Here is a 576,716-nt window from a genome sequence, read left to right as displayed (position 1 = left end):
TTATATTTATTTTGAGAAAGAGAGAGAGGGTAAGAGACGGAGAGAGAGGAAGAGAGAGAAAGAATCCCAAGCAGGCTCTGTGCCATCAGTACAGAGCCCGATGTGGGGCTCAAACTCATAGACTGTGAGATCATGACCTGAACCGAAATCAAGAGTTGGATGCTTAACCAACTGAGCCACCCAGGTGCCCCGGCTGCATTTCCAATGCTCTATCAGTGTGCTTGGCTGGAGGCCACCAAACTGGACAGCACAGGGGTAGATGGAGTTAATATGGCTATGCAAACAAGGACAAGCCTAAGTCCAGTTAACAGCAGCCCAAGGAGTTAACTCGAAATAGAGGTTTCATAATTTAGGCTGTAGGCACCCTTGTCTTGCTCTTGGTAGGGTTTCTCTGCCCACTGCCACCCTATACCCAGGCATTTCTTTTTGTGTCCTGGGCAGTGTCAATATCCTTTCAATTAGATGTGACCTGTAGTTAGTGTTTTAGAAACATATCTGGGAGGCACCTGGGTGGCTCAGTCAGTTGAGTGTCTGACTTCAGCTCAGGTCATGATCTCGTGGTTTGTGGGTTCGAGCCCTGCATTGGGCTCTGTGCTGACCGCTCGGAGCCTGGAGCCTGCTTCGGATTCTGTGTCTCCCCCTCTCTCTGCCCCTCCCATGCTTATGCTCTGTCTCTCTCTGTCTCTTAATAATAAATAAACATTAAAAAAATTAAAAAGAAAAACAGGGGCATGTGGGTGGCTCAATCAGTTAAGCGTCTGACTTTGGCTCAGGTCATGATCTCATGGTTCATGAGTTCGAGCCCCGCATGGGGCTCTGTGCTGACTACTCAGAGCCTGGAGCCTGCTTCGAATTCTGTCTCCCCTCTCTCTTTGTTTCTCCCCTGCTGCATTCTGTCTCTCTCTCTCTCTCTCAAAAATAAATAAAGATTAAAAAAATTTTTAATAAAACAAAAAGAAGCATACCTGGAAGCCCAACTGAAGGACTGGCAGACTTAGGACTCAATGTGAAACACTTACGGGGGTGCGCATACCCCACCCACCTCCTAGTTGAGGCTGAATACAATAGTCCTGCGGATGTGGGGAGGGCACGCTGTGCTCACAGCGAGGTCAATACTTTCCAGACTCCCAGTTTCCCTTCCCAGCGCCCACTGCTCCACGCATGGTGTCCACAACTTGTCCTCAGCAGCCAGACATGCCCATCCCATTTTCCTCTGAAGTCAGGGAGCCATCTTTAACTCAGGATCCCAGATATACAAGTTCAAGACCACCAAGGGAGTTTAGTCACACCCTCAGAAAGGAGCTGTGAGCCCCAGGTGGTCAGAGGCATGGATTCCCCAGCAGGGGACCCGGGAATGTGCATTCAGCCTCCACTTTTATCCCTTACACATCTCTGCCAAGTCAAACATAGCTCCTGGCACTGTCCAGACATGAGTGCATGCTCTGTGCTGGTCATCATGGAGCTCCTGGGCCTTCCAGGGCTGGAACAGGATGTGGCCAACAGGCTTGTGTGGCATCCCATAAGTTTGAGCAGTGAACTTCCCTCCCCCTACCACTGTGGCCGGCTTCACAAACCAGAACAGAGGGAGGGACAGAGTCCCCCTCCAGGCATCTGGCACAGTTCCGTAGAGGTCTTTTCATTTCCAACTTTAATTTCTGCTTTTGTCACTCTTTACTGTGTCCCCGTGGCCTCATATTTTCCTTTACCCCTGCAATCCTGGCTGCTTCTCTCAGTTTGGCAGTCACGGCCCTTCTGTTTGTGAATCTTCACCGGCTCTGTCCTTTCCGACACCCGCCCGCTGTGTGCTCTGTGGACATCTGGGCACGGGTCCAGGGCCTGGCGTTGGAGGCCCAAATTCAGCTTTATGCAGCATTGGGGGCTGTATGTCCAAGAGAAGTCCTGCTATTGGAGCCTGGGACGAGGATTTAACGGTAAGTCATTTATTTGGGAGGTGCTCCGTGAGACTCTGACACTGGGGAGGCCCCAGGGGAGTGGACAGGGAAGGGAAGGGGCCAGTACAGGTATGTCACAGAGTAGGTTAGCTCTGGGGGCAATCAGAGCTCAATGGTGTGGGAAACTCTGGCGGGGGGCGGGGGGCAGGGGTGCTCACAGGCAGGGCAGCTTTCTGAGGCTTTAGAAAAAGCTTTTGTGTAAAGAGAGACAGACACTGGCAGATGGAATTGGTAAAGCCCTACAAATAAGGGTGGGGCGTCCAGGTTTGCTACAACAACCTTCCAGATAGGTCCATCCATCCATCCATTCATCACATATCATCGGGCATCTACTTGCATCAGACCAAGTGCGAGGGGCTGGGAATAAATGGTGAACACGCGAATGGAGGAAGGAATGGTTCAGGGGGATCAGGGGGGTCAGAGGTGTGTTAGGGACAAGGGCATGGTGCTGGCTTCCAGCTGCACAGTTGCCAGCTGGGTTGCTAGGCTGAGGCGTGAGTATGCAGACAGACCGGATGCTCTTTGGGGGTGACAGCAGCTGCGGTCCCCCACGGCCCGGTTCCTCTTCAGGCCTGTGTGTTGTCTTGACCAACATGTAGATCTTGGCCGCCTTGGGGACTCATGTGTCTTGGGGACTTTAGCCTCTTTGGGAGGCTCACCCAACTTGAGACTCTCAACTACCTTCTGAGTTGTTTCCACCCCCTTCAACACATTTTTCTTGGAGTCAGGGTATTCCAAGATAGTTGACTTGGATTTGTATTTTCAGAAGAAAATCTAAGAACCCAGACAGGGAGAGGAGAGACAGAAGAAAGGAGAAGGGCAGGAATAAGTTGTCAGAAAGTAAAGGCATCAAGGGGATGGGGCAGCGACTGGAGTGGCCTCCTTCCCACTGCCTTATCTCTCACCTCCTCCCTCCCTGTCTTGTTTGGCCATCAGAGGCCAGGAGGGGAGGGGAGCTAGAGGCCACTGACCAGCATCTCCCACCTTGGCATGTCACGAGGAAGGGGCAGTCTCTGAAACTCATCCAGTAAATAATCTTTTGCAAAATCCACCAGAAGAATCTCAAGAGCACAGCCATCTGTCCCAATGTGATGAGCCCCAAGTAGGGGCACAGCCAGCATTTGGTACGGTGGGGGTGGGTGGGGCACAGGCTGAAGGCCAGCGGCCACCACGTAAAGGGGCTTGTGGGCACTTGAAGCACAGCAGTGAAGAAAGACATAAAGAATCTTCCCAAAGCTTCCCCCAGTGACTCATTCTAGGCCTTTCTTCTTCGCCCTGGGACAGGGAGAGAAGTCTAAGTGGATGAGAACCCAAAGGGAGAGAGGCTTACAGCCCATCCCAAAAGCCTGCCTGGCCCTCACCTCAGCCCCCCAAGCCCTTCCACGATCCCCAGAGCCAATCCCTACACCCTCAGCCTTTCCCTGCACTCCCATCCCCATCCAGGGCAGGGAAATTAACATTTATCAAGTTAAATGTTAATTTCACTGGGTACTCACTAGGCGTTTCCCACGCATTATGGCATGCATGACAGCAGCCCTTCCAGGTGTGTCCCTGCCCTCCTGGGACTTCATCTGGCAGGAGATATAGACCCCCGGACAGGTGGTTGTACACTGGTACCATGAACACTCTAAGGCTGTGGCCCCAGGAGGGTAAGTGGTGCTGACAGAGCTGCAGGACCAGCAGAGGAGCACTGGGGCAGTTGCTGAGGCTGGTGGAGCACTGGGAAAGTGGGAGCAAGCTCCTGTGACCCGGTTAGGGACCTGATGTCCGTTCTGTCAGGGAGAGGGTGGTGGGATAGGAGGAGGGGGGCCTCTGGTCGGACCTGGAAGGACCTGTAAACCATATTAAGGAGTTGAGATTTTATCCTGAGGACAAAGGCAAGTCATTGAGGAGAGTCAACCACAGGAGTGGCCTGTGCAGATTCATGTTTTGGGAAGACACCCCACCATCCCTACACCCCATCTCCCTCTCCCCTACGGAGTCTGTTTCAGGTCCCTAAGTAGGTCACATGTGATCTCTGATGGCCCTGTAAACAATGGGTGGGGTGGGTGCCAGAGGGACGGTGGAGGGACCCACTGGGGGCTGGAGGTGGCCGTGGGCTGGGCTGGGCTGAAGCGGGGGGCTGGGTGGGTGGAGAGAAAAGGGACCCCCTCCCCTGCAAGGCTTTTAGGGAATCCCTAGTAGTTCAAGAAAAGCAGGCAGCTCTGGGCTACCTCTTCCCCCTTTTCTGTCTGTATTTTTATGGTTTTTTTTAAATCTTTATTTTTGAGAGAGAGAGAGAGAGAGAGAGAGAGAGAGACAGAGTGCGAGCAGGGGAGGCACAGAGAGAGAGGGAGACACAGAATCCGAAGAAGGTTCCAGGCTCTGAGCTGTCAGCACAGAGCCGGATGCAGGGCTTGAACCCATGAACTGTGAGATCATGACCTGAGCCAAAGTCAGCCGCTTAACCGACTGAGCCACTCAGGCGCCCCTATTTTTATGTTTTTACTCTTTGTTTTGCTTTTGGCTTTTTCATTGGCCCCTACTGTAGACAGTATGTGCAGGAATTGAAGTGGGCCGCTCACTGGATGTTACATGTGTGCCCAGCTGTATGGCCCAGATCAAAGTATGGGGCGCCCCAGTTCCCAGGGCTTCCCTCACACTCCTTTCAAGTCAGTCACCCCTACCCCCCAGTTAGCCACCACTCTGGACCTCTGTCACCATTGGTCAGTTTTGCCTGCCATTGACCTTCATGTAAATGGAATCATACATCGCTGTATGTCGTTTATTTTTTTCTTGCTGAGTTGTGTTCCGTTGTGTGAACGTACGCATGTTATTTATATATCCTCCTGCTGGAGGGAGTCTGGTTCCCGTCTGGGGCTGTTGTGAACAGTGCCACTACGAATATTCTGGCACATGCCTTCAGGTGCTCATGCCCACACAAGCACTCATTTCTGCTGGGCGTTTCCCCAAGTGTAGAGTTTCTAGACAGCATTCTTAGGAAGTCCCCTTGCATCTGCCCCCCATCTTTCGGCAAAGGGAAAGGTTTTAAGGGGACTGGGAGGAGGGATTTCCTTACACTGAATGTACCCCCACAGATGGGTGCTTACCTTGACACCAACACACTTGTCTGTCCAGGGGGCTCAGATGTTCCCCCCCGCCCCCACCACCCACTGAACAAAGTGAGACAGGTTTTCTTACTTTGGTGAATTTTTTTTTTTTTTTTTTTTTTTTAAAAAAAATTTTTTTTTTTCAACGTTTATTTATTTTTTTGGGACAGAGACAGAGCATGAACGGGGGAGGGGCAGAGAGAGAGGGAGACACAGAATCGGAAACAGGCTCCAGGCTCTGAGCCGTCAGCCCAGAGCGGGACGCGGGGCTCGAACTCACGGACCGCGAGATCGTGACCTGGCTGAAGTCGGACGCTTAACCGACTGCGCCACCCAGGCGCCCCTACTTTGGTGAATCTTAAGAGCCCCCCTACATCCCTTTCCTCCCAGTGGATTATTTTTTCAAATTTGTTATTCTTTAATTCTTTGAGAGAGAGAGAGGATCCCAAGAGGCTTTGCACTGCGAGCACAGAGCCCAATGCAGGGCTCGAACTCATGAACTGTGAGATCATGACCCAAGTTGAAACCAATAGTCAGACGCTTAACAGACTGAGCCACCGTGGCGGGGGGCGGGGGGGGGGCGGCTCACAGTGGATTATTTTGCAGGCTGAATGACCTGAAGACCCCACACTGGGAACGTCTGTGTGGAGGGATATTCAGGACAAAGCATTCTCAGAATATTTATTTTTGTTTTGGTCCCCAGAGCTTGTTTGGTCTAAATCTGGAGGCAGAGGTCAGTGGCAGCAGGACATCCGTCCCCCCTTGGGACTGCCCAGGTGAGCAACACAGCCCTCCATCCTCTCTGGCTTTTGGCTGCATCCAGCTCTGAGTACAGGGGTTGACTTGTCCAATTCCGTTCCAGTACTATGTGGACAAAGCAGGGGAGGAAGCAGGCCTCTGGGGCACTCCCAGGTGCCCAGGCCACACAGACCCTTCCACAAATGAGGGCTTTGTCCCCTCTCAAGCCAGTAGGGTCTCTGCACCTGCTGTCCCCTCTGGCTCCCCCCCCCCCCCCCCCCCCCCCCCGGATATTGCAGACCCCACTGCCTTCCCTTCTCAGGCCTTGACCTTCTCAGTGATGATTTCAACCCCTCACTTCCTATCCACTTTCCCGCCGTTTCCCCTCCTTAGCCACACCGCCTCTATTCAGCTTGGGGATCATCTGTCCTCCTTCCTCCTCTGTTAGAATACAAGCCCTGTGAGGGCAGAGAGTTTTATCTGTCTTGTTCCGCTGTAACCCCAGAGCCCAGGACCCTGCCTGACACAGAGTAGGCGCTTAGCGAATAGGTCCTGGATGAATGAAGGGGTGTCTGCTGTGTCCTGTCTGGAACTCTTTTTTCTGATTGTTGTTGCTTCTGCCTGGAGGAGGCAAAGTTATCAGTCTCATTTAGAGAGACGGGGGGCCACACATAGGACCACACTGGCTTTATTCAAGAGGGACCTATGCGTTACTGCTTGGAGCCAGACACCGGACAGGGAGCTTACACAGGATTCTGAAACCCATCGTGACACTGCACACCAAGGTTAGTAGATTCAGACTAGGGGACAGGGCTCCTCTCTGTTTTTATTGATGTTCCATTAAATTTGTGTGTGTGTGTGTGTGTGCACAGACACACACATATATGTATCATGCAAAGTGAAGTTTCTTTCTCCCCTCTGTCCTCTGTGTTTTATTTCTCCCCAGAGGCAACCCCGGGTGGCCGTTTCTTGTTTATCCTTCCAGAGACATTGCATGCCTTTATAGGTACCCCCCCCCACCCTTTTCCCACAAGTCACAGTGCACACTTTTCTTTCACTTAACACTACGTTTGGAGGTACTTCCAGCTCGGAGCATTAAGCTCCCTCTGAAAAGGCCACTGAGTATCCCATTAGGTAGAGAGAACTTAATGGAATTAACCCTCCCATGCCCAGGGACACAAAGGCCGGTTTCAGTCTTTGCCCATCACAAGCAATGGCACCGCATGGTGCGTATGCCTTGAGAGAGAGGGGAGGAAGGAAGGAAAGAGGGCAAGAAAGAAGAAAGGGGGGGAGAGGAAGGGAGGGAGGAAGAGAGAGAAGGAAAGAAGGAAGGAAAAAGGATCCACCTGTATGGCTTCAGAATGTATTTGACAAATATTTATTGGTGCATATTTTAAAGCTTCAGACATGTTGTTATAAACCCTAGGAGGCTCTTGCCCTTGGAGCCAATCTAACAATGAATCTCAACTCCCTGGAGGGAGGACGGGGAGTAGGGGCTCTGCTCCCTGCACTTTGAACTTCCCACAGTGGCTGGGTTTTACTTGGAAGCACTCAACCACAGGCTTGGGCGACTCACAAATACGCATTTGGGCCAATGAGGGTTGTGAGTTAGTCGTGATATATTTAGAATGAGCCCTTTAGTGGTGCCCAGGGCCAGAGAGTAAATAGCTGCTTGCAGGGGCATTTAAAGTGAGCAGAGAAAGAGGCTGTAATTGCAGAGCTCAGGGAATGCTGTACTTGAGAGCTTTTCTGAAATGACATGATATTTGACCCAATATTTTCCCCAAATGCAGAGGCCGCTTTGATCTCTGAGGCTAGCTGTGCTTTTGCACAATGACTGGCTGGTGGTGGTGCTCTGCCCTCAGAGGAACTGGCCCCAGAGGGCTAGAGGCTGATAAGCTAGGAGGCCTGGGCTGGGAGTTGGTGGAAGGCGTCTTGGGATTGAATTCTCCCACACCAGACAAGGATTGAGTGCGGATTGAGTGCAAGCAGATGATTTGTGAGAAGTTTCCTGGAAGCAGGAGGAGAGGAGTGGGGAAGGGGGAGAGAGGCATGGGAAGGAAGCCCAGTCGGGGTGTACCTGGGTGGGTACAGCTGGGGCTCAGGCCGCCGGAGACCCCGGGGGCTGGCACAGAACATGCTGTAGAGGCTGCTCACCTACGTGTGAGGAAGATGGGGTATTTATTCCACCAATATCCGTCCATCACTGGCTCCCTGGGAGAGGTGGGGGCTCGAGTCCCCAGCCTGCCTTGCATGAGGCTGGGTCGAAAAGCTGTTGGGATGGCCTCTAAGAGTTTTATGGAAAACCTCCCAATTGATAAGTATTGGCAAAAGATCCCCATATCTTTTAAATAAACGCTACAAGAGCCACACAAAACAAGTTGAACTCCGGGATGTGGCTTTGTGGACCTCCAGACTGTCACCACTGCTGGGCAGAGGGCAGTACCCCACTGCCCTCCCTCCAAGGGGCTGCATCCCAGACTGGGAGACCTCCAGACACACCAGAGTCAGAGGAATCAGAGAGCTCTGAGTGGCTGGCCATTTTCCTAACTTTGCAGCTCTTCATCTGCCCCTCTCCACCCCACTTAAAAAAATTCTAATGAATCAGTCTGAACTGGAACAAGATCTGGATACTTGAGACTTACAGGGCTGGAACAGAATGGAAGCATTCTTTGGATTGAACTCAAATATCCTTTTGTGCGAGCCTCTGATTGAGGGTAGTAACAAGAATTACCCTGCAAGCAGCCGGGACAGTAGTTGTTTACAGGTTGTAATTTAGGTCCCATTAACAGCTCCTCACCCCCAAAAGCTTCACCCCCCACTTCCCCACTGGGGAAATAATGCACTATCACGACATCATTCTTCAGCCTATGACCCAGTGAGAAATTCCACCAAGTCAGAGCAGGCTGATAGTTTAGACCCTCCTCAGTTGCTAACACCTCAGTTTCGATGAGTTTTCCAGATTAAAATGGTATTGCTTTCTACTAACATCCTTGCAGATAAATGAGATGATGTTTGGGATTTGTTTCCGAGTAATACAAGAGGTGCAGAATGGGTCAGGTGTAGACAGAACAAGATTGGTCATGAACCGACCATAATTGAAGTCAGGTCACCATGGTCATATACTACTTTGGCATTTATTTACCATTTCCAATAATGAAATTGGGGGGGGGGTACTTTAAAACTTATTGTTTTGTTGGTGAGTGGATTAAATGCAAACACCACAGAATAAGAGCGGAACTGAATGATATGCTGAAGGCATTCAATACCTCAGAGTAGGTTTTATGGAATGAAGTCAGCTGACACCCTTCACTGCACATTTTGCTTTGGAGCCTAAAGTAACATTGACTATGATTTGGGAAGTAGCAAACTTCTAGAAGAGAACTTAGGTTTCTGTATTGGTGTATAAGCAAATATTCTTGGGTGACTCTTGGTGAAATGTAGCCTCAAAGTCAATTCTCACATGGTTCTAGAATCCCTTGGGAAACACAACACCCTCTAAGGCTGTGGGGTGCCGCAGCTAGCTCACGTCAGCACTCAAGAGCTGATTGTCAACATCCCTTCTGAGTTCTATTTTCAGTAGCTTCAGTTTGGAAGGTTGAAATTGGTTACAGTGGGAGAATTTATGCCATAGTAGTTGGCAAATGCTACATCTTGGGACCTTTCTTTTTGGGGAGCTAGTTGTTGGATGCGTATCAGCACACCTCTGCTGTGGGGTCTCTTGTCTTGGGATGGCTTCACATATAGAGCTACCATCTTAAAGGTCTGTGGACACTTTCTGGAAATAGATTGATGTCAACACTCATTGGAGCTTTGGCAAAGGGAGGACTGACAGGAAAGGGGACACAGCAGATTGCCTTCATTTAACAAGGTGATGTGTTCAAATGAGCCCAACCCATGGTAGATACCTACTTCATGTCAACATACTTCTGTTGAGCAATACCAAAGAGCTGGGGCAGGTTCTGAAGGAAGTGATGTACATATTTGAAAAGGATGGTGATTAGTTTCATCTGGAGTGTTGTGTTAAGAAGGATTCTGAGGCCAGTCCGAGCTCAACAGGAAAGAGAAGAGTCATCTCTTGGTGATGCCAGGCATTTGCCACCCTTGACCTACTACTATGTGCCCTGTCCTCAGCTAGGTTTTTGCTCTCAAGTAGCTTAAATTCTTGCAACTAGTAAATATTTGTTCCTGTGTGCGTTTGTTCATTTATTCATCCTTCCACCCATCCATCCACCCACCCATCTATCCACCCATCCATCCACCCACCCATCTATCCACCCATCCATCCACCCATCCACCTATCCACCCATCCATCCACCCACTCATCTACCCACCCACCCATCCATCCATCCATCCATCCATTCACCCACCCATCCATTCTTCTCAGGCTACCTGGAATGAGTTTATCAGCAACTTCTTAAGAGGAAAGTGCAGGTATTTGAAGCAACCAGATACAATTAAGAAAATTCTTTTTGGGGCACCTGGGTGGCTCATTCAGTTAGGCATCCGACTTCGGCTCAGGTCATGATCTCGCTGTCTGTGGGTTCGAGCCCTGCATCAGGGTCTGTGCTGACAGCTCAGAGCCTGGAGTCTGCTTCAGATTCTGTGTCCCCCTGCCACCTCTCTGTCCCTCCCCCGCTTGTGCTCTGTCTTGTTCTGTCCGGAGACACAGAATCCAAAGCAGGCTCCAGGCTCTGAGCTGTCAGCACAGAGCCCAATGTGGGGCTCGAACTCACGAACTGTGAGATCATGACCTGAGCCAAAGTCGGAAGCGTAACCAACTAAGCCACCCATGCGCCCTGCAACCAGATACAATTTTAAAATCTGCTTTTTGATGGTTTTTCATCATCTACTTTCCCTTTTCCTGCAAATAATACATACCCACTTTTCTTTGGAGGGCCCCCTCCTTACCTCTCAGTGCACCTCTGATTCCAGGATGGTCAATCAGCACATTAAGGCTCTTGACCACAGTGATTGGTTCAAGTTGAACACCTGACACAGGTTAGTCTAAGGAAAGCCCACCCTGGAAACCTACATTGGTAAAGAGGCCCACTTTTTTGGCTGAGATTGACTTGTTCTATCGGTGGCCATGTTTTTCTATTACATGAAGAGAACTAGCTTGAAAGTACAGAGATAAAGGCAAAGATGAAAAATGAAGAGAATTGGAGCCTCATAATATTTTTGAGCACCCAGAACCTACTATTCCTGAAACCAATACCTCTAGATTTCTCAGGTGCACAAATCAATGAATTTGTTGTGTTGTTATTAAAGCTACTTAGAATTGGATTTCTGTATTGTTCTCAAAGAGTCCTAGTGATACCCTGCATTGATACCTCCAGAGGACCCAAAGCCATGTAGATGGTCATCACCCCTACCTAGTGAGTAATAAAAGTGGTTTGTCTCCAATTAGCCTGCTGTCTAGATAGTAGAGAAATTTTCACCAGTCCCTACAGGAAGACCGTACATTGTGGGATTTCCTGGCTCTGATTTTTATAGGTGGAGGAGGCCTGCCATGCCCCAGATTCAGTGCTGGCTTTGTATGGGTGCAACACTAACCGCAACCACTGGCTGCCCAAAGGAAGTGTGCCAAGGAAGTGAGCTTCCTAGTCTGTAGCATATGTCCCTGGGGTAGAGTGTGAACAAGGCTTGAGAAAGCTCTCAGTGTTTGCTACTGGGTTTCCAACCCCGGAGAGATTCCAGGGAACAGACAAGGAGATGGGGTGTTTGGGAAGCTGAACAGGGGCCATAAATAAATGAGCAAAACAACATGATTTAAAGTGACTTCTAGGCCGGGTGGGAAAGCTAATTGTTTGCTTATCCCTAGCAGGTCTATTTGCTCTCTGAGATTTCCCATACCAGCTTCATTGTCCTTGGGGCCACACGATGAACAGTTCAAAGAGAGATGGGGTGCTGAGCCGAGAGGGACTCTGTGGGGCTGAGTTAGAATCTCTGGGTTTAAGGACTGATTCTATGTTGTGTGACTTTGGCCAGCAAGCTTGCTGTGTCCTTCTCATTGAGGTGGGAGAGTATTTTCCTCATTCCCATTGCTACCAGTCACACCTTCGCCTCATCCTTGCTTACCTGGATCATTCCATCACCCCCTAACTGGTTTCCTCCCCTCCACTCTGATCCCTTAGGGCTCTTCACACAGCAGCTGACCTGACCTTTCCTATATACATAGCCTGTTGTGCCAGGCTCCCATGGGAAGCCCTTCATCAGACTCTCAAACCACTTTGAAGAACTCCTTGATGGGACCTACAAAGGGCAACACAGACCTACCTTACGACCTAGTGGTTCCACTCCCAGGCATATGCCCAACAGAGATGGGCGCCCAGCACCACTGAAAGACAGCCGAGAGTGTTCACAGCTGCTTCATTCCTAATAGCCCCCAACTGGAGCCACCCAACTGTCCATCCACAGGAGAATAGATAGGCATGTCACAGTAAGATTACACAGTAGAATACTACACGGCCACACATGTATGACCTGCCCTACATGTGGCAAAATGAGTGAATCTTACAGAGACAATGTGGAGTGAATGAAGTCAGACGTAAGTGAGCCCAGAGTCCTACGACCTCATTTATTTGAAGATCAAAATTAGGCAAAGCAATCTTTGGCAATGTAAGCCAGGACAGTAGTTATTTTCAGGGGCTATTGACTGGGAAGGGCACAGGGGAGCTCTCTAGGACACTGGAAATGTTCTGTGCCTTGCTCTGCTGGTGTTTTCATGAATGTATGCATATATAAAATATGTCGACCTGTACACTTTTGATGGTGCATTTTATTACGTGTCAATTATACCTCGATACAAAAGAAATAAAGATCCCTCCCATGAGTCCCGTGGCCCTGAGAATAAAACCCTCATTTCTCTGCATGGTCTGCCCCACTCAGCTCCCCCTGCTCTAGGTGCGTTGGCCTTCTTTCTGTAAACTCCGTCCTGCCTCCTCCCACAATGCTTTCTGGGGCTTTGCACAACTGGCACCCACATGGCACCTCCTCTCCCCCAAGTGGCTCGTACCCCAGTTAATATGACCAGTTCTGCCATTTGAACCAGGTTAACAGGCACCCTCCCCTCTTCATGCTCCTCCTTGCAAGGCAAGGAGTGGATGGTGCCAAAGGAGGGCCCTCGTCCAGAGCCCAGGAGTGTATACAACTCTACGCACAAGGCCCCCCTGCCTGCTGCCAGGGCTGCACAGGGCTCTCTTCCCTGGGTATCTTTTCCTGCACCTATGGAGAGGACAGGGTGGAAGGTAAGTGTACATCTGGGTTGTTCACATGGCTGAAGGCCCCTTCAGAAGCAGGATAGAGCCTAGAGCAGGAAAGGAAAGGAGTGGGCTTAGGCCAGCGGCCCCCACTTGAACTCTTGTCTGGGGCCCATAAATATTAGGGGTGGGTCTCCTCTCTGTTGTCACAATTAGCAATCACCTTGTTTATTTCGTACTTGCTTTTTATCCGTCAGTGTTGTGAGTACGAGAGTGGGTTGCCAGCATCTAGCACAGTGCCTGACACATAGTGAATGTTCAATACGCACTCACTGACTGTGTCACTGAAAGCTGTCCCTCAACCCAGTGGCCTCTCTTGATGCTGTGAGGAGCACGGTGTGGTCATAGGGGGCTGAGCTGAACTAGTCTGAAGGGTGTCGTTGGCCTGGAGCATGGCGGCTCTGGCAGGCACGTGAGAGCCAGCCTTGTCTTAGCGTTGCTTCACGGGGGCTCATGTCCCCCTTTCCTGGAGAGGCACGGCTCACCCACCCAGCACTGACTGGGGTGCACTGAGCTTCAACTGAGCATGAACCTTGGCTTGACTGGAGGCTGGGGAGCTGAGTTCTGGGGTCATGAGTGGAGCTCCATGTGACTACCCTGGGGTAGGACACGTGTGGGAGGCAGCCCAGCTTTCAGGGTGGTTGCCTTACAAGGGGGCATTCAGGAGGCCTGCAGACAGTCTGCCCTCCTCCCCTCTCATACCTCCTCACCACTCATAAAGTCCAAGAGGCTAGCTGGGCCTGCTTTTGGCTTATTTAAAAATAGCAGATATATAGCAACATGCATGTGGCCTAAGTGTGCAGCTTGCCACATTTTCACAAACTGCACACCCCCAGATCAAGAGCCATCATAATATTAGCCCCAGAGCCCCCCATGCCCTCGGAGCCTCTACCTTGTAAGGCAGCCGCCATCATCAGACAACAGGGATTCACCTTGCCCTCTTGTGCTTACATACTTGGGGTCACCCAGCATGTGCTCTGTGTTTAGCTTCTTTTGCTCAACATAGTGTCTGTGTGTATACTTGTAGATTGTTTATTCTTTCCACTGTAGAGTATTCCATTGGATGGCATTTATTTGTTTATCCATCTGTTTACTTAGGATTATGATTATCATTTATTCAATTTATTTATCCATTTTACTGTTGATGGACATTTGGGTAGTTTCCAGTTTGGGGCGATTATGGTGCATGCTACTGTGGACCATCATTTATTTGTTTGTTTATTAATTAATTAATTAATTAATTTAGAGGGAGAGAGAGAGAAAGAAAAAGAGAATCCCAAGTAGGCTCCACGCTGAGTGCCATAAGGCTCAATCCCATGACCCCAGGACCATGATCTGAGCCAAAATCAAGAGCTGGATGCTCAACCAATGGGGCCACCCAGGTGCCCCTGCTGTGAACCTTCTTGAACATGGCTCTTGCTTTTCTCTTCGGCATGTGGGAGACAACTGCAGGGCCATAGGATGAATGTGTGTCATAGGTCAACTTCCATAAACTCATAGAACCTGTTTTCTTGGGGGAGGGGTAACATGGTTTTCCCAGGCTTTGGTCCTTCTCATGCAGGATGCCAGGTGTCTGACTTGGTTGTGAAACAGTCTCATTTTCATTTTAAAGCAAGCTGCCACCTCCCCCCCATACCATGATCACCAAAGAAACTGCCAGAGCCTGGATCACACATGAAGACATTCCTTCTTCCTCCCAACCCAGCCCCAGGCAGCACCTACTCCAAGGCTGGAGGGGATGGAAATCACAGTGATAGGGGAGGAGATCACCAAAGAAGGAGAGGAAAGGAGAGGGGGAGGGAGAATCAGCTGCAAAATAAAAAGGAGCAAAACCTGGGGGCTGTGAAGTGAAATCAAATAGCTCTGGAAAAGGTCTATAGCTTCAAACTGGTGACAGTTGTATCTTTCTACCAAATTGTTATGAGATATGGCTTCAATTTGAAAGCTTTCAGGACTCACCTCAAAATGATGCCAGGGAAATGAGATAAGCAGGGTCCCAGGGCCATCTTCAGAAGAAGCAGGAGCTTTGTAGAGGAGGGAGGACTTCTGGGGACTCACCAGGCCCTTCGCACCACCTACAGTGGCCCTCCAGCAGCAGCGGGAGACTCCAGTGCTTCAGGGCAGGTGGGGTGGAAAGAGTGTGGCATGCTTCTTCAGGACACAGCAGAGGGACCCTCCTCCTTCTCTCTCAATGCCAGTCTCACCTGGGGCTGGGCACAGTCCCAGATGCTAGGCTTTTCAGAGAGGGAAGGACCGTGACAGGCAGGTGAGTGATGCACTTGGCTTGGGTGCAACATTTAAGGAAACACCAAGAAACTCAGTAATCGGGATCAAAAATACTTTAACATGCTATTCTTCTTAAAGTTTATTTATTTATTTTGAGTCAGAGACAAGGAGAAGGAGAAAGAGAGAGAGAGAGAGAGAGAGAGAGAACAAGTGGAGAAGGGCCAGAGAGAAAGGGAGAGACAGAGAGAATCCCAAGCAGACTCTGCACTGACAGCATGGAGCCCGAAGCAGGGCTCGATCTCCCGAACCGTGAGATCACGATCTGAGCTGAAACCAAGAGTCAGACGCTTAACCGATTGAGCCACCCAGACATCCCTAACATGCTACTTTTTATTAAAAAACAAAAGTAACTCCAAAAATCCATGATGAAGAAATTGTCAAAATTTCAAATGAAGACGTGACCTAATCTTCTGTTGCCTGACCCCGTCTCACTTACCTGTCCCTAGTTCTTACCCTGGTTCCAATAAAGCATCATTTACAAAGCATCATTCCTACCAGGCAACTGGCAGGAAGACCACAGTTTGCCAATTTGCTTTTAGAAAACTATTGGGTGAGGCTGACCATCTCCTTTCATGAATCCATCAGCCTGTTGGGTCTCTGGGCGTGACAAGAGACCAGGGCTCCAGGTGTTGTGGACTTCGAGATTAGCAGACAGGAAACAGAGGACAATGAGGCACTCATCTATGGGTGGCTGACTGCCTAGGTTGGGGGTGGTGGCAAGATGACCAACGGTCTGCCAAAACACACACATACCTCATTTTATTGTGCTTCACAGATACTGTGTTTTTTTTTTAAAAAATTGAAAGTCTGTGGCAATCCTGTGTCGAGCAAGTATTTTAGTGCCATTTTTTCCAACAGTGTTTGCTCACGTGGTGTCTCTTTGTCACTTTTTTGGTAATTCTTGCAATATTTTAAACTTTTTCATTGTTGTTGTATTTGTTGTGGTGATTTGCCACCAGTGATTACAACTCACTGAAAGCTCTGTTGATGGTTAGCATTTTTAGTAATAAAATACTTTTTAATTGAGGCATGTACATTGTTTTTTAGATATAATGCTATTGCACACTTAATATTTTGCACACTTGACACAGTAGAGTGTAAACATAACTTTTATATGCGGTAGGAAACCCCAAAATTCATTTGACTCACTTTACTGTGACATTCATTTTTTGAGGTGGTCTGGAACCAAACCAGCACTAATCTCTGAGGTATTCCCTATGTTCTTCCTTACGTAGTATAAAGTCATGGCTGAGAAGCAGTTATCCAGCCAGGAACTTCATTTCCCACAACCCCTTATATTCTGGAAGGGTCATGTGAGCAGTCCCCACCAATGAGAATGTGACTAGAAGTGAGGTGGTTAAGAAGTGGGTGTGTTTTCTCTCTCTCTCTCCCATCTTCCTGGCTGAATGTCAAGGACTCTGAGGCAGGGAGAGGTGGAGCCACAAGATGGAAAGAGGATTTAGATCCCCAAATAAACATGTGGAAAGCAACCTCAACTTCAAACACACACATTCCACTTTCAAGTGAGCCAGAAAAATCTTGTACTGTGTAACCTACTGTGTTGCAGGGGTTTATTTGTTATGGCAGCTAGCATGACCCTAACTCGCAGAAGAAGTCGTCAAAAGGTTGAGTAACCCCAGGAAAGAGGTCACAGAGGAGGCTGGCTGAACGGGCTCCCAGGCTTGGGTGGGATTTGGGTTGGAGTCCAGCAGATGTTACAGGTTGGGAGGTGAGAAGAGCAAAGGAAAGCAGGAGCTTTGTGGGCCTTTCAGTGGTCTCATTTGAACCCTCAAAGTTGGCAGTAAACTTGGAGGGGGCATCTAATGATTGAGTCTACAAATCCTTCCCACTTTGATAAACTTTCCCTTCTCTACTGCCAGTCATGATGGCCCACCTCCTGGTCCCCACTGAGTCCACCATTACCTTCCTCCAGGACTTTATAAACTACAACTAGGGGCACCTGGGTGGCTCAGTCAGTTAAGCATCTGACCCTTGATTTCGGTTCAAGTCATGATCTTAGGGTGCGTGAAATCCACATGATCAGTGTGGAGCCTGCTTGGAATTCCCTATGAATCCCCTTCCCTGCTCGTGCATGTTCTGCCCTGTCTCTCTCTCTCTAAATAAACATAAAAAACAACCCTGCAACTTAAAGATCAGACCCTCTGTTTCTGGATGCCATGGGCGTAAGGGCTAGAGGCAACCATGTTCCCCCCATTGTGAAAGTTGAAGTCTGTGCTCAGAGGGAATAAAGCTGCTAGGCAGAGAGAGAGACAGAGACAGAGACAGAGACAGAGAGACAGAGACAGAGAGAGAGTAGTGATGGATTGGATTATGGATTCCAGCTGCCCGAGACCCAGACTCCTTCCTGCTCTTCCTGCACTAACTTGAGACACCTCAGAAATGACTCCTTCCAACAAATTCCTGCTCTGGGCCAGGCAAGCTCTAACTGGGTTTCCTGTCATGTGCACACCATTGATTCCAATGAGACCAAATCCACCAAGCCCAAATATTTATGCAGCACCTACTAGGTACAACATGGTGTGATCAGCTTTTTGTGGCTTTGAGAGAGGCTGTGAGAGGGGATGCCTCAGGAAGATATAGAAGGGATGGGACTCTGAGAAGTGGGTCAGGGCCCTCTGCTCTGGTTAGAAAAAAAGAGAGGTGAAGAGAGAAAGAATCCCATCCATAGTTCTCTCTTTAAGGACACCACAAATTTGGCTTTCTCCCTCCTTCCTCCCCAATCTCCTCTCTGATCTGATGGGTGATTTACACCCATGATCATCTTCTGAACCCTAGAAGCAACAATGCTCTGCTATGCCAGCCTCAGCTGATGGAATATGGGGCACCTGAAAATGTGGAGCCTTGCAGGGAACATAAATATTAGAATTACATGTGTTGCTTTCCTTTCCAAAAGATTAAGCTCAGAAATGAACAGACATTTAACCAAAGAGGATACACAGATGGCAAATAAACACATGAAAAGATGCTCAATATCTTTAGCCATTAGGGAAATGCAAGTTAAAATCACAATGAGATATCATTATGTACCTATCAGAATGACTAAAATAAGAAATTGTAATGAGGCCAAATGCTGGTGAGGATACAGAGTAACTGGATCCCTCATTCACAGCTAGTGGGATATGTTATGGTGCAGCCATGCTAGATGAGAGTTTGTCAGTTCTCTTTCTTTCTTTCTTTCTTTCTTTTCTTTCTTTTCTTTCTTTTTCCTTCTTTCTTTCTCTCTCTTTTTTTTTTTTTTGAGAGAAAGAGAGAGAGAGAACACAATCACAAGCAGGGGAGAGGCAGAGAGAGAGGGGGGAGAGAGAATCCCAAGCAGACTTCATGCCCAGCAGGGTGCCCAACGCAGGGCTCCATCTCATGACCTGAGCTGAAATCCAGAGTTGGACGTTCAACCAACTGAGCAACGTAGGAACCCTTGGCAGTTTCTTCTAAAGCCAAACGTGAGGGGTGTCTGGGTGCCTCAGTCTGTTAGGCAACTGACTTTGATTAAGGTCATGATATTGTGGTTTGTGAGTTCAAGCCCCACCTCAGGCTCTGTGCTGACAGCTCAGAGCCTGGATCCTGCTTCAGATTCTGTGTCTCTCTCTCTACTCCCTCCCTGCTCACACTCTCTCTCTCTCAAAAATAATAAACATAAACATTTTTAAAAATAAACAAATAAAAGTGAAACATGTAACTACCATACATCCCAGCAATGCACTCCTAGGCATTTATCCCAGGGAAATGAATACTTTTGTCCACACAAAAACCTATATATAAATATTCATAGCAGCTTTATTTATAATAGCCAAAAACTGGAATCAGCCCAGGTATCCTTCAATAGGTGAATGGTCAAAAACAAAACAAAACAAAACAAAAAAAACAACTATGATACATCTCTGCCATGGAATAAAGGGATGAACTATTGATACGTGCAATTTGGATGGATCTCCAGGAAATTATGTTGGGCAAAAACAAAACAAAAACAAACACAAAAATTCTCCAAAAGGTTATATACTGTATGATTCCATTTATATAACATTTTTGAAATGATGAAATTTTAGAAATGAACAACTAATAAGTTGTGACCAGGAGCTAAGGAAGTAGGTGGGAGGGCAGGGAGTATGGCTATACAAGGACAATGACGAAGGACCCTTGTAGTGATGGAAATGTTATGTATCTTGACTATCTCAATGTCAATATTTTGGTTGTGCTATTTCACTGTTTTACAAGATGTTGCCATTGGGGGAAACTGAGTAAAGGGTACAAAGGATATCTCTGTTACTTCTTAAAACTTTATATGATTTTAAAATAATCTCAAAATGTGGTATATACATACACACACACACACACACACACACATATATATATATATATAATATATATATACACACACACAATGGAGTATTACTTGGCAATCAAAAAGAATGAAATCTTGCCATTTGAAACTATGCAGATGGAACTAGAGGGTATTATCCTAAGCAAAGTTAGTCAGTCAGGAAAAGACAAATATCATATGACTTCACTCATATGAGGACTTTAAGATGCAAAACATAAGGAAGGGAAGCAAAAATAATATAAAAATATAAAAAAGTATATAATATACATAAATATATATATAATATAATATAAAATAATTAAAAAACAGGGAGGGGGACAAAACATAAGAGATTCTTAAATATGGAGAACAGAGGGTTACCGGAGGGGGTGTGGGGGAGGATGGGCTAAATGGGTAAGGGGCCCTAAGGAATCTACTCCTGAAATCACTGTTGCACTATATGCCAACTAACTTGGATGTAAATTAAAAAATAAATAAGTTATTAAATGTGAAAAAAATAAAATCATCTCAAAATATAAAGTTTAATTTTTAAAAACCCTACCTGAATGTATTGGAGAGTGAACAAAAGCAGGCAGAAACAGGAAGGGGCTATGCACTTGGAATAAAGGAATGGCATTTTTTATTTCTATTTTTTATTTCTATGGCTTTCACCTGAAGGCAGTTCTCAGCCTGAACTACATAGGGTAGCTAAAACTCCAGTAGAAAATCTGCAGTCTTTCTGGCTGAAAGAACCAGAAGACAGGGTCTGGGCAAGTATAGCTGTTAAGAGGGAGAGGAGAACCCCAGAAAAGAGAGGATTGGCCCTATATTCTGTGTACTAACTCTGTCCACATCTCTGGCTGATCCCTGAACCATGCATGTATGGAAAAGACTTCCAACAGCCCAGCCAAAGCCAGGAGAACTGAACTGAGATTTGAACAACTTCCCAAAAGGCAGAGTCTACAGTTTGAGTCTGGGCAAGTTTACTGCTTTATAAAACAAGTAAGCAAACAGACAAATAAGCATCAATATTCTTCAGAGGAATATAACAGAATCCAGAATCTCCACAAAACAGCATCCACAATACCTAGAACAGAATCCAAGATGGACATAGGGAATCCAGGAATTGTCCTTGATTCTTCCTTGTCTCTTGCTTTCGATAATCATCCCATTACTGAGAGCTGTCTGCTCTACCTCAGAAACACAGCCTCATTTCATCTGCTTCTCACCATCTCCAATATGACCTCCTTGTCCCAGCCAACATCATCTCTGACCTGGATTACTACCATGGCTCCTCGCTGGTGTTCCTGCTTCCTCTCTTGTTCCTCTATAATTCATTCCTTACACAGCAGTCAGAACCAACTTTTTAATGTATAGATCATGTCACTGACTCTTAGGATGTAATCCAGCCTCCTCACCATGGTCCACAAGGTCCTGCTGGACTGACCCAACCTATCTCTTTGGCCTCGTCTCCTCCATTCATACCCTTCCTTAACCACGTTCCACTTTCACTGGCTTCTGTCTGCTCTTTTAGTATCCTTAGCACCTTTTTACTTGCTGTTCTTGTTCTTTCTGTTATCATTCAGCTTTCAGTCCAAATATCAGCTCCTCTGATAGACCTTCCCTGGACCTATCACCCCCAAATGTAGCCTGGCAAACACTGTTATATTCCCTGGTTTTATTTTTCTGAATCATTGAGTTACTATTTGTTTACATTATCTGTCTTTCCCAGGTGGCACGTTAGCCCCACATAGGACTTTGCCTATCTTGTTTATTGCTTATCTGCAGTGCCTGGAATAGCACCTAATACACAATAGGTTCTTATCCCAGATAATTCTTTTTTTTTTTTTTAACGTTTTATTTATTTTTGAGACAGAGAGAGACAGAGCATGAACGGGGGAGGGGCAGAGAGAGAGGGAGACAGAATCGGAAGCAGGCTCCAGGCTCTGAGCCATCAGCCCAGAGCCCGACGCGGGGCTCGAACTCACGGACCGCGAGATCGTGACCTGGCTGAAGTCGGACGCTTAACCGACTGCGCCACCCAGGCGCCCCCCAGATAATTCTTATCCATTATGCAGAATGGCCTTCCCATAAACAATGCCATTTAATTATGCCCACAGAATCAGACAAGACCCCTCAGGGATAGCTTGTCTCTGTGTCACAATGTCTGGGGCCTCAGCAGGGAAGACTAGAGTGGCTGGGAGTATCTCAAAAGGCTGAGATGGGGTTAGACAATCTACTTCCAAGAGGTCATCCTCACTCATGTACCTGATGCCTGGGTTGGAATAGTTGGGAGGTGGGGCTTACCCGAGAAGGTTTGGTGGAGTCCCGCCTGGTAATCTCAGGGTCATCAGATTCTTTATATGGTGGTTTAGCTTTACGTGAACTGGGCAAAAGCTTTGTAACTTCAGAAGTCACAAAGCAGAGCTTCTACCACATTCTGTTGGTCAAAGCTGTTAAATATGGGACTCTACATGCCTATGTTAATGAGAAGAATGTAAAATAAATTGTAGCTGTTAAACAAAACTACAACAGTTCTTAATAAATATTTGTTGGCTGAATGAATGAATGAATGAATGAATCTTTATTAGGATATCCCTAGGTGATTGGTCTCATGTATCAGCCATTGAAGCCAAAGCCAATAGTGAAGTATCTCTCCAAAGGACGACACTTAGATAAATGCATTTTCCCCCATGCCAACTCAATTAGAGGGTCCTTTCTGTTGCCTGCTCTGCTTCTTGCTCCTCTGGCCTGCATTCACAAATCGGTGAGTGAGGACATGTGTCACTGAGTTGAATTTTCTAACACCTTGCCTTCCTTCTCAAGCCACTGACGGCAGAGGCTGGACCCGACAGGAGCAATGCAGTGCACGGTGGCTGTCCCAGGCTGGATGTGGACATGCCATTCTAGATCACTTCATGTGATGTGAAGAGTTGAAAGGTATAGATCCCGCCCACCCCTGCCCACAATCATAAGAGTTTAAAACCAGAAGAACTTTGAGCCTGGAATTGGACCGAGAGATGGTGTGCACGATCATATGCAATGTAAGCAGTTGCGAGCACTCTTCCAGAAGATGGTAAAAGAACAGAGAGAAGGCTTCCTCCCAAAAGCTAGTTAAACGATGGAAGTCGATACACAAACACATGTGTATTAATAAAAACCATCAAACATGGCTTCGAACTGAAAGATGAAGGGCCTCCAGCATCAAAACTTCCCAAGGGGCCCTGGGTGAGGCAAGCTTCTGGTCTGTGTGCTTCTCAATCATTTCCCTCTCCTTCACCTCCTCTTCCCTCCCTAGTGCACCCCAATCTTCCTGTGGGAGTCCCCACTGAAGGGACCCCACTAAGGTTACCAGTGGTGCCCTTGTGGCCATACCTCATGAGCACTTGTTGGTAATTTTCTTGCTTGGCCTCCGAAGAATTGATGCTGCCTTTTGGACCCTCTCTCCTTTCTCGATGGCCTATGGAACTATTCTTGCAATGTCCCCACAATCCCTCTGACTGCTCCTTCTTGGTTGTCTGAGTGTGTCCCTCTACACCCTCTTGCTCCTAAACCCTTGCAGTTCCCCCCAGTTATGTCCCATCTTCTATTCTTTTCTCACCATCCTCTCCTCCACCTGTGCCTTCAACCTGTATCCTGATGACCCCCAAGGCTCATCTGTTGCCCCAATTTTCTTCCTGACTCCAGAACCACAGGGCCATTAGCTTATGAGACTTTGGCCCTCAGACACTGCACAGACACCTCCAGTTCAATGTGTCCAGAATAGAACTCGTCAGCTTCTCCTACAAACCTGTTTCTTGCTCCACTCCACTCCTCCACTTCCAATCAGTCCCCAAATCCTGGGAAGGAGGGCAGTGGCTTACAGAATATCTCCTAAATCTCTCTCCTGGGTTTCATGCCCTAACACTGTCCTAGCTGAGACCTTGCCATTTCTTACCTGGATTCCTGCAATCACCTCTGATCCCACCTTCTCTCTCTCTGCCTTCTCTGTGCCGTGGTCATAGTGACATGGCCTCCCTGCTTAAACCCTCCAGAGTCTCCCATCAAGGTCAGAATAAGTTCAAAGATGCAGAAGTAACACATGAGGTATTACCTGATTTGGCCCCACCTCACCTTAGCAGCAATAAGGCTCCAAGTCCAAGCTCCTCCACTTACTGGCTGTGTGACTTTGGGCAAATAACTTAACCTCTCTGTGTCTTATTCTCTCCATATACAAAGCAAACAATGATTCTAACGTCTGTTATGACAATGCAATGAAAAATGCACATGGGTGCTTAATACTGTGCCTGGCATATAGTGGACTGTCATTGACACTCTCATCTTTGTGGAGAAGTCGCCATCTCCACACTCCAGATACACCATGGCCCCAAACTCCAAGGATCTCTTGTTATTCCCCCCGCATGGGTCAGCCTGTTACCTCTTCCTCTGCCTGAAATTCCCTTCCTCTTCTTTCCCCACCTTCTTCCCAGGCTTCTCCGTCTTGAGACCCTTCTCAGGGATCACACTTTTCTGAAACCTTCCTCCCCTTCCTTCATCCTCCGATCATGGCTGGGCTCTCTAAGCATTGTTTAGCTCACCAGCGGTAGCACTGGAAGGCAGATTACAGTTACCAACATGCTTTGCCCTGCACAGTGTCTTTCAAACTCTTTGAATTTGTTACAACATTAAAAAGTTGGGAGACCTCATGTGAAAATCTAGATTTCTGGCAACTCCTGAAAAGACATGTACAAGAATGTTCTCAGTAGTATTATTTGCAATAGTTAATGAACATATTAGTCTATTCGTACAATGAAGTACTACACAGCAGCCATTGCTGTATAGCTGCAATATTATACATGAACCATACATGAATAGCACACGTGAATCCCACGTAGCATGGAAAGAGCTGGGCACAGAAGTGTACATATGGCAGATACCCATTATATCAAGTTCAAGAATAGTCTAAACAACGTCTGCACTTGATGTCAGCACGACAGATATAGGGGACGTAAACCTGCTTGAAAGGGGCATGAAGGGCCTCTGAGCTGGTGGCAATATTCTGTTGTTGATCTGGGCGGTGGTCACCTGGTGGTATTCTATTTCTGAAAACTCTCCTAGGGGCTAGTTTATGATTTGTGCACCTCTCTGTGTGTCTATTACACTTGACCAAAAAATTCTGTAAAAGATCATGTTGCATAACTTGATCACCCACCATATTCATAAGACTTTGCTCTAAATAACTTCATTCTTCCCAAAATTCAAATGGACTTTCAGAAGACAGAGATTCACCATGTTGAGAATATTTAAGAAAACATTTTGGGCATTGGTAGCCTTTCTGATGGACGAATCCAGAAATGCTCTGAGCCAGTAGTGGGTGCCCCCCTCCCCACCAGTGGCTGTGTCCCCAGGGGCCTGGGGAGGGCGAATTAGGAGGGAAAGCTCTTTGGGCCTTGAGGTGGGCCTGCCTGCTGGTGGAGGTGACTTAGGAAGGGCTCTCGTTCTGAATTTGCTTCCTTGACGCAGACCTAACTCTAAGACTGTTAAATATGGGTCATTTGTCCATTAACTTATGGACCCTTTAAAAACACTGCTGTGTGGGTTTGAGAATTTTGATCTTCTGCCTTACAGTGCAAACTCCAGGAGGCTGGCCGGAAATGTCCCATGATGGGAGGCTCCTGAGGACTCCCTGCTGCTTGGCCAGACAGGGCCAGAGAAGGGATTTCCCAGCTTCTTGGCTTCCCGTGGGTTTTTCCCTCCTGACCCCCACTGTGGCAGTGTGGGCTGTGCAGAAACCGCCCTCTTTGTGGAGGCCCGTGGCCGCCCTCCCTCCTTGGCATGGAAAGCCTGCTCCCTGGGAAATGCTAATGCAGTCCCAGTGCTCTGTGTGTCCCAGAAGCAGCTCAGGGGCCACAGGCTGGCTGGGCCACTGGTGGGCTTTTTGCTGGGTGGGCCCTGGGAAGGTCAGCCCTCCTTCCGGAAACAAATCTTTGTTCTGCCCAGTCACAAGCGGGCTTATCTATCAGGGTCAACCTCTTCCAGGTTTCACTGTAGGGCGGAACAAACCGTCCTGGAGGCAGCCACCTGTCGAGTTTGCTCCAGAGCTGAGTCAAGGAGGAACCGCCAACTAGGACTTGGTTCAATGACCAGAGCCTGCAGCTGCCTCCAGGGAGAAGGGCTGGGTGGGCCACAGGGTTTGTAAGGAGGGCTCTTAGGGCAAGCCATCGGCACAAGCCAACGCAGATTTATTGAGGCCTACCTCACTGTTAGTGAAAGGCCCGGCACCAGGCCAGGTTCTAACAGTTGATTCTGTGGGTTGAAATAATGAATGAGGGGCACCTGGGTGGCTCAGTCGGTTGAGCATATGACTTCAGCTCAGGGCATGATCTCACAGTTCGCAAGTTCGAGCCCCGCATCGGCCTCTGTGCTGACAGCTCAGAGCCTGGAGCCTGCGTCCAATTCTGTGTCTCCTGCTCTCTCTGTCCCTCTCCCCCTCACGCTCTGTCTCTTTCTCTCAAAATTAAATGTTAAAAAAAATTTAAAAAAAAGAAATAACGAATGAAATAACTAAATTATGCAGTATAATAAAAGGCAGTAAGTGCTATTGAGAAAAATTAAAGCTGGTAGAGGAGATAGGGAATGCTGAGGGTGGCATTTTTTTGATGTTTGTTTATTTTGAGAGAGAAGGAGACAGAATCGCAAGCAGGCTCTGTGCTGTCAGTGCAGAGCCCAATGTGGGGCCCAATCTCATGAACCATGAGATGGTGACCGGAACCAAAATCAAGAGTCTGATGCTTAACTGACTGAGCCACTCAGGCACCCAGGGGGTGGCATATGTAACGAGAGAGTCTGGCTGAGAAAGTGTTTTGTAAGCAGAGCCTTGAAGTAGGTGAGTGAGCTATGCAGAGACCAGGGAAGGGTGTTCCAGGCACAGGGAACAGCCATTGCAAGGTCACTGAGCTCCCTGCTAGGAAGTGGGTCTGGGTATTTACGGGCCAACAAGGAGGCCAGCGTGGCTGGAGTAGAGAGAGCCAGTGGGCAGAGAAGAAGCGGTCAGGGAGGGCTGTGTAGGGTCTCCTGGGCCACTGTGAAGAATTTGCTTTTACTCTGAGCGAGATGTGGTCAAACTAACTCAAAGTCACATTTAGCAGATTGATTTAGCCTTCTAGAAACTAGCATTTGCATTAAGAATCAAAAGTCCTAAAAACCTCCCTGTTTTTTCACCCATTTAGACTCGTTTCTAAGCATCTTCCTTAAGGGAAGAATGAGAAACGTTATCCATATTTACAGTTACAGCTCCATTCATTCATTCAGTAAAAAGTGTATAGCTACTCATAAAAGCTTTGTTTATAATGCTGAAAAAATCCAGCAAACACCTGCAAGTCCAAAACTAGGGACACAATTCAACACATTATTGCACATAAATTTGATGAATTGCTATAGAACTGGTAAAAACTATTTTTCAAAGACTGATGGGGGAAAACAAGACATATAAAAGAAACAGGGTAACTGATGTTTGATAGGATCTCAATTCATTTTTTAAAATGTACACAAGTACATGGTAAACACAGACTCATGGACACAGTAACTATGGACACATGGACATGTTGCAACACGGATGAGCCTTGAACACATTATGCTAAGTGAAAGAAGCTAGTCACCAAAGACTGCATATTGTATGATTCCATTTACTTGAAATGTTCAGAATAGGCAAATCCATAGAGACAGAAAGTGAACTAATGATTTCCAGGGGCTGGGCAGGAGGGGCTGGGGGTGGTGGCCAATTACTAACAGGGTTTCTTTTGAGGGGGTGATAAAAATATTCTGAAATTAAATAGTGGTGATGGTTTGCACAATTCTGTGAGTATACTAAAAACCCCTGAATCGTACACTTTAAAAGGGCGAATTTTATGATATGTGAAATATATTTCAACAAAGCTGTTATTAACAAATGTATACCTATGCCATTGGAGAAAGACTGGAAGGAAATAAAATATTGGATGGTAGTTTTTTTGCAGGGAAGTTATCATTTTTCTCCTATATCTCAGTCACGGTAGCAAGTTTGCAGACAAAGAAAAGGGACAAGTATGGCACGGAACAGAGCCTATTTGGGGACTTTCTGCAAGTCTCACCCACCTCCTGACAAGGATTCCTATGGCAGTGATGTGTGATATTTGCCCCACTTTTCCACTGTCCCCTCTTCTAGCAGACAGCGCTGCTGGCCCCTTTGGGATTGGGCGGGACTACATGACTAGTTCTGGCCAACGACTGTTAGTGAAAGTGACATGTCACTTCTGAGCTGCAGCATGTAATTGCCCACGCGAGCCATCCCCAGGGCTCCTTCTGCTGAAGCAAACTTTGAACGTTCAGGATGGGGGCTGCTCTGTCAGCCTGGCTCCTAGTCATGACAACACGGAGCGCTCCCAGCAGACCTGAGATGGGCATGCGAGGTGAGTGGGACCTTCCTTTGGGAAGCTTTGTGGTATTTTTTTTTTTTTTTTTTTGTCACAGCACAACCTAGCTGGTACCGACGAATGTGTGTAAACCATGTGATCTGAAGAGACGCCGCTGCCATTAGCCCTCTGCAGCTGCTGTCCAGACCGAAACAATGCAATGACTACCCATCACACTGCAGTCCAGTGTCCTACCTTCTTTTATGTTCAAAATGCCTTTATGTTTATTTTTGAGCTCTCTTTATAGCCAAGATGGGAGATAGGAGAATCAAATATTCTCACTGCACAGACAAGTCAAGTGATTTGTCTCTGGTTCCCAGACTCATTCAGTGGCACTCTCCAGTGCGCCGGCCGCAGCGGCCCCTCAGTCTGGTCCAAAAAGATCCAGTCACTGGGCCAGGTTAAGCAATACAACAGCATAGCTTGTTCAATAAAGTTTGTCTTTAAAACAAACCAGAGACTTGACTGTAGAGGAAAAACCATAGCACAGCAAAGAAGTGTCTGGGAGAAATAGGCAAGAACGGGTCTATGAAGATAACGACTTATATTTCTCCAAGGTGACCTTGATCTTAGGAAAGAAGGGAGAGAATTAGAAGAATTAGAAAATAGGGGGGTTGAGAAAGAGGATCTCCAAGTCTCCAAGCCAAAGAATTTGAAGAGGAGTATCCCCCCTGCCTAGAGCGACAGCTCGTGATGTGAGGCCAGTGACATGGGAGGCTCCAGGGGTGGTAGTGGCCGCACAGAATGTGTCCCAAGGCCCTCAGCCCACGCTTCTCTCCTCAGTCTCCCTCATCCCTTCTAATGCCCGTCTGTCCCTGGCACCCAGTCCCCAAGGGTGGCTCAGCAGGCAGCCGGCACAGTTTTAACGTCACGCAGACCTGGACTGAAACGACTCGCAGCATCGGTGTGGCCATGGCACTCGAATCCTTTGATCCTCAGTTTTCTCATCTGTAAGACAGAGAAAGTACCTGGCTCACCCCAGGAGGACTTGGGGTGCTACAGCAAAGTAGCTGGTACAGTGTGTTCGGTCAATCATTCGTATTTCTGCATTTCTGTATTTAGAGCAGCAAACATTAAAAATTATATATATATATATATACACACACACATATATACACTAATGTATATACACATATATGCATATACACTCACATATATACATATACATGTATGCAGATACATGTATACACACATGTATACACACAAACACACATATACACATGCGTACATGTATGTATATAGATACATATATACATATGTGTGTATAGATACACCTACACACATATGTGTGTGTATACACATATACACATACATGTATATACACATATACTTATGTATATATATATATACTCACATATATACATACATATGCATGTATAAACACATACACACACACATATATACACACATACATATATACACATACATATATATACCCATATTTCCCAAAACACTTGCTAAAAGGTTTATCTCCACGAGTCAGCATTCTTCCAGAAGTTTCCCAGAGTAAATCAGCCTGGCCTCCCACAACTGGTCACACGATTGACAACTCTTGTCTTGCCCTCTGAGATTGTCATAGTTTCATCCTACATTCTTCCACACTGAGCCATACTCTTTACCAAATACTCTGTTCAAAGTTTAGCTTCCATTATTTCCCCACTCTGCCCCCACCACAGTTGCTTGGCTTTTGGTATGAGCCATGGGATCCCTCTCATCACCATTACCAGGATATCACTCAGGGTGCCCTCTAAAAAATAAGTGGGGCTTCCCACTTTATACCTGGAGGTGCTCCACACTGAAGCTTCACATGGGAGTTCTAGCAGTTAGCTATAGCTGCATACACAAAACATAGTGGCTTAAAACAATAGGATTTATTTATATGAGTTTGTGGGGTAGTTGGGTGCTTTTCCAGCTCTGGGCTAGGCATGGCCAATCTCAGCTGGACTCACTCATGGATCTGAGGTCAGCTGATGGGTTGGCTGGTCCAGGATGGCCTCACTCCTATGGCTGGCTCTTGGCCAGCTGTTGGCCGAGGCAATGGAGACAGCTGGGCCATGTGTGTCTCATCCTCTAGCAAGCTAGCACGGGCTTGTTCGCATGGTCGTCGCAGGCATAAAAGAGAGCAAGCAGAAGCCTAGGCTCACAACTGTCACAATGTCACATCCGCCATATTCTTTTGGCCAAAGCAAGTCATGAGGTTAGTCCAGATCCAATAGGAAGGGAGGGAGACTGCCTCTTGTCAGGAGGAGCTGCAAAGTTGTGTAAAGGGTGTGGATATGAGGAAGCGTAAAGGGTTGTTGGTTGTAGTAACCAGTTACTACAGGATCTTTCTCAGGTGCAGGGAGCAGGGCTGCCCTATTCTGAGTTAAGCACCAATGGGGTTCCAGTCCCCAATGGCTGCTGCTGAGCACTAACTTTCCTAGGACAGAGAGCCTGCAGTGACTCTACAGGTTACCACAACTCACTCTGTCTGGGCCAGTTGGGTTTGTGTTTCCCCTCATAGCTCTTTCTCCCTCACCTTCTTCCCCCTGCACACTCCCCACCGCCTTCCCTGTCCACAGCTTATTCAATCCGGACCTCCCCCTTTAACACTATGCTCAAATGTCACCTCTTCCTGGAAGACTTCCCTGACTACTCTCATCCATCCCTTCCTCTCCTTTGTCTACACACAGTCAGTGCTGAACATTTTAAACCTTAGGTTTTTAGAGCCACCATGCATGAAGCTCTAATCAGGTGCCAGGAATGTTGATCTTCCCGGTGCTTGAGTAGATACTTTTATTATCATCATTTTACAGATGGGTAGCTAGGTTGACAGGGTGACTTTCCAAAGGACTTCCAACGGGTGGTGAGGGATGGATTCTGTTTTCAAAGTCAGGCCTGTCCTACTCCACCACCTAGCAGAAGCTACGGGTGCCCTGCTCCCTGTGTGCCCTCACCGTCACTGCTTCAGTGCACACAGTGGCCCAGCTTCCAGCTGCCAGTGCCTGCATCTCTGCCTGACCTCCTTCTCATGAGGTTCACTTTCCCCACATGGAAGGTTCAAGAGCTGAGGGATTAACTTCCTGCAGGAGCAGTCCTCAACAAATGGCTAATAGGAGCAGGTGTTTAGCTACCCCAGGGTGGGGTGACTTGAATGTATGTCCTATGCTGGCTCCCGGGCAGGACTGAGGTCCCATTGTCCACAGTGCTAGAGATGGAACACCTTTCTTGGCTGCTTTCCCCTTCCTGCCATACTGCTCACTGTCCTACTGACAGTTCCTGGGAACATTCGTGAACACACTACTTTCCCTGAGACCCTTGTATCGGGGGATACTTCCGGGATGGCGCAAGCTAAGATATACCTCCTAACACCTTAGCTGTTTCCCCCCCCCCTTCTCTTTTTTAAATTTTTTTTTTTAACGTTTATTTATTTTTGGGACAGAGAGAGACAGAGCATGAACGGGGGAGGGGCAGAGAGAGAGGGAGACACAGAATCGGAAACAGGCTCCAGGCTCTGAGCCATCAGCCCAGAGCCTGACGCGGGGCTCGAACTCACGGACCGCGAGATCGTGACCTGGCTGAAGTCGGACGCTTAACCGACTGCGCCACCCAGGCGCCCCTCCCCCCCCCCTTCTCTTAATCATCTCTTGTTAAGCTGTAAGCTACTTGAAGCCAGAGAAACTTGTGCTTATTCCCTTGGCCTTTCCTCAGCACCTAACCATGCTCAGAGCTTTAGACGCTCTGCAAATACTAACTGAAATCATTTATTGATTCACAGATACCCTCAGACTACAGATTTGGGGACAAGAGTCAATATCTGACCCCTCTTCCTTGCAGGTGGTTTGGCTTCTGTTTAATGCTGGTCAAATCCATCATAATTGGTAAATGTTCTTAGGTACCAATCTTCTCCCAAATCTTTGGAACAACTGTCCTGCCAAGTAGAAGATGAGCCTTTGACGTGGCTGAGGACATACACGCATGCTCACCTCTCTTGAGTGTCCTTGAACATGCCTTTGGGGATGTTCACATCAGTGGGCTGATGTGACCCTATAAGATTGCAGTCAAAATCTGAAATAATCTGATTTGTCCTTTCTTACCCACTCATTAAAGAGTGCGTGGTCCCTAAAGAGTGTATGGTATACAGTGTCCTGTACTTGTCTACTGGAACAGAATTAGATAAGCTGGTAGCTGGGCTCCCTCCCACCTCATAGCTATGAATTCTGTCCCAAGTATCATAACGGCCAAGCACTCAGAACATCAGGCTCAGAGGAGAACCCTAAGAACAGAGCCAGAGCTTCTATTAGGAACCATGTACCTAACCTACACTATTTCAATTAATCCAGCCTTTGAAGCACGGTACCTTCCTGCCCTTATTTTACAGATGAAGAAACCAAGGCTCAGAGAGGTTAAGTAGCTCACCCAGGATAAGGTGCTGATTGGCAGAGCTGGAATTCGCACCCATGTCTGGCTGCCTTCAGAGGCAATATTCTTTTGCCCACCTTGGACTCCATCTAAAGCACCCTTTGGCAGGGTAAGGACACATTAGACTGGAAGGAATGTATCAGTTAGATACTTCTGCATAGCAAACTTTCTCAAATATTAGTGGCTTTGAACAGCAATCCTTTATTTTCGCTCACACATTTGAGTTGGCTGACGGTTAGCTGATCCAGGGTGGGTTCTGATGGGCAGCTTTGCATCAAGCTGCAGGTCTGGCTGGCCTCAGGTCCTTGCTGCAAGTTGGGCTCAGATCAGCTTCACTGGGGTTCATTCTAGGATGCAGGCAGCAGTTATCCAAGGAGATAGCTCTTCTCTTGGTGTTGACAGAGGCATGCGAGAACACATGGAAATGCACAGTGAATCTCAGAACTGGCATGCTGTCATTCCAGACTCATACCATTGGCCAGAGTAAGTCACATGGCCAAGTCTAAGTCAAGAGTCTGGGAGTTACTTTGCGTCTAGTGGGAGGGACCGTAAAATCATCTGACAAAGGTAGAAAATTGCAGAGAGAAGTGAAGAATTGAAGGCAATAATTTTATCTGTGAGAAAGACTAAAATCAACACAAGGGAATGAGTGGCTGTAGAGAAAATTGTGGGGAGCAGGGTTCATCCTCAGTGTCCCTCCAGTTACATTACACAGAGAACAACTACTCTGAATTTCAATATCTGTGCTAGGGTCCCTTTGTAGAGGCTGCTTAGTCTTAGAAGACCATCTCCTCAGGTTTCTCAGCTCCCTAATCCTCCTACATGATCCCAGACATCAACCTGATTAAAGGGACAAATTTCAGCAATATGGGAAGTGTGTGAAAATAGAATGAAGGACAAGACTACTTCCCATTTTCCTTTCCCTAGAGCCACCCAGCTCTTGTCTTAGAAAATGAGTGACTTCTAAATCCCATGACTATTTTAGTAGAGAATTAATCCAATGGTGGGCTGTGCAGGAGGGAACAAGGGAAGGGCTCTGGATAGTCAGAACCTGAGGTCTTAGAAGAGGAAGATATTTATTTATTTATTTAAATGTTTATTTATTTATTTATTTTTGAGAGAGGGAGGAGGGGCAGAGAGGGAGAGAGACAATCCCAAGCAGACTCTATGATGTCAGCGCAGAGCCTGGTGCAGGACTTGATCTCACAAACCAAGATCATGATCTGAGCTGAAATCAAGACTTGGGTACTTAGCCAAATGAACCACCCATGCACTCCAAGATGGAGTTGTTTAAGTCTTTGGGCCAGCCAGCTGGCTCACCTGGAATTCTTCTTGACCTTTTCTTGGAGATAGCTAGAGAAGCAGAGCTAGAAAGGGCTAAACAGACCTCAGTGGAAATATCCCAATCATATTATGAACTTAGGAAATGTAACACCTGTGAGGCACCCAGGGAAAAAGTATTGAACCCAACTGATGACTGTGGTCTTGATTAGTGCTGTCACCAAATCTGCTCTTGAGTTCAGAAGAATCCATGACCCTTTGGAGTTAGGTATGACCATGTGATTTGTTTTGACCAATGAAATGTGAACATAAGTGGAATAGATCACACTGGGTAGATGATATGAAATACAGTGTGTAATCCACCATGATACCTTCCCAATGCTGTGATACTCATGGAAGCATGTATTGAAAGGGAATCTCCATCTACCTAACTCTCACAGTGATTATAACAGACAGAGCCCTTGTGATGGCATATACTGGATATGAAGCCTAAAAGAATAATCAAGATTTGTTGACTAAATCACTGAGCTTTGGGGGATTGTTTGTTACAGCAGCATAATCTAACCTCTTCTGACTAATATAATCATCCAACTCAACCAACAGAGAGATGTTTCAGAACAAAGAATTCAGGAGTGACAAAGTTATGATTTTTAAAGTTTTTTTTTAAATTTTTATTTTGAAAGAGAGAGAGAGAGAGAAAGCAAGCAGAGGAGGGACAGAGAGAGAGGGAGAGAGAGAATCCCAAGCAGGCTGTCAGCACAGAACATGATGCGGTCATCAATCTTACAAACTGTGATATCATGACCTGAGCCAAGGTCAAGGGTTGGATGCTTAACTGACTGAGCCAACCAGGTGCTCCAAAAGTTATAATTCTTAAAATAATTATACCAACAAGGATTTATAACCTCTTAAATATACAACTAAGACTAAGCAACTGCAGGGATTATGCTTATGGGAAGAATGTACATTCTATAGACCTTGACAAGTTAAAAATAATACTAAAACCTATTTTTAAAAATGAGAGGGAAGAAATAAGAGTGCTAATTTCTTTTTACTTTTATTACTTTTTTAAATGGGAATTCACACCATCTAACATAGAAAATTAAAGTTTAAAATAAACTTAATGATACTAACCTCCCTGTTACTGTTTCCCCCATATTATTCTTTATGCTCAGAAGAAATTGATGTAGAAATGATGATGTCTAGTAATGAAGAAAAAAATTCAGTGTGGTTCAAGAATTTTCAGTTCCATTTTTTTCTTCTGTCCAAATAAAATTAAATTCTAGCACTTTTGTCTTAAGTTGGGTTCTTCCAACAGAAGACTGATACTAAAAGTTAAATATTTCATGAGGGGTGATCCCAAGAAACCCCGGCAGTAGAGTGGGAAAGCAATATAGGGAAGAAAAGAAAGCAAAGCCAGAGGTGTTAAAGGGCAGGGGGCCTCTGTGAGCAACTGGCTGAGTCCCACTGGGGAGCTGGGGGATACCACCTCAGAGCTGTCCCATCCAAAGGGCAAGGAAGCTGAGGCATTTAACTGCCACTTCCACCCATGGGTGGGTGTTAACTCCCTGGCACTCCCTCCCTGCCCTGTGCATGGGTAGACCCTACTCCTGCAGCTAGAGATACCCTCTGGCAAAGGGTACTCAGGTGCTTACTGAAGGAAGTTACTGGACTGTACTAGAACAGAGAATGCCAACAGCATATGGGGCCAGGCTCCAATACCACCTGCCGACATTTTCTTGAATTTAAAAGGCCTGTTTAATGGACTCATCTCAACTGAATTATTCCAAGTGAAAGAAGCCAGTCACACAAAAGGTACATATTATGTGATTACATTTATTTGGCTTTCTGGAAATGTCAAAACTATGAGGACAAAAACCAGATCATTTGTTGGCAGGGGCTGGGGAGGGCCACAGGGATGACTATGGGGAGGTACCAGGGAACTCTTTGGGGTGATGAAAGTGCTCTCCATCTTGATTCTGGTAGTGGTTTGGGGACAACGCATTTGTCAAAGTCACAGAACTACACACCTAAAAAGGGCAAGTTTTCCTGAATATAAATTATACCTCAGAAATCGGACTACAATGCTCTTAAAAACATGTCTGCATATTAGTTGCTGTTTCAAGAAAGTTTAATTCTCTTCCTTGAGGACTTAATGACTTGCTTCTAAAAATAGAATAAGACAGAAGTGACATAGTGTGAATCAGAGACAAGGTCATAAAAGGCATTGCACTTCCTGCTTGCCCTCTTACTCCCTCTTGGGTCAGCTGCTTTGGAGGAAGTTAGATGCCACTCCATGAGTAGCCCCATAGAGAAGCCTATTTAAAGCGCAACTGAGGACTCCAGTTGACAGCCACATGAGTACATCTTAGAAGTGGATTCTCCAGCCCCAGTCAAGCCCTCAGATGCCTGCAGCCCAGCTGACAGTTTTCACCCTCATGGAAGACCCAGAGACAGAAACACCCAGCCAAACAACTGCGTGAGATAAAATGGCTTGTTTTAAGCCCCTATGCTTTGGGTTCCTCTGCTATGTAGCAATAGATAATCAATACACTGGCTTCAAACTTAAAGTAACCTATTCTAAAATAATTCATATGCTGAAATATTTGGCATGATATTCATGTAAGGTGAATGACAATTGTTTTTAGGTGGTCAATTTGAGGATCACTTGTCTTTCGTTTGTTCTCTTTTATATATTCTTGTACTACTTGGTATAATGACTGTGTATCCTTAAAGTTAAAAACAAAAGTAGGGCGCCTGGGTGGCTCAGCTGGTTGAGCATCAACTCTCAATTTTGGCTCAGGTCATGATCCCAGGGTTGTGGGATCGAGCCCCGCATCAGGCTCTGCGTTGAACAGGGAACCTGCTTAGGATTCTCTCTCTCCCTCTGCCCCTGTCCCCTACTTGCGCTCTCTCTCTAAAGTAAAAACTAACAAAAAAGAACAAAAAATAATGACCCCAAGCCTGGGTATCAGTACAGAACCTGTCGTTTACCCAGGCATCAGAGCAAGGGGACGTGTGTTCACAGGAAGCAGGAACACCACTCCTTCAGACAGTTAGAACTCTCCTGGGCCTCATACTCGGTGGCACCGCAACAGCAAATGAGCCACTTCTGAAACTCGGCTTCATTCTTGTGCATCAGAAGGAACTGTCCCAACAGGATGTAGGCCTGTGGGGAGCGGGGGAGGCATGGAGAAAAATGGGAAAGGTTATAATAAGCCGGCCCAGATGTGCTCTTCTCCAACACTAGGAATTGCGTGAAAATCAAAGGAAGGGGCACAGGTCAGATGTGGGGGAGAATGACGGCAGGCCCTGAACCCCTGACCGGGGTGATGGGGATTCTGGGACTGGCCCCTGGTGAGGTGTGAGGCCAAGATAAATGCACATCTCTTGGGATGGGATTGAGGGCTGTCTAGCCTGGGGTGAACCAGAACTTTCCTTTCTCAACTTTAATGAGCCCATAAATCACCTGGGACGTTGTTAAAAGGGAGGTTCTGACTCAATTAAGTCTGGAGTGGGGCCTGAGAGTCTGCATTTCTTTTTTTTAAGTTTATTTATTTTTGACAGAGACAGAGTGCGAGCTTGAGCTGGGGAGGGGCAGAGAGAGAGGGAGACACAGAATCAGAAGCAGGCTCCAGGCTCCAAGCTGTCAGCACAGAGCCCAACGCAGGGCTCGAACCCACAAACTGAGATCGTGACCTGGGCCAAAGTCAGACGCTTAACCGACTGAGCCACCCAGGTCCCCCAAGAGTCTGCATTTCTAACATGCTCCCAGCTGAGCTGGTCCAGGGACAACATTTTGAGTAGCAAGAGCTTAGCATACTTCTAATGCTCCCCTCTGGTCTCTGATCTAGTATTTCTCTCTCTCTCTCTCTCTCTTTAAAGATATTAAGTAATCTCTACATGCAACGTGGGGCTCAAACTTACAACCCCACGATCAAGAGTCACTGGCTCTACCAACTGGTGCCAGCCAGGTACCCCTAGTATTTCTTTTTAACACACCCCCACACACAAACACGCACACATGCACACGCATGTGCACACGCAAAGAGGAGTCAGAGAGGCTCCCCACCCCATCACTTTCTCTATTGACCTTGCAGAGTTTCTAACTCTCTTCACTTGACATTGTGGGTAATTCTGTGCTGTCGTGGTGGAGCGGAGACCGTCTTGAGCATTGCAGGAAGTTTAGCAGCGTCTCTGGCCTCTACCCACCAGATGCCAGTAGCGCTCTCCCATCCCTCCAGACTGTGACAATCATAACCATCTTCACACATTGCCACGTGTTCCCTTGGGGACAAAATCTCCCTGGATCAAGAATCACTGCCCGTGGCGTTGGCAGATGAGGGGCATCTTAGTACCAATTTGTTCTTGCAAACCAGCTCTGGGACCTTGGGCAACTCACTTAACCCGTAGTGAAGACCCCCGAGAACCTGGCCTCAGTTTCTACATCACCTGAAGGCACACAACATGCCCCCCCCCCCACCTTGCAAATGGAATTAAGTGGATCTAGAATGAGAACATTAGGAAAATGCTAATGCCTTGCTTGTCCTGGAATATGTGGCCCTGTGGGGGGAGCACGGAATATAAACTCCATAAACCTTGCCCACCTTTCCCTTCTGAAGAGTCTGTGTGCATGAAAAACACATGCAATTAACATTAAGTACACCAGGACAGATAGCTCTATGGCATTCTCTCATTCTCTAACTACTGCCCCACAGCCTTCATTTCTCTCTTACAATTTTATCACATGATTATTGACAAGGAGCAAGCTCTCCATGGAGAAAGTGGTGCCTGAGACTGCACGGCCAGGATTGACTGAGTCACTAAATGGTAAAGCCTGGAGATTTAAGGTCACGTAAACGCCTGCCTCTCGAGGCTGGTTTGGGGGCCCTCCAGCCTGGAGTGAATGGGAACCAGCGTCCACGCTTGCCGTCCTGGGTCCTCTCCAGGAAAACCAGCTGGTGTCTGTTTGCTTTCAGTTACATAAAACAAAGCAAACTTCACCCTAACCAAAGGGAACATTTTTTTTTTTTTAAGAAATTAAATAGTAGCTGAGTCCCAGCTGTAAAATGTGCCCAAGCCTTGGAGCTTGGGGTCTCTTCTTTTGAGTCATGGTCCAGTTGTTGAAAAGATTGAAAAAACAGCCAGGATGTCATGGTCATGTTAACCTGCTACCTTCATCATCTTTTTAGAAAAGCCGTATAGATGCTTAGAACGATCTCATTTTACTTTATCAGTATCCTTGTACTTTCGCTGATGATTTTATGGAGATGTTTTTTAATTCAACATTTAAAAAAAAAAAGAACATTTATTGAATGTTCATTGAGCCAGTAGCTTCAGTGGATGTGGGAGGCACAGAAGTGAATAACAGAATCAAGGAGAGCCTTGGCTCTGTCCAAGGAGAGGGAGCATTAGTGATGATAAATAATAATGATGGTAATAGCAAGTGGCACTTGGGTACCTTCAATGGGCTCCAGACCCCTGGCACGTTTTAACCCAGTTTCAATCTCCAGATGCAATCACCAAGAATCTGAGAAGTTGACTCCTGTTTTCCCGAGCCCCATTCTTGCACATCTCGACTGACAGAATCTGGCTGGGCACCTGTGGCAGGCTCTGCCGTTTCAGAGGCCTCGCTGCTGGTCATCAGCCGGTGGCGATTGGAGCCTCCACATCCCTACCAGCCTCAGCAGCCAGGAAGCCAGGGAATGTGTGGCACGCAGGACCAGAGGCAAATTGTCCAGGAATGCCGTAGGAAGAAGGGCCTCTTCTTGTGGCCTCCGGAGCCAAGGTGCAACCTGTCTCTTGTCCTCTCACCCTGCCACCTTCCAGTGGTGGGGAGGGAAAGTCAGCCCACGTCACCCTGCTCCCAAGGGAAGCCGGAGTCGTGGGCCCCCGTCACGGCCCTGCCCAAAGCCTGCTCGGTTTCTCCGCTGGTTCCAGAAAGTGAGGCCTTCACCAAGGAAAAGAAAATCTCTCGCCTCTCTCTCGGACCAAAGCTCACGAATTTCTGGCTGCGAGGAGGGAGATACAGACACACAGCAACGCCGAGCAGGCAGCGTGCCCCACCACCCCCGGACAGAGCCCCCCTTGGTTTAGTGTTCTGCTGTTGCATCTTGAAGTCCTCAGTATATGTGAACGAGGGGCCTCGTATCTTCATTTTGCACTAGGTGGCTGGTCCTGGTCAATGCCAATTAAAACTTTTCGTCTTCACGGTAACATCTGGCCTTTTCTTTCTTTCTTTTTTTTTTTTTTTTTAACTTTTTAAAAATTTGAACAAAGTTGGCGCCCATTAGTTTTAGGTGGACAACAGAGGTCCGCCATCTTGCCCTCTCTGATTCTCAGGCTTGTCTGACGCCTCTGCTGGGAGCTGCCACTGCTTGGGGCCTACACCGAATGCTCTTACGTGGCCACAAGACTTCGTTGTGTGATCAACAACTCTCTTTTCCTCTCACCGGCTCTTCAGCCTTCATGGCAACTGGTAGCCATTGACAATCTTGAAAATCCAGTACCTCTCAGTCATATCTGGCTTAAAACTCCTTGCCTCTAGTGCAAATGCTCAATCCAATGCAGGGCTTGCCCCTTCTTCTTTCTTCTCCATGTCTCCCTGGGATATCCTTTTTTCTTTTCTTTTTTAAGTTGATTTACTTATTTTGAGAGAGACAGAGACAGCGTGTGTGGGGGAGGGGTAGAGAGGGAGGGAGAGAGAGAGAGAGAGAGAGAGAGAGAGAGAGAGAATCTCAAGCAGCCTCCATGCTGCCAACAGAGAGCCTGACACGGGGCTCAGACTCAAGAAACCATGAGATCATGGCCTGAGCCAAAATTAAGAGTCAGACCCTTAACCGACTAAGCCACCCAGGTGCCCTTTGGGGATATACTTATACTAAAAAAGTATTTGTTTAACTGACATTCAGATTTAACTGAATGGGTCCCTGCATTTTTTCTGGCAACTCTATGCAGGGTAACCCCAAACTTGTGTGACCGACTTCTTGTAGGGCCCAGATGTCTGGTAGTGGGGTCCTCTGAATTACCAGCCCCCCAACCCTGGGACTGTGCCCAGATTCAAATTTCATCTTTCTCATCCTGAGTGACTTTGGAGCAGTCACATGGCTATTGTGTCCCTCCGTTTCCCAATCGGTAAAATGGAGGTGAAATCGTATACCTTATAGGATTTTTTGATGATTAAATGAGATATATGTCACACACTGAGGCCAGTCAGTGGCTGACATGTAGCAAACATCACACACAAGTTCTGCTATTAGGAGAGCCTTAGGCAGCAGGCACCCAGAACATATACCCCTTCCTGACCTTCCAAGTATCTTTCAGGAGGAAGATTTAGTCTCAAGGATATGACTTTATAGCGTCTTCAAAGAGCATTGAACCAAACTAGAGTCTCTGGGATGGAAACGTCCTTCCTCTCTGTTGGATGACTTCAGGGTTATCCCTACAGTAATGCAACTGCCCCACAGGGCACTGCTCAAAGTCCCTGGATTTACTGAGTGCCTGGAAATTCACTTGCCCCTGGGCAGGGCTTTCATAGGGAGAGGAGGAGTACAAAGATCATAGAACTATGATCATACAACATAGAGGAAACGTGGGAGAGCCCCAAAGGCAAGCTGTGCCTCTCTAGCATAATGAGTGTGGGTTCTCAGGCCATGTGTGCAAAAAATAGTCAACAGTACAAATGTCACAGCAAGGAGTCCTATTGAATACTCAGTGTTCAGACACACAAGCTCGTTAGGCTGGGGTGGGTGGGCAGAAGGAAGCCTTTCTTCCCAGAGAAGGTCAGTTGTGAATGGGGTCCTGAAGCAGGTGAATGTCCATTTCAAGAAAAGCCTGCAAGGCGGGTGGTCCTGTATGTGTTTGTGATTCATGGACAGTCTGGCTTGGGTATGGCGTGGATGAGGGTGGGGAATATAAGACAGAGCTAGAGCTGGGCTATGGAAAGCCTTCAGCGCCTTATGCACAACGTATTTCCCCCTTCCTGGCATTCCTTTGTCCTTTGTAGCACTTTCACTGTTAAATCTAGACCAGCACTATCCAGTAGAAATTTATTTTTTTAACGTGTATTTATTTATTTTGAGAGACAGAAAGTGAGAGAGAGTGGGGGAGGAGAAGAGAGAGCAGGCTCTGCACCATCAGTGGAGAGCCCCATGGGGGGCTCGAACCCATGAACCGTGAGATCATGACCTGAGCCAAAGTCAAGAGTCAGACGCTTAACCAGCTGAGCCACCCAGGTGCCCTTATCCAGTAGAAATTTAATGTGAGCCAGCCACATATATAATTTTTAATTTTCTAGTAGCCACAGGAAAAGGGGGGGACTAAACAGGTTGAAATGAGTTCTGATATATGCTTTATTTTCTATTTCAAAATATTATCATTTCAACATGCAATCAATAAAAAATTATTGATGAGATCCTTACATTTGGGGGGGGACTTTAAAATCTTAAATCTTTAAATCAACCTGGTGTATTTTACATGCAGAGCACATCCTTATTCAGACAGGTGCTCAAAAGGTACAAATGGCCAGCGGCCAGCGGTATCAGACAGCAGAGGTCTAGATTCTCAGAGATCTAGATCTGCCAAAGCTGACTGGTTCGGGAAAGGGCAGGCACAAAATAACCCAGGAAGGGTGCAGCCAAATTTTTGACTGTCGAAGTCCTGAAGAGATTTGGGTGAATCCATAGAGGAATCAATAGTTTTAGTTAAAAGTCATGCCGTAGCTGAGGGAGGGGACAGCCACCCCCCAGCAGAGGCCAGCAAAGACCAACGTTAGCGTGAGGCCCAGAAAGGTGTCTCTCCCTAAGGTCTCCTGCAGGCAGGGTAGAAAAAGCCAGGAGCTCAGAGGACGTCACATCTCTGCACGTTACTATAAAGATGGATATATGTGTCATTACGCATGTGTCCAAACCCAGAGAAACTCTGCAAGTGAACCCTAATGTAACCTGTGGAGCCTGGGTGCTTATGACGTGCCAGTGTCATTTCTGCAATGATTACAAACGCACCGCTCTGGTGGCGGTGTGGCTAATGAGAGAGTCTGTACACGTGTGGGGCAGGGGTACGTGGAAATCTCTGCATCTTCTGCTCAATTTTGCGTGAACCCAGAAGTGCCCTAAAAAGAAAAGCTTTAAAAATCTATAGGAGCCTGCATTTTTATCTGCTAAATCTGAGACCCCTTCCCTGGACCACGCTCTTACTGCTGGCCCTAACCACTGACCGGTCCTTACCCAGAAGCACTTGTTCACCTACAAAGTGTCTCGTGGATCCTTTCGCACACCCAGCCAGGCTCCAGCCCTGGTGTCTCGTCACCAAATCCCAGTGGAAGCCCCTTCAGCTGCAGTAGCCACTTGGACCCTGATCCTCCTGCATGGTTTGTGACGGTACAATCCATGGCCATTCTCCCCCTCATTTGGGCCCCTGATCAAGGCATTAACTCCCTGGAGCCTCTGTCTTCTCCTCTGTAAAGTGGACATAGAGGCCCTCCTCCCATTTGCGGGTGAGTGAGGGGCTCAAAGCAAAGGAGAAAGGCGAAATCCCCTGCGTCAGTGCTTGGAATCAGCGACCCTATGAGTAGGGCCTGGAAGTAGCATGCTGATCTCCGTGCTCACCAGGAGGTTGTGAACACAAGAGGGGCCTGGTCATACACAGCCAAACAGTTCCTTCTTCCCTACAGCCCTTCATCTGTGTAACAGGTTCCAGGATGCCTGAAAATTTCCCATTACACATTCATCCCCTTATCTTTTTTAAAAATACTTTTTTTTAACATGTATTCATTTTTGAGAGAGAGAGAGAGAGAGAGAGAGAGAGCGTGAGTTGGGGAGGGGCAGAGAGAGAGAGAGAGAGAGAGGGAGACACAGAATCTGAAGCAAGCTCCAGGCTCCGAGCTGTCAGCACAGAGCCCGAAGCGGGGCTCAAACTCACAAACCGTGAGATCACGACCTGAGCCGGAGTCAGACGCTTAACTGATTGAGACACCCAGGTGCCCCGATTTGTTCGTTTATCTTAAATATGCCAACTGGTCAGGCTGGAAACACAGGCTGGAAAAGGTAAAACTAGAGGGATAGGAAACAAATCAGTGGTTGCTAGGGGCTGAGGGTGGGGGATATGAAAGCACAGGGGGACATTTGGGGGTGATGGGATTGTCCTAGGTCTCGATTGTGGTAGTGGCTTCATGACTGCATGCATTTGTCAAACCTTGCGGAACTGTGTACTAAAAAAGGTGACATTTGCTATATGTAAATAAAAATATTTTTTTAAATGCCGAGTATGTCCGAACAACAGCAAAAAACATTAAATCGAAGGTGTTAGAAGCCAGAATAATGGTTACCTCTGAGAGTGGGGGGATGACACAGGCCAGGGAGAGACACAAGGGAATCATATGGCATTCCGGAGGTGTCCAATCACTGGATCTGGGGGGGGGGGGGGCATGAGCATATATATATATGTAAAAATTCACTGAGCTGAACCCTTTCTATCAATGCAGGCACACCACAATAGAAAAGAAAAAGCAACAATCATTTCTTTGAAGAGGAATTTTCCATGGAAACTGTCTCCCTAGCAGGCTTGCTTACTTCACTACCTGCTTGGTCCCATCTTTTATCCTGGAGGAAAGAATCAAATCTACCTCAGTCCCGGATCTCCAGCTTCCTAACAATATCACCTGTTGGATGTTAGATTGGTAGATATTCAGAATATTTAGCAGCTGATGCAGGCAAGGTGTTAACCAGAAAACCACAGGCCCAGTAGTTCAGATGCCCCCTGGGAGCAGCCGTGCATTGCCCACTGAAGGCACACCACGCTGATTATCAGTTGTGCACACCACAGTTCCCAGCCTCTTTGGGTGTTTCTGTAACATCTTCCTGCGTAGTGGTGCAGACTGACATTAAAAACTAAGGGAATGGGGGCTCCCGGGTGGCTCAGTTGGTTAAGTGTCTGATTTTGGCTCAGGTCATGATCTTGTGGTCTGTGAGTTTGAGCCCCATGTCAGGCTCTATGCTGACAGCTCAGAGCTTGGAGCCTGCTCGGGATTCTGTGTCTCCCTCTCTCTCTGCCCGTCCACGCTCACACTCTTGTCTCTCTCAGTCTCTCTCAAAAATAAATAAACATTAAAAAAAACTGAAGGAAACGAACAGCAATAACTGTGTGTGAAATCTCTCCACTGAGTGTGCAATGTTCTGCGTGATTCCATTTGCCTCTGCCTGTGCTCACTTTCTTTGGGTTCTCTTGGGATCGTCTCCTATTCTCCCCTAAAGTTCCAAGCAGCTTTACCAGCACCCTAAAACCAAATCATTACATAGAAAAAGAATGTTCAGATTCCACTGGATGCCCTTGAGGCCATTCGTGGGTTGTGAGCGACATCTTGGAAGCTCGTATCTTACTCTGGTGTAGCCCCCAGTCTGCTGTTACTCCACTTGCCGCTGTCAGGGTGGTGCCCTGGTGGGGCAAGTGAGACCCCGCGAGTCTCTTCATGGAGATGGAAGTGTGTCCAAATCATCTGTCCTGACAGCTCAGCCCCAGGCTCGGGCGGCCGGCTCACTTCTGTTGACCTCTGGGTATTGGAACACCCAGTGAATCATGCCTGGCCCAGCTGCTCTGAGCCAAAGCCATTCAATTTGCCCATCATCTGCTGGCCCTCGAGGCTGCCCAAGCATGAGGGGTCAGCAGCACTGAAGACTGTGGCACCCTGCCAAGTGGCAGCTTTCCTCTCTGATGGCGCCTTGCAGGGACACAGAGCGGCAGCTGCCATCTGGCAGGACTAGGGGAAGAGACATTGGGGAGAGAAGTTGGGGAAATAGGAAAAACAATGAATTACCTTGTTGAAACCTTTGGTGACCAAATTGATTGCAAGCTCATGGCTGATCCCGTCCACCCAGGCAACATCCTTTTCTCCCATGGGTTCAGAGAGGAAGGCTCTCAGCCTGGGAGACATGTGATTCATCTTCTGTAAAAGCAGTGGGAGGAACACAGTTAGAAGGTGGCTGGCTGCTCACAGCGAGAGGGGACAATGGGGGACTGCCCTGCCGAGGGATGGGGACAACAGATGATGGCAGGCTTCCTTCCAGCACCCAATAGTTATTGGGGACTTTCAGATAGCAGGGGCAGTGCCCTGCACTGAAGGCCTCAACACATCCATTGCCACCTGGATGGAATGAGAGATGTGTTATGATGGCTGTGGATGAGTTCAGCAAATTCCACCAAAAGATTGTGTTTAATGCTAAGAACTGCAACAGGTTCTCCTCTCCTCCTCTTCCCTCCCTAAGTGCTTAAAGGAACATTGCTTTTTGAGACTAGGGTTGCAGTTGGGGCAATGGGGATATGTGGGTCATAGATGCAAATGTTTAGTTATGTGGGATGAATAAATTGTGGGCAGCTAATATACAGCATGGTAATAATGGTTACCGATAATGTATTATATACTTGCAAATTTCTAAGAGGATAGATCTTGAGTTAAATCTCACCATACACACACACACACACAGAAGGATACCTATATGGAACTGATGGAAAAGTTGTTTAGCTTGATCGTGGTGATCTTTGCACCATGTATATACATTGATCAAATTATACACCTTTTAAAAAAACTTTTTCCTGGAGTGTTTTTTTTTTTAATGTTTATTTATTTTGCAGAGTGGGGGTGGCAAGCAGGGGAGAGGCAGAGAGGGAGGGAGAGAAAGAATCTCAACTAGGCTCCACACTGTTAGCACAGAGCCTGATGTGGGGCTCAATCTCATGAACCATGAGATCATGACCTGAACTGAGATCAAGAGTCAGACTCTTAACAGACTGAGACACCCAGATGCCCCTGTACACCTTAATATAAACAATTTCTATAAGTCCAGGATATCTCAATAAAGTTGTCTTAAAGAAAAAAAAAACATTGCTTCTCTTAGCTAATTAACCTACCTTCTCCACCACCAACACTTTTATCACACTCTGTAATAGTTGGTTGTTTGGTGGCAAGTAACAGAAATCTCTTAAGCTGGATCAAATATTAAAGAAAATATTATAGAACTCAAAAGCCCAAGGATAAGGACAGGGATGGTGCAATTGGGGCCACAGCTCCATTTTCTCTGATTCTTTCAACTTTTTCTTCCTGTTTTGGTTTCAGTCTTGATTGGTTCCCCTCATAGCAGTGAAATGGCTGCTTTAGGATTCACATTCCTCAACACTCCACCCCGGAAGAAAAAGGAAACAGAGAGAACGTATCTCTGAGGAGTTCCAAGCAGAGCCCATCCAGTCTTGAAGGTCTACACAGGGCCACCAGTGTGAGCTTAGTGTTGGCCATATGCCCTAGTCCTAGATTTGGAGTGGAGTTAGCTTTCTCTGAACCATACAAGCTGTGAGATCAAGCAAAGTTTACCTGAACAAAATTAAGATTATTACCCAGAGAAGGTAATAGGATATATTAGGATTATTAGGATAATTTATTTATTTATTATTTATTAGGATAAATTAGGATTATTACCCAGGGTGGGGGGGATGAGTGTTAAATAGTAACCATAATATCCCACTATAGTCCACCCCTTTGGCGCCCCCCCAACATCGGTACATTCTCATTCCCTTACATTGTCATCAGAAATACCCACACTGGGCAAATGTAGACTCACCTCCTCCCTCAAAGGGTGAAGCCCTATGACTCATCTAGTTACTGGATTCAGATTCAAGTTTGTATTTTCTGGAAGATGCATCATAATCTCCATCATGTCTGGAAGTAACAACTCATGGGATGGTAACCTATAAATTAAATTCTGAACTTCACTACCATCAACATAGTCAGTGCTAGGGGGAAAAAAAAACCAGTGTATCTGCAATAAAATTTTCCAGAAGGGCAATTCTCCATTTGAAGAAGGGGACAATGGGAAACACATTCAGATGTCATTGCCCTATAGTATATACAATATTGAGGAAATATAGGGGGAATTCCTTGCCATGATGGTAAAGCAAGTTCCTCAGTTGGCAGAGATAGTTGCCCCCAGTTCTGGGTTCTGGTGTATCTGCCCCATCCACTGCCTTGCTAAAATCTGAGTGGGCATAGGGTTGATGTCTTTGGAGGAGTATCACTGCTTTAACAACACACTTCTTGTGGGTACAGGTTCGGGGATTGCCCCGAGGAATGGGCAATTTCAGGCATTAGTTGGCCACTTGCTTTGGCAAGTCAGTACCCTAAAGAATTTACTGGGTTTCTTCTATTCAAGTCCATGCGCCAGTAGTTCAAGCTGGATTTTGTTTCAGGTCAGAATCCTTGAACTGGCAACTGGGCTCTGTGTCTTGCCCACTGCCCTGCTCCTCAGATTCATGGCATCTTCCTTTACCTCTGATGTGAAGGTACCCCAAGTCTGCTCCCTGCCCCCCAGATATATCCTAGCTGCGTATTCACAGTGAGTTGTCCCTGTCATCAAGCTAGATGTATCTAAGATCAGATGCTCCATAGAGACCTGAGAACTGGGGGCACTGCTTTTCCAGGGCCCCAATTTTTTGTTAAGTCACCCTACTTGCTGCCCGTGTTCTAACTTTAGCTCGATACTTTAGCTTTGCCGACCCAGTGGAGCTTGCTTATCGAAGTCCAGTCACATTGGATTGCAGGCCACTGGCAGAAAGACCCTCTCTCAGCAAAGTTTGGTTTTTATCCCTCCCCATTTTCAAATGGGCACCCCTCCTTCTAAATTGGAGTCTTCTAGGACCTTAACAAAGACTGCCAGAGGTAGCCAACATCCTGAGTATTTCCCTCCAGATCTCCAAATGTCACATCTCCCTACACATAGGGTCTCTATCACAGGGTAAAACAGGAATAAGCAGCCATTTTGCTAAACCGCGATCACCGTCTTTCTAGTTCTGGGTAGAGACACCCTGCTGCTCTCTGTGTGAATATGTCTTCTTGACTGAGCCACTTTTGAGGTTTAGTTATTGTAGTATCCCTTTCTTAGTACCAAACTCTGGGTCAGTTTGGACAGTTCATAATTCAAGTAACAGAAAAATCCAATTCAAACTGGCTTGCACAGTAAGAAGGTTTTATTAACATATGCCACCTAAAAGCCCAGAGGTGGATCACAAGCCTTCAGCTTGAGTTCCCTGCAAATCTCTTGGCTCAGCTTTCCTTTATATGTTGGCTCAGTCCTCAGCTTGACTCCTTTTTGGAAATAATCGGGCTGTAGCCAGACCTGGTGTCCTTTTTGCAAGATGCGACCCCCTCCCCCAAAGGAAAACTGTTTTTCCCTCGAAGCTGCCAATGGATGCCTTCTCCAGTCCAAACTGTCACATACCAAGCCCTGATGTGTGTCCTTCCTCTGGTTCAGAAGGTAAGTCAGTGACCTACAAAGCACATAGGCTGCAGGGGTGGGGGTGGGGCACAAAATTGGGGTAGCTGCCATGTTAGTGGGGGTAGTCGTCCCCTACCACGATACGGGACAAGGTCAGGAGAGCATACCAGTGTCCACCACATGGTCCTCAGTAGATTGTGAGGGCCACGGCTACCTCCTAATGCCCTTTGCTGCCCACCCCAGTCCCAGCCCCAGTGCCTGGTATGCAGTAAGTGCTCAGTGACCTAAGTGACTGATCCATCCACTGTTTGCAAACACTTCCAGCACTGGTCCCCTTGCCTGTTCTTATGCTCCCAATTCCCCACATTTAACGTCCAGCTCCCCTTGTAAGCCTTCCTGCTCCAGGAGACATTTGTGACACTTTAGAGACACAAATTCTCTAAGAAGCGATGAATCCGAAGGCACTGATTGTAACAGCCAGGGGACTCCTCTAAGGACAGAGGCCTTGATGTGTGGTGGGTTCGAGGAAGGATAGCGGGAGCCAAGACTGGTTGTCCAGGGGCCCCTGACGCTGTGGGTCTCAAATACACAGATGTGTAAGCTGGGAATACACTATTATGTGGAGGGCATCGATCTCTTCAGCAGCTCAATATGAAGGTCTCTCTTAATCGGTGCAAATGCATTAAAGGGTGAGCTCTACAGCCCCCATCCTTGGATGATGAGTCGGGATCAGGGTTCCAGCTCAGGTCTGGGCTATAGGAGATCAGAGTTTCTAAGCAGGAGGAAGAGCCCCAGAGAGTTCTGGCGGGGCTCACCAGGTTTGCCCAGGGAAAATTCCATTCACTATCCACGTTGGCCATCTGGTAAGTTAAACAGTTCTGCCCATTAAAAGAATAAATGGAAACTACAACATTGCTATCAATGCAGCAGCAGCATCAAAGACAGGTAATGATTAGCAACACCTTGTGTGTATTTGCTTTTCTCACACACCTCATCTCACTTTGATCCTTGAAACACTCTGGGGCATAGGCAGCAGCGATTTTGATCCTCCTGAGGACCCACTAAATAGAAGGCCCTCACATTCATTACGATGTTTTTATCTGCGACAGTGGTTCTTAACTGGGTGCAAATTGTTTCCCCCTCTAAACCCCAAACATTTGGCAATCCGTCTGGAGACACTCTGGGGTGTCAAAGCTGAGGGAGAGGGTAGTGCTATTGCCATCTAATGTGTAGAAGTCAGGGCACTGCCGAACGTCCTGTAATCCACACAACAGACCTCCCACAACAAAGAATTATCCAGCCCCAAATGTCAATAGTTTCAAGGATGAGAAACCCTTGGCTAAAAGTAATAGAAAACCCTGACTCAAATGGTCTTAAACAAGAAATACTTTTTTTTTTAACGTTTATTTATTTTTGAGACAGAAAGAGAGACAGAGCATGAACGGGGGAGGGGCAGAGAGAGAGGGAGACACAGAATCGGAAGCAGGCTCCAGGCTCCAAGCCGTCAGCCCAGAGCCCGACGTGGGGCTCAAACTCACGGACCGCGAGATCGTGACCTGAGCTGAAGTCAGATGCTTACCCGACTGAGCCACCCAGGCGCCCCAAGAAATACTTTTCTAATCTCACATAATCAGAAATCCATTGGTGAAGTGGACCCCAGGATTTTGTCCGTTAGTGGCCGTGTCAATAACCAGACTAGCAGCGTCCAAGGTCCCAAGGTGCATACAGAATTTGTGTGGATCCTGTCCTGACATGGAAACTTCCAAAGGAAGGACAGACCATTTCTTCTTAAGTGTCTCCAGAACCTCTTCAGTAGAACTTGCCTTAGTTTCATTGGCCAGAACCAGACAACATGTCTGCCTGTAAGCCAGTCACTGGCCAGGGGAGTGATCTGTGTGGAGGTGTGGATGAGGTCAGCCCCCTGAACATAAATAAGGCAGCTCAGAGAATGCCAGGTTTTGGAACAAGTAGGGAGAGGCGGTGGATACTGGGTAGCAAAGGCCCGTGTCCACCACGTCTTTCAAACTGGTCAAAGGATCGGGCCATCACAAGTAGCGCTTCTCAAAGTTTAATGTGCACACAGACCACCTGTGGTGGGGGTGGGGGAGTCTTGTCTAAAAATGGGGGTTCTGATGCAACAGGTCTGGGGTGTGACCCGAGGTGCTGCATTCCTAACCAGCTCTCAAGAAGATGCCCAATCTGGGGGCCCACAGATCACACTTTGAGTGGCAGGGAATTACATGATGCTATTCCCCCGCCACCTTTTTTACATTTTATATTGAATTGTGGAAAAATACACATAGCAGGAAATTTATGTCTTAACTATTCTTAAGTGTCTAGTTAGGTGGTGTTGAGTATATTCACACTGCTGTGCAACCAACCTCCAGAAGTCTTTTCATCTTGCAAAACTGAAAACTAAGTCAAATTTAGAATTGACTACTCCAGATTGCTCATATAAGTAGAATCATCAGTATTTGTCTTTTTGTGGCTGGCTTATTTCACTTAGCATGATGTCTTCAAGGTTCAACCATGTTGTATCATGCACGGGTCAGAATCTTTTTCTTTAAGTTCATTTATTTATTTTGAGAGAGAGAGAGAGAGAGAGAGAGGCAGGGTGTGTGTGTTGGGGGGGAGCATAAAGGGAAAGAGAGAGAGAATCCCAAGTAGGCTCCACACTGTCAGCAGTGTGAGCCTGACATGGGGCTTGAACTCATGAACCCTGAGATCAAGACCTGAGCTGAAACCAAGAGTTGGACGCTTAACCGACGGAGCCACCCAGGCACCCCAGAATCATCTTTTTTAAGAATGAATAATATTCCACTGTATGGATACATCACATCTTGTTTATTCACTCACCCATCAGTGGACATTTGGCTTGCTTCTACCTTTGGCTATTGGGAATAATGCAGCTATCAACATAGGTGGGCAAATATCTCTTCAAGACCCTGCTTTCAATTCTTTTGGATTGAGTGGAATCGGTGGATTATATGCTAATTCTAAGTTTCATCTTTGGAGGACCACTGCACAGTTTTCCACAGTGACTGTACCAATGCCGTGTATTCTTAAACTTTACCACACATTAGGCTCATGCTGGGAGACACAACCCATGCTTGGGTCCCTCCTCTATCACTGGACTTAATCAGTACAGGCCGTGGGCCGGACATTGGAACTTTTAAAAACTCTCAGGTGAGTCCAATATACTGCCAAGTTTGAGAACCACTGTTTCTCTGTCGTTTGCTTTTTTCTCAGAAAGTTATGAGCAGGTTTTCTAGGATGATGGGATTTCAACTAAATGGGACTTTATAGTGGGTTGTCTAATGTCCATGTTTCCAGATGGCTGATGCTTACCAACTAGCAGGCAGTGTCTGTCCCCCTTCCCCAGGCACATCAAATCCTCATTAGCCATCGATAGGAAGATTTAACTATGACCCCTGACGGCTTTGAAGTCAGAGAACTTCAGAGCGGACAGACCTCAATAGCGGCCTACTCCTTTTTTTTTTTTTTTTTAATTAAAAAAAGGGATCTTCACTTCAAAGGAAATTTTACCTGGAATCCCTTTATATAAAATAGATCAAAGCAGAATTACTCTATTGACTTTCGAACGAGGGGAGGGCACTAGAGCCTACCCTGGATATGTGGCACCATCCCTATGCCCCCCCCCCTTAGGTCCCCTTCAAACCTCTGTCTGATCCAGCCTAAAACCCTCATTTCACTCTAAGAAAACCAAGGCCCCAGAATTTCAGTGGCCTGCTCAACATCCTGCACCTAGCACAATATGGTTGGCTCTGTTTCCCAGAGAAGTGCTCTTTCTAAGTCCCCGGGCAGCTCCTGGGTGGGATTCAGGGTGGGCTACATTATGGTCAGATCAATCACTTGACCACCCTATGACAATACTACCACAGATGTCTTAACATGGTCCTGCCCCATGAAAGTCTTATATTACAAGGTGTTCTCTCAATGACACCATTTTGAACCACAAAGTACTGTTTGGGGAGGATACATTGGCAGGAAATGACTTTAACCAAGTCTGGTTTTAAAGGTTCAGAAAGTCACTTACCTGTTTAAATAAGGAGTAAAAGGGTCAATGGAATTTAATCATGATTCCCAAAGGAATGACCTAGTTGCAAATGTTTGTCATCCTTTAAAGATCATTTTAAAAATCTATACAATAAATCTTTGTAAGGAGGCAATCACAAGTGCCCCATCAGATTAATGGAGTGGTGGTGGGGGGGGAGGGTACTGCTCTAATGTCATACAAATTGGAACTGGGAGCTTGGGATACAATTTCTGTGGGGACATCATTGTACACGAATTCAAAAAGTGAACATCTCAACAACCATTAGCTGGAAGGGAAGTTCATTATTCTCTGGAGCCCAAGTAAGATGACTCAGGGAGTGACCCCAGTGATAGAGACACAGGTGTGGACCATACATGAATATAGTTAGAATACGATCGTTTCTTTGAAATCTAAATGGAAAAGTGTAATATTTCTAAATATATTACTTTGCATAATATGTGATTTTAAATGTATATAATTAAATTATGAAATGAAAAGGTGTAAATAAACTATTTTATCTACATCCCTATGAGTTCGTATATTCAAATGGCCAAAAAAACCATTTGGGGATGGGGAGGGGTCTTCTTGTTGAGTTAATGAGAGATTATCTTATTTTTGTGTTTGCTTTTTTTTTTTTTAACGTTTATTTATTTTTGAGACAGAGAGAGACAGAGCATGAATGGGGGAGGGTCAGAGAGAGGGAGACACAGAATCCGAAGCAGGCTCCAGGCTCTGAGCTGTCAACACAGAGCCTGACGCGGGGCTCGAACTCACAGACCTCAAGATCATGACCTGGGCCGAAGTCAGCTGCTTAGCCAACTGAGCCACCCAGGCGCCCCATGTGTTTGCTTTATATTTGGGCATATGTGACACTGCCTACTCTAGGGAACTGAGGGTTTTTTTTTTTTTTAATTTTTTAAGTTTATTTATTTATTTTCAAGAGATAGAGAGAGAGACCCGGCAGGAGAGGGACAGCCCAAGCAGGCTGTGCACTGTCAACATGGAGTCTGAGTGGGGCTCAAACTCACAGACTGTAAGATCATGACCTGAGCCAAAACCACGAGTTGGACACTTAACCGACTGAGCCACCCATGAGCCCTGGGAACTGAGATGTTAATACTACCTAAGCTTTGTGTTTTGCTCTCACGTTTTATTGAAGGGATATGGGACAGAAATCTGCATAGGCAGTAACATTGTTGAAAATGCTGCTACCCGCATTTTATTCTAGAAAATGCCCCCTGTGGTGAATGTTTTTTTAATGTGAAGAAAAAGGTATACCTTTCAAATCTGGTATATTTCTACCTTGATGAAGAAACAGAATTTGTAAACATATTTCTCTTTTTACTCAGCCTGCTGGGAAGCTTTGAGCTAAACCAAATGGCCATATAGAGAAATTAGCATGGATAAGTCTCTCCCCTCCTGGTCACCATATATGCTGCGTCTGCTCAATGCCCTCATTTTCTTTCTAATTTTGCTTTGAAACTTAAATTCATGTGCTCAGAGTACACACACACTATTTAAATTATGCTGCTTTACTTTGTGCTCAAAGCCTCAAAGATACGGAGAATAAAAATCATTCCTAAACTAAGCAGCTTTATGGAAAAATTAAGGTCCATCCCTACGGCCTCAAAACACTGCAGCCTTGTAGCACCAAGAGAAGGCAAGAGAATGAGGGTTAGAATAATCTCAGGATTGTCCCTACAGAGGCCTTTGGCCTGCAGTGTGTGGATGGGGAGACAATGGAGTTGGACCAGAAGGGAATGAGGACAGTAGACACTTCTCAGCATCAGGATCTAAGGGAATGTTGTTTGTCAAATACCACTCCTGGCTCTATATACCTCTGCCCCGCTCTTCCAAGCTACATCTTCTCTTCAAATGAACCAGTCTGCCTCTCCCTCCCAGTCATTTATTAAGAATAAAAAGAAGGGTGGTCATATCCCTTGGACAATGAAGTCTGACCCTGCGGGGCTCTCTCCCTCTTAGCCGTTAAAGTTCTGAGGAGACACTGTAAGGTTGCCTCCCTTTTTGGATGGACGCTCATGGCCTCAAGACCTAGGGCTCCACTTTGTACCGTCAACTCAGGAATTACTTTCCAGGGCCTACCATGCTCACCACAGTGTCATGGGATTGGCCCATGGACACACCTCACCTTCTCAGACTACATGCTGGAGCACCTATGAATGCTTTCTCTCTGAGGATGGCTCAGTTGATGGGCTCTAAGCCTGCTGGCGGCCCTCTTTGCCACCACATATGGAGAGCCTGCCTGAAAAGGAAGCAACATGGACAAAAGCAGATCTGAGAGACAGAAGCCCCAGGCAATGCAGATAGGCAGAAGAAATGCCCAATATAGGGAGTCAGAGATAAGTGGGTGCAAATATCTGCCCCTTCACTTACTAGCTGGGAGACTCGAGAGGATTTCTGAACCAAAGACTCGATTTCCTCATCTGTAAGGTGAGCATAATGAATGTCACCCAACCACAAGGTGGCTGTGCAGATCAGATGAGTTAACTGAATGTCAAACGTGCAGTACTCTGTCTGGAAGAGAGTAAGGACTGCTGCAGGACAGCCAATTCAATGGGGTTGTATTACATCACGACTTCCCAAGCCTATCATTACACAGATCTCTATGGTTATATGATCAAGTGGATTTCTATTGCACTAAGCACTATCTTCTTGTTTGCTTTTAAGTTTTTATTTAAATTCCAGCTAGTTAAAATACACTGTAATATTAGTTGCAGGTGTACAACATAGTGATTCATCACTTCCATACAACACCCAGTGCTCATCACTACAAGGGGTCTCCTTAATCTCCATCATCTATTTCATCCACCCCTTCCACCTCCCCTCCAGCAACCCTCAGTTTGTTCTTTATAGATTGCTTTCTGGTTTGCCTCTTTTTTCCCTTGCTATGTTCATCTGTTTCATTTCTTTTTTTTTTTTTTTAATGTTTGTTTATTTTAGAGACAGAGAGGTGAAGCACAAGCTGGGGAGGGGCAGAGAGAGCTGGAGACAGAATCTGAAGCAGGCTGCAAGACTCCAAGCTGTCAGCACAGAGCCCAACGTGGAGCTTGAACCCACGAACCATGACACCATGACCTGAGCCGAAGTCAGACACTCAACCGACTGAGCCACCCAGGTGCCCCTGTTTCATTTCTTAAATCCCACATATGAGTGAAATCATATCTGTCTTTCTCTGACTGTCTGACTTCGCTTAGCATAATACACCATAGCTATATCCGTGTCATTGCAAATGGCAAGATTTCGTTCTTTTTGATGGCTGAGTAATATTCCATTGTATATAAACACCACATCTTCTTTATCCATTCATCAGTCGATGGATATTTGGGCTCTTTCCATAATTTGGCTATTATTGATAATGAACATTGGGGTGTGCATTTCCTTTCGAATCAGTATTTTTGTATCCTTTGGGTAAATACCCAGTAGCGCAATTGCTGGATCATAAGGTAGTACTACTTTTAACTTTTTGCAGAACCTCCATACTGTTCTCCAGAGTGGCTGCACCAGTTTGTGTTCCCACCAACAGTATAAGAGGGTTCTCCTTTCTTTGTACCCTCACCAACACCTATTGTTTCCTGTGTTGTTGGTTTTAGCCATTCTGACAGGTGTGAGGTGATATCTCATTGCAGTTTTGAGTTGTAGTTCCCTGATGATGAGTGAGCACTAACTCCTAAAACATGAGCTTCTGTGTCCTTCACATCCCATGGAAAGAGCCTCTGGCAACTGCCCCTATAAGGGGTTATCTATTGTCTACCTCTGTTCAGCACAGGCTGTCTCTAATTCTGGGACCAGCACTTCTACTTCCCTGTGGGCATTCACTCTTTTCCAAACCTCAGTCTCTATCTTCCCAATACCCTGGTGTCAGGGGGCAACCATGTTCAGGCCTAGACAGTGAAACTCGTATATCATTTTGGCCACCGCAAATGGTTCTGAGACGGGTGCATTCTCTAGCCCAGGCCAAGCTCAGTTGGTCGGATAGGAGTACAAAACTGCTGGTGACGACCTCTGCCATCACCCGTATCTGAGAACCTGCCTAGGAAGGAAGCAACATGTAGGAAAGCAGATCTGTGAGAAGGAAAGAGACAGAGTCCCAGTACTCATTTGCAAACATGGATCTAGCTGTGCCTGAAGGCACCTACTTCTGGACTTTTCAGTGGTATCAGGCAATATTTCTCACTTTCGTTTAATGCAATTTAAGTTGGGATTGTGCGATTTCTGACTAATATACCCCCAATGTTCATTCACTCATTCACCCACTCGTTCGACAAGTGTTTGTGGTATACCTTCCATGCACTGAGTACAACGCAAGGTACAGAAGCATTCTCATTCCACCCAGAGGCCTGGGGCAGGATTAGCCCCACAGCTAGGCATCAGGGGTGGAAAAAAATCATTTTTCAATGACCATTAATGCTTACCACTCACAAATAAAAGCAATATTTGCCTTCCTTGCCCTTAACTCCATTAACTCCAATTCTACAATGGCAAACAAGATTCCTCTGCTCCTTGGTGGCTGTCTTACACATGACCCTTTAATTGTAAATCTTTCTCCTGATGCATGCGATGAATACCCAAATAAATGCAAGGATTCCTCAGAAGTTTACTGAGCACCATCTGTTACAGGCCTTGAGTCAAGCCTGTGAACATGTAGGACAAAGATTTCTGTGTGCCTGTCAGAGAAAACCTCAGTGATGAGGGGGAACGTTCCCAGAAGCAAGAGGTCACCTCTTCAGGAACTGTAAAGGAGAGGGACGACTGTCTTCACAGGTTCCAGACTTGAAAGGTCAGTGTAGGTCTCCTAGAGCCCGCTGGGGTGTGCTGGATTGAAGGTAGGAGACCTGAGTCTCATCTCAGCTCTGCCCATGAACTTGGGCATGTGACCTTGGTCAAGTCACTTCCATTTCATGTGTATAAAGTCAGAATGTTGATTAGCTGGACCTAATCGTTCTGATCCCTCCCAACATTGTGTGTCTATGTTAACTTATGCCTTTTTGGTGGTACAAAATTCATACAGGTTTGTCATCCCTTTTCTGCCATTTTCAGGTCCAAAAAGCTCTGAAAACCAGAAGATTGTTTTGTTTAAAAAAAAAAAAAAACGTATTTGGCAGCAAAACCTGGCCTGGACCAACATGAAGCTATTTATAGTCTTTATTATCCCTCTTAGTGTGAATATTTATACATTTCACCACAAGAATATTAATGGGTTTGTTTACAGCATACTGAGCCAGACTCTACCAGGAATGTTCTATTACACACAGAACCAGCACCATATTGCCTTTCTAAAATTAAAAAAAAAATCTGAATTCTCCAAAACTTCTAGCCCCAGTGGTTTAGACATAGGTTTTATAGACGTAGGCTAAGATCACTGTGCCTGCAGCCAAAACACCCTGCAACAATCTCTTGCAGAAGGCACTTGTCTCCCCGGCTTGTCCACACTCCTTCTTTCTTGTCCACGTCACTAAGGCTCTCAACCCCCTCTCCCTGAATATCCTGTCTGCGCTGGATAGCCTCTGTCTGGATGGTAGTTCTAACTGGGACCATTGCTGGTTACATCTTTGCTTCATGAAAACATTTCCTATACTTTGGAGCCTTGTTCTCTGCAAAGGACCGGGGTCTGAGCTAAGAAAATAAGTCACCTAAGGAATGGTTGAGTGTATTAGCTACCCTCTGTGGACAAGACATCTGCATTTGTAATGGATTTTGGGAGCTTATTTTTATCTTTTTTATTTTTACTTTTTTTAAATTTTCTTGTATATTTATTTTGAGAGACAGAGAGAGCAAGCAGAGAAAGGGTAGAGAGAGATGGAGAGAGAGACCATCCTAAGCAGGCTCTGCATTGTCAGCACAGAGCCCGATGCAGGGCTCGAACTTGTAAACCGTGAGACCTCGACCTGAGCCAAAACCAAGAGTCGGACACTTAACTGCCTGAGCCACCCAGGCGGCCCTGTATTTTTATTTTTAATTGTGAGAAAATACTCATCACACAAAATTTACCATCTTAATAATTTTTAAGTGTACATTTCATAGTGTAAAGTCTATCCATATAGTTGTGTAAGCAATCTCCAGAACTTCTTCATATGCATTAAATTCTAATTGCACCCCCCTCATTCCCCACACCCCCAGCCCCTGGAAACCACCATTCTTTCTGTTTCTATGAATTTGATACCTCGTGTAAGTGGAATCATACATTTGTCTCTTTGTGACTGGCTTTTCCCATTTAGCATAATGTCCTCAAGGTTCACCCACTTTGTGTCATGTGTCAGGATTTTCTTTTTAAGGTTGAAAAATATTCCATTGTGAGTATATACCAAATTTTATCATCATTCATTCATTGAGGGACATTTGGGTTGCCTCCACCATTTGGCTATAGTGAGTAAATCTGCTATGAATATGCCTCTCTCTGCAATTACAGCCCCAGAGAGATGGGGCAAGCAATGTCATCTCGGGACGGGAGAGGATTTCCCCCTAGAAAGAAGAAAAAAGAAAGGGACAGCCTATCTCTTCTGCCTCTTTCTGGAGAAAGCTTGTTCCATTATCCACAAGAGAGACGACAACATCTGGGAAGTCGGTAATAGGGGCAGGGGACTTGGTCTTCCCTCTCTGGGACACAAATCCCAAAGTGGGCAGACATGCTGGATTCTAGAGGGTAACATCTGGGATACCAGCTCGGCTGTGAAAAGGGTGTCTGAGACCTAGTGGCCTCCTTCCTTGGGCGTACCCAGAGATGACAGGAACAGGCACTTTCAGAACGTTTGGGGCGGTGGTGCAGCACTGTGAACAACGGCTAGATAGATGAGCCTGCGCACAAGGCAGAAGATACTGCGAGGGCTGATGGGCTAGCCGAAGCCTGGAGTCAGAAAGAAGAGGCCCCATGAGTGGAGACCTTACAACCAGGGCAAAGGTTCACGTCACAGACTCCAGAAGTGGGTGCCAAGATACCCCTAAAAGACCAGAAGGGGCTAATCACTTGTGTGGACCAGAGCGGCCACACTGCCACAGGATCAGACTATTGCCCTGCAGATCCCATGAGTATTCAAAGCTCTGGGCCCCATAAGGACCGATCAGCACCTCTCCCCACCCCCACAGCACAAATCCCCTTAGGGAAGGCAGGGAGGGGCAGAGGGGTCCCCAAGGAAACACACTTTCCAACCCAGACTCTTTAAGGTTTGCAACAGAAAAGACAGAGTAGTAGGTCCAGAGCCCGTGGACCTGCTGATATGCCCCTCCCCAGCTGCTTGGGCTGCTGTTTATGCTTCCAGGGGTGGCTCTCTCCAGAGCAGGGTCTCAGCAATGGAAGCCACCACGCCTGGAGACACCTGGGAGGTTAGAAGGCCCAGGCCCTGCCTGAGGGCAGCCAGTGACCTCGGACCTCGAAGTAGAAAAACCCAATCCCCTCTTCTCAAGGTGGGACCAACTCTCCGGCACCACTCTTGTTCCAGAACGCTCATGGCTCCAGGTGGAAGCTGATTCCAGCCGGCACCACAGCTTACGGAGCTCCTGCTCGCCTGTTTCCCTGCCCTGAGGGTTTATCATGAGGGTAGCCAGATTTAGAAAGTAAAAATACAAAATGCTCAGTTAGGTTTGAATTTCAAATAAATAATAATAAAAAAAAACTTATAGGCTAAGTACGATCCCCAAGTATTTCATAAGACAGACGTACCAGGGGCGCCTGGGTGGCTCAGCTGGTTAAGCATCTGACTCTTGGTTTCGGCCAGGTCATGATCTCATGGTTCATGGGCTGAAGCCCTGTGTTGGGCTCCATGCTGACGGCATGGGGCCTGCTTGGGGTTCTCTCTCCCTCCCTCTCTGCCTCTGCCTCTCCCTCTCAAAATAAATAAACTTTAAAGAAAAAAAAGAGACAGACATACCAAAGAGGTTATTCATTGATTATCTGAAATTCAAATTTCACGGGGAATCCTGCATTTTTTTTCAGGCAGCTCTCTCCTACACCTCCGACTCAGCAGAAGCCCCTAAATCTGCCCACACTCCCGACCCTGGGCTGCCAGGTGAACTACAGGAGTCAGAAATTCTTTCTGTTGGGCTTTCCCTCCTGGATCTTATTCCACTTATGCCTCCCCGTCTGGATCTGATGAAAGCCCCAGACTCACAAAGCTTGTAGCTAAGGGGGAAATGGCATGATAATACATGGCTAGGGAGATAATTGCTGTAGGACAACACATCACTCAGAAGTCGCCTTGAGGCAAACACTAGTTTGGACGTCAGGGCGCCCCTGCTCATCTGGAAAGAACGTCTGGTGCCAGCAGGGCTCACCCTGGGTCTGGGAACCGAAACAAGGATTGTGGGCAAGTGGGAGAAATGGAACCAAACAGATGTGGTTCGGGCAGGGACACCTGCTACCATCGCTGCTGTCGGCCTTCTGAGGCCTCTCCTGGAGAGGAAAGAGCGTGGGCTTTGGAGCCCCCCGGATCTGAGTGACATCCCAACATTGCCTCTTACTAGATGTGGGGCCCTCTTTGCCCTGCAGACCTTACTTTCTCCACCCACTACGTGCTTGCCTCTTTCTGGCCGTAGTCCCACAGAATCCTCAAAATTCATTCGGCAGCACTGGAAAATTGTTTCTGTTTTGAGACATGGAGCAACTAAGCCCCAGAGGGGCAAAGAGGGTCCCATTATCTAGTAAGAGGCAACACTGGGATGTCGCTCAGATCTGGGGGGCTCCAAAGCCCACGCTCTTTCCTCTCCAGGAGAGGCCTCAGAAGGCCAACAGCAGCAACAGTAGCAGGTGTCCTTGCCTGCCCACATCCTCTTGGGGGTTCACGGTTCCCTCAGCCGGCACCTGTGGCTCTCCCGGCAGCTGACGCGTGCCAGCAGATGGATAAATGCTCAGTGCTGGCAGGGCTCAGGTGGGACAACTCGGAGGTGTGTTCCAGGTCACCTCCAAGATGTCCCCAGAGGGGTCGAGTCCCGATGGCTTGTGAGCAGAGTTAGTGGCCTCTCCCTTCCTGTTTTAGCTCCTCGCTCTCCTGCTTGTATGACCTGAACCCCTCCCGAATGAACTAACTGCACTTCAACTAGGTTCTCAGGGTTGGTGACTGGGAAAGCCAGCCTAAGAGAGCAGTTAGTGCCTCTGTAGGTTCCCCAAGGCATCGTGGGAAGTTCTTTCCCATGTATTACCTCATTCACCCTGCCCTCCCTGTGAGGACGTGGGTTCTGTGATTGCCCCCATTTTACAGATAAAATGCTTTCACCGACCCAAGGCATTGCCGGGCCTCAAACCCAAGTGAGCCTCAGACTAAAAGCTGCATTCCCAAGTGCTGAGTCATCAGGAGAGGCTTCTGCTGGGTTTCTGGGCCGTCATTTTCTCTCCTTCCAGCTCTGCACTGCATTCTTTCGCTTGGGTGCAAATATGAACTGGGGCGGCTGGCCGATGGCCAGCACGGGGACGTCTCGTGGTATAGGGGGAACGGTGCAGTTGTATACTATCATAAGCGCTGCACTGGTCCCACCCTAAGATACGTGAGGTCACCATGCCATGTGTCTTCCGCCTGTGCTTTGTCAGACAGCACACTTTAGGCATAGATTCAGCTTTCCTTGATTCCTTTTGCTCACATTTTATGTACCTGTCTTTGTTTCCTGGTCCTCAGCCTAGTGGTCCTTCTTCTAAGGACCCCTCCCATTCTTCATGTCTCTGGTTGCGAGGGCGTGTGTCTATGTTCTAGGAGTTTCAGTTCAGAAAATGGCCCTTACCCATTTTCCCAAGTGCAAAAAGGTTGGGTGACTTACCTAACCTTCCCAAGTGCAAAAAGTCTTCCCCAAAAAATCACTAGCCTTCTAGGCTCTGGCTTCAGATAGAGGGCCCCTGCCAGACAGTGGTGTTCTTCTCTTTCTGATTTGTTTCCATTCAAAGCCAGGTTCTCAAGGCCATAAAGAAAGGATTTCCCAAAGATTGCCATTGATTTCATTTATTGCATTATTTATGTGAGCAGATAATGAACTGTTTTGTATTGCAAACAGGACTTTTGCAGAGATTACACAAAGGAGTTTCAGTAATTCCTGGAGACCTTTTGGTGTATTGTAGCCATCAAACGATAAGCCTGCCCGTTTGTAAACACGCTCTTGGACATGCACCATAGCCACATTCCTTAGGGGGAAGTTCCCTGGCCTGGGCAGGGTGGTGCCCCTCTCCTGCTAAGGACCAGTTTCAACCCTGGATTGTCAGGGAAGAGTTTAGGCTGAAAACCTCAATGACTCTTTTGAAATCAGACACTGTTTTGAGCATCTATTAAAAGTTCAGATGAGAGGCGACAAACAGAAATGCAAAGGGTCCAAGTAAATGAAAAAATAAATAAATGAGTGAGGAAAAACAGTGCAAGGGCAAAGATAAACAAGGACAGACATTTGGCATTCATCAGAGAGGCCACAAAATGTGGGGGCTGTGGCTGAGTGCGGTCCCACATCCCACGAAAAGGAGGTAGTCCCCTCTCAGGAACATGGGTCCCGGGTGGCCAGATCTTGCGAGTTATTTCAAAAGAATCTAAAAATGTAGAGTTTTATGTGAAAGCTCCCATTTTCTAAATGTTGGGCAATACTTCAAATACCTATAACACGATGTGGGCCCAACCACACAAAGCCATACCACCAGTTTCTTCCAGAAAAATGTCCAGCTTGCACACATAAATACAACTTGACGTCAAATTTCAGAAGTCTGTGAACCTCTGCCTTCAAGTTTCAAGTGGATGAGTGGTTCTCATCTTTAAACTCGCACATGGTTTGGGGCACCTGGGTGGCTCAGTCGGTTGAACATCAAACTCTGGATTTCAGCTCAGATCACGATCCCAGGGTCATGGGACTGAGTTCCGCATCAGGCTCCGCGCTGAGTGTGGAGCTTGCTTAAGATTCTCTCTCTCTGCCTCTCTCCCCTCCGCGTGCTCTCTCTCAAACAAACAGACTTGGACACGGTTTCTTGGGAACATGTTCAGACTGTCCCCCATGAAGGTTATCTACAAACAGGCAACCAACATCCTTACTTCCACTCCCATCTTTCCGCTTGGTGGCCAGACGCTACTCCCAGCATCTTCCCTTAAGTCCTCCATGGGGATTTTCATCTAAAAAGCATCTGATGATGGTCAATCCTCAGGAAAATGCAAATCAACACCACAATAAGGTATCACCTCACTCCTGTTAGAATGGCTATTATCTAAAAGACTGGACACGTGAGTGCTGTAAAAAGGGAACCCTTGTGCATTGCTGGTGGGAATGTAAACTGGTGCAGCCACTATGGAAAACAGGATGGAAGTTCCTCAAAAAATTAAAAGTAGAACTACCAGATGATTCAGCAATTCCACTTCTGGGTATTTATCTAAAGAAAGCGAAAATGCTAATTCAAAAAGATACATGCACCCTCATGTTCATTGAAACATTATTTACAGCAGCCGAGACATGGAAACAACCTAAGTGTCCATGGATGGATGAATGGACAAAGAAATTGTGGCATACACATAAAATGGAATATTACTCAGCAACAAAAGCAAATCTTGCCACGTGCAACATAAATGGAACTTGAGGACATCATGCTAAGTGAAATACAATGGAGAAAGACAAATATCATATGACCTCACTTATATGTCAAATCTAAAAAAAAAATGAATTAAAAAAAAACTGAGCTCATAGATACAGAGAACAGATTGGTGGTTGCCAGAGGTGAGGGGTGGGAGTGGAGGAAATGGATGAAAGGGGTCAAAAGGCACAAACTTTCGTTTATAAAATAAATAAGTCACTGGGACTTATGTCCAGCATGGTGACTCTAGTCAATAATATCGTATTATAGGGGCACCTGAGTGGCTCAGTCAGTTAAGCACCAGACTCTTGATTTCGGCTCAGGTCATGATCTCGCGGTTTGTGAGTTCAAGGCCTGTGTCGGGCTTTGTGCTGACAGCGCAGAGTCTGCTTGGGATGCTGTCTTCTTCTCTGTCTGCCTCTCCCTCTCTATCTTTCTCTCTCCAAATAAATAAAAATAAACTTAAAAAAAAGATCTTGTATTGTGTATTTGAAAGTTGCTTAGATAGTAGATCTTCAAAGTTCCCATCACAAGAACAAAATTTGTTACTATGTGTGATGTTGGATGCTAACTAGACTTAACCGTGGTGATAGTTTCACAATATAAACAATTATTAAATCATTATGTTGTACACCTGAAACTAACATGATGTATATGTCCATTTATATCTCAATTTAAGCAGGGGGGAAGCATCCACTGGTGGAGACATGATTTCCAGTCCATGTAAACCTGGCTGAAAATGCCAGGGTGTGGTCCCCAGTCTCTTCCCTTCCAGAACTTGATTGCTGATGGCAGATGTGCAACCAAGTCATGCTTGGTGCTGGCCCTGCTCGCGTGAGTCAGATACACACAGCCCACCCTGCTCACGACATCTACTTCTCCACCTGGCCTTTGGATAGAGTCCCCTGGAAGTGACCAAAGAGACACATCTGCTACCCTGCTCTGATACAAAGGAAGACTTGAAAAGCCCTTTGCACATCTTGGGTTCTGAGCCATTGCCATATGCTCAGTGCTGCTGCTCTGAGTGGTGGCACAGGGGCAGGAAAGAGTCAAGCCAGGGCATTGGTTGGACCTGTGTTTGATGTTGGCTTTGCCCCTGACTAGCCAGGAACCTGGACCTGAACCCACCTGTCCATTACCACCACCACATAAGGAGTTCTCACTATGGATAGACAAGGCACATTAAATCCTCAAATGTGTATGTGTATGTGTATGTGTGTGTGTGTGTGTGTGTGTGTGTGTGTGTCTACATACTCTGGAACTCATTTTTGGCCCACTTAATGGATGACAAAACTGAAGCTCTTAATAACACATCCGCGACTGTGTACTTGGCAAGGAGAGGAGCTTGAATCCTTCATGTTGAGGTTACTGCCAAGTAACCAATGGCCCGCCTCTATGCTTTGCAACTGTGGGCCATCGAGTGGCTTAGAAGCATCACACATGAAGGGCTCAGACCAGAGAGCTCCTCGGAGATGTTGTTGTTATAACCAGCACCTGACCCCACAGCTCTGACACACAATCTCTGTCTGGATTTACAGAGCACACTTGGCCCCAGGAACCTCATTTCCCCCAGCCCCTCCTGCCCGGCACTCGCAGTGCCCTGGCTGTTGCTCTCTTCCGCGTTTGGCCAACCTTCAAGCCTCTTCAACCTCAAAATGCTGCCATCTTGCCAGTTGGGTGGCTATGTTTTTCCAAGTGCAGACCCACGGGGCTTTCTGCCCCGTCAGTGGAACCCGTCGGCCTGACAGCCCCAAGGGGAAGGTCCCAGGCAGGGGTCTGTGGCCCCTTACAGAAGCCAAGAGCCATTGCAGGGGGTGTCTGAGGGAGAGGAAAGCAAACACCCTCCAGAGGGAAGGAAAACAACCAGTGCTGGGGGACAGGCCACCCTGAGCTACAAGGCAACGCTTCCATGCAGGATCAGATTTGTCACTGTGACGGCAGCTGGGGAGAAGCTCCATACTAACTAGTTACATTAACTTGCCTAAAGCACTTTCCCCTCCTCTGCCTTAGCTGTTTCATCTATAAAATGGGTGAGGTGGAGTTAGGTTGATAATTTTCTAAAGTGTGCTCAAAAGAACATTAGCCTCTCATCTTCCCCTCACTCTTGAAGATTCGTAGCATAGTCCAGCTTATTCAAGGCCCTGACAAGTCCTGTGCAGCAAGGAACTGCTGTCTTGGCTTAATGCACCATCTTCTAAGCTTCCTGGACCAGAAAGCTTTTTAGGTGACATCAGTTAACATCCCTTTGGCCAGTGTTCTGCGGAACATGCCTTGGCTAATTCTCAAGTCTTTTCTGGTAGTCTCAGCTCCTGAGTCTGTGCTGGGGTCCAGAGGGCCTGGCTGGCTATGGGCCACCTGGAATTGATAAGGCTCCTGCCCTCTGCTTCCCTGGCCATCACAGAACATCTGTTTTGCATGGCCAACTGTGGCGAGTTCTTGACTTCTCAAGACCTCTCTCTTCTTTCTGATTTCTGCACCTTTCCTGACTGCCTTCCACGTGGCTTGGGTGGGGCTGGCCTCACCACCTGGCTCCAGGAACATACCTGTGACCTAGGCCTGGCTGTTGAGGTAAAACATCCTCCTGGCCATCGTGATTGGTTTGTTACAGGCATGGCACTCCAGTGGGACGAACCAGAGAACTCTGGCACTTTTGCTGGGAAGGTTTGGAAAGAACTGGTGCCTTCTTCCTGGCATGGTTGCAAAGCAGGGCGTTGTCTCTTCCTCTACTGTGGAAGGGTCTGCCAGAGAGATCCCTAGGGGAGGCAGAGCTGATGATGGGGGCAAATAATGCCTTGACAAGATCACCAACGGGCTGGATCCAGGCTTTCCTGAAGCCATGGCACATTCACCCATCCTTTTCCACTAAACTATTTTGAGTTTGGTTCTAACCTTGTAACCGAAAGAACCCTACCCCACCAATTTTACAAGCGGTGTGGTGGGAATCCAATATTAGTGGAAAGGGGGAAGGACTGTAGAGCTTGACGAAGCAGTGTGCGGGAAGCATCTGGGAAATGGAGTGGGATGGTTCCCTTGGCATCGTGTGGGACCAGGCAAGAAAGGACTGATCCCAGGGACCCTGGCAACAGTGGGTAATGCTGAACCCAATGGAATGATGCACCAGTGGTAGTGTTCCAGGCCAAACCTAAACATGGGCCGGCCCTGACAGAACACACGCCAACACAGCCTTGGCCGTGGTTCTGATGGTCACAGACCCTCAGACTTGGCATCTCCTGGGAGCTTGTTAGGAATGCAGAGTCTCAGGCCACACCTCAGACTTACTAAATCAGGATCTGCATGTTAACAAGGAGCCCAGAGGTGCGTGTGCACAGCCCCGTTTGAGAAGCACCCCTATGGGGTTATTGGTAGTGACTGTGGTAGCATGCCAAGATGGCCACCATCAGCTCCTTCCTTCCTGTTTGCCCGCCCACTGGGGGGTGGGCAGTGTCTTCGTGCCTTTTATCTGGGCTTGCCCAGGAGTTGCTTGGAGCAACAGAATGCAGTGCCCTGGTGGTGCCAGTACTATGTTTCACACCCCAAAAGCCTAGCAACTCTGCATCATCCCTCAGAAGCCAGCTGTCATAAAGTCTGACTACCCTGAAACCTCCATGCTAACCACATGGAGATGCCATATGGAGGCCCTGTGAGTTCCAGAAAGGTGAGGGAGTGACCTTCGCCAATGCCATGCAGAGCTGGGTCCTGCCCAAATTCCTGACTCATGGGATTGGGAGAAATAATTGATCATTGCTGTATTAAGCCATTAAGTTTTGGGTTACACAGCAAAAGCCTACTGAAGTAGCGACTATCTTTCCTCTTGCAGGGTGTTCACTCGCTCTAGACCCTGCTGAGCACATTCCGCCTGCCAGATGCTGTTCCAGGCACTGTTCCAGGTCCAGGGTGAGTGATTGTGAGATAGACAGCACCCCTGCTCTTGCAGGCCTGAAGTTTTTGTCCAGGAAGATGGCAATAGGCAAGAAAACACCCAAATACAATGCAACGGAGGAATGTTTGTCCCCTCCTCTCCCCCTACCCCAGTATTCATACGTTGAAATCCTAACCCCAAGGAGTGACAGTAAGAAGACAGGGCCTTTGGGAGGTGATTAGGTCATCAAATGATTAGGGTGGAAGAGTCACACATGGGATTAGTGCCCTTATAAAAGGAACCTTAGAGAGGCTCCTGGGTGGCTCAGTTGGCGAAGTGTCCTACTCTTGATTTCAACTCAGGTCATGATCTCACGGTTTGTGAGATCAAGCCCCATATCAGGCTCTGTGCTGGGCATGGAACGTGCTTAAGGTTCTCTCCTCTCCCTCTGTCCCTCCCTCCTCTCTCGCTCTCTCAATAACTAACTAACTAGCCAACTAACTAAATAAATAAAAGGAGCCTCAGAAAGCTCTCTTTCCACCACAGGAGGTGACAAGGAAATGGCTGTCCACAACTTGGAAGCAGATGATCACCAGAACCCTCCACTCCTGGCCCCCCGATCTCAGACTTCTAGCCTCTAGAACTGTGAGATAAGCCCCCAGTCAATGGTGCTTTGTTACGACAGCCTGAACTAAGACACACGATAATGTCTGAATTTAGGAGCAGTTTGGAGTGGGGCTGGAGACAATATTAGACAACACAAGGAAGGCTGCTCTGAGGGGATGCACCTGATCCGGGTGGTGATGTTGAACAGGGGCAAACCATGCAATGACCAGAGGGAAGGGTGATGTTGCCAAAGCCCTGAGGGAGCAATGTGGCTTGTTGGAGGCATAGGCGGTGGTCTGTGGGGGGCGTTTGGGGGGAGGGGGGAGAATGAGGTCAAGAGATGAAGTCCCAAAAGTTGGCGGGGCTATAGCTACATTGACTGGTAGTGGCCACGAGCCACACAAGGCTATTTAGGCCAAACGTAACATAAAATTACAATTTAGAACTCAGTTCCTCCGTCCCACTAGCCACATTTCGAGCCCTTGAGAGCCATACATGGCTCGTGACTAGCATATGGGACACTACAGATGAGAATATTTCCCTCAGTGAGGAAAGTTCTATCAGCCAGCGCTGGCTGTAGAACAAACCAGGAGTCGACCAAGGTTCAAGGTCAGACCACGTGCCCTTGAGCTTGGTACCTCATTAAATCCCTGGAGGTGCTGGTTTTCCCCAGGATGAAATGAGGCTCCCGCAGCCCAACAGTGGGGCTGAATTATCCACAGCAAGATATCAAGTCCACAAACAGTTGAACTGAGGTCTTACTGGGAGAGCATGTTCAAGGCTTCATCCACGGTAAACTGGCAGCAAAAAGGCCTGTTTAACTGACTTCTTTGCAACCTCATTTAGGCTGCCAATTTGGGGCTCCCTGATGTGAAAAAAAGAACAGAGCGTGGCTACTATTTCAGAGCAATGCGCAGAAGGGAAATTGCTACAATTAGCCAAAGCTGATTTTGATTAGCATATTTTCTTCCTCGGCGCATAACATCTGTTGGTGTGGAAACAGTCACTCCATCTTGTCCCGTCAGAGCGAGAGGCACGGGCAGTGAATGAGGCAGGCCCACGGGGAGCCTGACAGCAGCCGGGACAAATGTGAAGAGGGGGGTAAAAGAGCCCCTGAGGAGGGGCACCTGGGCGGCTGTCGTTTGAGCATCTCTTGATTTGGGCTCAGGTCATAATCTCAGTTTGTGGGTTCGAGCCCCGCAATGGGCTCTGCGCTGATGGTGCGGAGCCTGCTTGGGATTCTCTCTCTCTCTCCCTCCCTCCCCCCCGCCTCTCTCTCTCTCTCTCTCTCTCTCTCTCTCTCTCCCTCTCGCTCGCTGCCCTCTTTCCCTCTCTCAGAATAAATAAATAAACTTGAAAAAAAATTTTTTTTAAGGAGGTAAAATAGCCCCTGAGGAACTGGGCAAGTTACCAGAAGTTTGTCCTTAGGAAGGATAAATAGGAAAGTGTTCCCCTCTCCCACCGCCCTCCCCGACCCTGCTCAGGCTGGGGGGTGGCAGCTGGAGGCCGCACGCTCTCTTTAGAGTCGGCCACACCAGCATTGTCATTTGCTGTTGGTGGCGGATCCACAAGTTCTCTACTCCTTGGGGCGGTTACCCAAACATCCTCATCTGAGAAATGCAGACGATGACACCCATGTGATGGGTGAGGGGCGGATTACGGAAAATAATCTCTGTGACCACATTCGGCATACAGTAGGTGCTCCATAAATGCTGGCTGAATCATAATCTTCATAGGAAAGAGTTTTGGGAGAGGAAGAGAGATGGGCTGAGGGCTTTGGGGAGAGGAAGAGAGTGTGATTAGCACTCAGGCTGGTTCCAATCCTGTTGCCCCTCATTCATCCATTCAACAAACATTCATTCTGGGAATTGGTCTGTGCCCTCACACCAACCCCTAGAACCAGCCTGACCACCGCTTTCCTATCTAGGGCCCAGCAGATTGCTGGAGCTGGTCTCTATGGTCCCTTTAGGCTTTCCCCCCTAACAAAGTTTGTAGCCGTCCTGGAAGGCCTGACCCATTTGGGTTCAAACATGGGAGCTTAGCAAGGTTTTGAGACCCAGATCCTTCAATCTGGGATTTGGAACAGCTTTTAAAGATCTTTTGGTTCAGCTCCCGACTGATCACAAGGATCCTGTCCCAGCCCTGCTGACGGAAGGTACTCGGTTTGCCTGGATGCTTCCAAAGGCATTCTTACTGCCTCGCAAAGCAGCCCATTCTATTTTCAGCACGCTCTAATCTACGGATACGCTTGCCTGTATATGGAGCGTATAGAAATTCTAGGTTAATGTCCCTCTTAGAACACGGCACCCAGCACAGAACATAGTTCTCAGTTTCCATATCTGTAAGATGAGCACAAAAATACCTACTTCATCTTCCTGGTGGCAGGAACTCAGAGCAATAACAGAGATAGGGGGTCTGATACTAGTAGGCGCTTGTTTGTTCCTTCCCTTTCCAAACAAGGGCTGTTGCAAGTGGAGGATGCGGACCCCTCTGGCTCCAGCCTCTAGACCGTTCTTTTCCTTCAGTGGGGCCTGGGATGAGACACAATGTTCCCAGCAGGCCCAATGGACCACTACGACTTGGATGCCCGCGTGTGAGGGAGAGGATGGCAGTCAGCTCTCACAAGAAGACAAACCACCCCGGGGTGCGAGGCGTTCTGCGCCCTCTGGTCTCTCTGGCGAATGGTCCCTCTGGATGCGGGGAGCCAACGGACAGACAGACAAGGCAGCGGGGAAACCTGGCTCTGCCTCCTGGTGCCCCTGCTCTGGTCCCCACTGTTGGCTGTTGAAGGCCTGGGTGCTGGTGTCCCAGCTGGGAAGAGCCAGCATCCTCCCAGAGAGAGGGCCCTGCACCCCACCCCCGCCCTCCTCTCGGTTGCCTTCTCTTCCGGTGTGCGAACCCATCTACCAATTTCCCAGGATGGTCTCAAATCTCTCACTGTCCCAAGAGGGAAGGAAGAGACTTGAGACGTCCGGTGCCACTGGCAGTGGGATTTCAAAACAGCCAAGGAGGGAAGGCACAGTGTACAGAGAGGAAAGTCGTCATGCATATGGTCGGGGGGTGGGGGTGGGGTGTCTCGCATCCCTCCCATCGCCAGTGAAGCTACACCTGCTCCCTCTGCTGTAGGGGTGTCGCTGGGCCAATGGCTGCCTTTGTCCCCAGCTGGGACCCAGAGCGATCCTCTAGTGGATGTGCCATCTGGGAGCCTGGCCTCCCTGCTCAGAGCCTCTATCCAGCACCGAGATGACCTTTGCCCAGGCAGCCAGGGCAGGTGGCCGACTGGGGCTGGGTGGCGATTAGAATACCACTTCCTCCATTTGGCAACCCTGCCGAGAGAGGTCTGGAAAGGGGTGTCTGAGTCAGGTGAACTAGCTTCCCCAGACAGGCTCAGGCTTGTCCCGGCACACTCCCGGTCGCCAGATAGGATGAGCCGCTGTGAGTATGAGACCCTGGGGGGCTAGCCCGGCCAGCCATGGGCTGGGTCTCTTTCCATGGTTCTCAGGAAGTGTGAATACTCACCAAGAGCGCCTGGCGGGTCCGTGCCACAGGTCGACTTGTCTCCGTTGCCCTGGCCCTGTTAAGTGCAGGTCAGCCCTGGGAGGGTAAACTCACATATCCTGGGCCCAGGGGCAAGTGAGGCCTGAGATCCTGAATGCGCCACATTGTGATGTCACAGCACTGGGGTCCCCCACAAGGCCTGCTGTCCCTGCTGGTATCAGGGGACAGGGAGCCGTTCCTGAAGAAGTAACACATCTGATTGGCACTGTTGGAAAAAAAAGCAACTGCCCTGCTAGGGCTCATCAGCCCGGGAGGCCCACATCCCCATCCTGCCTGGTTGGGTCAACATAAGTAACCCAAGTGCCTCTTTTCATTTTTCCCACACATTGACTTACACAGGTACCCCCAACCCTTAGCTATTCCTTTGCACATTTTCTATGATTGATTTGAAAGTCCAAGGCAGACCCAGGACTTTTCCCCCACCGCCCACCTGGTGTGTTCAGAGTGCAAGCAGAAGAATTTCAATATTAGCTCAGAAAACAAACAGGAACATGTAAATCTCCCCCACCCTCTCTCTTGAGTCAAACCTGTCACATGCCTTTCAGGGTATCTTCTATAGTTTATACGCCCGCGCTGCTCTCCTCGGCAGGTGATTTGTAATTAGGTACAACTTCCAGTGAATAAGCCCCCAAAGGGAAGAAAAACCCACAAAAGGGGCCAAAGTCTAAGAGGTTTCTAGAAGTTCTGTCCCCTTGCTTCTCTGGTGCTTCAGGTTGGGAACGGGAAGCATTCTAACCAAAGAGAAAATGGCCTTGCCTTGGAGACGATCCTAAATTTTCGAGTCTGAAACAGTGGTTTTCAAGCTTTGGGGGTACATTTGAATCACCTGAAGGGCTTGTTAAAATACAGATTCCCCCCTGTCCCCCAGATTTCCTGATTCAGTAGATCGGGTGTAGAACCCAAGAATCTGTGTTTCTAACAAGTTCCCAAGTGTTGCTGCTACTGGTCCAGGGAGTACCTTTTCTCTTTTTAACGTTTACTTATTTTCGAGAGAGAGAGAGAGAGAGAGAGAGAGAGAGACAGAGCATGAGCAGGGGAGGGGCAGGGAGAGGGAGACACAGAATCCGAAGCAGGCTCCAGGCTCTGAACTGTCAGCACAGAACCTGGTGCCAGGCTTGAACCCACAAACTGTGATATGACCTGAGCCGGAGTCAGACGCTTCACTGACTGAGCCACCCAGGCGCCCCCAGGGAGTACACTTTAAAAAGTATTGCTTGGAAACATAAGGCTGCTGGTCTTCTGAGTTTGATCCTAAAATAACACTGCCAGCTGATGGCAGTATTCAGGGCTGGCTGGGGAACAGAAAGAAGTCCTAGCTTTGGGGCCAAACTCGCTGAGTCCTAGGTTCAACCAGCCTGCTGTATTGAGGGTCTACCTGTTCACGGCCAGTGCTGAGCCATGTTGGGAAGGCACGGCTCATGTCTGTGCCCTGCCCATAGCCTCTTGGCTTTACCATTTCTGTGCACAAAGGTAGCCTGACTTCCAGCCGCCAGTGCCTGTGTCCCTTTGTCCGGGGGCTCTCCTCAGCTTCTGGAGCCCATCCTGTCTACAGGCAGTGCAGCTGTGAGCCCAGGAATCAAAATCTCCCCAGGAACCTCCTCAGCCAGTGACGTTTAGGGATTGGTGGGTAAATGCCCCAGCTCCTTCCTGCTCAGGTGGAGTCACTGGGAAGCACGCTCTATGCCATCTCCCAGGGGTCGCCACAGGACAGAGCCTCCGTTGCCCAGTGGTAACTGGCTTGATAATACCCGATCTTGCTGCCCTCCCTCTCCTGGCCCACCTCCCCGCCTCTCTGCCAGAGTTTCCCGGAATTGCCTCTAAATAAGCAACTTGCCTTTGAATCTTGCTTTCAAGGTCTGCTTCTGGGGGAACCCAGATCAAGACATCATGGATAAGGAATGGTTTTTGTCCTTGATAAGTTCACATTTACAGGAGGGAAGACACATAGTGTGGCTTAGTAAAATCAGGAATTTCTGGGAATTGCTGGTGAGTGTCGGGTCTCCAGGCAGATGAGGCATTCTGCTGGTTGCCCTTAGGAGTGTCATCAAGGGCGTCTTAACGCAGTGTAGGAGCTCAGATGACACTATCAGGGGGAGGCCAGGGGGAAGAAGGGGCCTGGCAACCTGGCCCAAAGGCCTTTTCTTCCACACAGGCAGGCCTGAATGGGGTACCTGCAGGGGACTGATTTGCTATGCAAATTCCTCTTGCTTCTACCTCCCTGGACAATTTCTCTTAAAATATTAAAATAGGAATACGGAGGTGCACCTGCACCATATAAAATATGACTCTTGTTAGGTTTGGGGGGCTGTCAGAATCTGGGGGAGGGGTTGGTAAGGGTCTCTGCTGGCCTGATAGGATTAACACGCTGTCCTAGGTGCCCACCCCCATGCCACGGCTGTGTCTAGCCTCACACCTGCGTTGTAGCAGGATTGATCCAACTCATCCCTTGCCTTTACAGTGGGCGTGGCCCCCCAACTCATCCCACATACCCCTCCTCATCATCAGCGTCTGTCCTCCAGAGAACCCCCACATACAAACATACAATCCAAATGAAATCACTCCACGTGGCATCAAAACACCCTGCTAAGCAAGTCCCTGGCCCCTTCAGTCAGACACTTACATACAGAAGTTATGGAACGACCAGTGAATGGCCCCAGTTGCTCCTTGGCCGGGCACCTTCACAGGTCATTCTCAGGGGACCAGGCACCCCAGAGTTCTTTCCCCACATTTCAACTTGGCTAGAGGGAGAACAAAGCCTATCATCCTGCAACATTGTGTTAATGATATTATCAACCTTTTCGGCATTACCCAAGACTCAAAAAATAATGGCTACCAAACAACCATGAGCCTGGCCTCTAGACAAAAGGATCATGTACATGAAGGGCCCCAATTCCGAGACCTCAGCACAGAGCTAAGAGATGAAAATGGGGGCTCAGCTTGTGCCTTCAAGGACAACAGTCTCAACAAAAATGCCTTCGACCTCATCGTTTTATTTTGTGATTAATTTGTGACATAATTTAAAATATGGGAGAAACATGTGCATTCATGTGTTAATTTCAGCGCCTTTTTTTAGAAATGTGGGAAATTGGAAATCATGTAAATGTCTAAAAGAGGAATGATTGAATAAATTGTAGAGAATCCCCATGTTGGAGTATTAAGACCATTAATAAAATGATCATTAGGACCATGGGGAAACAGAAAAGAACGGTATTATTAAGTATAAATTTAAAAGGCAGAGTCTACAAACAATTACAACTATGAAAACACTTGCCTGTGAAAAAATACACAACATCACTAATGACCAGGGAAATGCAAAAAAACTAGGGCACACTCACAAGCATGGCTACAATCAAAAAGAATAGCAATACTAAGTGTTGGTAAGAACGTGAACTTGAACTTCCATACGTTGTAAAATAGTACAACCACCTTGGAAAAGTGCTTGGTAGTTTGCTCTAAACATACAGATCTACGAAATGACCCCGCAAATCCACTCCCAGGTATTTACTCAAGAGAAATGAAAATCCCTCCAACAGTTGTACAAAAGTGTTCATAACTGCTTTATTCACAATGTCCCCCAACCAAAAACAACGCAAATGTTCAATAACAAGTGAATAACAAATTCTTGTAAATGTTTATAACGGAACATTAGTCAGCAATGAACACAAACAAAGTCCTAGTGCCTACATGATCATGTGATAAACCTCAAAGACACCCTGAACAGCAGAGGCCAGAGACAAAGGGGACATACTTGATTCCACGAAGTTCTGGAACAGGTAGAACTAGTCTAAGGCAGCAGAAATGTTTAGTGATTGCCTGGAGGTGAGAGTGGGGTGGGGTGGGGTGGGGGATGGACTAAAGGGATAAGGGAACTTCGTGGTGTAAAGGAAATGTTCTAGATCTTTAGTATAATGGCATTACTCAGGTGCATATATTTGCCAAAACTTGTCAACCTGCACAGTTAAAATGTGTGAATTTTAAAGCACGTAAATTATACCTCAATAAAGGTAAGAATGTGTGTGTGTGTGTGTGGTATGTATATATATGACATATATATTACATATCCATACATTCACATACGTAGTCATATCAATACACACACACACAGACTTTAGCGTGATTTAGTCTGAGTTCATCTCCCTCTCCCTCTCTCTCTTCCACAGTGATGGAGACACACACACTGCTTGCCCCAGAGTAAAACCCAAAAGGAAATACACTAAAATATGAAAAACAGTTGTGTTTCATTAATGACATTATAGATGATTTCTTTTTCACTTCTTAGAGTTGCCATAATTTTACCTGTGTGGTCCTATGGTAGAATAATAAATGTTCATTTTTTTTTTTCATCGCAAATTTCTGGAAGCAAGCACTTACGGTGATGTATATGACACACTAGGTTTTTATTGAATATGTGTATGATGACTCCTATGGATTTCTTTTCCTGTATGTCCACCAATCTAAATCTTCAAGCCAATATCAAATCTCACATCCCCCACTGAACCATTCATAATATCCTTGTCAGAAACAAAAACTGTCTTATATCATCCACCATCTCTTCATATATTGTTTCTCTTTAACCACAATCATCTGCTCACCAAGGGCTGGAATAATATCTTTATTCTTTGTATTCCCAACAATCCCTAGCACAGAAAAAGCACAGAAATTTGGAGAAAATAGATCTGAGCTAGCACAGGGTCACTATGTACAGTGGCACAGGCTGTGTACTGCACAAATTCTGAGCAATGACACAAATGGCTCCCCCTGCTGCATGAATAATGCCCTCTGGAGTTGTGCAAACAAAGTTCTTGGTCAGAGTCCCTGTCTAGTTTTGTGACCCTGAGGAAGTTACCTCCTGAGCTTTGGTTTCTTTATCTGTGTAATGGGAATGTTGAGATGATTGAATCGAGATAGTGTGTGTTCAAAGCCCTGTGCAAACTATGTGTTATCTCTACGATGTTAGATGTGATGATTCTCATAATAAATCTGGTCACTGCCTTTACAGCTTGCTCATTACCACCACTTCCTCATCAGCTTTTCCTCAATTCCCTGAAATTGTCAGACATGTTCCTGTTTCAGGGCCTTTGCACATGCTGTTCTCTCTCCCTAGAAGACTTTTGTGCCCACATCTTCTGGCAGATGGTTCCTTTGGGTGATTCAGATTTCGGCTGCAATGTCACTTGAGGCTTTACCTAAGCCTCCTAAAATAGCCTCCTCTCCGCTGTCATTTACTATCTTGTCACCCTGTGGTATTAATATCTGAAATTATTTTATTTGTTTAAGGCTGATTGTCCACCTCCCATCCTAAACCTTGTTGTGTAGAGGGTCTATGTCTGTTTTGTTCATGCCCTATCTCAAAAATCATTTACTGAATGAATGAACAAATACTTATTGGTAAGTAGGCGACATGCCGTATTTATTCAGTTCAGTCTGCCAACTGTTTTCCAAAAACCAGAGACTGTGAGGCAAACATGGCTTGTTCCTACCTCTGCTGAGAGTGGAAACCCACCCTAGTGGCTGAGGGAATCTGGCTAAGATGTGCCCGGCAGCCGCAGGTCTGAACATTTGCCGCTGACGCTGGGCCGGGTAAGGCTCCAAGTCAGCCACCGTGTCGTGAGGACACGGGGAATAAGGAGGGCATTGTGCTGCCCACGGAGACGGATGGTTCCGAGAATGGCTTGGGAAAGCACCTTCCTCCGACTGGACACACCTCTCCCAGCCAGGTACTTTGTTCCTTTCTCTCTTCCCTTTTTCTTTCCCCGACTGTGAGCAAGGATTTCAGGCCAATCAGCCTTACCTTTGTTCCTCCTAGCTCTCATTGTGGGGTTTCTTTAAAGTTCTGTGTTGGCATAAGCTCGATCAGCGCCACGGTGGAATTTTCTGATCCATGCCAAAGATGGAGCTCATTAGTTTCCTTGCCTGGAAGAAAGAAAACACTTCTTTAGGAACTGGCGTGTTTAGCGTTCTGCTGAAGGAGGGTGAGGCCCACTTGCAAGGAAGTTTAATGTAGGTTTGTAGGTGGGTCATTTAGGAAAAACCAGTGCACTGCAAGGTGCTCACGGGCCTGCAGAGACCCCTGCGTGTTGCCCGCACCGATGGCTACCCACTGTCCACTGGCTGAGTGCAGGGCAGGGCCCTGGCAGACTTAACCAGAGGCAGGAATGCACCCCCACTCCCCTTAAAGTGCCCACCCAGTACTTTCTAGAAAGTTCTTCTGCCGTCTCCTTCCCTCCTCTTCTGAAATGTGCATGATTCCTGGAGAGGTGACTCCTGAGGTCCTGCTTTCCAAACTGGAAAACAGGTGGGTTATCCCCAGTGCTGGGAACTGATGCCACCAGATAAAGAGCCAGAATCTTTTCATTTTATTTTTAGTTTTTTTAATGTTTATTCATTTCTGAGAAAGAGAGACAGAGCATGAGCAGAGGAGGAGCAGAGAGAGAGATGGAGACACAGAATCCAAAGTGGGTTCCAGGCTCTGAGCCAGCAGCACAGACCCCGACGTGGGGCTCGAACTCACGAGCTGTGAGATCATGATCTGAACCGAAGTCGGACGCTTAACTGACTGAGCCACCCAGGCACCCCATAGAATCTTTTTATATAATGACAGATAATTTAAAAGCTTATATTAAAATGAACTTTGTGTATTTATGAATAGAAAATGGTGTAGAAGGAAAAAAGTAAGAAATATTACCTTATGGGGTTGGAACTTCAGGTGATTTTTATTTTTTTTTTTAAATTTTTTTTTTCAACGTTTATTTATTTTTGGGACAGAGAGAGACAGAGCATGAACGGGGGAGGGGCAGAGAGAGAGGGAGACACAGAATTGGAAACAGGCCCCAGGCTCCGAGCCATCAGCCCAGAGCCTGACGCGGGGCTCGAACTCCCGGACCGCGAGATCGTGACCTGGCTGAAGTCGGACGCTTAACCGACTGCGCCACCCAGGCGCCCCAGGTGATTTTTAAATATTTTTCATGATATTTTTCCTATATTATCTGCACTATGTATAGTATTCATATATACTGCTCTGATAAAACTAACAGTAAAATTATTTCCATTTTTAGAACATCTGCTTTTGTGGATTTATTTTGGAGAAGAATGCAAAAATACATACATGGCTATTTATGTATACCTGAATGACATCCTAATACAGATGATTTAGAGCCCGGAATCCCCACCCCCCGCCCATCCTCAATATCTACCTTCACCCTCCCCTGTCTTTGGAGTCAGTTTGGTGCAAATATTTAATAAGAGACATTGCATGGAGGGGCCTGGGTGGCTCAGTGGGTTAAGCGTTCAACTTTAGCTCCGATCGTGGTCTCGAGGTTCATAAGTTTGAGCCCCACGTCGGGCTCTGTGGTGACAGCTTGGGGCCTGGAGCCTGCTTTGGATTCTGTGTCTCCCTCTCCCTCTCTCTGCCCCTGCCAGGCTCACGCTCTCTTTCTCTCTCTGTCAAAAATAAACCTTAAAAATAAAAAGAGACATTGCATGGTAAGTCAGTAAGACTTTAGCGTGATTTAGTCTGAGTTCATCTCCCTCTCCCTCTCTCTCTTCCACACACACACACACACACACACACACAACACAGATAGTTCCTAGAACTCTGAAAGAATCCATGGACTCCCAGTATAATGACACTGGAAGAAGAAACCAAAGTTGCCTAAATTAAACCAGCTAACTGATTTCTGCCCAGGCCTGGATTTTTTCTGACGACAGTGACCATTAGCAGTCTGAAGAGGAATGTCAACGGCGTTACAGGCAATGTTCTCATCCCACCAAATCTAATTTTTCTGCAGTGCACATTCAGATCGGTGGAGACTGGGCGGTCGTGCTGAGCCAAGACAGGCGGCTTGATGTATGAGCTGGTTGGGGGGCCTGCCAAACCAAAGCAGAGAGCTCAACTCAACCGCCCTAGCAGGCTCTTTCTGAATTTCTCATACCTTTTTTTTTTCCGCTTCTGGTTAAAGACCTTCTTCAAAATTCTCACTAATGATTTAAAAAAAAAAAAAAATCTGATTAACAGAGTTTGAGAAGAGCCATGTGATGATTAAGTGGTTGGGAAAAGACGTGGAAGAAAGGCTCAAGGACCCACGCTTTTAAAGTCTGGAGGGGAGAACCTGGAGGAGGGTATAGAATAATGATTTTTAAGTGCCAGGCACTTACTAATCAACTGACATGCACTCTGTGAACACTTAGCAGATGCCAGGTCTTGAGCGGGGTGCCTTAGCTCTGCCCTAGAGCTGGGAAGAGTAAGGGTTTAAAAAGTAAGTACACAGTGACGTGGGAGTGATTTAAGATCGACAAAAGAGGGATGCCTGGGTGGCTCAGTCAGTTAAGCATCTGACTTTGGCTCAGGTCATGATCTCGCAGTTCTTGGGTTCGAGCCCTGCATCTGGCTCTGTGCTGACAGCTCAGAGTCTGGGGCCTGCTTCAGATTCTGTGTCTCCCTCCCTCTCCACCCCTCCCCTACTTACTCTGTCTCAAAAAATGAATAAACATTAAAAAAATTTTTTTCTTAAGACCGAAGAAAGGACTTCCCCAACCTGAAGCAGCTCGTTGCAGAACTGAAATCCCAGGGAATCCAGAAGGAAAAACGTACGACATAGGCCTTTTCTAAGTTTTTATCATTGTCGAAGAGTCGTGATTCCTGCACACAGACTCTGCCAGTGAACTCTGGTGCCCAGTTGTGTCAGAGCGGCCTAGACATGAGGGTGGGGAGGAGGACTGTAGCCAGACGTTTTGTGGAGGAAACGGTTCTGTGGGTTCTGGAAGGGCAGAGAGAAAGCAGGTTCGCTCCAATGTTGCACCTCCACCAAGAGGGGGCCTGGCAAGCTTAGCACCTGATTCTGGAATGAGGGGCCACAGGCAGCTCTTGAAAGGTGGGAGCGAGAGATACTAATCAGAAGTGGGGAGAGCCTGCTGGGGGCTGAGGCAGAGGGTGGGCGCAGATAGGAATAGCCACAGCTTGGCGAAGGTCGCGGCCAGAGGGCTACGGCATTCCACGCAAGTCTGGCAGAGAAACAACGATTTGATGTGGTGGCTCCTGAGGGGGCGAAGGCAGGATGGAAGCAGTAGTTTGGGAAGGTTACGTTTGCTAAAACCGAGAAGGATGGATGGGAAAGAGAAAGAAAAAAAAAAAGACGTTCAGGTCTTCTCACGGTTCCTCTGTACCATTTCACTCTGTTTACTTTGGAGCATTTACCACAAGCTGAACGTTAGTCTAATGAATTATTGATTGCCTGCCCCCCTCTCTACCAGACTCTAAGCTCAGGGAGCATAGGGTGTTATTGGTCTGGTTCTCTGCAGAATTCTTAGCACCTAGCAGAGACTCTCGTGTGCAGTAATGCTCCGTAAGTATTTATTGAATGAATGAAGTAAATCAGGAATGGGGCGGGGGGCAAAATTCTGGAGTCCTGAGGTCTCACTGCTGGTAATCACAGAGAAGAGGCAAGATGTCTAACCAGCTAGAAGGATGCTTTGTCCACACGGCTGGAAAAATGAAGCCCCGTCGTGCGTCTAACTCAGTGGCTCTCAGGCTTTGTCACAGGATGTCCAGTGAGAGACATCTAGCCCTGCCAAGCTGACCTCAGGGCCACGAAACATTACTCACGACTGGTACTTCCCATCGCAGACCGACGAGGGTGATTCCAGACCCCAGAGGGTTGTGTTATGGAAAGATGCCATTTCTGGCGTCTCCGAGGCTTATTCAACTTTGTCATAAGTGCGAAGTCTTGAAGAGCTACTGCACTTCTCTGAAGTCACCTGCCACGCATGCTACTGAGGGGAACAATAACACCACGTCTCTCTTGTGGTTCGAGTCAGGATCATTTGCAAAGCATTTTAGAAACAGGCAAGTGCCAGATAAACATCATCCATCTATTCCCCCCCGCCTCCTTGCTTTCTTTGGGTGTTCACAACCAGCCAGTGGGTTAGTCCTCATTTTTGCAAAACTCCTAACTCCAAGCTCCCTTCCAATGTCACCCACACAAAACCAAACACTCTTACCAGAGTTAACTGTTACTACCACTAGCAACCGTAAAAATGGGTGATTTAGGTTCACGCTTACCATCTAATTTCTTTGTGTAAGTTTTCTTTTTCTTTTGACAGTTATTCTGGTCCATCTACAGAGATTTTTCTTTAAGCGCATAATAAAATTCCTCTGACTTTAAGTAACACTACTGCAAAACTTAAATCGTCTGGGGTATCATAGGTCTTCCACTCTAGTTTTTGCAAAAGTTGAAATGTGCTGCCTATGGAGTGGAAGGAGCTGCGCTCTCTCTTAAGACTTTTGAATCTTAAATTTGTGTTTAAAAGCACCCAAAGGGCCCTACCTTCATTCATTTGCTCGTTTGTTCATTCGTTCAAGAAATGTTTAGGAGTTCCTGACCGACACGGTTGGTGGCTTCTCACATCCGGTCCGCCATTCCTGTGCATCTCAACAGCCTCTGATCGCAAACACCAGCAACCTTCTTCTCAGGACTTCATCCGTGGTGTGGGCTGGAAATAGGAGTAGCCTTCAACCAGTGGTGGATAGGAGCTGGTAAATAAGTACCCAAGCTTCCTTGCTTCTCAGTTTGGGTGACTCTGAGGTATAGTCCACACTGTCTCCCAGAGTTCCCTGCTGGAATTAAGGCTTCAGCTGCCTACAGAGGAAATGTGCTGACCAGGCACTGCTCTTTGGCCGTCTTCCCTTCCTGTCTCACTTCTCCACTCCCTTCCTGGTGATTCCTAGGATCACCTTCCAAATAAACTGCCTTCACTCAAATCTTTTCCTCAATGTCTTCTGGGGAGACCCAACCTAGGGTGAGTTTGTGCCAGAATCAAGGCATTGGGCTAGGTGTTCAAGGAGCATCGTGATGCATCAGATTGAGCTACTGACCCCAACGAGTTCAAAGTTCACACAAGGAATGAGATGTGTGCAGAAATGTCAACATGAGCATGTACAATATCTCATTGTTCTAATATTTTCAAATCTCGTTGGGTCTCTCTCTCTGTCTCCCTCTCTCTCTTACACACACACACACACACACACACACACACACACACGCACACACACACACACACCCTCTACTCTGGTCCAGATGACTATTATATTCAGTGGTGTGGAGAAGCCAACTGGCTCATGACAGCTGATTGTTACATTTTCAAGAATTTTTCAAGCAGTTCATTAAACACAGCCATTATTAAAAATTTTAATGATAAAGGGCTCCTGGGTGGCTCAGTCGGTTAAGCATTTGACTCTTTGTTTTGGCTCATCATGATCTTGTGGTTCGTGAGATCGAGGCCCGCATCAGTCTCTGTGCTGCCTGCTTGGGATTCTCTCTCTTCCTCTCTCTCTGTCTCTTCCTGGCTCTCTCTCTCTCTCTCTCAATATAAATAAATAAACTTAAGAAAAAGCTTGTTACAAAATTTTAATGATATAAACTTACAATGAAATAGATTATGTGAAAAACAAAAGTAATAAATACTAAACATCATCACTTCGCAATTATTTCACTACATTTTACTATTGCGTATGTCTTTGAGATAATTTATGAGATTATCTCTGTGATATATGAAGGCATATTGTTGCAAATTCCTTCCCACCTTTGTGTTCAGTGACTCAGTAGCTTGAAATCAGCTATGATGGGAGTAGTGACACCATTGAAATTGCCAATTGCTGCAAATTAGAAATGCCCCCTCTACCCCTACCTCCATAGCCAGTTGTTAAATATTTACCAGCGTAACATTCTTATCTTGCCTGGAATTTTGCAAAAGCCTCCCAGCTGGTCTGGGGATCCCTCATTCCCACTAACTTAACTAATGCTAATGTAATCTTTTAAATGTGGATCAGATTGCAAGACTTTCCTGCTTAAAGCTCCCCACCCCCATTGGCTTCCCAATACCTCCTAGGGAATGCAGGACGTAGGTACCTTCCTGCTTCCCTTGCCTTTCTTCTCTTCCTCCTGGAAGAGCCATACAGCCTTCTTCCTGTTCCCTGAACTACCTGCTAAGCTTCCGGCCACCCCTGGCTTTTTTTCACTTATTCTTCTTATCCTCGTTTCCAAGACAAGATCAGCTTCTTCTCATGTTTAGGTGTCAACTCAACCATCACCTCCCCAGGAGGGTTTCCTCTGACCATGTTCTCCATCACTAGATGCTGCTCTCTTTTTCTTATAGCCTTTTGCACCATTTTAATTCGTCTTGTTTATTTATTGGTTGACTTGTCTACTTTCTCTCACTAGAATGTGAGCTTTAGGAAAGGAAACCCATTGCTTTGTTCATGGCTGTATCCCCATCACTTAGAACAGTGACGGAAACATAGCAGATACTGAGTTGGATTCATCCGTTGGATGGATGGGTGCACATGGTTTCGTCTCTCCCCACTGTCATTCATCTCTGAACGTTCCACAAGTTGGTGGCTACCTTATCATCTGCTCCTTCTCTAAAACTGTTTCCCCAAGGTCCCTGGTGACTCCCGAGTTGCCATGTTTAACACATAGTCCAGTCTTTATCTTGCTGGATTACCAGGATGCATTTAACAGTGCTTACCATTCTTTATTTCTCGAAACTCTCTCCCTTTCACGAACCCCCATCCTCTCCTGATTTACCCTTGCCATCTTTCTTGGGCTCAGTGGTAGATTGCCTCGGTAGTGCCTTTCTTCACGCCTGGCCATATTTCCCCTCCTGTTGAATCTAGGCTTGTCCACGTGACATGCTTTGGGCAATAGAACAAGGTGGAAGTGACACAGTTGTAAGCCTTCGAGAGACCTTGTGTATTTCTGCTTGTTTTCCTTTGCTTCAGCTGTTGCTGAGGTGAATGCCCCTTTTACCTCCCTCATCCAGGAGAAGGGAGGGATCCAGGTGGAGCAGTACTTCTAAGATGCCCCAGTCAAGCCCAAACTAGAGGTGAACCCCAGCCCACCCAAAGATCCAGGCATGGGCCAGCCAAGATCATCCAAGACTCGAGTCTTTTTTAAATTTTTTTTTTTCAACGTTTATTTATTTTTGGGACAGAGAGAGACAGAGCATGAACGGGGGAGGGGCAGAGAGAGAGGGAGACACAGAATCGGAAACAGGCTCCAGGCTCTGAGCCATCAGCCCAGAGCCCGACGCAGGGCTCGAACTCACGGACCGCGAGATCGTGACCTGGCTAAAGTCGGACGCTTAACCGACTGCGCCACCCAGGCGCCCCTCGAGTCTTTTTTAAAGCTGTTGAGGTTTGGAGTGGTTTGTTATGCAGCAAAAGCTGATCAATACAGACTCTTTTGTGGGTTTTCCATTCTCTGTCCAGGACTCTAGTCTTGGCTTTCTCCTGTCTCCATCCGCATGCAGCTCCCAGCTCTATATGCCACACACGAGCATCTCCGTCCTTAAGGTTTGAACCCCCACTCATGTACTTGGGTTTCCGGTGTGTGTTACCCACACCGGCCTCAGCGCCTGGGCTTCACGCCCACAGAAACAGTGTCTCCACCCGGACTTCCCTCAGCCTCCTCAAACTCCACATGTCAATAAACATGTAATAGCCTCTCCAGTTCCTGTCCCTTATGTGTCCATTCTCCTGTGGGTCCTGCTCCAGTGGTGTCACTCAGGCCAGGAACAGTTGCTCGCAAGTGGCAAATCTCTGTCCCTCACCCCATGGTCACCAACCCTCACCTATTTCACCTCCTAATCACCCCTCCCAAAGGATCATTGCATCCCCCGCTCCTACCACTGTCCCATTCCTAAACCCTCATCTCTGGAGCTATTACGACGGTTCCTCAACCTAGTGGGTCCCCAACCAAGCTAAGCATCACTATCACGGGAAAGAGAGTGCCAAGGGAGTGATATCTGCTGTCATGGATCACAAACCTTTCCCTGAGTCACCACCACTGAAGGTCAGAGTTACCCCCTCCACACATAGGTACAGCACGCCTTCCGGTATCTGACACCAAATGCAGGAGTTACGTGCATGTGCCCTGAGCCAAACACTCCTCTTCTGATTAGCCCTGTGACACTGGGCAGGTTGTCTAACCTCTCTGTGCCTCAGTTTCCTCATCTCTAAAATGGAGATAAAAAGGGGCACCTGGGTGGCTCAGTCAGTTAAGCGTCTGACTTCGGCTCAGGTCATGAGTTCGAGCCCCACGTTGGGCTCTGTGCTGACAGCTCAGAGCCTGGAGCCTGCTTCAGATTCTGTGTCTCCCTCTCTCTCTGCCCCTTCCTGGCTTGCACTCTGTATCACTCTCAAAAATAAATAAACATTAAAAAAATTAATAAAATGGAGATAATAACTGTACCTCCTTTATTGAATCATTTTGAGGGTTATTAAATATTTTTACCTATATGTAGGGCATCTCAAATAATGTCTGGCACATGACAAGATGTAAAAATGTTACATATTGTCACAATGACTTTTTTCCCACATAACATTTAATTCTGTTTGTCATTTATCATCCTTTCATAGATGTCGATAAAGCAAAAGCTCTTTTTACACTGTAAGATATTCTCATCTTTCTACTCGTTTAAAATAATATTTGCAATTTAGTAATAGAAAGCAAAGCACAGCCATGAGTTCATAGGCCATACCAGGTAATTACTCTTGTATATTTAGGGTTTCCTATTAAGAATGTTCTATTTGTTTTTAACACACAATGAAAACCCAATACACCCTCTTTATGAGTCAGGTTGATTGAAATACAATTTCCTCACAAACCAACTTCACCCTTTCAAGAGAGGGTGATTTGATCATGTGACCATCACTATCACCAAGATATGGACAATTGACATCACCCAAAATGGTTCCCTTGGTACTCGTTATGATCACATTTTGAGACTCGTCTCTTCTTACGGTCTTCTGCAAGTCTTGGGGGTTCTGGCAAAACCAAACAACTCAGAGTTGCTCCTAGTGCATCATGCCAGCTTGGGTCACCAGGTCTTTGTCCTTGCTCCTCTCTCACCAGGTGCACCCTTCACCCACTCTCTGGTCTAGGTAACTGCCACTTCTCTTTCAAGCTTCTGCTGTCACCCCCTCTGCTCTCCTCAGTCTAGGTTAGCGCCCCTGCCTGAGGGCCCTCCATCACCTCGGGCCTCTCTCTCTGGCCCTTTAACCGTGACAGCCCCTCACTGGACTATCATCCAGGGGGATGGCAGAGACCTGTTTCCCAGGCTCTAGCCTCGTGCCTGGCACTGAGCAGACAGGACCTGGAGGCTGCACTGTGCCACGGGGTCTCTCTGCTGCCATGGAAGGCTGTGTGATTTGGCAGATGTGAGCCTGCGATAGAAGACACAGCAGGGCCAGGGGCCCTGAGCCTGAGGGAAGCCCGTCCGGCTCCACACAGGCACCCCCATCCACCTAATCCTGGGGTGGTTCCTGTTTTCCCCAGACACACCATGGGAAAGCGCAAGATCAAGACACGCTGATGACGCTGAGCAGGACCAAGGCTGGGGGGCTCCACGGCTGAGAGTCAGGCTAGGCCAGGCGGCAGGGGCAGTGGGGCGTGGGGGCTGCCCTGGCCCTAACAGAACCTGGTGGAGGGAGGACAAGGAGCAGGGAGGGAGGACAGGCGAAGGCTCAGGCCAGGCCACCTCTCCGTATTGAAACATACACTGGGTTGAAGCCAAACCAAATGTCAGATTATGGGAGGGAACACAGAGCCCCTTTTGGGGAAGTACCCCTTAGCCCTAGGAATCCTGTAATCCTTTGCAGTCCTGTAATTCACTTGACGTATTTATGGAACATGTGTTTACTGAGCCTCTACTCTGTGTAGGTGCTGTGTCAGGCTCGGCATCACAGTTGCAAAGAAGACACTACTGTGACCCCTCCACACCCTCCAGGCACACGCATCCTTCTGCCAAGGGCTTCTTGTTGCAAGCGGCTGCCTTTTTCTGCCAGAAGGCTTTTCTCTGGGGCATGAGACCAGTTAAAGTCCTCCCAGAAGAAGCCCTCAATCAACGAGGAGTGGGAGTGGTGGGTAAATAACACACCTCCTCATCCTGCAGGTAGGACGTCTCTGGGACATGTGCCACACAGTGTCCCGGCATGCCCAGCGATTCTGAGCCCTGGTTGCCCACACCAGTCACTAGCCTGATGTTGTGCTAGTTGCCTGACACAGCTCTCTCCCATTCTACTTCTCTACCAATGTGTCCTGTGGTTACCCCCAAGTGAGTCACTTGAATCCATGTCAGGATCTGCTTCTGGGAAAACCTAAACCCACAGCAAGGCCCTCAGGGGCAGTTGAGTCTTCACCTGGTCTGCATATCACTCTAGGCTATGCCCAGCCTGGTAGTGAATACCAGGCACTCAACAAACACCAATGAATGCATGAATGAATGAATGAATGAATGAACAATGAGTGACTTTCTTCTCTAAAACTCAGATTGCCCTAGAGGGATACATCCATGTTCAGAAAAGTTAACCGGTTTACCCATGATCAATTAGAACTAACTGATGTGGGGCACCTGGGTGGCTCAGTCACTTAAACATCCGACTCTTGATTTCAGCTCAGGTCATGATCTCACAGTTGTGAGAGCGAGCCCTGTGTTGGGCTCTGCGCTGACATCTCAAAGCCTGCTTGGGATCCTCTCTCTGCCTCTCTCTCTCTGCCCCTGCCCCACTCACGCTCTTGTTCTCTCTCTCAAAATAAATAAATAAACTTAAAAAAAAAAAAAAAAAGAACTACTTGATATGCCGGCCAGAGGCTGAGATTCTTGACTTTTATTTCAAGCGGGGGCTCACCGCTGGAAACAGACTGAGTGTTGAAAGTTAATCCAGGTTAATTCCCTTTGATTAATCATTAATGTGTTAAGGAACTGCTGAGATTAAAAATAGGAATGAACGGTTTAATTTCAACTCCGCCCCTCTAGTCCCTTACCATAGCTTGTATTTTTCACATCTTTCTAACAACAGCTAGTACCGCACCAGTGACAGAGCAAGGGGTAATGTGAAATTGCCCAACAGATATTAGGAACAGGACTCTGCAGCCACAGGGGCCAGGGAAGTGGTGTGGAGATTAGGCTGCAGCAGCCCTTTTGGGTTTTTGGAGACCTTAATTTGAAAGAAGCTGGCTTTGGCTCATATTCAAAGAGTTGGCCTTAAAAGACCCTGATATAATGGTTAAAAACCAGGCCTAAAATTATCTTAATTGAAAGACTTATTTGGTTATGAAGAGACAGTGTTGGCTTGTATTGAGGGGAGGAAGCTACATAATGAAGTACTATTTGTTCAGTTTTCAGGGAAATGGGTGAGTTTGCTTGGGTCAGACCCCCTCACCCTCTTCCTTACATGGAGCAAAACGCCATAGGGTGGGTTATATTTATTGCTCTGCCAGTTGTGCTTTGTACCAGTAACTCTATTAGACTGTACTCAATTGCACCACCTCTAAAAATGGGTGCAATCACATCCACCTTGGATTCCTTGTGCACCTTCTGGCCTTTCAATCCCAATTCCTCCATTTGCTCAAGAAAATCCTTTCCGGTACTGAATGCCATCTCTTTGAAGATTAGAACTTGTCCTCTCGGGGTTGACCCCCAGCCGAACTTGTCCTCACACCCTGGGCCCGGTGGAGCCGCTGCTGGGGGACGGGGGGGGGGGGGGGGGGGGGGGGAGTGGGATTCAGTGGGTTTAAATAAGGCATTCCTCTCTGCTGTTGGCGGGTTGCGCAACCGCGTTCAGGGTGACACCCACCGCCACCTTAGCCTGTCGAGATCCAGGGGCTCAGGCCCGGCATCCCCTGTATTCGAACCTTCTGCAGGCTGCCTGGGCAGCGCCCGCCCCAAGGCAGCGACTGCGAGCGGCGCCGCGGGCCTGGGGTGGGCGGGACCTACCGGCGCCCCCTCCCGCTTTGGCGGGGCGTTTCGGCCCCGCCCCGCCCCCGCGCAGGGCCGAGCGCCGCACCGCACGACCCCGCCCCTCCCTGGCCCCGCCCCCCGCGGCTCCCCGCAGCTCCTCCCCTCTCCCATTGGCCGAGGCGGAGACCCTCCTCTTCGCCCAATGGCCGCCGCCGCGGCTCGGCCGCCCGCGCTCTGACTGGCCAGTGACCCGCGGAGTGGCGGGGCGCGGGCCAATGGGGAAAGGCGGCTCGATGAATGGCTGGCCCGGGTGGGGAAGGCAGGAGGCGGCGATCCCGGCGGAGGGGGCCGTTCGCCAGCTCCGAGGCAGAAAGTGCCACGACTCCACACGCGCGCACGCAACCAGCGAGCGGCCGGAGCGGACGGCGGACGGGGCGGACGGCGTCGGGGTCGCGGTGTCTGCAGCTGCTTGGGGGCGGCTTCTCGGCGGAGGCTCAGCGGGCTTCTCTCCCGGTTCCGCGGCGGCGGCGGCTCCTGCCCTTTCGCTCTCCCTCCCGCGTCTCCGGCTGCAGGTAAGAAACTTGGCAGGGCCCTGCAGCAGCGGCGGCGGCGGCGCGCGGGCCGGGCCGTCGGGGCGCCGGGGCCGGCCGCGCCGCGAGTGACACGTCTCCTTGGCGGCCCCTCCCCCGGCGGCGCCGCCCGCCGCCGGCCGTCGCCGCGGCCACCGACCTTCGGGGTCGGGTCGGGCCCCGGGGGGGCGTGTTCCGGGCGAACCCCGTGCAGGGGCGGCGGCGGAGCGCGCCCCGCGGCGTGGACCCCACGCCCCTAAGCGGTCGGAGGGGACCTGCGGCGGCCTGGCGGCACGACGTGGCGACCCCTCCCTCCCTGCGGGCCGTCGGGCCGGCCCGCACGCTCCGAAGTTGGGCGAAGAAAGTTGGCGGCGGGGCGGGGCTGCGCACAGCTGGCGGAGGAAGGGGTTAAGTTTCGGGAAGCGGCCGGATGACGTTGCCGGGCTGGAGTCCGGGCTGGAGGGGTGGGGGGGGGGCGGGCGGAAGGCGGCGGGGGCCGGTCGGGGGGAGGAGGGCGGGATTGAATGGGGGGCCCGCGGGCCCAGCACGCCCGCCTGCGGGCTGCGGCCTGAAGGCGCTTCCGGGGGGCGGGCGGCCCCCGACAGGGCGGGCCCGGGACGCGGGGCTGCAGGGGACGCCGTGAGAGCACCGGGGCCGTCCGGGGTCCGGACTCCCGAGCGGCCGCGATGGCAACTTCCCGGAGTCGGGCGGCGGCTCCCTGCTCCCCCTGGCGGCGGGGCTAGGGGCACCGTTTTCCCGGCCGGGCCGCGCGGAGCCCGGCGCGAGGGCGCCCAGCGGGGTGACGGGGCCACCCGGGCCCTGCCCGGTCCGCCCCGCCCGCGCCACGATGAATGGCCCGGCGGTGCCATGCCCGGGCGGAAGCGGGCACCTCCGGCCCGGCGGGCCGGGGCGCGCTGGCACCCGGCCTGGCGCTCGCCCCAGCCCGCCGGGTTCCCCAGTCCGCGCCCTGGGGCAGGGAAGACGGGCTGGGGTCCGCGCTTCCAGTAGGGCGTCCGGGAAGCGTCAGGGACCCTTCCCCAGCTTACAGACCATAAATGGTAGCTCATTGTGGTATAACGGTTAAGGGAGTGGGCTTTTGAAATCCCTGAAGCTCTGAGGGTGACCAGGGCCAAGCTGCCTCACTTCGGGTGTCCCGCTTTTCCCTCTGAAAAACGGGGTTGCTTATCATTTCTACTTAAGAGAAAAGCTGTGAAGACCCAGCACGCATAAGGAATAGCCAACAAGTGTTGCCTGTTAATGCTTGGATGAGTTTTTAGGGGCTTGTGGGGCACCAGAGGGAGGTGGAGTCTGGGGCTGACTCCAGCCCGCCTGCCACAGACCCAAGGCTCGCAGAAGTCCCAGGGTCCACCCTGATGCCTCTCTTACAGACCCCCTGCGCAAGCCCCTTAACCTCTCCGAACCTGGGTTTCCTTATCTGTAGCCTGGAGAGATACCACCTACTCTCTCACCGCATGGTCAGAGGAGCCTCCCCCACAAGTGCTGGGAAAAACTAGGACCTTGTGCAAACAGACGGCAGTTTGGCAATGCTCCTGGAGGTCGGAGGTCAGCAGAGACTGGGAAGCACCAAGGAAATGAAACTTTAAAGGGTGCTTGGGAGCTTCCCACCACTGTTTGCTTATTGTGCTGGCTGGGGGCATTTGGATGGTATATTTTGGAGGTTGAGGAAGTGGGCCCACTAGGACCTCACATCCTAGGCTAGATACCTCTTTAGAACTCTGGCTGCTGAGTGTTTCTAGAGACCTGGGTCTTCTTTCTCGTAGTCTTAGGAGGGACAGCTGCACATTTTATGCCAGCTCTACACAGTTGGGGAGCCTTCTCCTAATATCTCTGCCTGCCTCCTTACACTTTCCTTCTGTGTGTGCTCTTAACTTCCTCTTAATCTGACACCAGAGAGGTCCTGGTGATCCTGCGGCATGCTGCCTACGGTGGTGATGTCTCAATTACTTCATGAACTTTCTAAAGGTCAGCTCCACCAGGGGCTGCCAACCTGTTTCCCTTCCAGAAAAGAAGCTTCCGATTCTAAGGTCCTGGAGATACCACTTCCTTCTCTATTTAAGCAAAGGAGGAAAAGTGGGGGCATACCTCCTACTAGGCTAAGTTTTCCCTTAACCTGGAGCAATGCAGACGTGGCCTGCAGGGTGGCTGGGATGGGGACAAGTGAGGTGTCTTGGGGTTTGGAAGCAGAGGACGGCCAGTGGGGAGAGCCATAAGCACTCTGCTATAACAGGACTCCTTTCTTTTGTAGTTAGGAATCAGCCTCTCAACATCTATAAAGAGTTTAGAAGTTAGAGTGGTACCTTGGTGTATGAATATTTTTTTTGGTGATGGGAGAGTTTTAGATAAATCCAAGTCATTGAGTCACATTTGAGCAATCAAGTTCTTTGCTGAAGAGTCAACAGGCTGCAATAATTATACAGTACCAAATTCTGTCTCAGTGGTTGAATGGGAATGATTTAACTGGAATATTGGCTTACTGTGTATGTAACAAGGACACCTTTTAAAAGTGTCAGGACCCCAGACTCATTGTTCTTTTATCTCTGGGAACTTTAGCTAATGAATGACACATAGGCAGGGACTCAAAAGTTCTTTCCAGATAGCAGAGTTTTCTGCCCTAAAATCTTGCTTCAGGAGGGAAAAAATAACGGTCAGTCCGAATTACAGAGGCAGAGTCTGTGCTATCCATCTGTACATCCTGGGTCTACTGTAGTTAAGGCCTGGCCTGTAACATGTTGAATGTTGACTGGTAGACGGCCATACCTGTCAATATTCTCTCAGTTATCCAACTACTTTATTGGACAACTCAAGCTGAGCCCAGTTTGGTTTTTAAGGTTTACTGTTTAGAAATAGAGTCCACAACTTCAGTGTGTACCTAGGCCTTGCACAACCTCATTCTATAGAAAAGGTGTTGTTCCCATTCTGCCGCTGGAAATGTGGAGGCCCAGCAGGTCAGGTGGCTGTCAGGCCAGTTCCTGTTGCCCAGTTCCTGGGCAGTGTGGGCATGGCCTTCTGAATGTTCACCCACAGGGTCCTGTAATTCCACATTTACTGGGATAGTAACTACTCAAGACATGGATCTAGAAGATTGGAATTAAGAGCTTCAGAGGAAGAAAGGTAGACAGCCAGTTGAAAATGTGATCAGTGCAAAAAGGTATTTTTCATTTCTTTATGCAGTGTCTCCTGCATGCTGGGCCTTCAAATATTAAATATAAATGAATGAGACCTGTTTCTCGTGCAAAGAAACTGTCATCTAGGGGCATCTGAGTGGCTCGGTCGGTAAAGCGTCCAACTTCAGCTCAGGTTATGATCTTACGGTTTGGGAGTTTGAGCCCCACACCGAGGTCTCTGCTGTCAGCACAGAGCCCTCATTGGATCCCCTGTCCCCCTCTCTGCCCCTCCTTTGGTGGTTCTTCTCTCTCTCTCTCTCTCTCTCCCTCCCTCCCTCCCCCTCTCTCCCTCCCTCTCTCTCTCTCAAAATAAATAAACTTAAAAAAAAAAAACAACTGTCGTCTACAACTGTGTTGTCCAATACAGTAGCTGCATAGAGTTGTTTAAGCTGAAGACAGTTACAATGAGGCCAGTAAAATATGGCTTAGTCACACTAGCTGTATTTCAAATGCTTAGTAGCCACACGTTTGCAGTGCAGATTTAGATCATTTCCATTATCATGGAGAGTTCTCCTGGGCAATGCTGGTCTGGAGATAGCTGGAATTCTTTTTTTTTTTTTTTTTTCTTTTTAAGAGTTCCAGGTAGCTGGAATTCTTTAAACATTCAAGTCTCTGTTCTTGATCATTTAGGAATATTATGTCGAACCACATAAAATGCCCCATTTTATACGTTAAAAACGGTTGACTTAGTGGCAGTTCATGGGCTTCACCCTAATCGCCTTTAGAAAACGTTTATTCCTGCCTCCTTGTGTGCATTGTAAATTGCATACCAAGAAAAAAAAGTGGGTGGGGGAGCAGAACAGATAGTGGCCCTGCCCTGGGGAAGTTCTTACCTATTATCAACAGCATCAAAATGGTCAAACCAAGCCAAATAGGTATTGGGCAGACAGCATATGGCTTGTAGGGAAAGTTAATATTTAATTCTAAGTGAGAGCGTGGGCAAGAGGGCCATCCAGCATTATAGAAAATTAACTCAGGGACTTCCTAGAAGGTTGTTTTCTTGGGCAGACAAATTCTGATGAGTCTCCTGAAACTGGCAACCGGACTCCCACAGGTAAAAACCGGACGCATCTAATATGTTTTACCTTAAGTGCCTTGAGTGATGTATCTCCCACTGTCTAGCAATGGGAGCAACTTTGATTTGTGAGCAAAGTATTGCATCTGAGTTCGATTAATTTGGCAAGATGGGAACAGCTGCTGGTCCCTGAACCTTACACCAGCAGTGTATTGGTGTTTTCATAGTTGGCTGGCATAAATTGTTTCCTGGGTCATTTGCAGGACTCTGTTCTCTGTATAACTTCGAAAGAATCATTGGACGGTATTTGGGAAGACTTTTTGAATTCTTGGCTGTTCTAAGGGGCTTATCTTAGTACTCCACAGAGAATAAGGTAAAGCCAAAGTTAACAAAGAACCCAGAATGATGGGCAGCTGCATATTCTCTTTTCGGTGGGAGAGGAGGTCCACTGAGGTTGGTTTAGAAGTTATCAGCTATTTATAGGAATAATGAATGTCATCTGCTGGCTGAAAAGTTGGACTAAAAGTCCATCTTAAACTGAAACCTTTAATTCCATGCCCTAACCCTGGTCAAGGTGTGAGTGAACCAGGTCTGTTTTAGGCTGTCTTGGGACTGGTTCCAGGATGGTGCCCTGTGTGGACTGAACTTGGCCTGCACATGAGATTTGTTCGGCCAACCTCAGGTTGTTAAACAGCTGAGCCGCCTTCTAAAGGAGAATTTCTTCATTAAAGTCTAGATTTGGGAGTTCTTTTGGGAGAATGGGAGTGTGTGAGCACAGCAGGTCTGTTCTCTTGCATGGCAGGCAGGGGCTGTGGTCATCCTCTCTGGGAGGGCCCGTGGTTCGTTCACCAGCATTCCTACCCTGGTTTACATTCCGTGCTTAGTATCGGTGGTCTCCCAGGGGGCACTGTCTGCTGCGGCGTCTGAGAGCATAGAGGAGTTGGAGGGCATCCGGGTGTGACCTGAGTGGTCACTACTGTCTCCTGCTGAGCTGCAGTTTGGGGCAGAGGGAGAAGTGCTAGTTGGGGTTCTGGTCCTAGAAACAAGCTATGTGAGCTTGGACATGACTTTGTCCTCCCTGGGCTTCCATTGCCTCTTCATGTAAAATGAAGCTAGGCCAGATGGCTCCATCTTTCAGGCCACAAACTTCGGTTTATCCTCAATTATTTGCTTTCTGGTTCTTGTATCTTTTTTTTTTTTTTTTAATTTTTTTTTTTTCAACGTTTATTTATTTTGGGGACAGAGAGAGACAGAGCATGAACGGGGGAGGGGCAGAGAGAGAGGGAGACACAGAATCGGAACAGGCTCCAGGCTCTGAGCCATCAGCCCAGAGCCCGACGCGGGGCTCGAACTCACGGACCGCGAGATCGTGTCTGGTTCTTGTATCTTGTACAGTGGCAAACCTCCACGTTCAAAACAGAGCAGGAATGCAACCATTCTCCCCTCTTCCACTGGCACGACCCTGGTCCAGACCCCTCTCTTCCATGGATTACTTCACTAGCTCTCACCCCCTGCCTTCTTAGCACTTCTCTGCTTGAGACCCTCCTTGGCCAGAGTCTTCACAGTGGCCTCCAAGGACCCCGCTTTCACTGTGGCTTCACTCCTGCCATTGCCCATGTCCTCTGCTCCAGTCACACCGGCCTGTTTATCCGTATGCTTTTGCCTCAGGGCCTTTGTATGTGCTGTTGCTGTCCACGCAGCTGGCCGCTGTTTCTTAGAAGGCCACAGGGCTTGCTCTCCCCCATTTTCTTCCCTATTTAAAGTGACAGCCCCTAGTGATCCCCACCCTCACCCCTGCTCCCTGGCCTGCTTCTCCGTATTTCTTTCCCTTCGTTATCATCAGCCAGACATGCTGCACGTGGGACTGACTTTGTCTGCTCTGCCAATGCTGGGATCTGTCTACTTTCTTTCCCCTTGGTATCCCTAATGCCTGGAACAGTGGTTGGCACACAGTGGATGCCCATCCTTGCCAAGCTAATGGGGAGAGGATTTTCTAGTGCTTGTGTTCTAGGAATGTATTATTGTTTAGCCTGAAGTAGTCAGGATTCCTAGAGCATCAGATATAAAACACAAAAAACATATTATAGAGCCAAGTGATTTTTGGATTCCCTCCAGCCTGGCTGCAGTTGAGAGGTTGACAGTAACATTCATGGAGGAACACTTTGGAATGGGGATGATCCTGCTCTGCTCGTAGAGTCCAGGGGTTTGAAGTGACCTTAAGTGGAAGGCCTGGGCATTGGCTTTCTCCCAGGTGTCATAAGCTTCCAGGCCACTTATATGTATACATTATATATATTACATTATACATATATATATATATTTTAATGTTTATATTTTGAGAGAGAGCAAGTAGGGGAGGGGCAGAGAGAAGGGAAAACACAGAATCTGCAGCAGCCTCCAGACTCTGAGCCATCAAGACAGAGCCCAACACAAGGCTCAAACCCACAAACTGTGAGATCAGGACCTGAGCTGAAGTTGGACGCCACCCAGGTGCTCTCAGGCCAGTTATATTAATCTCAGTCCTCCCTGTCCCTTCATAGCCCCCCATCCATGTCAGGGTGCCTCACCAGCACTGGGTCCTTCCCAGCTGCTCCGCAGTTCCCGGAGGAGAATCCGCAGCAAGCACCCTTGATTTCCTTCTGTGGCTGATGAGCATTGGTGGGGCTTCAGGGAGTAACTGAGTGTATCAGCGACAACACGCTCACCAGGAAAGAAAATGTTATTTTTGCTTTGAACAATGTGCCGGTTCTGCTCTGAGAAGAGGTGGATTTTGTGTTTAGTGAGCAAGAGTGTTCCTTAGTGGTAGGAGGAAAATTCTTTTCTTGTAGTTGGCATTTTATTCTCTCTTTTAGTCAGACTTCGAGGAGTACAGGAACTGATGAGGTTAACCTGCTGCCTCCCGCAGGGAGGTTACTCTCCTTGAGCACTTGCATGTGGAAACCAGGGGAGGTGGGAGAAGATGGTCCAGGCAGGTGGTCTGGTTGGTAAGAGTCCGTCCCAGGTTTCCCCCCATCCTTTTGTTTCCCCCCTGCTCTTCTGCTTTGCTTCTTGGCAGAGACATGAAAAGTAGATCCTGGATTCCTTGCCCTTCCTTCCTTCCTTCCTTCCTTTCTCTCTTCCTCTTTCTTTCTTTCTTTCTTTCTTTCTTTCTTTCTTTCTTTCTTTCTTTCTTTCTTTCTTTCATTTTTGTTTAGTTTTAAAAGAGAGCATGTAAGTGAGGGAGGGGCAGAGAGGGGAGGGTAGAGGACCTGAGGTGGGCTCTGTGCCAACTGACGTGGCGCTGGAGCTCACAAACGTGAGATCATGACCTGAGCCAAAGTCAGACGCTTAACCGACTGAGCCACCCAGGTGCCCCGATTCCTCTCTCTTTTTGATGGGCACATCTGGCCTATTTGTTTGACCCGGGATGGTGGAGACGCTTGTTCTTCCCTAAGCCCAGGTGGGATGTTTTTCTGGAACTTCTCATTCAGTGGTTAGAATGTACCACTCAACTCCATCAAAACTGTTTTCTTTTCGATTAAGGCTCATCCTGAATAGGAATTCGATGTAGTCTTGTTTCTGTGCAATACACTTCAATTTCTTTCTGAGTTCTAGATATTTGTAGTAAGGAAGGGGAAAAAAAAACCGAGTAATTTTTGGAATTTAGTAGCAATCACAGTGATTGAGGAAAAGAAGGGGTCAGTGCTGAAGAATAAATGAATTATTGACACCTTTAATGAAATCTTACAGTGATGTGTCAGCGGACATTGAAAAGGTCAACTTTAGCTACGGCTCCGAAGCCCAGGCACTGTTTTCTGTGTTAAGTTGCTTCCCTGTTAAGTTGGGAGCTTATTAAGTTGGAGCCTTATTCTGAACAGTTTTATTTTATGTATTTATGTATGTGTGTATTTATTTATTTTTGCATTTTTTTCAATGTTTATTTTTGAGAGAGAATGTGCGCATGAGCAGGGGAGAACAGAGAGAGAGGAGGACAGAGGATCTGAAGTGGGCTCTGCGCTGACAGCAGAGAGCCCGATGTGGGGTTCGAACTCACGAACCACGAGATCACAACCTGAGCCGAAACCAGGAGTCGGACACTTAACCGACTGAGCCACCCCGGCACCCCTGAACGGATTGATTTTTCACTCAGTGCTGTCTGGCGGCCAGCACAGTAGGCGTGGCCACAGACTGTAAGGTGACTGCCTTCCTGCTCCCCCCTCCCCCCACCCCAGCTACCCGCCTCTTTGGTGGGAGCAACGCGGCCATGCCCATGAGAGGGCTGGGAGGTGGCAGCAGCAACAGTGTCACAGATACTCCAGGCACTGAGGATGCTCCTTCTTCAAGTTCCGGGTGATACAGTTTTCCTACCTGAGTGGGCATATATATTTTTAACTCTTTAGTAATGCAAAGTACCTACACAGAAAAGTGCTCTGTTGTGAGTCCACTGCCCAGTTTTAAACTGCCACAAACTGATCACCCTGTTTAACCAGCAGATCAGGAAATATTATCCCCCCACATGTTCCTATTCTGCCCTCTCCAGCTGCTGCCTGTCCCCAGGGATAGCTGCGCTGCTGGTTTCTGGCACACAGATTTGCTCCATCGAATTTGAACTCCAGGTAAATGGAATCACAAAGCCCGGCCCGTGCTCTCTTGGGTCTTTCATTTGATGTCGTGTGTGGGAGTCATCTGTGCTGTCGGCCTCATAGCTCATTGTCATTGTTGTGTAGTATTCCGGCTTGTGAGTCCATCGCCAGTGCCCATTTCATTCTGCGTGGGTACTTGGACAGTTTCTGATTGGGGGCTTATAATATAGGAGATGTTATATTACGAAGTATAAAGTCCTGCCCCTCATTGTGGTGACCGCTTATCTCAATGGCCGTCAGGTCTGTACCTAGGAGTGGGATTATGAGCCACAAGGAGGCATATCCTCACCTTTAGAGGAGAGGCCAGACTTCTTCCCAAGGTGCAGGTACTCATTTCTGCTCCCACCAGCAGTACAGGAGGGCTGGGGACATATGATACAATGGCTGATTTTAAAAAGGAACCAGAATGAAGTTTGCTATTCCTAAGAAATAACTCACTCATCCCATACTTCCCCTTGGTCACAGAGATGGGAGCGTCTGGCCAGGAAATTCGTTAATACACGGTGGGCCTTTGCAAAAGGCTTGTGGAAGATGGTCAGGTTTTGTTGCCCATGAGCAAGTGCTCTTAACCACAAATCTGAGTGGAAAGGCAGCTCCTCTTCTCAGCAGTTAAATGAAGGGAGAGCCCTGATCTGGGGATTGATTTCTTTATCAGATCCACGCCCCCAGGTAATGTAATGAGTGTTGGAGTATTGAGTGGATTTCTTAAAAACAAAGGAGCCAGCAGCCGAGTACAAAAGTCATTTGAGCCCTGACCCACGCATTTCTAACCTGAAAACCCTCCCACCTTGGAGAATCCTTGGCCAGGGCCCCGGTTGGTGGTGGAAGGACACCCTGAAGGCTCCTCTCTTCTGGGGTTTGGATGTCTGTCCAGAACTGGATTTGGAAGTCTCCCTGGCACAACCAGCCCTCCTGTCCCGCAGCAGGGATGATCTCATTTTTCTTTTAAGAGCTTGATTGGCTGGGATTTCATTTGGCAAGGAGTGCCAAATGGCAATGTCTTTTGGTCCAACAGTGCCAAGAGTCAGTAGCCCAGAGAAGTGAGGGGCCACTGTGCTCTGGCGATGGGGTGGACTGGGTGGGATGGACCAGTCTAATGAACGGGGTGGGGCAGGGCAGGTGCTACATAGCCAACAATAAGCATCTTCTGAAAAGCAGGGAATGGCTTGAAAGATACTATCTTTTTTATTTAAGATAATCTACAATATCCTGTTGTGTACGGTAGTGATTTGTATACGTTGGGAACTGATCGCCACGATAAGTTTAGTTACCATCTGTCACCATGCAAAGTTGATACCGTATTATTGACTGTATTCCCCATGCTGTGTATTACATCCCCCTGATATTTATTTTATAACTGGAAGTTTGTACCTCTTGGTTCAAACTTCACCCATTTCACCTCCTCCCACTCCCAGCCTCCCTCCTCTCTGGTAACCACCACTCTGTTCTCCATAGCTGAAATCTGGGTTTAGTTCAGTTTGTTTCTGTTTTTTAGATTATGACTTACAAGTGAAATCATGTGGTATTTGGCTTTCTTTGTCTGACTTACTTCATTCAGCATAATATCCTCGAGGTGCATCCATGTGGTCACAAATGGCAAGATTTCATCCTTTCCTTTGCCTGAGGAGTGTGTGTGTGTGTGTGTGTGTGTGTGTGTGTGTGTGTGTGTGTGTAAAATAGACCACATCTTTTTTTTATCCATTCACCTAACGATGGACACTTAGATTGTTTATTCTTAGAAGATAGGAGGCCAAAACCTCGGTGAAAGGAGTAGCCTTGGACAGCAAACACGGCCCCCAGGGCATTTGGCAAAGGGGGCAACCGCTGAATTTTGATGGCCTCTCTGGGCACAGGAGGCAGTATGATGGAGGACCCTACCCCTCAGAACTGCAACCACAGAGGACTGCTACACCGTCAGGGTGAAGGCGAGCCAGAAATAAGCCCATTCCCCTCCTGAGGACTCGTTCTCACGAGTGGTTCCTCATGCAGATCCTGTGACCTAAGTGGGAGGAAATTCTCCAGCCAATTTTAAAGTTCTTTATTTCAGAGTCGACGAAGACTGTCCTTCTGGGCTATCCTGCAAGTGAACAGATGAGCAGATCTTTGAAGGACCGCCCCTTCATTCCGGGCTTAGTGAATCCCCATGTGTAATTTTCACAATGAAGTGAGCAGTTCCCGGTTAAGAATAAGTAAATGCACAAAGAATGCAGAACGCTATGAAAGAGGACCAGCAGAAACAGATTTGTGAAAATATGAGACAGTAGAGGGGTTGACTCAGATTTTGAACAATGCCTCTCACTATACTTAAAGTAATAGACAAGATCAAAAATACCTACAGGGAAAGGAAACTATAAAACGACCTGGCAAATTTGAAAAAGGAATCAGGTTACCACTTCTAGATATGAGCAGCTCAATAATTGTAATTAAAAACCTAGGGGCACCTGGACGGCTCAGTCGGTTAAGGGTCCGACTTCAGCTCAAGTCATGATCTTGCGGTTCATGAGTTCAAGCCCTGCATTGGGCTCTGTGCTGACAGCTCAGAGCCAGGAACCTTCTTTGGAGTCTGTGTGGCCCTCTCTCTCTTTGCCCCTCCCCCATTTGCACTCTCTCTCAAAAATAAATAAAACATTAAAAAAATAATAAAAAAAAACCCAACAGACTGAAGAGAATAAGTGAACTGAAAGATAAAGCAGAAGAAAATATACAGATTTCATCTTAGAGGACCAAATGAATAATTTGTAAGACCAATTAAGAATTGGGGAGGGTAGAAGTGTGTTTAATTGGGGTTCCAGGAGAGGTGAGTGATCATGGGCCAGAGCCAGTATTGGACAAGATGATGTCTGAAGGTTTTAAAGAATAGATGAGACACTCATCCAAAAAAGGAAAAAACACCCATATGTAGAGTGTAATGATACAGGAACCAAAGGAAAAACAAAAATCAAAAACTCAAGATAACTTTTAAGACAAAGAAAACTAAGACAGGTAATTACTGACAGGCCCTCACCGAAGGAAATTCTGGAGGATGTTCTTGGAAGGCAAGTCATGCCAAATGGAAAGAGTAAGCTGTACAAGCAAGGAAGGATAAAGAAGGTGGCAAATATTTGGGCCACTCTAAACAAATGTGGAAGAATAATAGTAACATGTGGCGTGGGGTGGGGGTGACTGAGAAAAAGATAGGATTAAATACTGAAAACAGTAACACTGAAGACAAAAGGAGTAATAGAGCTAGTGGAAGGGGTAAGCTCATTTAACTTTGAACTTGGTGAACCCTGCCATGTTCTTTTTTAAAGGTAATTACTAAAGAATAGAAACAGTATATTCTAAAGTAGTAGAGGGGGAAAATGGGATGACTTAAAAACAAAAAGAAGAGCGGACAGGTGGGAAAATAGCACAAAATAAGATTACGGAATTAAACTCAAATATATCAGCATTCATATCTAATATACATTGATTAAATACTGCAGTTGAAACATAAAGATATACTGGATTTTTTAAAGTCCACTCTTGTGCTGTTTACAGGAGACAGGTTGAAAATAAAAAGATAGAAGAAGGTACATTATAGAAATTCTACTAAAAGAAAACTGGTGTTGAGGCAGTCGGCGGGCTCAGTCCGTAGAGCAAGGGACTCTTGATCTCGGGGTCATGAGTTTGAGCACCATGTTTGGTGTAGAGATTACTTAATACAAAACAAAAAAACAAGAAAACTGGTGTTGTATTACTGGTATATAAAAGAGACGTTAACACTCACTGAAAGTGTTGTACAGAGAAAGGTCACTTCATAACGATCAAAGTTTAATTCAGCTTAAAGATTCGGCAGTTTTCACTTTTGGTGCATCTTATTAACTTCGTCACAAAATACCTAAAACAAAATTGACAGAACTACAAGAAGTGTTCAAATCTATAATCATGGTGAAGAACTTTAGTACATCCCATCAGTAATTGACATTGACAGTTAAGCAGACAAAAATCAGCAAGGATTGGAACTTTGAACAAAATTCTATGACTATATATAAATAAAACATTGCAGCCAGCTAGTACACATGTGACTTCAAAAGTTTCAAAGATTGGTCATATCTGGGGCCTTAAAGTCTCAACAAATACCAAAGGATTGGGATTATATAGAGCAGGTAATCTGAGCACAGTTATACTAGAAATATGAATAAAAAGAAATAGGAAATCTTCATGCATTTGGAAATTTTGTAAACCTATGCTTCTAGCACTTACTTTTAGGCCAAAAAAAAGGGAGGGGGATAGAAAATGTCTTGAAGTGAGTGATAATGAAAATGCTACACATCCAGCCTTGTAGGATGTAGCTAAAGTATTGTTTACAGGGAAATGTGTACCTTTACATACATGCATCCGAAAACAAAAGATGAAAATTAATGAGTTATAAGTAAGCATCTTCCCCAGAAGTAAAAAAAAGACATACTAAAACCAGTCAGAAGAAAATATGGATGAGAAGGAATAAATGAAACCAAAAACAGGTGAATACATAGCAGATGAATCCAACAAAGCCAAGATTTCATTCTCACAAAAGATAGGTAATGTTGACAAATATCAAGCAAAATGGATCAAGGAAAAGGCGCAAATCCTCAAGAATGTAAAGTGGGACTTTACTACAGATGTGGTTGACATTAAAAAGGTAAGTGGTTATAACGAGCGACATGTACTAAGTAAAAATAAGTAAAACCAGTGTCGTAGATGCTTATTAAAAATATCTGAAGGATCCAGAGGAGGGATCATGCCACGCATTATACAGAGAAGACCTCTTTTTTTTTCCACGTCAACATGGCAAGAGTTTTGCAAGTTCTGACAACATATATAAATTTCTAGGAAAATATAACTTATCCACACTGACCCAAGAAGAGAACCGAGAACCTGATAAAAGGCTCTCTACAAAAAGCCTATAGCAAACACTGTACTAACCAGCAGGATACCTAAATCTTGCCTTTGGGATCAGGAAAAACTGGAATGCCTGGATCCTTCCTTCTCTTTAGCACAGTGTTAGGAGGGCCTACCCTGTGAAAAATTCAAGGAAAGTGAAGCCGAAGACAGGAAGACTGGGGAGAAAGGAACAAAACTGTGATTCATAGGCAGTATGCTTATATACCTAGGAAATGTTTTTAAAAATCTAAGGATGTGTCCCTAGAATTAGGCAAAAGTTGCTGGGGGGAGAAGTCACCCTACAGAAATCAACCAGCAGCAAACAAAATGAAACAGAGACCACGTTTGCAATAGTGGGAAAACTCTGAAGAACCAAGAACTAACTGTTTGCGAAGGTGTGCAAAACCACCAGCGCACATTCTTTTCCTTTACCGGGGATACCGAGGCTTTTCTGGTTGGGTGTGATCTTTATAACCATACAAATGGCGACTCCTGTCCTGATGGCCTTTGTTCACGGAGCACTTGGGAGTGTTGATGAGCTGAGGTTTGCTTGGATACAGTACAGAAGAGACCGGTCCCTGCTTTCTGGGAGCCTGATGTCAGTCACAGTACCAATTCTGTCATGGGCCAGCACATCTTAACTGCTGTCATTTTGAGAAGTCAGGATTCTGGATTCCTGCCTCATAGGCATGTTGTCTTCATTGATGAGGTGAGGCCTGTAGGCTTCCTGTGCGTTCTCGGAAGATTTAGGCCTTTTGAAGTTATTACTTTTCCAAAGACCATTATTTTGGAGAAACACAAAAACATGTCAATTCTTTATTTTTTTTCCTTAGGCGTAGAAACTGAATCTGAAATAGCCAATGAATAAGCAAAGGCTTATAATAGAATACATTTCTATTTTTAGTGTTTCATCTTTCTTTAAAATGAGTAGCATTGTTTTTCTAAAGTGGGAATTAAGTCGTTTCCATTCCCTTAACTCATGAAATAAATTATTTCAGAATATATTGTTTAGCAACCAAATTTTCTTTCTCTGGGTAAAAAAAAAAAAAAAATCAGAAATTACACTTAATATTTAGATGAGTTGATCTGAAAACCCTCTTCTCCAGACATTTAGAAATGTTAAAGTTCATAGGCATTCTCTAAAAGCTTAGCTGGGCTTGCAGGGTAATAAAAGAGGTTGCCAAAGCTGTAAACCAAGGGTGAGGGAAATGACTGGGACCCAGAAGTAAACTGACCATGGGGTGTGGGTGGGGTCTTGTCAGCCAGAGTCACCTGGGTCTTTGGCTTTTGTGTCTAGATGGGAACAGGGGTTCGTCAGTGGGGAGTAGGACCTGAGCCCCCCCTCACACCCTCGTGTGAAACGCGCACCCTCAATGAAAGGACGGACTAGCAGCCAGGGGAAATGACATAGAAACTTACCTGTTTTGTCCTGGGGCAGTGGGGGGGGGGGGGGGCATCAGTCTCCTGAGAATCTATTATAGGAAGCCCAGGCCTTGTGTAAAAGTTAGTCCGAGGCCGCTGCTTTCTGAGGGCCCCGTTGTAACAAAGATTAAACAGCTCTGACACAAGCCCACTACTCAGCCCAGACAGGATTGCCTCTGATAAAGTCCCACCAAAGACGTGACACGAAATCGCTATTAAAGATATAAAAGTAGATAATGAAAAACATTAATGGAAAAAATAACACCAGAAAAAAAAAAAAAACAGGCCAACTTGAAAAGAGATAAACTCAAAGGACTGGTTACAGAGCTGTTTAGATTCAGCTGAAGAGACTGTTGGTGAAATGGAACGTATGTCTGAGGAGTTTTCCCAGGTGGCGGCATGGAGAGCTTGAGGTCAGATTAGGAGTTCTGCCCCAGAGAAGGAGCAAAAAAATTTTCTAAGCACAAAGTGGCCCAGGATTTTCTGGAATTTTTGAAAAGCATGAGCCCTCAACCTCAGAATGCACGATGAGCCTGAATAAGACAAATAAAGATACACACCTAAAAATATTTTCTTGACAGGTGCCTGAGTGGCTCAGTCAGTTAAGTGTCCAACTCTTGATTTTGGCTCAGGTCATGATCTCACGGTTTGTGAGTTCGAGTCCTGCGTCGGCTTATAGCACAGAGCCTACTTGGGCTTCTCTCTCTCTGCCTCTCTCTCTCTCTCTCAAAATAAATAATCTTAAAAAATATTTTGTTGAATCCTTAGAACTCCAAAGATGAATCTTAAAAGTTGTGAGAGATTTTTTTTAGGATGTCATAAAGGAACAACAGATCAGTAGCATGTTTCTCAATAGTAACTCCTCCTCCCCCCCAAAAGAGCCAGAAGACAGATAAAATAATATCTTCAAAGTGGTAAGAGACAAGGACAGTCAGCAGGGAATTTTGCACTCCGTTAATCCACTCACGAAGAGCATGAGTAGAATAGTGATATTATTGCGGGTCTATGAGGACTTGAGAAAGTTGATCCAGAATGGATCCTTGTTGAAAGAGCTAGTCAAGGATGTACTTTGGAATGACCCAATAAGAAGGGAGTGAGGCGCAGGAAGCAGTGGTCAACAAAGAAATTGGTAAACATTTGGGGAATGCAAACATGAGCTGTCTGAGACAAAAGTCGCTTTGGGTCGTTTGAGTCATTCTGGGGTGTGTGTGATGGAGAAGCGGGGTGCGCCAAGTCGGAAAAGGGGCTCATGTCAGATGGATGGGCACCAGACTTCAGGCCTTCCACAGTTCTTTGGCTGTTGGGGAAGTGGCCGGAGGCATCGGGGAAATCAGGTCAAGTATATATGCTAGGAAAATGGAAGAGTAAAACACATTTTAATTATAATTTCAGTACACATTAAAAAAAAAAAAAAAAGAGTAGCAGTAGCATGTATAACTTCTAAACACCATAGAGGAAAAGGAGATAAAACCTAAATAGCCTGATAGGATGCAGAAATAAAGGGAGTGGGAGGAGAATAAGCAAGGAAGTATTATAAATAGGAATGACAAAATCAAGGTTTCAGTGAGTCCAATTATATAGGAAATCACAATAGGCGTTGATGAATTAAACCTACCAGTTAAAAAGACAAATTGCTACACTGGTCTTAAAATAAAATCCAGCTTTATGCTATTTTTAAGAGTTCTACTTAAAACATATGAACACAGAAAGGTTGGAAGTGAAGAATAGAAAATGATTCTAGGTCAGTATTAACCTCCCAAATGTTGGTATAACTTTTTAAATAATCAGACAAGCTAGACTTTAATGGTAAAAAAAAAAAAAAAAAAAATTCATTATTAGGGATAAAGAAGGTCACTATGTAATGGGGGGGGCGGGTGTGGGGAATAGCAGATACTTTATCAAGAAGATGTAACAATGCTGATCTGATGTTCACCTAATGAGATGGCCTTCAAATAAAGCCCAAATTGGCAGATTCCCGGGAGAAACTGATAAAATACATGATACGTGGTGGGAAATGTTAAAAGCTCTCAATAGTTACTAGATTGAATTAGCCAAAAATGGTCTATAGAAGGTATTAAGCTGAAGCTAAGGATACACATAGAACCCTTCACTCCATAGAGAACACGTGTATTTATAAAAGTTGACCACAGTCTAGCAAAACTCACCAAATATCATTATCTAAATTAGTATTTTTTTTTTAATGTTTATTTATTCTTTGAGAGAGAGAGAGCGCAAGCACATGAGCCAGGAAGGGGCAGAGAAAGGAAGACACAGAATCTGAAGTGGATTCCACGTTCTGAGCTGCCAGCACAGAGCCTGACATGGGGCTCAAACTCGCGAGATCATGATCTGAGCCGAAATCGGACACTTAACTGAGTCACCCAGGTGCCCCTCAATTAGTATTTTTTAGAGTATAGGCCCAACCTATTGTGAGACTCAAAATCAATTTAATTTATTGTGAAAAACCTTTTCAGATGTTTTAATGGTATAGAAAATACTGATGTATCACATGTACTAGTACTGAGTCATTTCATGAAAGTGTTGTGTATATATATATATACACATACGTATGTATGTTTCTGTGTCCTAGGTCATGTAAAAAATTATTAGTGTCTCCAGATCCTGATTAGAGGTCTAAAAGCTTTATATCACCCAGAACAGATTCTCTGATGACAACACAGTTAAATAAGAACTATCAGTGATATTTTAAAGCCCCCATGTGTTAGGGAAGTTAAGGTCACTACCATCTCATGAGTCTAGGAGATCTTATGGGATTTAGAAAAGACAACTGAACAATCATGAAAAAAGTGAGTATGTGTGCTGCAGCTTGTAGTACGTAGCTACAACAGTACTTAGAGGGAAATTTGTTGCCTTAAATATTTGCTGTAAGAAAAAAGAAAGGCCTGAAAATTAATAAATGTCCATGTTGTAAAGTTAGAGCAGAATAAACCAATAGAGATTAGAGGAAGGAATAATGAAAATTATGTATGCTGGATCACAAACCCAAAAGCTGGTTTGGAATCATCCTTGATATTGAATCAGCAATTTATAACAGCCAAGACATGGAACAACCTAAGTGTCCATTGACAGATAAGGAAGTTTGTGTTACGAACACACACACACACACACACACTAGATTATGATTCAGCCATAAAAGAGGAAACCTTGCCACTTATGGACCTTGAGGGCATTATGCTGAGTGAAACATAATGTGTTGTGTCAGAGGAACACAAATTCTGTGTGATCTCACTTATATGTGGAATCTAAAAAAACCCCAAAACCAGTCTCCTAGAAAAAGGGGTGACCAGCAGTCACCAAGGGCAGGAGTAGGAGGAATCACAGGAAGGTGGTCAGAAGGTGCACACTCCCAGTTAACAACATAAGCGAGTGCTAGGGAGGTCCCAGACGGCTTGGCTGGCAACTACAGCTAACATTGGTGTGTGGGGCGTCTGAAAGATGTTAAGAGAGTAACAGTTCTCCCGAGGGATAAAATTGCTTTTCCCTTTTTTTTTTCTGCCTTGTTTTGGTCTCTGTATGAGATGATGGAGGTTCACTGAATTTAGTGTGGTAGTCATTTCACAATATATGCATAAGTCATTATGCTGTACACCTTCAACTTACACAGTTCTTTTAATTTTTTTTTTAATATTTATTTTGAGACACAGATAGAGTGTAGCAGGGGAGGGGCAGAAAGAGAGGGAGACACAGAATCCGAAGCAGGCTCCAGACTCTGAGCTGTCAGCACAGAGCCCAACATGGGGCTCGAACTCTTGAGCTGCGAGATCACGATCCGAGCCGAAGTCGGACGCTTAACCGACTGAGCCACCCAGGTGCCCCAAACTTACACAGTTCTGTGTGACAGTTATATCTCCATAAAACTGAGTGGAAAAATAAAATAAAATTAGCAGTTAAAATAAAATAAAATTAGCAGTTAAGTAAAATTAGCAGAAAGAGTTAACTCTTTACCCCCTCCCACCACCGCCAAGAACAGATCTGGAAACACCAGATCTTGACAGTTTTGCAGGCAAGTTCTTCTAAACCCACAGAGAAGAGAGGGGAAAGGGACCATCCTTAGCTCATTTTGTAAGACTCGAGTGACCTTGCTACCAAGATCACAGAAAGACGGGGTCATGAGAATGATCCCTAGGTTTTCTCACTCCACAGCACACATGCAAATCTCACATGAAAAAATTGAACAAACCAAACTAGTGATACATTAAAAAAGAAAGGGCCCAACATCAAGAAGCGTTTATACCATACGAACCATCTGTGAGTTAACATTAGAATATATATTATTGTGATTCAACCCATTTCAGATTAGAGAAAATGTCAAGGGATAAAGAAAAAGCATTTGCTAAAATTCAGTACCCAATTGTTAAAAAAAGAAGAAAAGAAGAGGTGACTAGGAATACAAGATAGCTTAACCCCATAAAATGCTTCTGCTACAAACCTACAGTCAACACAGCATCTAACAGAAGTGGAAACTCAGAGAAGAGACCAGTAAGCCCCCCCTCCCACCCTGCTCAACACTGCTTCAGAGTCCCTGTGAGATAAGAGCTTGAGTGGTAGGACATGAGTGGTCACAATATTTTTTACAATATTTAAACAAATTAGGTGATGGTGGTCCTGATGCAGACATATCTGCTAGGGTCTCTGATTTATTGTCGCTCTGTTTTAGTTTTGTACCTGCCTGGCTGGTCACCTTGTGCCCAGGAAGGGTGTCTGGAAACTAGATCTCTTTGACATCCACCGGGCACATCCCTGCCCCACGCTTCTCTGTGCACCTGCATATGGTCCATGACAGAGCAGATGGTTAGTGATGAGATCCAGCCCCAGAGGTGCTGTTGAGGGTATCTTCACAAAACCTACCCAAGTCTCAATTGCCAAATTGGCTTGAACTGGCCAAATTGGACTGCGTTGGTTGGGCCACACGAGCTGGTAAATGTATTCCATGTCTAAAGAATTCAGGGCCTCCACAGACTTTTGTTCCCTGAATCCTTACCCCCTAGGAACAGAAGAAAAGCCATTCTTTCCAGACCCTTACTGATTTTAGAGAGACAACAGGGGAGGAGCAGAGAGAGAGAGGGATGAAGGATCCAAAGTGGGCTCTTAGCTGATGGCGGAGAGCCCGATATAGGGCTTGAATTCACGAACCGTGAGATCATGACCTGAGCCAAAGTTGAGTCAGATGCTCAACCAGCTAAGTCACTCAGACACCCCTCTGCTCTACGCTTTCAAGTGTACTAGCAATAGTAAGTGAAAGCACATATTTCACAGAAGTTTCTGGAATTGACAGAACACAGGTCCTTTGTGGTCAGTCCATACAAGATGTGGGTGGTCACACATCTGGCCTCATTCTTTGACCTCCTGGGCCTGGCCCAGTGGGAAAACCCAGGGGACATTCCTACTGGGAGTCCTTTTAGGACAGTGGGGATTTCAGAAGCGAAGCACCCAGAATGCTGGTCCCGAGAGCACAGTTGGAAGGCATCGCTGGTGTTATCACCCTGGTGAGTGTGGGATCTCCCCACGACGTTTCTGCTGAGCAGCGGGCTGGCTTGGCTTTCGCTGAGATTTCTTTGCCATTTGTGGCAATACGGCCTGAGCCGTAAATGTTTCAGTGTATTACTTCTCGAGACTAGGGCTTTTCATTTTCCTGTGAAAGATTTCTTTTAAAGAAATTCTAACTCAGGAATTAGTGGTGGGGATGTAATTCCTTTTTAGAGCAACCCGTTCTGCACAACTTGGAAGACACACTTGTGCTCCTCTCAAACATGCGTTTGTGTGTGCTGCGAAGGAAAAATATTCTCCCGAGCTAGCTTTTTCTCAAGTCTGCGCTCCTAACAGAGGGTATATTTTTGTATCCTGTATTTGCCTAGCTTGAGTAAGATTCAAGGCACATTTTTCAACCTTGGCTTTTCTGCCTACACCGCAAGGCCGCACCGATCCCACAGTGCTCAGCGGGGAACAGACCCGGCTTTGTGGGAGCCTGGTGACTGTGTCGGCGTGGTGACCCTGCAGCAGCTCCACGGAAGACTGCCCTTTGAGTGCACAGTTGTTGAGAAGCCACTGGGACTTATGGAGTGACCCAGACCAGGGTGACCCAGGCCCCTGGTCTCACACTGCCTCTGAAGAAGCGGGGTACGGGGGAGGGAAGTGTTTCAGAGGATTTTTGTCATCTGAATAGATTAAATACATTTGATTACAATGTGATCTTTGTACCTGAATGTGTCCATGTTGGCGAAGTTTTGAGAGCTCCTTGTGAGGACCTAGAGTTTTGGTTGGTCGATGCCCACCAAGAAATGGAAGTTGATGGTAGAACGTTCCAGGCCTTCGTGTCCCTGCCCTCCCACCCACTGGATTCCTTCCGGGACTGAACAGGGTGCAGTGTCACACCTCGCTTGTGAGTGTGTTCCTGGAAAGGCTAATTTGGGACAGCCTCTCTTGAGGGTGCCTGGCTGTGGCTCACGCCGTCCAGAACCCACGGCCAGAGGTCAGAATCCACTTGCCCAGGATTTGAAAGCTCCATGAGCCCACCTCAGAGTTGGCTTGCGGCGGTCACAGCTGCGATAAAGGTGACAGTCTGGGAGAAGTAAATGTCATAGCCTGCAGCTGGTGTAGTCACCGCGGGGGGAGCACATGCTGTGGAGTTTTTGTCATGAGTACCTTAAATCCTGTTCCTGCAGAGAGCTTATTTAGAAAGCCACAGTGAAATTGTGTGTGTGTTCCGTGATGAGTGATTTTTTTTTTTCCTCAAACCTAATGCTGAGGCATTTAGAACAATCTCTTCTTAGTCTCTTCTTTAAAATGCCCTAATGTTAGAGCACTTGGGTGGCTCAGTCGGTGAAGCGTCCAACTTTGGCTCAGGTCATGATCTCATGGTTCGTGGGTTTGAGCCCTGCGTCGGGCTCTATGCTGACAGCTCAGAGCCTGGAGTCTGCTTCAGATTCTGTGTCTCCCTCCCTCTCTCTCTGCCCTTACACAATTCTCACACTCTCTTTCTTTTTCTCTCTCAAAAATAAACATTAAAAAATAAAAAATAAAATAAAATAAAATGCCCTCATGTCAAAATTTGGATTTCATGATTGTTAAGAAATCCCCACCCTCTTGCCCTCCCCTGCTCCCAGTGGAGGACAAATCTCTACTTCTGAGCCCTTGGCAAGCCTGGACCCAGCCTACCCCAGGGTCTAGAGATTTGGGAGGCAGTGGTCATGCCAGGGAGGGGGGCTTGTTGACCTCTCCCCTTCTGTTCCCTCCTTCCTCTTGTCCCACCTTCCCCGACTCACCTTTTTTTTGTCAAGTTTATTTATTTTTGAGAGGTGGGGGAGGGGCAGAGAGAGAGAGAGAGAGAGAGAGAGAGAGAGAGAGAGAGAGAATCCCAAGCAGGCTCCATGCTGTCAGCTCAGAGCCTGACATGGGGCTCGATCTCACGAAGCATGAGATCATGACCTGAGCCGAGATCAAGAGGAGGACACCTAACTGACTGAGCCACCCAGGGCCCCTTACCTGCCTTCTTATACTTGTGTTCTGTTCACGAATTCCATCGCTGCTCCTCTTAAGGGGGGCTAGGATCTGTGCAGGGGACTGGGAATGTGATAGTCACATCAAAATTAGCTGATAAAAGTTGACCACACCCAAATAAGTAACTCTCTTGGGGTTCCTCACTGAAGTCAGACCCAGCCTGGGCTGGCAGCCCAGAAGTCGTGGACTCTGGTCCAGGGGCAGCGAAAAGAAGTGGCTCATCCTCTTGATTTGTTTGGAGTGTCATCAGGCAAAAGGCTCCCTCCCTGGGGTGAGGATTGGGTCTGGTGACACCATTTACCCCCACTGTTTGCAGCCTGTGGCTGTGAAATTCCAAACATGAGGTCTCTTCTTTGGTGGGCAGGACTTCCTGTTTCCTGTTATGCACATTGCAGCTTCAGCAACTCTTTAGGAGCTTATCCTGAAGGCCATTTTTTCCTCAACAATTTCTTGATCACTTTTCAGGATTGTGAAGGTTTTTTGTCTCTGACGCTCGGTCGTTGTGTCTGTCAGCACTGGGGAAGAGGGAAAGGAAGGCAGCAAAGTAGAGCTAGAGGGCCAGGGGCTGCTGGCTAGAACGCATGCAGCCGAAAGCCTGCAGAAGTACTTGATTTGGTTCACATGGTATTTTTTTAAATCAGTCGATTTCATTTTGAAGAGAAAAAAAAAAAAAAAGATTTCTGGCCTCGTGTGAAAAAGCAGATCTCTCAACACAGCACTCAACATTTCTACAATAATTAGCAATGGCTGGGTGACACTGTCCCCCTAGTTTACTGGGGCATTCATGCCCCAGTCCTCACCACTCCCCATGGTCTCACACCTCGCCCGTGCTCATGCTGATGTGCATCTTTGACCCCCACGGTGGAGAATCTCTTGAGTTGTGATTGTGGCTTCTGAGTCTCCAGGGTATTATGTGTCCACACCTGTACTCTGCCATTTCTCTGCCACTTCCTATCCTAGCACTAATAGGGGCTGCTCATATCTTGCATAAAAACTCACTCCTGAAGAGGGGCAGGAAGGAATGGATGACATCAGAGATTGTCTGGATTTGTTTCTTTGACTTTATCAGTCTGAAGGATTAGCAAAACCTTAAGTTTGGGGGCAGGGGTGAGGATGGAAACTGTCAAATGCCTCTGTTTCTACAAAAAATAACCTACATGTATGTATTTGGCAGGTGAAAGGAAAACAAGCCAGGATGGATATTTACGACACTCAGACCTTGGGGGTTGTGGTCTTTGGTGGATTCATGGTCGTTTCTGCCATCGGCATCTTCCTGGTGTCCACCTTCTCCATGAAGGAAACGTCATATGAAGAAGCCCTAGCCAACCAGCGCAAGGAGATGGCGAAAACGCACCACCAGAAAGTGGAGAAGAAAAAGAAGGAGAAAACAGTGGAGAAGAAAGGAAAGACCAAGAAAAAGGAAGAGAAACCCAATGGGAAGATACCTGACCATGAGCCAGCCCCCAACGTGACCATCCTTCTCAAAGATCCTGTGCGGGCACCTGCAGTGGCCGTGGCTCCAACCCCAGTCCAGCCCCCCGTGGTCATTGCCCCTGTAGCCCCAGTACCAGCTGTGCCCCAAGAGAAGCTGGCCTCCTCCCCTAAGGACAAAAAGAAAAAGGAGAAAAAAGTGGCAAAGGTGGAACCAGCAGTTAGTTCTGTAGTGAATTCTATCCAAGTTCTTACCTCCAAGGCTGCCATCTTGGAAACTGCTCCCAAAGAGGTGCCTATGGTGGTTGTGCCCCCAGTGGGTGCCAAGGCCAGTACCCCAGCCACTGGCACTGCACAAGGCAAAAAGGCAGAGGGAGCCCAGAATCAGAACAAAAAGGCAGAGGGAGTCCAGAACCAAAACAAAAAGGCAGAGGGAACCCCCAACCAGGGCAAAAAAGCAGAGGGGGCTCCCAACCAGGGCAAAAAGGCAGAGGGAGCCCAGAATCAGGGCAAAAAGGTAGAAGTGGTCCCGAACCAGGGCAAAAAAGCAGAGGGGGCTCCAGACCAGGGCAAAAAGGCAGAGGGAGCCCAGAATCAGGGCAAAAAGGCAGAAGGGGCCCAGAATCAGAGCAAAAAGGCAGAAGGGGCCCAGAATCAGAGTAAAAAGGGAGAAGGAACCCCAAACCAAGGCAAAAAGACAGAAGCGGTCCCCAACCAGGGCAAAAAGACAGACGGGGCCCCCAACCAGGGCAAAAAGGCAGAGGGAGCTTCCAACCAGGGCAAAAAAGTAGAAGGGACCCATAATCAGGGCAAAAAGGCAGAGGGAGCACAGAATCAGGGCAAAAAAGCAGAGGGGGCCTCAAACCAGGGTAAAAAAGAGGAGGGGACCCCAAACCAGAGTAAAAAGGCAGACGGGAGTCCCAATCAGGGGAAAAAGTTGGAAGTGGTTCAGAACCAGAGCAAAAAGTTAGAGGGGACCCCCAACCAGGGCAAAAAGGCAGAGGGGGTCCAGAACCAGGGCAAAAAAGTAGAGGGGGCCCAGAACCAGGGCAAAAAGGCAGAGGGGGCCCAGAACCAGGGCAAAAAGGTGGAGGGAGCCCCCAACCAGGGCAAAAAGGAGGGAACCCCAAACCAGGGTAAAAAGGCTGAGGGTGCCCCCAACCAGGGCAAAAAGACAGAGGGGACCCCCAACCAGGGCAAAAAGACAGAGGGGGCTCCCAACCAGGGCAAAAAGGCAGAGGGGGCTCCCAACCAGGGCAAGAAGGCCGAGGGGGCCCAGAATCAGGGCAAAAAGGCTGAGGGGGCCCAGAATCAGGGCAAAAAGGCAGAGGGGGCCCAGAATCAGGGTAAAAAGGCAGATTCAGTTGCTAGTCAGGGCACAAAGGCAGAGGCTGTTGCAAGCCAGGGGAAAAAAGCAGAGGGGGCCCCCAATCAAGGCAAAAAAGCAGAGGGAACCCCGACCCAGGGCAAAAAGTCAGAAGGGTCCCCCAACCAGGGCAAAAAGGCGGATACATCTGCCAATCAGGGTAAAAGGACAGAGTCAGCTCCTATCCAAGGCAAAAATGCAGATATGGTCCAGAGCCAAGAGGCACCAAAGCAAGAGGCTCCTGCAAAGAAGAAGTCTGGTTCAAAGAAAAAAGGTGAGCCTGGTAAGTAGTTCTGATTTCTCTGTGAACTGGAAGGGAAAAGCGATCTTTTAGTAGCTTATGGATTCCCTTTGGGGGAGCCATATGTATCAGTTAGCTGTTGCTACAACAAAGCTGTGTAACAAACATCCCATAATTCAGTGACTTACACCAGCAGTCATTTATTCTTTTTCGTGCTTCTGTTGAATTGGCTGAAAGTAGACTGATCTGGGTTGTCTCAGCTAAGTGGCTCTGCTTCACACTGCAGTTTAACTACGTTCGGCCCCTTGCTGTAGATTGACCATAGGTCTGTTCCATATGTGTTCATTCTGGGGCCCAGGCTGAGGCTTCAGGGATTCTGGAGGGTAGAGGTCCTTCTCCTGGTTACAGTAGAGCTATAAAAGGGCACATGTCAAACCAGCATCCTATTGGCCAGAGCAAGTCATGTGACTGAGCCAGAGTCAAGGGGTAGGAAGTGCACTGTCTCCAGTGGGAGGGACTGCCAAGTGATGTTGTAAGAGGTGTGAGTATGTGAGTACAAGGAGTGGTGAGGAATTAGGAATAGTAATTCCATCCATCACACAATCTGAAACACTTCTGTGTCTTGGCAAATCTTTCTTAGATGTCTGAGTATGTTCTGCCAGGCTGTTTGTTGCTTACCTCACCTGGTACTCGTTTCTGTATGTTTGTTGAATGACTAATGGTAGGATGTTCTTAAGGTTAACAATGGCATCCACCCCCATCCCCAGTTTTTCCTCTTCCCAACTCCCTATCCCAGTTACTTAGTGGACCATTTTATATATATACAATACAGAACGGTAATTTTCTGTTATGTTTTTAGTGTGCATTATAGAAATTGGGCCAGTGAGTTCCTGTTTCCTGTTCATCACTCATTTGATATGGCAGTCTTCGGTTTTCTTTTCTTTCTTGCTTCCTTTTTTTTTTTTTTTAATATCTTTGACTAGCCATTAGTTGATTTGGATAATTAATTGCATTTGTCTTACCGAGGTATCTTAGGGGGTCTGAGATGTTTGGGCCTTGTGCTGGATATGTTCTTAGCTGGGTTTCCCTTTCTTGCCTCTTTGTGGAGATGCATTACCTTTTCTCAGGTTTCCTCCTCCCCCACCTTTTGGGGGGGCATTTGTTCAGGCAGCACCCAGTTCCTTATGAGGGGACCTGTGCTGTGTGAGCAGCTTCAGGCTCCTGCTGAGCGTCAAAGATGAGCCCACCTGGCCCCCACAAGTGAGGCCAGCCTCTCAAAGCCCTCTGAAAATCCAAATGTTCAGCCTCCGTCTGCCTCCGCAGGCCGGAGGAAAGGCTTGCTGCCTTGTCTTTAAGTTGATGTTCCACTTGACCCAGGGACAGGGTATTTGAGACATGAGGACAGGGATGGAACTGAGAAGTGGCCTGTTTTCTGTAAAGCATCAGGTGTGTTCAGAATAGAGCTTCCTCTGTCCCGTGACCTATGTCCTGTGGCCATTGTTACCATGTTTGGCTTTAGGCATCTGAAACAGGGCACTAAATAGAAATGTGGTACTTTAGGAAGGAAGGCAAGTGGTACTAATAAGCCAGAAATAGAGAACCTTGTTAGGAGGAAGACCTAACTTTCTGACCTGTATGAACCCACACAGCACCTTACTGGCCTAAGAGAAAATTTGAACAGAGAAAAGAAATTCCAGAGGTTAAATATTATGGATAAAATGACAGTTATTACTAAAATTATTCTAGCCAAAATTTCAATGGGATTCCCCTGCCGACTCCCGCCTTTAACTTGACAAAACTATTCTGAAAGTCCCATCTGGTGGGGAAAATAGGTTGGAATATTGGATAGATTTTTTTAAGCGGCTTTTGGGAAGCCAGTTGTGTCTGATGTGTGAACATATTCCCATGCCATTGTAATTACAGGTTAGGGTGCTGGCCCAAGGACAGACAGGTCAGAGAATAAAATGGTCCTGAAGCAGACTGTCATGTCTGAGAACTTCAGTGAGGGGAGGCAGCCTCATTTCAGTGGGAAGAAGAAATGTTCTGATCTTGGGCAACATGTTCAAGATTTGGAAGAGTCTGCTTATGGATCCCTCTAAACATGTAAGGTCTGGATAAATTAGATTTAATTGAAAAAAAATCAAACCCCAGAAAATATCAAAGACAGCCAAAATTAATATTAATCAGCCCAGATATCGGGAGGCCTGACGCCACTCCAAGGTTGCAATGAGAAAATCGCAAAGGCCAGTATGGGGCACTGGGCCACAAAAGCAACCACACAGGATCATCAGACCCAGAATGAAAACCCAGCCACACAGGGTATTATGTGCAGCTGAGAGGACACCTGAAAGGCGAATTTCTTTATTCTTCAGGGGGTTTGAGAGCCTAGAGACATGGGGAAAACACTGTCTTGTAATTTGTCATTTTCCTGAATGTAATTTGTCATGTGATCTCCACCTGCTGTGGTTGGGGTGTAAAGCCATCTTGAAGCCCCACCCCCACCCCCAGGGTAGATGCAGGCCACTCCCTGCACCAACACCAGGAAGATCCTGAAATAATCTGTGTGTTCAGAAGTAGTGGGGATATGCCCAAGTGCATTGCTTCTCCAACTTTCTATGCAGTTGGATCCCCTGGGGGACTTGTTAAGGTAAAGAGTCGGACTCACAGTTCTGGGTAGAGCCTGAGACTCTGCATTTCTAACCAGCTCCTAGGAGATGCTGATGCTGTTGTTTCCAGGACCACACTTGGTGGGGGGGTGGGGGGTGGGGAGCAGGTAGTAAGGACCCCTGAGTCACTGCCTGGATGGCACAGGGCAAGGTGGGTGTCTCCATGATGCCTGGCTTCTGGCAGCTTTGCAGTTCTTGTCTGTCTGTAAAGGACTCTGGACCTGAGGGTAGAGTAAGTGAAGTGTGTGCTTTGGGTGTTTGGGTGTTTGGCGCTCCCAAATATAGACATGCGGTTTGGGGCTTGCTCTGAAGACGACTCCCAAGTCAGATGTCAGTGACGAGCCATCAAGGCCCTTCTCCACTCTGAGAGCCTTCAGTCATTTGCAGCCATATTCCCACTGTCCAGAATGCTGATTTCTTTCCATGTTTTCATTTAGCCACCACCTGTGTCTATGGACGGCATGGATTTTCCAAATGGAGTATGATAGAATAGGGCTCACTCACTCTTCCGTTGTGATGATATCTCATACATGTTTAGCATTCTAGAACTGATCTGACTCACATTGAGCATCCATGGCGGTGATCTTGTGGCCATGACCGTGTTGCTGAATGGGAAGCAGGCCACATTCCTCTCATGCAGTCATACTGTATGTCGCGTGTTCCTTCCTTTGCTCGAGATGCTGCAGTCAGCCCCGGCTGCCTGCTTTTGACCTCCTTGCCCGCTAGCTGGGGTGGAGCTTCTGTATTTCTGTCCAGGGCCTGCCCACCGCCAGCTTCTCCATGGCCCTGTGCACTCAACTCAAGAGCACAGCTCGGGCTGGGCTGGATGGCCCCAGGCATCTAGAAACTCGGGGGCGTGGAGATGTGAGCGGCCTCAGCTAGGGGAGATGCCTGGAGAGTAGGTGTGGAGCAGGCCAGGAAAGGAGTTCCTTCTCCAAATAGAGGAGACCTGAACTTGGGTCAGGGAGGGCTCTAGGGCCGTGAAGTTTTAACCGTGGGCACCAGAGAGCTAGAAGTCTAGGGCTGGTCACATGGGGGCTATCTCAGGTAGCATTCAGAATGATCAAAAGTCAGTCAAATGACTGGTTCAGTTGCACTCACCACATTCCAAGTGCTCAACAGTGCCCTGTGGCCAGTGGCTGCCTTTGCTGGACAGTGCAGGGAAGAGCGTCTCCATCAGTGTAGTCAGTTAGGACAGTGCTGTTCTAGACCAGAGCCACCAGGAGGAGGCCAGGCAGCCTGTAAAAATGAGCATGTCTTTGCAGCATCGTGTTGGCACCACGCAGCTCACCCAGTGCCTTGTTCTGTCTGCCTGCGTCCTGAGTGGGGTGGGGGTGAGCTCCCCGTCGTCCTCCGTATCCCAGTGCTATGTGACAAGTGAAATCGTGGAATGACGCACGACAGATCAGCAGCAGAACCTGCCCCGGAGCTGGGGGGCACCACAGACAGGGTTGTGTCCTCAATTGTCACCAGGTGGGCCCAGCAGGGTCCTTGCTGACAGACACCCCAGAGAGAGACCAGGCAGGTGTGGAGGCGGGCACAGGACACGCTTCTGCAGGCCCCAGTTGGAACTCTTCCAGGACTTCTGATCTGTTTCTCCTACAAGAGCAAATCAGGGCCATGTGGCAGGTTTTTACCACTTGTCCGTGGCTGGATCTGACAGTGAACACCTGCCTTCCTAATCCACGCTTTTAAAATTTATTAGCGTATAAATGTGTGCTTCCAGCAAACAAAGTACAAACAGCATAGAAGCATGGAAGGTGAAAACCGAAAGTCTTTCCACTCCCTCCCTTTCATGGGGGAGCCTGGGAGCCATTCCGCTCATTGCTTTGGCACACACAGTTGCGGCCTGCGGTGCGCACAGCCTTGGAGCTTGCTTGCTTTGTGTACCAGGGTACCAGTGACATCTTTCTGTATTGTACCTACAGGGCTGCTGCTGCTGTATCCTGTCCCATAGCATGAATGTATCGTTTACTTATTTAAATGGCATTAACCAGCATGCAGCTTTTTTGCTGCTAAAATTAATGCCACAGTGATGTACGTATATTGTAGTGTACCTCTGCAAAGTAACTACGTCGATACGCAGTTGCTAAGTGAAAAGACGGGTCCATTTTCAATTTAGGAGCACAGTGCTGCATCGCTCCCCAAAGACACTTCACGATTTACAATTCGCTCAGAGTGCTGAGAGGCCCACATGAGCGTTTTCCAGCACCTTCCACCTGACTTGACTCTTCACGTGGTGCTGTCGAGATGGTGACCACTTGAGGGGAGCGTTATAAACCCAAGTGTGGAATAAGGAGAAGACGCTTACTTATGAAACAAAAGGCGCAGATTCTTTTATTGTTGTTTGCAGAAGAGGGAACTCGGGGAGCCACAGAGAAGTGGAAATTTCCCCAGAACGAAAGCTTCTAGGTGCGTGCAGCCTGGTTGCAGACCTCCGCTGGTTCGCTCTCGGAGAGTCCCTCAGGACTCGTGCATGGTGTTTATCAGGAATGCTGCGTCCCTCTTACAGGAAGTGTGTTGTGTACATGGTGGGGGTTTCTTGAAAATCTGTTTTTGCCCTCGGAGTCGGTCTTTGCTGGCATACCTCGGCTGGGAGTGTGAAGTTACACTTTTAGGACAGCTCTTTTTGTCCCAGTGCCTAGAGGTGAGTCCAGATTAGTACGGCGTGGGCTGGCCCCAGAGGAACCAAGGACCGACGGGGAGCGCGAGATGCCCGTTTGCACACGCTCCAGAACGTCGTGCTTCCGCTGGAACTTGGTGGGTGCACTGCTGTCGCTGAGCGTGGCTCTTCCCCTCTTGCGCTGCCTTCACACCGGACACCCTTCCCTGTCTGCGGGCCTGTTTGCCCTGAGGCCAGAAGACCGTCATCGTGTCAGGGCCCGGGGGAACCCCGCCAACCTGCAGGAGATGGAAAACGCTCTCAGACACCCCACGATGACCTTGTCACACACACACGAGTCTGTGTGGGAGAAGGGCCTTCTTGGGGTACCCGACTACGGGTAAATTTTAATACCTTTCCTTCGCCCTTATTTTCCGGTTTTTTGGTAACCCGCATTTTTTTTTTTTTCATTTAAGTTTTAGTTAACAGACAGTGTAATATTGGTTTCAGGAGTAGAATTCAGTGATTCATCACTTGCATACGACACCCAGCGCTCATCCTAACAAGTGCCCTCCTTAGTATCCCCCACCCATCTAGCCCATCTCACACATACCTGCCTCCCTCCATCATCCCATAGTTTGTTCTGTATCATCAAGAGTCTCTTATGGTTTGTTTCCCTCTCTTCTCTCCCCGCCCCCTTCCTATATGTTCATCAGTTTTGTTTCTTAAATTCCACATATGAGTGAAATCATACGGTAATTGTCTTTCTCTGATTGACCTATTTTGCTTAGCACAATACACTCTAGCTCCATCCACATCATTGCAAATGGCAAGCTTTCATTCTTTTTGATGGCTGAGTAATGTTCCATTGTATATATACACCACATCCTCTATATCCATTCATCAGTCAGTGGATATTTGGGGTCTCTCCATAGTTTGGCTGTTGTTGATGATACTGCTATAAACAGTGGGGGGTGCGTGTACCCTTCGAATCAGTATTTTTGTATCTGTTGGGTAAATACGTTTTCTTTTTTAAATGGAAAAGAAAAAAAAAAGCTCTATTATTTGCGAGTCAAATAAGCAGGCACTCATTGTACGGAGTGGGGCTCCTAACCTTTTGGGCTTTGTGAGGCAGCCCAGCCCTGACCATGGGTCCTCTGAGCAGCAGAAGGGGGTCCCTGCTCCTTCAGGGGGGTCAGGTTGAGGAAGGAAAGTGGCGAGTTCTTTTCAACCTTGTCCCAGCCTTTGGGTACCCAGTCTATGATCACAAACTGAGCTAAGATGGAAAGTTAGTGGCTCCCCACATCTGTGAACCTTGAAGTGTCCTGGGGGAGCTGCTCAGCTCCATATTGTGCAAGGCCTCCCTGGCCACTCCCTTCTGTGCCAGAGCAGATGGAAATGCACAAATAGGATCATGCTTTGTACCCTTCTGGGGCAGGAGTCACCAGAGGTCAGGGGATATAGGGAAGGATCTTCAGGAAAACTGCTAAAGGCGTCTGTACCTTAGCATGTGACTTAATCTAATCTTAAGGCATGCGACTTGATAATAGCATCACCCCTTCCTTCCTACTATCCCATCCCCACCCCCACCCCCCACGGTGTCCTTCTTCACTGTGTGCTTGCTGGGTTGCCCCCAGGATTGTGACACTATCGTTCTCAACTAGATGTTTGTGAGATGTGTGGTTTACGAAGCTCCTTTCCATGCATTTCTCCTGAAGGTCTGTAACGTGGATTGGTATGTTTACCTGTTTTTGCAAAAGCAGAAGCCACGGCTCACCTCTTGTTTTGAGACTTCCCAGAAGTCACGTGGCCAGTGGACGGTCAGGGATCTCAGCCTCCTGCCTTGGGCCCTCTGTCTCTGTGGGTCCCTCAGGCCAAGTGCAGCCCACCTCAGTGTCTACTCTACAGCTGTCTTAGGGCTGAGGTACATGCAGATGTGTCTTGAGATTAGGTTTCATACTTTTTTCTTTCAAACTTAGTTTTTCAGGGTCTGAAGCTCTGAAATCTCTGTAGGACTTTTGAGCCTTCATAGCCTTCATTCCCTTTCTCTGTAAGTTCTTCAAGCCCAACTTTTCTTTCTCTCTCTTTTTTTAATGTTTATTTATTTTTGAGAGAGAGAGAGAGAAATGAGACAATGCAAAAGGGGGAGGGGCAGGGAGAAAAGGGGACAGAGGATCTGAAGCAGGCATTGTGCTGACAGCAGTGAACCCGATGCAGGGCTCAAACTCACGAACCATGAGATCATGACCTGAACCAGAGTTGGATGCTTAACCGACTGAGCCACCCAGGTGCTCCAACTTTGCCTTTTTGCAAGAAGAACAAAAACATGCCCTAGGGAAGGAGCCAAATCAGTCTTGGCGCCTCATGTCTCAGAGAAGCTGCTGGATGACATTGCTTCCAGAACTTTCCATTCAGTCATGTTAAAACATGGCAGTGCTGGGGCTCCAATCGCTATCCTCAGGCAGCTGTGGTCAAGAAGCCCATAGTTGCACAGATCTTAACCTTTTGTTAACACCTGGGCCTCTGTCCCCCCAGTTCAGCTCCTCGGTGCCCTTGGGCCTGGCCCCTGGCCCTGGGGCTCTTCCCTCATTTGCCCTCCCCCCGCCAGCCTTGTCTCCCAGGTGTCCTGAAATAACATCTCCTCATTGCAGACCTTCCTCCCTGCTGGCATTGCTTCTAGCCTGTAAGATAGAATCCAGATCCTTGGGGCCTGGGAAGACGTGGACTCACTCCAGTCTCACTTCCCTCTGCTCCGAGTGGCAAGGCCTCTCTGAGCCTCGCTGCCTGTCCTTGCCGCTCCCCTTTCCGAAGCCCCGCACAGCCCTCACCGTTTCCTTACCCAGTAGCGCTTGGCCAAAGCATCCCCTGCCACTGCTGCCACGTCGCTTCCTTGGCAGCATGCCCTCCCTGGGTTCCCTTCCTGTGGCTCTACTGCATGGTTGCCGGGCGTCCTGTGTCTCCTCTGCCTCTCAGCTGGCAGTTCCAGTTTCTGACTTAACCCTGCCAGCCCCAGTGGTGTGCTGACTGCCGGGTGCACGGTACGAGCACACTCTGTGTCTCTAGAGACCGTTGGGACCTGCCTGCCCCAGGCAGGGCTGCGTCAGGGTACCTGCACCAGCCATTGGAGTTGAGCCGTGGTCACCTGATGGGCTGTCCCAGGGCCAAGGTGGCCACCCGCTCCCATTGCTGGGCAGCGGTCAGCACCGACCTGTCGGTCGAGTCCTCTGGAGCCGCGCAGGAGCGGTCCCGAGCTGGACTTTGGAGGGGCTGTGATAGTGCCGGGCGGCGGAACCCCGCGAGTTCCCTAGCACTGAGACCTGGCCGCAGGGGATCCTGGTGGGGATGTAAAGACAAAACTCTCCCGAAAGGACTTTGCGGTCGACAGGGAGAGAGGGACTCCTAAGTGCCTCTTGGCAAGACAAGTTTGATTTTAGGTGACCGCACCCCCCGGCATGGTCACAGAAGGGTGCATGGTTTTGGAATTTGAGGTGTTATACACATTACCCAGTGCCGCATGCTCCCTGGCTGGGGGCTGCGGGAGGCATAGGGCTCCTTGCTTTATCTAACCCTGTTGCCCTTCTTAGCCTCATGAGAGGGTACAGACGGGGGTGCCAGGCAGGAGCCAGAGGGTCCGTGGGCTGTATTGCTCTATCCTCAGGGCTGGCTTCTGGGCACCACCCTTGCACGACTTCTCCGTCCCGCTGGTGGGAGTGGGGGAAAGGGCAGAGCCCCACCTGAGTCCTTCCCGGTGGGCGCTGTCTGTTCAGGGAGGGGTCGGGGCTTGTGACGGTCCTGTGACGGTCCTGTGACTAGGGCTTGCTTGAAGGTGGCCCTGTTGGTTGACTCTGCAGTGCGTTTTGTGCCGGGCATTGTTCCAAACGTGTTGGGATTTAATCTTGGCAGTGAGGCTAGGAAGGAGGAAAGATTGATTATGACCCCTATTTTGCAGATGAGGAAACCGAGGCCAAGGGAGGTGAAGCAACTTGCCCAAGGACGCACAGGCAGGAAGGAGCTGAGCTCGCAGAATTTGAGCCCAGACCGCCTGACTCAGGGGCCTTGTTCTGACCACGGTGCCCAGTGCCCAGGGGCAGAGGTGATCTGCAGGCCACACCTGGCCCACAGATGTGTTTGTTCAGCCCCACAGAGGTTTTATTTATTTCTTTTTTCTTTGAGTTAGCTGTCAGCACTAAAGGTCAGGAGGTGACACATACAAATCTCGTTTCCGGTTCTCCTCGGCAAGTCCACAGCTCTGAGGGTTCTGGAGGTGAAGGAACATGTCCAGAGGCTGCCCCCTGAGCCAGACCTGTGCCATCCTTGCAGGGCCCGGTCCCTGGGGGTGTTTATTGTGTCCCCTGCCAGGCAGGTCTGGATTACTCCAGAGCAGTGAGGCACTGGTTCTATCTCTGTTCTGTCTCTCCGCTCTTTGCTCTCTTGCTGTGACCTTCCTCCAGGCCTCCCTGCTCGTCCATTCCTGGTATTTCAGAACTCACCAAGGTGGGCAAGGCAGAGACTATAGGGGCAGGCTCTCAGGAGCTGGTCTTACTACGATTCACCGCCTCATGGTCTTCGTGACGTCAGTGGTTTAGCAGATTAGATGTTAGTCTTTGACAAATTTAGTGTAGTGCCTTAAGATTTCACAATGCCGGGGATTATTTCCAGTTTTCGAGTCTTTGCTGGAGATGTGTAACATGCCGGCCCAAGTTAGCTCCCGTTAGCATGTGATTTGTGGCCCGGGTGCCCGCCTCCCAGGAACAGGCATCCAAGTGAGCTCAGCGCCACTGGTTTGGTGAGAGGATCTTGAAACCCAGAAGCAAATGCAGTTCACACGGAGGTCCAGAAGTTCTGGTGCCTACTTCCAAGTACTTTTTTCTTTCATTTTTACTTCCCCTGATTTGGGGTAAATAAAGATGGTACCATTCTTTAATTTTTTTTTTTTTTTACATTCTCTTTATTTTTGATAGAGAGAGAGCACAAGTAGAGGAGGGGCAGAAAGAGGCAGAGACACAGAATCCGAAGCAGGCTCCAGGCTCCAAGCTATCAGCACAGAGCCTAACGTGGGACTCGAACTCACAAACTGCGAGATCATGACCTAAGTCAAAGTCGGATGCTCAACCGACTGAGTCATCCAGGCGCCCCAAAGATGGCACCATTCTTACCTAAACGACTTCATGGAAAAGTGTAAAGCTGGGGCTCTCTAAAAATACCTTAAAAGATAGTGTTCATATGAGCATAGAGAAGGCCAGGGAAGTTTGTGTGGGGAGATCGGGCGATAGGCAGGGGAGAGTTAAATTGTGCTGTGTGTAGCTTTGGATTGTTGCACCTGCTCAAGTTTTCATTACTTTGTTCGCTAAAACATCTAATAAAATATGATTAGGTAAGAAAGTTTGAATAAAGGTGTATTAGAATGATACTCTTACAGAACACTCTTGGCAACGTTCTGCAGGCAGAGTGTCCTGGCTATCCAAGAGAGAACACGGTCTGTCAAGACCACTGGGGTGACATCTGTGGGGAAACAGAGCTCCGTAGCAAAGCCTGGCTCCATTATCTAAATGTCTCCCCCTCCCGCCCCCAGCAATGTGGTAGGGACTACGGGGGCCTAGAAGGATGGTCTAGGAGAGGCTTCAAGAGATGCCCGAGCCCCTGCGCAGTCTGAGGCCTCTGCAGGGACAACGACCGTACTTTTGGGGGGTTGGAGGGTCCCCAGGGCTGGAAAGGAATAGACCAGCCTGTCCAGTAGAAATAGTGTGAGCCACCCGTGTGAGCATATGTGTAATTCAGACTTTCCTAGCAGCTACGTGAAAAAAAAGCAAACAAAAAACAAAGAATTAAATTTTAATGATATATTTTATTTAACCCAATTTTCCCCGAATATTATCATTTCCACATGCAGTCGATACCAGAAAATTATTACAGATATTTTACCAAGTCTTCAAACCGGGGTGTACTTGTACCTGCAGCACAGCTTGGTCCACGCTGGCTGCATTTCAAGTACCCAGTGGCCACACGTAACTGGTGGCCAGCCTGTTGGGACAGCACAGTAGACATTTCCTGAGTCAGGAAAGGAAAACATCTGTCCATTTGAGCTCCAACTGTGTCTTTGAAATAGTGGACTTCCGTCTTCTGGAAAACCTGCATCTGCCTGCAGGCTGAGGCGGAAGGGCAGGGACCCCGGAAACCAAAATGCTACTGGTGCGGTCTTCTCCTAGTAGTGAACTTGAGAGCGGTCTTTGCTTTGTTTTTGGCTTAGCGGCGCTCAGAGTGGTTTTTCTAAGTTTGCCATCAAGATGATTTTGTGTTATATACATATATCAATGAAAAGAAAGGCTGAAGGGAACACGCACCCCACCTCCACTTCATTTTCATGGCACTCTTGAGCTCTTAGGCCTTGAACGTCACCGTGGTTATTTTTAATCTCCCGAGCCTCACGAGGTAAGAAGTTCTACAATGAAGGTGCTCATAGCAACCAGCTCGCCCACATCCCACGTTCCCCTCATTAAGGTATCACGCTAAATGCTTTGACTGGCGATGAAAATATTGTGACTAGCAAGTGAAAATATTGTGACAGGCCAGAGAATTTGGGGTTGCTATGGAAACCTTCCCCGTGCGTTGTCCTCAGTGAGGGGGGCTTAGCTGAAGGTGCTGCCATGGGCCGGCCTGTTTCCCTTTATTTCATTCATTTGGGGCCTGTCGTTCGGCCGCGGGGCAGCTCTGGGCCTCGGCATAAGTCATTCCCCGGGGCATTTCAGGCGGGGTTGCTGCCAGATGGGGCGTCTCAGTTCACCCTTTCCTCCATTCGAGGCCACTCGAGAGCCTGCCTTGAGTGAGTGTGTGTGTGTCAGGGGGCCTCAGGAGCACCGCAGAAGTCACAGCACAGGTGGCTGTTGGCACCTGACTGTGCCTCCCGGGAAGTCACTCGTGGACTGACAAGTGGGCAGGCCCACTGTGAAAGAACCTAGCCCAGCTTCCCCTCCCCTAAAACCTGCCTCGGGCTTCGTGAAGCCAGAAACAGTGTTTGAACCTGGATGTGTGGGAAGAGCCTCCTTTTCCCTGGGGCCACAGAGAAGCAGCCTTAGAGATGCAGGCCTTTGCTTGCCATCCTTCTCCAGTGACTGCAGGGTTGTGGCGGTGGGGTCCATGTTTACGAGGAGCCATGGGGCTTGGTCACCACAGGCGGGTGAACCCGCCTATGCAGGGCTGTGCAGGGCTGTGCAGGGCTGGAACTGGACCAAGCAGTTTGCTGGAAAAAGGGAAGGAAAAGCACCTTTGGGGAAGGTATGCCTTGCTTAATTCTGCTCATTTTGATGATAAAAAGGGGGGCAGTGAGGATGTCTCCCCCAGCCTAGGAAAACAGACTTTCTTTTACTTAGGGACCTTCCCCCTCTGCTCTCTTCGGGCAGTTGGGACGACTGTGCAGGGACCTGAAGGCTGGGCCGTTTCTCAGCACTCTGAAAGAGCTCAGGGTACCCAGGTCAGGCTCGCATTCAGCCCGTACAGCCCAAGCAGCTGGACAGAGTCCTCGGTCGGCTGTCTGGCCCCTGCTGCTTTGAGGTGTGACCAGCTTGGTTGCTGGGGGCGGAGGGTAAGTTCCTGTTCCTTCTCTCTCCCTGCACAGCGCCCCCGGACTCCGACAGCCCTCTCTACCTCCCTTACAAGACTCTGGTCTCCACGGTCGGAAGCATGGTATTCAACGAGGGTGAGGCCCAACGGCTCATTGAGATCCTGTCCGAGAAGGCTGGAGTCATCCAGGATACCTGGCATAAGGTAGACCCGCCCTCCCTGCTCTCCCCTTAAGTCCTGGGGCCCTTGCCTCCCTTGAGTGACCCCGTTGGGCTGGCCATGTGCACAGAGTTCAGGAAATAGTCTCCACTGGCCTCTCTCAGCGGCACCCCGCCTCCCCTTCCCAGACACAGATTGCATGAATCACCCCGAGTACACTCTGCCTTCTGCCTCAGCCCAGCCACAGCCCAGCCACGGAAACAGGAAGACCGTTACGGGTCAGGGCCGGGCTCTGTGTCGTGTGAGCCGGGGGGGTGAACACAGGCACTGGGGCCCGGCTGGCCTGTGGCCAGGGCTCGGGTGCAGAAAAGAAGGTGTAGGGACACGCTGCACAGTGGGGAGCTTGGAAGCCCCTTTCTCTGATGTCCCTCCTGCTGTTGGGGGTCAGTCCAGAGGCCGGCACTCGCCCTCTGCTTCTTGTGGCGAATGAGCTGCCCCCAGGAGATGCTGCCTGGCACGTGTTTGTTCCTCATCCAGAGTCAGAACTCTAGGAATTTTGCTGGAGAATTTTGTGGCACCCTAGTGGTTAGTGATGCTGGGGGGTGTCTTGAGAGCCAGGCCAGTGACTCCTGACCTGAGGCCAGCAGGGCTTACTCCCTTCCTGACTCTCGCCAAGGTGTGGCACGCCCCACAGTCACAGGAAGCTTTGTGCTCAGTGAGCTTGGGGGAGGGAAGGCTGTCTCTTGGTGTGCGAGTGACTGGAGGTCGGGAGGACCTCTCCTCCAAGGAGACGGGCCCAGACTCACCTCAGGCCACTGTCCCCAGAGTACACCTCGCCTCCCGAGGCGTCTTGCAGGCCTCACACAGCAGCTAAGGGGTGGGCCCCAAGCCAGAAACAATGACTAATTGCCCTTCAGTGGGGTAGGAAGAGGCCTTGGCCACCATTGGCCCAAGTTCATGGGAAGCACCATGCTCCTAAAACCTACTGCAGAGATGCAAAGCTTTTGGTCCAAACAGCTCCTGTATGCAGTGGGCCTAGAGACCTGGCCGACTGGGTGGCTGAGGCAGGGGTGCCTGTCTGCAGAAGTGCGTGGAGTCGGGCTAGAACCCGCTCACCCAGAAGCCCCATCCCACAGAACCGGGCCCCTGCTCTGGTCGTGGGTCAGGGTCTGACTGCTGGGGTGGGAGGGCACACCAGGTATCTGCGCACCCCCTCTGTTAACGCTGCTCTATGGGCACTTCCAGGCCACTCAGAAGGGCGACCCTGTGGCAATTCTGAAACGCCAGCTGGAAGAGAAGGAAAAGCTGCTGGCCACAGAGCAGGAAGATGCAGCTGCCGCTAAGAGCAAACTGAGGGAGCTCAATAAGGTATGGCTGAGCGCACACCCTGTCCTGAGCACCCCCAGCGGTGGCCAGCGCTGTCCCCAGATCGCGGGCTGGCCTTCCTACCTGGACTCCTTGCACGCGCCTGCTGGCTTGGGACTGCCTCTCACACCAGGGATTCTGTGGCCACAGGAAGGCCTTCTGCTGTCTGAGAGCCTGACAACCTGGGGCTGGCTTACCTGTCATGGCCCTGGGTAGCTGTGCGGGGTGGCAGCTCCCCTCCATGATGAAGAACACGTGCGCATGGACGTTAAGTAGAGGGTTAGGGCCCTCATTCTCTGATGGGGATGGGCCAGAACCTCACCACTGGTCCCACAGTGACAGGCCATCTTTTTAGGGTATTCACCCTGAAAGCGCAAGGGGCCACTCCCGCCAGAACTCGCTGAGCTTTGTCCTTGCCTCTCTCCTGAGGAGTAAGTCCTGGTGCCGCGGTCCCACGAGGCCAGTTGCACTCAGTTTGAAAGCTGTCTCTTTCCAGCAGAATTCTGTGGCTTGCTCTTGCCCTCTTGCTGCTTACTTCCCCCTTCTGTCCGGGCAGCGGGCCCAGGGAGATGGCCTGGGACTGGGGATGTCCCATGTGGTCTGGGCCACAGCCCTTCCTCAGGGCACCTCCACCTGCTCATTGGAGAATAGTCAGAAACAAGGCAGCCTGAGTTTCTGACCTCAGCTGGAGAGACACAGCCCTGAGCCAAACAGTAAAGTTCATTTGGTGGAGATGGCAAGAGCAGATGAGCTTTTTGGGTGGTAACTCTTGGTTAATGGTCCACCCAGGAGAAGGACCTTCCCTAGAGCTCAGTAGCCTTCTGCCCGCTGGGCCTCATCACCTCTGTTAAGACTGTCCACGTGCAGCCTTCACGTGAGCCCGTCTTGAGTTGTTGGTGAAATGCAGGCTGGCTGGAGCCGCTTGCCCTGCCCCCAGGAGCCGGACACGCAGCCTCTTTCTGCCTCGGCCAATGGTGTGCCATGGCCGTGAGCATTTGCACCACAGAAAAGGGCCAGCACCGTGAATCAGTGCCCTCCCACCCCCAGGAGCCAGCAGGCCAGCACTGGTCAAATCTGTGGTTTCGGGGAGCCATCCTTCTGTATCTTTTTTCTGGACAAACTGAGAACTCCCTGTGACATTTGTCTGCCTCCAGAATGAAGGTCAGGGGAGAGGAAATGGAGCAAATGTCCCCACGGTTGGTTGGCCGTGTGGTTGTCTGGCTAGTTCCGTGCCTGCCCCCTTGACTTTAGGGTGGGCTGGAGGTGTGAGGAGTGAGGAGGTACAACCTTTGCCAGTCCCAGTGGCCTGTTTCTTCCCCATGCCCAGGGTCTCTGGCTACCGTGGGCAGGGCAGCAGGTGCAAGCAGGGAGTGCATCCTGCAGGAGGCCCCTTAATGCGGCCCTCATGCTGGACACTTACTGCTCACCCTAGTGGTGGCCGCTTGACACAGCCCTTGGTGTTCGTTACCCATCTTGCTCCGAGGTGTCCAGCCAGGCCCCCGCTCCTCTCACCGCACCCTCCCTGCACCCTCCTCGGCTCCCAGGTGCTAACACGGTCCTGTGAGGTCCCTCTTTAAGCTCTGCCAGTGGGTCTTAATCTTCAGACCCGAGCCCACACCCCTGCGGTCCTGCCCCATGTGCTCCTCTGACATGCCGACCCTTTGTTGCCACCCCTGGGCCTCTCCTCCTGCTCTTCCCTTATCCTCAAATGCCTTTCACTGCATGGCTGGCTGGAGATTTTCTCCTTATCTTTGAGGACTCCTTTGACCTCCCTCCCTCCCTCCTGCGAGAAGCCTTCCAGAATGCCCATTTTCCTCTCCCAATGCCATGGTTGTCATCACCAAAGCAATTACCTATCATTGTATTGTCCCCTGTGATTCTGGCCACCTTGCTTGACTTAACCTAGCAGGCTGCCTGTTAGCGAATGGCCACCAAGGCCCAAGGCCAGCACACAGCTAAGAGGAAGCCTTCCTGGCCTTGGACACCATCATATCTTCCCCAGGACTCAGTGAGCTCAGCTTTAAAATGGGGGTCGTGATCCCCATCTTACTGACAGAATTGAGTGAGGCGCCTGCTTGCCTCAGAGTGGGAGCACAGTGTTGGCCACCTCTCCCGGCTCCAGTGGATGATCAGTGAGGTGTCCTTTAGCGTGGACCTCGGGCTCCTGTGGGCTCTCACCCTGGGCAGAGCCAGGAAGAGGATTGTGTGAACAGTGAGGCCAGGGGTCCCAGGTGGGCTCAGGGAAGGCCGGGCACACAGGCAGCGTTGGCACCCAGCGGCCACCCCGTCAGCCTAGCTCCTCCTCTAGCCTCTGATTTGCTTCTGTCCCAGCCCAGGGACGGAAGTGCGGGGGGCACTCTGGCCCTTCAGGGTGGGTCTCCCTGGCATCCCTGGCCTGGAGAAGGAGAGCATTTCCCACTTCCCTGGTCTCCTGCCCAGGACCAGGATGGCACAGGGCCTGGAATCTTGGGAGACGCTTGCACCGTGGTCCCCCAGGCCAGCTGGGCCCACACCAGGCTCTGCCAGCCCAGCTGGAGGCCCACTGGACAGGGAGCATCCTCACCCCAGGGGCTTGTTTGCATCACCCTTTCTCGAATAGTCACTCTCTGCTCCCCTGTGGCTTCCATCCATTGCCATTCTTCCAAGAATGACACACACCCCAGCCAGCCCCTCTCCCCTGACCGGCCCGTCCCATCCTGTGCTCTGCCCATGCCTGAGGCTTCAGGTCCCCAGGCCCAGCATCCTGTGTTCATCATGGGCATCTGACACTGACCAGAGCAGATGTTCCCTGGGCTGCGGAGGGAGGACTGATCAGGTGCACGTGGAGACCTGGGCCCTCCGTGTGGCTCAGCCATCAAGGCTCACTGCTGCTTCCATCCTGACACGAAGCACTCAAGTAGAAGTAGGCCTTCCAGGACCTGGATGTCAGGGACCCAGCCAAGCCAGGGTGTTGTAGCCCCAGCAGGGCCGAGCCAATAGTCCTGGAGAGCACAAGACAGCGTGTCCTGTTTACATAGCTCCTTCCTGTGTCCGCTGCCTTCACATGGCCAAGGTCTGACATCCACTCCTACTGGTCAGGTCAGGGTTTTCCAGGGATCAGATCCCTCATTGCCTCCTGTGGGTTCTCTGCTGTGGCTGGCTTGGTCTGTCCGGGAACTCAGGGGGAGGGGGTCTCAAGCCCCCAGCCCCAGGCGATGTCTGGGCTGTGATGACCTTGGGCCCGTCTGACAAGCTCCTGCCCTGGCCTGACTGCCTCTGTGCCCTCTGCTGTGTCCTAGGAGCTGGCAGCAGAAAAGGCTAAGGCAGCAGCCGGGGAGGCCAAGGTGAAGAAGCAGCTTGTGGCCCGGGAGCAGGAGATCACAGCCGTGCAGGCGCGCATGCAGGCCAGCTACCGGGAGCACGTCAAGGAAGTGCAGCAGCTACAGGGCAAGGTGGGCAGTGGCTCTGGGGTGTGGTCGGGGGCCCCAGGGGGCACATGGCTCCCCACAGGGTGGGGGAGCTGGCTTCAGAATCGGGTTGGTTTTGGAGGGAGGGGCCGTTTCACGTGGCCAGCCCACCACGCGTGTGTGAACGTCAGCAGCCAGGAAGATATAAAATAGATTTTAAACAACGCTTTTTGAAAACAGCCTGGTCCCAAGTGGCCGGTGCCATGTCCCGTCTCCTCCGTTCCCGTGGGTCAAGTTCGCAGCCTCCATGTGACTCCCCAGTCATGCTGGCTCTGCCCTCTCCACTTGTGCTTGGGAGGACCCCATGAAACAAGAGGCATGAGCTACCCGAGGCCAGCGGGGGCCTCCTGCCCAGCCTGGCCTGCGGGGCCAGAGTCCCGTGCCTTCTCCCCAGCCCTGTGCTCTGTTCATGGTGAGCCATGGCCATCTCCCTGCTGCTTGGCTCGGGATGTGCCACGGGAGGTCAGAGATCAGGAAACAGGCTTCCTCGGGGTAATTGTAGGCTGTGGCTATGTGCTTGGTGTCACGGCGGTTAACACAGTGCCTGGAGTCTACAGACCGTAAGGCAGAGGGAAGGGAGGGGGCATATGCAGGGGGTCACCCTGCCTCTGGTGCATTAGTTTGTGGGCTGGGGCCTCGCTGACCTCGCTCCCCACCAAAGCTGGCTCTCTGTGAGGCCAAGAGGCACTCTGATGCCCCTTCGCTGACTTTGCAGATCCGGACTCTTCAGGAGCAACTGGAGAATGGCCCCAACACGCAGCTGGCCCGTCTGCAGCAAGAGAACTCCATCCTGAGGGATGCCTTGAACCAGGCCACGAGCCAGGTGGAGAGCAAGTAAGCTCAGCGCCCCCGTTCAGACACCATGAGGGCGCTCTCCTGGAGGCTCTGGAGCTGGGGAGGGTGTCCGAGCCTCAAGGCTTTGCAGGTAGATTCTAGTTTCTTGCTGGATGTGGGGCTGGCACGGCAGCGTGGCATGGGCCCCACACGTGAGTGAGCACGGGAGGCCGGCTGTGCACTTGCGACCCTCCCCGTTCAGGGCTCTGGCCTGAGACTCCATCCCCCTGTCTGGTTGTGAGTGGCCAAGCCTTCCAGTGCGTGGCCGGCATGCTCACACGTGGTCAAGGCGCCAGGGAGAGCCAGCAAACCCCGGTCTGGTCTGTCCGTGCCCAGTGTCCACGTGGTTGGGTGCCTCTCAGGTCCTGGCTGGTGCTGGCATCTTGCCTTCCTGGGGGAACACGTACTTTTCCACGTCTGTCTTCACAGGATCTCGATGTAGGGTCTTTAAACACTTCTCATGGTGACCCAGAATTTTGGGGGTTAGCGGATTGTCCATGATCAGAGTTTGGTGGTGTGGGGACCTGCCGTGGGCCTGAGCCCCTGGATTCTCCACCGGGAGACGAGATCTCCTGTGCTGGAAGGGACATTTGCGGTAGTAAGTCCTGCCTCCCGGCACTCGGCCCGGCCTGCTCAGGGGGGCTCTTGCTCTCAGCATCACCCATCAGGAGTTCCAAGGGCTAGTGAGTCCAGTAGGGGGCCGACCTTGGAGGGCAGCAGTGACCTCACCCTGTGAAGGGCAGCGTGGCTTTCTTCTGACTTCCTGATTTGAGTATTACAGTCTCAACAGGCTGGCCCAGAGGAAGCCCCACTACATTTTCTTTTGATTCACATTTCCTTGCCCTCTCTTGGCCTGAAGCATCCAGAAGGGACTTTCCAAGGTTCTGCGTTATCCCCAGAGCATCCCCTCTTGCCTGGAGAACCGACAAAGGTAGAGGGCGCTAGTACCCTCTGTCCCTTAGCTGCAAGTCAAGTGGGGAGAAGGTTGGCCCAGGAGCCGGACCGGGGAGGGGGGTCTGTGCCCATGCGTCTGGTCTTGCCGGTGGCCCCCCGGGGCAGTGTGAGCTAACGGCCACCTTCCCCAGGCTGGTGCCTTCTGTGCGGAGGCCTCCTCTGGGTGTGCGTGTGCAAACATCTTCATGTCTGCCCTGGCCTGTCAGCAGGCTGGAGGTTGGTGGCTGTGGTTTCCTCAGCAGCTACAAGCAGAAGGTAACAATGGAGCTCTGGTTTCTCCGCTCATGTAGAATCCACTGCGGCCTCTGTCCTGGGGAAAGCCATAAAGCTACAGACCTGTCACCCTGAGGCGGTGGCCACCGACTCCCTTTGTGGAAGTTCTGCTCTGCGTGGGGTGGGTGTCCCGGGGCCCTGCCCAGAGCTCCAGAGCAGTCCCAGGGGGCCACCCACTCAGCTTCCCGTCTCTATCCCAGGGCACTGGAATCTAGCCTTTGCTGTAAGCCCCTCCGGTCTTGAATCTTGGCCTTAGCGTGAGCTGAGAGAGAGCCTTTGGGACAGCCACGTTGGTGCAGGTGGGAAAAGCCAAGTGCAGAGAGGTGGGACCCACCTGGCCCTCAGCCAGCAGAGTGCAGCTGGTCCTAGCCAGGTTTCTGGCCTCCACGTGGTGTGACACCACTGTGCAGGGTTGTGGGCGGTCTTGTCTGTCCCCTTTGTCTTGCCTAGTATTGTCTCCTGGCTGGACGGTCAGTCTTGCCTCAGAGAGATGTCTTCTGAGCTGATGAGGCTGGTGGGCCGATCACCTGCTCGCACTGGGGAAAGCGGGTCTTGAGCTGCCTTTCTTTTCCTTTCAGTCGAGTCTCCTTCCTTCACTTCTGTGCTTGTCGCCGGTCCTGAGATCCAGCTTTTGTGCAGTGTTCAACAGTCTGTTTTGTAAAGTGCCTCAACCTCCCACCTCTGGTGGCCCCCAGGCGTGGCCATGGTCCAGTCTGCCAGGGAAGTGGGGTGCATGGACTCCAGCCCTGCAGGGGTGTCGAGGCCAGTCAGCCTGCATCTGGGGCCTGTCTGGTCCTAGATCAGCAATGAGGAGAAGAGTGTCTTGCCTTTTCTCTGACTTTCTGGGCGGGGTTCCTGTGGGATACTGTAGGGCACATTTTGCTCTTCGCTCTGTATGGTCCATACGCGGCGCTGGCAAAAGAACATCTTCGCCAACACACATCAAAGCCCATAGGACCGACAATATGAGAGGCTTTGGTAGTGGCTCTGGGATGTGGGTGACCACTTGTAAAAGAGCACGTGCCCCGGAGGAAAGGCTCGTCTGCCAGGCCCTGTCACCCAGGGGGAGCCCGCTGGGCTGGCGAGAGCTCACCCAGTCAGTCCCTCTTCTGTCCATCAGTTGGGGCTGGTGACTGTCTTGCAGGCAGAACGCGGAGCTGGCCAAGCTCCGGCAGGAGCTCAGCAAGGTCAGCAAGGAGTTGGCGGAGAAGTCAGAGGCCGCACGGCAGGAGGAACAGCAGCGGAAGGCTCTGGAGACCAAGGCGGCCGCCTTTGAGAAACAGGTCCTACAGCTGCAGGTGAGCCAGGGTGGCAGCCGCTTCAGCGCCCGAGTCTGCTCTGCCCCCCCCCCCCACCCCAAGCCTATTTGCGTAGCAGGGACAGGCCAGAGCTTGCCTGGCCATATCGGGTCATCCCTTCCCCGTGATCGTGATGGCCGGAACCCTCGGCCCGGGCCTCGTTAGTAACAGTGATCGCTAGTGGTGTGGAGCGGGTGCACTCAGTGTGGTCAGCATTGTCCTGAGCGCTCTGCAAGCATTGACCCCGCCAACTCTCGTCGGGACCCTAGGAGGTAGGTGCCGTTGTTATCTGTCGTCACCCATTACAAGATCTGAGGCACCGAGAAGTAACTGGTCCCAAGTTCACACAGAAGTGGGATTTGAACCCCTAGGTCTGGCCCCAGAGCTGTTTGTCCTTCCATGTTTGCCACCACCAGTGGTCCCGCAGCCTCGGGCTTCAAGGCTGGGCTGGTATGCTTCCTTCTCAGCCTCCGGCTGTGGCCCGAGAGCTGTCATTTTCCTCGGAGAGTGGCTGTTCTCCTTCAGATGAGGAAGATTGTCCCCATCCCAAAGTGCACTGGGCAACATCCAGTGTGGCCTCAGCCTAGGGGCTTTGCTCCCTGTTGCCCTGAAGGCTTCTGGATGCCCCAGTCAGCCCGTTTGGGGACCGCATGTGGGGAGCCTTGCTATCATGTCTGCTGTGTATTTAACTTACCTGCGGGAGGAAGTCCTGGTGGTCTGAGGGCCCTGGGCCCTTCTGCGGCTCAGCCATTGAAGTTAGGCTGTAGCATGAGTCTTGTGGAAGGTACTAAAACAACAGACGTGAAATTGTAAGACCAGTTTTGGGTGTATACGAGGGACCAAAAAGGAACACGGACAGGTAAACACAGTGTGGATTATTAGGGCAGCATCAAGATGGATGATTTGGTGTTTGCTATTTTTACCTAAAGCAGGCCCACCCACACCAGTGAGATCAGATGCTCACTGGGGTGGGCCTAGCGGTGATCACGTGTTAAAGGTTTCGGGATAGTTCCTGTGCTTCAGGGGCTGGAACCTCCCCTCTGGCGCCCAGCTCATCACCGTTATGTGTGCCACTTCTAAGGGTCAAGCCTGGGGCTGGCCCTCACCAGTAAGCCCCAGACTCTGAGCGTCTCTTGCCCTCTCAGGCTTCGGGCTGTCGTCCGCCACCTGGGGCCGCAGAGAGTCCCCTCTTTCCTCTCTGATGCCAGAGATTCTTTGAGTGGATGACCGCAGGTGGTGAAGGAGACAGGGGTGTGTGGCTGCCTCCTCTGTTGTCCCGTTGCTGACAGTGAAGCCCCCGGTGTCCGCTGGGAATTTTGGAGCCTTTTTCCCCATCTGAAAAAGGGCGTGACAGTAGTACCTGTCCCATGGGCTGGCTGGGGGTTCACCACACTGATGCACACACAGAATGCCTACAGTAGTCCTTTGCTCAGAACAAGAGCTCAACAGATGCGAATCTTACAGGGGCCAACTCAGGAGGTCTCCAGGTTTTTCTGGAGGGTTAGGTTGCGGGAAGCAACTCTCTGTGTCACACTGAAATCAAAACGGGGCTTTTCCCTTTCTGCGACTGCGCTTCATCACCTGGGGCCCCTTACCAAGAACTCACCGTTGAGGGGCCAGGGTGGCCGTGGCCTCCTGGCTTTTTCCGGTGGGTAAACTGACTCTAGAAATCCAGGAGCATTTTTTTTTTTCAAAATTTTTTTAATGTTTATTTATTTTTGACACAGAGGGAGACAGAGCATGAGCGGGGGAGGGGCAGAGAGAGAGGGGAGACACAGAATCTGAAGCAGGCTCCGGGCTCGGAGCTGACAGCACAGAGCTGGACATGGGGCTCAAACTCACAAACCATGAGATCATGACCTGAGCCGAAGTTGGATGCTCAACTGACTGAGCCACTCAGATGCCCCGAAATCCAGGAGCATTTTTTTTTAAGTTTATTTATTTATTTTGAGAGAGGAGAGAGGGGCAGAGAGAGAGAGAGAATGATTCCCAAAAAGGCTCCGCACTGTCGACACAGAGCGTAGCTCTGGGCTAAGCTCACGAACCGTGAGGTGGTGACCGGAGCTGAAATCGAGTCAGATGCTTAACCGACAGAGCCTCCCAGGCGCCCCTGCAGGAGCATTTGATAAAGGCTGTTGGGGTAGGTTGGCAGGTTGGAGAGAGCTCTCTGTCATCTGCGACGTCAGAGCCAGCTGAGGGGCTGGCCTCCCTCTGGCATCTTCACGGCCCCCTTCCCTGTGCCCGGTCCCCAGGTGTCTCACAAGGAGAGTGAGGAGGCTTTGCAGAAGCGCCTGGACGAGGTCAGCCGGGAACTGTGCCGCTCACAGACCAGCCACGCCAGCCTGCGGGCGGACGCCGAGAAGGCCCAGGAGCAGCAGCAGCAGATGGCCGGTAAGGGTGGCCTGTTGGCTCCCAGCGGGCCTGAGGGTCTGTGCCAGATGTGGAGCCACACACCGCCCTGGCCCCACTGCCGGGCCGGAGCCCATAAGATGACCAGCCCTGCCGGCGAGTGAGGGCAGCATGGGATCCCTGACTCTGCCCCTCAGGTGGTCATGAGGTGACGGTCTCGGCAGGAGGCGGGCAGAGCCAGCAAGAACTAGGTGTCGGGGCGGAGCTTGAGAGCGGGGCTGGGGAGTCGGGGGCGTGGAAGGTGCCACCGCCTGGAGCCTGCCTTGCCATGGGGCCCCCTCTGGAGCATCGGCTGTGGGTGAGAGCCGCAGCAGCCCTGAGGCCTTTGCCGACCTTCTCAGCGGACTCCTTCTGGACCTGTCCTGGCTCACTCAGCCCAAAAGCTAGGTTTGGAAGGTGGGGCCTATGGTCCCCCTAGGCCTACATACAGGTAACCTTCATAATCAGGAGAACGTGGCCAGGTGAGGATGCTGAGGGCTCCTGGAGAAATAGGGCAGACGAGGCCAGTGACCGCTCCATAGTCACTTGCTCACAAGTATTTCCTTAGCGACTGCCATAGGCACCCAGAGCTCGGCCAGGAGTAAAGCAGTGGCAGCAGGGCCACATTCTAGCAGGAGAGACGGTAGTGAGGTGGGGGGCCATGCGTCAACCAGCCCTGTGCTCTACAGGCTTCAAACAGCCAGCGTGACCTAACGCAGGGTTAGTATTCTGTTTCTCTGAAGAGGCAGCTAGTAAATAGTTTTGTCTTTGTGGGCCAGACACAGGTGCTGTCACAGCTGCTCAGCTCTGCTGTCATAATGCAAAAGCAGCCCTAGACAGCATATAAACAGACAGACCTGGCTGTGTTCCAATGAAGCTTTACTTACAAAAACAGGCAGTGGGCCAGAGGTGGCCCTTGGGCCTCGTTTGCTGACCTCACTCTAATGGGCCAGGTGTGGCTTTAGATTGGGTGGTCGGGGAGGCCTCTCTGAGGCGGAGGGAAGGTTCAAGCCAAGTCTGGATGACAAGAAGGGGCTGGTCTCACAAAGACCGGGAAGAGGCAGAAACGGCCAGCACGGGGCCCCTGAGAATGGGGATGAACTTGAACTTGGCCCGTACAAGAAACAGAGGCATAAGATCAACAAGTGTGACTGGAACAAGAAGGCGGTCGGCCAATGTGGGGCCCCAGGTAGCCCTCCCTGTGAGGTGTAGCGTGCTGGGAGCAACTCAGGAAGTCTGGGACGGTGGTGGCATGAGCGCCTTGTACTTGTGGATGCTCCGGTGCTGGGTGGAGACTGGACCAGAGGAGCAGGAGTCGCCCAGGGGAGCAGGCGTGAAGCTCTTGCAGTCATTCCGGCCAAAGGCAACAGGCTGGGCCCAGGTGGCTCCAGGGTGCTGGTGGGCCGGGGAGGGATTTGGCAGACAGCGGATGTGGAACCCACAGGCCTTGCTGGCTGGTGAGAAGTGGGGACACGGAGGAGCAGAGCAGCCAGACGAGGAGACCAGGCTGGTCAGCGGGAGTGCTGGGTTCGAGTTGCCTAAGCAGAGCTCAGCTGATATGAGCCAGTGTCCCAGAGAATAAAAGTTTAGCAGCTACAGCTGGAATCCATTTCAGAGTGGCATCATTTTCCCATGAGCGATCTCAGGGCATTTCGTTCCACCCCAGTGTGCGCTGGGGAGCAAAAGCCAGAGTGACTTTGTCCCTCAACCGCTAAGATGCCCGGTGGTCGCAAGTGTATCTTACGGGCCTGGGCGCACGCAGAAGGCAGTGGGGGGTGGCCGTGCCGGCGTTTCCCGCCCCCACCCACCCTTGCACGCTTCTCCTCAGAGCTGCACAGCAAACTTCAGTCCTCCGAGGCGGAGATGAAGAGCAAGTGTGAGGAGCTGAGTGGTCTCCACGGGCAGCTCAAGGAGGCCAGGGCTGAGAACTCGCAGCTCACCGAGAGAATCCGGTCCATCGAGGCCCTGCTGGAGGCGGGCCAGGCCCGAGACACCCAGGACGCCCAGGTCAGCCTTCGGGAGGGGAGGGAGAAGGCTGCCGAGTCCCACCCTGCCAAGCAGACAGGGCCGACCGTGGATGGGCCCCGTCCTGACTAGTTGCCGCACGAGGCCAGTCTCATGGTGACCGCGGCGCTTTCTGTCTCTCGTTCCAGGCCAGCCACGTGGAGCAGCAGGCCCAGTAAGTGGAAGCGGAGGCCCGCAGCCTTAGCGTGGGGTGGCCAGGACCCCAGGAGCCAGGGCTTCCAGCAGGGTGCACAGATTCCCTGGGGAACAGCCCCTTCAGAGGCCCTTGCCTTTCCCTGCTCCCTCCGGTGGCTCTGAGGACAGGGAACAGGCCTGGCCAGAAAATAAGGCCTCCTTGCAAAGAACTCCTTGCCTCCTCTCGAGGAGCGAGGCTCAACTGTGTGGAGACTGGCAGGTGCTCGGTGGGGGCTTCTGGACCATCTGCCCCCTCCTGTCCGTCCATCCATCTGTGACTCAGCTGGTTGGAGGGTCTCCATGTCTACAAGGCGAGGGTTTTTTAGGGACTGAGATCGCAAATCAGGTAGCAGCCATGATTACACACCCATCTAGAGAACCCAGGAGGTCTCCAGCTTTTTGCACAGATCTGCGATGTCCGTGCAGTTGAGAGCTGACCCAAGTCACAGGATTGCCCGCGAGGCAACTTCACTGCTGGCAGACCTTGTTCGCTCTCGGTATTGGTGACCCAGCACGAGGCTGTGCTAGGGGACTGTTTATTTGCTGTTGCAAAGGCTGGAGCCAATACTTGGGTGGAGTGGCTTGAGTTAGGGGACTTAGAGTCCTTGGGACCATCACCTCTGGAGCATGCGTCCCTGAACAGATGTCCACAGGCTTGGGAGAGGGTCCTGGCTGCTGTGGCCAGGGCTCCACAGGATAGTCACGGGGGGTGAGGCATGAAGGGTGTCCTCTGTCCCTATGCAGACAATAAGACATGTCCCAGACCATCAGCTGACATGGTTCCCTTGTTCTGGCTGCTGCCACCAGTGACTCACCTCCCCTGCGCCTCCTCGGGCCGTGGTCCATGTTTCTTTCTTAGCCTCAGGCTTAGCGGTTTGGGAGCTGAGGAAGGAAGCCAGAGGGCCCAAAATGCCTTGCAGGAGACGCAGGACCAAACTCTCCATGTTCCTTTCCCACTGTGCTACTTTGCAGAAAGTTCACGTGAATTTTGTTTCTCTTGGTATTTATTGGAGTAGAGAGGTTGTGTTTGATGAGGGTTTTTTTTGCTTTTGTGTTTTAAGATCACATTCTCGGATCACAGAGCAAATTATTGGGGCATCAAAGTTACACTGCAAATAATGGTTCATTCTAATTTTTTGCGTTGTGCAGATGTGTTTGGCAGAAATCGGTTTTTTAAATTTCCTTCTGAATTTATCTGGAAATTATGTCTAAGTCTGGCCATCCTGTTCTGGGTGGAGATGAGTGATCTGACCCAGATGTTCTGGAACCCAGGCAGCGGCCGCCAGGGGGCTGATTGTCAGTGTGTCCTTGCCATCTGCCTGTCTGGGTTTGCTCATGTGGTGGTTTGCTGGAGGCAGGCTCTTGCATGGGGGGGGGGGGGGGGGGGGGGGGGGGGGGGGGGGGGGGGGGGGGGGGGGGGGGGGGGAGGTGCTTGAGGGAATTGCTGCGAGGGGTCCCGGTACAGCTTTAAGGGTGAGGTCAAGGTTCCTTGGGCCTGAAACCACCCCCCAAGAAGTCGACAACTGACTTCAAGGCCTTGACCAAAACTGTTTTGAGAGTAACAAGGTGAGGCGTTGCCACGGTGGGAACCCATTCCCTGGTAGGGTGGTTGGGGCACCTAGCGGCCCACGCTCACAATTGTTTTGTTCAGTCCTAAGGTGTGTGAGAATGGTGTTTTGCAAAAACGTTGTTGACCGCGGCCCATGAAAAGAAATGCAGATGTGTATGTCCTCATCTGGCTGGCAGTGGCCAGGGCCCCACCCGCCTCCCCCAGACTGCTGGCAGCCCCCTCTGGTGGGCACACCCATGGGTGGGGGACCTCTTTCCAAGTTCATCACTTCTGGACTTCAGATTTCACCTGTTCCTGCTGTTCCTGGGGTCTTCGCTGCCCTAAAGTTTAATGCAGAACCCAACATGTTAAAGCCCCTGTTTGAAGCCTGTGACTCAGAACAGCTAGTCCATCTGTAGCAGCGTCAACCTCTCACTGTCTGGAAGATGAGGGTGGTCAAAGCCCATTAGGCTCTTGAATGTGGAGACAGGACTGACACCTCGCCAACCCCATGGCATCTGGGGCATCACCCGGAGCTGATTCCCCAGAGCCCGGGCGCAGGCCTGAGGGAGGAGCCTTTGGGTCTCAGCAGAGTTAGGTTCTGGACAAAGGATGGTCCTGCTGTACCCTGCAGAGACTGCTGGCTTGTCATGAGCTGCTGAGAGCAGTGGCGTCCGGAGTCTCGATGGGTGTGCAGGTGACAACACCACCTGAGTCTAGCTCAGTCGACCTCTGAGAAGGCCCAGCCCATGTCTTCAGAGGGCCAGGTGTGGCTGTGGCCATAGGGAAGGGCCAGCTGACATGTTTTGTGCGGACCGAGCAGGACCAGGTTGAATAGAAGCCACATACCGTTCAGTAGAAGAAAAAGCATCCCCCAAACCCTACTGTCTGGGATACATCCCTGTTTCGGCCACTGTGGCTGCTCTGACCTCTTCAATCCCAGCAGCCAGTGTCACCAGGTGTAATTCTGGTGGCCTTTTGGGTCTGCACCCAGCCCCCTGGGCACTCGGGATGAGTGGAGAGGAGGGGGCCGAGGCGGTTCCTTGGGCTCCCCTTGAAAGCTTGTGCTCTGTTGACGTGATTGGGGGCAGTGGGAGGGGACTGACCCGTAGCCAAGTGGCTCCGGGTAGGTGTCCAGGCAGCAGAAGGGGCACTCCCGAGACAGGACCTGGGGTGGCGCGGCCCTTGGAGTGCAGCAGTGACGTCACTGTCTCCCTTCAGCCTCAAGGAGCTGGAGTCCCAGGTGCGGTGTCTGGAGAAGGAGACCACCGAGCTCAAGGAGGCAGTTGAGCAGCAGAAAGTGAAGAACAATGTGAGTGCTGAGAAGCGTGGGTGTGAGGCTGGCCTTGTGGGAATCCCACCCCTAACCACTCAGGAAAGGGTTTGGCTACCCCTTTATGTCCCGTCGTGCTGTTCGTGGCTGGAAGCCTGCCTGCCTGCCTTTGGCGGCTTGGGTGAGGCCTCCTTTCCCCTTTGGGTCCGTCATAAGGCCCAGAGCTGACTCCCTTCCCATCGGCTTGGGTCACGTGCCCAAGCATGGAGCCCCCTGCCCCCCCTTACCCCCACCCCATGGTGGGGTCAGAATGTACCAGTTGGTCTGGTCTGGGTCATATGGTCACCTTGGAGTAGGGAGGCAAATGTCAGGAGAAGGGGATATGGAAGCCCCTTTCCTCTGCAGGGGGTGCGGAGCCCCCGCTACATCCTCCTTGCCGGGCTGCCCCTCACTGCTCCTCAGGTGGCCCGGGCTCCCTGGCTCCCCCGTCTCCTCTTCCCCCGGGAGCCCCGCCTGGCCCTCCCTGTGCCTGGCGCGGCCAGAGCCAGCTGAGGGATCGGTGGTGACAGGAGCTGCTTCTCTCTGAGGAGCCAGCCGACCCTGTCTTCTCTCTCCTTCACGCTGGATCCTCCTCATGGCCTGGTGCCACGGCCGCTCCCTAGCGGGCTGCCCCAGAGGAACCAGGCGACGTGCGCCAAGATAAAGCACGTTTTGTCCCTTGGCAGTCTCCCCGTTGGGGTCCCAAGTGGGGTTGGGGAGGGTTCTCCCTTGCTACTGAGCCCGGCTCAGGCATCCCGGGTGGGATGTGTGGGCAGCCGACCCTCCCTGGCCGCTGACCTCTCCTGCCTCTGCCCCCAGGACCTCCGAGAGAAGAACTGGAAGGCCATGGAGGCTCTGGCCTCGGCCGAGAGAGCCTGTGAGGAGAAGCTGCGCTCCCTGACCCAGGCCAAGGTCAGAGTCCCACACGCGCAGACCCCTACTGGTCAAGATTCGGTCGGCAGCAACTGTGTGGTTTAGCAAACCACACAAAACACACAAACCGCGTGCAGAGCAGCCTTGGCCTCGGAGCCTCAGAGATCCATGCCAGGGGGTCCCTCAGAGATCCATGCCAAGGGGCCCCTCAGAGATCCATGCCAGGGGGCCCCTCGGAGATCCGTGCCAGGGGCCCCTCGGAGATCCGTGCCAGGGGGCCCCTCGGAGATCCGTGCCAGGGGGCCCCTCGGAGATCCGTGCCAGGGGCCCCTCGGAGATCCGTGCCAGGGGGCCCCTCGGAGATCTGTGCCGGGGGCCCCTCGGAGATCCGGGGGCCCCTCGGAGATCCGTGCCAGGGGGCCCCTCGGAGATCCGTGCCAGCGGGCCCCTCGGTGATCGTGCCAGGGGGCCCCTCGGAGATGCGTGCCAGGGGGCCCCTCGGAGATGCGTGCCAGGGGGCCCCGAGGCCAGCGGACAGTGTGCCCTGTGCGCCTGCATCGTCCCCCTTACCCTCCTCCTCCCTCTCCTTCATTTCTCCTTAAGGTGAAGAGGGGAACGTACCCCACCCCCCCCCGGTGCTTTTTCTCATCTGGGCCTTTTGCCATTAGGGTGCAGAGACTGAGCGGCCATGGGGCTATGAGCCCTTCTGGCCTCACTGCCTTTGAGCCCAAGGTTGGCTGTCCTCAAGTTGTTTTTCTCTCTGGCCACTTTCTTGGGGCCCATGAGATCCTGGCCCAGTAAGTCCTGTGGTTGATCTTTACCGTAAGTAGCAGAAGGAAAGCAGAAGGACAGCAAGCTGTCTATAGGTCCCGGGATCTGTGCCACCCAGCTCGGCGGAATGTGGGTGTCTCCATGTTTGGGGCCCCACGTTGCCTCTGGAGCCCTGGGCCGGGAGCCAGCACTGAGCTCTGGCCTGGGGACGTGGCCTGCAGTGGCAGCCATGGGAGGCCTCACCCACCCCCTCTTGCCACCCGTTTCCGTCCTTGATGAAAGGCCCCGGGGCAGCTAGCCCTCCCCTCCCAGCCTCGCTCATGCAGAAGGAATGTCTGTCCTGTTATCATGAGCTCTGCAGTGACTTTCATGAGCCTCCCAGGAATCCTGAGGGTTGTAGCAGATGAGGCCCCAAGACAAGGCAGGAGGTGGAGGGCTGGCCTCGGGTCAGCAGCTGTAGTTAGACTCCTCGGAGGTGACCTGGAAGCCTGTGGCCTTTCTGTGGCAAATGCAGGAGCTGTAATGAGAGATGTCATCTGCAGTCATGCAGCCAGATTGATAGGAGCTGGTCTCTGGGTCCTCTGGCCCTTGCCTGGGATTCACGTGGCCAGGGGGCCTGAATGGGGTCATGAGGTCAAGGATTCAGAGCAGGCCACCGGCATCGACCAGCAGCGTTGTTTGCATCGGTGGTGAGCCAAGAAGGGTCCACTTCTGAGACTTGAGTACAGATCACATGGGTGCTGTGGGCGGACGGGGCGTCCGTTTGTCATGCACATTCCAGAACAGCATTGGAAGGTCCTGATCCGGTCAGAGTTCTAGTGTCACCTTCAGGTCTCCAGCCATGCCGTCGGCAGCAGGTTCAACCTACTGGGCACAGGATACTAGATAAGACTTTCTTTTAGCCAGAAACCTCCCCGGGGTCCTCCTTGCGCTTTGCGTGGGAGCCTCAAGGAGGGCGGATGGGGTCTGGCCTGGCAGCCTGGCCAGTGTGAGTCAGGCTTCAGAAGAGCCAGGACCCCAACCAAGCCCTTAGCCCTTCTGGGTGGGTCCCTTCCTTTGCAGAGTGGGGGTCCTGATCCCCGCTGCTCCTGGCTGGCAATAGCCCTTAAGTGGTGGCTGCTGGGAGATTCACCTGTCCTCTGCCTCCCCCTCAGCACCCCCCCCCCCCGCCCCCAGCAGCTTGGTCGTCCACATGCACACAGGAGCACGCACATGCTCATGTGGAGAGCTCCAAAATTCAGAACCGATGGTGGGTAGGTTCCTGCTGGGGGGTGTCAGGAGCCTGCACCTGCCACGTGGGCACCTTGCTGTCTCCCCGCCAGCACTGAGATCTGTCGGGACTGACCCAGCGCAGGCCGAGGTGGCCAGAGCCTGGCTGCTGAGGTTGAGCCCCCACTCCACCGCCCCTTTTGGTCCCACAGAAGCTCCCTGTCTTCTCCTTTGATTCTGTTCCTCCCCCGAAGAGCTGAGGTGGGGACCGGGCATCTCCAGGAACACTCCCTGGGGTTGCCCTAAGTGTCACAACTGAATGCTGCCCTCCCCCACCCACCCACCACTGCTCTAGGAGGAATCGGAGAGGCAGCTCAGCTTGACCGAGGCACAGACCAAGGAAGCCCTGCTCACCCTGCTGCCAGCGCTCTCTGGCTCGGCACACCAGGTAGGAGGCGAGGTGGCTCCCGCGGGACCCCACTGCCCACAGGAAATGTCTCCGGGCCCTACCTCGTGTGTTTTGTGGCAGAGTTACACCGAGTGGCTGCAGGAACTCCGAGAGAAGGGCCCCGAGCTGCTGAAGCCGCCACCAGCTAGCACAGAGCCCTCCTCGGTAAGCACGGGTGCCGACACACACCCTTGCCGGGGCCGCCGCGGTCACTTCTGCTGTCCCCTGTCGCTGGGAAGGGAGGGTGCCCGGAGCTGCCTCATCAGGCAGCTGGGCGAAACCTTTGTGCTTGGCTAGCCAGACCCCTGTTCTGCCCTCAGGACCTGGCCTCCAAGCTGAGGGAGGCCGAGGAGACCCAGAACAGTCTGCAGGCTGAGTGTGACCAGTACCGCACCATCCTGGCGGAGACGGTAGGGTGCGAGAGGCAGGACCTCTGGCAAGGCTCTTGGCTGGGTGACCCTCATGGGGCTGCCAGGAAAGAGCTCTCAGAGCCTCCAGGCAGTGGGCAGGCCAGTGGCCCTGGGGGAAAGAGCCCTGGGTTCAGACTCTGGCTCTGTGCGCCCTTGGGCGAGCCATTGCCCCTGCCTGGGCCCCAAAGGGGATGAAGGAGGTGCTCAGGCCTTCGTTGCTTCTGAGCGGAGGAGAGGGCTGGGCTGCGGGTTTGGAGCTGGGGGTGCAGAGACAGTCGGGACACGGAACAGTCTGGGAAAGGAAGAGGTGGGCATCTGGCTGACGGCGGGCTTGCAGCCACTGTCCGTGTGACTGCCGGAGCCACACTAGGTCTAGACCTCCTGCCCGACCCCGTCCCGGGCCCGAGATCAGCGCTGGTGGCAAACCCAACGGAGATGAGAACCCTGGTGGTGTCCTTCGGGTCACAGACCCCATTCCCCTGCATGGCCCACGCACAACCTTCGTTCGCACACTGGCCAGAGACCCCACTCCGGGACTGTGGCCCGCCTTCCTCCCCATGTGACAACTATGACGAAGTCAGAGCTGGGCCACACTGACAGCCAGGCAGCCATCCCAGAGGAGCCAGGGGCACTAGGCTGCGGTTGTGTTCATGGGGGTGTGGTCTACAGGCAGAGGGGCCCCGCCTCAGTGTCCCTTTCCCCCAGGAGGGCATGCTCAAGGACCTACAGAGGAGCGTGGAGGAGGAGGAGCAGGTGTGGAAGGCCAAAGTGAGCGCCACGGAGGAGGAGCTCCAGAAGGTACTGGAAGGGCCCTGAGACCCTGGCCTGGGACCGGTGACCTGGGCGTCGCTCCGGGGGGGTCCGCCTTCCCTAGGAATTCAGACACAACTTCCCAAAGGCCCACAGCTAGATCAGAATTCATCAAAACCAGGGGGAGCGCTGATGGGGTCGCGTGGGTCTCCTGGGAGACAGGAGGCAAGTGTGCTGGGTTTTGGCGATGCCACATAAAGTGTTGATTACGGAGTGACCGCCGACTTCTCTGTCTCCAGGGCACCCCCACCCCTACCCTAGGGAGAGGCTGCTGGTCATGCATGAGGTGGGCGGGCACCACTGGGCTTCCTGGGAGAGGGGGTCCTGCTCGGGTCTGGGGACACGTGGCACCGCATCCCGGGACCGTCCCCTCCCAGGGGCTCGCATTTGATGGGACCTTGCCCTTGCTTTGCAGTCACGGGTCACAGTGACACATCTTGAAGAGATCGTAGAGAAGCTGAGAGGAGAACTTGAAAGTTCAGATCAGGTAGGCGCGGGGGCTCTGCCCAGAGGGCTGCTTTCCTCATTACAGAGGCCACCATAGTTCTTTCTCCCTCGTGGACCGCACGTGTTGAGAAGGGCGGAGGGATCTCGTCTGTCCTGCTTTTCTTTCTTGAGAGCCACTTGGCACCTCAGAGCGGCCCGAGATAGCGGGGGGCCTGTGCGGGATGCCCGGCCCCGGCACACGGCTGCGTCTGCGGCGTGGGAGGGGCGCCGGGTGGCCCCAGGGCTCTGCAGACACGGTCAGCCCTGGCCTTGCGGAGGGGGCCTCTGGTGCCCACCTAACAAGGAGATCTAAAAGCTCTTCCCCACCGTGGAGTCTGGAACACATCTGGGCCCAGGAGTGCCAGAGTTCAGGACGGCGTTCTGCTGCCAGGGACTCATTTCTGCCTGTCCTTGGTTGGCCCGTCGCCAACAGGCCACGGAAAGTCTCCCAGCTCCTACCCCAGGGCAGCCAGCCTTGTTGCGCCCTGTCACCCTGTCCCCCGTGGTCAGTGCCTCCTGCTGGCCCGCTCGAGGCCTGTGGTGTGTGTGTGTGTGTGTATCCAGGTGCGGGAACACACCTCACATCTGGAAGCAGAGCTGGAGAAGCACATGGCGGCCTCCAGCGCCGAGTGCCAGAACTACGCCAAGGAGGTGGCAGGGGTGAGTCTGCCCGGCGAGGTCTCCAGCCCGTCCTGGGTTTCTCCTTCCATGGTGCTCATTAATAGGAACTCAGAGTCTGGGCTCTCAGGCTTCTGCTGTGGGCCAGCTGACCTGAGAGGGGTATCATGGGCGAATGGCAGAAAGACCGTGCCACCAGCGGGGAAGCATACAGCAGGACAGCCTCGTGAGGCCACTTCCTTCCCTGGCCCGGGGACACCATTTCAGAGGCAAATGGGCTTAAATCTGATACCGTTTACTGACTGTTCAGAGGCGGCACCCCCCCCCCCCCCCCAGTCCTGGTTTGATTTCAAACTTTTGGCCGTATTTTATAAGATGGTCTGTAAACGAAGATCCAAGACAGGCCTGTAGTGGATTCTGTCTTCCCCACGTCTTCAGAGAGAAACCGTAGTTTGGGGAGGCCGAGGAGCCCCTGCCAGGCCCACGCTGCTCCGAAATGCTCTCAGGGCTTGGAGCAGCTTGTGTGCGTAGGTGTTAACTCATAGGAACTGGTTTTCTTTTCTCCTTTTCCCCCCATCACCTGGATTCGTTTTCTCTCCAAGTTGAGGCAACTTTTATTAGAATCTCAGTCTCAGCTGGATGCAGCCAAGAGTGAAGCCCAGAAACAAAGCAATGAGCTCGCCCTGGTGAGTGAGCGTGGACGGGAGGGGAATGGTGCCAGGGCGTGTGTGCGTGTGTGTGGTTCATCGCCCAGTCGTGGTTCTCCACCCCGTGCAAGGTCACACGGCACGGTGGAGTGGGGTGTGCCCCGGTGTAACCTCTGGGGCCGGCTTTGATCAGCCGTGCTGAAGGGGCTCCTTGCGCGTTGGCCCAGAACTCGGAGCTGGGCGTGTGGCTGCCAGGGCCAGTGCTCGGGCTCTAGTCACACGTCCCCTGGTGCGGCCTGGCCCCGTAAAGGCACTGGGAGCTCAGGGCAGGGGTTCTGGGGAGTTCAAATCTCCATGAGCCCTGTGGCTCAGCACTACCTCGCCCTCCGTGGCCCTCGGGTGTTTTCTCACTTCAGCAGTGGCTCAGACCCATTCAGTCAAATGTATGGGTGGGCACCGAGGCAGGGGGATGACTGGGGGTGCCATTTCCTGCTGTGTGGGGCTCCTTGCCGTGCAGGTGACCTCGGGTCCTCTTAGTTGTCTGCTTTGGCAGCTGCCCCGCTCCCTCCTGCCCGGCAAGGTCAGTGAGGCCCCACGGAGTCGGGCCTCCCCCGTCCTGGTCCCAGCTGTGGGACTACAGCCACAAGCCGTGGCCCCGGAGGCCACAGCCTATTCCGTTGGATCTGTGGTCTTTCTTCACACCTTGAATTCACTGTTAACACTTAGAAATTGGTAGATCTTGGATACAAACACACGTGCCTGGTTTTTTGAGAGGAGACGGAAGGTCTGGTCCGTGGTGCTGGCGTTCTCACAGCAGCATCCATGTTGGGACACGAGCTCCTGACTCCACAGGGGCCCCTCGGGTTATTAGGGCCTCACCTGGGACTGTCACACTAGAGGGCAGGTGCCATCCATGCCGAATCACCTGAGCCCGAAAGCTGCTAACCTAAGCCGGGTCTAGGCGACCAGCCTTAGGGGTGCTGTCCCAGTTGAGGTCGTGTGCAGAGAAGATCCCCAAATTCCTCATCATCAAAGGCCTGCGCATTTTGGGGTCACCTTTGGGGGGCTGGTGTTGGGAAGGAGGGAAGCAGGAAAGGGTACCCGCACACTAGGGGTACCCTTTGGAGCAGGGCCTTTTGGAATGGGGCCCGAGACCATCCATGCCCGCTGGAGAGCTCGCACCGAGTGCCCACCCAGATCCCCCGACTAGAACCTTTACCAGCGCTTCGTGGGCAATGCTGCTTCCGCTTCAGGTTGGAGGCCCAGTGCCTGGGGGGCCACCACGTGTGTCACCTGCTCCCAGCGATGGAGCTCTGGTGTGATGGGACCTTGATAGGCACGTGTCCTCTCGTGATCTTTTTTAGGCCCTAAATCGTGGGCTGCATCTGGAAGGAATCCGGGACAGGGACATAGGCAGTGTTTGTGCAGAGCCTGTCCACCGCCTCTCCCTCCCGTTTGGATTCCTTAGCTGTGTGTGTGCTGTGTCCATCAGGGGTCACCTTGCTCCCGGGGAGGGCTCCACCGCTGGCTTTGGAGCAAAGCACGTGGATGGAACCAGCGTGGGCCCCTCAGAGTTTGGCTCCGGTGAGGGATCATGGCACTGGCCCCCTGCCCAGTGAACCTGCATGGGGACTCTGACAGAGGTCATAGTTCCCAAACCAGGTCCCCCATAGGGGCTCCAGCCGTGGAGAGCCTGTGCCGTCCTCCTGAGGGGCCTGTGCGTGTGTGCGTGGCACGGTGGGCGTGTGTCTGGCTGTGTATTTGCACAAACCCACCCTCCCTGTTTCAGGTCAGGCAGCAGCTGAGTGAGATGCAGAGCCACGTAGAGGATGGTGACGTAGCTGGGTCCCCGGCTGTCCCCCCTGAGGCCCCCCCAGCAGAGCAGGACCCTGTCGAGGTTAGGGCGGTGAGCCGGTCCCCAGATGTCTGTCACTAACAGCCCGCGTGGGCCCCCTCGAGCCCAGTTGGAGAGCAAAGGCGGCAGGCCTCTGTTCCGGCTAAACACTGGCAACTTGCGGCCTCCAGCGCCTGCTCTCCCCACCCTGCTCTGCCCCGAGAGGGACCACCAGGTTCTGAGGAAGTCCCAGAGCAGAGGAAGGGGCAGGGAAGCGGCCAGACGGAGAGGGGTCGGGCGCTGGATCTTAACAGTTGTGCGCAGGAGTGGGGGGAAGAGGGAGTTGGGGCGGCTGGGCCTGCAGTCAGGGAGTCTGGTCTCCCGCCCGGGCCCTCGCCGGCACGTCACAGCAGGGTGCTTGCCCTCCAGACTCTGGACCCAAGTGGCTGTGGTTGCGAGCCCTCAGCGGGAGGTGGGGGCCTGTCACCAGAGTGGCAGTGGTGGGCACGACACTGTGGGGCTGGGACTTGCACGGTGGCTCTGAGGCCTCCTTGTGCCGTGAGTCTCAGGAAGGGTGTCTGAGGTCGGCAGAGGTGGTGGCTCTGGACCCAGGGGCCGAGGCACCGTCTCCCCGCAGCGGGAGTGTGGGAGCGACTGTCAGCCGGCTGGTGGGCAGCCAGGGGCAGGGAAAGGCCGAGGGAGCGCAAGGAGCTAGGAGACGGCGCCTGCCCAGGAGCCCTGGTTCCCAAGGGGGTCCTTCACCGGGTTCCCACAGTCTGTGCGGTGTTTCCACGCAGCTGAAGACGCAGCTGGAGCGGACGGAAGCCCTCCTGGAGGACGAGCAGACACAACGGCAGAAGCTCACGGCCGAGTTTGAGGAGGTCAGGCCCTGCCTCTGTAGCCCTCGGGGTGTCGGGGACAGTGGGGGTGCGGGCCGGGGTCTGCCAGGCGGTCTGGCCTTGTCCCTCCCGGTGCGGGGGGGGGGGGTGCCACACAGTCCCCTGCCCCGTGCGTGTGGGTCCCGCCTGCTCTCCCTGGCCACAGCCTTAATCCCCTCCTGGTGGGCGTCCCCAGGCGGACTTGTAGGACCTGTGGGACCTGTGGGGTGTGTATGGCGTCCCGCCCATGCCCCGATGCCCTCTCTCTACACCAAGGCTCAGAGCTCGGCGTGTCGGCTGCAGACAGAGCTGGAGAAGCTCCGCAGCATGGGGCCCCTCGAGTCTTCAGAAGCAGAGGAGGCCACGCGGCTGAAGGCAAGGGGGCCCGGGGGGTCTGTTCCAGGGCTCAGGGTGGGGTCAGGAAAGGAGCACCACCTCTCCCGCCCCGGCTCTTGCCACCATCTCCCACTCCGGCTCTCGCCACCATCTCCCACTGTCGCTCCGTGCGGTGGGAGCCATCTTGAGGCCCCTCGGGCAGGGTCCAGCCTCATTTGGTGGTGATGGGGGTGGCGGGATGTCTAAACTTTCGATGTCGCACACAGCAGCCACCAGTCAGCGGGGCTGTTTACATTAAACAAAACTGGAAGTTCAGTTCCTCGGTCACGCCACAGTACGCCGTAGGACATGCCCCGTGTCATAGGAAGCTCTCCTGGTAGTGCTGGTAGCTGGGACACAGACCTGTCTCTGGGTGACCAGGAGACCACATCCTCCCGCCGCCTTTGGCAGACTCCGGCTTCCCGGGCATATAGCCACGTGGTCTTTCTGCTGTGTGCCATGTGACAGCTGATCTCCTTTGATCCTGTGACCACCCACAGGAGAGACTAGAAAAAGAGAAGAAGTTAACCAGTGACCTGGGACGCGCTGCCACCAAATTACAGGAGCTTTTAAAGACGACCCAGGAGCAGCTGGCAAAGGAGAAAGACACGGTGAAGAAATTGCAGGAGCAGCTGGACAGAACAGTGAGTTTCCTGGCCCTAACTGTGGCCTCGGCTGCCCCATCCCCGGAGCTGGGCCCTGGTCCAGAGCAGAGCAGACCCCGTGGGAGTCCCAGGACTCCGGACAGATAGGAGACCCAGGCCTGGGGGGGCCGGAAGTGGTGGGGACAGACTCCTGAAAGCAGGTGGCAGGACATTCAGCCTGCTGGGCCCAGCACCTGCCCTCCTGTGGCTCCCCTTGGTGGGAAGTACGCCTCTGGCCCCCACTGCCAGCTAGGTCCTCGCTCTGCAGCCTGGGGGACCAGGGTCCTCACCCAACTCAGGGCCCTCCCTCTCCTGTGTCCCCGGCTCCTGTCAGCCCCCGGAGTCCACTCTGGTTTTCCAGACTTGCTGGGCTGGGTGTTCTCTGAAAGTATTGGAGTGGTGGGGGGTGTTAATCCCAAGGGGTGACTGGAGGTCCTTAGGAGTTTGGGGTGAGTGCTCGCCTTGGCTCTTTGACCCCAGCCTCTCCTTCCGTCTGCCCACCTTTGTTCGCAGGAGGACAGTAGCAATTCAAAGGAGGGCACTTCTGTCTGAGTCTCCTCTGCGGGAAGAGAAGTTACTGTTCAACTTACCAAAATGCCTTACACATTCCTTACAGATAAATAAACCAACCAACAGCGTTATCCAGGCCCAACTTCCAGTAGCTCTGAGAGAAGCCATTAGAGAGGAGAGTCTCTTAGAATCACAGAAATAGATCTTCCAGACCCCTGTTTATAAAAGAACCTTTGTCACGTTTGATAAACACTATTCCCCAGGACCAGGCCTGGACCACCACCGAGCAGACGCCAAAGTCCTTATCAGCTCCGTGACAGACCCCAGGGTGTGAGCTGGGGAGGCTGGGGCCTCTGGGGACCCGTGTGTCAATCAGTGCAATTGTTTTCTCTCACTGGGCTGGGGGCTGGGAGGCGGGCGGGGCCGGGTGGGGAGCCTCAAAGGCTGTGGGACAGACTGGAGGGTCACAGCCCGGCCCAGCGAGGCAGCAGCCCCTCAGCCCTGGGAGAAGTTGCCAGCAAGAACTGATGTATGACCTCCGGATGTTAATGCCATTAAAACCAACGTTGTCGCCCGGCACTTCGGTCTCGTCTGGTCTGCTGGGGCTCCCTGGCCTGGCCGCTGGGCCCAGGATGAGGAACGAAGAGGGGCTGTCTCCCTCAGGGGAAGAACAAGCGTGCTGTTTGGTTCCCCTGAAATCAGGAGATATGCAGCTGTCTTGGGGCTCCCCCAGCACTTCTCCCGGTCATCGCACCCAGTGGCCAGATGTGCTGACCGCTGCCCCCACCCTTCAGAATCGGAGGCTACCTAAGCAGGCCATGGGTGGCCTAGGCTGTTGCCTGGGGTGAGCTCTGTGAACGAGCAAGGGAATCTGTGTCCTGACTGAGGCTTGGACGCTCCTCTGTGCCTCAGGGGTGTGGTCCGGAGCTGGAGCAGCCAGCCCAGACTTGCCAAGATCCTAAGACCCACTGTGTCTGGTGGCTGGAGGCAGCGTGGTCTTGGAGGAAGCAGTGGGAATCGAGCTTGAGCAACACCTGGATTGGAGGGGTCGGGTCCCAGGATGGGTGGGACCAAGCCAGGAGCAAGCAGGTGAATCTGAGCAGCCTGGGGCTTGGTGGCCAGCATCAACCAGTCCTGTTAAGGGGTTGCCTCGAGCAAGCACTGTCCCCTTTCATCACCCTCCTGAGCCTCAGGCCTGTGACAGGAGTTGGAGTGGCTAGGGAGAGGGCACACACCCTCACAGCGGGTCCAGCACGATGGGGAGGGTGCCAAAGAAGGGCAATCCAAGAACTAGCCTCCACTGCCTGCTTTGGGACCTCCGTATGTCAGGAGTCAAACCCGCCAGAGGGCACTTCTGTGGGTGGCCGTCACGGGAACCCTGAGACCCAGGCAGCATGTTCTCAAGCCGGCAGCCTCCGCACTGAGCAATCCTCTCGAGGCCAGGCAGTACTGCCTTCAATCTGCAGGACCCTGACCTGGTCCCGGCTCCTGTGGGCCACCTAATCATGCTACGTGGCACCTATGTATTGCAATGGTATTGGCATAAAGGATGCTGGGAGTTTGAGGAAGGCTCCCCAGAAAAGTGAGCTTAAGCTGGAGTTCACCAGAGCAGGAGGTGTTTGTCAGGGGAGGGGAAAAAGGCCCAAGGCCAAGGGGACGGCAGGTGCAGGGACAGGAAGTGAGGTCGAGGGGGCCTTGTAGAGCCAGGTTACAAAGGACAAGGTGTCCGGACAGGTAAGGCAGTAGGGGCTGTGAGATTTTTAAGCAAGAGGAGACCATCCTACCTGTCCTAGAACTCTGGAGGGGGCTTACGTGGAAAGAGGAAGCCCATGCTTTCTGGCAGGAGACTGAACAGAAGTGACTGGTAATACCTGATGCTGACCACATGCCCAGCCCTGCCCTTGGTTCTCACGTGAAACTTTTCAGAACCCATGGGCGGTATACCGCCCGCCCCCCCTCCCCGCCATTTTACAAAGAATCCCCACAGAAGGGAAAGCTCACCTGGTAAAAGGCAAGGCAGGTTTTAAACCCACCTTATTGTCAGTGCAGCACGCAGCCTGGAGGGCCAGCTGGAGAAGAGTTGTGGAGTCCATGGACCCCATGAACAGTGGCCACTGAACACCCCCCAAACCTGTGGTCCCTCACTGTACCTTCCATGTCCCCTGTGCACGAGGAGCAGGGATTCTGTGCTGGAGGACTGGCCCTATGGGGGGAGTCACAACTCTCCTCCCGCTGACACGGTGGCCTTAAGGCAAGTGGTTTGGGGCCCTGGTCAGTCTCCTGTTGGAAAACTGAGGCCAGACTTGGCCCTGCGCCAGGACGCCCGCCTCAGAATTGTCACCAGGCCCTGTGAGCCTACATTTCTAGTAAGTTCCATCCCCTTGCCATGCTGCAGAATTGAGAACCCCTATGTGGGGTAGATGCCCTCTGAAGGCACAGGAACGGGGGGGCTCTGGGGCAGGAAAGGCACAGAGAGAGACCTGGGGGTACCAAACTGCCACCTTCGGGTATTACAGGGCGGCAGCTGCTCCCTGGGTTCTGGCTCCAGCCCTACCCCCTGCTCAAACCACGTGGTAAGAGGCCCAGTGTCCACTGGTTAAGAGGAGGTAAAACAAAGGCAGGGTGTGGGGCCCCGGGGGCTCTGAAAATGCCACGTCGGAGACTACCTGCCACTCAGGCTTTAAGGGCCCATCATCAGTCTTCCGCTCCACACGCCCCAGCAAATGTGCCATGCAGCGCTGAGGCCAGGCAGAAGGGAACCCAAGTTCGCCAAGCAGCCTGATAGGGTTTGCCTCTGCCTGGCCTCCTCGCCAGGGCTGTTCCTGGGCAAGCTTCCATCACCAGGCTGGGGAAGGAAGAAAGAGCCATTCAGGAAGATAACAGAGACAGCCACCCTTGGTAGATGCTAGAACAGGAGGCTGATAGGCACCTGGTGTTTGTCAACATGGCACAGGTGCCCTGAAAGCCTGGCTCATCGGCCCGGCCATTCCTAGCTCTGCGTCCTGCAAATGGAGTACCGGTGCGGCACAGGACAACCGGCTCTTGCAGTCGCTTGCTCAGTTCAATGTGGAGGCAGGAGTCACCCGGGCTCGGTTAGAGCACTGGCTGGCCCGCCAGCCTGCTGACAAAAAGCCATGCTCTCCCCTAGGTCAGGCTTCGCAGAGGCCACAGCTGGGGCTCAGCACTGCCACTGCCATCAGAGACCCCCGACAGTGCAAGTGGGAGAGTTCTGAGAACATCTAGTCTACACCCCGCCCTTCAGAGGCTCCAGGAATTGACCTGAAGCTCCGGGGTCACACAGCCCATAAACAGCCATCTCCAGACCTGGGAGCCCCATCATGCCAGCAGCGACTCTTGTGACTAAGTTCCTCTGGTCATCTCAGCATGATATTTAGTAAAATGTATACACACCAGGATGCCTGGCCTGTAGGCAGCAAAAACACAAGGTTTCAGAAACCACCAGACACCCTCCATAAATGTCTTCTAAGCTTCCTTCAGGTTTGGGTCTAACAGGATTCAAAGCCCAAAAGAACTCTCGCCCTTTCCTGCCCCAGTTCCAGTCTCATCCCTGGCACTGAACAAGATTAACCTCAGAATTCCAGATGTCAGAAACAAGGAATTCCCGTGGGATACAATGGGAATAGCTTAGGGACAGAAAACAAGAAATCCAAATTGTAGTCCCAGGGCTGCCCAGTAGAAGTTGTGTGACTTTCCTTCCTGGGCTGCCTACCAAGGGCACTGGCTAGGGGCTGGGGAAGTCTCAAGGGCAGACCTGGCCGGCCAGATGCAGCTCAAGTTACACAAGCCTTCCTTCCACCAAAACTCTGGCTCCTAGAACTGCACCCTCTTGCAGCCACAATGCAATTATGGGTGACCCTTGAACAACTCGGGGGTTAGGGGCAAGATACCCCTACCTGCATAGTGAAGAATCTGTGTATTACTTTTTTGTTGTCTTTTTTAAGTAGGCTCCACACCCAGCAAAGAGCCTAACATGGGGCTTGAACTCACGACTCTGAGATCAAGACCTGAGCTGAGATCAAGAGTCAGGATTTAACCGACTGAGCTACCCAGGCACCCGTGTATTACATTTTTTGACTCCTCCAAAAACGCTACTAATAGCCTCCTAGTGACGTGAAGCCTTACCAATAACAGATTAATACATTTTGCAAGGTATGTGTATTATACACTGTATTCTTACAATAAAGCTGATGTTAAAATCATAAGGAAAATCCACAAATAAATGGACCCACACAGTGCAAACTTGTATTGTTCAAGGGTCAACCATAATGACCCTTCTTCTAGCTGCAGCTCAGCTGGAACTTGGTCTGGAGAGTGCTGCCGTGTTTCAGAAATGCCCAGATCACGGGAAAGTGATGTGTCCCTGGGCATATCCAATCTGTTAGTCCCAAGAGCAACAAACCAGTCAAGAAACAGAAGCTGCCCTTCCTGTGTGTGTGGACAAGCCAGCCCTCTGGGCAGTTCTGCAAAAAGGAAACCACTCGACTGAGCCTAATTCTATTATCTGAGTCGCTGTGCTGTTTTCTCAGGGATTAATATTCCCTGAAAGAACGAACTTCACAGTCAAGCTCTGAATTTGTTAGCAATGGCTTTATTTGCTTCTTTCCCGGGGCAAGAGAGTATCACTTTAGTCAGCTTTCCACAAAGCTGTAATGTGTTTACACTTGTAAAAATGTAAATGTGTTTGCTGAGAGCAGAGTATACCTGCCAGTTTTACTCCTCACCAGTGTTGGCTGAGGTCTCAAACTCTAATTCTGCATCAGAATTACCTGGAGTCCTTGTTAGCAGGATTCTTGGGCCCCAACCTCAGGAATCCAGTAAGAATCTCTCAAAAGTTCCCCTAGGTAGAGATAACAAGTAACTATTAGCATCTTCCCAATTTCTGGTGTTAAGAGTGGAGTGTTGGAAGACGTTTACGTTCTCTTACATCCCTGCACCAATTTGAAATCCTTCCATTCCCACAGCCATGCATCCCTCTCCCATACCCCCAACACACACGCAAATGCACACACACCAGCAGGAAAAGGTGGTTACACAGGTAGCGCCACATGTCACAAGCTAAAACCACAGAAAAAAGCTTCCTTCTTTTAAAACGCTTTGACCAAATACCTGGCTGTATCTACATGGCTGATTCTGGAGTAGGGCAGCCGTGGCCTGTGATGCTTCTTGGCCAGGCTGTTAATATACACGGTCTCTGAAAGCACTGCTTTGCAGTAGAGAAAATAAGAAACTCCGGAAGAAAGAATGACAAGCAGTCCATCAGTAACAGTAAGCCAGTAGCCGGCACTGTCTTCTAGACCTTTTTTTTTTTTTTTTTTTTTTTTTTTTTTGAGAGCGAGTGTGGAGGAGGGGGCAGAGGGTGAGAGACAGACAGACACACGGACAGACAGAGGGAGGGAGGGAGGGAGGGAGAGCAGGCTCTACACCCAGCCTGGAACCAAACATGTAGCTTGATCTCATGACCCTGGGATCATGACCTGAGCTGAAATCAAGAGTCAGATGTTCTTCAACTGACTGAACCACCCAGGTGCCCCTAGACAACTCTGAAAGAAGTATTTTGATTTAAGTGTAACTTTTTTGTCTCCCAAACAAATCAGGAGATACAAGCCTGCTGTTTGAATACACATTTAGAGTAGGAAAGGATTCCCAACTTTTACACCAACTTCCTCGTTCAATAAGAGGAGGAAAGAACTGTGATCTTAACTCTAATGGTCTGAAATACCCAAACCTCCACGCCTTACCCCACTTATGGAAGGCAAAGTCCTCCATCCCCAATTCACCGTGAATAATTACACGAGAGGGAGTTAAAAATGCTTCCTTTATTACATAAAGCCAATACTGCTACTTCTAAGTCCAACCGTGTGCATCTCTACACCGTTCAAAGTGTCGTTATGCCTGTGATGTTAAGGACAATCACTTGCAAGTGTCATCAGGTAGTGGCTTCCGTGGGTGTCATCCATTACACCTGCTCCCCATTTCCCATACAATCCACAAACTGCTCTAGGAAATTTGGAAGTTCTCCCAGGCCCCAGCATAAACATGTACCTAATGTTCTTCCACACTTTACTGTACCAGAAGCAACAAAATTTTGAAGGAGACACAATTAAAGAGGTCACAAGTGTCCCAGCTTGTCAATACACCATTTTATCATTTTCATTAACAAAGTATATTACAATGGAGCCCTAATTTGTGTTATAATGAAGTCGTTGCAAGGTATTGCACATTCTCCTGAGGACACACCATGATTTGATTTCCAAGATGCAAGGTCACTCTCAGAGCAGTCTCCCGAACTAGCGAATGGAGAGCTTACTGCAGGTGCAGAGAGCTGCTTCCTGTATTCCAACCGCGTGCTCAAAATAGTGCTTTGCAAAATCAGCGCCGGTTAGAAGTGTGCACAATTCTGAGGCAGTCTCCATCACACAGTTGCTAGAATTAGAAGGCTGCCTTAGTCTTACTGTAGTTAGTATATTAGTGCTGTTACATATGGTGAGGAGATTTATTTTCTAGTATGCAGTTTAGCTCCAGAGAGAATAAATTTGGGCCAAAATTATAACCAGATTATGACCAATTCTCTAAGCAAAGAAACAAAGTAACTGCTGAGGTTACAAAGATGCAGTGATTCTCTTCATACGGCCTTGTACTGTTTTGTGAACTGCATTATTAAAAATCATGAGTTTAACAAAAATCTTTACAAGCCAACCCATCAAAAACAGGCATCTGGCCAATAAGAATTTAATTTCACACCAATAAAACTTCAGATTTTAGATTTATTTAGGGCCATCTGCACATGTTTATAGAATATTTAATTTACTCTAACAGATGACAAGACAGCTCCCCCTCAGTGAGACCCTGGCCTAAACATTTATATAGCAAGAGGATAACATTAAACATGGAAGCTTTCAATTTGTGGCACTGAATGATGGTCTACACAGGGCATCCTTCAAAAGCTACAATTAAGGATCCACCTAGCTTTTCAGCAATACAAGCCCGATTGAGGTCTTCTGGCCCATTTGCTTGACATTCGTGTTTTATGCCTAGGAAGGAAAAACAACAATTCTATTTAAGAATTATAGCAGTAATTTAACCTATTTCTCTAAGACAGCAACTGTTTTAAAAGACCAGCGCTAACATGGATAGACAAACTGTGGTATATCCAAACAACAGAATACTACACAGTGAGGAGAATCAATAATCCGTAGCTACATGCGACAAAATGAAAGACTAACAGAACGCTGACTAAAAGAAGCCAAACTTTATAAAAACATACATTCTAGATGATTCTATTTGTATAACAGAAAATCAGCCAAAGCTATTTTATGCTGCTAGAAGTCAGGGTGCTGGCTCCACGTGGAGGAAGGAGTAAAAGAAAGTGGTGTGACTGGAAGGGATATGAGGGAGACTTTTGGGGTGCTGGTTGTTAAATCAAGAAACCACCATTTTGTTCAGTTTGTGAAAACTGAGTTCTACAATCATTTATGATGCATACTTTTCTATAGCTACGTTGAACTTCCATAAAAAGTTAAAAAGCAGGGGCGCCTGGGTGGCGCAGTCGGTTAAGCGTCCGACTTCAGCCAGGTCACAATCTCGCGGTCCGTGAGTTCGAGCCCCGCGTCGGGCTCTGGGCTGATGGCTCAGAGCCTGGAGCCTGTTTCCGATTCTGTGTCTCCCTCTCTCTCTGCCCCTCCCCCGTTCATGCTCTCTCTCTCTCTCTGTCCCAAAAATAAAATAAACGTTGAAAAAAAAAAATTTTTTTTTAAAAAGTTAAAAAGCAGGTCTAGTAATTTTCTTGGTTTTTAAAATGTAAGTAAAAATATGAATTCAGTGTTTTGATTGCACAGTTGATTTTAGGTTAACTACACTGAAGAATAAGAGTATTTACACAACCAGCATCTCCTTTGCTCTAGAAGTTAGCTCTCCAGTGGTATTATACTATACATTTAAGAACTCAATCACAATGAAAACTATGTAAAATGTGTTACTGATTGCTTTCTCAGAAAAATTACATCACCACGCTGTAGAATCAGCTCACTTAGGGAATCACATACAGTAGCTTCTCTGTAAACAGCTACTGTTTTTCAAACAGCTGCATTGTTTCTGATTGTTCATAATTTTAAGACCATTTCTTAAGCTGCAGAAAGTACAGCAGGTCAGCCTTTGGACCACTTAGACTGACTAGAGAAAGCCAGTAATGGTTTCTCTAGGGAAAAAAAAAGCAACAAGGTGACCATCTTTAACATCACCAGGCCAAGTCTATATAGCAATTCCATTTCCTTTACTGAAAGGCAACACAGAATAAGGACGGTAAGGAACCCATTGTCAATCTTTTTCAGTTGCATTGTGGAACGTTAAGGAGTCCCGCTAAAACATCAGTTAACCAACCAGTGAACACACTTCGGGCGGTGGGGGGGCGGGGAGAGCAACATCAACCCAAATGCCTGTGGAATCTGACATCTGACAGGCCTGAACTATGCAGCAGCAGGCTTCAAGAAAAGAAGTGAGTTTTCCTAAGCAAAACAAGCTAGAGCAAACCTGTTCCACTACAAGAATATAGAAGCCAGCCATGGTAAAACCAAACAAAAACCACACTGGGCCAAGCCCTATGACCTTGGCTCACACAGCTGTTCGGAGCTAGCCACGGCAAGGAAGGTGGTGGGACACCTCTTAAACTGAGCCTACACAATCCAGACCAAGCCTCCCATTCTGCTATGGAGAGAATCAAGGTCGAAGGAGGTTAAGCGGTTTGGGCCAGGGTCACACAGCAGTTAGATTACAAGCTTAGCCCTCATTGCAGGCCTTTGGGCATTTGCCCCATGCTCCTCCCATCATACCAACATTTCCTCCTGGCTGGAGGCAGTAAGTACGGTCAGGACATCTCATCAGGAACCCACTCACCCAGTGGCAAGTCAGAGATAACTGGCCAGTTCAAGAAGGGCACTTTCCTTTGGACACAGATGAGACAATTAGCTAAAATCATACCATTCCAAAGTAAAGCTAGAGACAGAGTATCCTTTCCCATTTATGAATGTCTCTTTTATGCAACTTTATTATGTCAACATATTCAAAGGCTATAAATTCACTACTTAGTATGACCAACACAAACCAATTAATCTCCACATGCCGTGTGAGAGACTCAGCAGCATCCCAAACTAGTTTAAAACCAGCCTAAACAAGTCCTATTCGGGCAATGTCCAGAGAATAAGGTGTTTGGGGTTTTTTTGTGTGTGCCCCCTACCCCTACTCCTACCCCTCCCTGAGAATAAGGTTTTCAAGACAAGCTGTTCAGACCAGGAGTGACCAGCATAAGGCAGAAGACACGCTGAAAGCCGGGTTCAGTCTTCCAGGTTTTTCCTCAAACCAGGCAGCACGTGCCTTCTTTGTCACCACGACTCTCCAAAGGAAATAAGGTGCTTCTTAGAAAAGATGCAGCCCCCAATTCCAGGCTCACCACACCTCTAAATATTTGCAAGTAAATCTAATCCATACCTTGAAACTTCTTTTTGATTGCATCCTTGGAGCTTGCATAGATCATTTTACTTTTCAGAGGAGCTAGTTCTGGTGCCCTGGATAAAAAGATGCCAAAAATGGAAAAAACGTTTAGAGAAAGTACAATTTACACTGTGTTAAGCATTTGCATCAGTGATAGGGGACAGTCCTCAGAATCTCCCAGGAGAGTTTTACTAACTCCCCAATTTTCCTATTTCCCACCTCCTTAGAGATGTCATGATGGACACGCATACACACAATGGCTCAGGTTGACTAAGGTGGAAACAAACTAGAACCACTGATTTAAAATCAGATTAGCGGTCCGTAATAAAAAATCCCCACACTGGTCAATTGACTATATCACCCCATTTGTTTTCTTTAAATTTTTTTCCCCATTTTTATCAATAAGTTCAGGCAAATTACAACCATCTTTATACAAGGTTTTTAACTCCTTCTGGTTAGAAAAAAAGTTTCAAAACACAGAAAAGTACAGAGAATAATCTGTAAATCAAGTATTTGCCACCCTGAATTAAGAAATGCTAGCAACTTAAGCATTTTTGCTTCAGATTATTTGTAATATATTCTTTTTTAGAAAACAAAGTAAAAGTCCCCTTCTTACCCCTCACCAATCCCTTCATTTACGTCTATTCCAACGGCAAATTCTGACCACACAAGTATGTGCTTTCCATCTTAGTCTCAAATAGTAAAAGAAATCACAAGGATTTTTTTTTAAGCATAAGCAATTCAGCATTAATATGCCTTAATTGTCAATATTACTATTATCTTGTATTTACAAAAATGTTAGTGTCTCCCTCCTCTTGAATGAATACTGGAAAGCATGCTTCACCACTTTCTTCACCAGCAATATTGAAAAATAATAGAAATATTATCAGAAATATTAATAGAAAAATAATAGAAATATTACCAATGGACAGAAAACTCTCATCCTATCCAAACCCCTTGTCCATGAACGGATCATTTCGCACAATACCATCAAGCCCCACTGCCTCCACTCCCCACTATCTACATACACTCCTAGATGGAGTACAGTTAAATACTTTTAAACACCCAATGCTTGCATTCAGCTGCCATGTTTCTAGACAGTCTTCCACAGCCATTAGCGACAAAGGCTGGTGTGGACCTCACCTAATCCACTCCTCCCACAGCGGGCAGTCTCCATCCTTGGGAACCAGAAAACGCAGTCTGTGTGTCTCTCAGGTGCTTATTCCTCCCAACCTGAAGTTCCAAGGAGGGAGGCAGGGCCATAACCACCACCTCAGGTCTGGAAATTGCTTGAGCTGCAAAGTTACCTGGGTTCTTTCTTCACACAAAATAGGTCAGGGACAGGAAAAGGCATTAGCTGTTCTGATTCTACTCTAACCAAACACATATGTAGTTAGTTAATTTTGAGAGCGTGCATGCACACATGGGGTAAGGGCAGAGAGAGAGAGGGAGAGAGAGAAAATCCCAAGAAGGTGGGATCCTGGAAATCAAGAGTCTCATACTTAACCGAGCCCCACAGGTGCCCTCTGACCAGATTTTTAAAACACCTTAAGAGCCATTTCCTGGGCCCTAAACAGAGCCTGCTGTGGGAAACTCCTATACAATTTTACAATTTCTTAAAGGAGCAATGCAAAACAAAACACTGCATTAACACTGAATTTCCCTTTCTTCTTTCCAAATATTCTCCAAATGTCCTTTAATAAGGACGTATTGTATTCACAGTGGGGGAAAAAAGTATAAACACCAGGGGAAAAAACAGCGCAAAGGAAGGAAACAGGCACCAACTTAAAAGCCTAATCCTTTAGCTGCCATCTCTACCACTCAGCTATAAATCTTAGAAGGGCAGAGGCTTTACCTGTTTTCCTCACAGCTGTTTTCGCAGGCCCTAACACAAACGCTGGAATGTAGCAGAAATAAAAGTTCAAATCAGGAATGCGTTCACCTGAGGTCCCATTAGCTACGATCCTTACGTATGTATGTCCGTGGCTGTCAGGCTTGTGGAACAAAAAGCTGCCCCCAAACAAGCACCCTGACCCCATATTTGTATCCACACAGCATCTTGGTTTAACCAAGTTCGATAAAGGCTTGCTGCAATGTAACTGAGGAGTGATCTAGAGTTACATTCCTTTTAAACCAGAATTCTTTTGACTACCTAGCTCCATATCCCAAGCCATTGGTGGCACACAGTTAAAAGCTAAGCCCCTCCTCGCTTTGCCCTGCCTCAAGCAAAAGTATCAAGGACCCTCGCTCCCCCAGAATCAAAGGCTGTCACCATTCCCCCTTCCATCGGAAGCTAGAGAATATTCTGTGTAAGAGTTCCTTATCAAGGACAGTAGCATAATACAACTAAGTAAGACATACATGTGTGACTGTCAACTCAAGCTTAATCTCAAACTTACTTGAAAAGACGAGAATAACTAATTTAAATAGCCTTTCAAGAAAAAGGCCACATCACCTTTATAACATTTTTTCACCATTTAGAACAATGTCCAGTAGAGCTTTCTGCAATGATGGAACTGTCCTGTCTGTGCTACCCAGTAAAGTGTCCACTAGTCATATGTGGCTACTGAGCATTTGAAATGTGGCAATTGGACTAAAAAACTGAATTTTAAAATGTATTTAATTTTAATTATTTTAAATTTAAATAGCCACAGTGGCTAGTGGCTACCCTGAGCTAATTACAGTTGTAATACCAGTACCGACTTCAAAAGTAACAAAGCACAGGGGGACAAGGATGGGTGATTTAAAAAGTGAGGAGTTGGTTCCTGCAAGACATGTTGCAGAAGGATTTTGGTGCGCTAAACTTTCTCCTCAGGATTCCAGGAAGAATTTTTTGAGAAACTGTAACTTATAAGAAGTGAGTCCAGGGGCGCCTGGGTGGCTCAGTGGGTTGTGTTCAATTTCAGCTTGGGTCATGATCTCACAGTTCATGAGTTTGAGCCCTACATCAGGCTCTCTGGTGTCAGTGCAGAGCCTGCTTTGGATCCTCTGTGTCCTCTCTCAAAATAAACAAATATTTAAAAATTTAAAAAAAAAAGTGAGTTCAGAGAATGCATAACATCTAGCTCCTGTCCCATCTCCTACCAAAAAATTCAATTAATAAAAGTCATAGTCTTTCAAATACACAGAGAGTAAAATTTAGTTTTCATCCCACAAACATCAATCCAGCTAAGACATTATGAAGCCCTAAAAATAAAAACTAAATGACAACGACTGCAAATAGCTTGACTGAAAATCATTTTGGCCCTAGGAACTGGTTCTCCAAGTGCCAACAATAAGAGATCAACACTGAGTTTTACAGAGCCTCGATATTTCTGATGCTTACCACAAAAAAAACATCAACTCCTCTTTTCTGGATTCCTTGGTTTCAAAGCTTGCATCATACAAAGCATAGCGACAATCTTTTTCAGGAAGCATTCCCACAAAATGCTTGAAAGGATCGGTTATGGTTACACCAACATCTCCAACCAAGATCTCTTTCCCTTCTTCTACAATGATGCACTTTTTGTCTGCACTGAGACAAAAAATGACAGCCTTCTTTCTTTTCTTGATTTCCTTCTGGTGTGGAGCACTTCCGAACTTCATGTCATAAAAATGCGACATACTTCATCTGCAACTTGCACTCCTGAGGCCTATAAGGGGGGGAAAAATCAGAAAGGAAGCTTACAACTTTTATTGTGCCAAACATAAAACACTATGTAACTTTTTGTTTAGAATGTCCATGCACTTCAAATTTTTAAGAACTCATCATCCAACAGAAAAAACAAATCTAAGCTGTAATCACTAATTTCAGGCATTGAACTTTTAAAAAGATTACATACATAAATATTCATCACTATTATATGGGAGTAAGAGAAGACTGAGCGACAGCAACCCCTCCTACCCATAAAACCTAGAAAAAGATGCTTCCTTGAGGTGGATTCTTTTCTTTTTGAAAGTGGTTGTTCGAGCCCTGCCGGGGACTAGTCATCTCCCAGTTTGGGTTAATGATACCCAAAATTATTTTCATAATGCACAACAGAGGGACAGAATGGCTGGGTTGGGAAAATCCCATCCCCCCAGCATATCTTTCTCTAATAAAAGAGGAGTTAAAAGGTCTTTGTTCTACTCACATTTCAAAATCATGTGATTAATATTCAGTAACATATTAGTCATATGCCTTTAAGATTTCACTCACAAAATCCCCAAGTTTAAGTTTTATTTATTTATTTACTTGAGAAAGAGAGAGGCCAAATGAGCACACACGCAGGGGAGGGGCAGAGGGAGAGGGAGAGAGAATCCCAAGAAGGCTCTGCACTGTCAGCACAGAGCCCAACTCAGGGCTCAATCCCACCAACCGTGATATCATGACCTGAGCTGAAATCAAGACCCTAACTGAATGAGCCACCCAGGCACCCCTAAAATCTTCAAATTTTAAATTAAGATCAGGGTAACTAAAACTGAGACTAGACCTTAATTGTTTTGACCATGGAAATGATAATTATGTGACAAGATAGTGGTATTAATGTAATCATCACACTGTAATACATAACTCTATCAAATCAATACCTTGTATATCTTAAGCTTACACAATGATATAGGTCTTTTATATTGCACATTTAAAAAAAGGGTAAGAAAATGTTTACTGCTATAGAAAGAAGACAGTTTAAGATCATACCTGACCAGAAAACATAAGCCTTTTACCAATGTTATACTTGCTATCCTGAAATGAGGAAGCAGTTACACATAATCTTCAGAGCAAAAAATCTAAAGCCAGTTTTTAATCTTTTCATCTTTAAGAAGTGTTCTATTTACACTAACTTCACTAGAGCCATAATTTTTAATGCTTCATTAACTACTGTGGTTTGCAGTAGTTACCTTTTCTAAAGCAAGATTTATGACCTTAACAGAATTTAAATACTAAACAATGCAAAATTAATGTCAAGTAATGTGATTAATAAAACTGCATATAAGATGAAAGGACAGCCCACATACGGGGAGAAAATATTTGCAAATCATATATATATCCAGTAAGGAATTTGTATCCAGAATATTATAAAAGTCCCTTATAACTCAAAAATTAAAAACACAACCCAAATTAAATAGAGTTAAGGGATCTGAATAGACCTTTGCCAGAAAGATATAAAAAGGGTCAGCAAGCACTTGGAAGGAGCGCTCACCACCATTAGCCATTAGGGAAAATATATCAAAACTACAAGGAACTACTGCTTCACACCCACTAGGACTAACAAAAAGATGGCAGTAACAAAGCTGGTGAGGCTGTCGAAACACTAGAACCCTTCTACATTGCTGACAGAACCGCAAAAACAGTGCAGCTGCTTCAGGAAACCGTTTGGCAGTTTCTCAAAAAGTTAAACACAGAGTTAATACCTATCAAGCCACTCCTAGGTATATGCACAAGAGAAATGAAAACGTATGTCCATATAAAAACTTGACAACGGGCACTTGGGTGGCTCAGTCAGTTAAGCGTCTGACTCTCGGTTTCAGCTCAGGTCATAATTTCATGGTCCCTGAGATATAGCTGGGGCGTGGAACCTGCTTAAGATTCTCTCTCCCATCTCTCCTCTGCCCCTACCCCACTTGGGCGCACACACTCTCTCTCATACAACAATTTAAAAAAATAAAATAAAACTTAAAAACTTTTACATGAAGTTCAGATCAGCATGATTCATAACAGCTAAAAGGTAGAAGACCCAATGTTACCAACTGATGAATGGACAAACAAAACGTGTGGTAGTATCCATACAGTGGAGTATTATCCAGCCATAAAAAAAATAAGGCGGCGTTACATGCTATACCATGGATAAACCTCACAAACGTTATGCTAGTGAAAGAAGCCAGATATAGAAGGCCATATATTGCATGATTCTATTTCTATGAAATGTCCAAAATAGACAAATCCACAGACAGGAAGCAGATCAGTGGTTTCCAGGGGCTTAAGGGGGAAAAGGAATGGGGACTGACCACTAACAGGCATGGGGTTTCGTTGTGACGTGATGTGATGAAATGCTCCAGGATTTGACAGTGGTGATGGATGCACAACTCTGAATATACTGAAAATAACTGAATTATACTTTATGATATGTGAATTATATCTTAGTAATAAAGCTATTACTTTAAAAATGCACATAGGAATTCTGGGGATTAAAATATACTAAGATTCTAGCATGTACTTAATATTGAGGTAACTGGGCCATATAGTCATCTCATTTATTAAAAGAGCTCTAACACACTTCAATCCTATCCAATCCATATCTGATCATAATCTACTTCAATCCTATCTAATCTAATCCATTTTGTTTATAAACTTTTCACTCTAAATTAATGAAGTAGTAGAGAAAATTAAGACTACAAAACTACCTCAAAAGCGATACAATTTTATCACTTTCCTGCTTTTAAAAAGCAATTTTCTTACACTTTCTTTTACTGCTTTAAGAGTAGTATTGTTCTGATCTTCAACAGTTCATCTCTGTTAAACAAGAATCTTTATTTTGCTTTTTTGAACAGAGGTGAATGAAATGTCCCAAGTAACAAAGATTAATGAACACTAGAAAGAGCCCCCACTTCCTCTAACTCCCTAGTCCATATGCTGATCCATAAATCACAATTGACCAACCCATATTTAAAAGCATGAAGGAAACATTGGAAGTCTTATATACAACGAATCATTTGAATGTACCTGTCAATATGTAAGTGAATTACCTCAAACAACACTTTAAATTCTGACTTAGAAATAAATCCTATTAATCACATACCAGTAATTGAAAACAAAGTCAATATGTATTCTGCAATTATAATGCAACTAATCTCAGCCAAATCTAGCTGTAATTTAGAGGAACCTTAAAAGCTTCAGTAAGGAGAAGTTTTGAGCTTTTCTCTATCAGAAAGGAGGTTTATGAAGTTTCTGATGAAAGGAATACTACAGACACTTGTGCTTGAGGAAATTAACATTGAAGACTGTGAAAGAAAAACTGGCAAACACAATGAAAACAGGAAGACCACTTCTGAAGCAATTACAAATATCCAGAGTATGTTAATTTTAAAGACATCTAGGTGGAGATGACCAGTTAGCAGCTGGCAACGTGAGCATGTATCTGATAGGTATTTTGGACTATAATCAATATCTTAGAGGCACTACCATTAAGTTGCAAAAGAGTAGCAAGTCAAGGGGACTAAGAAGAAATGATCAGGAAACCAGAAAGAAAAAGTTAGAAGGGAGAAAACAGCATCCTAGAAGCCACGAGAGAGTGGGCAGGAGGGGTCAACAATACCAAAAACTCTGAAGCTTGGGAATGACTGAAACAGACCACCAAGTTTGGCAATTGAGTTTCTATGCATTTCAGGAGATTGGAGGAATGGGCAGAAGTCCAGGGTAATGGGCTGAAGATTTACTGGGGTAAACTGAGGAGTTAAAGACAGAAAGCACAAGATGGTTAATGGCAAAGGGAAAATAGTGTGCTAACTTTACAGAAATTGTCTTAGGACTGGGGAAATCTGACCATACTAAAAGTTTAAGAGTTTGAAGGAACAAGAGGAGGAAAACCAAAACACCAAAGGCGGGGGCGGGGTGTGTGTGTGTGTGTGTGTGTGTGTGTATATATATACATGTATATATATACATACACAGGGTGTGTATACACACACACACACACACACACACATATATATATATGGAGGGGGGAGAGAGAGAGAGAAAGAGTACTTAAAATCATCAGACACTTATAAATCACAAAAATTCTATGAGATGACAGATCATCAGTCTTAGAAAAGAATATACAAATATCCCTTGATTTTCCAAAGTTCAAGTTATAACACTTTACTTTTATGAAAGACCTGCCATTAGTATGTTTTTGCAGACCAAAAGAAATCTAAAGATTTTCACTTTTACAAAAAAAAAAAAAAAAAAAAAAAGGCAAATAGCAAAACTAGTGTTCAGCATTTGTAGGAAGCAGTGCATACCCCCGAGCAGTGAGTGGCCCTGTCCAGCTCCTTTGCCCAGATCTACACTCAGCATTTCCTCATCAAGACACCATAGCTTTAAACAGTGTCTGTGGGCATGTGTGCTTTATCTTGATTTATTTCGTTCATTTGTTATCAAGGTGTGTCCTAAGGTATCAGAAGAGCCTAAGAAAAAAGGTCATGTTTTTGGGTCTGCAAATGCTCAAAAAGTTTCTCCATATAAATTATTTTTTTGTTGTTATTTTTTAATATTTGACAGGAGAAGAGAGAGAGACCAGAGCACACACAGGGGAGAGGCAGAGAGAAGAGCGAGACACAGAACCCGAAGCAGGCTCTGAGCTGTCAGCACAGAGGCCCTACGCCGGGCTCGAACCCCACCACTGTGGAGATTCACGACCTTGAGTCAAAGTCGGATGCTTAACCAACTGAGCCACCCAGGCACCCCAAGTTTTTCCATATAAATTAATGGTAATTGCTACACCATTCTGGCTTATGAAAGGTTTCAAAGGATCACTCTACTTTGGATAGTGGGGGAACCTACACATTGTTCCCTCTAAAATGGTAAAAGGGGAGGGTAACTGTTTCGAGAAGGAAGATACACTGCTAAAAACTGTACTTGAAAGGCTCTATTTTCTCTGTGAAGTATAAGCTAGAAGAAGTAGAGCAGGGGTTTGAGGGCATATTAGGTAAAGATTTAGAACAGCTGTTACAAGGAGTTCCCAAGGGGATCACCTGAGGACAAGCAAAGAGGCTCTGAGGACATCTAAAGGTCAGCTGAGGTCAGAGAGAGTGACAGTAGAGCAATCTGGCAGTACTGAGATGCTGATGGCAGTTAGGTGGGAAGGAAGGACTCTGCATTCTCCCTAGGAGATTTTATCATGCGTAAGGTTTCAATCATCTAATCCAAATGACTTACACATTGTTCAGATTTCTGCCTGACCTGGAAGCCTTTACACCCAATTTCCTATCTAAAATCTCCAGCTGCGTGACTCAAAAGAGATCGGATGCTCAGCATACCCAAAGTCCTCTTCTACCCAGTTTTCCTTTCTCAGTACATACCACCATCCGGGTTACATAGGCTCCAAACCTAAGAGATATCCTCAACACTTCTTTCTCCCTCACCACATTCAGCCCTTTGGTTTTTTGTATCTTTTCCAAGACCTTCGGCTCTCTCCATCTCTGTTGCCACTCTCCCAGCCCAAGCCACCACTGCCTGTTATCTGACTGCTACAATAACCTCCCAAGTGGTTACAGGGGAGAGATCAAGATTATGTATACACCACACTGCTGCCTCCTCATGAGCACACAGGAAGACTACATTCCCCAGCCTCCCTTGCAAGTTCAGCGGGCAGCCATGGAGTTCTGCTTAGCAAAAGCTGTACACAGTACTACAAATGACTTCTAGCCGTGGCTCTTTAACAGTGATCTTCAAGCTCTGTCTTCCCCTGACAAGAGGACCTTGGTGGACACACTTCAAGACAGAAGAAGGCTGCCCGACTCCCCTGAACTCCACAAGATAGAGAGTAGTATTTTCTGTATCAAGTCACTGAGACTTTGGGTTTAATACGTTATTGCAGTTGTTCAAATACAACAGACTGCCCATGCCCACTGCTGATCCCCTCCACCTCCAATTCATCTTCTACACTGCAGCCAGAGATCTGAAACACAAATCTTATCTCCATGCTTAAACATTTCAATGGCTTTGCATTGATCTGAGGGTAAAAGCTGTAATAATTCTTTAACATCCACTGGTCCTACCCAGCTCTCCAGCCTTATCTTATACCCCATGAACTCTGTAATCTCACCATCCTGGCCTTCTTTCGGTGGTTTATATTGGCCATGCTCCCTCCCACCTTTGCTCTTACCTTACACTCTAACAGCACTTCCCTACCCTTCTTTGTCTAATTCCCTCAGCTCAATTCTCACTTTGCAAAAAAGTTGTCTGGGTCAAAACCACTATAACATCTATGACACCATGAATACCATGTACTCTATCCCATAGAACTTACCACAGTTTCAATGTTTTATTTATTATTTATTTATTTATTTATTTTTATTTATTTATTTTGAGAGAACGAGCACATGCATGTGAGGGACAAAGAAAGAGAGGGAGTGGGGCGCCTGGGTGGCTCAGTCGGTTAAGTGGCCGACTTCGGCTCAGGTCATGATCTCGCGGTCTGTGAGTTCGAGCCCCGCGTCGGGCTCTGTGCTGACAGCTCAGAGCCTGGAGCCTGTTTCAGATTCTGTGTCTCCCTCTCTCTGACCCTCCCCTGTTCATGCTCTGTCACATCTCCCTGTCTCAAAAGTAAATAAAACGTTAAAAAAAAATTTTTTTTTTTAAAAAAAGAGAGGGAGAGAGAATACCAAGCAGGCTCTGCGCTATCAGCATGGAGCCCAACTCAGGGCTCAAACCTACAAACCGTGAGGTCATGCCCTGAGCCGCAATCAAGAGTCAGACGCTTAACTGACTGAGCCACCCAGGCACCCCTTTTTATTAAGTTTTTAATTTTAATTCCAGTACAGCTAACATGCAATATTATATTAGTTTCAGGTGTACAATTAGTTATTCAACAATTCTATACATTACTCAGTACTCATCATAAGTGTACTTTTTAATCCCAATCGCCTACTGCACCCATTCCCCCACCCTACACCCCTCTGCAACTGACTTATTTCACTTAGCATTATACTCTCTACTCCATCCATATTGTTGCAAATGGCAAGATTTCATTCCTTTTTATGGCTGAATATTCCTGTGTGTGTTGTGTGTGTGTGTGTGTGTGTGTGTGTGTGTGTACACACCACACCTTTATCCATTCATTTATCAGTGTACACTTAGGCTGCTTCCATATCTGGGCTATTGTAAATAATGCTGCTATGAACACAAGAGTGCATATATTCCTCTGAATTAGTATTTTTGTATTTTTTGGGTAAGTACCTTCAATGTTCTCTAAGATTATTAAATAATGACTGTCTCTCCAAATAGGCTGTAAGTTCCCTTAGACTGTGTCTGCTTTCGTTCACTGCTGCATTCCTCTGAGGAAATCAAAGATTTCCCAAGACCCCCAAGAAAGCTTATTTGACCACTGAGAAAGATAAAGACAGCATATATAAAGCTTCAATACTTGGTAAAACTTACATTATTCCTTGATAAAGAAAGCAGAGATTAAATGAGGGGTCAGAGGGATGCAGGGAGTCAGGGAGGATTCCACATGTAAGCTGACTTAAAGCACTCCAAAATAAGGTTGAAAGAAGGAAGACAGTTCCTGACAAAGCAAACCTGGCACAAACAATAAGAGAGGAGGATACAGGAGGAGAAAATGCAGATGTGGACTGGCTTCAAGTGGAAGAGGCCACGAATAGTAGGCTGAGTTTGGAGACACTGGATATTTTTAAAGAGAAAAGAGGACCAGCCAAAAGGCTCATTCGGTAAGCAAGGCAAGAGGTGCCCAAGGCCTTAAGCAGTGTAGTGGGAGCAGTACAAGGAGGCGACTGGGTGCCGGTACTGTGAAGGTGCAAACAATTGCACTTGACAACAACTGGCTGAGAGAGGAAAAGTAGAAAGTAAGGAGTCAGAATAAAGTATAGTTCGGTGATTAGCGTTTCATCAAATGCTTACTTTCTCACATCTTTCCAGATGGCAGCTTCAGAGGCTTTCATGTTAAAAAAAGTATGGTCTTCTACAGCTAGTAGTGTTGTAGTACTAAATTCTGCCCATGAAAGTAATAAAAAGTCCACCAGGTAAAGTGTATACTTTTAATACTACGGAACTATATACTATCCAACTGTAATAAATAAATATGCTTGGATCTGTTATACCCAGTATACCCCTGAAATTGCACCGATATGGAAGATTAAACAAATGGCCCCTTGATTCTTGATAATGATTTTATAAAGTATAACTAAAACCATGAGGTCAGACAGGGCAACAGGGAGTGCTGGTCTTAGCGCCCAGGACTCCTCTCAACAAGCTAGGAGCTCTTTTACCCTTGATTCGGGGAGTGAAGAGTGCACTGAAAAGCTGAGATAAACATTAGCAGGAGGGGAAAATATGAAATAATCTTAAGTAACTATAGTTTATTAACATCTTGAGGCCAAAAGAAGATAACCTGAGGGGCGCCTAGGTGGCTCAGCAGGTTGAGCATCCAACTCTTAATTTCAGCTCAGGTCATTATCTCACAATTCACAAGATCGAGCCCCATATTGGGTGCTGCACTGACAGCAAGGAGCCTGCTTGGGATTCATTCATTCATTCATTCTTCTCTCTTCTCTCTCTCTTCTCTCTTCTCTGTCCTGCACCCCACTCACGCTCTCTCAAAATAAAAAAAAGTTGAAATTAAAAAAAAGTTGAAATTAAAAAAAAAAAGTTGAAATTAAAGCACCAGAATTTTGAAATAATGAATCCAGATTACAAAGTGTTTTAATGTTTTTTATTTTTGAGAGAGAGAGAGAGAGAGAGAGAGAGAGAAAATATGAGCAGGGGAAGGGCAGAGATAAGAGAGGGAGATGAAGAATCCCAAGCAGGTTCCATGCCATCAGCATGGAGCCTGATGTGGGGCTCGATCCCAAGCACCACAGGATCATGACCTGAGCTGAAATCAAGAGCTGAACGCTTAACTGAATGAGCCACCCAGGGGCCCCTACAAAGTCTTCTAGTACCAATAAGGATAGGGGCAATTCTCCCTCTCCCTCTGCCCCTTCCCCAGCTCACATGCACTCTTTCTCTAAAATAAAAAAAGGGTAACTTCATTTTATGTAATATTACACATTACCATTCCATATTAATTTTATAATTAATTGGGAATACATGTTTTAAATAAAGTCAGATATGTAATTTTTTACTTTACTATGTTTTCTTTCTCATAAACAGAATTTGGAAGATTTAATCTTAGAAGACTTTTTAAACAGAGGAGAAAGCATACTGAATCTCTTACTCAAATCTTGTAACATGAGCAAGTTAGTTAGCTTCTCTAAACCTCACTTTCATCATCTGCAAAATATGAGTCATGATCATCCTACCTCAAGAGGACTGAACACACAATACAAGTAAATCACCTAAATAACAGTGCCTGTCAATGGTACCATTCAGTAACTGAGGAGTCATGTTATTCTTAACCAGAAAACCTGGTCAGAGCTTCTTCAACTCCTTTTAGCTACCAATGTGGCTAATTTTTAATGAAGCCTTTGGGGAGTGGAAGGCTATGGATAGAAGAAATCCAGACAGGGGCGCCTGGGTGGCTCAGTCGGTTGAGCATCCGACTTTGGCTCAGGTCATGATCTCGCGATCTGTGGGTTCGAGCCTCGTGTCGGGCTCTGTGCTGACAGATAGGAACCTGGAGCCTGCTTCGGGTTCTGTGTTTCCCTCTCTCTCTGCCCCTCCCCCGCTCATATTCTGTCTCTCTGTCAAAAATAAGTAAAACATTTAAAAAAAAAAAAGAAAGAAAAGAAATCCAGACAGCTTAAAACTTGTATTTGAAACAGTCATTTCCATCTGTTCCCTGATAACCAGAACTACAAACTAAACCATACTGACATTTGACGTATGTTTCCTCTTCCATCCCATAACTACTGAATGGTTGCAGAGCAAAGACACGCAAGGGCAAAGCTTAACAGCCCTCTCAAACAGTCACGATTCAGTTACACTACCTCTTACTATGCTGCTAGGCAGAGCTACCACTTACATGCCTAAGTCAAAAAAATCTACAGTGATGAAAACTGGGGCCTGTGGGGCAAGGTAAAAGGCTGTTCTAAAATTTGTCCCTACCCTAGTATACATCAGCCAAGCAAGCACATAGCAAATCCTCAATCACTTAAGTTCAAAATATCTGGAGCTGTTAAGTACAGTTTTAAATAAAGATTGTGCCTTGCTTAAGGGTGCAAGACAAGAGCTAAATTCAAGTTCATGGTCCACTAGCCAAGGGATGTGCCTGCAGGGCTTCAATTGTTTGAAGGAGTGCCTTCTACCAGTCTCCTGAGGCCACATCACCAGTGGGAACACCATTCCGTAATATGCACAAAGTAACTACGTAAACTATCAGCAATCCAGAAAGAAATCCAAGTTAACTCTCTGCCTCAATACACTCATTCATTCCTGAAAACAATTTCCACTTACGGAAGTCCTTCATTCACCTCATAGTAAGGCACAGTGTCCTTGAGACAGCCTACACAGACTGAACAGCAATTCTACTAGCTATATGTTACTTTTATTTTAAAGAGTTCCGCTAAAACAAATTTTATGTTTATACCTTACTCAGTAGGGAAAAAATTCAATCAATATCCTAAACTCTATGAAACACTACCCACACCCTATCAAAAGAAAACAGAAAACAAAACCTTACAGAAGTCATCTCAACAGTGAAAGTGGATTAGATACAATGCCTAGCTGCATAAAGTAATCCATGTCATTCGTACTGTGCGCAATTGTATAGACAATGCTAACCAGATTTGTCAACTGATTTCCCGCCACAACTGGGAAGCAGAAAGTCAGAAGGGGAGGGTAGGAAGAGTGGGAACAATAAGTTTTATAAGCATGGTAGAGAAAATAAAACTCCCCACTTCTCACTAAAGGACTAGACAGAAAAATGGGAGCTAGGAGGGCAAGCCAGGGACAGTAAACACACTGGCAGACAGTCTTATGCTTTTACTGTTTTCTTTTTAGAGTTTCCAACTTTCTTCAGGATAAAATCCATGCCATATCAAGCTCTTTATGGCCTACTACTGCAGCCTCTTTTCCCACTTGTTCCTGACACATTCCCCTTAATTCCAGCCATGTACAATTCTTTGCGATTCTCTTGAATACACCATGTTCTCTTGAAATGCTTCATCATCCTTCTCTTCATCTGGTTAAATCCTTCAGGGCTCAGCTCAGGCATCACATCCTCTGGAAAGGCAACTCTTACTTGGTCCTTCAATCACCACCTCTAATCTAAATCACATGATCCTTCTATGTACTGACACGAAATACAATTATTTCTATCACAGTACTACCTACTACTGTGATTAACTGTCTATTGTTTGTGTGATTCTCACTTAGTGCTCCTTAACTCAGGATCTTTTTTTTCAACCCTACTTCAAATCAGAACTATCATCTACTTTCACAAGTTTTGAAAAATGATTATCCCATAAAATTTTTACAAAATGTACCATTGCCTTCAGGGTATTTTTTTCCATCCTTTATAGTACAATTCTTCAATTTATACCAAGGAAAATCATCCATCTCAAAACTTTAGTATTTTCAGGAAAAAATAAAGCAAAAAAAAAAAAAAAAACCTCTAAGTAATTTTTATTGATCTCTATTGGAATATTTTGGTCTTGATGAGATCTGCTATTATGGTCTTTTTCCTAAAGATACAGAACTTTAGTCCTGTGAAATACTGTTTGCATAAATCCTCATAACTGATAAAGAAACTTGTAAAGAGAAAAAAATTTTGCACGATTTGACTTATAAGTGACAACTTATTACCTACCACATCATGAAAACATGAAGGTCTTCATGATAATATTGAAAGAGTTCTTTTGAGCTATAAATTGGCATATAACATTAATTTCAAGTGCACAGCATGATTCAATACTTGTGTACACTGTGAAATGATCACCACGATAAGTCTAGTTAACATCCATCACCACACAGTTACAATTCTTGTCTTATAAGAACTTTCAAGATTTACTCTTCTGGCAACTCTCAAATATGTAATACAGCATTATTAACTAAAGACACCATGCTGTACATTACATCCCCATGACTTATTTATTTGATAACTGGGAAGTGTGTACCTTTTGACCACCTTCAACCATTTGACCATCTTTAACAACCACCAATCTGTTTTCTGTATCTAGGAGTTAAGGGTGGGGGGTGTTTTGTTTTGTTTAGATTCCACATATAAGTGAGATCATCCAGTATCTGTCTTTTTCCCTGTGACTTATTTCACTGCACATAAGTTCCACCCATGTTGTCACAAATGACAATATTTTTTTCTATGGTTAAATAATATTGAAGAATTCCTGTGTGTGTGTGTGCGCGCACACGCGTGCCACATTTTCTTATCCACTCATCAATCCGTGGACATTTAGGTTGCTTCCATGCCTTGGCTACGGTAAATAATGCTGCAATGAACATGGGGGTGCATTTATCTCTTCAAATGTTTTTGTTCCCTTTGGACAAATACCCAGAAGTGGAGTTGCTGGTAGTTCTATTTTTAATTTTTTGAGGAATCTCCATATTGTTTCCCATAATAGCTGTATCAATTTACATTCCCACTAACAGTGCACCAGGGTTCCCTTTCCTCCACATCCTCATCAACACTTGTTATTTCTTGTCTCTTTGATAATAGCCATTCAACACACATATGGTCAATTCATTTACAACAATGAAGCCAAGAACGTACACTGGAAAAAGGACAGTGTCTTCAATAAATGGTGTTGTTAAACTGGACAGCCACATACAAAAGAATGAAACTGGACCACTGTCTTATACCATACACAGAAAATAACTCAAAATGGATTAAAGACCTGAATGTTAAGACCTGAAGCAGTAACACTAGAATTAAAAACAGGAGATAGGCTCCTTCACATAGGTCTTTGTGATTTTTTCGTTTAACACCAAAAGGCAAGGCAACAAAAGCAAAAATAAACAAGTGGGACTACGTCAAACTAAAATGCTTCTGCACAGCAAAGGAAACCATCAACAAAATTAAAAGGCAACCTACCAAATGGGAGAAAATTTTGGCAAATCATATATCTGATAAGGGGTTAATAGTCAAAACATATAAATAACTTATACAACTCAATGGCAAAAAAGGCCAACAATACAATTTAAAAATGGGCAGAGGATCTGAATAGACATTTTTCCAAAGACCTGGATGACCACCAGATGAGCAAGTGCTCAACATTAGTAATTATCACAGAAATGCAAATTAAGACCACAATGAGATATCACCTTAACTCTTAGTATCTTTATCAATTCCCTGTCCAACATATACACACAATCTCCCATCTACCCAGAATTGTGAAGCTGCCTAATAAATGTTTACTTAACCAATACAAGTTCTCTCCTTAGTATTGTTTTAAAAGTCACAAATTATCATTTTTTAAAACTGATATATAAGTACCGTTTAATTTCTGAATAAACGCTGAAGAGACATTAATGTGTAAAATGACCAATATGCAAAGAACATAACCTTTAAGAAATCAAGATCCCATAAAGCACATTGACACATTTCAAAAGTTGTGCAATCTACACCCTTGTTAAATAGGTGTTTGATTCCACAACTGAAAAACTAAGGGAACTGTTTAATAATAAGGTGTGTATCTATCAGTAGTAGCTTTACCAAGGTGGAGAGAATGACTGTTTCAAGCCATTTATCAATATTAGGAAAAAAAAAAAAGATCTCATCTGCCTTACTCTTCACTAAGACAGGAAACAATTAAAAAAGGACTCTATTCCTCAACTGGGGAACAGAATACTACCCACAGTAAAAAGGAGAAACTGCTGATGCACAAATGCTTTATGCTAAGTGAAATGAGGCCTAACTCAAAGTATCTGCTTGGGTAATTCCATTCATAGGACATTCTTGCAAAAGTGAAATTATAGGGACAAAAAACAAATCAGTGGTGGTTGGTGGGAAGAAAGATTAATGGAAGAAAATTTTTTGGAGTGAAGGAACTATGCTGACTGTCATGGTAGTTACACAAGTGTATACATTTGCAAAAACTGAAAAACTTACACTAAACACGGTGACTTTTCCTTAACATAAATTATCCTGAATGGAAGAAATTATACATTACTTCTAGTTTTTACTTCAAGTAACAATATAAAAAATATTCCACTCCCATTTGAGAACGATCATTTTGAACACATAATAAGCTAAAGGCAAAAGATTTCTCTTTGGTTTAACAATTTGGCTTCTCTCTGGATAATTAGCTAGTATGTCAATGAACCTGAGAGAGGAAACAGATTTGATATTGTTGGTTAACCTTTTTTCCCATGGTCGCACTCCATTTCTAAGCCCTACCAGCCCCTCCTTAAATGTGTATTTCAAATCTATTCCTTCTTCTCTACTCTTAACATCTCATATCACTCTCAAGATTAAAAATATTCACCGGGGCGCCTGGGTGGCTTGGTCGGTTAAGCGTCCGACTTCGGCTCAGGTCATGATCTCACCGCCCGTAAGTTCGAGCCCCGCGTCGGGCTCTGTGCTGACCGCTCAGAGCCTGCAGCCTGTTTCAGATTCTGTGTCTCCCTCTCTCTCTGCCCCTCCCCTGTTCATGCTCTGTCTCTCTCTGTCTCAAAAATAAATAAACGTTGAAAATAAAAAATATTCACCAATTCCAAAGCACCTACAAGGTAAAGTCCATATTCATTAACAGAGCATAGAAGGCCCTTTATTATCAGAACCAACCTACTTTTCCAGAGTCATCTTCCACCATTAAGTAACTGTTTAACTCACTCCTAGCTTTCAGAAAGCAATTAAGCCATTTAATTTAAGAGCCTTAAAATAATCCAAACCCTTTGACACTTTAACCTGGTAATTTCACTCCAAGAAGTTTATTCTGGGGGAATAATCTGCATACTAAAAACCAGATAGTTCAAACAGAAACAGGAGAATTGCAAAGTATAATATATCCACAGGACAGTTTCTAATGCAACCATCAAAATCACGTTTATTTAAAAACATGGGGGAAACATTATTTGCTTTAAGTGAAAAAAGAAAATGAATATAGTTTTATGTATAGTGTTTCTCAACTGTGTAAGACAGTATAGAGAAAAGGAAGGGAATTTTATCTCCAAGAGTGGGAATGTAAGTGATTTTTATCTTCTAGCTTTCTGTATCTTCCAAGTTTCCTAAGAGCTTATTTTTTAAATTGGACATATATATACACATACACAAACTTTTTGATTCAGTGATTGCATAACTAGAACTCTATTTTAAAGAATAATGCAGGGGCTCCTGGGTGGCTCAGTCGGTTAAGCGTCCGACTTCAGCTCAGGTCATGATCTCAAGCATTGGGTTCTCTGTTATCAGCACAGAGCCCCCTTCAGATCTTCTGTTCCTCTCTCTCTCTCTCCCTCCCCCATTCGCTCTCTTTCAAAAAGCAAACATTAAAAAGAAAAAAAGATTCCCTCTCAAAAAAATAAAGTAAAATAGTCATTTTTTTAAAATTCAAAGTTTTTAAAGATATATTTAATATGCCATAAAATTTCACCCATTTAAAAGCATAAGTTCAGTGGGTTTTAGTATATTCAAAGTTGTACATCCATCACAATCTAATTTTAGAACATTTTGAACACACAAAAAATTGCTCTGTAGTGAGCAATCACTCCTCTTTCCCAGTCTCACACACCTCAGACCTGTCCTACCACTAATTTGCTTCCTGTCTCTTAAGATCTATCTATCCTGGATATTGTATATAAATGGAACTCTATAACGTAGTCTTTTTTGACTGGTTTCTTTTACTCAGCATGTTTTCAAGGTTCATCCATGTTGCAGCATGAATTGGTACTTCATGTCTTTATCTTGCCAAATAATATTTGATTGTATGGATATACTACATTTTATCTTTCCAATCATCAGCTGATGGAACTTCGGGTTGTTTCCACTTTGAGGCTACTATGAATACTACTACTATGTACATTCACGTACAAATTTTTATGTAGACATGTCTTTTCAGTTCACGAGGTATATAACTAGGGGTGAAAGTGCTGGGGTCAATGGCAACTTCCAAGCTTAACCTTTTAAAGAACTGGCAAAACATTTTCCAAAGTGGCTGCACTACTTTACATTCATTCCCACCAGCAATGTATGAGGGTTCCTACTTTTCCACAGCCTTGCCAACATTTATTACTCTTGTCTTTTCTATTATAGCCATCTTAGTGGGTACGTAGTAGTGCCTCGTTGTGGTTTTGATTTGCATTTCCCTAATGGCTAATGATTTTGAGCATTTTTTCGTGTGCTTATTGACTATTTGTATATCTTCCTTAAGGAAATGTCTATTCAAAGCCTTTGTCTATATGACTGGATTGCCTTTTTACTACTGAGTTGAGATACTCCTTGATATATTCTATTTTTTTTAGTTTATCTATTTATTTTGAGAGTGTGCACAGTAGGGGCAGAAAGATAGAGACAGAGACAGAGAGAGACAGAGAGAGACAGAGAGAGACAGAGAGAGAGAGAGAATCCCAAACAGGCTCCACACTGTCAGTACAAGGAGCCTAATGCGGGGCTGAAACTCACGAACCTGGGAGATCATGACCTGAGCCAAAATCAGGAGCCACCCAGGAGCTCTGTACTCTTTGATATATTCTAGATACAAGCTCCTTGTCAGACATGATTTGCAAATATTTTCTCCCATTCCATGGGTTGCCTTTTTGCTTTCTTGATGGTGTACTCTGATGCAAGAGTCTTTAATTCTAGTGGCTCAGTCGGTTAGGCGTCCAACTCTTGGTTTCCACTCAGGTCATGATCTCACAGTTCAGGAATTCAAGCCCGACATTGGGATCTGCACTGACAGTGCAGAGCCTGCTTAGGATTCTCCTTCTCACCCCTCTCTCTCTGCCCCTCTCGCACTGTCTCTCAAAAAAAAAAAAGCATTGCATTCTAATAAAGTCCAGTTGTTCTATTTTTCTCTGGTCACTTGTGCTCTTGCTTATAAATGCCAAGAACATTGCCCAAACCCCTCTTCCAAAAAAACAAACAAAAAAATCCTGTCTAACCCAAACTCATAAAGATCTATGCCTACATTTTCTTTTGGGAGTTACACAGCTTTAGCTCTTACATTTACGTCTAGAAGCCACTTTGAGTTAAATTCTGTATATAGTGTGAAGCAGGGATCCAAATTCATTCTTTTACATGTGGATATCCAGTTGTGCCAGCACCACTTGTTGAAGACACTATTTCCCCCCACACTGAATTACTGCACCCTTGTCACACTGGGATATGAGAAATAAAGGATATAACTGTTACAGATGAACTCCACTGTGTGAGAAAAATCTATATTGACGATCTCTGGATATTCACTTTCTCCCTTACTTCCATTATAGTACTTATTACAATCTGCAATTATCTTATTCATGTGTTTACTTATTCCTTACCTATCTCCCCCATTAGAATGTATACTTCATAGGGACAGGGACTTAGTCTTGTATACTGTTGAATCTCCAAAACCCACTACAGTACCTGGTTCCTAAAAGGTACCAAACAATTATTTACTGAAATAATGAGGATACATTTAAAAATGATCTGGAAGAAAATGCACCAAATGTTAATACTTTGGTTGGAATTGCCATTACAAGTAAATTTTTAATGTTTTACAATGTACATACATTATTATAATAACCACATATGAAATTAGGTACTCTAAAAATGGAAAATACCCCTGGATCAATTTATTATTCCTCAAAGTTCTAAGAACCTCACTCTTTGCCAAACGATCTTATTTTAGCTTCTTTTCTAGTCCCCAGCACAATGACACCACCAACTACCTAACAGCTCTGGTCTTAAGAGTAAGTTATCCTTGGGGCGCCTGGGTGGCGCAGTCGGTTAAGCGTCCGACTTCAGCCAGGTCACGATCTCGCGGTCTGTGAGTTCGAGCCCCGCGTCAGGCTCTGGGCTGATGGCTCAGAGCCTGGAGCCTGTTTCCGATTCTGTGTCTCCCTCTCTCTCTGCCCCTCCCCCGTTCATGCTCTGTCTCTCTCTGTCCCAAAAATAAATAAACGTTGAAAAAAAAAAAATTAAAAAAAAAAAAAAAAAGAGTAAGTTATCCTTGATGTCTTTCTCTTAAGCCACACACCCAAATTATCAGTCGGTCCTGTCAGCTCTACCTCCAAAATATGTATCTAATCTAAGCACTGCTCATTTGCCCACTCCTAACAATTCCAATCCAAGCCACCACCATCAACTGGATGAACAGCAATAGTCTGTTAATTAGTCTTTGTCCCACTTGCACATCTCCACAGGAGTAAACTCTATCTTATGCCACTACTTAACACTTAACACCTCCCCACCACCACACACGCAATAGCTTCCTCGCGCAATGAGAATTAAATTCAAATTTCTGACGTTCGTCTGTAAGCTCTTCCTGTTCCAGCTCTCGCCAACAATCCATTTCCTACTTTTCTGTCCCCCTTTTACTGAATTCCAGCTACACAAACCTTTTTTTGTCCTTGGCATGTCAAGTTCGTTCTCTTCTCAAGGCCTTTCTACTTATAGAGTTCCTTTGGCCTGAACTGCTCTTCACATGGTTATTTTTTGCCAGGCAAGTCTTAACTGAAATGTCACCTCCTAAGAGGCCTTCCCTAACAATCTGGCTAAAAGAAGCCAACTCTTCTAGCACTGCCTATTGATGACACTATTTCCTTCGTACCACTTAACAATTCTCTGACATGATCTTGCCATTTTGTTTTTCTCTCCCCGTCCCCTGCCCCACTAGAAGGTAACTTCTACAAATAGAGGACTTTTTTAGTACTATATCCCTAGTACCTGGATGAGTTTTTAGTCCATAACAAGTTCTCAATTATTTATTGAATAAATGGTTGCTATTCTAAATCTTGAGGGTGAAGAACTGTTTGATTATACATTAATTTCTTTGGGAAAAATACTAAGAGTGGAAGACAAGATATTTTTACATTAAGAATTAAATCACCTGAGACACTACCTCACATCAGTAAGAATGACTAGTATCAAAAAGACCAGGAATAACAAGTGTTGGCAAGGATGTGGAGAAAAGAGAACTCTCAGGCACTTTTGGTGGGAATGCAAATTGGTGCAGCCACTATGGAAAATACTATGGAGGTTCCTCAAAAAGTTAAACATATAGCCCAGTAATTCCACTTCTGGGTATTGACCAAAAGAAAACAAAAACACTAACTTCATTAAAAGATACATGCACCTCTACATTTACTGCAACATTATTTACAACAGCCAACATATGGCAACAACTTAAGTATCCATTGATAAATGGATAAAATGATGTATATATACACACACAGAATATTACTCCACTGTACAAAAAAAGAAATCTTGCCATTGACAACAACACAGATGGTCCTACAGGGTATTATGCTAAGTGAAACAAGTCAGGGAAAGACAAATACCATATGATTTCACTCATAGGTGGAATCTAAAAAACAAAGCAAACAAAAACAGACAGACTCATATACAGAAAACAAACTGGTGGCTGCCAGAGGGGAGGAGGATGAAGATGGGTGAAATAAGGGAAGGTGATTAAGAGGCACAAACTTCCAGTTATAAAATTAAAAAAAAAAATTAGTCACAGAGATGTAAAGTACAGCATAGGGAATACAGTCAATAGCTTTGTAGGACAGACAATAACCACTTACAGTGAATATTTCCAAATGCAGATAACTGTCACATCATTATGTTATTATACATGTGAAACTAACATAAATTGTATGTTAACTATACTTCAATTTCTAAAGTCAAGTTACCTAAAAAATAAAATTTAAAAGTAGACCATAAAAAAAAGTTGATCATATATAATCTAGACAAAATTAGTTTTAAAACTTATAAAACAATTGGAAACATGTTCTAATGCATTCCCTTCCACCCTTTTCATTGTATCTACAATTGCTGAAGCATGTGATGGTATAATCAGAATATAAAGAAAAAAAGACTGTTAATCTAATTAGGATCTAGGGGTGCCTGGGTGGCTCAGTCAGTTGAGCGTCCGACTTCAGCTCATGTCATGATCTCATGGTTCACAGGTTCGAGCCCTGTGTCAGACTCTATGCTGACAGCTCAGAGCCTGGAGCCTGCTTCGTGGATTCTGTCTCCCTCTCTCTGCCCCTCCCTGCTCATGCGCTCGCGCTCTCTCTCCTCTCAAAAATAAACAAAACATTTAAAAAAATATTTTTAAGTAATAATGAGGATCTAACGTTGTTTAATGTCATTTCATCCAACACTGATAAGCACTTTACTATATACCAGGCACTGCTTTTAAATTACTTATATGCATCACCCAAATGCTGTGATGGTAGGTACTCCCATTTGGAGAAATAATGAAATTGAGGCATAGCATAATCAGTAACTTACCTAAGGTCACAGATAGTAGGTGGCAGAGCCAAGATTCAAAAACCCTAGGTAGCCCCACTCCAAGCCCATGCTCTTAACCACTTCTCAGCATAGTTTAACAGAAATGATAACAATACCTACCTCACTGGGTTACTATAAAAACTGAGAGAAAGTATAACACAATGCCTGTCACATATTAAATACTTATAAATTTTCTAAGACATTATTTCTTGTTCTTTCATTTGTTAGGCTTTCAAGTGCTTTTCTATGGTTCAGGATGCCTCAATGAGCATCAAATACTATTATTGTTTCATTTTCAAGGGAAGAAAGGGAGCTGGCATTTATTGAGGAATTTCTGTATGCAAGAATTATTTTAAAGGTACTACTCTAATAATACTTGCCTTATCTCAAAGGATTTTCACTGTAAGACTCAAATTGTAATGCAGTATACAAAGGGGAGGTACTATTCAATTAGTTTAGTACTTAAAACTTAATTTCCAGGGGTACCTGGGTGGCTCAGTTAAGCCTCTGACTTCGGCTCAGGTCATGATTTCACGGTTTGGCAGTTCGAGCCCCATGTCGGGGTCTGTGCTGACGGCTCAGAGCCTGGAGCCTGCTTCAGATTCTGTGTCTCCTTTTCTCTCTGTCCTTACCCCGCTCATGCTGTGTGTGTGTGTGTGTGTGTGTGTGTGTGTGTGTCTCTCTCTCAAAAATAAACTTAAAAAAAAATTTTAAATAAAGAAAACCTTAATTTCCATTGAATTAAAAAAAAAAGTATGTGGGAATAGAAAGTATAAAAAAGAATCCATATCCATGGGAACCTGTCCCTGTCATAATTACAAATGCCCTCTCACTAACTCATGTTCATTCAGGACCATCTGTTGTGGGCCTACTATGAGAAAGGCATCTTGATACTGAAAAAACCTTTTCTTAAGGAGATCAACAGTCTAGTTCTACAAAACATCTTAAGTGCCATAAAAGAAATTCACATGCTATCTTAGCCCTGCTTCTTAGACATGTACAGAAATGCAAAGAAGTAACATAGTATTGATACCCATATTAACTTCCCTTTACAAATTAAATAGGCTAATCCACAAAGTCTGAGGTTTGTCCATTAAGTTAGCCACTACCCACATGTGCTTTAGTGAGTCTGTTAAACGTGACTGGTATGACTGAGGAGATGCATGTTTAAATGATATTTTATTTTAATTAACTAAAATTTTAAACTGATTACCAATACCATTATACTAGAAAACTTATAAGCATGCATTGAACAACTTAGGTATGTGAATCTACTTTTTCAACTGTAAAATGTATACCTAAATACAGATCAAATGCTTCCAGTGAAAACTGAGTATTTGAATTAAAATGTGCTATACGTGTAAAATATATACTGGATTTCAAATAATTTGTATGAAAAAATAATGTGAAATGTCTCATTTCTTATATTGATTAAATGTTGATATGACATACTGGGTTAAATAAATTTCATTCTTTTTTGTATGTTTTTAATAGGGCTAGTAGAATATTTAAAAGTACACATTAACTTGCATTTTATTTCTATTCAAAAACCCTGGTCTAAAGATTACTTACAACATTCTTAAAACAAGTTTTCAATGATTTGAGGAATCCTCAGAGTTCCAGAGCTTCAAAAACTGACTTAACAGATTGCTTCCTAACAAACTGAAGGAATCTTACCTGTATTTGCCTGCACTTTAGTTTTAGCTCTAGCACTATATGAAAATTCCACCACCGTCAAAAATGCACATGAAACCATTTAAAAATAAACGCTAATTACATTTACAGGTTGGCAGTTTTCTGAAAGCATGCCAATATGCATTTTTCAACAAAAATGTTGAAAAGAGTAAATAAATAGTCTTCCTTTGATGTAATCCAAAAACACACACAAATTAGTTTCAAATATGGGGTTCCTGCTATAGTATGCACTGAAGTTTGTCTTTGAAGTGCTCATCCTATGCCCTGTTGCAACAGAACAAGAGTTCTTTGACACACTTCCCTCATGTTAACAAAAAGCCAAAATCTCAGCTTTTCCTCTGCTTTTTCATATTCCAACTACATATTAAAACCTGAATTTTAGGGGCGCCTGGGTGGCTCAGTCAGTTGAGTGACTGACTGGTTCAGGTCATGATCTCATGGTGAGTTCAAGCCCCCCATCAGGCTCTGTGCTGACAGCTCAGAGCCTGGCGCCTGCTTCACATTCTGTCTCCCTCCTTCTCTCTCTGCCCCTCCCCTGCTTGCGCTCACCTACTCTCTCTCAAAAATAAACATTTAAAAAAATTTTTTAACCTGAACTTTAAACGTGTTAAAAAAAATTTTTTTTTTTAATATTTCTTCATTTTTGAGAGAGAGAGCATAAGTGGGGGAGGGACAGAGAGAGAGGGAGACACAGAAGCTGAAGCAGGCTCCAAGATCTGAGCAGTGAGCACAGAGCCCAACACGGGACTCGAACCCATGAACTGTGAGATCATGACCTGAGCCGAAGTCGGATGCTTAAGTGACCGAGCCACCCAGGTGCTCTGAATCACATTTTTACTTGAATCAATCACCTTTTAAAGATCTACACAAAAACTGATTCAATTTTAACATTCCAAAGCAAATCACAGAATAGGGTTAACAATACGTAAGCATTATAGTATCAGCTACTAGAAGACTTTTAGAGTTACAAATCACTCTAGACTAAAAACTACCCAACTCTATGGGGGATCCTTGTACAGAAGACTCCAAGATGAAATAAGTAACAAGTCTGTCAAAGTATTAGTGAGATGAACCAATCTGATGTTTATTTTGCTATACTTCTCCCAATGTAAACTTTCAAGAAAAATTAACACCAGCACAATTCCAAGTGAAAACTCACTTCCAACATCAAGGAGGCGGGGAAGAAAAACTGTGATTAAAATATTTCTGAAGCGTTAGATGTAAATCTTTGAGTACATCTTTCACGGACAATGTAGAGAGAATATTATGCTACAAGAGAAGGAAGCTCAAAATACTTAAATGACAATCTTCTATTTATTAGTCTCTCTGGTTTAGATATGCAAATCCCAAGCAGTACAACAAAAAACAGACTAGGCCTAACTACTCAGAGGCCAGAGCCTTGCTGTGTAGAAAAAAGCGACACATACGTGTTAAATCCAGTTTTTTCAATTTCTAGAGCTTTTTCTAATTTCACCTGTGTTCATCTCAAAGATCTTAGTTATTACTAAAAGAAACTAAAGTTACATTAACATAAAAATAATAATGTTTGGAGTCTTCCTGGATAGGAAGTTAAACACCTCTTGATTTAAACCAATTCTATTGGTGAAATACAGTCAATTATTTGTTTGTTTTGCCTTTCTTAATAGACTATTTTTAGGGACATTTGAGTGCAGAGCAACATTGAGTGGCAAGCACAGAGTTTTCCATATATCCCGAGTGCTTGTTGGTTTTAACATTTTGGCTGGATGAATTACCCAAGAAAAAGAAAGAGAGAAGTATAAAGCAGAGGATGTTAATTACCAGGGCCACTGGCAAAGATGGAACTCTACCCTGAATCACTTTGCATTCTAACCACTACCAGGGCCTGACAATGGCAGGTGGACTAGAATTAAGGGTCCTTTATTCTGTTACTTAGCAGCTACAGAGGCATGCAAAGAAACGTAGGTGCCATAGAAGGATATTAGTCTTCAATATGCAGTTCTGACATTGACAATCATGTTCTTGTAGATTTTTTTTCCTTAAACGTTTATTTTTGAGAGAGCATGCAAGCGGGGGAGGGGCAGAGAGCAAGGGACAGAGAGAATCCCAAGCAGGCTCTGTGCTGTCAGCGCAGAGCCCAACACAGGGCTCAAACCCACAAACGATGAGATCATGACCTGAGCCGAAATCAAGAGTCAGATGCCTAACTGACTGAGCCACCTAGGGGACCCTTGTGTATTTCTTTTAATGCTAGATTTAATGCTAGGCTCCACAAATAAGCCTAGACGAAGATGTGATGAGTATTTACATAACGTCAGGTTCACCAGAAGGGCATGCATGTAAAAACACTGGCTGCAACAAACATAAAGATATTTTACTACTAATCAGAGAAATGCAGGCTAAAAGAATAAAGAAGTCATTTCACACCCATCAGACTGGCAAAGGGTCTCGTAACACCAAGTGGTGAAAAGAAATGGAGAAAACAGACAAATGTAGCTAATGGGATGCAAACTAGAACCACCTGTAGTAGAACAAAAAAGGCATACGCATACCCTCTAATCCAGGACTTCCACTTCTAGATCTATACTGAGAACACACTCACTGGGGCTACAGAAGTAACATAAAACATGGAAACCGTCTACTGCAAAACTGTTTAAGTAGACAAAAAGAGATAAAGAATGGAAACTTGAGGAAATGTTCATCAATAGGGAAATGAATAAACGTATACAGTCATAAAAACGGAAACTATTCAACAGTTAATATAAAGAACCACAGCTACAGCTAAAACCAAAAATCAACCCCCTCCCCGAAAACTCACCAAGTTTAATTTCTTTTTAAGTTGCGAAAGGATACCTAAACCATAGCACTTACATGAAATTTAAAAATACATCAAAATGATATATATTACTACAGATGCACATATGTATAGCTAAAAGTATGGAAATACCAAGGAGAAAGAAATATATTAATTTCAGCTGACTATGTTAAACTTTACCTGAGCCCTGTGCTCCTGGAAAGCAGAGCAGGTTAAGAAATCCACCCCCATCATTTTGTGTTTGGGGAAGCTGGTAACATAAAGATCCTGCCATTGCTTGCTGAGATTAAGACCTGGCCTCATGGTTCCTCAAGACTCTGTTTTACCTGTCCCAGGTCCTTGTCCTTTTTTTTTTTGAGACATTCCTCATTAATTAATGGTCTCCTAATTGCAATAGCCTGAAAAAATCATCTCCTAATTGGCCAGCACATTATGTCTTTGACACAGGAGTGGTTATCTCTGGGGAAGGAAGAGAATGGGTTGGGGAGAGAAGATATTTAACTTGAATGGTAACAGAAACCTGCAATGTGGCAAAAAGTTAATCTTTTCTTTTTTGTACAAAGAGACCGGTTATTATGTGTACGTTCTGCTTAAAATGTTCAAAATTATTGTAAATTATGTTAAACCTTGATGTGGAGGTCAAAGAAGGTCACAAGTAAACCCTTTACAGTCTGTTTTTTCATGTCAAATAGGCACACGAACACATGCCCAACCTATTTCATTACACTGCTGTAAGTAAAAGTGTTTTTCCTAATCATCAAGTGGCAGGATACATTTGTAACGTATTCTGAGCCAATTAGCTCAGCTTGTTATAGCAGAGCTCTGACTAGGGCATGGTTAGATTATCATGTAGACTTTTATTGTTTCAGGGGCAAGACTACACTCCTACTTCCCAGAAAGCTATACAGCTATGCTATAAATGTCATACACCATTGGTTACAAGAGGCACTAGGCAAGTCAACATGTAAGATCTCGATCCACACCCAACAGATAGAACTACTAAGCAGATAACCCTAGGAACTTGACGGTAGACTAGTAAATAAGCTTTCCAAGAGGAAGGTGGCACACCAAGTACACACATCAAAGTTTTGTGTGGTTCCTGTGGAGGATAGGCTTTTTTTTTTTTTTTGGCACTGTAAAGTGAGATTCTGAAAACATGAAATCTCATCTTAAAGTGCCCAAGGTGATCTTTTGAGTTGGTTTCAAATTGCTTTTATTCCCAAGTGCTTCCAGAAGGCTTGTGAGTACCAGGAAGTGATTTTGTTAATGCAGAACAAACCCTCACAGCTAAAATTTAATCTTAACAAACCAAAAAACCTTAGAAACTTGGAACCTCAGTTTCAAATATAGAGGCAAAGTGCTAAAATCTGGGATAATACAAGAACTTCCAATCTTCACAATATGCTCTGTGCTTATAAGGCTAAATACAAGAGTAATCTTTACAAAAGGTCAGTCTATATTTTCTGAACCCTATTTGCAAGCATCCAAACAACAAGAGCTTGTAAGGTCGTCTTGATCTCCCTAAGGCCAACAAGTTTGAAATGTATCTGGAATCCACTCATGTTAATTTTTATTCCTCCTCCTCCCCCAAGAACCAGTAAACAAAATATTTTAATGCATAGAAATATGGAAGGCTTGACTAAACTTAAAGCTAAAACACTTGGTCCTGTTTTCAAATAGAAAATAAAATTTGTATTAAAGAAACTCAAAAAGAATGTCAAATCATAACTTAAAGCAGGCTCCAACCCACTTCAAAGCACTTTTATCAGAGTGGATGGTCTTAAATTTATAATTCAAAGCCCTTAAAGTCTTTTAGTATAAAGTAGTATATACATTTATAATCTTATAGAGGTTTAAAAAAGTCTTAAGGTGCTTCTCCTCTCTAAGCTTACAGATTTAAACCAAAGAAGAACTGAAAACTGAACAATATCAAATTCCTACATCTCCTTACTCATCAAGAAACTACTAATCTTTTTCTTCCTTGCACTACCTTAAGTAAAAATTAAGTTATTCAGCAAAATTGTTATTCAGCAAAAAACATTCTGTATGCAGTAAACTGGTACCAACTGCTCCCAGGCAGACAGATGCAATAACAGTGTAATATTTCTAGCAAAGTCTGGTAAGCCTTTGCCTGCAAATCATTGACCAAAAATGGTAACAGCCAGTGCAGACTAAAGAAAATGACAAAATGTTCTACTCGATCATCCAATTAAGAATACTGTTGTACTGCAAACTAGAGACAGTTTATAGAGGAAATATGTAATTAAGCCAAGTGTTTGTCCATCACCTAGAATATAAGGGGCATGTTCACTTTTAGTGACAGGATAATCTGATGGGCTTTTAAAAACCTTTTTCATTCGCTTTTATTAGCATCCCAGCACTATCACTCCTCACACGCTAGGTTCTGGCAGAGACAAACTGTTCACAGGTAAAAGAAAATTTCTAACCATGCATGGAGAGACTAGGTAGGGAAGGGTTAAAAGAGCCACTGCCAAGCTTGACAAGCACTACAAGAGTGCTGCTGGAAGCTGATTGCCAGATACGACAAACAAAGCGGCTGCGAGGCCACCCTGTTCTTAATCATACCAGGGTCATACTCGTGATAATCATTCCGCCCTCTAGGGTTGTTCAATAAAGGCCTTATTTTCTTTAATGAGATGGACAGACCTCAGGGGCCGAAACTCGCACGAGTCACTGACCACCTCGGTGCCCGGCTTTGGGGAAACCTGCGCCAACAAGGCCCAGGCCGGATTCCGACGCCCCGCACCCCGGGAAGGCGGACTCCCGGTCGATTTCAGCGAGGGGGTGGCGCTGCTCGACCCCGGCAGGTCGTCCCCAGGCCGGGGCCGGAGGAACCGCGGGGACGAAGCTGCCGGCGGCGGCCTCGCAGCAGCAGCGACCGACGCAGCGGCCAGGAGCCGCCCCGAGGCGCCCCCAGGCGCGCGAGTCCCGGCGGGTCCGCGGGCAGCGAAGCCCGGAGACCCTCCCCCGCCTGGGGACTGCAGCAAGGCCCCGCGTCCCTCCCCGGGCGTGGGCGCGCCTGTCGCCCCTCCGCCCCGACCCCCGCGGTGCCCCAGCGCCCCGGCCCCGTCAGCCCACGCCTCGGGCTCCCTCCCACTCACCATCTTCGCCGCGGCGGTCGCAGAGACGCTAGAAGGGTAGCCGGTCGGCGCCGAGTCTGCGTACTGTCCTCCTCGCCGCAGAAGGAAGGAGCAACCCAGCAAGCAGCCTACGCTAGGCGCGAGCCTACCAGGGGGTGGGTGCGCGAGCGCGCGCCTCGGGCCCAAACGCGGCTGCGCACGCCAAGCGCGGCCCGTCGTTGCTGCGCAACCGGCTAGCCAGGCAGCGCCCCGCCCAGAGGGCGGGCTGAGGATTCCGCTTCACCTTCCGGAGGCTGGGGGACGCGGTCCTGCTCTCACCAGCTCGGCTGCGTGGGGTGGGGCCTTCCTCATCTACCAGCGACGAGGAGGCCCGGCTTGGGCTGGTACCTGCGGGCGAGGGGAGGGCAAAGGATCAAACGGGGTAGGGGGCCCTATCCCCAGCTCTGCCGGCGAGGGGGTGGGAGGGGGACGGGTCACGTGGCGCCCCGCCCACTGCGCTGCTGTTGCCCTAACATGGAAGTATCCACCTGGCCAGGTGTGCGCCGCCGCTGGAGGCGGGGCCCGGGAGGACGCGGAAGGAGGAGGAGGAGGAGGGAGGAGAGACGAGGCAGGAGGGAGGGCGAGGTAGAGCGAGGTTGACTGGGGACTGGGGAGAACGACGGTGGGCGGCTTTCCCCGAGCAGCAGTCCAGAGGGAGGACCCGGGGGAGCCGAGGAGCGGGCTGCAGCGCCGAAAACGCGTCCCGCATTTTTTTACCTACTTTGGTGCGATTCCCGCCGTCCTCCCCTGATTGGCCCAGCCCGGCACCGTCGGGCCCTCGCGTGAGGGAAAAATCTGCACATTCTTCCCTCTTCCCGAGGCGACTGTGGCCATTCAGAGTGCTCTGTGAGTCACCGCTAATTTCAGGTCTGGAAAAAAACAAGGAGTGATTTGTTTATCTTTGGGAACTGCCCCGGGAAGGAGGCCCGGCGGTCCGCAGGGGTGTGGCTGGGAAACGGCAGAGTTTACTGGGACTATGGCGCCAGCCCCGCCGCTCTGTTTTGGGGGCTTTTAATTTGGGGTTGGGTTTTTTTTTTTAATGGGTGGTTACATCACAAACACAGTTTTGAGAGAGCCTGAAGGAATCCCAGTGTTTTTCCTGAGGGTGTTTTTGTGGAGAGTAAAGGGAGCAGAAAGAATTTACAACTGGGATGATTACTTTAAGTTTTACTTAATTTAGCCTACGGAGAACATCACGGCCTCTACCAAAATTATTTTAATTCTCCAAATGTGAGGCTTTGGGACAAGACTTTTTTGTTGTTGTTTTTTGTTTTTTCTGGTCACTGTATGAAATCTAGACTGTTGTGTGACTTTTGTTCTGCCCACTCAACGTAGAAACTTATTTCTCATTACCTCGTCCTGTTTTTTGTTGTTGTTGTTCTTTTCCAGAAAAGTTGGGACAATTCTAAGCCTTTACCACCTGATATAAGACTTTTGCAGGCCAGAGCAGTGGCCTCAACTTGAAACAGAACTTGTTAAGGTCAGATTTGTGTTTCCCGTCCCCAGAGTTTCTGAGACTGTATCCGAGTGAAGACGCAATAATTTGCATTTCTCACAATTTCCAGGTGATGCTAATGCGGCTGGTTGGGCACCACGCTTTGAGAAGAACGAACCCACCTATATCACACTGCAGCTGGAACCCTTTGTTTCTCTGCCTGGGACTCAGCGGCCCCTCCACCTGTAAAGTCTTCAAAGAGGAACTCCTGCTGGATGGCTGAGTCAGCTAAGCTCTGGGTTTCAGGGCAGATCATGATCTCACAGTTTGTGAGTCCGAACTCTTGCAGAGTCTGCTTGGGATTCTCTCTCTCTCTCTCTCTCTCTCTCTCGTCTCTCTCCTCCTCTCGTCTCTCTCTCTCTCTCTCTCTCTCTCTGCCCCTCCCCTGCTTGTGTTCTCTCTCTCTCAAAATAAATAAATGAACTCTAAAAAAAAAAAAAAAAAAAAAACTTCAAAGACTTCCAGTCTAGTCCCAAATAGAATCCTGCTCATTTAAAGATACAAGCCCGCCTCCTCTAGCTTCTCTTCTGCATTTCATCCTCCCCCCTGCCACTGGTGTTCTATCCAAACATAAGAATCTGATCTTGTCGCTTTCCTGCTTAAAATTTTCCAAGACTTCCTCAGCAGGTCATTCTGGCCCTTCCTTCTGCCTCTGGCCTCTCAGCCTACCTTTTCTGCCCTGCCTCCCATATCTTCCATAGTGCCCAATTTCCTTCCAGACTGAACTTCTCATTCTAGAACCTTCCTTAACTCTAACTGCCATAATTATTGACCTGTTAGTTTCTCAGACTGGAATGTTTCTATTACCCTTCCATCCTGAAAACCTCTGACCACTTCCCCAGGGATCATTAGTGGTTTCTTCTTTAATCCCACATTTCATCACTTCTCAAATCATTAATAAGCATCCAGATCACCTGAGGATCTTGTTAAAATGCAAATTCAGGGGTTTAGGGGGTGAGGACTCAGATGCCCCCAGGTGATTCAGATGCTTCTGGTCCTCAACCCATACTTTGAGTAGTGAGGTCTTATGGTTTTTCCCTAATGTTTGTTAATGTCGATCTGTCATTGTTTATATAAATTTGCCACCACCACCAGTTTAGACTGAGTTCTTTGAGGACAGGGACTGTTTAGGATGTACCTTATATGGATTGGCATCATCCCTGATCTCTAATAGGTGTTGAATACACGTTTGTTCAGTATGTGAACCAATATCTAAAAATGTTTTACAATTCATCAGGCAAACTTCTATGTTGGTTCATTATAACCTAAGATGAGCCCCCATTTTTAAGAGTCCCTTAAACTTTAACCTCTGCCTTTACACATAGATTTTCTGGGTCTTTCCATTCTTCCTCATACCACAGAGGAAAACATTTTGACATAAAGCCCCTCCTGAAATACGGATGTATTCCATTGCAAAATTAGAAAACATTTTTCATACTTAATCTGAGCATATACATATAAGCATTTTCATTTAAAAGCAATAATATGGCAGGAAGAATAAAGTATACATTAACGAAGAGCTTAGAGATGTATGTTAATAGACTGGAAAAGGTTTTGTTTATTTTCAGGTGGACACAACCCTGTCCATAAACAGTATAGGAAAACTAGTTTCTACCCTGCGTCCCTACAAATTCACCTGTTCTCTCTCCCCTTGGGCACCCCCAACTGTCCATTCTATAGTCTCTCCTGTAGTTCCCTCCTCTGAAGAAAAGTCACTAATTCTTATCTTTGTTCTTCTCTAGGTAAGATGTTTTTTCCCTCTTCTTTTAGAATTTTTTTTTTTAATCCTCAATTTTCTATAATTTGAAAATGATAGACCTAGGTGTAGTGTTTTGTTCTGTTCTGCGTTTATCCCTCTTGGTGTTCTTTGAGTTTTCTAGGTCTGTGGTTTGGTATCTGACAATAATTTGGTTAAATTCTCAGTAATAGTTTCAAATATTTCTTCTGTTCCTTTCTTCTAGTATTACCATTTCGTGTATGTTACACCTTTTGTAGTTGTCCTACATTGGTTGGGTAGTCTGGGTTTTTTTCAGTCTTCATTGTCTTTGCTTTTTGCTTTTGAGGTTTCTGTTGACATATCCTCTAGTTCAGAGATTCCTTTCTCCTCTGTGCCCGATCTAATAAGCACATCAAAGGCATTCTTCATTTCTGTGAGTCTTGTTTTGTCTTTTAGTATGCTTTCCAATTTTTTCTTGATAACTGGACATGATGCATTGGGTGAAAGGAACAGCAGTAATTAGGCCTTTAGTGATGTGGTGAGGTTGGGGTGAGGGGAAGACCATTCTATAGTCCTGTGATTTGGTCTCATTTTTACTGAATCTGCCTCTCGACTGGGAACTTCACAAGTGTTACTCTGAAACAGGCTGCACCCTGCCCCCCCCCCCCCCCGCCGCCACCGTCCTTCCCTCCCCAACCTCTGCCCTTCAGTGGTTGGAGTAGGCTGGAGGTGAGGGTCTTCTTTCCCCAGATCAGGTAGGTTCTGGTAACTAGTTTCCCCTCAGAGCAGGCCTTGTTAGGACTGAGGCATCTAGTGTATTTCAAAATGGTTCCTTTTCCCCTCCTGCCTTCAGTAGGGGATTTTTCTTTGTCATTTACTGTGGGAACCTGGTAGAGCTTCAGGAGGTGAAACAGATGTTGGAGGGTGGGGGGTCCCCTGTGACTGAGTCTCCCCAGAGTTTCTGTCAGACTTGTCCACATTGAGCCTCCAGCAGTTTGTCAGTTACGGCTCAGGTTTTCTTACCCTGCACTGATTCCCAGGGTGGTTTCTACTTGAGTCTCTGCTTTAGGAAGCCATAACTCCCTGTATTTGCCTGTCTTATCTACAGTTTTGGGCACAGCAGTCTGCCCTGTGTATTCCTCTCTCCTATGGATCCAAGAAGAGTTGTCTGTTCAGCTTTTTATTTATTGTTAGGACAGAGTAGCAACTTCCAAACACTTTACAGGCAGACCAGGGAAACCTGAAGTCTGCCCCTTTCTTTTTAAAGAAGCATCCCAGAAGTACCAGGGTTTCTACTTTTATCTCATTGACCAGAATGTAGTGTATGGCTGCCAGGGGCACTGGGAAATGTGGTCTGTTCTCTGAGCAGCAATGTGTTCAGCTAAGAAATTGGGATTCCTATACCTAGACAGGAGGAGAAAGAGGGTACTAGGAGATAACCAGCAGTAACTACCATGGCTAGATACTATTACTCCATTCTATAGGTGAGGTAAGGTGAAGAAATGTTCCTTACGAATCCAGAGGAATTAGTGATCTGCTCCCAAGCCCATGACCTTTACTGTCAGGCCACGTGACACATCAGTGGTGCTGAACAAAAGACCTGAGCTACCTCTTATTGCTTCCTTAACACTACAGAGGGGGGTTATACAAAATGAAGCAAATGGAAGCTGTAGAAAATACATTCTGGACATTCTTTTATTGTAGCCGGGTCCTCTTGGATCGACTGCCCCAAGGGCCTAGACATCTATTTTAGGAAAGAACTAAATATATTTAAGTATATTCATGGGAACAGCACAGTACTACATGGTAACACTTGATTTCTGTGTTAGTCTTCATGGTAAAGTAAAAGTTATATGCTTTTTTTATAACAACATTTTATAACATTATAAACAATACCGATACGTGTTTTTCAGTTACTGGCATACTACTTGAATGAAACCATGAGAAATTGGAGTGGAAAGTGGCACAACACTCCTGACCAATGGTTATTCCCCCTCTTGGGTCTTCTGTTCCCTTTCAAGTTCTGGTGAAAAGTATAGACCCTTTCTCTAGAAAAATAGATACTTGCTCCTACTCACAAAGGTTGGCTTACATTTTCAGGGAGCTCGTGGACTGTCCTGAAGCCCATCCCTTAAACTACATATTTCAGGAAAGGTTTGGGGGGAAATTCTAAAAAGGAAACCCGAGGTAGGGGTGACTGAACAGTCCTACAGTTCCTCCTCCACTGGGTTGCTATCACCCTGGTTATGAGTGCAGCATGACTCTTTCCAGACCCTTACAATACAGAGCATTTAGAAAAACACAGATGGCCTCCGAAATGCATGTAGGACTGCAGCTTGTTTTGTTTGCTCACTCATTCAGCAGTGTATCTTTGGGATCTATCCTTACTGTCTTCCCATTTTCCAGAAGTAATGGTGCACTCTACAGTTCTGATTGGGTTGCTATACTTCTGAAGAAAGAAAAGCCACAAAGGATTCAGAAAGGGACAAATAAAGGCATCTGGAATCCGGTATTTGATTTAAGGATAGACAAAATGACTTCAAACTCTCCAGAATATAAAGAAGCTCAAGGGTTGAATGTGACCACAAGTTAAAATAAATCATGAAGGGTAGGAATGAAGTAAATAGAAAATCTCAGCAAATGATAAAAATAAGAAGGCATCTCTTAAAAGCTCAAAGTGTGTACTTTCAGAAAAAATAGGCAGTTTTACATGGGTAAGGACAGGAGGCAGGTTGGGAGATGGAGGGAAAGGAAGACCTGACAGGCAGTAACAGACTGGTAGTGGTGAGCTTTCCAGTTGGGACCCATTTTTCCCCCACCCCGTTATTTTCTGCAGACCTCTGCCTCATGACTACCAGAGAGCTAGAAAACCTCATTACCAGTGAAGTGCCCACTGCCAAGGCTGCTGGGTAATGTCAAGGCAGCACTAGAGCACCACAGCGCCCTGTGGGGGTATGGAGATGACACCAACACATGCAAACGGGTTGTCCAAGCTTGGAAATTTCCCTCATCCCCCTTTTACCTCCCCTGCCTCTGGGGACTAAATAGTTCTATCCTGCTAAGGAGAGAGTATACTCAGAAGTCATCTGGAAGGGCGGGGCCTCCTGGTTGAGGTTGGGGGGGCGCCCAGTTTGCAACCTCAGAGGTTCCCCAGCTTGGTGCATCTCTACCCATCTTCCCCCAGACTCTCCAGGAGTGGTACCCGTCCTCAACCCCTGCCCCAGGTATTCTATACAAACCCAGCCAGATGAAAACCCTAAGGACATATGTATGAGTCCACAGGTAAAGTTAATGAGATGGAGGAGGAATCCTAGCATTATGAAAAGGGCAACAAACTGAACAATTTCAAGCAAAAGAAGAAATAGGACAAGAAATTAAAATGAGCATAGTAAGTATTCTCAGATAAGGAAAGATACCGGGAGACCAAAAGCAAGAACAAGCAGTTATGGTAAAAAATGCAGACGTTAGGAATATTCTTGAACTGGAAGATTCAATAGAGGGGCTGGACGATGGACTGGATATATGTAAATAACAAAGATGTGAATCAGAAGATGAGGTCAAGTAATTCACTGTCTCAGAATGCATCAAGAAAGGATAAAGAAGATGCAAAGAACAAGAGAAGAATTTCAGAGACCTGGAAGATAGAGGAAAAGGACGAGTATCTATCTGTATACAGGAATCCCAGAATGGTGAAATCAGCAGACTAGGGAAGAAAATACTTGGAAATACTTTAGTTCTGCTACATTTTAAAAGTTAATTGTTGAATCCATCATTTCCACATGTATGTTTTGAGCCTATGATGTGCCAGCTCTTCAGAGCCATGAATAAGACAGACAAGGCTCCTGTGCAGTCCTGCAGCTTAAATCCTAGTCAGCTCCAGGCAAACAATGAACAACCAATCAAAGAAGTACTTCAGTGACCGTAAAACTGGGTGATGTGACAGAGGGTAACTGGGGGCGGGAAGGGCACGCTTAAATCAATGCTCAGAGAAGTCTCATCCAAAGAAACAGAATTTAAGCTGAGGCTTAAATGCCAAGAAGGACTCAATTGTGTGAAGATAGTGGGGAACATCCCAGGCAGATGGGCTGAGGTCAGCGTGTTCTAAAAACAGAAGGAAGACAGTGTGGCTGGAGCCTGGAGGGCCAGGGTGGGTGGACCCAAATGAGACTGAAAGTGTAACTATAATTACCAGATGATGTAGGACCGTGCAGACGATGGTAAAGAGATCAGGGTGGATTAATGAAAGGACTGAATTATTGCCCCTGTATAAAGCAATGTATTTATATTATTTTCAATTACATTAGGCTGTACCTAAGAAACAGACAAAATTCAACTATCTTTGACCTACAAAAGCAGGAGTTTGTTTTTTTTTTCTTTTTAGTAGGATGCACACCCAATGTGGGGCTTGAACTCATGACCCTGAGATCAAGAGTCACATGCTCTACTAACTGAGCCAGCCAGGTGCCCCCAAAAAGTAGGACATTCTTGTGGTTCAATCTAATATACATCAATTAGTAGGAGTCCAAGCAGCCTGGCATTTTTAAAAGATATTTGCATCATCCTATCTATTATTACCACCTGAATTTCTTGTAGGAAAAAGAGGAGGTAAGTGTTAAAAAAAAAAAAAAGTTTGTGTTTAGGGTCAAAGCAATTGTCTTATTTACATTCGCAACAGGATGCTACTTTGAAATCTTTTCAGTTAGATTTGACATGTTTACTGGGTCCTACTGGGTGCCAGCTGTGGCCATGTTAGCTACCAGGAATACATGGGCCCTGCCACAAGGAGATCATGAGTGAAAACAGATTGATGCCAAGATAAACTTGGCCCAGGTTCCAGTGGGAATTCTCAGGATCCTACTGATGGGGCAGATCAAACCAGGGAGGTGTGACCAAATCTTAAGGAGTGGGGCATCCGGAGAGGAAGGAAGTGAGCATTTGTTACCAACATGACTTCTCACTTAGGTTGGTGAATACAAATATGGAAGAGATGGCTAGGGGGCTGACTCAGAGGCTGATGATTGGGGGAAGAAAACACCTAATGTTCTTACCCAAAAATTAGACTCCATGGACCAAGGTACCTAGAAAGATACAGATGTAGGGATTTTTGTTTGCTGCTTTTGTTTCTTGCTTTGGAAGAGGGGATGGTTATAATTTATACCCAGTTTTCCCTTCTGGGGGTGTGAGGCAGAATGTGAAATGGTGCTTCAGCCAAAGAACCCCAGCTCTGCCCAGTGAGGGAATTTGGAGCATATTCAAGGACAGCTCTGCTAGAAACAGCTGAGGGACAATGGCCATGATGCGAAATTGGAGTGCCTTTTCGTATAACTTTTGCCTTTATCACTACAACTCTGGTATTTCTATCACCAGGCTCCCGAGAAGGTGTTTTATACCATTGGCACAAGTTCTGGTCTTGACTGGCTGTGTGACCTCTTAGGAGGTACACTTCTCTGGACCTCCTTATCCTCGCTTGCAAACTGAAGGTGTTAGGTTAACCCCTTTGGTTCTAAAGTGTAATGCCTGCACAATACAGAAAATTTCTTGAGTATCTAGGGCCATATTAGCAATTTGTGGAGTATCCTAGTAATACTAAAGCAGACCTCTGAATTTTGATTTATAAACTCTAGGCCTTGTGCTCTTGATACAAGGCCTGTTTTTACAGCAAAATCACTAAGTTGCTATAACTGTCCAGGTTGTGGACTCCTAGCGGGTCCCCATCTGGGGAAAAGAAGCTGATTGGCACAAAAGGGGCAAGCAGCACTAATGAAACACACTCTTATACATAACTAAGAGCCACACATCACATCTTACAGTATTTTTCCCCCCTTCGGTCGGTGTAAATTCAGGCCCCCTTGCAAGATGTTCCACATTAGAGGTGGAAGGAATCACTTGCTCATTTGTATTTTCGCTCTGATGGAAAACCTTTCCTCCCACCCCTTGAGCCAGTGAGTCACTTCCGCCCTTGAAACCTCTACAGCTTCCTTTCCTTTCTGGCCCTGGCCTGGCCATTTGGAGAGGGGCCGGGCTGTCGGGCCAGAAGGTGTTCAGGCAGGAGGCAGCACACCTTGAATGGCTTTGAAATCTCAGGAGGATCCTCCCCATAGGAGAAAATATCTGTGTGGTCTGACAAATGCTGGTGTTGGATTCCAGATTCTGTGTTTTCCCTTTTATCTTAAAAACTCTAGGAAAGAAACTCCCATAGAAGGTAGTGCCTACCACAGGTTTATTTTATGACTCATGGAAATTTCTTAAATGATAAATATTGGCTCAGCTATAGCCTGACATAAGAAACACTCAACTAGACCAGAGTCTATGGTTACAAGAAACAAGAAGAACGTGTTCAACAAATAAACTGTGACTCTGTGTCCAAGCTTTCAGAGGAAAAAAAAGCAGAAAGTATTGCCTGGATTCCATGAGGTGGCTTGGCAAGCCACAATTTCATTTGTTTTTCTGGAGGACAAACTTTCCCAAGATGGTTGCAGTATCATCCTGGCCAGGAAACCATTTCATATGCCTTTGGTTTTCTACTTTTTTTAGTCCAGCCTCCTTTTGGCTAATATAATGAAAATGCTTCACCAACCATAAAAATTAATGAGGGTGAAGGAGGAAATATTTTCCCCTCAGGAAAAAAAAAAAAAAAGGAAAATAAATATTTTCTTTCCTGAGTAAAACTCCCTCTATCTCTGTGCATACACAAAGCTAGTCATTCTGCATAGATGTTAACAACCCAGACTATCAACTTGTTTCAAAGAAAATTCAGAAATTATGAGCCTTGGGGTGCCTGGGTGGCTCAGTCAGTTGAGCGTCCGACTTGGGCTCAGGTCATGATCTCACGGTTCTTGGGTTCGAGCCCTGCGTCGGGCTCTGTGCTGACAGCTCAGAGCCTGGAGCCTGCTTCGAATTCTGTGTCTCCCTCTCTGTTTGTTCCTCCCCTACTCACATGTGTCTCTCTTTCTCTCGAAAATAAATAAAAGATTTAAAAAATTAATTAAATAAATAAATAATGAGCCTTAAATATGGCTCCTCCTGAGTAGGTTTTATTTCTCACAAAACGAAGTCAGCATTACCTTCCCATCAGCTGGTTTTATCTTCTAAAGAAAATGTGAATAGTAATATCCATACCCAGTGAAAAGGCTAGCATCACAACTTATCAAACCTAGTACTGAGTAGCTTGAATCTACCTTTTGCGAGCAGGTTTATCCTGTATAACTGTTGTAGGTTTGTTAACAGAGCAGCATTACTTGTAATGTTCTTTTTTTTTTAATTTTTCAAATTTTTTTAACATTTATTTATTATTGAGAGACAGACAGAGCATGAGCATGGGAGGGGCAGAGACAGGAGGAGACACAGAATCTGAAGCAGGCTCCAAGCTCTGAGCTGTCAGCACAGAGTCCAACACGGGGCTCAAACTCACAAACTGCAAGATCATGACCTGAGCCGAAGTCGGACACTTAACCAACTGAGCCACCCAGGTGCCCCATTTTTCTTTTTAAGTTTATTTATTTATTTGAGAGAACAGGGAAAAGAAGCAGAGGAAGGAGGAGAGAGAAAATCTTAAGCAGGCTCCGTGCCCAGCTCAGAGCCCCACTTGGGGCCCCATCTCACAACCATGAGAACATGACCTGAACTGAAACCAAAGTCAGATGCTTAACCAAAAAACCAAGCCACCCAGGCACCCCTACTTGTAATGTTCTTTAGAATCGGCTATCCCAACACACACACACACACACACACACACACACACACAAACACACACACTTTATAGAAGACGAGTCACGATAAATACACGGTGAGGAGGATTAATAAATAAAGTGAGAAAAGACTTAGGCCATAATTCCATGCTTCAAATAGAGCAGCCAAAGAGATTGGGTCCCAAGCCAGGGCCCTGGGAGGAGGAAGAACCAAATATGAAAAGGTGTTTTTAGTAAATCTGCCAGGCCATGCTGATAACTCTCCTAAAACCAGTCACAGGCATTCATACCTCCCTTGGGGAAGAGGAGACCATATTGGGATAGCCGTGGACACCCAGAGCCAAGACTCTAGAGCACATTGCAGAGGACATTGGACGGCAGAGAAACCGCTGAAGGCCATTCCATAGGCTCTTGTAGAAACCACCATGGGGTAGGAGAGTAACAAGGTGGCCGGCGTGATCTGGAAACCGAGTGCAATGGGAAGGGGTATGCAACAAGACACTGCATCCGACTGCCCTTTGCCCCAGCCGCTGAGAAACTTATCTCAAGTTTCTCCAGAGAGAGAAACTGCGAGAGCCAGATTAATCAGGGAGATGCACCATGGGGCCTGGTGTCGATACTGAGGAAACAGGACTTCCCCTCTGGAAAGCCATGGCCCTATGTATTTTTCCTCCCTTTGCTTCTCTGCTCATCTTATATTAATAAGCCTTGCAACCTGATGGGAAGGGAGCTTTCCCCACTGGAGAGGCCGTGGCAGGAGTGTCTCTGCAGGTAGTCAAGGTGATGCTGGCAACCACAGAGGCAGCAGTTGTGGGGAGGGCTCGGCAAGATCACCTTGCTTGCTGCGCCGAGAGAGAGGGAGCCCCCTGGGCCCTGAGCCAGGACAGAGATGGGCCCTGGGTCATTCTGGTGGTTGAGCCAAAGAGCAGTAGAAATAATTACAGAATGGAAATTGCTTTGTTGCATTTTTTTCCTAGTTATTAAAAAAAATGCAAGTTTGTTAGGAAAAGAAAAAACAACCCTGAAAAGAGAAAGAAAATAAGGGTTCCAAGGTCATCGTTCCAACACCTTTTTGTCCAATAATTAAAAAGAATTAAAAAGGCGCCTGGGTGGCTCAGTTGGTTAAGTGTCCTACTTCGACTCAGGTCATGATCTCACGGTTTGTGGGTTTGAGCTTCACGTCGGGCTCTGTGCCGACAGCTCAGAGCCTGGAGTCTGCTTCAGATTCTGTGTCTCTCTCTCTCTCTCTCTCTCTCTCTCTCTCTCTCTGCCGCTCCCCTGCTCACACTCTGTCTCTCAAAAATAAACATTAAAAAAACTTCTAGGGGCGCCTGGGTGGCGCAGTCGGTTAAGCGTCCGACTTCAGCCAGGTCACGATCTCGCGGTCCGTGAGTTCGAGCCCCGCGTCGGGCTCTGTGCTGACGGCTCAGAGCCTGGAGCCTGTTTCCGATTCTGTGTCTCCCTCTCTCTCTGCCCCTCCCCCGTTCATGCTCTGTCTCTCTCTGTCCCAAAAATAAATAAACGTTGAAAAACTTCTAAAAAAAGAATTAAAAATTTTAATTATACAAATTGTCTAAGAATACCTTCTCCTTATTTTTTTTTAAAAAAAGAAAAAGGCCACATAGAAAACTTCACCTTCACTGCCCTGCATTTCTTGGCCCCTCACCAAAATTAAGCCCTGCCGTTGGTGTGGAATGTGTCCTCCAGAGTTTGTGTTGTACATCCATACTCCATACCACACATTTGCACATATGCACATACACCATTGATGGACAAACACAGACATAGTTTTCGTATTCCTGTGATTTAAAAAAAAAAAATGTTAATAGTACTCTTCATCATCAGCTTGCTTCCCTATGCTTGGAAGGCAACCAAATGGCTTGCTTTATCACTTCTCTCAGGTCTGTGCTCAGATGTCACCTCCTCAGTGAGGCTTTCCCTGATTACCCTGCCTAAAATTACCACACACATCTAACCTTCCAGTTCCTTTCTCTGCTTTATGTTTCTCCATAACATTCATCATCAAACCTCCCACATTTTTCACTTGTTTTTCTTATCTACTTTCTATTCCTCCTCCCCCCATTTAAATATAAGGTCCACGAGAACAGGATTTTAAACCATTTTTTTTCACTTCTGTATCCCTAGTGCCTAGAAGAGTGTTAACACATAGTGAGTTGTGAATAAATATTTGTTGAATAAGTAAATGAGTTAAGTTCCAAAGAGTTGGTGGGAAGACATGGCAGGTGTAGACACCATGCCTACAGGGCAGCGGCCATCTTGTGAGCACAGACACCAAGCCACACACTGAGGACAGCAGAGTGAAGAGTGGTCCAACATACCAGCCCTGAACTGCCTACCTCTAGACTCTGTGCCTGAAGACAAAAAGCAGATCTTATTTGGTTAAACTATTGTTGGCTACCTGCTGTGTGCACCTGCATGCAATCCTAGCTGATACCTACTCAGAAAAATTGAGATGTTTTCTGACGGTAGAAAGAGAAGAGGGCTGGAGACAGAACCCGCAGGAACTCCAGTAGTTCAAAGATGTGAAGCTCAAGAGGATCCCTTCAAGAGGCTAAGAAACTGAAAACCCAGAAGCAAGTGCAATAACGGGCGTAAGAAAGGGAGCTTCAAGGGGCGCCTGGGTGGCTCAGTCGGTTGAGCGTCTGACTTCAGCTCAGGTCATGGTCTCATGGCTCATGAGTTTGAGCCCCGCGTCGGGCTCTGTGCTGACAGCTCAGAGCCTGGAGCCTGCTTCCGATTCTGTGTCTTCCTCTCTCTCTAACCCACTCGCGTTCTGTCTCTCTCAAAAATAAATAAACATTAAAAAAAAAAAAAGAAAGAAAGAAAGGGTGCTTCAAGAAGGGGAATGTAGTCAGCAGACTCAAATATTGATGAGCAGTCCTGGAGGGGAAATGGCATGTTGGACTGTGAACTTGGGGGCGGACGTTGAGAGAGTGTCTTTCTGAGGACTCCTATTTTCCCCATGAAGTAGCAGACATAACCATGTGTGGTGGCTAATTTTATGTGTCAAGTTGATTAGGCTTTGGTGCTTGATGGCTTGGTCAAATTCTAGTGAAGACATTGATGTGAAGATATTTTGTAGATGTGATCAACATAATCAGTAGACATGGACTGATCCGCATCCACTCGACTGAAGTCCTGAACAGCAAAATCTGAGATTTTCTGGAGAAGGAATTAGCTCAAGGATATAACGATAGAAATCTTCCCTGGGGGTGCTTAGGTTTCTCAGTCGGTCCAGACATCTACATCTCAGCTCAGATCTTGATCTCAGGGTCATGAATTCAAGCCCCACATTGGAGCTTGGAGCCCAGCATGGAGCCTACTTAGATAGATAGATAGATAGATAGATAGATAGATAAAACAAAATAAGCTTTCCTGAATTTCCAGCCTGCTGACCTGCCCTACAGATTTCAAACTCAAGACTGCAATCTCACCTCTTCCTGGAATTGCCAGCCTGCCCTACAGATTTCAGACTTTCCAGCCCCAACAATTGCATAAGCCAACTCCTTGAAATAACCACCTCCCATATATATATGTGTATGTATGTGTATATATATATATATATATATATATATATATATATATGTATTCTGATGTGTATTTTGATGAATAGTGAAATTGAACATCTTTTCATGTATTTGGCCATGTGCCTTCTGTAAACTTGAACATTTCATATCAAACTCTAAAGTAATTCTTTGCTTCAGAACCATGAGCTACTTATATATGGTTCTTTTTCCTTTCATTTGAAAATGTCACAAATGGCTGATTTCTGAAACAGGTAAACTTCTCAGCTGATCTTGTCCTTCACTTTTCTGCTGGCTTTTTGTCTTTTTGTTCTTGATTTGTAATTTTCATTACCTAGTACTTTGTCTTTTGTGTAATACGCAAACCATCCCCCTGTGTTTATTTTAGCTTTTAACATTGTTTAGGGTTTGTTGTTCTTTATTGTGTTTTTTTTTTTTTGTAACACAAAACAGTTTACGTTTTTTTTTTTACATTTTTTTATGTTTATTTATTTATTTATTTTTAATATATGAAATTTATTGTCAAATTGGTTTCCATACAACACCCAGTGCTCATCCCAAAAGGTGCCCTCCTCAATACCCATCACCCACCCTCTCCTCCCTCCCACCCCCCATCAACCCTCAGTTTGTTCTCAGTTTTTAACAGTCTCTTATGCTTTGGCTCTCTCCCACTCTAACCTCTTTTTTTTTTTTCTTCCCCTCCCCCATGGGTTCCTGTTAAGTTTCTCAGGATCCACATAAGAGTGAAACCATATGGTATCTGTCTTTCTCTGTATGGCTTATTTCACTTAGCATCACACTCTCCAGTTCCATCCACGTTGCTACAAAAGGCCATATTTCATTTTTTCTCATTGCCACGTAGTATTCCATTGTGTATATAAACCACAATTTCTTTATCCATTCATCAGTTGATGGACATTTAGGCTCTTTCCATAATTTGGCTACTGTTGAGAGTGCTGCTATGAACATTGGGGTACAAGTGCCCCTATGCATCAGTACTCCTGTATCCCTTGGATAAATTCCTAGCAGTGCTATTGCTGGGTCATAGGGTAGGTCTATTTTTAATTTTCTGAGGAACCTCCACACTGCTTTCCAGAGCGGCTGCACCAATTTGCATTCCCACCAACAGTGCAAGAGGGTTCCCGTTTCTCCACATCCTCTCCAGCATCTATAGTCTCCTGATTTGTTCATTTTGGCCACTCTGACTGGCGTGAGGTGATACCTGAGTGTGCTTTTGATTTGTATTTCCCTGATAAGGAGCGACGCTGAACATCTTTTCATGTGCCTGTCGGCCATCCGGATGTCTTCTTTAGAGAAGTGTCTATTCATGTTTTCTGCCCATTTCTTCACTGGGTTATTTGTTTTTCGGGTGTGGAGTTTGGTGAGCTCTTTATAGATTTTGGATACTAGCCCTTTGTCCGATATGTCATTTGCAAATATCTTTTCCCATTCCGTTGGTTGCCTTTTAGTTTTGTTGGTTGTTTCCTTTGCTGTGCAGAAGCTTTTTATCTTCATAAGGTCCCAGTAATTCACTTTTGCTTTTAATTCCCTTGCCTTTGGGGATGTGTTGAGTAAGAGATTGCTACGGCTGAGGTCAGAGAGGTCTTTTCCTGCTTTCTCCTCTAAGGTTTTGATGGTTTCCTGTCTCACATTCAGGTACTTTATCCATTTTGAGTTTATTTTTGTGAATGGTGTGAGAAAGTGGTCTAGTTTCAACCTTCTGCATGTTGCTGTCCAGTTCTCCCAGCACCATTTGTTAAAGAGGCTGTCTTTTTTCCATTGGATGTTCTTTCCTGCTTTGTCAAAGATGAGTTGGCCATACGTTTTAGATAGGCAAATCTTCCAATCTTTTCCTCTGAGGCAGTCATTTGTCTTTAGAAACGTTGGCCTCGGGGCGCCTGGATGGCTCAGTCGGTTAAGCGTCCGACTTCGGCTCAGGTCATGATCTCACGGTCTGTGAGTTCGAGCCCCATGTCGGGCTCTGTCCTCATAACTCAGAGCCCAGAGCCTGTTTCAGATTCTGTGTCTCCCTCTCCCTGACCCTCCCCCCTTCAAACTCTGTCTTTCTCTGTCTCACAAACAAATAAACATTAAAAAAATCTTAAAAAAAAAAAAAAGAAACATTGGCCTCATATACAGGCTTTCTGCTTTCACATGAAGAAGACACAATCAGATTATCCAACAGATACATTGTGCAGTTTAGGAATGGAGTTTATGGTGTTCATTACCGTTTTAGTGTTTTGAACCTCTGGATGCATGGGAAAGTCTTAATATATTATTTTTCCTAAAAACGCAAATGGTTTCGTTTACTGAAAAAGCCAGTTATTGGAACTGCTAAGAGTTTGGTGACTTTTGAAAAAAGAGGGATGTTTTCCTTTTCCATGAAGGCTTGGGTCTTCCACAGAACTGTGAAAAACACTGGATACCTTCCTAGCTTCGGGTGATGGATATTGAGGAAGAGTAAGCCTTTCAGAGCAGAATTAGGGTTGAAACTCCATCTATTATTCTCAACATTGTGTTGATTTAATGGGCACTTACATACAAATGTTTTTAAGTTACATGATTTATTTCTTAATACCTCCATTAAAACCAGCATAGAATGAACACAGTTTTTTGTTTTGCTCTGTTGTATTATTGTCACTTAAGGGTTGACCCATTAAAACAAATATATAAACTTCAGAGGTGTCTCGGTGGCTCAGTCAGTTGAGCGTCAGATTTTAACTCAGGTCATGATCTCGCCGTTCGTGAGTTCGAGCCCCATGTCAGGCTCTGTGCTTAACAGCTCAGAGCCTGGAGCCTGCTTTGGATTCTGTGTCTCCCTCTCTCTCTGCCCCTCCCCTGATCATGCTCTGTCTCACTCTCTCCCCCCCCCCCAAAATAAATAAAGATTAAAAAAAAAACAAAACATCCCAACTCTTGATTTCAGCTCAGGTCATGATCCTAAGCTCATGAGATCAAGCCCTGCGTTGGGCTCTGTGCTGACAGCATAGAGCTTGCTTGGGATTCTCTCTCTCTTTGCCCCTTCTCTTGCTCATTCTTTCTCTCTCTCAAAAGAAATAAACATTAAAAAATAAATAAAGGAACTCCAGCTCATTTAATGATCTGAAAACAGTGATGCAGGGCTCTAGTAGCTGCTGCCAGTTCCCCTCCCGTGTCCCCTTCCACTCTCTCATGCTGAAGGCTGCAAACTCTGAACTTCCTGCCATTTTCTGTCCCATGTCCTAGACGGTGAATGCCCTTGGGAGCAGTTCCCAACCAAAGATGGACAGGGAGCTGTGGATAAGTACCCAGCTTCCTCCCTGCTTGGGTGGGATAGTTCTGTGGGGTGTCCTGTTCTGTCTCCTAGAGGTCCCAGATACAGGGAGCTCCTGCTGCCCACAGAGGTAGTGGTGATGACACCCCCGTGACTGGCCACCTTCCCTTCCTGCCTTACGTCCCCCATTCATCCACTGCTGTGACATGATCATCTCCCAAATACACCACTTGTGCTCAGAGGCTGTTTCTGGGGGATTCCAAACTAAGACAAATGCTTAAAGTCCATCAGCCTATATGCAAAAAAAAAAAAAATAATAATCGCTAATGTCTATTAAGCACTTACTATGTGCCACACATCATTCTGAACACATTATGTAGCCCTCACAACATCTTTTGGGAATTACTATCACCCCCAGTTTCTAGATGGGGCGTGTGAGGCTTAGAGAGGTTAAGTCTCTTTTCTGAGGCCATGTAGCTAATGGGTCACAAAGAATTATTAAAGCTTATTATTTATTTTTGAAAGAGAGAGAGAGCGCAAGTAAGGGAGAGGCAGAGAGAGAGAATCCCAAGCAGGCTCTGCACTCTTAGTGCAGAGCGCGACATGGGGCTCAAACTTAAGAAACCCTGAGATCACGACCTGAGCCAAAATCAGGAGTCAGACGCTTAACCAACTAAACCACTCAGGCACGCCATGGGTTGCAGAGAATTTAAACCTAGACCATTGAACTCAAGTGCCCATGATTTTAGTCCATACATCCTATGGCACAGTGTATCAGTTTACTTCAAATAACTTCACTGGTACATTATTTAATAGGCCTTGGGAGGGCATTTTGCTGATAGTTGAGCTGACTGATTTTTTTTGCAGTCCCCAGCAATCATAATGTTGCCTAACTTGGATCATCTGCACTCATCCAACTGAAGTCCGAGTCACTGCAAGAAGCTTCTGTTTTCTTCCAACCACGTCAAGAAGTTTTCTCCGGGCTCTTCTAACATGTGAGTCTGTTTTTGCTGCTAACTGCAGTTCCTGCTGTTTTTGTCAAACCTAGCTGCCCGGCTTACAATTTGTTGTATGATAAAGGTCACCATTTAATGCCCTAATAATCAGCTGAGCGGATCCAGGATTTTAGCTGGATGTGATGTTGTGCAAGGCACGTTCATTATTGGTTTGAAAGGCAGCATTTCACGGGCTCTGGATGACCGTTATTTGAACTGAAATATTCTTCCAGCCGCTGACCTTATCAAGTTTTTTTCTTTGTTACACGGCAAAATATTATGCTCTCCTTCTGGTCTCACTGTCGGTCTTCAGAAAGAGTAAAACAAAGGTTTTGTGGTTCCTAGAAAATGTTATAAAATTGTTTCCCAAGTTAGGTCATTGCAGTTGCAAAATTCTTGTTTTGGTCAAACACTTGGCCAAAAACAACAGAGGCAGTGGTCAGTCATTATTTCAGGAAAAAGAAATCTTGGGCTTTGCTAAGGATTGCTACCTTCCTTTCCACTGGAACAGAGACCAAGTCCTCCAGCTGGGCCTAAACTAGTCTTGAGATCAATCTCTTTCTCTCCTTGCAGAGATACACTTTAATTTACTGGCTGATTTCCCTAGGTTTTGAAATGGCCCCATAAAATTTTGGAAGGCATTTTAACTTTATAAGGCAATTATAGGAAATTAATTGTCAGAAACTTCTTGAGCCAACTCGAAATCAAAACAAACCATTTTCTCAGGCTGTAGACTCTAATTCCGCTCTATTTTAACTGAGTATTTGAATTTAGGGGACTATTTTCAATAATGTACTTGGGAAGGCTGGTTCTCTTCTTTGAGTTTGCAGGGATTGAAGAAAGAACAAGTTTCTACCCATCAATTTCAGCCCCTGTGTTATAGCAAATACTCGGCGCCCAGGAAGAGACAAGCGACAAGCGCTAAGGAATCAGAAAAGACTTTTTATTTGTCACCGGTGCCGGCCCAGCGGAGTCAACTCCAAAGGCTGAGCATCTGGCTTGGGTTATACTGATCTTTTATACATATGTGCTTCCAGGTTGGGCGGGACTAGTATACTCAAGCTTCAGATTCCTGGCTTCTGGCTGATGCAAGAGGAAAGCAAGATTGCAGAAGCCAAAAGCATGCAGGGGGACTATCCGGCCTTGGATATCTGGCTGGCCCTTTTTATTTGCGTTTACCAGCTTTCCTTCTCAATTGGAGAGATGGATCAGTATTATTTCATAGTTAACATGATTCCAGTGAATGTTGAACAGCTGAGTTTCAAGGGAAGAAATGTCTTTATAGTGTTTGTCAACTCCTGTGGTGTGAAAACTCTCACTATTGCTGATTTCAAGCTATCAGTGAGGTGTTAACCAGCAACCCAAATTCCTGGAAATACAATAGTTGGGTCTTATGAGCTCCTGAGAGGCAGCTCCAGAATAATACTGCAAGTGACTCAGCCAAATAGTGCCCCAAATGCAGGCTTGGGGACACTGGTGTGTTGTCCCTGCGATGTCCTGGAATTGGCCTTAGAGGTCACTAGGATATCACATAGCAGATCGTGACAAAGTGGCATTTTCAGATCCAGTGTGTGTGTTACCCAAAAACCCAGGTTAGTTTGAAAAAATAATGTACCCTGGGGGCGCCTGGGTGGCGCAGTCGGTTAAGCGTCCGACTTCAGCCAGGTCACGATCTCGCGGTCCGTGAGTTCGAGCCCCGCGTCAGGCTCTGGGCTGATGGCTCGGAGCCTGGAGCCTGTTTCCGATTCTGTGTCTCCCTCTCTCTCTGCCCCTCCCCCGTTCATGCTCTGTCTTTCTCTGTCCCAAAAATAAATAAACGTTGAAAAAAAAAAAAATAATGTACCCTGGAGAGCTGGACCCTAAACGTCCCGTTTAATTCTCATCCTTTCAGATTCTAAGTCCTACGATTAGGGTCATTGAGGATAATCCAGAAGGCATTTTAGACACAGGGGCCACTCACAGCTCTGTGGCTTGTTTAAACTGCTATGTTCAGCACAGGCTGACCACAGAACAGAACAAGCAGCCGGAATCCAGCTTGGATGCCACCCTTTGTAATGGACTACGTTTCAGGTTTACATCTGAAAAGCCACAGAGGCTGAGGATGCCTGGGGAATGTCTTCATTATCTATCACTTGAGGGCATCTCTTCTTTTTATTCATCTTCTTAAAATAGAAAGCTCTTTTTCAAGGAAGTTTTTTTTTTCTTTTATTGTGTCTAGTCATTCTGCTGATTGGTGCACTGTTTTCTTTCTTAACGAATGGATTTTTGTCCTGTCCCTCTATATTCCTTCTAACGGTGGGAGACAACAGAAATCTAGTCATCACAGTGGAGAGCAAAGCAAATTTCAATTGAGGGCTGCTTACAAAATTTGACCACGTCTTTTGAAACAGCCCAGTCAGCAAACGTGGAGTAAGAGGGCCAGGCCTCTGGTACAGCTATCGATAAGAGCCTCGAGCTTCGTCTTTGGCCAAGCGATACTCAGCTTCCCCATCTGAAAGTTTCAAGATGAAACTTCCCAACACTCAAAAACTTTGTCTTGATTTCAAGTTTCTTTCTAAGTTTCATTTGTTGTTTAATTCATTTTAGCGGATACAGTGTTTCAGAAGCTTTACTGGTTGATGAATGAGATTTTGCATCCGCCAGGGTTCTTCTGTATCTGGCGGGAAATAAACGGTATAAACAAAGAGCTTAACTGAAGAGAATTTAATGAAGAGACAACCTCCAGAGCTGTGAGCAGGGTTAAGGGAATCATCAAAGCGTGATAAAGGGCCCAGAACTAGCAACAGCAGGAAGCATGAGATGCCATGAAGGGGTGATTTTGCTTAGAGGGGAGAGGGAAACAGGAAGGAAGTCTCTGTGATCTCCTGCCAGCGACCCCCATTTGCGAAACCCTACAGGAAGACCGAGGGCACGGAGTCAGGTGAAGCAATCTAGGAGGGCTAACCTTCTAGGGTTTCCAGCAGCCTGGGGAAGGATGGAAGATGGATCCCTGGACCGATCCTCTGGTGGAGAGTGGGCACTGTAGAATGAACAGCATTGACATCTGCCTTGCCTTTAAAGAGCTCTAGGCTAGTTAGAACAATCGCGTGAGCAGGTCTGCCTGGGTAGTGGAGAGGTGGAGCCTTAGCCAGGAGCCTTAGAGAGGCATCTTGGCTAAGCCTGTGGTGGGCTCAGGTGTGTGGAACTGAAGACCTCTCAACAGTCTTCTTCATAAATTAATTTGCATGAGCTGATGGGTGGGTGTGGGGGGTTGTTCAAGGGAGTAAGGAAGATATTGGTTTCCAAAACCAAGGGGCAAAGACAAATGAAGAAAAGGATGGTATCTGCTGGGTGAGAAGAAAAGTCAGAAGACAAAAATATTAGATAAATGAAGGGGTAGGAGTTAGTAAGTGTCAACCATGAGCTGGTGGTAGAGAGTGGAGTAGTAGGGTAATTCACATCATTACAGTCCTTTTGCAAATGAGCTAACAAGGAAGATGGTTGGAATAGGTAGTTCTTTGAATTTTGGTCAGGCTCATATGCCCGCCGAACAATGGCGCTCTCACTCAAACAGGCTATCGTTACAAATTTCACTGGAAAACTTCATGTGGAGTTTAAGTCCAAGAATTGAAGGTTAGAGCTTAAAATATACAGTCTTAGCATCCCTTACTATACTTTCAAACTGTGTGCAGAGTCTGAAAATAGTGGATAAAGTAGCTTGGAATATCATCCCTCCCAATTTCAGGTTAAAGCTATAAAGTTGGGTGAACTTGAGAAGATAAGAACATCTTCTCTTATGAAATAGTTAAATCAGTTCCTCTTGATATCCATGGGAAAGTAGGTATGGCCCTATAAAAATGATATACCAGATGTATGCTTCAATCTGTGAATGTATATTTCTATCAGAAATGCCTTCGTGGATATGTGTGCCTAATTCCTTGGTATCCATTTCCTAAGTAGTACAAACCAGGGGCTCGCACATCCTCCTTTTAGGGCAAAATGGGCATGCCGGTTGGCCAACTGTGACTCCATGATACATCAAACCGCTTGACAATCTATTCCCAGAAGAAAAGGAGCTGTGGTTCAGATGTAGGCTGACCCAGCTTAAGAGTGGTGGTGGGTCTTTTTAATGATATCTTAAAGAGAAGTACAGAGCAGAAATATGAATAGCGTGGCTAGCTTTAAATCCACAAGAAATTATAACTGTGAAAAAGCCTTCTCCAAACTTGGTCCTGATGATGGCGCCTGCTGGGACAATGACTCATTTCTGCATCCCTGAGGTCATGGGTATGGTCACTTTTCATGCATGACCAGAATGATGATGAATGAGCAGGTGTAGCAATGTCTAAGAGACATTCTGAGGTAGTGCCCCATTGTCTGGTGTTCAGGGAAGGTAAGTCCACATATATTTCAAAAGCCCTTCGTTATTAGTGGTGTTAAACTCCCACCATAATCATCAGTGAAACCCTGGTTGCTGAGACCATGATACCATCTCATAAATCAAAGGAGCAAGGAGTATTTTTGTATTTTCTTGCTGTTACTAAGAAATATCTATTCTCAGCACAATTTTCCCAGAGGTGTTTGGGGTTTGGGGAGGGGAGTGATTTTTCTTTTGTTATAATTTCAAATTTATAGAAATGTTGCATATGCCCTTTACCCAAACCTACCAATTATTTACATTTTTCTCCATTTGCTTTTTTATTCTCTGTATTTATTTTTATACGTGTGTATTGTATATGCATGTATATTACTTATTTTCTGACCAAATGAGGGTAAATTGGACACTATGACTCATTATTCTTTAAACTAGCATGTATTTCCTAAGAACAAGATCATTTTCTTGCATGCCATAGTACAATTACCAAAAGCAGCCATTTTTGTTTTAATTTTTTTTTTAACGTTTATTTATTTTTGAGACAGGGAGAGACAGAGCATGAACAGGGGAGGGTCAGAGAGAGGGAGACACAGAATCTGAAACAGGCTCCATGCTCTGAGCTGCCAGCACAGAGCCCGACGCGGGGCTCGAACTCACGGACCGCGAGATCATGACCCGAGCCAAAGTCGGCTGCTTAACCGACTGAGCCACCCAGGCGCCCCAAAAGCAGCCATTTTAACACTTGTAATAATATTATTATTATTATTTGAATGTTTATTTATTTTTGAGAGAGAAAGAGAGCACGAGCAGGGGAGGGGCAGAGAGAGAGACAGAGAGACACAGAATCTGAAGCAGGCTCTGACTCTGTGCTGACCAGAGCCCAGTGTGGGGCTCGAAACCACCAACGATGGTGAGATCATGACCTGAGCCGAAATTGGACGCTTAACGGACTGAGCCACCCAGGTGCCCCAACACTTGTTATCTAATTTGTATTCCTTATCCAAATTTCACCGATCATCACAATAATAATCCTTTATAGCTTTTTTTTCTTAGTCTAAAATCCTATTCAGTATAGGATTGTGCGTTGCATTTAGTTGTCATGCCTTGTCCTGGTGCCAATCAGTCGAAAAGCCCAAGGAACATACCTGTCATCCAACAAATTTGGGTTTGTTGATTCTTACTTCAGTTTCTGTACCAGACCCTGAGAAAGGCTGGTTGGTGCTCAGTGCCCTCCTGCCTTTGATAGTGTTTGAATCTGTGGCTTTACTTTCCCGGAAGTCTTCATAGTTATCCATGTGTGTGCAGCTGGAGATTGAGCCTTGCTTCTGATGTTTCCCCATCTGTTATTACTCTTCATGCGGACTCATCACTTACAGGGTAGCTAAGCATACTATAAAGGCTGGGGCCTGATGGGGAGGCCACCCTAAGAGAGCAGGGGCTGGGGAGCCAGGGGTCTGCCCTTTCCCTCGGGTTTGCTGGTCACCCTACTGGAAATGAAGCTTTCCAGGATGGCTTGTCTTTGGGGTCGATCCAGTTTTGTGGAAAGGCTTCAGGCTGTTCATCTGCACATCCTTCTGTCCCCTTTGCAATCAGCAATCGCTCTCTGGGCGACCAGGAGGCAGGGTGTTCACTCTGAGGGCGGAGTGGCCCTCTTGTGGCAGACATTTATATATCCTGGGAAATGGATGGCCTATAAAAGAAGAGTAAGCAGAAGAATCAGAATGTTAGAGCAGTATATCGGTTTGCTTGGGCTGCCATAACAAAGAAACACAGACTGGGTGGCCTCAACAGCAGAGATTCACTTTTTTTTTTTATAGCTGTGGAGTCTTGAAGTCTGAGACTGAGGTATCGGCAGAGTTGGTTTCTCCTTGGCTGCAGATGGCCACCTTCTCCCTGTATCCTCACATGGTCTTCTCTCTGTATGTATGTCTGTGTCCTCATCTACTCTTCTTATAAGGACACCAGTCACACTGGATTAGGGCCCACTCATATGACCTCATTTTACCTTAATTACCTCTTTAAAGGCCCTATCTCCAAATACGGTTTCATTCTAAGGCCCTGGGGGTTAGGACTAAAATGTGGTTTATTTATTTTTATTCTTATTAATTTTTGTAATGTTTATTATTTATTTTGGGGGGGGCAGGGATAGAGAGCGAGGGAGACACAGGATCAAAAGCAGTCTCCAGGCTCTGAGCTGTCAGCAGAGTCCAACGTGGGGCTCAAAGCCATGAACCGTGAGATAGTGACCTGAGCCAAAGTCAGATGCTCAATTGACTGAGCCACCCAGGTGCCCCTAAAACGTGAATTTTAGAGGACACAATTTGGCCCCTAACAAGCAGAAAGGAGATCTTAGAGATTGTTTTGCTCAAATCCATCATTTTAGAAAACAGATTAACTGAATTGTTCAAGACCACACAACTAGAAAACAGCAGAGACCTGGCATTTACAAGAATGTTCTATACTACTCTTTGTGTCTGGAAAAAGCCCACAGCAAACTCAGAATGTATGTAAACTGAAAGAGAAAGCTCAAAGTTGTAGAATATGAAGTTGACTAAAAGGCAAACATCTATGCCTATTTTACTCAGGCTTTTAAAATAGTTGTTCAGTTCTTTAATCAAGAATGCTAATTAAAAATTTTAAGAAGCACCATATATGCAATTAGCTTTAAATGACAATAAGATGTGATGAATATAAAACCTGGTATATGACACGAGTATCCGATTATGTACATATATGTGTTCTTAGATGACTGTCATCACCATGCATCTGGTATTTTGTTTTTCTGCTCCCCTTCATGTTTGTTATCAACATTCTCACTTATATCATCATGTCTTCCACATGCTTATAATGGTTATAGACCATTTTCTCCTGTTGTTACTACACAGTTGGCTAAACCATCTTCCTCTCTGTCCTTCTCTCTCTCTCTTTGCTGTTACGCACATATGTATGGCTATAAGGTAAAGGAAGTGATGTTTGTTAAATGCCTACACTGCAAAATGCTTAACATAGAAGAGGATCGGGATTTCCACAAACGGTTTTGAAAGTAACTTCCAACTTTCTTTGAGAAATTGCGATTATACAACACCCATATATCCTTTACCAAGACTGACGTATTGTCACTATTTTGCCTCATCTCCTTTCTCTCTCTTTCTCCATACATTTTTATGTTTATGTCTATGTTTATATTTACACATATCATGCTTTTCAGAACTTATTTTATTTTATTTTGCTTTTCAGCATTTTTTCAGAGTAAGTTGCATACATCATGTGTTTCACCCCTAGATGGCTAAGAATATATTTTCTAAGAATAAAGATATCATTTTACTTAACTGTGCTATAGTCAGAAACTTCAGTGAATTTAACATTGACACAATTCTTTTACCTAATTGAGTGTCCATAGTCTAATTTTGTCAAGGGATCTAGCGATGACCTTTATAGCACTTTCTTCTCTTCCAAATGTAGGATGGGGTCTAGGAACAGTATTGCATGTAGATGCTGTGATTCCTTAGTTTCCTTTCATCTGGAATATTTCTCTAGTCTCTCTTTTTCTTTTCTGGTATTTACATTTTGGAAGAATATCATCCCCTTCTATTTTTATTAATAGAATGTTTCTTATTTTGGGTTTGCGTGGATGTTTCCTTATGATTAGATTCAGGCTAGACATTCAGGTCACGTGGGCCAGAATAAGAGAGGCAGCATTCCCAGACAAACCAAGAAACTCTTGAGAATAAAAGAGGGTGCTATCTATATTTGTGCTGAGATAGACGCGTAAACGTGGATCATCTCAGGTAAACTGAGATGTATGACGAGCCTCTTCATGTAAGTGATTATTCCCATTGCCCGGTGTCCATACCGGAACCTGATTGGCTAGGTCACTTGCTAAGGTGGTGGGGTCAAAAGCTAACCTCAGCTACTTTGGCTGCCTGTGGCAGGCCAGAAATGCCCTGTGATCAGCCCTCGGGCCCTGGGAGTGGTGGGTAAATCTCCAGCTCTTTCACCCTTGGGTGGGGTGGCTCTGAGGTGCCTGTACCGAGCTATCTCCCAGAGTTTCCAGTGCGACTGACCCCCATTGCTTGCCGCAGCAGGCAGGTTTGTTATCACAAACCGTGTTTGGCCTTCCTTGTCTCCTTCCTGCCTCCCTGCAGGCCCTTCCTGGGATTACCTTCCAGATAAACTACTTGCACTTTAACTCTTGTTTCAGGGTCTGCTTCGGGGGAGCCCAAACTAAAATGACCAGGAGAGGGGGAATCCAGCTGTCGATTAGTGCTCATTGTCATACTTTATGGCCAGTTAAAAAACAGGATTCAAGAACAAGTCACAAAGTCACAAACCAGCCAGAGGTCCCACAGAAGAAGCTAACTACACCAGCTTAGTTTCTTTCCTCCAGTGAGAGGAAAACCCAACTAATTATAGTAACATTCCGATAGGAAATATTTACACTTTTACACTCCGCATCAACAGAGCGGAGCAGGATATCATGATAATACCATTGCCCTGGTACAGGACAGGGCAAAGTATACAAATCTAGGGAGTCTATCGTTTTAGGGAAAAATACTAACTTTCAAAAACAAAAATCTAGGTGAGAAAGAGAGATTTAAAAATCCTATGCTGTCACAAGTAAAACTTCATTATAAAATGGGTCTTAGTCTAATGATCAACGGCTTGGGTTACGTTGGACTGTACAAACGTGTTCCGTGTTCAAACCAAAAGCCAGTCAGTCCATATTCCAAATTCAGTATCTGGTGATTTTTTTTTCTCCGAAGTCACTCAGTTTCCCTAGAGAATTTTCTCCTGCCCCAGGGAAATACATGCCAGGTGACCAGCATCCTAGAAGAGAAGCGAAGCGGTAATGGAGAGATGGAGATTGTACAGCTCATCTTTCATGATGCATCCACTGTCTTAATTCCTGTGTTCCAGTATGGTCTTATCCTTCCTTAGCTGTGTTTGGTGACTTTCAACTCAAGACCTCTCCCGTTCAGTTTCACTCAGCTTTGCGAGGCTGCGCAGGAATGGGGTAGGCAATCTGAAATTCTAACTGCTTCTTGGGCCCTGGGCTAACCCTATGGCTTTTCAGTTCTACCCTTCACCCCCACCTTCTGTCATATCTGGTACAAACAGTTACTTTTTTTTAAAATTTTTTTAATGTTTATTTTTGAGAGAGAGATAGAGTGCGAGTTGGGGGAGGGACAGAGAGAGAGGGAGACACAGGATCTGAAGCAGAATCCAAGCTCTGAGCTGTCTGCACAAGAGCCTGATGTGGGGCTAGAACTCACCAGCTGTGAGATCATGACCTGAGCTGAAGTTGAATGCTTAACCAGCTGAGTCACCCAAGCGCCCCTGGTACATCCAATTCGTAAGCTTTTCTGAGACTCCTCTAGGTGAACCATCTTGTTTTCCTTTCCCAGTGCCCTTTGCCCCATGTAGGTGTCAGCTTGCTTCACTCCATTAAGTCAGTTGCCACTAATCTCTCTGTTCAGCCCTCTGAAAATTTGTTGGTATATCTTGTCCACTGTGATCTTTTCTTCCTTATTTTTGTGGAGTTTTCGTCTAAAAATAAATTCTTTGCTGCCAGTTTTGGTAGGGCTTGGGAGAAGTTGTGGAGATGATGCCCGCAATCAAGCCACCGCAGCTGATGGGAAGCTCAGCCCTTCCTTCGAACTTTCCTTTTTTGGGACCCTTCTTGCCAAGCTCTCCTCAGTTCAGGCTCACCACGCCCAGGAAGCACACGGCTCCCTTTACTGCACCTTACTCCAGTTGTTCTTACACCTTGTTTATGCTGTTCTGCCTGAAATTCTAACTTCTCTTTAACTTTCTGCTTTAGGTACAACCACATTTTGGGAAGATCTCTATTTTAGAACTTATTCCAGATTTCCTTGTGTCTTGAATTAGTTGAGTAGGAATTTGTCTCCCTGCACCTTGAGGGTAGGGAGGGACTTGACCTTGTTCAATATTTCTCTCCCTGAGACACGCTTTATGAGTAAATATTTTCTAAGTGTTTATTCCACTGGATTAAATTGAAATAATATTTTTTCCCTTTGTTTTGTTTCTGGGATATCTATTTTTTCTTTCAAATGGGATTACTGTGTGTGGTTGATGGAGTTTCTGGTCCCAGTTCTTCACTGCAGTGTGACAGTTACACACCCGCACCCTTGCCAGGGCCCTGGGGGTGGGCGGTGCCTCTTCCCCGCCTCTCGACTTTGGCTGTGGCCACCTGGTTTGCTTTGATGAAAGGGGTGTTAATGGACAGGATGCAAACAAAGGCTTGGAAAGACATTGTGTGGCTGGGCTTCTTTTCCTCCTCTTGTCATCACTAGTTCTAGGAGGAAGAGAGACATTTGGAGCACAGCTCCCCTAGCAGATTGAAAGATCCGCAGCTCGAAGGAGAGCTATCCAGCTGACCTGCCGATCTGGGAGTGCAGCGCTAAATATTTCTTCTTGTGTGCCACTTAGTTTTGGGGTCAGTTTGTTCTGTAGCAATATTTAACTAATACCTGATGTCAGAAGGAACAAGTGCTTTTATATCCTTTCTTTGTTCTGTGCTGGTTTTGCTCTCTAGGAAGCCGGAAACCAATTTACCATGCCATCAGCATGATACATGTGTATCTACCAAAAATACTCATGTGGCTCTCCTTGATTTGATCATAACATCTATTTTTAAATGCCTTAAGAAAAGAAAATAGAACAATAACCGCACCACCACCACAACTCTGGACCTTATCTTAGAGTCACTCTCAACTGAATTCATTCCATTATCTTACAGTCTTTTTGGGGAAATAATAAAACCCATCAAAGATCTGTGTCCTTTTCTCGAACTTTGGTAACTATAACTTCAATTTGTAATATAATTATGTAATTATGTGCAATCCATATAGTTGTTAATTATATGGCACTGCTAAGCTGAATCCTTTTTTTAGGAAAACAACCTTTTTGATAATGATTTTTAAATCGGAGACTTGGGGAACCTGGGAGGCTGGCTGTTTCAGTTAAATGCTCAGCTCTTGATTGTGGCTCAGGTCATGATCTCACTTTTTTTGAGTTCAAGCCCTGCATCTGGCTTTGTGCTGTTAGGGTAGAGCCTGAATGGGATTGTCTCCCTCGCCCTCTTCCCTCCCCTGCTTGCTCTTTATCTCGCTCTCTCTCAAAGTAAATAAAAATAAACTTAAAAAAAAAAAAATTGGAGGGCACCTGGGTGGCTCAGTGGGTTAGGCAACTGACTTCTGCTAAAGTCATGATCTCACCATTCCTAAGTTTGAGTCCTTAATCAGGTGAGTTCCAGCCCTACTTCCGGTGAACACGAGCCCCCATTTGGTTAAAAAAACACACAAGCCCCACTTCAGGGGAGCCCTGCTTCTCTCTCTCTCCCTCTCTCTTTCTGCCCCTCACTCACTGTGCCCCCCCCTCAAAAAATAAAAAAATAAATTGGAGACATGACAAAATAGTCATATGTTGGATCATTCTCATCAAATGCTGTTAGTTTCCTTCAACACCCACAATTTACTTTTAAATTTGCTAAAGCCCAGCTTTGTTATTTCCACAATACAAATTAAAATTAAACATAGTGGCAAAAAATTCTTTTATATTCTCGAATTGAGAGTTGGCCAATTTACTAAATCTTTTAGGCTGTGAGGGTTTTTTCTTTAGTGTAAAGAATCAGTTATGCCAATATCCTGATGGAACTCTACTTGCTTCTTGCTTCTACTCCGGAAAGGATGGCGGAATCCACGGGAGCAAGGGTAACATTATAATGATAACCGTGCATTTGCTTCTTAAGCTGTGGTACAAAGAATGTTTTCCTAACGCAGATGCATAGGTATTAGTAAAACTTACTTGCCGCACACATCACAATTTTATGAGATGGCCATTTATTTTGCATCCGTGGTTAAGAACCCCTAACGTAAGGAGGGTTCCTAAATGTCATGTTGTAATTATGCAAAAGAATTGCTGAAGTGATCGGAAAAAAAAAATGGCATTGTTGAAAAGGCCTGTAATTGAGAGCTTGACCGAAAAAGAGGAGACAAAGCGAGGGTCCCTGGGCTTTTGAGCTAGTCCAAGTTTAACAAGCTCCCTTGGGCTTCCTTCACAATTCCCAGAGGAAGCAGTCCTGCCTCTCTTGTCCTCCTGACCCCCCATTCAATCATAAAGCGACAGGCTTTACCAATCCCAGAACAAAAACCTCATTGCCCAATTTAACCTTCCAACCCCCAGAGCTGCATGGTCCGCTAATCCGGCGCACAAAAGCAGGCCTGCTGCTCTTTTATTCTTCCGGGGGCTGGGCGCCGTGTTGAGCTCGACAGCTGATCGGCTCTGGAACGTCCCAGCAGCGTGCCTGGGCCCCCCCGATGTTTATTTAGCGGCCCGCCGCCCCGGCGCAGGGCCTCCCCGAGCCGGTTCGCGCGCGCTCGCCCGCACCGGAGCCATGTACCGGCGCAGCTACGTCTTCCAGACCCGCAAGGAGCAGTACGAGCGCGCCGAGGAGGCGCCGCGCGCCGCCGAGCCCGATAGCCTGGCGGAGGGCCGGACGGCGGCGCCCAGCCTGGCCGCGCTGCAGGGGCTCGGCGAGCGCGTGGCCGCTCACGTCCAGCGGGCCCGCGCGCTCGAGCAGCGCCACGCCGTCCTCCGGCGGCAGCTGGACGCCTTCCAGCGCCTGGGCGAGCTGGCCGGCCCCGAGGACGCCCTCGCCCGCCACGTCGAGGGCAACCTCCAGCGCGCCAGAGACCTGGCGGCCGAGCGCACGCGGCTGGAGCGCCAGGGTGCGGAGGCGCAGCGCGTGCTCGACGAGTTCCGCTGCAAGTAAGCGGCGGGCCCGGAAGGGGGTGGGGGTGGGGTGAGCGGAGGCAGGGTAGGGGCGGTCGCCAGGACTTCCACCCCGCAGAGGGCGCGCGCACTACCGCGCCTCTCACCCACCTAGAACCCGCTTCCATTCCGATGGCACTTCACGGTTTGCACGAAACGGCATCATTTGCTTGTAATGTGCTTTAAAATGTAGCTAAAATTTACATGCAGTAAAACGCACAGGTTTCGGGGCGCTTGGCAGGCTCAGTCGGTAGAGCCAGCGACTCTTGATCTGGGGGTTGTAAATTTGAGCCCCACGTTGGGCGTAGAGATTACTTAAAAATAAAATCTTTAAAAAATGCACAGGTTTTAAGTGCATAGTTCAATGAGTTTTGATGATGTATGTACCCATGTAACTTCGGAAACAAGCAGGGAACTTTGACCACCCCAGAAAGTTCCCTCCTGTCCTTTCCCGGTCAGTCTGTACCCCTCCCCCACAAAAAAGCGGGAGGCGCCCAGTGTTCTGATTTCTGTCACCGTAGTTTAATTTTGCGTGTTCTGGAATTTCACAAAAATGGAATCTTACAGATTCGTGCTTGTATGTCTGGCTCCTTTTGTTTTTGAGATATATTCATGTTATTTGATCCTCACAGCCGTATCCTGTAATACATGGTACTGCACCTGTTTTGCAGATGAGGCGACTGAGGCTTAGACAATGTCAAGATTTAGGGCAAGGTCACTCACCTAGTGAGTCCCAGCAGCGGCACGGAATTCAGGGCCTCGGCGTGCTGAGTCTAATCATCTTTACCGCATCATAGTTGATACCCAGAAATTATTTCAATGTGTGTCCTCTAGAATCTTGCTGCTCAAATTGTGGTCTGTGGATGAGCAGCATTGCCATCATCTGGGAGCTGGTTAGAAGTGGAGTTAAGCTTGAAGCTTCAGGAGCTCTGGTCCAGGGCATGTCCCCCTTTCCCACAGAATGAATAAGATGATAAGATCGCCTGAAGAATTGGGGCATGCCGACCTGGGTGGCTTAGTGGGTTTAGCCTGACTCTTGATTTCGGCTCAGGTCACGATGTGAGTTCCAGCCCCACATGGGGCCCTGTGCTGACTGCACAGAGTCTGCTTGGGATTCTCTGTCTCCCTCTCTCTCTGCACCTCCCCCACTTGCTCTCTATGCCCCTCCCCCACTTGTGTTCTCTCTCTCTCTCTCTCTCTCTCTCAAAATAAATAAAACTTAAAAAAAAAAAAAAAGAATTGGGGCACCTGGGTGGCTCAGTCAGTTGAGTGACCCACTTTGGTTCAGATCATGATCTCACAGTTCATGAATTCAAGCCCCACATTGGGCTCGCTACTGTCAGCGGGGATCCTGCTTCAGATCCTCTGTCCCTCTTTCTCTGCCCCTCCCGCGCTTGCATGCTGTCAAAAATAAATAAATAAATAAATAAATAAATAAATAAATAAATAAATAAATGGCATTTAAAAAAAGATCACCTAAAGAACTATTAAAAAGAAAAAAGGATACTCAGCAATTTGTCCCCATTCTCCAAGGCTATAAATACAGGAACCTGTATTTACTCTGCAGGGACCACTTCAAGGAATTTATTTATTTATTTATTTATTTATTTATTTTTTAATTTTTTAAAATTTACATCCAAGTTAGTTAGCATATAGTGCAACAATGATTTCAGGAGTAGATTCCTTAGTGCCACTTACCCATTTAGCCCATTCCCCACTCCCACAACCCCTCCAGTAACCCTCAGTTTGTTCTCCATATTTATGAGTCTCTTCTGTTCTGTCCCCTTCCCTGCTTTTATATTATTTTTGTTTCCCTTCCCTTGTGTTCATCTGTTTTATCTCTTAAAGTCCTCATATGAGTGAAGGCATATGATTTTTGTCTTTCTCTGACTAATTTCATGTAGCATAATACCCTCCAGTTCCATCCACATAGTTGCAAATGGCAAGATTTCGTTCTTTTTCATTGCCGAGTAATACTCCATTGTATATATATACCACATCTTCTTTATCCATTCATCGATTGATGGCCATTTGGGCTCTTTCCATACTTTGGCTATTGTTGATAGTGCTGCTATAAACATGGGGGTGCATGTGTCCCTTCAAAACAGCATAGCTGTATCCCGTGGATAAATGCCTAGTAGTGCAGTCGCTGGGTCGTAGGGTAGTTCTATTTTTAGTTTTTTGAGGAACCTCCATACTGTTTTCCAGAGTGGCTGCACCAGCTTGCATTCCCAAGGAATTTATTTTTTGATGATCCGGCCGGTGTAAAATACATGCCAACGTGGCGGTGTGATCTGCATTAGCAAAAGCCTGGAATGAACCTGAATGCCTATTCATAGGAGATCAAATTGTGCTTCATATATGCAATGAGATGCTACCCAATTGTAAAACAAGAGAATAGCATGTTACTATCCTTTACTTTAAAATAAAAAGGGGAGAAGAGTAGAATTTTTTGCTTGCATTAGGAAAAAGGGGACACAGACACATGCAAAACTCCAATGGCACTGATTACCTGTGGAGGATAGGGGAGTAGGAGCTGGGCAATGGGAGAGATAGGAAGGGAGACTTTTAATGGAACAGCTTTTTAGGTAATTAAAAAAATTTGTCTAATCATGTAAGAGATTAATCTATTTTAAAATTACATAAACTAATTTAAATACACAGATGTCCAGGCCCCACCCTGGACCTCAGATGGGGCCCAGGAATTTTAAGTTTTATGAGCTCCACTGATAATTCCCCCTGGCTGGGGGCCCCTGGTCTAGGGTAGTCAGAGCGTCTTCTCCAAACGTGCTCTATGTTTGAGTTCCACGTTCTTTAAAAGAATTTTTTTTTAATATTTATTTTTGAGAGAGAGAGAGAGAGAGAGAGAGAGAGAGAACACAAGTGGGGGAGGGGCAGAGAGCTTGGGAGACACAGAATCCAAAGCAGGCTCCAGGCTCTGAGCTGTCAGCACAGAGCCCAATGCCAGGCTGGAACTCACCAACTGTGAGATCATGACCTGAGCCGAAGTCAGACGCTTAACTGACTGAGCCACCCAGGTGCCCCTGAGTTCCACATGCTTAATCTGAATCTTGGGCAGGTTATTCAACAGTGTGTACTGAACATATTAATCAGTCAGACTCATTGATTTCATTCCTATCAGCCCTGTTTCTGGGTATGATCCCTAAAAACAGATTTGGAGCCGGAAGAAAGGATCCACCTGTTACAGCCCTTCATGGGAAAACTGTGGGTGGCAGGACTTGAACTCGGGTTTTCTCACCTTATGCTTTCTAGAACACAGGGTCTTGAAGAGAAGTCATTCTTGGATTCCTGGGGAGTGAGGTCCAGAGATAGGACTCATTCAAATGAAGCTCATATTTTCTAAAGCAAAGGGAAATGTACACTGGTTCAGACACCCAGGGCAGCTCCACAGGCCAACGGGAAACCCTGGATCCCCAAATGGTCTTTGCTTAGTTATTAGGCCCCAGTCTACTGAGATTTGGCTGGGTGCACAGGACTCCTTTGAGCCCTCATTGAAGGAATGGCCATGTTGAATTTTCCTGATCTTTTGGTGATTTTACTTGGTTCTGAGTTGTATGTTTATCGTGGAGCTTCAGACTCTGTGATTTATTTAATCATTTCCAGTAATTTATTCCCTCCCATTGCCCCTTTGCAGATACTTTAATATTCCAACTAAAGTCTTGGGATTTGAAAATTATAATAAAAATCACACCCATACCCCTGCATGCAGGGGTATATACACACCAAATTTGGTTTTACATCCCAGAGGTGACTTATTGGTTAGCCAAAGCCAGGTGAAAATAATGCAGCCTTGGTAGGCATATTCTCTTCTAGGATAGTTGAATAATTTCAAAATCAGGTTTTCAGCACATCAAATGAAGACTAAATAAAACAGAATAAAATAAAAACAAATAAAACTACCAAAATACGTTAATGAATACCGTCAATTATCTAAATTGCTAAAAACCAAAAGTAATTATGTAAAACAATCAGGTAATTGAAGCCAATGTGTTTTTTCACTTTATGAATTCATTTGTATATTCACTTATGTGGATATATATATGAATATATCATGATTTCTTTTTTAAACTTTTAAAAAATTTTTATTTATTTATTTTGAGAAAGAGAGAGAGAGCAAGCAGGAGGGGGAGAGAGAGAATCCCAAATAGGCTCTGCACCGTGAGTGCAGAGCCTCAAACTCACGAACTGTGAAATTATGACCTGAGCTGAAACCAAGAGTCAGACGCTTAACCGACTGCACCACCCAGGTGCCCCATATCATTTCTTATTATGAAGTCTTTATAATGAAATCACTTGCCTTTAATATCTAGACTTGTCTTTACAGCATGAAAATTACCCACGATAACACATTATTGCATTATTTATCAAACATGTTTTTAAGCTACAGAAATTCTTGGATGTTTCTAGCAGGAAAGAGCAATGAGAAAATTTGGATTTTTGTTAACAGTTTTATTCGCGAAGCTAACTAGCCATTAAAACAGAATTTCTGGCTCCATTAGAGCCACACACAAAAGACACTGCTAACTGTGACATCCTGGTGGGAAATGTAAGACTTGTACAAATAGGTTTTGCTTGCTGGTTATAGCTGAGCTTCTTAGGTGGCTTTAGGACTGGGAGTGTGCGCAGTGCACATATTCCTGATTGTTCTTTCCCTAGGTTGGAACTCGCCCTACAGCAGCATGGTTTTCTAGAGGCCTCTTTCGGTACTTGACTTGAGCCCATGGCATGCGTGTGCAGGGGCCCTGAAACCTATGCTTTGTGGGTTGGGCTGAGTGCTAATTAGGATTCGTTTCAACCACAAATGGTGTAAACTCCAAAGTGACATTGGCTTATCCAGGATGGAAATTTGTTTCTGTCTTGTGGAAGGTCTGGCCTAGCAATTCAGCATGCCACTCTGCAGTATTTGAGGCTCAGAAGGCTCTGCCTGGCCTTCTGCAGGGTGGAGGAAAGGATACAGAAGGGCACACCCACAGCGTCTCTTATGGAAGATATTTGGAAGCTGCCACAGACTTATGCTTATATCCCATTGGTCAGGACTTAGTCACATGGCCACACCTAGCTGCAAGGAAGGCTGGGAAATGTAGTCTTCCCTCTAGGCAGCCTTGTGCCCCTACCCACATCAAGGGCTTTGACTCTTGGAAGAAGGCCATGATGGATACTAGGGGCAGCTTATAAGGAATGAGGGCGGAGTCATTTGGGAAGGAGCCTTCTCTTTTTCATAAGGGGATGAAAGTCCCCCTAGAGGGAAACTCTCAAAACAGTATGATTTCTGTGGTCTCTCTGCCTCTTGATCTCTATCTAATTTTCTTCAAGTCCAGGGAAGAAGATGACTAGGAGGGAAAAATACACCTGTTCCTAGTATCTGTTGCTTTATCAGTTTTGTGTATGTTTAAATTTGGGGGGTTTCCCTGCTCTACCCAGGCAGCATGGTGTGACTATCAGGGCATAGTTTTTGGTGTCAGATTCAAGTGTGAGTACTGACCCCACCCCTCTTTTAGTTTGGGGTCTTCCAGAAGCCGAGCCTGATAAAGGGGTTTGAGGGCAAGTAGCTTATTTGGGAGGTGACCTCCAGGAGCACAGGTTGGGGAGTGAGGAAGTGAGGCAGGAAGGAAAGGCAGAAAACACTGAGTGCCCTCAGCAAGTTAACCTGGAGCGAACTTACCGGATGGAGAGACACTTCAGTTGTCCTAGCTGAGGGCAATGGGGCTGGGGTACTTATGTACCCACTCACCTTCTGTCAGAGGTCGAGGGCTGCCCCAGGGGCACTGACTCTGTGGCCTGTCCAGCCTGCCCTGCCCACTGGCCCAGAGCAGGCCTTGAGGGCACAGAGATGAGGGTGAAGTGCCCTGAGCATCTGCCCAAGGTTATAGGCCAGTTTCTCAGCCTCAGTTTTCTCATTTTCCCCCGGTGGTGGGAGGGTGGGGGAGGGCAATGATAACTGCCCTCTTCCAGGGTTTTGTAAGGATTAAATGGCATAATCCAGAAAAACGGACACATGTATAGACACAATAGTACAGGCAACCCAAACAAGGTCAAGGTCAGGTTAGTGGTGTTTGTTGTAGGTCATGTAGGGTGGTCTCCCATTCTCTGTGTCACTGCTGTATTTGGGTTAGGAGTGTGTGGAGATACGATTCCCTTATCCTTGATGTGGATGGGCAGGGGTAGGGGGGTGGTGGAGGGGTTGGGGGGGGCGGAGGTTGGGCCTCCAGGCTGGGGGACTCCTGTTCACTTACTGCTCCCAGTTACCCCCGTGCATGGTGGCCACAGCACCACTCTGTGCGTGCGCCATGCTGTGGAAAAGGTGAGGAAGCGACAGGCTCAGCGGTGCAGCATTAGCTACTATTTTAAACTTAAGGACCTCTCCTTTTTTTATTTTTATTTTTTAATGTTTATTTATTTTTGACACAGAGAGAGACAGAGCATGAATGGGGGAGGGTCAGAGAGAGAGGGAGACACAGAATCTGAAACAGGCTCCAGGCTCTGAGCTGTCAGCACAGAGCCTGACGCGAGGCTCGAACTCACGTACTGTGAGATCATGACCTGATCCGAAGTCGGACACCCAACCGACTGAGCCACCCAGGCGCCCCAGTTAAGGACCTCTCCTTAAAGAGACAGCATATACTCTGTAACGCTGATTGTGTGGTCGTTACATATGGAATCACGGAAGCTGCCCAACTTTTGCTTATGTGTCCAATTTGCAGGTATGAAAACGAGTGTGAATGTCAGCTGCTCCTAAAAGAAATGCTGGAACGGCTTAACAAGGTGAGCTGAGCACATCCGTGAGTCTGAGTAGGGACAGAATGGAACTAAATGGCTGAAATGACCATTGCGCATTCCTCTCTGTGTCTTTTTAGGATTTGCCTATTTCTTTTGCTGTCACTCTTTCTTGAGTTCATAATTGCTTTTTTTTTTTAATATTTATTTTTGAGAGATAGAGCACGAGCCGGGGTGGGGCGGGGGGCAGGGAGAGAGAAGGAGACACAGAATCCGAAGCAGGCTCCAGGCTCTGAGCTGTCAGCATAGAGCCCGACGCGGGGCTCGAACCCACAAACCGTGAAATCATGACCCGAGCTGAAGTCGGACGCCTAACCACCTGAGCCACCCAGGCGCCCCTTGAGTTCATAATTTCAACTAAATCTTTTTGTGAACTCACATACCCAAGACACATACTCCTTTCCCACCACACACAGGGTCTTGCCAGAGAATCCGAGACCTTTAAGCTTATGACAGCTAGGCTGTGAACACAAGGCAGCATCACAGCGACCAGCTGGGATTTTGCCATTCCGATGTACCGGTCCCAAACACCAAACTCAGGAAACTTGCTTTGGTTATTGGGATGCAAGGATAACTCTGTTCTGTTGGCTGAGAGTCTCTTCTACAGGGGAACTCTCAGGGAACAGAGGAAGAAATTTCCAAAGAAATTTCCATTTCCCTTCAAGCTCTTCCCTCTTGGAGCCTGGAGAGCAGCTATGTGGAGGGCACCAGGGATTCTCAGCTTCTTGCTGGGACCCTCCTGCAGAGTTGTATGGGGTTGTTCTTTGCAGGGAGTTTCCTTCTTCAGATCCTCTGTCATCAACGTAACTGATTGGATTTTCTGCTCTAGCCAGGGGAACTTGACTACCAAATGGAATAATCCTGGATCTCAGAGGTTGGGCAAAACCAGGGATGGCAAATAACTGTAATTTCAGAGCTCACATGTCTTGAGCTCATGGAGCTCTGTTCCGTTGAAGGGTGGCTTATTTCGGGCACATGGCCGCTTTCCCCCTTTCCCTTCCTTTCACACCCGTAATTCCTCATCAGAATTGCTGATAAAACACAGCACCTTTCCCTGCTGGGCCCAGATGTGTGGCCCTAGGATTCTTCTCCACCTGGAGCCCCAGGCAACCACTTCAGATAGTTGAGGTTAGCTCAGGATGTTTGCCAGTCCCTGGCTTTGCCCAGCCTCTGTTGTCCAGGATTAGTCTGCTAATCAGTGGGAGTTAGAACCACAATGTAGGGAAACTGAATTTTTCTTTGTCTGTATTATCCACCACGTGATGCTTCTGTGTCCTTCCCTTTGTGAGCATATAATACATTGTCCAAACAAGGACACTGTGTTTTGAAAGGAGCTGCTGTCAATAGTTGCCAAGGCCAAGTGATAGAAACTGGAATAGTCTCAGGCCAGCCAACATGTGAACACTCCGGATATAAACACAAAGGCGGGGGTGGGCGTGTGCTTCAGGAGAGCCCTAAGTGCACAGGCTCAATGATTGGTCTTGTATTGGGTTGGGTTGCTATGGCCCCAAGTCTGTTGAAGGTGGGATTTGGGTGTTGTTAGCATCAGGCATCGCCCAGCTGTTCTGCTCATATTTGTAGCTCATCCCCATTCTTGTTTTTGGTGGTGATCCCAGGCTGCCAGATGGGGCTGCCATCTTGTCCACAGACCACTACCTTCAGGGACTTAGGTGCCCGACACCCTTCACTTAGCTACCAGTTCAGCCCCTCCCCAACCCACCACATTTTGCTTTGTGCATATTTGTCCTCACTGCAAGCAGATCTCTCTCCAGACCTATTTCTGAGGTTGTCACTCATGCAGTGCCATCGTGTGCACTCTTCATAGAAGAGTGAGACAGAATGTAGTCCCTCTTTTTAGCTTTGGTGGAAAGTAACATCAAAGATTTATTTATTTATTTAAAAAAATTTTTTAAGCTTATCTTGATCAAGAGAAAGAGAGCAAGTAGGGGAGGGGTAGAGAGAGAGAGAGAGAGAGAGAGAATCCCACGCAGGCTCTGCATCATCAGCGTGGAGCCCTACGTGAGGCTCGAACTCACTGTGAGACCATGACCTGAGCCAAAACCAAGAGTTGGGTGTTTAAGTGACTGAGCCCCCCAGGCGCCCCAGTAACACTGAATTTAAAAAGAAGCTCCAGCCTTCTGTTGTTTTTCTCTTGTTACAAAAGCAATAACGTATTCTCAGAAGAAAAACACGGCAGTGGAGATCATGAAAACTAAGGGAAAAGGCCTCCCTGCCATTTTGTCCCCCTGAAACCACAGCTGCAACACCTTTGTGTATATTGTGACAGGGAGTCTGGACAATTGAAGTATGGGTCCCATTGAAGTAAGGATTACGAAAGTCCTGGGGAAAGACGCTACCAGCAGCTCGGGCCAGAGCCATCACAGGGCATCGGTGTGGCTCTTCCCTGGGTCCAGGGAAAGACACTTCTGCCCAAAGTGAGCTGTGCAGCCCAAAACGGGAGAACAGCTTGATCATAGGACCCTTCTCGCCACTGTTGCGTATCTGTGAGACTTTGAGGGAACTGCTTCATCTCCCTGAGCCTCAGCTCCTTCATTTCCCAAGCGGGAGCAGTAAGAGTTGCCACCACCATGGAGTGGATGTCTGTCGACCCACACAGTAAGAATGAAGTGGCAGGATAGTGCATGTGACTTGCCTGTCACGGTTATTATCGCAGAGCCCTTGATGTGATGGATGCCAGCTTAGTTTCCCCAGAGGGTGGGATTCATAGCCCTGGTGGTGTGCGGGGTGATTTTAGATGGTGCGTGGAGGAACCATTTTTTAGGAGCTCTGAATTTATTTTTATGGTTGCCTCTTCTCTACAGCAGGTGACATCAAAAAGTTCCTTTTTAAATGCATGCAAGTGAAAATGAGTCAGTTTGAAGAAAAATGTGGAGTGACTAATAGTACAGGTGGTGCTCGGATGTAGCAGGAATCACGACGCAGGGATTGGCCAAGCCCGGGCGCTAGCTTGGAGCCTCAGCATAGTTGTGTGGTTATTTATTTCACCCTCAGAAAAGACCCAGTCCAGCCCATTTGTTGCCAGCGTGGAGGCCCACCCTTGGTGAGATTCAGTGACTTAGGAGCCCCACAGCCCATCCTTGGCAGGCGTAGTCAGGAGCCAGGTGTAGTCAGGAGTCTTTTGTGTACGTGGCTCGTTCCCGGCCTCCAGTCCCTGACTCTCAGGAGACAGACACAAAGCCAGGGTCTCTGGGTAAAGATGGCCCCTTCACACTTGATGTTGGTGCTCCGTCCATATCCCCTGGGCCACCCCTGAGGTCACACAGACCTGCTGAGCATACTGGCAGCTTCCTGCGTGTCTCTGGCTGTGGGGATGTGCATGATCCGCTGGAGGCATAGGCTGGAAGTGAGGCAGTTAGCTCCCCAGGAGCAGCCCTCGGCCACTGAGGGGTGAGAGTGGGTGGATGTGTTCCCCAGCTGCCCCATCCCTTGTAGCAAGAGTTCACAGGTGAGTTCTGTTGAGTCTCTCCATGTGCCCCCAGCAGGACTGAGGTCTGGTTGTCCACGGCAGTAACCTACTCATTACACAGCGTTATTGCCTTTTGTTCCTTTCCCCGGATCACTTCCTCCCTTCCAGTGCTTCTTGGAATAAACAACATGTATCCAATCCTTGCCTCAGGGAAACTGAAGGGGCCGGCCAGGGGAAGGCTGGACCTTCTTGTTCTCTGTCCATTGAGATGGTCACATGAGCAGATGAAAATGCAAGAGTATATTCATGTCTTGTTGGCTGGTCCTATAAAGGATTTTGGTCGACAAATCTTGGAATGTCTGCACGCATCAGATCAACATGGTTTTGACTGTCATCTTAGTCTCAGCACCCCTTTCCTTTGCTCTGGTGGAAGAGATTCATTCATCCCTAGGTGTGGCCATGGAAAATGGGGTACAGGAGAAACCGTTGACCCGGTCTTTGAACCATGTTTGGAAAATATCACCGTGTATGTTGACAAGACTGATTGCTGCTGCTTTCATCAGACTGTTATCTGTGAATATTGCCCACGTAATCACATCTCCAGAACAGAGTTACTGTATTTGTAACAGCCACATAACCTAAAACGAGCCACTCTCTGCTAGGCATTTGGAAATAAAATAAATTCTGTAACATACCACTTACATACTATGGCCAAAGGTATTTTGTTTGATGCAGTAAGACTTCTTGATGACTTTTAAATATTTGGGTTTGGCTGAACTCCAGGACCCGTTTTCTCTCTGTGTATATATGGCTGTTGGTCCCAATAATGCCCAATGTTGTATTTTAAGAAAACTATAAGGAGGCTTTCAGGTTTCTCTCCTATTTTCCTTTAAAATCTCCAGAATTTTAAAATGATGTAGGTTCTAGTCAAATGCTTTCACTTAACAATTTTTAAAGAAACGCCTAAAGCTGTCATAGGTGCGCTTTCTTCATGCAATTTGTAGATCTTTAATTTGTCCAGGAAAGGGTAAGAAGCAAGGGCATTTGGGGAACACCAGGGTGGGGCTTGATGCCTTCACCTTCAGGGCTACAGGCCTTCATTTGCCTGAGAACAACTCTGGGGCTGGAGATGAACTTCCGGGGCAGAAAAGGAGAGGGAACTGGGTAGGCTGAGTTCAGGAGGAGGCTGGGGGCGGGGAGGCTGGGAGAACAGAAGGGGAGAGGAGGAGCCAGGAAGAGTGCCCAGGGAGAGAAGACAGTGGGAAGAGAGGGAGCAGAGTCTAGAACATACTCAGCACCGTCCTCCAGGCCAGCCTGAGCCCTGGGAAGGAAGGCAAACCTACAATTTCTGGAAAGGTTTTTGGTGTCCAGGGTTGAAGTGTTTTTAATTAAATCCTAATTGACTAGAAATCTCAATGAACTTGAATACCCATTCTTGAGCAGCTTTTCTTTTGGGGCGGGGGGGTGGCTGATTGGATGCTGGATTTGAGGCTGGGTAAAGATACAGACAGTGGGTTTTTAAAGGGATTTCTGGCATCCCTGTGAATGGGTTGGCAAGGCTGATTCTTCAGAGGCACGCTGGACTCTAGTTATTTCCCTAGTTTCTTTCTCAAAAAGTGGTTTAGATCAGCGATTCTGAAATGCCCATGTCCACCAGCAGCACCTGGAGGGCTTGTTAAAATACACATTTCTGGGTCCTGACTGCAGAAATTCTGACCCAGTACATCTGGGATCTGCCAGATATTTTACACCCCGAATCATTGTACACTTCTCATTTTCCCTCATCATCGGTAACCACACTTTGAGAACCACCAGATCTCAAACACGTACAGCATCAGGGTTGGAATGTTTTCGAAAATTAGACTATTGACCCAGCGTCTCGATTCGGAAAGAATCTAGATGCTTCTGCTGGTGGAGCTTTTGAAAATGCAGCTGACAGCATCCAAAGCATAATAAAAACACCAGCGTCCACACATTTCTGAGTTCTGGTGCAAACAAAAGAAAACACTTCCAAACGAATTTTCCTCAACATACCAGCAACTGCACATTCCAGAGGTACCTACTCACCTTTGGGAATTTGGGGGACGGTTTATCAGATGACTGTCCTCAAAGCAGGAGAATGTGCGTGCAGAGGCATCTGTATAATCCCTATTTTAAGGGCAAATATCGGCTAGCCTCTGTTATCACCACGAGCAGCTTTAAAGGCTTGGCTGATGGGAGCCGAGAGTGGTTGTTTGGGCACCATCCTAAGAGGGAGATGTGGAAAGAAAGGCAGGCACCTTGCAGGATGGGGTCAAGACTCAGCACTTAACTCTTGACTAGTAGAGACAGATTCCAGTCCTGTTGTTTCCCGGTAACTTCCGTTAACTAGCTGCATGACCCACTGGTTGATCTGGCCTCAGGCTGGCCATCTATAAGGAGAGACTCTAGTTTCTGAGCTGCGATTGGCAGAGCCCACAGGCCCATGGAGCTGCTGAGGGGCCTCTGAGGGAAGAGGGCTGCTGGATGGACCCCACTGTGGTCATGCTGTTCCAGAAACACGTCTCTGCATTGCCGCTATGCAATGACATCCTGGGATATTTTGTGGGAAGGATGACACATGTGACTTAACAAACGCTTGAGGACCAATGATCTCGGGGTCCTCTCTATTTCTAAAAGTGTGAGTGTTCGATCCCTTTGTAAGTAATGACACAAAGTGTCCTTGAAACTGTATTCCCAGTTCTTCAGCTCTGGTGACTGTGGGTCAATCATGGATGAGTTTTGGTAAAATGAAGATGTGTGAGAATTCTCTGTCCTGCTTCCTCCTCAGCAGTCTTAAGAGGAGGGTATGGTGAGAGGCTGGGGATGAGATTAGTGGGTAGGGAGGGTAGAAAGATATCCAGAAGGACCAGTTCAAGGTCTTCCACCAACTCTGTCCTGGATTGAGCCCTGCCCAATCACTTCCACAGCAAACCCCTGCTCCTGAAGGGGGTACAGCTGCATCCCCAAACACTTTGATCGTCCTTCCCATCATTGTGGTCCTATTAGGACGATCAGTCAAGATGGTGGTCTTGTGACCCATGATGGTCATCACAGCCCTCTCCCAGAACTGGAGAGACACGGAGATGAATTCATTGGCAGCTGGGTCATCCTGAGGGCGGAGCCATTACCTCCTGCTGTTTAGATTCCTGGGACTGTCCTGCTTTGTCTTTCTTGAGCCCCGGCTGCCTTCCCTTTGGTGTCTGTAAGTTATCCTGGCTCTGTCTGGTTCCTCAGCCCTTTCCCATTGCTGGACAGTCACCTAGGCTTTCTTTGCCCCACGCTTTCTCTCTCAGAGGGGCTTCGCTAGGCTCAGGTGATAATTCTGGGGAGTTCAGAGAGCCAGTCACCAGGGCCTCCAAGGGACCTGCCCACTTGCCCTGGGGAATTAACACCTCGATTGTATAAGGGCATATTCGTTACTGTCCCTGGGACACAGGATTTGAGGGCCCATTGTTAAGTCCTGAGGACAGAGCTCATCAAAAGTCAGTGAACGATCAGATCAATTCATTAATCAAAAGAATGAGCCCAGAAAGTGAACACCCATAGTTAGATTGCACATGAATTTAGTTCAGACCGTTCAGAGTTCAGAGCCCTGTACCTGGGAACATGCATTCTTGTCTTGTAATTTGGTTCATTCTTTTACTTCTGATTAGGCAAAAAAAGACTTCAGACCCTGTGTGGGTCTCCTAAAGGGTGCGATTTTCCCCTATGCTGTTGTGTCTGCCAGTGGGCAGCGGAGGCCAGCTCCAGGGCCAAAGAGTGAGAAGAGCCTTGGGGAAAGCAGAGGAGTCTAGGGGCAGTGGGCAGGGAGCCAGCTCTAGGCTGGGGTCCTTCCCTCCTTCTGTCTGAGGGTTCCCTGCCTGCTTGCTCAGTGTTGGCCTCCCTGGTACCCATAGAGGGACTGGAAATTCTTCCAAGGGAAGGATTTAGTAACTGGAAATTAGAGGAAAGACACTGGGGACATTCTCCCCCCAGGCAGAAACCTGGAGGAGATACCGAGGAAGAATGAGATTCTCCTTTGTGCCTAAAATTAATCCTGTAGAGCTGCGTTGTCCAGCTGAGGAACCACCAGCCACGTATGCTGGGGAGTGATTGAAACACAGGGAGTTCAAATCACAGTGTGTTGTAAGTGTAAAATATAAGCCAGGTTTCAAAGACCTTGCCTGAAAAAAAAAAGGATGTAAAATATCTCATTAATACCTTTTAAATATTGATTACAGTGGTGCCTGGGTGGCTTAGTTGGTTAAGTGTCCGACTCGTGATTTTGGCTCAGGTCATGATCTCACAGTTCATGGGATCGAGCCCCACATTGGAGTCTGTGCTCACAGCGTGGAGTCTGGTTGGGATTCCCTCTCTCCCTCTCTGCCCCTCCTCTGCTCATGCATACATGCTTTCTCTCTCTCTCAAAATAAATAAACTTAAAAAAAAAAGCGTTTACGTGATGAAAAGACAATATGTGGGGTATATTGGGTGTAATAAAATATATTACTAAAATTACTTTCACCCATTTCTTTTTATTTTATTCTGTGTAGCTGCCAGAAATTTTTAAAATTATGCCCAAGACTTGGACAGTGCTGTATTAGGATAGCTTATTTCATTTTTACTTGCATAAACCCTATGCAAACAGGAATGCTTTAATATGCATTTCTGATGTTTGCCAACTGACCCAGTTGATTTTGTAGAACTCTGAAGAAGTTCTTTTAAGAGAAACTCAAGGTTATTTTTGGTAGATAAAATACCCTCAGAAGTTCGAGTTGGGTGGGGATTAACTGCTCCCCTACAATTTTGCTCAAGTTTCGGACCAAATTCACACAGGCACATATTTCTTTTTTTTCCTTCTTCTTTTTTTATGTTTATTTCATTTTTGAGAGAGAGAGAGTGAGCGTGAGCAGGGGAGGGGCAGAGAGAGGGAGACACAGAATCTGAAACACGCTCCAGGCTTCGAACTGTCAGCACAGACCCAACATGGGGCTTGAACTCACGAAGTCAGAGGCTTAACCGACTGAGCCACCCAGGCGCCCCGGGCACGTATTTCTTAATTAAACATTTTCATACAGCCTGTTTTCTAGTCTAACGAAGTCCCAGCTCTCCCACGTGGCAGTTGCTGACACAGCACTTTGCGTGAAAAGCTCATTCAAAGCAGGTGATCCTTTGGAGTCAGAAACCTGATATCTTTATTGTTAGCCTCCAACAATCAAAATCTTCCTACGCCAGGCATCTTTTATAGGAGTGATGAAGGAATCAAGTGCCTTTCTGAGGAGTGCAGGCCAAAGGCCTCCCTGGAATCTAAACCCTATTTGTGCAAAAGTGGGATTTGTCTCAAAATACCTGGGCCCTTGCACATGCTGACTGTTGTAACTCTTTTCACACGAGGGTGGACAGTGTCTTAAATATGTTAGCCAACCACCTATCTGCCTTTGTTAATGAAAGCCGATTGCTACCATTCATGCTTTTTAACAAGTCATTAATAAGTCAGTAAAAATTCCCTTGGCAAGGCCTCAGGTATTGGCAGTTGACATTGCAGGGGGGTCTCAGGAGAGTGACAGTCTTGAGGAACCCAAGCAATGCTCACCTATAATAGCGTGCTGGACCCAAGGGACACTCACCTGTAATATTACACTGGACTGCGGTAGCATTAAGGCAGTTCCAGCCATCACAGCACTGTCCTATTAAGAGCACAGTAATCCGGGGCGCCTGGGTGGCTCAGTCGGTTGAGCATCTGATTTCGGCTCAGGTCATGATATCACAGCTCGTGAGTTTGAGCCCTGCGTTGGGCTCTGTGCTGATAGCTCAGAGCCTGGAGCCTGCTTTGGATTCTGTGTCTCCTTCTCTCTCTGCCCCTAACCCACTCGCATTCTGTCTGTCTCTCTCAAAAATAAATAAACATTAAAAAAAAAAAAAAAGAGTATAGTAATCCAACCTATTTGGTTCATCCAAACAAGATCAATGAGATAAAAGTTGGTGAACTATCACAATGTTTGATGAGGACACTCAGCCTTGTGTCATACATGTCACTTCCCACTTTAAAGGAATAAACAGCATTCACCACAGCAATCATTCTAAAAAATATGCATATTGTATTAAAGAAACATCGTGTCAGAGTAAGTGTCAGCAGTACTTGGGAGAAAACTATTAAAACGAAGGTTTCATCGTTAACGGAAAATTCTTTCTCAGTCTTAGAAACTCAACTTACTGATGCTGAGATATAGAACAGATATAGCTGTAACTTAAATTTTAAGGCTGTTGGTATGTAAATATATGCTAATTTTCTCCCTGATCTTTTAGGGAAAATCTTCGCAACCCTGACACTATTGACATTTTGGGCTGGAGAATTCTTTGTCGTGTGGGGCGTGTATTGTAAGATATCGCGCAGCACTCCTGGCCTCTACCTACTAGATGCCCGTAATCACACCCCACCGCCCAAGTGGTTACAATTGAAAATGTTTCCAGATATTACTAAATGTCCCTTTGGGGGTAAGAAACTCAATCTCAGTTGAGAACTGCCGTTCTTGACCAGAATCAATGGGCTCACCCAATGCCTTGTTGGAAATGTGGAATCTTAGACACTCTTCCAGACCTACAGAACAGGAATCTGTGTTTTTTTTTTAAATTTTTTTTTTTCAACGTTTATTTATTTTTGAGACAGAGAGAGACAGAGCATGAACGGGGGAGGGGCAGAGAGAGAGGGAGACACAGAGTCGGAAACAGGCTCCAGGCTCTGAGCCATCAGCCCAGAGCCCGACACGGGGCTCGAACTCCCGGACCGCGAGATCGTGACCTGGCTGAAGTCGGACGCTTAACCGACTGCGCCACCCAGGCGCCCCAGGAATCTGTGTTTTAATAAGACCCCAGGAGGTACATGTGCTCATATGCCCGGCCGATTTCACACCCATGTATCCCTGCCTCCACGTGTGGCTCCCTTTCTCATTGCAGGAAGCTGATGAAGCCTTACTGCATAACCTGCGCCTTCAGATCGAAGCCCAGTTTCTGCAGGACGATATCAGTGCAGCAAAGGACAGGTACAAAAAGGTAACTGTGACCCTTCCGAAGCCCGTCCCTCAGATAACCTGGTTTGGGTTTGGCCAGACAAGTCCAGGGCACTCGTGGCTGAAACATGAGCCTGCTATCGTGGGTTACTTTTGTGTGGATTGCTCCTGAACCAAGGTGGCGATGGGTTGGTTGCTGGATGGCACTCAGGGAGCCAGACATATGTAGAGGAGGAGGCAGTAATGTGTGTGTTGAGGGGAGGGAACTGATGTCCGTTTCGTACGTTACAAAGTGATCGTACATAGATCCGTCTCGAGTAAGCTAGGACCTGTCCGTTGTTTCGGCTCAAAAAACGCAGAAATACAGAAAATGCGATGTAGCTATTTATTAGCCCTGCCTCTAAACCAGTTAGTTGAGGGAACACATGGCATTCAGGAGCTTCCTCTCAGGAAGCATTCCTCTCTGCCTCCCGCCTCTGCTAGCTGCTCACAGGCCTGACTTTGGGGGGCTTTAGCGTACTGGAAAGATCAAATCCTGAGCTGCGTAACCATGGGCGAGTGCCGTCCCCACTCTGTGCTGCTTCATCTTCAAAATGCGGATGCCAGACTCTCCTTCTGCACAGCTGTGTGGTTAACTGAGTGTAGCAGACCTGTGAGCCTGGCCGTGGTCCTGGGGGCTGACCTCTCCAGTGGGCTGTGGCCTCCCTCCACCTGCCAGTATCTGCCGCTGGGCCTCCGGACGCTCGCCAGGCAGTGGAGGGTGGCTGTGCCTCATGGTAGGTGTTGGGGAACTAATGCCCCGGGAACAGCTTCAGCCAGTGACGGATGCACATTGTTGGATTCTTACCCCAGCTCCCTCTTACCTGCTGTTCTGCGCGACTCCCAGGATCCCCGGCTGGCCTGAGCGCCAGGCGCCCATAGGGGTAACTTTCCTGGTAACATTCTTATTGGCTGCCTTGCCTTTCCTGTCTCACTTCTCCCTCCAATAATGTTTCCTGGCATCTTCACCCAAATGAACTGTTTGCACTCAGACCCTTCTTTCGGGGCCTGTATCTGAGCCGACTCAGGGTGCTATAACAAAGTACCACCAACTGGTTGGCTTTATACACAACAGAGATTCATTTCTTACCATTCTAGAAGCCAGCACACTGAAAGCAGGGTGCCAGCCAGCATTCCCAGGTCCTGGTGAGGGCCCTCTTTTTCGCTTGCAAATGTCCCCCTATCACTGTGTGCTCACCTGGGCTTTTCCTGATGTCAGCTCTTTGAATTTTTTTTAAATCTTTTTTTAATGTTTATTTATTTTTGAGAGAGAGAGAGAGAGAGAGAGAGAGAGAGAGCAGGGGAGGAGCAGAGAGAGAGGGAAACACAGAATCCAAAACAGGCTCCAGGCTCTGAACTGTCAGCACAGAGCCCCACACAGGGCTTGAACTCACAGACCGTGAGATCATGACCTGAGCCGAAGTCGGATGCTCAACTGACCGAGCCACCCAGGTGCCCCGGCTCTTTGGTGTCACTTCTTATAAGGGCACTAATCCTGTCCTGGGGCCCCATCCTCATGACCACATCTAAATCTAGTTATTTCCCAAAGGCCCCACCTCCAAACCCCATCCCACTGGGGGTTGGGGCTTCAATATGTGACGTTTGGAGGGACACAACATTCCATGTCTTTCTGCTTCTGGGGAAACTGATGTACTGTGGTAGTATAGGTGAGACACCTGGTACCGCCTGGAGCCTGGTGAGTGCTGAGTAGTGTTAGACTCTCTTCCTGCCTCAGTGTGGACCTGCCTCAGCACAATGGGAGGCCCCGTTACTCATACTGAAGGGGTCCCCCTCCCTATGGTGTTCCTCTGCTTTTCTACCAGGCCTGGCCTGTTTCCTCCCCCCACCACTTCGAGGCTGTTTAGAACAATGATAATAATAAGAGCTCACACTGTGAAACTTTTGTGCATTATCTCGTTGGTCCCAACAGCAGCCTCCTGAGATAGTGTCTTAGGGTGGGCTGCCTACGAGGAGAGCCCAAGTGGTGATTTTCGTGCAATTGCTGTATTAGTGGTGAGCTCTCAGGAGGAGAGGAGGGGGAACAGGGGCATGGGGGTAGGAGCTGAGCAAAGGTGTGGGATTAGCTGGAGTCTGGTCCAGCTTGATCCCACGGGGGGCTCTGCAACATGAATCGATCACTCCACAAGGTTGGTCCCACTTTGAGGCAAGAGGGTTGGCCTTTTGTCCTCCTGTGCCAGAGAGTCATTGGTCTGGGGTGGGGGTGAGGTGGGATTGGGGGGCATTGCTTCCTGGACAAGATGGCTATTGTCTGGAGGAGGGCAGTTCTCTGCACTGTGCCATCGGTCCTCGTGCACGGAGCTGGGCACAGGTGTTCTTTCTGCTGGGAAGGGGGATCAGGACCCCCCTCCAGATCATTAGTCCTCCTATATGGAAGAACCTGAATTTTGGGAGGTTTAAATTGCTTACCTGAGGCCACACACAGCTAGTAAGTGATTTAGTCTGGGACCATCCTTGGAAGCACTGCCCTGTTCTGGGGTCAGAAAGGTCCTTTGTACCCTGCAGGGTCTCTCTGCCCCCACCTCTGCTTTCTGTTGTAGTTTTGCCATCCTGGGCTCTAGGAAGACCAGCAGCAAAAGCATCCATGTAATGGAGGGGAAATGGCGAGATCAACAAGCCTCTTTATTTGTCTTCTTGTTCTTGTGAAGATTAAAGGGAGTGTGAAGTGTCCACTGCACGGGTCGTGGTCTGTCCTGTCTGTGACGGTGAACATGTGAAAGCATTCATCCCTGGGGTCACCTGGTCCTGGAGGCAAGATCTCAAGGAGCCCAAGTTTTAATGAGAATGCTTTCCTTCCCCCAACAGAATCTTCTGGAAATTCAGACCTATGTCACCATCCTGCAGCAGATTGTCCAGACCACCCCTCAAGCATCTGCCATTACAAGTGGGATGAGGGAGGTAAGAATCAGAGCCCAGGCTGCAGGGAGAGCATACCTGGCGAGGGCGCCTACGCCCCCAACGGCCTAGTTTAGCAGAGACTCAGGTAAGGCTTCAGGTCAGGTCTGACTGGGCGCCGAGCCGCGTTCGCTGGTCACGCTCTCGCTCTGCGTTCGCCTTTGAGGTTTACCCTTCCCTGCTTTCACTCAGACTGGGAACAATTTAGGCATCTGAGGACACAGACTGTGTCCCTGACCATTGTCTTAGGCATTTCCTCTTGAGAATTTCAGGCTGTTCTTCCTTGCGTAGTTCGTAAGAAACTGCCAGACTGTTTCCCAAGGCGGTTTGCATGGTTGCAGCCCATCAACGATGAGTGTGTGAGCGTTTCTGTTGTTTTGCATCCTTGCCAGCACTGGGGATGTCAGGTTTTTATTCTGTTTGTGCTTTTTGCTCATCTAACAGGTGTGTTGTGTATCTCACTGTGGTTTTAACTGCGTCCCCCAGTGACTAATGATGTTGAGCCTCTTTTCGTGGGCTTATTTGCCATCCATGTATCTTTTTTGTGGTATCTGATCCAGTCTTTTGCCCATTTAAAAAAAGTGTTTTCTTTTCTTATTCTCCTTATCAATTTGACCGTAAATTTTGAATACAGAGAGACCCAGACAGTACGTGGCTGTATTTTCAAGGTTGGCCTCTGTTAATGATTATGTAAGTTTGTGGAATGAAAACTACTGTGGAAAAAAAATAGAGATTACAGAGGCTGATTTTTTTTAATGTGAATTTGGATGTAAAAACCTTTAAAGATTTTTTTAAAATTTATTTTATTTAAAAAAAATTTAATATTTTCTTATTTTTGAGAGAGAGAGACAGAGCGTGACTGGGGGAGGGGCAGAGAGAGAGGGAGACACAGAATCCCAAGTAGGCTCCAGGCTCTGAGCTGTCAGCACAGAGCCCGATGTGGGGCTTGAACCCACGAACCGTGAGATCATGACCTGAACTGAAGTTGCATGCTTAACTGACTGAGCCACCCAGCGCCCCACTTTTTAAAAAAAGTTTTTAAATATTTAGTTTTGAAAGAGCGAGAAAGAGGGAGAGAGAGAGAGAGTGGGGGAGGGAGACACAGAAAACGAAGCAGGCTCCAGGCCCTGACCTGCCAGCACAGAGCCTAACATGGGGCTCAAACTCATAAGCTGTGAGATCACGACCTGAGCCAAAGTCCGATGCTTAAAACCGACTGAGCCACCCAGGTGCCCCCTCATTTCTGATAGAATGTTCCACATTCCTTCACTGAGCTCTCTAGCTGCTGATGTCGTGTTTTCCTAATGTGGTTTAGTGGATTTTTTGATGCATAACACGAGACATGTAAAAATAAACTGACAATAATGCAGATTAAAACAAAAATGTCATGGTGCCCCTTCTCCAGAGGTTGTGGTAGGTTGTTACAAGGTTTGGGGGACTGGTCAACTGGTGAGATTCTGTTATTCTGCAAGGACGACTTAGGACAGTGGTGCTCATACCCACTGACATTTGGAATCACCTGGAAGTCTGTCCAGACCACACCCCAAGTCAATTAATCAGCTGCCTGGCAGGTGGAGCCCTGCCTCAGTCATTTAGAAACTCCCAGGGCAGCATGTAGACAAGCTCCAAGCTTGTGGGCCAGGGGAGCTGGCTGTTTGGGTCTTTTTGTTTTAACTTAATATTTCTTTATAACAAAGCCAAAGAAATCCCAAAGCTTCCTTTGGAAGACACTTTATTTTTTTAAAATGTTTATTTATTTTTGAGAGAGAGGGAGGGCACAGGAGGGTGGGAGTGGTGGGAGGGTGGGTAACAGGGAAGGGGGAAGGGGAGGAGGAGGGACAGAGAGAGAGAGAAAGAGAGAGAGAGAGAGAATTCCAAGCAGGCCCTGAGCTATCAGTGTGAAGCCCGACACAGGGCTCGATCTCATCGACCAACATGAGGTCATGACCTGAGCTGAAATCAAGAGTTGGATGCTTAATTGACTGAGCCACCCAGGTGCCCCAGAAGACACTTTAAAACTCTGCTGAATAACATCTGTGAGGTAGGAAAGTTGCTTGTTTTGGCCTCCATGGGGATATTCTTGTCCACATCACCCATCAGTGACCATTTCAGGTGACTGCTCTCCATAGTTGATATAACTGAGGCTTCTAGAAGGACCTAAAATAGCTTCTCTTGAAGCCTTAATTTTTTTTTTGTCAGAGGTTTCTTTCCAGATACCTTATTTATATTGTGCAAAGTCATGCCCCCCCCTCCCCGCCCCCCCCCCCCCCCCAGTTCAAAGCTCTTTTACACCAAACACACTTTTTAAATCATGCATCTGTATTCTTGTAACAAAATTCTTCTGAGTTGTAAGAATATAGAGACTGGACAGTCTGAGAGCATCAGTGATCGTCAGTGATCTTTGCCTCATCTGGAAGCTGGTCAGAAAGGCAGAATCTCCAGCCCGAGTGCAGACCCCCCTGAGTAAGAATCTTCCTTTAGCGAGACCCCCCAAAGATTTACATTACAGATGGAGAAGCACAGATTTAGAAAGCACCACATTCTTTATTACTCTTAGCCTAAAAATTCTATACGTGAGATAGATGGTCCTTTTCAGGTTTGTCTGATTGACTCTTGTTACCTAAAAAATGTGTTAAGTCACCTTTGCAAAATGAGGCTATAATTAGTGTCGTTCCCTAGGACAGCAGGTCAATGGTTAATGTGTCAGTAAAGCATAATGTCAGTGCCCTCTAGCTAGAGGCCACTGAGGACGCACCTATGGTCAAATAAAGCCGGGTGTATTATTCACTGCAGCAAAGGAGTGTGTCCCCTGGGGACTTGCAGGGTGTCTCAGAGGAGGAGGGATGTGTGAGAGGATGGAGGCCTGTGGTGGGTAATTCGAGGGGAGGGATCAGCTAAGCAGGGCTCTGCTCTGGGTTGGATGCCCTCAGGAGAGGGCTGGTCCTATGACTAAGTATCCTGATAATTTGTACCTAGGAGGGTATACTTGGTAATCAAGCAGCATCGCTTGTTACTTGGGCGGGGGTGGGGGCGGGAAACGTTTGGTCATTTTTGTGGGTGCCTAGACACAGGACAGTCTTGTTTCTTTCTCATTCCGCCATGGTCCCAGTGTGACATCTTCAGATGTGGGGAGGGGGCATCCTCTATAAGTTTGTAAGTAGGGAGCACCACGGCCTGGCAGTTAGCGCCAGCTGCCAGCAGCCAGGCTGTCTTTCTTCCTCTTCAATGAATATCCAAGGGTCTATTGTGTGTGAGACACTCCTGCTGTGGGTTGGAGGGAGCAGGGGTGTATGATGAGTGGGAGCTGGGCAGTGAGGAGAGACAGGGCCAGACAAGCAGGCAGGCCCCTGGCAGGGAGGTGGTGCAATGTATTTGCACCTTGTCTGCCTCTATCCCCAGGCCGCAGGCCTAGAATTTGCAAAGTGTGGCATAGATGCATATCTTCCACACACTGGTGCTCAGAGTCTGAGTCCCCCTCTGCTCCCACTACCCCTTCGTCTGCGTCTTTGAGGCAGGGAAGTGGGGACTGAAACACAGAGAAACAAAGAGGACAGAGATAGAGAAGCCGACTGAGAGACACAGGTACAGAGACACAGAGATAGACTGAGAGAAAGCATGCCTCCGTGCACCGAGAAACACAGGAGCACACCAGCTCTGGAGTAAGCACACAGCTGAGGAGGGCCGTCTGCAGTTAGGTCTCTGGTTTCCCCTTCTCCCTGGGCTCAGGGACAGACAACAGAGCCCTACGAGAGTCTGCATCCCCAGCTTCCCTTTTGCGGAGGAGGAAGTGCCTTGTCCGGAATCTTTTAGCCAGTGTATGGCACATGCAGTCTGAAATGTGGGTCTCGTAGCATTTATGGTTCAGACGCTGAAGACAAAGTGGAAAGGCATTAACTAAGGGCGGCCACTGGGGGCCTGTCTTAGTCAGCTCAGGCTGCTGTAACAAGCAGCACAGATGGGGCAGCTCACACAACAGACATTTGTTTCTCATGCTTCTGGAGGCTGAAAGTCCAAGATCAGGCTGCTGGCAGATTCAGTTCTTTTTTTCTTTTTTTAACTTTATTTGTATTTTGGGAGAGAGACAGAGAGAGCAGGGGAGGGGCAGGGAGAGAGAAACAGATCCCAAGCAGGCTCCACACAGTTAGCTCAGAGCCTGCCTCGGGGCTCGAACTCACGAACCATGAGATCACGACCTGAGCTAAAATCAAGAATCAGACATTTAACCAACTGAGCCACCCAGGTGCTCCCAGATTCAGTTCTTGATGAGGGCCTGCTTCCTGGTTTGTAGACAGCTGCCTTCTTGCTGTGTCCTCACATGGTCTTTCCTTGGTGCATCTTGGAAAGAGAGAGCACTCTGGTGTCTCTTCCTTTTCCTATAAGGACACTAATCCCACCATGAGGACCCCATTCTCATGACCTCATCTAGATCTAATCACCTCCTCAAAGCTCTAATTCCTAACACCATTGCATTGGGGGTCAGGGACTGAGCAGATGAATTTGGGTGGGGTGGGAGGGATACCCTTTTCCCTCTGGATTTCCTCACACATCAAGTGCATGGGAGTGCTGAGTCTGGCTTTCTTTGTGCAGGAGAAGCTCCTGACGGAACGAGAAGCCGCTGTCCTGCAGAGCCAGCTGGAGGAGGGCCGAGAGGTAGTGTCCCTCCTGCAGGCACAGAGAGCCGAGCTGCAGGCCCAGGTAGGGTGTCACACTCAGATGTCCACTGCTCGCCATTGGGAATTCACACCACACACGTCAATAGGGTTCTACAACACATTTTATTCAGGTGTCACGTGCATGCAGAAAAGTGTACAAGTATCCATCTGAGGGAATTCTCACGAGTGTCACATGCCTGTGTATCCAGTGCTCAGAGCCAGAAACAGGCCATCCTGAGTAGCGTGACCAGCTATCCTGCTTTAAGTGAGGATTTCCCAGGATGCAGGACTTTCAATGCCCAGACTGGCCAAGTCCTGGGCAAACGGGAACCATGGTTCATGCTATTCCCAGGCCCCTCAGGGGTTCCCCTTGTGCCCACTTTGAGTCACCACCACTCCCCACCAAGGGTAAGGCTGTCCTGACTCCTGCACAATTGATCTGTTTTGCCTGCTTTAACCTTATCCTTAAAAATAAGAAGAGATGGACACATATTGGGATTTCTATCCTCCCAATCTATGCTTCCTATTTCTCTTTTCATGACCTAAAATCTCCCCTTTGGAATTTGATTACAGGCGTGGGAAAGGGTGGTCATGTCAGTGTTTGCCTCCCCTCAGGATTCATTTGTATAAAGCTCCCATTTCTACCCCTCCCCCCCCTTTTTTTTGGCAAAGCTTAATCTGAAAACTAAAGTCACCGGAAGAATGCTCTCCTGTTTCTGTGGCCTTCCTTCTTGGTTAGTGAGCTTCGTGGTTCACACCCCTGATTCCTTCCAGTTTGCTTTCTCTCATTACTATCCCGTTGTAATGGGAGACATTGGGTTAGAATACTAAACCTTCATATACTGTGCAACTACATTCCAAAATCAAAAAATAAATGGACATTTGGTTTGACAAGTACACATGAAGGGACAAGAGAAGAAAAAGTTTTGGACTATTTAGGAAACCTGGAACATTTATATGTTATATGTTACTCTGTCTCTATCCAATGTCTGCAAAATCAAAAAAAGTTAACGCCACACAGATCTGGTGCTTTTGTAGGTATTCAGTGCCCTCCAGATCTGCCCGGAGTTTTATGAGGGGACCATTGAGTTCCAGAATCTTCATTTCTGCCCCACCACACACTGTCACTATGCAGCAACTCTCAGGGGCCACTGAAAGCAAACCAGGGTCTGGTGATTATCTCCCGAGGTAAAAATCACAGCTCGAGAAATCAAGTACTGCCCTGAAAACTCATCCTTTCATGACAAACCATGGGTTGGGGACCAGATGCACCATTTTGGTGACTTGGTAATTTGTGGCTTCCTCTGAGGCCCTGGAAGAATGGAGTGAGAGTGAGTGAATGTGTGTGTGTGTGTGTGTGTGCACATACGTGTATGTATATGTGTTTATGTGTGTAGATATACATGTGTGTATGTGTATATGTGTGTGCATGTTGTGTACTATATATATGTCTATATTCATATATGTGTATATATGTACGACTTTGTATGAACATACGTGTGCACGTGTTTATGTATATACGTGTGTATGTAGGCGTGCACGTGTGTGAATGAGATTGGAGAAGTGGATGCAAGCCCACTGGTCCTAGAGACTGGTGTTTTCCAAACCACTGTTTACAATGTATTATTGGGTTGTAAAATGACTTCAGCAGAATTGAGTGGCATTAATAAAGAAGAAATTGACAACACTAGACTAAGATAGAATAAGAAATAACAGAGTACATGGCATGTAACAGTGGGATTTGCTTTGTGAAACCTGTGTTTTAAATATATATGTTTGCATATTTAAATATATATATTTGCTCAAATGCACACACACACATGCACACACACGTTTGTATGATGTGTATGGTTTGTGGTGTTAAATGTGGCTCTTCAAGTGGGCGTGGTGACAAAGTTGAAAACCCTGCCCTAGATACTGAGAAAATGAAAGAGCCCAGCTGATGTGGTAAATTCCTGTTCCGGGGCAAAAAGGTTTCTGTCTCTATGTACATATATGTATTTATTGAATGTAAAAGTAAGACATTTCATGAAGGATCAACCTAGTTTCTGAGGACGTGAAATAAATCTGCTTGGCCACATGTCCCCTCCCATAGTTGCTGCAGGAAGGCTTATAGGTTTTGCTCTGACATTGTTGTCTCTCTAAATTGGGGATCTTCACTTTTTCTGTGCCCTGCCCCACCCCCCAGCAGTCTGGCAAAGTCCGTGGTCCACTTCTCAGAAAAATGTTAAAGGCATATAATAAAAATAAAGAACGTACAATTAAAAGAAAACCAATTATATTGAACCAGTTATCAAAATATTACCAAATCATTTTCTATATAATAATACATGTGCTTATATTAAATACAACTAGCAGTGGGTCTAATGCAACACAAGTTGTGTTTTCTCTCGCTGCTGTAAGGAATTACTAAACATGCAAGGGCTTGAAACAGTAGTCCCTTGTCTCGCACTTCCATAAGTTAGAAGGCTGGGTGGGCTTGGTTGGTTTTTCTGCTCTGGGTCTCACAAGGCTGATACAAAGTTGTCGGCCGGCCTCCTTATCTGAAGGCTCTTGGTGGAGAATCTTCCAGTCTCAATCAAGTTGTTGGCAGAACTCAATTCTGTGTGCAGGTGGGATTGAGGACCCTATTTCTTGCTGGCTGTTGGCCAGGAATTATTCTAGAAGCCGCACACATGCCTTGGCTTATGGCCATCCTCAAATCCAGCAACAGTGCATGGAATCTTTCTCAGGCATCTAATCTCTCTGACTTGTGCTTTTAAGGGCTCATGTGATCAGGAATAGTCTATAATAATCTCCCTATTTTTTTTAAGTCCACTGATTGAGAGCCTTAATCACATCTGCAAAGTCCCTTTGCCATGTAACCTAACATATTCATGGGCGGAAAGCTAAGGGGCAAAGGTCATGGGGACCAAAGTCTGCCTAATTAGCACTAATTAAAACACAGATGTGGCTGGGCCCACCCAAGAGTTTCTGACTCGTTCTGGGATGTGGCCCAAGAATTTGCATTTCTAGACTTCCAGCTGATGATGCTTCTGGTCTAGGAATCACACTTTGAGAACACTGGTGTAGGGGTGGGCCCTAGGTTGGGTCAGAATGTTCTACATCTGGCCTACCTTAGTCCCTGGCTTGGGGCTTTCACATCCTATTCAGGAGTTGTTCATGGCTGGCTTTTTGTTGATTTTGAAAGGTTTTAGTGACTGCCCAATAGAGTAGCTAAGCTGAGTGCTCTAAGGGAGATTTGGTGGCTTAGCCCCTCAGTAGTGCCAATGCTGACTAGGGACAGGGGAGGGGGGTGGGGCAAGGAGAACTCCTTGTAGCCTGAGGGCTCCAACCTGGCACAACCAAGGCATATGGTTCTGCCTGTGGTTGGAGCTACTGATCCTTCCAGAGCCCTCCATAGCATGGTCCTCAGCGTGAGGTCCCTAAACCAGCAACATCAGCATCACCTGGGAACTTGTCAGAAATGCACATTCACAGGCCCGGCCCGGCCCAGACCTACTGAGTCAGGAACTTTGGGGTGGGGCCCAGCAATCTCTGTTTTAACAAGCCCTCCAGGTGGTTTTGCAGGCTCAAGTTTAAGAACCCGCGTCCAGGGGTACTTGGGTGGCTTAGTCAGTTAAGTGTCCAACTTCAGCTCAGGACATGATCTCACAGTTCGTGGCTTCAAGCCCACGAACTCTGTGCTGACAGCTCAGAGCCTAGAGCCTGCTTCGGATTCTGTCTGTCTCTTTCCCTCTTTCTCTGCCCCTCCCCTCTCATGCTCTGTCTCCTCAAAAATAAATAAACATTAAAAAACAAACAAAACACTAGTCCAAAGGATGGAAGAAACAGCACCCTCAGAGCTGGCAGCCCCTTCTTTGAAGCCAAACATAGTCCATGCATGAGATCACTGGGATGGCGCTTCCTAGAGGTGGAAGAAAAGGGACAGGCACTTCTGGCTCCCTAAATTACATTTCAGTGAGAGTTTCTGAGGCAGGGACATGGAAAGAGTCGTGTATTACTTGGAAAGAGTGAACCTCTCGAGTATCATTTCTCATTAAAGTTGCCTAGCACCATCTAGTGGTAGATTTTGGGAAGACAGCATGTAATCCGTGAAGGACACTTGATTTCTTCCATTTCCTTCTTAAATTGTTTTTCTTTTTTTTTAATTGAAGTAAATTAGTATACAGTGTTATGTTAATTTCACGAGTACAATGTAGTGATTCAACAATTCTATGTGTCAGTGCTCATTAAGATAAGTGTACTTTTAATCCCCTTTATCTGTTTCACCCTTCCCCTCTGCCCCCTCTGCTCTGGTGACCACCAGGTTGTTCTCTGTATTTAAGACTCTGTTTTCTTTGTCTGTTTTTTTCTTTGTTTGTCCACTTACTTTGTTCCTTAAATTCCACATGTGAGTGAAATCATATGCTATTTGTTTTTCTCTGATTTATTTCACTTAACATTATACCCTTTAGTGCATCCATGTTGTTGCAAATGGCATGACCTCTTTTTTTTTTTTTTATGGCCTGAACGGTATTCCATTGTATATGTATATACCACATACATCTTCTCCATCCATTCATCTACTGAATGGGAGGAGATATTTGCAAATGACATATCCAATAATGGGTCAATATCCAAAATATATAAAGAACTTACACAACTCAACACCAAAAAAACAACTAACCCAATTAAACATGGGCAGAGGACCTGAAGGGACACTTCTCCAAAGAAGACATACAGATGACCAACAGACCCATGAAGAGATGCTCCATATCACTCATCAGCAGGGAAATGCAAGTCAAAACCACGACGAGGTATCACCTTACACGTATCAGAATGGCTAAAATCAAAAACACAGGAAACAACAAGTGTTTGTGAGGATGTGGAGAAAAAGGAACCTGTTTCCTTTTTTAAAAAGACCTTGGACCCAAAGGAATCTGGGGGCCTAAGAGGACCAAAGCAGGAAGTCACCCGTCCAGATGGGGCTCACTGTGAGGCACTGCCAGGGTCCCATTGACCCATGCTGTGCAAAAGCAAGCCCCACAGCTGTGCTTGAACGCTGACTCCTTCGTTCATCCGTGACTGCCAAGTTCCATGTGAGGTTCAGCAAATACCGATCAGAGCATGATGTAGCTCCTGCCTGCAGCGGCTTACAGACGACCTAAACGGTCCAAGGAGAAACACAGCAGTCACTCTTGCTTAGGATGAAGGTCGGGTTGCAGCACGGCCCACACCTTCCACCTGCCTCGCTCTCCAGTCTCCATGCAGCTACTCCCCTCCAAGAAGCCCTGGGCTGGGAGTGAGATGCTCTCTCTTCTTCTCCTGACCCTCCTGTGGTTTCTGGCACCTGCCCCTTGGCTCATCACGTCTCCTCTTTCTGGAAGCACCTTCTCTTCTTCAGTACCCAGGACTGGCCTTCTCTGACATCTTCCAGCACCTGAGGGCCTCCCTGTACTTTGTGATGCCCTGGGCATGTCTCTGTGACCGAGCCACCTCCCCACACTGGGCTGTGGGCTCTAAGGAGGAGCGTCCGCATCTCATTCTCAGGCAGCCAAGCTGGTGCCAAGGTTGTACACATCAGAGATGTCTCTTTAGCCCCCTTTAAGGCGGTGAAAGTGGGGCTCTTATTATTTTTCTTGCACACCCCTCTTCTGATACCTCCCAGGGCAGGTATCCATCCCGCAAATTCCATCAGAGGACAGCCATCACCCACCCACCCACCCACCCCCAACAGCAAACCACCAGCTCGTGAGACACAAAAAATCATGCTTGCCCTGTAAGGTTCAAAGGTTACAGGTGACATTTTTCTAGTTTCTGATTTCCCGGTTTGTGACAATGCTTTGCTATTCCGTTTACCATTTAAAAGTTGGCTAAGTGAAGGTGCTCAGGGACGGAGGGGTCTGTGCGTGGATCACCCTCAGTCTCCCCCCAGGTCTTCAGTGAGAACACGCTGGTGTTGCTTGCCTGTTGATGTGTGGGAATAGGGGGTTTTCCAAGGGCCTGGAGTGAGTGCACGTGTGTGTGTGTGTGTGTGTGTGTGTGTGTGTGTGTGCGCACGCACGTGTACTGCTCACCTGCAGCTGGGAGGAGGCTGACACAGGGAGGCCCATGGTTTCAGGAAGTGTCTCAGACCCTGCACAGGTGGCTCTGAATCCTGTACTTATTGGTAAGTCATTTTGTGCCTGTGTGCCTCAGTTTCCTCATCTGTAAAGTGGGTGCAGTAGCAGCCCCTGCCCATATGGTTGCTATGAGGCTCATGACTTGTTCCCAGTGAGAAGTTGCCAGCACAGACCATTGTCCCCACCCCGGGCCAGGGAACCCATACCCAAAGGGGGCAGTCAATTCGCTTCACTCATAATCTTTGCTTATGTTTACTCTGTTCTGGAACACTTCAAACATATACAAAAGTGAGAGGACAGTCTCATGAGTGCCCGTACCCCCATCCTCCAACACATGGTCCCTCCTTCATCACCTGCACTCCACATACCCCCATGTGATTGTGAAGCAATCCCTGACACCAGACCATCTCATCTGGCAGTATTTCAACTGTACCTCTAAAAGATGAGGGCTGCTTTTATAGAATGTGAGGCTGTTAACCCACCTTAAATATTTTTTTTAATGTTTATTTTTGAGAGAGAGAGAGTGCACTTGCAGGGGAGGGGCAGAGAGAGAGGGAGACAGACACAGAATCTGAAGCAGGCTCCAGGCTCCGAGCTGTGCTGCCGGGGCCCCAGCGTGGCCAAGGTCCCCCAGGCTTGTTCTTGGGACTGCTCCGTAGAAAAGAACGTCTGACTTCAGGGTTCTTCCACTCCTGGATGGCTTCTTGTCTCTGAGATTCGAGCTTCAAAGGGGGTCTTTTAAATTCCTTATTTCCTGGAAGCATTTCCTAGAGTGTATGAACCCTGGCGTAGGTAAGAAAATGTGGCCGCACCAGGAATTAGTGGTATGCCTTGGTATTTGACATGACAGGTAACTGAATTTAAAATCTTTTTTTTTTTTTTTTTTTTTTTTTTAACGAGGAACAGAAACTCGATCACAATAGCTTAAGCAGGAAAGGGTGCGCTGTAATTTTCTTTTGAAATAATTTTAGACTTCTCAAATGCTACAAAAATAGCACACAGGTTTCTCACAGACTCTTCACCCAGCTTCCCCAAATGTTAGCACCTTCACTACCACAGAACCATGTCAGGAAATTAACGACAATACCATCCTGGTAATAGACTTGACAAACACTTCACAAATACCCCACCAACATTTTTTTCCGGTCCTGGATCCTACTTGCAATTTAGGTGTTGTGTCTCCTTAGTCTCCCCAATCTGGGATAGTCCCTGCCTTTCTCTGTCTTTGATGACCTTGATGGAATTATTTTGTGGAATGTCCCTCCTTTTGGGCTCCTCGATGTTTTTTCAGGATTAGGCTGAGGCTATGCATTTGTGGCTGGAATCCACAGGAGTGATGTGTCCTCAGTGCGTCTCATCAGGGGAGTGTCATGTGGGCATGTCTTCCTGCCGGTGATGTAACTTGGATCACTTGGTTAAAGTGGCGTCTGCCGGGTTTCTCTACTGAGAAGATACTCTTTTTTCCCCCAGAGGAGCAAGATATAAAAGGTCGTTTATGAGATTTGAGAGCAGGGTGTGGGGCAGGAACCAGGAACTTGGATCTGAGGCAGCTGCTTACTCCCTCTCTTTCTTCTCTCTCATCTCTGTTCGCCTTTGCCCTTAGGCTTCATTTCTCTGCCCCTCGGGAGAATTGCCTTTGTCAGTTTCTCCATGCACGTTATGAAAGATGGCCACTCCAAAATGGCGGCCCCAAGGTTATATGAATCTGCCACCCACTCTCTGTTGTTTTTGAGATCCCTTTCCAAATTCCACAGGGAGGAAGCATGTGATAGGCCTGCCGGAATCAGGCCCAGCCCTGGTTCTGTAGGTCTGGTCAGGAGAGTGGAGTCACACTGCTGCTGGGACTCCTCTATGAGTGAGATGGTACAGGTATCAGACAAGGGGGATGACATAGGCTGACAGATGACTTCCCAAGTGTTGAGTATATGTACCCCTTCTTTTCCTCCTTCCCTCTCTGCTTCCCTCCTTCCCTCCTTCTCTCTTTCCTTTCCTTTCCTTTCCTTTCCTTTCCTTTCCTTTCCTTTCCTTTCCTTTCCTTTCCTCTCCTCTCCTCTCCTCTCCTCTCCTCTCCTCTCCTCTCCTTCCTTCCTTTTTTCTTTCCTTCCTTCCTGATGCAGTAGATACATTGCTGAAAACCTTTGTAAGCTGTTTTCAAATGTCATCACTTAGGGAACTTCACTATTCTAAAGCGACATCTGTATGTAAAGTGAGGAATCAAGGGCACCTGGGTGGCTCAGTGGGTTAAGTGTCTAACTCTTGATTTTTCTCACGGTTTGTGGGTTCAAGCCCTGCATTGGGCTTCGTGCTGATAGTGCGGAGCCTGCTTGGGATTCTATCTCCTTCTCTCTCTGCCTCCTCCCCCCCCCCCCCCAAATAAATAAACTTTAAAAAAAAAGTGAGGAATCAGGTGTCCTCCTAGGAATAATCATTCTCTAGATTTGTCCAATATGCACATTCAGCTGCATGTGAGATACCTGGTGGCAAACATACATGAAGTTGAATTCAGATACTTGTCCAGCCCCCCCACGACTCACTGTGTGGACCAGAGACAGGGCCAGTAACGTCACGTGGGCACTGGTTAGAATTGTAGAGCCTCTGGCCTCCCCCAGACCTGCTGAGTCGGGATCTGCAGCTTAACAGCGTCCTCCAGTGGTTCAAATATGCAGTGAATTTTGGGATGTTCTAGGTACAAGTGGCTTTTTGGTTTGGTTTGTTTCATTTTGTTTTGAGGACTGATAAGGCACGGTGAATTCTTTTCTACTTGGGAAAATGCGATCGTAAAAGTCACGACTGCACACATACTAAGCTTGTAAATAAATACACATGTTGCTCTTTGCACATTGTTGGGAGCTCTTAAAGTGACTGTAAGGCCACCTTATATTCTGTCATATTTCTATTTTCCTACCTCAATTTGGACTTGTGCTGTGTCAGTATGCACCCGCCCCAACTTAATCATTTCAGTGAAAATAGCATCTTGTCTATTTAGTATGTGTGCTTTTTTTCTATTTATCTTAAATTTTTTTTTAATCTTTATTTTTGAGAGAGATACGTACAGAGTGCGAGTGGGGGAGGGGCAGAGACAGAGGGAGACACAGAATCTGAAGCAGGCTCCAGGATCAGAGCCGTCAGCACAGAGCCCGAGGTGGGACTTGAACTCACAAAACTGAGCTTGGGACCTGAGCTGAAGTTGGACGCTCAATCGACTGAGCCACCCAGGCGCCCCAGGGCAGTTCTATTTATCTTTTAGCCAGGTTTATGCTAACTCAGAATGTGAGTGATACAGTTTATTTGACTTGTACATTTTATTCCACAGACAGGGGTTTTCTTTTTATTTTCGGGGTTTGTCATCCGGAGACGTCTGTGTCTTGGGGAGAGGTGGGGTGGGTTTCCTTACGGCTGTGTCTTTGCCCACAGACGGCGGCCCTGGAACAGGCTATTAAAGATGCCCACGAGTGTTACGATGACGAGATTCAGCTCTATAATGAGCAGATTGAAAGCCTGCGGAAGGAGATTGAGGAGACTGAGAGGAGCCTGGAGAGGTCTTCCTATGACTGCCGGCAGCTGGTGGTCGCCCAGCAGACCCTGAAGAATGAGCTGGAGCGGTACCACCGGATCATTGAGAACGAAGGCAACAGGTATGGTCACAGACGGGCACGGCCCAGAGGCTGCGCGTCTCTCTCCGTCCCGGCCGCTGGCTTAGTTCACAGGTCCTCGTTGGGTGCTTCCTGTGTGCCAGGCACGGTTCCAGGTGGTAGGGGCGTGGCAGGGAAGGAATCGCAACCCCGTGGCCTGGTGGAGCTGGAATGCTAGTTGGGGAGGCAGCTGATGGATGGCTTTGTAACAGATGACAAGTACCAGGGAGTGAATTGTGATGGGGGAGAGGGGAGCGGCAATGGGGCGATGGTGGGAATGTTTGAAATTTTAAGTAGGGTGGTCGCAAAAGACCCCATGGAGAAGGTTGCTTTGGGCCCCACAGGCCTCTGGGGACATAGATGTCTTAGCAGGTGGGATGACCGGGAGTATTTAATGAGATGCTGCAGGTGAGGTGCCTAATGCAGTGCCTGGCACTCGACAAGCGCTCGGAGGTGTTGGTGTTATTACTGCTGCTACTGTCATTGCTTTTGTCACCTGGTCGCGTCAGTAATGTGGCTGTCAATGCACTGGCTCGTCTTGTTCATAGTGGAGCCGTGAGTTAAGCTCCATTAACTTCAGGATAGCTGAGAAATTACCTCTATCCCTATCCCCTACCCCTGTCCCTACCCCTATCCTCTATCCCTGTCCCTATCTCCTGTCCCTATCCCCTATCCTTATGCCCTCTCCTTATCTCCTGTCCTAGTCACCTATCCCTATCCTTATCCATGACATTATCCCTATCCCTGTTTGTCTCCCTATCCCCTATCCCTATCTGCATCCCCATCCCTATCTCTCTCTCTCTCTTCCTCTTCCTCTTCCCCTGTCTCTATCTCTGCATCGTCTACACCGACACCTACAGTCTCCATCATGACTCTGTCATCTGGGTGTACTGACACCTACATTTACATCTGCATCCACAGCCACACCATCCACCTGTACATGTATGCCACATTACCTGTGTCGTCTGCTTCTGTGTCATATAATCTGTACCTGCACCGACAGCATTACGTTTACACTGACACCTGTAACATCTACCCCTACACCTATCCCTACATCTACATCATCTCCGCCTACCCATACACTTACGTCTACACCATCTACGTGTATACCGTCCACACCTCCATCTACATCACCTCCATCCACATCTACACCTACGTCATCTAGGTCTATGTCATCTTCATGTGTGTGCACACTTACACCTGTACCTACATCAAGCGTGTCTGCACCTACGTCATGTCCGTGCACACCTATATCATGTACATGTGCATCTCTCCATGTGTGCATCTGCATTATTTATATCTACACCTACATCATCTATATCTGTGTCCATGTCCCTGGCCATATCCATAGATGTCATTCAGAGAGCAGATTGGAGACTCATAGAAGTTACCTCATAGAAGGACTGTCACTTTATTAAGTTGTGGTTCTTTGATTAAGTTTTGCTGATTTGGGGGTTTAGACTGCATTAAAAGAGAAGCACCCAGAATTGCCCCACCAGGAGCAGTTCTTTCCTTGTCTCATGAAATTTTAAGTAGGATGGTCGCAAAAGACCTCATGGAGAAGGTTGCTTTTGGCCCCACAGGCCTCTGGGGATGTAAATGTCCCCATGGGTGCTCTGTCTTGGCCGTGAGTGCTCCAATGTTTTAGCAGAGAAAGCAAGATTTTCTTTTTCTTTCTCTAGTTATGGTCAGTGGATTGTTGCGTAATCCTACATTATATTTGCGTCACAGTGAACGCTTTATGCACGCATGAAAATATGTCTTGAACTGGCATTTAAGTGACTGTGTGGAGATTTTTGTTTTGGAGGCAAGACTTCATAAAAAGGTCATTGGGTTGCCTTTTTGCTGGTTTGCTTAGAACTTTGAATTTTGTTGTAATTTCAAGTTGGTAGAAATGTTGTAAGCATAGAACAAGGAACTCCTGAACACTCTTTTCTCAGACTCACCACTTGTCTACGTTTTGTCTCAATTGCGTAGTCAGTTTTTTCTCTACTTATATATAATGCATATTATGTTTTAAAAAAGAATTGGGGATACCATATCCTGGTTGCTGTAAATACTTCCACCTGAGCTCACTACTTTTTTATTAAAAAAAGCAAAAACAAAAACTCTGTTCAACAGAGAAGTGCCATTTTTTAGATTACAAGCAACCCCCATTTTATAATTCTCCTGTGTGTTTCACAGGGTATGACTCGAGCTCAAAGAAACCCTTCACATCCTCATCTAGTGTATAAGTGTGTATATGTTTCATGAATAGTGTGATTTAGAGAAAGCTTTCCTCATTTTTGGTCACATTAAAGAGTCACTCTTAATCCCCCACCATCTGTTTGGTTTGATGAATTCAAGATGGCGATCATCCTCTTTCTGGTTCTTTCTCCAGGCTGAGCTCTGCCTTCATTGAAACTCCTGTCACCCTGTTCACCCCAAGCCATGGAACCTTTCTCAGCTCTCGGCTTGGTGGGAAAGGTAATGCTTCCTAACCCTGGCTTCTGCTGTTTTCTATCATGGAAAAGTGGGGGGAAAAATCAAACGGCTTTCTTCTTGAACTTAACATTTATGCTTCCTTCTGATCCATTTGGAAATTAAATGCTTTTATATGAGGTCTTCTCTCTCTGATTCACTCCCACAGGTGCTGAGTGACTGAGCCAGAATGTTTACAAGGAGAAAAATTAGACTGGGGGATAGGCCACCTTGGGAATGTCATCCTTGAACTTGAAGCATTAAATTGGGGGGAAATATAATTCAATATTCACCTTAGCAAAGGAAATGAGCAATGCCGTGCAAAAAGTGCTTAATGCGGTGTCTGGGGCAGAGTCAACGCTCAATTATCGCTCACTTCTCTTCCATGCAAAACCAAGCACAACCAGCTTGGTTGGCAACCATGGCTTCCATCTTTCACATTTGGTCCTTTGGGGATGGTTTCATGCAGCTGAGAGATGTTACCTCACAGCTAAATCTCCCTAGTGCTGAACAAACACAGTGTTGTAGGAGAAAAGAAGAGGGTGTTGCCTATAGTGCTTTCAAATCCACGTCCCTCAGAGAGCCCAGAGGGATTTGTGGAAATGGGGTTTCGGAGTCTGAACGTGTTGGAAGGGGGCAGCAGTCCCAGGGACTGGGACTGGCTCTGGGAGCATGCGGCCACACACAGGGCCCTGTGCACACAAGGGTCCCCACACTTGGTGTAGTGCTCTGCTGTCACTGTCTTGAAATTCTTTTTGTTTTTTCTGTATTAAAAAATTTTTTTTTAATTTTGAGGGTGGGGGGAGAGATAGAGAGAGAGAGGGGATGCACACACGTGGGAGAATGGCAATGAGAGAGGGAGAGAGAGAACCCCAGGCAGGCTCCACACTGTTAGTGCAGAGCCCAACGTGGGGCTTGAACTCGCAAACCACAAGATCATGACCTGAGCTAAAATCAAGAGTCGGGGGCTCAATTGACTGAGCCACCCAGGCACCCCACTGTCTTGAAATACTTCATGATTTTGAACAGGGCCTTTCCCTCTTGTACCGGGCCCTGAAATTCTGCACCAGTTCCTGTAAGCCCCCCCTTCCCCCAGCAGGCTACCTTAGACAAGTCCCTTTGCACATCCCTTCCTCCCTTATGGCTTCATGGCTCATTTCTGCCATTCCCTGGTCACTCAGCTGTCTGAGTCAACCCGTGCTAGGTGCCTTCGTTTTGTCTGTCAGTCCTCTGGTTCATGGCGGGAGGGCATGGATAAGACCTCTGAGATGAAATCTGCTTGCGAGTGGAGTTGAAAAGCCTCATAGACGAGGCAAGGCGAGATTGTGTGTGTTTTCTTAACCGTTCAGTTTTTCCTTTTAGAAGACAGCCTTGGGATCAGGGGATTCCCATCATTTCTGAATTTAGTACCTTGCTTCCTCTTTGGCCCAGGAGGAAAGGGATGCTACTGAAGGGGCATTTGTATCTATTTAGCTTGGGATGCGTGTGGAGCACGGGAGATTGAGTCCCCTGCCTGAGGCCATTCAGAACACACTGGAGGCCCAGTCCACTCTGCGAGGATAACTCTGTAGAATGAGTTCCATTGACTAGCCGGTAGAGCCAAGTATTCACCATGAGCTCAGCAGGGGCTGGGGTGGGGACTCCGAGTGTTACTGCAGTAGAATGTCTCAGTAAGTCGCAGCCAGTGGGGTGGGAACTGTGAGAACTGTCAGAACAGGCAGCACCTTCCCTCCTTTCTGCAAGCCCAGAGGGGTCAAGCGACTTGCCCAGATTCACACAGCTGGTGGCAGAGCTGGGACCTTAATGTGGGCCATGAATGCTGCTGGTCAGATCCAGGCATCTTTCTCTGTTCTTTTTGCCCCATGTATGGTAAACTCTACTCCTACGCTAGGCCTTGGTCTCCAAAATAGCATATTTTCCCACAAACACATTTTCTTCCTCTTCCATTGACAAACTTGACTTATGCCCCTGCCCCCTCCCCCCCTTTTTTTTAGATCTCACTAGGGCTGTGCAGGATATAACAGCAGCAAAACCAAGACAGAAAGGTCTCCCCAAGAACATTCCAAGGAAAAAGGAGATTATAGCTAAAGACAAAGCTGATGAGAGTCTGGAAGACATACCACTGAAAGGTCCAGAAGACACAAAGCTGGTGCAGGTGGTACCCAAAGAAGAAGGTGAGTCTAAGCTTGAATTAGGAGCCGAAGAAGCAAGTCTCCCAACCCCAGAAGGGGCTCCAGAAGACGTGCCAGATGGAGGGCAGATAAGCAAAGCCTTTGGGAAACTGTTCAAGAAGGTCAAAGACAAAGTGAAAAGCCCCAAAGAACCCGAGCCTCCGGCTGACCTCTACACCAAAGGGCGGTACGTGCTGGTTTCTGGGGATGCCAGTTATGTGGACCCTGGGTTCTGTTCCTTCTCCATCCCAGCCAAAGGCGGAGTGGTTATTTCCATTGAGGATGACTCTGTACATCGCGACAGCACTGTGGAGCCCTCTCCTGAGCCGCCCGGGCCCCCTGTGGAGAATGGACAGGGGGACCTTCAGGAGAAGGAAGGCGGAAAGGCACCTAACCAGCATACTGCCGACAAGAAGAATGAGATTAGTGCCGAAGAACCGAAAGGGCCTGGGGAGAAACATGATGACCAGAAGGAAGAGAAGGAAAAGGAGGAGGAGGAGGAGGAGGAGGAGGAGTCGGAGGAGTCCAAGGGGCCCTGTCCCGTGATCACACCTGGTCCAGAGGGACCATCTACACCCCAGTCGCAAAGGCCTGGGGTCGGTCAGGGTGGATCTGGGGGGCATACAGCTAGGAGCAGTGATGCACCGGAGAGAAGTCCGCCCAGGACTTTGGCATATGAGAAGGTGGAAGTGATGGAATCCATTGAGAAGTTTTCCACGGAGAGCATCCAGACGTATGAAGAAACGGCTGTCATCGTGGAGACCATGATTGGGAAGACAAAGGCAAACAAGAAGAAATCGGGAGAGAAGAGCTCTTAAAATGCCCGGGGTCAGTGGGAAACAACGTCTTTGGGGCCACTGTAGGGGAAGTGCCTTGATATTTTAGAACAGATGACAAAAGAGTGAAGGTTCCTTGTTTGGATTAGACCATAGTTGGCCCTTCTGACGTTGCCAATGAAGCCTTAATTAAAAAGTTTTCTTTGCTTGCACACCCTTTGTCTAATTAACAGGGGCCTTGGGCGTGTAGGTGGGTCAGCCATGCTCAGGACAGGGATGCTCTGTTCAGGGGCCATCAAACCCTGCTCCTTTAAGGAAAGAGACATGCCCTTCATCACCAGTCATGGAGAGACTCATTAGAGAGTCAGGGAGTGTCTGGGCCTCACACAGAAACATGCTAGTGGATGCATTGGTGCCTTTTTATTGCATCTCAAGCACAAACACCTGTTCACATGGAGGAGTGTTTTGTTAGAGGTGCATGATGAAAGGTGTCTGTCTTAGTTTGGGTTCGCTGAGAAGTTGATCCTGAAGCAGAGATTTGAGTGTAGTTTCTTTGGGGGTGTGATCCCAGGAAGCGCCAGAAGTGGGGTGCAAGAGGGAGCCCGGGACGGCAAGGCAGCCAATAAGAGGTCTGCTACCAGATCAGTTAGCACTGCGGGCACTTGGAGCTCAGTCACCCCAAGGGATTCTGGGCGATGGAGTAGAACCCATGCCCCAGAGTTATCCTGCCCGAGTGAGGAGGGAGCTGAAGTATCTCCTCCTGTCCGCCAGTGGGGAGGGCTGCTCCCAGGGCACTGACTTCAGGGGCAAGAAACCCTCAGGTGCAGAAATATAGCTGCAGGCATTTGGACATCGGGCATGGAAATACATGGGTCATGAGGATCTAACTGGGGCACCCAGGCCTTCTGCCACAGCTTATGTCCCGTGTCCTTTTGTCTGAGTACTGAAAATGTTCTCACTGAGAAATTGCAATCCTAGGTCAGGTTCAAAAAGAAAAATCAAATGTCACTGCGTAGTCCCTTGTGGGGATTTAGTTAACTGATTGGTCCAACAAGCACTCATGAGCATATACCATGTGCCAGACAGCGTGCTGTGCTGCTGGGGGGAGATTTTTCACGTTTATCAGTGATCTCAATTATCGTCATATACGTGTATCTGCATGCCCCTCTTGCACACATACACACGCACGTGTACATATAGATACTGTGTCACGTCCTAGGAAACAAATTCCTTCAAACTAGAATTTTTAAAAAATGTTTTAATGTTTACTTATTTTTGAGAGAGAGAGAGAGAGAGAGAGTGAATGGGGAAGGGGCAGAGAGGGAGGGAGACCCAGAATCTGAAGTAGGCTCCAGGCTCTGAGCTGTCAGCACAGAGCCCCACCCAGGGCTCGAATTCATGAAGTGTGAGATCATGACTTGAGCTGAAGTCGGACGCTTAACTGACTGAGCCACCCAGGCGCCCCACTTCAAACTAGAGTCTTTACAAAATTTCTGTGTTGCCTCTAGGCATCTGTTTTTCTACTACTGGTCCAAAAGAATTTTTTTTTTTACTTCTAGCAATTGAGAAACTGCTCCTACCCTATGTAGATGCTCATTTGGGCACTGAAGAAATATGCTTAAAAGGATTATTACATCTGCCTAAACAAAAGTATTCCGTAAGACAGTGACACGTTATTAGGCAAAATTGACGGGGTGGTAAATTACATTCTATTATTTCTTTGTTATGAATAATAGAAAGAGTACTTAATAGTCACCTTTCCTATTCAGAGTGGTAAAAAAAAATCTTGTTCTGAATTCATTTGAGGTTTTAACTTCAAGAAAGAAATATGCTTTTGTTGTTCTTTCTAAAAGATGAATGGAAGGGCCCACTCCATTGCACACTTTTGAAATATTTATAATTTAAAAGCTTAAGAGAGAATGTTGGAAACCATTAGCTAGAGCCCGGAATGTACTAGGAATTTGGATCAGTGTATGTTATATTCAACATCACAGCCACTGAAGACTTTATCTCTTCCCCGTGAAGTCTTTTTACTGTGTGGACTATATGTTCAGTTCATATTCTTATTTTCAAAGGCAGGGTATCACTTTGGAAAGAAATGTTATTTTTATATTACATTCAGTCCACCATCAAAAATGGACTGGGGGTCTGTTCTGTGCCATGCATGGTTCTGGGCACTGGGGAGACAGCAGAGAAAAATCAGACGTGGTTCTGCTCTCACAGACATGACATTTTGGCATGGGGAGGAAGGACACGCACAAGCAAGCAGATAACTAAGAGAAAATTAGTCTGACAATACTAGGAAAGGAACCAACAGGACGACATGTAAGAGTGGCCATGGGTCTACTTCGGATTGAATGGTCAAGCAAAGACCCCATGAATGCGGTGACATGTGATCTGAATGACAAGGTGGGCCAGTCATGTACAGAGCTGAGGAAAGAGCATTTAAGTGCAAAGGCCCTGGGGCAGGAATGGACTTAGCCTGTTCAAGGAGGCGAACTAAAGGGGACTACAGAGGGCCAATGGAGGAGGGGAGGTCAAGGAGGGAGGCAGGAACCAAGAAAACACTATTTCCTGGCAGCCTCGCCTCAACCTCAAGCTGGGCTCGCCATGTGGAATGTGGGATTGCTTACAATGGACACTTTGGGGTGTAGTTGGGCTAGTTGCCCCCAGCCCCCAGAACCCTACTTGCTCTTTTCTTGCCTCCTTATCTCCACTTGCCCTGCTTAGTTTGTTTTCCCCAAGGAGCTGAAGAATGGGTTCATCTCCTAGCTTTCCCTCTCCCTGAGGTCTCTGAAAACAAGCACTTTATAATTTTCTAAAAACCATTTCTTGTCAGTAAACACGGGGGCTCAGAGCAGGCCTTCCTGTAGCTCGGTGACAAGAGCACCCCGGAGCTTGGACAAGTCCTGGAGTACCTAAAGTGCCAGTGCTGCAGGTGGCTGGTCCTAACTGTTTCACCAGAGTCCCAGCCTCAGGTCCGGGACTGAGAGTCTCCTGAAGCTGCCTCCTCCACAAAGAAGCTGAATCCCAGCTGCCCACCCCTCCCATCCGCCAAGCGCTGAGTCGGTGACCCGTAACTGCTGTTGTGGAAGCCACCATGGGTGTTGATCCCCCAGTTTCCCTGACCCTCACTGTTCTGGTTCATGCCTACATCCCCACGCTTCTCATGCCGAGCACATATGACTCTGCCTTGGGGGATCCTGTGGTATAGGATTGTGCTCGGTCCACACACCCGGCAGGTTGGGAGCACTGGGGTGTTGATGCTCCTGGGGGCCACGCTTGATCAGGATGGATAGGACCTGGTGCATAAATACCCCAGCTCCTTCTCCCCTCCATTGGGATAACTCTGAGGTGTTCTACACTCCTCCTGGGGGGTCTGAGCCCCAGCTGCCCGCAAAGAAGCCCATTCACCCACATGTCCTGAATCAGTTTCCCTCCACCCCTGCCTTACTTTCTTGTCCCCTGTATATAGATGCTCCTCTCCAGTAAACGACTTGACCTCAACTCCTTGTTTCAGACTCCGCTTGTGGCAGGACCCAACCTAAGATGGCTGGTTGGCACATGCCCAGCAACAACCCCCACTCCTCAGGTGGCAGCCCCAACTTTGTGGGTTTTTTTTTAAAAGATGTATTATTATTATTATTTTTTGGAATGTTTATTTATTTTTGAGAGAAAGAGAGAGAGAGAGAGAGATAGAGCATGAGCGGGGGAGGGGCAGAGAGAGAGGGAGACACAGAATATGAAGCAGTCTCCAGGCTCCGAGCTGTCAGCACAGAGCCCGACGTGGGGCTCGAACTCACGAGCCGTGAGATCATGACCTGAGCCGAAGTCGGACGCTCAACCGACTGAGCCACCCAGGTGCCCCACTTTGTGGGTTTTTTTTTTTTAAAGGTTTATTTATTTTTGAGGGGAGGGGCAGAGAGAGAGGGAGGCACAGAATCCAAAGCAGGCTTCAGGCTCTGAGCTGTCAGCACAGAGCCCAACATGGGGCTTGAACTCACGAACCCCAAGACCATGACCTGAGCTGAATTCAGATGCTTAAGCAACTGAGCCACCCAGGCGCCCCTCAACCCTGTTGCTTTAGCATGAAAGCATGCTAACATGCAATATAAAAGTGAACAGGCATGACTGTTTTCTTTCTTTCTTTCTTTTTTTTTTAACTTAAAAAAAATTCTTTCAGAGAGGGATAGAGTGTGTGAGCAGGGGAGAGAGGCAGAGGGAGAGGGAGAATCTTAAGTAGGCTCCAGGGTCAGCTCCCACAACTGTGAGATCATGACCTGAGCTGAAATCAAGCCAAATGCTCAACCAACTGAGCCACCCAGGTACCCCATGACCGTTTACAGTAAAAGCTTACTTATAAAAACAGTCAGAAGTCTGTATTGGGTCCCTGGGCTGTAGTTTGCTGATCCGTGATCTAGGGAGTGCTCCAACAGGGTCTAATACAAAATTAATTTACATATCAGAAGACATTTATTTTTCTTTCTTTCTTTCTTTCTTTCTTTCTTTCTTTCTTTCTTTCTTTCAGAGAGAGAGAGACAGAGAGCATGAGGAAGGGGCAGAGAGAGAGGGAGGGAGAGAGAGAATCTCACACAGGCTCCACACTGTTAGTGCAGAGCTTGAAGCAGGGCTCAAGTTCTCCTGAAGTGGGGCTTGAACTCACGAACTGTGAGATCATGACCTGAGCTGAAGTCAGGTGCCTAACCAACTGAGCCACCCAGACGCCCCAGAAGGCATTTCTAACCTGGCATCTCTACTTGTTTCTTCCTTCCCCTTTCATGTTGGAAAGTTCCATTTAGGTCTTCCCTTGACTTAAAGCTTCTATTATAAGAAAATATCTTCAAGCAGCCATTACAGTCTAGCTTTCCTACAATTTTTTGTATCATAGGTTTGTCCTTGGGATGTTGCTGGTGAACAAAGTCACCTCAAACCTCATAGGACATTTGGCACATTCATGATAGAGGACATCCTTCAGATACCTTGATTGGTACAAATGCTTGCCTTCAATTTCTCATGCTTGGATAAAAGCGAATAAATGCCACAAAAAACCCACACTGACTTATGTTTCATTCAGACAAATAGGGTTCTTAGTTGAGATGTATATTCTATCATGAGATACCTCCCTGGTCAATAACTCTGCTGTGTTGGTATCCTTACTAGTCATACCTGCCCCTTCACTTGCATTCTTGTATCCTTCCTATCAGGAGTCTATTGGGCAGCTTATCTGTCACCTGTGGTCAGTCAGTGGCTCCAGAGAAAAAGATAAGTTGCAGCCTCTGCCTTCTGTCCAGCCTAGAGTAGCCCATGGGGTGTCCTCTTGGGTGCAGATGGACATCTTTGAAGGCACTGTGAGGTGGGTCACCCACACTGGGATGGGGGGGGGGTAGGTTGGCCTGAAGCCTCCGTCCATGGTGGAAATCAGTGTCAGTTAACATCAAACCAAAGGAATTCCCAGACTCAGTTGGCCGTCGTGCATTGAAAACTCTGTGGGCTGAGATTTCCAATCGCCCCTGCCCCAACCCAAACCATGCAGGAATTTTGCAATATGAAGTCTTCGTCTCTTTGGGCCGAGTGCATTTCTCACCATCAGTTCATTCCATCCCCAGGTTCAAAGCAGTGAGACACTTCTAACAGAAAAATGAAGCCGGGAGGCTGACTTGGAGAATTTGCCTTAGGTTAAATTTCCATTCCTGGTCCCTTATAAATCCAAAAGCAAATTCAGCGGGAGTGTTTTGAACCCAAGGAAAGGGTCTCTTGGCAACTAAATACATAAGAGACTATCGGAAGAATTCAAGAACTACTTGATTAATTTGCAATGCAAAGAAGTGACCTTTCTCCCTAGAGCTCCAGGTGCTGGTATCCCCTATACTGGTTATCCCCTCTCCTGTGTCAGTGTCCTTGGGAAGCCAAATAAGGCACAGGAGGCTGTGGGTGGCCATGGAATCTGACCATTGGCAGGTGGATGGTGTTGACTGGGGATGGCTTTTTGTGCAGTGGGCTCTGTCCTCAACAGACTTGAGCTCTTCAGAGACTAGAATTCTCCTTTATACCAGCCTGTGTGTTTCCCTATGCTTAACACCTCTAGATCCTGTCTGCCAACTTTTGCTCTCCTGACTGTCCATTTCCCTAAGCACCCACGTGCTGAGTGCTGGCCCTTCCCCCAACTTTGCATTCACCCCTTCTTTGGAGACAGAGAACCACCCAGCTGGCTACAACCAAATCATTTTCCTTGGTGCTGATGTTACTTCAAACTCTCAAGAGTTTTTGGAACCCCTTATTCTCTCTTACAACCATGGTCTTTAATCTTGGCATTTTGATTTTTAGAAATTTCTATCAAATTAAACTCTTTGCATCCAAGAACTTACTCTGGCTATGAGAGCACCAGTTCCCCTAATTAAGCATTTCTCTCTCTAAATCTAAAATGCTTCAGGGCGTCTGGGTGGTTCAGTCAGTTAAGCATCTGACTTTGGCTCAGGTCATGATATCATAGTTTGTGGGTTCGAGCTCCAGGTCGGGCTATGTGTTGACAGACAGCTCAGAGCTGGAAGCCTGCTTTAGATTCTGTGTCTCCCTTTCTCGTCCCCTTCCCCACTCACACTCTGTCTCTCTTTCTCTCTCAAAAATAAACATTAAAAAAATTAAAATGCTTGGCTATGATTCCCAAAGGTTTTATAGTGTGTGGTTTTCACTGCGATGAAAGGCATTGATCACCTGAAAGCTACTCTTACTAATTTATAAGTGATACTAACAATGACAGTACAGTAATAACACAATAAGAATGATCAGTTTTAACTTAATCTTTTGGAAATCAATTTTTGGACTTAAGTATTGAAAAGCAGTGTCTCGGTTTGTCACAACCTCAGACTTTGGACCTTACTCCTTTCAATGGCTGTTTTTGGCCTCTCTAAAGATTTTACTCATTGGGTTTGAGAAGCATTCTATCATAGGAGAAAATTAAATGTTGTTTTTACAATGAACCATGATAAATAAAATACATTAATGTTTTATTAATAACTATTAAGATTGCTAGAATAGCGTGTGGTTACATGGGTTACAGCTACTTTGTAATGCTGTTCATGGCTATCCATGAAGAGAGGTTTGCCATGTAAATCAGTATTTACTATATTTTAAGAGAATGTCAAGCTTTATCTGTGGTAGAGGTCATTGACCAGTACTGGCCAATGCATAGTAGCTCAAATGGTATACAGTAAAACCTTGGATTGTGAGTAACTTGTTCTGTGAGTGTTCTGCAAGACGGGCAAACATTTCTAATAAATTTTAACTTGAGACACGAGCGATGTCTTGCAATATGAGTAGTACGTGATGCCGAATGTCACATGGTCACCACTGAGCCAATGGTTCTTGAAATTCACTTTGATATACAAGTGCTTTGGATTACAAGCATATTTCTGGAACAAATGATGCTCACAAACCAAGGTTTTACTGTATATGTAAATCTCCTTCAGGCTGAACATAAAAGAGTGGATGAGTGTCCTCCATGGGTTTTCTTCTGTATAGTGATTTAGCAGTCTTGTGTTCTGATCACAACCCATAAGATTGAAGATCAAAGCAGGCTGAATCCCTGAGTCTCTGGCCTTGGGGAGTCACCTGAACCCTCAGAAGAATTAGTGTGAATGATATACTTTTGCTGTGTTAAGCCACTGACATTTTGGGGCTGTTTGTTATTACAGCATAACTCAGTCTAGCTTGATGAATACATTCTAGAGTAGTCTTTCTAAAAGATTTTTGGCCACAACCCACAATTAGAAATATTTTACCTTGTGAGCCAACACACACACACACACACACACTCAAGGCAGATATTTTAAGAAATACTTACTGATATGCATGATGTATTCCGTTCTATTCCAGTTCCTATTCTATTCTATTTTATTCTATTCCAAAATGTTGGTTTTGACTCCCTAAAATTTTTTTACAACCTAATGGGATGTAACCTGGGTTTGAAAATGCTGCTGTAGATTGTAGTTTGTATATGATTTATTTTCTAATTATGAATCTCTCAGGCAAATTTATGAAGGCAGGCTTTTTATTTAGCTCTCTCTTTGGCAACTTTTTATCATCTGCTCCTAGAACAGATGAAAGTGTTTTTATAGAATATATATCACATCCCACATAATTTCTGGAAGGTAATGCTTTATTGTTAAGTCTCCTAATTTACAACATGTCTTTTTAAATTTACTTAAAAAATCCTGTCATGGGGAGTAACAGTGTTAACTTGAGTAATCATTATTCACTTATTTTCATTTTTTAAAATAAATGATTATAAATAACTGTCTCTTGCATTAGGATCAGGGATATCATAAAAACCTCACTAGCTGGACATATTTGTGTGTTAATACTGGTGCAAAAAATGAAATAGAGACCAAATATTTGTATATAGCACTATATATATTTTTATATACTGTATACTCATATCAAAACTTGCCATTTCTATTAAGAAGCTGATAAGTTACTCTCTAATTTCATAAATTATACCACAGCTGTGAAAATATGGACAACTATTTTATATTTTTGCTGCTATATAAGACATTTAATGTTTATACAGAGAGCTGCAAAAATCACAGAGGTGATGTAATGGGAATCAATGAACATTTTCACCTGAATTTCCACCGGCCTTTTTCTTCAGCCAGAATCATCTTGATAGTCTCTGAATATTCTTTTAGAGATGAATATGGTGTCTGTTTCTTCAATAAATACACATACACACATTTTAGGTATATGTGTGTATATACATTTATACAAGTGTATATATATATATATACACATACATACACACATGTATATAGTCTACATATGTATATATATTTCTGTGTGCACTTGTACACATATGCACACATAATGTCCTTTGGTTTATTTTCAGACTGTTAATATGAAATGGATTTTTGATGGTTTCCATTAATTTTTTCTTTAAATCTAAAGTGGTTTAAAAAGACCTTCGTGACAGGTAATAAATTTCTTTTAAAAATCATAAATATTATTACATTTTAAAGCATCGTATAGAGAAGGTCAGACGGTGTTAGAGAAGACAGAAATTCATGCCAATATGGGGGGGGGGAGGAAGAAAATGGGTTTTCCAGAGTTTTCTCTTAAAGTTGCCACCTTCAGGGAACGGAACCTAGTGCCCTGTGTTGCTGGCTTTAAAGGAAAGGCGCTCCGAGCTTCGCTACATGCTCCCATGGGAAGGAGTGGTTGACCTGTTCTTGGGAATCAAATCAAACAAATAACTCATTTCTTGGGAATGGGTGGGCCTTGGGACTGGGGATGAGGGGCAATCCTTGGGTAGAAAAACAAAGGGATGACGGGTCAGAGAGTATTCCTATTTGGTAATGAAATGGTGCTGTGTCTTTGGGGGGCAGGGAGAGACACCTGTCTCCTTTGGGTTGCGTGTTGAATATCTTCATGGATCGCGTAGCTGTCAACATGGTGACTGTGTGCTTTCCCTATGGAGGCCTTCTCTGGCTTCCTTTGGGGCCTCACGTGGCTGAGAGATGAGTCAGCATTCCTCCTCCCACCCCCCCCCCCACTTTGGCAGAAGAGGCTTCACACAAATGGAGGTCCACATCTTCAAACATGCCCCTTTTCACCCTTCACACGCCTCTTCTAGAACACAGGCCATTTCCCCAACACAGCAAAGAAATCACAACCATATGTTCTGGAAATCAATGCCCGAGTATATGTGTGCCAAAAATACTCATCCCATGTCTCACTTACATCAGAGTAAGAAGCCCCAAAGTGTTTTGGGAAAAGGAACGTTCCTGTGTTCTAAGCTACTAAGCTATTCTTTACTAGACATGTTGCCAGACCCGCCTTGCCTTTTTTTTTTTCTTTTGGATAGCTATGTGAGGAACCCCAGAAAATTGGGGCTGGGATGAATTCTATACAAACTGAGTAATTTGGGCTTCTCTAGCAGATTTTACCATAACTCAGAGCAGCAGCTGGTGAAAAGGACAGCCAAGCTACGCAGGTTTTACATGTATCACGCTGGCTGAGTAGGACAACACCTGTTGGTGTTGGTGGTTAAGATTTCCAATGCTCATGCTTTTTGACTCTTTCTTTCCCCAGCCAGTAATCAGGGCTGTCACGGATGGCGCCTTTCGCATCATAACCACCATCTACGTCACTGAAAAATCTTGCTAAGCTCGAAACGTTTTCCCCCAAAGGATCGACGGCATCTGTTGTGCTTTAGCGATTCAGAGCTCACCTTCTGTTATAATCTTTTTCTTTTTATGTAACAAGTCCTCAGTTGAGACCATGAATAAGCGTTCTTGGAGTCACTGTGCGTGGCGTTTTCAAAGCAGTCTCTTCTCAGATATGAAAAAAATGGAGGAGAAAGCTGTCCCAGTTTTGTTTGCTGGCTACCACCTATTTGAATGACACAAACAAAGAGCTTAGAGTCACAAATAGGACATAGGTGTTGGTGGGAACACTGTATTTGGGGCCGGGAATGAAAAAGATTGCTGCCATTGTAACGAAAAGAATCACTGACAGTGAGCGAAGCTTCAGATCGGGAGGCTGGGATCGCTTGTGTGAGGGTGACAGTAACTTCGAGGCTCCTGACAGAGTGTGGAAGGAGGACAGAGAAGGCAGAGATGGGGGAGGGGGGGAGGCGGTGGCGGCCCGGGCGCGGTGCTAGTTCTCGCGCAGGATGCTCTTCAGACTTCTCTCCACGGCTTCATCCAGCTCCTCCTCCAGCTCCTCCTTCTTGGACATGGCCAGCTTGGACTGGTAATCCCTCACAACCTGGTCAATGTAAGGGGCGCTCTGCGTGCCATGCAGCATCAGTGTCCACTCCTTCAGCACCCCCTTCTGGGGGGTGCTCCCGACAAACCCCAGCTCCAGGGTCCAGGTTCCTCGGGCGTCTTCCCCCCACGTGTGGGTGGTCATGAAAGGCCACTTGTCAAAGCCCACCTTGGAGTCGTCATCCCGCGGACGCCGGCTCAGCAAGATGGACTTGGTGCCCATTGGGGAGGTCATGTTGATGTTCAGGTCTCCTCTCCTGCTTGCATTGACCGTGATGACAGCTTGGACGTGCTCAAGGTAGCGGACGAAGTTCTCTTTCCCCTCACATGCGTCGGTCGTGAGGGTCAGCACCAACTTGCCAGTGGAGGGTATTTTCCTGAGGGCAAAGTGAGGAGATATGGTAAGGGCGGGCACACTAGACTTGGGGTTTTGAAGGCAGGTGCAGGTACCAGGCAGGTTCAGCCTTGGGGCTGATCAGACAGACCAGCGGTGTGACCCCGAACACCTTACCTATGACCTCTGAACCTTCTGTGCGGAAGGGGTGTAGTGGATGCTGTTCACTTCCTTCTCACTTCTAAGTCACCTCTGAGTTCACCTGTGGCTGCCCTGACTGCTTCCCACCTCAGGTATCAGCATCTCCCGCCTTCTTTCCTGGAGCTTCCCCCCACATCATGGGAGCTTCCTCAGCCAAGGTGCAGGGCAGTCCCAAAGTGTCAGGGATTTAACCCCTCAGGGACAACTCTCTACCAGTGGTTGGGATTAGAAAGCCATAGATAAATAGATCCTGGCTTCCCTGTTCCTCAGCAGGACAACTCAATGTCCCCAGTGGGACTGAGCCTGTTGCCCACAGTGACAACTCGCTCATCAGTGCACTTCTGACTGGCTCATCCATCTCCGTTCCTCGCTTGTGCTTCCTGGGGTCATCTCTCAAAACATTGTCAGCACCCAGGTCTCACTTCCGGGTCTGTTTTGGGACAGCCCAGGCTGAGACAGGAGCTCACAATGCCTTTCTTTTAAATATCGGGGCGCCTGGGTGGCGCAGTCGGTTAAGCGTCCGACTTCAGCCAGGTCACGATCTCGCGGTCCGTGAGTTCGAGCCCCGCGTCAGGCTCTGGGCTGATGGCTCGGAGCCTGGAGCCTGTTTCCGACTCTGTGTCTCCCTTTCTCTCTGCCCCTCCCCCGTTCATGCTCTGTCTCTCTCTGTCCCAAAAATAAATAAAAAACGTTGAAAAAAAAAATAAAGTGCTAAATATTTTGGTAAATAGAAGTTATTGCTCATATGATTATTACTATCATCGAGAAAGCTGAAATGGGGTTAATTAAACCTAGTGAAAGATTCCTCAGTTGACTTCCCATGCAACCAATCTTCTTCCCGGATATGGCCTCCTTTGAAGGCAAGATGCTCAAAGGTTCTTGAGTCAGAAACATAATAAACTACATTTGAGGACGGCATGGTGTGATGGAAAGATTCCAGACTTCAGGAACAAACCTCTCTGGGTTAGAATTCTCTTCTATGCTTACTGGTCAGGAGAGCTTGGGCAAATTATTTAAATACTTTGAAGTCTCACTGTCCTTATAGTTGAGTTTTATGAAATTAAATAAGACCATGTATGAAAACACAGAGCACAGTGCCTGGATCATAGGGTTTTCCCTATGTGAATATTCTCCCTTGACAAGATTTTTATTTTGAAGCATAAAATGGCGGGCATTTTAAAGCATTCATCTTGTAGAGCCCATCTACAAAAAGATGATCACACACCCAGCTCAGAGGCAAGCCTTGATTCTGCATGACCCTTGGAACCAAAGCCACAAACCTGGGAGGGCTTGCCGAAGCTTACCCTGTAGCTCATTGATAAAGTCAGTACTCTCCTGAGGAACTTTCAAAATATATGCTTTAATAGCTTCATGGAATGCTGCTGTATGCACTCTGCATAGATGTTGATGCTGAATGATGCATGAAATATCCATTGGCCATGGAGATCCAGTGATGGTGGTGGAGGTGGTGTACCAAACTCTGGGAAAATCATCCAGTTTGGTGGAGAGCAAGCCTTAGGTCAGCTTTGGAGGTCAAAGTATGGAAGGCCACTACCTAGATCTCTTAAAAAAGATGTATTTACTCACAATAGGGTCAGAAACGTAGCGGGTAAGCTAATACACGACCAACAATCATTTGGGCTCCTGCCTATAGGTAGAGAGCTATGTGGGTAGAATGAAGGTCCAGTCATAGGCGAAGCATCTGTACTATCTGAGCTCATCGTCCTTACCTGTACAATGGAGATATTACTTCTTATACCGAAGAATTGCTGTGCAGATAAAATACATACATACACTCATGTATCGTACAATTACAAATGCCTAGACCAGAACTGGCCATTAGAACTTTCTACAATGATGAAAATGTTCTGTATCTGTAGTGTCCAATATAGTAGCCACCGGCCACATGTGGCTATCGAGCACCTGACGAGTGTGAGTGAGGAACTGAGTTTTTGATGAAATTTAATTTTAATGGTTAATTTAAATTTATTTGATTTCATTAAATAGCCACCTGTGGCTAGTTGCTCCCATACTGGGGAGCACAGATCTAAATTATTTGCATATGTTCATTTGGAACCTGATGCCACCACCACCATCACCACAAAAATCTCTCGGGCTTCTGTTGTAAGCACATTCTATTTTTGTCAAACTGTGGATCCTGTTTGGCAGGTCTCCCAGCCGCCTTGCCGGAGGCTCCTGGAATGTCCAGACCTCAGATATGAGTGCAATGCCACATTCCACTTCTGAGTTTCTATACAGACAAAGAGGCAGGTCCCAAATGGAGGCTTTCTTTCTAGACTTGAGCCTCAGGGGCTCTGGGACTCCCCAAGAGTTCACTAAGTGACAGTCCCTTTACAAGCCAATTCGTGGAAACCCTGGCAGAAAAGTGACATTGCTGCTCCCGGGGGGACACTGGAAATATTTCTTTGACTGGCTAAGGGTCAGAGATGGCATGGCCACCGAAGCTGGGCATCAGATCCCCCCCGCCCACATGCAACGGGGTTTCTGTAAAAGAACAACAAGCTCCTTCATACAGGAAGGAAGGTATTCCAGGGCCGAGATGAGCTCTTAGGATAGAAAGGGAGAAATCCATTTTGGACCAAACCTGAAACAACCTTCAAGCACACCATGGCTAAGGGGGCTTCAGTAGACGCCATGACTTAGCCAGATTCCTTCCACAGCTGCTTTGAGCTTGGACAAATGACTCTTGGCTACCCCCTTCCCTGCAGGAGGGGAAACTAGAAGACAGGCTCCCTGTTGCTCTGCCTAAGGGATGAGAGAGTGTATCCGTGAGAAGGGCTGGAGGAGGCTAAAAAATGATGGGCATTTTGCTCTCACCTTGGAAAGCAGAAGACAGATTGGAGTGGGCACAACCACACCGCTTGTATTAGGATTCACAAATTGTCCCAGCAGCCTTGGGGCTGGGGTGTGCGTGGGGGATGGAGTCCACTCCAAGTACCCCTGGGGAGTCTGCTTGCGAAACTCTGCCATTCCTGCCCTGCCATGTGAACTGCCCACTGAATGCATGGCGATCAGGCCCCTGAGAGAGGGAACATTCCAGTGGATTCTTCTTGGAATGCTACGTCACTTTGAAATGAAATGAAAAGCCCTGTGTGAATTAAAAGTAGCAAGCTTGGAAGAGAAAGAACGCCATTTCCCCCCTCAGAGGTAAGCTTCTCGGCGGGTATCATGGCGTCCGCAGAGCAGAGGACCAGGATTTCCAGGGGTTTCTTACCACCGTTTTTTTTTTTTTTTTGCCCACTTGTATTTTCTGCAATGTATTTCTCCATGTATTGCTTTTATGAGAGGAAAAGGAATACAATCCATCCTTATTTTGAAGGAAAAGCAAATCCTTATTTGCTCAGGAAAAGTTAATTTATAGGTCGAAATAGGAGATGGTTGTTTGTGGAACAAGAGGAGACTCTGCTGAGATCCTTAAACAGTCCTACAGGCCACATTCTGGAACTCATTCGCTGCAGAAAATGAGGCACCCATCGAGAGGTTTGAGCTACTCTCTGAACTTTGAGGGAGTATGTACAGAAGCCTCGTGTTTGAGTCCTATAGAAGGTCAACTCAGGGGCCTGAGGATGGCTTGTAACTTCCTTGCGTGTTGTTGCAAATAGTGAGTGGCCCACTGCCTCGCCTCTCGAAATAAGCACTGCTTCCCAGAAGGAACCTGTGGCCTGCTACCTGTGTTCTGAATCCTCAACCGTGTAAAAATAATTAGTTGTGCTACAGTTGTTTTATTAGGGTAATGATACTATTAATAACAGCCGTCCTTTCTTGGGTGTCTAAGATGTCCGCTCCGTGGCAGGCACAGAAAAACACTCAACAGGTGGGCATTCCTCACACAGGAAGACACTGCAGCTCGGCAGTGACAGGTCCCACCACTGGTTCATGGCCAGGTACATGCTTCTCTCTCCCTCCCCCGTGCTGCTTCTGGCATTCACGTCAGGTTTTAACATCTACTTCCAAATTCACTTAAAATTCCAAGTTTGCCACAGCCTTGAAGGAGCCGAGCAGACAGATCTCTTGGGTGGGTGCAGGGAAGGGCGGGGACAGCCTGTGCTTCAGCCCTCAGAGGACTCGCGGCTACCGCTGGCCGGCGAGCGGGCCTGGGTTTGCTCTGCTCACTGCACGCGGCTCGCCTGGTGCAGACACTCAGGCCAGTTGTATTTTTCCTTCTAATTTTAGTTGCACACCCTCCCCACTGACTTTGCTGATAAAGTCTCTTTAGAAAATTGCTTTTCAAATTGACTGCTTCCCTGGGAAGATTAATGCTGAGGAAACCCACAGACCTGATAGTTGGCCCTCGGCCCACTCAGGGGCTGTTTCTGTGAGCCCCACACGTCAGAGCAAGTAGCTATAGATGCCTCTGTCCCAGCCCCTCAGGAGAGTGATTCATGGTGACCAAGGCCTTTTCTGTCAGTAGCACAGAGGCCTGGGTGCTGCCCTAAGGACCAACCTGTACCACCCTCTGAGTTTCGCAAAAAGTACATCTGGGGCACCGGGGTGGCTCAGTTGGTTGAGCGTCCGTCTTCAGCTCGTGTCATGATCTCACGGTTCATGGGTTCGAGCCCCGCATCGGGTTTCGGGCTGACAGCTCGGCGCCTGGAGCCTGCCTCGGATTCTGTGCCTCCCTGTCTCTCTCCCGCTCACACTCTGTTTCTCTCCGTCTCTCGAAAAATGAACAAATGTTAAAAAATAAAAACAACAACAACAACAACAAAAAAGCACATCTGCCCTAGATCTCACCCACGGGCACCTGAGAACAAAGTCAGGTGTGGGGTGGATGGCAGTGCAAAAGGTGCCAGGGGACGCAGAGTCCTTCCAACAAGGCTGGGGCCTCCTTCCCCAATTCCTCTGGCTGGAGAGCGGGTCCTCCCGCCAGCATTTAGCCAGTACTGCTGGCCGAACATTCATTCATTCAAACAATATTTGCCACATGACTGCTGGGCACCGGGCACCCTTCCAGGCACTGAGGCCACACCAGCAAACAAGACAGACTAGGTTCCTGTCCCGAGGAGGGCCCCGCTGAGTCAGTGCTGAAATGGCTTTCCAGTGTCCTTTCATTTAACACCAGGCTGCCGATATGGGGTAAAGTTCCGAGCTGGTTGGGAGCTGCTGGGCCCGTCACATCTCTGGGCCCCAGATCCTCTAACTGGAACATGATAGACTTACCGCCTCTGGCTCCAAATTCAACATTTATGTGGATCACGACAGAATGCTATGCATACTGAGAAACTGAGATAAACTGTCCTTCATCACAGCCTGCGTTCTCTGCCTCGCTCTCCTCCCTCCCCCCACCGGCCTCACAAACGCACAGAGCTGGGGGATCACGAGGGATCCATCCTTGTCCGGAGAGCGCTCAGAAAACAAGGCCTGCTATCAACGTATACCCGGACTAAGGTGACCATTCCTCTGCAACCCGGCCACCTTTCTGTTAATTGTGGGCGGAGCTAACTGTGGATAATGCCTTCACGGCATGGCCGTGGGGACGTCTCGACCCCTACCTGCTGCTGCCTGAGGCTGTAAAGGAGCAAACACCATAAGCCTCCTCCCTCTGGGAAGTCCCTTTCTGCAAACCTTTCCCTCTGTGCAACAAGGGAAGGAGGTTCCAGGCCCAGGGCTTTGACCGACGTTGGAGTTGCTGGTTCTGTGAACCAGAACGATTTACTTTCTCTTCCTGAGCCTCCTGCCCTCTCACCTGTAGATGAGACTACCCCTGCAGCCTCCTGTGATGAAATGAGGTGGTGGGAGAAAAGCCGCAGCCTCTGCGAGCAGCTCTTCTGGGCCGGCCTCTCCCAGGACCGCCTCAGGCAGCCGTCTGGGCTGCTGGAGTGTCCGCAAGCCATGTGTGGGGGGAGCAAGCGGTGGACCCGAGCTCAGGGAACCTGGGAGAGGCACAGGCTGTGAGACTGGGTCGGCTTTCCTTCAGGCTGGACTTCTGGACACCCCTTCGTGGGGTTGTTATCCGACGTACACTTCGGGTTCTGTGTGCGTTCTTTAGCAGCCTTACTGTGATGGCATGACGACCAGATGGGGGTCGGGGCTGAGCTGTCCAAGATGGAGGCCGCCTGCCACATGAGGCCACTGAGACTGAAATGAACTGAAATTGGGCCCGATGGAAACTTTGGTTCCCAGGCACACGAGCCACGTTTCCAGCGCTCCCTAGCCACGAGCTATTGTACTGGACGCTCAGATACAGAACAGCTTCACCACGGTACCAGCCTTCTGGGCCTTCCGAGTCTCACAAAGACTGTTCCGAACTCGAACAAGGGCAGCACAGCGGTCAATGCCCGTTGAATGTTTCCTTTGGATTTACCCTTCCCTTCCCCATTTGGACAGTGGTTCCCAGTCTGGTCTCCATTCTGTCACCGTTTGTAGTCTCTGGCAGAGACAAGGACTCCAGGAGGGCAGTTACGGAGTTTGGGGAGGGGGCCCACCCTCTAGGTGGGTGTTTCAGAGTCCCCGCCCCAAGGAAGGTTTTTACTAGAGGAAGCCCCCCAGGCCCTTCTGCTATCTGCTGGGCCTCACCTCCTCCAGCAGGGGGTCGCTGAGATACACGGAGAGGCTCCTCAAGCGATGGAGTTCTGGCATCGGAGTGCCTGGGTTCAAATCCCAGTTTGGGGCTCAAGAGCTAGGTGTTCTTTGGTGTGCCCTTAACCTTTCTGAGCCTCTTCTCACATGTAATGGCACTCCCCAACTGCCAGCAGGGCGGTCTGATGTATTACCTAATGTAGGGCCTGAGCGCACAGTAGGAGCTCCCTAAGGCCAATGTCATATAATGAGACAAGCCGAGGGGTTACATTCAGATGGGCTTTGTTTCAAGTCTCGGTTAGACCTCTGTGACCTTGAGCACACTTCTTGTGCTTTCTGCATCCGCCTCCCCGCCTCTTCCTCCCTCCCCGCCTCGTGAAGAGGTAACAGTGATGGCACATACCTCCTGGACTTAACCAGGATTAAGTACAAATAGTGTAGGTCAAAGGTCTCTCCCCAGCCACCTAGGAGGTGCTTCTCTCTGAGGCACAACATGGGACCACTTTGCTGTCCATCCTGCAAAATACTCATACCCTGGGTGTGTGAGGTAGGGCACACCCTCAACAGGGTGGCTAGATAGCTTAGGTGGGTGTGAAAGCACACGGCACACAGTAAGTGCCCAATGAAAGTTAATTCCTTACTTACAGCCTCCATGACCTTGACCGACTCGACCAATTTGTCTGGGCCACGGTGAAGCTTGTCTTATCGGGCAGAGGGGCACAAGGATGACAGAAATGATTCAGGTGCATGGCAGTCTTGGGAAAACTGATAGGAAGGCTGCAGGAGCAGCTGTTTTTACTAGCATGTCAAGTGGGGCTTATGCAGCTCTGTTTAAAAAAGTTATTAGTGGGGCACCTGGGTGGCTCAGTCCGTTAAGCATCCGACTTCGGCTCAGGTCATGATCTCACGGTTCGTGGGTTCGAGCCACATGTCAGGCTCCATGCTGACAGCTCAGAGCCCTGAACCCGCTTTGGATTCCCTCTCTCTCTGCCCCTCCCCTGTTTGCACCCTGTCTCTCTCTCTCAAAAATAAATAAACATTAAAAAAAAAGCTATTAGAGAAAGGACTTGGGCTGATGCTTTACTTTTCCACCTAGTGCTGGCGGGAGCTCTGCTTAGGAGATCATGGACTGGTCATGGACAATACAATGTCCACTTAGTGCCATTTTCTGGGGGTCCAGGGAATGAACAGTGAGGACGGTGGCTCAACCAACAGTGGTTGGGATGTTGGGAGGACAGTGTAGGTCACAACTTTGAATTCATATAGGAATCAGACAATATGGCATCTAAAATTCTACATTATGATCTTTCCTTTTCCCACAGTGTGAACTAGGAGTGTCCAAAGTCCACAGATGAGAGGGAATGGGAAAGCTACATTACTGAGTGCTACTATGTGCCAGCATTATGTCTGTTGTCTTATTAAGGTCTCCTAGCAGCCTGGTGAGGAAAGAGAGAAGGAAGTTTTGCTTTGGGAAATAAGGAGGGAATTCAGGGGGTATAAGACTTTAGATGGCAGAACCCCCTACATATTAATTTGCACTAACTTGTAAGGACAATGTAGCTTCTCCACATGCTGGAGTGGTATCAGCACTTCCTCAGAGTCTGCCATCAAAGAGCCCAGAGATCTTCATATCCCATTACAATTACTGACAGTATCTTCGAGTAGCATTTTGTTTATCATTGCTGCTCTAAAATGATTGTGGCCATTAGACTTGCATTAGACTCCTGCCGCTAGGAGCTTTTTACGTAATGTGTTGATGAGAGAAAGGACATACATTACTTCATCACGAATTTGTTTTTCAACAAATTTTTATACCTAGTTTTCAATATCATTGGCTTCCTTTCTTGTAGTCCTATGTATTTATCTAGTGCATCTAAAAACATCGTGCTGAGATGGGGTCCGTAGACTTCACGTCCTGGCAAAGGGGCCAAGGTACAAAGGTTGAGGATGCTAAAAGAGATGTTCAGGGAGGTCCAAAAGTATTGTCCCAGTTTGGTGAAATCAAGATTGGAGTCTAGGTCTGCGTAACTGACTACAAATCTGCAGAGGATCTAGGGACGAGGGTGGAAAAGAGAGGGAGGATGTGCTCTGAGCGTCTCACTCTGACCAAACTCAGATGATCGACAGAAATGAGGCCAGGGTGGGTGGTTAGAGGGATGGGTTCTAGCACTATTTAAATGACATAATCGCAGGTGTGTTTTCAGAATGGAACACTGCACAACAATGAGAGTGAAGGAGTCACTACTGCATATGAGCACTGGGGTGGATCTCATCAACATAATATTGAGTCAAAGAAACTGGACACATCCCTATCATGTGATTCTAGTTAGATAAAGTCCAAGAAGTGGTAAAGCTAATCTATAGGGACAGGAATGAAAATGGTTGTGTATAGGACGTGGGGATGAACCGGAAAGGGGCACAAGGAATCCTTCTAGGGCGATGGAATGTTCCATCACGTGATCGGGTGGTGGCTACCTAGATGTATACATCAAAACCCAAATAATACATTTAAGTTCTGTGCGTTTCACTGTATGTAAACAATGCCTGCATTAAAGAAAATAATGATAAGAATTGCTACTTTCATCTTACTGACAAATCAATGAGGAGAGAAATTAAATACAAGGGGTCCTTATTATCCAATCCTCTTGCTGTGATTGGAAGTTAAAAGGGACGTAGGTGCAGGTGACCAGACTGGTGGTTTCTGTGTGGGGAACTCCTCACTCAAATCCCTCCAAATGGCTATCTACCTCACTCAGAATCAAATCAAGTCCTTACGCCGCCTCACCAATAGAACGAATAAGAAAATTGTGTTATAGTCACATAACAGAACATTGTTTAGCCACGAGAATAAACCAACTACAAGTACGCTAAACATGGATGAATCATTCTGAGTTAAAGAATCCAGATATAAAGGAGAAGACAGTGTCTCATTTCATGTATATTAAGTATAAAACAGGCCAAATAATCTATGGAGTTAGAAGAATAGTGGTTACTCTTGGGGAGGCCATGATGGAAGGGGACACAAGGGACTTCTGAGATATTGGTCACGGTCATGGTCTATTTAGTGATCTGGGACCCAGTTACACTGGTTGACTTGTGCACTTAAAAATAATAGTATAAGCCAGTGAAACAATAAAGGATCACACCTAAAAGCACGGGTTCAGAGTCACCTAACTGTGTTCTACGTACATGGGGCTCCTGGGCTTGTGCAGCTCTATAGCTCTGCCTGGAAGCTGGTTGTCCCTGAATCAAATCCAGTGTATCTCAAGCAGACAGAGAGGGAATCTGAGATTGTTGCCAATGCCACAGCACCACCTCTGGGGTGTTTTCAACATGCAACTGCCACCCCCCACTTACTCAGGGTCCTGCACGGAGCCTCCTACACAGTGGAATCTCTCGGGCACAGTTTTCCAGTCTTTAGCCATTTTCACCATGGCGCCTGCATCAAGGACCCCGTAGCCAAAGAGGTGATTAAACTCCAGGCCAACCCCATTCCTCCGCCATTGATGGACCTCGTCGTGAAGCTGGTTCCGTTTGGAGGTAAGCACAGTCAGATGCTGTATGTCTCTCCAGGTCAGACCCAGGGCTGGATACCAGAGGCAGAGATATTTGAGACACGGGTAAGGGGAGGGCACAAGGCGAGGAGAGAGAGAGAGGAGAGAGAGAGAGAGGAGAATGACTACAGCACATATATCCTTTGTAGGATTTGGAACATCTATGAACCGCGAAGGGAGGATTTCCATGCACCATCTAGAGCCATTATATATCTACATTGAAACATCTTGTCTTTCTTATTAAATAAACTTACTTCAAATGCACAATTCTAACACACACTGGAATGGCTGAAATGAAAAAGGCTGACAATACTAAGTACTGGCAAAGATGTGAAGCCACTGGAGCCCACATACTTTGCACATGGGATTGTAACTTGCTGCTGATACTTTGGAAAACCATTTGGCTGTATCTTCTCATGTTGTCCCAGTGTCCAAGCTATGGCCCAGAAGTTCCATTCCTAGGTATGCATCCCCCCCAAAATGTGTGTATATATCCACCTGACGTGTACCGGAACGTTCACAGGCCCAAACGACAAAGCCCCAAATACCCAGCCACAATAAAATGAATAAGCCAACTGAGGTGTATTTATTGGATGTGAAATACTGTCCTACAATGAGAAACGAATGAACTATAGCTACGCTGAATAATACAGATGAATCTGTCAATAGAATGTCACCCTAATGAAGCCAGACACAGAAGAGAACATACTGTATACTATTTCTTTTGTTTAAAGTATCAAAACAGACCCAAGTAATCTGTGCTGTTAGAAGTCAGGTTAGTGGTTAGTCTTGGAGGGGGGGCTGGAAGGTGACACAAGGGAGCTTCTGGGTGAAGGCAGTGCTCTGCTCTTGATCTGGGCATTGGCTCCATGGATATGTTCCATTTGTGCAATGAGGCTGTCATTTCTTCAAGGGCAGAGATGGTATCTTCAGCATACTCGTGTCCCCCGGGCCCAGGTCAGCAGTCCCTTTGTACGCTGTTTGTCTGGTGATAAGCACATCTGCTTGCAGACGCTACTGTCCTTGGAAATCAGCGTCTAATATAACTCACTGCCTGTTTTTTCAAAGGACAAGTCAGACCCATCTGTGGGCCAAGAAAGCAACTTAACTGCACAGATTATCTATGTGGGCTGCACATTAAATCTTCTGGTGAGGACATTTCAAATCCCATTGCTTAGGCCACATCTCAGACCAATTAGATCAGAATTCTGGGAGTTAGACTCAGGCTTTGGAAATTGTTACCACTTCCCAGGCCAATTCTAGTAGACAGCTAGGCTGAAAACCCGTGATTTAATGAATGGGACTATCATTAAAAAATGAACAGAACAGAACAGAAAAGAGTAAGAGCGTGCATTAGCAAGTACTACGGGAAACTATTTTTCTTGGAACTGTGTATGTGTGTGTGGTGTTGCGTTGCTATGCAAAATTTATTCCTGAGAGTCATAATCAAAAAGTTGGAAAAACCCTGCACTGTGGTTCTCTTTAGAAGTCAAATAATTCAAAAGACCAGGAACAACATAACTCATTTGATTTCAATACATGCAGCGTTCATTGGTTCAAAGCCTTGAGTCAGAGCCAAAACATGCCAATGATTCATGTACTCTTGCAATGCAGACCTTCAGCTATTAAGGAGAAAGTTTCAAGGAAGGTCACTGCTTATTTGGGAAATTTATGAACATATCTTGATATGGTTCCCAGGACCCAGGTGAATGGGGTGAAACTTCCAGAAGTTGATTATGGCTAAAAGCTCAGTGTTTTGGTGGAATGAGATTCTGAATTAATTAAAAACAGAAGTGTTGATAAATGAGGAGCTGGTGGTCTCGAGATGATCTGAGGGCAGGCTGGCAGGTGGATTATCACCCATCTTTGCTGGGGGTTCTGCCACAAAAACATGCAATGCTTCCTGGAGCTTGGAGAGCTCATTAGATATTTCTCCACAGATTTATTCTCATGGACTCCATGAGAATAGAGAGAATGCATCAGAACAAAGATCTTCACACTTCTAGAATAAACCAGATAGACCATACTCTTATGTAACGGAGTTTGTGACATTGTTTGGCCAGCCATTTATGCATACCTGAGAGGTAAAACTCAGTCCCTCATGATTCCCCCTTCTGAACACTTTCAGAATTGACAGAATACACTGTTGTGCAAAACAGTATTTCTTCCACCTGCTTTAATCTTTATTCCTACCATGGTAGCTCAAGAATTGTAGGCTATGCTTATCAAATAATAAAAAAATAGTAAATTTACAGATGATCTACAAAATAAAGGTCACTGTGAACAGTGTAATAGGACAAATAACATGAAAAATATTTTATATAATGGTTGGGAAAATAAGGCACAGGTATATGGAAAGGTCCTGCACAATGAAGCGATTCTATGAAGGTTCACTGAGTGTATACCAGCTCTAGGCACTGTGATAGTTGTGGGCATGTCGTAGGAAGCTCCCTGTTCTCTCAGAGGCTACAGCCCAACAGGAAAGACCGATAACTCAGTGTTTAAAAAGGGAGGGCTGCCATGATGGGGGAGCTCTGAATACCAAGAAAACCAACAGTGGAGCCGATGTGTTATCCCATCTAGGGGGCTTCAGACTCTGGTCCTCAAGTCTCCTGCATCAGAATCACGTGGGGACTAGTGACAGATGTAGATTCCTGCCTCAGTGCCCTTTCTATATTTTTAAGGTAAGACAACAGAGATCCAGGGTGGTAAATGATTGCCCATGTAGATACCAGGAGACTGGAGGACATAGCTATTATCTCCCTCATATCTACCCTCCCTGTTCCTTTTTAAGAAAACCTCAATTTTATTCAGAACAGCAATGTTACCAGCTACAAAGCTATAGTTCCCAGCCTCCTCTGCAGTCTGGGGTGGTCATGTGACAGTTCCGGTCAATGAGAAATAAGCAAAAGCCACTGGGTGAGGCTTTTCAGAAAAAACTTTAGACGAGGCTGACTCCGATGGTGGGTATCTTTTGTCCCTTTGCTCTTCCAGTTTTTTCTATCTGAAATATCAGCGTGATGGCTGGAGCTCCAGCAGCATCTGGAGAACATGAAAGTGGAAGAGTAGAAATCTAGGAAGAGCTGGATTCCCCACATCCCAGGGGCACCCTCAAAGTAGCCCTGGGCTCCTTACCTCTGTTTCATCTTTCACATGGCAGAAAAATAAAACCCTGTCCTCAGTTTAACTACTGTCATTGGGATTTTCTGTTTCCAATCTTGACCCAGTCAGAGGCAGAGTCCAGATGGTCACCTGCAAACAACAGTATATCCTGATTCATAGGTTCATGGAGCTCTTGCTTTACTGCATGCCCAGGCCACGGAGCTTCCACAGGCTGGCTACTTACAGAGTCCCTGGAACAGCGCTTGAAAAGACAAATCCCTGGGCCATCCATAACCCCAGAGATTGTATTTGGTGATTCTTGGTTGAGATGTGGGAATCTATTGTTTTCAAAATTCCATCCAGTGCTCAACGTTACCATTTATCTGGGAAATGCAAAATTAGAAGTAGAGTACAATTCTACTGAACAGTCATAAGAATGGCTAAAGTGTGGAAGGCTGGCAATACCAAGTGTGGGCAAGGATGTGGGGCCACCGTTAACTCATACTGCCTGAGCGAGCGTCAATGGCTATTTGGAAAAACTTTGAAAACTGTTTGGGGGTATCTACTAGCACAGCACATATGTATATCCCGTGACTCAGCATTTGAGTGCCTGGTATGCACCCAACAGAAATGCATTCATACGTTCACCGAAAGAATGAATATGTAAGAATATTCACAGCAATATGACTCATAATAGCCCCCACCTGGAAACAACCCAAGTATTCATTTATGCAGTGGGGTAATTTAACAATGAGGATGAATGACCCATGGCCACACACGACAGTATGGAGGAATCTCTCGGACATACTATGAAGCAAAAGAAGCATATACTGGGACTTAGGTAATCGTCTGTTTCTTGATCTGGATGCTGGTTAACAGGGGTCTGTTAGCTTTGTAAGAAGTCACTGAGCTGTATCTAATATTTGTGCACTTTTCTCTGTGTCTCTTACGCTTCGATTAAGAGTTTACATGAAAAAAAAAATCCATCTTCTGGAAGGTCAGTTTTGGAAACTTTAGTCAATATATGGGCCATGTTACCACAGATGGTTCCATCAAGCCAAAAAAAATTACCTCTCTATGACCTACCCCTCAAACCCAGCTCAGCCTTCTCGAGCCACACAGAAAGCCCTGGGTCATGGAGAGAATGCAAAATATTTCTAGCTGCAGTCACCCCCCGCCCAAAGAAATCATTTGGAGTTTTTTCTACTGTTGGTCACACTGGGAAATGTGAACAATATTCCTGTGACTCAAGAAGCCGTTTTCAAGCATATTGGCAGAAAAGTACATTATTCAAGTAATGACTGGGCAGGACAGAGGAATAATGGCTTCTCTTTTTTCCCCTGGAGTCCTGGGGGGTAGTTGTTCCCCTTTCATGGGTCCTGATGGGCATACATTCACGTAGGATAATTTGTTTATTGCATGCAAACTGCTTTGGAAAAGCTTTCTTATTGGACCTCTGGGTGGCAAACAGCCCTCGACTGCTGTCGACACAACTGGGGGTCACCAAGTTCCCCCAGTTGTCTCATCTCACAATAAAGAGAGATGAGTTGCAGGAACTGTTCATGGAGGGGCTTTCCCAGCTCCTCCGCCTGGATGATCTCCTGGGGCTATTTTGTTCTGACCAGTGGTTTTAACTGCTGGCTACTGGAGCTGCTTTGCCGACAGGTGCAGAAAGCCAGAGGAGCCTTGGAGAGTCCCTCCCAGGCATGGCTCTCAGCCAGTGACTGGCCACCACCAGGACATGGCAGGCCAGCATCCTTGCCCTGAGGGAGAACATACTCTGAGGCATAATTTACACGCCAGAGCTCCCCATGGGATCAGGCTGAGGCCGAAACTTCTGAAATTGCATCCTTACTTGGATTCTTCCTCATCCTCAACCTGCTTTATCCTGGTTTCTCCCGAGAGCCCTTCTTAATAAATTGCTTGCACCAACTTCTGTCTCAGGGTGTGGACCCAACCTCAGGCAGTTGGTGTTCTCGGGAATATTAGGACTAGCTCCTAGGATGGGCTTGAACCACCACTGGCAAGGATCACTTTTTTCCTCTTTATGGCAACAGAGATTTAAAACCATTGCTCCAAAACAAAGTGTGCCCAGGTGGTGATGCCTTTTCTGTAAGGCTATCTGCAAGGGTGTTAAAGAATGGTGAATGATTGGTGCACAGGCCATGAACCTGTTTAGAGATCCAGCAGCCTTGTTCCATTATGTTGATGTATTTAGGTTGTCCTTTTGTGTGCACAGAGGACTGGGCAACTGACTCTTTGCTTGCCAAAATGCAAGGCGACTTTGAGTCAAGTTCTGTCCTCTTAGATGGAAAGGGTGACCAGAAACCCCTTCTCAGTTTTGGAGCACCCCCGCTCCCTGTTCTCTTCAAGGCTCAGTGGCAGCCAGCAGGCTCCCACTGTTTGTCTGCTCCCGCCTGGAGTGAGCAAAGCCAGCTCAGACACCGGGGCCTGACAGGCCTTGAGATAAACAGTTTCATCTTCAGGAAATGCACATACGAAGCAAGTTTTGGTTTCTGCGCTTCATAGGAACACTTCAATCAGTGTCTCCTGGAATCCTAAAATTTCCACCTGATTTTTGCTAGAAGAATCAGAGTTTGGCCTGATCCAATGAAAGGAGTCACTCCCAGTTGGGGGCCTTATCTGTAAAAGGAGGGCAATTACGCCTTTTCTGCTTAAAGACAGAGTGTTGGACTAGATAATCTTTCAAAGTCCTTTCCTATCCAGGAATCAACGCTTACCTTCTTTGCAAGTCAGAAAGCACGCTGTATATATGGAGAGAGATGAGGAGGGCTGCCTGGGGATTGATGCTAGAAGCTCCGGTTGCCTAGCAACGACTGACAAGATGGGTACTCAACGCCCCTTCCCCAGGACCTGAATCCAACCTCTCACAAGTTGCTGGTGCTGCATTCTTGAACAACTCCCCACAGCGTGGCATCTGCAATCACACCACACGGGTGATGCCTGAGAACCACATGTTCAGCTCTCAGAGTAGTGGGGTGGGTAGGAAACTCTGTTGGGGATCAAATCCAAGTGTGTCCAGCAACAGCAATATGCGGCCTCTCCGTGGGATGGTGAGAAAAGAGAAGATAATCTCCTCCTACCTGTAGCTCGGGAGGTTTCTTAGTAAAGCCCATTTCCTGGTCTACATTGTGTGATTCTGCCCACCTCGTCTCAGTGTTAAAAGTGAATTCGCCTATAAGCTAATGAATCTTCACTGCGGGCATCCTGATTACCACACGTTCTGAAATGCTTTGCTAGATACTAGTTTGGCAATAGTTTTCTTTCATTTAGCTGATGGTATTATGGAAGTAAAAACAGTCAAAGGATCCAGATGGTTTTCACAAAGAAATATCTACCTGCCCCTACTTGGTATCTGAGTAAGCAGCTGATATGCACTATGGAGTGTCGGGGTATTGTGCTTTCCTAAGGATGTTATTTGTGGAATGTGTGTGTATGTGTGTATCACTTAGGGCCCGTGGTTCATTCAGAAATGTCCATCACAGTCCATTGACCCTGACTCTTCAACACTCTCACACCCACTTTTGCCTCCATAGACACTTGGTATTGGGTAGAAAGACAAATGTTAGTCCACCCTTGGCCCCGAGACGGAAACATACTTAGCCTCTAAAGCCAGTGCAAACACTCCAGCTGCCTCGGGGGCAGCCGCGGATGTCCCAGAATGCCTCAGAGTGCAGTTGCCATACAAATCTGTGGTTGCCTGGAAGGGAAGATATTCAATCATGAGTGAATAAGTCACGCTAGTTTGAACCCCAAAACAATATGAGGCAGAGGGTTGTCTATTTCTTTTATTTAAGTTCTACCTTGTTCCGAAGATTAAGCTGAAGGTAAGGATAAGCTAGCATCCATCTATCTATCTATCTTGCCATACCTTTTATTCAAGCTTCCTAGTAGCCCATGCAAAAAGGGGCAACCCGTGCCAGTCTGAGTGTTCACAAGATAAAAAGAAGTCAGTTGTTCAGAGAGGCATATTTGCAGTTATTCCAGAGACTAGAGAGACATCTGTTTCCTGGGTCCTGACAGGAAAATCTATAGGTGAAAAGTTGACAAGTCAATACTACCTCCAAGTCAGTGCAACCATGAGTATCGTTGCCCTGGGATCAGTTGGGAAAACCCAAGCTCACAGTGTCATTTGTCCCCCTTCAGAAAGGAAAGGGTGGCATTTCCAAAGAGGGAGGAATAAACACGCTGGGCTAAAGTTTGCCTAGAAGGACAGGCCAGTAAAAAGAAGATGTTTCTCTAGATCCCATGAGGAGATTCTGGGACACATGGAGCCACGATAACGGATGTGTGAGAAATCACTTCCAGAATTCTTAAGTGGGGAGACTGATCCATCAGGTTTTAAAGGACTTACATGAAGAAGAAAAAAACTGATCATTTTCAATGAGCCAGGGTGAAAGCCAGGGGGTTCATTAAGATCATGTATACACCACAGGACTTCTCCTTCCTCTGTTTGTCTGGTAGGATCCTCAGAAAGGCCTATTAGCTTGAGGTACAAAGTGTCAGGGGAGTTTAAAAGGCATCTATTGGGGGAAAGTTACAATATTCAGAGTGAACTCAAGGCCCTTCCCGGGCCCAAGAAGAAAGAGAGTCATAGACAAGGTTGAGGACAAAGTGACACCATTGGGGTAGGAAGGGACACCTTCTGGCGGGGGAGGGGGGGGGGGGGAGGAGTGAAGCATCACAAGCAGAACAGGATTGGGGCCTCCCTCACTTCCTTTCTGCTCTGCTCTTCTCCCTTTCTGTCCATATAGCTCTCCTAGGATAGGAGAGGCTGAAGCCTTCTTCTGCTTGGGAGGAGTGGGCATACTTGCTGGTTCCCCAGGACCAAGGGGGAGCTCAGGAGGGCTCAAGGAAGGAGGCAGGTAAGGTCTGGTGTCCCTTCCATAAAGGGATCTCTTGGCTCCCAGGAGAGGTGAGGTGGGTGGCCAGTCAAAATGGAGCTCAGCAGAACTACTGAATCACCAACCAAATTCCGGGCTTGGGGGTCTGAGGAAAGGCTGATATGTGAGTGAAATACCCAGAGAGAGGAAGAGATCCAAAAAGGCTCATTATGCTCTACCGATTAGATTTTAAAGGGATTTGGAAAATTCACCATGTTACCTAGCTGCCCAGGAAGGAAGAACTGCTCAGAAAAGTGCAATAAGTAATCTAACTCTGGGATGCTTAATCTTTTTTTTTCCCTCAATTATGGACATATTTTAAAATAGAATGAAAACCATTGCTCTTGCCTTGAGAAAACAAGTGTGTGCCCAATTTTGGAGGGCTTATGGACTTACTATTTTTTAATGACTGTAATAAACGGATGGGCTCTTGGCTCAATGGTGTGATTGCCTCAGTTCTTTCTTTTCTTTTCCTTTTTTAAGAGAGGGGGACAGAGAGCGCGAGAGCGCTCGCGAGTGGGGAAGAAGGGCAGAGGCAGACAGAGAATCCTAAGCAGGTGCCACGCTCAAGGCAGAGTCCGCCCCTGGACTCTCTCCCACAACCCTGGGATCATGACCTGAGCCGAAATCAAGAGTCAAGGCTCCAGTGACTGAGCCCCCCAGGTGCCCCGATGCTCTAGTTCTTATATTAGTTCTCCGTATAAGTGGTGTGCTGCGGCAACTTTTGATCATCAGAGTTTGTCATTATTGTAAGGCAAAACAATAAACAAGAAAGACAACCTATGGAAAATATGCTGGAAAGGAAGCACAGTTCTTGCTTCCGACTTGCACACCGTATGGCTCTACCTTGATAACAAGCATTATCTGCCCTGAAAGACAACGATCTCTAGAGCCTCGACAGGTGCGCTGACTCTTTGAGGGTAGGAGGGGAGATCCCCTTCTTCCCATGAAGTCACACAGTGGTGACGCATGACGTCACTCTGTACCTGACGTCCATAGCGGCTGTGCACTTCACCGCCTCACCGAGGGCCCGGGGCTGCACTCACCACGCCGGCCTCAGGGTTCCTCTTCCTCCCGTTGCTGAAGGTGGAGGCCAAGGTGGAGGAGCAGCTCTCGTCGTACAGGGCGGTTCTGCCGTCGTTGATGGCCGAGTTGATGGAGATGGTCCACATGCTGGAGGCGTAGCCATCACAGTTACAGTCGTCGTAGCTGCCGCCGTCCCCGGAGGCCCACACGTAGATGCTGCCTTTGCCGCCTCGACCCTGGGGTGGGGGCACAGGGAGGGAGGCCACCAGATCCCACGCGCCCCGCGGGGGAGGAGGTGGTGCGGGCTGCCGGGGAGGAGAGGGCGGGGCCCCGGCCCGGGGAGGAGGGGCGGGGCCCCGGCCCGGGGAGGAGCTGGTCAGCCTGGGCGAGCCAGGTTTCCTCGGCAACTGTGAGCGGCTCTGTGTGCCTGGAAACCACTCTCCTGCCCACAGGGCGCTGTGAGAATGCTCCTTCTTGTGTCCGAAGGATCCAATACAAAAAGTTACCTGACTTTAGTGTTTGAGCTTGCGGGTAACACGGTAGAAAAGCTGGAAGAATCGCCTTAAAATTTACAAGAAAATTGCTTTTAAAAAGCTAGAAAGGTAGTACGTCCTCATGGTAAGAATCAAAGTATATGAAAAGAAAAAGGAAAGAAAAACCCTCCTACAGGTCATCATTATCACCCAATTCTTGTTCCTCCTTTCAGACTTTTTTTTTCAGCAAAAATGTAATGTACATTTATATTTATCCTTAGCTCTATAAGATGTAAAAGATATTTATATATCTCTGATTTTCTAGTTATATATTTTATATATACATTTACATATATACATAGATATTTTAAGTTTAAAATACACATTTTACTCCAACATATATAAATCTTGCATATCAAATATGTTGTGTGTGTGCGTGCATGTGTGCAAGCTTGTGTGTGTGTGTGTGTGTGTGTGTGTGTGTATTTACCTGGTTGGATCATACTAGAATTCTTTTAAACACAATATTATATGATATTTTACCTGTGTAAGGGAACACCAAATATAGGAAGAAAGTTTTATATGAACAAAAATAACTTTAAACACATAATAATATGCACAATGGTTATTACTATGTGCTAATTAGTTATAAACAGCAAGCTTAGCTATAAATCCCTACAGTTCATGTTGCTCTTCTGTTCAACCACATTCTTATTTGCCTGTCCTTTTCTTTTCCTGTTCTTTGTCTTCTAGGAGTATTCTCTCTCCCTCCACAACCCAGGAGTGCCCATCCCCTCTGGCTTCCTATGTTCTGACTCTGGGGGCAGTAGGGCTGGGGGTACTCTGTTTCCCTGCAAGCTAGGTGGGCTGGGCAGATCAGCCATGCAGTGTGGGAGGTAAGGGCAGGTGTACAGCCTCCGCCCCTACCCCCCACCCCCTTCCTTCATGGCTTGGCCCAGGGCAGCTCAGTAACCCTCCAGGACCAGAAGATATGGATGTTATGACAGAGAAAGTCTGTCCCTGCGTGGCCATCAGGGGTCTATGGTCCTGACTCAGGGGCTTAAGGGCAGAGATGCCAGAAGGCAGAGAGACAACCGGATTACCTCCAAGGTCTCTCTGCCTCCTGGCAACGAGAAAAGACATTTTGATTGCTTCTAACAGGACTTGGAGTTAATTAGCCTGTGATTGACTGAGTCGATACATCAACAAAGATTTATTCAGCCACCAGCTGAGAACGGTCACAGTGTCTTGGAAAATCTATACTGGAAAACTCCACCGAAGTCAGTAACTGCTCTCAGAAACCAGGACAGACGGGCAAGTGTATCATCCCTACAGCTGGTGCAGGGGATCACACGCTCAGACAGACTCAGATTTGGGTTCAATGTCAAGAAATGGCACCCAATGAAATTGAGACAGCTGTGGATCAGGGTAAACGGGTGAAGCCCACCAAACGTGGAACTTTCCTCTGATCCAGTCCACAGATGGGCTGCTGGTGAGACAAAGCAACCTTTGCTAAAAGGTAATCGGTGCTAGAAGCATTGTCACTGTGTTGTAGGGTTTTGGGAGACGATTGTGACTCTAATTTTTCAGGCTTCTCTGTATTCATGCCTCCTCTGCAATATGACTTTGCAGTCTTGCCCACCAAAAGGAGAGGTGTACTTCCCACCCCTTGAATTTGGCTGGCTTCCTGTCTTTGCTTTGTCCAACAGAAAGTGGTGGAAAGTCAGGCTGTGTCAGTTCCCAGCATAGGTCTCAAGAATCCCTCAATTCTCTTGCACCATGGAACAAACCTGAGTTGGTCTGCTGGTTGATGACAGATTTAGCCCAGATTACCATCCCAGCTGACAGCCCACAAGTGGCAGACATAGGAGGGAGGCTACTCCAGACCAGCCAGTCTGTAGTTCACCTTCTAGCTGACCACAGATGCATGAGTGAGTCCAGCTGGCATGAGCCGAGGCTGGCCCAGATCAGCAGAACAACCCAGCTGACCTGCAGACCCATGAGCAGGACTTAAATGGTGGTTGTTTTATTTTTAAAAAAAATTTTTTTTTCAACGTTTATTTATTTTGGGACAGAGAGAGACAGAGCATGAACGGGGGAGGGGCAGAGAGAGAGGGAGACACAGAATCGGAAACAGGCTCCAGGCTCCGAGCCGTCAGCCCAGAGCCCGACGCGGGGCTCGAACTCATGGACCGTGAGATCGTGACCTGGCTGAAGTCGGACGCTTAACCGACTGCGCCACCCAGGCGCCCCAAATGGTGGTTGTTTTAAACTACTGAGTTTGGGGGCAGTGTGTTATGTGGCCTGGCCCACTGATGCACAGAGCACAACTGTCAGCCTGTTTCTGAGGAGTAAGCAGCAAACATTAGTTTTGTATTGGACTGTAAGACTTGCCCACAAGACTTGCCACTGTGATTCCTAGCAATAGTAAGCCTTGTTTTTTTCTAAAATGTGGTGTGTGTGTGTGTGTGTGTGTGTGTGTGTGTGTTTATATGACATAATAATAGTTACATCTAATGATTGGGTATCAGGACCAAATAGTCCCCAAGTAGTCTGGGGACAGATACATGGGAAAAGGGCACCTATAAGAGAGCTGAGACCTGGTTATGGAATGGGTCTGTTGCTGGCACACCTTACTTTCCTGTTAATTGATGCCCCAAGATCTAGTTCTGCCCCCAGCTGCTCCTGAACGGGAGCTGGGCAGAAACAGACCGAACAACTGTGACCCATATTCCAACAATAAGCTGTTGGGGAATACAATGAAAGAAACTAAGATGATAATGAGAAGAAGCACTACTATGGCACTTACTGTATGCCAGGGACTGCCCTAAGGACTTTACATATTAACCTATTGAATTTGATGTGAAGCACCATTTATACTAACCACAGGAAGGGTAAAATACTTAGAAAGAAACCCAAGAAACTAAGAAAAAAAAAAAAAGAGCTAAGTACTAAATAAGACTTTGAAGGCTTTGAACACTATGGAGGGACACATGAAGATTTGACCCAATAGAAAGACACATCAACACATGATGATCTTGGACAGAAAGAAAGCATTGCAGAGATGTCGATTTTCCCCAAGTTAACTTATAAATTTAACATCCCAATCAATACACTGTATCAGTCAAGGTTCAGTCAGGCAAATAATGCTGTACGTAGTTCAACAGAAGGAATTTTATCCAGAGACTCCATGGTAAAGGAGAACCAAAGACCAGATGGGGTTGGGAGGCTCACCTAGAGACTTGGATGAGATGGGTCAGCAGTCTGCACTGCAGGAGGGAGCTGGACCTGGAGGGTGGGCTCTCTGCTGGGGCTCTCCTACCCTTCGTCAGTAGCACATGCTCATATAGTAGACCTGCCGTCAGACTCGCCCCAACCCTTTACATTGGAATTCCCTTCTCCACCTCCACTTCCCCTCCTATAGGACTTTTTCTTTTCTTTTAAGAAGGCAAGTGCATTTATAAATTTTTTTTAATGTTTTTTGTTTATTCTTGAGAGAGACAGAGCATGAGTAAGGGAGGGGCAGAGTGAGAGTGGGACACAGAATCCGAAGCAAGCTCCAGGCTCTGAGCTGTCAGCACAGAGCCCGACGCAGGGCTCGAACTCACGAGCTGTGAGATCATGACCTGAGCCGAAGTCGGACGCTCAACCGACTGAGCCACCCAGGCGCCCCATAGTGTTTATTTATTTTTGACAGAGAGAGAGAGAGAGACAGAGCATGAGTGGGGGAGGGGCTGAGAGAGAGGGAGACATAGAATCCAAAGCAGGCTCCAGCCCGACGCGGGGCTTGAACTCACAGACTGCGAGATCATGACCTGAGCCGAAGTCAGACACTCAACCGACTAGCCACCCAGGCGCCCCTGTACACATCATCATCAAATAATGAAAATTTTACTTCCTCCTTTCCAATTTGCATGCTTTTTGTTTTTTTTTGTCTTACCTAACTGCTGTAGCTAGGACTTTCAGTACTATATTGGGTAGGAGTGAGCAGAGTAGGCAACCTGGTCTTGTTCCTGATCTCAGAGGAAATCCTTTCAAATTTTCTCCATTGAGTATAATGTTAGCTGTGGGTTTATTGTATCTGGCCTTTATTATGTTGAGCTATGGTTTTTCCACATCTAATCTATCAAGGATTTATATCATGAAAGGATGCTGTATTTCGTTAAATGCTTTTTCAGTATCTATTGAGATGATCATGTGGCTTTTATCTTTCATTTTATTGATATGATTGAGTTACATTTATTGATTTGCATATGTCAAACCATCCTTGTATCCCAAGGATAAATCCCATTTGGTCGTGGTGTATAATCCTTTCAACATAGTCTTGAATTCAATTTGCTAGTATTTTGTTGTGAATTTTTGCATCTATATCCATCAGGGATATTGGTCTATAGTTTTCTTTCCTTGTGGTATCCTTATCTGGTTTTGCTACCAAAGTAGTGCTGGCTTCATAGAATGAATTTGGAGGTGTTCCCTCTTCTCAATATTCTGGAAGACTTTAAGGAGGGCTGATGCTAATTCTTCCTTAGATGTTTGGTAGAATTCACCAGCAAAGCCATCTGGACCTAGAGATTTCTGATTTCTGTGTTATTTTTTAATTGACTCAATCCCTTGATTTGTTATTGATCTGTTCAGATTTTCTATTCCTTCCTGATTCAGTCTGGGTATATTGTTGCTAAAATGTATCCATTGTTCCAGGTCATGTAATTTGTTAGTATATAATTATTCATAGTGGTTTCTTAAAATTCTCTATTTCTGTAGTATCGGTTGCCATGTCTTGTTTTCCTTCTAATTTTGAGTCTTTTTTTTTTTTTTTTTAGTCTAGCCAAAGAATTAGTCTTGCTGTCAAACGTGTTTATCTTTTCAAGGAACAGGTTTTTAGTTTTGCTGATCCTTTCTACTGTTCTTCTGGTCTTTATTTCGTTTATTTTTGCTCTGATTTTTATTATTTCTTTCTTCGGCAATCTTTGGACTTGACTAGTTCCTCTTTTTCTAGTTCCTTGAGGTGTAAAATTAGGTTGTTTGGGATTTTTCTTATTTCTTAATATGTGTGTTTATTGCTATAAACCTTCCTCTTAGAACTGCTTTTGCTGCATCCTACAAAATTGGGTATATTGTATTTTCATTTTAATATGTTTCAAGATAATTTGTTTCTATTTTTAATTTTTTGAAAATGTTTATTTATTATTTTATTGTTTTTGACAGAGACAGAATGCGAGTGGGTTAGGGGCAGAGAGAGAGGGAGACACAGAATCGGAAGCAGGCTCCAGGCTCCGAGCTGTCGGCACAGAGCCCGACAGGGGGCTCGAACTCACGAGCTGTGAGATCACGACCTGAGCCAAAGTCGGACGCTCAACCAACTGAGCCACCCAGGCGCCCCAATTTGTTTCCATTTTGATTTCTTCTTTGACCCATTGGTTGTTTAGAAGTGTGCTGTTTAGTTTCCGCATATTTGAAGATCTACTCACTTTCCTCTTGTTGAAACTTCTAATTTCCTGTCATTTGTGGTCAGAGAAGATAGCTGAAATTGATTTTAATCTTTTTCAATTTGCTAAGATTGGTTTTGTGGCCTGTCATATGATCTATCTTGGAGAATGTTCACAGGCACTTGAGAAGAATGTATGCTGTTGGTGGATGGAACATTCTGTATGTGTCTGATAGGTCCATTTATTTTAATGTGTTTCAATTCCATTGTTTCCTTGTTGATTTTCTGTCTGCACAATCTCTCCTTTGCCGACGGTGGGATAGTGAAGTCCCCTCCTGTTATTGTATTGTATATTTCTCCCTTAAGATTTGTTAGTATTTGCTTAATATATTTCAGTGCTCAGATGTTGGGAGTGTGTATGTTTATAGTTGTTATGTCTTCTTGACGTACAGAGGCTCCCCAATTTATGATGGTTTGACTTAGAATTTTTTTACTTTATGATGGTACAAAAATCATACTCATTCAGTAGACACGATGCGCTGAATTTTGAGTTTTTAATCTCTTCCTGATCTAGTGATATGCTGTACTCTGTCATGATGGTGGGAGGCAGCAGGAAGCTTCAGTCTACTCACCCACGTGATCATGAGGGCAAGCAATTGGTATATATGCAACCATTCTGTACCCACATAATCATTTTGTTCTTCACTTTCAGTACAGCGTTCAATAAATTACCTGAGGTATTCAACTCTGTATTATAAAATAGCTTTGTATTAGATGGTCTTGCCCAGCTGTAGGCTAAACTAAGTGTTGCTAGCACATTTAAGGTAGGCTAAGCTATCATGTTTGGTAGGTTAGGTGCATGAAATGCATTTTCAACTTATATTTTCAACTTTTGATCAGTTTATCAGGATGTAACTCTAGTGGAAGAAGATTGATGTTGACCCTTTTATCATTATATAATGACCTGCTTGGTCTCTTGTTGCCGATTTTGGGCTTGAAGTCCATTTTGTCTGACGTGAGTATGGCTACACCCGCTTTCTTTTGGCTACCATTTCTTGGAGTATCATCCTCTGTCCCTTCACTTGAGTCTATGTGTTTGGAGCTGGGAAGAGTCTCCTGAAGGCAGCATGCAGTCGGGTCTTTGTTTCAATTCATTCAGACACTCTGTTCCTTTTGATTGGTAAGTTCAATCCATTTACATTTAAGGTGATTATTGATATATGAGGACTTACTATTGCCATTTTATCTTTTGTGTTCTGATTGTTTTGTATCTCCATTGTCTTGTCTTTTTCTCTTTCTTTCTTTCTTTTGTTTGATTTTTAGGTTGGTGGTTTTTTATGACATTTTGCTCAGTCCTTCCCTGCTTTTTATTGTATTTTATTTTTTTAAACTTTTTTTCAAAAGTTTATTTATTTTTGAGAGAGAGAGAGAGGGAGGGAGGGAGGGAGGGGGAGAGAGAGAGGAAAACACAGAATCTGAAGCTGGCACCAGGCTCTGAGCTGTCAGCACAGAGCCTGACGTGGGGCTCGAACTCACAAACTGGGAGATCATGACCTGAGCCGAAGTCGGAAGCTTACCTGACTGAGCCACCCATGTGCGCCCTCCCCCCCTTTTTAGATGTTTTGGTTTTGCTCTAGATTTTTGTTTTGTGGTTCCCGTGAGATTTGTATAAAATGTCTTATAAATAAAATAATCCTTTTTCTGTTGATAGCAACTTATCTTCATTTGCCTCTACAAGTTCCAGCATTTTCCTCCTCCCTTTTTATACTTTTGTTATCACAAATTTCTCTTTTTATGCTGGGAGTTCGTTTCCAAATTGTAGTAGCTATATTTATTTTTAATGCCTTTTTCTTTAAAGCTTTGTGTTACATTTAACATCCTATTGTAAGAGAGGGTTATAATTTTATGATTTTTATCTATCACCTTTGAAAAATCTGGGGTATTTTTGTCTTTTCATTTTAGGCAGAAGAGCTCCCTTCAACATTTTTTGTAAGGCAGGTCTGGTGGTGGTGAACTGCATCAGCTTTTGTTTGTTTTTCTCCTTCATATCTGAAGGGTCACTTTGCTGAATAAAGTATTCTTGGCTGGAAATCTGAATTAGGACATTCACTCTCTCCTGGCCTGTAGTTTCTGTTGAAGAAATCTACTGATAATCGAATGGGATTTTCTTTGTAGGTTATGTTCTCTTCTCCCCCCCAGCTGCCTTTAAGAATCCTTCTTTATGGTCAATTTTTGACAGCTTCATTATAATATGTCTTAAAGAGGATCTTTGAGCATTGAAATACTAAGGTGACTAATTAGCTTTGTGGACTTGTATGTCTAGTTCTCTCCTTAGGTTTGGGAAGTTCTCAGCTATTACTTCTTTAAATAACCCTTCTGTCCCCTTCTCCTTCTGGTATATCCATAATTCTTTTGTTGGTCCCCCTGAGGGAGTCTGATAGCTCTCGTACGGTTTCTTCACTTCTTAAAAATCTTAGTTCTCTCTCTGCTATTACCTGAATTATTTCTAGATTCCTATCTTCTGGCTCGCCTGTTCTTTCTTCCCTCCCATTTGCTCTGTTTCCAATACTTTGTAATGTGTTCTTCATTTCCTCTGTTGAGTTCTTTAGTTTCAGAATTTGAGTCTGTTTGGCAAAGCACTCCTTCTGTTCATTTATTTCATTACTCAGTTCATTAAATTGACTTTCTGAGTGTTCTTCTAGCTTGCTGACTTTCTTCATAACCAGCTATTTTGAATTCTCTATCAGTTAGATCCTAATTTTCTGTGACTTGGAGATTGGTTGCTGGAGAACTGTCTGCCATTTGCTTTTGGTGATACCATGTTACTGTGATTTTTCATGGTGTTTGATGAGATGAGCCTCTGCTGACACATTTGAAGTAATGGATGCCTTTCTATTTTGGTAGAGTTCTATTGACTTTGATTTTAACAGTTCAACCGGTTGGGAATTAAAGACCTTTCTTTTATTTTCCAGCAGGTGGCGATATAGTGTAATTTTTTCCCCTCTTACCTAAACTGCTTTACGGCTGTATTTGGGAGCACACACTTTCCACCCACCACCTGCTCTTCTGGCGGGGTCACTGAGGCTGTCATAGTTACCCGTGCACTAGCGTCTCACCAGTGCTGAGGTTTCCAGGGTTGCTGGCGCGCGGCTGGGTCTGCTAGGGTCATGGGTACTGCTGCTGCCCAGGGTTGTTGGGGATACCACGGTCTCGGAGGCCTCTGCCACTGCCAGGGTCACTGGGTTTACAGGCACCACTGCTGCTGTTCCCCTGGTTTTCCTGCCTCCATGAGGTCCAGTCTACCCACCTTCAGTGTACAGATGTATGGTTCTCTGTGGAGTCCTGATGTGCTGTTGAGGAACCCCTGATGGGTGATGGGTGCCCTACTCATTGCAAATTAAAGGGAGAAACAAAAGATTTCTCATGCTGCCATGTGCTGATGTCACTCCCCCCAAATTTCTTAGCAGTTCATGCAGATTTTGTTATTTTGCTCATAATATAAAAATGTCACAAATCGCTTACCATCTGCTAAGGTCAAGTTCTAGCCAGAGACTGGTGCTATGGCTCTGTGTGCCCCCACCCAGGACATCACCTGTCCCAGGAGGTGGAAATCCACTTTGTCGGTCCCTCCTGCTCACCAGTCAGTAGCGACCTGGACGAATGACCAGACCAGGCCCTGGCCCACTGGTATTACCTGCTTGCAGATACTAGGGAGGCAAGCCTGTTACAGGTTGCCTCTTCCTAAACACTCAGTTAGACTAGTTTTTATTTTCCAGTCACTTTGACATCTTAATACAACATTGACGTACTTAAAAAAAAGTTATCACATTTTTTATTGCAAAATCATACTCATTGTAGAATAACTGAAATTTAGACTCTGAACAGGAAAATAAAAATCCTTTCTAATTTTCCACCAATAGAAAAAATCCCTGGTGATATTTTGTGGATTCCTGCCAAGTTGATATATAAATGCTAAGTATAAGAACAGGTTTAGGGATAAAATTAGGATCATAAAAGAGATCCACTTTTGTGGCCAGAATGCTTCAAATGTATATTCACTATTATATCAGTAACATTTCCTAATGTAATTAAATATTCCTCTACACTGTAATTTTTATTAGTCTTATTAAATAGCCATTCCATAATTTATTTAGTCCTTTATCTAGATATACCTGGAAGGCTGTTTCTAAGTTTTAAAGTTCTGCGATGGACATCATTTTATATGTCTTTGTATTTCTGTTTATTTCCTCAGGCAGAATTTCTAAAAGGGGGAATTTAGGGTAAAAAGGAATGAATGTTGGAAGATTCTTGATCCATATTGCCATATGATTGCTATTTATAATGCGTATGAACAATTTATTTGTTTCACCAGCAGTGTGTAAGAATTCCACAATCAGCCCCCATGGTTCAAGATTGAGAATCCTACATTTAAAAAATCTAGTTTTGCCAATTCGGTGGGCAAAAATGGTACCTTGTTGTTTTGAGTTATAAATTTTTCCATGACCATTGAGTTTATCTTCTTGCATTCTCACTGCTCATTTGTATTGCTGCTTTATGAATAAGGTTAGCAAAGCACCAAGCCATAAAGATAATATCCTTTGCCTATTTTTTCTTTCATATTCTTTTTGATTTGTTAGAGCTTTTCCTATATTAAAGACCTTAGCCAAATTTCTGTCATTTATGTTACATATATATTTGCCCAATCTTTTCTTTTATATGTTGCATTTTGACTTACAGAAAATTTCCCCCTATATTGCATAAACCTATTAATTTTTGCAAATACTTGTTTTAACTACCGCCTAGAACAATGTATCGATTTGCAAACACTGCCTTTCTGTACTCACAGTTCACTGAACAATTTTACTCAAACTATTCACAAACATCTTTGACATTGTGTTTGTCCTCACTGGATCACTGTTGAGTTGCCTTTCGAGTCACCTAGAAGTTGTTCTGGGCGCATTGTGGTAGTCATTGGTGCTATCTGATAAATGTTTCTAGCTGTCCACAGTTTGGGTCCGTGACGACATCCCTTTGTGGTTGGGTGGGGTCCTGTAAGCCATTTTAATTAATGAGTTTTGAGTGGCAGTGACTGATACATAGTGTCATTTCTAGGCTGAACCATTGACTGGTCAGGGCCAAATGCCGTGGGACACCCTCTTTCCCTTGGCACAGTGACTAGCAATGTTTCAGATGCAAGCTCTGTTCTCTGAGAGACTGTAATAAGCAGTGCTCACTATTGACCATGGTGATGTGTAGCTGAATGAGAAATAAACCTTTGTGGTCTGAAGCTTCTGAGCTTTTGGAGCTATTTGTTACCACAGCATAATGTAGCCTCTCCTTACTGACAGTTCATCATGTCCCCTTAATTTGGGTTATATCAGATGCACCATTAAAAAAAAAAATCTCTGTGTAATGCAGTCCCTGGAATTTTTATCCCAAGCCACAAGTGGCCATCTGTATAATATTAGAGCAGCTGCTGTTTTCATTTTTCCTAAATTGTGTATTCTTACTTTTGACAACTTATCCACCTACTGAATTGCTTTTTATTTGGGGGGATGAATAAAAACCTTTTAATCTGAAAAATATTAAGCACAACAAAAGTAGAGTGAATAGTATAATGAATCCCCACGGATCCATTGCTGAGCTTTAACAATGACCAGGCTTGCAGAAATTTTGAATGGTTTTATGTAGTAATATTTCTTACTTAGTTTTGGTAAATATTTTCCTTTTGCTTTTATGCTTAGAAAGTCTCTCTGTGCCACAATATCAGTGATTGGATTATATTTCCATGCAGCTGTTTTGTGTGTTCATTATTTGTCACTTCTAGTCTTTTCTGTACTCCGTGTTGAAGGTGGTGGTGAATTCACAAAGGGCTTTAAATGGGGACGGTGGATCCTCCTGTAAGGAGCTACGCTTACGCTTACTTTCAGAAGGCTGCTGGCTTCACCTGTAGGAGAAAGGGACTGGTCTCAGTTTGTGTTCCTTCATAAAAAGACCCTGAGACCAGGGCCAGGGAGCAGGTAGTTAATCTGGGGGGAGGTGGTTTCAAGAAGCCTAAGTTAGTGGCAGGGGGACAGGAAACAGGGAAGGGAGAAACATCCAACGGAGTGTGAGCTGATGAGCAGGTTCTCCCTGTGGGAGCTGGGGTCAACCTCTCTGGAGAGCCCCTGTGACCCTGCCACCAGGACAGTGCAGCTGGGTGGTGGCCCCTGGGGTGTTAAGTCCTCCCAGTCTGGGCTGTGTGCACACTGGGGAGCACACTCCACTGGAGCCTGGCAGGTCCTCACCCAGAGGAGCAGAGAGGCCGGCTGGCTGGTGAGCAGGAAGCCACGGCTGGCTGGAGCTGTGTGCCACAGCCAAGTCACTAGGATCACGGCGTCTGCCCCATGTCCCCATTGGGTTCCACGGGAGTTCGAGAGTGTGCTGGTGGTGTCATGATCCCTGGAAAGGCCAACAATGGATGGTATGGTTGCCCTTGGCTTCTGATTAAATCCTTCCCTCAAGGCCATGTTTAATGGCGCCTATTGTTGCCTCTAATTATGACCTATTTTGCCATGTGTCCATGGCAAAGGAAGGAAGGAAGGAAGGAAGACCCTTATGCAATCCTGTCTCATTTCTAGCAGGATCCAAACACACCATGATTAACCTTTCTGATGTCAAGGGGGTTGGTGAAGGGTTTACATTCATGTCAATCCCTTAAGCTGGTTGGTGTTTTCACTGGGTTCAAATAAGTCACCGCCGCCAATAAGGCCACAGGGTGAGTGACCAAGGGTCTTGGTTCTCCTGGGACTGGGAGCTCCTTGGAAGTGGGACTTTCAGTGTTAAAAATGGGAAACCAAGATGGTTGACCATCCCGCCTATGGCTGGCCAGCACTTAATAAGTTTCACCTAAAACCTGCCAGCCTTTTCTTCCATTTCTCTTGATCACAAATAACGGGGACTGTAAGTGCAACAATCATTTCAGAGAATGGATTGCAGACTCCACATTTTGGCAGCTCCTGCTCAACTGTGAAGCTTTGCTTGGTTTCAAAGCATAAATCAGGGCTCATGGAGTGTTCCTGAGAGCTCCTTGGCAGGAGGCATCCATTGCCTGCCAGAGGCCCCAACATTTGCTGCCACTGTGTCAGCCCCACTGCTCTGATTAAGTTTCAGAAGACTGCACCAGGGCTCTGCCTCGCCAACACCCAATTCATCAGCATCTCCCTAGGCAGCCTTCTGCCCCCCTTGCCTGGATGGTTCCTTTCGAGCCACACTCTTGCAAGTGATCTCTCTTTACTGCATTCCAGCCCGAAGATCTGGGATCTGTGCTTGGGTCCTTCGAAATCCCACAGGGATTGATTCCTAAACAATCAGTGCTCTGTCTCATCTGTCAGATGGCTTTCTGTAGCCTCGTCTTTAAATATTCCTGTAGCCTTGTCTATTTCTGTAGCCTTGTCTCTAAATATTCCCTCTGGTAGCAATCCTGAACTGTGATTACTAAGAGGTTGGGGTGTAGCCGTCAGAGCCAGCCACAGACTTACCAGGGTTACCCTGGGTGGCTGTGCTTCCTCAAGATGCGGAAAGAAGTTCATGAATCAACTGTCACTTTTCAGGCCCTCTGTGTTGTCGGAATTGCCTTCTGGTTGTCAGGACAGCGTCAGACTCCGTGGTCCCCAACGTCTGGGCTCTGTTACTCCACCAGTCTCTGCAAAGGCTGCGTCTTTCTGACCAGCAAACACATCACCTTACTGGTCCTTTATTACCCAGACAGCGATGACTCCAAGCCTAAGATTAGGTTTTGTCAACCTGCACCCTCGAGATGGCAGCAGATGGCAGTGGGTGTCGGCCCACGTCCCTTAGACCTTCCGTGCACTGCGATTTCCGAATGCCAGCACCACATCGGCATCTCTTTGTGGAAGGGCTTTCTCCCAAGAGGCTGACAGCTGGTGGGCACACCTGCCCCAGGGGGGCCGCAAGTACTGTGGCATTTATGTGGATCAGGATTTTCACCTCTGATAGATTCAGGGTCCACGTGGTTTTCCAGCTTCCTGGTGGGACTGAACTCAGGGTGTTCACAGTGGTGGCTGGCTGGTGGTAACACACACTTTCCCGGTCCCTTTCTTCCCTGTCACACCTCCCCATTCACTGCTGGTGTTCCCTTTGCCTCCCAAAGCAACTACTTGAACAATCCTTGTTTCAGCGTCTGCTTTTGGGGGGGCTCCCAAACTAAGAAAAAAGTTGATTATTGGATTATTTCATAATTCAGGGGTCTAGGACTGTCACCTACTTCCCACAGAAGATGTGAAAAATGCTTTTACTATATGGTCAACACGTAGACTAGAAAGGGGAATAAAAAGTTGCCTCCTCTTTTTTCTTGTCTGCTCCTTGCTGCCTCAAGTATTCATTGAGCAAATTTAGGAGACACAAACTCAAATCCCTAAGGAGTCAGGTCGGTGATGTTTATGTGGAGAACAAATGTCAGACAATTGGGAGTGGGGAGGTCTGTGGTGAAGAACACATCCCCAGAAAGGTCTCTCGACTCTTTTTCCTCTTCCTCTATCATTACTATGTTGGTCAAACAAAACCTACCTGCAGGATGCTAACATTCAAAGACAAGCATAAGACCTACCTTTGTCCACTAGGTAATTGTCTGACTCCTTTGTTTAGGTGGAGACCATCTTTCAGAGGTGGACTTTCCTTTAGAGTAGACCAGACAACTGAAATAACTGAGAGGAGATCTTTGCTCATGTATCATATACCACCATGCACGAGATTCTACAGTTCTTTCCCCCCAAGTTGTCACCCTGAAACAAGGAAAGAACCACTCCCACAGCTTGGGGTTTCGAAAGTCGAATGAGAAATCATGTATTTTTCATTATACTTCACTTTCTAAAATATTTACATGCTGTCATCTGAAGATAAGTCATAACAATTTTTCTCTTAAGTTTTGGAGCAGTTGGCATGCTTTCCAGAACAATCACACTTGAAAGGGCCTTTTTAGTTGTGACAGGGGAGGCTACAGATGGAGGAGAGAGAAATACTCAGACTTAAGATGCGGGGAACAGTTCAGAAGTTGTGGAAAATGACAGGAGCCACTGGGGGATGTGCTGCATTGAATGCGTTGTGCATTTGTAAATTGCGACTGAGGGCGGATGTCACCTACATGTCTCTCTGTCGGCCTTGTGTGTCAAAAAAATGCTTCTCAGTGGAAATCCATGTCTGCTGGACATCTGCCAAGTGTCCCCCAGGGGACTTGTTGTCACCCGGTCCTGGGCTCGGATGTGTGACCATTTATCTCCAGCCACACAGTGAACAGTGCGATATGCAAACAAGCTGCTTGTGCGTCTAAGTTTCATCCTAACAACTCCCAAGGGTTGAGGCACTGAAATGGCACTGAAATGGGGCAGCACCATCGCCTCCTACCCCCTCACCCCTCGATCCTGTCGCTAAGCCCCCTCTATAAACTGAACTGTGCTTTTCAAGCATCAGGGGCCCTTGTGGCTGTCTCAGATGGGCTGAATGTCAATGGCATCATGAGAATTTTTGCAAGCTTCTCTTCTGAGGAACGATATTAGAGAATGAAGGAAAGATGACTGTCAAGGTGCCAGATGAGAATGAGTTGTAATGGGATCAACGGTCAGCCATCTTGGCTTTCAAAAAGGGAGTCAGGTGACATCAAGAGTAACTAAAAAAGGTGACCATACTGTTTCTGCACTGCTCGAGTCTGGCGAAATCTCTTTTTTTGACTATCCCTTCTAAGACTGAAAGGTGTATGGTTTTCTAGGGCTGCTGTAGGAAAATACCACAAACTGGGTGGTGTAAACCACAGAAATATATTGTCTAGACATTCTGGAGGGTCAAAGTCAAGGTGTTGAGAAGGCTGGTTCCTTCTGAAGGCTGGGAGTGAGAATCTGTCCCATGCCTCTCCCCTAGCTACTGACAAGTTTGGGTGTTCCTTGACTTGTAGAGGCATCACCCTGATCTCTGTCTTCATGTTCTCTTGGCACTCTTCCTGTGCATCTGTGTCCAAAAATATAAAAAAAAATCATGTTTTTTATAACATGATTTTTTAAAAATGCTTATTTATTTTTGAGAGACAGAACGTGAGCAGGGAAGGAGCGGAGAGAAAGGAAGGCACAAGACACACAATCTGAGGCAGGCTCCAGGCTCTGAGCTGTCAGCACACAGTCCGACGCGGGGCTCGAACCCACGAACTGTGAGATCATGACCTGAGCCGAAGTCGGACGCTTAACCGACTGAGCCACCCAGGCGCCCCTAAAGTACCTTTTTAACACAGACATCAGTCGTATCAGATTAGGGGCCCACCCTGCTCCAGAATGAACTCATCTTAACTAATTACATCTTTCATGGCCCTATTTCCAAATAAGGTCCCTTCTGAGATATGGGGGGGGGTTAGGATTTCAATATATGAGTTTTGACTGGGGGGGCGGGGAAAATCCAGCCCATGACAGAGAAGAAACATGGTGTTATATTTCTATTGAGACTTCTGGAGGATTTCAACGGTTTAGAAGAAACTTCTCCATCAGAGGTCTGAAAAGCCAGTGTGGGGGTAGACAACTGCCACTTGACATTACTGGAATGGAAAAGAAGGGGCTCTGTTAGCAACCTTCTGACTGATCTCTGACCCTTCAAGTTCTAAACCTTTCCAACAGAACCATATTTGCTAGTTTTGGAGCCCACCAGAGAGAGAAGTGTCTCCCCTAATTTGGGGTCAAGATTCCCCCTCAGGCATTGGAGGGGAGCAAACGGCAGTTGGAATAGAGCCTGACAGGTTGTGACAAACAAGAATGCTAACGGCGTCATGTCCACGTAGAAGGAGCACATGAACATAAGCCCCAAGCAAGAGGAAAAGTGGATTCAGAGAAGGACACACAGAGCCAGTGAGAGACAGGAACTATAAGCATGGCCAAGACCCACGACCGTGGAGCCCCAGTGGGAATCTCCACACACTCTCGTGGCTGGAGCCCTGCAGCCACGCTGGGTCCAGAACGTCTGTCTGGTCCCAGCTTGTACGAGGTTCTGCCTGAATCCCCCCTCAGTGCCCTTGTCTCTCCTCGTGCATCCCTATAAGAAACCCCTGAAGTTGAGCCACTGGGCCCCTGCTCCTGCAGCTCAGAGACAAACCAGAGCATCTGGCTTGGTAATCAATCCCTTCAACATACCACCTGGATAGGGTTGTGCAGTGTTCCAGAAAACGAGTCACCTCTGCCGCCTTTTCCTAGTCACTGGGGATGTTTTTTTAAGTTTTATTTATTTTGAGAGAGACAGAGACAGCATGAGTGGGGGTGGGGTGGAGAGAGAGACAGAGGGGTGGGGGAGAGGGAGAGAGAGAATCCCAAGCAGGCTCCATGCTGCCAGCTGCGGAGCCTGATGTGGGGCTCAAACCCATGAACCGTGAGATCATGACCTGAGCTGAAAGCCAGAGTCGGAAGCTTAACTGATTGAGCCACCCAGGCACTCCAGCACTGGGGATTTTTTAAAACCATATTATCTTGTGGTCTTAGTATCTTAGGGTTACCGGATACATTTTCTAGAAGTCAGTTAGAGTAGCACCTCTCAAACTTGAGTGTGACCTTGTTAAAATGCAAATACTCTTTAAAAAAAATTAAAAAAAAATTTTTTTTAACATTTATTCATTTTTGAAAGGCAGAGAGAGACAGAGCACGAATGGGGGAGGGGCAGAGAGGGAGACACAGAAACAGAAGCAGGCTCCAGGCTCCGAGCTATCAGCACAGAGCCCGACGCGGGGCTCGAACTCACGGACCGTGAGATCATGACCTGAGCCGAAGTCGGCTGCTTAACCGACTGAGCCACCCAGGCACCCCTAAAAAATTTTTTTTTAATGTTTATTTTTTTTTTGAGGAAGAGACAGAGACAGAGCATGAGCGGGGGGAGGGGCAGAGAGAGAAGGAGACACAGAATCTGAAGCAGGCTCCGGGCTCTGAGCTGTCAGCCCAGAGCCTGATGCAGGGCTTGACCTCATGAATAGTGAGATGACGACCTGAGCTGAAGTCGGACGCTTAACGGATGGAGCCACCCAGGTGCCTCTAAAATGCAAATTCTGATGTATCAGGTGGGTGGGTGGGGCGGAGCCTCTGCATTTCTCACGAACTTGCAGGTGGGCCAGTGGTCACACTTTGAGCACCACTGATGTGGATTATTTTACCAAAGAAGAAAACGAGGCACAAAGAAGCTAAGGACTAATCTGAAGTCCTATGGCCAGAAAGGGTTAGGATTGAGATGAGAATTCTGGCCTCCCAGCTCTCAAGCTCAGCTCTCTAACTTGCTCATCCCAGTCCTTAAAAAAGTCCCTGCAGCAGAAGCACACCTCTTGTCATGCAAGCTGGCTGTCTAGTGAAAATGAAGATGGGGACAGGCCAGCAGAAGAGCCCAGGGTTCTGATGATCCAGTGCCCCAGGTGCTTCCCTGGGTGTGGAGCCTGTGACAGCCGTGATCGGGAGAGAAATCATGGATGGAAAGACACAGGGGCCTGGCTGTGTTCCAATAAAACTTTATTTGCAAAGACAGCTAGTGCGTTGGGTCTGGCCTGTGGGCCAAAGTCAGCTGAGCCCCTCTCTAAGGGGCTGCACTTTGTTTGACCTACTGTTTACTATTTAGGGCCCAGACACTGTTGATTTTTGTCCATTGAGATGGTTTAGTCCATTAAGACTAGGAATTGCGGAAGCAAGAAACAATTTGAGGATCCCAAAGTTAAAATTTACACCTTAATTTAATCAAATCAAATTGAACTCATTTAAGCAATTCTTTTACAAATTTTATACTTCATAGTATTCATAGGTTTGGATTCCATAGAAATATGAAAAAGGACATGAGAACAAAAGTTAAGGAATGATTTTTGAGGCCATGGTTGGTGAACAGAGGGGAGAAAATGGGATAGGAGAAGACTTAGCCTAAAAAAAACCCACACTGTTAGGCCCAAACTTAGTTCTGAGCTTCCTGGCAGCCAAGGGAAAGAATGAACCTCATTTCTAATGTCTTAGAATGGGTTCACTAGAAGCAGAGCCCAAGGCAGGGACTTGAGCTCACCAGGTGTATTAAGAACATGCACTAAGGGGAAATGTGTCAATGAGGGAGTGAAACAAGATAGACGAGGTAGGAACCTCAAAACGGTGTGCTCTCAAGCAAAGTCAACCCTTGCTTGGCCTGTGTCACTGGGGTCTCTGGAGCATACATTACACCACGGAGTGGTACCTACTGGGGCCAAGTGGTCTGGCCTCTTCTCCCTGAATCAATCATTGGCTGTGGGCTGCCTCCTGGGTGTGTGTGTGGGCATAACCATCTGGATGAAAGCCTCCCATCAGCTAGGGCAATTCTACAGGGAAGGGGCAGCTGTGTGAGTCATTGTAGCTGGGGGGTTCCCCCTCCCCACCTCACCCCCACCCGATAAAGGGGACGTAGTGGGCACCACTGACGTTCACCACAGGTACAGTTTTCTATAGGACTTTTAATCTTTCAACCATCCAATTTCATTCATGTATTAATTCCACATCTACTTATTGAACAGCTGATCCACTTTGCAAGCACTAGGCCAGTTTCTGAGACTAGCTGGAGAGGAAAAGACCTGTTCTCTGACCTTAGGAAACGTATAGAAAAAGTTGCCTTCACGATTATCAAAAAGGTAAGTGTTGGTGAGGATGCAGAGAAAAGTGAACCCCTGTGCCCTGTTGGTGGGAACGTAAGTTGGTGCAGCCACTATGAAAAACAGTATGGAGGCTCCTCAAAACATTAAAAACAGAACTACCATATGATTCAGCAGCCCCACTTCTGGGATAATCTGAAGGAAATGATAGTACTATTTTTTAAAAAATTTATTTAAGTAGACTCCATGCCCAGTGTGGAGCCTAAAGTGGGGCTGGAACTCATGACCCTAAGCTCAAGCCCTGAGCTGAGCTCAAGAGTCAGATGCTTAAACGACTGAGCCACCCGGGTGGCCCTGAAATTACTATCTTTAGATACCTGCACCACTATTTCACGTCAGCGTTATTTACACTAGCCAAGAAATGGACACAACCTAAGTGTCCATCAATGCACGAATGCATTAAGAGAATACTGTATATACACATACATATATACCACCCCCCCACACACACACCAGAATATTATTCAGCAATAAAAAGAAGGAAATCCTGCCATTTGTGCCAACTTGGATAGACCTTGAGGGCATTATGCTACTTAGTTGTCCACTCTAATTTTCTTCAATATTTTTACCTGTCTAAGCTACTGTTATATTTCGGGTGTTTCATACCCATACCTATTTTAGTGATATAAATGTGTAAATAATAGGTTCATGTATATTTCACATAGACCATAAATAACAAAGATAAACATAAAACAGATGCATTTTGCACTTAATTTGTAGCAGTGCTAGTTTATATATCCAAATATGGCCATATCCATTTCATCCATTTGAAATTGGCCAAAATCCAAGAAGCAGACTTTCTAAAAATTCCTAAAAGGCATTTGCAAAAGTGCATATACTAAACCTCACACACTTGTCTTTCCCTCAGTGAGGACCTGGTTACTCTCACTCTACACACCATTGTTGTAATCTTTAAAAAAAAAATGTTTTTTAATGTTTATTTTATTTTTGAGAGATAGAGACAGAGTTTGAGCAGGAGAGGAGCAGAGAGAGAGAGGGAAATATGGAATCCAAAGCAGGTCCCAGGCTCTGAGCTGTCAGCACAGAGCCTGATGCGGGGCCCGAACCCACGAACTGTGAGATCATGACCTGTGCTGAAGTCGGATGCTTAACTGATTGAGCCACCCAGGCGCCCCACCATTGTTGTAATCTTGGGAAAATGCAACTCCTGCCCATGGCTGGTTAGATAGGCAAACTAAAAGCATCAAGAGGGTATCACTATCACCTGATGGTAAGTCCAGTCCTGAAGAAAACACTAAATAAAACAAAATGATTAAGTACTCTCGAGTGGTTGGTGTTGTGGCACAAATGGCGATAATTTGGCACATCTCAAGGGCACTAGAAGACTCAACAGTTTGGCAATTCAAATCTGGAGACTTCTATCCGAGGCCCAGGACTCTTAGAGCTGGGACAGGCCATCCCCAATGTGCCCTGAGTTCTTGACACATAAAATTCACAAGCTTAGTGAAAAAAACAAAACAAAACAAAACAAAAACAAAACCCTGTGATTTACTCCACAAAGTTTTGGGGGGACAGGTTAAGCGTCCACAATGGCCTGGATCAACACCAACCCTTCCCGGGGCACTTCTCACTACCAAACACTGGTATATTTATCTCATTTACATCTTACAATGATCCCAGGAGAAATGTAGGATTATCACAATTTTACAGGCAAGAAAACAGAGGCGCAGCGAGCGAGGTCAAGTCATTTGCAGATACACCCAGATGCTGACTGATGGAAATGGGACCTGAACCCAGAAGACTGATCCCAAGGCCTGGCTCAGGTCTTGTCCGATGTGACCCCTACTCTGAGAAGCATGGAGGGTACCAACTTCCCCTCCATTGGTCGCTGACCTGGCTGTCCTCCCTTTGGGGGCTCTGCCTTGGTCTCTTTTCCTTGAGTTTGTCCATTCCTGGGCTAATCCCAGGGATGGGCAACCTGGAAATCCTGTGGCTCACAGCCCTGCCATTGGAATATCGTGGATCCACCACCCCGTTTGCACCCAGACTCCACTGCCTGGGGGCTGCTCCCAACTGTTGTGTGGCAAGGTGGGGGTGCCAACACAGACCCCAGGGTGGCCGTCCTTCCTCCCCGGTCTTCACAGGGGTCAGACTAACATCACCATCTGAAGGCACCCCCGCCACCTTACTCCCCCTCCCCTTTGCCCTTTAAAGGAGTCCCCTCTGATAAATCTGCATGGCTAACCCTGTTTGGGGGTCCATTTCTTGGATGCCCTGAGCTAATGCACAGGGTAACAGCCCCACCTCTGCCCCATTCCCTGCTCCTTGTTTCATTCTCATCACCTCCACTGGACACCCCACCCTCCACCCCTCCCTCCAGAGGACCTGGGCCTGGTGGGCGCAGGAATGATCTTACCTTGTTGACGCCATCGGCCATGGCCTGAAGCGTGAGCTCCCGGGGTCCATCCACTGTCTTCCCGTTGTCTGTCGGGCCCCAGCTGGCACTGTAGATGTCGATCAGCTGAGGCATGTGGCTGATGGAAGAGGCCTCAATGATGTCTGTCATGAATGGCTGGTCTAGCATCCGGATACCTGTGGACCCAGTTGGACAGGGAAACACCATGTTTTGGTCCCCCAGTGCACTGGAGATGGGGGAGGGGTGATGAGGGCTCAGGTCCTGGGTGTGATTGGAGGGCCTGCCACCTGGGTGTCCTGGGGGACGCTGCAGAATCTGGAGTCCAACCTCAGGCTGTGTGGGCTACACCTTTAGAGGCTAAAAGAACGACACATACACTGTCCCACTCAATCCTTTTAGGACTCCACCCACACCTTTCCTTATATAACTGAAGAAATTTTTTCCCACTGGAAACTTTACTAGAATTTCTAATGGGGAGAGGCCACCTTTGCTGAAGAGATTCCTTGATAAGTCTATTTCCTTTTCTCTCTCTCTCTTTTTTTTTTTTTTTTTTTTTTTTAGCGCGCGCGAGAGAGCACGTGCATGTGAGCAGGGGGTGGGAAGAGGGAGAAAGAGAGAGAGAGAAAGAGAATCTCAGCGTGGAGCCCCATGTGGGGCTCTATCCCATGGCCCTGGGATCATGACCTGAGCTGAAATGAAGAGTTGGACATTCAATTGAGTGAGTCACTTAGGCACCTCTTGATAAGTCTATTTCTTTTATTTCTTTTTTTATTTTTTAATTTAATGTTTTATTTATTTTTGAGAGAGAAAGAGAGGGAGAGAGAGAGAGAGTAAACGAGCAGGGGAGGGACAGAGAGAGAGAGGGAGACACAGACTCCGCAAAGCATGCTCCAGGCTCTGAGCTGTCAGCATAGAGCCAGACACAGGGCTTGAACTTGGGAACCACAAGATCATGACCTGAGCTGAAGTCGATGTTCAACCGACTGAGCCCCCCAGGTGCCCCGACAAGTCTATTTCTAGGTGGAAGCTCAGCCTCCAGTGACTAGGTATTGACCAGGGGCCAGAGGAGGGGGGCGGGGAAATAAACCCACTGTGCGTGACAGTGGGCTGGGAGGAATTCAATTGATATTGAAATTTTAAGAGAAAATCCTAGAGGTTAAGGGGCAGAGAGAGGAATAGGGACAGTGCAAAGATCGACGGAGTCAGAAAAAGATGATTCCCAAGTTGCATGGTAGCTAGAAGGGGCTGTGGGGAGGACAGAAATATTGTATGGGTAATTCTGAAATATCCTGGAAATGGGGTGCATGATACAACCCCCTCCTCTTTCTCCCCTATGTTACCTTGGTAAAGTTTGTGCTACTCCAATAACCTGTAGGAGCGACTTCTTGCTGGGACATTAAAAAATTTGAGTCCTGCAGTCCACGAGTGTGTGTGGGTAAGCTTGAGCTGCACAAACGGATGCAGAAGGGACATGCCTGTGGGCGTCCACAGTTCACACCACCTTCCGGCTGTCCAGAACAAGCCTCTCCAGGGTGAATGCAGCAGCCGCCACTGGGATGGGCATTTTGCCCTACTACTACCCTCCAGACATTGCTGCTTGGTGCCATGTCATACTGTTCTCTGCCTGACACGCTATTTCTCTTCTGTGCTAAGCAGCCTAGAATGTTAGAGTTGCTGACCTAAGTTGTTCTGTCCACAGGAGTCAGGAAGTAAAGGGGCCGGGCTCTACACCGTCAAAACCTGGATCCTGACACCTCTTACCTATATTTACCATGGCCAAAAGACATGATTGCACAAACATCTCTCTCTAACATAGCATAACATTTAAATAAGGACAACCCAGGTCCTTGCAGGGCTTGTGATGCTGACATGAAATTGTCTTCTCTCTAAGGGTCTCTCCTCCCTCCTTAGTGTCCCATAGCTACCCTTTGTCCTTGCATACAACTTCCCCCAGTGCTCCTCCTTCTCCTGACTAACGTATGTGTTTAGTAGGCATTTCCCCAGCAGTCTTTCCGGATCTGGCATCCCCTGTGAGCACCACACTTTCAGCCTTCCAGTATAATTATTTGCTTGTGAGTCTCATTTGTGGAAGATTACAACCTAAAGCAAGCACTGCTAAGAGAGTCATCCAAAATAGGGGGTGGGGAGGACATGGAGGAGGCAAAGTCTCTGCACGGCTCTTGTTTCCATTTTTGGAAGCCACTGCCGACTTTTGACTTCGGTCAATGACAATTTGTTGATTGCACCTTCACCACCTCCTGGAAAACATCCTTTTACTTTAGACTGAAATAGACATAATATAGCATTTGTTAGCTGAATAGCCAACCTTAGATAGTCAGTTTAACACTGTTAGTGCCAAAGATAATGCTTCCAAAACAAGTTGGACCTTGTGGTTTTTGCCTGTTGAAGCCTGCACTCCCCACTCTCGGTTCTGAGCACGCTTGCATTTCAGTCGACTCTGTGTCTCCTGGACTGCGATCTCTGAGACCCAAATAAATGCTTTTAGTTGCTTCATAGCTCTTCTGCGTCAACACAGTCATCACTACACAGCAAAATCTTTTGAGTACAGGGCATGTGTCCATTTTGTTCTTTTCTTGTGTTCTAGGTGATCAGCATTATTTTAAGCTTAATAAATATTTGGTGAATAGATGTATAGTGTCGTTACTTGAATTGATTTTTTTTCCCTAACAGAAAGGACAGGTCCAGAAGAACAAATAATAACATGTCGAGATTTCCCGTCCTCTACCCATAAATCAGGTCACTATTCTTGCCAACAAATATCCAATTATCAGTTAGCATCCTTTCTCTTGGGAGAAGCTCATACTGAATGAGGAAAATCTTTGGTTTGAACTTTCCAGAAGCTAAGTTTTACGGTTCATTTTATAAGGGATAGGACATCTAAAGCGTCACATTTTGCTTTGGCCCTACCTGTAATTTTATTTATTTAAAAAAATTTGTTCGACAACAGTAAAGCAAATAGTGCAGCTGCTTTTGGCGAGACGCCATGCCCACCTTGTGGGCAGGGAAACCTCGCAGAGAGGCTGGTATTCACCTGCCTGCAAGGAGAAAACTCAAATGGTCTTGAACTTGTGTACAGGGTCGATGGCCGGAACTGAACAGCCTGCTTCAGCTGGAAGGTGAAAGAGATTCAGCCCTGCCAAAGTGGATCTGGACTGTCCCAGATGCCAACCGATGGCAACACTGGATTTCATCCACTGGATTTCATCCACTGCACCACAGCCAGTGTGGCGCATCCAGATCTGCCCTTTACCCTCTCTCTAAGCAGCTCCGGTGTCTCTGCCTCTTCCTCTTCCTGCCCTCCCTGGCTCTCTTTGTGCTGCACAGAACATCAGAGCTGCTGTGCATTAATCTTCTGACTGTTTCAGAGTCCAGGGAGTCAAGGGCCGCCACAGACTGGGAGCAAGGCTCTCATTCATATTCTGGGGCCAGGCTCCCGACATTCCTTTAATCTAGTTAAGCTCAGGAGGAATGAGGCGTGCATTAATTGAATGAGATACAGCGTTCATTTTTGCAAGCGACTGCACCATTAGTAGCCAAGACAGAGGCTCAGGGTGACCTGAGGGTTCTCTCTCTCCTCTGTCCCTGGATGCTGTAGGAGTTAGAGGGGCACAGAGAGACAGAGACAGAGAAAGAAAGAATAAGGGAAGGCAAGAGAGTAAGGGCGAGAGCCAGAGGGAGAGAGGGGAGCCGAGGGGGCTAGGACTTGGTGTCTTCACATTTGTAAAATGCTCTCTACCAGCTGGTGTGATTCAATGGCATGGAGAAACCCAGTGCACGTCAAGATTCCTACCCCCCCACCCTGCAGTCCTGATCACTGCACTAATGACCGATGGGGACACTGTGACTTCCTTCTCTAAGAGCTGCAAGGCCCGGGGATTTGAGCTAAATCCTTTCTATCTCTGCTCATGTTACAAAAGGGGAACTTGTACCCGACACTGGCAAAGCCGCACCTGCCAGCAAACCTCAGTGTTGCTAATCACCACCTTTTGTGCTCATGAATATTAATCTGCAGGCCCAGGAGGGAATTCATGCTGATCTAGGTCTAAAGGATCTGAAAACATGTTCATCATGTGCTAATATGTGATTTTCATCGGTTTCTTTTAAAACTCGGATAAAGTACCTGTGAACTCAGTGAAATGTTAAGAATTCTACTGGCCAAATATGGGAAAGCAATTCATTGCTGCAGAGGAATTTCAGGGTATTTTGTTAACGGTCAACCGTGCGTTTTTCAAACTCTTTTTCAGAACCTTTGAACAAAGGAGATCCCATTTCCAAAACTCAATGCATAAATCTGAATGCTCTGGCTTAGCAAGAATGGCAGGTGAGGCCAATCCCACCTGGACTGGCCCTACCCTGGGGTGGCTCTGAGGACCTCCGTGGAAGCCCAGGTGTGGTGCTGTAAGGCCCGCCCACTAATCAGCTACTGTGCCCTCATCTTATTCGCTGCCACCTTACTTTGTTTTATTCATAGCGGCCACCATTGTCTGATATTATCTTGTTCACGTGCTCATTCTTCTTCAGTCACGGCTTGTAAACTACGTGGAGACAGGTGTCTTGTTGGCTGGCTCGCAGCTCTGTCCCACCACCCACAGCGGAACTGGGGACATGGTAGGCACCCAACAGTCACTGTGGAGCCCTGGAACGGATTGTCAGCAAGAGACAGCATCTCCTAAGGCGCGGTGCAGTTTTTGAGCTTTAATAATCTCAGAAGTATAAATCTGACAAATTCGCAAGGAACGTCATTTGAAGGGTTCATTATTTATATTTGTGCATTTTATTTTGCTTTTGCAAAGTTTGAATACTATATTTTTAATTTTAATTCTTTGTCTTAATCCCTTTGATCGAAGATGTTAAACACTTAAAAATCAAAAGTAAGAAAAGAATTAGGTTATTTTCTTAAAGAGTTACTTAAATAATGGCATTTTCAAAGTCAAAAAATGGAAATTAATTTTTTTCTTCAAAATTCATAAAAGTAAGCAAGTGGATAAGGAAATGTAAATAATTAAATCTTCAAATACACATAGTTTTGAAGTTATTAAAGCTTCAAGGTGAGCACTTCTGGAACATGTCATATGTATGGGTTTACATGTTACAGAGTGTTAACTCTTTAGGAACCAGACTAATTGGAATTTTTCCTCCCTCCCTGCAATGTGTCATCTCGAAGAGGTGGTAACAACTGTGTCCGTGAAAAAAGGCAACAGAAATCAAAGAGAGAGCTAGTTTTAAGGAGGAAGTTTCTCAAAGTCACACCTCTCCAAAGGCAGAGTGGACTGTGTTGGAAGGGAGTGAGTTTCCTGTTGCTGGAGGTGTGTCGTTCCAGGCTGGATCCAGACTATCGGAAAAGTAGGAAAAGAGAAGTTGTTCAAGCATTTTAGTGTAGGGGGTCAATGGTAGAATTTCTGGCTTAGGGCATTCTAGGTGCAAAATTATCCTATAGCTTACAAGCTGTGTGGCCCCAGTTTGGTTCTCTGTAAAAGAGGGATACGAATATATATATATATATATATATATATATAAATATATATAATTATAATATGTTAATATATAATAAATAGTATAATAATTATTATTATATATTTATATATTTATATTTATATATATTTATATAATTATTATATATTATATATAATATAGTTATATATATTATATATGCAAAACTCTTAACTCTTTACACAATCTTATGCATCATTATATATGTATATATACATATACATATGTACATATACATATACATATACGTACACATACGTATGTATATATACATATATGTACATATGTATATGTACATGTATGTGTACGTATATGTATATATGTATGTATATATACATATATAATTATGCATGATAAGATTGTGTAAAGAGTTGAGTAAAGAGTTGTGCATCGCACTGACACATTGGAAGAGTAAATAATGTGTTATTTACTACTACTGCTGCTATTATTATTGCTATTATTATTATATTGTTGCTACCCTTATGCAAGTATCTGTGGGTTTGTGGACTAAAGGATCTTTGGGGCCCAAGATTTTGAGATTCTAATGAATAGGTGGAAATGATGAGCCCCTGGAAATTTACACACTCTATTTGTAACACCTGAATGGTGTTATATTATGGTCGATGGACGGTCGTGATACTCGTCAGCCTGGAGCGGCTTAGGGCATAGGTATAAAGGGGTCCCCTGTCCCTTTTTCAATGGTGGGCCCTGGGGCAGCTCCTACTGGTGATGCCAGCACTTAGAACATTATCATGGTGCCCTTGGAAGGGAGGGAAGAGGGGAGAGGATATAAGAAGGCTCAAGTCTCCTTGGAACTAATTTGATTGGGATAAAATAGCAAAGGTGAGATGGTACTGGTGGAAGACAAGATACTTTTGCTTCCTGGTAGAAATTCTATCGGCTTTGGGTCCTTAGATCCTAATGCCCTTAATCTTACAACTCCATTCATCCATCCATTCTTCTGTCCAGTGATTAATCTCTACTGCTTATCATGGGTTTATTCACTGACCCTTCCTTCTCTGTATTCCTTTTTTGCTTCCCATCACTCAGCAAATAGGCTCTGAGCATCTGCTGGGTGCCAGACCTTGTTCTAGGTGCTGAGGTGAGAGAAAACAGACAAGGCCCCTGTCCTCAAGCAGGCTGTTTTCTGCCTGGGGAGAAAGATATTGATCACATAACCATGTACAAGAATGTGGGCAATAACTGGACAGTGGTTAGTGCCAGGAAGAAAAAACTGCATGCTTTATCAAGTGTAGATGAGAAGGCTGGTCTGGAGGTGATGCTGAAGGTAACAATGGGGAACCTGAGAAGTGCAGGATAAAGAGGTGGCCGGGTAAAGCCTATAGGGGAGGTATTCTGGGATGAGGGAAGAGCAGATACAAAGGCCCAGCAGTACAAGGAGTGTGGCTACACTTCCTAATTTACACTTGCTAGGAGGTTTTATCTAAATTATATTTACCCAGGGACTAACCATATATGCACGGGAACTTGAAACATGATGAAGATGGCACCACAAATCAAAGGGACAGGATGGATTACTGAATGGATGATATTGGCGTCATGTTGGGAGAAAAATATAACTGGATCCCAAGCCAGCATGACATGCAAATGTGGAATCCAGACGGACTAATGATCTCACGTGAAAGTTTGGGAGAAGATATTTGCACTGACTGTAACCGACCAGGAGCTAAGATCTAGGACATACCAAAAACACATGCAAATCAACAAGAAAAAGACAGGAACCCCAGTGGAAAAGTGAACAAAGTTTATGAAGAAAAGAGAAACCCAACAGGCTAATAGGCAGATAAAGAGATGCTATATGATTTTTTCCTTTTTTCCCTTCAGAGGACCCATTTTATCATCTTATCTCCACTTTCCTATTTCTGGACTAAGATTCTACATCCCCTTAAGTGAAACCTTTTTTTTTTTTTTTTTTTTTAGGACAGGATGAAGAGAGACACAGGACTGAGGAAGGGCATGGAACAAGACCTCGGGCGCCGGTGATGGGACACCTCCAGACTGCCAGGGACTAGCAATGATCCCAGATCACCACCAGGTGGCGCTCTAGACATCCCTAGCTCAGAAACCCGCAAGAAAGCTTCTCTGGAAAGGTATGGTTCATTTAGAGTAATAAAAACTAGCCAACTTCTAAAAAAAAAAAAAAAAGAGGTTAGAGTGGGAGAGAGCCAAAGCATACGAGACTGTTAAAAACTGAGAACAAACTGAGGGTTGATGGGGGGTGGGAGGGAGGGGAGGGTGGGTGATGGGTATTGAAGAGGGCACCTTTTGGGATGAGCACTGGGTGTTGTATGGAAACCAATTTGACAATAAATTTCATATATAAAATAAAAAAAAATAAAAAAAATAAAAAAATAAAATAAAAACAACAACAACAACAACAACAAAAAAAACAGCCAACTTCTGGAATTGCCATCCAGAAATGTTTCCCATAAATTTGTAAGGTCTAGGAGGATGAAATTCCACTTTTATTGTGATTCTTGAGTAACAGTCCAGGGCTTCCTCATGAAGAATTCCTCGTGCTGCTCCAGTAAAGCCCAGAGGACACTGGGTGTCCTAATGGGCACAGGATGATGGGGACCAGACTTCTGAGCCCCTTAAGCAGTTAGCACCAGCAGAAGTTGTTACAGAGGAGCACCACTGGGATTAAGGGAGAGGAAAAGGAGGCTCCTCTGCTTAAAATCTTTGTGTGGCTAGGCATGCCTCCCACTAGTTCTGGCCTATTTCTGGAACATTGGAGCATTGCTGTGAGACCTGAGCTGTCTGGGGTTTCACAAAGCACAGGTCAGGTCGTGTCTTTGAGGGATCAGGCTGCATTCACTCACCTTTGGGATTGGGACTCAGTTAGCAGGTGAGGCAGAGTTTATGGGTTGCACCTGCCTGAATCCACTACCCTGTCCAGGTGTCTTTGCCTGGGGTGAGGCATTCTTTGCCTCAGGACTATGCTCCACCTGTGTGAACTGGCAGGCTGGACAGGGTGCTTGCTGAGGGCGCCAGTGAGGGGTGGGAGTTGGTAAACAGCCTCTTCACCTCGGGGGTGCAATTCTATAGTCCCTCAGAGCCCTGCTTGTCCTCAGCTCATCTACATACCCTTTGTTGGCTTCCCTCCCTTAGTCGTCTCTCTTCCTCTTTCTCTCACTCTGGCTTCCTGGCATCACCCTCCCAAAGAAACTCCTTGCTCCTGTAAGCAATTCATAAAGGGAGCCCTCACTAAAATGGAATCAGGAGTCCAGAAGGGGGAGCCATATCACTCAATATCAATTACAGGAAGAATCGTCAATTACAGGTCCCAGCAGAATTGTCAGCAGGAAAAAATCAATACTTTCCAGCCCCAACTGGAAAAGATGTACATTGCATCTCCTATGAGAAACTGACTATCCGCGCAACTCAGCCAAAGAGAAACCACCCTCACCCCAAACTCCTGCTTTTCTCCAATGGACTTCCATTCAAAACAACCCCTCCCAACTTTCTTCTTCTCCCTAAAATGACATTCTTCTGCTTTGTGGGAATTGCCTGTGGTTTTGCTATAGCTTGCACGTCCTGAATTGCCATTCTCTGTTGTCCTAAATGTAAACCTGTTTTGCTGGTAAGATAACTGGCTCTTTTATTTCTTAGGTTAACACACTCAAATCTTTGTCTCACGCTTCCCTTTTAGGGAATTCCAATGAAAAGAACAGGAAAATGAGGTACATTTGGTGAGCCCCTCAGATGTTTTCAGAGTGCAAATACTAGGAGAGAAAAGGATAGAAGGCAGACGGAGAAAGGGACCCCAGTGAACCCTCCTAACGCTTGAGCTGCCCTTAACTCAATTTTGCAGGGAGTAGTTCTAAGAATCCCTGTTCAAAAAAGCCCAGTTACTTCAGGCTCCAAAAGTATTTTGAAACTGTACTTTGGGATCCAAATTATTTTGAAAACCATAATTGTGAATGGGAAATCCAGGTTTGAAGTTTTAGTTGCCTCCAGTTCTGTCCTGTGGATGGGGAACCCACCTCGCCTCAGATACCACCCAAGGTATGAGCCTGGCTTATAAAATATTAACTGAGTGTTATTCTTTCCCCTGAGCTCATAACGGCTCCTGACATTTTAATGCCAGCATTTTGAATGCATACAAACTAAAGACAGCAGAAACCCAAGGGGCAAAGCTTCCCCTATTTTGCATTTCAGAACCCTCCAGATGGATTCTTTTGTGAAATTCAGCATCCAGCAAGCCTCTTAGCAAACAGTGTTGAAAGAGGTTGGTGGTGGGTTTGTATAGGTTGTTCTTGCTTTATTTAGGTCCCTGGAAGTGCAAGCGTCAGCACAAAGTATGTTTATGGTTCTCTTAAATTGCTAGGAAAAAAAAATACCAAGACAGTTGTAAAAAAAAGAAAAACAAGGTTGAGTGACTCAGCCTGAACAAATTAAGAACCCATTTGATGCAAAACTTGGAATGTGCCAGGAGTCACTCCATTCTCCGGCATCTTGTTGACAGCTTATGAACCCCTCCTTCTCACTCCCTCTCTTTTTTGAGAGGAAGATGTTGGTTTCTAAGTTTCTAGTGATCTGCCACATCATTTCTAAAGCTGCCTTTAGGATGAAATTGTCAAATGTCCTTCCTGTGGAACATGATACAAAGGTTTAGGTAGAATATATTTCCTTAAAGATGAGATGCACTGTGTAAAAAACCGTTTTTTAAAGAGCTTTGAGTATGTTTACAATAATTTGTATGCATCTCTTTATATTCTACAGTCTTTGAGTCTTGTTGATAATGACACAAAAGAGTACAGCAGTGCAATTCCATTTATATTAAAGTTTAAAAACTGGCAATAACCAGTTTTTGTTGTTAGTAATCGGGATCATGGTTACTCATTTTCTTTCTTTCTTTCTTTCTTTCTTTCTTTCTTTCTTTCTTCTTTTTTTTTTTTTTTTTTTACGTTTATTTATTTTTGGGACAGAGAGAGACAGAGCATGAACGGGGGGAGGGGCAGAGAGAGAGGGAGACACAGAATCGGAAACAGGCTCCAGGCTCTGAGCCATCAGCCCAGAGCCTGACGCGGGGCTCGAACTCACGGACCGCGAGATCGTGACCTGGCTGAAGTCGGACGCTTAACCGACTGCGCCACCCAGGCGCCCCTCTTTCTTCTTATTTTGACAGAGAGAAAGAGTGTGAGTAGGGGAGGAGCAGAGAGAGAGGGAGGGAGCGAGAATCCCAAGCAGGTTCTGCACTTTCGGCACAGAGCCTGATGCAGGACTCGAACCCACGAACTGTGAGATCATGACCTGAGCCGAAACCAAGAGTCAGATGCTTAACTGACTGAGCCACCCAGGCGCCCCACGATCAGGGTTATTCTTGTGTATATGGGTAATAACTGGGAGGGGACATGACAAGGCCTTTGGGGTGCCTGTGATGTTTTGTTTCTTGATGGTTTCCTTGGATGTGGTGGGTTGTGAAAACTCACTGAGCTCATGAGCCGTGCCCTTTTCTGTAATTATGTTACACTCGAAAAAAAATCTGAGTTTATTGATACTGCCAGATCGATTAAAAAGATTGTCTTTTTCACTCTTGCTAAAGCTATTGGACCCGGCTCTGCTGCTCCAGTGGGAATTTTTGCCAGGCCCCAGCCAGGCTGGAGACTGCAGTGTGATGCCTTCTGGCTCAAGGCACCTGCTGTTTGGCAGGGACAGCTTACCTGCAACCTTGGAGTTGTATGCCACTCCGACCCCACAGATATTGTTGTTGGCCGCGGCAGAAACCTCCCCTGCGCATCGGGTCCCATGGCTGTGGAGAAAAATAGAGGGAAGTTAGACACGGCATCAAAAGACTGTGGGGGAGGTTTCTTAAATTCTATCAACTGGAAGCAATTTGCTGTCGATGGTCTGGTTAGCCGGAGCTGGCAGATTTTCCTTCTGTGTATGGCCTTTCTTCCCCCTCTCCCCTCCCACCTATTTTCCTGACCTTGACCTGCTTCTACAAGAAGGAGGCTTCTCAGAGCATTTTCCACCTTGAAATCTGATCTCTACTTTCAAATCTGAAGTGTCTTCCTGCAGAAAATACACTTAGAGGCTTCCAGGAAACACCAAGCATGAGAGGACACGTGTGTGCTGGTCGGACAACACTTCAGCACTTCCTAGTGGTTGGAGCACTAGGATTGTGGACTAGTGGTTATTTTCAAGGCTGGTTCTCTACACAGGCATGCAAGGCTGCCTGTCAGGTATAGGATAATGGTTACTTACCTCTTCTGGAAGATAGCCTCCTTGGAGGGCGTATGGAATGCTATAGATTCCCACCTTCCTCCAGGAATAAGAAAGCATGTGTTGGCAACATTTTGCATGCGATTTCAAGGGACTCACAGAACCTCTGAGGCTGACCAGATTAAGGAGCCCCGCCAGGCATTAGATAACCTTTCCAAGGTTTTCCCAGCCTTACGAGTCTGAGCAAGGCCTTCCCATGGCTTATGTTCTAGAACGTTATCGGGAGCAGACACCACTAATTTTTGTCCTTCTTGTTTTGCTCTCTCCTGCCTTCTACTAAAGGGTTCTAAACAGTTCTATCTGTTCCGTGTGCATTTCCCCTCCCGTTGGATTGAGCTTGCCTGGGGACTTGCTTTGACCCACAGAGCACAGTGGAGATGTGATGTATCACTTTGTAAGAGGGCTGACAGCTTGGTGCCAGGTGTCAACGAGGGGAGCCTGGGCTAGCCTACAAGTGGACGAGACCACGTGGGGAGAGAGAGAGAGAGAGAGAAAGACCCAGCAATTTCTGCCATTCCAACACCTCAGATGAGGCTCCTGGCACGTGAGGGATGATGCCCTCCTCCTCCAGACCTTGCTAGACCACCCCGGTGGGCGGCACGTGGAGGGAGACTGGCTGTTCCTGCCCAGCTTACGGGTCTGTGAGCAAATAAGTGTTCGTTCTTTTTTAGGCCACCAAGTTTTGGGGTAGTTTGTTAAGCCACAACGGACAACTGAAACCAGCACAAACTCTGAGCCTATCAGAGTGTTGTGTTCTAGCCCTAAACAGCATTCAAGATGTGGGAGGTTCCGAAGGTACAAGTCCTCTGAAACTACTGGTCCCCAGTCCCCAAAAGTCCATTCTAATGGCCCATGAAGCAGCTAAAGGAATAACTGGGCCACATTATCCGCTCTGCTGGAAGAGTGTCAGCACCGCCTGCTGAAGGGACAGGGCGGTGAGCGTTGGCTTTTCCAAATACGATAAGGAAACATGGGTGAAGGGGTTTATTGGCTGCATGGCCCTAGGAGTTTAGATTTCTAAATTGTTGACTAGTGTGCTGTTTGCATCATCTTCTTGGGGCAAGCAAAGCTATTGTTTCAGCCCTTAAAGAACCACACCCGAGGACTGGGTGTGGGGAGGGGGATATATATATAATTATATACTCATCATATATTGTATGAGCAAAAGTAGGGGCCCCTGGGTGGCTCAGTCGGCTGAGCATCCGACTTCAGCTCAGGTCATGATCTCACGGTTCATGAGTTCAAGTCCCACATCTGGCTCACTGCGGTCAGTGTAGATAGAGTCTGTTTTGGATCCTCTGTTTCCCTCTCTCTGCTCCTCCCCTGCTCATTCTCTCTCTCTCTCTCTCTCTCTCTCTCTCTCTCTTTCTCTCAAAAATGAATAAACAGTAAAAAAATAAAATAAAATAAAAAAGAAAGTAAATCCTACTTCCATAAAGGCTACATCTTTCATGGGCTCCAAATGTCCTTTGGAACAAGAATGAAATCTGTATATTGTGTTCAGGTAAACTGTGTAGTTACAAGGGCAGAGGATGGCCCTCATGGTAAAAAAAAATCTATGAAACAAAGTGCTGAACACATCGCTGTCTACTTGTCTTTAAGTTTTCTGTGGATCACATTTGAAATTTTTGAGAAGGTGCTCAGTCTACCACGGATGAGATTTTCATAGCCACCTATTCCAAATGCTGAAGGACCTTATTCCAAATGCTGAAGGAATTGCTAAATAAAGTTCTGAAAAGCAGCACGGAAGCACACACATATGTGTGTATATGTGTATATATATATGTATGTTTGTATATGTATATATAATGAAATATGTACATTCTTTAAAAAATGTTTTTAATGTTTATTTATTTTTGAGAGAGAGAGCGTGATGGGGGTGGTACAGAGAGAGGGAGACACAAAATTCGAAGCAGGCTCCAGGCTCTGAGCTGTCAGAACAGAGCCTGATGCGGGGCTTGAACTCACAAACTGTGAGATCATGACCTGAGCCGACGTTGGATGCCCAACCGATGGAGCCACCCAGGTGCCCCTGACATATGTACATTCTTTATGTTGATTCATAGATCTACTTTAAAAGTACATAATTGGAAGAGAGCCAAAGCATAAGAGACTCTTAAAAACTGAGAACAAACTGAGGGTTGATGGGGGGTGGGAGGGAGGGGAGGGTGGGTGATGGGTATTGAGGAGGGCACCTTTTGGGATGAGCACTGGGTGTTGTATGGAAACCAATTTGACAATAAACTTCATATATTGAAAAAAAAAGAAAAAAAGAAAAGTACATAATTAAGTATATAATGATATATTTATATATAATATATACTCATACATTCTATATAATCCATATATTTAAATACATGCTTATATAAAGTACCTACCAGATATAAAGTACATATATATATCCTTTACATATATGCACATGTATTTTTTAAAATGGAATTTAGTGGATACTGATTAAATTAAATTATTTTTTATTTTTTTTCACGTTTATTTTCGAGAGAGATTGGGAGACAGAGCACAAGCGAGGGAGGGACAGAGAGAGAGGGAGACACAGAATCTGAAGCAGGCTCCAGGCTCCGAGCTGTCAGTGCAGAGCCCAACACAGGGCTCAAACCCACGAACTGTGAGATCATGACCTGAGCCGCAATCGGCCGCTTAACCGACTGAGCCACCCAGGCTCCCCTGAACATATAAATATTGAAATAAAAGCTTAAAAATCAATGCCATGTCTAATTTGGCTAAGCACTAATTTCCTTATTATTTAATAATTAGCCCTGTCAAGATCTCCTCTCCGAGAGCTGACGTGTGCAATTAGGCCTTGCCTGGGATAGTCAGTTGTGCCAGCATCCTCGGAGAACACGGATGGCCTCATCGTGAGGGCAGCCCTGTTGCAGGTGACGAAGGAGGCAGGGAAACGAATACCCATCGGCCACTCACTAGGCCGTTATCTACTACCAGATGCCGTGCTCAGTGCCTTGCTCGCCTCGCCCCCTTCAGGCCTCCCGGGAGGGCTATGAGAAACCACGGCCCTGTTTCACAGACATCAGAGCTGAGTCTCAGAGGTGTTGGCCCCCGAAGGCGCACAGCTAGAAGATGGCTGGGGCGGGGCTGAGACCAACACTCGGTTACTGAACTGCCCCGCTGCGCTCCTATCTTTGCCCTAGACTGCTCCCCAAAGGCTAGTGGATGAATGTGTGTGAACTGGCTGGAGCGAACTAAAGGCACTCAGTGCTTCCATAGCCTTAACTTTGGCCTTTAAGCGGGGAGACAAGTGTTGTGGGCTCTCCAAAGGAACATATGGGAAGAAACGTTTCATTGCTAAATTAGGCAACACTAACTATAAACAACTAGTGGCGGTTCCCTATAATTGTTCATGGCACCATGTCTTTCCACACCCCTGGGGCTTCCCAGGCTCTGTTCCCACTGCCTCCAATGCCTTCCCCTGTCTCCTGCCTTCCTGATTGTCTCAGACAAGCGTGCCTGCTCCCCCGAAAGTCAGGAAAATCTTTTTCCAAATCCATTTTCATTTGGCCTCTTTGCTTTCTTAAGAAAGTTCAGTAGCTCCCTCTCGCTTCTAGAATAAAACATATGTCTGTCAGATGTGGAGCTATAGGGGGTGAGGAACACATATCAGCCGCTCAGTCGGCCTCCTTCTAACTGAGGCCAATGGGAGGGAGGCAGGTGGTAGGAGTCACAGAAGTATTGCCAAAATGGCCCCAACCCACCACTCTTCCGAGTCCGTGCCCTTGACAATGTGCCTTTCTTGCTCCTTGCATGAAGAGGTGAAGCCTGTTTCCCGACTCCCTTGAATCTGGCTGGACTTGTGACCTGCTGTGGCCAAGACAAGGTGGTAGAAATGGGGAGCTTACCCCTCAGCTTGAGACCCTGCCTAGGCGCGTGTGGACAAGCCTGGGTAAGCCTATTACCCTGCATGATGAAACCCATGCAGCCACGATCCCAGGTCCCCCAGCTGACAGCCACCCGTCCTCCAGACATGTGAGAGAGGGCATCCTATCAACTGGCTCCCAGCCACCCTGCAGGCTGACCATGGATGCATGGGTGAGCCCAGCCACAAGCCCGAGCCTGGTCCAGGTCAACAGAACTGCCTAGCCGACTCTACTAACTTTTGGGACGATTTGTTATGTGACATTATTTGGCGATCGATAACTCATACATAAACAGACAGACAAGGATACAGGGACAACCCATGCTTAACTTATGGGGGATTGGGGTTCAAAGCTGGACTCTCATGATGACTGGGGCTTCCCTAAAGAACTGCAGCGGCTGTAGAGGTATCCAAGTGAACACCTGAGGTGCGGCCCCGACCCTGGGGATCTCCAAAGAGACAGCCCAGGCACACCCCTCCTTTTCACATCGCTGGCCTTTCACTAAAGGGATTTGGTCATCCCTCTCGCCCTCCCTAGCCAAAAGCATGTCCTTCTGTATGCACTCCGTTCAAGGCACAGTGTAGGTATACTGAGTAAAATGAATACAACAACTCTTATTTATTGATACCTACTGAGGGTTGAGCACTGTGCTGAGAGGGGTGCCTCAGCACCTCTGTTATTGTCCCCATTTACAAAAAGAGAATCCGAGGCATAGGGATAAGAAGTCACTTTTCACGTAGGAGGCAGTAGCAGAATTCACACCCAGGTGAATGTTCCCAAACCCCTGCTCTTACCCAGAACCCTTGACTATCATCTATTCCTGACTAACAGAAAAGTGCGGACAGAAAGTGTGATGGTTAATTTTATGTGTCAACGTGGCTGGACCAAGGGGTGCTCAGATATGCGGTCAAACATTATTCTGGGTGTTCCTGTGTGGGTTATAAAGATTTATAAAGCCACTAAGATTTGGGGATGTATTTCTTATAGCTGCTGGAATAACCTGAACTTGTAAACTTAAAAAAAAATTATTTTTGAATGTTTATTTATTTTTGAGATGGAGAGACAGAGCGTGATAAGAGATAATAGATAACAGATAATAGATAATAGATAATAGATAACATTAACAGTTTTTTAAAGTTTATTTATTTTGAGGGGGGAGAGAGAGAGAGAGAGAAAGTGTGTGTGGGAGGGGCAGAGCGAGAGAGAGAAAAGGAGAAAGAGAGAATCCCAAGCAGGTTCTGCACTGTCAGCACAGAGCCCAACATGGGGTGCAAACTCACAAACCGTGAGATTATGATCTGAGCTGAAATCAAGAGTCAGACACTTAACCGACTGAGCCACCCAGGTGCCTCTGGATAAGATTAACATTTAAATTGGTGGACTTTGAGTAAAGCAGATTGTGCCCCACCTTAATGCGGGTGGGCCTCATCCAATCAGTTGAAGGCCTACATAGAACAAGAAGAGTGACCTTCCTGAGCAAGAGAGAATTCTCCGGCAGACAGCCTTTGGACTTCATCTGCAACATTGCCTCTTTCTGGGTTTGCAGGAGGCTGCCTTTGGACTTGAACTGGAACATCAGCTCTCCTGGGTTTCCAGGTTGCCAGCCCGTGCTGCAGATTTGGGGTTTGCCAGTCTCCATCGTTGCATGTGCCAATTTTCTATAATAAATCTCTCTCTCTCTCTACATATCCTTTTGGTTCTGTTTCTCTGGAGGACCCCGACCAATACAAAAAGTAACTGAGTTTTCACTGGTTCTTTAGCTCACTCATCTGTTGGTACCACTGGCCAGGTTTTCTGGTACAACATTATCTGTTACTTTGCAATGTGATTTTTGTTGCTGGCAGAAAATGCTAACTGATCACCAAGCTCATTTTCTTTTCTTTCTGGGATCCAGCTAAGCTCCATTTCCAGGTCTCCCTTGCACTGGCAGGCAGCCATATGACTGAATTATGCTAACGTGATGGAGGCATGCTGCGTCGGGGCATAAATACCACCCACGAGTGTCTATCTGTGCTCTTTCCCCTCCTTTAGTTTGACGTGGACAAGCATGGTAACTTTGGAAATGTGTGTCACAGATGAAAGAAGCCCACATCCCTGAATCGCTGCTTGGAGGGGAGCTGTTCCTCCAGAATACGTGCAGGAACTGGTAGGTGAATTATAAATAACTTTTATTGTGTTAAGCCACTAAGATTTGGGGATGTATTTCTTATAGCTGCTGGAATAACCTGAACTTGTAAACTTAAAAAAAAATTATTTTTGAATGTTTATTTATTTTTGAGATGGAGAGACAGCGTGAGTGGGAGAGGGGCAGAGAGAGAGGGAGACACAGAACCCGAAGCAGGCTCTGGGCTCTGAGCTGTCACCGTAGAGCCCGATGCGGGGCTCGAACCCATGAACCGTGAGATCATGACCTGAGCCGAAGTTGGACACTTAACTGACTGAGCCACGTGGGCGCCCCTGAACTAGTAAACTTTGATTTTAATCTTATTGAATAGTTCTACCATATTTATATTAGTAGTTGCTGCTTGATCTCTTATCTGGAAGGAGACATTCAAATAGTAAGTAAATGAAAGAAATAAATTTGAAAGATACCATAAGGACCAAACAGATGACAACAAGGGGGACAGCAAGGATGTTGGATGACAAGCATCAGAATAAGGCCATCCTCGAAGAGCAGAAAAAAGTCTATCTTGTCTGATCTCTTATTCTCTACCCTCCTCTGAGGTTTGTGTGGTGTGTGGGAGGGCCTTTGGGTATTGGCCGATTTAATGGACCCTCTGAGGCTGGTGAGCAGAAGTGATTCTGTTAATGGCATGAGACCTGGATGACATTTTGGTGTTTCTATTTTGGCTCAGTTTATGTTTACTATTATTATTATTATTAAAAAAATTTTAATGTTTTATTTATTCTTGAGAGAGAGAGAGAGAGAGAGAGAGAGAGACCAAGCACTAGTGGGGGAGGGGCAGAGTGAGAGAGGGGCACAGAATCCGAAGCAGGCTCCAGGTTCTGAGCTGTCAGCACAGAGCCCAACGTGGGGCTCAAACTCACGAGCCATGAGATCATGACCTGAGCCGAAGTCGGATGCTTTACCAACTGAGCCATCCAGGTGCCCCTATTATTATTATTTTTATTTTAATGTTTATTTATTTGTGAGAGAGAGCATGGGTGGGGGAGTAGCAGAGAGAGAAGGGGATGGAGAATCCAAAGCAGGCTAGGTGCTGATAGCAAAGAGCCTGATGCTGGGCTTGAACTCACAAACTGTGAGATCGTGACCTAAGCCAAAGTCAGATGCTTAACTGACTGAGCCACCCAGGTACCCTGTTATTATTATTATTATTATTATTATTATTTAAAAAATACAAACAGGGGACATGGGTGGCTCAGTCAGTAAGCATCTGACTCTTGATGTCTGCTCAGGTCATGATCTCACAGTTTGTGGGATCGAGCCCCACATTGGGCTCTGTGCTGACAGTATGGAACCTGCTTGGGATTCTCTCTCTCCCTCTCTTTCTGCCTCTTCCCCTCTCTCTCTCTTTCTGTCAAAATAAATAAACTTTAAAAAATACAAATTCAATGAATAACATAATTGCATATGAATCTCATATGGCTACCACCCAACTCTATCAAAGCCAAATGTTTCCCATACTTCAGATTTTTTTGTGTGAGTATGCTATAGCTTATTAGATCAGCCATCTACTGATAGACATTTGGTTATTTTTATTCTTTAGTCTTGTGCATGCGTGTACAATTAATATTATGCCATATTTGATTACGCTTTTTTTGCAAATCAGCCTAAAGAAAAATACAGATTCACCCCCCTCAAATTGCTTAATATATCTGTAAAAAAATGATAGTATCCTAGATAACCACAATGCCATGATCACACATAATCAAACAAAATGGTAGTGGTTTTTCAGAGAGAGCAGGAAGACAAAGCCCTTGCCGTGATGGTAGAATGAAAACTAAGGCAGTGGCAGTGTGCAGAGAAAATAGGAAATTGATTCAAGAGACATTTTGGGAACAGGGGTGTCATTCAGCAAGATTTGGTGATATAATGAGCACTTCTAATGTTGTTCTCTTAAGATACCTTCAGTTTTCCCATCAGGGTAAATTAAATCTTGTTCACCCATGTACCTACTTTCATTCTATTATAGACCATATAGTTTTTAATTTTAAAGCATATGCCTTGAGGAAAACGAACCCTTGAAGGAACACAAGGGCAGGTAGAATAAAGAACACATACCCCATTTGTCACGGAGACTCTGGTCACAGCACAAAATTAAACGGCAGAGCGAATATGTAGTATGGTTACAGTCTCTGGTCTAATCCCCGTCTTCCTGAGCAAAGCAAAGTGTGGAGTTCTGTGCATGGTTAATTAAGGCACCCTGGATATTCTCATGACCAAAGGAGTGTATAATTACAAGGGTGCATTCTATGTATTTTTATATAGGGATAACTATTTAAAAAAAATTTTTTTTTAATATTTATTTATTTTTGAGACAGAGAGAGAGAGCATGAACAGGGGAGGGTCAGAGAAAGAGGGAGACACAGAATCTGAAACAGGCTCCGGGCTCTGAGCTGTCAGCACAGAGCCCGACGCGGGGCTTGAATCCACGGACCACGAGATCATGACCTGAGCCGAAGTCGGACGCTTAACCGACTGAGCCACCCAGGCGCTCCGGGATAACTATTTTTTCAAGAAATAAACATTTACAGGTTCACTCGAAGACCTCCCTGGGCCCATACCTCTCTTTGCTTCCTCGTAAGTGGCCACTGTACTCAGGCGATCCTTGGAATCCCTGTGCATGTTTCTATACAATTACTTTATAATCAGATGTACATAAGCATATATGCCACTATTTGCTTGTTTTCCAACTCAGTACACGTGTTTCCTTGTATACAGTCTTCTTAAAATTTGCTTTTTGCACTTGAATTTCTGAGGTGCATTCATAGACTCTGGTGCGTTCATTTTTAGTGCTGTGTGTAGTCCATTTATAGATAGGCTGCAATTTACTTGTTCATCCTCCTAGGGATAGGCATTTGAATTGTTTGCAATTTGCTTGCTCTTACAAATAATTTGAAAGGAAACATTCTTGTGCGTTATTACCCGGTGCACGTTTGTGACTGTTCCTCTAGGATGTGTATGTAAAGGTGAAAACAGGTTCTTTGAATATATATGACCTCCTGCAGAGTGGGAGAGTGCCAGCATTTAGCATCATCAAACTTGACCTTTTTTGCTTATCCAAAGGTTGTGAAATGGTATTTCATTGTTTCACTTTGCAATTTCCTCATTACTAGGAATGTTGAGTGTCTTTTCATACACAAGTTAGCTCAGGTGTTCTGTTAATCATCTGCATATAACCTTGGTCCATTTTTTCTATGGAGTTATTTTATTTCATTGACTTGTAGCTGTTCTTGTTTAAAAAATATATATACATTTATTTATTTACTTTGAGAGAAAGAGAGAGCAGAGGAGGGGCAGAGAGAGGGAGAAAGAGAATCTCAAGCAGGCTCCATGCTGTCAGCACAGAGCCCGACATGGGGCTCGATCCCACAAACTGGGAGATCATGGCCTGAGCCAAAACCAAAAGTCAGACACTTAACCAGCTGAGCTGCCCAGGTGCCCCTGATTCGTAGCTGTTCTTTATTGGATACTAACCCTTTCGTTTCGTAGAACTTGTTGCACATAAGCTCCTGGTCTGTGGCTTGTCTTTTAACTTAGTTTATTGTGATTTTGAACCAAAATGTTTAATTTTAACTTAGCTTTCTCAATATTTTCCTTTTCCTTGTGGCCTAGTGTCTTGTTTAAGGAAGCCACTCCTATTCCAGGGTCATAAGGACATTTTCTTACAGTTTACTTCTAAAAGATTTATATACATTTAGGTCTTCATTTCCCTAGAATTTGTTTATGCTCTGTGCGTGATACCTATTTTCCCATATGAATAACTAGCACCATTTATCGAATATCACTACATCATCCTTTTTCCATTGTGTTTATTGCCATCTTGGCCATATTAAGATTCTTTTATGTGGTGGTCTGCCTCTGGGTTTTCTATCCTGTTTCTTTGATCTTTTTTTCACTCCGTGTGCTAACGCTGTTCTCTCACGATTATTATGGTTTTGTAATGTTTGATATGTGGCAGATAGAATTTCCCCAACTTGCTGTCGTGGTTCATCTTCCCCTTTTACTTCTTCTTCATTTTCATTCTCCTCCTCCTCCTCCTCTTTCTTTGTCTTCTTATTGTATTCATGGCCCTTTGCTGTACCATATCAATTTTAGGATCAAATTTTCTAGTTTCACAGAAAAATACTATTGAGACTTTAGTTGAAATTGCATTGAATTAACTTCATATCTTTATATGGTTCCATCCTCCCATCTGTGAACTTAGTAGGCAACGCCATTCATTCAGGACTTCTTCTATGTCTTTTCTAAATTTTATAATTTTCTCCTTAATGTTCTCCTGTATCTTTCCTTAGATTTACAATGATTTCATTGGCTATGAGATGTGGCATGGTGTCAGATAAAAGAGAGGATAGGCAGAATTCTTATTTCATCCAGCATTAAAGAGAATGCCATCAAAGTTTCAGCATTAAGAATAATGTTTGTAGGGGTGCCTGGGTGGCTCAGGAGGTTATGCCTCTGACTTCGGCTAAAGTCATGATCTCACGGTTCGTGAGTTCAAGCCCCACATTGGGCTGTCTGCTGTCAGCACAGAGCCTGCTTTGGATCCTCTGTCTCCCTCTCTCTCTGCCCCTCCCCACCTCACACACACGTTCTCTCTCTCTCAAAAATAAATAGCATTGTATGTGAACTCTACTCCCTCAGCCGTCCAGAAGAAGCACGTTTGCTGTAGACTTTTTAATAAACAGTGTTTATCTTCAATTCAATAATTATCTCTTCAACTGCACCCAGGCTAGATGTTATCACATTCGTTGAGACTTCATTCCAAGTGCAATTGGTTCCTTTTTTATATTCATGTTTATTTTTGCTTGTGTTTCCCATCATTTATTTTTCTTTTTAAATGGATGTTATCCATGCATTTATCCCTCAAAGCAAACAAAACATAACTTGCTTTATTGTCTTTTTCAAGTCTTTCCATAAAACTAATTTCACCTGGTATAAATTCATGTCCTGATTTTTAAATTGTGTTTGATGTGTTTTTTTCCAGATATTTTGGAATGTTAGTTTGTAGGCTTAGTTTGAGTTGCAGGGTATTTTTTCCTTTTCTTCCTCTCTCTTCCTTTGGGCTCTTTCCTCGTTATTGTTCCCTTGGTTGCTTTAATGGGCTCCTTAGCTCTATATCCCACAGCCAAGTCTTATAATGATGTTTTAGGGCTCTGGATTCACAGAGATACTGGAGATATGGGGAATTCATTCAGCAAGCCAGTGAGAAACTTGGCCAGGTTCATGGACATGAGGCTGTCTTTGCCTTCCAGACTCCAGTCTCCCTAGGTCTATACAGATTCTTACATAAGCAGAGCTCTATATGGCTAGCTACGGTCTGTTCAGCCATGTCTTTGGAAAAAGAAGCTTTCATGTCACATGAAATGCAGAGATCAGCCATGTTTGCTGGCTCATATCCAAAGGTCTCTACAGGTAAGACTTTGGAGTAAGCCCAAAGGTTTGGATAGGTAAGCATGTAGAGCTGCTTCTGGGGAAAACCTTGGGTCTGCTTGCAATCATCTAGTACTTTCTGGAGAAGTGAAGAGGCATTCCATCTTCCTGATGCTAGATGCTAGGCTCTTCAATTTTCCCCACAGATCAATCTTGTTTCATGCATTTAAGCTATCTCTGGATATAACTCTTCTTTTAATCAGCACTGCAGAAACAGAGACATCAGACTCTCTCCAGAAAGTTTAACCTTCAGCTACTGTTGTCTCGTGTCAAAGGCTCAGATGAGAGAATGAAGGGCTAAGAAAGATGGGTGAAGTGTTGGGTCATCCATTAACTCCTTTGGAAGAAACTCCCCTCATTTTCTATCTAGTTGGGGAATCTTTGACTTAGCTCCTATAGACATCCCTTCACTGAATTTCACAATTAATATTTGCTGCCATTTAGGAAATGCCTACCACGTGTCATGCTCTGAACCAAGTATGTGTCTCTAGTCCCTTATACAAACTTCCATGGTGGAGTTTCAGGCCCAGTTTACAGATAGGGGGAACTGATTCAGGGATCACTTAATCTATGCCAAGCAATTAACATGACACTACATTTGTCCATCATAATCTGCTGTGTTTTTCTCCCATAAGGAAAGAATTATTGCCACCTGAGTACCATAAAATCTACCTATATGGCATGCATAACATTTGTTTCCAAAGTAGAAATAACAATACAATATACAGATTTCTTCTATGATCTATATAATTCTCTCCATAACCCCCAAATCTGTGTTATGTCTATTTCTTTTAGCTGAGGGGAAAAATTTAAATAATGAAGACTTGCCTAATCCAGGTAAGGGACCAGAAATGTTTTAAAAAAACTTTGTGGGGGTGCCTGGGTGGCTCAGTCGATTAAGCGCTGGACTCTTGATTTTGGCTCAGGTCACGATCTCATAGTTTGTGAGATTGAGCCCCATTTGGGGCTGTGAGCTGTCAAACATGGAGCCTGCTTGGGATTCTCTCCCTCTCTCTCTGCCCCTTCCCAGCTTGTGCGCAGGTGCGCCCACGCTCTCTCTCAAAAATAAATAAACTTTAAAAAACAACTCTATGGTATTTCTCCAATGGCTCAGTAGAGCTCACAAAGTTAAACCGTGTTGGATTTCACTGTGCTCTGATTTGGATAGAGAGACAGTTGATTACAAGCAGCCACGTTTGAACTAATATGGGCTTATGAGGTTTTCTCAAAGCTCACATGAGAGAAAAAGTTAGATTAGGTCTTTGAAAGCAGTTTAAATTTTATTATCCAGGAGGTGATTTCAGAATCAGTTCATAAAGACAGACGGGAAAGATGTTCATGCATTTCTAAACCGTTAAATGTCACCAGGGTAAAATATTGGTTTCCATCAACGGGCAAATAACCAACCAGAGATGGCCGTTTTTCCCACATGTTCATTTTTGGCCTGTCACATAGAGTTCTTCAAAATGAAATATGACTTTTAATAAGAAAAAAAGTTAATCACTAAAGATCTTTCTTATTTTTTTTTAATGTTTCTTTATTTTTGAGACAGAGAGAGACAGAGTGTAATCGGTGGAGAGGCAGAGAGAGAGGGAGACACAGCATCCGAAGCAAGCTCCAGGCTCTGAGCTGTCAGCACAGAGCCCGACGTGGGGCTCGAACTCACAGACTGTGAGATCATGACCTGAGCCGAAGTCGGACGCTCAACCGACTGAGCCACCCAGGCACCCCCCTTTTTTTTTGTTATTATTTTTTATTTTTTATTTTTTATTTTAGATCTTTCTTATTGGAAGGTTTAACTAACGCTATCAATCACACGAGCCCACGTGGAGATAAATGTTCCTCAGTATCCATTTATCGTTCTTCCTTCCCTCACCCCCATTTGGGTTGCTTGAGCAATAAATGTCTTCTCTCTCCCTGAATTTATAGTAAACTTTTTGTGGCCACGAATTGCATCGAATCCCAAATCTCTTACTCTTTAGGGCTTAATAGATAGAGCGTGCTGCACCCTTGTGATGCTCCATAAATATTGCCGATGGCAGGGATGACATTTCAGTGGTGAATGCCTGTCAAAGAAATGCTATGCAAGAGGGATTTTTATGGACAGCAGCACGGTAATGGAATACAGATCTGCAATGCATCACCAAACATTGACCTAAAACCGAGCAAGGCTGGAAAATTATTGACAAAGCGTGGGCTGCAAACCTCGGAGGAAGCGGGAAGCTCTGAAGTGGACGGATGTCAAGGCCACTCAACATCTCGGCATGGCTGACAAGGTGTGCCGCCCATCTATCAACCAGCCAATCAACATTTACTGAATGCCAGCGAAGAAAAACATGTCATGCTAGATCCTGATACCACACAGGAAGTCGGTTATATCTGTTCTGCATATTAGTGAGGTTCATTAAATGTGCATGATTTTCTACCTTTTTGCAATTTGGATTACTACTACTATATTATTGCTTTGCTCGGCCATCTGTATTTTCCTGCTTGCAAGCTAGGAGGAAATTTACTCCTTTTGCAAATTTCTCAACTGTGTTTCAAATATATCTCTAGAGCTCAGATACTGCATGTAATTATTAAATGGTTCACAGTAGAATAAATACACTTGCTCTGCTTGAAAAGGAATAATCCTACAAAGTCAAATTTAGCACCGGGCAAGAAATTCTAATATCCCCATCCTCTAAAAGGAGTTCTGCATATGCATGAAGTTTGCTTTCATAAACGGTCCTTGGCTGGGAGTTTTAAATAGGTTCTTGAAGAAATGCACACTTGAAGGTGCTCACGCCCAGAGGAGAGCACCTGAAGAAACCGGCATGCCTTCGTGGCTGCAGAACTGGCCAGAGACTCATGCTGGCACTGCAGTGAGCACAGCTCCAGCCAAAGGCAGGTGCTGGCTCAAGACTCCCGGAGCCTCGGGCAGCAACATTCCCTGAGTGTGGTGAGAGAAGGGTCCTCATCTATGCCTCGGGCCCAGTTTCTGACCCAGTCACAAAATCTCTCCTCCTTTCTCCTAAAGCCTGCGTGATGCACACCTCTTCCATGAAGCCTTCTTAGAATGCTGCCCCCTGTCCCGGGCTCTAACTCCCAGGCCAGGTGTCCAGGTTACCTCCTGAACGTGTCTGCACCTCCCGCTTCCCCTCTTTCACCTAAATTGTACCCTCAGCCTGCAATATACCCCTTAACTCTATCAGTTACCTTCCTTCAAATCCTAGAGCAAATGCTACCCGTTCAGGGAAGCCTATCTCTGCTTCTCTGGCTAGAGATAATTTTGCATTGCTCCATACTCTCCAAGGCATCTTTGTTATGAGGCAGTGCGTATAATGACCCCCTCACTGGTGTCAAATCCTGTCTCCACCACGTATTAGCTGTATGATCTTGTCCACGTTACTTAGCCTTTCTATGCCTCCATTTTCAAAATGGGGATAGTCCTGATAAGAGTTCTTTCTTTCTTTTTTTTTAAATTTCTTTTAATGTTTATTTTTGAGATAGAGAGAGACAGAGTGTGAGTGGGGGAGGGGCAGAGAGTGAGGGAGACATCAGAAGCGGGCTCCAGGCTCTGAGCTGTCAGCACAGACATGCAGCTCGAACCCCATGAACCGTGGGATCATGACCTGAGCCGAAGTCGGGCACTCAACCCACTGTGCCCTGATAATAGCTATTTCAAAGGTGTATTATGAGAATTAACTGAATTAATACATGCAAAGCACTTAAAACAGTGCCTTAAACACAGTAACTGCTTAATAAGCTGCTATTTTAGCCCTAGCTACACTTAGCACTGTGGTGATTTGGGCATCCGTCTCCACTCATAGGACATTTTGCAAGCTCCTCAGAAGCTCACATATCAAAGCTAATAGTTTCATAAATACCAAACTAAATTATGCCCCATGCTTTTTAAATTTACTTCTTATTATGGAAAAAAAACCCCAGAGATCTACAAAAGTAGGCGGAAATCTCATGTACCCATGATAAGCGTTAGCACTTACTAACCCATGACCATTTTATTTTCTGTATTCCTCCACTCATCTCCTTCCTCCTGCCCCAAGCCCTAAGTTATATGGAAGAAAATCCCAGGCAAATATTTCACCCGGAGGGAATTCTGAATAAACTTATCCTACACACATGGATAGGATGTTATATTCAACTTCTCCCTGGGCCAAGAAGGAATCATCTCCAGGACAGACCCAACTTTTCAGACCACAGGTCCTGCTAGTGGTGTGGGCTTGGACTTTGACCCACTTTCCTTCCATAAGCATTTACAATAATAATTATGTTTTGAGAGGCCATGATTTGAACTGGTACCATCCAGTCTTTATAATAACAAGATGGTGGATAAGGATCTTTGAATATGACTTGATCATTGGGAAAAGCCCTATTTATAGGTCAAAGTGGCTCCTGTGTCTTGAGTCAGTGGCTTCCTAATAAGCAAAGATCCTACATACTTGATTCATTATACTGTGTCTCAGGCAATCGGACACTGGGGAATTTTTACCACCGACAATGAAGAATTGTGTTGCAAGAAGCCCTAATTCGCCCTAGTTAGACGATTTTAGCCAGTTTAAAGTTGAACTTTCAAGAACAAGTTTGCAAATGAAAGTATTTAAAATAGAAGCCAATTCTGTTTCTTTGTTTGTTTGTTTGTTTGTTTAACGAATATTCTTACAGCATATCACACAGGGAGACTTGCTTGGGGTGGTTGTGCTGGGTTCAGAAAATGGGCTGTGGTGGGGTGGGGGGGGGAGGGGACCATTGTGTTGGTTATATTTTTGTGCCTGCATCAATCCACCAAAGATTAATTTAGTACCTACTAGCTGTAGAGAGAACAAGTGACACATGTATTGCTCCTGCCCTGCTGTCATGTGGACAACTGGTAAGCAGTCATGTTGAAGCCGGGCACCCCCTCTTGGTCCTCCTCAGTGCAATGTTCCAAACCACCATTACCCGTTAGGTCTTGCCCCTGGCTTAGTGACATCTGTCTGGGGACTTCACATCTCTGTGTCTGAAAAGGGTTTATTTGCTAAGGGTAAGTTAGGAGGTTGGGTTGCAAGTTGTGGAGGGTATGAGATGCTTCATGTCAGAAGTTCTCAGACCTTTGGGATACACCCTCATCTCCTAAGCACACCCTTTCGAACACGACGTGATAATTTTAAAGCTGTCGTAGAAGAAGCTGATGAAGAGTAAATTGTGCTGTTGAACATAGGTAATGATCTTTTTTAAAATGTTGCAAATGTGACTGGTTTTTCTCCTTTCTTCTTTTCTGCATGTTTTGTAATTGCCAAACCCCCAACTCATGTGCCCTTTTGTGTCCCCCAGTCACACTCTGGTCAACTTGCTGACTGTAGGGACAGAGTATAAGTCACCTGGTCTGCTGGGGACCCATATCTGGCCAGTCTGGCCATCATGCCTTGTGTCTTTTATCATAAAAATGTTGCTTATAAAAGAATGGTACAGTTTGGATTTAAAAACCTGTCTGAAGCTTGGGTTCAAGTGATGGCTTTGACACATCCTAGTCTGACCAGGGAAGAGACACACAACCTCTCTGAGCCTGTTTCCTTCTCACCGAACAGAGAACGGCAACATTTATTTTGCCTACACGCGTTTGCCATGGAAGTGAAAGAAACGAGTAGAGTGATGTACACATATTGTTATACCATTAATTGAAGTTCATATGTTCTTATGAACTTTACCCAAGAACATCAATAATAGGGAAGCGCTAGGTTTAAAACCTAGCCGATTTTGAGTAAGCAAGCCACACGACTTTATTTCTCAATATTTCTTGTATGCAATCAACCGTAAAGGCAAGAACTTTACTTGGAGAAAAAAGAGACTGCATGTTTACATGTTTAGTAGCAAAACAGGCGGAAGAAAAGTCACACCTTTGGATGGACCATTGGGTACGTTAACATGGTAGGACGCCAAGCAATGCTTCGAACCTATGGGTTGATGACACTGCATTGCGTATTTGGAAATGGCTAAGACAATAGATCTTAAATGACCTCATCAACAAGAAAAAATATTTCTTTGGTACTATGCATGGTGTCAGATGCTAACCAGACTTAATGCAGTGATCATCTTGTGACATATGCAAATATCAAATCGCTATGTTGTATACCTGAAATTGATATAATGTCATATGTCGATTGTGCCTCAGTTAAAAAAATACTTCAAACCTTTGCCAATTATGCTTACTGCTCCATTGCAAGGAACTACGTGAGCCCTTATAAGGTTACAGCAGAAGCATTTTTCCAAAACACACAGAAAGAGAGCAGAGGGCCAAAACAGTTGTCTTCAACAGATCGAGTGGAACGAGCATGTTTTTTATCATCTTATGGTGGGTTGAAAAGGATTTCTTATTATTTCTATTTTCTTTTGTCTTTTTAAAAATGTTTATTTATTTTTGAGAGAGAGACAAAGAGAGACTGAGGGGCAGAGAGAGAGGGAGACATAGAATCCAAAGCAGGCTCCAGGCTCTGAGCTGTCAGCACAGAGCCCAGTGCGGGGCTTGAACTCACAAACCATGAGACCATGACCTGAGCTGAAGTCAGATGCTTAATTGATTGAGCCACCCAGGCGCCCCATCTTCTATCTTTAATAAAGTGGCAAATAACTCCCAACTCATCCAAACAAAATAGTCCAAGACCATTCTAGAGGAACATTGCCATATTAACAAAATCCAAGAATTTAGAGAATGTAGCTATGACGGAGAAAAATCACAGTATAATTTAGGGAAGCACTAAGATTATTTTCCTGGGAATAGCCAAGTTTTCAAAACAGAGTCAAACAAAACCCCCAGATCTAAAGTCAAAGGCGGCCCCCGAGGCCCAGTATACCTGTTGAACCAGTCGTCTGTGTATCGAGGGTAGGGGTAGGGGTCATTGCCGCTGAAGTCATAGCTCGCTTCCGCGTTCTGAAAAACACAAGGCGTCTCATTAGGTCAGTCAAGCCAGATGGACAGGCCAGAGAGGATGCTTCAAGACATGACTGTCTGATGCTTACAGGTCCTCTGTGGAGTGCTGTGTTAATGTTCCTCCCTGGGCCAGCCCTTGCAAAGGGGTGACAGAGCTGGTGTGTCCTTGGATCTCTCTGTCCCTCCCTTTATCCTCTTCCCAGACTTCCTCATTCCATTCTGCTTCAGGCCCTCAATGAACTAGCAAATTTGAGTCCTGTGCTCTCCAGGACTGTCTCCATTTTAAGTTGAGTTACCATCTGTGGGTGAACGGGCTTCACCTAGAATCCAGGACTTATGTTATGCTTCCTTGGCTTGATGGTCAGAATGCTCTCGGTCTTATGTCACAAGTGAGGCAACCTCTGGAGTTTTCTTGCTTTGTGCAGAAGGCTCCCTGCTTCAGACTGACCTAGGCTTGTGTCCTTTATATTTATGGGTGTTAAACCTCTGCCCAAGCCCCTAACATCAGCACAGTATCAACCTCAGAGTCACTCAACAAAGGTCAGAGTCTAATATATGCCAGTGATTATGCCAGATATGGGAACGCCCTTGTGTAACTTACAGCCTAGCTGGGGGCACAGACATCAATCAAATGACCAAACAGATAAATATACAATTATGAACGGGGAGTACTCTAATCCCTACAGTATTTGGTTAGAAGTTTAAATTCTATGCATCTAACACCTCCGTTTTTCCCCTTGAGAGTTCCCCCCCCCCCCCCCCCCCCCCAGAAATCAGTTACATATCCACTTAAATAGTTTTCCATTTAGGTCTTTAGTTGGCCCACCTTTTATTTTGGCCCAAGATGGGAAATGATCTACCATCTTTTGGAGACTAATTCATCCTTCCCACTGCTTTCTCTGCTTGCCTGGAATGCTCAGAACGAGAATCCCATTTTTCTCTGTTCTGTTTTTGAGTTCTGCAGTAGAGACCCAGGTGGCTTCCTGGCCCACAGTATACATTTGGCTAGAAAGCACTGGATTAGGTATATATTCCGGTGTGGGCATTTCTTGATTTCATGGGTCCTGAGACATTTTCAGGAATCATGCCCTTTTATGAGGTAAAACACTTTAGTCTGTAAACTTTATGTATCAGTCCATAATGTTTTTAAAAGCAAACTGATGAATTCCATTAGTTTGCGTTTCCATTTGCTGGACGAACAAAGGGCTATTAGTCACCAGTAGTTGTAGTAATCAGAATTATAATACTAATTTATTTAAATAAATGTTGTGTTTGGGATAGACATCGCCCTGAAATTTGTGGGTTTTTTTTTAAATTTTATTTTTTATTTTTTAAAGTTTACATCTAAATTAGTTAGCATATAGTGAAACGATGATTGAAATTTGTGTTATTTTTTTTCCAGTTTTTATTATTTAGATTCCAGTTGGTTAACATGAAGTGTAATATTAGTTTCAGGTGTGGGATGTAATGATTCATCACTTATATGCAACACCTGGTGCTCATCACAAGTACCCTCAAGACCCATCACCCAATTAACCCAACCCCCCCCCCCCCCCCCCCCCCCCCCGCCCACCTCGCCACCAGTAACCATCAGTTTGTTCTCTCCAGTTAAGAGTCTGTTTCTTGGTTTGCCTCTATTTTTCCCCCCACTATGTTCACTTATTTTGTTTCTTAAATTCCACACATGTGTGAAATCATATGGTATTTATCTTTCTCTGACTAATTTTGCTTAGCATAGTATTCTCTAGCTCAATCCACCCCATTGCAAATGGCAAGAGTTCATTCTTTTTGATGGTTGAGTAATATTCCATATATCTCACATCTTCTTTATCCACTATATACATGTATCTATATCTATATCTATATCTATCTATCTATATCACATCTTCTTTACCCATTCATCAGTTGATGGACACTTGGGCTCTCACCATAGTGTAGCTATTGTTGATAATACTGCTATAAACATTAAGGTGGATGTATCCTTTTGAATCAGTATTTTTGTAACCTTTGGGTAAATACCAAGTAGTGCAATTGCTGGATCATAGGTAGTTCTATGTTTAACTTTTTGAGGCGCCTCCATACTGTTTTCTAGAGAGGCTGTACCAGTTTGCATTCCCACCAACAGTGTAAAAAGATTCCCCTTTCTCTACATCCTCGCCAACACCTGTTGTTTTCTGTGTTGTTAATTTTAGCCATTCTGACAAAAGGTGTAAGGGGATATCTCATTTTTTTAAATGTTTACTTATTTATTTTGAGGGAGAGAGAGAGTGCAAGCAGGGCAGAGGGGTGGGGGGGGGGAGAGAGAGAGAGAGAGAGAGAGAGAGAGAGAGAGAATATCCTGAGCAGGCTCTGTGCTGTCAGGGCAGATGGGGGCTCAATCCCATGAACTGTGAGATCATGACCTGAGCTGAAATCAGGAGTCAGAGGCTTAACCGACTGAACCACCCAGGTGTCCCATCTCATTGTGGATTTGATTTGTATTTCCCTGATGATGAATGATGTTAAGCATCTTTTCATGTGTCCGTTGGCCAGCTGGATGTCTTCTTTGGAAAAACATCTATTCATGTCTTCTGCCCTTTTCTTAAGTGGATTATTTGTTTTTTGGGTGTTGAGTTTTATAAGTTCTGTATATATTTTGGATACTAACCCTTTATCAGATATGTCGTTTGCAAATATCTTCTCCCATTCCAAAGGTTGTCTTTTAGTTTTGTTGATTGTTCCCTTCACTGTGCAGAGCTTTTTATCTTGATGAGGTCCCTGTAGTTTATTTTTGCTTTTCTTTCCCTTGACTCAGGAGACATGTCCAGTAAGAAGTTGCTGCAGCAGATGGCAAAGAGGTTACTTCCTGTCTTCTCCTCTAGGACTTTGATGGCTTCTGGTCTCACATTTAGTTCTTTCATCCATATTGGATTTATTTTTGTTTATGGTATTAATTTTTTTTTAATTTAAGAATTTTTGGCATTATTGAGGCATTGATATACTTCATGCGTGATGAGTTTGGGCATGTCCCTACCCCCATGATAACATCACCCCAGACAAGGTGCTAAAAGCATGTTCATCACCTCCCCAAATTTCCTTTTGTTCTTTTGTGTCTGTGTGTTATTTTTGTTTTTGTCTTGGTGAGAACATTTAACATGAGATCTACCCTCTTAACATAGTGTGAAGCACACAATACCATATTGTTGACTGTGTTGCACAGCACAGTTCTAGAACTTACTCATGTGCATAACTGAAACTTCATACCTATCAAAAATCAATCCCTCATTTTCCACCTTCTCTTACCCCATTGGAAGTTTGGGTCAATGCATCTTCTGTGTCGAATAAGCCTATCTTTTATTCTAGAATATAGGTCTTCCTTTAACACCCAGTCATCAGAGAGGACAACTTCCTGTCTCCTCCGGCCATAATGATTGGCTCCAAATTATCTGTTCCTCCTTCTCCCCTTTGGTCCCAAACTACACTCATTTACCTTTTTTTTTCAACGTTTATTTTTATTTTTGGGACAGAGAGAGACAGAGCATGAACGGGGGAGGGGCAGAGAGAGAGGGAGACACAGAATCGGAAACAGGCCCCAGGCTCTGAGCCATCAGCCCAGAGCCCGACGCGGGGCTCGAACTCACGGACCGCGAGATCGTGACCTGGCTGAAGTCGGACGCTTAACCGACTGTGCCACCCAGGCGCCCCAACACTCATTTACCTTTTAAAAAAAATTTTAATTCTCTCTCTGGTCTCTATTTCCCGTCTCTGGGAGATACTCTCAGGTCAGGCATGGTTTTTTTGTGTGTCGTTTTATTTTTTTTACTTTTCTTGAACTGTTTGGATTTCAGTCCTTTTGAGGGATACTATTTTGAAATAGTTACTATGTTTGGTTACCCTAACCTTCTCTGAGTTTTTGAGACAAGAGCATTCTTAGGTAGAGTTGGTAGATGGAGTGTCGAGAGAAACCCAAATTCATACTTCCTCTTTGGGGCTTCAAAGCTGGAGTCGAAGCCGAAGCAACAGACTGGGAGGACTGTAGGCTAAGCCTGGTTTGTTTCTCCACAGAAGAGAGAAAAATTGCCTGGCGTAAGGCAAGTTGGACAGAACATGCAATACGTAGCTATTGTGGGGCTCTCAGAGGGGGTCCTCTTTTTTTTTGTTCTGGAGTGGGATGGGGGTTGGAATGTCCAAAGTCGGAGGGGTCTGGGACTCATCTGGGGACAGGGGACTCATCTTGTGTTGCTGCAGATCAGCAGCGGCTCCCCGGGACGTCTGCGTTCAGGGACTTGGGGTGGCCCCACTCTGCATTTCTTTGGCCATCAGTGTGGAGCAGTGGGCAACAGAATACTCTGTGGGAGGCTGACAGGGGTGAGAGTGTGGCAGTAAGAATCAGCTGGCCTAGAAAGCTCGGGAGTCAGGACACTGGGGATCCAGGGTTCAGGCAGGATCCGCACGAAGTGACAACCAATCCGTGAGAATGGGGACGCAAGAGTGGAATCCAGGGGCACAGACGGTGAGCCGCAAGTGCACGCACCCCGCATCCTCAGCGCTGTGCCGGTCCTTTGAAGCTCAGGGACAATTCTGGAGACAGGAGCGGGGGGCACCCCCTGAACTGACCAAGGTCAAATTTCTGCCTTGAGTGAGTGCCATCAGGCTGGCAGATAAGAAGTTAAATTCCACTAGAGAAAAGAAAAATCGAACTGGTCTGCACCTCTGTGTTTGCTGCCTGATTGCCCACGTCACACGCTTTCACCCGGGTTCACTTTTCTGGTTTATAATTATTACCTGTGATCTGGGCTGAGGCTTTTTGCCTACAATTCCTGGTCCTGGAGAAAATGGCTTGCCCTGAGGTGGGTGGGGCCGGGGGGAACATTGAAGAGATCTGATGGCAGAACTGGCACCCGAGAATCCGTGGAAATCTGAGCCCACTTTTGTAAGACGAGAAAGACCGTGTGTTGTCAGGGGTCACATTCACTTGTGAAGGTTGAAATGGTTGATGACTTACAAACTTTTTTTGCTGTTGTCTTTTAGTTAATTTGGTGACTAATGCTTAATTCCTTGTGGAAGAGTCTGTGCTGAGTATCGAGGAAGGCAAGTGGCTGCTCTAGCATGTCTTTTGGCCAAAAATCAAACGGTTTATGGCCAGAAAGAACAGTGAGCAATTTTTTGTAAGTGTTCTGTTTATACTTTTATAGCCCAAACCGAATCATTTATTGATTTGAGTTACAATGTTGCCTTCCATAAAATTATTTGTGTACAGGAATAAATTAAATGGGGCTTGAGTTATGCTGGAATTTTCTAAAATAGCCAATAACGTGGACGTTTAGGGGGAAGTGGTATCTCTGGAAGTTGAATGCTCTGGTCATCCCAGGCTAAGCCAGCCGCTTGTTTTGGTTTGGATTCTTCCATAACTTCTTTTGGAAACCCATTAGTCTTATTTTCTTGCTTTAGAAAATACTAACTGTTTAGCAAACATAATTTAATCACGGATGATTCAGGATCAGGATGATTCAGAGTCATCATGAAGAACTTGAATTATCATTGTCCCGTCGTGCAGAAAGTGAGAAGGCTGGACTGAATCCAAACCGACCTCAGGGCTGCCCTGGAAGTTATTTCTGGAAGAAACTTCTGATAATGGCTCGTTTCTCTTATAAGAGTTGAGAGTGGGAGGAAAAAATAAACCCTCTGGTATTTAATAATTCTGGGGCTTAATTTCTGAATATTTGACTGCGGGGTCAGAAAGCAAGTCTAGATTAGTCCTTAGAAAAGAAGTTTCAGGGGCACCTGGGTGGCTTAGTCGGTTAAGCGTCGGACCTCAGCTCAGGTCATGATCTCACAGTCTGTGAGTTCGAGCCCCACGTCGGGCTCTGTGCTGACAGCTCAGAGCCTGGAGCCTGCTTCGGATGCTGTGTCTCCCTCTGTCTCTGCCCCTCCACCGCTTATGCTCTGTCTCTGTGTGTCTCAAAAATAAATAAACACCAAAAAAATTTAGAAAGGAAGCTTAATAGTTATGACTTTGGTTGTTGTTTGTACTGTGAGCTTTCCACCAGGTGGCCTGCCTGCACATTAAGCTAAGAAAGGACAGGAACTTGCTTATTTTCAAGTAATCTTCTGATTTCTCATGTCCGAGGTGCTGCCTTTGTGCAGCCATCAAAGTCACAGGCCGACAAATGGCACATGTCGGATGCCAGAGCTGGTCTCACCGAGAGAGCTGGCGGTGAACCCAGTGGCAATCATGCCCCTTGGCTTTCACATACACAGAGAAGCTTCTAAGACTCCCCGAGACTGAACCTGGCTCCGGCACTGCCACTCTTGCCCCCAGATCTGGAATTTAATGCCTCTGGGACCCGCAGACTGTCCCTGTTGGGGTTGTATACAACAAATGTGTCTGTAGGCATCAGCTTGGACTAGAGAAAGGGAGAGAGGCATTCAAGTCAGACAGATGTGGTGTCAAACCTAAGCAGTTTGGTCTTGGCAATGATCTTGTTTTCTGGAAACCCTAGTTTCCTCATCTTTACAATGCAGGTGATAAGATGTAAGTACCTGGTTGCTGTGAGGGTAGAATGAAAGAATCGATGTAAGCCGGCAAGTGCATTGCCCAAAAATGGGGGCATTCTCTCACTCCTACTTCTTCTGTGTCCTTCACTCTCTTTGATCACCGATAGCAAGAGTCACAAAATATGGTATGTACCAAATCTGACCCTCTACCTGTTTTTGTAAATAAAGTTTTATTGGAACATAACCATGTCTATTTGTTTAGTGGCCACTGGCTGCTTTTACACTCCAACAGCAGACTTAAGCGGTTGTGACAGAAACCTACAAATCTTGAAATATTTACTTTTATAGAAAGAGTTTGCCAAATCAGGCTGCCCTCTGAGAGCCCGAGGCCTACACTATAGCATCTTGCGCAGTCCTCGTCTTCCTGAGGGCCCCCTTTTGCTCTGAGACATGCCCGACCCCTTTCCTCTTCTCTCTAGGTGGGCTGAAAAGGAATCTGATACAAACTAGCCTTACTACATTGCTAAGAGTTTGACATTTACATCTCCCGGGTCTCATGCCAATCAAAGGTGGGTCATCGGGTGTTACTATGGTCAGAAACTGGTAGGGGCACTCTTGGAGGCAGAAGGCTGGGACGGTAGGGAGGCCTCACCATTATTGCCACCATCTCCCTGTCCATCACTGGTTGAAGGCTGTTTCTAGAGGCAACAACCCTCTAGGTCTTTGTCTCTCCATCTACAAGTGTCCTGTCTGCCACACAAGGCCATACTCATCTTTCATTTTGAAATATGATGCTGCGCTCACATTCTGACAATACCTAGCTTTCCTAATAGGCCAAGGTAGGTAACATGGGGATCCATGGCTATGAGTGACCAGACCTCTTTAGAGCACGAGGAGCAACCTCTGTAGTCTGACTACAACATTGGGAATGTGGTCTTTTTTTCATCAGGGCTGCCCATGCACAGTTGTGCATAAGGGTGCATGTCCAAGGGGAGGAATTAAAGGCTGCCCTGGACTCCACAAGCTGTGTGCCCTGGGGTGGGGCTTTAAAAATGAATTGGCCTGTCTTGGGGTGGGGGCACTCTTTTCTCATTTGTTTGCCCAGAAGGGAAGACATTTTCTAATTTGCTGGCCGGGAAGGAGGGTGTGGTTTTGCAACTCACCCACCAGTAGGGAGCGCTTTCATCAATGCCACACCAATGCATGTAAGTGCTACCATGTCCAAGAACCATGGCAAGTAGATCTCCCCAGTTAGAGTCATCTGTAAGCTCAGACATCAAAGAAATTGGACCAGGAGACAAGGTGTGCCCTGTGAAATGTCAAGTAATACCACACTTAAATAATATCTCAAACGATAGGAGTTTATGAGTACAGCGTGGCATATGATTAATCGCCAATGAGATTTCCCACAGCTATAGGCACTCAGAACAAGAAAGTACATCTGTCTCGTTGGTCCCTTTATTCTGCCTTGCTACTTTCCCTGAAGGCATTTAACCAAATAACCCAGCTAGGAGCTGTGTAACCGTATTAGCTGAAATTGCACTGCGCTCCTGGACTAATGAAAGAGAAATGAGTTTCCCCAGATAGACTTGCAAACTGCAACCATATTGCCCCGGAACAAAGCTCGTCTGTATGGAAACTGAGCAGCAAAATAGCCCAGTCCTTTAGAGCCTACAGAATTTTGCTGCTTACATCTAATATGGTCATGGCTGAACGTTCCCAACTGTGCCTATTTTGATTTTCCTCAAATAATTCTCCCACATGCGCTGCTTTAACGATAATGTTCAGCTCACTTTTGACTGAAACCAACATTAAAGGGATTTATGTCTATATTAAGTCTGGCCGTAAAACTTAATGAAATTTAACATTTCTCCAGCACTCAAAAATTAAAAAAAAAAAAAAAAAGATGCATAGTCAGAAAATTGTTTGAAATCTTTCTGTTATACTCCTAAGATTGCCAGAGTTGTGCATTTTTCCAGTGACGGGGTGTTCTCTGATTTGACGCCTCCTACCATCACTTACTTCTTGCTCTGGTAAATTCCAGTAATTTCTCTAGCCACTGGAGTATTCTCGGGGTAAGAGAACAAGGTAGCATCCTAGCCAGGCCGGGCAAGGATCACCGTGCCCCCAGACCGTGTCCTGGACCACTAGACTTTTTATATTTTCCAAAGCTAAACAGCTCCTTCCTTGGCCCACAGGGTTGCTTTTATCAGCAGAGCTGAGAGAGGTTCTAAGCACTACACATAAGAAGAGAAAATAATATTGATTCCCAATGGTTAACACAGAGTCTTAAGAATGAGTGCCCTTTAGGGGCTCCTGGGTGGCTCAGTTGGTTAAGCCTCTGACTCTTGATTTCATCTCAGGTCACGATCTCGCGGTGTGTGGGATCAAGCCCCGCGTTGGGCTCTGAGCTAACAGCGCAGAGCCTGCTTGGGATTCTCTCTCTCCCTTTCTCTTTGCCCCTCTGCAACTCGCACACATGCGCTCTCTCTCTTAAAATAAATAAACATGAAAACAAAGAACGAGTGCTTTTTTGTTTTCCAAGGAGTTAAAATTCTCTTATTTTATTTAATATTCTCCCAAACCCTGGGGATAGGAGAGCAGGTGTACTGAAGGAAGAGGTAGGGCTATCTCTGAGAAACAGTCAAAGCAACATCCTTGGTGGCTTCTGTAGACTTATCCCTGCCTGTCCACATCTTGTCTTGTCACTTCAGAAGGCCAATGAAATGGGTTTTGGCTAGATGAGGCTGATTCCCACCCACGAAATTTAAGAGCTGCCCTGAAAGTGTGAATTCCTGGGGTTGACCTGCTGCATTGACGAGAAGCTGCCACTCACCACAGTTAATCTCTGAGGGCTGGCTCGGTTCCACTGATAGGGTCCCTCACTTGTTCCGAAAGAATTTACATCTTTATTATCACTAGCTGCCAAGTCAGATTTAGCATTTCCTTCAATTACGGATGGAGGCTACAAGCCACGATATTATTAGCAGGACCTGGGAGCTTGTCACCAGCATGTAGTTTCATATCACGTTACAGTTGTTGCAGATACGCTGAAATATTTTTCCTATTCACTCCTACCTGCCACGAGATTTTGTTGTTCAACGCGTTGAGAAAGAATGATACGTATTACCATTTCACACTTGTATTCTTACACGTGGATAACTGTGTCTCAATACAGTTGCTTTCTTTGATTATTTCATGTATTTTGTTTTATGAATTTAAAATAGTTTTCCGAGAAGGAGGGGAGAGAGCTGTGTGTGCAAATTGGTGCCATTTCTTGGAAGAGGAATTTGGCAATATCTACCAAAATAAAAGATCCACAGACTCTTTGACCCAGCCATCCCACTTCTAAGAATTTACCCTAAAGATATACTTGCACATGTATGAAACATTTGCTTTTGGGGGCGCCTGGGTGGCGCAGTCGGTTAAGCGTCCGACTTCAGCCAGGTCACGATCTCGCGGTCCGTGAGTTCGAGCCCCGCGGCAGGCTCTGGGCTGATGGGTCGGAGCCTGGAGCCTGTTTCCGATTCTGTGTCTCCCTCTCTCTCTGCCCCTCCCCCGTTCATGCTCTGTCTCTCTCTGTCCCAAAAATAAATAAACGTTGAAAAAAAAAAAAAAAGAAACATTTGCTTTTGAGTGTATTCCTGGCAGCATGATTGTAAATGTTCAATAGTGGGGCCGACTTAAATAAACAATGGGGCCTCCATAAGATGCCAAACTCTGCAGGCTCAGCAAAGAATGAGGGACCAAGCCTATCATGAACTCATTCCTAACAAGTATTGTCAAGTAAGAAAGGCAATGTGTAGGGGCTCCTTGGTGGCTCAGCTGGTTAAGCGTCTGACTTTGGATCTCGTGGTCCATGGGTTCGAGCCCCACGTTGGGCTCTGTGCTGACAGCTCAGAGCCTGGAGCCTGATTCAGATTCTGTGTCTCCCTCTCTCTGCCCCTCCCCAGCCTGCACTCTGTCTTCTCAAAAATAAGTAAACATTCGAAAAAAATTAAAAGAAAGGCAGGGTGTAGGAGCCTTGTGAGCTCCTAATTGCACAGAAGAGAAGGATATTTTTAAAGTATTTTTTAAAAAGTTTATTTATTTATGTTGAGAGAAAGAGGGGCACAGAGAGAGAGAATCCCAATCAGGCTCCACCCTGTCAGCACAGAGCCCTACACGGGGCTCAGACTCACGAACCATGAGATCGTGACCTGAGCCGAAATGAAGAGTCAGACGCTTAACCCGCTGAGCCACCCAGGTGCTTAGAGAGCATATTCTTTATAGTAAATGCACATACAGTATTTCCGGAAAGTTACCTAAGAACCTTTATATACTACTCTGCCTCTAGGGAGGGTCATGGGGTCTGGGGTGGAAGACAAAATTTTCATGGCATAACACTTGATTTTATGTAAAAAAAATTTTTTTTTGCCATAATAACAACAGGTAACACACAATGAGTGGTTGCTTTGTGCAAGGGGCTCTTTCGGATGCTTTGCATGCGTCAGCTTCTCACGACATCCTTAGGGGGTAGACAATATTCTTATCACTCTTGTTCCATGAGCAAGGAAACTGAGGCACAGAGACACTGAGTATTTTGCCTGAGGTCACAAAGATGAAAGGAGACAGAGTCTCTGACAGTACAGAGCCTGCTTAGCATTCTCTCTCCCAGCCTCTCTCTCTCTTTCTCTCTCTCTCTTCCTCAAAATAAATAAATAGTCTGACTCAGAAAGGCCTCTCCTCTAACCATGCAGTCTTGCCGCTCTGCATAAGAACATACCATTACAGGGACACCTGGGTGATTCAGTCGGTTAAGCATCCCACTTCAGCTCAGGTCATGATCTCACGGTTCATGAGTTCGAGCCCTGCATCGGGCTCTCTGCTGTCAGCACAGAGCCGACTTTGGATCCTCTGTCTCCCTCTCTCTGCCCCTCCCCTGCTAGCACGAGCACTCTCTCTCTCTCTCAAAAAGAAATAAACATTAAAAAAAAAAAAAAAGAAACACAACCATCACATTCTATTGCATGCGTTGCTTAAAAGAGAAAAATACCTAGCAAGTTGAAGTAAATACACAATTTAGTGTACTTACACCCTACAATGTCCATGGGTCATTTTGTCTAAATCCAAGCGTGTAAATTGAGCCAATAATTGAACCCCCACCCAGGACACACCTCACTAAAGGGCCAGGAAGCACATCTCTTACTTTGCGTGATCCATTCATTTTTCAAACAGCATAGTTTTGGTTAGTAAACTCTCTCATCCAAGGTGGGTATGAAGCCTTTGAGGCCCAGAGCAGCAAATATGCTTTCAAAAGAGAAATCTCCTTCTCCTCCTTTCAACAGCAAGCTTCAAGCTAGTCCCTTTTCCTCTCGATTATGTTGTTCCTCTTAGAAGCAGAACTCTTTTTGAAAAACAAACATCACAGTGTATGTAAGCATGGGTGGCTGGATTCCTCAGAAACTGAAATCTTGGAAATGCTTCTTCTTCTTTTTCCCCCCCCCCCCAGAGCCTCTTTAGCACTACTTGGTGGCCCTAGGCGTTCTTAAAAAAAAATTTTTTTTAATGTTTATTTTTGAGAGAGAAACAGAGCATGAGTGGGGGGGAGGGGCAGAGGGAGAGGGAGACACAGAATTCCAAGCAGGCTCCAGGCTCCGAGCTGTCAGCACAGAGCCTGATGTGGGGCTCAGACCCACGAACTGTGAGATGATGACCTGAGCCAAAGTCGGACGCTTAACCGACTGAGCCACCCCAGTGCCCGTTGGTGGCCCTTGGATTTCTGAATACAGTTTGAGAACTGCTGGCCAAGAGAGATGTTTCATGGGATGCGTACACGCCGTGCCTTCATTAATACGGCCTTGCAGGCCAGACCGTGACCTCTTTCAAAGCAGTCCCCCGATCCTTCTTATTATGCAGCGACAGACAAGTCTCCGTTAAGTGCACTGTGTCTTTAATACCTCCCTCAGCCTTGCCATACGTCTTCTTATCTGACAGAGGCAAGCATTGGCAGGCAGGGTATCCATCTTGAGTTGTTTTCACTGTATGTATTTTGATAGTTACCTTCCATTTATGTCAAGGGATATTGGTTGTTTATCTGTTTGAAATAGTGATTTATAGTTTCCCTTCAAAACACATTCATTTATAATAAAAGAGGTGAGTCAGTTTAAGGAAATCTCCTAGGTAAATAATAACACCCGCGGCAAGAATCATGCAGGTGTGTTTGTGACCAGTCAATGTTTGGGAACCACTGGAATAAAGCACTGGCAATATCACGGCTTCGGGTTCTCCTGTTATCAGCAGACTCGGCCTCGAGAGGGGGGGCCAAGAACTGATTATCTGCACAGGGGATCTGAAGGAGTAATGGAAAAGATTTTCCATCCTCAAATCTCAATCTTGTCACTTGTCATTTCGACGTTCTAGCTTCCATTCTTTACATTCTGTAGGCTCTTGGCCTTTATTCATTGTGTTCGGCCTGTCACCTATTTATTTTTTTCATTGAACAACTATTTCTCGAGTACCAACTACTTGCCAGGCATTGTAGAGTAGCAAGCAACTTTTGGAGAGGAACATACAAGAGCTGGGATGCCTTGCCTTTGGCCGTCATGATTGAATACATTAATTATGGACTGACACCCAAGTGTTCAACACAATCTTTAGCAGCCAACTGTGCCTTTCAACTCAGGCTGCTCAGGGGACCTTCTAGAAGGATGGATACTTGAGTGACCCCTGGATTCTGATCTAATTCATCTGGGGCGGAGCTTGGACATCAGTAGTTAACAAAACCCAACTCTGCAGGCGATTCTGATGTATAGTCAATACAGTGTGGCCTAGGGATCAGTAGCACTGACATCACCTGAGCACTTGTTAGAAACGCAGAATCTTAGACAGTACCCCAGGCTGGCTGAATGTGAATCCGCATTTTAACTGGCTCTCCAGGGGATTCGTGTATGCACACTGATTCTTTTATTTGTAAAGTGCTGCAAGGGGTCAGGCTTGCCTGTGGCCCTTCCCTTCCCCTTACACATCCATAATCTCCCTGTTACAATCTTCTCCACCCACTTCCCCTCCTCCCCCTTCCACCTAAACTCTACGACAGGAAGAAACTGAATTTGATAAGCCATTCTTATCTTAGCATGAATAAGTTCAGTACAGTGCCTTTTCCAGTATTATTTGCTTTAGCAGAAGAGAATGGACATGGAAAGGAGCCAAAGAACTCAATCTCTAATAGTAGAGATTGAAGGGTGGTATTTTGGAAGCATCAGGAGCTTCTTGGCATCTCTCAGAGTGAAGTGCTTTCTATGGAGAAAGTCAGTTCTGAGAATAGAGTTGTCGCAATGGATTACTTGGCTTTGAAGGTGTGGCCTGATAGACCAGGGAAAACAAGAAAGCAAGATAAGGTGTGTGGTTACTACGCATAATATTATCGGATTGTCTGTGCTCCTGGCAGGTGAGAGCTGTCACGGGAATTGATTCTGCAAGAACGAAGAGTGGAAGTTCAAAGTGAAGGTTTTCCTGCTGTTAAATAATTTTTGATGAATATTAAGGTGTGAATTATTTTTTGCTTCCTGCTGCTTAAAATAAAGTTCTGTCAAAACTTTAAAAATATACCCAATTATAGACAAAACTTAATGCCAAGCTGTTTTAATAGCAATAGGAATTAAAGCATTTCTTTAAAAGTGTGTGTATATTTCAAAGCTGCTCAGTTGTACACCCCTGCCTCTTTCCTGAAAAGAAACAATATGGGTTTCCTGGGTTCTAACAAGTGATATAGACAAATTAAGTTAACAACGCAGTAGGATACAATTTGGATTTAATAAAAATGAGGGTGCACAGAGACAATCACCTCTTTGAGCATAGATCCCGCTTGAAGCCAATGCTGGTGTACAACCTGTTCCGTCAGCCGGGTGGTCAGTCCTCCCGGCCCTGTGCTAACCCTGCTGAATGCTCCCCCCCGCCCCCCTTTCCCAGGGCCCTTCACTGCCGAGGTATCTCTGTGTTCCCACAAGGACAAGGCTGACCTTGAGCGAGTTGCACAAAGGCAACTGGTGGATGTGCTGAGCGCCTTTATCACTTCATTACCTGTCACATCAGGAGAGGGTGACAGAGGCAGCAGCTAACTTCAGGTTGAAGGAAAAGAAGAGATGTGGGTTTAAGGAAGGCAGTCCAAGTTAGTCTCGGCAACTTAATGAGAAGATGGGAAGAGCGATCCCACAGGAGACTGCAGGGATGTCCTCCTGGACCCAGGACGGAAGCGGGGGCAGCCCTCGGAAGGGCTGACAGTAGCTGCTGTTGGACCTCACCCCTTGTCTGGGAGGGAAGATTGAAGCGGCTGGGAGTCGCCTGTTCCAAAGGCTGTTCAAGCCCGCTTCTCCCAGTCTCGCAAAGACAGAGTGTGCTCTCAGGCCCTGCAATGGCAATCGTGTAAATCAGCAGGACGAGAGCGAGACATTGTTTTGGAAAAGGAATCAGAAGAGCATCTAGCAGCCAGGGTCTAAATTTGTGTTGTCAAGGTGACGAGGTACAAGTTGATTTGTGCTTCCCTCTTTTGGCTGGGTATTCTGCGATGTTGTAGAGATAGGAAATCACTGCTTCCCCTCTCTCAGGTCCTCTGTGTGTTCTGCTCGCCTCTGAATGGCTGCTGGGGTCCCAGGCCACTGCCTATGAGTCCAGATGTCCTGGGAGAAAGGGAGACACTGCTTTACAGCCCTCCCTGTGTGACTGACTCAACAACTTCAGTATTGCCTGCCTCTCCCTTTTTAGCCCTAAAAATAGCAAAGAGTTCACTGATAACTGAGTCACCTCAGCGAAGGGGCTGTTCAGTCCAAATGTTATTTATTGGAGACTATCTCCAAAAACGCTGTTTTTTCCACCTGTCAGAAGCATAGCAACACGAAGGAGAAGTAGATCACACAGGGGTCTATTGTTATTATACATACAGGTACAAGTTTTAGGTATAAATCACATATGTGTATAATTCAACACAAATTAATGTTGGTTGAGCCTCACGGTAGTTTTGAGAATTGAGTATTGTAACCCCCATTTTACAGACAGGAAAACTGAGGCTCTGGGGGAATGTGACTTGCTCAAGTCTTTTTAATTAGAATGGGTTGACTTTGTCCTGGGAATGTGATTTGATGGAGACTCATTCTCTTCTCTCTGCAGGTCTTTCCTACCATGAAAAGTGGGGAAAAAATTATGAGACTTATCCTAGTACCCTTGGAAATGGGTGGGCACGTTAATATACCTGAGATAAATGATGTAGCAGCAAGATGTGTGTGTGGTGGTGGTGGTGGGTCTCAAGGTTTTCCGTTGCCACTTACTTTCTCATCCATACTAAATCAAACACAAAATCTTCCCGCAATCTTTTCACTTGTCTTTTTTTTTTTTTTTTTTTTTTTTCCAAAGTTAATTCCTGCTTTGGTGATTCCTTTTAGGATAACCTTGCTAACAGGAGAGGATGGATACCGGGTGTTATGATCTTGGGAGAGAAGCCAGAAGGAAGAAAGGCACATTGTAAATATCTTAGTGTTTATAGTTGGGGAAAAAAAAAAGCTAAGTGGATCAGTTCTGTTCCATGAAGAAGTTGTTTGAGTCTTACCTTTGAACAAGCCCAATTTCATGTTCCCGGCTAATGTGAAACGTGACACGGAAAAGGACTGATCCCTAACCGTTCTGGAGGAAGATGAAATGCACGTCTGGTTCCTTTCACAGCTGTTCATCATTTTAATTGGTTTCGAAGCCAAAAAAACTTGACAGCGCTTGTGATGGGAATCCAACTTCATAATTCAGAAACTATGGAAAAGTGATTACAGCCTTCATTTGGAGGCTGTGCACATACTTTATTAAGTTGCTACGAGGATGGAGCGCCAGAATCCACATTAATCACACCATCACTTTGTGCACGGGGGCTGCGCCAGTTGAATTATGGGTGCCAGTGTTTTGGGAAGGAATTACAGTGCTCTAGACCTTTTGGGGATCGCATGCCCTGGCTCATGGGGCTCCTCACCACCCCACTACCATCCTCAGTCGTGGCATTTCTAAGACCCATGGAGAATGCTCATCTTCCCCCTTGCCTTCCCGTTCCATGGTCTTCTCCCCCCTGCCCCACTGACTCTCCCTCAGTTCCATCTCTGCACCTCCCTTTTGATCTTCTCATAGTGCATAATCGTCCCAATCACAGACACCACATCTTATTCTTCGCTCTCCACTGCATGGTCTCCCGCCCGTTCCTTCACTAATCACCACAATATCTCACCGGGGCCTGCAAATCCCCTGCCCACTCTGCCTTCTCTTTGTGACTTCTCCAGCCCATTGGTGCCTGCACACTTTCTATCAACATCAGACCACATTCCCTAGAGTGGTCGGCACCACGGTCTCACTCCTTGGCTTAACCCCCAAGGCCATTCATGATTACCCGATTTCTCTCTAGCTCAGGGGTCCCTAAACTTTTTCTAGAAGGGCCAGATGGTAAATATTTTAGGCTTTGTGGACCCCATGGTCTTTGTCACAATGACTCTTTTCTGCCTTCGGTGAACAAGTGGGTGTGGCTGCGTTCCCATAAAACCCTATTTACAAACAATAACTGCAAAAGGGCAATGGGTGGGCTGTAGTCTGAGGGACCCTGTTTTGTTGTGAGTTGAACTGTGTCTGCCAAAAAGATATGTTGGAGTCATAACCTTGGTATGGAAGACCAAATCCCCCGTGAATGTGACCTTATTTGGAAATAGCACCTTTGCAGAGGTAAACAGGTTAAATGAGGCCATACTAGGTTAGAGTGGGCCCTAAATCCAATGACTGGTGTCTTTTTAAGAATGCCATGTGGGAGGAGCTGGGTGGCTCAGTTGGTTGAGCGTCTGACTCTTGATCTCAGCTCAGGTCATGATCTCACAGTTCACGAGTTCAAGCCCTGTGTGGGGCTCTGTGCTGGTGGCATGGAGCCTGCTTGGGATTCTCTCTCTCCCTCTCTCTCTCTCTCTGCCCCTCCCCCACCCACTCTCTCTCTCATAATAAATAAATAAACTTTTTTTTAAAAAAAGAACGCCATGTGAAGGGATAGAGACAGAGACACAGAGGGAGGAGAATGCCAGCTGGAGGTGGGGGCAGAGATTGGAGTGATGGCTCTATAAGCCAAGGAATGCCAAGTGTTGCCCACAATCACCTGAGACCAGGAGAGAGGCATGGAACCAACTCTCCCTCAGAGTCTCCAGAAGAACCAGCCAGGTTGTTACCTTGATTTCAGACTTCTGGCCTCCAGGACTGTGAAAGAATAAACTTCTGTGGTTATAAGCCACCCAGTTTGTGGTAATTTGTTACAGCAGTCTAGGAAACACATATATGGCTTCAGACTCTAGTGTTACCTTCCTGTACTCCCTGGCAATCGCTCCATCCATGCCCATGCTCTATGCTGTTTCATCTGCAGAGAGTTCCCTCCTCCCTAAACCAGGCTAACTTGAGTCAGCTCAAATATCACCCTGTTTAAGAAGATCCTTCCCCATGTGACCCTCTGTCTTGGCTAGATATCCACCGACAATACTTGCCTCACTTTTCCATCCTATCCATTTCACTGTAAGTGGTTCAAAGATGGGGACAGTGTTTAACTTGATGCCTCTATGGACATAGGGGATGTCAATGCATGTCCAATGAATGAATGAATGAACTAATTGCAAGACAAATGATTGTCAAAGCTCATTTTGTTAACTCTAGCTTCACTGGACTGTGGAAGTTTATCAGGTGGAACGTGCTCATTTTCTACCTACTAACAAGATGATTAAAATAAGATCATTTGTTTTTGGAACCGGGCAGAACAACACAAGCATGCTTCCACAGTTTTTCAAACCTCTAAAATTCACCTTTTCACTAGTTGTGGTTTTATGAATTAAATGTTGATTTCCCCAAACTTCCTTTTCTATGTGCCAGTGTCCTATTACTTTATTTATACCATGATTAGCTGCGGTGGTGCTGTCTGCAGCATTATTTACATATTTTAATTGCATTTTTTCCTTATTATTTCAGAAAAACAAGTGAAAATTGGAAAAATGAAATAAGTTGACGCTAGACATAAAAATAGAGGTCTCATACACTTCATTCAATTGAAACAAGATAGAAATCATTGTGTGTCGCAAACGGCACACAATTGAATTTAACTCACCTGTGTTCATTTGCGATAGAAAAGAAGAAAAAGTTTTAAATATTTCATCTTTTTGAAGACAAATCATCAAAAATTGTATCTAATAATTCAGATATAATAGGGATCGTATAATTATGATAATATTTTTAGCTTTCTGGGAATATAATCACATTATAAATTCACATTTAATGAGCAAATTTGGGAACTGCATATATTTTCAAAAAATTTCAAATGGAAAAGTAATAAGAACTCCATTTACATATATTTCCTTCACTTGAAAATCCCAATATCTATTTGTCTACAAATCTTGATGAAACTTTTAAGATACAGACATTGATGGGAAGAGGAAAGGAAAGGAAATGGAGTGTCCTAGGGTAGCTTGACTTACGGCTCTCCCCAAAACGGGCAAGTGATTTTCTGGAGTCACTGGACTTGAAGACATCAAGTCCACATCCTGAGCCCCTTATTCCATGCTGGGGACACAGCTGGAATGGATGACTGGACAAGACCAGATCATAGCTTGTTCACTCCCAGACTCCTGCTACATAAGTGAGAACAGTGTTCATGGAGAAGAGTATTCAACCCCCAGAGCAACTGAACTGTTTCTAGGCTCCTTGTACTCTAGGGAAATTAAGTAGCCGTTGGATTTCCATAGGGCCTAGCAATCCCAAGATAAAGGAAATCTTAATTTCACACAAAAACTTGCATGTGAATGTATATGGTGACTTTATTTATAACTGCCCAAACTGGAGGTCATCCAAATGTCCCACAACTGGACAATGGATAAATCATGGTATACAGACACACACACACACACACACACACACACACACTGGAATACTACATAGCAATGAAAAAGCAACAAATATTAATATATACAACCACATGGATGAGTCACAAATACATGACCACAGCCAGATTCAAAAGGCTAAGATTCCACGTATATGACATTCTCTAGGGAAGGTATAACTATAGAGACGGAAGATAGATCTGTGGCTATAAGGGAGTGAGGGTGGGGGTTTCAGAGGGGTTGCCCACAAAGGACAGCATGACTGAAGTGTTTTGGGGTGATGGGGATGTCCTGTCTCTTGATCGTGCTGGGAGTTATGTGATTTTATGCATTTGTCAAACTCGACCAAAAAGAATACACTTTTACTTTCCATCAAAAAAAAAAAAAAAAAAAAAAGGAAATTAAAAAACAGCCATTGACTTAATGGCCAGAGTGATTGTATGTGGTAATAAGTAAAGTGCTCTTATCTTGGTGAAGTATTATAGATGATTTCTGGTCATAGCTTTGGAATGTACTGCCTTTTCCCTCGAATGTTTTTATTTATTTATTTTTCCATTCTAGAGACCTATGTTCAAAAAACTTGACTACTAGTTGGGTCATGAATTCTCTCTGCCTCGCTCAGCAAGATGCAAAAGTGCTGCATTTGGTGTTTTCCCTGCTGGTGCATGCCATCACAGGACAAGCTAAGTTTCCTTCAGGGTCATATTCTTTCAGGTTCAGAAAAAGTTTAACTCCATTTAAGGAGAAAAAAAATACCTTGGGGGATATAGCCAAAATGTGTTTGTTAAAAAGGGTCCTATTTCTTGAAAAGCAAGCTGTTCCAGATGGGGTTCTCTGGGATGTGGGGGCAGAATGGAACTCTGTTTCTGAGAACCTGGCACACATCTTGGAGAATGAGAGCTTCATCCTTTTCTCATCCCTAACCCTTTTCTCGCCTTCCCATCCCCACCAGCAGCTCATCACTCAGTTTTTAAATTGAGGCTTGGCTGGCAAGAGAGCTTCTCTTCAATTCGTCTTCATCTCTGGTTAATTACTGTAATTGACGTAACACTGTTTCTATCCCTAAATCTATTAACCAGCAAATGTTCAAGTCATAAACTCTCAACTCTCATTAATCTCATTGCTTAACAGTTTTTTTTTTCTTAAATCATGTGTTTTATTTCCTCATTATGGAAATTTCAAGTCCACAGTGAAAATAGGGACACGTTGACCTCAGCATCACCTTTGTTTTTCAAAGGCATTGGAGAGTCTTTGAACGTGGCAACCTTCCCTTTATTTTCCCTCTCTGTGAGATCAAAAGGAAAAGTGATGCTCTTGGGAGGGCTGTAAATTGATTCAGTCTTTTCAGAGAATAATTTGATAAGCTTTATCAAAATTAAAATTGCATGTACTACTTGACCCAGAAATTTCACCTCTAGGAATTTATTCTAAAGGGATAGTCACACAAGAATTCAAAGACTATGGTTAAAGAAATATATTCATTCCATAGTTTACAGTAGCAAAACATTGGGGGAAACCAAAAAGGCAAATTTTAGGGGCCGAGTTAAATAAATTATGGTGTATCCATACTATGGGAGAGAATATGTTGTTACATAACAAGGCAGATTGCGCAATATGATCTACTGTATGATACCGATTTAGGGAAAAAAATCTGGAAGATTCACACAAAACAGGTACTTCATTAAAATTGGGAAGCGAGCGGGGGTTATAGATGAGGGATAGGAGAGGGGAGAGAGGGAAATGGCAGTTTTTCTTTTATCTAATCTGTAATATCTAAATCTTTTTTATGATGAACAAGCTTCCTTTTCTATTAAAAATGCAAATATGGAAAAAAGCAAGAGTGACGCGGCTCTCAGGATTTAGTAATCATGATTAAACAACATCCCTCTCAGCCTATACAGTGACTGGAGAGTTTCCAAATGTCTTGGCATCTATTTCCTTCTTTTATTATGAGACAACCTGGGGAGATGGGCGGGCATGTATCTCCTCCTAGCGGGCAGTGAAAACGCTGACCTTTGAATCCCTGCTTTTCCCACGTTCACGGGGCGTTCTCAGTAGTAACTGATTTCTAAAATAGCTCTTTTGCTAATAGGTTATTTTTTAAAATTGTACTTTTAAAACCGAAGTATAATGTATCTGTAGCACAGTATGTGATGCTCAGGGTGCAGCCAGGAGAATTTTGACAACGTGTATACCCATGTAAGCATCCAGGCAGTCAAGATACAGAACGTGTCCATCTCTTAGGAAACTCTCTCATGCCCTTCTCAGTTAATCCCCACGCACCTCAGCCAACCACTATTCTGAATGGAACCTGCGAGTGTGTACTTCTCTGTGTTTATTCTCAGCCCTCTTCAGCTAACGGTGTTTTTGAGGTCTGCCTATGTTGTTGTATGCATCAGCAGTCTGTTCCTTTGGCTGGAGGATGGTATTCCGTTGTATGAACACACGTCGATTTCATTTATCCATTCACTTGTTGATGGGCATTTGAATTATTTCCAGTTTTTGCCAACATGAATAGAGCTGTTGTGACCATCCTTATACGTGTCTTTTTATGAACCTATGCTTTCATTTCTCTTGGGGAAATGCTTAGGGGTGGGATAGCTGGTTGTATGGTAAGTGTGTGTTTAATTGTGTAAGCGACTGTCAAAACTCTTTTCAAAGTACCCCGTTCGGCATTCCCTTTAGCAATGTATGAGGTTGCAGGTAAATTTTTGCCCTGTGCAAATACCTACCTCTGGGTGCCTCTGTGGCTATTTTCGCGTGGGGCCAAGGTTGAAGGAAGCTTTCAGCAAACACAGTACTGAGCCTTTACCGAGTTCAGTCCCTGTCCTTCCCCAGATTATAGACCCACCAGATAAATGAGACCTGGACCCTGTCTCAGGAGGGGCGTCCCCTCTCTCTGGTTTTTTAGCTGGCCGTCCTTGGAGCTGCAAAGTCTAAGAAGTCTCTAGGCCTTAGCATATTTTCAAATCCTTTTTGTGTATTTTACTTCCTTAGGTACTTGTGATAGATTTTCTTGCTGTTCACTTGAGAAATCTCCCTCTTACTCTCCTGCATCTTTCCCTATATCAGTTGCTGAGTGTGGCCGGCACACACAGCCGTGGGGACTAATGACCTGGCTATTCATTCCGAGCTCCTTTGCTACAGGCACATCCCAGTCTGGTATTTTTCAGGGCACTCTGCGCCCACTATGGGCTGTGCACAGGGAGTTTGAGGCGTGGATTGTGTCCGCTTTAATGATTGTCCTTATTTGTATCGCAAGTGAGGTTTTCCATTATGGTGGTAACGTACAGTTACCTTCGGAAACAATCTATTAAGTCAAAACAGTGAGTCGAGTAAAAATGATTAAATAAATAATTGCACAGTGGGTCATATTTAGAACACCCCAGCTCTGGTCCAATTCCTCACTAGCTATTAAAGACACTGAGCAATGTGGTTAATCATCATAATCAAAAGAGATTTGCTAAGCACCCATTGTCACTCAGGATATAATGAGCCCCAAAGTAGATACGGGTCTCTGCTTGGGACTGAACATCAGTGATACTGTTACTAAATATATTTCTATCAAATTCTTTGTGATGTCTAACTCTCCATGATGTGTGAAAAACCCGAGCATCCAATTAATTTCCAGATCAACGCTGCGTGCTTTCTGATTAAACATCATAAATGCTATCCAGAGCTCTCTGTGGGCTGGTCTGGTTTCCTGCTGATGGTGGAGCAAGGCTTTAAGATTGTTGCTAAATCCTCCTCTGTTTCCCAAGACAAGGCTCTTTCTGGACCCTAGTGTGCCTGAGCTTACAAGGTGCCTAATGAGGCTTGCGGTATTTGACAATATTTTTGTCTTCTCTTTTTAGAGAGATCTGTTCTGCGCATATCACCTTATTTTAAATGTTCCTGACTTGTTTGTTTTAAGAGGAAGAGGGGAGTAATATTTAGTGAGTATCTCCTAAATTTGGGGTACTTTACATTTTCTCTTGCTCTCTGTTTAAAAAAAAAAAAAACAACCTGACAGCTCTTTTGCAAGTAATCTTTCTCTTGGAAAACTCTCCTTTGTGTTCTCCTGGCCTTCCATTCTTGCCCACCCACAATTCATCTCCGGAACAGACAGATGTTTGAAAAATACCAAATCCCAGGCATCTCATTCCACACCCCACCACTGCCTGGAAGAAGAAAATTCCTTATGCTTCTAGGATGAATTTGCAAATCCTTAAGGCTCACAAAGTCCACACTTTCAGGTATCTTTCCTCTCGCCCAGTGTCATCTGGGGCCATTTACTCCCTGAATTGATATGCTCCTCCCTTTCCTTCAACACACATGCACAAGGTCTTTGAAAGGGCTGAGCATATTCTTGCCTCAGGGCCTTTGCACAAGCTGTTTCCATTGCTGTCAGTTACCTGTCTAACTCCTCCTCATCCTTAAGGCACCTTCTCCAGGGAAGACTCAGACCAGATCAAGTTCCTGACATTACACACATTTAGGGGACTCAGTATCTTCCATCATAGCAAGGCACCACAGTAACAAATAAACAGTCCTTTCTGTAATTATTTATTTGGAGTCAGTTTTTCCCTCTACACGATACGGTGTTGAGGGTAAGGACTGTGTCCCCCTTATTCATCAACGTAGCCACGCTGACCCCCAGTAATTCTTGCCCCTTAGTATTCTTGACCTTGCATAGAGTGTCCCACAATGAAGAAGGCTGATCCATAGAACAAACAGGATATTGTGAAAGGGTGGTGGGTGGCTTCTGAGGCTCAATCGTGACAGGCGTGGTCGCTTCCATTTTGCTCCCTCTCAGATCACTGGCTCTGGGCGTGGTCGGCGGCCACCACGCGGTTCACGAAGACCCGCACAGGGGGAGTGACTGTGGCCTCTTGCCAACAGCCATTCCCATGTGATCCATGTTGGAAGTGGATAATCTAGCCTGGGTCAAGGCTCCAGATGATGTGGCCCCAGCTGATACTCAACTACAACCTCAAAAGAGATCCTGAACCAGAGCCATCCAGCCAAACTTCTCCTGACTTCCCGACCCGTGGATGCAGTAGGAGATAAAAACTGTTGCTTTAGGTGTCCAAGTTTTGGGAGTCATTTGTTATCCACAAATATTATATCGATAACTAATATACCAGATATTTTATTAGGTAACTAATATGCCACACGTCCTTGTGTAGTAAAAGCACTCAATAAATAGTTGTTGAACGAGTAAATGAAAACATGTTTCTTTTCTTTTCTTTCTTTGTTTTTAGAGAGAGAGAGAGAGAGCGAGAGATCGAGAGTGGGCGAGAGGGGCAGAGGGAGAGAGAGTGTCTTAAGCAGGCTCCATGCTCCGCACAGAGCCCGATGCAGGGCTGGAACTCATGACCCTGGGATCATGACCTGAGCCGAAACGAAGAGTTGGACGCTCATTTGACTGAGCCACCCGAGTTCCCCGAAAATATGTTTCCATTACCTTTGAGGAACGTATAATTGAGAGAGGTTGACGTACCTGCCTCAAATCACAGTAAATAAATAGTAGAGGCATGCCAGAACTCAGATCCACACGTTTGTGTGGCACTCACTAGCACCATTTCTATTATCCTGTTTTATCCTCCTTGAGGAGAGAGATCCTAACATCTAATTGGCCAAAGGAGTTTTTGTTCAGAACCTTTTAGCAAGCACACCATGGATAGGGTGACCCACTGGTTAGTTAGTACTAAAGTCTCCAAAGCGGGCATACCCATCGCCGGGGCTGGGTAAAATGATCCACTGGGGTGTGATGATAAAATAAATATTAGAACTTGCTTTTTTTTACTTGATTAAAAAATTATGTATTTATTTCTAATTGGAGTGAGAAAAGCATGGCATAAAATTGATCATCTTAACCATTTAAAAATTTTTTAATGTTTATTTTTGAGAGAGAGTGTGTGTGTGTGTGTGTGTGTGTGAGTGGGAGATGGACAGAGGGGGGAGGGAGACACAGAATCCGAAGCAGGCTCCTGGCCCTGAGCTGTCAGCACAGAGCCCGACATGGGGCTTGAACCCACAAACCATGACATCATGACCTGAGCTGAATTCGGACATTTAACATACTGAGCCACCCAGGCTTCCCCGACCTAACCATTTTAAAATGTATTGTTTGGTAGTGTCAAATATATTTGCATTGTTGTGCAACCAATCTCCAGAACTTTTTCATCTTGCAAACCCGAAATGCTATACCTGTTGGGCAGTAACTCCCATTCCCTCCCCAGCTCCTGGCAACCCCCATTCTGCTTTCTGTCTCTAGGAACTATGACTCTAGGGACCTGATGCAAATGGAATCAAACAGTGTTCTTTTTGTCACTGGCTATCTCACTTAGCACAATGTGCTCAAGTTGCATCAATGTTGTAACTAGGCAATAGAATTCCCTTCCTTTTTAAGGCTGAGGGATATTCCATTGTGCGGGTATTTTGTTTATCCCTTCACTTGTCGAGGGACACTTAGGTGCTCCTACCTTTTGACTATTGTGATGAATGCTGCTATGGACATGGGTGTGTATTATCACATTTTAAATATTTATTTTCCTCGTAGCCTTTAAAGGTTTCTTTCTTGAATTTTTATAACGTACATAGTCCATTGTTATAACCGTACATACATACACTGTGTGAATAAATAAATAATTATGAATATATTCAGAGAGGCTGTTAAAAAATCTCTACAGATAGGGATATGTGATTAAAACTACAGATCTGTGAATCAGCACCTCAGAGTTTGCTTCCGGGGGAATTCAAGACATTAACAAATGCTAAACTCTTGGAAATCGCTCAGTCACAGTGATTAACATCTAGAGCATCATGCATGGAAAAGGAACATAACTTTGACTTTATGTCTGTCATTCTCCAAAGCAAGTGCTCAACAATTTCATTTGCTTATAAAACCAATTTAGCTTTTGTTTCTTAATCAGTGATTTTATTGGAAGCGGGGAGAGTTTCATAGGATTTTAGAGTTATAACAGGCAAGAGTCCAATTTTGTCAGCTTACAAATAAGGATGCTAGCCCCTTGGACATTTAGCAGCTTGCGAGAGGCCACGCTGCTGGAAAGCGGTGTTGCCCTGACCAGACCCACATTGCAACTCTCTGGTCTCCTGTTTCTACCAAAGCCATTTACTTACATCTTGAAGGAACAGTTGGTTAGATCGAGGTATTTCAGCGGACTTTTTTTTTTTAACATTTATTTATTATTGAGAGATAGAGGGAGACAGAACATGAGCATGGGAGGGGCTGAGAGAAGAAGACACAGAATCTGGAGCAGGCTCCAGGCTCCGAGCTGTCAGCACAGAGCCTGACACAGGGCTTGAACTCACGGACCGCAAGATCATGACCTGAGCTGAAGTCCAACACTTAACCGACTGAGCCACTCAGGCGTCCCTCAGCAGACTTTTTTTTAAAGGGTCAATGTAAACATTTTAGGCTTTTGCAGGACTGACGGTGTCTGTCACAACCACTCTACTGGGTCACTCTACTGTGAAAGGAGCCATAGCCAGCAAAAAAGTGTGGCTGGGTTCTGATAAAACTTTACAAAAAGAGGTGGCTGGCCCATGCATCAAGGTTTGCCAACATTTAAGGGAGATTATAGAGGAGACACAGGTTCTCTTTGTTTTCATGTTTAAAAAATATTAATTTTTCAGGCTCTCCTTAGAGCTGTTTAGTATTTGTGAAATAATTTATTCTTTTTTTTTTTTTTTTTTTTTTTTTTTTTTTTTTACTAAGTAGGTTCCATGCCCAGGGTGGGGCTTGAACTCATGACTCTGAGATCAAGACCTGAGCTGAGATCAAGAGCCCTTCGCTTAACCGACTGAGCCACCCAGGTGCCCCTGAAATAATTTATTCCTCAGTAGCATGCAGTCCCTTGGATACCAGCTTAGTGTGCTTTCTTTACAGCCAAAGAATAGCTTACTTGGTCCTAAGATGTATCATTGTCATTTGTCACGCCCCCATGTTTCTGTCGTGTTATCCCGATCGTCAGCCATGCTGGGCATTGGGGCTACTGTGTTCTGCTTCCTCCTTCTTGTACTCGCTGCACACAGACAAGTCTTCTCCTCCCCCAAATGTTGAAACAAGAGTGTATTTTTTTCATTGTGTCAATATTAATTACTCATAATTTAGGGCTCGATATTATTTTCTCTATTAATTTCCACACACTGGAATGAGTCTAATTTGAATGATAAGGTTCATTTGCATTTAAATTGATATCTTAAGCATTCCCTGTGAGGAACAAGTAGCATCCATGGTTCTAATTATAAGCATTGTTTCCGGGGCAGGTTTGTTTTCCTTTGGAAGGATTTGTAAATATGGTGCATGGAGGTTAAAATTGGTAATGAGAATACAGCTCATTTGCTAGCTGTAGGAGCTCCGAGGGGGCTCAGTTGAATGAAGTCAGCGTGACAAATGGTGAACTTCACACTTCACTCTACACTAGCTGTGTGAGCTAAGGGAGTTCACTAACCTCTCTGATCTTTAGTTTTCTATCTTTGAGAGGCACATAGTACATACACAACAAATGCTGGGTTATCAGTACTGCTGTGATTCGGAAGAAGCTGATGGAGACAAAAAGGACTAAACAGAGGGGATCAAAATATTCGAACCATGGCAGGGAGATGAGCTGGGAGAGAAAAGATGGGTCTTGTACTCTGTTGACAACAACCAGTCCTCCCTGAGGGCAGGCAGATATGGGAGTGAAGACCAGCCAAACAACAAATGAAAAGTCACAAACCAAACTATCGTGGAAGATAGCAGAACTGTGGTTGCTTGCGAGTGATTAGTAGAGTGGTTAATGATCCTGGGCTCTTTTTCACAGATAATGTATTTTTCATTTGTAAAGTGCCTGGTAAGACTCCCAACAAGGTACTGACAGTATCAAATGACTCAGTGTCTGTCTGGTCACCATGCTGGCACCCACACAGAGACTGGCTCCTTACCACTGAGTTTTCCGGAACATTCTCTGCGAGTTGAGCAGGGGACATGTTTGTGTCTGTCTGTGGGGCCTGGCGGAGAAGAGAAGGGAGGGTGGTCCAAGATCAGTACCAGAAGGGCATCAATGCTTTTAGCGTTCTGGGGAGGTGTGTGTGTGTGTTTAAATCATCATTTTTAATTTATTTTCTTTTATTAGAGAGAGAGAGAGAAAGAGAGAATCTTAAGCAGCCTTCATTCTCAGCGCGGAGTGCGACAAGGGAGCTCAATCTCACAACCCTGGGATCATGACCTGAGCTGAAATCAAGAGTTGGATGTTCAGCTGCCTGAGCTACCCAGGCACCCCTGTTTTTTTGACAGATCAGCAAAGACTTATTGTTCAAGTCAGTAATATGGGCAGTCCTACTCCTTCGATTCTCAAGCAGGGCAGAAAATCATCTGTTTTATAGATGGAGAAACTGAGCACCTTCAAGATCAAACAATGCATTTTTACTCATAGTCACTCAATGGGAGTCCTTGGACTCAGCACTCCCTGAATAGCTTAGATTTACACTAAACCTCTTATTTTAAAAATTGGCAACGTTTGAGCTATAAAACACAAGCTTCTATTTCCATAGCTTAATGAAAACATCTCCCACACACTGTAATACATCTTATTCTTCTTCTGCCTAGCAGAGCACGCGTCGTGGCGAGGTTGTGTGTGCGCGACATTAAAAGTACAGACCTCGCCATCGTCCTGGGGATGATGAGGAGGAACATTGCTCAGAGCCAAGCCCTGGCTTCCTGCACTTGGCTTCAGGTTTTAATTATCCGCTGATAATTAAGGGTTCTTTCTTTGTGACAAATAATTTCCCGTAGGTTGGGAGCCTGCAGGGTTACCATGGTTGGGAAGCTAATGTTATTTCTATGTCAGAGATTCTCTCTGCCTTGGCCACGTAGGATGGAAAATTCAGCTTTGCCCAGGTTCCAGAGTGCTGTCCCAGAGCAGACTCAGAGATGAAGGCTTGTGGGATTTATTGAGATGATTGATTGAAGATGTGGTCTCCCAGGGGAAAACCAGTGAAAGAGGGGAGAGAAGAGGGGAGAACGAGGGAGGAAGCCAAGTCAAGGAGGCATTTTGGGCAAGTCCTGCGGGGAGCCCTGGAGGGTGAATTGCACCTCAATGTAGGGCAAGCCTCTACAATTGGAGGCAGAAATCGAGCAAAGTCAGGGTGGGGGCACACAAAAACAGTACAAAGGGGTCAGAGCGGGCCAGACACAACCTGATCCAGAGGGTTCTCTTTGGTGGCAGAAGGTGGGTTGGGAGGACTTAGCAGGTGGAGATTGTGCTTAGAGGGGCCAAGAGGCTTGAAGTTCCCTCAGAGGGACCCACAGCTGGTTGTCTGCCTGGGCTAGGTTTTGCCTGAGCACGTGGAAACATCCAGATATGTGGTTCCGCACTGTGATGTGAACTGGCATATGGAAGGGAGCAGGTGCAGCTATGCCTCAGGGTTGGGGGGTGCTGGAGGCTAGTGGGAGGACGAGCTCTGCTGTCCTCTGGCCAGTCACAATCCTCTTTGGCCTCAGTTTCCTCCTATGTAGTGAGTTAGGGACTAGACCAGAACACCTGTCAAATCCCTAGAGTTTTTACTCCCAAAGCCCATCTTCCCACATACCCAGGACAGACCATCTTTCCTCCATTTGCTTCAACCATGTTAACTTAGAGGCACTGAAAAGAGATTAAAAACTGGTAAATGCCCTGGGCATTTGGGTGGCTCAGTCGGTTGTGTCCAACTTCAGCTCACATCATGATCTCATGGTTCATGAGTTTGAGCCCTGCATTGGGTTCACTGCTCTCAGTGCAGAGGTGCTTGGGATCTTCTGTCCCCACTACCCCCCCCCACCCCTATCCCGCTCATGCTCTCTTAAAAATAAATAAGCATTAAAAAAAAAACAAAAACAAAAGTTGTGCTTTAGGGGTGCTTGGGTGGCTCAGTCAGTTAAGCATCCGACTCTTGCTTTCGGCTCAGGTCATGATCACATGATCTCACTGCTGGTGAGGTCAAGCCCCGTGTCAGGCTCTGTGCTGACAGCTCAGAGTCTGGAGCCTGCTTCGGATTCTGTGTCTCCCTCTCTTTCTGCCCCTCCCCCGCTCACACTTCTTCTTCTCTCTCTCTCTCTCTCTCTCTCTCAAAAATAACTAAACCATTCAAATAATAATAAGAAGAAGAAAACTTAAGAAAAACCACTGGTAACTGCCCTCAAATCAACCTACAGCGCAGGCAGCTTTAAGGAAACATGTGCTGGAGAAATGGGATGTCTATTTCAGTAAGGACTGAGAAGTCTCAGGGGATGAATTGTTGCCACATGGATCCACCTCAGAGTCCGCACATGTGCTGCAGGAAGGGGTCTGATTTGCTGGACTTCCAGGTAGAGCCATTTTGGGCTCATCCAGGTTGTTGCTGGCCTCAGAACTGGTTTACCTGGGTCCCCACTGAGCCTGCAGAGCTGGGGTGGCGGCGGGGGGTGATGCCCTACCCTCAACCACCTGCGAGGTTTGTGCGTTCCGTTCTCCTCCAGGTGGAGGGAAAACACTATTTTCAACGGAGATGACCTGTTTAGTTTTCTATCGCTGCTGTAACCAGTTACTACAAACGTAAACAACAAAAATACATTATAGTTTGCAATGGTTCTGTGGTCCGAAGTCTGGCCCCGTATCGGTAAGCTAAAATCCAGGTGTTAGCGGAGTGGTTTCTTTTGAGAGGCTTTAGGGAGGAATTCGTGCCTAGCTATTCAGGTGGTTGGCAGAATTCAGTTCCCAATGGGACCAGGGTCCCTGTTTCCTTGCTGACTGAGCCGAAGGCCACTCCTGGCTTCCATGCCACCCAAATGCCTTGGTTTGGGTCTCCCTTCCTCCATTTTCTGGTCCAGCAGTAATGGGTAAGTCCTTACCCTTGTAAGTCTCCTCTGTCCTCTCGCCTCTCCAGCTTTCCTCTCTTACTTGTGAGAACACGTGATTACACTTGGTCCACCTGGAGACTCTCCCTATTTTAAGTTAACCTTAAACCCATCTGCAAAGTCCCTTTTGCCATGTAAACTATTCACAGGTTGCAGGGATTAAGGCATGGATATTTTGGAGGGCCATTATTCTGGTGACCCCATGGCCATTCTGTCATCACATCTCCCCCCTACCCTTGGTTCGGATTGAGACCTTTTCTTCAATCTTTGAGGTCAAATCTTTCTTTTGATGTCATTCATTCATTCATTCATTCATCAGTCATTGATCAGTCACCTGTTTGGTTGCACCTCATGGTCCAAGTAAGCGTTGAGGCTGTGGACAGCAGTAAGGTATGGACCTTGTCCTTGCTGAGGAGAACCACAGCAATGCAATGCCTGGCTAGTGACACTGTCAGTGCGCAAGATTCTCTTCACTAGGCCAGGGCACCCACGCCCCAGCTCTGGGAGTGTTGGCTGCTAAACAATCACCGCCGTCCCCGTTCTCTGGATAATTTGCCTTTGGACAAATGGGACTCGCCAAGCCCAGGGAGTTACACAGGCCCCAGGGACCACTGGAAGTTAGTGACTGACTAACACAGGAGTTCAAAATGCTGAGACTCAGGGAGGGATGTACTTTGTGATGTGATTCATGCTGTAGAGTTTCCCAGGAGTCAGGCTGAGGCTAGACTTCTGCCCTGCCCTGCTTCCCATCATTCCCTTGTCCTGAGAACGGGCACCCCAGAAAATCACTTTCTCAGTTGCTTTCAGGGGATGCGGCCTAAGGTAGTAGTAATGATAATAACCAGTGTGCACACACACATTCTACTTTTGTAACAACGAAGAAACACAAATGTTATGCTTTCCATAGGTCCATGCAGCTACGTCTCACTGGAATACACTTCTAAGGTGGCCTTCAAGGCCAAAACGTAATTCAAGCAGGCAGTAGGGTAAGTGCTTTGCATCCTGCAGTCTCTGGGACTTGGTTTAGCGTTGGCTTAAAAAGCAGAACAGAGGAAGGCTATTCATGAACTTTTGGCACACTTTGTAACAATGGGATAGGGAAAACTTAGAACAACACACTAATTGACTCTTCGAATTTCATTTTCAAAAGGGCCTTCGTAACTTCATTATGTGTCCTTAAGGCAGGAAGGGAGGAGGAGTTAAGAGCATGGCCTTTGAGGTCTCACCATCTCAGGTTTGTGGCCTTCTTCTGCTAAGGTCTAACTGTGTGACCTCAGGCAAGTTGCTTAAATTGCAATTTGCACCCCTTAACAGCGGGGTGTCTAATATGTCGGAAGCAGTTCTAAGGGCCTTGTGTACACACTCACTTGACTAATCACAACCATCTTTAAGGTGTGGCAAATACAATACTTATTAATAAGTATTACTAACCCATTTTACAGATGAGACACAGAGAGATTAACTTGCCTAGGGTCACATAGTTAGCAACTACTTGGGGTGGTATCAGAACTCAGGGGGTTTCTTGTCCTAAAGCTCTTAACTCCCATACTAAATTTCCCTGCCCCTCAGTTGTAGCAGGATTATTATTTCTGACGGAGTTATTTTTGCGCTAAAAGCAACCATATTAACAAATGTAAAACCTGAACAACAGTCTATTTTTATTAACTCAGAGGAAAGGCAAGCCATTCAGTTCCTGCTGAAATCTAATCAAGAAGTCTGTATTCCTTTTCTATTGCTGTATAGCAAATTCCTACAAACTTAAAAGAACACAAGTTTATTATCTCAGAGTTTCTGGTCATGGGTTAACGGGGTCCTTTGCTCGTGATCTCGCCTTGCTTAAAGCAAGGTGTTAGCGGGGGCTGCAATCTCATGTAAGGCTTGGGATCCCCTTCCAGGTTCACTGGTTGTTGATGGAATTCAGTTGCCTGTGGTTGTAAGACTGAGACCCTTAGCTTCTTAATAGTTTTTTTTTTTTAATGTTGATTTATTTTTGAGTGAGAGAGAGTGCATGCACGAGTGGGGGAGTGACAGAGAGAGAGGGGACAGATGATGAGAAGCAGGCTCTGTGCTGACAGCAGAGAGGGTGACACGGGGCTCCAACTCATGAACAGTGAGATCATGACCTGAGCTGAAGTCGGCCTCCTCACCAACTGAGCCACCCAGGCACCCCTGACATCTTTAGCTTCTTTTTAAATTTTTTTTTATGTTTTTATTTTATTTTTGAGAGAGAGAGAGAGAGAGAGAGAGAACGTGGGGGAGGGGCAGAGAGAGGGAGACACAGAATCCAAAGCAGGCTCTAGGCTTTGAGCTATCAGCACCAGAGCCTGATGCAGGGCTTGAGCTCATGGACTTTGAGATCGTGACCTGAGCCAAGGTTGGCCTCCTAACCGACTGAGCCACCCAAGCGCCACCCCCCCCTTTAAAATTATTTTTATGTTTTTATTTTGTTTCTGAGAGAGATGCCTTTAGCTTCTAGCTCCATTCCCTGACATGTGCATCTGCACAACATGCCAGTTTGCTTCTTCAAAGCCAACAACTCAAAGCCTCTGTTGCTTAAGATCGCTCTTGCTTCTTCTTTTTCTGATCTATATATCCTCTTTTTATGGGGCTCCCCTGATGATGTAAGACACCTAGGATAACTTCCACTGTGATTAACTCAAAGCCAGGTGATTTGAAACCTTAATTACACACAAACAATCCCTTTAACCCTGCCCTATAATGCAACCTAGTCACGGGAGTGATATTGCACCATATTCCTAGTCCTGTTCACACTCAAGGGGAGGAGATTATACAGGGCGTTTAAACGAGGGGGTGGGTATCTTGGGGGCATTTTAGAATTCTGCCTACTGCAACGGCTTTGGCTTCAGGGAAAAATGATTGAGAGATTTTAAAGAGAAGAATGGGGTCTAGTTGAAATCAAAGTGTGGTCCTCACAGTTCTTGAATACAACTACACAAGCGTTCTTTACCTGAGGTCTGGGCATTGTTTCCTGGTCTTTGTTGCCATGTCAGAAAACTGAGACTGGATGATGGGTCAGACCTTTAGTCTCCATCAGATGCACAGTGGCCCTGGCAATGACCACAGTTAGGCCAGGCTCTAGTAGACACACCTACTTGGGCTCTGTGGCTTGACAGCCAGGTTTGGACAGGCACTAGAATGGTCACCCATTCCTTCCTTCTGGATGGGGCATGTGGATTCAGGAAGCTGGGCAGACTCCCAGATATCCAGGACTGTGGCTTTAAGGAAATACAGTTGGGAAACAGGCACACGAAGAAAGGGAGAGGGTAATGATGACGTCACCTTAGTAGGGGCAGCATTTTTCATCATGGCTGCAGTAAGGAGATATTGGCACATTAATTATTTGTAAGGTCTACTTTAAGCAAGGCTTGGTCACCTAAGCATTTTTGATTCCCTGAGGTAAAAAGCCAAAGTAGAAAACTTTAGTGAAATGTTTCACATCTTGGGAATTCAGTGAGCATATCTGATAATGAGAAGGAGAGTAAGAAAGAAACAAAAGCCGTAGAGAAAATATTTTTTACATTTACATAAATGACTTTCTTGTGGCTTGTCATGTAATGTAAATATTGCTATCCTTTTTCTGAATAGATATGGTTGGTGATGAGCAGAATAGAATCCTAATAGTCTCATTGGCACCCATCCATCCATCCATCCGTCCGTCCATCCATCATCCATCCATCCATTTATCCATCCATTCACAATTCAGTTATTTATTTATAGAAGAATCTCTATTAATGATCTCCTTGGGGAACAAGGCCTCCAGGTGATTCTCTCATGAACAAAAAATTGAAAGATATCTTGGTTTTTAAGCCGTTTAAATTTAGTCAAAGAGATGAGACTGCGTCAAAGGCCGTTAGAGAATTTAAGGTAAGAAAATGACTTTTGTGGGTTGCTTTTAGTCTGGGCTTGGTGGAAGCAAATCTCTAGATGAAAAACTAATTATAATCCAATCATCCTTTGTATAGAACAAGCTTCTAGACAAATTCATATGCTGTCTCAACCTAAGAGAACATTCTTTAAATGCATTTAAGTATCTTCCCTTCTCTAACTTTTGGGGCTACTTCCTTGTTCTTGCTGTTGTGTTCCCATAGTGGTCAGTATTTTTGTTTCCAGGACCACACTGTACACATTACGATGTAATTATATACTTACAAGTGTGCCTCCCCCATTGAACTCTGAAATCCCTTGGGGGCGGGGACCAGATTTTTCACATTTTATAGTCCAGGCCCCTAGTACAGCATCTTGCACATGGTAGCAACCCTACAGGTCTCTTAAATGTTGACCTGGTCCAATGGAACAATAACTAGTCAACTGAGCAACAAGGAAAAATCGATTATCCAGATTTTTCTCTTTGTTTTCCCTGTAGTTATACATCTAGGTCCAAACAAGTAGATTCATTTCAGTTAAACCAGATTTTATTTTCTTCCATTTTTATATCAAAGTACATTCCTGCAAAAATGAACAGATTCCTCTACCACATGGGTTGAGTCAGACGATACTCATTTGATGGATGATCTGTCCAAATGATTAAGAAAAAGTTCTTATTCCCGGTAACCAGTCTGGTGTCCTGGTGATAAAGCACTTACTATGACCTGGCCAGCATTAGCAAGTACACAGAAAGAAGCCAACTCCTCCTTCCAATAAGACATAAAGGTTGTTTAAACTTCAATTTCAAATGCAATATTAATGTGGTTATTTAAATATTAATCGGTCTAAAAGCCTGGAGCCATGCATGCGCTTAATACTTCATAGCGTCTGAGTCATTCAGGGCTGAGGACTGAGCCCATCTCCAGCAGGTGCCCTTTCATCATGGCGGCCACCTGCCACCTGGAGCCCTGGTGTGCACGCGGCTGCCAAGCTCAAAGGCAGTTCCTTTGGGCTCAGAGATGGCAGCCCTTCTCAGTGCTCCAGAGGCCCCTCTTCAGAGACAGTCACCTGTCAGGAACCCATCAAAAGAATGGAAAAGTGCAGGTCCTGAGGTGTGGGCTTTTTTCTTTTACAAGAACTTCTTTTGGCAAAATAACCCTAGAGCATAAATATATCACGTTCCCACTTTTGAACCAAACCAAAGGACATAATTTGTCCTCTCCCATATGGGAACTTAATTACATTTTTACCACCTGACGAGCTGTAGACATTACAGAAAAGAAATAGCTCTTGGCTACCTGCATGTGAATCATCCATACTGGGAGTCATATTCTCTCCAGGCCTTCAGCCACAGAGACTTCAGTTAATTCCGTGGCCTTCTACTTTCTTCACCAGGGACAAGCATTATGGGGAATGGAATGAGACATCCACCTATGAGGTGGTTGACAGCTGGGAGTTCTGCATGCTAGAGTTTCCCTTCATCGCTGATAGAGGGCCATCATATGATTGAGCTCCTGATTTCATTTGCAAAAGTAGGAATGATGAATCAATATTCAGTGCAACTGAACAAATATCTATTAAATGTCTGCTAACCATCATGCTAAATGTTAAGGGGGACACGAAATTAAAAAGTACACACTTTCCTACAAAGAACTTGTGATCTAGTTCTAAGGTAGTCATACGTTACAGGGGAACAGCTTTGCTGAATGAGTGAATGAATGAGGTGCCAAAATGAATGATGACATTAATCATCGGAATCTGGAAAGCTTTGAAAGAAATACACATTACAAGGCCTATCCCTAAAGATTTTGATTCAGTAGGTCTGGGGTAGGGGCAGAAACCTATATTTTCCTTATATTGGGATGGGCACCAGTCATGAGGGGCGGACCAAGGAAGGGGTCTAGAATGGGTAACTGTAACAGCCGCTGCACGAAAACAACCATAATATGTCAGTAGTGGATGACAACAAATATTTATATCTCTTATGGGTCTGCAGGTTGGCTGGGAGTTTGATGATCTAGGCTGAGCTCAGCCGGGTGGCTCTGCTTTCTTGCTTCTGGGGTCAGCTGGTTTTCACCTGCTATTGGTGGGGCTCCAAATGGTGGCTCTGTTTCTTATTGCCGTTCTACAGATTGATGAGGGTGGCTTAGCTTCAGGCTCTGCCAGCTCCTCACCACCCCCCCCCACCCCACGCCAGGTCCAGTGGGCTAGCCTGGGCATGCTCTTCTACTGGTGATGGTAGAGGCATAGGAGGGCGCATGGGAACCCGCAAGGCCTCTTAAGGCCTCGTCTCTGAACTGGCACAACACCTCTGCATTATTAAATTGCTTTAAACAAGTCATAAGGCCCAGCCTGAATGAAGTCAAGGGGTGGGAAATTTACTTCACCCCTCTAGAGGAAGTTTCTGCAAAGCCCCACAGCAGAAGCCACAGGCCTAGGGAAGGATTGGTAGTTGGTGAATGTGTTCTTCCACAGTCCATGGAGAAACTCCAGCAAGAGCACGTGAATCTGCATCGATTTTCAGCACAGGGTCCAGGAGCTGCTCGGAGGGTGACCCACAGTTTCCCAGCGGAAAGATGAAGGCTCTCGGGAAAGACGCAGCCCATCACCCCTGCCAGCAGGGTAGATGCCTGCGGTCTGCCCCGTGGTCACGTAAACATCTGGAGATGTCATTCCCTGGCCTGGAGAAATCCCCATTTGGAAAAATTGCTGTCTTACCATCCCTACACTCGCCTTGGAAATTAGCCCTCCCCTCTGAATATCCATGAATATCCTTTTAGTTCAAAGATCTGTGACAGAGAAGCGGCATGTGGATCCGAAATTCTCCTTCCCAGGGCCATCCTTCATTATATCCCTGGCCGTGAGCCAAGGGTTTTCTTTCTCCCTGTGTCATCTGTTTGCCTGGATGTTCTTTTTCAAATAATTCTCTTATTTTTTCAAATAAAACACACTTTACCTTTCAGAGAAATCTCATAGAGTCTCTTTGGTAACTTCCACTCTTTTGGCTTCTGCTTTACAAGCTCATGACCTTACCCTTAAGTCTGGACGAGGTGCCCTTTTTCTCTTTTGAGAACTCTGAGCTGACTGTGGAGTGCACTGAACGATGGCACTGGTTTTTTAAGGCATTCCCCTGCTTCTGCTCCAGCAGGACAAGCTGCCGTCGTGTGAAGTTGTAATCTCAACTCTTTTGCGAAGGAGATAAACATTTGTGTATATGTCCCCACCCCCCCCCCATTATCTCAATGATACCATGCAACAGACCTGATGTTCGTTTTTCCCATTTCACAAATGAAGAAATTAAAGCTCAAGGGGGTTTACAGGGTTAGTCTAAGGCTGCAGAGCTATGAATTAGGGAGCCAGTTGTCACACTCAGGTTTGACTCAGTTTCCCACTGTTGTCACACTATAATCCCACCCTTGCTGGCTGATTTTCAGCTTCCGGCACCTGTCACTCTGTGTCTGAAGACTCCCTATCCAGTGACTCTATTCTGCGTGTATGGTGGGGAGGCCAGAAGAGCCAGGGAGTTAGCCCCCGATCTCCCCACCCTATACCTGCTTCTGGGGCACAGCCCTCAACCACTGATTGACAAGAGTTGGGTGATAACTCTGAGAAGGCTCTGTCTACACTGCTTCCCAGAGTGCTACGGTCAGATTAAGCTCCCATTAGCCCTCAGTGGTAATTGGCTGCCTAACAAACCCTTTCTTGGCCGCTGTCCTTTCTGATATCACTTCCCTTCTCCCCGGCTAGTGCTTCCTGGGATCTTTTCCCAAATAAACGACTTGCCTCTAAATCTCTGTCTCAGGTATGCCTCTGAGAAAACACCAAGCCACAGCGAGAAGACTCTTCTTGGATTATACAGAACCACTAGCCATTTCTTCATCCCTGTACCTCAGCAGAGCAGGCCTTGGAGCAAAGCAGGAGATGCTCAGTTCTGTACCCCCCGCCCCTCCTCTGAAAGCTGCCACCTCCGTCACCCTTCACATGTTCTTCAAGGAGTCTCCCTCTTTTCTGTACATCTGGAAGGACCCCTAGGCTTGGACCAGTACTGTGAGCACAGACCTATGGTGGTCACCACCCGGGGGCTGCAGCGTAAAGTGATGAACAGCCCTGCCTGCCTGCCCCTCACCTGTTAGATGCATCCCACACCTGTGTCCTCACTGACTCGGACTCCTCTGGAGAACAACCCTGCCTGGTTTCCCTCTTCCTCTGGGGCTTGCATATAGCAGGCCCAACACACAGAGATTCAACTGAGTTCGAGCACACATCCAGACCGTTTGCACAGAGAGAACAGGAACTCTGCTTTTGACTCGGTCTAAAATTGTTTCTTGGCCAATACCCACTCCATGTTATTACCGTCGGGACGGAGAAAGGAGGATTTTAATCATTTGGAATAGTGAGCATTGACCAGGGGGACTGGATCCCTCGGATTAAATTCAATCACAGAACCATAGAGTAATAATAAAAGAAGTGTCTCTTATTATCCTTTGCCCCTAACAATCAACAGATTCACTGTAGATTTGTTGAATTAAATTAGCACTAATGACTCACATTTATATACTGATTTTTAGTTTTCAAACGATTTCAATTCTCAGTTTGAATAGAGAGAACACTGGAGTACCAGCATCCTCAAATTTGTCTCTTTAATATACAGAATAAAGAAGCTTTGAAAATAATTCTGCTTTGGGAAACATTTTGCCTGATTTGGTTATCAAGCAATTTTTGTCATAGCCGTCTAAGAACCTCTGATAGAGCTTTCCCTTCTCATTGCAAATAATCAGTAGCAAGAGGGAATTTTGTCCACACAATACATTTCTGTTTATTGTAAACCCTTAATACATTTAAGGGTCATTAACCCATGTGAATGTTGCCAGAACCAGGCCTATATGACCTTTGGCCTGTCACCCATGTCCCTGCTGAGCTCTGTCCAGCTGCCTGCACCACGTCTCTTTGTCAAGGGCTTTCTCTGAGACCCTGGAAGGTAGGAGGTGCTAGAATGTTCACATCCACATCCCTAGGACCAGCCTTCAACCAATGACTGATGGGAGTTGATGTACAAAAACCCAGCCCTGGCCCACATATTCTACTCCATCTCCTGGATTCCCCAGTGAGCTTGAGTTGGAGCCTCTCCCCATGGTGACTTTGATAACACACCATCTATGGCCTGCCTTCCCTTCCATATCTCATCCCCCCCTCTCTTGTTGCTTCCTAGAATCAACTCCCAAATAAACTACTTGCACTCTGACTCTTGTCTCAGGGTCTGCTTCTGGAGAAACCCAAACACAGACCTTCCCAAAGCACATTTCACTAGAAGCGCTGGGCAAACTCATCACATCCGAGCCATTAAGTCACCTAACAAAGTGTGACGCTGCCTGTTAATCCTTTACTCAAACAATTTTTGAGTTTATCACCGTCCACTGATTTCATTGCTCTCCCGGGCAGATCTCCTCCACTTGCCATTCTCATTCTCTTAATTATAGTGTAAAATTTTTAATTAAAAATAAAGAAGATAAATTTGGTTGGTTAGTAGCTTCAAAGTTGTCACTCCCAACTCTACATGGGGCGAGAGAGACGCTGACTGGAGCAAGCCAGTTCAAGTTCAAGTTCTCCACTGAGAAATTTAGAAGGAGATCTCTGGATGCTGTTTTTTCACCTGTACCAATGACGTGGAAACACTTCACAGCCAGGCATAATTATATATGATTTTTTGGTAAGATTCCAAGTGTTTGATAAATGTTGAAGACTCGGACCTTCCTCTGGATGGAAGCTGTCAAAACGTGCAGTTTTGGACAGAACTCACATGTTCTGTTCTATTCTTAGGTGATGTCTAGTTTAAGTTTACAGGAGATAGTGTCATCTCCTCGACAACATCCCCACCAAATGGCCATCAACCCTACCCTTGACCATTTTCAGATATGGAGAACTCATTATTTCCCAGGAGACCTAACTCCTTTGATTAATAACCTCAGCGACTGGACAGTCCTTCCTCTGACTGAACTATACTCTTTGTCCTGCACTTGTGGGCAGGGATTTTCTTGGGAGAAAGTACTGAATAAGTTGAATGTCTCATTCCTCATGGAGAATTTGAAATATTTAAAAATGTATCTAATGTGCTTCTTACTTACCGTTTTCCCCCCACTTTTTTCAGCTGTCCTGAGTATGTCATGGTTGGGAGTCCCTCAAGCATCCTTGTCACTATCTGTCATTCTCCCTCTCTGAGACGGCCATTGGAAGAAAACTCGTCCAATAATTGAGGATTGGGATGTTTAAACTATTTTTTTTTTTAGTTTATTTATTTTGAGAGAGAGAAAGAGAGAGAGGAGAGAGAGAGAGAGAGAGAGGAGACAGAAAGAGAGAGAGAGTAGGGAAGGGGCAGAAAGAGGAGGGGAGAAAGAATCCCAAGCAGGCTCCATGTTGTTCTCACAAAGCCCAATGCAGGGCTCAATCTCACGAGCCATGAGATCACGACCTGAGCTGAAATCAAGCGTTGGATGCTTAATGGACTGAGCCACCCAGGGACCCCAAGGACTAGGATGTTTAAATAAATCACAGCATAAGACAATACTATGTAGCCCTCATAATCATGTTTTGAAGACTATTTACTACTATAAAACTATTTACAACTTGTCAAGTGGAAGAGGGGTGCTGTACATGCAACAGAGCCCGATTTAATTAAAAAATACACACAGAGAAGTGAAAACCCAAGACATGCTAAAATATTAAGAATGGTGCCATGGCTGCTTTTGAGTCTGTATCATGATTTGTCCAAGTTTTCTACAGAGAACATGTATGTATTTTTTAATCGGAATTTTTTTTTGAAAGAAAGAAAAAATAAAAAAGAACACAATGCTCATAGAAGCCATGGAGTTGTTCAGGTATATATTCTGATATTGCAGAATAGAGGGGAGCTTGGCACCTCCCTCCATGGATGTTTCATTTTCCAATTTCAGATCTGGGTTTTTGGCAGATGAAACCCGCTGTTGATTAGCGTTGTACCTGCCATTCATCAGAGCCCCCGGGGGTTATTTTCCCATGTGAGTTACTATCTCTTTGGACTCTGGCAACTGGCATTGGGGGCAGCCTGTCCCAGAAGCACAAGGGCGGGGTGGGGGGTGGGGGAGAAGGGAGGGGTGCCTAGGTCACTCTCCATGTGAGTAACCTCAGGATGTTTCCATAGTGTAGTGATTCCATAGTGTAGTGTTTCCCTTGCGCAGTGTCCATTCATCGGACACAGAAGTGACCTGCAGAGGGCCTGGATTGGCTGGAGGGAGGCCAGGCACTGACAGCCGCCAGCCCGTCTGACAGCCACTCCACCCCGAGGTCCTACGAGCTGTAAGATGCAGTAACATTGGTTTGTGGAAACGAATAGAACCCTATTTGGCAGCTCTGCAGGGTGCTGGGTCCTGGAGATGGGGGGAAGCTTAGCAGCCTGTGAAAAGAATATAAATGCCTCTGTGTGCAGAGAGTGGCCCTCTGACGAGGAACCGGCCGCCCCTGCAGACTATCATCCCTGCCATCTCTTCCTAAGGAAAGGCCTCTGGGTGTCAGAGCCTTGGAGAACACGCAACACACGCCTTTCCCACTCTCTCCTTCTGAGAACTCTTTAGGGCCCTGCAGTTATTGGGGAGGCAGAGGAAGGGAGGTCATTGGAGGAGGCAGATGAGGCCGTGCATGGAGGCAGAGGAGGGGCACCTGGGTGGCTTAGTTGGTTGAGTGTCTGACTTCGGCTCAGGTCATGATCTTATGGTTCATGAGTTCGAGCCCCGTGTCGGGCTCTGTGCTAAGAGCTTGGAGCCTGGAGCCTGCTTTGGATTCTGTGTGTGTGTGTGTGTGTGTCTCTCTCTCTCTCTCTCTCTGCCCCTCCCCTGCTTGTGTGCACATGTTCTCTCTGTCTCTCAAAAATAAATGAACATTAAAAGAAATTTTTTTTTAATTTACAAAATTTAAGGAGGCAGAGGAACAGCCAGGGAGTCAGCTCCATGGTACTTGCAGTGGGGGAAGGTCACAGAGAGGAGGCGAGAACTGTTTCCTCAGACACAGCAGATGGGTGCTGAGACAGAATCTGCAGCTCCCAGGCCGTTTCTTACTGTCTTCTCTGCAGAGGTGGATTCTCCCCTTTGGGAATAAAACTTTGATTTAATTTCTGTCCTTTCTTTCTGGGGGCATATTGGCTGGACTGTACCAATGGTTCATTTAACTTTTCTTTAAATTCTTTTCTTTTAAAAAATTTTGTAAAAACATTATTTATTTTGAGAGAGAGAGAGAGAGCAAGCGAGGGAGGGGCAGGGAGAGAGGGACAGAGAATCCCAAGCAGGCTCTGTGCTGTTAGCACACAGCCCGATGTGGGGCTCAAACTCACAAACTGTGAGATCATGACCTAAGCCAAAATCAAGAGTTGGACGTTTAACTGACTGAGCCACCCAGGCGCCCCCAACCCTTTAAAAAAATTATTATTCCAAAAGATAGTCCAAAGTATACTCCTCTAGATTTGTAAGACCCATGAAGTAAATAGAAGCTCAGCACATCGGTGCTTCCTTTCCTGATGCCTAATGCACTAAACAGATGATAAACTTTGTTCTCTCTTTGCAGTGTGGACACACATACCTTCTAGGATGAATAACCCAGAACGTTGATCTCCCAACGCTTCTGCTTGTTAACAATCTTTACCTAAGTCTACATTCTTCCAACTGTGAGTCTCTTAAGCTAACTAAAGTAACATTGAAAAAAACCCCTTAGATCTGGAGGTTATAGGAAAAGTACAGCTTAGTAATAGTTTGGATAATTTCAAGCAGACACGGCAGTGCTTGACTAGGATGCTCCCTGGGGTTAACATAAAGCAATCTCTTTATGTTGAAAGGGTTTGCAGGTTTCATCAGGAAAGCAGTGTTTGATTTGCTATGTAAGAAGTTAGAGCACGTGGGTCTAGCTCAACAGTGTTTATTACGATTTTCTGTTAATATGTCCTACTCGTCAAGAGATACCAAATGGTGCGCTCAGCGTTGCAGGGGAAAGTCGGGGTGGGGTGCTCCTAAGCACAAAAACAATAAAAAAAGTTGACGTCCTTGCTTTCATAAAGCTACGGTTGCGATGTGAGGTGCCCCTCTTTTTGGCTTTTTGCGATTGGTTTTATCCAGCGAGAACCCAAACGGCTCATTTCCACCCTTCAATTCAATATCCTCATCGAGAGCTGATGGGAAACCTTGCCGAGGCTCTCTCTTCTTCGCCTCTCCCTTGTCTCTTGGCTCTGTTCTTTCAGACCCCAAGTTTCCTTATCGTCTTCTCACAAAGCCACTACCGTTACCTGCTGCCAGGCTCCACGCTTTGCCCCTTTGCTACGGGCCTGAGCTGAGGCTCCAAGAGGGGCCGGGCTAGCGTGCAGGTGTGCGCATGCGTGCATGTGTTTCTGTGTGTGTGCCCCCCGCCCGTGCAGATCGGCTGGTACTTACATAGTTCGAGGCCAGGTCCGGGTGCAGGTAGTCAATCCCTGTGAAAAGAGCACCACAAGATGAAAGGTTAATACCTGCCACTGTGTCCTCCGGAAAGTTGCTCAAGAAAGTGCCCTCGTGGTGGGGCTGGCGCCAGGACAGTTGGACGGGGTGAGCCCCTGTGCCTTAGTCCCAGGCTTCCGTTTCCGTTCCCGAGTGAGGGTGGGGCGTACCCACCAGATGCGTCAGAGGGGCGAAGCCAGTTAAAGCTGGGGCCTTGGGATAAGACTTCTGACATAAATGTCAGTACTAAGGGGCTTAGTGGCTGCAAGATGGATGGTTCATCAGAGCAGCGATCTAAGATTTGTGAAAATCCTGACATTTCCAAAGCACCGGCAGACATTTCTTTTGAAATGAAAGTGGCCCTGGGGAGGAAAAACGATTATTATTTAACAGGGTGCAGACAGCCATGGACTAGGGGAGCGTCCTCTGGCACGGAGATAATAAGAGGAACACAGGCTGCGTGGGAAACGGCGATTAGGCAGAGAGCAAATGTCTTCAGATGAAGTGTCCTGGGTGGGAGCTGATGCTTGTCTCTGCGGAACGTGGCTTTCCAGGAAGCCCGAGACTTCAGCCTCCCTGCACCAGCCCCGTGCTTTCTCCTGGACGTGGCCTGTCTTGTTGCCTAAGATTGGTTATAAGGGTAGAATTAGAGCACCAGCGCATTCCATCACAGGTGAACCTCAGCAAGCACGTGGAAATTCAAGGCCACACTGGAACTCTCGTCCAGGTCTGCAGAGCCGTAGAACCTTTGCAGCAGTTACACCTGAACATCCAGCCCTTTGCAAAACCGGCCAGGTTCCTGCACCACCTGACATAATGGTCACGCGTGTAGGTTTTGGAGTCAAAGACCCGAGTTTGGATCTCAGCAGTGCCGCCAGCTGGCCTGGTGACTTCAGGCCAAGTGCTTGTTTTCTTCTCCACCAAGTGGGGGTGTAATCAGTGGCATTAGCTCCATTGACATTCAGTAGCTCTGTTGGGTTTGCCATATTTAAAAGCTAGAGGTATCACTCAGTGGCTCCGATAGGTAGCATCTTCCCTGCGAGCACACTGAGGCCTGGCTGCTGTTACAGCTTTGCCCCATGTAAAAAAGAACCAGTATCAGGATGTTTATCTCAAAAAAAGAAATCTTCCTTTGTTTTCTTCTGGTTATGCAAGAAATTTCTGGACTGGGAGTCACCATTCTACAGAACATATGTTACATTTTGCTGCTGATATTTTGACATGTGAAGGGTTCAAATGGCTGCCTCCTATAGTCTAAGAGAGTATAGCCTATCACTTCCCACCCACCATTCTCCTCCTCCCCCCATCCTCCTCCTCCCCCCCCCCCCCCAACGATTGTGCAAGGACAGGGGTTAGAAGATTCAAAGACTAGGGGCGCCTGGGTGTCCCAGTTGGGTAAGCGTCCTACTTCAGCTCAGGTCATCACCTCACGGTTGGGGAGTTTGAGTCCCACATCGGGTTCTGCACTGTCCGTGCAGAGCCTCCCTGGGATTCTGTCTCTCCCTTTCTCTCTGCCCCTCCCTGACTTGCGTGCAATCTCTCTCTCTCTCAAAATAAATAAATAAACTTTTTTTTTTTTTTTTTAAAGAAGATCCAGAGACTCATATTTTAAAGGTTGCAAGCCCTGTCCTGGACCCTAATTCAGAAATAGTCCCTTTCAGCTGTGGGATGGGTTGGGGATGAGCACAAGCTATGGAGACCAGCAGGTCCAGTTATCTTCTAGGCTCAGACACTATAATAATTGTGAGGCTTCAGCCAGACGGCATCATCTCCCGGAGCTTCCGTTTCCTCATCTTTGAAACAGGAATATTATGTACCTTGCAAAGCAGCGTTCAAGATGAGGGCCGATTCGTCGAAAGTGTTTAAGCATGTAGTAAACACCCGATAAGTTATATTTACGGTCATCACCCTTAGTAGCATCACCTACCACATCATTAGAGTCCTGTGGATAATTCAGAAGAGCAGAAATAGTTTTAAAAATCTCCTTGGTCTTAGAATATTGTGTTGAAGTCAGATTGTTGTACATATTTGTTGCAGTTGGTTATGGTTTGTGAACTCAATGTCAGGCAAAATGTTTTGTAACATATAGATAAGTTAAACATAGACATGCACACAGAGAATATGTTTCTTTTCTAGCAGGGGGTCAATTTTTTTTTTGGCATAATTATACTTCTTAAGCTTATTTCTTTAGTGATCTCTACACCTCACATGGGGCTGGAACTCCAGACCCTGAGATCAAGAGTTGCATGCTCTGCTGATTATGCCAGTCCGGGAGCCTGGCATAATTGTCCTTCTATTCATGCTCATACTGTGTAAGAAGATCCTGGTGTATGTATAGCCACACCTACACCTCGGGAAAGCCAGCTACAAGCCTCCTGCCCAGACACTCTGAGGCAGAAGCATCCAGTACGCACAATCCCAGATGATACACCTCCCCAACAAATCAAGCTGACTTAGACACCTGGGTATTTCCCCTGAGGGGGTGCACTGTTCTTGGAAGAACTCCAATACGAGGTCGAGGTGCAGAACGGATGGAGTGAGCTCCTATTCCATGCAGGGAGTCAGTTTTTATTTTTATTAAAAAAAAATTTTTTTTCCAAAGTTTATTTATTTTTGGGACAGAGAGAGACAGAGCATGAACGGGGGAGGGGCAGAGAGAGAGGGAGACACAGAATCGGAAACAGGCTCCAGGCTCTGAGCCATCAGCCCAGAGCCTGGCGCGGGGCTCGAACTCATGGACCGCGAGATCGTGACCTGGCTGAAGTCGGACGCTTAACCGACTTCGCCACCCAGGCGCCCCCAAAAAAATTTTTTTTAAGGGGCCCCTGGGTGGCTCAGTCGGTTAGGCATCCGACTTCGGCTCAGGTCATGATCTCATGGTTTGTGAGTTTGAGGCCCGCGTCTGGCTCTGTGCTGACAGCTCAGAGTCTGGACCCTGCTTCTGTGTCTCCCTCACTCTCTGCCCCTCGAGAGAGAGACAGACAGACAGAGCGAGCCAGCAGGGTAGGGGTAGAGAGGGAGGGAGAGAGAGAATCCCAATCAGGCTCCAAACAGTGCGAAGCCCGATGCGGGGCTAGAATCCACGAACCGTGAGATCGTGACCTGAGCTGAAGCCAAGAGTCGGACGCTTAACTGACTGAGCCACCCAGGGAGTCAGTTTTTAAAACACGATTCCGTGTTCTGATAGTGCAAGTCGTCTGGATCAGAAATTTTCTGAGAAATAGTAGTCTATTCTCTGTGAAAGGAAAATATGAAGGCAGAGAGATAAGAGACCTGAAGGAAATTAAAATTAAAATAAGATAAAATTTACCTAATTAAAATGAAGGATCTTGAATTAGGTTGAGGGGAAGACTAAGTGTTAAGTCAGAATAGATACAGTCTTTGGTCTAAGAAAGAAGAGATTATTGATAGAACCGTGAGGGATGACAGACATGATTCAAAAAAGAAACAATGAACTAAATGAAGCATGAAAATAACGGTCTGGTAATTAAAGAGTATTTTAATATTTTTGTATATTTGATTGTCTTTTCAGGTGGAATGTACTGAATACATGTTCTCAGTCAGCTCTTATTTATGTTTTATTTTTTGTATTATTAATGTATTTATTTTTATTCTTCACTCATTGGTTTATTTCCAGCAGTGAATGCCGGGCACTATGTAGGTCCTGGAAAATCATAGACTGTGTAGACACAGAATCTGAACTGTTCAACTATGTATGGCTCCCAGTCTACAGGGGGGACCAGCTCATTGCCAGCCAATCACAACGCGCTGTGGTATGCAAATGACAATTACTTGGTTATATTTTACATTAGTATCCTGTCATCAGTGTCAGCGTTTTGAGAAAGTCTAATCCACAATAGTCCAAATTCTCAGGAAGCTCTGATGGTTCTGGAGACCTTGGGGAATTACCAAGGAGCTCCATGTACATATTCCTAGTTACAGTTCCTAGTTAGTAGTTTGGTTGAGACGTATAACAATACCACACACCTCCTTTGGAGGTAGGTGTGTTTTCTCCTCTTTCATCTGAGTGGGCTACAACTGCTTCTACCAATAAGATGTTGCATGACTTTCAAGGCGAGGTCAGAAAAGGCCAGACATCTTCCACCAGTTCCCTTTAGACACTGGTCCACTTGGGGGAAGCCAGCTGCCACGGAAGAAGCCCATATGTCGGCCCGTGGTATGAAAGGCTCAGCTGAGCTACAGGAGCCAACGTCAATGGCCAGCTATGGGAATGAGCCATGGCCGTCCACCCTAGCTGAGCCTTTGGATGACTGCAGCCCAGCCAACATCTGCCCACAACTGTCTGATAAACCTCGAATGAGAAGTGTCCAGACTGGCTCTCCCTGAGTTCCTGTGCCACAAAATCATGAGCAAAATAAAGAGTTAATCTAAGCTGCTAAAGGTTGGTGTCATTCGTTACACAGGAATAATGACTGGAACAGATACCCCAATGGCCCTTCTGAGAACCATGAAACCCAAGTTAGGGGAGAAAGCACTGCTTTCCTATGTGATGCAGACTTCTAACTCTCTTGGGAAAGTGTGGCTGACTGCCTGGTCCTTAGGCTTGGACCTCCACTTAAAAGGAGGAGATCCCACTCACAAAGACCCACCAGGAGGCAGAGCCAAGGGGTGGGCTTCAAGCACTGAAGATGGTGGTTCAGATCAGTTTGGGTAATTTTTTGTCTCCCTAAACCTTAGTTTCTTCATCTGCAAAATGTGGGTAATAGTACGAATCTTAGAGGATAATTGTGACTGTGTTTCTAAATTGTCAGGCAGTGCCTAGTACACAGTGAGCACTCAAGAAATGTTAGTTTCCATTGTTATTTCAGCTTGAAGTTCTCTCTGACCCTGCCTCCCTGGCCCTCAGTCTTACTTCCTTGGCTCCATCTGATGTTGACTAATGGCCTTGACTCCTGCCTTCGCTGACCATCTTTGAACCCGAAAGCCTGCACCTGTCCTGAACTGTGCCGGTGATGGCTGGTGGCTCCTATCCATCTCTGTGTCTTGTTATGGCCACATCCTGTTTTCCAGCTCAAGTTTCCAACGTGAAACAACTCTATTTGCAACAAAGGGGCTGAGTTGTTATCATTAAGTGGGGTCCTTGCTGACATCTACATACATGCCCGGAACATCAGAGCAAACCCTTAAGAAATGCTTTCTGCCCCTTTGAGCCACAGCTAACTGTGGAGGTATCTCCTATTGATGTGTAGCGTATGGAAATGACATTAAGTTGCATCGAAATGAAAGTAGGAGATACATGTTTTAAATGTTTATTTTGAGAGAGAGTGAGAGAACACAAGCAGGGGAGGGGCAGAGACAGAGGGAGAGGAAGAATCCCAAGCAGGCTCTGTGCTATCAGTGCAGAGCCTGACGTGGGGCTCGATCCCACGCCCGTGAGATCACGACCTGAGCTGAAATCAAGAGTCGATGCTTAACTGACTGAGCCACCCAGGCGCCCGAAAGCAGATATTTATTGAGCATGTATTGAGTCACTGGATTTGGCAGAGAGGATGTTGGCCCAGTTCTGAGTTGTGCAACCAGAGAGCATAAATGGCTTTTAAAACTGAGCTGTCTATAGATTGACTCTTCCACATGCAGATAATCAAATTATTTCCCATGGAGGCCAAAATAATGAGCCAATGATTATAAAATATGATGTTTATTTTGCTCTTATGTATGAAGGTCAGTATCTGTGTCTGTCTTTACCTTGGTTGGGAATGATATCTTGCTAAGCAAATATCTGGGAAATGATACCATACCATCCACTGATGCTCCCAGCCTCACCATAGTGCTTCCCATTCTAGGTGTTAGGGCAGAGGTGCCCAATGACACGGTGACGGCTGCTAAGCATCGTCCTCGTTGCTTAGGAGGCCACTCGTGTCTCAAATGTGTTCGTCTTGCTATTCCACAGCGGATTTGGAGAACGGCTTGGTAGTCTTTCTCTTCTTCAGTTACCATACTGAATAAGCATGCGCTGAATTAAAGACGGTCACAAATCCTTCGTTTCTTTCCACAGCCAGGGTGTGGAACCTATTCCCCCTCCTCTGGGATCTAGCCCTGAGACCATTCATCCAACAGAAGTGGCAGAGTGATGCTCGCTCATTCTACGTCCAGCCTACAGGTGGCCTGGAAGCTTCCACTTCTCATTTCTTAGACTGAACATTGGGTCCCTAAGCCATCTGTAAGAAATCCAACTACCTTGCTGGAGAGACCGTGTCGAGAGGAGAGGTCCTGGCACTACGTGGAGCGGAAGGGAGGCCAAGCCATTTGAGCATCCCAGTCAAGACTACAGTCGACACTGGCCCCAGTTGCATTCTGACCCCAGCTGCGTAAAAGACCCCAGGGAGACCAATAACAGAACTTTCCAGCTGAGCCAGGTCAACCCACAGAACTGTGAGAGAGAACAGTGGGGTGGTTGTGTTAAGCCACTCAATTTTGGGGTGATTTGTTCTGTAGCAGTAGATGACCAAAAGAGCGGAGAAGTTAGGAGTTTAAATGGGGGGTGGGTGGGCAGAGAGTTCAGTTCTGGGGGGATTCCCAAAGGCTACTAAAGCAGAAGAAATCATATCAAACAGTAAACTCTGCTGAGACTTTCTTTCTAAATTTTTTTTTAATGTTTGTTTTTGAGAGACACAGAGAGAGAGACAGAGCATGAGCGAGAGAGGGGCAGACAGAGAGGGAGACACAGAATCTGAAGCAGGCTCTGGGCTGTCAGCATGGAGCCCGATGCGGGGCTTGAACTCATGAACTGCAAGATCGTGACCTGAGCTGAAGTTGGATGCTCAACCAACTGAGCCACCCAGGCGGCCCAAGACTTTCTTTCCTAAAGGGTTTGGCTTCTCAAGCCAGGAAAGATGGATCAGAGTCAGGGCTCATCCTCCCCCTTTTTTCCAGTAAAGAAAGAATTCTGACATGGGCAGCACGGGCTGTTGGAACTTTTGTAGGAGCAATGTGCCTGTCTGTGGCTACCGCAGTGCCACTTTTAGGGTGCCCCTCGAGTCCCCCAGATGCTGTGTGATTACAATATATCCTAGGCAGACTTTCCCCAAACGTAGGTGCCTCTTTCTCCCGGGTGAGCTGGCTTAGCCACTTTTGGTTTCCAAAGCATTAGGAAGGAAGAAACAGTCATAAGCTCCCAACATCCAAGTTCACACGTGTACTTTCTCCTGCAGAGCTCCTTTCTTCTTGTGAAAGCCCTCGGCCACCGGAGAAAGCTTTTACATCCACTTCAAAACCTCTCACACATCAGAAAACACAAGGCATTGTTTTTCTGTGGATATTTATGAGACTGTGCGAAGACAGCACCAATTCTAAGCATGCCGGCTCCCTGTGTCACCATTAATTTGGCTTCAAAGGCTTGCTTTGGAGAGCATAGTGTTCTTTGAGGTGCTTCAGAAGGGAAAGGCTCCATTGTTTCATCTCTGTATAGGCTTTCTGTGTAATTGCGTCAATAGAGCACAGCCGCACAGGGGAGCTTTTCCTGGAGGATCCAGGCGGCTGATGAAGGACAAGAGTATCTCCCCAGTGATATGACCGCAGGGCAGAGATTCTCCAGGACCTTGGCAGAGCCAAGGACGCGTATAGTCACAAAAACACCAATTCATCAAACGCATTGGTTTTTGTATCACAAACTATAGGAAATAGTTTGTCTGGCAGGCATAGGGGGTAAAATAACATCTTATAGGGGGCATATGTCATAAAATGTTTTCAAAGTCTGCTTTACCAGGGTTCATTCTGAAAGTAGCAATAAAGTCGAAATTTCTCCAGACTCCAATCCTGTTACCAAAAAGCTATTTTGTGGATGTAAAACCACACTGTGTAATAGAACTTTCTGTGATGATAGTAAAGTTGAATTGAATTTCAGCAGCCGCTAGCTAGCCCCTTGTGGTCATTGAGGACTTGAAATGAGGCTAAGGTGATTGAGGAATTGAATTTTTAATTTGATTTGGCCTTAATTAATTTAAACTTCAGTGTAAATTGCCACATATGGTCAGTGGCTATTGCACTAGACTATGGATCTGGAGAAATAGATGATAAACACAAGTGGGTTTAGAAGATACTGGAGGTAAGGTATAAACAGTGGCTCAATAAGAAATTACAGGTCAGTGACGGTCAGTTTTCCTTCATTCATTTTTTTTCTTTATTAATCCAATAAATATTTGTTAAAGGCATCCTGAAGTTTGAGGACCACTGATCTGGAGAAAGGGAAGGATTTTGCCACAATATAGATGGTGGTTGAGTTTAGCAGCATCTCCAAAACAGTGAATCTTTCTTAAAAAAATTTGTTTTAACATTTATTTATTTTTGAGCGAGACAGAGAAAGCAAGCAGGGGAGGGGCAGAGAAAGGGAGACAGAGAATCTGAAACAGGCTCCGCCCTGGGAGTGCAGAGCCCAGTGAGGAGCTCGAACTCACAAACTGTGAGATCATGACCTGAGCCGAAATCAAGAGTTGGACGCTTAACTGACTGAGCCCCCAAACAGTGAATCTTTTATATTGCAAAGGCATGCAAAGACACACTTGCTTCCAAATGATGCAAAGGCTTTGAAATACTCACCATCATCCATAATTCCAATGGTGACACCTTTCCCTGTGTATCCCAGCTCCCAAGCTTCTGCCACATTCAAATCAAGGCCAGGAGTGCCATCGGCTTGCCCTGTGTTGATCTGGTTCAGGAATTCCAAAGCAGAGAATCTTGTTAGTCTGGTGCAGTAAAGCACCTGTCTAAATGTTTGCAGCTGTCTGGTATTCCAGGGCCAACTCAAAGGCCAAGTCTTCCAGGAAACCATACTTCCGGATGTTTCCCCATCCACCTTTTCCAGCCTTCTCCCTCCATTTTTTTAAATGTACATAATTGACGTTTCTATGTTATGTAATTATGCAAACACAGTTTCAATCCCTCTATCTCTTGCATTTTAATGTTTATTTATTTTTTGAGAGAGAGAGAGAGAGAGAGAGAGAGAGAACATGGGGGAGGGGCAGAGAGTGGGAGACACAGAATCCAAAGCAGGCCCCAGGCTCCAGGCTGTCAGCACAGAGCCTCATGCGGGGCTTGAACTCGTAATCATGCCCTAAGCCTAATCAGACACTTAACTGACTGAGCCACCCAGGCGCCCCTCAATCCTTCCATCTCTTATGATTGGATTGCTATCCTTAAACTCCTTAAAGCTGCTATTGCAAGAAACTCTCCAATTTGGAATTAAATGCTCACTCTTGTAGTCCTTATTTATGCCTCATATTTTGAATTTAGCACATACTTTCTTGGATTATTCTTATTTGAATGTGATTTCCTTGCTCAACAACGATATGCTTTGCGAGAGAGAGCACATCCTATTTACCTTTAATTTCAGTACCACCACACCAAATCTTGCTTAAAAATGTCTGAGGAACTGATTAAAGATAGTTGGTTCACTTTTAGTGCTTGTTCTAATGGAGGAAAACAGTCCTTTCCCTAAAAAAAATTCAAAAAAGGAAACAAAGGAATTCCAGATAAATAGGTTCACTGCCTTCTTTTCATGCATCTTTGTCCTGTGCAGATTTTCTCAAAGATGAGTTGTGGAAACAGCGCAGTCAGAATTTGTATCGGCAGAAGCCCACAGTGACCCGTTGCTAAAACGCTGTGTGGATGTCATTAGCGCTTTTTGCAAAAACGACTGGTCTTCTAGGCACATGTTAAGATTACACTCTCTATTACTTTGGAAGTTAGTAGAATGCCCACGTGACTGGTTTTGGCCAATGGAATGTGAGCTCGGGCGTCATTTGTCACATCCAGGCAGAAGCCTTAGGGCGCCAGTGTGTGCCCTGCTCCTTCCCCTTGTTGAGGTGCTCTTGAGAGCAGGGGTCGAGATGGAGCTGAGATGGAGACTGGGTCCATGAGGAAATAGGAAGTGTTGGACGTATAGTGAGTGGGCAACAGCTTCAATTTGTTAAGCCAGTGTGATTTGGGGGTTGGTTGTGATTGCAAGACCCATGGTAGCCTAACCTGATTAACACACAGAAGCCTTTTTCACTTGCCCAGATCAGATTTGTGGGATTACATGCCAAAAAGCCAAGGGCACAGTCGAGCTGTGAAGATCCAAGAGGTAAGTTGTGATGCATTCCCATAAATGTATCAGTCCACAGGGCTATAATTTAGTCTTCTTTCCCTTTTGATCTTAAATAAGGTGAAGCATCACTCATATTTTAAAATTACTCACTCCTTTCCCCTCAAGATGGCCTGCAGATAGATTGGTTTAGAGACTCTGAGTCTCTTTTAAATATAACCCAACCTGTCCAAATGGGCCACGGAGGACGCTGGTGGGCCAGAAAATATTCATTTCACCTGACAGATTGGACCCCTCAGGCCTTGAATCCTGCATCAGTGAAGCACCATGGATGTGACTTCCTGCCATTATTTTAGGAAGAACTAACGGATGCTACTTTCATTGCTTTGGTCTTTGAGCTCTCTTGCTTGTCCCTTGTGAAGTCGCCTGATTCTTTCTCTTATGCCTGTGGTTTCATTATGTCCTCCCATCACTCTGCCTGTTGAAACCCTTGGATTACACCCCCTAGACCCTTGACTCAACTTCTGCATGATTTTGCAAGTCTCCCCTCATGCGCTGGTGTGCTTTTTCAGAGTCTGGGGCAATCTGATCAGCAGAGATCATGGCTATTTAGCAGTTCCAGAAGAAACAGATGAGGGAACATGATGTATGGGTGGTGATAGAAAATCAATACGTATCAGAGGGGGCAGAGAGGTTCATGGAGTCAGATGCTGGCTGACATTCCATAGAATAATGAGGAAATAGAAATGAGTCTTTTATCCAAAGTCTCAAGGTGGGAAATGTTAGGAATAATACGGAGATGCTTACCAGATACCACTGCTTTGTAAAAAGAGGATCATTCATGTTGATGTCAATCTCATTGATGTCTCTATACCCCCGCTTCTTTCTGTCAAATCCTTCCTGCTGCAAGGCCATCTTTACCTGAAATGACATATTGGCAGAACACCTGAATATCAACCTGAACACCTTCTTCTGGAATTCATTTCCATGAACTCAAATTCCATTTGTACATAAGGTGTTTTCTTTTTTTTCTGCAGAAACCAAGTTCATCTCCTGTACACTCTGCTCTCTATGATTATTTTCTGAAAGCATTTGCTCCTCTCTGTGCCAAATAAATTGGCCTTGGTGATGCCTCAAAGTGAGTTTCTTTAAAATGAGAATTCGACAGAGAAAAGTACTCTCAAGGAAGAAAAGGTGGTAGGGGTTGTTGAGGGAAATAAACAAAGCAACCCAATAGTTCTATTAAGTAAGGAAGCTTGATGTGGATTCAGGGAGGGAGAGAGTGAAAACTGCATGGATTATTTTTCTGGAAGGCTTTCGAGCCTTTATGTTTGTTGACAGGATTGTGCTGTCACATTTGGGAATCAGCCAAAACCAAAACCAAGACTGAACCAGACCAAACCAAAACCGGACCAAAACAAAACCTGCGTGAAGAGCCAGCTAGTTCACGGCAGAGCTTTCGAAGGTAAGTGAGGGATCTTTGAAAAGAAATGGACGATGTTGGCATCCTGGCAATGACAATACTTCAATTTTTGGAAAGTCAGGCAGGACCCCAAGCCCTTGGATGGAAATGAAACTTAGGTGCTGAATTGTTCAAGCAGGCTCCTGGACACAGCTAGACTTTGTCCCATTCACGAAACTTTCCTTCACTTGGGCAATAATGCATTTATCACCCAGTGGCTGTGGCCAGTCTCTGAACAGCTACAAACTCAAGGACTACGCAAATGTAGAAAAGGGTGTGGGCTGAATACATAGCTTTAAAATTATATTTTGCTGCCCAACATCCATTTCTTCCTTTCGCAAACATCCTCAGTGTATTTGGGGGACTACCTGGAGTCCACTAGGTTCTGCATTGGTGGAAATGAAATGTGAGACACCTTATCTGCTGCAAAGAAATTGCAGGCTCTCTGCCTCAGGGGAGCCCCGGTGGGTATGGATTTGCATCTTGGGAAAGCAATGTGAGGGGAAAAGGAGCCCTTGAAGGCTATTTATTTCCTAGGTTCACTCCCCAGACCTTCCCTGTAAAAGGTTCTTGCTACAGTTCCACAACCCAACCCTGGAGCTCCCCCAAGACTAATCTTTTGGCCTCTCACTGATTGGGAGCTCCCCATACCATTCCAGGAAATTCTCTTTTGCTTAAGTAATCCAGAATTAATTTCTGTTGCTTGCACTTGAGAACTCTGATTGGGACCAGGGAAGACAAGAGGACCCATGTCTACAGTGACGGTAGGGAGGGAAAAATGGAGGGATCATAAAGGTGGCTGGAAACCTCCCCTCCCTTGCTGTCCTGGAATGTGCAGGAATGCTGTAAGAGAGTGGTACTTCATTTCCTTCTACACACTGACATAGGAAACCTGGGGGCTCGTTTGCCAGAAAATCTTTAATTCTATCAGAAACTCTGTATGTGTAGAAAAGAAGTGGTAGGTGTGGCATTTGCTCGATTCCTTGGAAGTATTCCAACAACAGATACTCACTTTGGCACATAACAAATATTTGGAAGCATGGGATGGATGTGTTTTCTTTTTTTTTAATTTTAATTTTTTTCTATTAGAAAGAGAGAGAGAGAGAGAGAGCACTCATGAGTAGGGGAGAGGCACTAGAGGGAAAGAGAGAGAGAGAGAGAGAGAGAGAGAGAGAATTCCAAGCAGACTCCATGCTCAGCACAGAGCTCAATGTGGAACTTGATCCCATGACCCTGGGATCATGACCTGAGCTGAGATCAAGAGTCAGAAGCTCAACAGACTGAGCTACCCAGATGCCCCACGGATAGATATTTTTATAATGCCAAAAATCTAGACATAACTAGTGTCCATCAAATGGAGAGAAATTATGATTCAAATATACATGCGCATATATGTATATGATGTGTATTTTCTATGTATTCTATATATGTATCTTCTGAGAAGCAGATGCCAAGATGAGATTAAATACGCAAGGTTTTTATTAGGAGAGAAAATGCAAGGCACTGCCATGCAAGCTTGACCCCGTAAAGGAGAGCATGAACAAGGTTGGGCAAAAGTGTCCTCAACTGCCCCATAGTGTAAGGAAAGTGTGACAAGTCTGTTGGGGTTCCAAAGTTGACTTTCAGAGGAACCCTGTGTCTCCCAGGGATGATCCTGCCTCAGTGCTCCTGTTGTGCTCAGTGACTGGCTGGAGCCGCCTGGGAAGCATGGCCTGTTGCCAACACAGTGACAGATTTCAGAGCGCAGCAGCTGGGGTGCTTGGTCAATTACTCTCCTGGAAATCAGAGGTGTGCTCTGTGTATCCTCACAGCTGTCGCAGAACAGATAGAAGATAGATCTACCTACACACACACACACACACACACACACACACACACACATGTTTATGTAAAGAGCCATAGTGCACCCCTCTTAAAACGTTTCTTTTACTATGGACGCAGGTATTCAAGGAAGAGGGGTAAGAGTGTCGCTTTCACTTGGGAAGGAGCCTGAATTCGGCCATCGCATCTTCCCATAGTGGTCCTGAGTAAGACGTTTATCTGCTCCGCTCATTAATGGTAAGCCTGGGTTGGCTTCCGTTGCAGGATTCCCATCATATTGGATTCGTTGTCATGACTGATTTTGTTGAGGTAGCGTTGTTCCATTGCTAGGGTCTTTGCTAAGCAAGAGTAGCTGCCCTGTGGATGCTTGAAAACTCCCCTTTGGAGTTGCTGATTCTCAGCAGCATAAGAATAAGCAGACCCACATCGGATTTCATCTTTTTTTAGATAACAGAGCAGGAATGGCTACGACAATAGCACTCCAAACTTAATTAGACTGAGTGCAGTCTAATGAAAAGACTTAAAACTCATTTCCATAAAATTAATTTTTAATTCCATAAATTAGGTTTTAATGGAGACCAGCGATGCTTTGGAACGCTGTGCTCTCTGGACACCACCCCTCCTTGCTGCTCAGAAGTGCTGAAGCATGATGTCGGTGTCTGCAATCTTGTCATTTAGTGTTACTGAAAATTAAAAATCCTAAGACTGCAGACCTTTCTGAGCCTTTTAGTTGATGTTCACGTCTTCAGTGAAGATCACAGTTACAATACCAAGACAGAGAACACCTTTAAAACATATATTTTTCTTGTTATATGAAAATAACTGGAGAGTACGTATTTTTCCCCACAGTGATACCACAGACTACCATAAATTGCTTTCTTTTTCTGCGTTCTTGTCCAATGTTAATTTTCATTTAAACCTAATTTTTACATAAGAGTAATTGAACGACAGATAGAATTCTGCATTCTTTCTTCACTAAGTAGTGTACACAAGGATTTTACTATGCTTCTCTAGAGCTCTCATAAATTAATTTTTAATAGCTACCTAAATATCCCATAGAATAATGTGCAATAATTTACCCAATGATATCCCTCTTACTGGTCATTTGGATTGTTTTCTACTATAATTGAAATTTCCAGTAGCAGAAAGATGAGATTATTAACTATTTTTAAAGACCCCTGGAGGAGATTTCAGTGTTATAACCCCTCGTGTGATAAAACAGTTAATATCAGAGAAGTATTTCCTGGTGTTCAAATTCCTTCCGCACATTATAACTACAAGGTTACTTTTATTCTTTCTCCTCCTCTGAATGTAACCTTTCACACACGGTACCTTTCATTACCACTTCGATGTGGCACCAGTGGCCTGCAACTTAACCATAGCTCCTTGCCTTCTTGAAAAATAATGTACAGTTAGCTTAGGTATTTCATTTTAGACTGCTCATCCAAGTTGTCCGTTGACCTAATCATTTACATAGATAAACAAGATAAGAAAGCATTATTTTATTAGAATTATTTTATTAGAAACGAAGAGATGGATATTCTGCAATTCTGGTTCAACTTTTAAATCTTAATTTGACACCCATGCTTGAACAAGTTTTACTCCAGAAACTCCCCCCACTTACTTCTTTCTTATAGTCTTTCTCTTTAACGAAGAATTTTCAATCAACAAATGTGTTTGTACATCTACAATGTGCCGGTTACAGATCATTCTAGGAGGCAGATACTATCCCTGCACATTTGCCTTCTATTTTAGAAGTTTCATTAACAAGGTACTTTCACTACATATAATCTTCTCAACAAGACTGTGGGGAGGGTATGGTTACAACTGAGGAAAGGAGGGTTAGCGGCCATTGTTCAGCTGTTGAAGACATGGCGGAGTCATGCAGGCTGACCAATTCTAAATCCTCCATACTTTTCACCAAGCCACATTGCCTCTTGCTAAGGCACGGAACACAGTCAACCTTCCAGTATCTGGGACAACTTAACTGTGGATCTGACTCTCTGAGGATCAGGGTCTGGATCACTCCCCCGCTGGGCTGATAATTAAACAGCTGCTAATTAGCATCTACTGTGGGGGCAGGAGAGGGGCCAGGAGAAAGACGAGCAATATGGGAAACCTGCTTCTAAAGGGTGAGACGACTTCGCTGGGAGTGAGTGTGGGAAAAGAAACAAAACACAAAACTGACATGTTTGTGAAAACGCTAAAGTTTTAAAATCTATGATGCTGTAGATGTGTTACACCATTATTTTGTGTACTACCAAGAATTATTTTTATGTACCACCTTCATGGGTTAAATTGTGTCCCTCTGAAAGATATGTTGAAATCTTAACCTTCAGTACCTCAGAATGTGACCCTATATGGGAACAGGGTTGTTGCTGATGTAATTAGTTAGGAGGAGGTCATACTGGAGGAAGATGGGCCCCTAATCCAACATGGCTGGTGTTCTCATAAGAAGAGGACAGACAGACACACGAGAAGAATGCCACAGGAAGACATAAGGACACACAGGACAAAGCCATGTGAAGAGGGAGGAGGCAGAGAATGGAGTTATCCTTCTACAAGCCAGAGAACTCCTGGGTCTACTAGAAGGTGGAAGAGGCAAAAGGAGATGGGCTGCTAGAGATTTCAGAGGGAGTGTGGTGTCCCAACACCACGACCTCAGACTTTTGGCCTCCAGAACTGTGAGCGAGTTAATCTCTGTTGTATGGGGCCTCCCAGTTTGTGGTGTCCTGTTATAGAAACCAATACAACCACTAAGAATTGAATTCAGCCCTAGGAGATTACTACGACTCCTGAGAATGAAACCATGTCACGATGCTTCCTTCTCATTTGTAAACTTCATTTTGTACAGGAAGTGCTCTTGTAGCCCCATTTGGACAAAGACTTCTTCAACCATGTATAACTTTTGTAAAAAAAAAAAAAAAAAAAAAAGAAAAGAAAAAGGGAAAATGTTAGGAAATACATTGGTTAGGATGTCCCTAAACTGTTGCACATTTGGAGCCTCAGAATCCTCCACGTCTGTGTTTTCCTATGGGATGTCATCCTCCGTGCCGTCGAGCATGTTGGTGATCAGCATTTCTTGAAAGAGTGCTCCGCTGTTGTCTCCAGGATTTTCTGCTAAATTGCCAACACCTATTCTGCATGTTTTGACGCCCCAGCCTAAGGCAGTACGATGTCCTCACTCTTGTCATTTGCCAAGAGCGGTTGTAAGACACGTGCATAAACCCATGCATTTGAGAACAGGTAGCGTGTGATCGTTTTTGCTTTTCTCGATTTTCTGATGGCAAACTTTTGAGCAGTTAACAAAGTGGAACTTCTCGAAGTTTGCCCCACCCCAGGACCGGAGTGAACTGGGTAAGGGTCATCCGTGGAAGCCAAGAGGTTTTGTAGAAAGAGCTCTGGATTGTGGTGCTGCAGAGGTGGGTTTGAGACCTGCATCTGCCCCTACTAACTCTGTATCTTTGAGCATAATAGTGATATTTCTGAGACTCCTTATCACTGGACTGAGAGGAACTACTTCTGAGGGTTCATTTGAGGAATGAGTGGCCTCAACCTCTGTGGAGCACCCGTGAAACACAGCTCCGGGCACACAGTAAATGCCCACATATGTCAATTCCCCTCCCAGCCTTCAGCCAGCTCACCTCTACCTGGGGTGCACACCAGGTCACCCGGGGAGCTTTAGGAATCCCCACACGTGGCCCACGCTTGGACCCAATCAGACTCTCCAGGGGATCCCAATCTGCCCCAAGGTGGACCGTGTCCTGGAGGCCAATTTTCTTCCCCTGTAGAATGCCTATTTCCACTCCTCAGAATTGTGGGGAGGCCCCGGTGGGATCCAAGCTGTGAAATCCTCACTCGGTAGAGAGATCTGCAGATGGGAAGCCTTGGGGCCATCTCCTCCCAAGGCGAGGAGGCAGGGAGATGCCCACTCCCCCTTAGCAGCCAGCTCTCCCAGTGCCTGTCCTGCCCTCCTTCTTGGTTCTTTCTCTGTGAGAGGACACAGTCAGATTGGGTCACTTACTCTCTGATTGGGCGGGACATCCAAATCACCCACGTGAGCTGCTTCTTTGATTAAATAAAAATTGTTGTTTTACTTTATTTATGTATTTATGTATTCACTTATTTTTAAGTTTATTTGTCTATTTTGAGAGAGAGAGAGAGAGCAAGCATGAGTGGGGGAGAGAGAGAGGGAGAGAGAGAATCCCAAGCAGGTCCCATGCTGTCAGCGCAGGGCCAGATGTGGGGCTTGATCCCATGAGCCATGAGATCATGACCTGAGCCAAAACCAAGAGTCAGATGCTTAACCGACTGAGCCATCCAGGCGCCCCCAAAATTGTTGTTTTAAAATGGAGAAGTAGGAAAGAAGAAAAGAAAAAACATAATTTCACACCCCCAACCTCCTGAGAATCCTTGTTGACATTAAGAAAAAAAAAAAGAAGGTAACACATGTGCATGGCTAGAAAATTAAAGCAGTACAGGAAGTTGTATAATAGGAAGGGAACGTTTCATCCCCCCCTTTCCTTCCTTGCTCTCAAATAGATCTCTGCTCAAAAGTGATCACTGTTCATGACTTCGCATGAGTCCTTCCAGAAAATGTTTACATGTTTGCACTAATACACATACATAGAAAGAGGAGGTTTTTAAAAATTGTTTATTATTTATTTATTTAAAATAAAAAATGTTTATTTATTTTTGAGAGAGAGAGAGACAGTGCATAGGCTGGGGAGGGACAGAGACAGAGAGAGGGAAACACAGAATCTGAAGCAGGCCCCAGGCTCTGAGCTGTCAGTTCAGAGCCTGATGTGGTGCTCGAACCCATGAACTGTGAGATCATGACCTGATCCAAAGTTGGATGCTTGACTGACTGAACCACCCAGGCGCCCCAAGAGGGAGTTTCTTTCTTTTTTTTTTGGGGGGGGGGAGTTTCTTTTTTTAAAGGAGTATATTTAGCATGATTCTTTTGTACTGTAGTGGATTGAATGTTCCCCCCAAAATATATGTTCCCCCAACTATATATCCCCCCAAATTGTATGCTCACATCCTAATCCCTGGAACCTGTGAATGAGACTTTGTTTGGAAAAAGAGTCTTTGTAGTTGTAACTCAAGATCTTGAGTTAAGATCATTCTGGATTATCGGGATGGGCCCTAAACCCAATGACACGTATCCAGGGACCAGTGTCCTTATTAGACTCACACTGAGGAGATGCATACACAGAGAAAAGCAGAAGGCCAGGTGAAGGGGGAAACAGGGCCTGGAGTAAAGAGCCAAGCCCATGAGTGCTGGTGGCCAATAGAACCTCCAAGAGGCAGGGAAGGACTTTCTTCCTCTGGAGCCCCGGAGTGACACAGCCCTGCAAGCTGATGGCCTTGACTTTGGCCTTCTATCCCCTAGAACTGTGAGAGAGTAAGTAGAAGTTGTTTTAAGCCACCGAGTTTGTGGTAATTAATACAGTAGCCATAGGAAACTGATACAATGTTGTAAATTTGAAACGTGTGTGTGTGTGTGTGTGTACACACATATACACACGTGTGTGTGTGTATACACACACGCACATATATACAATATTGATGGATAATATCCATATGTTTGGTACATATACATAGATATATTTTATAAAATGTAACCAGTGGATTTATATGTATAATACCTACATGTTATCTGTACATGATACCTATAATACCTATGTTATAATATCTACATCTGTTCTAATACAGATATGACATCTGGTAGTATCTCTTTTAAATTTACTCCAAAAAGATCAAGAAACATCTGCTGTTCTTAATGAAACATATGGATGGCTGTCAGACAACCTAAGGTGGCTACTCTGACCACCCAGGAATGTGTCCCTTAAGAACGCCAGGGAGTTGTGCTGTGGGTCCTGGCTGAGAACTGGTGGAGAGTGGAACTCTAAGACCTGCTCTGGTCCTGTGGAGCATCCGACAATGCCTCTGTGGGGGAAGCAGAGGGTCCCAAGCTTGGCCAGCGGCATCATCGCCTGGAGGGGGGTGGTGGTGGGGAGTTTGTCAAGAGTCCCTAGAGGTGGGCCTGGCCTCAGGGTCTCTTCAAGCTTTCCAAGTGCCTGATTCCTAAGCTGAGGCTGAGGAACGGCATGCTGGGGGCTCCTCCCCCTCCTCGCTCTTGTCCCAGTTCTCACACTGCTCAAACCACAGATGAGAGCAAGGGACAAAGCATCTATGCTTCCAGAGACCACACCAAGTGGTCTCTGAAAGAGAACAAACTCACATCTGTAAGATAACACAGCCCATCTACTCCTTGAAAAATCATCTCTCTGGATTCACCTAGTGCTAGCTGGGAGGGGCAGGGACGGCAGGCTGGGGAGGTGCGTGGGCGGGTATCAAGGCTACAGCAAAGTTTCCAAAGAATGTGGATCTTCTGTTTATTAAAAACCTCTTAATTTGCACACGAAATGACCTAGCCTTTATTATGGGCTGAGGACTTTTTTTTCCCTTGATAGGTTAAAACAAAACAAAAATAGCTGTTCCAGAAACATCACGCCCAACATGTTAGCTAGGACAACCGTGGGCGGGCTTGAAGATGCGTCCACATGGGGCGCAGGATTAAGGCTGAAGTCAGAAGGCTCCTCTGGCTCCTGGCCTGATCATCCTCCCTGGTGTCAATCTCCTGGGTAGGAGAGAAGAATTCAAGTCCTTTCTGATGTGTGCTTACAGAGTCAGTGGCCAACATGGACAGGCTCTGTTCTTCCTCTCATGAGATGCCAGAGGCACACTGGGGGCTTTCCCTTCAAGCTTTGAGTTGCTGGGGGGATTTGAAATGGATTGGGCTGGGCTTCATCTCCTGGAAAGGACGATATAGCTTTACTTCTATTTAGATAGAATATTGACTTTTATTCAGAATAAAAGGTTGCAGAAAAGGAGGCAGTGTAGCGTTGTAGATGAGAGATTGGTCTTTGGCATAGGCAGATGTAGGTTACGGGCCGCGATGTATCTGCCGCTCACCAGCCGTGTGATCTCATGCAAGTTGCGGAACCTATTTAAGGCTCAGTTTGTTCACCTGGAAAATGGGGATGAGCCCTGATACCAACTAACATTTATTGAGGTCTGGCTGTGTGTCAGGAGGGCTTTAAGTATTTCATGTACATAATTTTCACAACAACCTCAAGGCTGCTTAGGAATGAAGGCAGGACAGAGTGAGTGGCTGGGTAAAAGTCACACAGGTAGCCAAGGGCAGAGCCATGGTTCAGATCTGTTCTGGGTTGAACTGTGTCCCCCTAAAAAGTCACATGTTGACGTTCTAACTACTAGTCCCTCAGAATATGATTGTATTTGCAGATAGTGTCTTTTTTTAATGTTTATTTGTTTTGAGAGAGAGAAAGAGAGCACATGCACGTGAGCAATCACATGAGTGGGGGTGGGGCAGAGAGACTGGGAGAGAGGGAATCCCAAGCAGGCCCCTACTGTTAGCGCAGAGCCCGATGGGGGGTCCTATGTCATAAACCGTGAGATCATGACCTGAGCCGAAATCAAGAGTCAGATGCTTAACCAACTGAGCTACCCAGGTGCCCTGGAGATAGTGTCTTTAAAGAGGCTATTAAGTTAAAATGAGCTCTTTAAGGTGAGCCTTAATCCAGTATGACCGGTGTCCTATTCTAACACGAGGAAATTTGGACAGAGACACACAGAGGGAATGCTGTGAAGATATAAGGTCAAGACAGCCATCTCCAAGCCAAGGAGAAAGGCCTGGAACGCATCCTTCCCTCCTGCCCAACATGCTGACACCTTGATCTTGGACTTCAAGCTCCAGAACTGTGAGACATGCATTTTTGTTGTTTAAAACACCCGGTCTATGATACGTGGTTATGGCAGCCCTCAGAAACCCATAGGATACCAGAGCAATCTGTTTGCACAGTCTGTATGCTTCCCTACTGCGCCAGTTGCTTCTCTGTTCCCACTTCATAATTTGGATTATGGAGAGAATCAGATGAGATTATGCATATGGACCCCTGGCTCATAGTATATACTCAATAAATGCCTGCATTTTCTGCTATAATTGTTGCCAGTGTTCTAATATTTCAGGCCCTGTGGAAAGGCAGTGGCACGGTGCTTTCCAAAGCAGCCCAGGCACCTTTGATTCATTCTTACTGCTCTTAGCTAGTTGGAGACAAATTAATCATGGCAAGAGAAACCAGCTAGAGCCTGTTCCCCTGTGGGTCCTGGAGGCAGAAGACCCACCTACAGGAAGAACACAGCTCCACCCTTTTCTGACTTCACCTTTCCAAGGCAGTGCGTTATCTCAAATAAGAGACCCAGAAAGATCATTGCTGGGGGTGATGTGGGAGATTACAGAGGAAAGAGGCCACTCCTAAGCTTAGACACTCTAGCTTACCTGCTGTGCCACCGCTGCTGGCCTTGGTTGTCAAGATCCAAAAAGGGATCTAGAGATGAGAAGGGTTTGGGGAGGGAAGACGTGACCCAGGAAGGTCAGTCGCTGGGAGGGAGGGGGCAGGCAGGAGGCTGGCTGCTTGATTTCCCTCTTGAGCATGCAGGGATGCCTTTTTGGAAAGGCCAGTTTTAGGCAAATCACATTGCTTAACTTTTCAAAGAACAGGGAGTTAAGCCACAATTATGGCTAAATGCGCTGTATTGATTGCCCTCATTTAGAGAGGTTTGCCTATCTTGCAAGAATGAAGACAGTCAATTGAGGAAAGAGGATATGGCTGCATGCCACTGATCACAGTTCCAGTCACTGCGTCTCTGTGACAAGATATTAACAAATTGGTATCTATCATCGAAAGCACTGTATACAAGATATACCATGAGATAAGTCAGTGTAATTAAAGAGGGATCAAAAGATGTTTCTAGCGGAGCACAGTGCAAAGACAACCTATGGGAATGCCTTGAGGAGGTAAAATGCCATCTCCTGTGTTTGCTGGAATGTGTGTAGGGATTTGAGGTTGTGCTTTAGCATGATCTCAGTCTTCCTCTTGCTCCTATTTCCAAGATGGTGGAAGAATGTCACGGGTTGGATTAAGGGGGCTGTATTAAGGAAAAGGATATTAAAAGATGGTAGGCACTATGCCAGATGTTGAGGAAGGGATGGTTAGGCTGGGGTGTACTTGAGAGGACAATTTCCCAGGGCTGCCAGGAACCTGTAAATGCTGTCCTTGGCGAAAATGATGTGGTCCTGTCAATGAGGTTCTTTTGAGAGATGAGTGTGGAAAAGAAGCAAAGGGAGGCTGTCACTTTAATATATGAATAGCTTTGGCCACACACCTAGCGTAGACAAAGAGAGCCTGCCTGCGACATGCAGGCACGTCGTTTGTTTCCTAACAACAAACGGTGGGCCTCAGTGTAACCGAGAAGGTTTCTGGGAGGACACATGAGAGGAAGGCTCTGCCCCTGTCCACTCCAGCTGTGGCCCAACCAGTGTCCTCACACCTGACTAACTCACCCAGTGCTCTACCTTCCTGGGAAGGCACCTGGAGGTGAAGGTGAAGAGAAGGACCCACAGAGTAGGTGTCATGGTGCCCAGCTGGGAATGAATGGCTCCAGCACAGCAGGAACATAGCTTCCTAAAGCTCTGTCCCCTGCGAAACTTCCACCATGATGCTGATGCATGGCTGCTTCTGCTGGTGAACCAGAAGGAGGATGCTGAGTGAGGGCGGGTCTGGGATGCCTAGTCCCCATTCTGTGCTGCAGGGAGGGCTCCATGATGTGCTTCTGGAAGGAGTGGATGAATGTGACTGAATATGCAATGAAGCTTCACTAATTATCCTGTCTAATGGCCTGGTTTGGTCCTGTGGGTCAGTTACCTTCACTCTGTTTCCTTGACCGCATGGTAATGATGGTGGCCTAGTCCCAGATGTTGCCTCACTAAATGTGCACGGGGAGATGTGGGGATGGGTGGAGATTGTGTATGACTTGATCCAAAGTCATGACTCTACCGAGGGCTAAAGACCATGCTCCAAATGCAATGCTTTGTGGCGAACAAGCAGTAGATTTGGAGTCAGAAAGCACTGGGTTCAGGTCCTGGGTTGATCTGCTTCTTATTTGTGTGTGCTCTGGGGCCCTCGAATTTCTGGATCCTGTTTCCTTCTTCTAGAGCAGGGATTGGCAAATGCAGCCTGCTGCTTGTTTTTGTAAATACAGTTTGTTGAACACAGCTGTGCTCATTCGTTCACATGCTGCTCCTGGCTGCTTTCTCACTCCAAGGGCAGATTTGAGTAGTTGCAGCAGAGACCATATGGCTAACGACATATTTGCTTTCTGGCTCTTATAGAAAAAGTTTGCTGACCCCTAAAGTATAACATGGAGATGATAGAATTCTTGCCTGTACAAGGCTTAATGGTGGGGAACACATGAAATAACCTTTTGTTGGGAACTATGAGACATACTATAAATATTACTGCCTATAATTATGTTGAATAGCATGTCTATGGAATTCATCTCATCTATGAAGGAAGAAGTAGGGGCAGAATTTTGAGTTGTAGTACAAATGGTGCGATTTGAGGGGCCCAGAGAAAGCTTCCAGTGACTCAGATCACCTCCCCTGCGCACCTCTACACTGACTGAATTCCAGCCACGAAGAGTTAAGCTTGAATTCTAAGCCCTCATTATTCATGTTGATTATGTCTCTATTTAAAAAGATTTGGAAAACAAGTCCTCTGGGACAGGCAACACATCCAGGTGTTACCATTTACAAACACTTGGGCATGAGGTCCTTCGTTAGATGGCTTCCCTCCAGTGAAGCTGGTTGAGATTGGTGCAAGAAAGGAAGGAGAGTTTATGGAAAAGGTGATTTTGAAACTCTTGGGCCGTTTCCAGGGCTTAGAATCGGGCACCACCAGAAGGGGTAGAATTAAGACAAAGGAGGCGAGAGGACATGGTGAGAAACCCCTCCGAAGTTGTTTGTTTCTAGATGCTCTTAATGCCTGACATGTTGCTGCATGGAGGGCCACACCATTTATTTGCTTTGATAAATGTTGCAATACGGCTTCATTGTACATTTTCAGTGGTGGGGGGGGGGGTACAAACCAACAAGCTGCTTGCTTCCAAACACAAATGGATCCTTGAAAGCGCGTGGTCTCCTTTTCTTTCGCAAACTCTGAAGAAGGTTCGATTTTTGGGTTAGGACAATAGACCAAAGAGTTAAAGACGAGAGAAGATTCACTTCCTCGGTTCTTTCTTCCTAAAGGGCATCTATTTTTAATCTTCCTCAAAGGTTAGGCCCTTTGTCAACAGTGATGCCTTGCCAATTCCTTCCTCCTATTGGTCTTTCATTAGTTGCCAATGGAACAATTCCAGGTTGACGGGGTGGAAAAGAGAATGTGTGTTGAAATCGCAATTGGCATATGTCTGAAATATTTGGGGGCTGGTAGCTGCATCCTCTGCATCAGGCAGCCAGAGTATAATTCACATGTCAGGTCGAGCAGCCCACGAATGACAAAACACCAACAAGGAATAAAGGTCAGAGCGATTGATTCTTAATACGTTTCTGCTTATGCACAGAGCACCCAGGGATGGGGTGTTAATGAGCCTCAGCACAGTGATGCAGAACAAACGAAGAAAATAATAAATCGGCTTTTCAATAGTGCCCCTGGAAGGTACTGAACCAACGGGTGCTTAGATCTGCCCTCTGACAAATGCAAGGAGAAAACAGTTTTTCATTCTGCAGTATCTTAGTTTTCTGTGGCTGCTGTAACAAATTGCCGAAATGTAGTGGCTGAAAACAACACAAAGGCAGCCTCTTACAGTGCTGGAGGTCAGAAGTCTCAAATCAAGGTACCTGCAGGGCTGCGCTCTTACCGGGGCTCTAGGAGAGGATCCATTTCCTTGCTTTCTCTGCATTGCACAGATTGCTGCATTTCTTGGTTCACGGCCTTCCTCCAGCTTCAAAGGCAGCAACAGCGGGTCAAAGTCTTCATCTACGGTATTACTCTGCCCCTCTCTTCTGCTGCCTTCCTAGGAGACCTTCGCGATGACATTGGGCCCACCTGATCATCCAGGGTAATCTCCCTACCTTAAAGCTATTTGCCACATTATGCTTTGCCATGTGCCATGACATATTCACCGGTTCTAAGGACTGGGATGGTGACATCTTGGGGGGCCACTATGCTCCCTGCCACCTGCGACACGGCAGCTGATATTCATGCTGGAATATGAGGCAGATGGTTGATATTTGTTCAATGAAGATATCCGTGCAGGGATGGAATTTGATGGAGACACAGAGCACCCACTATCATGAAAAGGAGAGCTGCCAGTCCAACCAGCTTTAGAATTAGAAGGACCTACTCATGAAGCTGTAGAAATAACATGTTCTGTGGCCCATCTATGTGATGTCCTGAAAACAAGATAACCTTGCAGCACAAAATCTGATACGATCATCCTCAGGCCCTGGCCCACTGTGGTGCATTTGAGCTCAGAAACACAAGGTCTCTATTAACCACTGAGGAAGCTATTGTATGTCCCTCTCCCACACGCCACCTCAGCCGTCCCTGGCCAATACTTCTCTTCCGCTTCCCCCAAGAAACTTCCATTTGCAAAATGCACAACTGACAGAAGGGAGGGAGAGACTGGTGGTGGCTCGTTTCATGTGGGGAGCCATAAATCACAAAGGCTGAGTGCCATTTGTGTGAGTAGAAGCAGGAAGAACCCTGGTGGCACTATATATAGCAGATTGCAATTTTCAACCCCTTCATTTGTTCAGAGCGTCAGAGAAATATGCAGTGGGGGTGGGAAGAGATTCCATCTTAACACTGCAAGTCCTTGACACATCGGGAACTTGGTAAAGAACTGTGTGCTTCCAACACCGCATCGGAGAAGGTGATTAAACTAATGAACAGAACCAAGGACAACCCATCAGTGAGTCAAGAGGTCAATGTTGGTGTTCTAGCTACTGTTGCTGCCATCACAAATTATCCCAAGACATGGTAGCTTAAAACGACCACTTCATGATGCTTACAGAGTCTGTGGGTCAGGAATTGGAAGGTGACACAGAGGGGTGGCTTGTCTCTGCAGTGTTATTTTTGGGGACTCAATGGGAAAAGCTCAAAGGCTGAATGTGATTCAAGAGCTGGGGGCTACGTAAGATGTAAAAATGATCATTACTGAGGTAGGAGCTTGGGATACATCTGGCCAGAAGAACAATGCTGTTTCCTTTGGCCCTACACATGGCTGCCTTGCTCATTTCCTCTCCTCCACCATAGATTGGGAAGTGAGACAGAGGGTTAACTAGGGAAATGGCTTTCCCTCTCCCAAATGGCTAAGGTCTAGTTTTCTCTGCAGTCACCAGCATGATTTCTCCCTACAGAATACAACAGTGCTTCAGTCCAGACTTCGAGGTTGCCAAAGTATCCTCACCCCATCTGCCCAGCCTACATCTGCACACCACAGACTTTCCACCATGACTCAGACAGGCTAGTCTCTTTATAAACCCTCACATGTGCCCATGTGCCTCCTGCCCGTACTCTCCGATCTCAGTGTTTTTGTGTCAAAATGTTGATGCACAACTGTTGGTTGCAGCCACTATAGAAAACAGTAGTTGGGGGGGGGATCCTCAAAAAATTAAAAATAGAACCAACATATGACCCAACAATTCTACTTCTAAGAATACATCCAAAGGAAATGAAGACAGTACCCTGAAAAGTTCTGCACACCCGTGTCTACAGCAGCATTATTCACAACAGCGAAGACATGGAAATAAGCTAAGAGTCCATCGATGGATGAATGGATAAAGAAATCATGGTATATATATATATACCACGTGGTATATACACACACACACACACACACACACACATACAACATACAGTATTCTGTCATAAAAAAGAAGAAATCCTGCCATTTGTGACAACATAGATGGACCTTGAGGGCATTATGCTAAGTGTGCTAAGTGAAATAACTCAGAGAAAGACAAACACTGTATGATCTCACGTATATGTGGAATCTTAAAAAAAAAAAAAAGACTCAGAAAAAAGAGATCAGATTTGTAGTTACCAGAGATGGAGGGGGTTGGGGAGAGGGAGAATCAGAGGAAGGCACAAACTTTCAGTTGTAAGAGAAATAAATACTGGGGATGTAACATATCTCATGATGACTACAGTTAACACTGTTGTAAGGTATAAAGGAAAGTTTTTAAGAGTAAAATCTAAATGCTCTCGTGACAAGGAAAAATATTTTCTCTTTTTTTCGTTTTTCCTTTTTATTGTATCTTTGTGAGAAGATGGATGTTAACTAAACCTATTGTGGTCATCATTTCACCATATATGTAAGCCAGGCCATTGCATTGCACACCTTAAATTCATACAGTGCTGTAGGTCTGTTACATCTCGATAAAACTGGGAAAGAATATCGACACACAAACCATTGCCCACACCCTCCCCATTCTTGAATATCTGCTCCATTTTCTGAAAATGGCCAACATTATTTTTGCTGACTTCTTTGCAAAAGGGTTGTTTAAGTCACACAGCTGGGACTCGAATAGTCATTTAGAACACTGGATGTTTCCTATCATTGGGTGTATCCGCCATTAAACTGTAATTTTCTTGGGGGAAACAAAACCAAGTATAAAAATATATTTTGTTCCAGTTTCAGAGAAAACCTGGCCATTTCCATGGTACAGCTTTGCATTTCTAGAACTCTGGGCATGTGAGGGAACTATTGCCATTTCCACCCCCCCACCCCCCCACATGTGGCTGGCGTACTATTATTCCCTGATGAGATCTTATTTCTATTCACCCCTTTCCCCCACTTCCAGACATGAATTGGACCACTCCAGTTACACAAGCAAAGGAGGGGCACCAGGTTGTCCATGCCTAGTCAGCATTTTAAAAAACTATGTCATGCTTTGTTTCATGCTATACAATGTGGTCACTTTTACACAGCCAGTTAATGAAATCTGAAAGGTGCTGTGTAGCCCCAAGGAGACTTCTAGGGGAAAGTCTTACTATTTTAATTGTTGAATAGGTGTCCCTAAAAATATGCGATATTTGTGACAAAAAATACATGGTATGTCTTTTTTCTTCCTCTTTTTTTTTTTCCTTTTAATGTTTACTTTTGAAAGAGAGCATGAATTGGGGGGGGGGACAGAATAGGCAAATGGTCACTTTAAAATAAAAACAGCAAAGGAGTGCCTGTGCGGCTCAGTCAGCTAAGCGTTCGACTCTTGATTTCAGCTCAGGGTGTGATTTCATGGTTTGTGAGATCAAGCCCCCAGTCGAGGCGGGCTCTGGAACGACAGGGAGGAGGCTGCTTGGGATTTTTCTCCCTCCCTCTTTGCCCCTCCCCCACTTGCAAGCATGCATGTTCTCTCTCTCTGTTTCTCAAAATAAAACGCATTTAAAAAATCTAAAAACAAAACCAAAAACAGCTGCAGCGAAATCAAATTTCTTCTCAGGAGAGAGAACCTGAGTCCAGAGAGATCTCAGGTGTGGAAGCACCTGACTTCAGGGACAGTTCGAAACAACTGCCTGTCCCACCTACAGTTTTCTGTCCCTGAACCCAGGCTCTAATGTGCAGAATGGAGACATTTAGACCTTATTTTCCTTTCTCTTTTCTCAATGCTTTAAAACACCTTTACTATTCATTTCAGGGAAAACGAAGGAATCCCATTTTCCTAAAGGGAGATGAGGCGGTTTCCTCTTTTGGCTCCGTCTAGAAATTGGATAGAAAAGCAAATTTGTTTCTTAGTTTGAAATGAAATCACAGCATCCTGTTCGCATCCATAGTTGAGGATAAAATGGACGTTCTTCAAACGGAATGCGGAGAATGTGCTCCAAAGACAGGGCTCGGCAAACGTGCCCTGTGATGGTCTTTTCCTTTATGAACATCACAAAAACCTAAAACCCAGCTCAAGAATGCCCACGGTTTTCACCTTATTCTGCTGAAAGCAATAATCCATTTAAATTCAGAAAATCTGGCAAGATCATTAGAAAGTCTCATTCTTTGGGGGGCCTGGGTGGCTCAGTCCGTTAGGCGTCTGACTCCAGCTCAGGTCATGATCTCATGACTTGTGAGTTAGAGCCCCACATCCGGCTCTGTGCTGACAGCTCAGAGCCTGGGGCCTGCTTTGGATTCTGTGTCTTCTTCTCTCTCTGCCCCACCCACCCCCACTTGTGCTCTGTCTCTCTCTCCCTCTCAAAACTAAATACAAACATAAAAAAAAAAAAAAAGAGAAAGTATCATTCTTTGGAGATTGTCCTTTGTTGTTCCTTGAGGTAAATTCTTTGGGAATGCATGTTGGGAATGGCGCCAACCAAAATCTCAAGAGGCCCTCTCCACCCCTCATCGGTGGTTTCCTTCCACATGGTGTGAGTTTGCGGGTGATTTCCAACCTGCCTTCCTTTGACCACCTGAGGAACCCCTGGATTTTTTTTTTCCTAGCAGAGGTAAACATACCTCAGTTTCCCTGGGTGTCAAAAGCAATATAGTGTTGGGTGGTTTCTAGAATGTCCTCTATACTAAAGAAATCCTGTGTTTGTCGCTACTGAGACAGACTACACAGGTCTCTCTTATCATTTCCAAGAATATAAGCAATTTCGCACTTGGGCCTCTAGGATGCACACCCCATCCTCTGAAATGCACAGCCCCGTCTGTCGTTAGCACTGCATATCTGAGTCTTTAGTCAGCTCTCCTCAGAGAGAGCTACAGCCTCATCTCCATGGATTGGTTGGAAATTTTTTCCATGATGCTACTTAGTACCATCTGGGTGAACTATATTATGAATCGGCAAATAATAAAGTGTGAATAGCGGGCAATTTCCAATCTAAAACCAGAGGTGGGGGGGGAGGTGCACCTGAAGCTTAACCAGCTTCACGTTTGGAAAACCATAACTGCCTTTGTTGCTCCTCACTTGATCTATTTCTACGTGGTCGGCCATTTGCCTGATGTTTGCTCAGCACCTGGTAAGCAAAGAGCTTTCAAAAATGGTAGAAAAGAAAATCAATATCCCTGCCCATTTAGTCGGCCTCTCACCATTCAGTGACATTCACACAGCGCTGGGGAGGGAAGCAGGAGATCAATGCATCTTAGGGACATGGAGAAGGCATTCACTCAACTCGTCTGAGCAATCGATGGCATTCAACTAGTTGCTAGCCTGGATTCAAGTGACTAGATTTTTATAAACCTGTGGCTTGTTTCTCTGTTACGACATGCAAGCTCTCTGACTGACGGGAAGCAGCAGCAAATTATCCTCCAAGGAACCAATAATTATAAAAATCTCAACGATAACACTATATGCAAAATGCCTTATAGTCTTATAACATGGTATTACTATTGTGGCAGCTTTGAGACACGTCTATAAATTCTGTGATGGTCTGTCCAATCAAGAGGTAGGGTGTATATGTCCTTTCCCCTGCTCTGAGTGGGTTTGTGACTGATTCAACTAGTACCACATGGTAAAAGTGATGCTATCTGATGGCTTCCAACAGTAGGTCAGAAAAGGCCAACTGGTTCTGTTGGTTTAAGTAAGCCAATAACCCATGTACAGAAAGAAGTTCAACTACACTGAGGCCACTAGGCCAGAGAATCCACGTGAGAGTGCTCTGGTCAACGTTTTCTGCTGGGCTCCCAGCCTGCAGCCATGTGAGTGGCCCATCTGACAGCAACCATATGAGACCCCAAGTGGGAACTGCTGAACCTTTTATGAGTGAAGAAACCAAATCTCACCAGGCTCGAGTAACATGCCTAAAGTCATACAATTTCAATGTTGCCAGTTTCTTCTAAGTTTATTTCTTATTATTTATTTTGAGAGAGAGAGAAAAAGAACCAGCGAGGCAGAGGGGAAGAGGGGGACAAAAGAGGGGTTTATTATTATTATTTATTTTTTTGGGAGAGAGAGAAAGAGAGAAAGAGAACCAGCAGAGCAGAGGGGAAGAGGGGGCAGAGGAGGGGCAGAGAGAAAGAGGGGGACAGAGGATCTGAAGTGGGCTCTGCGCTGATGTGGGGCTCCAACTCACAAGCTGGGAGATGAAGACCTGAGCTGAAGTTGGATGCTTAACCGACCGAAACACCCAGGCACCGCTCAAAGTTGCCAGTTTAATGCCAGATTTGTCCCAGTCTGAAACTAATGTCTTTGACTCTGTACCATACTGCCTTTCCAATTAGCCAGTTAATTGCAGGGGAAGCCCACCGCCACCGAAAATGTGTGAACAAAGATAGAAATCTCACTATTTTAGAGGCTTCCTTGAAGATTCTATTGGCGGTGAAGATCTAAAAGCTCCTCTCTCCTTCTCACAGGGTGGAACCCTTGGAAGCTTTCCTACTAGGTAGTGCCCCACTAGCACTAGTGATGCCCCTCCACCCCTTTCTATTTGTCCTCAGTAGCTTAATCTTTACCATCAGCTCCACTGCCAAAAAGGCGGCCATCTTTTTTTTTTTTTTTTTTTTTTTGAGCAGAGAACCAATAGTCATTGACCACCCAGGGCCCTAGACTACCTTCCCCCCAGTGGGCATCTCATCTGAGTTTTGCTCCCCACATTGGGAGAGGTGTGCTGCTACCCTCACCTCGTGGAGGCAGAAATTGGAGCTTATGGAAGTTAAGTGACTTGCCCAAGTTAGTGGGTAAATTTAAACTTACAGTGTTCTGACTCTCATCGTACTGTGTTCTTTTCCATTGTTCACAAAATACCTAACCCTTAAAAAATGAATTACAGTTCAGGGCTCCTGTGGCACCTGGCACTTTGTCCCGCTGATGACTCAGGCGAGAATATTTATTCTCACTTTTGGAGGTGCAGGGTACCCAAAGGTAAAGCTGTTGTATTTTATTTTATTTTATTTTATTTTATTTTATTTTATTTTATTTTATTTATTTTTGAGAGAGAGAGAGAGCTTGAGTGAGCGAGGGGCAGATAGAGAGGGAGAGAGAATGTGGAGCCCAGAGCACGGCTCGGGCTCATCAGATGCAGGGCTCCAACTCATGAACCGCGAGATCATGACCTGAGCCGAAGTCAGATGCTTAACCAACTGAGCCACCCAGTCTCTACAAGGTGAAGCTGTTTTTCGCTTAAACCTCTGGAAAACCAAAGAGTGCCTGTGTGGCTGCTCTTCCAAAGCCCTAACCTTGAGAGTGTGCTGGCAGAAATGATTTCAGGCACAAATGTCTTGCTTGAATTGGTAAGTAATTGTGACAAGTTAGGGTGCCTCTGGCAAGTTATTGAACTTCTCCGGGTTTCTGTTTTATAAGGTGTAAAGTGAGAGGGACCCAGATGAAGGTCCACACCCTGGGAGCTTACCATGGACACACAACTATCTGCACTTGCAGCCATAAACATGAAGTGACTTATAATGAAGATAGGCATGGATATAATAACAACAGTAAACATTTACTGAATAACTGACCATGTGCTCTGCACGGTTCTCAGCATGCTCCAATTATTTTATCCCTATGGTTATCATCAACCCCATCTTACAGATACCTCGACGTGGGGGCTTGTCTGAAAGTATATGAGGCAGGATTTGAACCCTGGCTGTTTGGCCACTTCTAAATATGTCAAATAAGCATTACAGATAATAAACCCCCTAGAAATTCAGAGGGGACCATGGCATTTCCAGCTGTGACAACCACAGTATTCCTGCTCTCCTCACCCCTGGTACCCACCCTCTCTCCATAGGCATCGCCAACATCCGGACACCCCGGAGGGATGAGAGTGATATGACAAAACATGAATGAATGTGAAACATGAGTTTCTGTGAAATCAGTTGCATAAACATGGAGCATACATTATGGTGGCTCTATTTCCCCTTTTCAACTTCTAATTTTGAAATAATATCAAAAAGTTGGAAAAACAGTGCATAGAATCCCTACATATTCTTCACTCACATTTTCCAAATACTAACATTTTACCCCATTTGCCTTATCATTCCCTCTCTTGCTCTCTCTCTCCACACACACACACACACACACACACACACACACACACACTTTTTTCTGAATTGCCCGAGAGTGAGCTTCCAATAGTATGCTCCCATAAGTTCAAATATGACCATATGTGTTTCGTAAAACAATCACATTTTCTTACATAACCACATTTCAATAGTGAAAATAAGGAAATTAACACTGATACAATACTATTATCCAATCTCCACACCTTGGTCAAATTTCATCACTTGTCCCACTAATGTTCTCTGCGGCAAAAAAATAAGAAAGGTTCAGGATTCAATCCAGGATGATTTATATACCTTTCAAAGGGGAAAATATTGCAAAGCTTCCATCTCCAGAGAAACCAGAGCTAAAGATAATATAAGATGGGGTCTTCTTTGTAGGACAGTGAGGACAGTGGCTAAACAGACCACAAGCAAACCCAACCATTGTATTGACAGTAAGATAAAGGCACAGTTCACAGAACCAAGCACGGGGAGGCTATGGCAAAAAACAATCAACCTTTCAGCAGGTCAGTGATCATGAACGCTGTACACAGCTGTGTTTCTTTGTGTTCGCAGAGATCCTTAGGTTCTTAAATTTTAGAAGCAGCATCAGAAACCTCTAGAAAGCTTGTTGAAACATGGACTACCAGGTTCCCCCCTCCCCCCCAACAAATTCTGATTCAGTAGGTCTGGGGTGGGGACTGAAAATGTTTATGTCTGGCAAGTTCCCAAGTAATGCTGGTGTTTCTGGTCCAGGGGGCCAGTGAGAGAACTACTACTCTAAGGTAATGTATGCCAGCCAGATGAAGTTTCATCTGGGGAATTTCATATGATGACTTAATCAATGACCTCCTAGTTATCAAATCCGATGCCCTATTCTCAATTCCATTGGACCCTGTGAAGAAGATGGATAGGGGGATATTTCTCTACTCGTTGGAGGCCTCTCATTTCTACCAAGACACTGGAATGACTCCAGTTCACACTCAGGAGTACCGAGAAAGTTCTGTCTGTGTGTGAGGCCCCTGGAGTGTGCAATTTTCAATTCAGATGTCATTTGTGTTCCTCAGAAGTGCTTGCACACGTGGCGATGATCTGAAAGGTGAAGCAAAGTTGGAAATTGCTATAGTATCTAAAAAATGTTTTTTGGCTATGTCATGTGAATTCAAGTATTAAGTCAGGGAACCATGTCCCAGACAGAACTGAATTTTATTCATCTTTGAATCTCTATATCTCAACTCTAGTATTTTATAGCTGTGTAACTTCAGAAGAGCTTCTTAACCTCTGTGTCTCAGTTTCCTCATTTATAAAAGAGGCATACAGAATTCACTGATGGTAGATCAAGTTATTGTTCAACAGGTAGTTACCGTTGACCACCATTGCCGGGGAGCATGCTTGCCTCCCAAGTGACTTTGGGCTTGGTCATACGACTTGCTTTGGCTAACAGAATGTGCGTGTAAGTATGGGGGCTCTAGAAAGCGTAGGCCTCAACGGCATCCTTTGTTTCTGTTTTTCCTTTGGGAACTTCTGACTTCTGTCGGAAAATCCACTGGCCAAAAATAATTTAATAAGATAATTATTATTCAAGAACAAACTTGAACCCGGTCTTTGGCTTAGAGCCAGGACTGGCTGAACCTACCCTAGTTCAACTGAACTATAGACAAACCATATATATGTTAATGAGAGCTAAGTGTCTATTGTAGACCCCTGCAAGTTTGTTATGCAGAAATAGCCGACATGCACAACCTTACGGGACTATTGTGAAGATTAAATAAATTAACAAGTGCAAAAGGTTCAGAACAGTGCTTAGCATGTAATAAATGCTCTTAAAGGTGTGAACTGTAACTATTATTACACCCAGTGCCTAGACCGTTGGGAAATTTTTGATACAGGAGACATTGAATGCTTCCCTGATGTCTAGTATTCCTTTCTTCTATGTCCTAACACCTAAGACCTGGGTCCTGGATTACACATTTGGTCTTGACCTGATCACTTTATTTCTCTGAGTCTCTGTGACCATATATCTGATAGATTTGGACACTTCTACCAACCTCGTAGGTTTTTTTTCCTTTTCTTTTTTTCCTGCATCACATCACGGGCATAAAAGCACTTTGAGATTTTTATCTTCTCTTCAAGAATAAAAGCTATTCTGAGTAGATCACAGTAGACAGATCACTCAGTGTCCCCAAGATCTGTTTGCCTGATGCTCAGACAAGGACGGCATATACAGGGGTTTTCACAAATACCAGAGACTCTGCTGGGAGGAGATGGACTCTTACATTGGGTTTTCAAACTGGTCACAAAAGTCAGATTGACATTCTTTAATTGTACGTTCAGTTTTCACAAACCGTTCTTTATGTATCAGGCAGATCACAGCTGAGAATAGAAGCAGCAGTGGGTTTCTCAACAGAAGACCTGGATTTAAGGGGTGGTTCATGGCTCAGCCTCTTGGTGATGGCCTGGGAAAGCCATTGAACTTCTGGGTAAAATGAAGGTGATGCTCATAAAAGCATAAAACCATACAGGGTTATTTGAGAATCTGGTCATGCCAGTGCTGCTGCTGATGGTGTAAGATGTATTTTTTTTTTTTTTATAGTTTTGGAGGAAGTGTAAATTGGCAAAGCCCACGTGGAGTGTGGGTTTGAAGAGTCCATCTTACCCTAAAGTGAGCATCCTGTTTGAGCCAGGAATTCCATTCTAGATCTTTACATGGTCTTTGGGTTCTTATGACCCATTCTTGACCCTATTTTCCATTTCCTGCTTCTTCTCACTGTGGAGATAAAAATACAGTAGATGTTTACCCATCTTCCCTGTTACTAGGGAAGGACTTGTGACCTGTTCTGGCCAATGAGGGGCATCTGAGAAACATCTTTTCCCCTCCACAAATACCGGAAGAGCCCCTTCTCACTTTTGAAGCTATCTCTCTGCTTCCTGTCGTTGTAGGCTGATGTACAACGATGTGCTCTCTGGACCGGTAGCAGCCATCTTGCAGCATGGAAGGGCTGAGAGCATTACAGAGACACCAACCTGGAACCTGGATTGTTAGCTGTTGGTCCAGCCCTGGAATCAGCAGCCTTGGCAATCCAGATTTTCTGTTACATGGCTCATTTAGGGCCTTTGTTATTTAGGCTATTGTTAGTTCTGTTACTAGCAGCAAAAGAGCCCTTAACTGATATACCCTTTTATAGTCTCTCTGTCACCCATCTCCACACACACCATACGCTCAATGTCTATAGAAGGAAATATCTAGAGTGGCCTTGTCAAATAGGTAGCCATTGCCCCATGTGTCTACTGAGCACTTGAAATGTGCTCAGTCCGAATTAAGGCGTCCTGTAAGTATAAAGTACACAGTGGATTTTGAAGACAGTACAGAAGAGAATGTAAACTATCTCACTGCAATTTTATATTGATTGCATATTGAAATGATAATATTTGGGATATGTTGGGTTATATAAAATATATTATTATTAAAATTATTTTCACTTTTTAGCTTTTTTAAATGTTTATTTTTGTTCTTGAGAAAAAGAGAAAGAGAGAGACAGAGCATGGCTGAGGGAGGGGCGGGTGGGGGAGAGAATCTGAAGCAGGCTCCAGGCTCTGAGCTGTCAGACCAGAGCCCTTTGCAGGGCTTTAACCACACACCATGAGGTCGTGACCTGAGCTGAAGTTGGACGCTCAACCGACTGAACCACCCAGGTGCCCCAGTTGGCATGTAATTTTAGATATGTTTCAGAATATTTCAGATATTCTCTAATAATCCTCCGTAACTCTGTGGTATTGGGTATTATTTCTCCTCTTTCATTTCTGGTATTGTTTGAGTACACCCCCCCGCCTTTTTTTTTTCTTTTTTTTTCTTTTTCTCTTTTTGATGAGCCTGGCTAAAGGTTTATCAGTTTTCTTGATCTTTGCTTAACTGACTGAGCCACGCAGGTGCCCCTCTTTTCCTTTTTAACAATGTAGGTATTTTATATTTTATAGCCATTTATGGCTCACATTCTATTGGACAGCACTGTTCTAGAAGAATAGATACCAAACTAATGATAATGGTCACCTCTGGGATATGGAAGAGAATAAGGGGCTTGACAGAGTAGGGGATATATATATATATTTCTTGAATTTTCTACAATAAGCATATATTTGTGCATTATTTCTGTGCGCTTTAGGAATCTGGGATAAGATTTAAAAAATGAATTAATATTTGCAATCATGCCTTGTCAATTGTAAAGTTGTGTACATGCTAGTTGTTTAAATTTGATAATCATCTATTTTGGAACATCACTGCACTTGACTGTAAGTACCTGGTGTTTTAAATCTCTATAATATTAAATATTAGATAAAGCATACAGAGAAACACTCAGGTAGCCTTTGTGTAATGTAACAGAGTGTATCTTATTTTACCAGCAGAACCCTGTATATAAAATGAACTTGCTTTTGAATAACTGGGGGCATATTTATGAGGCCAACATCAAGAAATGAAAAAGGTGACTTATAAAGAAGTTAAGGTATTTTGGGGTTAACTCATATATTTTATTTTAAGGTATTTTGGGGTTAACTCATATATTATGAACAATACTTATGATAATTCTCTTTCCACTGGTAGAACATAGCAACTTAACAAAACATCCCAAATGTCGTCTTGGCCCTTGCCTTTTTGTGATGCCTTGGGAGGTTTATTTTTCTCCAAAAACCTCTGAGTCATTGAATTTCAGATTTAGCATTGATTTATTCCTTTTGAGGGTTTGCCAACTACAAAGATAAATTGCTTGGCCTAAGTGATTAAGGAAGAATAATGGTTTGCTTCTAGTCAACACTGTGTTTAGTCCTTCTTTATTATCTTTAATTAAAAAGCCAGCCCACGATTCTCCACCTGCTAATGGATCTGGATGGAGGACAAAGTAGCAACCGGGGTCCTGGAGACTAGCCTGGCCGTGGGTGGGGAGGGCAGCCCAAAGGGTGTCTCAGCAGCTCTGCTTGCTGGCTTCCTGCAAAGCTCTGATGAGTGACATTAGGTGTGTACCCTAGAGTCTTTGAGTGTTACTACATGACTTTGCACCATGGGAGCAGAAAGCCACGTGGTTTTGCTTCAGTGTCATCATTTTACTCACAGCTCAGCCATAGATTGGATGTGTGACGTTGGGCAAATCAATGTCCCTTTTGGATGCCATCTTCTGGGCCAGTAAAACAGAGTGTCGGTCTCAAAAATAATCTCCAAAATCTTTTCCAGCTTTGAACTCACCTTCCCCTTCCCTCCTCTTCCCTTTCCCTTCTGCATCATCTCCTTTCTCCAAATAAAACACGTGCGTTGTCTGACATTTAAAGCCAGGGTTAATTATCTTGTTAACAGATGTCCCTGCTACTACAATATATGTATTATATATCAAATTATGTATACTGTGTATATTTAAATTATGTGTAATATATACATTGTGTAATTTAATATATTACATACATTACACATATGAATATATCGCACATATTAAATTATATAGCTGTATGTTTAAATTACTATATAATTACATACAACACAAAATATTATATACAGTGATATATTATTTTATATATAATACAATCATGCATAAAATCATATACAATTATAAATATTATCACATAATTTATGTAAATATATATGTATGTGTACACATATATGTAGATTTATGTGTGTATGTATATATATATAAATACACATACATAGGGAAGAAGCTTTATTGTAGAAAACATACTCATAAACTCCCAAACTCTAACAACTCCTCTGGGATAGGTCAGAGAGAAAAAAGCAATCTAATTATATTTCCAATTTGTAACAAAACCTAAATTTAGCAATGCTTTATAAGCGCCGTTTGGAAATTTAATTTTAGAGAATGGCTGGTGAGCTTCCGTTCCATTTTGTCACCTTTGTTTTTCCATTTTCCTGCCACCCCAGGTAGAACCAGAACTCCTGAAAGGCTGAAGTAAGAAATCTTTGCTTGAGTTCGGTGTGTGATCCATCAGTAGAATGGCTTCAGGAGTAGAGTCAGACTTACGACTCAACAAAGGCAGCCTGTTAACAAATCTCTTTTCAACACGGGTATAGTGTGCCTGTATCAAAGCATGATTTACTTGGATCTGTTGAGGCGGCAATAAATAAATTTGGAAGCACTGAATTGTATTAGAAAAACATGACTGAGCATTTAAAGTGAAATAAATGGTATGTTTGCCGACAATCTCTTCCTCATGCATTAATACGGAAAAACCGATTTACTCAAGAAATGGTAATAGAAACCAGCAAACACCTTAATTTGTGTTATTATCCCAGCCAATATAAAATTCAGGGAAGTGGAAATGGCACTGGTGGAGACCAGAAGCAGCAGCTGTTCCAAAACTCCATGGAGCATGGTCTACTTGAGGGATGCCACGTTGCCATGGCAGCCAGCGACTCCAGTGAGCAGTGCGCAACCTCAGACAGCTGGCTCTGCCCCTTGGGGTGCACAGCATTGGTCCTTCCTTGGGTATTTGGCAGGATGGAGGTGGGGGCACGTGACCTAACATTTTGTTAAATCTTTGGAGGATACAGGATATATTCCCTGTATCAGGGAATATCCCTGTACAGGATATATGGTCCCTGCCTTCGGAGGACTTACAATTCATTAGGCCGAGACGCTCTAAGAAAAGCTATGTGGTTAGATGGTATAAGGGCTTCTGGTGTCCCGAGAAAGTGTCTTTGCTGAAGGCGGTAGCAGTCGAGGAGGCCTTCTTGGAAGGCAGTGGGATTTAAATGAGATCTTGAAGAATACATGAAATTGAAATGGACTTCCTCGATCCCACTGTCGCCGTGGAGTTTTCAGTTAGCTTGTTTCCAATCGTATTACTCCCAAACCACGGAGGTTGGGTGTTGGGTTTGGTGTTGACCCAGTCTGACTGATGTGCAGGTGAAGAAACGGAAGAAAGAGAAGGCGAGTGGAGGGCAGAGGTGCTGTGAGGAATAAGACTGCAGTGGCCTGAGGCTGGGAGGAGCCCAAAGGGAGGTGCTTGGGGACTGGGGTGGGCAGCTCCACATCCCTCGGGGGGTGCCGGTGGGCGGCTGTTTTCTCCTGACTGACAGGTGACTGGGACAAGAGCCCTGTCCACAAACACCCCACCCCTCCCTGAGTATATGTCTCAGGTGAGTATATCGCCGGTCCCAGAGTCTCAGACAAGGGGCTTCCCCCAGGCAGTAGCTCTGACATTTGGAAGACAGTAAGCCGTTTCAGTACTTGATGAATCTTGACAAGGAGTCATTCTTGCTATCATAAACCGTACTCCATCTTTGACTGCTTTTTTGTTTAAGGAAACTTTTAATTTTAGAATAGTTTTAGATACACAGAAAAGTTGGAAGTACAGAGAGTTCCCATATACCTCACACTCAGTTTCCCTATCATTAACATCTAATATTAGCATGGTACATTTCTCACAACCAAACATTATTATTAACTGAAGCCCATATTTTAGTCAGGTTTTCTTAGATTTTACTTAATGTGCTTTTTTTTCTCTGTCCCATTATCCCATCTAGAATTCCAAATTACATTTTACTTTTTTGTCATGTTTCCTTATTCATCTTGACTGTGACAATTTTCAGGCTTTTCTTGCTTTTCATACCTTGACAGTGTTGAGGGGTACTGCTTTTGGAAGGAATTTAAACCCACACACTGATTGAGGATATGATTGCCATTTGGCCATTTGCTTTTCTAAATGCATTTCGTCATTTACTTGACCTCGAATCTCGTGGTTGACTCATTGGTGGTCTTGAGTTTTTAGCCGTGCCTGTCTCCATACCCTTGCTGTGGCCTCATCGTGTACTTCTGTACCTCTTGGCTTTGTGTTTGCTCATCTGGCTTGTGCTGGCCAATGGCTTGTGAGAGAACTGACAGTGAGCCATGACTGAGCCTCGGGCTTACGAGGACCCCTGTGATTTCAATGACCTTCTCTGCTTTTGTCATGGCCACGAAAAGGACATGGCTGGACTAGCCCACTGGTGTCGGGAGAAGGATGAGAGTTACAAGGGTCGGAGCTACCTTCAGCTGAGCCGGGCTTAGGTCAGCTCACTTCCAGCCAACTCAAAGATGGCTGTTATTTTTTGGCCTCTGAGCTGTGGAGACATTTGTTACGCAACAATAGTTAACTGATACATACCCTAGGGCTGAATACACTTAAGACTTAGAAACTTTTTTAAACAATTAGTTTAAAAATTTTTTTTTCTTTGGGAACATGTAATTAAGAGGCCCACGTGCCTCATTGGGTTATTCTAGTGTCTGTCATGAGAGGACAGGTGTCTCATTGAAAATCCGAGTTGTCTCCTCTCTGAGCCAAATGGACAATGTCTTCAGCTGATTGGCAACCTGTGATCTGGGTAAAATCTAAATGGAGCCGCTTAAGAATGAGCTCATTCATTCCTTCAACAGCTAATTATTAGGTGCCTAATATGTGTGGAGACCTCTGCCCACTGCTGATTGTATAGGAGAGAGCAATAGTGGGCAAAACCCCGGCCCCCGGGGAGCTGGCCTCATGGACAGGATGTGAGTAAAAATGCAATTACAAGGGGAATGCATTTCTGAAAGGAAAGCTGTTGTGAGGGATCTGACCTGTTTGTGTTCTCAGGAAAAGCTTCCCCAAGGAAGGCTGACCTGAATTCCGAAGAGGGGAGCATTCTGTGCAGAGAACAGCTCACTTCACAGCAGCAGGAAGTGCGGAGGCTTCCTGGAGCCGCATCAAGCCCAATAGGGCTGGATATCAGGATAAGGAGGGGCCTGTGAGGCAGGAGGGGGCTGGCCCGTTTAAACACCCTGGTTATTTGGCAATGTGCCCCCTTTCCATGGTAGATACTGAAGTAGGGAAGAGAATCCTCTCCTCACATCCTGTAGCATTCTTTTAAGCACGTCAGGCCTAGGGCACCTGGGTGGTTCCGTCAGTTAAGCGTCCAACTGCAGCTCAGGTCATGATCTCGCAGTTTGTGGGTTCGAGCCCCGTGTTGGGCTCTGTGCTGACAGCCTGGAGCCTGCTTTGGACTCTGTGTCTCCTTCTCTCTGCCCCTCCCCCACTTGCACACTGTCTCTCTCTCTCTCTCTCTCTCTCTCAAAAATAAATAAACATAAAACAATAATTTAAAAAAAGCATGCCAGGCCTAATACTCTCTCTCAGGCTGTAACTTGAGATTGGGCCAAGAAGACACACGCTGGTTGGGGACTTTCCCATGGAAGTTGCTGGTAGCTGAGCATTAGCTGGTGGGGTCCAGGCACTGGAATCTGGCAGCAGAGAGTGACCAGGACCAAGGTACGATGGCGTCTGTTGGGGTGTCCTACAGAGATTACCTTAACTCTGAATCAGTCTGGTTCTGTAAAAGAGGGCTTTCTAAATGAATTGCTTTTCTGATTTGGGTACTCAGATGATTTCTATTGGTAAAGCCAAGAACCCTGACAAGAACAGATGGGTTGGTGCCAGATCATGCCATATCTTCCAGGCCAGATTAAAAAACATGACCTTTAGCCTAAGAGAACTAGAGGCCCATAAAGAAGTCTGAGGCAAGAGAGGAGACTGTCAGATGAGAGCCAGTACTTATAGCCCGGTGTCTCCGACTGAATTCTTCTAGCCAAAGATCCTAAGACAAGGAGCTGAGTGCAGACATCTTATTTTGGGAGGAGATCTCCGTAAGCACCAGTGGGGGAGGGGAGGCAGCGATAAAAGGTGAGTTATCAGCTGGTTACTACTGTGGGAAACTGGGGTCAGTTCATCTGGGGAGCTGTGGAAATAGTATAGAACATGTCTCAGAGCTATTTATCCATCTTTCCCATCAGTCATTGACTGATGGCTGCTCTGGGGAAGGGGGTATTCACTGTCCAGAACTTCCCATCAGCCCCGAGCAAGGGCTCCAGTGATCACGGAACCAGCCCAGGTGAAGAGTTGCAGATATTGGCAGTTGGAAGTCTCAGAATCTCTGCACTTAGAAAAGGTTAAAGCTGAGGGGATGTTGAGGTAGGTGGGGGAGGGACACAGGCGTATACACTCACCCAGAAAAAACACCATCTGGTCCTTACAGCTTGCAAAGTGCAAAATGCTATCCTAGGTTGAAGGCTATAGAAACAAACAACAATGGGTGCCCTGTGGAAAACCGACCAGTTGACTCAAGGAATAACAAACCCCAGTTACTTTCTTTTTGGTCCCTAGTATAACTCATTTCTGCTTTATAGGAAAGTCCAAGCTCTGCAGGACAGAGAATCTTGGCTCATCTTCATAGCTCTGTAACCTTGAACGTGTTACTTAACCTCCCATTCCTGGAGGTTCGAACAGGATTCTAGAACCTGATTCCAGAACAGAAGACTGTGCACCAACAGCATTTGTTTGCTTGGGCTGCCATAACGAAGTGCCACAGACTGGATGGCCTAAATAGCAGAAATTTATTTTCTCAAAGCTCTCGAGGCTAGAAGTCCAAGGCCAAGATGTTGGCGGGTGTGATTTCTTCTGAAGCCCCTCTTCTTGGCTTGTAGTTCACCATCTTCTCCTGTCTTCGTGTGGTCTTCCCTCTGTGCATATCTGTGTCCTAATCTCTTCCTTTCAGAACACCAGGCATATTGGATTAAGGTCCACTCTAACCTTTAACCTTTAGCCTTTAACCTTTAACCTTTAACCTCTACTACCTCTTTAAAGACCCTATCTTTACATACAGTCTCTTTCAAGATACTGGGGTTCAGAGCTTCAACATATGAATTTTGAGGGGACACGGTTTATCTCATAACACCCACTAAACAGCTTACTCATCAAGACTCCCTTCAAAGTCCTTACCTCTATGTGTTCACCAACCCAAAATAAGTAATAATAAAGTGACAAATTTTGCCCAACCCCAACAAATTCTAGGTCTTGTAAGATCCACCTAAAAATCACCTAAGTCACCCCTAAAATCATTCACTATCAAGGTGGTGTTCTTCCTTACTGCAGTAAGTCTAGCAAACGTAGGCCTGCCTGATCAACAGTTTTCTCTGTTGTTCTTTGTGGAATCCACAGGATCAAATAACATGATAAATGAAGACTCTATCATAATACCTAGCATTTAGAGGTGTTCCATACCTGTTAGTTTTTTCTTATAACCCAATCTCATCGCAAGAGAAAGGATTTTCAGAGCTTAAGCAATAATTTTTATTATCTTTCTTTTATTATGCCCCATTGACAAATTAATCTCACTTCAAAAACCTTCTGTCTCGCTGTTTTATCTGAATAAATCTGTGCCTAATACAAGTCAGCAGTTTCTAAATGGTTTTCGACTCTTCCTCATCGTCTTTGGAATGTTGGAATCAATCACAGGTTAGTCAAAGGTTTTTTAGTGTGTAATACAATTCCGTTGAACGTGGCGATTGCTAGGAATTTCGCAGACTCTAGCAATTGAGTGTGAATTATGGAACCAACTACTGTTATGTAAATTACGGGAACATAGAGAATAATTCCTCTCTCCTTTTAGATCAAAGCGTAGCAGTCTTTATATCGAACAGAATACTTATCACTACCTGATTTTATTAGAGCTACTTCCTGATATGTCTGCCTTTCTCCAAAGCAGAAAGCGACTGGAAGGAAAGAACTGTGTTTTATTAGCTCTATTCTTCCTTTGTAATCTAAGATAGATTTTTTTTGCATATGCACGGACTTAAATACAAACTGATGGAATAGAATAGAATTTAGCCTTCAGCAGGGAGGGTATTGGACAGTGAGGGAGGAGGAGGACATCTGAGTGCCTCTCATATATCAGCTGCTTCACATTCTGCCTTCTATTCAATCCTTAACCACAGTCCTGTGCAGTCAGAATTGCTATTCCTTTTTCACAGACAAGGAAGCTGAAGCTTGGAGAGAATACCTTGGCCAAGGTCACAGTTTAGTTAGATGTCAGACACAAGGAAGTCCAGATCTACTATTGCTTCCTAATGGAAAGCACTAGTTTGCTTTCCCGTTGAGTGACTTGGGTAGATTACATTGAAAGCCAACCATGTATGTAAGGCAGCTAAGACATTATTAGTTTGCATAAAGGCAATAACAATGACAACAGAATAAACCAAGCAAACAGTCTCAAGAGGGAAAAAATAAATAAAAACAATCAAAAGGATTGTTGGATGCTGTAACAGTTTGCTTGTTTTAACAATGTTTTGCTTTCATGTGCTTCCCTTGGTTTTGGTCAGAGCTTTCATCCATGTAAGTTATTCCTGACTTTCTGTTTTGTTCTTCAAGGACGGTTAGGGCAGAAGGACTGTAGGCTCGCCCACATTCCTTCTGCATTCTCCTCCATGAGCTTAAAGCTGCCTCCTATAAACTCCAGTGACTCTACCTAAAGGTCCTTCTCGAATGTTAGTGCCATGTCTAGAGAAGCCAAATGTGCTGGAGAATTAATTCTAGTGGGGGCACCCTTGACCACTACCTGTCAGGGAGTTGGTTGTATAAACACTCTGACTCCCTCCTCATTGGGTGGGGGTAACCGTCGGGCATGTTCTATAGTCTCCCATAGATGCTCAGCAGGCCTGAGCCCCAGTTGCCCCCCGTGGTAACTGGCTGAAGAACACACACTTTACTGGCTTCAGTCCCTTTCCTGTCTCACTTCCCTACTTCCTCCTGGTGCTTCCTGAGGAACTTTCTCAGGGTACAAAGCCCTCTTAAACAAAGTGGGCTGCATAGGGAGTGGGGACATAAGAGTTCAGCCCTCCTCTGCCTCAGTGAGTGGTAACTACCGTTACGCAAAGAAAATGGTGGTTCCAGGAGGAAGAGGTGTGGGGACAGAGGGAATATCCCTGAGGTGTGTGACTGGGAGATGAATCTAGGTTTCAGAGTATGTTCTAAATAGTAATTCCTTTTTTTTTAAGTTAATTTATTGATTTTGAAAGAGAGAGACAGAGAGAGAGGCAGAGAGAGAGGGAGAGAGAGAATCCCAAGCAAACTCCTCACTGTCGGTGCAGAGCTGGACGCGGGGCTCAATCCTGCAAACTGTGAGATCGTGACCTGAGCTGAAATCAAGAGTCGGAGGCTAAACTGACTAAGTCACCCACGCACCCCCAAAATATGTTCTATGCATTCTATGTTATTTTGGGGAACAACAAGGACGAGAAGCCTCTGTCTCCTGGGCACACACCCCTTTCACTAGGAGTGTTCTTCCTGGAAGGGCATTGCAGTTGGATTTCTGTCATATTAATATGGTGAGTGGTGATATCAGTGAGCAAAGATACACATAGAGGCTGAATAAAGAGGACAGATGAGGCACTGAATGGACAAGGCTAAGTCCTAGAGCTTTGCCACTATGGTCCCAGCAGTATCAGCCTCACCTGGGAGCTTGTTAGAAATGCAGTCTCAAAACCCACCTCCTGAATGAGAATTGGCATTTTAACAAGATCCCAGGTGATTCATACGCACATTGGATTTTGAGAAGCACTACCTTAGGAATCTAAAAAATATGAGGAAAATATGACCCTCGGGCTTTTAATTAGTTTCCCCCTCATTATATCTACATATTCACCTGCCTACCTAAGCTCTGTCTTTTCTCTCCCGAAGTATTTTCCAGACTCTCTAGTCCTGGGGGAGTTCTTATTTTTGTCCAGTATAAATAATTTTGCCTATCCTAAACACGAAATCAAATTACTATACAAACGATTCCAGGGGCTTTCCCATGTCTTCACAGTTAATGCATTACCGGCAGTCATGTGATCTTTGGCGGAAACGTGGCCTCAACTATCAAAGGAAGACTCTGGACTTGAAGGCATCTAATATCCATTCTGTCACATGAATGTATGATTCTAAGTTCTCATATTTCAGTCTGGTAGATACAGAGAAGAGTGTTTCTAAGAAGACTTCTGTGATCGAGTAATGGCCCCAGTTTATTCATACCTCTCCGTGTGCTCACCTTTGAGTATTTCCGGCCCACAATGAGCCTGGCTGTGTGACTCGTGTTGGCCGATGGGCTACACGCGCCAAAAGCAGAGATTTAAAAAAAATGATTCTGCTTGCCCTCCTTTTCTACATGTAGGAACCACCACCATGTGAATAAACCCAGGCCATCCTGTTGGAGATGCAGGGCCCAGTCACCCTCACTTTCCTAGCCAACAGCCAGTACTGAACACCAGACATGTGAGTGAGGCCATTTGAGACCAGTGGGCTCCCAGCCACGCCCCCAGCTGACTGTACCCACACGAGGGACCCCAGACCAGGCAAGCAGATCATCTGCCCAACGGAAGCCATCTCAAACTGCTGACCCAGAAAGTCAGGAGCCTATAAATGCTTATTGTAAACTACTACACCCCGATGACTTATTACATAGCGAAAGCTAATTTGATATAACTTCTTTTTCTTTAAATTTCGATTGCAACTTTTTACAGGTGCGTAGTTTGGTAGTGACTTACAATGGTGTGATATAGGCGCCCGTGCAAAAAAAAAAAAATGTCATTTTCATGATTAGATATTAGTTTCCCCCATTACGGTTGACTCTTTCGGGTTTCACTAATGACTGATTCTTGGTTGGCTATACTCTAATTGAAGAAAACAGAATGTATGTTTTTCTCACAAAGGTAGCAGCATGCTCCCTCCTCAAACACTGGCTCAGAAATGAACACTGTCCACAATGAAATAGGGCTCCCCCCACCCCCCCACTGCCCCGTTTTCTCTCCTTTTTTCTGATTGCAGCTGAATCTAATGATCTTGCACTGGGCCGTTCTGATTGTATGCGTGCTCTTCCAATAGGCTTCTTGTCTAAAGTAGCAGATGTCTTTCCCTCTATCTCTCTGAAGAAATGACAATAGAAGTAAATTGTGGCCCAGTAGCTTATTCAAAGCCTCTGAAAGCAGAGGCAGGCTTCAGAGAAACCCAGTAGAACTTTGACATTCGTAGGCGTCCCTGGCAGATGGTGGCTGTTGGGTGGAACGCTCCATGTAGATGAAAGACCACCAGCCACAAGTGGTCTGGGGCCATGATGTTTATAGAAAATGACAAACGTATCCATTGTTTCCTGACTTAAGTCAAAACAAAACAAACCAAAACAACTCCCACGCTGCAATCATAGCCACTTGACATTACTCAGTTCATATACAATGCAGAATGCATTGTGCCTTTGAAACAGGGGCTGGTAATGTTTTCCATCTATATGGGACCTGGGCGAATGACAAACGTGATGACAAACAAGTCAACTTCAATATCTTTTGTACCTCAAATGCCTGTTCATTAGGAGCCAGTCACATCCCTCATCTTTCACGGAAGGGCTGGCACGAAGCAAGGTACCCGCGGAACCTCTGAATGGCAGCTAACAGACGAGACCGCAAGTTTGAAGACGGTGGGTTTTTTTTTTTTTTTTTTTTCTTGTACCGCATTACGGATGGAAATGGGACCGAAGGGTTCTGTCCTCGGTGTTCTTTGGCGTTTGCAACTGTGCTCCTGCAGGGCGCTCATTGTGTGCAAGTAAATCAGCATGTAACCTGGATGGTGGGTCTTAAAATGCATCCAGTCTTTTAACTAAGTTTCATTCAAAGCCCAGAATGGGCACTGGAGAGGTCTAGCACATCAAAACACATCCGAATGACACATCACGTTTTAAAGGACGGTCTGTAAAATAGAATCAGGCAAACACTTTTTTTTCTCTTCTGATTTATACCCTTCATCTCTGCTGCAGACTGTCCTCTGGCTGTTTGGTTATTATTCATCTTTCCAGCCATCTCCTAATTGCCCTTCTTACATCCAGGTCTTTCTTTTTTAAATTCATTTTCTTTGTTATTTTCCAACCTTTCAGGCGTTGTTTATGGTTTGATTTTAAAAAGCTCTTCCCGTGTCTCTTTTATTTTGGGGTAGTATTTTATTATTCCTTCTATTTTGAGTTACTTCTTCTTTCTCATATTTCAAGAAATGTCTGACAACTGAACGCAAAAAGGAATAAAGAGCAATGAGGATGCTGGAGGAAGAAATGGGGATTATACTGAGGCGGAGAGGAACAGATGGCTGCTGCTAGGGAAAGAAAAACACCTCTAATAAATGAATATTTAGTTACTCATGTTCCGAATCCAAGTTTGCCAAGAGAGCTCTAATGGACATGGTCAGAATCAGCCGGGCAGCACAACAGGAGATTATGAGAAACTGCGTCCACTCCGGTGAGAAACGTAAGAGAGACGGGTCATTTAGAAGGGAAGGAGCTTCCAAGAGCACCTGGGTGGTTCAGTCAGTTAAGCGTCTGACTTTGGCTCGGGTCATGATCTCATGGTTTGTGGGTTCGAGCCCCGTGTCGGGTTCTATGCTGACAGAGCCTGGAGCCTGCTTTGGATTCTGTGTCTCCCTCTCTCTCTGCCTGTCCCTGCTCATGCTCTGTCTCTCTCTCTCTCAAGAATAAACATTTAAAAAATTCAAAAAAATAAAAAAAAATAAAAGAAGGGAAGGAGCTTCTGGATAACCCAGAGGAATACTGGATCTCTATCTGTAGAGTCCACACGGATGTTCCAGGGAGGAAAGTTTTCTGGGGGTGAAAACTATCAATGTATAAACACAGAAGTCTGGAAATACTAGAATTAATTTTTTTTAAGTTTTTAAATTTATTTTGAGAGAGAGAGACAGCACGAGCAGAGAGGGGGCAGAGGGAGATAGAGAAAGAGAAAATCCCAAGCAGGCTCTGCACTGTCAACACAGAGTCCAATGCGGGGCTCAAACTCACAAACTATGAGACCATGACCTGAGGCGAAACCAAGAGTCAGATGCTTAATGGACTGAGCCACCCAGGTGCCCTAATACTAGAATTAATTTTAATTACTTTTGCCTGTTGGACCGGGAATATAATGTTGGCCAAGAGTGGCCCTGCTTGGAGCCTGAGAATTACTTATGGAACAGAAACTGTCCTCCTGTGTTCAGTTCTTAGAACCTTGCTCTCACATCACAATATCACACACCACAATCACTACATCGCACATCACAATATGGGAAATATGGAGGCAGAGGAGACAGGGAGCCATTGTTTCTGGTAGTGATCGCTCAAGTTGAGGCCACTTTGGAATCGTAACTGTCTTGTACTGAGGCAGGGTTTCCGTATCTATCTTGAATCCTGGGAAAGGATGATAAGTTGCCAGCTCTCCAGATTCTCTTAGCATCAGATCCTGTCGTGGGATTCGAGAATAAGTAGTTTCCCTTGGAGGTGATCTCAGAAAGCTCTAATGGGGCAATAAGGAAAGGAGACAGGAGGGAAGGAAACCAGTAGAGGATATGTTTTCAAGCCTGTTACCTGGAGAAAAGTGTACAGGCGCTTGCTGAAGTACTATTTTACCTAGACATTCACTTGTAAAGAGATTGAAACAGAGGCGGATACACATAGACATAGCTACAAACACAGATGTGTATGCATGTGTATACGTGTACACACACACATACACACACACACACACACGCACACACGCCATATAATTTTAAAACACTTGAATTGCTCCGCATGCCTGGTGCTTTTTCTCTTACATTGGTCTACCTTCAGGTCAGTGACAACACAAATGGAAGCAAGAATGGAAACGTGTGACAGCAGCAAAAAGAGGGGCAGTACTATGGAAATGGCAGCTCATATTTATTGTGCAAGGATGGCTTGTCCACACACGGTGCTGGGTGTTTTGGGTGCATTAGCAATCCCGTGGGGTCAGAGCTGCTGTGATTCCCATCTGACTACTGAGGGATGAGCCATAAAGAGGGTGAGGTTTAGGAGTGGAACGTAGGCAGCCTGACTTCAGAGGCTGCGTTCTTAACCTCCCAAGCTCCCAGGACGGAGCCTAAGAGGCAGTAGCTGTACCGTCAGCAGTAATGATGGAGTTGATAACCGAACACAGATGCCCATGGTGGCTAATCTTTAAAGCTGGGAAATGGACATGGCTTTTAGGTTCAGGGAATCCCACGATGCCTTGCCCCCAGGCATGCTTGGCCATGGATTCACCACCATGGGGTGGAGACTGGATGTGAGATGGACCCAGGGGAGAGGGAGGCTGTCAGGGAGAGCTCAAGGGCAGATATCACAAGCCTGATGTGTGAGTACCTCCCACTGAAGGATGGGAACTTGCTTCCCCGAGAGGGATCTGCCTGGGCGGGAGTTGCCTAGCTCAGACAAAGATCAGCGATCAACAAAGGTCCCAGTTCACTTCAATACATAACTTTGCTAAGACCACCGCCGGTTGTGCTTTTCTGGATTCTGAAAAAGCCCATTTTCACATTTCTTTTTTTTTCCTTCTTGTCTATTCAACTCTATTCTCCAGCCTCTCCCACTCCATCCCAACCAACACATTCACAGACACACACCACTGCCATCACCACCGCCACCATGCACATATCGAGACCCCAGTAGTTCTGTCAAATTTATGTCAGGAATTACTCCTTTGAGGGCCTCCAGAACTCACAGGGCATCTGCCCCTTGGGTATCAGACGGGCATTCCTGACCGGAGGATAATACAGACTTTTCAAGGTGACTCCAAGAAGAAAGTGGTTTCATTTCTTATTTCTCTGGCTTATTTTAGAAAGGAATTAAGAAGATCTGACAGCATTTAATACCACTTGTTGTAAGGAAGTCCTTCCAAATGCCTACCCTAAATCGCTATTGTTGCAATTTAACAATGAGCACATCACCAGAGGACAAAATGCCAACACAAAAGAACGTTAGGCATAAAAACCATGAAGGAGTCACAAATTAGCATATGTTTAGAAGCATCTGATAATGTTAGTAGCAAAGGTAACATGTGAAAATTTAGTTTTGGAGATCGGTGACTAGCAGAGGCTGGAGAATTGGAAAGGACACACACACACACACACACACACACACATATATACACACATATATTTGTAATTTTATATCTTTGCTTAATATTTATTTATTTATTTTGAGAGAGGGAGAATACACACTCATGAGTGGAGGAGTGGCAGAGAGAGAAGGGGAGAGAGAATCCCAAGCAGGCTCTGTGCTACCAGAGCAGAGCCCAACACAGGGCTCAAACTCACAAACCCTGAGATCATGACCTGAGCTGAAACCAAGAGAAGGACTGTTAACCAACTGAGCCCCCCAGGAGCCCCGACATATTTTTTAATCTGTAGGATAAATCAGTATCCTCCTCTAGAGATATTATTTTTAAAATCATTCAAAAGCAACAACCAGCATCTCTGGATTCATCTGGTTTAAAGCATGATAAACGTCGAAAGACTAAACCCATCTTTACAGACAAGTCAGAAACCATCCTGTGCCCACCGCACAGAGACCTTCTCCACCTTGGTCACACCTGAGGCAGTAGTAACTGTAAGTTATTCAGAGGGCAATTCGGGCAGCACCCTTTTAGTCCAGAACCACCAAACGGACACAGTTTTTACATGAATAGTAAACACTGCCTGGAACTGAAATATTTTAGTTCCTGTGTGTTTGGAAAACTCTCCCCAGGTTGGTTCATTTTTATTTCTGCTCTGTGCTTGAATCTAGATGTCCCAGCAATGTTTTTGAGCCCAGCTCTGGTTTTCCTTTGATATTGCAAAATCAGTGCTGGATAAAATACAAAATAAAAAGCTCCATAGGAAGGAAATCAAAACTGATTTGAAATTCTGGAAGTTGCTAAACCGTAGGTCCACGTATCCAGAGAGGTGCTATTTCAAGACACAGTTTAAACAAAGGGCTCAGTTTTAGGTGGCAGTCACATTTGTTTGGCAACATCTGTTACTACTTGGAGTAATTTAGCCTCTTTGGGGTGGGGGTGGAGGTTCAGGTCTATTTACTGCTGGAGAGAAGCACTTAGTCTTTGATAGAAACAAAAGTGAGTCATTAGTCACTGCTATGTTGGCTGAAAAATGGAGTTTTCAGAGTTTACCTTGTGCATGTGAACTATTCATTTACAATCAGGTACACATGATTTGTGTCTCATTTATCTATTAGGAAATGGTCTGCAAATGGGTTTGGGCTTGGATTTCTCAAAAGGCTGATGGAACAAACAGTCACCCTTTTATCTCCCAGTCTGTCAGCATCAATGTTAATGCTGGCCTGCCATTAGCAATGGTTGACTTGCAGACAGAAACCTTCTAAATTATGGTCCTTTGTTGGGTGAATCCCTTAGCAATGACCCAGAAAGCAAGTATGGAGGGCCCTCCCCTCCCCAGGATGCAAACATGTTGGAAATGAGGTTGGTGAGCGGCAGGGACAGCGGCTCCTGTTGGCTTGGCTTGACAGTCCCTCTCTCTTTCCCCACGAAGAAGCCACACTGTAAGATCTAATGCCAGTTATTCCTTGCTGGGCTTTAGTGCTGCCAGTGTTCTCCTTGGAAACAGCAATACGAGGTGCTTTGGGGATCCCCTCTGATGATGGAGGTCAGGAGACTGTTTTGTAAAATCTGAGGAATAGCGTGAGAACTCTTGGAGCTGTTCTGTCAGTCACTGGCCACATCGCATGTGGCTTTGGGGCCCTTGAAGTGTGGCCGGTGCAAACTGAAATGTGCTCCGAGTGTGACATGCACGCTGGATTTTGAAGACTGAAGATGAAAATAAGAACGTGAACATCTCACGAACACATGGTGGGATATGGATTACATTTTGAAATGATAACATTGTGTTATACTGGGTTAAGCGGAATGTATTATTCAAATCACATTTTACCTGTTTGTCTTACTTTTTAAAAATTTTTAAGTTTTATTTATTTATTTTGAGATAGAGAGAGAGAGAGCAAGCACGAGTGGGATGGGGCAGAGAGAGAGGGAAGGGGATTTCCAAACAGGCTCCACACGGACACAGTGCAGAGCCTGATGCGGGGTTTGAACTCATGAACCATGACATCGTGACCTGAGCCAAATCAAGTCGGGTGCTTAACTGGCTGAGCCACCCAGGCATCCTTTGTCTTACTTTTTTAAATGTGCCTACTAGAAAATTGAAAATCGTCTACATGGCACCCTTTATTTTGGGGGGCTCATTTTATTTTATTTTAAAATGCTTTTAATGTTTATTTATTTTTAAGAGAGAGAGAGAAAGCAGGAGACGGGCAGAGAGGGAGACACAGAATCCGAAGCAGACTCCAGGCTCTGCGCTGTCAGTACAGAGCCTGACGCAGGGTTTGAACCCATGAACCATGAGATCATGACCTGAGCGGAAGTTGGACACTTAACTGACTGAGCCACCCAGGTGCTCCTTGGGGGGCTCGTTTCATATTTCTAGTGGACACTGTGGGTCTTGATGTCCTTCACAGAGGAAGACACTGACTAGGGTAAGTGACCCAAATTCTCCTTTGGGGAAATAAACTCTGGAAGAAGGAAGAAAAAGACGAGTTTGGGACATGGAAATCTAACAGCTTTAACGTTCTGAGTTTATGTGCTGCATTCCCTGGTTTAAAGACAATTCTCTGTGGCAGATTTGGTGGCTGCAGCTAGACATTATGGGTGACACTCTACTTTAGCCCATTGCTCCCTAATGGCCACACCTGTCCTCTTAGAGTTTTGAAAAAACAAAAAAACAAAAAACTGTGCAAAGAAGGGTGGACATTTTCCCAACCAGAGGTCAGGTCAGGCAATGTTTTCCTGTCCTGTTAGTGCCCAAGTTTTCTCTTTGTCTTTGTGACAATTGCTTGAGCACTCACTCTGTACTTCATTTTCTCATGTGCTAAAAATGTAACTATTTGGCCTGTTGACTTCATAGGACTGATACCTGAATCAAGCAAGTTCATGGGTTTGGAAGTATTTTGAAAAGTAGTAAATGGTTCTTAAGGAGCGGGTCACCACTGAGTCTTGAAAGAAAAGAGTGACAGTCAAGAAAGGAACGGATTTACTTCTGGAGAAACCACAAGACATCAGAAGTCCCTCGTTTTCCTGCCTCTGAGGTTGTTGTTGTTTTATGATTGCTCCCACACTGATGTCAGAATCTGCTCCTGGCAGGAGAACTGTGCCAGATGGGAGAGTTTTGAAGTCCATAAAATCTAGTCTCCAAACCTGAAAAAGGAGACCCTGCCTTTCAACGTCATCTGCTTTGTGAAGAACTTTGAAGAAGTGATGTATTTGCAGCCAGGATAGATAATTCTCAAAACCAAAGGTTGCAGAGTAAAGCAGTCAGGCTCCATAACTTGAGTGAAATATCATTTATTTATCTATCTGAGTCCTTCTGTTTAGTGAGGGCTGCTGTGAGCACATACTGAACAAGGAACAGAGAGAAATGCTTTCCTACAGATCTTTTGAGCAAGCTGGTTCTAATGGCATTTGGAGTATATGTCAATTACAGCAGCAGGGAAAGAGAAAGAGAATTATTCTCTAGAGATATTGCTAAGTCTATAAAATCAGGTTTGGAGTCATGGTTTTACGTCTTGTAAAACTCTCAGTCTCCTATATCATTCCAGTCTAGATTCCTTGCGGGGTCATCTAAGGGGGTCATGTTTCCGGAAAAGAGACTCTCCTGGGGTCAGAAGATGTGTGTTCTTGTCCCAGCCCTGATCTATCCTTTATAAACCACACAATGAAGGCACATCCATCACTGTCAACGTGTACTTTAATGGCCCAAGACACCTCCTAACAGCCGAGAACTTCTTCATATTTCCCCACAATGAAATGATAAATCACCCACTTTTGGATTCAGTCATCTACTTTCTGGGTCACCTTGGAAGACCAGCAGCTTACAACATCAGTTAAATGATGATGACACCACCTGGCCCTTCATTGCTCCTGTTAGGATAACAGTCAGGTTAAATATGTTTGAGCTCTTTAAGAAATATATACAAAGGAAATATTCGCGTAACATCGATCAGGAATTACCAGGAAATAAATTATTCTACTTAAAAGAATTTTCTAGGAACTGAAACTTACCTATTTAGCACCAAATGGACTTAAAAAGTAGGTGTTTTCCATGGAAATCTTTCCAAAATCCACTAAAAATGTGGAGTAGAAATGAGCCTTTTTTTCTTAAAAGCGGAATGTGTTCATTAAGGGGCTCAATTAATACTCATTGATATAATTGGAGTTTCTCAGAGTAGATTTGCCCTGAAATTAATGGTCTTACACTACTCTCGTTGTTGAATCTTTCTGATGGCTTTTCATTGTTAGCACTTCTATTGCTGATGAAGACTTCATTGATTTGTTCATTTTCTTCACAAATGTTTTCTGATGGCCTACTTGGTCCAGGGTCCCATGTGACCAACTGGGTATGTGTAGATGAATGACGCCCAGTCCATGATCTCAAAGACATTTCTGTGCACTGAGGGGACAGACTGACTTCGAGAATTACATCTGCACAGAAAATGTAGTTTGCGTGGACTGGCGACATTTATTTTGGCATTTTAGAGGCTAGGTAAGATGAACAAGATAAGTTCTCAACCAGTGTAGCTATTATCATATTATTATTTTTGGTAGCCCTTCAATTAAAACAATTTTTTTTAAGATTTCATTTTTAATTAATCTCTACACCCAACGTGGAGCTCAAACTCACAACCCTGAGATCAAGAGTTGAATGCTCCACCGACTGAGCCTTCCAGGCACCCCATTCTCGGGAACTCTTTTAAATGGTTGGCAATATGAGATGATAAAATTTCTGCATTAAAGAAATATTACCACACTTGTTGATTATCATCAACATTTTCTACCTTGTGATAGCAAATGAGCTTCCAGACCCTGTGTCTCCGGGGACATGGTCAAACTTTAGTACATCTGCTTTCTCATTTCTCGGCCTGTTAGGTCAAGTCTTTAAATCAAGAGTGTCTTTAATCAAGCAGACAGCATGGTGGATGGAAGGAGTCCTGGATGGAAATTAGGAGACCTACTTTTGGCCTTCAGCTCTTCTGTTAACTCTTTGGAACTCAGTAAGAATGAGAAGATAACATTTGAATCTGCTAAATCTCTTCTAGCTCAGCAATTATGTAATAACTACCAGTAAGGCTTTTATTTCCTCCTTGCTACCCTAGTACTAACCTATTTTAAGGTAAGAAAAGAAACTCTCCCTGCATTGACTCACTTCTCTTCTGGTCATGGATGAAGCAGCAGAAGACAGGTTGCAAGTCCTTCCTGACCTGTCTCTTGCCAGTCTCTTCAGTTTTATGACAGACTATGCAAAAATGGCCACGATACTTTACTTCTCCCACATGCTTCACTCACTCCCTTTGTGATGCAGTTTTTGGGGGTCTTTTCATCAAGAAGAAACAAAGTCTCTTTCTCCTCCTGTTGAATCTGGACTGGCCTTATGACTTGCTTTGATATTTGTTCTGTGATAGAACTTGGCAAGAATGATGGTGTGTCAGTTCTTAGGTTAGACCTCAAGAGATGTGGTTGCCTCTGCTCTCCCTGGGGCCCTACTCGGTCACCAAGCTGGACGAACCTACTGGAAGATGAGAGACCACAAAGAGCAGAGACGAGTAACTCAAACGTCTCAACCAAGGCTCCAGACATGTTAGGGGGCCTGGGTAAGATCAGCAAAATTGCCTACATGACCCAAGTTGTCCATGGATATATGAGGGAGTCACCTAGCTGAGTTCAGCCTAAATTATTGACATGTAGAATAGTTAGCTAAATAGATCATTATTGTTTTAAGCCATTAAGTTTTGGCATGGTTTGTTATGCAGCAATAGCTACCTGATACACACACAAAACTCCTTACATTGTAGCCACCCCGGCCATCATTCTGTCCCTCAAACACACCGAATTTGTTTTCTCCTCAGGACTTTGTACTTCTGCCTGGAATGTTCTTCTTCAGATCTTCGCATGTTTGGCCCTTTTGTGTGTGTGAGAGTCTGGTGTCATGTTAAAGGTCACCTCTTTGGAGATGCCTTCCCTGACCATCATAACCTAGTTACAATGTACCATAATTCCGTCCTAATTGTACCACCTGTGTATCTTCTATCTCATTGCTCTGCTTTAGTATTCTGCACCGTATTGACTATTTCTTGGTATTTTCTTTGTTATTTATTGCGTTCTTGGTTATTCTCGATCTTACCTAATTAGAACGCAAACGCCACAAAATGAGGGAGTCTGCTCTATCCCCAAAGCCTAGAAAACTCTTGGTCGCTGGTAGGGCACACAATAAGGCATGGGGAAGGAGAAGAAGACGTTCTTCAGTTTGCTGCAATTTGACAGAAGCAGTATATAAAAGGTATGTAGTTGTATCCACCTGCATTCACAGAGTTCTTTTCCGGTCTAGCTATGTCTGGCTGTTCCTGACATTGCCAGCATCACCTTTTAGCCACACCAGGCTGGGTGTCATATCCATATTCCATTCCAGGTAATGGCTTATTACCTGTGGTCATGCTGTTCACTTCAGAATGGCCTTTGGCACACTCCCATGGCACACTCCCATTCATCTCCCAAGGCTTTCAGTGAAATTTTCAACTCCTCCCTCTATTCACCTCTGGTCACCAAGGAGAATTAATTATGCCTTTATCTATGTTTTCAGAGCTCATAACAAATGTTTCTATGATAATTTCCTCCATTAGCCAGAAAATGCATTGATGTTGGAAACTATTACTTATCCAACTTTGTACTCTCAAACACAACGAAGACTCTCCAAAAGTATTTGCCAAATTAAATAAGGCACAACTTGTGAAATAACTCGGCATGGTAGAGGGAATCATAATCTTACAAGGTCACGCAGCTGACGCTCTTGTTTCTGGCGCTGACCTCGCTGGGTAAAAACACTTTTTAAAAAATTAACATCTCCTACCACCCTTACTGGAATGAATGAACCAGCCAGCCACCCTCTGGAGGACTTTTCCTCCCAAATTACCCACCTAGACGACCTAGACGAGTCATGCCATTTGGATTTACAAAGCTCTTTCTAAGTATCAACAGAGTTTTGAGAGAGACTCTTCTCTAAGGGGTCCGAAGGGTTGTGATTAGGGGGGACAGCAGTTTCTTCAGGAAAGATATGAAGGCTGAAAGAGTCTGAAGGCCGCTCATCTCATATCACTCTGAACTCTTTACATAGGACATAAGAAAGATTTCTGGATGCGCCGAAAGTGTTTCTGTTCGTGAACCCAGCGGTCGCACCAGGCCTTGCACGGGTGGAGTGCTAATGAGAAACAGTGGGGCTGGGGGTGGGGATACTGTTCCCAGGCAATATGCATTTAAACTTAGAGAAAAGCAGTTTCATTTTCAAAATCCAGTGTCCTAGAGATGTCCTAAGTCATCACCTGCCCGGGGCCATCTGTTTGAGGATTCAATGGTTCTCTTCGGGAAGCTTCAGCCTTTTACGTCAGTCAGTGTGCCACCTCCCTCGCCAAAGGGCTTATTTTAATTCATTAATTAATTTTGGCATACTTCACTCATTCGGGGTCAATGCCAGCTTGAAAACAAATCATCCACTTGACCTAAATGATTTATCTGCAAACCAAGAACCAGCTGTGGAACTAAGGAAATTCACATAAACTGCACAAATTACACTGTCGATGCATTTTAGCAAAAGGGAGATAAGACTGTACCCTTCACCTTTATGTCCATATAATTGTGTTTTAGGAAGCTGTATAAAAACAGTTCATTCTAATAAATCCCATGTTCAGTACCAAGACATTCTTCATGCAAATTCTGTCTCATTTTGGGAGCAACCCTTTTGCAGAAAAATGTCCAGCTAAGAAAATACTGTGGCACTCGCAAGCAAATGCCTACCGGTAATGAAATGCGTCATGTTCAACTTTATTACGATAATAATTTTTAATGTTTGTGTGTATGGCACACTGACATGGCTGAACTTGTAACGGTTTGATTCATTACCCACGGAGTAACTTGATACACCGTTTTTTTCTATTTATTTATTTCACAAAGATTTAATGAGTGCCTGCTATTATAGATGCCCAGTCAAATGTTGTGAGTGTCAAGAATAAATAAGGTAAATGAGATAGCTTTCTATATTTGCTGTATGGTTAAGCTTTCTTGTCCGAAGACACATTTAATAGGCTACACGCTTTATGTTTTTATTAGGTCCTCATAATGACCCTTTGAGGGATATAGCACTCTACCCATTTTAAAGATGAGAATACAGAGTCTGAAAGGAGGCAGGTGACTAGTTTAAATCACAAGGCAAACCAGTGGCAGAGCTGGGATTTGAAGCAAGAAGAAAAATGAGGCCTGGCAGGGAAGTAAAGGATAGAAAGAGCAAGACTGACCGACAGCAACTAAGCAATCTGGAAAAGCTGTTGGTAAATTGAAACATGATCAGGGGGACTGATAAAAAACAATAGTCAGACATTGACATGGGCTGGCGAGGGGGTTGTGGGGTGCATCCTGGGTCATGACATTCCAGGATTAAAGACAATTTAGTATCAGCTCTTTTGAAGTGAGCAGGGAGACGTACTGCAGGCCAACAAGAAAATTCTTATTTTGCCCAAGGCCTGGGGTTGCCTGAGGTTCTGGGTTAGTTGGGATAGCTTACAGAGAAAAGTCTGACAAATGTGGGATTTTTTTGCTTTGTGTACATCCCACACCCGGAAATTTCTGGGTTCACACACGTTGACTTAATGTGAAGGTCAAGGCTGAAGTACTGAGAGGAAAACATCTATATGTGTTCTTAGTTTTGATCTCTTGGATCCTGGTTGTTGGCAAATGTAGAGATCTTTCAGTTTGGGTATCTTACAGCTTCACCATAAGCATGTGTGTGTGTGTGTGTGTGTGTGTGCGCATTTTTTTCCAGCACCAAAAAGCATATAGAACACCAAATAACCACCGTCTTTCAAATTCCTTAACTGAAATTAAAATAATCAAGACACTCCTTTGGAAGCAATTTGCAACTTCCTGGTAAGCAATAGGAAGGTGATAAATAACCAAGTATATATTGTTTATAACCTTGGTATTTTATAAGGTCATAAAGAGAATTGGGCTATAACGTGAAATGAAAGGGCCACTTTTGCTTTGCAATATTTTAGGTTTTATGACAGTGTTTATACTTACTGTCCAAATAAAAGGTGACCTCAAAGATAAGGCGATGCCCCATTTTCCCAAGAAGAATATGCAAAAAATGTCTCACGGGCAATGTAAATATGAAAGCTTCTTGGGAAATGGATGGACCAGGCCAGTGCCTCCTTGTGGTAATTATTTGTTGACTCACATTGAAAATGACATCTGTGGAGTGTTGATTTAAAACCATTGCTTTTTCAGACCCTATTTTATCCAAAGTCTTTCCAGGTGCCTTGGACATCAGGGCCCTCCTCCTGCTGGAAGCTGCTTTATGAGTCATCACACAGTTGTCAAAACAGGGCTTCTAACATTTTACCTCGTGTTGTGATTTATCTGCGGCAGGACACTTATTTTTAATCCATATCCGATGCCAGTGCTACAATTTCCCTCCTAAGTTCCAAGTTCCTATTCATGTAACATCAAATAGCTCTCGTCTTCATTGATCCTGCAGGTCACACTCTCCACTGATCCTGTCTTGCTTTTTAAAAGTGATTTGAAAAGGCTTGTTTACAATGACACCCCACCCTGAAGCCCAGGGCCATATCCCAGGCGATGGTGACTACAGTCTGGTGACTCTGATCACCTTTGTGAAGTTTCTCTGCGTCTTGCATTGTTTCGCTTCATCAGGTCGCTTCTATGAGCATCCAAAATTAGCATCATTTAAGGTTGTTTAAGGCAAGTTATGTCTCTCCCCCCCAAAAATGTATTTTTCAAATAAAATAAATGTGAGAGCACCTAATATTCTAAGAGACTTTGTGAGGACTTCACCTTAAGGCAACACACTCACTTTTGAGGGTCATTTTGGTAAAGCCTCAACTCATATCAGAACAGAATCAATATTTTATGAGTTCAACTGAACAGTATTATTGAAAATCCTTCTCAGTATTAATCAAAAAAGCATGAAAATGAGGAAATGAGAAAAACGAAAAGTATTTTCATTGTAATAATTGAAACATAAATAAAGCTCACATTTCCCTTGACCATGCCTGTACCTCTTAGACGTCCAGACATCAAAATCTCACCCTCTTCAACTCATTGGAAATGACCAAAAAAGATGTAAAAAGAGAAAGCTGTAAACCAGGGGGTGTGCCAGGAACTGCCTGGCATTTCTTGGAGATTCAGTGGGGAGGGGCTGGGCGGTGATGTGCGGAGAGGACTCAGCCAACCATCCTCTGGGAGATGTGTTTTCATCCCGTCAAATGGCCCTGGGTAGAAGGTGCCCAGAGCAGTGCAGACTCCAGGCTCCAGTGGGCACAGATGGCTCTACCAGGGACACAGGGCTGTGGACTTGTAAAGAGGGCAGCTGTCACCGGCCAGCCCTGGAGATCCTGCTGGGGCTAATTCGTGCCTGCTCAGTGAAGGGGCAGGAGGCAGGCTGAAAGACCATCCTTCAGGCTAGGGCGCCTTCCCCTGGGTCTCTGAACAGATGGGACCAAACCAGAGTTGAATCTCAGCTTTTCACTCCTTCTTTCCCCGGGGCCTGAAGTATGTGGCCAGCCGGCTGTCAGGGAGCCAGCTCATGTGACAAATGAGAGTAAACACACACCTGCTTCCTTGAGGAGGGAAAGAGACACCCTAAACCTGATGAAGCCTGGGTCATCCATCGTGGAGAGTTAGAACTGGTGCCTTCCCCCCAAATAGATCTACAGGGTGGGATAGGAGAAAGAATGAATGTCTTTCTAATTCCCAGCCAGATTCATGAAAGTACAGCTGAGAGTCCGTGAGAAGAAGGCGCTTTGATAGCACTAAAGATTGCCTAAGAGCAGAAACAGGATTATTAAATCCAAAACTGTCAAGCCAGAATAATGACAGATAAGGTAGAAAATCGGATTAGTGAGGGAAAAGCCAAATTTGGGAAATTCTTCCAGAACTCGGAGGGAACAATGAAGGTATAACAATGATGGAAGACGGGAGAAATGGAATCAAGGATCAGAGATATCCAGTGTTAATTTGGACATGTGATAAAATTCCAATAAAAAGTCCCAAGGGATATTTTTGGGGACTGGGTAAAAATTACCCCAGCATCCTTCTGAGAAGACTAACTAGACAAGGAAAGTTAAAAGGATGATCGTTACAGGCAGTTGTGATGAAGGAAGTTGGGCAGGCATGAAAACATACCATACGGCCACATGATGCAAACAGAGAGGAAAACAGAGTGGATGAAGCAGAACGGAACCCCAGAAACTGACCCTTGTGTTTAGCACACAATAAGGTGGTTTTGCAAATTAAAGGGGGAAAGGATGGATTGTGTATGAAGCCATACTGTGAGAATCATGCAACTATTTGATGGTATTTTATAACAAACACCAAAATAGATCCTGTTGTGTTAAAAATTATTGCGTGGAGAGATATAATCCAAGACAACCAGGAAAATGTCTGGTGAAAAGGCTGGAGAAAGGCTTTCTGGCAAAAAAAAAAAGAAAAGAAAAAGAAAAGAAAAACCATGAAGGAACAAACCGTGAAGTAAATTTTTTAAAAAATGAGAATTTAGGGGCACCTGACTCAGTTGCTTAAGATCCAACAGTTGGTTTTGGTTCAGGTCATGATCTCACCGTTGGTGGGTTCGGCCCCGTGTTGGGCTCCATGCTGACAGAGTGGATCCTGCTTGGGATTCTCTATCACTCCCTTTCCCTCTGCCTTGCCTCTGTTCACCCATACCCTCTCTCTCAAAATAAATAAAACATAAGAAATCTGAAATATGATTAGGGTGTCAACGATATCTTAAACATCATTAACTTAAAACAACTGTAACAGCAATAGAAGCAAAAGTGCACACACAGCGTCCCGATCTCAACACTACTGGGATTTAGGAGTTGGATAGTTCTTTGTTGTGGGCTCTGTCCTGCGCACTGAGAATGTTGAGCAGCATCCCTGGCCTCTACCCACCACCTCCCCACCTCCCCTCCAGGCATTGCCAAGTGTCTTCTGGGGCCGCAAATCTTCCCTCCCCGCACCCCCCTCCCCTTCGCCCGTGAAAACCATTGTTCTAAAGCTAAACTATAACATGTAAGCTATGGGGGGCGGGGGAGGCTAAGTCTGGAATCCCCACTTAAGTCAATTGAAATAGGAAAGCAGCCAAGTGGAGAGCAAGTAAGAGCGTGTTGAAATCTAGTGTCTCCCTCAGAGATCATTTCATAAATACTATTGGCTAGTTCACATTTTATAATTAGAGAAAAATGGATTCATATATGTTTCACTTCTTATTGTAATCATGAGGAGAATAAAGATGGGTTTTAGCTCTCAGAGCAGAAAAGGAAGGAAAAGAACAGTAAAAAGATAATCCGTAAAGGACAGAAAAAAGGAACTAGCCTAGAGTTCCCACGAACAAATATATTAATTTTCGGGCGCCTGGGTGGCTAAGTCGGTTAAGCATCCGACTCTTGATTTCCGCTTAGGTCATTATCTCACTGTCTGTGGGTTCAAGCCCTGCATCGGGACCTGCGCTGCTAGTGTGCAGCCTGCCTGGGATTCTCTTTCTCCCTCTCTCTGCCCCCACCCCCCAAATAAATAAACTTAAAAAGTTTTAAAAAAATAACAAATATGTTACTTTTGACAATAAATAAAAATACCTTAGAGCACCACACTAAAAGAAAATTACTTTTAGTTGAGATCAAAAGTCCAAATTCAACTGTATGCTATTTTTAAAAATTACCTAAAGGGGTACCTGGGTGGCTCAGTTGGTTAAGCATCTGACATCTGCTCAGGCAGGTCATGCTCTCACAGTTTGTGAGTTCGGGCCCTGCATCGGGCTCTGTGCCGACAGCTCAGAGCCTAGAGCCTGTTTCCGATTCTGTGTCTTCCTTTCTCTCTGTCCTTCCCCTGTTCACTCTCTGTCTCTCTTTCTCGCTCAAAAAGGAACATTAAAAAAATTTTTTTTAAATTACCTAAAAAAGTAATTGTTCCAAGAAGGCAAAAAATAAAGGGATTTTTATTTATAAATAAAGCTAAATCAGGTTCATGTACTAACAGGAGAGTAAGAGTGGCAATATTAATTGGACAAAGTAGACCTGAAGACAAAGAACATTGAATGATATGACTTTTTATTGATAAGAAACTATGTTTACAGTAAGGACATAACAATGATGACTCTGAACCAAATACTATCACATCAAAACACATAACCCACACTTGCCATTTGCCATGTGCTATAGACTGAATATTTATATCTCCTCAGCCCTCAAACTCATATGCTGAAATCCTAACCCTCAATGTGGTAGTTATTTGGGGGTGGAGCCTTTGAGAAGTGCTTGGTTCAGGAGCATGGAGAGCTCAGGAATGGGATTAGCACCCTTATGAAAGGGATCCCATAGCTTCCTCGTCCCTTCTGCAAATAAGGACACAGGGAGAAGATGGCCATCTGCGAATGAGGAAGCAGGTCTTCGACAGAATCTGAATCTGCCAGCACCTTGATCTTGGATTTCCCAGCCTTCTGGGCTGAGAGTAATAAACTCCTGTGGTTTAAGCCACACACTCTGTGGCATTTTTGTGACAGCAGCCTGGGCAGACTCCAGGGAGCCACCAGCCTGAAAAAGGAGACACATGGGAAAGACCCTAACTCAACCTGCAGCCTGGAGCCAGTGCTGCTTCAGACCATGGCGCCAATGAACCTGGCCCCACTATGCTAAATCCATTTCCAAATAGCCAGATGATGCTCCGATGTTGAATAGTCTCTTTCTGTCCTCCCTGCCCGAGAAACTCAACCGCCGCACCGGGACACTCACCATTCCTAATTCTCTAATGTAAACAGTCCTTTTTTGACTTTGAACCTGGCTGTCCTCATCGTGTACAACACCCAGCATGTACTTTGCAACACCTGTTCACTAAATTTTCTGCTCAAACACCAACACTTGTAATTAATGTAGTGTATGCAATTGTAATTCAATTCAAATGTCATGAAAACATTAATCCTGTAAAACACCCTTAAAAACAAATATAAAACACAAAGGGTCCACTTTGAATATCATTTAAGTGTAGCTCACTCTCTAGATAATATTGCTTCCTTATCTACAGTGAAACATGACATTTTATGTTCATGTAGCATCTTTGGGCCAACAGAGGAAAACTTTTTGAGTGTTATCACTAAGAGATGTCACCAATTGGCCTGCTGTTCCCCTTTTATAGTACAAGTAAATTCATCAAAACTTTTAGGGTTGAGGTGACTTTACCATAAGAAGACTCTTCCCACATTTTCACCTTTTGATGAAAAAGGTTATGGTAATTAATTTAAGAAAATAAGGCAACACAAAATAATAAACATTTTCAATATAAGGGATGAAAGGTAATCCCGCAAAGGTGAACAACCCCACCCCCAAAAGGACTTTTAATTTCTAAATTAAAAAAAAAATTATGTTTATTTTTGTGAGCGGGAGAGAGAGACAGAGCACGAGCAGGGGAGGGGCAGAGAGAAAGGGAGACACAGAATCTGAAGCAGGCTCCAGGCTCTGAGCTGTCAGCACAGATCCCACTGCGGGGCTCGAACCCACAAACCATGATATCATGATCTGAGCCCGAAGTCAGATGCTTAACCGACTGAACTACCCAGGTGCCCCAGAGGGTAATTTCTTTCTTCTTTTTTTTTAATTCGTTATTCTTTTATTTTCTATGATATTTTAGGGGAAAATGTAATGATTGATACTTATAGGATCAAGCTAATGTTATCTAAAAAGAATTATGGATAAATCTTCACTTAAATTTAGCATTTATTTATTTTTTTATTTATTCATTAATTTTTAAAAAATTGACATTCAAGTTAGTTATCATACAGTGCAACAATGATTTCAGTAGTAGATTCCTTAACGGAGGATAATTTCTGATGCTCTCCTTGTACTCTGTTCCTGCCCAGGACTCTGCTTCATGCATGGTGATTACTCAGCAAAGACTATTGAATTGGAGGGTATCGTACATTCCAAAATGAATATTTTTTCTCACGAACCATTGTTGTAAAGTATCCCTTGCTCCTGGCTTTTCACTAAATGTATTTTCCCAGAAAAACAAAACAAAACAAAATAAAATAATGCAACACAAAACTTGCTGGAAATACAGGAAGGCCCATTTCAAAGCAGTGATTTGAGCTCAGAGGTTCTCCTTCCCTTCCTACAAATATTCTATTGGAATAACCAAAGGGATGTAAATTTAAAAGAAAATATGCAACAGAGCTAAAAAAACTCAGAAGGACAGACTTGACAGGCCAGGCTGGAAGAATTTCTGGAAGACAGGAAACAGATGGCGTCAAGGTGAGGACAGGTGAAGGGTGATGGGGGTACATATGGTTTGGCTGCATCAGAGGTAAGGATGTCAACAAAATGTCATGTGGAGGTTCTTGGAATTTATTCTCTATCTTAAAAAAATTGGTAAATTTTTAAACCAGTTTTACATTTACAAAAACACTTTCTTTCTTTCTTTCTTTCTTTCTTTCTTTCTTTCTTTCTTTTTTTATTCTGAGAGAGAGAGAGAGAGAGAGAGAGCATGAGCAGGGGAGGAGCAGAGATCTCACGAACCATGAGATCATGACCTGAGCTGAAATCAAGAGTCAGCCACTTAAGCGACTGAGCCACCCAGGCACCCCAAGAATGTGGGATTCTACGATAGATCCCATGATTTAGGTTTCAGAGTTTATGTAGGTGATTAGCTAGCTATGTCTCGTTCTGTGACGTTGGGAGTTTTTGATGTGACGTATGTGGCGGACCCTGCGGATGTCCTGCTCACATGCCACACCGCTTCCCTGGCCCGAGGGAGTCGCCTGCTTTGTTCAGACAGCCCCGTGGCTTTGCACAGGCAGTTACATCCCTGCTGGCCTGCGATCAGGTACTGGAGCAGTGAATTGGACAGACACCAGGTCTTAGGACTCTGGAATTCCTGAAGCCCTGCCCCCTCAAAAGCTGGCATAATTCTTGCCCCGGGGCTTTGCCACCCCTGGACGGAGCAGTGCCGGAGGTCCCTTGCTTGGGGAGAGGCAAGCAGGAGACACTGGTTATCAGTATGGAGAAATTTATATTTTCATTTGTAAAGATGAGGCAGATAAGAGAAGAACCACACACCCATATCCATAAAAGCAGCAGCTGAAAGAGGAGACTACCTGAGCACGAAGAGAAAATTCCACGTTGCAATCGCGATGGCACTTCAGGACTCTGGGGCCAGATGGCCTGGGTTAGCGTCGGCCTCTGCCCTGCTCTCCTCGCGGTGAAATGTTGGTAATAATAACCGTCCATGTCCTAACTATCAAACCCACACCGGTTGGTTGGATGAAATGAGTTAACATATGTAAAGCATTTAAAACAATGCTGGGAACACATTAAATTCTCAATAAATGTTTGCTGAATGTAACTGTGGATCTCACTGAAAGCATAAAACAAAACAAAACAAAACAAAAAAACAAAAACAAAACAGAGATTATCCCAATTTTAAATTTATAGCCTCAGTGAAATTTAAGGGATATTTCTATCAATATGACATGCACAGTTTGCTATGAGAAAAGAATAAACAGGAAAAAGAGAACCTTTTAAGAAATTCAAAGCAATTACTGTTCTCAAATTTAATTTAGGAATAGAATGGACATTGTTAAAAATCAAGTTAATGAATTCAAGGAATTGTCTCAGAGAACAGGACAGAGAGAAAGAAAAAGAAAGCAAGGGGAAGAGGCATGGAGGAGAGATCCAGAATATCTTATATTTACATAATGTCAATTTAAAAAAAGGAGAAAACAGAGGAAATGAGGGGGAATGAGGAAAAAAATATTTTTGATCTGCACAGGTTTTCTTTCAAATTAGTAACTCTCACTGGATGACAAACAAGAGTATTTAAAATAAATCAGATTGTGGAATATTTCTAAATTTCCAGAATAAAGGAAAAGTCCTACGATCCTTTAGACAAGGCAAAAAAAAAAAAAAAAAAAAAAAATCCCTCAAACAAAAAACCCCACAAAACCTCTAACGGAGGGAGAATCAAACTGGACTTCTTAGGTACTGGGCTTTTTACTTGAAACACCAAATGCCAGGAGAAAATAGAATAGGGTTTACGGAGTTTAGAGAAAAATGGATTGTGGCTCCTGAATTCATGTGTGAGGGCAGAAGAAACAAAGTAAGGTTGCTTATTCTAGCAAAAGGCTGGAAAGGGAAAAAGGGAAATATCAAAAAAGTATAGTAGAAGTATAAAAGTATAGTATAGTTTTAAGAAGACTTAAAACGAAGGGCATAAGTTCCACACAGTGGTCACAATGAATATGAATGACTTAGATGCTTAATAAAAGACAAGGTTGTCCATCTGAATGAACCAAAGCCATCACCAGTTATGTGGTACCACCAAGAGACACATCATAAAAAGAAAGGTTGCAAATAAAGAGACAGTGAAAGATGGGCTGAAAGAATGCAGAACAAGGCCTAACTAGAAAGGCAGGGCGGGCAGTATTAACATCAGAAGGAAGAAACCATGGGGAAAGTATCGTAGGGACAAAGGAAATATTTCCTATTGTTAAAAGGAATATCTTCCAGGGGAACACAACAATCACAAAACTTTACGCATTCATTATAACTTTGGAACTGGAATCAGCAACTCTTAGAAATAAAAGGAAACGTCACCTCGACCACAATTATAGTAGAGAGTTTACATGTTGCCTTCAAAAATTGGCAGACCAGGAAGAACAAAAAATTGCAAGGATACAGAGTATTTATGTAGCGTAATGAACACATCAGATTTAATGGTTATGTAGCAAACTGCAATTGTCAAGGAGATACTGCACGTCATCTTCAAATACTCATTTAAAAAATAATTATAGGCTACTTAGAAAGGAATAATAATGGAAGATCACATTTCAAAGCCTGTGAGATGAATCCAAATCTTGATTCAAAGGAAATCATTTTAATACTGTATATTTAGTAATAAAAACTGTATAGCTTTTATTGCAAATAAAATAACAGCATTGGGGTGCTTGGCTGGCTCAGTCGGTGCAGCATGCAATGCTTAATCTCGGGGGTTGTGAGTTCAAGCCTTGCGTTGGGTATAGAGATTACTTAAAAAATTTTTTAAATAAAATAACATAGTGTTTACTTAAGAAACACAAACAATAATTTCAAAGGAAATAGGAAAAAGGTATTATTAAGATAAAAACAAACAAATATCCTCCCCCCCAAGAGTAGTATTGAGAAACAAATCTAAATTTTGGTTCTTTCAAAAAGCCGACATAATAGCCAAACCTAAGTGTAATAAAAAAACAGAGAAAGAGAAGAGAGCAGTATACTACATTAGGAATAAAAGCATATAATTATATATGAAAGGATTTTTAAATGGTAAGGAAATACCATACACAAGTTTACAGTAACAAATTTGATAATTGAGATTAATAAATAGTCTTCAAGAAATGTATAAATTACTAAAATGGGCTCAGGAAGTGGCAGAAAACCTGAAGAGACAATATGCAATTTAAAGGAAGTTGAAAAGTTGTCAAAGATACACTTCTAAAAAAGGACCAGAACAACCCAGTTTTTAAATGAGTTACATTGACCTTCAAGGAGCATATTGTTCCTTTGCTATTTAAACTGTTAGGAAACAAAAAGTTTCCAGTTCATTTTATGGGCTTCATGATTCCCGAGAAAAAGATTGCCCCAAAAAGAAACTGAAGACAAATATCTCTTAGGAATCCAGACTTTTAGAATTCTAAATAAAATATCAACAAATTGAATCTGTATTATAATAAAGATAAAGTCTCATGACCAGGTGAAATTTACACTAGTAATTTGGAGGTGTTTTTATATTAGGAAATCAGTCACTGTAATATACTTTATTGCATTAACTGTTTAAAAGAAAAACAATATGATGATGTAGACATATGTTTCAAGTATATTTGCTATATTTGATAGTTTCCATTTTTGATAAGTACTCTTTATGAATTAGAAGCATAAAAAGTGTTTGAAATGTGATACAGTGTTTGTTAGGAAGCAAAAGATACAAAAACGAAACAGGCACTCTTGTTACCATGGACAACACAATGATGCCCACACTGACAGCTCTTACTCGTTTCTTTGGAGGTTGTAAACAAAACAAGGTCAAGAAAAATGTATGAGATATAAATATGATAGAAGAGATAAGAGGGGTGCCTGGGTGACTCAGCCTGTTAAGAGTCTGACTCTAGATCTCGGCTCAGGTCATGATCTCAGGGTTTGTGAGATCGAGCCCTGCGTGTTGCTCTGTGCTGACAGTGCAGAGCCTGCTTGAGATTTTCTCTGTCCCTCCTCCCATCTCAAAATATGTAAATAAACTCTTAAAAAGAAGAAGAGGAAGAGAAGAAGAAGGAAGAAGAGGAAGAAGAAGAAGAAGAAGAAGAAGAAGAAGAAGAAGAAGGAGAAAAGACATACGAAATGGTCATTATTTATACTTTCTTTGAGTTTCTCCTTAGAAAATTCAAGATAATCGTGTTTCAGGCTATCATAATTAATAAGGCTCAGCAAGATGGAGAAAATCAACATTTAAGAGTTTCATAGCTTTCCTATGTACTAGCAGTAGTTTTTCAGAGAAAGTCATAAGAAAAAATGTATTCATAATAATACTTCAGACTATGAAAGTCTTGGGAAAATATCTATACGTAAGACACAAGACCTAATTAAAAAAAAAAACAACTATGAAATTTGACTGAATTTTGAATGAATACATTGGGAGACATACCATGACCTTGAAAGAGAAGACATAATATTGTGAAGGTGTCAATTTCACTGCTTCTCAGCAATCTATACTCAATGGAAACTCAGTCCAAATATTTGATATTAAGATTTTTGTATATAACAAAGTCATATGGTTAGGGCTGTATAAATTAAACAAGTGGCATTGAATCAATTAGCTAACTGAAAAAGAAACCCCTACATCACATGAAATTAATTTCCATAAAGAGTCACCATATGAAAGTATAGTTTTAATTAATTTGTCAAATACTTTTATGATTTAATCTTGTATAAATTTAGGAAAATACAAAAATATCTTTTCTTATTCTCTTTTTACTTTTTTAACGTTTATTTTTGAGAGACAAAGAGAGAGAGCATGAGTGGGGGAGGAACAGAGAGAAAGGGAGACCAAGAATCCGAAGCAAGCTCCAAGCTGTGAGCTGTCAGCACAGAGTCTGACGTGGGGCTCGAACCTACGAACTGTGATATCATGACCTGAGCTGAAGTCAGAGGCTTAACTGACTGAGCCACTCAGGCACCCGTCTTATTCTCTTTTTGAAGGGCTGGATGGGGAAGATGTTTTGAAAATATTCTTTTTTTTTTTTCTAAAAAAAAAAAGAAAATTCTTAAAGAAAAAAGTACTATGTATTAAAATAAATTTGTGGTAAATTAACGTTAAAATTGAGGATATAAAAGAAGTAAATAGAAATGCACATAAATACTTATTTGGTTTTGGAGTGGGGACTCAGTGAAGAAAAGACCTAGCTGTGACACGGTAGTAAGGATTGCTGCTTGTCTACTCAATATCCACACTCTCTGGTCTACCTTCTTTAAAAAAACTTTTTTTATTGTTTATTTATTTATTTTTTCAACGTTTATTTATTTTTGGGACAGAGAGAGACAGAGCATGAACGGGGGAGGGGCAGAGAGAGGGAGACACAGAATCGGAAACAGGCTCCAGGCTCTGAGCCATCAGCCCAGAGCCTGACGCGGGGCTCGAACTCCCGGACCGCGAGATCGTGACCTGGCTGAAGTCGGACGCTTAACCGACTGCGCCACCCAGGCGCCCCTTTATTGTTTATTTTTGAGAGAGAGAGAGAGAGAGAAAGAGAGAGAGAGAGAGAGAGAACATGAGTGGGGGAGGGGCAGAGAGAGAGGGAGACACAGAATCTGAAGCAGGTTCCAGGCTCTGAGCTTCCAGCACACAGCCCGACGTGAGGCTCGAACTCACATACCTCACAGATCATGACCTGAGCCAAAGTTGGATGCTCAACCGACTGAGCCACCCAGGAGTCCCTCTAAAAAAAAATTTTTTAATGCTTATTTTTTTGGTCTACCTTCTTAATAGAAGTCTGCAGCAGTGAGGGCAGCCACATGCTCGGCCAAAAAAGTATACTTCCCAGCATTTCTTGCCAATAAGTTTAAGCAATGATATTTTTGGACTCTTATAGAAGTCACTGTTTACTCTTGGTCTTTTCTTGATCTTGTTTGGGATGCTCACGTGACAGTGGAGTTTCAGCAGTTATTTTGTGAGTCTGAGATTAGAAGCCATATGTTCAGAAGGACAGAACCAAAACAAAGTACAGGAGCCTGGTTCCTTACGCTTTGTGGAGCTGCCATTGCAGCCCTACCCTATTTGCCTTCAGTTTCCATTTATGTGAGGAAATAAACCCTTATGGGTTTATCCTGCTGTGATTGGGTCTCTATTACTAGCAACCAAATACAATTTCTAACTACACAAAACAAAACAAAACAAAAAAAAAACACCAAAAACCCTCTTATACCTGAAAAAGCGCCATAAATATAAGTGTAACAGCTGCTATGGAGGGCAATATGGTAACATCTGTCAAAATTACAAATGTATATACTTTGACCTAACCATTCAATTTCTGGGAATTTACTCTACAGATATACTTACACAGTCAGGAAGCAATACACATAAAATGTGTATGGTAACAAAAGATGAGTAGCAACACAAATATCCATCAATAGAGAACTGGCTAGGTCAAATATGATTCATTCATACAATAGAATATCATTTATCTGTACAAAAGACCAAGAAAGCTGCTCTTGTACTAATACGGAAGGTATCAAAAGGAAGATGCACGAGGGCGTTTATAGTTTACTACTGTTTGTGTTAAAAGGGGAAGAAACAGGATATACATTTATACTTTGTATGTACAAAGGACTCAGGGGAGTTACACAGGAAATTAATAACGGTGGTTATTTAGAATAGGTAGGGGTGAAATAAGCTAATGAGGGAAGGAGAAGGAGACTTCTGAAGAACTTTATACATATACATGTATTATATATACATAATTTTGATCCATGTAAAGATATTACTTACTCCAAAAACCTAAGTATAATTAAAAAGGAGGCAATATAGCATCAATGGTTTAGGCTTATGGAACTGGGTATTATCTTTTAACAGTGTGATCAAGGCACCATTTAACCTCTGGGAGTCTCGACTTCCTCATTAGTGAGGAGGGTAGTAAGAGCCACCTCCATGGGTGGAGGCCAGAATTAAATGGGATAAAGTATGCAGAATGTATATTCCAGGCTGGGCACATGGTGATAAATAGTGGTGGTGAATATGGTTCTTAGAAAGTGTAAATGACAAAGAAGATAGGTTATTTACCATATGGATAAAAGAAAATGGGTTAATGTTCTTACCATAAAATGGGATCATACAGATTGTTTAGGGAAACATTAACACTCCACCCAGAGATGATAAGAACATAAAAAAGCAAATCATTCATTCCTGATTGAATGACCCACTGTATACTAGGCAACGCTTACACGTCATACTGAAGATCACTGCCTTCTTACAGAAGACCTATAAATGTGTCTGTTAGCCATCTGGATGTCTTCTTTGGAAAAGTATCTATTCATATCTTCTGCCCATTTCTTCACTGGATTATTTGTCTTTTGGGTGCTGAGTTTCATAAGTTCTTTATAGATTTTGGATACCAACCCTTTATCTGATATGTCATTTGCAAGCAGACACATGAAAAGATGCTCTACATCACTCATCATCAGGGAAATACAAATCAAAACCATGATGAGATACCAACTCACACCTGTCAGAATGGCTAAAATGAACACTCAGGAAACAATAGATGTTGGTGAGGATGTGGAGAAAGTGGAACCCTTTTAGCATTGTTGGTGGGAATGCAAACTGGTACAGCCACCCTGGAAAACAGTATGGAGGTTTCTCAAAAAAATTAAAAATAGAACTCTCCTACGACCCAGCAGTGGCACTACTAGGTATTTATCCAAAGGATACAAAAATGCTGATTCGAAGGAGCAAACACACCCCAACGTTTATAGCAGCACTATTGACAAGAGCCAAATGTCCATAGACTATTGAATGGATAAAGAAGATGTGGTATACACACACACACACACACACACACACACACATATATATAAAAATAAATAATATTATATATTATAATATTATAAATAAATAATATATAAATAAAAATATATAATGGAATACTACTCGGCAATGAAAAAGAATGAAATATTGCCATTTGCAACAACGTGGATAGAACTGGAAGGTATTATGCTAAATGAACTAAGTCAGTCAGAGAAGGATAGATATCATATGATTTCACTCATATATGGAATTTGAGAAACACAACAGATGAACATGAGAGAAGGGAAGAAAAAATAAGAAAAAAAAAAGAGGGAGGCAAACCTTAAGAGACTCTTAATTACAGAGAACAAACTGAGGGTTGCTGGAGGGGAGGTGGATGGGAGGATGGGTTAAATGGGTGATAGGCATTAAAAGAGGGCACTTTTTGGGATGAACACTGGGTGTCATGTGTCAGAGATGAGTCACTGGGTTCTACTTCTGAAGCCACGAAAACACTGTATGTTAACTAACTTGAATTTGAATAAAAAAATTTAAAAAAAGAACATATAAATGAGAAATACAGGGAGAAATTCACTTTCATTAAAAATCAAATATGTGCAAATTGAAGTAACATAAGATACCTTGTTTGGCTTGCCAAACTGAAGAAGATGAAAAGTTATAATAATACTCTACTGTTAGAAATGTGTTTAAACACCTCAAAAATGGGCAAACTGATTAATGCAGCAATTTTATCTCTAGGAATTTCTCTTCTGCAAACAATCAGAAATACGTTAAGAAGCACATATAAGAATTTACTTATGACAATGTTCTCTGACAGTTATTAAAAAAAAAGAAGTTAGAAATGGCCATTGCTACAAAATACGGTAAATGTTAAATAAATAATGCTAAAATCATATAATGGAAAACAAAACATCTTTTAAAAACAATATTATAGAAGGAAGTAAAAGAAACATTTTACCATAGGATGACAGATTTGTAGAGTAATAAAAAAGATAGATAAAACACTGAAAGGATATACATACAAAATGTTAAGGGATACTTCGCTTTGCCTCTGGGAAGTTTTTATTTTTCAAGTTATGGACTCAATGTTTGTGTCCATTCAACATTCTATGTTGAAGCCCTAACCTCCAAAGGCATGGTATCAGGAAATGGGGCCTTTGGGAGGAAATTATGTTTAGATGAGGTCATGAGGTAGAGCCCTCAGGATGGGATTAGTGCCAGGAAGGGGACCCTCACCAAGAGCCAATCTCTTGGCACCTTGATCTTAGACTTCCCAGCCTCCAGAACTGTGAGAAATAAAAGTCTGTTGTTCAAGCCACTCAGTCTATGGCATTTTGTTACAGCAGCCTGAGCTAATTAATACGAAAGTTATACTCTTTGAAGACATACATTGATTTACAGATTTAGACAAATTGATGTGATATGTATTTTTTAATAGTAAAAGTATTTTTTAATTCTTACCATTTTCAGATCTTTTTTAACTTTTAAATTAATAAACTTTATTTTTTAGAACAGCTTATTTATTTATTTATTTATTAAAAAAACTTTTTTTTAGCATTTATTTATTATTGAGAGACAGAGCATGAGCATGGGAAGGGCAGAGAGAGGGGGAAACACAGAATCCGAAGCAGGCTCCAGGCTCTGAGCTGTCAGCTCAGAGCCTGACATGGGACTCAAACTCACAAATCATGAGATCATGAATTGAACCGAAGTCAGATGCTTAACCAACTGAGCCACCCAGGCGACACTCAGAACAGCTTTAAGTTCACAGCAAAACTGAATGGAAAGTACACAGTGTTCCCTTATACTCCCCGCCCCACACATGCACAACCTCTCCCAGGACAAACATGACACCAGGCACCACAGGGGAACATTTTTCTACGACTGATGGATTAATTTCTAAGAGAAGAGCTTTATACTGACTCTCCAATATGCATCTGTTACCTCAGTAATAGATGGAGTTACTTTTGTATCCAAAACTAATTGGGCTCCTTTTTGGTATATACATCTAGACTTCCAAAAAGGTCAACCTCATCACCCATTTTGCTCTTCAACCTAGATACTGATTAAGCTAACAAATTGACAAGATTAAGCAAAGTTGAGAGATAACAGCGTGGCAGCCTCTGGGGTTCTGCCACTATTCCTCTGTTGAGTGAAATGAAATATCTCCTTTCAGGCACAAGGCGGTTTGGAGCAAAGGCTGTCATCCTTATTTCCTTTCGTAAATAGATCCAATAGCATAGCCCATCTTTCTTTTACGCAGGCTTTTAGGATAGCCTCGTGCAGTTTTCTAGAATTGCGAACTCTAATTCGATGCAGACTGAAGCCGAGTGTATTAGTTTGCAAAGGCTGCTACAACAAAGCACCACAGACTGGGTGGCTTCATGAGAGAAATTTATTTTCTCACATTGAGGTCAAGGTGCTGGCTGGGTTGGTTTCTTCTGAAGCCTCTCTTTTTGGCTTTGGTAAATGGACATCTTTCTCCCCATGTCCTCACATAAGTCTTCCCTCTGTATCTGCGTCCTAATCTCTGTTTCTAAGGACACCAGTTGTGTTTGATTAAGACTCACCCTAATGACCTCATTTTAACCTAATTAGCTCTTTAAAGAGTCTATCTCTAAATATAGTTATAGTCTGAAGTACTGGGGCTTGGAACTTCAACTATGAACTTCAGTGGGACACGATCTAGCCCATAGCACCAGGTATTGTGTTGCTGGAGCCCCACCTATGGTGCCTCTCTTGGGCACCTCGCATTTCTCTTCTATGTCCTTGGAACTGCACCTGCCCTCATCTTACCGCCCTTAGGGTTGCTCCCTGTCAAAGCCACCCTCCACCAGACCAGACCATCACACAAAGCTCTTGTCGTTCCTCTTCTTGAAATGCTTTTCTGGATTTCCACTGCCTTTGGGAGCGTTCTCATATATCTTAGGGTAATAGAGTGCCTGCTAGGGCAGAAGTTAGATGAGACTCCACTCAAGGACATTCTTGCAATGTCTTCTTCCACAAGAAGGGCTCTCCTGAGAGCAGAGCTGTCTGTTCCTGAAAGGGCCATGTGGGGTTTCTGCTTTGTCAGGTAGATTTAGGGGAGGGGGGGAAGGGGACATACACATGATCCAGACTGCAGAGCTGGCCCCAGAGGGTGGAACAAGACCATTTTGCACAAGGAAGGCAAAGGCATTTGGGGACAGAAGGAAGAACCATACAAGCTCTGGATTCTGGGTCGAGTTGCTTTCTTAAGGTGGGCTAGGAGTGGGCACATCAAGGGCAGGTGTAAGGTTAGAGCAATGAGGCCCCCAGAGTAAGGGCACCTTAAGGATAAAAGCATACAAGTTTTATGGTCAGATCCTACACAGGCCCAGGGCATCAGGGAGGTACCCCAAGCCCCCCCAAGTCTCCCGGAGCTTCTCTAGACCTCCCCTAGGGAGGCTTGTGAGAACATCCAGTGGCCAAGGTGGGAATTTTAAGTAAAAGGAGCCATGGGCTTGGTGCTTGGCTAAAATGGAACAGTACCACCTATGGCTGCTAATGGCGTTGCCGTCTCTGAAGCTCCAGGCTGCTTGGAGAATAAGGATCTCCTTCCAATAAGGTATGTGGACTCTCAAGTCACTAGTTAAAAAACTATATAGCCACATTTTCTCCTATGCTTGAGAAGCAAATCACACTGGACACAAACGAATAAGCCTTCCCCTCCTTGGCCTACCTCCCTCTTCGGGTTCCTTAGTGTCACCCTCCTGTCTCCTCCGGACTTCAGCACACACATCATATGCACACACACACAAAAAAATTATTTCAGATAATTTTCAAGTAGTCATATGTGTCAGGTAGTAAGGTCTTCTTTTATGGCTGATTTTTGGCAGTGGGCCTCCAGAAAGAGTGGTTCCCCTGTTATGCACTCTATTTTAAAAACACTCAGAATGCGAAGCTCCTTGAAATGCCTTATGTCCTTTTTTCACTGTGGTTTATTCTCCCTTAGCCTTGGAAACTCATCATCTGTGGCTCTTCTCAGTACCGCTGCATATCAATCACTGATTTGTTGGCCTTGCCCATTGGATGGACCATGGGATGATTAATTTTTTGTGTCAACTTGACGAGGGCTTGGTACCTAGATGTTTGGTAAACACCAGTCTAGATGTTGCTGTGAAGGTGTCTTTTAGATAAGATTAAAATTTAAACCAGTAGACTGAGTAAAGCATATTACTCTCCATTATGTGGGTCAGACTTGTCCAATCAGTTGAAGGCTTTAAGAGCAAAGAGTGAGGTGCCTTAGGAAGAGAGAATTCTGCTTCCAGAAGGCCTTTAGATGCAAGACTACACCATCAACTCTTGTTGGAATTTCCAGCCTGTCAGCCTCCCCTGCAGACGTAAGACTTTTGCACCTGTACAATCATGTGAACCAATTCCTTCGAATAAACCTCTCTCTTTATTTACACAGCGTGTTGATTCTGTTTCTGTGGAGAACTTTGACTGATACAGACTGTGACTATGACCCTCTCCATCAGGTTAGGGACAAAGGCTGAGGGTGTTGGGGAGTGATGCCTGGACAGTTTTACGAACTAAGCAAAGCAGGTAGGCTTACAAACATTGCAAACTCATCTTGAATTCTTGACAAAACCAGGATTTATATGTAAACATCTACCAAAATATGGCTGAAGGGTCATATTCAGAACATTACAGCCAATTGCTACCTTCTTCTCCCTCCAGAAGCTTAAGCTCCTGGAAAGGTAGTTAGTACATTTCTTACAAAACATCTGACACATTCTACGTGTTAAAGAAAAGGTTAGTTTCCTTTAAAAAAGAAACCTTTCTGTGCAGAGAGCTTACTCTTCCAGTCCTATGGAAGCTGCACCTAATTTCACATTTATCTTTCATGTTCTTCCTCTTGCCTTTGAAACTCTCATCTAACATTAGCATTTGATTAACCTTTTATTCAAGAGACATCTGGGTTTTGTTATACACTATTATGCTGATTCTGGCTTGTTTTTATTTCAGATAATTTTCAAGTAGCCACATGTGTCAGGTAGTAAGGTCTTTTATGGCTAATTTTTGGCGGTGGGGCTCCAGAAAGGCTGGTTCCCCTGTTATGCTAAACTTGTTCACTGTGGAGAAAACAGGAACCATCAAGTAGTGACAGTGAGATCTTGTTTCACTGTCTGGAATTATTTGGAGGAATGTCTTGGCCATCTTTCCCTTATATATATGCATTTTCAGCTGTCTTTGAAAATTACATTGTCTATCAATGAAAATTCATATAAAATACAATTTAACTGAGAAAACTAAAGATAAATCTGCAGTTACCGTCACATGGGAATATTCTCAGCAGTCCCTGTGGATTCTGTAAGATTTTTTTCAAGTGTTCTGTGAGGCCATAGTGCTGATAGACAGCCAGGTCTGTGGTGTTAGGGCCTGGATGATGTAGACTATGGCCTAACTTCTAGATCTGGAGGAAGGAAAATTCCGCTCCTAATTCTTTAACAGTAATGATGGGTCATGGTTGCCAGGGACAGAACTGATCCAGAATTGGCACCATGCTTTGGCACTTCCTCAAAGCTTTGGTCTGAAGATTACTACTCTCACGGGGCCACTCTGTCTGCCTTTGTCTGAAGGAGGAGCTCAAAATACAGTCTCCTCAGGAATTCGGGGCTATTGAGAGATTCACAGCTTGCACATGCCTGCTCTCACACAAAGAAATGACAGGGGAAATGTAGCAGACGTAATTCCTGGAAGGTAGAGCCAAATGTCCAAGATATGGGTCAGGGAAAATCAAGGAATGCTTTCATGGATAGGCTGAAAGGCATTTTCAATAATAGCATGCTGTACCTTACACTTAGCCAAACACAAGGGGCAATTCCAGGAGATTAGCTGAGCCCTGTTAGTTAATAAGTAGTCAGAGGCAAGATTGGTACCACTGAAGACCAGCATGATAGCCTCACTTTTTAACTTATTATATCCATAAACCTCAGTGTCTCCAGCTAGTGGGAACAATGTTCCCCAAGTGGGAATGATGAAACACTCCTGGCTTACCTCACGTGGTGCTCAGAAGGCTGAGAGGTTTGTAAACTCCCAGACCATTTGAGATGATGATGATTAGGGTGGAGTTAATAATGTAATTTTCCCAGGAGAGCCAAGGCTACACGGATGCCTGTCAAAGATCTAAGTATCAATAGAGCATGAGAGATGTGGATTCCAGCCGTGGCTCCAGCAGACCCAGATGATAAACTGGGTCATCTCTGGAAAGTCTGAAAACTTCAGGGAGGCTCATTTTGTTCATCTGTACCCATAGAGAGGCCTGCTAGGAGTGAAGAAAGTAAGTAATTTCTACTCCAGCTGATCCTGGTCTAGGTGTGGCTGCTAATTGCACCTGAAATCAAATTGTCCTCTGTCTCTATCCTTAACATGGCAAGATAGCTCTTGTCTTAGTTCTTTAGCACAAGAAACTGAAGCCTTAAGTACCTGTCAAAAATGTTTACCCTTTTTAAAAATTAAAAAAAATTTTTTTTAAATGTTTTTATTTATTTTTGAGACAGAGAGAGCACAAGCAGGGGAAGGGCAGAAAGGGAGACACAGAATCTGAAGCAGTCTCCAGGCTCTGAGCTAACAGCTCAGGTGCGGGATTTGAACCCACAAACCGTGATGTCATGACCTGAGCCAAAGTCAGACACTTAACCAACTGAGCCACCCAGGTGTCCCCAAAATGCTTACCCTTGATTGAAATCATATGGCGGTCATACTCAGCTTGACAGAGAAATGGTTAGAAATTAGGCCTGGTCTGTAATACATAGATACTTAATGTGAAGAAGCCCAGCCTCAGCAACCCTTCCCCTTGGTCCAGCTGTATTTGTGCTCTTTGAATGGGATAGTTTCTTCTGGAGATTCCAAGACTGTTTTTGTGTGTAACTATCATGGTGGAGGTGGGTAGCAAAACGAGCTCCAAATAAGATTTCAATTTATCATACAGATCTTAGATCACTCCATACCTCCATGAAACCTCCTTAAGAATTCAAACTCATCCTGAGCTCCTCCATCTGTGAATATATTTTTTCATTATATGTCTCTCTACAGAGTTTACCCCTAAATTATTCTTTAGTCTCTTTATTTACATATATACTTAGCATCTCAATCTATCTATCTTCTATCTATCTATCTATCTATCTATCATCTATCATCTACCCATCCCTTTTCCTATTGTAGCACCTTTTCCTTTTCTGTTTGAATGCAGCATCTTGAGGGATGGGATCAGGTTCCTATCCAGTTGCTCAATGGGGCACAACCCATAGAAGGTGCTCTTGGCAAATGGTTGATCAGTTAACTGGGCTAATGGGGTCTTAGCCATCACACTCAGATCTAACTCCCTAAAGAGGTCCCCAGTTCTAACCATCCTTCAGGCAAGGCAATGAACAATGAGAAAAAATCTTTCCCAAGAACAGGGAGAAATAAGTAATCTGAGATCTAAATAATTTTCAAATCACGATAGGTTATCTACAAGACTCACTCAGACTCATTCTCCCCAGCCTGTATGATAAGTAGGAAGAAGACAAAAGGTCTTACTGCATTAAAAAAAAAAAAAAGCCTGGCATAACACTTTTTTTCACAGCATGTATGCCCTTTCAAAGGAAATATTTCCACTAATGAGTCTCCTTTGCTTGTCCATTAGTTATTAGACACTTCTTAGAAAAAAGCCAACTTTCCTTTAATTAATGTGGCCGTTCTTTAGGCTCTCTTTGGAGATTTTCTTTTTATGCTGAGCTACAGAAATGAGATGAGGAGGTATTATATTGCCATGAGCTTATCTGTATTTGATACAATGGGGCGCTTCCCTCTTTCTTTCCTTCAGTAAGCTTGCCTTAGAAAAGAACACCCCATGGGTTAAAGATAATATTTGACTCAACAGCAAGTACATCCAGTGAAAGAAATGGATGTTCCATACTTAAAGTTACATAGGAATTGGTGCATAAGCACACTGAGAGCCACTTCCCACCTCCTCTCTCTCCTTAAAACTCTTAAATATTAGAGGAGGATAGATAGATTTTTTTTTAAAATTTTAACTGCACTAGAAAACAACAAAGGGTTTCCTTGCTGGAACATATACCATGAGAAATTCTTGAAAGATGGCATCAAAGCAATACAGAATATTACAGGCAGACGAGAACTCTTATGGATTGCGTGCATGGCACTGGGAAGCTCAAAGTTTGAAAATGGATATAAGGGTCCAAGGGCAATAGTCAAGTGGTTTTCTGGGGCACCATAGTAGGAATAGTCAAGTGAGGTAACAGAATTCCCTGGCAATTCCCAGAGAAAGCTTCTACCCACTGGCAGGAGCAATGAGCGTAGGAGTCAGGTTGGCAGGGCAATGTCCAGAGGGTTCAGAGACATCCTCATTCCTTTAAGAAAAAGTGCTTGAATATCCTCTTTGCTGCACAAGCTGGTCATGGTTTGCAATGGCTTAGTTAACAAATAGAGCATGCATAGAGATGCACAGCTACCAATAGAGGACGGCCAATGTAAAGATGAGTATATGATAAAAGTCTGTCCTGGGATGAGAAGCTATCCCAGCCATGTTAAGTGGGAAGATTAATGAGAATAAAGAGAAACATTACATTTGGTCACTTACATGCCCAGACCAACCATCTCGAACTGGTGGTGAACTGGATGATAGGTCTTTGAGACTTTCTCAGCATTACCATGGGAAAGCAGTATCAGACCAAGGATTTGAACTAGTATAAAGCACCCAAGTTTGGGATCCTCTCCCCTATAACTTTCATAACTCATTATTTGGTTCCATCATATGCTCTTCCAGGGTGTACTGAATACAGCATCCAGTCTGCTGGTCTACAGTATCTAGGTGACCACTGATCTGGGAACACCGGGGATCAAATGTCTCAACAGCTGGTGAATGAGTCCATCCCAAAGCGGGATAAAACTAAATGGGAAAGGGAGCCTGGGTGGCTCAGTTGGTTAAGTGTCCAACGTTGGCTCAGGTCATGATCTCACTGCTCGTGGGTTCGAGCCCCACGTCGGGCTCTGTGCTGACAGCTCAGAGCCTGGAGCCTGCTTCGGATTCTGTATCTCCCTCTCTCTAACTCTCCCTCCACTCATGCTCTGTCTCTTGTCTCTCTCTCTCTCTCTCTCTCTCTCAAAAATAAATAAACATCAAAAAAAAAATAAATGGGGACAAGGTATAATTAGTAAAGACACCAGTGAACTTCCTCTGGGTGACTCTGAGAATGAGGGGAAGGCTCTAACACACTTTCTGAAACACAAGGACCCCATGTTCAATTTCTAAGTGACATCATTTTGGTATGAAGCCTAACCACCATTCCAGGACCAAAACACAACTTTGACCCATGAATTACATTTCTGGTGACTATCATAAAGAAACAACTGCACCTGTACACCAAGAGACATGAAACATGGTTTATGTAGTGAAAATTTGAAATAACTGAAGTTTCTATCAATAGGTTAATAAACAGTGTACATACATTTTGGAATGCCATGAAGTATTTAATAAGAAAAAAGTCAATACATATATACTTATAAGTCAAGTTAAGATACACTACTATATGGAAAAAAGAATTTGCAAAATTGTTTATGTAATATGACCCATTTTGGTAAAAATTACTCTTGACACACACAGAAAAAACCTATTTCCACATGCACACATGTATCTATATAGACATAGTAAAATATCTAAAAGTTGACTCAGAGGCAATATAAATTCCATTTAATGAGAGTTTATTATGTATTTTTGCCATGATGGGTATTCGAGAGATGAACAGTACTGAGATACAGCTTTCTTTTTCATGAAGTTTGCAATCAAGCCAAGAACCAATTATTCTTTTATCCATTCACTCAGGAACATAATGGTGATCTGAGTACTCACAATTCCCTATGATTCCCTTAAAAATATTTACTGAGTACTTTTTGCATGTCAGGCACTGTGTTAGGCATTGAGGATAATGAATAGTTATAGCATCTGCCTTTATGAGGTTCACAGTCCAGTGCAGGAGATGTGTAACTGATAATTTTATGCATCGTATTTTTGACTTCTGGTTAAATATGTTAGATTGCACACACATGTTTATTTCTGTTTCTTCCATAAACTGCACTAAAGTGAATCAAGGAATAAAAAAAGATGCAAACCCATGATGACAAATAAAAGGGGATTAGAGATACAGCAATTGAATGATGTGAACAGAAAATAGAAGATAGAAAGTGAATGGACAAAATGTCATTGACTTTTTAGAGCTAATCAATGAATTTAGCAAACTTGTGGGATACAAAATCAGGACATAAAAATCAGTTGTATATCTATGCACAACCAACAACAAACAATCTGAAAAAGTATTTAAGAAATGAATCCCATTTCCATTGGCATCTAAAAAAATAAAATACTTAGTAATATATTTAACCAAGAAAATGAGAGACACATACATTGGAAACTATAAAACACTGCTAGAAGAAATTAACACACAAATGAATGGAAAGACATCCCGTGTCCATGGATTATAAGATTTAATATTCTTAGAATGTTCACATTACCCAAAGTGATCTACAAATGCAATGCAGTCTTTATCAAAACCCTAATGGCATTTTTTTCTTTTTTACGGAAATAGAAAAAAACAATTCTAAACTTCATATGGTACCACAAAGGACCCTGAACAGTCAAAACAATTTGAGGAAGAAGAGCAAAGCTGCAGACCTCACACTTCCTGATTTCAAAACAGATTATTAAAAAGTTACAGCAATCAAAACAATGTGGTACAGGAATAATGACAGATACATAAATCAATGGAGCAGAATAGAAATCTCAGAAATAAACTTATGGGGAAAAGATGGCTCACAGGTATATGAAAAGATGTTCAACATCAATAATTATCAGGGAAATGCAAATCAAAACTACTATATCACCTCATACATGTTAGAATGGTTATTACATTAACAAACAAAGAAAAACCCAGAAATAGCCAATGTTATTAAAGATATACAGGAAAAGGACCCTGGTACATTGGTGGTGGAAATGTAAATTGGTACAGCTATTACGGAAAACAGTATGAAGTATCCTCAAAAAATTGAAAATAGAACTACCTTATGATATACCAATCCCACTTCTGGGTATTTATCCAAAAGAATTGAAATTAGATTCTTGAAAAGGTATGTGCACCATGTTCACTGAAGCATTATTTACAATAGCCAAGAGAAAGACAACCTAAATGATCATCAAGGGATGAAAGGAAAATACACTGATGGATGTATTAAGGAAAATGTGATACATACATACAATGGGATATTATTCAGCCACACACAAAAAGAAAATCCTATCATATGCTACAACATGGGTGAACCTTGAGGACATTACGCAGAGTGAAATAAGCCACTTACAGAAGGACAAATGCTGCATGACTCCACTTATCTGAGGTCTCCAAAGTAGCTAAAGTTATACAAGCAGGAAGTAGAGTGGTGGTTGTCAGGGGCTCAAGGGAGAGGAAAATGGAGAGTTGCTATTCAACAAATATAGAGTTTAAATCATTCAGGATGAAAAAGTTACAGATATCTGCTCTGCAACATTGTACTTACAGTTAACAGTACTGGACTGCACACTTAAGATTTTGTTAATAGGGTAGATTTCATGTTATGTATTATTTACCACACACAAAAAAGTCATTGATTAGCTAGACTGGGAAGCTGGAAATTAAGTGTATGTGAAGGGAGAAGCCAATAAGATGTAAGCTGATTTAGACTGTGGCATCCCAGAAAGACTCAGCAATCAGAGGCACCAACTACATCAAAAGGTCAGGAGAAAAGTTGAAACCTGTATGAAAGCAATTAGGGTTACTATTTAGGAAATTGGACCAAAAAGTTTTCATATTAGAGATAACAAGCATGCAAATGATTGGAAATAGATGTCATGTTAAAGTGGGGATCAATCGAAATGATCTCACAGTACAGGGGTGAGTAATATTCTTTTTATGGCTGAGTAATATTCCGTCGTGTATATACACACCACATCTTCTTTATTCATTCACTCATTGATGGACACTTGGGTTGCTTCCATAACTTGGCTTTTGTAAATAATGCTGCAGTAAACATCAGGGTGCATGTCCCCTTCTGAATTAGTGTTTTTGTATTCTTTGGGTAAATCCTGAGTAATGGAATTCCTGGATCACATGGCAATTCTATTTTTAGATTTTTAAAATGTTTATTTATTTATTTTGAGAGAGAGAGATAAGGGGGAGGGGCAGAGATAGAGCAAGAGAGAGAATCCCAAGCAGGCTCCACCCTGTCAGCACAGAGCCTGATGGAGGGCTCAGAGTCACAAAGTATAAAATCATGACCTGAGCTGAAATCAAGAGTCAGATGCTTAACTGACTGAGACATCTAGGGGTCCATATTTTTTAATTTTGGGGGTAATTTCCATACATGACATGATTAAATCCCAGAGTGTAAGAGCAAGACTCTTCACTCCAGGCTGGATATATGGTGTATTCTTCTTTGGAAAACCAACATGGTCAAGACATAAGACCCCAGTTATTTGTGGATAGACAAACAAATCACTATGTCTCTACTAATGCACGTAGTTTCCAATCAATTTTTAAATATGAATTAACAGCTAAAGATCACCAGGCATTTGAGAAAATATTCTAAAAGTTTAAGTAAACAAATCATAACAAAACACACAAAATACAAAACACTCAAGGGAAACAGAGACAATGCAGGGAGTAGGACAAAACTTTAAAAGAACTAGAAGAAACATCCTGGAGAGAATAAAAACTGCAGCAATGAAACAAGAGCATGATGCTATAGCAAAAGAACAGGAAAGAGATATTGCATTTAAAAATTATATGTACACACATATGACATACATGTATATACACATATATATCTACATATGTATACATGTGTGAATGTGTATGTATTAGAAAATCTCCCAAAAATGTAGATCAAAAAGACAAATAATATGGGAGGCAAAAAAGGAAAAATAAGAAAACTATAAGATCAATCCTATAATTTGCCAAACAGCTAACTGATACATCTCCAGAAAAGAGAACAGAGAAATAAGTTATCATGTCTCCAGATTAAAGGGGCTCACTAAGTGTTAACTACAATGAGTGAAAAAAGTCTCATCCAAGGAATATAACTGTGAAAGTTTAGAACATAGGAATAAGGAGAAAATAACGAAAGTTGTGTGAGAGGGAGGGAAAAAGAGAGAGAGCAAGAGAAAGGGACAGGGGGAAGAAAAAAACAAGGAAAGGAATCAGAATGATTATCAGACTTCTCTCATTATCTTTGCTTCTGTAAGCAAAGATAATATAGTAATACCTCCAAAATTCAGAGATGTTTATTTCCAACATAATGATCTATAACCAGACAAATTATTAATTAGATTGAATGTAGAATACAAGTTCTAAAATATCATGTGTTGTGAGAAACATCCTTCATCAGATTAAACGGATACAGTGAATAAAAGAAAAGTATGAGATCCAGGAAAGAGGGATTTAATACTGGACAGCAAAAAGAGAATTCCTGGAATTATGGTGAAGGAAGTTCTAGAGTAAGAGCTGTGAGCTAGTCCAGCAAGCAACCACTGCAAGTGAAGTGAAGAAATGATAGCTCCAGAATGGGTGACTCAACTAAATAAAGGAATTGATAGTTTATCAGGCCTGTTTGACTATACTGAAGGGAGATAGAAAAATATTAGACAGTTTAAAGAGAAAATTTGACATAGAGACATATGAAAGTTAAGCAAATGAAAAATACGGCAATCATTAACTCCAGGAGAACAAAAAAAGCTGTTTGTGAAAGGATATGTTATTGGTATAATAAGTGGCTCAACTGTGAATAATACTTAAATACTCATAATAATATAAACACTAAATGTTAATTTAGCCCCATATTTATTGTGATATAACTATATTCAAAAGCTGTAACACTGGGTGTTGTATGGAAACCAATTTGACAATAAATTTCATATATTGAAAAAAAAATAAAAAAAATAAAAAAAGGAAAAAAGCTGTAAGAAAACATTTGTGTGTGTGTGTGTGTGTGTGTTGTGTTGTGTTTGAGAAAGTTAAATTCCCATCTTCTATTGAAAAAAAGTCAATATACTACATTTGAAATAAAAAAAATACAATACATTTCACTCTACACATGTTATTTTAAAATGTGGAGTTAACAAAATGAACAGTAGAAAAATTAAAGGACAATGCCTCTCTGATGGACAGAGACTGGGGAAATGTGGGGCAAAAGAGGTGTCTTTAGTTAAGCCTTGCATTTATTGCTTAAAGCTGTATTACTTTGGCAGTGAAAATAAAATTACCTACTATAATTAAATGTGATCATGACATATGTATAAAATTGTGAAAAGGCAACAGTGAATAAAAGTGCTCACAGGTAAATTTCAGAAATCAATATTAATCACTATGTATCTATATGCTAGAGAATTAAATGTTACTAATCATGGCTATCATCTTTTGATCATTTAGCATCATTTCATTTAATGCATACATCAACCCTTGAACTAGGTTCTATTATAATCAACCACATTTTATAGATGAGGTCATGAGAGGCTAAATAACGTTTTTTAATATTTTTTTAATTATTCATTTTTGAGAGACAGATAGAGACAGTGTGAGTGGGAGAGGGGCAGAGAGAGAGGAAGACACAGAATCAGAAGCAGGCTCCAGGCCCTGAGCTGTCAGCACAGATCCCAATGTGGGGCTTGAACCCGCAAATTATGAGATCATGAACTGAGATGAAGTTGGATGTTTAACCAACTGAGCCCCCAAACACCTAAAACTTCTACAGACATACACAGTTGGAAAGTGCAGTGGTGGGCCTAAGATTAAAATCTGACTCTATCCAAAGCTCATAAACTTGGCCACAAGTCTACACTCCAGACATACTAGGAGATTATAGGAATTCAGAGAGGGCAAGAGGTCTGGATTCACCCTCTTTCCATACCAAATAGAGCAAGTTTCCATGTATTAAAAAAAAAAAATTACCTCCAGTTTAATTTGCTATTTGATAAGACACTGGATTGAATTTTAAGAAATACTTTTACATAAAGTTCTTTTAAAATTGGCTTCCTACACATTTTTAGTCAGGTTATATTTAGAATTTTCAGCACAGAATTTAAAATGCTGCCCTGAATCTCTATGAACAATAATAACACTTCACTGTATTCAGAGAACCTTCCTTTGTATCATCTTATGTGATTGCCACAGTAACTCTTCAAAATGAGCAGGGTTGATGTCATTCATCATTTCACAGGTGGGGGCATTAAGGACCATAAAAGTGATGTGGTTTTCTGGGACCCACAAAGACGATAAAGGATGGAGTTGTGATTAGAACTCATAACTCCTGACTCTTTAACTCTCTACCAGACAAGTAGCTCCTTACATGGGTCCTCAAGTGGTAACCATTGGTGTCACTGCCCTGAAAAGGGTATTTATGTTTGTCTTATGCCAAAGTTTACACTTTGGAGAAGCTCATATCTTGTATGTATGTATATATGTATATATATATGTATGTATTTCAGCTTATTTTATTTATTTTTAATTTTGAATGCTTAAATTTTAAGTCCAGTAGAGTTAACATGCAGTGTTATACTAGTCTCAGGTGCACAGGATAGTGACCCAATGGTTTTATACATTACTCAATGCTCATCATAATATGTAAAATCTTAATAAGTAAATGAGTAATAATAAGTAATAAGTAAAATCCTCACCCATTTCACTCATCCCCCCCCCCCCAACTTCCTCTCTGGTAACCCATTAGTTTGTTCTCTATAGTTAAGAGTCCGTTTCCTGCTTTGTCTCTTTTTTCCTTTGTTCATTTGTTTTGTTTTTTAAATTCCACACGTGAGTGAAAATTTTCTTTCTCTGACTGGCTTATTTCACTTATCATTATACTCTCTTTGATCCATCCATGTTTTTGCAAATGGCAAGATTTCATTCTTTTTATGGTTGAGTAATATTCCATTGTGTGTTGTGTGTGTATATATATATATGTATGTATTTATTGATTCATTTATCTCTTTATTCATTCATGTATCTATTCATTCATTTATCAATGGACACTTGAGTTGCTTCCATAATTTGGTTATTGTAAATAATGCTGCAATAAACATTGGGGTACATATATCCTTTTGAATTAGTGTTCTGTATTCTTTGGGTAAATACCAAGTAGTGGAATTCCTGGATCATTTGGTAATTCTATTTTTTAAAAATTTTTATTTAATTTATTTTTTAAATTTACATCCAAGTTAGTTAGCATGTGATGCAGCAATGATTTAAGGAGTCAATTCCTTAATGCCTTTTACCCATTTAGCCCATCCCCCTTCCTACAACCCCTCCAGTAACCCTCTGTTTGTTCTCCATATTTAGGAGTCTCTTATGTTTTGTCCCCCTCCCTGTTTTTATATTATTTTTGCTTCCCTTCCCTTGTGTTCATCTGTTCTGTGTCTTAAAGTCCTCTTATGAGTGAAGTCATATGATATTTGTCTTTCTCTGACTAATTTCACTTAGCATAATACCCTGTAGTTCCATCCACATAGTTGCAAATGGCAAGATTTCATTCTTTTTGATTGCCGAGCAATACTCCATTGTGTATATGTACCACATCTTCTTTTTTTTTTCAACGTTTTTTTTTTTTTTATTTATTTTTGGGACAGAGAGAGACAGAGCATGAATGGGGGAGGGGCAGAGAGAGAGAGGGAGACACAGAATCAGAAACAGGCTCCAGGCTCCGAGCCATCAGCCCAGAGCCTGACGCGGGGCTCGAACTCACGGACCACGAGATCGTGACCTGGCTGAAGTCGGAGGCTTAACCGACTGCGCCACCCAGGCGCCCTGTACCACATCTTCTTTATCCATTCATCCATTGATGGACCTTTGGGCCATTTCCACACTTTGGCTATTGTTGATAGTGCTGCTATAAACATTGGGGTGAATGTGCCCCTTGGAAACAGCATACTTGTAACCCTTGGATAAATACCTAGTAGTGCTATTGCTGGGTCATAGGGTAGTTTTATTTTTAATTTTTCTGAGGAATCTCCATACTGTTTTCCAGAGTGGCTGCACCAGTTTGCATTCCCACCAGTAGTGCAAAAGAGATCCTCTCTCTCCATCTTCACCAACATCTGTTGTTGCCCGAGTTGTTCATTTTAGCCATTCTGACAGGTGTGAGGTGGTATCTCATCGTGGTTTTGATTTGTATTTCCATGATGATGAGTGATGTTGAGCATTTTTTCATATGTCAGTTGGCCATCTGGATGTCTTCTTTGGAAAAGTGTCTATTCATGTCTTTTGCCCATTTCTTCACTGGATTATTTGTTTTTTTGGGAAAAATGAACCTGGACTACTTTCTTGCACCATACACAACTCAAAATGGACGAAAGCCTAAATGTAAGGCAGGAAGTCATCAAAATCCTTGAGGAGAAAGCAGGCAAGAACCTCTTTGATCTTGGCCGCAGCACCTTCTTACTCAACATGTCTCCAGAGGCAAGGGAAACAAAAGCAAAAATGAACCACTGGGACCTCATCAAAATAAAAAGCTTCTGCACAGCAAAGGAAACAATCAGCAAAACTAAGAGGCAACAGACAGAATGGGAGAAGATACTTGCAAGTGAGATATCAGATAAAGGGTTAATATCCAAAATCTATAAAGAACGTATCAAACTCAACATCCAAAAAACGAATAATCCGGTGAAGAAATGGTAATTCTATTTTTAAATTTTGTAATATTTATTTATTTTGAGAGAGAGAGAGAGAGAGAAGGGGGGAGGGGCAGATGTAGAGGGAGAGAGAGAATCCCAAGCAGGCTCTGCAATGTCAGCACAGAGACCAACATGGGGCTCAAACCCACAAACTGCAAGATCATGACCTGAGCTGAAATCAAGAGTTGGATGCTTAATTGACTGAGCCACCCAGGCACTCATATTTTTAATTTTTTGAGAAACCCATGCCATTTTTCTACAGTGGCTATACCAGTTTGCATTCCCACCAATAGTGCATAAATGTTCCTTTTTCTCCATATCCTTGCCAACATTTGTTGTTTCTTATGTTTTTATTTTAGCCACTCTGACAGGTGTGAGGTGATTTCCTATTGTGGTTTTGATTTGAATTTCCCTGAAATGATTGATGTTAAGTATCTTTTCATGTGTCTGTTGACCATCTTTATGTCTGCTTTGGAGCAATGTCTGTTCATGTCTTCTGCCCATTTTCAAATTGGATTATTTGGTTTTTGGGTGTTGAGCTTTACAAGTACTTTATATATTTTGGATACTAACCCTTAATTGGATGTCATTTGCAAATATCTGCTCCCATTTGGTAGATTGTCTTTTAGTTTTGTTGATTATTTCTTTTGTTGTGTAGAATTTTCCATTTTGATGTAGTCCCAATAGTTTATTTTTCTTTTGTTTCCCTTGCTTCAGGAGAAATATCTAGAAAAATGTTTCTGTGGTTGATGTCAGAGACATTACCGCCTGTGATCTCTTCTGGGACTTTTATGGCTTCAGGCCTTACATTTAAGTCTTTAATCCATTTTGAGTTTATTTTTGTGTATGGTGTAAGAAAGTGGTCCAGTTTCATTCTTTTGCATGTAGCTGTCCAGTTTTCCCAGAACCATTTGTTGAAGAGATTTTCTTTTCCTATCACATATTCTTGCCTCCTTTGTCAAAGATGAATCAACTGTATAATCATGGGTTTATTTCTGGGCTTTCTATTCTGTTCCATTGATCTATGTGTCTATTTTTAATTTTTTTTAATGTTTATTTATTTTGAGAGAGAGAAAGAGAGTATAAGCAGGGGAGGGGCAGAGAGAGAGGGAGACACAGAATTAGAAGCAGGTTCCAGGCTCTGAGCTGTCAGCCCAGAGTCCCACGTGGGGCTTGACCCCACCAACCATGAGATCACGTCCTGAGCTGAAGTCAGGCACTCAACTGACTAAGTCACCTAGGCGCCCTTCTATATGTCTATTTTTGTGCCAGTACCACATTGTTTTGATTACTGTATCTTTGTAGTATATCTTGAAATTTGGGATTGTGATGCCTCCAGTTTTGTCCTTCTTTTTCAAGATTGCTTTGGCTATTTGGGGTCTTTTGTGGTTCCATACAAATTTTAGAATTATTTGTTCTAGTTCTGTGAAAAATGCTGTTGTTATTTTGATAGAGATTGCATTAAATGTGTAGATTGCTTTGGGTAGTATGGCTATTTTAACAGTATTTGTTCTTCCAGTCCATGAGCATGGAACATCTTTCAATTTGTTTGTGTTGACTTTAATTTCTTTCATCAATATTTTATACTTTTCAGATTATGGATCTTTCACCTCCTTGATTAAGTTTATTCCTAGGTATTTTATTATTTTCAGTGCAATTGTAAATGGGATTGTTTTCTTAATTTCTTTCTGCTACCTTATTATTATAAATGGAACAGATTTATGTATATTAATTTTGTATACTGCAACTTTACTGAATTCATTTATCAGTTCTAGGAGTTTCTTGGTGGAGTCTTTAGGGTAGTATCATGTCATCTGCAAACAGTGGAAGTTTTACTCCTTCCTTACCAATGTGGATACCTTTTATTTCTTTTTCTCGTCTGATTGCTATGGCTAAGACTTCTAGTACTATGTTGAATAAAAGTGGTGAGTGAACATCCTTGTCTTTTTTCTGATCTTACAGGAAAATCTGTCAGTTTTTCACCATTGAGTATGCTGTTTTCTCTGGGTTTTTCACATATGGCCTTTATTATGTTGAAGTATATCCCTTCTAAACCTATTTTGTTGAGAGTTTTTATCATGAATGGATGTTGTGCTTTGTGAAATGTTTTTTTCTGCATCTATTGAAATGATCATATGGTTTTTATCCTTTCTTGTTTTGATGTGATGTATCACATTGATTGATTTGTGAATACTGAACCACACTTGCATCCCAGGAATAAATCACAGTTGATTGTGGTGAATAATTTTTTTAAAAGCATTGTTGGATTCAGTTTGTTAATGTTTTGTTGTTTTTGCATCTGTATTCATCAGATATATCAACCTATATCTCTCTTTTTTTGTAGTGTCTGCATCTGGTTTTGGTATCAGGGTAATGTTGGCCTCAAACAGTGAGTTTGGAAGCTTTCCTTTCACTTCCATTTTTTTGGAATAGTTTGAAAAGAATAGGTATTAATTCTCCTTTAAATTTTTGGTAGAATTCATCTGTGAAGCCATCTGGTACTGACTTTTGTCTGTTGAGAGTTTTTTGATTACTGATTCAATTTTGTTGCTGATAATCAGTTTGTTTAAATTTTCTATCTCTTCCTGATTCAGTTTTGGAAGGTCAGATGTTTCTAGGAATCTATCCAGTTCTTCTAGGTTGTCCAATTTATTGGCATATATTTTTTTTTCATAATATTCTCTTATAATCCTTTATATTTCTGTGGTGTCAGTTGTTACTTATTTCATATCTGATTTACTCTGAATCCTCTTTCTCTCTTTGATGAGTATGGCTAAAGGTTTATCAATTTTGTTGATCTTTTCAAGAAATCAGTTCCTGGTTTCATTGATTTGTTCTATTGTTTTTCTGGTTCCTATTTCATTTGTTTCTGCTCTAACATTTATTATTTTCTTCCTTCCTTTTGGGCTTGTTTGTTCTTTTTTTTAAACTCTGTTACATGTAAGGTTAGGTTGTTTATTTGAGATTTTCCTTGCTTTTTAAAGTAAACCCATATTGCCATAAACTTACCTCTTAGAACAGCTTTTGCTGCCTTCCAAAGATTTTGGACTGTTGTGTTTTTATTTTCATTTGTCTCTATGTGTATTTTTATTTCCTCTTTGATTTCTTGGCTAACCATTCCCTGTTTAGTAGCATGTTATTTAACCTCCACATTTTTATGCTGCTCCAAGACTTTTTTTTGTGGTTGATTTTTCTAGTTTCATAGTGTTGTGTTTGGAAAAGATGTTTGGTATGACTTCAATCTTTTTGAATTGTTGAGAAGCCTCATTTTGTGGCCTAATATGTGATCCATTCAGGACTTTGTTACATGTGCACTTGAAAAGATTGTGTATTCCAATGGAATGATCTGGATGGAATGTTCTGAATATATTTATTAAATTCATCTGGCCCAATGTATCATTCAAAGTCATTGTTTCCCTGTTGATTTCCTGTTTGGATGCTCTATCCATTGATCTAAGTGAGGTGTTAAAGTATTACTATTGATTACTTTCTTAATGTTTGTTATTAATGGCTTTTTATGTATTTGGGTGCTCCAAATTGGGTACATAAATATTTACAATTATTGTATCTTCTTGTTGGATTGTTCCCTTTATGATTATATAGTGTCCTTCTCTGTCTCTGTTGCAGTTTTTGTTTTGAAGTCTATTTTGTGTGATATAAGTATTGCTTCCCCAGCTTTATTTTCACTTCCATTCACATGATAATACTTCCCCATCCCTTCATTTTCAAATCTGCATGTGTCTTTAGGTCTGAGATGGGTCTTTACAGGCAGCATCTTGCTTTTTTAGCCATTCCATGACCCTATATCTTTTGATTGGAGTGTTTAGCCCATTTACATTCAAAGTAATTATTGATAGGTATATACTTATTGCCATTTTGTCATTTGTTTTATGGTTAAGCCTACCTTTTAAAGATATATTTCAAAAGTATTAATTTCTTAAACTTGAATGGACCTGGAAAAGAAATGGACTCTTTTATAATGAAAATCATTTTTCACTGGTCTCCCAGTATTAGTATGTTGTATAAAATATCCACAAAATGGAATTTGGTAGCAACTGCTAATGCTTATAGCTCCTGTACAACTATAATACTAAAACAGGTTTACAAGTTAAATATAAACAACACAAAAGCAATAATATCTGAAGAAATAACATGAACTAAAGGACTCTGTGAATTCGCCATAGACTACTACCCAGTTTTCCACTGCTCAATCCCATCTGAACTGGTGGGCAAATTTCTTTGCCTTCTGTTTATCTATCGCTGCACAATACACTACTCGAAAAGTTAGTGGCTTGAAGTAACTATTTTATTTGGCTGAAGAGTTCATGGGTCAGAAATCCAGAAGAGACACAGCCTGAATGGTTTGCGTTCAAGTAGCAGCAGTTGGAGAGACTGAATCTGAAAGATCCACTTCCAAGACACCTTCTCCACTTACATATCTGCTGTCTTGGTGCTCCTTGACTTCTCTTTCTTCTCATGGCATATCGGCTTCTCCACCTGGCTTCTCCTAATAGGAAGATGTTTGCCTCAGGGTAACATCTATAGTGGCCAGGCTACAGGAGGCAGGCGTGGAAGCTCCTAGAAAGCTACAGCTAAGGGCTGTACCGACTTGGCACAGCATCACTCCTACCACATTCCAGTGGACAAAAAGTAACAAAATCTGCTCATATTCATGGGGATGGAGAAATAGACTCTGCCTATTGACAGAGGAGGGGCCAGGTCACACTGCAGAAGAGCACCCATGATGAGAGATGCTGGCCCAACCATCTTAGCAAAAATACAAGTGCCTCATTTTGGCACAAACGCCCAGTACATCCTTTCTCATTAACCAGAGGCTGCATGATAGTAATCGCTGCCAATATGATTAAAAACACAAATGCCGAGTTCATGGCAAAGTCTGAGTCCCAAGGAATCACCCACAAGAATAAAACATGCTTTTATTCATATTTTTATTATTGTTCTGAATAAAAATGCACTGTGCAAGGGACTTCTGCTATTCCCCATATCCAGTTTGTCTCTCCTACCTGAGCACATGAGAGCACCACACTTCTCAGCTTCTTCACATTGAGACAGGCATTGTGTCTCTTTCTAGCCAATGCATGGTAAGGAGAAGTGATATGTGCCATTTCCAAGATAAGGCATTAAAAGTGGATTGAGCCTATCATGCTTCCTCTTCCCCTTTCTCTTCCAGTGCCTGGGAAGCCATATGTTAGGATGATGGCATCTCAAGATGATGGAAATGTCAACAGCATTGTTATAGAAAGATCATGTTAATTAAAACTTCCACTGACCCAGTCTAGACATGTAGAAGGAGTAAACAGTAAACATTTGTATATTAAATCACTGAGATGTCAGGAGAAATCTGTTTTGTTACTGCAACATAATCTAGTATATCTTAAGATTGTTATTATTTATTTATTTAATTATTTATTATTTCATTATTATTCATTATTTATTCATTTTAAATATTTTATTACTTTTATATTTCTGATAGGAAATGCAAGGACCTTATTATAATATAGTTTGAGGAGCACTGTTTTAAAATTTTAATCCACTAGAATTTTTCCTGGGTAAAGGCAAGCGAAGAGAATAGAGAATTCAGTGGAAGAAAATGCACAAGGAATAGGAGTTACTGTCACATTTTCTGCCCAGCAAAAGCTATAGTGAATCTGTGGAACTAGTATGTACTTTCAAAGATAAAGTCACTCTTTTAGCTTTGAAGTTTTAAACACTTATTTGTCGACATTTGTGCTTTCACTGTGATTCCCTGATAGAGATTAAAATAAGGCAATTTATTTCCAGACATTTAGACTTTCATTGCTATTTAATCATAGAGATGGTAAAACAGAGGTACTTAATGAAGGTTAAGTGACTTGCCCAAGTCGCATGATTAAGCGGTAGAGAAATTCTTTTGAAGACAGATAACATATGTTTTCACTCTTATGTGGATCCTGAGAAACTTAACAGAAGACCATGGGGAAGGGGAAGGAAAAAAAAGAGAGAGGGAAGGAGGAAAAACATAAGACTCTTAAAAACTGAGAAAAAACTGAGGGTTGATGGGGGGTGGGAGGGAGGGAAAGTGGGTGATGGGCACTGAGGAGGGCACCTGTTGGGATGAGCACTGGTGTTGTATGGAAACCAATTTGACAATAAATTTCATATTTAAAAAAAAGGCACTTAATTTTATTATAAAAAAAAGAAATTCTTTTGAGTGCTCCTATATATAAGTCAAATGACAGGTTATATTTTAGCCACGGAGAATATGATGTTTAGTTGAATTAGTCTATTTCTGAGATGCCTTGACTTACTCGCTTAAAAGGAATCACTTTATTAAGTTTTAGAAGAATTTTATTTGGTCCGCACTTCAATGCCACCTGGTACTCTCATGATTAGCATTGATGATTACTCATTGATTTTGGTTCTTTGATTGAAACTTTTCATAATTAAACATCAACCAGTTGCAGATGTGTGAACAAGTTATCAAGTGAATTCAAATGATCTCAAAAGACCAGATTGAAAACTGGTTGGTCTAGTGATTTGGGTCATGTGAATAACTGGTTAGATTGCTCCGAGGCAAACAAACTGATTGCTCAGAGAGCAGGTGTACACAAACGAATCAACTAGATTTCAGAGTGATGCAGTCAAGCCATATCAACAGCCTTCAAATAGCCTCCCTGGTGAGACAGTTTTTCATCTGACCTGAATGATATTTTTGGGATTTGGGGTGCTTTATAATTTCCTTTCAATGTGGGGTCAGTGTGAGATACTCCTTAGAGTCTATATTAATAGATTTATATCCTACTGGACAAAAGATTCCGAGCTTTGCCATTTCTCTGTCCTATTTAACATTTTTATTGAGAACTGGTTGAGGATCTTGATGTTGATCAAAGTCGTAGATGACAGAAAGCTGAAAGGAGACTGAATCAGTGTCTAATAAAATCTTGACAGGTCATAATAATGAACTCTAACAAAATGGAAGAAATCAAAGTCAAACCTAAGTCCTTGCTTTAGGACCAATACCCTAATCCTGTAAGGATGGATTGGTTTGTGCATATTTGAGAAGACACTAGACTAATAAAAATTAGTTGTAAGGTCAGTATCAGTCAATAATAAGGTCTGTGACTTCTAAAAAGGCTAATGTGATCCTATGGTGTATTAATAGAAGAATGGCTTTCAAGACACAGGAAGTGAAAGTCCAGTGCTACTCTCACCTCATTATGCCAGAGCTGGATTGTGTTTAGTTCTCAGACAATGTTCAGAGAGGTGTAATCAGGAAGGCACAGGAGATGAGCACAAAATTCCTTTAAAACATCTCAAAAAACTACAAATGTTTACTCTGAAGAAGGTCCAGGGGGCATGGTCACCAACTCCAAATGTCTCAAGAGTTTTCACATGGAGGATGAAATCATTTGGCTCTGGAAGCAAAACCTGGATTGTGGACCAACGCTTTAAGGGGGTAGCTTTGGGACCGCCTTAAGGAAGAATTTTTATGGGGACCACATTGGCAAACAGTGAAGTCAGGGGCTAGTCATGAAAGTGTCTTGCCAAATGCTGGATCATCCCATCTTGGGAGGCAGGGATTACAAAATGGTGTCCCATGGGCAAATTTGTTTGGTTGACATATTTTCTTTAGCTTTCTAGTGTGTTAAGAATTTTTGACTTTGTCACTAAAACTTTTTGAAAGAACAAAGATTTTACAGAGCGGTGGATATTTTCTGGTTTTGTTAAAAAATCGAGAAATCTGGTAACCACGGGCCTTCATTTTTGTGAGGCAAAGAATCAGCCACTGCCTTTTGACAGGGTGTGTACTCCGATTCTCCGGTCCCCACCACTCCTTCTTGTGTTCCCCAGTAAGTGGCGGAAGATATTTGCCATTTGTCCTCTTGCTTGAGTTACTGCTTTGCTTACACTCAATCCACCTCAGTTATAACTTACTTGCCTGCCCGGCCGGCCTCTCCAGGCTTGGGTTTATGACCCTGGCTACACACACTAATTGACTGAGTTGGAGAATAGGACTTATTTAGAAATCAGTGGTTTTCAAACAATTTTTTTTTTAGTTCACTTACCTTCACTCTCCCACACCCACCATGTCAAATGAAATCTTACACCATATCCCAGTTTATAAAACATGATAGAGAAGTTATTCTCTTTGAAGGTGGATGAATAACCTCTACCTCATCACTTAACGTTTCCGTTGGACAACAAGTGAAGTTTTAGGGCTCCAATGGACTGGTTTGAAAAGGATATGAAATTCTCTTCCAAAAGATGAAATTACTAATGGGGCACGTGGGTGGCTCAGTCAGTTAAGAGTCTGACTTCAGCTCAGGTTATGATCTCAGGGTTCATGAGTTTGAGCCCCACATTCGGCTCTGTGATGACAGCTCGGAGCCTGGAGCCTGCTTCCGATTCTGTGTCTCCCTCTCTCTGCCCCTCACCCACTCATGATTTCTCTCTCTGTCTCTCAAAAATAAATAATAAGCAAAAAAATTTTAAAAGATGAAAATACTAACATAAATTGTAGTTCTAAATACTTTGGAGTATTGTTTTAAAGAAAAAACAATCCCATTTCTGAGATGAAAATAAGGATATGCAAAGGAAGGAGCACAACCTAGTGGGAATATCTGGGATCTAGTCCTGGTTTTGACATTAACCAGGTGGAAGGACTTCAGGACCCCTGTAATCTCAGATACTAAGATCTGGAGGGGAATTTTGGAGACTAACTAGTCTACACTCCTCACTGTACAGATAAAGAAACTGAGGACTGTAAGATACAATGGTTGTTCAAGGAAACTTAGCTACTGGTCATCAGAGCTAGTATAAGAGTCCAATAATGACCTCATGTTGCCCCGGTGGAACATGCTCCTTTTCTTCCTAGTAGACAATCATTTGAATCTCTTTCCACACAATGGGTTTGAATCACTTTGCTTTTCTTCAGTTCTCTTGGGAGGGCTTTCTCTTGCCATTTCTCTGAGGTGTCCTTACAAACTAACATCCATTAAAGCAATTCTTTACATGGGGTGGGCTGCTCTCCCTTTTCAAGGGGAACGGAAAATGGAAAATTGTTTTGTCTTACCTGTTTTCTCTTGGGCAATAAGTTCTTTGTTGCTAAATGGGACATACTTGCCGAAGAGAAGATAGAAAACACAACATTTTCAGTACAGATAATGGGAAACCAATTAGATAAACTCCAGCAACCGGCTGTTATTCAGACATGAATCTCTTTGTATAACTGCTGTTTACTCATTTCTAGACCTGGCTTCACTTGTGTCCTCTCCTCAACCCATAAGGGTTTGAAACTACTGGAAATGGTAGGAATTCAATTCCATTCATTTTCAAAATTCCCTTGGCTTGTATTTAAGAGCATGTCTGTTTACAGATGGAGACGTGATCACAAACATGTCAACGTGCATCATAAAGGAAAAATGGCCAAACCAATAAAAAATACCCAAAGAGAGTTTTAAAGAGTGGTGGGTTTTTTTGTTTGTTTTTTGTTTTTGTTTTTATAAAATCTGAGGCATATCCAACTCCAAAGCTAACTGTCTCACAAAATATTATCTCAGGAAAAGTCAGTAGCTGCATAGACATACCTATTTTAACCATTTTTTATGTCTTCATTGAGGAACACTAGGGGTGCCTGGGTGGCTCAGTCGGTTGAGCGTCCGACTTTGGCTCAGGCCACGATCTCACCGTCCGTGAGTTCGAGCCCAGCGTTGGGCTCTGTGCTGACAGCTCAGAGCCTGGAGCCTGCTTGGATTCTGTCTCTCCCCCTCTCTCTGCCCCTCCCCCACTCATGCTCTGTCTCTCTCTGTCAAAAATAAATAAACATTAAAAATTTTTTTTTAAAAAAAGGAACACTAATAGTCTCCTTCAGCTAAGCATTGAATAAAATTCATTTGGGAGCAGTGGTTTAAGGAGTGAGAAATTACCCTCTAGACAGATTTTGAATCTTAACAGGAAATTATTTTAAGAACTCTATCTTTCTGAAATGCATGAAAATGTGATCTGAATTGAATCAACACGGCTTGCATTTTTATTTTTCTTAATTGGAGATTAAGTTTCCTTCCTTTGGGTTTACAGTCAAACTTGATGCTTCTCATGGTTTTTATAGCTCCTAAAAATTAGAAAAGAAGTGCCCAGCTTAGATTCTCCATGTCAAATAGGCTGTTTTCCAGTAATTTCACCCAGGAGCTCCCAGAACCAGGTCTTAGCTCTGAGATATTGTCTAATTGGGCTTGAGTTTTTATTTTTTAAATTTTTTATTAAAATTTTTTTTTATATTTATTTATTTCTGAGACAGAGAGAGACCAGGCTTTGTGAGACAAGAGCGCAAGGCTCAAACTCACAAACTGTGAGATCATGACCTGAGCTGAAGTCGGTCACTCAACCGACTGAGCCACCCAGGCACCCCGGGCTTGAGTTTTTAAAAGCTTGATTCTTATCCATTCTGAGTCAAATGTGATTCTCTTCTTCAAAGTATACCACCTAGCCCAGACACAGCACTGTCCATGACATAAGACTTAGAACTACCCGATGATCCAGCAATTGTACTATTAGCTATTTACCCAAAGGATACAAAAATGCAGATTCAAAGGGGTACATGTACCCTGATGTCTATGGCAGCATTGTCAACAATAGCCAAACTATGGAAAGAGCCCAAATGTCCATTGACTAATAAATGGATAAAGAAGATGTGGTATATATATATATACATATATATATGTATGTGTATATATATATATATATATATATATATATATATATATATATAGGGTTGATTACCTACCCACTCCCCATCAACCTGTTCTCTCTACATTTTGCCCACCGACATAAATGCCGACTCTATACCATCCCCATTTCTATCTTTGCCTTCTTCCCTTCTCTCCCATTCCTTATCTAATCCATATATATATATGATGGAATATCATTCAGCCATCAAAAGGAATGAAACCTTGCCATTTGCAATGACGTGTATAGACTAGAGTGCATTATGCTAAGCAAACTATCAATCAGAGAAAGACAAATATGATGATTTCACTCACATGTGGAATTTAAGAAACAAAACCGATGAATATATGGGAGGGGAGAACAAAAGAAAATGAAAAAAGAGAGAGGGAAACAAACCACAAGAGACTCTTAAAGACAGATGCACCTGGGTGGCTCAGTTGGCTAAGCGTCTGACTCTTGATTTTCACTCAGATCATGATCTCACGGTTTGTGAGTCTGAGCCCCATGTCAGGCTCTGCACTGACAATGTGGAGGCTGCTTGGGATTCTCTCTCTCTCCCTCTCTGTCCCTTCCCTGCTTGCACACTCTCTCTCCTTCTCTCTCTTTCAAAAAAAAAAAAAAAGAGGGAGAGACTTTTAAAGACAGAACAAACAGAGGGGTGATGGAGAGAGGTGGGTTGAGGATGGGCTAGATGGGTGATGGGTATTAAGGAGGGCACTTGATATGATGAGCATATGTATGTAAGTGATGAATCACTGAATTCTACTCCTGAAACCAATATTGCACCATATGTTAACTAAATAGAATTTAAATAAAAATTAGAAAAGAAAAAGAAAAACAAAACTCATGCTCCCATTTTTATTTCATAAGCTTCTAATTCATAACTATGAATTACAATACCTCTTGAGAAAAAAATAGATTATAGGAAAAAGCTGAAGAAACTTATTGATACCTCTAAGGGGTTTTAGTAAGAAATACATACAAGGACAGTCAAGTTATTCTGGTAAAATTCAACTGAGCTCAGAAACACATTGACTAGATTGGTTTTGGCTTGACCTGCCGATCCCCTTCCTACATCATTTGTCACTCCTCTGTCTCGTTTGCAGGTCTGAAGTTATCTCCCAGATTTCTAAATGTTCGAGTGCCCTAGGACTCTGTCCCATATGGCTTGTCTGTCCAATTTACACTCATGTTTTAGATAATCTCAACTGGTCTCATGGCATTGAATGCTGTCAATATGTGGGTGACTCCCAATTTATGTCTCCAACTCCCACCTCTAGCCTAGATCTTTAAATCATTTGCTTATTTTACTTGTCCACTTGGATACTCAGTGCAAGTTTCAAAAGTTAACATGCTTCAAACTAAACTCTTGATTCCCTACCCACTCCCCATCAACCTGCTTCTCTCTGCATTTTGCCCGCCGACATAAATGCCGACTCCATACCGTCCCCATTTCCACCTTTGCCTTCTCCCTTTCTCTTCCATGCCTTATCTAATCCATCAACAAAAGAATCAGCAAATTGAAAGACTCTACCTTCACAATATGTCCCCCAATCTGACTTGTTTCTTACCACCTCCACTAACTTCTACCCTGGCTTAAGCCACCGGCCTTTCTCTTCTAGAATGCTGCAATCACCTAACACTGATCTCCCTGGTTTCCAGCTGTGCCCCCCATCCCCATGCCCAGCCACAGTCTATTATTATTCACTTTGAGGCAGAGAAATCACATTTCATTCAGAATCAACGAGAAGTCCTTACCTGACCGTGGTCTTGTTCCCTTGCTCCTCTCTGACTTCATTTCTTTCCCCCTTCTCCTCGGCTCACATCTTCCCAGCCTTACTGGAATTCTTGTTAGTTTTTAAAACACATCAAGTGTACCCTAGACACCTGGCTTTTATCCTTGGTGGTTCCTCTGCTGGGAAGGCCCTTTCTGCAGATAGCCAGAGGATACCTTTCTTAACCTCCTTCAGGTCTATGTGTAAATGTCACCTGACTAGAGTAGACAACCCTGGATGCTTTTTATAAAATGGAAACACCCCCCTCCCCTGGCCCTCTCTTCCTCCCACTTTTGCTCTATTCATTTTCATAATATGTTTGCCAACAGTCATATACCTACTTTAGTATCTGGTTTTCGTCTTTTTCATCCCCGGTAGTATATAAGCTTCATGGGAGAAGAACTTTGTCTATTTTGTTCCCTGTTGTGCCCTGGTACCTGGAACAGTGCTCGGCATGTAGTTGAACTCAATAAATATTTGAGGAATGAATAAATAGTTTGCTAGCAAGCAACCAGATAATGTAATTACATTGTGAATTCAATAAGCATACATAAAATGCTCATTTTTAGAGGAAACAAGAAAAACATTTTAGGTATTTAAAGACATTTCCTTTTGCATCTTGAGAAAGGCTGGGGAAGGAATCAGGTAAGGCAGGTTGGGAGAAATTTGCTCTACACACATTGAAGATTTTGCCTAGAAGTCCTAAAAGCTTGCCAGCTCACCGTTTGAGAGTCTTTATCTTGTGAGTTATAAAGTTGATACGGAACCACTTTCTTCTCTTTGTGTTGTTTTTCTCTGCACTGGGGCTCATTAGAATTCTCTCAAAGAAAGTTAAAACTCCCCAGAGATCTCTGGGCTTGCTAGAATGGTGTCTCCCAGAGTGCTCCTCCTTCCTTTTAGTAAGCCTGGCAGCGTGAACCGTAGTAATCATTTAAAAATATGCTCACAACATCTAGGAAAAACCAGGCCTACTCATTAGCAGCTTTCTCTCTGCCTTTCTGAATTCATGGTAAATAATTCTCCCCTGTTCCCCACGAATACTTAATTATAGCACGAGCAGCAGCTCTTTGAGGCAGGAAGCTAGGCATATCTGCGATGCCCAGAGGAGATACTGAACTGTTGCTCCCTGCTGCATAATAAAGCCAGCAGATTAGGGCAGATTAGCTTTTCGCACAGGCTGGAGCATTTCTGAAGACTCCTTCCTGCATTGTCTCCCAACACACTTTTTCTCTGGATGCTGTCACGTCACTTTCTAAATATATGCCCCATGGAAGGTTTACACCTGCCGAGCCCAAATCTTAAGTGCAAATCAGAGTGCAAAGGTAAGTCAGAGTGCAATCCACATGCGTTTCTTGGCTTCATTGACCATTCCAAGCATGGTCAAGGTTGTGTGCTTCCAGATTCCTTTTCCTCTGAGTTAAATGCAATCCCCGGAGGAGGGCAGTGAGGGGAAGCTGGGCTGTCTAGAAGGAGCTATTGACCCTAGAAGGCATGCCAACTCTTCCAGGAAGGTCAAGGCTCAAGGCAGAATTTTGACACCCATGGTCTCCTGCCCCTAGTGTTACTCATGGTTGTATTGCGTCTTGTGGTAAAAGGGACTTTGCAGAGGAAATTAAGGTTACTGGTGTGCTGACCTTAAGGGAGAGAGATCATGCTGGGTTATCTGGATGGATCCAATGGTGTCACATGAGCCCTGAAGTGGAAGAGGAAGCAGAGGGGTGTGAAGCACAGGAAGGATCTGAGTGTATTATTGGTTTCAAGATGGAGAGAGCCACATGAGACAACGCTGTTTTCAATCTCATGCCCAGCTAGCGTTCTTAACAACATCTTTTACACATGCAACTCTCCATCTCAGAGCACATTTCCAGGAAATTCAAGCTAAGACACCATCTTTGTTTACATTCGGAGAGGAATCCAAGTAGGATTCTGAAGTGGGTGTGGTAAAAACTACACATGGTCAACATTGACTATGAAAATTTATTAGGAAGGTTAGATAGTGATGTACCACGTCTCAGTGCCTCACAGGTCATTCCCATCCACAAGGAACCTGGTCCTAACACAATCTTTGTGCAAAGGAGCCGGGAAAATTAATTTATGAACTACAAGTCCAGGACAGCAGCACTGCGCAGTGGTGAAGATTTCTTACAAACTGTGGGACGAGCCTCCCTAAGGTCCTATTGCCACACCTGTAAACTGGGAATCTGACAGTATGTAATTCACAGGCGATGTTTGAGGGTTAGGGCTAATGAGATGATGCATGCTAAGTCCTCAGCACAGCATTGGATTTGTGCAATTTGTGACAGTAGCTGTGGATTTCAAGCCTATACTCTCTGGGCCCTCCTCTGAGTTCACCTGCGACTGCTCACGGCTTCTCTGCTATCTCTCTGCTCTAGAGCTTTCTCCCGCATCCTGAGACTCAGCCTGTGCACAAGGCAGCCCAAAGCGATAGGGATTTAACATTCGGGATCAACTCAAACATGAGACAGAGCCTGTAGATTAATCATTCCTCAATCAGCGTCACTCCTTGTGGGACAAGTCTAAAGCACATTCTACACACCACTCTCAGAGAGAACTCGGTGAGACTGAGCCTCTGGTGCCTACGATGAAAACCTGCTAAAATATCCACCCTCTATATGCTTTCCTCACTTCCTTTTTTAATTTCAGTCTTTCCCTCGTGTTTCCTAGGACCAACCACACAAATAAATGACCCTCTTCTGAGTTCTTGTCCCCGGGGTTTGCTTTTTGCAGGAACCCAAATAAAACGGCAGCATCTAACACTCACTGTTCTTAAACTGTTATTAAATTAAAGTGAGAGGAAACCCTGGAGCCCTCCTCTCTGTTCTTTTCTGACTCAGTGATCTGGTTCCTGCAGAAATGTCATGAGCACGATCATTGAAGGACTGTGTCCTTGCTTTCTCCTTACTAACGCGCAGAGGGTCACTAGCTGGCTGGCTGGGCATGGAGAGGTCTGAGCCAAAATTCCTTCCTAATGGATTTCATTGTACGTGCATTCGCTTGCATTTATAGCTTTTTTTTTTTTGTAAAACAGCTTTTCTCTTGAAGCCTGAGACACAAAGCACATTCTGGAAGTGTGTGTTTGCTGCTTATGGATTCTTGAGGAGAAGAAATAAGGTGGAGAGAGGCAGGGAGGAAAAACCAGAAGAAGGGAGGAAGAAATGATATTTGCTTAACTTTGCTATGCTCTCCTTTCAGGTATTTGCCCTTTTAGGGTTGGCAACATGGTTTCCTTTTTTATGATAGAAAATTGAACTATTTACAGTAGGAAATGTCCAGTTCACTGAAGGGACCACTTGGTTCCATGATTTTGAGAGACTGTTAGGAGGTTGGGGGTGGGGATGGGGGTAGTTGTTGCATTGGGTGTGGGGATGGGTCTTCTCCATTTTCCACCAGTCAAAAATTTTTTATTTTTTACAATTTTCCTGTGCTTCTGTTTCTCATTGTCTACCTTCTTCTTCGCAATGTAGCTTCAACATCACTTTATTTCAGTTCTATATCTTTTTACTTTATTTCTGTTTAGAGTAGATGTGCCAGAGACACCCATGAACATTTATTAGCCCATGAACAAATATTAGCCCATAACCATTTATTATTAGGTAGGAAGGAGTCTTTCTTAGGAATTCTGGCTAATCTGTACTTTAACCCCAAGACATAAAGAGATTTCATTCTACTTCCAGACCCCACCAATGGTTAACTCTCTGTTTGGTTTGTGGTCTACTGGACTGTCACAATTATACATCGTGGACGCGCCTTTCCCTATGAGAATCCTAATTCCAAATATGTTGTTCCCTTGTCCAACCAGGACACCTAAACCTGGATTGCACAAGATGGTCACCATTTCTGGGGACCTGAGTTGTTTTAAAAAACTCATGTGTGACTTCGTACCTCCATTTCAGGTTGGTCTAACTCATGCTACAAGAAAATGAGAAAATGGAGTAAAGGCAGCCATGGGTGGCTTCTGGAGTAGAAGTTCTACAAATACTATTATATTTGCTATACAGTAAACTTACCCTGCTTATTTTTTAAAATAAGTAACATATAATTAAGTCTCTCTGCTTCCTCCCCCCCCCCCCTCAGTGAAGCATTTGGAAGATAGATTGGAGAAGTCCTATACATTTCTTAGAGCAGCATCTCAAAACCTCAAACCTCACCGTGTTAGAGTTAACAAGTATGAAGATAAAAAACAATCGATTCTTTGGGTATAAATTCACTTTAAAAGGCACTCAAACTATCTAATTTCTATTTTTACTGTCCCTCAGGCTGAGAGGCTCTCATGCATTCACTGTGATGGTAAGGACAGGACACCCCAAATTCTACTAGTTACCCACTGGCTAAAGGTTTGATCAAAATGAAAAACCAAACCAAACCAAAACAAAAAACAAAACAAAACAAAACAAAACCCAAAAGACAAAAAAACAATAAACAACCAAAAAGTGCAAGAAGACATTTTTTTCCATGAAATTTTCCATTTGAAGGTAGATCTTTCACAAGATAGTGATGCTTTTCCTTTTCTTCTCCCAACTTTTAATCTAAGAAATCAATTAGTTATTTAATACTATAAATCAGGCACAATACATACAAGTGGCACATGATTATTATAAAAAGTTACTATGACTGATGTGTATGACTGTGTTTGAAAAGGGTTGTATGCTAAGAGCTTAGCAATTGTGACAAAATTGTATGTTACTTGTGGAGGAAAAGGTAAACGAGTTGGTTTGCTTGCTTTGAACTGCTGAAGTTCCAGTACTCTTTTCAGAAAGATGTCACAATCTAAAGATTGTGAATACATTGCTGTATAATTGCTCTGATCATCTCACGGGCTTCTTCAGGTCATGGTTTCCATGTCATCCATGCTTAATCTTTCTGATCTGAGTCTATGTACAGCTTTTCTAGGTGTTCGCCAGTCATGGCTAAATTACTGAACCTGAGTTAGATCTAAAAGCATTATTATGTCGTGTCAGAAAAGGACCCAGAGCAATTACAAGCCTTTCTCAGCTTCTGTCCACCACCTGAGTTTGAAGCATGCTAATAAATCCACTTTTTAAAACAATATCAATTAGTGTATTATTAAATCCCACAGACAAAGAAAGTCTGGCCTGCTCATTATTCAGAATTTTACCAACAAATCACACCAGTCTTGTCCAGTTAATTTTAAAGAATGAGAAAACTTCTTTTTTGTTCTGATGGTATGGTTCTATAAAGTTATTGTAGAATTATCCAGTGAACGTAACTTTTGTGGGTTTTTGCAGCACCCTCAAAACTCCACGAATATGCTCAGAGTAGACCCTTAAAGAACAAAACTAGGTCACTATTGGATCATGTGTCAGCCATCTACGGTCATTAGACAGGGGGATGTGTTCTGATGAAGAAGAAGCTAGAGAAGTAAAAGTTCTATAGATAGAATGCAAGGGAGACATCATTCTTTGAGAATGGGAACTGAGACGAGTTTTCAGCAAACTGATAGGAGTTTCTGACTTGCGAAATGATTTTAAAATGATTTCAAGTGATCACTATGTGATCTAGTAAAATTGCTCTGAGAAGGGAATAAGTGTTTGTAATTCTCAAATGAAATTAACTTTTCTCAACAAATGACGTTCAGATTATTTGTTGTTAAATTATTTGGCCTCCATATGGCTAATGTGTGTTGCTCATTGAACGATGGGAACCTTCATGTTTTTTAATGTATTTCATTTCAATGCTATGTCAGATATGCAAACAGGGTTCAACGTAACTGTGAAACAAATATTATCTTAAACAAATCTATTCTCTGCAGCTTTTAAGCCACTTGCAGAGCTGTGGGGAGTTGGTATGTAGACTGCGGACTGCAGTCAGATTTGGTTTCAAGACTCGTTGACGTTGCTCTTAGCTGAAGTTTAACAAATCCCACAGACATTTTGGGCAGGGGATATTTGTTCTTAACTTTGATGCTCAGAAGTCATTTCTAGTTTTATTATTTCAGCCAGCATTGGGTTTAATGACTCCCTCTTTAAATTATTTTAGCTACCCAAACTTTCCAAACATATTGCCCTCATGTGGGCGGTTGTACCGGGACCGTGAATATGATCAGCAACCCAGTGTATTGGACTTTTGAAATTAAAAACTGGCTCTTGGGACACATGGGTGGCTCAGTCAGTTAAGCCTCCAACTCTTGATTTCATCTCAAGTCATGATCTCATGGTTTGTGAGTTCGAGCCCCACATTGAGCTCTATGATGACAAGTGTGGTGACTGCTTGGGATTCTCTCTCCCTCTCTCTCCACCCTTCCCTTACACACTCTCTCTTTTTCAATAAATAAATAAATAAATAAATAACTGGTTCTTCATGGGGTTCTCAGTGACAGGGCCTGGAAATCATAAAATGGTAACTTGTTTCTTTTACCTACAATTAAGAATATACTGAAAGGAGGAGCTAAAGAGAAGGCTATGCTGTTTCCTAGAGGGTGCACATTTTAGAATAAGGACAAAAATACAAGATGAGAAGAACGTTTTCATGGATTAAAACCCTGAGGAAAAATTATTAATCATCCATTCATTTGGCAGTTATTTATTGAACATCTTCTATGTATTCAGAACTGTGCTGTGCAAAGATATCCAGAAATAAGCAAGACACATTTAGCAGAAAGAGATGGAAAGGCAAGAGAACACCTTTAAAACAATCTGCATCAGAATCTATTTTCTTAGCTGTTGTCTTGACACTTAGTGAATGAATATGAACATAGTGAAAGCAGAACTTTATTGGCCTGGACAAAAAGCACATATGATCCTTTCCCAGTCTTTCTGTTTTTCTTAAACACAAAAAGTATTTGCTAGATGAGGGTCAACCATCCTTGAAACTTTTGTTCTGAAGCCAGAACAAAACCAAAGTCAAGTCTGATCCTCTACCTTTTCCCTTATTTCTTGAGCTGATAGCACATCTTGGTAGTTTCTATGACTAAAAACTACTTAGTAGATTCAGCCCTGAAAGCCTGTAGCTACTCAAACCCTCCTGCTCTTATAGGCCTGGTTGCTTGGGTTTTGCATCATCCTTCCCCAGCTGCAGGACAGTGAGTGAGAAAAGCCAGGAAGAAATGTGGAGACAGGAGGAAGAAGGAAACTGGGGCTGCAAGCATGAGTCTAGGAGATAACACATTTCAGAGAATGATAAAACAACTTGCCCTTAAGATGTTGGCTCCTAAAATGTAACTTAAAACATGTACCCAAGAGATAAAAGCCTGGACCAGTAATCCTTTCTGGCTATCTGGTCCTTTCCTTTTTCTTCCTCTCCTTCTATTTATTTTTCTTTTTGCAGCCTGTGTGAATGTGCTTGGAACCCAAAACTTGAGGTATCCTAATTCTTGACATATTTGCCCTTTTGTTTAAGATCTGTAAACCCACAGGGCAGAGTCCTTATAGTGCTACTCTTGCACTGATCATAGTCAATGCTTTTTGTTTAAGAATAGCACCCCCTCCGATGAGGATGAGGAGAAAAAGGAAATCTCATGCATTGTTGGTGGGAATGCAAACTGGTGCAGCCACTGCAGAAAACGATATGGAGGTTCCTCAAAAAATTAAAAATAGAACTACCCTACAATCCAAGAATTCCACTACTGAGTATTTGTCCAAAGAGTATGAAAGAAAACATTAAAAAGACATATGCATACCTATGTTTATTGTGGCATTATTTACGATAGTGAAATGCTGGAGGCAGTCCAAATGTCCATTGATAGATGAATGGATAAAGAAGATGTGGTATATATATGCAATGGAATACTACTCAGCCATAAAAATAATGAATTATTGTCATTTGCAACAACATGGATGGACCTAGAGAGTATCATGTTAAGTGAAATAAGCCAGTCAAAGGAAGGTAAGGATCATAAGATTTCACTCAAATATGGAATTTAATGAACAAATGAATAAAGAAAAAAAAAAAAGACAAACCAACCCCCCTCCCCCTCCCCAGACTCTTAACTATAGAGAACAAACTGGTGTTTACCAGTGGGAGGTCGGGGAGTTGGGGATTGGTGAAATAGGTGATGGGGATTAAGAGTACCCTTATTGTGAGAAGCACTGAGTAAGGTATGGAATTGCTGAATCACTATATTGTACACTTGAAACTAATGTAACACTGTATGTTCATTATACTGGAATAAGAAAAAAAGAATAGTCACCCCCATATTTTGCAATCAGCTGATGCCCAAATTAGATAACCACAAGAACATCATGCAGGAAAGACTCAGGGCTTGATCTAATATTTTGAAATGAGGCAATCATCACTAGTAGTTTTTTTCCCCCCAAATTATGAGATTTTATGCTTTTTTTCATTTCCTAGAATGACTTTATTATTGACAACAGTCTTAACATTTACCCTTGATGAGAGGACAGAGAAGAGGTACAGGAGATGTATGATTGTTAGTGTCCCTGCTATCTTCTAATGATCATGGGCAGGGCAGATGGTTGTCCCACCACGTAGAGGCAGATGGCTACCAGGATCCTTCTAGTAGGCAGTGATGGGGGAATAGCTGCCCCTTTTGGTTACAACAGACAATATTTTGAAGATAAAGACAAATGATTAGAATCACTAGTGCATGATCTCCTTCCTTACTACCTAGCCCATTTTATTTTCTTCTCTTTTGAAAATATCACTCTAAACTTCAAGAATAAACATTTCAAAGATTACTTCAAGTAAGTATAAGAATATCTTAACCTAATGGGCCCAAGGAGTCTCTCTGACCCAAACAATGGCTTCTTAGTTTCACTGTTCCTCAGTTCTCTTTCCCAAGCCTCTCTTTCCTTCTGTCCCAGTTTCTTTTTTTTTTTTTTTTCTCCCTGGATGGTTTTGAGGAAACATCTTTAATTGTGGAAGAGGAGAACTCAATGGGACTTTGAAGCAAATATATAAATAAAAGGAAAACAATGGGCCATAAAGGGTAAGATCATGGGACAGTGATGAAGTGTAGGGAAAACCAATGTCACAGTGCACCAGAATGGTCTTTGTCTACTGGTATCCACTCTGGACCCATAGGTGAGACATACAGGATTTCTGTCCTGTATAATACCTCTTCCCAAGGTATTCCCCAGGCTCTGAGTTGGTACAGCCAGGGCCAATGCAGTTATGACACAGAAAATAGAGCTTTCCCTTAGATAACGATGCCAGGTTCTACAACAGACCCTTTGAGAATGCCTGGCATGGGCTGGCAGCAGGCAGCTTGGGTCTTACTGTGAAAGCAGATAAAGTGGCTTCTCAGAGCAGAATTTCCACTCCAGGGAATGGGGGATCCCCTGGGTTGAGGAGTTGAAAGAAAATTGCCTATGGCCTGTCAGTAGGTGGTCTGCTGGGGGCGTCTGTTTCATCTGCATTCCTAATTAAAGCCCAAATTAAACCCAGCCAAATGTTCACATGAAAAGCCCCACCAGAATGAGTTTCCAGATTCTATCAATTCCAAAAAAATCTCATGTGTAAATCTCTAACTCAACTGTCTGGCCCACTTTATATCCACTTTCCCCCCAAGAGTTCTGGAGAAGAGGTTGTGCAGCCATCAATGTGCAGAGAGCAACTTGCTTGGATTATTAATTTCCCTTAATTAACAAGGAAATAACTTATCTTATTAGTAATTAATAAGATGATATTTTCTCTTACTCAATTGAATGAGTCTGTGAGTATAGGAAGATGGCAGAAGGGATTTGATGGAAGATTCAGGAATGACCAAAGTTCCTATTCTGGAAATGGAGCTGTTTCGTGGCTAAAATATTAAGTTTGACTGTGGGGAAGTTGAATTTAAGCTTCCAGGGGGAGTAGGAAATGAGATCTGGATTCCAAGAGCAAGGTAAAGATTCCAAATTAAAAATGGGGGTCATGAGCACCATTAAGGCATGGTGGTAAATTAGGTGGGTGTGAGAAAATATGGAGAGAAAGGCTGCAACTTTGCATGGATACTGAGAAGCCCATTGCCTACCATGAGCCAGGCACTTGCCGACCCGCTCATTTCTCCACGTCCAGGATGGGGCACAGCAACCTCCTCAGAACATGTGGACTCACCAGAAGAAAGCTTCCATAAAACAACTCATTAAACAGCTTGGTTTTTTCCCATCCATCACAGGCCAAAACATGCTCCCGGGGAACCAGAAGTCCAAACACAATAATGCAGGAGAAGATAGCCAGTAAAGGGGTGGTGTCCCTGTTTATTCCCCACCGTCTCCACAGCCTATAAAATATTTATTTATCATGCACAAGGTAGAGGAGTAGAGAGTCCCCAGTACCACTCTGCCAAAGATCCATTTTGCCTATCATAATACTTGAGTGTCTTTACTTCAAAATTCCCCACCCATCCCTTTATACATTCCCTCAGTGGGCTCAGATGTGGCAGCAGAGGTTGTAAGGCAGGTGTCCAGGGAAACTCACCCTGGGGTCTCTCTCCAGCTGCTGCTTGTGATGTAGGCTGCGTCTTCTCTTGGCCTTTGCAAGGCCATTGTGGTAAAAGTGGTACAGGCCATCAGTGAAGGGGAGCTGTAGAGAGTCAAACAGACATAGGACATAGTTAGCTTCTGGGGGTGGCCCCAGGACATGGAAACCAAAGCTGGGGCTGCATGCAAGGGTTCCATGAGATGAAGTATATGTGAGAAAACTGCTGGAAACTTCCTTCCTATCAGACTTGGACATCTATTTCCCTATCTGTACTCCTTTCGTTTTCTCTATATACTGCCCATTCACCCCTCCTCCTCAAATACCTTCTACTCTTTCCTCTATTTCTTTAGTTTCTACCCATTCTTTGATCTCCTCCTCCATAGAGTCTTCCCTTTATATTTATACTCACACCAAGTTCTCCATTCTCTTCCCTTGAACTAGTATTTATACTCCATGTCTGGTTGCTCCAGAATTGTGTTGTGATGTACTCCTGTCTTCACAGCTGCATTATCTGTACTGTACCTTAGACTTTCTCTGTGACTCCTTGATGCTTTTCATCATATTGAGCACAGTGCAACCATGTAAATATAGTAAGCACCTATTAGATGGTGGACGGGATTTCCTTCTATCTCCCTAACTTACGGATCCTTGGGATTAGGTATGAGTGTCAGAACTAGTTGCAGAAAACCACAATAATGAGAGCTTGTCTGCTCATCAGGGCCTGTAAGAATCAGAGAACAGAAGACTCTCTTGCCCTATGACCAAACTGCATTTGGGGACTTATGATGTACAGAGATGTATTAGTACAACAACAATAGCACAATACTTTTGAAATTAAGTTGGTATTAATTTGTTTAAGTTCTTTATTGTAATCTCCAGGGCATCCACCAAGAAAAAAACTAAACAATATATAGTATAATAAACAACAAGGTAATTAAAAAGGTACACTAAAGGGGTGTCTTTGTGGCTTAGTCAGTTGATATCTGACTTCAGCTCAGTCATGATCTCATGGTTCATGGGTTCAAGCCCCACATCGGGCTCTGTGCTGACAGCTCAGAGCCCAGAGCCTGCTTCAGATTTTGTCTCTCTCTCTCTCTCTCTCTCTGTCTGCCCCTTCCCAACTCATTCTATGTCTCTCTCAAAAAATGAATAAGTGTTTAAAAAAATTTAAAAAAGTGTACTAAAAATATTTAACACAAAAAGGACTTTATGAAAGAATAAAAGAAAAAAGTTTATAAGACATATAGAAAGCACATGGTAAAATAGCAAGTGTAAACATCTTTTAAATATTACATTAAATGAAAACTCTAATCAAAAGACAGAGTTACAGAATGAATAAAAAAACATTATTCAACTATATGCTATCTAGAAGAGATACGCTTTACATTTGGGGGGTATGATAAGGGAGCGTAAGGCAAGCTGAAGGCAAAGCACAAGCTAACAATAACCCTACTCCCCAAGAGTGGGATATGTGTGACATTCTTCAGGCACTCCTGGCAGCCCAAGAGCAAAGGAAAGAAAAAAAAAATGGTTAACTGATAGTGATCATAGTCATGCAGGACATGAGTCTCCACCAGTTTACAAATGTCTTAGTAATTTACAAGAAAAATGCAATATTATCAATAGCCTAATCTCCAGAAACCTATAGACTCAGTTTCCTGGAGCCCCAACATTATCCTCCCCTCTGGAGTGCCGTGGGGAACAAAGGCAAGAAGGAAATGGTAGGTAAAATTAAATTTCTTTATAATCCGTAGCCCACTGACAAATACTTGAGGAAAATGTAGAGTATAACATTTCTCCAGGAACTCCCTATTGTCTTAATGTTAATGCCTTACTAGAGGAAAACAACTTAGCTTGACAATAGCCAAGCCTCTGGTATCTTATGAGTTCTCGTTAGTATACGAAATTCCTTTCGGAGGCCTCCCTTTTGCCTTTATCTCCCTCAACTCCATAGTATATAATCAGTCACTCTTTACACCCCCAGTGCAGCTCTTCCTGCCCATGAGTCCTGTCCCTATGCTTTAATAAATCAACTTTTTGCACCAAAAAAAAATACACTTTAAATTCAAATGCACAAATGGGTTGAAAGTCAAGGGATGTGAAAAGATATACTGTACAAACAACCAGAAGAAAGGACTGACAATACTAGATATAATTGATTTTAACAAAAATTGTTACTACAGACAAGGAATGACATTTTATGGTGATAAAAGGGTTAATACATCAAAAAGACAGATAATTATAAATATATATGCATGTAACAATGAAGCCCCCAATCACAAAACAAAAGCTGACAAATCAAAGGGAGGAATAGAAGGGCGCCTGGGTGGCTCAGTCAGTTAAGCATCCAACTCTCAATATTGGTTCAGGTCATGATCTTGCAGTCATGAGAATGAGCCCTGCATCAGGCTCTATGCTGAGCATGAAGTCTACTTAGGATTCGCTGTCTGCCTCTCTCTCTCAAAATAAACATTTTTTTTTAAAGGGAGGCATAAATAATGGATCAATAACAGTAGACCATTTTCAATAATAAGCAGAACCAAGAAGTATGCAGACCAAAAAGTAAATTGAAGACTTGAACAAAACCAAAAACCAACTAAATCTAAGAGACATTTATGGAACATTCCACCTAACTATAGCAAAATTCAAAGTCTTATCAAGTACACATGGAATATTCCCCAAGATAGATCATATGTTAGGTCACAAATCAAGCTTCAATAAATTTAAAAGGACGAAAATAATACGAAGTGTGTTAGCTGATCACAAATTCTAATTACATTAAAAATCAATAACAGATGAAGAGCGCCTGGGTGGCTCAGTTGCTTAAGCATCCAACTTCAACTCAGGTCATGATCTTGCAGTCTGTGAGTTTGAGCGCCACATCAGGCTCTGTGCTCACAGCTCAGAGCCTGGAGCCTGCTTCAGATTCTGTGTCTCCTCTCTCTGCCCCTCCCCCACTCATGCTCTGTCTCTCAAAAATGAATAAATGTTAAAAAAAATCAATAACTGATGAAAAATTTAGAAATTTGGAAAACAACATACTCCTAAATAATCAGTGGGTCAAAGAATAAATTACACTGACTATTCCAAAATACTTTGAGATGAATGAAAACAAAAACAGAATTTAAAAACTTTTGGGATGCAGTTAAAATAGTGCTTACAGGGAAATCCATAGCTGTAAGTGCCTACTGTGAAAGAAAAAAGACCTCAGATCAATAACTGAACTAGAAAAGGAAGAGCAAACTAAATCCAACAAATAGCAGGAAAGAAATTAGAAGATTTAAGTTGGAATAAATGAAATAGAAAATTGAAAAAAATAGAGGAAATCAACAAAACCCAGTTATTCTTTGAAAAGTTCAAGAAAATTCACAAAACTCTAAGAACATTGACCAAGAAAAAGAAAGGTTCAAATAAATACAATCAGTGATGAAAGAGGAGACATCGCTACCAACCTATAGAAATAAAAAATATTGTAGGGAATACTGTGAATAACTGTATGCCAACAAATTAGATAACCTTGGTGAAATAGACAAATTCTCAGAAAGATATAAATTTCCAAAATTTACTTAGAAGTAATAGAAAATTAGAATAGACCTATAACAAGTAAAGAGATTAAATTAATAATTTTCAATCTTCCTGTAAAATAAAGGCCAGGCCCAAATAATTTCACTAGTGGGTTCTACCAAATGTTTTCAGAATTTATACCAATCCTTCAGAAACTCTTCCAAAAAATGTAAGATGAAGGAACACTTCCCAACTATTTCACCAAGGCTACTATTACCTTCATATGAGAACCAAAGACAGATATCACAGGAAAACTACAGACCACTACCCCTGACAAATATCAGCCCCTAAGTCCTCATCAAAACACCAGCAAAATGAATCCAGCAACATGTATAAAGGATTATATACCATGACTAAGTGGGATTTATCCTAGGAATGCAAGGTTCTTTTAACAGCTGAAAATCAGTTAACGTAATAACAATATCAATAGAATAAAGGGCTTTTTTTGAAAAAAAAAAGTATTTATTTAGCTGATTATTACACAAAATCAAATACTCTTATGTTAAGACATTCAAAAAACTTAAAATGAAAGGGAATTTCCTCAATCTGATAATTGTATCTATCAAAACACACATAACATCATATTAAATGTTGAAAGGGTGATTACTTTCCCCTTAAGATCAGAGCAAGACAAGTTTGACTGTTCTTTCCATTTATATTCAACAGTGTAATGGTGTCCAGCTGGGACAATCAGGCAAGAAAAAGAAATAAAGTCGTTCAGATTGAAAAGAAAGAAAAAAAAAAATCTCTATTTGCAAAAGACATCATCTTGTTCATAGAAATTCCTGGGAAATCCACAAAGAACTATCCAAATTAACAAATGAGTTCAGTGTGGTTGCAAGATATAAAATTAATATACAAAAATCAATTATAATTCTGTATGCTAACAATGACCAATCCAAGAATAGAGTTAAGAAAATAATTTCATTTACAATAACATCAAATAAGTAGAACACTTGAAAATAAATTTAGCAAAAGAAGTATAAGACTTATACACTGAAAAATACAAAATATCATTGAAATAAATTAAAGAAGATATAAATAAATGGAAAGACATCCCATGTTCATGGATTTTTAAGATGGAAATATTCCCCAATTTTGCTGATCCTAAAATTCATATGGAAATGCAAAGGACTCCAATTAGCCAAAGCAATCTCAAAAAAGAACAAAGTTGGAAGACTCACACTTTCTCATTTCAAAACTTAATAGAATGCTACAGTAATCAAGATAGTCTGGTATTGGCATAGGAGAGACATACAGTTCAATGGTATAAAATTGAGAGTCCAGAAATAATTTACGGTAATTTATGGTTAATTGATTTTAACCCCGGTGCTATGAAAATTCAATGAGAAAAATTAGTCTTTTCAACAAGTCATTCTTAGAAAACTGAATATCTACACAGAAAGAATCAATTTGGATCCCTATCTCACATCACATAAAATTTTTAACTCAATATTATTTATAGCCCTAAATGTAAGAGGTGAAACTATACAAATCTTAGAATAAAACATATGAGTAAATATACAAGTAAATATTCATGACTTTAGGCTAGGCAATGATTTCTTAGAAATGACACCAAAAGTACAAAGGACAAAAAACCCCCAAAACCCAAAATTGGACTTCATTAAAATTAAGAATGTTTGTGCTTCAAAGGAAATCATCAAGAAAATGAAAAGACAATCCACAGAATGAGATAAAATATTTTCAATTCATATCTATGATTAGGGACTCAAACCAGAATATATAAAGAATAATTTAGCAATAAAGTCAAATAACTCAATTTAAAAATAGGCAAAAGATTTGAGCAGTTATTTCTCCAAAGAAGATATACAAAGTGGCACATGTAAAGTTGCTCAACATTATTAGTCATTAGTGGAATACAAATCAAAACCACAATGAGATATCACTTCACACCCACTAGAAAAAAAGAATTAAAAACCAGCAAGTGTTGGTGAGGATATATGGAGGAATTTGAACCCTTGTACGTTGCTAGTGGATAATAAAATGGCACAGACACTTTGGAGAACAGTCTGTCAGTTACTCAAAATACTAAGCACAAATTTTCATTTGATCCAGCACTTCTAATCATAGGTATATATCCAAGAGAAATGAAAGTATTATATCTACACAAAGACGTGTACACAAATGTTCTTAGCAGCATTATTCATGATAGGTAAAAACTAGACACAACCCAAATGTCCATCAACTGAGTGGGCACTCAGTAAGTGTTGGCAATAAGTGAGTAGATAAATAAAATGTGGTATGTAGATACAAAGGAATATAATTTGGAAACAAAAAGGAATGAAATACTGATATATGCTATAACACAGATGGACCTTAAAAACTAAATGCTAAATGAAAGAAGCCAGACCAAAAAAAAAAAAAAAAAAAAGGCTACATATTGTATCACTTCTTTTATATGAAATGTCCAGAACAGAAAAACACATAGAAATACAAAGTAGATTAGTATTTACATCAGGGGCTAAGAGGAGGCAGAAATACAGAGTGATTGGTAATGGTATAGGGTTCCTTCTTGGGGCAATCAAAATGTTCTAAAAGTAGATCGTGGTAAGATTTCACAACTTTTTGAATATATTGAAAATCATCAAATTGTACATTTTGAAAGGGAAAATTTTATGATTTGTGCATTATGTTTCAATAAAAATGTTATTTAAAAAATCCTGTGATGAACAGCCTTGTAAATGTCACTATATGCACAGATGAGAGGGGTTTTTTTGAAGGATATATCCCAGGAATGCACTAATTTAGTTAGAGATTGTGAACATCAGCATTTTGACAAATATCCCCCCAAATTTTTCCTATCAAGTTGTAAGTAAGTTGTAAAAGTAAGAATAAAATTATCCATTGTCCAATACTTCCAAACACTGGACTGAAATTTATTAATTGAAATTTTAATTTTGCCTATTTAATAAAAGAAATATGCCATCTTATTTGGATGTCTTTGTTTTTAAAGTTTGAACATCTTTTCCTATATTTATTGAACATTTTAATTCCTTCTCTTCAAATTGCCTGTTTGCATCTTTTCTGCATTTTTCTATTGCTTGTCATAAGCCAGGCACTGTGTTTTGCACTGGGGACACAAAGATAGATATGACATGTAAAATAGCTCACAATCCACCAGGGAAGACCTATTTACAAACAGCAGCATATAAATAGTACTCTGTGATGGAGTGATTTAAGAGCATGAGTTCTGGGGTAACTTGGTTTAAATTCTGGATCTTCCATTTAATATGACCTTATGGCAAGTTATTTAACCCTTCTGGGCATCAGTTTACACACTTATAAAGTGGGAGAGTCCCCTTTTCATGTTGCCCTGAGAATTCAGTGAGATAATGCATGGAAAGTTCTTGGAATAATGCCTGGAACATAGTGGGCACTTAGTAAGTGTTGGCAAGTATTTTTATTGTTAGAGTACAGAGTGCTACAACAGTGTTACAAGGTGCCATTAGAACCCAAAGGAGAGATTATTCCAGTCAGAGGGATATCTGGGGAACGTTTCATGAAATTTCTGGAGGAAGGGAAGGGTATTCAGACAAAGGGAATACTTTTTGTTTTTATTAAAGTGTGTATTTTCCCAATGTTTCAATTTTGAAGAGTGTGGCTATTTTTAAAACATAGGCGTAAGTTCTTCTACAGTCTTCCCATCAAGAGATGGAATACATGACCGCAGCTCTTGAATCTGGGGAATGTGATCACTTGGATCAAAAACGTATGTTGAAAATGATGCCATATGACTTTTGCGGCTGGGCCATAAAAGGCTACGTGACTTCCTGCCTTGTTCACCGGAACACTTGCTCTTAAAGTCCTGATCTGCCATTAAGAAGTTCAACTACTCGCAAGCTTCCATGTTATGAGGAAGCCCAAGCAAATTTGGCAGCTTTGTGCAAACCTTTGGTTGACAATCTTGGCTGGGCCAAGTCTTCAAGTCACCCTATTTTGGGTGCTAAATATATAAATGAGGAAGCTTTGAATGATTCCAGACTCCAGCCATGCTAGGCATTCTTCAACCACCAAGTCTTCTCAACTAAATTCCTATGTGGACCATCCACAGGTGATCCCCTGTGCCTTGCCTGAATTTCTGATCCAAATCCCATGAACATAAGAAAATGGTTGTCATTTTGTACGACTAAGTTTTAGGTTGGTTTGTCACCCAGAAACGGAGAACAAGCAACAAATACCTGGCAAAAAAAAAAAAAAAAAAAAAAAAAAATTGTTCCCTCAGTTTTCAGGACTGTGCAAACTTGAAACTCTACAGTATTAGCTCTGTCTATTAATTGGTGATACCAGCTTGGAACAGTTCAGAGTCCTTCAAGCAACCTTCCTGGCACAGTGGGAAGGGGTCTTGGGGTCAGAGCAGCAGATACTGGATGAACCTCAAGGGCACAGCAAACTTGTCTAGGAGTCTGGTGTGTGAATGAAAATCTTTTAGAACACTGCAGCTTTTGTGATTTAGTTCCTGTTCATTAAAAATCACATTCTCCAGGGCAAATTAAACATCAATATTTCATGTGCATTTTCCAGGCTCAGTAGTTCTTGAATGGTGTTTTCCACTTAACTCCACTGATATACTCAAGGTAATGTTAAGATTTGACTTCAAAAGTGAGGGTGGGTGGAGGATGGAAAAGGAAAGAAAATATAAGTGTGCTGACCTTTTGATTTCCAAAGACTTGTGTCTCTCTTGACTGTCAAGTGGTATGAACTTGGACTTTTATCTCCTGTTGTGGAGAGCAGGATGAATCTGAGAATTTTTAACACTAGAAAGGACTTGGGGATAATCAAGCACCCGTGAGCATCGCAGGGACATTATTCTGGTTTTGTTTTACTGATTTTCAGGAATTAAATTTGAATGGAGGCAAAAGGAAAATTCTTTCTTACAATGGAATTCCAACTAATAAATGTAGAAGTAATGGTGGAAATTGGTTACCACCTTTTAGGAAACACTGTAGTAATAATCATGGCTGGCAAGCATCACCAACAGATACTAAACTTAGTGGGTGAAATATAATGATAAATAAAGCGAAATAATATTTTTATAGTAGAGAAACCTAACAGGCACCATCCATCCTAAACAAATGATCAAGTTAGCCTCACTCAAGGTGAAATGTCTCAAAATCAGGTGCCTCATGACATGATGTACCAGGAAGGAGACAACATTGCAGATCCTGGATTGGATCCCAGATCAGTGAAGAGGACATTCGTGGGGAAAATTTGAAAAAGTCCATAGATCAATTAGTAATATTATATCAATTATTTTCTTGACTTTGATAATTGTGCTATGGTTATGTAGGATGTTAACCTAGGGAGAACTGGATAAAGGGTATATGGTAACCCTGTGAGCTACGTTTTTTTTTTTTTTTTTTTTTTTTGGCTATGGTTTTTTTCTTTAACGTTTATTTATTTTTGAGACAGGGAGAGACAGCATGAACGGGGGAGGGTCAGAGAGAGAGGGAGACACAGAATCTGAAACAGGCTCCAGGCTCTGAGCTGTCAGCACAGAGCCTGACGCAGGGCTCGAACTCACAGACCGCGAGATCATGACCTGAGCCGAAGTCAGATGCTTAACCCACTGAGCCACCCAGGCGCCCCTTGAGCTACGTTTTTTAAGTAATCTTTTTGTGTGTGGTAAAATGTACATAGTATAAAATTTATCCATTTTATCTATTTTTAAGTGTACAATTTCAGTGGCATTAAGTGCATTCACATTATTATGTAGCCATCACCACTGTCCATCTCCAGAACATTTTCCATCAAAACTGAAACTCTTTATTAAACAATAACTCCTCATTCTCTCCTTCCTGCAGCCTCTGACTACCAACGTTTTGCTTTCTGTCTCTATGGACTTCGACTACTCTAGGCACCTCATATAAGTGGACTCGTGCAGTTTTTGTCTTTTGGTGACTAGCTTATTTCACTCCGCACGATATCTTCCAGGTTCACCGATGTGTAGCATGTCTCAGAATTTGCTTCCTTTTTAAGGCTGGATAGGTCCTAAATGTATATTGTATATATTGATGAACACTTGGGTTGCTTCTACCTTTTGGCTAGTGTGAATGAATAATGCTGCTGTGAACATGGGTGTACCTGTGTTATTTGTGCAAACAAAATTTTTTTAAGTTTAAAGTAATATCTAAATCGAAATTGTTAAAAATGTAAAAATATTTTTAAAATTAAATTCGAGGGGCGCCTGGGTGGCCCAGCTGGTGAAGCGTCTGACTTCGGCTCAGGTCTTGATCTCATGGTTCATGAGTTCAAGCCAGGCCTCGGGCTCTGTGCTGACAGCTCGGAGCCTGGGGCCTGCTTCAGAGTCTGTGTCTCCCTCTGTCTCTCTGCCCTTCCCCTGCTTGTGCTTGCTGTCTCTCGCTCTCAAAAGTAAATAAATAAACATTTAAATAAATAAATAAATAAATAAATAAATAAATAAATAAAATTAGAGTGTTCCTTAGGAGGAACCGTCAAGCTGGAGGCCCCACCACTTCCTATTGTCACATGGAAGGTCACTTCAATGGTTATGTTACCTGAAGGCCGTTGGGTTGCACCCCTGGCTTGGTCTAATTGCTTTATCTTATAAAATGGTAAAGATTATAATTCGGGGAGGGGCAGGGCTCTTTCAGTTGAGAAGGGGTCACCGGCAGAAATCCCAGGTCTCCTGTCGATCAGCACCCTTCACATCACATTGCTTCCACCACAGCCTCGGTCTATGCCCCAGCCACCTTTGCAGCCGTGGCTCTACATCCAACAGACTGCAGGCTGGAGTTCTTAACAAAGACAAGGGCGACCGAAGGACAAGGAAGCTGGTGCGTGACATCCCCTCTGCGATGTCCTCGCAACCCACGACCTGGGATTCTCTGATGAGAGGCACTGTCTTGGCTCTGTTAGAAATGGAGCTAACTGGTGTCATGGAGCTGAAACTGGAAAGTAGCAAGAAACAGGTAAATGGATCGCAGACCTAGCAGAAGATTAGTCTGCAGCCATTTGTTATTTTTTGGCATCCTCTTGCCTCTTGTCTTTGGACTGTGCAGCCCACATCTGCTGGCCTCTGAGCGCCTGAGGAGGGCTGTCTGAGATCATTATGCAAGTAGGAAGGCACCACAAGCAGAGAAAGACAGATGCTGGGTAACTTACAGTAGTACAAGGTTGCTGCCTACACATACCTCGATGATGTAATGCTCATGCATTCCTCAGTTTTTAAAGTAGAATGCTAATCTCTTTTAGGTTTATTTATTTATTGGGGGGGGGGGGTTGCAAAGGAAGGAGAGAAAGGGAATCCCAAGCAGGTTCCGCACCGTCAGCAAGGAGCCCAATGCGGGGCTCGAATCCACTAACCATGAAATCATGACCTGAGCAGAAATCAAGGGTTGGTGGCTTAGCCGACTGAGCCACCCAGGCGCCCCAAGTAGAATGCTAATCTTAAAATAGAAAAGACATATTAAAAACAGTCTTAGGTCCCTAAACACTCACCTGAGTGTCCCAGTAAGAGATGTCTCATATACGTCAACATTTGGTATATTTTCAAATGTTTTCTTTATTTAGAAAATTTTTTCAGTGTTTATTTATTTTTGAGAGAAAGAGACAGAACATGAGTGCAGGAGGGGAAGACAGGGATGGAGCCACAGAATCCAAAGCAGGCTTCGGGCTCCGAGCTGTCAGCACAGAGCCAGACACAGGGCTCGAACCCACGAACTGTGAGACTATGACCTGAGCTGAAGTCAGACACTCAACCGACTAAGCCACCCAGGTGCCCCATGTTTTCTTTATTTAAACGCATACACACCCTTCTTTTATACCATCACCTTTTTTTTTCTTAAGACAAAATATGTTTGGTTCTGAAGGAAGGAGAAAAACAAGTGAAAGAAGAATTCACAGCAAATTGTCAGCTTGAAGTTTCAGGCTGGTTGATGGTATAATAATGTTGCTAGCTCAGACTTGCAGTGTTTTTAGAAATTCTCATTATGCTGCAAAATTTTATGGAAACCAGCAACACTTCCTATTGCCTTTATTCCTTACCTCTTGCTTCCTTTTCCTCCTGATAACCATGGCTCCAAGCTATAGCTCTTCTCCAAACCCACACACTCCCGTCCCTTAATGGGAGGGAACCTCTGAGAACTGCAGCCAATTATGAACCAATAAAAAGGTGTGTTAAATCCTCACAGAGCCCACCGCCTGTTTTCATTCGGACCAGGGTTTTTTCCACTTAAGCAATTCCTGGATGCTCCAGAAGGTCTGTGAGCATGGCTTCCACCCCAAATTTTGTGCTGCTATGCATTTGCTTACTTTTTAAAAAAAAATTTTTTTTTCAACGTTTATTTATTTTTGGGACAGAGAGAGACAGAGCATGAACGGGGGAGGGGCAGAGAGAGAGGGAGACACAGAATGGGAAACAGGCTCCAGGCTCTGAGCCATCAGCCCAGAACCTGACGCGGGGCTCGAACTCCCGGACCGCGAGATCGTGACCTGGCTGAAGTCGGACGCTTAACCGACTGCGCCACCCAGGCGCCCCAGCATTTGCTTACTTTTTAGGAGACCCCACAGCTTCTTACCAATTCACAGATGGGTCCAGAGTCCCCATACAGTTAGGCCTCTCTGGTTTAGACCCATCATGTTGTTTGCATTTGTCCATTGTGCTAATTTTCATGATGCTCAGTCAGCTAAGTTGGAAGTCCAGTTTGGTAGAATTGGATGTCATTCCACATATAAAGATTTTTTATAATTTTATTATCAACAGGAGCTGCTGTCAAGGGATTTAAGGAGAAGGGATGCCTGGGTGGCTCAGTCGTTAAGCATCCCACTCTTGCTTTCGGCTCAGGTCATGATCTCATGGTTTGTGAGTTTAAGACTGGCATCGGGCTCTGCAGCTGGCAGCATGGAGTCTGCTTGGGATTCTCTCTGTCTCTCTGTCTCTCTCTGCCCCTCCCCTGCTCACACTGTCTCTGGCTTTCTCAAAATAAATAAATAAACTTTAAAAAGAAAAAAGAGGTTTCAAGAAAAAAAAAAAACCCAGAAAACAAAACAATACATCAAGGACTGAAACCAGCCCAGCTGATAATTGCTCTTCAGTTTCACTTTGGCCCTGCGTTTTACAGTCAGATCTAGGCTCTGCATTACACTGACATTTCCTGAGACCATTCTTAATTTCCCTGGATCTCATGCAATCTCTTATGGATGAGAGACTGCAGTCTGTAATAAGGTTGGGGGACAAAGAGAACTGAGGGAGTCCCAGGCTCTGCCCTACAGATACTTACAGGCTGGCGAGGAAATGTACAAGCAGGAAAATTGTACTTGTGTAATGGACAGAAACATGACAGTATAGAAAAAAAGAAGAACAGAAAGAGAGGTTGTGGCTGTTAAGTAGGCAGGAGACAGTAAGAAGAAGAGAGGAGAGGGGAAGGGACAGGCTGACAATTTTTGTGAGAGAGGGAGGGTAAGTTAGTGTGGATTTAGATAGCATTAAAAGGCCTTTCTTTGCATCCTAAATTGTGTGTGTGTGTGTGTGTGTGTGTGTGTGTGTTGAAGCTTGGTCTCATGAAAGTGCAATTATCTCTAGGAGGCTAACTCCCTAAGCCATGACTGGCTAAATGCCTCCATTGAGATTTGCTGATGGGATGGTGGTTTCTCGGGCCAGAAAGGAAGAGAGTAGGACTAAAAGAGGCAGAAAAGAGGATACCAAAGGCCTAGGTATACCTGTATTGCAATCATGCCCCAGCCTGAACCACCTCTTGTATATAGGTTCTAAATGTTCACCCCTACTGACTTGTACATCTTTCTCTCAACCAAAGTTCCTCCTCTTCAAAGTCTGGACCCAGGATCACACTTCTAAGCTATTTGAATTCTCTCACTTCTTCCTGTTTTACTTTGGAAAGAGAGATGGACAAGAAATGGGTCTGGAGAACAACTGGTAAAAATCACCTCCTTTCCTGCAAAAGACTCTTTCTTTGTCTTATGCCTCCCCAGGACCACTATTAGCTGCCTCTGCTGTCAGGCTCTCGGGTGATTCACAAAGAAGCTCAAAGAACATGATCAGTAGCTGAGGATTGGGGAGACAGGCAAACCCGCAGAGGGAGGCTGTCACTCCAATGCTGAGGAGCCCCAGGGGTCCTCATTAAAGCCCTTTAGTATTGGAGGAAACTTCTCAGTCACTCAGGGTTCAGTCATGTATGACCATGATAATGTGTGCTGCAAAGCACCACAAATCTTGGTAGCTTTAAACAGCAACCACAGTTGCTCACAGTTTCCTGGGTAAACAGTTTAGGCTCATTGAGTGTTTGTTCAGGTCTTGATTGGGCTACTTCATGCATGTGTGGTCAGTTGTAGTTTATGTAGTTGGTTCTGCTTCAGAGTGTTGACTGGCTGTGAGCGGGGGCACCTCAGGTCTCTTCTACATGGTCTCTCATCTTCCAACAGCCATGTCCAGGCTTGTTCTCATGGATGATGCAGGGTTCCAAAAGTAAATACAACAGTGCAAAAGACCAAATGGGAATGTGTAAGGCCTCTTGAGTTGCAGGCTTGGAACTGGCCCACAGCACTTTGACCATATTCTTTTGGCCAAAGCAAGGCAGAGGCTAGCCCAGAATAGAGAGGACTGCCAAAGTTCCAGGGCAAATATAGGAAGGTCAATAATTGGGCCATGAATGGAATCAATGTATCACAGTCAGAACATACCAGGAAGTCCACCCTAAAGATGAATCGGGGACCAGCTGATGCCTTGGGACACCCAGTTGCCATCTCTTCCCAGAAGGCAAGGCATGGATATCACCATGTTTGGATCTGCTAGATGGGACAGTTGATGCACAAAGGGAGTCAGCATGAGGCCACAAACCAGGATGTTGCCAGTTTCCAGCAGAAAATGGCTAAATCCATTTGCAAATTTGCCTTGCCAGGCCCTTCAAAAAAAGTCATCCCATTTACTGATTGAAGCAGTCCTGCAAGGTGGGTGTTATTATTTCCATTTTAAGTATGAGGAGACAGAGGTGCAGAGAAGTTCATTTGGACCCAGGTCTGGCTGACTTTGAAGCCAGTGCTCTTCTTCTATTTTTCACTCTCCCTCAAATTTATTTCCTACCCTGAACTTGTCTTTCTCTGAGTCAGTCAGAGGATGGGTCCTGCACGTTACTGACACCTGCCCAGAGACCATTACTGGTTTCCCTGGATTGAGTGCAAGGTAAGCGAAGGAAGGGAGAAGGACATAGTTCGGCATGATTTTTTTCAATTAAAAAAATAAAAAAGTGTGTTTAACCTAATACACAAATTAAATATGAATTCCCATCATGAAATAGAAAACTTTTTTTTAAAGCAGACTTTTATATCAGCTATAAAGTCATAGCTGCCATCCAGAGCAAGGGTAAGAATAGTTTGATTGACAGCTCAAGATGATGAGGGAACAAACCATATTCCTCAGGTTCACACTGGACTATACCCCCTCCATGGGTTGGGCAGGGACCAACCAACTTCCGCAGTACAGAGAGGAGGTGACTTTTATCCAGATATTTTCTGGAGAACACCTCCATTTACTAGCCTGTCTCTTAAACCAGGAAGCCTGAAGGATTTTTGATCCATACTTTTGAGATTAGGCCTTTACATTTTCATTTTTGCACTTGTGGCTTGCCATCAATGGCTGGTAGTGACTAATTACTCTAAGTGCTCTGATCATTTGTCTCATTTTGTTCTCATTGTCAGACAACTGAATATCCTTAGTCAATCCCAGGAGAGCAATTCCAACCCATAGCCAAGGGGATCATGCATGCTGCACAGTAAGGAAATGCTTCTTCTTCCTTATGGGAAGATTCATACACAGGCTGGTTTTGTATGAAATGTTAGGGATCAGAAGAATCTTAAGCCTTAAAAACTTGAACTACCGACACAGCGCCTAAAGTTTCATCTTTCAAAATTATCCTGGTATGCCAAAAAGAACGTTCTCTCTGGAGACAGACTTGGGAACAACTGCAGGCTCCATATGGACAATCTTTGTATTGCTTACAAGTACCTGGTATAGAGCATGTGCTTCATAAATATCTATTGAATGAATGAAAAAATTGGGAAGTTCTAGACTGAATTTGGGAGGAGTCACTAATAGCTGTGTGCCTCAGCGTAGATGGCTATCTTTCAGTATGGCATTCTTTGGGCATTAGTAAGACATTTAATGCTTTGGGAGGCAAGCAGGAAATATAAATATGTGAGTCAGGTATAGGACAATAGGGAGAGGTGAGGCTTGTGGCAAATTAGAGAGTACATGCCTTCCTTACGACAAAAAGATTGAAAGAACTATGTTGGGCAAAGAAAACTTAATTTGTGAGTCAATGAGTAATGCATATTGCACCTTCTAGCTCTGAACAGTCTAGAACTCTAATAAGTGCTTGGCAAAAGGCACATCTTAAGAGGGATTTTGAACTCCTAGAAACTCATGAGATTGAACCAGGGTAGAAATACCCTCAGTTCTTTTAGCATTAAAAAAAATCTATTTGATCACAGACATGACTGAGACTATCTGTTATTTTTGTCCATAGTTGGGCCCAAGTACTCTGCAGCAGTTGTGGAAGACAAGACAGATTAATTACTACCAAACATCAGCTCTGGGGTTGATTACAACGGAGAAGAAGGGGTGAAAGAAAAGTAGTCACCTGAGCTGGTGTCTTCACAAGCAAGTTGTTTCCTTTTTCTTTGAAATCTGGAATAATCCAGAAGAAAGCTGGATTTGGCCAAGCCAATAGCAAATGTGATTTCTTAATGAAGTTCACTGGTGCCATATTAAATTCCACATCGATAAGAGGGCTGGAGAAAGAGGATTCATTTGGAATTGTATTCAAAGGGATACATTTGTTGGTTTGTGTATATGAGAGCAGTGATATCAAGACTAAGTTAAATATTGAAATATCAGTGTTGGTCTCACTGGAATAAAGTTGCAGAAATAATGGAAAATCTTGTGAAGGAAGAAAGGGACTTTGCAGGGAAGAAAGCTGATTGCACTTTCAAAGAGTAAATAGCTGTAAAAATGATGTTGCGTTTGTCTTCATTGCAGCAGAAAGATTTTCACAATATATTGCTTTTGTAGAAACAAAACAGTGTGTGCCAACTAAGGTTACTGCTTGAAGAGATGTTCAGCTAATATTCACCTAAGTGTTAATAACAGATGGCAAAACTTGGAATGATTTAATTTTTTTGGTTTACCTCTTTATTATTTTCTACAGTGAGCTTTGTAGACTCTTAAATTTTGACATATACAATAAAGATAACTTCATTTTGTAAAATAAAAGCCAGTGTGCTTCATAGTATCTCAGCATTTTCACAGTGGAAATGGCCCGATAGAGTACCTAGCACTATGTCTCACTTTGCAGAGGTTAGGACACCTTAGCTGGCACCGGAGTTCTTCTTGGGGAGGCAGTGGTCTTTATCTGAGAGAGTCTTGTGATGGTTGGTAGAGTCCTAAGGTCATGGGTGCCTAGAGAACAAAAAGATCTGTTCTTCCTGAGAAGAATCTGTTTTGACCCATGAGAGGAAGGAATTATAAGCAGACCAAGGGACAGAAAAAACAAAGGGGAGAGAAGTCAGTAAGAGATGTGAAGCTGGCATGACATTGGGCAAAGGGGCCACTGCTTGAGCCCCAGTGGTGAGGTGACCAAAAGTTGTCTTTATGCCTGCCTGATGCTTACTTTACAGTTGTTTGTATTTTGCAACATAAATCCCCTCTCTGCATCCCTGACATCTTTAGTAAAATACATTATAGTTACAAATGCCTTGGGTGAGTGGTTAGAGTTAGGTAGGTGTGGGGAAATCAAGATGGTGGCTGACTTTCACACCTGTTAGCCTAATGAAGAATAGAGATTGCAGGTGTGGGATGAGGACATCAGCTATTAACCTAGAAGTTTTATTGGGAGCAGAAAACAGGATCCAGAAGTGAAACAAAGATCCAGATTTCACCCTTAGAATTTACAGGAATGTTGAGAAGGGCTTAGGACTTCTAAACGTACATAATTCAGGAGTGGGGGAGGGGTTTGAGTGAATCTTATTTAGATCTCAAGGTACAGGGCATTTTCAGTTGACATCTGGATTATATACATAAGAAAAGTGAGGTTCAGAAAGTTAAATAGTTTGGTCAAGGTCATACTGCTCTATAGTGGCAGAAGTTGGATGAAACCTCATGGCTATTGAGAAAGTGGAAATTTTCTCAGTTTCATAGAGGGAGAGAGACTTGAATGATAGTTTTGAGCCAATATACCTTTTTGGGATAATTTATTTTCAAAACAATTTCTTTCTTTCTTTCTTTCTTTCTTTCTTTCTTTCTTTTAAAGAAGTAGACTTTATTCTTCCATTGAGGAAGGGTAATTGTTTTTTCCTAGATAAAAGTACAGGTTTAAAATGTTTCTAATGGATTAATATCAATGAAGGAGATCCAACCACAAAGTAATTCATACTATCTGCTATTCTTCAGTGTATAACCATACATTCAAATAAAGCAAAAACCAATTGCAAAGAAAAAAAACATTTTAAATAACTTAGGATGCTTTTTGAGTATAATTATTAAAGTTGATGACTTTACAGAACCAACTGATTAGGGTTGAAATAATTTCAAACTCACAGAAAAATTTCAAGAATAGGGCAAAGAATGTTCATAGAACCTCTATCCAGAGTCTCCAGTCACTAACATTTTACTGCACTTTCTTGATCATGTTTTCTATGTATACATATTAATTTTGTTGAATTTTCTGAGTGTAATTTGTACATGGCATTTGTTTCCTAAGGACAAGACAGTATAAGTATTATAATCAGAAAACCAACTTTGATATAATATTATTTTCTCACTTGCAGACATCAAGACATCACTAATATTCACCACTTGCCTTAATAATATTATTTATGGCTTTTAAAAAGTCTGACCAAGGTCAATCCAGGATCACATGTTGCATGTAGTTTTCATCTCTCTTTTAATCTGGAAGAGTTTCTTAGTTTGTCTGTCTTTGTCTTTCATGACCTTAATACTTTTGAAGAGTACAAGCCAGTTATTTTGTAGAGTTCCATTCAATTGGGAATTGTCCAATGTTTTCTTACCATTAGAAAGAAGTTACGTTTCAAAATTTACTGTAAAGCTATACTAATTGAGGCAGTACAGTCTTGGTGAAAGCATAGAATAATTGATCAAGAAAACAGAATAGAGAGCCCAGAAATAGGCCTGCATAGATATAGTCAACTGACCTTCGACAGAGGAGCAAAGGTAATACAATGGAATAAAGATAGTTTCTTTAACAACTGATGCTGGAACAACTGGACATCCACATGCAAAAACAAAACAAAACAAAAAAAATCCAGGCACAGACTTTACACCCTTTACAAAAATTAACTCCAAATGGATCATAGACCTAAATATGAAACACAAAACTATAAAACTCCTAGAAGATAGCATAGGAGAAAACCTAGATGACCTTGGGTATGTGATACATTTTTACATACCACACCAACGACACAATCTAGGAAAGAAATAATCGATAAGATGGGCTTCTTTAAAAATAAAAACTTGTGCTCTCTGAAGGACAATATTAAGAGAATCAGAAGACAAGCCACAGACTGGGAGAAAATATTTGCAAGAGACACATAAAGGACCATTATCCAAAATAAACAAGGAACTCTTAAAACTGAACAGTCAGAAAACAAACAACCCAGTTAAAAAAAATGGTCAAAGATTTTAACAGACACCTCACCAATGAATACATACAAGTGGCAAATAAGCAGATGAAGAGAGTCTATATTATACACCATGAGAAATTGCAGGGACACCTGGGTGGCTCAGTCGGTTAAGCGTCCAACTCTTGATTTCAGCTCAGGTCATGATCTCATGGTTCATGGGTTCGAGCCCAACGTTGGGCTCTGTTTTGACAGGATGGAGTTTGCTTGGGATTCTCTTTCTCCTTCTCTCCCTGCCCCTTCCCTGCTCTCTCTTCCTCTCTCAAAATAAACAAATAAACCCAAAGGAGTTGAAAACTCATCTTTACACAAAAAGCTGCCCATGGATGTTTACAGCAGCTTCATTCATAATTGCTAATACCTGGAAGCAACCAAGAGGTCCTTCAGTAAGTGGATGGATAAACTGGTATATCTAGATAACGGAATATCATTCAGTGCTAAAAACAAAGCAAAACAAAACAAAACACGAGGCTATCAAGCCATGAAAAGACATGGAGGAAACTTAAATACATATTACTAAGTGAAAGAAGCTGATCTGAAAAGGCTACATTTTGTATGATTCCAATTCTCTGGTATTCTTAAAAGGGCAAAACTATGCAGGCAATAAAAAAGATTAGTGTTTTCCAGGGGTGGAGGGAAGGAGAGATGAACAGCAGAGAACAGATGATTTGGAGGGCAGTCAATAGTTTGCATTATATTATAATGATGGATATTTGTCATTATACTTTTTCCAAACTCATAGAATTTACAACACAAAGAGAGTTGTGTCAGTAAGGCAAACTGAATTTGGGGTGATTATGGTGTGTGGATGTAGGTTCATCTTTGGTTTAAAATGTACCCTTCTAGTGAGTGATGCTGATAATGGGGAAGGAGATGTATGTGGGGGAGTGGGAAGCGGTATATAAGAAATCCCTGTATATTTAAATTTTGTTGGAAACTTAAAACTGCTTCAAAAAAGATAGCTTTGAAAAATATATACAGCCTATTTCAGTGGATTCTGATTGCTATAATTACCCAACCAGGGAGCAACATGTTGGGAATGGAATATAAAATATGTGGCTTTTATTTTTTATTTTTAATTACTGCTTTTATTTATTTTCATCATTCTTTTCCTGTTAATCTTGGAAAGCATGGTTGGGCAGTGAAAAACATAGGGATAAGGAGTTGGACATTTTGAATAAACACAATGCCTCCAAAACTGTAAAAGAATATAATTGAAAGGATTCAGTAAGAAGCTATTCCATTCTTAGCAGAGAGGCATATGGACACACAGAAAGTGATATGCTATCTCATAAAAATCAATCAATGAGAAACAGTGCAAGACCATTTCATACAGAAGGCAAACAAGCCACATTATTTAGATGAATAAAGTAAATATGATTTCCATAGAGGAGTAGAAGTCTTGACAGCTTCTTTGAACAGATGCCACTCATGCAGCAGAGAAGCCTAATTGTTTGTATGTGCCTTCAGCTTCTCTGTCAACAGGAGGAAGCCTGTGGAGTGAGGATGTCATTTCCTTGCATAACCAGATGTGACAGAGGATATTATTCAGCCTCAGCTTATCTGGGCATGTTATAAGGTTAGCCTGGTCTGAGAAAGTCCGTTGTGTAGAACCAGAGCTTTCCACACCCCAACTTATAAAATGGGTATTCATTAAAGCTGAATGGAGTCATCAGATCAGGCGAAGTCTAACAAACTGGAGTAGAGAACTTATAACATGCTTTCCTTTGCACATAAATCTGCGTGTGTCAGTCACCTTTCTGTCTGTAGAATCCATGCCTTTCAATGTGCTTATCACTGTAGGACTCACTAAAAACCTGTTGATAAAATATGAATTGCATGGATGGATGTTCCTTTGGAATTAGATATTTCCAAGGGAGGAATTGCTATTTGAAGGGAGACTAGCAGAGAGAGTGGAGTCACTGACCTCAAGTCACAGCACTCAGGACACCTTGTCCATTCCTAAGCCACTACTGAGCATTTGTCTCCATGGACAACATTCAGCTCTCTTCTGTGATTCTGGGAGCCACTCTTGCCTACAACCAGGAGCTCAACAATGTGAAACAGCTTCCATTGTACATGGTTGTTTTCTATATTGTAGGACTGAATGAACAGTCCAAAGTGGGATTCAAGCTATGATTCACTACCAAAAACTAAACAACTAATTTATATCAAGTTTATGACAACCAGGTAGTGAGATAGATAGAGGGTACCTGATTCTCTGCCTCACTCACTGTTTCCTTCTAGCCTCGGGCAAAATTTCCAAACACTATTTAAGAAATGAAAATTTAAGAACATACATTATTCCTTTAGAGGAGCTGGGAATAATCTACCTGTCAGATCCACTGGGATGACAGTGATATACTACTGTCCTGGCTTTTCTTTTTAGCTCCTAAGTTAGAAGGTCTGTTTTAGATTCATGCATTCATATGTTGGGAGAGGAAGTAGGATGCATTTAATCATTTTGTTCTTAGCTGGAATAAATTTCACAGATGGAACTGGCTGCCTCTACCAGCCATTTATTGTGGCTCCAAAGACAATAATTAAGCCATTCGTATCCTTGATGTCATCAGCCAGTGGCAATGGGATCAAAGACATGTAACCTGACTCCCAGTAGCATCATCTGTTAAAGGGGATGATGCTACCAGCTTCCAAAACATGACTGATTCCATAGGACAAAGGAACCAGGCTGGGAAACCTAGGCCCCTCCAACTCACTATTAGCTCAACTTGTTATCCTAGGCTTTCCTGTTACACTTTCCAAGTATCCTTCAATGCCCCCTTCTACATAACGACAACATCCAAACTCCTCTGCATGGCTTGGGTGACCCCTCATAAACTGACCCCAGTCCACTTCTTTGGCTTCTCGGTCTCTCTCCACATTTAGCCAGACACAACCACTGGCATTCCCTCCAGAATCCTGGTGTGTTCCTTTGCACACGTCATGGGATCCTCTATAAACCCTCTTTCCTTTTGGCCTGTTGAAATTATGAGTCTCAATGCAAATTCACATCAACCTGACACTGTCTGCCCTGGGAAGACTCCCTTTCTGCTGACAGTCATTGCCTCACGGGTACTGTATCATAAATCTACCACAAAACATATTGCCAGTACTCTAGTTGTTTACAAAGAGCACTGTATTCCTCTGATTTCTTTAAATCAGAACCTATATTCTATCTAACTGATGGCCTCTGTGCGTCAGATGGTGTTGATGCCCTGCCTTCATTCCCGTGGCCTACCCGGGACACCGCCTGTAGACAGTACCTATACATGACAGAGTCTTCATGCATTTTTGCCTCTGGAAGCATGTTTGGTCTTCTTGGGGAAAGCAAAAGTGCCAGCAATTTGATGGCTCGGGTGCAACCCTCAGCAAAGAAGGAATGGCAGCTGGTGGTTAAATTTCCCAGCTTTCTCAGTCTTTGATGGGATAACTCAGAGATGTCATCACTTGCAGAAGGTCTAGAATGTTGCAATAATGGTCTGCATTTTGTTTCTGCCTCTCTGGATCAATTCCATGGTTAGTTGTCTCCACACTGACTGAGCTTGGCCATGTGCACTTGTTTTGGCCGATGGGACTTAGTAAATGTGACACAAGCAAAGATTTGTTCCCAAATCCATGTCTCAGTGTCTGACATCATACTTGCTTATTGAATGTACTAAGTACATGATTGTTGAATGAACTGAATATTTTTCTGCTTCTATACTATCCCCTGGTATGACTGTGGCTCCTGTTAGTTTCTTTGTCCATTCGTTTCAAACTCCCGTAATTTTCCCTTGGTCCTTTCCTCTTTTCCAGTTAATGGCCGGGAAGGTTTGTTTTGGCTTCAGCTGCTGGGTCTAAATTTAGGTTAATGTCAAGCCTCACTGAAGACACAACTCTACAAAGTTCTCTTTGGCACTGATTCTGCCCTCCCTCCCCCACAACATGGTACCACTTCTGGACTTCGAGATCGACAATGGCTTGTCTCCCATCCTTCTTCCCATGTCTTAGGCTCTGCAAGGTCTCTCTTGGTCTCCCATTCTTGGCTCACAGTCCCAAGAAATACAATCAGCAGGAACTGACTAGAATGGACCCTTGGATGCCAACTACCTTCTTGTGTCTGAATTTCCATCACCTTGGAAGGGAACTGATAGCCTCCTGATGAAACTGATTTTTTCCCCTTCACAGAAGTAGAGAGCAAGCTAAGGGCAAGGAAGGATAGAATTTGTGGATTACCTTATTTTCTGTCTTAGGTTTCTTTATATCCCATCAAGTCACAACATTTTAGGCCATTAATGGTAATTAATTAATTGAAGCCATTTAACACAAGCACAAATTAGGATCTTCATGTAACCTTTCCTAGCATGCTTGGTCTTCCTGATTGCAGTGTTACGTAACACATCAGTCTGTCATTTCGTGAGCATCCGATGATAATGTAAGCTTTTAGATTTTTTTTCCTCATCATTTATTTTTATATTTATTGAGTGCTTACTAAATGTACAGTGCTGTATTAATCACTAAGGGGGCAGTCAAAGAAACATCAATTCTTGTTCTGTATTTCACCTAGTGTAAATCCAATAGGTTGTGGCTGGTGCAGAATCCTTGCATCTACAAGCCGCTTTGTTTGGAAAACTGGTCTTTATACAACTTTTACAAGTAAAGTGGTGAAAAGCAGGCCAGGGGGCTTTGCAGTGAAGTGGCGTGGTCAGATCCAGTTGGTGCGTGTGGCTAATTACTCATAGGAATCTCATGCAGTTGGGGTCTCGGTCTCATCCAATGTGAAAGGCGGATACAACGGTTCTCTGGTCTCTGAATCTCAGCCAATAAATGACAGGGTTCAAATGCTCATTGCTAGTAGTGAAGAACATAAACATCATGCTTTATTTCCTTTTCCTCCTGTGTAAAATGAGAGGTTAAACTAATGCGTTTCTATGATTCCTTCCTGTAATTCCATCACTGTAGATATTACTTGTAAAAATTTAAATGACTCCAGATAAACCACTTAGAATAATTAGGCTAACATATCACAAGTTTTTGGTGGGATAACATTTTCCAAGTGGTCTGACAAGTGTTTAGAAACTGTTATTTACAAACACCATTAAAATGACATATATTTAAATTACCTCAATGCTTTTCCTCTTTCCCCTCCCTTACACTTCTTGAAGAAATTGTCTTGATACCTCAACTTCATCATATTTACTGCTACCCTTCACAATGTGGCTTCCTTCCTATAGCAGACGTGATCACTTTTCTGCTCGGATCCCTTTGGGCCTTAGCATTTAGGGCAGGCCAGCTCTGCATTTCTTCACCTGACTTTTCTCTAGTTGGCCAAATTCTGCTCTTCTGAACATGTGCCAGGTCAAAGTACTGGAGACTTAATGTCACCCAGGAGTAATTAGCAATCCTGAATCGATGTGTGATTGCAACTGGCACATAAATACCCCAGCTCCCTCACAGCTCAGGCAGGGTACCTCTGGGGCACGTGTTCTACACCAGCTCTCCAGAGTTTCCTGGTGGGACTGAGCCCCCAGTTATCCACAATGACAACTTGCTTTCCCTTTCCTGTTTCAGTTCCCCCACTCCCCCACCAGTATTTTCTAGGTCCATTCCTTAAATAAACAACTTTCATTTAAATTCTTATCCCTTAATCCTGGAAACCCAAACTAACATATGTGTCCTCTTCCAATGTGCTAAGGTGGCACCTCCAATTTCAACAAGGACTTCATCTCTAAAACCGGTGGCCTTGGTTGCCCCATTCTTTCTTTCTTAACCCTCACCTACTTTCCTTTCACAGTCCTCAATTCTCCTTCCCTATCTCTAACAGTCCAAGCTCTGGCTCCTTGCCTGGCTCCTCTTGCCTGGCTCCTTGGCCAGCTTTACCTCTTTTTGACTTTGGTAATTAACCTCTATGGGCATTATCATTATCTGGATGTGTTCGGGACTCGGAGCCTAGAGAGTCAACACCCCAGTCACTAACCAGAGCTTTCTTTCAGTTCTCTCGCTATGAAACCCAATTTACCTTCCGTTCTAGTTTATGGATAGTCTCTAGTTTTTAAAAACTTCATTTCTCTCTCTCCCAACCTCTACCACCCCCACTTAAGTGCCATTTAAGAAAATGATGCAGTAGGTGCCACTATAAATAGATTCTCTCCCTCTTGGCCCCTCAGTGCTGCCCAGAAATCGTCCTTTGCCCTTTGTCAGCATCCCTTCCCTTGCCAATAACAGTGTGCAAAATGTTGTCTCCCTTGAAGCCCCCACCCCATCACCTCTTCCCTCACTGGAAGCGTTGACTTTGCCTCCTTCACCTTTGAAGTAGTTGTGACTCCTCAGTGGGTATTCTCCCCATATCCTCTTCTGTGACCTACACACTGAGCTTCATCTGCCCATCCTGTTTTTTTAGCTCAGAGAGAAGAGAGTTCCCTTTTCCTACTCAGGCTCCTTTCACTTTTCAGTAAAGCCTAGCTAGGCAAGAGACAAATGAAAATGAAGAATTTGGGATTGAAGAAGTTCTGGGTAAAGCAATTGTGATGAAATCACAGGCAATTTTAATGTAGAACAAATACCAGCAATACTGTAAATCATGGTTATATGCAGAAGGTTAATATTTACACGTAACCTAGTGCAAAATATGACACACCTAAGGAGCACTGCAATGTATGAATAGGGGAGGCAAGAGAAAGTGTTAGCAGGCTAATGTCCCCACTTTGCTGAGCATGGACTCCACAATTCACTGAAGTTGAAATACATAATGAATTAATAAAACTTGTCATTAAATATATATTATCTACCTATCTACCTTTTGCATGTAAAATAGTCACAAACTCCTCAGTACCATCACAATAATTTTTTTTTTAATTTTAGGGAGACCTATTACAAAATTATATCTTTTCTGTGACTAATTTGTCTGAAGTTTAACAATGTCATCAATTTTTTTTTCAGTTTCCTTTCCTTTTGTTAAATTCTATAATAATCAAATGAATAATTTAAAACTTAAAGTAGTGTGTACAGGGGCACATGGGAAGCTCAGTCAGTTAAGGTTCCGACTCTTGATTTCCACTCAGGTCATAATCTCCCAGATTGTGAGACTGAGTCCCATGTTGGGCTGAGTGTTGACATCAGGGAGCCTGCTTGGGATTTTCTCTCTCTGCCCCTCCTCTGCTCATGCTTTCTCTCTGTCTCTTTCAAAACTAAATAAATATTGGGGCGCCTGGGTGGCTCAGTTGGTGGAGCGTCCGACTTTGGCTCAGGTCATGATCTCGCAGTCTGTGAGTTCGAGCCCCGCGTCAGGGTCTGTGCTGACAGCTCAGAGCCTGGAGCCTGCTTCGGATTCTGTGTCTCCCTCTCTTTCTGCCCCTCCCCCGCTCACGCTCTGTCTCTCTCTCTCTGTCAAAAATAAAAATAAACATTAAAAAAATTTAAAAATAAATAAATAAATAAATAAATAAATATTTTTTAAAAAAGTAGTGTGTACAATATAATCCCAGTTCCGTAAAACAATTTATCTAACTACCTTTTTTCTCTCTGTATATATATATTCTTACAGAAATATCTACAATAAAATTTATCTAATGCTATTAATGGTTATTTCTGAGTAATGAGGTTTGGGGTAATAAAAAAAAACCCACCTTTCTTTCAGTGCTTTTTTTGTACTACTTTATATTAAAAAATAGTAATGAGAATGTGTAATTTTGACAAAAATAATTAAGTTATTGTATTTTTTACATGATCAGGGAGTCTTAATTTATGTCAAGTTACCAACTTGGTTATTCGTATTCATTGCATTCATGAGGACTGCAACAAGTAAGAACACCGTGTTTACACTGAGAGATTCGCCGTCCCCCCAGTAGAAGAATTCACAATTTTGTTTGCTTGTTTGCTTAAATATCAAGAGGAAAGAGGCTCGATTATCTAAGAAATCTGACGCCAACATAAATTAGATCATTCATTCAACAACTACTCACTGTAGGCTTAGTTTTATCAGGCGTCGCATTTACACAGAAAGCAAGACTTATGATGTCACTACTCTCAGCTTATATTAAAACACTGGAACAGTGAAAGCCAAGTATCCCAGGTCAAAAAATTTTTTTCTAATGCCGTTACTGTACGTGGCACATGTTTTAAGCCTAAGTTATTATCTTCCTGTTCTTGATGTCTCCAAATAAGTCGTCCTAACATGTTTTTCATCTTCCTTTGAACTCTTTCTACCTTGACACAATGTAAGCATTAAGTGAATCTATTTAGGAAAATTTAGGAGAAGAATTGGATGTTCATGAGAGTCAAGCAAAAATGAACTATTGGAACCTCATCAAGATGAAAAGGCACAGGGAAGGAAACAATCAGTAAAATTGAAAGGCAACCAATGGAATGAGAGAAGATATTTGCAAATGACATATCAGATAAATTGTTGGTAACCAAAATCTGGAAAGAACTTATCAAACTCAACAGCCCCCCTGCAAAAAAAAAAGTAATCCAGCAAAGAAAAGGGCAGAAGGCATAGACATTTTTACAAAGACAGCCAGATGGCTAACAGACACATGAAAAGATGATCAACATCACTCATCAACAAGGAAATACAAATCAAAACCACAATGAGACACCACCTCACACCTGTCAGAATGGCTTAGATGAACAACTCAGGAAACAACAGATGTTAGCAAGGATACGGAGAAAGGGGCACCCTTTTGCACTATTGGTGGGAATGCAAACTGGTGCAGCCCCCCTGGAAAGCAGTATGGAGGTTCCTCAAAAAATTAAAAATAGAGCTATCCTACAACTCAGCAATTGTACTACTAGGAATTTATCCAAAGGATACAAAAATGCTGATTCGAAGAGGCACATGCACCCTAATGTTTATAGCAGCACTAGTGACAATAGACAAAGTATGGAAAGAGCCCAAATGTCATCAGCTGACAAATGGATAAAGAAGATGTGATATATATAGAATGGAATAGTATTTGGCAATCAAAAAGAATGAAATCTTGCCATTTGCATCATGAATGGAACTAGAGTGTATTATGCAAAACGAAATAAGTCAGTCAGAGAAAGACAAATAGATGATTTCACTCGTGTGTGGAATGTAAGAAACAAAACAGGAAAAGAAAGAAAAAAGGAAAAATAAGATAAAAGCAGAGTGGGAAGCAAGCCATAAGAGACTCTTAAATACAGAAGACAAATTGAGGGTGGCTGGAGGGATGTTGGGTGGGGGGATGGGCTAAATGGGTGATGGGCATTAAAGAGGGCACTTGTTGGGATGATCACTGGGTCTTATATGTAAGTGATGAATCACTAAATTCTAATCCTAAGATCATTATTACACTGTATGTTAACTAACTTGGATTTAGATTTAAAAATGCATATATTAATTAATTTGATTCAGAATTAAAATAATAATTATAAAAATAAAGTTATAAATAAAGAGCAACCCTAGGATTCTACAGTTCTCATGTTCTTGTCAACTTTCTAATGGAGAAGCTACCAACATCTTGTGATATTGTTGAGGCTACTTCATTTGTGTCAGAAAATTAAGGGTTTGTGTCCATGTTTCACTTCCAACCTAAGAGTTTGTTATATTCAGTTATTCTCATCAGAGGAGCTCAGCACATCACAACCTTCTCCAAAAAGTTATGGTCAAATTGTTTTAGGGACAAAAAATGATTTGTCTAGGGAATTTATTGCTTTTTATATATACCTAACACAGAATAATAGAAGCCATTCATTAATATGGAACCATTACATTTAGGGTAGAACTGTTAATTCAAATGCAATTTCTTGATTCCCTAACCATTAGTGGAGTTTAGTCACTTAATGGACTTCAGCTATTCAGCTATTATACACACACACACACACACACACACACACGCTTCTTTAGAAGTATATTAGTATATTAGTAAAGAAGATGAAACTAAAACTCTTGCTTTCGAATGTCCTGTGATTATTTGACTCTCAAATAATAACCCACAAATTCAGTTCAGGGTTTCTTTTTGAAATGATGAATCTGAGCTCAAATGTAAAATGAAGCCACTGCTCTAGTGGGTGGAAAAAGTATGAACTTCAGGTTTTATGTTTTATTTTTAAAGCCTGACTTCTTTGAGCAGTTACAGCCAAATATATAATTATTGCAAACTTAACTATAGCATCACTCCCTGATGTGCTGTAACATTGTGATCTACAGCTAATAAGACCTTTTGAAAGAGACATTGAATTTTAGATATTCATTCATTTGAGAAAAAGAATTTTTTTTTGATCTATTCTATCGCTAATAATTTATAAGTTGGGAATTTAGGGAAACGCAGGAGTCTGCCAGTCATTGACATGCTGCCTGTTACCTACTTCTATTTCCTAGCTACATTGCTGCCTATAAATAAATGGATGCTACAGGGGTAGTTTCTTGAAAACTAGTACTTCAAGTGCCTTTTCTCTGAGTTAATGGCCAAATAGTCACCTTGTGATCCAGGTGTACTTATCAGTGAAGAAGCACATAATGAGTCCCTATTATGAGTAAAGCATATTGGTTGCCAGTGGGACAAGAGTATTTAATGGGTTGTGTATTCTTCCTGGAGAAGAAAAATCACAAAGACCTGTAAAGTTGGTTGACATTACGAGGTGAAGATGTAGGAGCTTTCATAAGTCTTTTAAAAATTACTATTCTTGTAATTTGGTTTGGTTTGGTTGTAAGGTTCAGAGAATACTCTTGCAACCTAAGAAAGAAGGATATTTATTGACAGGATATTGGCTTAGGTAATGTTGGTGGTTCTAAAGATAAACTCTCAAATCCCAGTGCCTTAATGTAATAGCAATTTACTTTCTGACTCATAAAGCTCTTCTAAGTCAAGAATCAGGGACCTGGGGTCCTTCCATCTTGCGACTCTACCGTCTTTGGCATTTGGCTTCCAAAGTTAATGTTCTTAATCACGTCAAACCTCAGAAGAGAAGAGGTGGAGAATCAACCTATGGTCAGTTTTTACGTATCAAGGAAGGAAGAAGTGCACATCACTTCTGCTTACATCCCACTGGCTAGCATCCTTATATGGTGGTACCTGTCTGCAAGGCAGGCTGGGAAATGTGGTACTGCTGTGGCCCAAGGAGAAGACAAAATTAGTCTGGTAACTAGCCTTTACCTTCTGTCCCATCTTTTTGCTGGGAAATGGAGCTGGGAAGTTATAGGAACTCAGATGAAATGTCTGCATCTCCCATGGCCTGGATACTCTCTTTCATGACAACTAGACCCCATTTTCCTCTCTATAGCAACTAGTGAATCAAATTTCCTAAGAAAGTCAGCATGATTGGTTAAGATAATTACCATGGGCTATAGTGAATTTAATTCTGGATTATTTCAGCCAGGCACTCTCAGGGATCATGGCCAACTCCTGGATGGGTTCCCATTGGGCTGTTTACTCCTCATTCAATCAGTTGTCACTCCCAAGAAAGTACAACTTACAATTGTTTTCTTGAGCAAAAAAATGTAACCAGGTCATCACCTTATTATTATTACTCCTACCAATAATAGGTTTTTTATTCTATGCACTTGCCACTGTGTTCAAAACCTTATACACACTGTACTATTTATTTTTCACAACCACCATATTTTATTAGCCATTTCAAATAAACATGAGCCTCTTAGAGATTTCATAATCTAGACAAGTTTCCGGTACTTTCTAATTCTAAATCCCATTATCTATACCTTTGAACATTGCTGTTCCTGGCTTCCTTTAGTCACAAGAGAGGCATTGTATATAGTGAGTGCTGGGGCAAATGTGACTGGTGCCAAGAAAAGGAACAGATTAAATGCAGGGGAAGTCCCAAAGAGATAGAGAATATTCCAGTCTAAGTCAGTCAGATAAGGCTTAAGGGATGAGCTTGGACTTGACCTAAAGCATACTGTATTAAGTTAGAGTCCAAAAGGAGTTCATAGCTTTCATGTTGGGGAAGTTGAGTTCTGGGCTATTTACCTTTGGTTACCATGGTAATAGATCGTGTAGTGTCAGAAAAACTGTCCCTTAAGGGATTCTTAGATAGGAATCCTCTTGGAAACACTTAGGATCAAATCTATCTCTTGTTTTGTTTCCCCTTCTGAACCATGTTAATCTTGATCTAGAGAAGAACAGAGCAGAGGGTGGAAGACTACTTCTTCTGACTTACAATTGATCCACGATGAAATGAGAGTGAAATTATAGAATCTGGATTCAATATTGTTAATACCACTAAAAGGGCGAAAATAAATATATGACAAAAGATTCTTCCTATCCACAATAGCTAAAGAGCTCCTACAAACGGAAAATTAAGACAGACAATCCAAAAGAAAAAAAAAAAAAGAAAAAAGAAAGAGGAAGAAAAGAAAGAAAGAAGAAACAAAGATAGAAAAAGAAGAGAAAACAAAACCAAACTTTTCAGGGCAAAAGACCTGAACAAATGATGTGTAAAAAAGGATTTCCAAACCACTAATAAGCATATGAAGAGGTATTCCGCTTGAGGTGATCATCAGGGAAATGCAAATTAAAATCACAATGAAATATCATTATGTACCCACCAAAATAACTAAAAGGAAAAGGCATAAGAAATCAAACGTTGTTGAGAATGTGGAGCGATCAGAAACCTCACACATTGCTGGTGGTCAGTTTGTCTGTGGCAGGCGGAATTCTGAGATGACCCCCAGGATTTCCTCTCCCTCGTGTACGTGCCCTGTATCATCCCCTCCCCGTGAGTGTGGGGACAGGATTGTGAAGATGATGGATGTCATTTATGTTATTAGATTACCTTTTGTGGCAGAGGGGAGGGATTTTATCAAATGTAGTTATGGTCCCAAATCAGTTTACCTGAATTAATCAAGACAATTCTCCTGGGTGGGCCTGACCTAATCAGGCTCAACTAAACAGGGACTGAGCCTTTCCTGAAAGAAGGGTGAAAGTGTGAGAAGGTTTATGGAAAGGGTCATGCAGCAAGGTCATGAGCGTAGCTCCAGAAGCTGAGAGTGGAACTTGCAAAAATTGAAGACTCCAGGTCTACAACTACAAGGAGCTGAATCCTAAACACCTGAATATGCTTGGAAGTGGACTTCCCCTTAGTTGTGCCTGTAGATGAGGACATAGCTGGCCAATATCTTAATTTCTACCCATAAGCCCATGAGCAGAAGACCCAGCTAAAATGTGCCAGACTCCTTATCCATGAAAACTATGAAATAATGAATTTGTGTGGTTTTAGGACACAAAGTCTGTAGTATTTGTTACACAATAGAAAACTGATACAGTCTCCTAAAGTTGAATGTATATATGCCCTTTTGCTCAACAATTCTAATCCCAGGGATATTCCTAACAGAGAGACATATATGCTGGGAATACATACATTACAAATTCCACAGAAGCAATAATCATAATAGCTTAAAACTAAAAACTACCTAAATGAGCAAGAGGGGGAACTTATGGGGTATGGATAATACTTTATTTCTTGATTTGGATGCTCATTACATAAGTGTGCTCAGTTTGTGACAGTTTATGAACTGTGTTCTTTCCTAAGTTATACTTCAATAAAATTAAAAGAAATTTGATTTTAACATTAAATTCAATTAAAGAATTCAATTCAAGTAAAGTTAAAATTAAAAAGTCAGTTAAAACGAAAAGAAGTTTATTCTTTCATTGTATACCAGCACAATTATTGCTAGAGTTTTTCAAATGCAGTGAGCACACATATAAAAGTGGTCACATGATTTTACTTGTGTAATTATCCTAGCCTCAGTCCTACCTGAACAAAAACCAAAACCTACTGTAGCAAAACAAAAACACTTCATTGTCAATTGTTTGGATTTCTACCTTAATTCTTACTTGATTTTTGGCTAACCTTCAATATACTGTTGTAATAAATATTTTTTTGTTCTTTTTCCAAGAGATTTAAAATTAGTAGTATATTAAGAATTTTAAGGGGTGCTCGGGTGGCTCAGTCGGTTAAGCATCCGACTTCAGTTCAGGTCATGATCTCACAGTTTGTGAGTTCGAGCCCTGTGTCAGGCTCTGGGCTGACAGCTCAGAGCCTGGAGCCTGCTTCACATTCTGTGTCTCCTCTCTCTCTGCCCCTCCCCCTCTCATGCTCTGTCTCTCTCTGTCTCTCAATAATAAATAAACATTAAAAATTAAAAAAAAAAGAATTTTAAGGCACTCGGAAAAACACCTCTGATGTTATTGTAAACTCACTTACTCTCCTAGACATATACATATGTCTATACATCTTTTTTGATGAACAGATGTCTTTTAGCCAGGTCACGATAAAATAGAAAACTTTAGTCTCAACACACCTTTCTGACAGTAAAGTTACAGGTATTTTTGTTCCATTTCGGGGAGGAAATACATTTGTTTGGTCATGGCCTTGCAAGAGTTTGGTAAAAAAAATCACCAGGTATTCATTTAATATCTCATATATAGACCACTGTGCTAAAGCCCTATGGCTTTAAGAAGTGTATTATTTCTACTCTTAAAAGATTTATGATCTACCTGAAGTACATACTCATACACATTTGTTAATGACATAGGTTTATACGTTAATACCAAATAGGTGTTGGATATAGAAAAAATTAAAAAGAAAGGAAAGGGAAAACATCAGAACTCTAAAATGGTGCCCAGAGAGCAGAGTTCTTGGCTGTCCGGGAAGGTTTCCCGGAGGCAGTTCGGTAGGAAAACAAAGTTATTTTCCACAAAGCAAATTTGGTTTTAAATCTCAGTTTTTTTCACTCTCCAGATATAAGTTTAACTGGTTGGGGCTTTACGTTTTCATCTGAGAATTAGGTCTGATGGCAACAATTTCTACCTCACAGGCTTGTGAGTTTAGATGGGATAACTTAGTAAAATAGCAGGTTCCCCTAGTCTGCATAGCTGACCCTTCTTTGGGATGAATAAGTAATCACCGAGGATCCTTGGTGTCTGACCCTGAGCATTGGAGAGGATGGGGCGGTAGGGAATTGGAAGATACACTAAGTATTAGAGAGAGGAAGGAGAAGGAGGTATTGCAGGTTTAAAATGAAAAAAAAAAAAAAGAGTGACAAAAGTGCAGTATGTGATGAGAACAAGACAGGACAGTGTGTGAGAAACCTGGAGGAACAGATAAGACTAAGGAAGTTTCCTTACAGGCTGGCAAACCCAGTATTAGGCTGGCCATGGTGAGGACTAGAGGTAAGTATGGAGGATATGGTCCTTGAATATTTACCTTTTAAGTGGAAAGACAATACTTACACCCACATTTACTTACATATATAAAATGACTGGAGGAAGAGTGTTGGGATGTACTAGCTTATGTCATGCAGGCTTTGCTTTTTCATCCCGTGGGAATTTGGAGAAGAGAAAGCACATGGTGGTCCATAGCATCAGGGAAGGTTTGGAGCTCAGTCGTGAAGGAAGAAGGGTGGGACATGAATCCAAGGAAAGAAAAGAGGGCTCCTTCTACACAGGTGTGGCACCATGCAAAGATTTGTCAGACAGAAGCATTCTGCCATAGCCTGATTTTTTTTTAACTTAACTATGTATCAGAACAAAAATCATTTGGTTAAGAGATACTGTTTTTGAGAGGGGGTTATAGAGAGGGGAGGAGAGGTGGCAAGGTAAAAGTTCATTTTTCCCAGATAGAAATTGCATGTTTGTGGCTGACTCAAAGCCAGTGGGCTCCTCTCAAATAAAGAGTAGGGGTGAGAGAGATTTAGGTATCTGATTTTACCCCAGAGTATGAGTTCCCTGAGAGTTCACAGTAAGCATATCAAGATTCTCCAGATATATTTAGGATGAGATTGTCCCTACACCTCCTTTCTCAAACTCCACCGTCAAAACTACAAATCCCCTCGTTAAGCCGTTTACCTCTACAAAACAAAACAAGACAAAACGAAAGCGACCCCTTGGAGAATTAATAAGTCAAGTCATTATCTGTCTTAGTTACACCCGGATTTGCTTAAGTTGCTAAGATCCTAAAGGGCATTGTCTAAAGGGGAAGTAAGGAGGAGGTAGCAATAGTCTGCCTACACTATGAAAAGGTGCATGGTACGGAAAGAGTAGCAGGTATTCCCGAATCAGCTGCAGCCCCTTGACAGTCAGAAACTAAAAAGCCTGATGCCATATCCCTTTTCAGCCCACCTCAAAGCTCAACACATCCTGCAGAGCACTTAGCCTGTTTGGCATGTACTAAGAGGTAAAGAGCATGAGTTTATTTCTGAAAGATCCGGGTTTAAATCCAGATCTGGTTGTTTTTTACCTTGGGCCCTGATCTGAGCCAATGTCCTTATCAGTACCATGAGCTTAATAATAATAGCAGCTTCCTCGGAGTTGTTGAGAATATTAAATAAGAATATGTGTAAGGACTCCAGCACACAAGGGTGCCCCATTGTTGTCAGGTAATAATAATCACGGTGACAATCACTGTTCTATCTGTGGCTCCTGGGTCCTGAATCTTGTCTCCTAACAAGTTAGGGAGGTGGGTTGGGAAGGAAGGGGGGTCTGCTTGTTTCCTGTGTTGAAATAAACACAAACTCTTGAAACAGCCCCAGACCCTGGGCCAGAACGACAGCGGGCTGCTCCCTCAGCTCGCATCCTCTCTCCCTGCTCCACCCACGCTTCCCGGGAGCAACAAGTTCCCTTCTGCAAAGACCCGCCCGCGCGCCACTGGTAGACCCGGCGGGCTTCTCCTCCCAGGCTAGTATGACTGGGGGGGAAACCCACCGAGAGTCGAAATCGCTGCTGCCAACACCCTACCGGGGAGGGAGAGCCAGCTGCTCATGAGGGAGCCGCGTCCGGTAGGAAGACGGGAGGCATGGGAAGTCCGGACAGAGGGACTGATAGGAAACCTAGTTCGCACTGCCCTTGAGAGGCAAAAACAACAAAAGAAAGCACCCACCGCTCGTTTCCCGCCCCTCTCCTGGGATCGGGAGGGAGAAGATAGGGCCCCGAATCCCACACCTCCACCCAGCCTCCACCCAGACCTCCACCCAGCCTTCTGGTTGCCAAATCGCATTCCTACGTCCTCCACGCTCCCCTTGCCCGGTTTCTCCGTGCATCCTCTCACTCTACCCCACCTCTCGCCAGGTCTCCTAAGGACACTTGCGATTTCTGACAAGATATTTCGTAAGAAGGACAAGCAGGTAAGCCACGGCCCCCACCCAGCACTCTCCTTTCCGCTGCGTCCCTGATGGATACCCTGGAGTCACAAAAGGAGTCCCAAGGCGTCTTAGGTTGGGAGCCTTAGGCAGCTGCCCGAACAGTTGAACTCTGGCAACTTCTTGGAATGGGGATCCCCGCGCCCTCGTGAGAAAGCCACGGTGGCCGCCCACACACCAGGAGAGACACCCCAACTTCTCCATCGGGAACTCCTCTAAAATCTACCTTTCCAGCTTCTACAGCTGTGAGTTGAGAATCAGAGCTAACTAGGAGTACGCTTCGGGGGCGGGCGCTCGTGGGCAGGGGCGAGGGCGAGAAGTTCCACCCGGATTTTGGAAAGAAACCCCAGTTCATGTCTCCAAGTCTCCTGGAGCCAGAGAACTGTTAAGGAACCGGGGCCGAAGTCACCGGGAGGGAAGTCCTCCTAGCGCGGGGTCCGAAAAGCACGGAGGTGAATTGCAATATCCAAGCTTTTAGCCTTGTCCCTTGGAAACTACTCTTTCTCCAGGGGATGGGGGCGGGGGATACATCCCTGGCAAAGACTGCCAACGTCAAGCCCAGATGTTCAGCACTTCATTCCCCCATCCCCACCCAGCCTTGAGAACTTGGTACCTCGGACAGCAGCCCGGGCGCAAGGCATTGTCAGAAAGGTGTTATCTTGTTTTCGCCACCAAGTCAAAGAGCAATAAATTATTTTTATGACCTTACTAGTATAATTTGAAGGACATTTTAATTACATAACCCGTGAAAGATCACCGGAGGCAATGTCGTGTTAAAGAGCCCATGGCAGAATATCTGCATCGCATGAGAAAGAAAACTTGCAAATCTGCAATGAGATTGCGCAGGGCTGCCCCCGTTTTGAAACAACATGCGAAATGCAAGGGAGATTTTACCTTTCGGACTCCAAAGCCATGTTCTGCTGCAACTTGGCGAGCTTCTTCCTCTCCTCCTTTATGCAACTCCACAAGAAAATGATTCGTGAAGACCGGTCTCTCGGCAGATGCAAAAACCATGACACAGAAGAGGAGCCCGGCGGCCGCCTTCCACTGGGAGACACAGCCACCTTTCATCTTTCTTGGGAGTGAAAAGTGGTGCTAGGAGGCGCGCAGGCTGGTGGAGCGGAGGACTCGGAGGAAAGGTGCAAATGAAAAAATGTATATATATAGTTTTTTTTGTTTGTTTTAAAAAAAATCTCTGTGTAGAGAAAGAGACTGATTAGGGGGCTCAGAAAGCAGCAAATCAATGTGTATTCTCCTCCAGCATCTGGCTGGCGGGGAAGCCGTGTAGTCAGGCTCGCTGGCAGAGGTGCGAATGTGGGGAGCTGTGTGTATCTGAGAGAAAGAGCGAGTGTATGTCTGTGCTTGAGGCTAAATCTGCATTTTCAGCTCCTCCTCGGCTCCAATTCCACTGGGGACAGAGGAGAGCACCAGCCTGGCTGACGTGCGCTCGCCAGCAGCCAATGAGGGCCGGAGATGCGACGGGCCCCGCCCTGGACCGCCCCGGGCCCACCCCTGCCCGCCCCCAGACCGGCCGGTCCGCCTCCGCCGGCGGGGGGCGCTGAGCGGCGAGCCCGCGCCCCCGCCCCTTTCAGAACCCTGGAGAGCTCCTCCATCTCTCCACCCGGGCCCGCCTAGCTCCCAGGAAAATCCCCCCAGCTGTAATCTGGTCGGCGGCGCCGGAGTGATGTCATTGTTTGTGGAAATCTGTAAGGCTCTGGAAAGAGAATTACGGCGTGTGCCGCTCCCTGAGGCTCCGAGGGGAGCTGGGGCACCGGCCTCTCCCCATTCCTCTCCCCTGCTTATTTTCCGCTGCAAAATAACTCTTTTTTTTTTTCTCTCTCTCTCTCAAGGCACACTTGCCTCTCTCGCGCTCAACAACAAAGCAAATATTAACCCTCCTCTCACCACTTTGGACAAATCCCGGGGAGGGTTACTCCCTTTCCCCGCACGGGGAAGGTTGGGGAAAGCAGCCTTCTTGGGGTGACTCATGGGGACGAGTATTTATTTATTTATTTATATTTTTGTAGGCTCTGGACTTGTCTGGAACTAAGCACCTGGGAAGCCTAGCAGATCAAGCTCACTCCCACCAGCATCTGTGATTAGATGAGACTCCTTCGAGAGTCAGGGTTGCTCCGCAGAGACCGCCTTCTAGAGAGGCGCGGCCAGGATTGACATGCCTGGAGGTACATTCTCAGACTTGGGGACAGACGTTCGGTTGCACAAGGACGGCGAGAGTGTGCGTTTGGGAAGGTATAGCCACCAATCCTAGGCGCTGGGCCAAGACGCCAGTTGGGCATTCTAAACTGAGGCGAATTCAGGCCAAGTGACGCCGGGTCAACGAAATTATCCAGTTAAGAAATGTGCACTCCCAGACTACAAATGGCTTACACTGACTTCTTCCTGTCCCAGCGAGAGGAAGCAGGGGCGAAATGTCTGCCTCGAAATCAGGGCGATTGTTTTAAAGTACCCCAAATATTGTTGAATTATAGAATGCGAACACTGATCCCCATTATCATTTAGCTCCAAAGTTCAAAATTCTGCTTCACTTGAATAAGAGGTGAGACCTTTGTCCTAGAGGCTTAATTAAGTGTATGCAATACAGTGAGAGAGAGAGAGAGAGAGAGAGAGAGAGAGAGAGAGAATAATGTTGACACATTTTACACACACACACACACACACACACGAGCGTTTTATTTTTAACAGACTTCCCCCTTTTCATTGTATCATGAAGTCGGACTCTGCACAAGAAAACATTATTGTTAGAAAAGAATACACACAATGCCATGGGACACACTGTCTTCAGAGCAGAACCCTTTTCCTGACATAGTTGGCTCCCTCAGAGCCCTTTCCAAACTAGCCAAATGAAAACACAGACGTTATTGAAAATTTTGATTAAAGCATTAAAGAAATCGGTATGTAATTAATATTAGGATTAGTAGTGGTAGTACTTGAACTCCTTTAAGAAACACTGAGTACTTGAACTCCTTTAAGAAATGCTGAGAAGGTGCTAGCACACAGACTAAAGATAAAAGGGTCCAAAGTGGAGACAAGTTTTCTGGGAAGGTATTAATAAAAGGGAACAGAGCTGCTCTGGATTCCTCAGTTCTTTACTGCTCAGAGGCTCATTTCTGCTGAGATTTTTTTTTTTAATCCCCCTATCCTACTCCACAGCTTACCTCTCATAGTCCATCTGTTTGATTTTAACACAAGGTTTTCTTACTAAGAGACCTTCAACTCTTTCTCTCTTTTCCTTATATTTTGCCCATATTTTGAATCAAAGTACTAGGCTGATATGAAAAAATGCCAAATGATTCTTCTGCCCTGTATTGTCATTTGAGAAAAACGGCACCAAATGTGAAAATTACATTAGATGGATTCACAATCATGGAGATCATTTCAAAAGCAGCAACAGAGATAAAAATCTAAGTCTTAAGAAAAATAGATCCGAAGAGCATCAAATAAGTCAATTTAGAAGATTATGGGTGTTGGGAAATAGCGCTGTAATGTAGCTAAATCTCTTTGGAAATGAACATGAAATTACCATCTATTCAGAGATATTTATTAATTTTTTCTGAAACCACAAAGCAATACTCCATTTCCTAAATAAATTCCAAAGATGAAATGCTAGTAAGTGTTGAATCTTATGTATTTGAATTTTCAATAATTAAAACCATGCAAAATTGGGTACAGGCTAAATAAAACCCGGATGGTTGATTAAAATAGGACATTTTTAGTGTTTTACATAGAATACAGTTCATCAAAATATTGCCAGAACAGCATATCAAATGAAAATGGGAATCTTTTTGTGATGTAAATGCTCAATTTTAAATGCATAATAATGTCATATGCAAGTGGAGGAAATATATTGATACATTGAATTGTTATTTGAAATACAAATACACATCCATGTGCATACACACCTAGCTTTTTTAAGGTAATTCTTCCTAGGCTCCTTTGTTTTGTTTTGTTTTCTTTGTTTGAATACCAACAGTAACTTTGGAGCAAAATGGTGAACAAAAGAGAGAAACGGTAGCAGAATGTTTCAAGGACTAAAATGGAATCCAGTGGACAGGAACTCTCCCGCCGGCTCTGCGGTTACTGACGATGCCACTTGGGCTAACCCACTGTATCCTTCAAAGCCTTTATCTCCTTATCTGTAAAAGGAGATGGTTGGATTAGAGACCCTGCAGGTCCAAAAGCCAACTTGTAATTTCAAAGAGTTGCCAAAGTAGACTATGATATAGAAAGAATCATCAATAGCTTGAGAAATGTTAAGGACAGTCATACTTTTTTATTACATGGTGGTGGTCAATGGGCTTATTTATTTTTATATCCCCCGCCCCCCCCCACACCAATAGTCTCTTATTTGCCAATTTTGTGGATTTGAGGAAAGAACTAACACAAACTGGCTGACACTCAGTACCAGACAAGAAAACCATCAATATGTTGAGGTTCTTACTATTTAAGATACTGTTGTATCTGTAGAAAAAAACATAAGTTTGGTTCCAGTTCAAATGTGCAACATAACCCACAGAGTCTCTTTGAAGACATTGTCCTACAAACACCAGAATATTCCCATTATATGGATTCATAACTATAAATCAACAGACCTATGTGTATTAAAACAACCCAAACCACCTGGGGTATGATTAGGACCCTTCCATTCAGATATACTTCTAAGGAGAACTTTGGGCACAGGGAGCTTCAGGTCAAGGAAAACCTATCACTGGGGAGGAAAGGGAAAATTAGAAGCAGCTCTAGGGAGGCTGCTGGATCTTTGAATATTCTTTAGTCCATTAGGGAAAAGATCTTAAGTTTCTGTTGATTTCAGTTGGGTGGGGTGTAATCTGAAGGGGAATAGACACGTACAACAGAAGGTGCAATATAAAATTCAGCCATCTTACATATCAGTTGAGTTTTGTCATTACTGTTTCATTCATTCTGAGTATTTTAAGTGCAGTAAAATTAATTTCACTGGGTGCCACAATTCTTATTTCTTTTTTTTTTAACATTTATTTATTTTTGAGACAGAGAGAGACAGAGCATGAACGGGGGAGGCGCAGAGAGAGAGGGAGACACAGAATCAGAAGCAGGCTCCAGGCTCTGAGCCATCAGCCCAGAGCCCAACGCAGGGCTCGAACTCATGGACCAAGAGATCGTGACCTGAGCTGAAGTCGGACGCTCAACCGACTGAGCCACCCAGGCGCCCCGGGTGCCACAATTCTTTACTATCATACTGTATTACCAACCCCTTCAAGTAGATTCCTCCTAATGACTCTGCCCTCCCTGTTCTTTCCACCCCAGCCCATACTCAGGCTTTCTGAAGTATTGTTACCACTGTACAGGTTTCTACCAAATTTTGGATTCAATGTTGATCAAGTTTTTAAAAAATTTTCCCCAGATGATTTTTATTTGCTAAGATCTCACCTAATTTCCCAGTGGTATTTATCTACACTTTCATATTTGCAGTAACTCAAGATTCAGGTATTTGGAAATTTTTAATTCATTCCTTAGTGTACACCCACTCCTTCTAAATTATTGGGATTTACTTGGTCCATCCTCCAACTTCTATAGCTTTTATCACCTTATACCTTTTCCTTGAATGACCTATCTCTGTTTTTCCTTTAGTTGCAAAGTCTCAGGTGACTTTAGTTACCTAAGCCATCTTAAATTAATATTGTGGGGAGGACTCATGCGGCTTTATTATCACCAAAGCATTGAATCTAGAGTGTTTTGGGTTGTCTTCATTTTATAACTTCATCAACAAACCATCAAATTTATTCAGACTAATTGACTATTCATAAATAAAAGCTACTCATTGCTTCCTTATTTTCCAAAACAGTAAAAATTTATTTTTTGTGTGTTAATTCAGGTTCTATTATTTTGAAAGGATTTGAAGTAGCTAAACAATGAGGACCAAGAACCCTTTTAATCTTCTTTTGAAAATTAGGAACACATTTCTATTCACTATCTTTAGATTCCTCTTTTGGTCTACAGGGCTACAAAATAATGTTTGCTCACTTGGAAAATTAATTAGCTATTTCTCAGGGCTTATTGGAACATTGCTTATTGTCTGTAGAAAGTGATTACCTATTCATGAATTCTTTACCTTGTGTTATTTCTCTTTTCTTTTTCATGGCCTTAAAAAAATACAGTAAGTTTCCTTCAATTCACTTTTGAAATGATTATGGAAATTATCTTTAACAGCGAGATGTTTTGTTGGACTCCTCAAATAATGTAGAAGTAATGTAGAGAGAACAAAGGAAATAGCTTGTTAGCAAATATAAACTGAATTTAAGAAGACACAAATTTTATGAGCAAAATGAAAGTTCAAACATTAAAATGTATATACTAGAGTTTTAAGACTAACTCTGTCATTGCAAAGAAACACCTGATTCTAGAAAGTCATTACTTAGACCTAGTTTTTTGGGTAATTATACACTACTTAGTATTGATTTGGATGGCCTTGCCCAAGTAGAGAAATTGATGTATAATGTTATTTATTACGCCAGAAGAATAGCTATACATTGATGACTGTGCTCTTGGATAGCTCATTTTTTATGCCTTGTGAAAATATTTTATGCTTTCACAGTTTTAGAAACATGGTATAGTCTATTTTTAGGGAATTCATCATTCAATATCCATTTTATCTTCTTATTACGCTAGACAGATTGAACCAAAAAGTACAACATAGAAATGTATTTCTACAACTAGCTACTGAAAACAATACATGGTGGCTTTTATACATTTAGAATTTAAAATTCTTTTAAAATGCCCTAATCAGGGGCGCCTGGGTGGCTCAGTCGGCTAAGCGTCTGACTTCAGCTCAGGTCACAATCTCACAGTTCGTGGGTTCGAGCCCCGCATCGGGCTCTGTGCTGACAGCTCAGAGCCTGGAGCCTGTTTCCGATTCTGTGTCTCCCTCTCTCTCTGACCCTCCCCCGTTCATGCTCTATCTCTCTCTCTGTCAAAAATAAATAAACGTTAAAAAAAATTAAAAAAAATAATAGAAAGAAAAAAAAAATAAAATGCCCTAATCAGGATATTTTAATTCATATCAGACTTAAGAACAGTATTCTTAATTTCTAATAGCACATTCCATGATGCATTAATTTATGCTAATATCATTTAGTTCATGAGCATGTTTTATATGGATCACATGTTTAAAAAGTCAACATCCTTTAAAAATGGATCATTTCCCGTTTAAAAAATCCCAAAAGGTTCCTTCTTTTGAAATAATCCAAGATTTGGCAACATGGTCACAATTACTTAGATTTAGTAGCTATGCTTCTCCAAGACCCCCTCCCCTACAATGTAACAGGCCCTGAACTGCCAACTTTGCTAGATCGTCTCCCAGCTTTTTGATTCATATGCTTTACATTTGTGACCTAGCTCAGAAAGCCATCTGAGTTTGTGACTTCTGGGGTAAATGATCTACGAGGTTTCAATTCATTTTGCTATAGAGATTTTTATAATGCCTCTGACAGAACACATTCAAACAGCATGGGGATAAGATATGTTCTCTAAAAACAATTATTAGCATCGATGTTAAAAAAAAAAAAAATCCTACCAAATTAGACTCAGGCTTCCAGAACACAGCCTTCCAGGGAAATGAAGCAGTCTTGGCCAAAGGCATTCTATCCACATCGGAGAACACAGAGTAGATAAATTGGCATTCCTCTCTCCTGTGGTAGTGAAAATCTTGGCAAATATATCCAGTATGGTTACTTTTTCTCATGTTCTGTATTTTGCTATAAGGTAGTCCTTAGCAGAATGCCAGGGGAAGACAGAACGAGCATTGCCAATATGAGAAGAGTGAGATATGGAACTAGGGTATGAATTAGTCTCTAAATACTAAAGAGAGGGTATGGTGGTGTTATGGGAAGATCATGAGGCTGGAAGTAAAAATTCCTTTGTTCAGTGCTGGCTCTGTGTCATTTTAGCCGTGTGACTTGAGGTACGTTGCTTCATCCTCAAAGCCTCCGGGTAAATTGGGAGTAGGGACTATTTGCTTTGATTGATTGTGTCTCAGATTCTGTTTAGGGCTAATTTTCGAAGATAATATTCTAAATTAAGCCCTTACCTTTTCACGCATCTCATCTCTCTCAAGTTCTATTGGTTGTGTGCACAATACAGTAGTACATAAAGCACAACAATGAGATTGCACAAAGTGTAGCAATCAACTATTGACACTATAGCGCTGTGTCAATCACCCTAAACTTAATGGCTTATAATGAGTATTTTTATTTTTATGTTACGGCTGCCTGTGGTTTGGCTGATCTGGGCTGGGCTTGGCCAAAATGGCTTTACTTCAGGCTGTAGATTTCTCCAGCCTGTGAGTTTCACTTAGATCTTCTCCACGTGTATTCTTTTCTGAAGCCCAGGCTGAAGTGGCAGTGGTTACCAGAGTCACACTCTTCTTACGATTTATCACTGCACCTCGAAACCCAAGCCAAGCCACCGAGCAACACTTATGGCCTCTTGCCTCGTGTCCACCAGAATTCTGTTGGCCAAGACCAGTCACATGGCCAACCCCAATTCTGTCCAGAGTGGAGGAGTCACCGGAGAGAATATGTATTCAACAGTAATCCAAACTCTAACACCAGGCAAAGTCCAGCATCTATAGACATTTTCATTATGAAGCATATTTCCACAAGCCAGTTTAAGCAATTGTCTCAGGAACCATTTTAAGAGGTTAATTTCTTTTTTCTCTTAATTTTTTAATTTATTTTTGAGAGAGAGCGAGAGAGACAGAGAGAGAGAGTGCAAGCAAGGGAGGAGCAGAGAGAGAGGGAGACACAGAATGGGAAGCAGACTCCAGGCTCCAAGCTGTCAGCACAGAGCGCATTGCAGGGCTCGAACCCACAAACCGCGGGCTCGAACCCACAAACCGCGAGATCGTGACCTGAGTGGAAGTCGGACGCTTAACCGACTGAGCCACCCAGGCGCCCCTAAAGGGTTAATTCCTAAATTAATCTGTATAATGCATTTGGGGTTGTTCTAAAACACTGAGAAAGAACATTTCAACAATTTAATTTCTGTGTGGAAGAATGAATCACTCTTCTCATGGAGGACTTTAGAATTAGAGTGGGTGTCCTTTTGGACATTTTCTTCAGAATAACCAAGTAAGCATTGCTGGAGTCTCAGTTTAACCTGAATGACAATGTTCTGCATGAGGATTATGGAAGCAAGACTGATCTTGCCTCAAAATGGATCAGCTAAGACAAAACCACAATAAAAAGTGTGAAACCCGGAGTTGAGAAATAGTAATGGAATCTAGTTACGTGATCTTAGACTTTGGACACATTTCAGATTGTAGTTCCCCACTTGTATTAATTCTTCTCCTCCTCCCCCTCCTCCTCCTCCTCCTCCTTCTTCTTCATCTTCATCTTCTTCCTCTTCTTCTTTTTTTCCCCTTCTTTTGTTTAGAAATGTTAGAACTACAACTAGAGCTGGCTTAAACAATGCAGAAAATTTCTTGCTTGACATTCTTGAAGAGTCTACAGATAGATACACATTCAGATATGGCTGGATCTGGAGCTTTCTTCATCTTCACTGTGGGGGTCTGTTATCCTTGTTGTTGGCTTAACCTCAGAGGAAAGGGAGCTTTTATTCCTCCAGTAGTTTTGACTAAATACCAGAAGACTAGTTCATTAACTTGGCTTGTGACATGTGACCAATTTTTCCCCTACTATGGGGTTCAGATAATTGAAATCAGCTACTGGTCAGGCCTGTGTGTTCTGCCTTCCACTGAAGCTGACACATGACCTGAGCTGCATGGGCTGATAATAAAGAAGTTTTTATTAGATGAAGGAAAACAAGGGGACTTTCCCTAGAGATCGGGACCAGGACATTAGATGGATAAAATAGCATATGTCTATCACAATTCCTGTTCAGCAAAGATAAACAGTGCATTAGGATAAGGGACAATCTATGAAGCAGAACTATACTGAAAGGTATTGACTTGAAGCTAAGATATAAATTGTCTGGTGCTATAGTAACACATCCTCTAAATGCTGGGCAGAGAGAGTAATATTTGATGCATTGGCTATTTCTTTGTGGGTGTTAAGGACTGTTCCATTTGTGTGGGCTCATCAGGCAATGATATCTCTTAGCCAATGTCACAAACATGTCACAGACTCATGCCTAGTGACTAGTCAGTGATGAGTTGACTCAGCTGGTAAGAGTATAACCGTCGTCAAATCATGGGTTCAGTCTTCACAAGGGGAAGTCAGTTACTCACTTCACCATGTAGCTGTATATAAACGCCAGGAATCAAATGGTTACAAAAATAAATCTTTGAAAAGATATACACTGATACTAGAATGAGTCCTCATATATCCCTTCCACTGACAGGGAAAGGAGGGCTTTTGTTCTCAGTTCCACATGAGATGGCAAAATCACCTCAACTTTCAGCATTGCCCACAAGACTTTATGTATAATTACATTGTTTCTCCAAGGTGCCCTTATTATTTCTCCTCTCATCTTTTTCAGGAGACATGCACCAGGAGGAACTGGCAAGTTCCCTTGGCAAGAACAGGCGAATAAATAAGGAGCATGAGCTTGCGTCTTTTAGCTGAGGTGATTTGTCAAAAACCACAGCGCTGTGGCTGTTTGCAGATTTTAAGGGTTATGTTCAACTTTAATCAAGGGGAATTTGAAAAGCCAAATCATTGAATGAATAGAGGAAAAGATTTTGGTGGAACATGAAGTTAACTCTTCACATATGGCCGAATACACTGGCTTGAAGTCGTTTCAAACACAGGCTAGAGTGCTAGACAATTGTGAATTACCTACTCATGTTTGCCTAATTAATTGAGTGGTAAGTGATACTGAGTGAGGAATCCCATGAAGAATAATTGGCTTTGACACTCAAGAGAGAATAAAATACCTGACCAACAGACCCCCGAGGGTCAGCTACTTGTTGTAAGTACCAGGTGGTGAATATGGATAAATCGAGTTCTACAATATTATCCGAGTTTACAATATCTTTGTAATTTTCATTGTTATATTTTATTATGTAGATCTCAACTGTGCCTATTATATCTGTCTGGTTATTTCCATTTTCCTCTTCAGATCTCCTCTCCACCCTTCTCCACTGTGTGCTGTGCCCCAAGAGATTGACTTTTATGTACCACATCAATGAGATTCATTGTGTTATGGTTTCCCATTGGGTTCAGCTAACAGGAAGAACTGTTAAAAAAAATCAGAGTACAATAGGAGAATCAACTCAAGGCTTTTCTTTTCCAGGCTTTCCCTGTTGGGTCACCATGTGTTGACTTCGCCCTTTTCCTGGATGCAGCAATTTCTCCTAATGAGACCTCTCCATACAACCCATTCTCCAGATTCTACTGACTACCACCTTCTCTCATCTCTTCAAGCCGAAGGAGATAATGTCTCCAGGATGTTGCTAGTCCCAAGGGCTTGACTATACTTTGCTGAATTTGCTTGATCTTCCCATGCATTTGCAAATGGCCCCATAACAGATGACTGACATCTTTCCTGTGTGACATATAACACATGTTATATATTTTCAAGACATAGAATACATGTACCTTCAACTTACTACATATTTAAAGACAGCACTTGTGATTAATAGAATCAAAACAAATCGCAGCCTTCTGGGAGGCCAACTGGGTGAAAACAGTAGTCAAAGCAAAAACAAACTAACAAATAAGAACAAAAATGTGACATATATGGGGTAAAGGGGAATAATACTGAGAAAAACTATGTTAGGAGGCATGAATAAAATGGGAAAATCAGGATTTGGGGGGACAATTTCCCAGGACCAAAAAACCAGAATTTAAATTGTGAACAACCAGGAAATTCTAATATCCAGGGGCTGGAAAGTGGAAGAGAGAGAGAGAGCTCAGTAAAAAAAAAAAAAAAACAAAACCAAGTATGTGGGATGGGGGGAGGCCCTAAGGAGGTCAGATGAAGGTTACAGGACCCTGCTGGGTGACAGGATTCAGAGCCTTCTGTAGCATCCACATTGTGGCTCTTTCCATGGTGCTGGCCAAGCCCAAGCTGCTACATATTTTTCCTCTCCCTCTGAGGATCAGGTGAACTGAAAGAATTCTTAATGCTTAACTGATGTGCCTTCAGACTTCCCTGGAAATTACTTTGTACTAAAGGCATCCTGCAGAAGAGCAAACTGTACCAGGCTAAAAGAAGAAGGGGGGTAATGTCATTCGTCTCCAAGTTATTACACATTTGTACATGATTGATGCTCGCATTACTGCCACTGGCAATTGATCTAAGTATATTACCATGCTAAAACAATTTACCATGAATGCAGGTGCGAATGTGACAACTTTGAGAAGCAGTTTCAAAATAGGAGGCCAGGTTGGAAATAATCTTAAGACCACAGGGTGGAAATACTCCAAATGCTTGCATGTAAATATAGAACCAAGTTTCTTCTATTTCTTCCAATATTTTGTCCTCAGCTGAAAAATGAGTACTCTATGTAATGCTATGTCCAAGAATGATTTCTAAAAAACTGTTAAAGGGAAGGATGGGAATACATTAGCTTTCACAACAAAGCGTATTTTCGTGTTTGGGGAAGAGACCACAATTTAAGTCTAGGGGTAATTCCACCTTGGAAACATATCCAAAGGAAATGAGAACACGAACTTGCAAAACTATCTGCATCCCCATGTTTATAGTAGCATCATTTACAGTAGGCAAGACATGGAAACAATCTAAATGTCCAACAATGGATGAATGAATAAAGACATTGTGAGATTATATATATATATATATGTATTATAATTATATATATATATATATATATATATATTTCAGCCATAAACAGTAGAGGAAATCATGCCATTTGCAACAATACGGATGGGCATTATGTTAAGTGAAATGAGACAGAGAAAGAGAAAGGCAAAAGCAAATACTGTATGATTTCGCTTATATGTGGAATCTTAAAAAAAAAAAAAAAAGCCCTTGTGGTTTCCAGAAGCAGAGGGTGGGAGGAAGGGGAACTGGAGGAAGGAAGGTAGCCCCAAAGTACAAACTTCCAGTTATAAGTTAAATAAGTACAAGGGATATAGTGTGCCACAGTGTGACTGCAGTTAACCCTGCTGTATGGTACATAGAAAAGCTGTTAAAAGAGTACTTCCTAAGAGTTCTTAATCACATGGAATTTTTTTTCCCTTTTTTCCTTTCTTTTCTTTCTACTCTTTCTACACCAGAAGATGGATGTTAGCTGAACCTATTGTGGTGATCATTTCACAATATATGCAAATCAAGCCAGCATGCTATATACCTTAAATTTATACTGTGATTTGTGTCAATTATTTCTCAATATACTGGGAGAAAAATAAACCTAAGGTTCTACTCTACTATACCATTGTTACTTCTAACAACACTAACCAATGGAAATAAACAAGTCCTTTTTAAAAAAGCCTCTTCAATCTGATCATTCTTTTTTTTTTTTCTTTCTTTCAATTTGAGAGAGAGAGATTGCAGGGGAGAGAGGTGGGGGTGGGGGTGGGGGTGAGGGGAGAATCCCAAGAAGGTTCCACACACAGCACGGAGCCTGATGCGGGGCTTGATCTCACAACCCTGCAATTATGACCTGAGTGGAAATCAAGAGTCAGATGTTCAACCGAGTGGGCCACCCAGGGGCCCCCAATCTGATCATTCTTAAAGAAACAAAAAATGTAGTATCTTGGGAAAATATTGAATGTACAATCAATGAGGAAAGTTTCTCCATCTGACAGTTTTAAGAAGTTTTGCAGTTCTGCTGTTAAAGATCTTAAGTTTAAAACAAAGAATTTAAAATTGATGGGAGCATTGTAGTGACTTCTGAAAACTGCTCCTTGGATTAGAATGAACTGGTGTAAAGATGGAGAGAGGAACCTGGAACCAATTACAACAACGAAGAGAAAATTAATCCAAGGAGACCACCAAACAGAAGGAGAAATTGTCTTCCCACTTGGGTGACCAAGTTCTCAAAAAGCACAGTACACACTTACAATCCCACTTCCAACCATCAGTGCTTGGAAATGCAATCACTTGAAAGCCACCGTGTGCTCGATCTCTTGCCTTTTATTCTCTAATTTTGGAAAAGTCTCTAGGGGTGATGGCAATGACAGTAAAGGAACTCAGGATACAGGTTCCCAGTCTATCAGGACATTTTGTGCGACGTTTTGGACTCAGCGCCTCCCCTCCCCCCGCCCCCAAATAGTACATGAGCTATCTTGTTCACAAGGTTATCTTGGATTTTAAATAAGCACACAGGAATGTAAAAAATACATCAATAAATGGCAACCCAGCCATTGGGACCGAATAGAATCATTCCAGACCCCAATGGGAGAGCCTGGGGGAGATCCTAATCATCCTCAAGGTATCTGAAATTTTCTGGAGGCTACTTCCTCATAATTGCCTTTAATGCTGGATTCCCGGTACCCGCTGGCAGCTTTTCACATTGTGTTAACTCAGATATGGAACTCAAGACCTCAATGAATTTCCTCTCCCAGATGTGCACATCCAAACCCATGAAGGTACTTCAGAACACCTTTGCTTGTGGACTTAGCAGGGGGCAGCCTCTGTAGACAGCAGGTAAGTAATAGAAAGTAAAAACGCTTTCCCTGTTATATTGATTTTAATGACCACTGATAAATTGAGCATACAGCAATGGAATCACGGATTCTTCCTTAAGAAGGTACAAAAATAACTAGACTACTCAAATAAAGCTGCCCAAATACTCACTGGGGCAGTCCAGTGAAACATTACAAAGAAAAACCACTGAGAAGCAGATACGGAATTATTCCATCTCTATCGGTTTGTTTATGTCAGGAGAGGAGAAAAGGAACAAACTTGTGGTGTGTACATCCTTGGATACTTAGCAGATATTTTAAAGCAAAAATAGGTTCAGAGCACATGGCACACAGGCTTTAGACTTAATATGCAGGACGCTTTTAGCTAACAGCTCATCCTTCTCTTAGAAATTTGGCTCATTAGAAGTTTCTGTACTTTAGGTACAAAATAAAGTAAAATACAGATAATAAATTTCTTTTGAAACTAGTGGCCTGTCTTTAGGAGTTCCTGGGGTCTTTGTGGAGGGTCTATTTTGATGCTTTGAGTCATAATTTTTGGATAACAGTGTTACAGAGGATGCAAAACAAAGACTACCATACTTCTTTCCTGCCCTGCTTCAGACCAGATGATTATTACTTTGACCCCATTAGCAAAATAAGAGGCTATCCTTTCACAATTAAAACAAAATCCCACCTTCTCATCAGAGTGTGATGTATATACCATAAAGCAAAGGTCTTAATTATGCAGCAGAGTCAAGAATAATACATTGAGGATGTCTTCAAATGGATATGTCAGTGGGTATGTACATTCATGGGTTGGGCTAATGCGACCTTGAATAAGGAGGACTTCAAGTGTTTAGCTTCCCAGGCATATTGAGATGAATCTGAGAACCAACATGTCAAGGGCAATATACTTGGTGGCTCCGATCAAGCATGTAGTTACTTATTTTATTATTATATAGCCCTGGCAGGGTGAGGAAGGGAGAGGGCGATATTACCTACAGTAGCTGAGAGCTATCACATTAATGCTGTGATGGCTGGAGCCACAGCATCAACCTTGGATCATGAGACAACCTGAGGAATAGAGTTAATGCCCACCTTGCACATTAGAGGTACACTCCTTGCAATAGTCAGTCTTGAGTAATCTAGTTGGCCAAGCTGCTAACACAGCTCTAACACCTTGAAACTTGTCTGTCTTTCATGCTAAGCACTTTGCAGTGCTGGGGGCTTTCCTAAACAGTGAGGGGAAGACCAGGAAAATGAAGGATGATGCAATAGAGTTAGATAGGTCAGAGTTCAAGACCTGCATGGGTACTTGTAAGCTGTGACAAGATTTTAAACTTAATGAGCCTCCATCTGTTCTTTTGTGAAATGCTCTAGGATTGCGAGAATTTTTTAAAAGGCAAAATATACGCAGTACTTTGTATAGAGTAAATCCTCAGCAAAAACATTATATTATTATAAGCATAGTTATTACACTGTTAAATAGACCAGTCTTTCAGCCCCACTGGTTGCTTTTGTTTTAGTCACTCATAATCCTAGCATATTTTCAGACGCAGCTAGATCCAGTCTGGTTCTCGACAGTGATTAGATTCAATGTAGCCTGGACGTTTTGGTTAAAGCAAGCAGTTACTTGGGGCTTCTCTGCCATATCCTGGAATTTTATCTGAAAACAAGGAGGAGATAATTGTATCTGAGAATAAATGATATAACTGCTGACCATTGTGACATAAGCAGAAATGCGAGTAGATTAAAAAAAAAAAAATCTTTATTAGAAAGGAGGAATGCACCCTTAGCCTATTTTTCCTTTTTGGGGGGGTCTCTTTCTCCTTCTTCTTCATCACTTCCTCTTCCTCCTCCCCTTTCTTCTAATCTTCCTCCTCTTTCTCCTCCTCCTCCTCCTCCTCCTCCTCCTTCTTCTTCTTCTTCTTCTTCTTCTTCTTCTTCTTCTTCTTCTCCTTCTTCTTCTTCCCCTTCCCCTTCCCCTCCTTCTCCTCCTCCTCCTCCTTCTCCTTCTTCTTCTTCTCCTTCTTCTTCTTTCTTCTTCTTCTCCTTCTCCTTCTTCTCCTTCTCCTTCCCCTTCCCCCTCCCCTCCTCCTCCTCCTCCTCTTTCTTCTCCTTCTCTTCTTCTTCTTCTTCTTCTTCTTCTTCTTCTCCTTCTCCTTCCCCTTCCCCTCCTCCTCCTCTTTCTTCTCTTCTCCTTCTCCTTCCTCATCTCCTTCCCCATCCCTCACTCCTTTCCAATCTATGCAGATCTATCTTCTTCTAAATCTTTCTTCTTCTTTCTTTTCTTCTTCTTCTTCTTCTTTTTCTTCTCCTTCCCCTTCCCCTTCCGCTTCCCCTTCTCCTCCTCCTCCTCCTCCTCCTCATCCTCCTCCCTCCTTCTCCTTCCCCTTCCCCTTCCCCTCCTCCTCCTTCATCTTCTTCCTCTTCTTCTCTTTGCTAGTTGGAATGCAGATGTGATAGATGGAGCTGTAACAGTTATCCTGGAGCATGAGGTAATGTTGGGAACATAGCTAATGCACAGCAGAGCACAAAGATAGGAGGAGCCTAGGTTCTTGATACTATGGAACAATATACTGGCACTGAACCTGGACTTCTGAAACCACTGTTATATCGAGTTTTCTATTATAGCCAAACTGAATCTTAATCAATACACTGACCTTTTGTGGCGGCAAGGAGCAAAAAAGTTATTTTATATTGTGCTAACAATCTTATTTTGCGACAGAAGATCACATGACACGCATTTCTAACTTACCTAAATTCAAGGTTATGCATGAAATAAATTAAAGAGAAAAACACACTGTAGACAATTCCATTCTGTACCACTTAACACACTTGTGTCCCAGAATGACTGTGAACCAAGGAAGTTCAATCTGCTGTTTTCTCAGCCTGTGTCAGCTCCTGTATGAGTGTCAGATAGCACTGGGTGTAATCCCAGAGTTTAAAAATATCTATGATTTCTAAAGTTCAGCCAACATTTTTTCCTAGTTCTGAACCAAATGAAAAGCAACTAACAGCGATTTCAACCTCATATTACTTTCTTCTTAATTCCTGGCATTAGCATAAGCTATGTCTCCACTGTGTTTGAAATCAAGGTGGTCTCAGGAAGTATAGATTCCGGCATCTGACAAACGGACAGAGCACTGAGTTGGATTGGGAAGACATGGGATTTTGAATCATAAGCCCTGGATCTGTCATTCTGGGGCCCGTAGCCAGGAGCCAGGTATTGAAAGGAACCAACTTTTGGAAGATCTCCTGTGTCTCAGGCACCGGGCCAGGTACTTCATAGAGCACAACTTTTTAATCTTTGGAATGGACCTCTGTGATTTTTGCTCAGGGACCTCTTGGCTACACTGGTATGGCATTTCCCAGAATTTCCTCTGCCGGTTTCCAGATTAGAGTTGGCCAAAAGAGAACTCTGTGAGAGATTCAGAGGGGTGAAATGAAGCCACAGCCGGTATGCTCTGAAAGTCAGATACGGTGAGAAACAGATGTGGAGATGGGGTCTGGTTTGTCTCTGCCCGCACCTCCCCCTACCCCCTGATTCTAAGTGCAGCTTTTTTTGCTGGCCCCCCAGCCCTGTTGACCAAAAGCAATCTCAGGTTTACTGGTGGACTCTGGGCTACAAACTCACAAAGTCAGTAGACTGATGAGCAACAGCCTTCCCTAGACTTCTCCACCAGCTCCGACTACTGTTGCAGGATATGCTTGGCTTCCAAATTCCCCGGAAAACGCTGACACACCCACATGGGGCAGTGCTCCAAGCAACCAGGTTGATGATTTCCCCCTGATCTTCCAATCTGTTCTTTGGGCCCTTTCTTCCCCAGCAACCCCACAGTTATGTGAAGTCCAAGTCCTTATTCCATAGCACTCAGAGTGATGATGCTTTCCTGATTCTGCTCTTGTGCTATATTTGACTGCTGTCAGGCATCATTCTTAGACCACATCAGCTCAGTCCCCTCCAAAATCGTTTGAACTGAAATGGATTTTGATGTTAACCTCTGGATTTTTTAAATGTAAATTCCTTATTAAAAAATCCACGTAAAAGCCCAGTCAACAATTTTTTTTTTTTTAGTGAAATTGATGTCCGGAGACCTATCATGTCAACTCATGTTACCCTTATAAGGTTTCACATGAGAAATTCATGATTATTGTTGCTGCTCAGACTTTGTTTCTTTTTTTTTAAATGTTTATTAGATGGGGGAAGGGAGGAGCAGAGAGAGAGGGGGACAGAGAATCCCAAGCAGGCCCCATGCAGTCAGTGTGGGCCCACACAGGGCTCGAACTCAGGAACTGTAAGATCATGACCTGAGCTGAAATCCAGAGTCAGATGCTTAACCAACTGGGCCACCCAGGTGCCCCTAGACTTTATTTCTTTTGAAGCACTGGTATACTTCTTTCTTTTTTGGACGTTCACCAGTTTCAGTTTTTGCCCTGGCTTCCAGGAGGCTCGGAGGTATACACGATGCCTAATTACAGGAACTATCTTAGCTCCCAGTTGTTTGGTTATTCTTCTCTTTCATGCGTTTAATTAATTCTATTTTTATTACTCTTGGACTATACTTATCCTTTATTTTAATTTGTGTCAAATAAGATGTGGTGGAGACAGGACAAGGGACTGGCAAGATCAGTTTATTCTGTGCCAACCTAGTGTCATCTGGCCCTGACACTCTCTATGTCATTCTATCTTATTTTTTCTTCCATTTCACATATGAGGACACTGAGATTCAGGTAGATGAGGGCTACTGCATGATTAATGACAGGATAGGGGCCTGAGTGCAAAGGTGACCCATTCGTTCTACATTGTATCAGGCTGTCCACTGGCTGGAAGAGTCACACACAAGACACCGTGCACTGAGAAATAAGCATCTCCGTCCTTCTTGACCTGACTCGAGAATGAAGACTTTGACACGGGCCCCTTCTTTGTTGAGCAGAGAAGTCTCTGAGTATAAATGCAACCCGAAGCAAGCATGTTATGAAATGGAAGTTGGTGACAAGGTGGCAAAGGTAATGAAGTTGAAGGTGTGATGAAACTGATGACGATGGCTGTGGTGAAGATGATGTGTCATTCTAGTGCAAAGGAAAATTGTGATTATTTTTCAATCACTTTACTCCCCCATTATGTATGTTTTCAAGAGGTGCAGGATATGGGAACTTACACCTTAACCCACAGGTTCTTTTCTGGATGGAACAGATTCCTTGACTCCAAAAATCATATAAAGTAGCTAAAATGATTAACCAAGTGCTCACTGTATATGTCAGGCACTGTTCTAGGCACTTGACATATGTTAACTCATTTCATACTTAAAACAGATATTTTCCTTGCCCCCATTTTACATATGCTGAAACCAAGGCATTAAGAGGTTAAGTCACAGCGCCGACCGAGATCACAGAGCTATTCAGTGGTAGAGCCAGAATTCAAACCCAAGGAATCTAGCCCCCAAGTCTGTACTCTCAAACATGATTTTGTGTTTCATTCCCTCTCTGGTGGCCTGGGAAAAGAGCCTGCATGCTCAGTTAAACAGATTTGGATTCAAATGTGGATTCCATAACTTCCTAGCCATGTGACCTCGAGCGAGTTACTTAATCTCTTTGAATCTCAGTTTCTCTGAGGTTCTCTTGAGTACCAAGTGATGGGATTCTTATGAATCAACCATTTACTTACTCATCGAGCACCTATGAACTTAGAACTAAAGCTAAGTGTTATGAGCAGAAAAGTAAACCACCATTCCAGAGTTTTGCTCGTGGACACAAGCATCAACATGCTCAAAATACTTGCTTAATTGGAATACATTTCCCTGCAGCTGGTCCTCAGACATTCCAGCTTCCCATAAGATGAGAAGAAAGGCTATCATTGAAGAAACACTTTGCCTTTTCTCTTGACTTTTCCCCGGCAACTCAGTGCATCCCTTTCTCAGAGAGTTTTCTTTATGGTATTCCTTTGGCAATGTTAGCTCCTTTGAAAACCTACCGTCTATATTCCCCTTTAGAAATCACTAATGCATCCCAGGACACTTGCTGAGACCTGGACACTATGAATTTTCAGAGGCCTAATGGGTGACTGATGTGAGGTAGGGCTAGACGAATGTCATTCCCATCCCTACATTAATGCCATCGAGCAAGCGGCATCCTGGCTGAAAGTAGCATCCTGTAAGTGCTAGTGTGGAAGACCAGCTCTTGGAAAGCGCGAAGAGGCTGTGTGTTGGCTCTGGGCAAGGGGGAGGCAGCAGTTCCAAGAGACAGATTGTGGCTGTTCTTTTTTTCCCCTCTTCCTTGAGTTTGTTGGCAATAAGGCATATGACATGGATCGCCCAGCCTGATCACTGTCTCAGGTTGCTAAATAATCTCCGGCATTTATGAAGGCAATACCACATGTTCAATGAAGAGAAGCTACAGGACAAAGAAGGCAATTATTTCTGGTGACGGAATTCTGCCCCAATCCGTGTAGTCACCGAGGCTTTCCAGATCAAGGGAGGGCAAATGAAAGAGAAAGGCTTAAAGGAATCTGCAGTCTGACGCCTCTGGGTTCCTGCTCAGTTGTCCAGAACTGAGCAGCCAACAGGAGACTTGGTTGTTTCCAGGCTGAGCATCCTTCAGACACCGCTTCAATCAAGGCCAGGGGCTTTTTCGTTAAACAGGGATCAATTGGGGCGCCTGGGTGGCGCAGTCGGTTAAGCGTCCGACTTCAGCCAGGTCACGATCTCGCGGTCCGTGAGTTCGAGCCCCGCGTCGGGCTCTGGGCTGATGGCTCAGAGCCTGGAGCCTGTTTCCCATTCTGTGTCTCCCTCTCTCTCTGCCCCTCCCCTGTTCATGCTCTGTCTCTCTCTGTCCCAAAAATAAATAAACGTTGAAAAAAAAAAATTAAAAAAAAAAAAAAAAACAGGGATCAATTTTTTCAAGACTGCGCTTTCCAAACATGCAGCTGTGGGACACTATCCCTACTGGGGTGGGGGAAGTGCTCAGAACAGAGTCTGAGTATCAAGGAAATCCTGCTATAACTCTCCTCTCCTTCCCAGGGTTTCTTTTTGCCCACCCATCGACCAGCGCCTGTAGTTTGGCATGGGGGGAGCGGTCTGCGGTTGAAACGGCACTCGCATTGGATGCTGGAGAGAAAAGGGAGGACCTGGCCACACCCCCAGAGGAGGCCTTGCGCCAGAGCTGGGATTGATTGGCAGGTGGGAAAAGAAGGGCAGTTACCTGGGTAAGGGGCTGGGATCTGGGGAGAAGCAATTGCGAGAGTGCTGGTCACCTGGAGTGTGTTGGAGGGGGTGGGGGACAAAACCAATGCTTTTTATACTTTGCAGTTGTTCAACAAATATTGTATAATTGAATGGAGCCCCTAAACTTTTTTCATTGGAATATAAGGGGGACGACAAGGGAGCGGAGACTGATGGCTTCGTTTTTAAAAGTGGCAGAGGGGACGCTTTGTCTAGAATCATTTGAGTCTGTTGGATTCAAATCTGCCAATTAGAATTGTTCTCCATCCTCGAGGAATTTGGGAACACATAAACCCCTCTTATCTCGATGTTTGGCTGAAGATTACGAACAGAAGGCTCTTTGGACACAGACACAGCGACGACAAAGACCTATTTAACATTTTATTATACTATTTTCCGTATTTTATCTTCATAACTGTACGTGTTGGTCATTATTATCACACTTTCTGGATGAGAAAACTGAGGCCCAAGGGACTTTTTATAATGGCAGAATGTAACTGAAAATGAGGTCTGCAAACTCAGATCCATGCTTTACCCTAAAGCCTCAATTTCTGTAGGGCATAGTCAGCAATGCTGGGGAAAAGTGAAGAATGAGTTTCATTATATCCTCGGGGCAAATAAACTGATCACAACAATTATTTGTTTAGGATTCTGTTGTAGTGTATACCTTTCCCTACGGAGGAGACGCCCAGAGGCGTCATTAGCCAGTCTGTCCAGAGTCATAGAGCCTAGTGTGTTGTCGGGAGGACAAAGTTTGGACGTGTGGCAAGATAACCATTGAGGCAGAGAACGCTGTATGTCAAATCAGTGTAGAGAGGGACTGAAAAAAGGGAGGGCTTCCTATAGGAGACAAACCTTGATGTGAGCCGGGAAAGCATGAAATTAATGCAGGATCGGATGTGATTGATTACTGAGGGAGACAACCCAGTTAGAACTGAGGTTTTAATGAGGCTTGCAACGGAGATTGGGCCAGGTTATGGGTAGGCACTGAATGCCACGGAGAGAAAGTTAACTCCCATCCTGCACTACAAACTTACTCCTTTATATACCCTATGAGCATAATATTTTGAGTTGTACTTAATGTGTGTTACATATACATAGGGGCCAAGGGCAGGTCCAAGATGGGCTGCTTTGGCAAACATGATTTTGAGTTAAAAACCATCAACACCCAGCAGACCTTTTGGGAAAAGATCTTTACCCACCCTCCTCCCCACCCAACTGCCTGCTTGTAGCTGGAATAAACCTACCTGCCGAAGGGCAACCTTTGTTTTTCAAACACCTCCCCTCACCCTTCTGCTAATGGTCTTCCTTCCCTTTTTATCCTCAGACCCCTCCCCCTCTCCTTAACTCATACCAGCATCATGTTGCCTATCTTTGGAATTTCCCTGTCTGTGAGGATTCCCCATAGTACACTATTACATTTTATTTTTGTCTGCTGATCTGTCTCGCATCAGTTTGATTCTTAGTCCAGCTAGAAGGACCTTGAAGGGCAAAGGAAATTCTTCCCCCTGGAATATATACATATATTTAAACACACCAGTACATCACATACATTATGAAATGTACCCCAATATAGTAGTTAAAAGTAATGAATTAAGACGAAAGTTTTAAATGTCTTCACAATTGACGTGGCCAAAATATACTTAAGCTGATGTTCATTGTTACGAAAAAATGGATTCAAATCCATATTTCAAATAGTCTCTTATTTGGACTTTTTGGGTTTTTTTTTCCCCTTCTTTTCTAGTTCTTATTTTATACCATTGGTTTGAAAGGTAAACATTCTATTTCTATTCTTGAGGAGTTTACTTCTAACCTGTTAAGAGCAACTGCTGGGGCACCTGGGTGGCTCTGTCAGTTAAGCCTGGGACTCTTGATTTTGCTTCAGGTCATAATTTCATGGGGGGGGGGGAGGTTGAGGGACTGGTGAGAGCCCCAACCTGACTGCTTGGGATCCTCATGATCTTTCTCTCTCTCTCTCTCTCTCTCTCTCTCTCAAAAAGAGAGCAACTGCTAAGATGTCTGAAGCTGATGGTCATTGCTCTGGGGGAGAAAAGAAGAATCAAGAATTCTTGTTTTAGGGGCTCCTGGGTGGCTCAGTAGGTTGGGCATCTGACTTCAGCTCAGGTCGTAAACTCTCTTTCGTGGGTTTGAGCCCCGCGTCAAGCTCTATGCTGACAGCTCAGAACCTGGAGCCTGCTTCAGAATCTGTGTCTCCCTCTCTCTCTGCTCCTCCCCTGCTCATGCTCTGTGTCTCTCTCTCTCAAGAATAAATAAACATTAAAAAAAAAAAAAAAGAATTCTTGTTTTATCCCTTATTCCATTTCCAGCCATACTGGGATAATCTGGAATAAGAATATCTTACAAATATACTTACTCATTAATTATTTAATCAATAGGAAACATTACACACCCTAACTTCCCATAGGCCACTGCTTTGTCCTGGACTAATTTCTGTCTTTCCTGGAGAAAGTCTCAGGAAAGCGGGTTTAGCGTAAGTGTGTGTGTATGTGTGTGTGTGCACGCACATGCTGTTCTCCAAGAGATCTTTGTGTCTGAGAATATTGACATCTTCCCTTACAATCAAATTGTGGTTTTGCTGGGTTCTAAGTTTGAAGATGCTACTCCATCTTATCAGATTTTTAGGCAAGATTTCTTTGTGATACAAAAACCCGTGCTTGTATTTACTGAATTATTTTTGAAACAGCCTTAGAAAAATCATTTAGTTATAATATATATAATTGAGAAGAGATACCAGTAATATGACTTAGCAAAGTGTTGTAGCACCCTAAAACATCCTTCAGCCACCAGGACATTGTTCACATTTTTATATTTTTCCCATTTCTAATGTCTTAAACATTTTTTAAATGACTTGAAATTATACAATCTATGAGGATACTACTTTTCTGATCTAATATGTCTACAACTGAACAGATCATTAAAAAAAAACTAATCATATGTGCCTCTTAAGCATAGAGTGGCAACTCCTGAGATTTAATCTACTCACTGATTTTTGCAATTATAATCGAATGCATCTGATACAAAGTATTCAACTAAGTTGTCTTGAAAAACGCATGAAGATTTCAGTACTGTTTAGTTGCACAGATACCTGGTAGTTCAATTATACATCTGTGCATTTGCAAATTACCTTGAAATTGGTAAATTGATGTAGCTTGTGTTGTTGAAGAAATACTTCTTCTTGATTTGGGGATATGGGAAATGATGCAATTGTAAATGCCACAGTCTTTATGCCTTTGTAAGAAGTAACATATTTGATCCTCGAATCCAAGAAATGATAGAATCATGCTTTATATCATGATATCTCTAAGGAATCAGTCAGAATGACTTCATTCTGCCTTGTTTCCTGGCTACTATACCTCGAATGCCTAGAGGCTTCTAATTGTACAGCGAGATTTCTATTATTCACTACTCGTGGGTTGCATAGATTGCCATGAAGGATGTGACCATTGCTTATGAAACTTTTAAAGTATAACTGTTTACACTCAGACACACATTCCTGATGTGTGAACAGTGTGAAATGATGCAATCACTTCATTTGTAAAAGTCTTTTACATGTCTGGACGGAAATATAGCTCTTAAGAAAATAAGGCAGTTTCAATAAATTTGTGGATGTTTTAGGACAGACTCTTAGAAACAGACCAAGAGAGGGGTGCCTGGGTGGTTCTGTCAGTTGAGCGAATGATTTTTGATTTTGGCTCAGGTCACGATCTCACAGTTCATGGGATCGAGTCCCGTGTGGGGCTGTGCGCTGACAGCAAGGAGTATGCTTGTGATCCTCTCTCTCAAAATAAATGAATAAACTTTAAAAAAGAAAAAAAAAAAGAGACAAAGAGAGAAGCATTCACATGTGAGAGGTTTACTAAGGATGTGCTCCACGGACACTGATGGGGGAGTGGAAGAAGCAGGACAAGGAAGGGGGAAGTAGGTGAAACAGGTGTGTGATTTTAGGCAAATCTCCATCTGGTTCTGCAGAGGAGCTCTGGTAGGTAAATTACGTTTCTGAGTTTGTCTCAACTGGAAGCAAGGAAGCTTCCATTATTAAAACCCAATACAGGGGTGTACAATCTCCAGGCATCTCCAGCAACCTGAATAAGCCAAGCAGCTCTAATAGCCCGAAGGCAGCCACTGTAGGAGAATCACTGGGTAGCCTTTAGAAGTAAAAGCACAGAAATGGTAAAAATTGTGGCCCAGGGGCTCTGAGCAGAGAGCACTGACCCTATTTCACTGTCCCTGCATCCTGATTTCCATCCTTCTCTGCCTTTGGATCTGCATTCAGAGTGAGTGCTCACTAATATTCCACTCCCTTCTGAATTGGGGACCTCAGTCTGGAGAAAGTCAGAATGTGGATTCTCACGTGGGCTTCTAAAATGAAACTTTTATTTCTTCTTCACCCTCATCATGATAAAGTTGTGGTCCAAGTAAATCAGTATTTTTATTTCAAATTCACAAATAAGAAAGACTCTGTACAAGCGAGTGAATTGCTTCCGTTTACACAGCTGAACGAGAGGCACGCCCAATCTGATTCCCATGCGACTGATCATTGCACTGACTACAGCAGTTTCTCTGGGACATGCAATCGAATGCTGACCTCTCTGTTTCTGATACAAATGCATTCTTCCATTTGGCACACGCCATGAATTTGGGGGCATTTTTAAATGCTCACTGGTACATGGAAATGCCAAGTTGCTTCCGAAAGTGGTAACTTTGCATGGTTCAAGGATTCTTGCTAATGAAATCTAGATTGGCATCTCACTGTTAAATTAAGGGACTCGCGCTAGTAGTCCACAGATGTGTGGAAGCTATTTCAAATAATTGTCAAATTTATAAATGGAGAGAATTCACATCAATGTTTGGATGTCTGGCTCATCTTTGCAAAAGTCAGGTGAGCTAGTAACTTGGTATCTACATTCTTCTGCATCAACAATTTGTTACAGCTAAGCATGGGTGTTTCCTTGGGCTGTGCTCTTGAATTTGCCAGTCTGCCCATTGCTCATTTCCATTACCTGCCTGGTCCCCAAGGCCACCTATGCTTGCTCCTCTAGCAAGGTTTAAGCTCATGACAGGAGAGATCAGTAATTTTGGGGGCCCCTTCACCTTGGTTTCTGCTGTTGAAGAACTTAAAATGTTGAGATTGGAGAAGGCTTTGTTGTCAATTCTGGAAATTTTCCCAATTCTCCTTTATTCAAAGACTGGGTCCTTTATGAATGGCTTTGTCTACTGGACATATCTTTTTTTTCTGCCACTCCTTTGGGCTACATATTTCTTAAGCATTTGATTGCTAACTAACATCCTCTATAGGAGACAGAAGGGGCCATACAAGAAACATAAAAAACATTTTGTGTGGAAGTAAATCCAAAACTGACCAGTTAAATTAAAAGTTCACCTTAACTGTAACATTACTTTTTTCTTGCTACTCCTCCATTCTTTAACACCAAGGAACTCTTTCCTCTGTGTATTAACTATTTTATGAGTAAATTTTATTAACTGTTTCATGAGCACACACATCAGGTTTTGCATGTTCTTTGCTCAGATGTGGGTAAAGTTCTTATATTTTCTCTGTGATGCAACAAGAAAAGACATAGATTCAGGATCTAGTGGTCTGTTACTTTGCCTTTAAATCTGGGATCATCACTTTGCCATTAAATCTCCTAAGGTTTCAGTTTCTTAGTTGATCAAATGAGTACGGTGGCAAGTTGGGCAAGATAGTTAAGTTCTCCTAGACTTTAAAAGCCATACGTTTGCCCAATTCTTCCAGGATCATTTGAAAGCTTACCACTCAGGCTACACAATTTTCCTACATCTTGACTGTGAGATGCCCAGGTTCCAGAAGGCATCCCCTGGAGGAGGCATTGTCTCCTGTAGCTTGTGGCAGCTTGGAGAATAACTTCAGGGCTGGGAGAAGAAGGGCTAGGAATTCTGTTCCATGATTGTACCATTTTGAGGTACCCTCTGGTGGTCTAGCTTCTTCAACCAAGGTTCTGCTCTGTTGAGGTATTATCACATGGAGAATTATTAAAATGCAACTTAAATACTTTCATCATACTCTAAAACATCAACTTTACCCTAAGGATCTCCGTGAGACAGGCCTGGGCCCTGGATGTTTTGCTGGAAGACCTCAATACATCTGCCAAACCAAAGCCAGTTCATCAATCTTACCCAACCAGAATGTAACTGCAAAGAAAAACGAATAACTCCATGGAAAAATAATGAATCTGAAAGTTATTTCTTTGAAACGAAGGAAAATAAAATCAATTTGGTGTTGCATTAATTTTTGATGATTTACAGTGCTAGTTCTAACGCCCAGCAGGTACCATTTGACATTTTCATCTCCAGTGCTGTGACGAGATTAGCACTTACTGGTATTGATTTAAACTAGGATTTATACCCGGGCTGTCATTTTTATAGAAAGCACAATAAAAGAGATTAGAAAGAAATTGCCAAGCGGCCTGAGTCTAATCAATTGTAGAATGCTTTCATTGGGAATTTGCAATTTTACCAAGCAGAAAGTTAACACGCAGGATAAGCAATAGGAAATGAAATTCACATCAGGACTTAAAGAAATGTGACCAGGCCAAAAGCAAACCGCATCACCCAATAAGACACAGGCTCTAGTGCAGCATCACTCTGCTAATTTGCCATGGAGTTGGAGGAGAATCTGTGAAAGGCAGCATTTTAAAGCCTACTGAACTGGAGCAGATACCCGCTAAAAGACTGAAGAGGAAACATTCATGATGGCTTTTTCAAAACAGAACATTTAAAGCTGCATTTGGCGAGAATTTCTCAGAGCCAAAGTCACGATGAATCAAGCAGGGCGCATGACTTTTAACCGGTTTTGGTTGAGAAGGAGGAGCTAGATCAGGATTGGCTGGAGGGCAGGAAGTCTGGCGCCAGCGAACTCCAAGTTCACTGCTGAAACTGAACCCAGAGCTCAGGGAAGACAAAGAGAAAACTAATGTGGGGGAAGCATTGATTGCTAACTTCTGAAGCAGAGCTTATCCAGCAGTGTGACATGTGAACACTGAGGCCAGAGGCTCAAAAGGGGTATCAGTAGGACTCTTGACTTTCCACCAAAGCGATGCCCAAACAATGGCAGGCAATCTATTTTACTTGAAACATGACCCAGAAAGGAGATTCT

At 44.8% G+C, this 576,716-nt stretch overlaps 5 protein-coding genes across 16 annotated transcripts; 2 read left to right on the top strand and 3 right to left on the bottom strand.

Moving 5' to 3' along the window:
• Nucleotides 1-36,680: 36,680 nt before the first annotated feature.
• Nucleotides 36,681-45,691, bottom strand: BANF2 (BANF family member 2). Its single transcript, XM_030309009.1, has 2 exons — nucleotides 45,566-45,691; nucleotides 36,681-36,925 (listed from the first exon to the last, which is right to left on the bottom strand). The coding sequence occupies exons 1-2, from the start codon at nucleotides 45,689-45,691 to the stop codon at nucleotides 36,779-36,781; spliced, it is 273 nt and encodes a 90-aa protein (XP_030164869.1). The 3' UTR covers nucleotides 36,681-36,778.
• A 45,012-nt stretch (nucleotides 45,692-90,703) lies between these two features.
• RRBP1 (ribosome binding protein 1) lies at nucleotides 90,704-156,306 on the top strand. 6 transcript variants are annotated; one of them, XM_030310141.1, is made up of 25 exons: nucleotides 90,704-90,931; nucleotides 114,749-115,522; nucleotides 115,583-116,654; nucleotides 129,493-129,641; nucleotides 130,842-130,964; nucleotides 134,240-134,392; nucleotides 135,123-135,241; nucleotides 137,613-137,766; nucleotides 140,019-140,157; nucleotides 141,983-142,161; nucleotides 142,308-142,333; nucleotides 145,124-145,214; nucleotides 146,034-146,126; nucleotides 148,423-148,515; nucleotides 148,597-148,680; nucleotides 148,836-148,925; nucleotides 149,631-149,723; nucleotides 150,151-150,222; nucleotides 150,786-150,881; nucleotides 151,442-151,525; nucleotides 153,276-153,383; nucleotides 154,118-154,201; nucleotides 154,475-154,573; nucleotides 155,074-155,217; nucleotides 155,731-156,306. In XM_030310141.1, the coding sequence occupies exons 2-25, from the start codon at nucleotides 114,770-114,772 to the stop codon at nucleotides 155,767-155,769; spliced, it is 4,137 nt and encodes a 1,378-aa protein (XP_030166001.1). In that variant the 5' UTR covers nucleotides 90,704-90,931; nucleotides 114,749-114,769; the 3' UTR covers nucleotides 155,770-156,306. The 6 variants fall into 6 exon arrangements, with proteins under 6 accessions (XP_030166001.1, XP_030166002.1, XP_030166000.1 ...); XM_030310142.1 differs by having other exon boundaries at nucleotides 114,749-115,552; nucleotides 115,613-116,654; XM_030310140.1 differs by having other exon boundaries at nucleotides 114,749-115,552.
• Nucleotides 156,307-161,545: 5,239 nt separating this feature from the next.
• DSTN (destrin, actin depolymerizing factor) lies at nucleotides 161,546-197,601 on the bottom strand. Of its 2 annotated transcripts, XR_004343384.1 has the most exons (5): nucleotides 197,587-197,601; nucleotides 196,848-197,213; nucleotides 168,557-168,863; nucleotides 165,229-165,305; nucleotides 161,546-162,779 (listed from the first exon to the last, which is right to left on the bottom strand). XR_004343384.1 is itself a non-coding variant. In XM_030310137.1 (4 exons), the coding sequence occupies exons 2-4, from the start codon at nucleotides 168,832-168,834 to the stop codon at nucleotides 162,670-162,672; spliced, it is 465 nt and encodes a 154-aa protein (XP_030165997.1). In that variant the 5' UTR covers nucleotides 168,835-168,863; nucleotides 196,848-196,968; the 3' UTR covers nucleotides 161,546-162,669. The 2 variants fall into 2 exon arrangements, 1 of the variants encoding a protein (XP_030165997.1); XM_030310137.1 differs by lacking the exon at nucleotides 197,587-197,601 and having other exon boundaries at nucleotides 196,848-196,968.
• Nucleotides 197,141-268,893, top strand: BFSP1 (beaded filament structural protein 1). 6 transcript variants are annotated; one of them, XM_030310135.2, is made up of 11 exons: nucleotides 197,141-197,209; nucleotides 198,255-198,345; nucleotides 198,431-198,629; nucleotides 215,431-215,558; nucleotides 235,428-235,488; nucleotides 245,882-245,977; nucleotides 248,797-248,889; nucleotides 253,474-253,581; nucleotides 263,057-263,277; nucleotides 265,655-265,740; nucleotides 267,729-268,893. In XM_030310135.2, coding segments are annotated over exons 4-11 (1,662 nt in total). In that variant the 5' UTR covers nucleotides 197,141-197,209; nucleotides 198,255-198,345; nucleotides 198,431-198,629; nucleotides 215,431-215,556; the 3' UTR covers nucleotides 268,724-268,893. The 6 variants fall into 6 exon arrangements, with proteins under 6 accessions (XP_030165995.1, XP_030165992.1, XP_030165996.1 ...); XM_030310132.2 differs by having other exon boundaries at nucleotides 197,184-197,247; XM_030310136.2 differs by lacking the exon at nucleotides 197,141-197,209 and adding an exon at nucleotides 197,261-197,361.
• Nucleotides 268,894-278,352: 9,459 nt separating this feature from the next.
• PCSK2 (proprotein convertase subtilisin/kexin type 2) lies at nucleotides 278,353-549,184 on the bottom strand. The gene is made up of 12 exons (XM_030310130.1): nucleotides 548,689-549,184; nucleotides 511,446-511,550; nucleotides 406,662-406,775; nucleotides 404,369-404,477; nucleotides 395,771-395,808; nucleotides 351,130-351,206; nucleotides 332,236-332,324; nucleotides 321,038-321,213; nucleotides 299,123-299,338; nucleotides 296,793-296,893; nucleotides 289,874-290,101; nucleotides 278,353-279,818 (listed from the first exon to the last, which is right to left on the bottom strand). The coding sequence occupies exons 1-12, from the start codon at nucleotides 548,863-548,865 to the stop codon at nucleotides 279,332-279,334; spliced, it is 1,917 nt and encodes a 638-aa protein (XP_030165990.1). The 5' UTR covers nucleotides 548,866-549,184; the 3' UTR covers nucleotides 278,353-279,331.
• Between the last annotated feature and the right edge of the window lie 27,532 nt (nucleotides 549,185-576,716).

Source organism: Lynx canadensis, chromosome A3 (genome assembly GCF_007474595.2).
Source record: "Lynx canadensis isolate LIC74 chromosome A3, mLynCan4.pri.v2, whole genome shotgun sequence".
NCBI lineage: Eukaryota > Metazoa > Chordata > Mammalia > Carnivora > Felidae > Lynx > Lynx canadensis.
This window is presented reverse-complemented; position numbering and strand designations above follow the sequence as displayed.

Coding starts and splice junctions, on each gene's coding strand:
- BANF2 (XM_030309009.1), bottom strand. CDS start 45,691: ATGAATCACATGTCTCCCAGGCTGAGAGCCTTCCTCTCTGAACCCATG. Junction 36,926..45,565: donor TCACCAAAGGTTTCAACAAG/GTAATTCATTGT, acceptor CGCTCCCCACAG/GCCTACATCCTGTTGGGACA.
- RRBP1 (XM_030310138.1), top strand. CDS start 114,770: ATGGATATTTACGACACTCAGACCTTGGGGGTTGTGGTCTTTGGTGGA. Junction 134,393..135,122: donor TGCAGCAGCTACAGGGCAAG/GTGGGCAGTGGC, acceptor CTGACTTTGCAG/ATCCGGACTCTTCAGGAGCA. Junction 153,384..154,117: donor CAGAGCAGGACCCTGTCGAG/GTTAGGGCGGTG, acceptor GTTTCCACGCAG/CTGAAGACGCAGCTGGAGCG.
- DSTN (XM_030310137.1), bottom strand. CDS start 168,834: ATGTCGCATTTTTATGACATGAAGTTCGGAAGTGCTCCACACCAGAAG. Junction 165,306..168,556: donor GAGTTGATGTTTTTTTTGTG/GTAAGCATCAGA, acceptor CTTTTTATCCAG/GGCACCAGAACTAGCTCCTC. Junction 162,780..165,228: donor AATCAAAAAGAAGTTTCAAG/GTATGGATTAGA, acceptor TTTCCTTCCTAG/GCATAAAACACGAATGTCAA.
- BFSP1 (XM_030310131.1), top strand. CDS start 228,329: ATGTACCGGCGCAGCTACGTCTTCCAGACCCGCAAGGAGCAGTACGAG. Junction 235,489..245,881: donor TGCTGGAACGGCTTAACAAG/GTGAGCTGAGCA, acceptor TTCTCATTGCAG/GAAGCTGATGAAGCCTTACT. Junction 245,978..248,796: donor CAAAGGACAGGTACAAAAAG/GTAACTGTGACC, acceptor TTCCCCCAACAG/AATCTTCTGGAAATTCAGAC.
- PCSK2 (XM_030310130.1), bottom strand. CDS start 548,865: ATGAAAGGTGGCTGTGTCTCCCAGTGGAAGGCGGCCGCCGGGCTCCTC. Junction 332,325..351,129: donor ACAGACGACTGGTTCAACAG/GTATACTGGGCC, acceptor TTTTCTCCACAG/CCATGGGACCCGATGCGCAG. Junction 321,214..332,235: donor ATACAACTCCAAGGTTGCAG/GTAAGCTGTCCC, acceptor CTGGGTCCACAG/GTATCCGGATGCTAGACCAG.